We start from the raw sequence: 574,185 nt of genomic DNA on the forward strand, positions 1-574,185 counted from the left end.
AGAGGAAAACAAAGTTTCTGATCTCATGGTGTTTTATTCTAGTAGGAAATAACAAGGAAACAAACAAGTAAAACACATAGTATATACTTTGAAAAAAAAAAAGCTGCATAAAGATGGAAAGTGATGAGTATGAGATGCTACTAGTATTGGGTGGATATAGCAGAAGCCGTGCCACCTAGATGCCCCTTCAGGACCAGACACTCATTCTCCCAGCTGCCATGTATATTGACTGCTGAGGGCTCACAGCTGAGTCCTCTCCAGGACCTGTTCTCGGCAGGAGGAAGCTGCCTTGCCCAAGGTTATGCCCCTCTCTGGGGATAGCCTGCATCCAATAACTGTTTCTCGCAGGGTAAAGGTCTCTCTTCCCTCAACTGGAACAATTTTGAGTGTCTATCCCAGCTCCAGAACTCCCTGTAGGATCAGCAGAGGCCACCGTTGTAATTGCATCAACAGTTCAGCTTCTCTCACTTTTCCATGCTTCTTCCTTCATCCTCATCCGTCACAGATGTTGTTCCAAAATATACTCCCCCAATAAATCTCAGGTAACTCTCAGAGTCTTAGAGTGAACAAAGATTCTCAGAGTCTCAGAGTGAACAAAGGAGAGAATAGCGTTTAGATTTTATTCCAAGCAGAGTCGTCAAATAGACACTTGATATGTGATTCTGGGAAGAAATGGAGCTGGGGATATGAATTTGGGAGTTGTGTTGACAACTCTCATAAGGCTAGATAGAAATCACCCAGGCAGTAGGTGTAAATAGAGAATAAAAGTGGTCCAAGGGTGAATTTCGGAGCCCTCCAACATTTAGAGATCAGGAGGGATGAAAAGAGTTAGCAAAGAAAGTTGAAAAGAAGCAGCCATTGTGATAGCAGAACCATGATAACCAAGAGTGACAAATGCTTCAAGGAGAAGGGGATGGTCAACCAGTCAAGTAGGTGAGAACTGAACATGTTAAAACGTTTGCTTTATGTAACTTGAGACGAACCTGAAATCACCTTCGGTTGAAAGTAGAGAAAAATCAAAGATTTTTTTCATGATGTTAAAATGGTTATTTACCTAATCCCTCAGTGAGATCTCTCAATGCTTCTAAATAGATTAAACTGTATGAAACTTTCAGATAACATTTCAGTTTTTAATTCTGCATTTTCACGGATAAAATACTGAGGAGTCTAGATTGTGCTAAGAGTTGCCATCTTATTTATGATGTAACTCTTTGAAATAGAACAGCATGGAATTTAGGTTCTTCTTTTCATCCATCCCAAGCGAAGAGTTTCTTTCCATGATTTTTTTTCAGTTGTCTTTAATAAAGCAATAAAACATAAACCTTATCATTTGAACAAACTTTAAAACTCTTTCATGTACATGGTGATTCTTTTGAAAAAATGATTTCAGATGATGCAATTTGAGCTGCAATAAATTTACATTGTACTAGTCACCCTACTCAAAAGAATCTAGTTTATTTTCAAAGAATCTAAGTATTTAACATCAAAAACCAGACAGTAAAAAATGCAGTATTGTGAAATTTCCTAATTTATTTTGTAGAGACAGATTTTGAATGTCATACTCAGAAAAATACTACTTGTGGGTAATATCATTCTACAAGGCTTTGGCAGAAACTTCAAAAAGCAACTGTCAAATGCAGAAAAATAGAGACTAAATTAATAAAATTTTAGTCTGGTAAGTTTTATTAATCAATACTTCGATGCAGATGCCAACATCAAAAGTATATTTCACTTATCTCATTGGTGAATATGTTACGTTTTTCCCCTAAAGTATCAGATTGTCTAAGAGAAAACAGTATCAGCTGTATTCAGTTTGGTCATGGAGACAATGAGCAAGCATGAAGTAAGCCTATTTATTTTGGGTCTACACAGGCCAAGTTAAAGAGAAAGGAAGCCATTACGCAGATCATTCAGCCTTCAAAACCTGCTATGAAACAAAAACAGGATTTTAAAGATGATTCAATGTCCTTCAATAAAGTTTAATTTAAATAATAAAAAAGATTCATTTGCAGTCACCCAATGCAATAATTCACTTAGGCAAGCATGCAAACCCACTGGATTGAAGGTAGTTGGGGAACAGGATATTCACCTGGTTTCAGGGAAGCATCCCACGTATTACTTATTAATTACAATGAGAAATGGTACTTTTATAATGGAAAGATGCAGTAGACACACATTTGTATAAATATATTTATAAATACATAACTTTTAAAAAATTTACATACTTTTCTGCAACTTGCTTTTTCTTTTTTTGAGGTATAATTGACTTATATTAGTTTCAGTGTACAAGATAATGATTTGATATTTGTATATATTGAAAAATGATCACTGCAATAAGTCTAGTTAACATTTGCACCATACACTATTACAAAAAATTTTTTTTCTTGTGACGAGAACTTTTAAGATCTACTCTCTTAACAACTTTCAAATATGGTACTTCATTAGTGCTTTAATTTGCGTTCTCTTGTCATGCTTCAGTTTATGCATTTTAAATACATATTTATCGATCACTTGTCTTTGCTCTTTATATTCTCTGCCTATTTTTCTACTGGGTTGTTTGCATTTTGTTAATGTTTAAGATTACCTTGTATTACTAGAAATATTCATGCTTTGTCATCTGCTGAAAATTTTCTTCAAATATGTAATTTTCTCAGTTGATCTTATTTATGACATCTTTGGCCATAAAAGTTTAAAAAAATGTATATATAGAAATATACCCTAGAATTTCTCACCTTAGTTAAGAATGCCTCCCATACCCATAGAGGGAGAAAAATGATTTACCAATTTTCTTTGTATAAGTTCTTTGCTTTCCTTGTCAAATTTATTTCTAAATTTTTTATATTTTAGCTTTTTATTTTTTAATAGCTTATTGACCGATAACACACATATCATAAAATATTCCAATGTAGACGTACAAGTCAATGTTTTTAGTAAAGTTATATAATTGTGCATCCATCACCACAAAATCCATTTTTAGAACATTCCCATCACACCAAAACATTTCCTCATGGCCACTTAGTCAATTCCTTCTCCCATCAAAGCCCCTGGCAGCCACTGCTCTGCTTTCTGACTATTAGATTAGTCTTTTCTGAAATTTTCATATAAATGGAACAATGTAATATGTGGTCTTTTGTTTCTAGCTTTAGTTTCCTGGTAGCTTAATGTTTTTGATGTTGTATTAGTTTCCTGAGGCTGCCATAACAAATTACCACAAACTGGGTAGCTGAAAACAACAGAAATGTGTTGTCTCACAGTCCTGGAGGCCAGAGTCCCTAATCAAGGTGTTACTGGCAGCCCTGTTTTTCCTTCTGGAGGTTCTCTGGGAGTCTTGCTTCTGTGGCTGTTGGCATTCCTTGGCATTCTTGGCTCATGGCCATGTCACTACAATCGCCGCCTCAATCTTTCTATCACCATCTCCTGTGTGTGACTGTTTCTTTTTCTTTTCTGTCTCACATACTTCTGCCTTCTTCTTAAAAGGACTCTGGTCATTGGATTCAGGGCCCACCGACATAAACCAGGATGATCTCTTTATTTCAAGATTCTTAACTGAATTGCATCTGTAAAGATCCTTTTTCCAAATAAGGCAAAACTCACAGATTCCAGAAATAAAGACATGAGCAATCTCTTTGGAGGCCACCATTCAATCCACTGCATAGATTCATCCATGTGTATCAGTGCTTCACAACTTTTTATTGCCAAGTAACATTCCTTTGTACATACAGATAAACCATATTTTCTATCCACTCTTTAATTGATGGACATTTGGGGTTTTTCTACTTTTTTTTTCTTCTTTTTTCAGTTCCACTGACTTGATTCCTTATGCTATACTCCACATCCTGTGACCATATATGTATATACATATAATATATATAATATATATATATATATATATATATATATATATCGTTGACAATCATTATTATTCAGCTTCATCTTCAGGTGTACACTGCAGTGGTCAGGCAAGTTCTTTCTACTTTTTGACTATAATGAACAATGCTGTTATACACATTCATGTGCAAGTTTTTGTGTGGACATGTTTTTAATTCTCTTTGGTGTACATTTAGGAGTAGAATTGCTCAGTCATGTAGTTACTCTATGTTTAAACATTTCAGATACTGCCAAATTGTTTTCTACAGTGATTGTACTGTTTTACACTCCCATCAGCAGTATATGAGAATTCCAGTTTCTCCATATTCAACATTTGATATTGGCTGTTTTTTATTTTAGTCATTTTACTTGGTCTGAAGTGGTATCCCCTTGTTGTGATTTTACTTTGCATATTTCCTAGCTCTATCCACTTAGAGAGTCTGGGAGCAGTGAGCTCTCAATAGCAATAAGCATACCTAGTACTCAGACCTTGATTTCTAAACACATTTTCTTTTTAAACGAACCAAACCTTCCTTGGGAAATGGGTAATCTCAAGGCTATAGCAGGGAAAGTGAAAGATACACCTGGGAAATCTTGCTGTGACAGAAAGTATAGCAAGTATAAGGACATGATTACAGAAAGATAGAGATCTATCAAAAGGACATAGAAACAAGGCCGGCCCGTTGGCTCAGGTGGTTAGAGCTCCATGCTCCTAACTCCGAAGGCTGACGGTTCGATTCCCACATGGCCCAGTGGGCTCTCAACCACAAGGTTGCTGGTTCAACTCCTCGAGTCCCGCAAGGGATGGTGGGCTCTGCCCCCTGCAACTAAGATTGAACATGGCACCTTGAGCTATGCTGCCTCCCAGATGGCTCATTTGGTTGGAGGGCTGACTCTCAACCACAAAGTTGCCAGTTCGATTCCTCAACCCCCACAAGGGATGGTGGGCTGCGCCCCCTGCAACTAAGATTGAACGGCAACTGGACCTGGAGCTGAGCTGCGCCCTCCACAACTAAGATTGAAAGGACAACAACTTGACTTGGAAAAAAAAAAAAGTCCTGGAAGTACACACTGTTCCCCCATAAAGTCCTGTTCCCTTTCCCAATAAAATCTTAAAAAAAAAAAAAAAAGGACATAGAAACAAGGTTGCAGGTGCTCCCACTGGGCAAAATATAGAACAATTTGATCATCAAAATAAATCATAATAGTAAAGGGTTGTAACTTATTTGCTAAATTACAATAAACAGAAAATGATTGTATTTATTTCCATCGAATAAAATGGAATCCTTTAGTCTATGCTGATTAAATAAATAAATAAATAAATAAATAAATAAATAAATAAATCAGAAGAGAAAGCTCTTCCTTACAGTGGAAATGTAGAAGAAATTATGGAATTGGAAATTCTCCATTGAACAACCCTCGTGGCAATAAACAATTTAGGCAGAAGCGTTGCAACAAACTAGTGAGTGAAAGTTGGACAGGGAAGAAGATATTTACTAGTGTCAAAGTATTTTCCCACAAAAATACTTATTACAAAAGGAAAAAGAGAAATTTTATAGTGCAGAAACCTGTGCAATATCACCTTACTCTAGTGAGCAAACTACCAGGCATGGAGCAAATCAACATCGAGTGCCATTCAAGAAGATGCAACACCACACCTCACTCTGGGCAGTTCCTGCCAAAGATACATAATCTTCATGTAATTGTGAAGACACATCAGACAAACCCAAATTGTGGGAGTCTACAAAATAATTAGCCTGTGATCCTTTGAATAAGGTCATGAGAGGAAAGGAAGGGCTATGGACCTGTTCCCAATAGAAAGGAGACTGGAGTGTGAACACATGATCCTAGATGGATCCTTTTACTATAAAGGACATTACCAGAGAGTTGGCAAAACTTGAATAGTGTCTCTGGGTGAAGGGTACATGGGAGTTCTTTATATTTTTTATATACTGTTTTATGAGTTTAATATAATTTCAAATGAAAAAGAATAACAATTATGTTGTTAGAGTTCTTGAGAGTGATTGTGCTATTGGAATAAACCCTAGCTGATCACGTGGATTATTATTTGATATTCTTTTTATTGAGTTTTGATGCTAATATTCTCCTGGCTTTATCAAATGAATTAAGGTGCTTTCTATGTTTTTTCTGAGATCTGGGATAGTTTAGATAATCTTCCAATTATTTACTTTAAAGTTTTGCTAGACTTCAGATATGAAGACACTTGATCTTGTTGCCCTTGTAAATGCTAGATCTTAAATCCCTTAAAAAAAAAAAATCCCTTAAAAAAAAACTTGATTTATTCAATTTTCCTTTCTTGGGTTAATTGTTATATCATATTGTTTTCTAAGAAATCATGTAGGTTTCAAATTTAAAATTTATTATAGAGTTGTACATAATGATTTATTTGTTTCTCTTTGGTATTTGTCATTATCTGCTCATTCTCATTCACAATCTTGTATTTTTTTTGCTCTCTCTGTTTTCCTTAATCTCAAATAAAATGCTTTTTTGTTTTGTTTTGTTTTGTATGTCATTCAAATAACCTGATTTTGAGCTTTTTATTTTTTGTATTGTTTTTGTTCCCTATTGCTTTAATTTCAACTTTTATTTCTCATTCTTTCCTTCCTAATTTGTTTTTATTTCTTTTGTTGTTCTTTTTCTAATGTATATAAATTTATATACCTATACAATTTATAGATTTTAATATCTTTATTCTTTAAAAATAAATAATTTAAGGTTATCATTTTTTCTATAAATATAGCTTTTACTAAATACCATGAGCTTTGGTAAGCATATTATTTTCATTGCTTTCTAGATAATTTAAAATTTTTTATTGCCCTTTTTGACAGTTTTTAATATTTCTTTGAATTTAAGAGATATTGAAATATGTACTTCTTGATTCCAATGTAGTTAAGTTTTTATATTATTTTTATTCATAAGTTTACTGGATTATGATCAGAAAATTATAATAAGGTGTTCTTTAAGGAAAAACACATAAGCAATTTTTAGAAATCTTCCATGAAATATAGAAAATGTATATTCTATAGTTGAGGAACTTAAAGTTCTGTCTAAATCTCTACGTAGTTAATTTTTATTATACACAGTAGTTATATCCTGTAAGGTCACTGTGAACGCTGAACTATTTATTGCTCCTAAGAAAATACAGGATTAGGTACCTACGAGCCTCTAGATACAACATTTTCATCAACCAATCAATGCATAACCTTTCTTGATGTCTGTTTCTGTTTAAAGACACCTTATTTAAGTATTGATGATTCATTAATACTGAATCCACAGCCAACAGTATAACTCATGCTGAATGAAGTTTATCTACCAAGTATAGAGTCTCCATAAAGCACGTCACAGCCTTCTTGCACTTACGAATGTTAGATCACACTTCAGCACTGTGCTTGGGAGCCATTTTAAACAGCAAGTTCACCAGCAAAAGGCACAAAAATAAGAAAAACATTGCACTATACAGATTGCAAAAAGTACACTTGTTTATGAGAGCTGAAACAAGCAGGGGGAGTGTCACCTTGTTTGACCTCATCTGGAAATGTGCCCATCAGGCAACTCAAATTTTTCATTGCTTTGCACGTCTGCTGTGAATGACTGCAAAAGTGCTGCAAATATTAATTTGGGGGTTACAAATACAATTTAGTGAGTGGACAAATTCACAAATATGGAATCCACAAATAACGAGGATAACTGCACCCATGTGAAACAAGTTTCATGATTGTATTATTTAATTCCTCTATGTCTTTGTCTGTCTAACTACCTGAATCTATCTGTTTATCTATCAGAACTGTCCAATTCTGATATTCAAGTCTTTACAATAATATTTTATTGAACTGTTGTATTTCTAATCATTTTTTAATTTGCTTAGCTGTTATATTATTTCATGTAGACGTACAAACATAGGACTGTCCTATTTCCTTCGTAAATGATGCTTTTTATTGTTACATAGTGTCCCTCCTTTTTCTCTGTTTAGGAATTTGAAACAAATTCTATGCTCTGTGGTAACATCACAACACCTGCTTTGAGCTTTTGCTCTCCTTTTACATTTTATAATTGTTACCTGCCCTTTCCAGTTCTCACATGTAATCAAACAGATATTTCCCTAGTGTTACATAAAGACACCAAATTTTCCCCAGTGAAGTTTTATTACTCCATTGTCCCTTCCCACCCGTGAACTACAGCTTGAAGAAGACTTCTATTACAATTTCCTCCTTGCTCTCCTCCCAAGTGATGGAGCCGTCAGAATGTTTTTGCTTCCTTCCTTCTCATGCCCCTTCTCATTGCAACTCTTCAGTTTTGCTGAGATGGTTTAGTTCTTTCAATTCCAGTTTATTATTCAAAGTTTCCTTTTTGGTCTACTTCTCTATTTCTGTCATCTTTATTTAGTACTTACACATTCCTAGTCTATCGCTGTCCACTTATTTTTAATTCAGTGTCACAAGTTCATTGCTCATTCTGGCTTTCTCTCCTCCTCAGGTCTCTGTTTTATTTTTATTTCTTTGTATTTTATTAATGAAGTCTTTTTCTAGTATTTTCCCCAGATGAGTAATGCAATGTGGGACTTCTTTGAATCCTCACATATCAGCAAACATCTTTCTTATACCTAACAGGTGAAATATGTTTTTAAGTTGAAAAATGTATTTCATTGTATTCTAGCTACCAGTTTTGCGAAGGAGAATTTCAGTGCCAGTCTAATCATATTCCTTTATAAATAACTTACAAGCTTCTACACAGAAGGAATAAGATTTTTCTCTCTATCTTTGGAGTTCAAAATTTTTATTGGATAAGTCTAGCCATATATATGTGTATATACACACATATACTCATAGATAGATAGATATAAATATGTATGCGTGTCTATATATCTATCTATACATGTTTATATACATGTATATCTTTTCTCATCATTCCTGTCTGAAACTTTGTATTTCTTCAATCCAGGAAAGTTTTTTTTTTCTTTGTTTGCGTGTTTCATTTAGTTCTGTTTAAATATGTCCCCTCCTTAATGTGCATCATTTTATCCTTCTGGAATTCCAATTATTCTCATATCAGCTTTCTTAAACCTCTTTTTATCTCTCCACTCATGATTTACATTTTTTTTTTTTGCTCTGAGCTTTGGAATATGTCTTGCATTCAGTGTCCAGTCTACTAATTGGATTTCAACAGTAACCATTTTCTTCATTAGTGAATTTTCAATCTAAAAATCATCGTTTTATTCTATTTCTCTTAAGTCCAGAGGTCTGTATTGTGTATCCCTTGTATCTCCTTAGATACTTCCATTACCTTTTCTGACCAAGCATATGTTATGTTCTCTATCCTCCAACAACTCTAATTCATAGGGAGCCTGTTCTGAATGTTCAGCTTGTACTTCCTCTCTCTGGCTGCTTGGTCGTGAGTGATTTGCTCACTAGGGCTCAGCTCCAGCTGCTGGGATATGTCAAGCATTGACAGTTCAGTGAATGGTGGCCTGCCTGGAAGTCTCTGCCCTGCGGACCCACATGGTGACATCATGCAGGCTGTCAGTGCCCTGTTAAGGGAGCAGGAGGAAGGCTCTCCTTGCTCCGTCTTCTCATGCTCCCCCAGGAGAAAGAGGACTCAGTCTACTTGTCTACCCCCTCCTAGGCGCCAGGAATGCCCACTCATGTAGGCTGAGGGCAATCTCTCATGCCTAACCTCACCCATTTTGTCCTCTTGCTTTCGTGTATTTTTTTATTTTTCTACAATTTCATTTGTATATTTCTTGAAAAATAATATAGTCTGAAATGCAACTACCCTTTTCTTTCTGCTTCCAAGCTGTATTTTTTTCTTAAGATAAGAACAAACTATACTAGAATTCCTCTATTACCAGTTTGCATTTAGAGAAATTAAGGAGTGGAGAAAGGGTTCCCGGAAGAGGAGGAGTTCTATTTGATATAAGGGGATATCACTTAATAAGTGAGAATTGTTGAATTTACATGAAGACTCAGTGATATATTGGTTTAACATGTACACTAAAGAAAGTTCGGATGTAGAATTTGAAAGTGGAGCCCAGAATGCACCTATAATTCATCCATTTTTAGAAGAAAACATGGGGAAATGATTATCGCCATGTTTACAAGTATTGTTTTTAACATATGAGTTAACATTTTACATTAGCTTTTGGAAAAAAGGAAGCACAGCTAAATTGTTTTGCTATGGTATGTTTTGCTAGAGTTGTAGGTATGGTCCTACCTACAACTCTGTTAAGAGCCTCAAGCTCCATAGCCTCTAACAAGTATGAGGCCCTCACAGAAAACAAGGCTTATTGTTTGTTCTATGGTTTGTTTTCTAACTTGAACTTGTTTTATTGAGGTGAAATTCACACAACATAAAATTATTTTAAAATGAACAATTCAGTGACATAAGTACATTCACTATGTTTTGTCACCTCCACCTCTATCTAGTTCCAAACATTTTTATCACCCAAAATAAAACCCTGTCTCCATTAAGCAGTTATTCCCCATTCTCTCCTCCCCTCAGCCCTTGGCAACCACCAATCTGCTTTGTCTCTGTAGATTTACCTATTCTGTATACTTCATTTAAGTAGAATCATACAACATGTAACTTTGTGCCTAGTTTCTTTCACTTAGCATGTTTTTAAGATTCATCTATGTTGTAGCATGTATCAGTACTTTATAGCTTTTAATGGATGAATAATTTCCTATTGTGTGTATATATCACAATTCGTGCACCCTTTCATCCACTGCTGGACATTTAGGTTTTTTCCACCTTTGGGCTATTGAAAATTGTGCCGCTGTGAAAATTTGTGTACAAGTATTGATCTGAGCACCTGCTTTTAATATTTTCGGGTATCTAGAAGTGGAATTTCTGAATCATGTGGTAATTCTATGTTTGACTTTCTGAGGAATTGTATTTGGTTTTAATTTTGCTTAACTAGTATGTGGCACTTAACTTGAACCTCTGTTATTTCTATTAGGTCTGTGAATTATTAGGAAAATAATGACACATATTCCTCACCATGATTCAACTCATGGAACATTTTCTCTTTCCTCATTTTCACTAGAACTGCCTAATAAAGAATTAAAAATCCTAAGAAACTCTGCTATTCCAGAGTACACATTAGAAGCCAGCTCTTCTGATATAGAACTGAAAAACTGCTAATAATCAGCAAGGGACTGACAAACACTCAAGCTACAAATTCCAGCACTGTTTTAATTATCAAATAACTCCAAGTGGGGGGAGGGGAAGGAAAGAAGACAGAATAAGGAAATGTATACAATTTACATGAAATGTTAAACTTTAATCCTTGAAGTCCAGAGAGTACCAGTTGATCTTAAATCCACACTCTTTAAAATCAAAATGTAAGCAAATGAACCTTCCAGAGCACAATTTTTAAGAACACACTTTAAAAATGTTTTTAACCCTTTCTAAAGTTTCTGAGAACACACACACACACACACACACACACACACACACACAATGTTGTGTCTGTTTTTCTTTTTAAGAGAAGGCCAGCAGTCCTAACAAAATTTTGTTTATTTTAGAGACATCATTATTTTAAATTCTATTTCGAGTTTGCTTTTTCTTTTGTATGTCTATCTCCTTTTTTTTTTTTTGGTTGTTTTGAATGACAAGGAAGAAGACAAATCGAGAGTTGTAAAGAGTGCTTCAGGGGAAACTCAGGGGATATAACCACCTAATTATGAATTTCCTGAATGTGCAACTTGACCAGCAGCAACTGGACGTGATTAGTACAGTGAGCCTCACCACCAGCTGTTCTGCAAAAACAAATCAGTGAAGGATTTCCAACACACATTTTCCTTTGGACCTGTTTTAAGTTTTAACAATGCTAACAGTGCAGTGTTGCTGTATTTTTTTTTTTTAATAGGTGACAGATTGTATGAGAAAAACCAAGAGTTTCCTTCAACCAAAGAACTATCGTATGGAGTATATACTTCTACTTGAGGTGAATGTGTTTGAGTCTGTGTTAAGAAAATAACAACTGCAAATCTGTCTCCTTATATGTGGAACCAAAGCTGAAAATATGTGTTCTAGAGGCAACTGTAAAATCACATTTCATTCTGGCATGTGGGCCAATGATTGTGTTGTGTGAGTAATGCATATATGTAATCCATGTGGTAAGCTTCGTGGACTGAGAAAAAGTCAGTGTTATTCACTGAGGCTTGGAAAGCAGGAACCATTTATTTAGAAAAATGTACATGGGCTGAAACAATGTGAAAAATGTACTGTCCAGTTGGTCAGCCTGTGAAGATAGCAAAAACCACAGTACTTGCATCAGCACAAAGACGGAGGGAAAAATCTCGCTGTTTTCTAGTTTATACTTAACGAAGAATGATACCTCTGGTACAATAAGGGAATTTATGCCTAATGCATACTGTCTTTCACCAAGAGGTCCAAATGGATAATTGTTGAACTAGAGATTCGAAAAACTTTGGCAACACGATACACGAAAGGGAAAGCCAAAAATCCTTATAGATTCTACTGTCATTGTGTTCAGATCAATTTTTAATTGCTTTTAGCTATGGACTCTTGAATTTCAAAGTAATTAAATGTCTTCACTAAGTGCTTAGTAGCATAAATTCTACAGGATGTGCCATTCCACGAAGGGGAAAAAAATGAAGATAAACAAATTTGGAAGACCCCTTTAAACTTTGTGAATCACCAGATATTATTTAGACATCAAACAACTTTTTAATCCAAAGGCATTTAAAAAAAAAAAAAGGAATCTGTAGGTCATAAAGGGCCTCAGAAGTGATGGAGATCAGGCAGGGTAAGGAAAGCCTGGGCCAGTCTCTGAACCAGAAGTCTGGATTCCTGGCCCAACCCTGGTCTTGGCCTGACTGAGCGTTTCTGTGACCCTCCTCTCTCAGACTCCCCAGTTTACCATTATAAAAACTGATAACCCTACTTTTCCTCAGGTAGGTATGGGGCTTAATAATATGATAAAAGTACATTTAACTGTGGCCCTCTGGTGTTGGGCATTTTCCCGCTACCTGACAAAAGTTTTTGTGTATATAATATGTAATGCAGGTGATTAAAATTGCTACTATTACATATTTTAAAAAAAAAGAGAGAGAAAGAAAGAAAGAAAAAAGAAAGCCTGGGCCATTGATGAGGAAGGGCGGGTGGCACTCCAAAAGGTACTTACTGTCTTTTGACTTTAGGTTTTCAATGTGTCATAAACTAACTTCTGATGTTTCAGTCTCATCTTTCACAGTGCTTCCTCTAATGTCTTTTCGTCAGTCTTATCTGCCATGTCAATTTAAAGGCTTTACAATTTTTGAGAGGGGAATTTCCATGTCCACCTATGAAGAATTAACTGCTACAGAAATTGCCTTCCCACCATAAACAACTGGAAAATCAGGCAAAATATAAAAAATGCCCATTTTCAGACATGAGACGTCAGGCAGTGTAGAACTGGATCTCTGAGAGAATCCCTGTATCTATCCAAGGTAACTACCTTGAGGTGGTTTTCAAGGCACAGCACGGGGAAAAGGTAGCCAGCATCTTGTTGTGTTGTGGAAACAGATCAGTTAGCTTGGCAGCTAGAGTCTTACAAGCAGAATTGAAAGAGAGAGCTAAGCAGAGAAAGAGGTCTAGAAGTCTGCATAAGAACAACCTTAAGTTTTTGCTGAATATCAATCTGTGTATGCGTAATGTGAACCCCCTTATTGTTGGGCGTGACTATCTTCCGAGGAAGGACTAATTACTGAGAAATTATAAAGTGAACAATTCCCAGAAATCACATAGGACTGAAAAATGGTTGAATTTCTTACTGTTAGTGTGGAGAAATCTGGCTGAATACTTAGCCATGTAGAAGAAATCTGACAAGGGCCATGCTTTAGATGTGAAGCTAAATTAGCTCTAGAAATAAAGCTATTCTTTAAGCTCCCTAAAAAAGCTGAAAAACAATCTTCAATACAGTAAAACTGCAAGGAACTTGACTGCCTACCAGAAACAATCAAACATTCTTTAAAGGAATACAACAAAATCTAGCACTAAATATTATAATATAAAATTCATAACCCTCATTATCCAATTTTAAAAAATCACCATACATTGAGGAAATAGGAAAATGTGACTCATAACCAGGCAAAAAATTAGTAAATGAAACAGCTCCTGAAATAACAGAGATAATAACATTAGCACACATGTATGCTAAAATAACTGTTATAAACATACGGTGTATGCTCACAAAAATATAAGACAACATAAATATGAGGAAGTAAGAAAAGAAAGATATGAATAGTCTCAAATAGAACTTCCAGAAATGAAAATTTTAATATTTTAAATAAAATTATTACTGAAAAAAAGAATCCTGAAGAAGTAGAAAAAAGGAAAAAAGAATGAAACAAGTAGAAAACCGAGAGCAAAATGGTAGTAGACTTGAACACGACTATATAAAAAATTACATTACAGATAAATAGTCTCAACATTCCAAATACAAAGCAGAGATTTCCAGACAGGATAAAAAAGCAAAACCCAACTGTTTAAAATGTAGTATATGCCGGGGGTGACAAAAAAATGCATACACATTTTAAGAGATGTTATCTATGCTCAAGCAGTAGTTTGCCATAATCAGAAGTGTCTGGACGCTGATGGGAACCACTTTGAGCACCTCTGGTAATTGCAGAAGTCAAACATGACTTGTGTTCATCTTTTGTTATCAGCATATATTGAGTGTTGCAGTTTTAATACAGTTTTTTCCTTTCTTAAAATGTGTATACATTTTTTTAGCACCCTTTGTATGCATATATAATATGTATGTATTATATATAATATGTAATATATAATATATATAATATATGGCATAGAATATTATTTAGCTATAAAAAATAATGAAATTTTGATACATGCTACAACATGGATAGACTGTGAAAACATTATACTAAGTGAAAAAAGCAGACACAAAAGGACAAATATTCTACTTATATGAAGTACCTAGAATAAACAAATTCATAGAGTAGAGGTTACCAGGGGCTGGAGATTGGGGATAGTGAGAAGTTATTGTTTAACAGGTACAGAGTTTCTGTTTGGATTGATTTTTAAATTATGGAAATGGATAGTGGTGATGGTTGTACAACAATGGAAATATAGTTAGTGACACTAAAATGTAAACTAAAAATGGTAAAAATGGTCAATTTTATGTTATGTATATTTTACCACATAAAACCATAAGATATGATTTCTATTTTACATTTAAAAATGTAAAAAATAAGCAAGACCAAACTTTATGCCATCTACAATAAACCCATTATAATTATCATGGCACAGATAAGTAAAATAGTAATATAGTAATATACTATGCAAATACTAACCAAAAGATAGTTGAAATGGCTCTATATCAGAAAATATGAATTCAGAACAAGGGGAAAAATATATTTCATAATTATTATGGGGTCAATTCATCAGGAAGATATAATGATCTTGAATATCCATGCACTTATAAACAGAGATTCAAAATACATGAAGCAAAATTTGATAAAATGCAGGGGAAAAATAGACAAATGTACAATTATCGTTGGAAGGTTCAATACTCCTCTTTCAGTAATTGATAGATCAGGGAGACAACACTAACAACACTACAGTATACCAGTTCTTAATTCCTTTGTACAGCTGAATATTATTCCATTGTATGGATATACCACATTTTACTTATCTATTCATTAGTTGATGGACGTTTGGATTGCTTGCACTTTTCTGATTATTATGAATAATGCTGTTATGAATATTCTTGTACAAGATTTTATGTGGCCATATATTTTCATTTCTTTTTAGTGTATACCAGGAGTAGAATGACTGCGTCATATGGTAACTCTATGTTTAACTTTCAAACTGTTTTCCATAGTGGCTGTCATTTTACATTCCCCTCAGCAATGTACGAGGGTTCCTTTCTGTCCACATCCTCACTGACACTTGTGAGTGTCTGTCTTTTTAATTAAAATAAAAGTAAAAGTAAGATTGGATTAATATTTGAAAATCAATCATATTAATAGACTTAAAAAGAAAAACTGTATGATCATCTCAATAGATGGAGGAAAAGCATTTGACAAAATTCAATATCTATTCTTTATTTAAAAAAAACTCTCAGCAAATTACAAATAGAAACTTCTGCAACTTAATAAAGAGCATACCCATAGCTGACATCACACTTAATGGTGAAAGACTGAATTCTTTTCCCTTAAGATTAGGTAAAAAGCAAGGATGTGCACTCCTTTTACTTCTATTCAACATTGTACCGGGAGTCCTAATCAGTTGAATAAAGTCAGAAAAAGAAGTAAAAGGCATACAGATTGCAAAGGAAGAATTAACACTGTAGTTACTCACAGAAAACATGTACATGGTAAAGTTTAAGAAATCTCTAAGAACCCTACAAGGTCTAATAAGTAGGTTTAGAAAAATTACAGGAAACGATGTCAGTATACAGAAATCCATTGTTATACAAGCAACAAACAATTAGAAATTAAAAATGTTGAATACCACTTACAACTGCATTTAAAACATAATGTACTTAAGGAAAATTTTAACAAGAAATGTTCTTGATTTGCATACTGAGAACTACAAGACTACTGAGAAAATTCAAAGAAGGCCTCCATAACTGGAGAGATAGACTATGTTCGATATTTTTTACCAGTATTAAAATGTCAATTTTCCCCAAATTTACCTATAGATTCAGTACAATACTGCTCAAAACCCTAGAAAACTTTTTGTTTAGAAGTTGCCAAGCTGATTATAAATTTATATGGAAATGCAAAAAGTAAAATAGGAAATACAATTTTGAAAAAGAAGAACAAAGTTGGGGGAGATACTCTACCTGTTTCAAGGTTTACTATAAAGCTACATTAATCAAGATTATGGTGCCAGTATAAGAGTAGAAATAAGGATCAATAGGACAGAATAAGAGTCTAAAGAGAGACCCACACATAAAGTATCATTTGATTTTTGACAAAGACATACCATAATAACTCAATAATGAAATAATCGTATTTTCAATAAATGGTAATGTAACAATTGTATTTCCAGTTGCAAAAATATAAGCCTTGACCTCTGATTTTACACTATATTCAAAACTTACTTTTAAATGGATCTAGTCCTACATGTAAGAGCTAAAATAATAAGACTTCTAAAAGAAAATCTTTGTCACCTTCAGTTAGACAAAGATTTTTTTTTCTTTTTTTTTTAAGGTGAGATGCAAAAAGTGTGAACCAAAAGAGAAAAAACCGACACTGAACTTCAGTATATTTAAAACTTTTTCTCTTAAAATTATGCTGTTAAGAAAATCAAATTCAAGCCATGGATTTTTGTTAAATATTTGTAAAACATAATCCTGATAAAGGACTTCTATCCAGAAAATATAAAGAATGTTACAACTCATAAACAACTCATGAAAAATGGGCAATAGATTTCAACAGACATTTAGTCAGAGAAGCTGTATGAACAACAAATAAGCACATGAAAAAAATGCTCAACATCCAAAATCATTACCTAGTCATTAAGGAAGTGCTGGTTAAAACATGATGGCATATCACTATTTGCCCATGAGAAGAGCTCCAATTTGAAGACTTATGAGAACAACACTAAATGTTGGCAAGGGTGTGGAGCAACTGGAAATCTCATAAATTGCTGGTAGGAATGTAAAATAGTACACCATTTTGTCAAAAAGCTTGGCGATTTCTTAAAAAGTTGAATATGCACTGACCATTTAACCCAGCAATTTCACTAAGTATTTACCCAAGAGAAATGAAAACAGATGTTCCCAAAAAACATTTCTACACGAATGGTCATAACAGCTTCAAGATAACAAAAATTTGAAAAAAGCCAAATGTCCATCAACAAATGAATGGATAAACAAATTTGATATATCTATTCAACAGACTACTACTGAACAGTAAATAGAAACACACAACTAAAACATGCTATAACAGTGATGGATCTCAAAAACATCACTCTGAGTAAAAGAAGCCAGGCATATAATGCATGGCTACATTTATACGAAATTCTAGAAAAGACCAGAGTAATCTAAATTTAGTAACCAAAATCAGATTAGTGGTTGCATGGGTCTGGGAGTAGGAGTGGCTGACTGGAAGGACAAAATAGAACTTTGCAGGGAAACAGAAATGTGCTGCACCTTGATTTAGAGTAGTTACGTAGGTATAACTCATTTGGCAAAATTCATGAAAATGTACATCTAAAATAGATGCATTTTTATTGACTATAAATTATACCTTAAGAAAGTTTTTTTGAAAGAATTGTACAGAAGGCTATCATTTTGGAAAATGTGTTTGGAGTTATTCTCCCCACCTGCTTTGCTATCTCTGTCTCCCTGGATTCCTCCTCCCCCAGCCCCACCTCCAGCTTATTCTACTCTAAAGCCTTGGCCTTCTTTCATTTGCCGCCTCTCCAAATATTTGGACAGGTCTCTATCAATGGTTTCTTTCACCCATCCACCTCTGTCAAAGTATCCTCTCCTCTGGGTTAAACATTGCCAGTTCTCCAGCCATTCACATTTGATGTAGTTTCTACTCTTCATAAAAGTGGAGCTGGTAAAAGTGTGTGGCTTGCTCAGGGAGGCAAGATCTGGAAGGGTGGTGAATTCCCCCAACAGAAAGAGGGTATTCAAAGGGCTGGGCAGCCAAACAAAACAAACAAAAATGTAAGTGTTTATAGTGGAGAGGTGGAGGGGAGCCCAAATCATGCAAGGCCACGTAAGCCACAGTCAAGATTTTGTTTCATCTTAGGCAGGTTTTAGGACGGAAGTGATGTGATCTACCCCAGGGCAGTCTTCCTGCATTGGGCCCGGAGAATGTCCTTCAGTTAGTTTCCCCTGCTGCACACGTCAGGGTTCCACTATCTCAGTAGCTCCATCATCCATGACACAACTTCTCTTCTTAAATTTCCTGCACTCTGAGAAGCACAGTGGCTTTCAAACAGCTTTGATATTTTGTTTTATCTCCTGTGCTCTCTCCTCTTTCCCAGAAATCCTGACTAGCCTATGTGGATATAAATACTGTATGTATTTATCTTCTGTTTTCTCACCTGTAAAATGAGGATTGCAATTGTAATAGTTTCAAAGTGTTGCTGTGATGATTAAATGTATTAACATATGTGAAATGCGTTGACTCCTGGCATATAGTAAGCACTCTTTAAGTACTTTACTATTTACCCAAGGATAAAGAGAAACATCTTACAAGCGTCCACATAGAATGCAAAAGTTATCTGTAAAGGAAACAGGCTGGAGTGAAATTCTACTTTGCAACTTTAGAAGGTAAAAAGCAGTGGAATGCATTTTCAGATCGAAAATCTTATGACCAGTTGCTATACATTTCACTTGTCAGAATGAAAGGTATTATTACATATATGTAAAATGCATTCCCCGCCATATAGTAAGCATTCTGTAAGGGTTTTCTGTTGTGATTATTATTACATAGGGCCACACTCTGAGACTTTTAATCTACCATCCTGGATTGTAACTATTTTACACTTGCATTCCACATACCACCATCCACTTACACCCCTTCACCTGAACCATCCTCCTCTTTGTTCTTTCCCACTTACATTTCAATTATTCCAGCCCCAGGAAGCCAGGAAGGGCCTCGTATTCTGTCTAAATTAATGGAGTGTATCTCCCATTTGCCAGGTTTGTGTTAGATATCCTCAAATTTCTATTAGGGGAGCAGGGAAAAAAAAAAAAAAAAGAAAATATATTTGGCTTATTCAAAATATTAAGAAATGTAAGAATCCAGGAAAATACCAAGAACAAAAAAGCATGAGAAAATCTCCCTTGCTTTTATGTAATTTTTAAACTCCTAACTTCATCAAAAAGGATCTTATACAATTGGAAAGTTGGTTCTTTTCTGATTTGTATTATTTTTCTGTAGCTATTCCATTCATTGATTTGATTATTTCTTAAAAAACCAAAATAATTCATTCTTGCTAAATTAGAGATTGTTTACAAGAACTGCAATTTGAAAATTTAAAATTTGGACTCTTTTTTGAAGAGAACAAAAGAGTTTAGAAAGACTATCTAAAGCACATTTGTTAAGAATTTTATGTCTGCATTTTTTTACATAATAATTTAAGGGAAAAAGTACTTCTTATGTTTTTGATTCAGGGGCTTGAGTCATCAAATTGTTATTTTTCTAAAAGCTATTTGATGTTCTACTAGCTTTTAAATCCTTTAAAACTTTTTAATGTCTTTTTTTCACCCATTGAAGATTTTTCTCTTTTTGTGGGTTTTATCAGTCAAGTGTGTGCCTTATATTTAACCCATACTTGTCAAACTGCGTTATTTTTTGAACTGGGTCCTTGCACTCTTGCTTTTCTCTGTCTGGATCCCTCTTTCTTAGATGCCTTCATGGTTAACTTATTTATTTCCTTTATCTAAAAGTCACCTTTTCAATGAGGCCAACCCTATTTAAAATTACAAAAATGAAATTCAATCTATGACAACACGCACAAGTAATTGTGTAAATTGGCACAAAAACAACTTAGCCAAGTTAAACCTAGAATCAAAAAAATGTTAGAGAAAACTTGAAGTTCTTCTAGTTCAAATGTCTCATGTTACAGATGAAGCCTAAAGAGGTTAAGGGACTTCCCGCAGAACAGACAACCAGTGAAATTCAGAAATAGTTGTATCTCATAGGCATTTCAAACTCAACATGCCCTAAACTCCTGTTGTCCCCCAAATCCTGCTCCTCCGACAGCCTTCCTTGTCTTGGTTGACAGAAACACCATCCTTCCAATGGCTCAGGCCCAAAGCATTAGAATTAGCCTTATATCCCTTTGTTTTACGCTTCCGTATCTCATCTGTCAACAGTCCTGTTTGCTGTACCTTCAATATAGAGACAGAATCCTATCACGTTCTATCTACATCTACTGTGCCTGTCCCAGCTACCATCATCTCACTTCTAAATTACTGCAAGTCTCCCAAATGGGTTTCCCTGCTTCTCTGTTTTTGACCCTATCAGTCCATTCTCAAGCAGTAGCCAGAGTGATCCCTTTAAACCTAAGTCAGTTCATGTCATTTCTGTGCTCTTTCCAAATCCTATGATAGCTTTCCATTTCACTCAGGTAGTGCCTACAGAACCCTCCACCATTTGGCTTCCCATTTTCCCCCGACCTTATCTTCTACTTCTCTTAGAGAATCTAAGAATCTTGTTCACTGCACTCTAAATAGAATGATCTCCTTGCTGTTCCCTAAACAATCCAGGCAGGTTCCCATCACACATACGGTCTTTCACTAGTTCTCTCCTCTGTCTGCAGTACTCTTCCTCTAGATCTCCTCACGGTTAACTTCACCTCCTTTGTTCAAAAGACATCTCAATGAGTCTATATCAAACTTCTTGTTGAAAACGCAAACTTTCCAGTAACAGCAGCTCTTTCTTACCCTGTTCCATTTTTCTTTTTTCTTTTGAAACATATCACCTTCTAATGTAGCATATCATTTATCTGTTCATTATGTTTATCATTTATTGTTGGTCGCCTCCCTGTTATAATGTAAACCCCACAGGGTCAGGGATCTTTGTCTGTTTTATCATTGTATTCCTGGTGACCAGAAGAGTGCCTGGCACAAAGTAAGCATTCAATAAATATTTATGGCAAGAAAGAAAGGAAGAAAGAGAGAGAGGACAGGTCTCCTGTTCCCTAGACATATGGTAGCTGGAGTACCTCATGTTGCCTACACCAAGTGGACACAACTAACTTCACTGAAAAAAAAATCTAAACAATTTGAAAGCAAGGCTGACTTTAGGCAAAATCAGGAGTTGTGTAATACTTGTTCTTCATGTCTCCTTTTCTATTTCTATCCTTCATCAGTCAAAACTCCCACTCTATATCTCTTATTCCATTCAGAATTTTTCTGATGCAGCTATTAATTTACCTTAAGTCATATAGATGTTCTCATTATAATTTTGTTTCTCAACGTGCTTCCTGTCTGTAGATTATTTACATTTTAAAAGGAAACAGCAAAACAGGGCAATACTTAGCTGGAAGCAGTGAGTCTCTACTGGTGAAATTCTAGTCAGTACGGCATGTGGATGGTGGGAGAAGTCTCAGTTGCCCAAAATAAGTATCTGTTTACTCTGGGTAAAATTAGCCCACTAGTATGGATTTGCCAAAATATTTTTTAGATAGATGTAAACTAAATTGAAGAAATATTATAGAACAAATACAAAATGAAAATGACTTGTAAGCCCAGATATGACAAGACCAATGATCTGGTTAGAAAGATACACTCAGTAAGAGGTTTGTAAAATTTAATAAAACAGAGTTCAAAATATACTTCTAATATGACAAAAGGTAAACTTACATAACAGAAATGGAGATGTGAATATAGAAGGGGAAGGGCTTGAACCAAATTATAGAGGTATAAAGAGACAAACTAAGAGTTTGCTGATAAACAACAAAGAATTAAATCCATTTTTCAGATATTTCAGTCCAAACAATCTCTCTTGCCTTTTCTTTTTTTTTTAACCTGTGCATTGTAAAGCATCTAGAGAGACAGGTCAGGTTAGGAACACAGACATATAAGACACAGAGAAGACCGAAGTGGTACAAATGTTTTTTAAACATAGATTTGGCTTTGAGAGTGACATCTGGAAAGAAAAAGAATTGATTGATTTAGGTCAAGAATAAAATTGCTTTGGAGTGGGTTAAAACATTAGACTAAGTTTAATTCTAAGAATAAACAATACCATATGATCCCATTTATGTAATAAATTGATTATATGTTATATATTCTTGCATACACAGAAAATTTCTGGAAGCAGCCAGAAAAAAATCTATATGGCTCTTTCTGAGGAGAAGATATGGAAGTTTGGGTGGGGCATAGATAAGGTACACTTTATATTTTATATACTTCTGTAGTGTTTGAATGTATTACTTTGAGGATGTATACAGACAAAAGTGGATCATTTAAAGGACTATTTAATAAAAATTTAAGGGAAGATATAAGTAAGCCTTGATACTACTTCAAGTCATATTTAATAATTATGAATAGTATGTCCCTTAGTAGTTATGTAATTTTCAATACTGAATTTAAATTTTATCTTTAAATGGAGTACAACATACACCATGACAAATGGACAAGTTGTTAACAATCCTTTGAATTGTACATGGATTCAACTCATTTTCATTTATTTAATGACTTGAAACCACGATGATAAAAAGGCACTAGTCTTTTTGTTCATGAACGGCAGGAAACTAGGAGAGTGTGCAGTATTAGATACTGGGGTCGAGGGACGAGAGTTTTGAGAAGGGGGCTGCGGATGGGAGCAGTAAAGGCAGGGGTTTCATACCCCATCACACAGGCATAATCATTTGTGTGAAAAGCATTAATTTGTTCAATGTGAATATACACAATATCCCACAACTTTTGTAACCGGTTTTACTATTCCTTTATTTTTGAATATACCCAGCTTACCGGCAGATAAAAACGCTCCCACATTTAGTTAGATTCTGCCATCAGATGATGGAATCTGCAGACAAGCCTGTGCTAGGGGCTGGAGCTGCTCCATTAGTTGGTGGGGAAATCACTGCATTAAAAAGCCCCCTCAGCTGACTCCCTTTTTGCCATTTGGCGTCTGCTCTGAACACTGTTGTAAAGACAATGAACACACTGGCTTTCCTTGTACGCTGCTCCTACCAAGAACTTTTATCAAAGAATGCCACTTGGGGAGAAGGTTTTTAGGGGGTGACCCACTGTTCCTGCTCCCCCTTGGCTAAGATTGTGGTGCTTGACTGTCTCTTGACCTCTGGGAAGCCTTGATTAAGAGAAACCATCTATTTCCATGGAGTGCTGAGAGGAGAGTCTGATTGCAGTAAATTGAGGATGAGGAATGATTGTGATTCGAAAGACTGTGGCTCTAAAGCACATTCTTTGGTCTAAGAGCAAAATGTGTTCTCTGTAGAGAGAAAAAAAATTAATCAGAAAAATTTTTAGCTTGGCTCTCTACATGGAAAATGTTCCTGTATTACAACAAAAAAAGATTTACTGCATGCTTTTTTTTTTTTTTTTTTTTTTTAACTTTCTATCATGCTCACTTCACACTTTTCCTTTGCTTATCGATTACTGGGCCACTCTCCCCACCCTCTCTGCTTACCTAATGTTCACTGCTACCAAACATCCCTACCTCTGCTTCTGGGAGTATTTCACCAAATTTCCATTGAAAAGCCTCCTCCTCTATTGTCCGTCACTTAGTTTTCATGGGATTGACTCCACTCTGAGCTCTAAATATGGGACCAGATTGGTTTAAAGCAATTACTATATCCCTTTGCCTGGGCCACAGTAATTGGTCTGGGGATCGACACATAATCTAATCAAAGCCAATGTGGTGCTGGGATACAGTTACTAGGGATGAATATCCAAAAACTACAAGGAACTCATACAACTCAATAACAAACAAATACACAAACAATCCCCCAAACAATCTGATTTAAAAATGGGCAGAGAAACTGAATAGATGTTTTTCCAAAGAATACATACAGTTGGGCAACAGGTGTATGAATAGGTGCTCAGTATCACTAATCATAGGGAAATGCAAATCAAAACCATAATAAGATATTACTTCACACCTATTAGAATGACTATTAGCAAAAAGACAAGTGAGAATGCAGAGAAAACGGGACCCTTGTGCACTGTTGGTGGGAATGTAAATTGGTACAGCCACTGTGGAAAACAGTATGCAGCTTACTCAAAACATTAAAAATAAAACTGCTATATCCAGCAATCCCACTTTGGGGTATATGTCTAAAGGAAACAAAATCAGGATCTCAAAGAGATATTTGCACTCCCATGTTCACTGTAGCACTATTCACAATAGCCAAGATACGGAAACAATCTAAGTGGCTGTTTACAGATGAATAGATAAAGAAGACGTGTCATACACACACACATGCACGTACACACAGGAATGTTATTCAACCATGAGAAAGAAGGAAATTCTGCCATTTGCAACAACATGGATGGATCTTAAGGGCATTATGGTAAGTGAAATAAGTCAGACAGAGAAAGACAAATACTGAATGATATCACTTATATGTGGAATCTGAAAAAGCCAAACTCATGGAAACAGAGAGTATTATTTAAAGACCATGAGATACTGGGAGCCAAGGACCCTCTATTTGGTGCTCAATATAACAGAGTTTGTCCAGAGAGAGGGAGCAGTGAATCTGTCCAAGGGTGGTACTGGCCTTATTAGGTAGCCAGGGTGGCCTTTCTATGGTTCTACCAACTTCAGGAGTCTCAGCACAGGCAGAGGTGCCACATTAGCTGCTCTGGCTGGGTTAACAAGTTACTGAAGCAAGCTGGAAAAACTTGCTCATAAACTCAGGAAACTCCTAGAAAGAACTGGGAAGAGAACAAGAGGAGTGAGCAGTCCTACAATAACGGTGACTGCCAGAGTCAGAGAAAGGGTGCTTATTCATGGTAATGTAATCAGAATTTAACCCCCTGGCTAGTGAGGTCTGAGACACACAGATTATATGTGAAATACCAAAGAGTATGCTTCCAAGAACTAAAAGAAATATTGTGGTAACTACACAAAAGACGAGGAATAATTTCAAGTATATCAGACTCTTTACAAACAGAATGGACCCAGTTACCTCTGTAGTAATTTTACTTGGTTTTTAATTTATTGCTTTCTGGTCAAATCTCAGAATCTTTTCTTGACTAAAATGGTTCGTATCTGAGGTATATAGCGTGAGCTAAAGACATTGCTTTATTTCACTGTGAGAGACACATATATCATCTATATATCTGTATTTGTATCTATACCTATAATATATGTATCCAGAAAATAAAAATTGAATTTGTTTTAGGAAGGCAATATTTAGCATACAGGTTGTGAAGAGACCCAGGTAGAATACAGAGGTCTTGACCTCTTAGGAAGATAAAATTTCCATAGGAGTAAATAAGGTATGAGAGTGGGCAAGAGTGGTAACAGTGATTGCAAAGAAAGTCAGACCCAACCTGCTCCCCGATGGTCACATGGTTCAGGATAAGTCAGTGTGGTACACAGATTTATAGCTTTTTAAATAACTGTGTCTCACATTTGCCTCCAATTGGAGAAAAATTACTAGTGGTAGTCCTTGGTCTTGTCTTGTTTCATGTTTTTATTTATTTGTTTGTTTGTTTGTTTATTGGGGAACAGTGTATACTTCCCGGCCTTTTTTCCAAGTCAAGTTGTTGTCCTTTCAATCTTAGTTGTGGAGGGTGCCGTTCAGCTTCAAGTAGTTGTCCTTTCAGTCTTAGTTGTGGAGGGCGCAGCTCATCTCCAGGTCCAGTTGCCGTTGCTAGTTGCAGGGGGCACAGCCCACCATCCTTTGCGGGAGTCGAACCGGCAACCTTGTGGTTGAGAGCCTGTGCTCCAACCAACTGAGCCATCGGGGAGGCAGCTCAGCTCAAGGTGCCGTGTTCAGTTTTAGTTGCAGGGGGCAGAGCCCACCATCCCTTGCAGGACTCGAGGAATTGAACCAGCAACCTTGTGGTTGAGAGCCCACTGGGCCATGTGGGAATCGAACCGTCAGCCTTCGGAGTTAGGCGCATGGAGCTCTAACCGCCTGAGCCACGGGCCGGCCCATTGTTTCATGTTTTTATCAGTTCCTTGGATGGCTATCTACAAAGTATCCTAATGTATGCCCGGTGTAACAACGTTTTGTGGAAGAAGCATGAGTTAATAGGATGAGGAAGCTGCTAAAAAATTAATACAATATTAAACTGTAGTGACACAAGTGTTTTGTCCAAATTAAAGCAGGAAAGGGTACCACTCTGTGGTTGTGTTCTGATCATGCTTATAATATTATGAGCAGAATCTGGATACCAAACTTTCATAAATGTTGAACAAGTAGGCCCCCAGAAGTGGTGGAAGAAAAGGATGGAGAGAGATCTGGCAGCTTGTGAGGAGATGTAGAGTTCAACATGTCAGAGACTTTCTCTAGGAAAAGAAAATGTTTAGGGAGCCTATGACAGGTAAGGTTAATTCATTGAAGGGAAGTCAAGGGGAAGATGACTGTTGTTATTTTGTCTGCCTCCAGAGGGCAGAAACAGGACCAGTGGGGGAAAGATCAAGGAGGTGGGTATCAGAAGACTCAGTTTAGATCTAGAGTTGTTGATAAAAGACTGTCTTGGTGAGAAGCATTTTTGCCTTTTCTTGGTGGTGTCCAGGATGTGGCTGGGTGCTTAATTGTCATGCACACAGGAGTAAAGATTCTGCTTTGGGAGGGAGAGCGGGCTGAAAACCTTTAGCTCCCTATCAACCCTGTGATTTTATGAGCCCTGACAGTCATTCACCTTCTACCTGAATAGTTCTAATAACTGCGGGACAGATATTCTTGTTTGAAATGACTTAATTATACACACACACACACACACACACACACACACACACACACATTGGGCTACAATTTGCCCTTGTCTTGTTCTGAACAATAGAAAAGAAGGTGAAACTACTCATACAGCTTTGGTTAAAATTGTTCTGGAGAAATGTGTTTAACTGAAGTTACAATATTGCTCTTAGATTGTATTATTGACTGAGCTGAGCTGGCTGTCCTTTACTCTAATTAATACTCCAGTAGATTCTGAACACTCTTCAAAACAGGATTAATTGGCTTTTTGTCAATGTTCATATTGAAACTGATATCAGATCTGGCTTAGGACATTGGAACAAAAAGTAGATGCAAAGAGTTAATGCCCTCTAAGGTCAAGATTGGGTTTCAAGATTAGAGGCAAGACTGAGCCTGCTGTGAGAATCTAGCAACTCCAGCTAATGGCAGAGGAAGGATATTGAGACTGAGAACCTGAGTGGTCTCCTAGATACATATTACTCACCATAGAGATCTTTGAGAAAGAGGTTCCAATGTAAAAATTTTAGGCATATGGAAGTGTTCAGAGGTTTAATGTTTTGAGACCTTTATAATGCTAGTTTCAAAACTCGTTTTTCTATGTGTTGAAGTTGTCTTTCTTTTGTTATAATGTAAGTTATTTGAGATCAGGTAGTATGACTGATACTGTTTTTTATACAACTCAGCCTACATTGCATGGGCGATGGGTTTATAAGTCAGTATATTTTGTTATAGGTCTTAACTTCCAGGCATATTCATTTGGATATTAATGTTTGTATTTGAGCAAATCCTATGGTGCTTTTGGAATAAAGTTTATGTTATGACTATGGTTCCGTAATTTGGGACTTAGGATGGTGGGTGGCTTTGGTTGTCAACACCAGATAGTAATACCCATTGCCTCAAGTGGAGGCCCCTCTTCCCATTTCCAAAATCATCACTGTTGTCTAAGTCTCTCCTAAGTAGGTCCAGAGCATGCCTCTGATGCGAGCTGAGCCTTGTTCTACATCCAGCTGCCAGAATAATTAACCTTGAAACCTATTTCAATCACTTCATGCCTCTGGGTTTTCTCATTGTATTAAATTTAAATCCCTCAATGTGTAATTGAGAACCCTCTCAAAAGTCTCATTTTTTTCTTGAAGTTTCCCATTTTCTGTTCTATTAATACCCTCCAGGAAAAACATCTTCATTAATTCATTCATTCACTCAAGAAGGAACCAATATTTATTTGAGAATCAAATGTTGGAGGTTTTTAATCCTCGCAACAACCTTAGCAGTGTCAACCGATGGTTGGTGCCACTTTAGTGTCAACTTCAGTGTCGGGAATCCCCAATTTTGGGTGAGGTGAAGAAGGAAGCTTTATTCAGTGCAAACAGCTCAACTGTGATACAGCACTGTTATGAGAACAACTCAATCCTTTTACAGCTCAATTAAGAGATGGTTCAGCTGTGGGATGGGGTGGCCCTGGAGCAAGGCCACCTGGGGTGGGGCCCCTCTCTTGCCAGACCACCCTGTTCAGGTGAGACATCGTCTGTGTTTCAGCTCCAGCCAGGGAAAAAGTCCTTGGCAAAAAGGGAAAGTGCACTCGCTGAGCTAGAGGGGAGTTGACTTATTATAGACAGAAGTGCCGCTGGTCCCTGATTGGTCTGTCCTCAGTGCAAATGTGGACTCCAAATCTGCAATGTTTGATTGGTCCAAAAAGTTCTGTCCTGATTGGTCAGAGTGGAGCTGCTCTGACCAATTGAATTGATAAGTGAAGATATTGATGAGGTGTAGCTGTGCAACTCCGATTGAATGGGGGAAAGGCTTCAGTCCTATTGGTTGAAATAAAATTCCAGGAACTCCTTTATAAGGGTTGACTCAGGTGTCAAGAACACAGTGCAGGCAGGCAGTTCAACGCAGGCTGCTCCCTGAAGTTTTGCTTGTGAGAAAGGCTGGTTAGCCACCAGGAGGCCTTCTTAATAAGTTTGGTAGGTATCGTCTTTCTCAGATTCCGGTAGAAAGGCAATATGGTCAGTTAATAAATAAGAACACCCAGGGACAGAGAACTTCAATAACTTGCCCCAAATCACTGGCGTTTGTCTGATTACAATTTGCATATTGTTTCTACTGCACATACTTCCTTTCTTTTTGCAAACATTTGTTGGGTTTCTATTCTGTGCCAAAACTGGTGTTGGGTGTTAAGATAAGAAAAATGACACACTGAGATAATATATATGAACATACAAAAAATTTAATTTTAAGGCATTTTGTACACATTGATTATTCTTAATCAGAACAAATTCAGTCCAGGGAAAGAAATAGGCAGAAATAATTTTTTCTTCTGAGTTTCTCTTGCCTACTTTTACTTTCTTTGCCAAACCTATCCTTCAACACTTGAATTAAACCTTCTACCCTTTGAAGTTTGACCATTTAACTAGTCATTCAGATTCTTCCACATACTTTAGAATTATTAGGTTGGTGCAAAAGTAATTGTGGTTTTTGCAATTATTTTTAACCTTTTAAACCGCAGTTACTTTGGTACCAACCTAATACAGCAGTACCTCGGTTTTCTAACATCTCCGTTGACAACCATTTCAGTTTACGAACACCGTAAACCCAGAAGTAAATGCTTTGGTTTTCGAACACGCCTCGGAAGTCAAACATGTCGCGTGGCTTTTGCTGAGTGCAAGATCCTGAGGCCTAGCTGTTGGCTATTGAGTCCTGAGCACCTGCGCAACACGGAGGTGACATTTGGGCTTATTTGGTGACTGTGTGCAATCAATCTGTGCTCATTTCATCTCGGGAGCACTCTTGCAAACAATTTGTTTTTGTATCTGTGTGGAACCCAGTGCATAAATCTGTGTTCATCTAATCTAGGTAGCCCTCTTGCAACCAATTTGTTTTTGTGATTGTGTGCAATCTGTGTTCATGTCATCTCAGGAGCCCTCTGCCAATCACCCCTTGCTGTGAAAAATGGATAAAAGCTGCAAAGCCAAGAGAATCATTAACAGAACAACAATAGAGGTGAAAAAGGAAATTCTTTCCAAATATGAAAGTGGTGTCCGTGTATGTGATCTGGCAACACAGTTTGGTATTGCCAAATCTACAATTTGTAAGATCTTAAAAAATAAAGAAGCCATTAAAGGAGCCAATGTTGCAAGAGGTGTTAAAACGTTTACAAGACAAAGAACACAGACAATTGAAGAAGTGGAAAAATTGCTTTTCATATGGATACATGAAAAACAGTTGGCTGGTGACAGCATTTCTGAGAGCATAATTTGTGAAAAAGCTTTACATTTGCATGCTGACCTCATCAAAAACACCCCTGGAACAAGTGCTAAACGTGATATTTTCAAGGCAAGTAGAGGGTGCTTTGAAAAGTTTAAGAGGAGGGCCTGGCCCGGTGGCTTAGGTGGTTAGAGCTCCATGCTCCTAACTCCGAAGGCTGCCGGTTCAATTCCCACATGGGCCAGTGGGCTCTCAACCACAAGGTTGCCAGTTCAATTCCTTGACTCCCGCAAGGGATGGTGGGCTCTGCCCCCTGCAACTAGCAACGGCAACTGGACCTGGAGCTGAGCTGCTCCCTCCACAACTAAGACTGAAAGGACAACTACTTGACTTGGAAGAAAGTCCTGGAAGTACACACTGTTCCCCAATAAAGTCCTGTTCCCCTTCCCCAATTAAAAAAAAAAAAAAGAAAGTTTAAGAGGAGAAGTGGCATACACTATGTGGTGAGACATGGTGATGTTGCCAGTGCCAACAAAGAAGACGCAGATCAATTTGTTTTGGAATTTAAAGATTATATAGAGGCAGAGGGTTTCCTTCCCCAACAAGTTTTCAACTGTGATGAGATAGGTCTCTTTTGGAAGAAAATGCCAAAGAGGACCTACATAACAAAGGAGGAGAAATCATCGCCAGGACATAAGCCCACGAAAGACAGGCTAACCGTTTTCTTTTGTGGGAATGCAAGTGGGGATTTTAAGTTGAAGCCTTTGCTAGTCTGCCATTCTGAGAACCCCAGGGTATTTAAGAAAAACAATGTCATAAAAAACAAATTGGGGTGGGAGATGAGGGTAAGGGGGATCGAATATGTGGTGATGGAAGGAGAACTGACTCTGGGTGATGAACACACAATGGGATTTATAGATGATGTAATACAGAATTGTACACCTGAAATCTATGTAATTTTACTAACAATTGTCACCCCAATAAATTTAATAAAAAAAAAAAAAAAAAAAAAAGCAAATTGCATGTGATATGGAGGGCAAACAGCAAAGCTTGGGTAACCAGGCAATTTTTTATTGAGTGGGTTCATGAAGTGTTTGGGACAAGTGTAAAAAATACCTCCAAGACAAAAATCTTCCAATGAAGTGCCTGCTTGTTATAGAGAATGCTCCAGCTCACCCCCAAGCTTGGAAGAGCTCACCCCTTGAGTTGATGGAAGAGTTCGGTTTTATTAATGTAAAGTTTTTGACCCCCAACATGACTCCTCTCATCCAGCCCATGAACCAGCAGGTCATATCTAATTTTAAGAAGCTTTACACCAAAGCACTGTTCCAAAGGTACTTGGAAGTGACCTCAGACAGAGAGCTAGCTAACCCTCAGAGAGTTCTGGAAGAATCATTTCAATATCCACTTTGCTTAGCTCTCATAGACAAAGCATGGAGGGATGTGTCTCACAGAACAATCAAGTCAGCATGGAAGAAATTGTGGCCAGAAGCTGTCCCTGAACGTGTATTTGAGGACGTTGCAGAGGATGCTCCTATTGTTGAGGATGTTGTGTCTCTGGGCAAGTCCATGGACTTGGAAGTGAGTAGTGATGATGTGGAGGAGTTAGCGGAGGACCACAAGACTGAACTCACCACAGAAGAGAACTTCAAAACATTCTGACAGAGCAGCAACAGGTAGCAACTGAGGAACTGTCTTTGGAGGAGGAGGGAAGAGAAAGTGTTTTTACTGTACTCATCAAAGAAATGTGTGCAAAATGGGTTCAAGTGCAAATTTTTGTTGAAAAATATCACGCTGATAAAGCTGCTGTAAGTCATGCCACTAACACTTTCAATGATAATGCTGTGTTTCACTTTAGGCAAATTTTAAAACGTCGGAAAAAGCAAATGTCAATTGAAAATTTTTTAGTGAAGAAAAGATCCAATGAGTCTAAACCAGGTGTCAGTGGTGTAAAAAAAATCAAAGGAAGGAATGGCAAGAGAGGAGTCACTTACAGTGATTCTGGAAGAGGGCTACAGAACACCTGAACAACAGTACCTATTGTGATTATGGAAAAGGACCACAGAACACCTGAGCAATAGTCACCTATAGTGATTACTGAAGGGGATCCCCCTATCCAAACAATGACTATCATCATTGCAGGTAAAAATAATTACATTTTCATTTTTCTCATCTACAGTACTGTTTTTTACATTGTATTTATTTATTATTGCTTTTACAGTACAGTATATTGTGTTTGTTGCTTTCATTGTGTATCATTTTATGGCTCTATGGTATCATTAAATAGTAAAATTCATGCTAAATTGCTGTTTTAGGGGTTGATTTTAAAGGTCTGGAATGGATTAATCCATTTTGTATTACTTTCTATGGGAAACCATGCCTCGAATGTTTCAGAACTCAAATGGTCTTCCAGAATAGATTGTGTTCGAAAACCGAGGTACCACTGGTATCATGTTTTCCCGAAAATAAGACCTAGCCAGACAATCAGCTCTAATGCGTCTTTTGGAGCAAAAATTAATATGAGACCCAGTCTTATTTTAATATAAGACCCGGTATTATATTATATTATATTATATTATATTATATTATATTATATTATATTATATTATATTATACCCGGTCTTATGTTAACTTTCAGGAAAACACGGTAATTTATTCAACAAACATTTATAAAGGGGGTATTATATTCAAACCATAATAATAGGTAGGTGCTGGGGATACAAAAATGAAACACTTAAATGAAAGAGATAAACAATACCTTCAGAGCAATGTGAGAAGAACTAAAAATAATTATGAGATTGTGGGGAAAAGAGCTATGAAACTGTGGGGAGGGAGGGAATGATTTTAGCTGGAGCTCAAAGATGAGTACATGATCTTAAGTTAGGGTAGAGAAGCAAGTGTGCTTCCCTCCAGGCAGAGGGAAAGCATGTACAAAGGGACAGAAATGTGCTTTGAAGTCATGGAAGGGCATGGCTCAGGGGAAGCGACAGAAGCTGAGGCTGGAGCTGGGGAACCACTGCTTTTTGTTTTTAGTTTTTCCTTCTCATGCAGAACTGCGACCCAGGCTGGAACCATGTTTTAGAAAAATGTCTTCAAGAGCCCCTTTGGGTACATTTGGGGAAAGAAGCCAGTTAGGAGGGAGGGCCCCATTTACCTGGATTCATCAGTATCCCCCACATCTCCAAAAAAGAATTGCAAATTCCGCAAGGAAAAGAGCTATTTCTCAGCATTCTTTTATGTTCTTGGGGCTTTAATGCGGTACCGTGTACAATAACTTTATCTGATAAATGGTTCTTATTTCTTTAGGTCAGTGAAAGTAATTTGTTGCCTCTGGTCACTACCGAGTACAGCTTTGCAGCCTAATAGTTGAGGCTGACTGTAATTATTCAGAATACCTGGGAAGGTAAGGAGGAAAGGGGCCTTCCTGGGATGTCTTTTATTCTCTTGTCTCCTGGAAAATTTGAGGGGTGGGACGGGATGCAGTTGGTTAACCATTTTGATACTGTGTAACAGGATACATTAATCAATGTAAACTCAACAATTATCTGATGAGTCCTATTGTGGCCTATGCATTGTGCTGTTTGACAGATACAGAAATACGGATAAGAGTAAGGAATAGTATGCCCTTGTGAGTGCACACTGGCTACTGAAAGGGAGAAATAGACATTTTAACTTTTATATAATAAAATCTGTTCACGCTATGTTAGCCGTGTGAACAAAGTGCTGTGGGAAATAGAGAAATGAGTGACAAAAATAGCTCACAAGGTTGTTGGGGGGATTTAAAAATAGTTAATATACGTGCAAATAAAGTCAGAGGCTTAGCTCTAATTATTACTCAGCAAACACTGCATGTACATTGGTACTTGGCGATCTTTTGCAGAACGTGCAGCCCTCATCTTTCAGGAGTTGCTAGTTCCCCTGAACCTCAGATTTCTTTAGTCTGGGTGAACCTAAAAGAGTTTCTGGTTAGTTATGCAGACCTATGGGGCAAAGGAGGCTCCCACAGCTCCAGCGAAGCTGAGGGTTGTGATGGCATTTATACTCGGTAGTTTACGGTAGTGGGCGGCGCCCAAATCCCATGTGGTCTGACATCATTGACATGGCGGAATCCTCCATCAAACCCTCCTGGTAGCTATTTGAGCGGCGGCGGCGGCGGGAGGAGGAGGAGGAGAGCGGCGGCGGAGGGAGCAGCGAAGGGGGCAGCAGGGATCCTCGGGATTGCGGGCTGGGAAGGCGTGGGCGACCCGGAGTGTGGCGCGCCCGGAGCCCTGCTTTTCATCCCGAGGGAAGGTAAGGCGTGCAGGAGCGGGAGACTGGAGGGGACCTGGACCGCGCGCCACTGCCGCTGGGTCCCGGCGCGCTGGAAAGCCCCGGCCGGACGCCGAGTCCGCCAAAGTGCATTCCTGTCCTGGAGCAGTCCCGGCGCGCCGGGCTTCCCAGGGAAAACTTGGCGCAAGAAGGTGGGGCACCCCGCGATCACCTGGGTACCCCGGGAACCCGGCCTCGGGAGGGGGTCGGCCTCCGCTTTGGGGCCGCGTATGGCGGGGCTCCGGTCCCCGCTTGCCAGGGTTTGGAGGAGGGAAAGAAACGGGTAGATTCTTCTTGATGAAAAAAAAAAATCTGGGCAGTGGCTCCCGGGCTCTCCCTCCCCCCAGCCCTCCCAGCAAATTTTGTCCGAGGAATCCGCTCCCCCTCCCGGAATCTCCGCGGCAGGAACGCTGCCCGGGAGGGGGAGGGCGGGTGGAGAGGCCGAGGAATCTTCGACGTGTCACTTTCTGAGGCTGTAGATTTCCATATGGTCTAGGAGGGAGGAGGGCGGGCGTGCGAACTGGGCTGGAAGTTGGGGCCACCTCTCCGCGCCCGGCGGGGGCGGGCCGGGACCTGGGACCCGCAGATGCTCGCAGGGAGGGTCGCGAGACCGCGCCGGTTCCCCGCCCCCGGCCGGGCCTCCGGGACACTCCCCGCCTAGCCGCTGGCCACCTCCGGGCGCGCCACGTCCTCCCTCCCCGTCCTGCCCCCCGGGTTCCCCCCGGGCTGGGGGCGGTAACCGGCGGCCGCGGCGGGACTCGGCGAGCCAGGCGGCTGGAAGCTTGGGCGGGGGAAGCGGGGTGCGGCGGGAAGGAGCGAGCGACCCGGTGTGTGGGCCAGCGTTGCTCCGGTCAGTCGGTCATCGGAGGGGCGCCCCGGCCGGGGGTGGGGCGGCGGCAGGAATCGTGCCCCGAGGCAGCAGGGAGGGGCCGCGCGGACCGTCTGGTGCCCGCGGCGGGGTGGGGGCCGTTCGGCGTGGGGAGGGCCTGTCACTCTGGGCGGAAAGTAGGGCCTCGGGCTGTGCCAGCGAACTTTCCCAAAGGTCCGGTCCCGGCCCCCCGTGGGAGCCTGAATATCCGAGCTCGGTGTCCCCGGAGACGGGGTTGGGTTGTCCCGAGGCGCCGTTGGCGGGGAGGCTTCCAGGAGTGCGCGGATGGAATTGGAGCTTTTCGAATCTCAGCTCCCTGCCATCCCTGACTTAGGGAAGCGATGATATTTTATCCAAGACAGTGCCGTTTGCGGACTTCCTTAAAAGTTACTTTTTATTTTCTTTTCTCTTTAGCCCAGCATTTTCTTGAAACAAAATTTGGAATTTTGCCAGGATGGGCCGACGCTCGGGCCCCAAATCCACACGTTTATCTCTCCATCCCTGTTGGTTGCTAGTCTCCCTCCCCCTCTTCCACCCAAGCTTAATCGTTTTTTGGAACCGGCGACGTCTTTTGTTGGGTGGGCACCCCCTGATTGCTTGTCTGTTTATTTTTTAATGTGCAGTTAATTTGCTTTGAATTTCCTCCAGTTTCCAGGCCGTGCTAGGGAAAGAAAAGGGAGAGGGAATAAGCTACTTTTTTTCTTTCTTTTTTTTTTCAATTTGGAGAGAGGTGGGGCATTGGGAACGGGGAGGCATGGTGGTTATGGGCAAAGAGAGGGAGCAGACAGACCCGGAAGAAAAGGAATCTGCTCTGGAATAACACTTTTTTTGAGGCTTCAGGCCTTGGGCTAAAGAACACTGTGTGTTCTGATCTCTACTGCGTGAATGGCTCTTCCACACACAACTTAAAGCTGTGACTGGGGGGGCCTAGTCAGAGTTGGGGGAAGAGACCCTGGTTTTTTGTGCCTTGTGCGGGGACCCTTGGTTCCTCCTCATTGTAGGTGGACTCTGTGGACCCAGCGTTCAGTAAATTTCCTGGCTCTCTGGGAACAGATGTTAGCGAGGGTAAAATCTTTGGGAATGTTTCTGGTCCTCCCAGGGGACTTCACCCAGGAGGGTATAATTCTCACTTTGTTTAGACTCTAAAGGGTCACCCACAAGCTGGCTAAGAATGAGGCATAGCTGGTTTAAAAAAAGTCATTAAAAATCGTACATAAACTTCCATGTACTTTTAAAGTGCTTTGGTTTAAGTGCTTCTAAGAAAAAAATTCATCTGTAAAGATAGTGTTCATTTAAACGAGATGAGATGTTAAAACTGTAAGATATCATCATGGAATAGGGGGTTGTAGCTTCTAATTACAGTATATACGATTTCAGAAAGATATTCCGGTAACCTTTTAAGACAGACTTTATAAATAGCTCACATCAGACCATAGCTATATTGCAAAGCCAGTCTTCTGGGGTTTCCGGAAGAATGCTTGGGATCTGATCTGTTAGGAAGCTCTAGGAATCTAGGTAGTAGTTTACTCAGTAGGAGTTTGGGCCCCTTTTGCTTAACACTTCAATTAACACTGTGGAATTTAATAGCATCCTTAGAAGTTAACAAGAAGAACTTCCCAAAGTTTTCAGTTTTAGGAAAATGAGGCCCAGGGAGGGGAAGTGACTTGTTCAGGGTTACCGTCATAGATGAAAGTCCAATATAGGATTGTATTAATAGTTACTACTCTTTCTCGGATATCAAATGTGTACTAAGCACTTTGTGTTGTGCTTTAAATATATTATCTCATTAAAACTCTAATAATAGTTTCAATTTAGGTGATGTTAAGGGCATTTTACAGACAAGGGGGTTGAGGTTCACAAAACTTAAGTAACTTGCATGAGATTATATAGCTATCTACAGCCAAATAGAATTTTCTTTGATGATGGAAATGGTTTTATCTCTGTGCTGTCCAGTATGGCAGCCACCATATTGTACACGTAGCTCTTGTAGGTTTAAAATGTGACGAGTGGGACTGAGGAACTACATCTTAAATTTTATTTACTTTTAATTATTTTAAACTGCTATTTGTGGCCATATTAGAGATCACAATTTAGAAATTTCTGACTCCAAATCTATTTGGTTTGTATTGGTTTTTAGATCTCCTAGTTTAGTTTTCTTTCTTCCACACCACCAGGAGATGATTAGATTCAGCTCTTAAATGGAATTGAAATGCTGCATTAGCTATAGTTGAATTTTTCTTTCACACTTTGAGTGGTTAAAATAAGCATATTATTATTTTTTTAAATGTTTGCACGTCATAGTAAAAACGGATGGACAAAACTTTAAATGACATTTTCTTGTTTGGTTGAAATAATTATATATAGAAATTGCTGTAAAGGCAGTTAGGTTGTTGGTTATTTTAGTGTACTAAAGGAGTATAAGTAGGCAATGTGAAAAATCACTAATGGGGAGTTGGAAAAAATGACCCCCTCATACTCATGTTTACTTGTTCATTGGATGATTCTTTTCAAGTGACTTGATAAGTGTCAGGTAAATAATATAGCCAAACCATCATTCAGTTTTCCTTATGTTGCTGCACAATTAATCTGAAGAATTACAACCATTGCTTTACTATCAAGGAATAAAATTCAAATGATAAAAACAAGCAACAACAACAGATAGTTTTCTGACTAGTGAGTTTAATTTTAATATGTTGCATTTTAGAATTCATTTGGTAGAAGGAATTTCAACAACTTTTCTGATTTTGTAAGAAATAGTGAAAATTCTATTATTAGAATTTAGTCATGTTAAAGTAAGCATTCATTTATCTAGATACCATCCATAAATATCCAACAACCCAATACTTTTTCTCTTTTTTTTCCTGCCTACTACTTTGGGAAAAGACAAATGATTTTGTAATCTCTTTTTATTAGGATTTTTAAAGCTGTAACTTTCAGGTTCAGTATAAATATATCTGAATCTGCTGTACCTTCCGTACCGTTAGTTATTGTGTTGCCCAGGGATAATCACGTTCGTAATTGCAACCCTTAGCGTTATGTGAATTGTGTGGCCTCCAGCTCTTTGAAATTTGTAAATTTAACTGTAGGTAAGGAATGTGTCAGTGAGAGACTGTTCCGATAGCTGAAACAGCCTGTTCATACCCATTCTTGACCACAGTTATTGGGAGCATAGTTATTTTCAAGGAGCGAGGATGAGAACCATGTTATAAATAGGAATATAGTGTTCTCGTGAGTGACAGATACAAGAAACATGATTTAACTCATGATGTAGGACATCCAGGTGCTTGATAGAAATGACAGAGTGAAATTTAAAAGATAAAGATGTTGAAACGATGGACAATGATTGGAAATCTTATACCGCTGGGCCATTTCTACGCATCACTTTGAAATCAGAGTATCTAGTCTATCAAGGACTTACTTTGCTTGTTAGCTGTGTGTCCTTGATAAACTTCTAAAACACTCTTAGTCTAGGTTTCCTCCTTACTATTAACGTAAGGAGAAAATATCTCACGCATACAATTTTTTAAATGGTTGTCACAAGGGATCAATGAGTGAATTGAAAAGTGTTTGGCAAAGCCTTATACAAACTCCATATTTCAATATATTTCAAAGTTTAAAACTGAGCTGTACCTATGGTATTACTTTGAGTGTTTTCAAAGACCTCCAGATTGTGTTTGGACAGTTTGAAAAGTGATTTATTTTTTTCCTTTCTGATGCATAAATAAAGTTTCAAGTTTTAGATTGCTGTGTTTCATTTTCTCCCCACTCCTAATGGAATAGTTGATTTGTGACCACTCAAAAGTTCTACTGTACATAATAAGTCCCAGCTTCACATTTTTGGGAAGTTTTTCCTTAGATTTGACCGGTAACTGGCTAGCGTTGCTTAAGTGGACAAGATGGTCTGCTTGATTCAGGGTCATTTTTGAGCCAGAGGGCAAAAAGTACAGCCTCTTAGAGGAAATGCCAATATTGAACGACTAAAACTTTGGCTGTAGTCCTTGTATATAACCTTAGTAAGCCTATTATTTGAGCTTTCAATAATTATAGTTGAGAATGGGGGAAAGAATCATTTTCAGTCTAGGGAATCTGCAGCCTACCTGTTTCCACTTTAGAAATCACAGTTGCCTTTCTTCACGTTAATGAAGTTAGTTCATTAAATGAGTTTTTTGTTGCTAAGACATTATTTTTGAGTAAACCTTAATTCTCATCCTTCAAGCTGCTGGCAATGAATGCATTTACATGGTTGAGGAGAAGCTTTATTTTTTTAGTTTACTCTGAATGCCTTTGAATATAGGAAACTATTCATAAGCATGTGTATATGTATGCCTTAAACTGTACAGTGAGGTATGCTATTATGAGTTTTAGAAAGGCAAAGATTGCTTGAATCATTGTGGCTAGACAGAGGCAGGACCCTGTAGCAGCCAAGCACAGGCCTACGTGGAAGGATACCATGGTTGGTGTTGAAGCTCTTTGCAAGATAACAGCCACAATAAGAGTCCAGTCCCTCATCACAAGCTTATTCAAAGGGGAGTTGTTTATGGTGCAGGTTTAGGGTCAACCATCAGCCTTTGGTGACCAAAGGTATGTGGGGGGGGGGGGAGGAGATGGGCTTGGGAGGATTTTAAACCCCCTAAGTATAAATCAAGTAAGGTAGAGGTAGACCATGGTGATCATCCATTACAGGTGGTGTGTTTCGCAGTTCGGAGTTGGATCAATCCTTGAATAACTTTTCTGTCCCTCATTGAGATATGCAAGTGTAGCATTCTGTAACCCTGGGATTGTAATTTCGATACCCTTAAGTGATGCAGTGCCCTTGGCAATACTCAGTATTGGTTTAGGCATTGGCTCCTAATATGTTTTGTGTCGATAACATCACAGCTGCTTGTCAGTTTTTAAATAACAGGAGGGAGAAGATTTTAGTGAGATGCTGTTGAGCCAAAGTTAGCATTATTTGAGATTCTAGTAAGTATCAGTGTTTAAAATGTCCCTTGTATTAAATGATTATATTTGAGTTTAAAATGTAATTCTATTTCATTCACTTGCTTACTGACTCAAAGGGCATTTATTGAGTTCTAGACTAGGTTCTTTGTTAATGGAATGTTTTACTCTGTTCTGACTTTTTTTTGGCAAATGCAAAGCATTTTTCTGTTTACTTACAGGGGTATTTTGCTCATATTTTTGGAATGTTGTGTGGAGAACTTTGTCTGCCACCAATTCCTAGGGCAGCGTGGTGGCAACTTCAGTTCTTTGCTCCTTTCTGAAATTTGAGAAATGTTAAAATTGGAGCATCTACAGGCTATGTTTAAAACAAAGTTTTTATTAGAATTTAAGGCTTCTGATACATCCTTGTTTTGTCTTTGGGAAATAAAGATTTTTATAAAGGCAACCAATCAGAAAAATAAGTTGATATAATACTATTAGTGTTCAATTATAAAAACTCTCGGTTGAAATAATTGTCTACAAAGTTGTTCTTTATACATGAGCAACATTTTTTTAATGCATGAGAAATAATTGAAGATTCTAAAATCCCAGGAAATAACATGACTTAATTTATTCTTAAGGGACTCAGATTCTTCATAGCTAGTGAAAGAAGGGGTCTCTATTAAAAATAACTCCATTGTTCTGGATGTAACTAATTAGGAATTTGTAGTTATCCTGGCAAGTCTAGCATAAAGTTTGGCTTCCTATTCTATATAAAAAGGCTTTACTGTAACAGAAGTTTAAATAGATCATAAGGGGAATATTTACCTAATTAGAACAAGCCACTTTTAAGCACCTTGGAAAAATCAATTTACTTAAACCCATGTAAAACTGCAGTATTGAAGCTAGTTCTACTGCTGGGTTTTTCTCAGGAGCCCTTGGAAGTTAAGTTGTTGGATCGCCATGAAATAAATGTTGATTTACTTACTGAATGTCATCACATGAACTAGGAACAGTTTACCAGCAAAAGTTAGAACTGTGTTTTTGAATGCAAAGTAAATCATAATAAGCAAATATCAACCTCCCCCCATCTCACCCCACCTCCACCAATGAACTCCATCTATGGCTATGAGTTTGTTTTGGAGATTTGCTATTGACATTTTTTTTTATGCTACTTGTTAATTTCTTCTGTCACCTGTAAGCACTTGATGGCAGATTGGTGAGAGCAGGTGTTAAAGATTTAAGAACATCATTATTGCTTTGAGCTGCCTGTGTCTCTTCTCCTGCCTCCAGGTTAGGGCAGAGCTATAGAAAGTCCTGGGAATAGTATTTAGGCAAGCTCATTCATTACCCGTTCTCCACTTTCGCTAAAGGGAAGACCTTCCTGGGCTGGTTAGTTCCAGATGTGAACTGACCAGTAAGGAGTAAGTTTCTTTTAAAATATCTCAAAATATTTGCATCCAGTTAATCAGACATGAGGTTTTCTAGCATGTGTCTTTTTAGGGGTTAGATTGACTAGCTTTTACAGTGCAAGTTGTATGTGTAGGGTACTTGGTGTATTTTTAGGATATAATGCTCTTTTTTATATTACATTTTAAAGTACTTTTCAACACATTCCACAACCTTTATTGTTTAAGTCATTTAAGAGTAAAATACTAAAAGACTTGAGATATTGCCTTTTCTGACTTTTCTATTGTGGTTTTCCTTAGGAAAAATAATTCCGATTTAGAGTAATAGAGGTAAACGTTCTGAATTAGTGAATCAGAAAATACTTAGAAGTATATTGAGTTGGAACCCTAGTGTATTGCTTTTGGAAATGTGAAAGGTACAGCTGCTGTGGAAAACAGTGTTGTGGTTCCTCAGAAAGTTAAACATAGAATTACCTAGCAGTTCACTTCCTAGGTATATATTCCAAATAATTGAAAGCAGGAACTCAAACAGATCCTTGTACACCAGTGTTTACAGCAACATTATTTACAATATCCAAAATGTGGAAACAACCCAAGTGTCCATTCACAGATGAATGGATAAACAAAATGTGGTATAAACATTTGTGGAATATTATTCAACCTTAAGAAAGAAGGAAATACTGACACATGCTACAACATGGATGAACCTTGAAAATATGCTACGTGAAATAAGCCAGACACAAAAGGACACATATTGTAATATTTCCAATTTGATGTATACCTGGAATAGGTAGACTTCATAGAGACAGAAAGTAGACTAGAGATTACCAGGGGGAAAGGGAGTAGGAGTGACTGTATAATGGGTATTTCTTTTTGGGGAAATGAAAAAGTTCTGGAAATGAATAGTGGTGATTGTCGCATCACATTGTGAATGTACCTAATGTTGCTGAATTGTACGCTTACAAATGGTTAAAATGGTAAATATATTGTTATGTGTATTTACTACAACAAAAAGTGGGGAAAAGATTGAAGGAAATTTATTTCACATGATCTGTTTGCCTCTGTTTGCTTCCCCTTGGTCTTTTCCATGCTGGTGTGTAGATAAGTTTTTTTTCCCTCTCTCCTCCTTCTATTGCAGCGTAAAAGGAGATTCCCCTAGGCCGTTTTTGGAGATCAGAGTTTCTTTATTTTATTCACTGACTTGAATTTAAGAGGAGACTATTTAAAAGAAGTAGATCTCTGGGGGTGGGGGGCATTTTAATATCTAGATAAACCAGGTATTTTATTTATATCCATAGACTGTTTAGGCCCATAAAGGTAAAATAATCTTTCCTGAATTTCGCTGAGTCATCTAAAAACCAGGGAGGGAGTAGGATGTACAATTAAATCTGTCATTTTTTCTAGCCTTTTTAACATCTTATTCAGTTTTGTAATCTTCAGTACTTTAGAAAAAACTTTGATTTCCACTTAGAGAAATGGTCTGTCATCTCAGCTAGTACTCACGTTAGAAATGCATTAGATGCTAACATTCTGCAAATCCTTACACTAAAACCAGTTGGAAGTGGAGAGAGTGAAAGAAAGGAAGCACGTGGTAGTCTGCTTTATTCACCTGAACTTGTCTCTTGTATCTAATAATTGCTTAGAAGTTACTATTCTCAGAGTGCTTTTTTTGTTTTGTTTCGTTTCTCTTTTGGCTTCTGAGCTATTGAGTTTGGGTTGAGGACTTTTGAAAAGATGGCAGGATTTTTGTTAAGTAATTAGATATAAAGCTTAAACATTAAAGTGCATGTTCGGAATACTGAAAATATATAAAACTTCAAAGGGAAAAATTTAAGTTCATATACAAATAACCAGTTATAGGGAATATTACATACTGGGGACTATAAAGGTTTTGCCATCCATAATAGGTTATTAATTCCTGAATCCTGGAAAACAGTTTGAAGTTGCTAGGGCATGGTGCTAGTATGTGTGCCTGCTGTTTCCTTTGCTGTATGTGTCAGTGGCTTTCAGACCATAGCGGCCATTTTTGTCATCTACTTATTCTAGAGGTAGGATCGTTAGCAACTAATATCAAAAGTTACTGAGAGCCAAGATCTCTTTAGATCTAGTAGAGAGATGAAGAATTACATCATGTTCACAGAGCAATCTTCACTTTTAGCCTGTTCAAAAGAAAAGAATGTCACATTCTATTTTGCATATTCTCATGATGTTCTAAAAGCATCATTTTTGGTAATTATCATTTTCTTTAAGTTCTGGCAATTTATCTGTGCTTTTCACAACACTTGTCCTTTTCAGTGTTGTCTGATTGTCTTCTTGTCACTCTTACTTGAGTGTAGGGATGATTACTGGTTTAACTTAGGGTCTTCAATGGTGAGTGTATAGTAAATGTTCATTGGATGGATGGGTAGATGGATGAACTAAGCTGAAGGTGCCATTTAAACTTACTACCTCTCCTGAGGCATTTCTACTGAAGTTGATCTCTGAAGCATGGGCCGTGTTGTAGACATTTTTGTTTCCATAGTTTTTCTGACATATATTTCTTCTCACTGTAGGAATCTAATAAATACTAAACACATTAAAACGAAGGCATGGGTCATCTTCGGTGCAAACCTGGCCTTTCATGTATTGTTATGTTAAAGACAGTTCTGCAGAAAATACATGGGCTTTTTTTCATATCTATATTAGATTGCTAATCGATTTTGAAAATTCGAACAAATATTATAGCTTCTATTTCTATTCCATTAAGAATGTGGCCCTTGCTTTTGTCTACTCTGCTTGTCAGTTGGGAATGATAAATTAAGAAAATTATTTTTTGAAAAAGGTAACTGTAGGGATGGAATCCCAGAGAGCAGTCCAGGCTCTCGACCTCACATGGAAAGGTGCTGGCTTGGGCAATAGATCCCCTCAGCTGTGATCAGATGGCCATCAACTGTAACCAGTTTGCCATTAGCCATTAATATAACTGCCGTGGCTACGCAAGCGGATCACGGCTAGCAAGTGCAGTTAGCAAGCGGGTTGTGGATTGGGTATCGTGTGGATCCTACTTCCTGCATCTCGCCCAGCCACCAGTGAGATGGGTGCAGGAAGACCCCTTGTTTTGGGGTACTGGCAGATGTTTGCTTTTGTGTCTCGACCAGCTACCGTGGAGAATATAGGGGTGGGAACCCCCTACCTGTGGCTCCATTGGGGTTCCTTTTTGGCCTCACCATATCCTGCATTCTTGTGTGGGGAGCAGGAGTTGAGATCCTGCATAACAGCAATTTTTCAGAGATTTGTGGTTGTGCAAAATGATCCTTTTGTAAGGAAATTCTAGAAGAGAGACATTAAGGGACAGAAAAACAAACCAAAAATCCCCAAAATGTGACTTGCTGAGATGTTGGGGGCCCAGCTGAGGGAGCTGATTCTGTAGACTAGTGGCCAGAGTGTTTCGTGCTAAACTAAGCCTTGGAGAAAGGGTCAAAGAGCATGTCCCGGGCACCTGAGGAGACCGGCCTCAGCTATTTGAAGGTGAAGTTAAAGCATACCTGAGTTAAAGAATTTCTTGGGTCATTATAGAGATATATATGTGGGGTGGAGAGTACAGAGGGCTCTTATTGATTATGTCTGGGCGGCAGGATCTGGAAATTTTAATCAAGTGTTTCAGATGAATGAGATGATTAGACAAGTTTGGGAAACCCAGGCTTGGGAAATTGACCCTCTTGATAATCTGTCCTCTTAAGTTTTTTGACCCAATGGCTGGAAAGTGAGGTGGGAGCAGTACTTAGGAGACGAGACGACTTCAGTTAGAAACTAAGGCAGAATTGAAGGGCTCCTCAGAAGGATTTTGTCGTCATAGTCTCTAGGGTAAGATGATAACCAGCGCCTGGCAGTCTTAGTGTATAGAAATGAAGATGCTTGTCATTTGTGCACTAAACTTCCAGACACGCGCTATAAGTTAGATGTAAAATGTAATAATGATGACCAACAATTGTCAAGCACCCATGACTTGCCAGGTGCTTCCATGTGTGAGATATATATATATATATATATATATATATATATATATATATATAATCTCATATTCATTAAACTAACTCTGGAAGATACATATTATTTGTTTTTCTATGTGTGTTTGCCATATCCACAGCAGAAACTGGTACATACCAGGTGCCCTCTGTTTGTGGAGTGAATTAAGATCAGAAAACATGCTCCAAATGGTTAAAAAGATTACCTAGACTGATTGCAGAACTTTTTTCAGCTCTATCACACTGCATCTCAGTAGTTTATATTGATATCTTATTTGTACCTCCAGACTTGGAACAGTGTCTATTTGTGTTCCGAGGTAGCTGAATGCTAAGGCTAAGTATTAGTTTGAGTGCCTTCCATGTGTTCAACCTGTCTATTGCCTAGACTTTACTTTTGAAACAATAATAATATTCTGTACATCTCCCAAGAGGGAGATTTTCTAGATTGTTTTCTGTAATAGCAGCTTAACCTTGGAATTAGAGAACCCGAGAATAAAAGTATACTTCATAGAAAGTAATATGTATATAAGAAACTCATTATAGTGAATGGGAAAAGTCTAGGGCAGTTGGTTAAGAACTGGTAGTAGTGTTTTACTTTATTCAGACATTTGAAAAACTCAGAGTTCTTTTCATTCTGTGGCAATACAGTTTTGTCCATCTTGCATTCCTCTCCTCAATGCCTTTCATTTAAAGTTAATTTATATAAAGATCCCGTACTTATAATTTGCACCTGGAAAAGCAAGTCCCCCTATTCCTAATACTAACCCTTTCTCTCCTTTAAGGTTAATAGTTTGTGGTATTTGGTTTGCACTAAAGGCAGCCCCGGGGATGGCACAGCGCAGAACTGACTAGAACTGCCTCATCTCAGAGCTCAAAGAGCAGCTCCTGTGGTTAATAAAAGGTGACCTCAGGATTCAGAGGAGCCCTGTGCTTTCCCAGACAGCCCAGGCTAAACCTGGGGAGCTGGCAACCCTAAATGCTTCCTTTGTTAGAAATCATGTAGCTCTCTACTCCATCTTTAGAAAGTGAGTTCACTGAAGGTGAGCTAAGGACAAGGCTCTGAAGTGGGACTTGACTTGCTTTCTTTATTTGTGTTTGTGTGGGGCGGTGTGGACGAAGAGACTCAGGAAGATGCAGCCCCGAGGCTGTCTTCCCTAAGTGTTTCTTGCAGCAACTCAGGGCCCAGAAGGAGCCGGTGCCTTCTCTGGGGATTGTGTTTCCACAGAATCGTGAGGGCTGTTAGAACCACATTCTCTTGTTTCTCGCCCAGGAGGGAGGTTATAGATGTGGTAAAGCTTCCCATGAGAGAGCAGCACCCCAGAAAAGGGCTCCTCAGTAGCAGGGCTGACTGTGTTGGGGAGGCCTTTGTCCTGTCACCTCTTTAGGTTTTGGGGGCGTCCCCACCACACAGATCACCAGAGGACGGGACTAACTTTTACATGTACTTGGTTTTTATAATTCTGTTTTATACCGAAAGATGTAAAGAAAACAAGTTTTAAGCGTCAATAAAAAGGACGGAATATGTTTTAACTAATATTTGGGCATTTTATTTGCTTATATTTATTTTATATTGGTTGGACACTCTTCTAGCTAACCCTTCACACACTTTAACCGCTCTCACCTAAAGATAGACATTTACTTATAATTTTGGATGTGTGTACATGTATGTACAGTTATGTTCCAGGAAATTATAAAATCACTACCTTTGAGCCTCTTAAGAGGAAGTTTAATTTTTAAAATGCTGTCTTTTTTTTTTTTTTTTTTTTAGAGAGAGGTATGGGAGGAGGGAGAAGGCTAACATTTTCTTTCAACCTTTAATTAGCAACAGGTATCTTAATTTACCATCACATTTCTTTATTAATGAAGAAACATAGTTATTTCTAGGGTTATTTGATTTTGACATATTGTAATCCTGCTGTGTGGTTACTGTATCATTAACAGGATCTTAATGATACCGCTGACAGCCTGAATAATTTTAAAATGTAACTTTTTAGATTCTGCCACTTGCTGGTTATGTTAATTTCAACATGGAAACAATGTCACTTCCTATCTGTGTTGCAGTCTTCCATGCTCTTAATTTAGTTCAGGGTTCTCAGGAGTTTGTTCAGACCTATCAGGGCATGGCAGCTGCTGAAAAGAACAAATTGAGGATTCAGATAAATTTCTCTCTCAAGTTACCTTAGCTTCATTTCCTTTGGAGTAATTTAGGGCCTCAAGTGTTTGCCATTAGCTTTCTAATTTTGCAAGTTTTCCTTCCTAGCTGTTGGGAGGAGCAGGGGCTGTGGGAGTGAATAGAGGAGAGCGGGCCAAGGCTTAGGAAGGATGTAGCATCAGCGAAGGTGAGCGAGTTTGTTCCTATTATATTTCACATGGGATGGTAAGTTTTCCAAATTCTAGTTTCCACTGAGTCATCCATGAGTTCAATAGAGGGACAGCCCTAGTCTGCCATCAGATGTTCTGCTTGGCACATTAATGAAGAACCTTTTTTTTTAAGTGTCTTAATACAGATGGCTGTATTTGTATATCTTCAATAAGTTCAATTTTAGCCAAGAAATAACTTTCATTCTATGCCTTTTCATAGCGATTCATATTTTTTTATGAAAAGCATAGAATGATTTTCTAGAAAGTTTAATCACAAGATATGTGACATTAAAAAGGAAACATCTTTTTAGAGAAACCATTCTTCTTGGGAATTCCTTAGCTCTTGTCTATACATAATAGCAGGTTATCATGGTTTTCATATTTGGGGGGCGTGGGATACTGCTCACTTAACTTGGAATTTGTATTTTTGGTGAGAAGGTAAATCCTTAGTCATCATTTATAGTGGGATGCTTATGCCCATGTGCTCTGGAAACTGAGCCCTGACTTTGGGATCCCACTGTGCTGATTTCTAGCTCTGACTTTGGTTGAGTTCCTCAGTCTCAGTGGCTTTGTCTGTTGAAAGCAATTGTTACGACTATTTGGCTGAGCAAGTGCTTTGCACAAGCTGCTATTTTATTATCTTATTCATTGGCTACAGATAGCTGTAATTGTGAGGTATTCTTCTTAATGGGATGATAATTATTTAAAAACATTTCCCAGTTACCTTAAAAGTGCTTATGAATACTAGCCGTGAGTTTTGCATTCACTCCTGTGTCCTTGTTCAAGTGACAGCTTTGCACAGCTCATCTCTAAAGTCTTAATAGAGGTGTTTACCTTCGTAAGGAAGCGTGGGCATAAAATGAAAGAATATACGTAAGAAGCACTTTGGAGAAACAAAAAGCACGCCTGAATGCCATGCAGTACTTAACTATTACAAGTGCTACTTCTACCCGTATTGCTCTTCTGCCCTGCCCATCACAGAGAGCTCGTCCCTTTTTAAGTAGATATATGACAGCTCTGCTTCCTCTCCCAAGTCTAGGATCAAAGGAAAGTTGTAATAAAGGAAAGTCACTCCCTCCCATTCCCTTTCCCTTTTTTGTGGATGTTGTTCTGTTTTTAAGAGACATCAGGCCTTGACATTAGTGGGCGAAACCATGGGGCTCCCAAGACCTGCCTTTCATCTCCAGGTCACCACCTCAGACCGTGTTCTTCATCTCGATAATGGCGTAAAGACGCAGCTGCTGGGGGGAACAGTGCGCGGCGGGTTAAGACCTGGAAGTAGTTCTAGAAATCTCAGCTACCTTTGCTGATCATTGCTGTCCGGACGCTCATTTCTTTAGAATGACATCGAATCTTTTACAGAGGTGACCGTGACTAGAATCATTCTCTTTGGCAGTGCCTACATCTCACCAGTTTCTTGTAGAAGCCTCCAAAAAGAAAAAGAAAACTGGATTTTTTGCTGCTTGTTTACTGGCAGGGTTGTTCTAGACGTAAACACAGTTGAATGGAAAGGATACTAGGAAGGGGAGCCTGTCTTGCTCTATGAGAGTGAATGAGCCAGTGTTAGATGTTAATGTTGGAGGAAAAAAAAAATAACATTCACCTTTTTAAAAAATAACACAAAAAGCAGGCAGTCAGTTGATGAAAATTAAAGGTCAGTTTCTTCAGTGCCCCACCTCAGTGCATGCCTTGGGCCATGGTAATAATGGCAATCCTATTATTTTCTTGCATTAGGCAGGAAATGCTGTCTACACCCATTAGATTTGTTTGAGTGGCCCCCTGGCTGGAAATGAAGAAAATTTAATTTTCTAACTTGCACGGAGAAGGAAAAAATTATACAGTGCTGCATAGAGGTTGATTCTTGGACTGGAATAAAAAGTGGCATTTAAAAAAAGTTGATGTTTTTCACGGAGTTATATAGTACAGCATAATAACTATGTACAGTGTCAGATGGGTAATAGACTTATTGGGGCTATTATTTTGTGAGCTTTATAAATGTCTAATCACTATGTTGTGTGCAACTGAAACTAATAAAAAAAACTTGTTCTTAATTGCAATTATAGGGACATTTGGCCCTTACCCACATTGAAATCACGAATGGACTTATATGCAAGTCAGGTGTGTAGAAAACCTTTTTGAATATTGTCAGAACTGGCCCAGTTCTGGACTTTTTAACACATATTTGCAAACTGCCCAGTTTCTCACATACTATACCACCGGATGCTGGAAATTTGCTTGAAGGGAAGTTCTGTCACAGTTTTGTCTCAGAAGATAAATTTGCTTTTCAAAAGCGACATTCATGTTGAAGAAAATGGGTTTATTCATTAGGGCAATCAATTACTTCGTGGTTTCAATAACGAGAAGAAAAAATTGGTAGTAATGTTACAGAGAAAATATGTGAGCCTGGTCTTGTATATTGTAATCACTGCCTTTCAGTTACGTTTCCTAATCTCGCTTAATTTGGATTTTACTGCTGCTTTTGTGTCCTTTAAGAATGAGACTTTTGAAAAATGATTTTTTTAGGAGGTTGATATATTGCTCCTATATCTTTACTTTTTTTAGTAAGACAAAATATTTTTATTGCCATTTTGATATATGGTTTATTGGGAGGTTCTAATACAGATTTTTAGTTGGCATATAATTTATTCTTCTAAGACACTGAATGTCAGATTTTTCCATGAACCACATAATGAGAGGAAGATCTTAAGTTGAAGGGACTTGCTTGGAATTCTAGGAGTAGCCAGTGCTAGAAGGAGCACGTGTTGTGTCCCAAGGAGATAAAAGAAATCATCCTATTTTAGTGGGTCTGCAGTTCCTCGTGTTAGCACCTCCTGTGTTAGCACCATAACTCCAGGTCTTTGTATTCGTTTTGCACTGACTAGACACCTAGAGCTTTTTGTTAGCTTCGGAAATAGGTTGGAAAGGAGTTTCTGACATCTTCACAGGAAAGAACAGTAAACCAAGGGAGTTTCTGTGAACACTGTTCTTTCTCTTTGTCTAATTACTAAAACCTTTAGCAGTTTATCTATAGTGGTGACCATTTTGCCTCTGACATTTTGCTTCTGGTTGTCATCAATATGCACATAGTTCATAGTGTTTATTTTCCTCATTTATTGGTCACTATAAGTGCTTCTGAGAAGAAGCAAAGCATGAGATTCTCAACTGTTGGAGTAACTGTAGTATTAGGTTGGTGCAAAAGTCATTGTGGTTTTTGCAATTATTTTTAACCTTTTAAACCGCACTTACGTTTGCACCAATGTAATATTGTAACTATGTTAACATATGTGTGTTTTGTAAAATACATTTTGAGTACATGACAGTACACAGCTGAAGGGACATTTTTTTTTTATCCAAATGTATCTTTCATTTATAAATGAAATGGAGTTTCCTAGTAGTCTTTTCCATAATAAGGGTCCCAGTGGTTTTTTTTGACACCTCTGAGATTAGTCCGCCCAGGACGCCTGACACTGATTATACCCCATGGTGTGGGGAATTTGGAACTTATATATAGAAACAGAGTTAAAGGGCTTGGAAGAATTCCATGTGATATTCAGAGTGTTTGGGAGTCAAACATTTTGATCTGATACAGTTGTTTCCTTGATTGGGAATTTCGGTTTGAAATGATTGTATGGATTATTAACCTCGCTGGACTCTATTGTAGATTGTCTAACCTATTTACTTGAAGTATATCTGGTGTATTTAAGTTTGGCAAAAAATCAGAGCAAAATACAAGTTAGGTGTTATTATTTATTTTTCTAAGCTAGTAACGCCATTCATACTTTGCCATGGAAAAGTAATCATTGAAAGCATTACACCTGATAGCCTATGTAAGCTTGGTTAACCTTTAGCATAATGATCTTTTTTCCAGGATGCTGGTGGGACGATTGCGCACAAGAATGGTTATCTATAGTCTTCGGAATTAAAAACTTTTAGATAAGTAAGAGGACATGTATCACTTACTCCTAATGTTACTCTTTTGAACGATTTGGTTAGTGAGAACCTTCATTTTGAAATGTTTCAAACCCATTAGTTATCTGTTGACGTAAATCTTTCAGCTTTAGGGAATACATATTTAGATTTGCAAGAATGTGAAGATTTAGCCAGGTGGTCAGTTTTTGTTAGCTTAGCTGTGGTGAGGTGTCTGCCTTAACTGGCTGGTGCTTAATTAAATAGCTGGGTTTTTTTTGCAGAATGTGCTTCCATCATGAAGAGCGGACGCTTCATAGTAAACCCTCATGTTGAACTAGTTGACGCTCTGTTGTTCTCTCTTAGGACTTTTATGATTCAATCTTGTAGTGAACCCCTGAATAAGTAGAGAGGGTGCCAAAAAAATGTATACACATTTTAAGAAAGAAAAACTGTATTAAAATTGTAATAGTATATACCGATAACAAAAGATGAATGTAAGTCACGTTTGACTTCTGCAATTACAAGAGGTGCTCAAAGTGGTTAACATCAGCGTCCAGACACTTCTGATTATGGCGAACTACTGCTTGAGCAACATTGACCAAAGTGTCCACTTGTATACATTTTTTTGGCACCCCCGGGATAAGTAATGAAAGATGGTGGGTTTCAACTTGAAATGATAGATTCTTTAGGTGTCATTCACTTCGGTTGCTCTGGAGTGGGGGTGGTAGTTGTGTGTTCACAGAGGTCAGTGGCCCTCAGATGAGAATAGGTGGTGGCAAAGGACAGGCTCGGGATTAGGCACATTTAGGAACTGGACTCAACACCCAGGCTTTTCTCTGTGTCCCCTACGTCACGAGGTGAGAAAAAACCCTAGTGGTCCACTTCCTACTTTTCATTTTCCCTTTAGAAACAGAAGATTGTGGGAACCAGTGGGTTGTATGAACCAGTACCTGAAACTGAGGGAGTCTTCAGTTCAATCGGAAGTAGTATTTGTTTGCGTCTAACTGAAGGTGCAGCAAGGAAAGGAACAGAGAGCCTGCTGTTATAATTCCTCTTTGTCTCCTCCACTAATACAGAAATTCCTTGAGGGCAGGGACCATGTCTTTCCTTTTCTCATCTTATAGTGTCAGACAATGTGCTAAGTAGTGTTTATTGACTTAATAAATGACTTAATGATGGAGTAAGACATAATGTCGTTTTGACTTTGAGAATCCCTGTGTTTGAACCAGGAGAAAACTTGTTTGGTTTTAATTTTAAAGCTGTGTTCTAATTCTAATTCATGGAAGTGTATGGAATTTTTTTATTTAAAATAACTGAGATGCCTGAAAATATGTGAAGATTGAAAAGATTTTTGGTGTTTAGTAATAGTCACAAACTATTTGTCTTGCAAATAACAGAAACTTACTCAAACTAGCTTAAGCAATAAAGGTTGGATTCCTTGGACAGGAAGTGAGGGCAGTGTCACTGGACCTCGTGAGTCTTGGAACCAGTCCTGGGGAGTCATCAGGAGCTACGGTTGCTTTTCTTCCTCTTTTTCTCCTTCCTGTTTTTTTTTCGATGCTTCTTCCATAGTGTTCATCCTATGTGAATGCTAGATGCTTCTGAACTCATAAAGCTTTATCAGTTTTTATTTTTTTCCTTCCAAAATGGCAGAGCCTACACATTACTTTTTCATAACGAATTAAAGATATTTTAGATACATTGTCTTAGAGTCATTTTGAAACAAATTCTTTTCCCAGTGCGTCACTTAACAGTCTGTTTGTGGGAGGAAAGTTATATAAAGAAAAAATGACCACTGCTCAACAAAATAATGATAATCTATTTGTTCCTGTCTCTTGTTTTGTTTTTTTTTTTTCCTCCTCCAAATGAACAGCAGTGAGACATAGCAAGGTTGATTCCTTCCCTTAAATCATCTCAGAAACTGTGCCCAATCCATTAATTGCTTTTTTTCAGTGGGCAGGAAATGGTTATGTTTGTACAAGTTACACAATCTTCACTAAGTGGGAGCAAGGAACCAAAGAGGTCTCTGATCTTTTTTTTTTCCAGAATTAACCATTTGGTTCCACAAACTTATGCATGATGCACTTGTCAGGTTAGTGGGGGACACTTACCAAGAATCGTAATTTGTTTTGCTTACCAGAATGACTGTCTGTTTAGGGATACTGAGAAAAGTGGTTGCATGAGATGATCGTGTTGGTACTGAGGTTATGTCTGTGCAGTTTTACTTCCTTTTTAAACGTTTCTTATGCATGCAGGAAAGACGTCCTGAAGCTCAGGCATGGCCGGCATTACCGTGAAGAGTCAGTCCCTACTTGATTCCTCCTCCTTGCAGGCTGTTGATTAATTTATTCTTTTTCTTTTCTGGGGTTGGCAAGTTGCCTCCTTGCCAACCCCCCACCCCCTCACCCATGCTTGTTACCTGTCTCTAGTACCCCAATCATCTGCTGCTTGTCTCCTTCCTAAAAGTGGGCTTTTTCTCTTTATCACTGTTTGATGAATCTTCAAGCGTTATGATCGACATTTTTCAATTTGAGCAGAGCTGATTTTATACAGAGGGTGCCAAAAAATGTAGATACATTTTAAGAAAGGAAACAACTATTAAAATTGTAATGATATGTACCGATAACAAAAGATGAATACAAGTCACGTGTGACTTCTGCAATTACAAGAGATGCTCAAAGTGGTTATGTTACCATCAGCGTCCAGACACTTCTGATTACAGTGAACTACTGTTTGAGCAACGCTGACCAAAGTGTCCACTTGTATACATTTTTTTGGCACCCCTGGTATATAGTGTTTCTAAGTACTTTTCTAACTCGGCCTAGCTGTTCATTCATTCATTCTCCTCTCATTTTGACATCTATTATCTCCTGAAGCTTGTGTATCACCGAGATATAAATTTAATATAATATAATCTTAAGTAAGTGAATAATTAATAGAGGTCAAAATGATAGGACAATGAATGAAGAAATAAGTAAATTTAGGTGGAGTCAGAAAAAAGTGTCCCTCTTTAAAACGTTAGCTATTGGTGGCTCCTTTGAAAGAAGTGGAATTTGCTACATGAGCTATTGCCACAAAATCGTGTTTATGCTCATAGGTTGCTAAGATTTCTCTTTTGAAGGATCCATTGCTATTCGTTTCTTGTATCTTTTGCTGCCTTTCTAACTCATTACTTTCAAAACAAGTCTTGATTTTTTTTTTCTAACTCCTTAAATACTTTCAAAGCAAGCCTTGATATTTGTATATTTTGCCCATTTTTCTTCAAGTGTTCCATAGTTCCTTAAATTTACATAGCATTCTTGGTCTTTTTTTGCATTCTATTTTTTGCCATTTGCCGGATTCACCCCCCTCCCCGCCCTCAAATGCCTTTAGAAAGTTCAGTTTTTCCTCGTATGTCTTCCTACTGTTCAGAATCTTGTCGTCTTTTGCTGCCTTGTCCTCCTACTCCATTCCTCCCAGCAGTGTCCTTTGATGGTGATACTCGCCTTGGAATTTCCACTGAGCCTGTTAAACCCTTTGGGAAAGGTAATTCTGTCAGCATTCACTTCTCTTTCTCTTTCATTCCAAAAGACTGAGGACAAAGAATCCTCCTTCTGCATTCCTCTGCTGAGGAATCTGCTGTCAGCTTTCTGTTCTTATTTTCTTACCAGGGTCTGAAAGTCTCTGCAGATGGTACCTGATAAGATTGCCCATCTCTTCCCGGTTCTCAGGGTGGTACACAAGGGTTCCATTTGGAATTGGCTCTGGACACTCAGATACCATTCATTTTGTAATGATTACAGGAGGCTTTGAAGGCAAACGGATGAAATAACTTCTCTAAGAAATGAGCTGGGTAAATCAGGGTGGGACGATCTCTAATGACTTTTCCAGCTCCCTTAGTCGGAATCGGTTAATTTATCTTCAAGTAAGCGTTTGTTCATCAGAAGGGAAAGACCCATTCTTGCCTATTGTATATTTGTAATCTTCAGTTTAATTTTGTAATCAGTGGTTAGCTACTTTTTACTCATCTGTAAAATTCCTTGTAACTTATCTTTGTAAGAAGCAGCCTGCTGCTCTCAGATAAAATTTCAGATTGTTCAGTTTTAAAGTGTTTTACTTGAAAGGATAAGATAGTTCACCAGTGGAAAGTATACCTGCAGAGATAACTTTCATGTCTTTGAAATCTGGAAAAAAACGATTTGCAGGAAAGGCCATGGGCACTGCTGGTTCACGTTCTTCTACTCAGTATGCAGAAGGGAAGATTATCAAATTTAAGCCTTGGAGCTTTCAAGTTGCTCTTATTATCAGCGGCGTAGTACATGCAATTGTCTTTGAACTTTTCAGATTTATATTTTTGGGAGAGATGTTGAAAACTTCAATTTTCATTCATCATCGCTGTATGTAGTTGGCACATAGTCGGCTCTCCGTTTGGTTTATTGGATGAAGAAAGTGGTCCTGTGGGTTTCTAAAGAAGGCTCCACCCACTTTACAGATCGCCACTGTCCATCCTGTTGCCTGGTGTATGTTATGTGACTCCACGTTTCCTGCAACCTTAGCGACGTCTCAGTCACTGCAGGGGACAAACTCTTACAATTTCTGGTGGGCTCCCATGTGTCATTGCTGGAGAACTGAAATATTAATTGACACATACAGGTTCCTTTCCAGTTGAGAGATGGCTCTTTTTAGTGCAACTTGGCAGAAGGTCCTACTTTCTGCCTGTGAAATAGGATAGTAGGATCACACCCGAATAAATGGCCGCAGTGTTCAGAAGTCACACGATTGCTGTTCAGTTTGGAATATTGATAAGTGGGCAGATTTATATGGAAGCACTTTGTTTTTACTACATGTGTAAAACTCCAGGGAGCACTGAATAGGATATGAGGTGCTCCCTTTGGGCTGTGCATTAGCAACGTGGCAGTTACTGATCTGTCATTTACTTTGAAAAGGAATTACAAAGTTTTGGCCTCATGCCTGGAGTAGCTCCAGATGGTCAGAGAAGATTTTTGTACTGAAGTCAAAGAGTATATTGCAGTGATAGAATTGGGCTTGTCATGTTTATATTAGAACATTCACTTCTTCCTTTATCCCTCTGCAAAGTTCTTTTTTCTTTTTTGTTCCTGAGGGCATAAGGGGAAGAAAATGTCACTTCAGAGTTATGGAATCTAATATTGGAGTACCTTTGTTCCTGGTAATAGGGATGTAGAGGTATGCTGTGTGGGCCACACACTTGCTCTGTCAATCTCAGTACCCCTGATACTTAGTACTTACAAAGGATTCGTGAAGAATTGGACTGTGGAGATATGCCGAGACCATTCTAGCTGATTTGGAAATGGGGACCAGAACTTCATTTGGGTTGCACGTGCTTATCTGATAAACTGGCTGTTTGCCCACAACTGTTACTTCGTGGCTTTCGTTAATCATTTGGCCCCTGTCTAATGGGTGTTAGGCATTACTGCATCTCTTCCCGTCTTTCCTTGTGATTCTGTGGTCAACAGCATGACAATGAAGTATGGGTGTCCAGGTGGGAGGTGGGACCTGGGGAGATGAGCAGTGAGGAGTCATGGTATTTACCAATAATTACCAGGCTTTGCTGTTCCGGGCACTAGAGCTTAAGTTCCACACATGATCTTATGAACCTTCCTGCCAACCCTGGAAGGGGAATGATGTGATTCTATTTTTCTAGATGAGAAAACAGATTTCGTGCGATAATAATCTGCCCAAGGTAATAAGTAGGTCACTAACACTCTTTTGTTGCCTGCTTACATACTCGTATAATTTTGGAGAAAATATTATAAGTTTTCTGCCCCTTCAGGTCAGAGGTCACTTCAGGGTTCAGGAAATAAAGCTCATTTTTCTCAGGGAAACTTGGGCTTGTCTGAATTGAGCCTTTTAGTGAAGCTTGGTCACAAGGTGAAGACTAAGGCCTGAACCTACCGCTGCTGCTCCCACACTGCTTTCAGTTACTCTTGTGGTTATTGAGTAACTTGGTGAGTTTGAATAACATTTACAACATTTTATGTCTTCGAAGAAATTGCTACATATGAGGAAGAGACATGAAGTTGCATGCCACAAAGAGGAATCGATCTGTTATTGAAAACAATGAAAAAATCCATAATTTTGATTATTGTACTCTTGGTTGATTGTCCGGGTGTTTGACACAGCTTAGCTCTTTTGAAGCCCTTTTATTGAAAAGCTTAAAGACGTGTGCTGCAGCCAGCAAACATACAGGGTTTCTTTATCGTGGGCTCCTGGGGCTTGTGCCAGCTTGCCCTTTTTCTGGTTGTAGCTCCTCCTGAGTCCCTGCTTTAGGTGCCATAATTTCTAAATTGGTGCTTTCCTCTGCAGACCTACTATGTGGTCAGCAGTCTCCTCCCCTGTCTTCTATGAACTACTAGAATCCTCCTCTAGGCTGTTACTCTGCTGCCTAATTTTGTCTTCTTTTTTAAACTCTTTTACTGTTTAGATATTGTTCAGACAGTGTATTATTTTTTCTGAATATATTGTGTGACACTGTAATGCATGAATCCTTTTGGGGTGGTGTCCTAAACTGCAGGCATCTTGCTACCATTTTAATGAAAAGGATCAAAGCAGAGTGCTGGTGGGTTAGTCTGGCTTCACGTAAATCTTGATCTGAGACTTTTCCACATTCACAAGGCACCAGAGTGGGGCTGTCTGTTATTGTTGTTACTTTGTTGCAATTATTAATGAAACATTAATGCTATTGTTTTATAAAAGATCATAAAATAAGGTACATTTTCTTGGTGGTTTTTTTTTTTTTTAACATATGAAACACCAAGAGTTATAAAGCTACAACTACATCAAGAGTTTCTTACATGAAAGAGACTTTAGTGGATTTTGGTGCAGTCTTTGTACTTGTGTCAAGGGAGTGAGATGTCATCACCCATGAAAAAAATGACTTAAGGGGCCTATTCAGATTCAGAGTCAATAGAAGTTTGTGTCTTAGGGGCCTGTGGTCCAGGAGTAGTTAGTACTACAGAACAGACTCTTTCACAGACCTTGGTTACTAGCAATTTTTCTTACTACTTATCCTCATGACTTATTTAACACATTTTAGGGGTGTCCCCCTCTTGTTCGTTTTGAAGAGACTTCATATGAGAATTAATGGTAGAATACTTATATGAAGATATCCTTTACACCAGGGCATGGTATTGTCACTGTGCCAGGCTGCACATTGTGGCATTACCTGGAGGCTCCTGCGAGCAGAGAATGTTCAGGGCATCTTCTCCCACGGCGTCTGTGCCGCTGTGCTCCGGGAACGCAGGTCAGCTTGCTGCTCAGGAGACGCACCTACCTGCTCCCGTTGCCTGGAGCGTCTTCCCCACTCTTCCTGTGCCCCTTCGTCATAGGGCAACAGCTTTAACTTTAGCCTTATGTTTCCTAACACCTGGGCCTGTCCTAGTGAAAGCCATCCGACAGCCCCCATAGCCCTTTCGAGGTGTTTCCGTTTTGTCTTTCACACTGTCGTCATTAGCTACCTGTCTCTAGCCACACTGGGCTCCTTGGGAGGGATTGTAGGTTCACCTTTCACATCTCCAGTGTCAGAGCTGGTGGCTGTACTGACTGGGAAAGCACACGGAAGAAGAAAATAAGAAATTAGTGATAGACTGGCCTGAACATGGCTTCCATACTGTCACTACTCATCCCTTCTGTTTTTTAAACATTGTACTGGAATAGTATGTGGTGTTCTCCCCTTCTAAACCACTGATCAAATATTTGGGCCACGACATTTTTTGAGGAGTACTTGTTTATAGCAAGAGTGAGAATGTTTTTAAAGGAAATTTAATAATAATAATAATAATAATAATAATAATAATAAAAGTGCTTGCTTTATGCCAGACACTGTTCTAAGTGCTTTATGTGCCTTTCTTCATTCAATCCTCACAACTTCATGAGGTAGGTACTTTGTCATCTGCATTTTGTAATTGAAGAAACGGAAGCACTGAGAGGGCAAACGACTTGCCCTAAGTTAAAAGCTAGTAAGTTGCAGAGTCAGGATTTGAACCCAGGCAGTTGTGGTCTTTAGGTAAGTTGTGTGGGATAGGAGAGGGCAAAATAACAGCATCCTCTCCCTGCAGGTGCACATTGCTTTGCAAATCCTCTCTGTGTTACATATCACATTGTTCCTTGTGTAGTTATTTGGGTCAACCTCTTGTGCTTTTGCTGAGAAATGTCACTGTCAATTTTCGTGACCTGTTAACCGCCTGTTGAGATTTGCCATTCAGGAGGGTAATGACATTTAAGCCTCAGGAGAGGTCTTGCTATTGGCGACTCCATGTGAGGCAGACAGTTGTGTATGTTAATGAGGTTGAATCAGTTTCCTTCGCATTTATGCCTTTCACTTTGCTAAGCAAAATTTTTTTGTAAAATTTTTGCTGGCTTTTCTATGGCTAGAGCAAGCAAATACAGGGTTGGCACTGGAAGGCACATGTTGGTTGGTGTCTTCATAGAATTGGAAACTTTTCTAAGTCGTTATGTGTCTTTGATCTGATGGGCCTGCCTCAGTTTCTGAAATCTTCAGGCTCCGGCACTCACTTTTCAGATGACCTTGAAGTCAGGCCTGGTTGTGCCTCAATGCTGCGACCAGGTGGCTCATGTGTCATCACTGGAAGGGAGTTGTGGAATCTGGCTGGTGATTCATTCTGTCCTCTTTATTTCATTGGCTCTTTCCCCCTTTCCTATTCTAAGTGGGGGGATAGTCTGAAATCATTTTTAGAGGGGCTACTAAAGCAGTTTACAAGCTGATGTCTTTTTAAACGTGTTATTTCCAAAGCAGTTTTCTATATATGAATCTATTTGGCATTTCCACAGGACCCTGTGAAGTAAACAAAAGTGAGTATTGTCCCAGTTTACAAATAAGAAGACTTGACCTGAGGATGTGTGCCTTTCTTAAGGGCACCTCAGCAAATAAAGGGAAAAATCAGGTAGCAATTCCAATCTCCTGATTCCAGGTCCCGCTGCCCCTTTTTTCTCTAATGCATTAGACTGTCTCAAAAGTGGCTAAAAATCTCTACTGAAAATCTGCAGGCACGTGTCTTTGGTACTTTTCATGATATGAACATTAAAATATTTTTATCATGGTAACATTTTCCCAAATTGTTATTAGACTATTTTGACATTTGTTTTTATAAATGGACAGTGGAGTTAGAAATCACTCAAGTTACCATAATTGTGTAATTTTAGATGTTCTGCTACTAAACTGGGATCCATCAACATAATGTGTCCTCTTTATAGCCTAAAAAAGGGCACATATTAGAGTCAAGAATTATGATATTAAAGTAAGAACCTTGGAAATTTCTGGAGCGTGTTAGCTAATTTACCTTGTGGTTTTCTTTCTGTGGAATTGGTGAAGAGACAAACAAAATCCAAAACCAAGTCACATGAAAGAATTAACACTCTTTGGGCATACCGCTGTTTGGGATAATCATAAATTCTGCTGATTGGGGATGGGGAATAGAACTGTAGCACTTTGCCTGTTGACTGTGCAACTATGCACATTTGTTATGACTTTTAACCTTCACCTTTTACTTTAAGCCCAAAACAAAAAAACAAAACAAAAACCCTAACCCCTATACTTAGGTGAGTTTTTCCTTTAAGACTGTAATTATGAAAAATTTTAAACATATGAAAATAGAGCATAGTAGTAGGTCCCCAGGTTCTTGTCTTCTAGTCTCACCAACCATCCACTCATGGTCAGTCTTGTTTCACTGTATCCCAGTTTGTTTCCTATCCCCTGCTATAATATTTTGAAGCCGTTCCCAGACCGCTTATCTTTGCATCCCTTAGTTTTTCAGATAAGGTCTTTCAGAAGTATATTTTCTTTTGATTTAAAGAGATTTTCCAAAGGAAATATTGGAATTTTTGCTATATAAATTGGTTAGATTATGCAGTTTCTAACTAATCAGCACTTTTCAAGTTGACTTCAATTTTGGCTGACAAACTTTCTTTTTTTCTTGCAATGGGGGTGAGGAGAAAAGTTATTCACTGTAACAAATGTGTATTTTGGTAGTGCTGAAAATTAGCTTATTTTTCAGACTTGATTTTTTTTTTCAATTAAAAAATAAGATGTTTCTTTTAAACTATTTAAACTATAAACTTTTAAACTATTGTGTAGGACCATAATGTTCTTCAGCTTTATATGTTTTCAATCTTTACATTTCCCAGCTCGTTCAAACAGGTTAAACAGAGTGTACCTTAAGTTTATGCAATCATTAATTTAGACTGTGCTGATTTGGAATTTTCAGTAAGTTGGATATAACTTTAATAGCAGGCTTCCATTCAAGGAATGTATTTGCTAATTGCAGATGGTTGTTAGAATTCTCAAGTTTTATAGAATAAGTAAATGGATTTATAGGCTCTTTATGTGTATATAGTTAAATATATATTTATATGCTACGAATTTAACCTGACTTGGAAAAACTAAGCTAGTTTATATATACAGATAACTAATTGATTCATTGAAATTTAAATTTTATTATAAGTAATAAACAAAGTCAGAATTAATCATTATTCTGTCTAGATGAAGAGCTTACTTTGTGAAAGGTGGTCAAACTTAAAAGGCAGATTTTGGCTTGTGAATCTTACCTTTTCTTTCTCTCTTTTTTTCATTAGTTTCAGGTGCACAAAACAATGTCCTAGTTAGACATTGATCATTTCTTATCTTTTCTCTTAAGTGTCCCAAGATAGCACGGAGAGTGGTTGTTACAGGCAGTCACATATACGTAAAGGAATAAAATACTCATTAACTAGAAAAGGCTGTGAACATTTTTAAGGCTCTGAAGCATACTGTGGAGCTTAATAATAATAACAGCAAATATTTGCTTTGTGCTTGCTGTTCTGAGCACGTATAAGGATAGGTGTTGTAATTATCCCTGTTTTACCGATAGGAAACTGAGTGACAGAGATGCTAAGTCACTGGTCCCAGCCCCAGAGCTGTGGTTGGTTAGAATTCAGCAGTTGGGCTCCAGGGTGTTTGGTGCTTACCAACACTGACAGAGAGCCACACTTTGTTTATAAGGTGAAATACTGAGTTCCTATGATAAAAAATTGTCCCTCGCATTTTCATCCGTGAAAATAGGGTATTTTGGAGCAGTGCTGTCCAATAGAATTCTGAAATGATGGAAATACTCTGCCTGCATTATCCAATATAATAACCACTAATCACATTGAGCACTTGAAATATGGCTAACGTAGAACAAAAATTTAAATTCTGTTTAATTTTAATTTAAGTTTAAATAGGCACCTGTTGCCACAGTGGCTCTAGTATTGGACACTGAAATTTAAGAGACCTGGGAGAATTTATAGTTTGCATTTTTCTGGGGGTGATAACATTTTGACATTTTATAGCTGTAGGGTAGTCAATGGTCATATCATTAAAGAGTAATGATTTTCATAAGCAAAATATTTTTACAGATCAGATAATCGAATGCTTAGAATGCCATAATGCCTAACAACAAAATCCTGTTTGATCACCAACATAAGATCGTCAGTCTACCACATCTGGAGGCATCCCTTTGTTAATTCCTCTGTAGCTGAGCAAAAATTGCTTTAACAATCCCATAAGCTTGTCAGCCTTTTGGAGGGGAGTTCTTACTTTGTAAAGAGTCCAGCTCCTTGGTGATGATAAGATAGTAAAATGGACTTTGTGGGCCAAAAACAGCCCTTAAGAAGTGTTCAGCTTTTCGTTTTCTCCTACATCCTGCCTCAGTAGGATTGTGTTGACAGAGCTAGCTCCCATGTATGAAAATACAGCAAGAAAACTCATTGGTAATGAAGCTAGGTTTCATTTCAAATGAGACCGTATAAACTATGGTATCGATGCCTCCTATAATGTGCTTTCATCTAAGCTTTTATGAGGCATTTAAACCTAATTATTTTAATCTTTTCTTTATGTTGATGAAAAGGGCCAGAGTGGTTGTTTCCATCCGCAGCGGTGGGGATCTAAAATGCAGGCAAGCAAAGCCTCCAGATGGTGGCGGGGTTTGGACCTTAGCCACTCCGCAGACGTAATTAAACATGTCTGCAGTCCCCACATTTAGCTGTTCTGAAACAGACATTTTCTTTGTTTATATGATTGAGCTGTTATCATCAGCATTTAACTGAAGGGCTTGAAGTACTATAGCCAGGTGCTATAATTCAGCTACTGCGTTCAGTACTGGGTCTGGAACTCTGCTTTAAAAGGTTTGTGTGAAGAGAAGTTTCCGTCAAACATTGAGAGTTAGTGTAGTAGTAGCTGTGGGGTGTTTTCAACAGGTCCTATTTGCTCAGTTCCTACTTGTAATTCTCAAAGGTTTTGAAGTTAGAATGTAGAGAGCCAGGACTGGATGTGAAAGTGGATTGGGACTTGAAGACAAAAAAGTATTGAATGGCAGGTGAAACATAACCTGTTCCTGGCTCCGGTACCAGCTTCTAACTCTTTGAAGTTGGGCAAATCATTTAGTTATTGTGGACTTTGACTTCTCCACTTGGTAAAACGTCTCTTGGGATGGGAAACCACATATCATCAGAAAGTGATGTGACTTCTTCAAAAGAGAATAATGGTTTGTTTACTTGCAGAAGGAAAGGTAGCTACGATGAGTAAGTTGCCATATTTGCTTCATTGCCAGTAAACTCCATTTACACTTTTAATGATGATTGAAGAGCAGATGAGCATTATTTAAAGGCATTTGTGATGAATTTTTCTCATGCAGGTCACTGTACATTCTGTAGTTGCCTTTTGCTGAAGCTTGAGATCAAAGTTAGCTTTATGATGGGTCAGTGATTCTGTAGTATAGGTTTACTAACTGACCTTACTTTATGTCCTTCACTTCACTGTGAAACTCTCATCATTTTAGCCAGAAAAATAAAATCACCTTTCTTTTGTGCTTCCCCCCCCCCCCCCCCCACCGTCCCCTTTCCTTAGCACATGGCCCTTAAGAAGTGTTCTCTTTTTGGGAGCCCAGCCTTCCATCATGAATTTAGGACCGTGTTGTGGTGTATCTTCAAGCAAGGGTTGACTCACAGGATGATAACTCTAGAAGAAAACTTTATCTGGTTATGAGCTTGCAAAAGATGTATTGAAATATAGTTGCCTACAAATGAATTGACATATGTTGGACCCTGTTTTTTCAGTCACTTAATTGAAGGTATGCCTGTCTCCTACGAGATGTTTTTGTGCAGTTGATGACACTTGTGCTACTAAACTATAGTCTGTGACTATGGTGACGCCCCTGAGGTGGCCCATCTTGCTGTGCTGTGCAACTAGGGGTAGCAGTTCCAAAATTCCACTAGGCCAGTATTCAGATCCAGTTCTCTATTTATAAACCTTACGTATTCCCTAACTTAGAAACCATACACATGTTGTGTACTCACACACATCAAATCAGCCTGCATGCACACATAGTAGCATGTACCAAAGGGTTGGAATGACAACTGAGTCTTGAACTCTTCTTAAAAAGGAAAAATTAGCTCAAAGTTAAAAGTTTACTGACTTCAAGACGTCAGATTCGTTCTGTTTAAGAGCAGCCCTTCATGGTTTTTCATGTTAGTAACTTAAAATCAGTGAAGAGTTGTTGTTTTTGACTATAGGATCTTGCCTTCTGTTTGCAGAGGATGATTTATTTTGTGATGGAGGATGTCTCAGATATCTTAGTTTACTACTTTATAGCAATGGTTATGCTTTGAGGGCTGGAAAAATAAGGTAATTGAAGTCTGTTTTCAGACACACAGAAAGGAAGCTGTTTTGTAACTATCGGGCACGTGAAACTTGGCAGGACCCCTGTCCATTGGTGGCCACAGCCCCATGATTGATGACCAGTTGGGGAGCTAGTTAGCTTATTCCAGACCTACATCTGGCACAATTAATGTTGTCATCAGTGTCAGACTACTCACCCTGTTCTGCCAACTTCCTTCCAATAACAAACGTTTCTTGCTTTGCATGTGTGAATGTTTGTGTGACTGTATGTACGTGTATAGAATTAGAGAGTTTTAACCATGATCCAATCACGGCTCTTTGAACTTTTTGATTTTCATAAAACATTAGAAAAATTGAAGATTCCATCACTTCTCCACACCTTGTGCTTGGGAAACCTGTGAGTTTCTTGTTACCAAGTTAAGAAGAGGGAAAAGATTGGCCAAAACTGTTATCTTGTACTCAGGGCCTAAAAGAAACAGAAGGACAGAAAGGCCTCCAAAACTGGGACAGTGACTTAAAAACCTGAATTAATATACATTTTAAATGTTTGCTTCTGATTTTTCATGGAAAGTTAGTGGGTTGTTCCCTGAGGGTTTTGCTATAAGGAGTCATTTTGTTCTCTTATGAAAGGAGGTAGAGAGTGGTGAAAATGTGGGTGGGATTGGACTGGTAGGGAATGGGGTGAGCAGGTCTTATTAATGCTTCCTTTCTATTCTGCTACATATACTTAAAGATTAGGGGTTAGCTTCTTTTTGTGGGGGGAAACATGGCAAGAAGTGTTGCGATTTTAAAGACTTTTTAAGTTTTGCAAACTATCAAGGTGGGATTTCTTCTTTTTAGTTAAGTGTTATCTAATACTTTTTTTTTTTGTCAAAAGGATTTTTTCCTTGTCTGTGTGTCTTCTAAAACTTTGGAAGGTCTTTTTTTTTTTCTTTCAAAGATTATTATTATTTTTAATTTTATTGGGGAATCTTGGGGAACAGTGTGTTTCCCCAGGGCCCATCAGCTCCAAGTCATTGTCCTTCAGTCTAGTTGTGGAGGGCGCAGCTCACCTCCAAGTCCAATCACCGTTTTCAATCTTAGTTGCTGGGGGCGCAGCCCACCATCCCACACAGGAATTGAACCTGCAACGTGGTTGAGTTCTAACCAACTGAGCCATCTGGCCGCCCCCGGAAGGTCTTTATTTTAATTTTTCCTTACTGACTTTTATCATGTTGATACATAGGTAAATGAAGGCCCCATTATCTTTTTATCCTGAAAATTTATAGATCTGATCTGCAAAAGATAAGTACAATACTTTGTTGTAATTTTATATCAAAGCATGCTAATCCATAGGCACCAGAGAGGCCATTCCAACTAGTGCCAGGATCCCCTGGATGACATCTTGACACGTGGTCGGCAGCCTGTGCTGGAGTCCTCGTGGGCCACGACCAAGACAATTGGATTAGAAGCCTGGAGACCAGCTTCCAGGCCTGGTTCTGCCCCTAGCTTTTGGTTTTAGGTATCTACACCTTTATGATTAATGAAATGAAATAAGTGGACCAGGTGGTAACTAGGATTTCTATTAGTTCTTGATCTCTGTGAATATCTACCGACAAAGAGACTTGAAGAAGTAATCAGTGAATGTTTTTTTGACATGACTTATTTTTTTATTTAGCCCACATTGTCATGGTTAAAGATAGGCTTTCTATAGCACTTTTTTCCCACATATTTTGACTGGGACACACATTGAGATACATGTTTTACCTTGTAGCCCAGTAAAAACACATACACAGAAATATTTATATACATATAAATGAATCAGAAGTTTCATAAATCAATACTGGCCTTTATTCTTTGTGATACAATTCTATACTATTCTATTTTATTTAAAAGAATGCCAGTCAGTGACCCACTAAATTGATTATATGACCCAAGAATGGGTCTTGACCTGTAGTTCAAAAAACACTATTCCATAACAGCCTAGAACAAGTTTTCTTCTTTCACGTGACAAACGCTTAAATTCAACTATAGCTAGCTTGTTTGCCTTTGGACCTTGTCTTCTAGAGGCTAATGGTGACCAGAAGAAAAATAATCTCAGAGTAAAATTTCACTAGTGCCAGGCCTTTCTTCCACCTACTTTCCTACTAATATCGACTATGTGTTGCACATTTCTCCTGCACATACTTATTCCACCCATATTTCCTGAGTACTGCTATGTGTGAGGACTGTTCTTGGTGTTTGGGGAGTACAGCAGTGAGCAATGCAGAAATCTCTGCTTTCTGAAGTGTGCCTTGTACAGGCTTGTACTAGTTGCTAGGAGTGCGATGATGAATCAGACCCCGGCCCTTGCCCCTAGAGCTCTGGGTTAGTGCTCGTTGCACGTGGTCCTTTATGGCTCTGTGCTGTATGCTTGTTAGGCATTTCCCTTCTGAATTGTGAGCTCTTCCTGCATTTCCACTTGAGTGACCATCTCAGAAAAGATGAAATGTCAACTTCAAGGGAGAGAGTGTATGTATGAAGTTTTCCTTTAATTCTTTAAAAAAAAATTAAGTGGAAATTAGAGTTAAAAACATTATCAAACTTCAAACATACTACATTATTTTTCCTGAGTTTCAGAGTGGTTAAGGGAAGGTTGGAAATTTCCATTACGAGTGATGAAACCTGTGAATTCTGTTCAGGTCACAAGGGCATCAAGAGGGGGTATTTCTTTAACTTTTTGGGACCAGGAAGTATACTTTTAAAACTATAACTTACTAGAGTGACTTTGACATGGGTAAATTTGGACCAATGTTAATAGTTTAAGGGATGATATAAAATTTTTAAACCGTTGTAGATAAAGTAATATATTGGGGGGAAGAGGTTTGAGGAAGAAAATAAAGATATGGTGCCTTTAAGACCTTGAAAGTTTGCTGTCAAGTTAGAAAATAAAATCTGCATACGTGAAACTATATAAATCAGTGATCAAGCTACATAAGAACAACTAACTCAAATATGATTATAATAAGTCGAATTAATCAAGAGAGAATGACTGGAGACCTAGCATTTGAAGTAGAAAGGAATGGAGTGGTGAAAAAGATTGTTCTAAATTGTGATTGAAGGAATCTGAAGCATTTCAAAATCTGCTTAGGTGAAGTTGCAATTTATTTACCTTTTTAAAAATAGAATTTCTTCTTTCTATTTGAAAAGTTGACACATTAGGAAATTTTCCTAGAAGATGGAAATATTTCTGATGTTTAGAATAAAAGAGCATGGGAAGCAAACCTTAAATATGACATTATTCAGTCACAGTGAGATTGTGTTGATCCAGGGGTGTGAAAATCTTTATAGGGTGACATTTTCACACAGGCCTCTTCTTTGACTTTATTCTGAACTACATAAACATCAATTAAAGCTTTCTAGTCCAAGTTAACAGATGGCGATTTATGCTGGACTTAGAAACAAAGCCCTGGAACATTACTACACTTAATTGATGAATGCTCTCGCCCTTCCCTGAACAAAGATTTTGGCCTCCAGTGTGATTGTGAGAATTAATGAATTCTTTTCTGTGATCTCATGTAGAAAGGCTTCCACTGTGGAAATATTTGACTTTTTTCCCCCCCAAAGAATAAAGCTTGAATACTTTTAAGTTGCCTAGTAATTTAAGTTCACAAAGGTAGACTGGAAAAGTATTTGGGCAAATAATATCAAAGTAACTTTAAAAAAAAAGTCAAATTTTTGTCTTCATAGTAGAATGATACCACAAAATGAAACATAGTAACCCAAATAAAATACACAGAAAAGGAGACATGCCTAATTATATGATTTCAGGCAAATATCCAAATTAGATATGGTGTTTTAAACTTTCTGTGATCTTGACATTCTTTAAAATGAGGAGAACACTCTGCACTAATTCTTAAAACGCACCCTCCTCATTTAAAATATGTGAAATAGCTATTTCCTAATATTGTCATGTAAATGGATCTTAGGGTTTGGGAGGGCAGCCTCAGTGTCCATGTCCAAAGGAATGCGGTTCTCTTTGCATCAGAAGAAGGCAAGAGGTAACACTTGACCAATATGACAATGCGTGTAGACAGTGTTCATTTTCATTTGTTTGGAAATGGTAAATTTCAGATTGCAAAGAAGTCTACCTTGTCTTTTCATCCTAGCTTCTCTGAAAGGGGCAGAGGGTTGACTGAGGTAGAATGAAAATATACTGAAACATTAGATTGTGGCAGATGAAAACCTGGCCTCTTTGGTTGAGGGCAGTCAGTACAAAATGCTTTTGACTTGAGAATAGCTTTCTGCCTGCTGTCACCCAGGTGTCTTTTGTGTGCTTATTGGTTTGAGGGGCACTCCCAAAAATGAGGGAGGCAATTCAGATAGGTTTTGGAGGTTCCTGTAGTAAGCCTTTCAATAGGAAGTTCTCCTCAAGGGTCCCATGATTGCCGTGGGAACGTGTTTACTGGACTACCTGTGGACATTCTGATACAGGAGAGATAACACACTGACCTCTTTTTTTGCTAAGCTCTGATGTATTTTAGCTACCTTTGAGATAATGGAACCCAAACCCTACAGATATTATGTGTTGTAGGGCCTTGGCAGGGATTGATATTTGTATAAATTGGCCTCTCCCCAGATTTAGGAAGACACGACATCTTTCTTACATTAAGTACCCTAAGTGTCATGTGTTAGACTACACAGAATCAGATATCAGTATCTTCTGCCCTGTGCTGATTGGGTAAAAGAATAAATAATCTGTACTGAGTTGCAGGAGTCTGCGAAGTCCTCATGCCAGTTAAATCGATTTTGTCCCTGCTTTCCTCCAAAGAGGTTGTATGTCCTTAGTGGGATTTTGTGTTGGCAGCTACAACTCTAAGTGCTCTTGCTAGTTTAATGGGGGGAGAGGCCAGGAAGAACAAACCGGCAAGTGGATTGGGCAGATATTGACACAAAAAGTAATGGAAAGAAATTTTGCAATCAGAACATTTTTATCACCAAAGCACAGGTATTTGGGGATTATTCCTTTGCTACCATTGTTGAGGCCTTACGTTAGCATTCAATTCTGTCCACGTTGAAATTTGTGGAGATGGTAAATAATATATAGATAGCCACAATCTGGGAAATTGTCAATATCTTTTATGATGATGAAATTCCATTTCTAGTAAGGAGAGATTGGACCTAGAGCATTATTTAAAGTGTGGTGTTGGGTGAGGGAAGGGATCTGATTAGTGCTCTCCTTGTTTTTCGGGCCTCTGCTAGCCTTGAGAGAATTATTATCCCTGGAAATGAAAAGAATGCAAGCAGAAAATCTATTTCTTAAAAAAAAAAAAAGAGAATGGGTGAGTGGATTTGTGCACTTCTGGTAGCTCTTGATTTGGCAGCCTTGTAACTGCAATCCTGCCTGTGTGGCTGTGCAAAATCGCAAATACGTGGTTTCAAGTCTGAAATCACAAACAGGGTTCCAAAACAAAAGAATGACTTTAACATAATAGAAGGTGGAAAAACAAAGATTGATAAATAAGCCAGTTATTATTATTTTTTAAATGTGAATTAGGAGATTGTTTAAACCTCTTAAGAAAATAGCTATGAAAAAAAACTTAGAACAGAAAAATAAGGTTTATCTTATAAAAAGTTTACACTTCACTCTTAGGCCTAGTTGCTAATGACATTCAATTAACCGAAAGAATTATAAAAGAAAGGGGGCGGTACACTACCTAGTTTCACTAATTGCCTTGCACCCAGGGCTTTGTAAGGAGATTGGATGTCTCATGAGTGAACGGTTGAAGTTGATTGTGGTTCCGCTATTACCTTATCCTGAGAGTTCTTGCCCTTCAGATTCAAGACATCCTTTCAAATCGTAGAATTTTTGGCAGTACTGTTGAAAGGATGGAAAATGCTCCTCTGATGTTTCACTTTGGCATGAAGCCAGAAAGCGCCGCTCTCACCTGTAATTTGATGGTGGTTCGGTCACTATTCTGCCCATCACGGGTTCCAAGTTGATTTTTACTTAGTAAAAACTTCCCATGCCCCTAACAGAGGTTAGACTACGAGTCTCCTGTTGATTGTGTTTATTAAGGACACCCCATGATTACACGTAAAATGTGTATTCTCTGAATCTAGCTGTTAGATGTTTTGAAGTGCTAATTCATTTTCCTCAGAGTAACTGCCTTAGGAATTAGAATCAGTTAAGAACTTCAGTGGGTAAGTTGTTCCTCAGTGTTTGGAAATAGTTGATTAATGCTCTTTTGGTAATTCATTAACTGATCATCAGGGTTTAGTCTAAGGTTTTAGTTTAAAATTTGATACCTAAACATTGAAAGTTGTGATTTATTAACTGTTTTTCCAAAGATTCATCTGTCTGGTCAATTTTTTTTTTATCCCTGTACTCCTTTCAGGATTGATTCAAAGACATTGATTGTTACTATTAGTTTTCAGTAAATATTAGAAAATGTGAAGTACAAGTCAGATAGCTTTTTGGATTCTTCCGTTCAGCACCACAGAAATTTGCTTCTGTCTTACTTTACCTCTGGTCTTTGTTTTCTTTGTTTATTTTCTTCACATGGCACAAAAATGATTGACTTGCGTTTGGAATTTTAAGGTAATTGTAATTATGTTAATATGTGTTGGGATTTTCTGTCTCTGTGCTTTATATCTAAAGTGACTATGTTAAGCTTTACATTTTATAGTATAAAATCTTAGGATCTTATTCCATGCATACATTTCAACATAGGGCATTGACTTGATACAAATTTATAATATGCTGAACACATTTTTTTGAAGACTTTACTTTTATTAGAGCAGTTTTAAGCTCACAGCAAAGTTGAGAAGAAGGTATAGAGATTTTCCCATATTCCATTTGCCCCCATAGCACGCATAGCCTCCCCCATTATCGATGTCCCCCACCAGAGTGGGTACATTTTTCATAACTGATGAACCTATGTTGGCACCTCATTATCACTCACTGTCTGATTACACTTTTGAATGCGGAAAATAAGGTTCTGAACGGTATTGTAAATTAGAAGATTGAGTGGCTGTGTTGGTAACAGTAGTAATAGGTGACAGATTTCGTACCCGTACCTGCTTGCCATTAGTTACACCTTTTGTCAGTCTCAGAGCAACTAGATTAGCACATTAAGGTTTTGGGTTTAAGAAATGTGCTTCAAAGTGTAAGGTAGTTAATGCTTACCTAATTGGCTAAGAAGAGCTTTTATTTCTTTTTAGGGAAATAATTTCCTCTTGTTTCATAATTACCCAGCACTGATTGAGTGAAATTAATTGTTAACATGAAACACATTTATTTTCTATGGATGTGATTATTTCCAGAGTACATCTGACACTTTAATCCTTAATTGTGGGTTAGGTTTACGGTTCCATGTGATATGTTGACATGCAAGTCCGAGGAGCCTGTTACATTTAGAAATGTTCGATAATAAGAAACTCATTAACTAGGATTGTAGGAAATAAGGAAATAGAATTTTGGTATTTGAGGATTTTTTTTTTAATGTATGGGAATCCTTTTCTCTATCAGTCTTGTAAATTAATATGGAAGTCTAAGCAATGTATATTTTTTCCTTTATAAACATTTCTCCCACCCCAATAGAATTTGAAGAGAGTCAGCTTTATTCCTGTCTGCTGTAGTAATTTACTTTCTATGGATAAATACTATTCCTTGTTATTTGCTAGGCTGATGTAACAACACAGCTGTTATATGCTTGGCATTTCTGCTTCTGATGAAATGCTATTTGTGCAGATTTATCTGATCCAGATGTGTGACCAGCAAGCTACATTTCTAATTATAAGGATAGCCAAATTCCATTATAAGCACATCATGGGATTATAGGGCCAGGAGGCATCTTAAGAGGACATCTAGTTCATTCTCCAGCTTTTCAGCAGGACTACGCTACATAAACCACTCCAGCACTGAATAAAGCAGCAAAGAATGTTCCACCCATGTATAGGCTGAATGTAGAATCATCAGAATTATAACTGGAAAAAGAGACGAGTCCCTTTGGTCCAGCCCTCTTGTTTTATGGGTAAACAGATTCAGGCCCAGAGAAGTTTGACTTAATCTGGATTTTTAGGACTCTGCCTAGAATTACAACGCTTTCTTCTTAAGTGGCCTGTTCTGAGGGAGGAAGGGTGGAAGGATTGACTGGAAATCTAGGTTAAGGTCCAGATGTAACATTCTAGTTACTTCGTTTAGAAGTAAGAGATAATGAATTAGTGATAGCTGGATTCCATTGGAGTTTATTAACTATTTCTGAAACCTATGTAGAGTGAGGTGTTCCATTATACTATGTGTATGTGTTTGTGTACATTAGTGATAAAGTATAAGAGAAATGAGACATGCATTTCGGACAAGAGGGTTTGCAAGTGTTGTATGTAAGCTTACCAAGACTGACATCTCTGAATAAATGTGTGATTTGACATTATTGAATGTGGGCTTTGATTTTAATCCTAAGCTAATAGTTAGTTACCCTATTATTGTTTCCTCGATGCTGGCAGGACGAGGGACTCTTGCATCACAGACAGGGGGCATACCCAACCGTATCACCATCAGCATGCTTGTATTGTTTCCTCATTGCCCCCAAATCCCACAGGGTGATACGAATGTCCAGATGGAGCTGCACACTGTGGGATTGTGTTTCTGCTGAGGAACACTAAACTTGGGGACTCCGCTGCTTTTGTAGCATGCAGTAAATGAACTTGCTGTTTGTCCAGAGGAGAGACATTACCCCATCTGTTAGGGTTGTTTTCTGCAAACAGAACTCTGACAGATAGTCTGGACACAAAACGGTCAGGGCCTTGCATTTTTAGCATACTGGGCAGGGTGAGAGACCAATGGAGGGTGTCTCATAATGATAATGTCCTGTAATAACGTATGTCCATTTATGTACTGTAAGAAAGAGATGATTAAATAAAACACAGTGCTAGCAACTTCACAGTAAAAGACATTACGTAGCTGTTAGGAAGCAAATTCATTGTAAGAGAAAATGGTAGGTGCTGGATAATGGGGGGAATGAAAATAGGAGGACAATATGAAACACTTAGTTGTGTTTCTTCTGTAAATTGACATCTTATTACGATACTTGAGGGATTTGGTCAGATCATATTAAAAATGATCACAACCAAAACATCAGGGATTATAAATCTTGTTTTTACAATATTAAATCCATACATCTTTTGTGAAATGTGGACTTAGTTATAGGTTTAGCTCTGTTTCTTCATTGCATTGTGGCCTTAGGGTGTTTTTTTTTTTTTTTTTGGTTGGTGTTTATTACAATAGTTATTTGTGTTCTTTTAAAAAAAAGGAACAACAGTAGGGAGGTATAAAAAAGAAACAGCCTTCTCCTTCTCACCACACTCGCCCTCCTGCCCCAAAGTTCGTAGAGGTTGCTGTAGTTCTGTGGCCTTTGGATCAGTCAACATGAGAAAGGAGGGGAACTGTTAATGATGTTAATGACTATTTGTTGCTTCTGAAGGATCAGAATCTAATAAGTGCTCGGGACATTAAGAGGTGTTCTAAATGTCTAGAAAGATTTATGAGGCAACATGATTCTGTCACTAAAATATTATATATTCACTTTTCTCCGAGGGTAAAGATTGTCTTACAATAGTAGGTGTTAAGTAGAATATGTAACTAGCTTTATTTTATGGATAAGGAGACTGAGGCATATGAAAATTAATTTGCTTAGTTATATGTTAGCCATGTTAGGCTTCTTAACTGCTTAGAAAAAATTTTGGCCCCAGACGGAAACTTCGTAAGACACAAGACTAAGTATGTATTAGTACTCCATATTCCACTTACCCTGCTTTGCTTTTTAACATTAAGTGTCACTTTCTTACACACTGTGTAGCTGACTTACTACTTTCATTGTTTGTCTCCGCCTTATTAGAATGTAAACGCCAGGAGAACGAGGGTTTTTTTCTTTTTTCCTCTCTTCTGCATTGGTCAATTTCCAATGTCTGGAGTAGCCTGTACCCCATAGTAGGTGCTCAGTAAATTTCGTGATTAAATGAATCAACTTGTGGTTATATAAATGGTGCTATAAATTGAGGTCTTAGATTATGTTTCCAGCTTTGGCCAAGTGATCATACATCTCTGGGTGCCACTATTGCCTCATCTGATTTGATGAGATTGAATTTGTAAACTGGGCAGGGGGGTGTGGCCAGCAGATTTTGTTTTCAGCTTTGCACAGTGTTTTATTTAAAATTGGAAGCAACATTTAAAAATCAAGCGATTTCACATAAAATGAGATTTCTGTTTATTCTTGAAGTCTGGCAGCATGGGCCTGCATTCCTCATGGTAGTGAAGGTCTTGAGCTGAGTATCAGTTCACTGAGTTTAGAAGGAGCGTTTGCTCTCCAGTTAGCAGCAGCCTCCACTGCTCTCCGTTGACTCCTAGATACTGAAGCTGACTGTCATTTTTTTGCCATCTTGTACATACTTAAAATTTTAAATGTGAAGAAATGTTTCTTTGTAGCCATGTTTTCCAAAAGAGGAAAAAAGGAAAGGTAGACCACTTCACTCATTTGCATTACAGCACATCCTTGGCTCTTGGCAGGCATTTGAACATGATGTGATGATTATCTAAGACTTCTATCTCTTCTAGGTCTAGACTTTTTATGATTGCAGTTATGATTGCTGACGGTATGCACAAGGGAAGAGATAGCGGCTCAGACTTACAGGAATGAACTTCAGTGCTTTGACTCTAAGTGGTAGCTTGGAATGTGAGTCTGGGAAAAAAATGCTTCCTTTGTTGAACTATGAATGCATAATTGGTTTAGATGTTGAAAGTACATGGTCCCATTGCTTAGTGTTCAGTCAGGTACAACATTAGAAGAGACCTAAAGGTGTATAGTCTATTTGTACTATTTCCTGTTTACTATAGAGATTTAAGTTTTTTCTCTATTTGTAATTTATTTTCTGTTTCTAACTGCAAAAGATTTAGAAAACATTTTATTGTTTGGAAAAAGTGATACTTTATCCAAGAAGAGTGAATGTTTTAGATTTGTTGTTGCCTTAAAGACTTGAAAAATTAAGCTTTGGATCCCTTTTGATAGATCAAATGGCATACTATTCCCACAAGAAATTTGAATAACTAGACATTTTAAACCATGTTTAATGTGGAAATGTGTCTCATACTTTGAGATTATATGGGTAAGATTGTGCAGTCAGTCCTTTAGAGTCATGAATTGCTTATTCGATTATGGAATTAACCAATAGATCCAGTTTTCTTTGACTCTTTACCTAAAAATTGGGTTAAGTTCCTATGTGAAGAAACTGTAAGTGAAATGCTAATAACATTTTATATCATTAGATAATTGCTATAGGGTAGAGTTTTCACATAATTGTATTAGGAGAGTTAAAATTAATTGAGTAGCTAGAGTAGTATCATGCAAAGACCATATCTGGTAAACATTAGCTCTTGAGAAGTTTGTGTTCAAAAACATTTGACCCTGGGGAGATTCTCAGTGCATATTATTAGTTCTTTGAAGTCCAGCATTAATGAACCTCTAGCCGTTCAACCCAAAGTTTTCAAGCTTATTTGATAGTAAAATTCCTTTTTCACATAAGATATATTAGCACAAAGCAGAGTATTTGTTCTCTGGCATGTACTTTGGAAATTCACACCTGGATAAATTTAGAAAAAACAAGGATACCACATATAGTCGTTTCCTGTTTCCTCATGGGTTTATCTGTTTTTCCTTTACTTTACCTGGGTTTGCAGTTACATTTCTTCCAGGCAGCTCCCAGGGATGTCAGGCATAGTGTAGAATCCAGATAGAATCTAGAGGGTAATTTTGAGTTGTCTTTCTTTTGTTTAGAAAACAAATATATCTACTATATTGATTTCCTATTTTTAGTGAATGTGCTTCTAGTTAAGGTGTATAACTTACCAAGCCTCCATTGTAAACTATCATCTTAGGTGTCGTCATCTTTTCCTGCTGCTCTTGCTCTTTTGAAGACTTATTAATGCAGATAACAACTTATTTTCGCTGAGAACCTCAGTAGTTACCAGGTTTGGGGCTTTGCAGATAGGAGCTGATGGACTGGGGAAAGGCAGTGGGATAATTAACATTTTGGAAATTGGTAAGAGTGGGTGTACTTATGTGGGTGTTGTAATGAGCTTATAACTTGGTTAGGTTTCCTTTATAAATTTAGGTAGAAAATATGTTCAGAAGTATGAAGTGATTTGAGAGGCAAAGAGACCTTGCCCTTCCATTAATTAGTGGTGTGACCTTTCAAAAATAAGGGATAGATTAGATCATCTTGAAGGTACTGTTGATTTAAACAAACAAACAAAAAACTTAAATTGTGTTGAAAATTTTAAATGCTGAAGTTATGTTTTTTGAAATTAATATAGGTTGTAGCACACTGGAAGGGAACCCAAATCCTCATGGTAGAAAAGTTAATGCTGATGTAAAAATATGACTTGGAATCTTTGGTATTTGCCAGGGACTACAAAAATGCAATGGTTTTCCATTTGTGATCTTCTTGTACCACATGAAGGCTTGCAGGAGAATTTGAGAGGCCTCGGCTGACCTCATTCAGAAATCTGTAGGACACAGTCCACGTTAGCAAGAAATTACAGTGCAGTATATACTTCTATATTTGGATCTTGAAGTTTTTCCCATTCATCACCTCAGCCATTCACATTGCTTCAGAGTAAGTAATGAGAAGCTTAGAACCAGGAAAGTGCTTGATACATCTTGTTCCTGGAAAAGCTGGCAGCCTAAAAATGCTTATCTTTCAAGGTGTGACTTGCATGAGTGTTGTACAGCTATTGTAATTTTTATTTAAACATATGTGGCTAAACAAGGTACTTTCTAGGGAAAATTTAACTTGATCTTTAGTTGTGATTCTAATCCCAAATTCTATATTAGGATCACGGAATTTAGAATTAGAAGGGAATTTGCAGTAATCTAGTCCCACTGCATCATGTTGCAGATAAATATAGGCTCTGAGAAATCTAAGTCACACAGCTGGTATATATAATGGAACTTAAATTAAATCCAAACTTGCAGGTTGCCACTGACATCCTCTTTCCTAATAGCATATAGATTTCAGGCCATTTGTCCAGTGCTAGAATTCCTTGTGAAATATTTGTAAATTGAAATATTTACATACAGCAAATTACACATTTCTGCATCTTCACAAGTATATTTAAAATTTGAATCATTTAAAAACTGTTTAAAAAATAAACTCTACAAAAGGTAGCTGCTGTGAGAGTATGATCTCATTATTTGTGTTGACAGGATTCTCCTAGGAAATACTATGGTGCTTAAAATAATTAGCTTGCACAGAAGGCATAAAAAAAACTATTTTTACTCACTTATCCAGCAGTAAGAGCTTTCAAGATATATAGACAATGGCCAAATAATATTCAGGGTTCTGGTTTAAGTGATAGGGAAATTAGCTTTCTTATGGACAGAAAAGGCATTGAGAGAGAACTGACTTGTCATGGTGTTGAATTTCACAGAATTAGCTTTGAATAAATAGGATTTTCAATGTGCTGTGAGCTTTTTAAATTCACAGTAACTAATACCCGTAGGACTTTGCAAAGTAAAAATTAGTTCAGAACAAATTATTTCTTTTACTAATTCTTGTTTCTGAATTAGACATATCAAGAATGTACGAAAACATCTTTCAGAATATGTGCTATAGGAATACAATATAAGATTAGGGGCAAGGTATTTTACCACAGGATTTTCTTAAACCCTGGAAAAAAACAGTAAGAATTCATCAGGGGTGAGGAAATTTTCTTAGTGAATTTGGAAACAGGATGCGATGTGGTACAGGTGTCTACAGAAGTTGGGAGGATTTCCCGGGACAGTCAGCGCTGAGTCATCAGTTAATGGAAGTCGGGGGTAGGTGGCCACACACACATGTTGAATGTCAGGGTTATTAAGCCCTCAGCAGTAGGGTGATTTTAGATCATAACTTCAATTGTAGGAATACCTTCGTATCTTTGACAGAAGGATCTTGGAACATAAGGGGAAAAAAAAAGATTCCAAGAGGCTGTCATGTGAAGATGTAGGATGTTGAGATTTGAAAAACTTAACTCTCTGTTACTTAAAGGTCTCTTGAAATCTTAGCTCAATTACACACTTAACCAAATGTGCAAAACTGGATTTCCAGTGTCTGCACGGTGTCAGGCACAACTGAGGGGATGAATTTCCAGATGTGTCAATTCAACTCTTCATGGCTTCAGTCATACATGATTTCAACATGTATTACTATTCATTTATCTAATAGTGGTGCTGTGGTTGTCATATGTCAGATGTGATGTCTGTTAAATTGAGTTGGGTAGCTGTACTTCATCCTAATATATTATTAGATGTTGCTTAAAATTTTTTAGTCAGTTTTGAATTCAGACATTAATATTGTCTCTGAAATATTGAATGAATTAGAGGTGCAGATCAGAGACTTTGTCTCTACAACTTGTCCAACATCAAACTTACCTCTTCTTTTCTGCTACTGCAGTTTTTGATTGACTGGGAACACTTGAGTGGGAGGGTCCTTGGTGCTTTTTTTTAACCAATGGATGGCAAATATGTGACGTGGGTCTCCTCACTCCTTATTCTCACATCCTTGGCAGCCATCTCTAATTTTCGCTGAACTAGGGCAGTGGATCTTTCTCAACACCGCACTCCAGGCAGGCACTGAATCGATGGGAGTGGGTGTGTGAGTGAAAACCTAGGGCCCTCACCAGACAGGCCATGTTAGGGAACTGGAGACAGATTTGAGTTTAGGAACACAGAAATAGTTCTTGGTGGGATCAGAATAATCCAGGGTTCTTGATTCTCCAGTGTAATATCCATTATCATTTGGCTTTCTCATGTAGCAGGATAGGGTTGTGAAAAATAAACTGAAATGATATCCTTACTTAGGGTCCAGCTCACAAAACCAAAACTAAATCATTCTTTACCTGGCTTGATCTGGGTACTGATGATATTATAGCTAATTTAATTTTTCATCACACTGATCTCTTCATCGGCTGGCACTGAAGAGTTTGGGAAGTAATTTAGCAAAATAAGGCTGGGATTGGGCCACCAGGGAGAGGGAGTAGAATATTATAAAACTCTTCAGAAGTACTTGGGGAAATACCTTTTTAAAGTAGCAATTGTTAGAGGTCTAAGTATGTCTTATCTGTTAAATAGAGCAGGTAGGAGTTCCACTTGGCAATGCTGTTGAAAGTTTTAGCCACAATCTGTTGTGGCAGGTACTTCTTTTCATGTATTTACAAAGGACTTTTCTCAACTAATTCGAATTACTAAGGTTTTACTCAATATGTAATATTAACATGTGAAAAGTAAGAGAGTACAGTCTGAAGAGGTGGGTATTTTCCCTTAATTTGCAAACATCTCAAAAATATTAGGAATTACAGAAGTCAGATATTTTATAGATTTAGAAATGGGCAAGGTAGCATCAAGCACTTTGTAATTTCTTATTAGTCTAAAGAGTGTATATGTATGCGTGTATGTATATAGATGTGTTTATTTGTTCTGGAACAACTTAATTTCAACTTTATGAAGTTAACTTTGTCACTCGAGTTGCTGGAAATATAAGAATGCATATTTGTACCTATAAAATATGACACAAAAGTTATTAGCGTCTTCAAAAAGTTGGCTTTTATTAGTAAGAAATACCTTTTAACACAGATTTTCATGTGGAATTCGTATTTATTCACCTTGACAACTGTAGTCACTGAAGAGCAATTTTCAAAATTGTGTTGCTTCCAGTAATATTACTTCGCATACTCTGGGATTTTACTGACCTTATGTTGTGTGTGTGCGTGGGTGGGGAAGGGGGAGGGGAGGGCTTTGGCGACTGTCTTTAGATTGCCTCAGACAATAAAATTGCAGATTTGTCACAAGATGGGCCATTTACCTTTGTTCATTTCATAACCATGGAATGCACCTCTAACCTGAACAACTGTTCTCTCAAATGCTATCATAAAGCCACCAATACTGACAGAAGAACTGACACACATTACAGGTCTCTTTGACAGGGGCTGGTAGTGTTATCTTGGAAAAGAAGAAGCAGTACAGAAATGACAGGTCTCCTCACACAAAAGATCGGTATAGACATGGCAACAAACCTGAAGTCTGTGCATAGTCGGAAGCTAAAGGAGTGGCTTGTTAAGTGTCAAGGAATTCATCAAATACCTGAGCCCCCACCATATATCGGGGCTGCCAAAAAAATGTATGCAAGTGGACACTATGGTCAACAATCCTCAAGCAGTAGTTTGCTGTAATCAGAAGTGTCTGGACACTGATGGTAACCACTCTGAGCACCTCTTGTAATTGCAGGAGTCAGATGTGATGTGTATTCATCTTTTGTTATCGGCATATGTTGAGTATTAAAATTTTAATAGTTCTTCCTTTTTAAAAATGTGTATGCATGCTTTTGGCACCTTAAAATGTGTATACATGTTTTTAGCACCCTCTGTATATGCCAGACCCTATACCAGTATCCTGAGGACCTTTTAACAGGTACACATTCTCCAGCCTTTAACATTCTTCAAGTTATTTAGCTTCCCCATACATTAAGTAGGGGAGAAAGTTGCATAAGACTCATTATTTGGGTGTAATAAGTGGATTGAATGGAGGCAAGACTGCTTGCCTAGAGTTTCTTTTGAGTCTGTCTTTGGGGAGGCTCAACTATCAGATACGGAAGAAAGTCTGGCAGTTCATCACTCTTGTTTCTCACTCGAGGCTAGGAAGGCCCAAAGGGCTCTCAGACCTGGAGTGACGCTGAAGGAGCTGTAAGCAGCAGAGAAGGCCTGGACAGAACGGGTGGAAGTTCTAGGAAAGAAGAGGTGAGAGTGACAAGAGCTAGGGTCGGCGTTTGTGTGCTCCCTGGAGAGTCTGACACTGGTTAGCAGGGAGAGTTGTGTGGGCAGAATAGGAAGTATATTTGTATGGGGAGGGTGACGACGGAGGATCTGTTTGGCTTGAGAAATATTTGTGAGGTACAGAATATAATACACAGTTTACCCTTGAACAACACAGGGGTTAGGGGTGCCAACCCCCCACAGTAAAAAATCCTGTATAACTTAGGGCTCCCCCGAAAACTTCATTTGTCCCTTGATACCCTTGGGGGATTGGTCCCAGGATCCCCATGGATACCAACACCTATGGATGCTCAGGTCCCTTATATAAAATGGCGTAGAACAATGCATACAGTTGGTTTTGTCATTTCCCAGCCGTGGATGGAAAATACTATTTTCAATCCCTAGTTGGTTGAATAGATGCACGTGAAACCCAGGGATAAGGGGGGCCAACTGTGTATTTATTGAAAAAATTCGCGTATAAATGGACCCGTGCACCTGAAACCTGTGTTGTTCAATGGTCAACTGTGTAGTGTGTATGTAATGCTGGGAAAGATATAAGGCAGTGTTAGCTTTAGTATACTTATGACTTTTCTGGGGGTGCTTAGTGAAAATGCACATCACCTGGCCTTGGTCAGCGGGAAACTATCCAGACCTCCCTTGCAGAGATTTTGATTTAGTAGATTTGAGGTGGAATTGAGGAATCGGTTTTTTTGAAGTTTTTTTGAGATATAATTGACATATTCTACAGTTTACTCATTTAAGATGTAAAATTCATTTTTTTTTTTTAGCATATTCAGTGTCGTACAACCATCACCACTTTCAAATTCGAGGACATTTTTGTACCTTCTGAAAGAAACTCTACTACCTATTAGCAGTCACTTCCCACCCCACCCCCACACCCATGCAGCCTTCAGGCAACCACCAATCTGCCTTCTGTCTCTAAAAATTTGCCTATTCTAGACATTTCAAATAAAGGAAGCCATACAATACGTGGCCTTTTGTGACTAGCTTTCTCACGTACCATAATGTATTCAAGGTTTATCCATGTTGTAGCGTGTATCAGTACCTCATTCCTTTTTATGGCCAAATAATATTGCATTGTATGGACACACCACATTTTATTCTAACGTTGACAGATGTTTGGGGCTGTTTCTCCTTTTTCTGGCATTTGTGAATAATGCTGCTGTGAACATTTGTGAGGAATCTACATTTCTAAACCAGCTCCCCACTTGATGCCAGTGCGATAGTTCCTGCACCGTACCTGGAGAAACACTAACCTGAGAGGTTGGTGGTAGTGAAGTATTTCTCCCCCAGGACCAAGTCCCTCATTCCATGTCTCCTGTGAGGGCCTCTCTAGCCTCTCCTTGAAGAATCCTGGTTTGTGAGCAAGTGCGTCGTGGCTTAGTGGAAGCGATGTTCCAGAAATGGTCTGCGTGTGCAAGCTTGAGCGGACGGAAGTTAGACAATACCTGGAGACAGTAGGTGGGCTAAGTTGGTTCTAGGTGTCTTCAGAATCAAGAAGTGATTTGATTTAATTCTTGAACTAAGATGCTGCTGCTGATGCTGCTGGTGGTGATGGAAAGGAAGGGTCAGAGGTAACAGATTTTGTCAAAGGAAGAAATCTTTCAATTTCTTTAAATCGCGGTGATTTAAAAATATTCAACAATTTATATTTTTCACTGACGCAGACACAGTTATGTCTAATTCTGACCATATCTATTCATATCATCCTGTTGTTCCAAGTCAATGTATTTTTACTGACTGTTTGAGAGAGGAAATCCTGGGATAACTAACTGAAGGATATAGTATAATACAAAATGCTGGGTTATGATATTTTGAAGTCTCTGATCTATTAGGGATGTTTAGATATTGTGCAAGTCTGAGTCATAACTAAACTTTTCAAGGTTCCTTTTAAAACTTAGGAATCTATGATACCTTGAAACTGAAAATAGCTTCTAGGAGGTGGAGGGTCATCGTTCTCACCGTGGTTGCTCGTAAGCCCAGCTGTGCCTCGATTGAATGGAGGGGAAACCACACCTGTGAGCTATTGCACAGCTTTATTGACAGCTGTGGGCTGTCACAGGCAGTGACTCACAGCAGAAAATCATAGGGGTGTGTTTTGTATAATAGGATTGTCATTGGCCAGATATCCATTGTTTGTTTCTCATTTTTCCATTAGATTATTTGACAAATATGATGAGATTGTCCTTAAGATGCTCTGTGTTCTATGTGCTTCTCTCCCCAACAAAAGCATCATTAAAAAAATCAGAATGGGTTGATGGAAAATTCTTCACCCTACCTACCTCACCATAATTAATCACTGTGAACACTTTGGGGTATACTCAGTTTTATTTCTGTGTGAAAAATAAACATACTTTTTTTTTTTTTAAGTTTTGCACAAATAAGATCACAGTGTAGACCTTGTACTTGTTAACCTGTTATTCCCCTTTTGTTATTTCTCTATAAACAGTGTGTTGTGTGTGAACATCTTCCTTTGTTAGCAGATGGATTTCTACAGTTTTTAAAATTGGCTGCTTAAATGCCCCCAATTGTATGGATAAGATAGCTTCCAACTTTTCACTGCTTTTTGCTGTCTTGTATGTCTTCGTACTTGACACTAAGATATTTTAAGTCCCATCATACACTTTGCCAGTCTGGTTCTCTTAATAATTTTACCGACAGCAATACACCTAGATGCTCAGGGTTAAGTGTTTTGTGACAAAGTGCCATCCATGATTCTGGTATATACATTCTGCTGAGAGGATAGGGCAAGTTTATAGTTGTGAGGGAATTGTTATGAATAGTTAACATAAGGCCATCTTATAGTTTTTAGGAGGTAGAGAATAAATCTTTACTTTTTAGAAACTTAGATACATAGAAACACAGAAACAAAGAATTGAATTGACAGTAACTTATAGGGACCATTCACTTCTAATTCTATTTAAATACTGGTCCACCATCTAAGAGTATTATGTCATTATAACCTGGTATCATATGGAAAATAATTATGCCTCCTGGTGTACATTGGGCATGTTGGTTGAATGTCCTATTTCCCCGGTCCCCTGTATTTCTGCTGAGGCCTGGGGCCCTGGAAGAAGGTTTTACCACCTTCTCTGAAAATGTGACTTTGAGGACCCAGTTCTTGCTTGTTTTTTTAAAGTTGCCAGTATCGTTATAATCATGAAATAGTAAAAAAACAAAAACAAAAAAAAAAAAACAAGGCAGATTGATCTGTACTGTGTAAACTGTAGCCCTCTATAGATTTAATATGGATAGAAAAAATGAAATGAAGCACATCACCTCTTTAATGGTGGATGTTTCTGGGTGATGTGATTATGAATAATTGAAACTTCCTGCTTTTTGTGTTTCCAGATTCCTAGGATGAACATGTATTATATATTATAACAAATGGGGATGTGGGAATAAAAATGCGGGACAAATATTTTTAGAAGGTTTCGGTTGAGGGAGGGGTGGGGTGGAGAGAAACCACACAGATAAGAGTGGGTAGTTACTCTTCTGCGGAGAATGAGGCCGGCCAGCCCTGAGGGAACTCTCTGACCACACCCTGTACTTTCCATAGCCAAGGTTTTTGAAGGCCTTTGTGCAAGTTAGGGACTAGCATAGTTAGCACAGCTAAGTAAGTATGTAACAGATTTCTATTATTAGTTTATCTTTGTGGAGTCTCATTTGATTGACAGGGAGTTCTTCACTCAGAAAATTTGATTTATTTTGGCAGTTGAAAGAGGATTCCATGGAGTGCTTGTTATCTAAAATAAGTAAGGCTGGGGAACCTGCCTTTTTTCTCTTCTTCGTTTTTTTATAAAAAACAAAACAAAACAAAAAAACTGTTTGGGTTGGTCCTAGTGTGCCTAAAGAAGGGATTACTCAGCAAGTGTAACCTGAGGGCTGGTTTTCTAATGTTACCGCCTCTATTACCTAATCACAGATTGAATGGTGGAAACTAGTTCTGAGACTGGAATAAACTCATATTCTTTATATCTCTGTGTTGTACAGTGGTTTGAAGTATTTCATCACAAAAATTTAAACACATGATGCAAAGTAAATTGAATTACATGAGTTTTTAAAAGTCAACTTTTATCATTATAAAAATTATAGATGCTCTGTATAGGGTACTTTAAACATATACCGTGTTTTCCTGAAAATAAGACCATCAGCTCTAATGTGTCTTTTGGAGCAAAAATTAACCTAAGACCTGGTATTGTATTATATTATATTATACCTGGTCATATTAAAATAAGACTGATCTCATATGAATTTTTGCTCCAAAAGACACATTATAGCTGACAGTCTGGCTAGGTCTTATTTTCGGGGAAACACAGTTACGTACAAAGGAAAAAATGTAATTTATTCATCATTTCATTATCCATAGATTAACCATTGTTAACATTTTGCTTGTATTTCCTTTTAGTCTTTTTGAACGATATATACATATATGCTCTGAGTACATTTCACTAAACATTGTGTTGTGAGCCTTTCCTTGTGGTATTTCTGGTGGACTTTTTCTGTATTACAGAAGAGACTTCCTGAAAGGTAGGAAGTGGTATTATTTATTGTTGGCATGGGTGCTGATAGCTTTTATTTTACGGAGGCTGTCTTAAGTATTAGACTTCCAGTTAACCCTGGAAATTTCTGTGTTAATTGTGATGTTCTTTGTTGCCACACCCAGATTGGTAGATTCTTAGAGCTAACAGGGACTTGGATCATGGAGTCTAGTCCTTTAATTAGAGAAATGAGAACAAATAAGCCAGAGGAGTTACCTTTTGCCCAATATCATTAAATTATTTAATGGTCAAAAAAATATTATCGTAGGAAACAGCTATTACCTCTTTTTTTGCAGGCTGAGAATTTAATCACTTTTATCAAAGAACCAGGTTGTGTTTTTTCCAAGTAGGAAGGAAAAAGTGAAATTCATGGTTTAGTATAGAATTGACAAAACCTATTTATTAACTGCACTTTTCAATCACCAGTTGATTGATTTGATATGTGAGCAGTCACCATTATCTATTTCCTCAGATATTTGTGCAGAAGTCATTATTATATGATGCTGACAAATGCCTGCTTTTTTAGTTGAGGAATTAAAGTAATTATTTTTTTGCTTTACCGATAGAAAGGTCAGTATTTAAGGGACCAAAGTTTTCAGTGAAGATAATAAAGTGATCATTGAAGTTTTGATTTTTTAAATTACACATTCAACACTACCGCCTTTCATTTAGTTTTGAAAAGCAATAGCTTATATGGGGTATTTTTAGTTTATTTTGAGAAAAAAATGTCATGGCTTTGTGATTTTTTTTTTTTTTTTTTTTTTTTTAACACAGTGATGGCCTGAGAGATTAGCTAGAAAAATGCAATGGAATTGTTGACAGTTTCCCTTTCACCTTGAGAAGAACTGGTGGGGAATGGTTTTGGACAACAGGAGCTTTGTTGACGCTGAAGTGGAGGCAGTTAGGACCTGTGAACGTGGCATTTGCAGTGAGTGGTTCACCATCCTGCTGCCTTGGAAAGTTCTCTCTGAAACAGCCAGAGGTGCTCTTAGCAAGGCCTGCTTCCTGTCTGAGTACCTATTGTGGAGCCCTCCACTGAATGGGAGGTTTGTGAGAAGTGGTTTCCCACCAGCACACAATGCCGCCTCTCTGCAATGTAAATACACATTCCTCTCAGGGTCAGGCTAATAGTGACTGACCAGGACGCACTTGCAAAGCAAGATTTTGGAGTTCCATTTATTTATAGTGGCCAATGGAAAATTAATGTGCCGGTTAAATCTATGATTTTGCTAATTCGTTGCTCTGGGAAATGGATTTCACCGTCATACTAATAGTTCTGCCTGTATTTGACACTTGAGGTTCTCCTTTTATGAGCTCTCCTTATGCCTCAGAAAACTTTTTTTGGTTCTTTGATGAAAGACGTAATAGGCTTTGGAAAAAGAAAATGAATTAATGACCCTAGAAAATACTAAATCAAGTCATCTCTGGATTTAGAATGGGCTCATTGAGCAGTAAATGAAGGTCTGCAGATCCAAGCAGATAAGATTCTTACTGGAGAATGGCAACACAAAATTATTTGTTTGTATTTCCTTGGTATTGATCATTTGCTTTGAATCCAGGGCATGAGTCTGATTACAGGAGAGATTGAACGGGATCCCCATCTAATGGGCCTGGATTTATTTGGGGTCAAGTTCCACCCTGTCTCTGAGTGCTGCTGACCGTCCTAGCAGGGGGGCACCTGGACCTCAACCCCTCAATATTCATGTGCCTCTCTCTCCAGCCTGCTGCTCCTACTGCCCTCAAGATTATACCAAATGAATTTGTTTCACCATAGTGCCTTAGAGAGTGTAACATAAAATCCTGGAGAAATCCATGCTAGAATTTGTTCTTTGTTCAGCCTCTGTCAGTTGAATTGTGGGTGTACAGAGTATAAAGTGTGGGGACAGCAATCTTTGTCTACTAGAGAGTGAATTTAAATTTTTCTTGTATTTTTACATCTAAGCTGCTTGGTTTGTGGTGCAGGACCCCTGGGTATTCCTGAGACCCTTTTGTGGGGTTCATGAGTTCATAACTATTAATAGTCCAAACATTATTATTGGTCTTTTTCATTCTCATGCTTCAGAGTTCTTCAATAACATTAACTGAAGAATATTTTTTGCGTCTTTCCTGCTTAAACATAAGGAGAAATAAGAAAATTGAAGGGAAGAACATGCATTTTGTAGCAGTTGAAATTTAAAATTATTTTTCTGGAAAGATTTTAAAGCCTTAAATTTAGAATTTGTATGATTTCAGCACAAAAGAGTGTCTTGCACAGAGCAGAACCTAAATAAGTATTCCCTAAATAAGTAAATAAATCTGCCTCTTACATTTTCTTTATATATTATATTAGTGTAATTAATAATGCTATTAATATTCACAGGGAGAGTTTAGAATACAGGCAAGCACCATGCTTTCAAACACTTAGATTTATGCATTTGCATATAAATCATGTATATGCCAATTATCATTTTCATCTATTAAAACAAATCTCCTTCCTTAATGCTCTGTGGCATATGACAGTTTTTTTCCTTGAAAGAAGGAAAATATTTTTTTTCTAAAGAATTCTGTTTTTGTGTTTTCAAAAATGTTAGTCTTAATTGGTAATGTGTTTTCATACATATCTCATTAAAGTTTTATTGTAATGGGTTCATATGAAACAATAAATAGGTATTCCCTCACGTGATGTACCTATGCACCTGTTATTTGTTTCTCTCTAAGTGTTGTCATTTCATGTGAATTTTCTGTTTCAGTACCTTATAGGCTCTAAAGAACACCTGGTATTTGCTTTGTGTGCAGTCACACTAAGTAAAATACAAAGCTGCTTATGAGAATGTCATCAATTGTAATGATTCTTCAAGAAATAACTTTTTAAAAAAACAACAACATACTTATAAACTGATTTTCAGTGTATACTGTTCTCATTGACCCTCCCCACCTCTGCAGAGGGGTGTAGGAAAGAATCAGATTTTCTTTTTAAAAAAAAATATTTGAAGCAACATCCAAAATTAGTAACGAGATGTCAGAAGTCTTTGAAATACATATTTTAGTATAAATTAGATAAAACATCAGTGATGCTTAATGGTACAGATTTTCCTTATGATGAGTGTTTTATAACATCTATTCAGTTAAAACAACACTGAGTTTGTAAAATAAACATGATTGAATTCTATATGAGCTGATGAAAGAAACAATTTTAGTGTCCTCGTGGCTGATCAGAAAGGAAGATTGAGGGAGGGGGTATGTTTGGAAGACAAATTTATCTTCTGGAACACTTAAGACTAGAAAAGAGGCCACAGCTGGGAAGCCAAATTTAGCCATTGGGGCTTATCTGAGATGAAAGGTTTCATAGAGCATGGAGGTCTGCTGAGTTGGTGTGGTTTCCTCAGAAGTGTCCCGCGTGGATTCTGTTTTAGTTATCAAGTATAACATTTTACTGTGATGCTGTTTAACCTCATGTCTTTATTTCTAGAATCTTAGAATTTTCATACAGTGTCTGGCAAATCATGGACATTCAATAAATATTTGTTAAAACAATGCATGATTATCTTTTGTTCAGGTCTTTTTGTTTGATGCTGTTTTAGAAGGTACCCTTTAGCTAAATCCTTCTTTTGAGAGATTTAACATAATAGAACCTTGAAACCTTTTGTACCAAAGACCTTGTTCTCACAAGTCTCTTCATCAGTAACTTGCTAAGCTGCCCTCCTTTCGGAAGTAATTTTGCTTTTGTGTTTAATCATGGCACATGTCGTGAAAAATCACCATGGAGGGATGTAACTCCAGTTGTTTATAATTTGGTGTTTGCAGTTTGTTTTTTTCTCCCTAACTTTTAACCATCTGGACTACATGATAATACATGATAACTTTCCTTACGCTATTTTAAAAAGTTTTAAACATCATTAATTCTGTATCTTGGGAAGGATGCACCAGAAACTCAACAGTTATTGCCATTGTGTAGGGGTCAGGGAATTGCAAGAAGGGAAATGGGCCTTCACTGGGTGTCTTTGAAAGTTATCTTTTGAATTTTGTCCCATGTGCTTGTTTCATCTAATTTTTAAAAACTCACTAACCTTTGCATTTTTCATCAGCCCGTCCACTTCTGTGTTTTCGTTGCCAGATGATTAGATGTTATAACTAGCCAAGAGAGCACTGACTTCTCACCATCACTTTCTGGCAGGCTCCTTGGCCAAATTCCTTAACCTGTCTCACCCCTGGTTGCTGCCCCTGTGAAAGGGGAATGCCGCCTCCTTCACATGAGTGTTGTGGGGCTGGGTAAGAATGAGTGTCCTGGTGCTTCACACTGTGCCTTAGCCAAGAGTGAGTGTCCTGATGCTTCATACTGTGCCTTAGCCACCAGGCTCAAGGAGCAGCTTGGAGCTCCTCCAGACCTTTCCCAGGAAGCAGTGTGGTGCTTGCAACACATCCTTCCTCCCAATAAAGGGTGTTATATGTGGCTGTTAGGGACCCCAGTGGTTGCACCTGTGGGAATTTAATTCATAATAGAGCTCTAAAAACAGTAATAAAATGCATTTTATATTTTGTTAAGGGGCAATCTAGAAGTCATGTTAAAACACCCCGTGACAAACGAAGAAACTGAGACAGAGAGCCTGTGCAGGGATACCTTGAACGACAGCCCTGACATGCAGTGGGACCCGTCAAAGTGCTGTGGGGGCTCCAGGCAGGCGGGAGGGCCGGACGGCCTGTGACGGGAAGGCGAGCATGTCTTCTGACTTCCCATCTCATCTCTTTCTACCTCCCATGCAGTTTGGAGTCGGTCAGGAGGTGGGAAGACCTCGTCCTGGAGAGGGCTTTAGAAGTGACCTTTTCCCTTCTCAGACTATGGGTTTCTAGGCCTTTTCTTTAATATTCTGTAGAAAAAGATATAAAGAAACAGCCATACAATTCTGAATTTCACTGAGAACACATTTTCAGTTATTCCCATCCATAGATAAAATATGTGGCAAAGTTAGCTTGGATATGTGTGAAAATAAGGACTCATGGTTTTGGAATGTTTCCTTGTTAGATGCTAGACTTTCATCCTTGGGTGTCAGTGAGGGGTGTGAGATTTATTGTGCTGAGTGTATCTGGAGTCTATGTGTTCCAATAAAAATATCCAATCATGTCTGCAAACTTCTTTAAATGCCATTTAAAAACAGTGAACAAAGCAAATGAACCTTTGGTTGGTAAACTTATTTGTGTGGACAGAGCCCTTTCCCTTTTAGCTGATAGTATTTGCAAAACTGAGCAGTGATTTATGTGTGGATGTGGATCTGAAGTCCAGAGATTATGTATCTACAGTGATGTAATTTTTTTCCTTTAGTTTTTATGTTTCCTTAAAGATTTTGGGGATATTGGGAGGCTATGGAAGCAACCTCTGTATATTCATGGAGAAGCATGAAAGAGGTCTCAGATTACTTACAATGTTTACATATAATCCTTAGATATGCAGATCTGCCCCCCCCTTCAGAAAATAATGCCTTGCTAATATGGGAGTTTTGAGTACTTTTCAGACACGACTATGCTTTGCCATTTAAGCAAAGTCAAATTATAGAAAAGCATTTTTTAAAAACATTATAGCATAAGGAATATAGTCATTAATAGTGTAATAACTGTGTGTGGTGCCAGACGGGTACTAGACTTACCGGGGCGATCACTTCATAAGGTACATAAATGTCTGTTCACTGTGTTGTACACCTGAAACTAAAGTGTCAACTGTAATTGAAAAAAGAGGCAGCTATGGATTCTTGAAGGCAGGGCCTTGTCCATTAGACTATGGCATTCCTGCTTGCTCTCTGGAGCACAGTGGGCAATTCTGTTTTTATTTGTTGCTTGAACCATTTGTCATTATTTTAGTCCAGAGTGGTGATGGTATTTTTAATTTAAAAACTGGATTTCACAAGATTTCTGTGTGGATTTAAATGTTGCCACCGAAATCTCCTGTGTTTATAATTGGATTCAAAAACGCACGACTGTTTTTAAGGTTAAGAACTTTTTCAGACAACTGTGGTTTAACTTCACTAATGAACCCATATCAGACAAGAAGACAAATTCCAGACTATTTGTGCCTCAACCAACCAGCTGGGTGCATACCTCCAGGTACTGCTCATGTCTCGAGAGGTTTTTCTGCATGAACAGCTATCACCACTCCGTCTTTCATTCAAGTGGCAAGCCATGGCAAGAGTCTTTCTTCCAGTTGTATAGAACTCAGCTGTAAAATTAGATTTCACTGGCATGAAAACACAGTGATTATACAAGTACTACACTCTGCTCAGGACATTCTTTTTTCTCAACATTTTATGTAGATTCTTTCTCTCTTATGCAGAAGGCTCAGGTTATATTCATACATGTAAGAGAAACTAACAGACAGGTTTTTAGAGATGGTGTAAACCTCTCTTTAAAAAGAGTTTAAGCTTTAATTTAATCTGTGTTAAGTAAGCACGGTAGACAGTGATGTTTGAAACCCAGTCTGGTAAGAGCAGAAAGGAACCTTAAAGGCTAATCTGTAATTCTGTCATTTTATAAAAGGAACTAATTAATGGCTCAAGTTCAGAGCTAATTATTGGCAACCCCTGATTAGAACTCAGATTTTCCAATACTCAGTCCTGGGATCCATAACACACTGGTCCTTTGACCAGTTTTTAGTGGAGGGACTGTGAAAAATTCTAATAAAAATCCTTAGACCCTTTTCATATCCTCCCCTTTTTTGGGGGGGCACACTTTAATTTTCAAAAAAGCAAAAATGAGTGTTTGTCTCAAGTACCTGTCCTCATGGTTACCCAACGTGAACAGGACCGGGCGAGTGCAAGGAAAAGCCCGGAACCCACCCCAGCTTTCTTGTGCCCAGTGGCCGTGCGCCCCCCCCCCCCCCCGTCAGGGTCATACATGTCCACATGCTAATCCCACGTGGTCTGAGACAGCGCCACCGGCCCTGGGTGAGTGTTACTGGGAAGGGAACGAAAAGCTCCCTCATGGTAGCAGGGAAGTGGCAGAAATGGGCAGCCGTGTGTTGACAGAGGAACAGACTTTTCTCAGTTTCAGAGGTAAAGAAGATGCACAGGGTTTCTATTTTGTTTTAATCCTTTTTTTTTTTTTTTTTTTTCTGTTGGTGCTGTTGGTGGTTCCACAGCAATGATCAGAACATTGTTTTTACCTTTGCTTAGAAGGCTAGAAATGACAACTGTTTTCAGAGTTTCTCAATTTTGAAATAATCAGTCAAGGGCTTTGTCTTTCAAAACCAGCATGGAGCAGAAAGGATAGAGGTTTTTATGTTGAGGAAATTAAATAGTAAATGATACTTGGACCTCCCATGAGTTGTAGGAATGTGTACAACTGACTTTTTTCTTATTGTCTTCTTCTCCCTTCCCTCTCTTTACATACCTTTCTCTTTCCCTCTTTCATGTCTTTCTAAATCTTGCTAATAAAGCTTAGAAATGACGACTGCACACATTAGGAAGGTGTCGGTCCTTGTGACTGATGACATAAATACATAAAGGCCACCTGTATGAGGGGAGGTTCATGAAAGCAGGTTTTGTTTCTTTTTTCTGTGTTACAGTGATTGTCAAATTTTGACTTGCCTAGACTTTTCTTTTTTACAACAACCATGGCAGAAACAAGTGTAAATCAACTGCACAAATGTTTGTCATAATAAATTAAGTTTTATTAGGCTTAGGTTTTATATTAGAAGCCATTTAGAAACTTGTAATCACTTATAAAACATAAGCTGTCTGGTAGTTACATTGTTTTCAAAGGGACTACAGTGATTTCTTAGTAACCCCTCAAACTCCTCTGCCCCAAACACAACACAGCAAAACAAAACCTCTGTTTTCGGTGGTTCAATAAGTTTGTCAGATTGTCATTTTGACTACGGATGGGATTTTTCTTGCCTTATTGAATCAGGAGAAAAAGTTTGTTTTCCTTATTACTACATACAAATGGCTTGGACATTTCTCTGGTTATGTTTCTGACAGTTTTCTGAAACTTGGCCCCCCAATAGATTTTCACTAGTAGAAGTCAATTGGTATTTTTTATTTTTATTTATTTTTTTATGATCTCACATGTGGAATCTAAAAAAACCCAAAACAAACAAACAAACAAAACAGAAATAAACTCATAGTTACAGAGAACATTTTAATGGTTGCCAGATGGGAAGGGGTGTGGGGTTAAAAAAGAGGAAGGGATTAAGTACAAATTGCCAGTTATAAAAACAGTGACAGGGATGTAAAGTACAGCTTAGGTCAATTGGTATTTTTAATAGAGAAGGAAACTTTCTTGAAATATGAATCAAGCTCTGATTTTACTAATGTGCCCATGACAATATTTATCTCAGGCTACTGAATAAGCATGCAGCAAGCAAAATGTTTAGATGCTGTTTAGATTATGTGAAGGTGATTGGTTAATCGATATTTTATTGGAAAAGACACAGACTTTATGGAATTAACTTTAGTGGTATGAATTCTGAAGATGACTTACTAATATTTCTTAGATTTGTTTTTTATTGACTTCATTGCTTTACATGTCTCTGTCATTGATGATTTTCCAACAATTCCCATTCATCAAGGAACCCATTTGGTTTCTAGAAATGCACTTTGAATTGCAGATTGGAAGCAAAAAGTTAAAACTGATCATGTGCGTTCTAATTCTTGGTTCCCTTATCATATCTTTTTAACACGTCCCCTCACATAGTGTAGAAGTCAGTCCGAAGCCACGTGAGAGTGTAGGTGAAGTAGTGTGGGGGTCTGTGCTTCAGCCTCGACTTGAGATTTAACTCAGGCGTCATTGTTTCATCCTGCTGGGCCAGCTCATTTGGTTCTGACGGTTATGCTTTGTTCCTTCTAGTGTTGTTACGTTTCTTTTCCTTTTGTCATCTGAAACTAATTTGCGTACTGTACTGTAACTCACATCTTGAATTAATGTAAGGAAATTTGGGTCATTGGCCTGTGAAGTGAGGACCAGGACATGTTGTTAGTAATTTGAAGGCCAGGTTCACAGACTGAAATCCTTCCCAGCAGTGATTAGGCCTTTAGTTTTTTTCAAGTTAGAATTCTTCCTAGTATATAATTGCTTTCTCTGGCCTTTGGAAATGGATCAGTGGTTCTCTCCTGAGAATCAGGTTTTTCATGAATTTGGCCAGTATGTTTCTTAGTATAGGCTGGGGCCAAAATACCATGGAAAACCTTTCAATCTTGGAGTGGGGGAAGGAAAGTAAGAGGAAAAAGTAATAAGCCAGTTGCCTAGAGTAATGTAAAAACTGAAGACCCTTTGTAATATTCTTTTAAAGTAAGGTGTTCTTTAAAAGCTTTGGGGGCATATTTGGATGGAATTAAATGTCTTACTAACAGTGAGGATCTGTTCATTTTGTTTTCAGAGTGCCCAGCCTCCACCCCTGCCATTAGTGCGGGAGTTCATGTAGTAATACTGGGCCTTGCTTGCAGGTAATGAAGCTAACAAATGACTTGCTCTCTTGGGGTGGTGGGGGGGTAACCACAAATGCTCACGTGGCCTCCTTGCCTTGTCAATCTAAAGAGCAGAACTGGCCGGGCATGAAGCACTTGTGGTTTAGTGTTAGGATGTGTGGTTAGGGGGAGAAGTTGTGAGGGCCTGTGGTTGTTACCAAATTCTTTGAAATGGGAGTATGGGGAAGACAAAATAAAGAATAGGAGCGAAATCTGGGAGCTCTGTGTGAAAAAAAGAGAAAAGTTCAGAGGATTAGAAAAAAGTCTTCTAGTAGAGATAATCTATCATATATTTGTTCTGATTAGTTTCATAGTACATTTATTCATTTGTAAAGTGGAGTGGTTTAAAGAATGGATTCATTCATTATAAGAACTGTGTTGTGTGAGGGCAGGGGTGTGGAAGTGGTATTGCCTTGAATGAAACACATGAGTTGTGTGACAGATTTGGCCAGCTCAGATACACATCTGTCCAGGGAAGAAGGACCTCAGACCAGGAACGTATTTTTTCGGTGTGGTTTTTCAAGAGATGTTTTGACTGAAAAGAAAAACAGTTACAGCTCAGTTATCCAGAGATCACAGTTTGGCCCCTGAGCTTTCCTCTGAGCTGATAATTCAGGTGGTCAAGGAGATGGGGCAGGCCTATGGGGAGCTTGTGGGACCCCACAGAGACCGTTCCTCTCTCTGTATGGGTACAGCTAACAGTCTGGCTTCCCAGCCCAAGGAAGATGTGAAAGCCCATTCAGGATATGGCCCTCAAATTTGAGGGGGTGCAGTTTGTGGCACTGCCTAATGAGGAAGAGAGGGAAAAAAAAGTACAAATCAAACATAACTCAAATGAGGGGTGAATTTCTCTGGCTATGTAAGATCACAGTGCTTCAGTAACTCCGTAGTACCTCATCTTAGGGCTGAACACGTTGTTGTAAACAATGACCCTCCATCCCAAAGAAGAAAATCCATTTTTGGCTAGCTTGCTCTATAACAAAGTAAGAAAATGTGTAACTTCCATCCACAGTCATTACAAGTGAAGCAAGTTTTGGTCTCTGAGCTCAGTGTTTGGATAGTTGGCCTTCCACATTGATTGCTTCATCTTTTAATTTCACTTAAAAAGTTTCGTCAACTCTGTCAGGCATGTCACCTCCTCTAGGTCTCCTCAAAGCAGTGGGCTTGAGACATACCTGTTGAAGTGAGTACACATGTAGTTTTATCTGGGTCACCAGCCGAAGCAGAGAGGAGACTCACTTTGGGGGGAGCTGTCACCATTGAATGATCGATGCATGGCAAGCTTCCCCACGTCTCCTGGTCTGACTTAACCTTCTGTGACTGTCAATGTGAAGGCCGAGTAGTTGTCCCAATTCACAACCTGATTATTTGACTTTCTGTTTGCATTGGGAAAACTAATTAGTTTTTCTCCCTTCGTCACTAGGAAATAACCAAAAAGACACTACTGTGTATCTTAAGTTTTATGTTTTGCATCTGTGGACTTTCATAATCGTCCCTGCCTTTTCCCTTGTCCTTTCTACCGTCCCTGTCACTGAATTGTTTCTGTTCATGATCATTCAAGGACAGGTTGGCAGTCAGTGTCTTGTTAATAGCGGGTCATTCTCTTGCCTAGAGATAATTTATTCTCCTTTCCGTAGGTCCCTTGCATTCTAGGCCAATGACAGTATCCTGTGTATGTGTGTGGAGTGTAGAAATGGGTATTTAAACATTGTCGGCTGTGTGAACCACCCCATCTAGATGAATCTCTTACCTGGCCTTCCAGTAAGAATAAAGTCTGGTTTACCTTTGGTGAAACTCTTAGGGCTTAGAAAACAAGCCTTGGATTTTAGCAAACGGCTGGTGGCCTAGAGAAAAGAGGATCAACAACTTTGGTTATGAGAAGTGAGGCTCGTGGCCGGGTTCTCAGTGGCTTTTATTCACTTCACTCATCCTTCCATTTTTCTCTGTGATGAAAGGGTACAGTGTTTGGGTGATTGAGTTGAGTTATTAGGAGTGTATGATGTTTGTAAGTTCCCACTCTATGCTGTCTAAGGAGTGACTACATACAGTTGACTTTTTAAAAATGTACAATTCTTCGTGGCTTTCCCTCCCGTGGTTGCCTCCTAGTAATCTGCAATAAGTTCCGCACATCTGTGAGATAACTAGCCATGATCTAGTAGGGGGAAAAAAAAGGATTCAGGCATCTTGTTCTTTATGGCATAATTGCGTTACCCAAAGTTGCCTGTATAGTGTTCAAAAGCAAATACAATTATCTCTTTGTACCAGTGGACTGGGTTTCTTTGGGGATTTTTGCAACTCCGCGTGGGTCTCCGTGCTCTGCCACCTATGTCTGTAAGACCTCGTGGGCGGGTAGGGGCATATGCTTGTGACGGGCCAGCTGCCACGAGTCGATCAGTACCTGAATGGGGGAGTGGGAATGAAATAAAAGACACACACAAATGCTAATGCGGCCGGTCTTCAGTCATGCTGAAGCCCTGAGTTTATTATCTCTAACCAATATATACAATTTGAGTACGTGCAGTTAAACGAAGAAGATATGCATTATCTCAGTGAAAGTAAATCTTTTCAGCCTCAACCTTACTTTGACATAGAAGATACAAGGTCACTGAAACTCACAAAAGTAAATATCTCAAGGAGACAGAACCTACCAATTGTCCAGAAAGCCCTTAGTCTTCTGTGTCCGGGAACTGGCCGTTTCCACCACATTCCTCAGCAGCCGTTAGGCGCCTCTCAGATAAGGCAGAGACAATGTTATGGGGGCAGAAACCGAGCCAGTCTGCAAGGTTCAGGGCTGCAAGAAACCATGGCTCCCCACATATGCTCTTACACTACACTTGCGTAACCTAGACTCTAACTCCCTTGTTTGGACTCGACACCTGTCCTGCAGAGTGCTACTTACGGGGGCTAGATTGCTGTAACGGCACTTGTTAATAGCAAGTGCCATTATTTAACGGGATTTTAAATTGGAACTGTCAGTGTTAGACATAATATTGGTGTTGAGACAGTCTTTGGTGTTAGGGACAGAGGACCAGGAATGCCTGAATTATGTACCAGGTCACAGTTATCTCCTCCTACCCAATACCTGTGGTTCCCCCTTCCGCACCAAGAAACAATGAGAAGTTGGAACAAAATAGCATTGTGAAGTCAATTTGAATCTCAAACCCCAATATTGACAACTTTAGTTATCTGGGTTGGACCGTGTGGAGCCTAAATAGCTTCCTCTCAAAGCAGGTTCTGACTAAGGACCTCCATCCCACCCCCTCCCCTACCCCCAAACTTGTATCATTTCCTGTCCTCTGGGGTAATGGAAGGACCTAGAGGCTGAAAGGATCTAGGGGCAGGCCTTGAAATCAGTTTACTCCTGCTGCTTTATTGAGTGAAAAAAGGGAGAGCAGGTTCCATCCATCTTTGCTTATTTGTGAGCTACCAGGACTGTCCCACGTAGATGAGGGCTCTGGCACTCACTACGTAGCAGGGGAGAAGGGAGAGGGGACAGAACCATAATCCGCACCATAACCTCACCAGCAAGTGCCTTGGAGCTCTTCCTGGGGAGGAGTGAGGAAACAGTGGACGTGAGCATGGAGTGTCTGGACCCGCACACCCCTAATGTAAACTACTGCCCTGTGTGTTCAGCCTACACTTTTGAAGCAACATTAAATACGACATTGTACTTAAGCGGAAACAAGCCTTTGTAATTTCATCAGTCTGAGGAAAAGTGGCTATTCTTTCCTCATGCACTAGTAGGATGCAGCAGATTAGAAATAAAGTTGAAATGGACATCAGTACTCCATCATTTGACCTACTGTAAACCAAAGTGATGCTATGACAGTGTCACTGGAATCGTCTGGGTTTTATTGTGGAAGAATCAGTTTCCTACATCAGGATAAACTTGGGCTTTGGGTTTTGTAATTTTATTTGCCTAGGAACTGAGTAATTGCCTCATAAAACAGCATGATGGTACTATTAACACTGAATTATAAGACCTGTTATTATAGAACGTGCTTTCCTAGTTGGGAAAAGACTTCGTTGTTTGGTGCTTAAAATAATTAGTTTCTCCAAATGGGGTTATAATAAATAGTGTAAAATTTTACCTATTCAGAATAAAAAAGTTTACAATCTCTTGGGTGGCTTTTATGCATCATTTCGTACTTCCATGCAAGGAGTTTCTCTTCAGTGGGATTGGGGGTGGAAGGTATATTGAATCAGAATGGAGGTGGTTACAAATGAGAAGAAATATTTTCTTTCGATCACACTTGAGAGAGACACATTTGAGACAGTCATGAAAGGATTTGCCCCCTTGTTTTGCCTGATTTAGATATTGAGTATTAAAGGTTCATTGACCAAATACCCTTGAATTTGAAATTTTGGGGGACTTACTAGGAATGATAAAAAAATCTAACTGAATTAAGTGGCAATTGGTTTTTGAACTGACTTAAAAAATTGTGTGTGTATATTTATTTATTGTTTTTCTATCCATGCTATTAAAACTTTATGTGCTAAAAATTTTAGACATAAGTGAAGGATATGTAAATATTATACTTCTGAAAGAATAAGTTAAATGATTTTAAATAGGAATTGATTGTTATTTTCCTGCGGTTGTATTCAAAAACTAGATATTGGTGACCAAGTACTATTACGGAACAAAAGTGGGCTTTGTGTTGTTTTGAATACTTGTATGAAAATCATTTATTGTGTGGAAACAATGGAATCTACCTTTCAGCCCTACTCTGCACAAGGGTCCATAGGGGCCATGTGTACTCTCTGAAATACAGGGAAGCTCAAGAAGTGCACAAGTAATAAAGATGTAAATATACAACAGTTAAATTCCATCCAAGAAAATCGTGGGAGAGAGATAATTAGAACATGATTAATTACCAAATGAATGGCAAGGTCAGAAATTGCAACAATTCAAGTATAGGTAGTTAACTTTTATTTACTTCCTTGGATTAACGGCTTATTTTGATCCTAATAAAAGAGAACAACTGCTTTTACAGGTCATTCTCTTTGACTTTTATTTTCTGTAATTACTTTAAGGGTGATACCACCAGTTTTTGTTTGACACTTTACTTTCTCAAAATTATTATCTTGTTTATCCTCAGAAAGGTCCCTGGGGAAGGGTAGTTACTATTCTTCATATATTTTTAAAATTTGTAACTAAATGACAAAGTCCAGGCATGGGAGGTTGGGTTTGCATGGCTTCTTGGAGCCTCAAGTCTGTGATCTCCTAGTTGAGGCTCTTCTTTGTGCTTTAACCCTCCTCGGGCCTGACGCAGTGATACAACAGTGTGATAGAAGAATCTGAATTTCAGCTGATCTCAAGACGGAGCATTTAAAGTATTGTTATAGGCGATTTTGTGGTCCTGAGTTCTTGTTTTAAAAATGGTGTTTCTTTTGCAGGGAGCCAATTGAGGGAAGTTCTCCATGAATGTACGTCACAATGATGATGACCGACCAAATCCCTCTGGAATTGCCACCACTGCTGAACGGAGAGGTAGCCATGATGCCTCACTTGGTGAATGGAGATGCAGCTCAGCAGGTTGGTGCGGTCAGAGGGAAACTGAGGGCAAATTGTCTAAGGGGAAAACACGAACCCAGGAATTGTTTTATTTTGAGAATCAAAGATCTGTGGTTCGGATCATTAGTAGTTCTAGAGGTCAGTGTTTTTGTTTTAGCATTACTATGTGTTTTTTTTAAATATCAGAAATTGTGGTTTTTGAACACAGCAAATCTTACCTCATCCAGTTAGTGTTCTTAAAGCATCACGAAAGTCTCATTTTTTGAAATGAGTCATTATGAAAATATGTACAAGTCTTTGGAATAAAATGTTTGCTCATGTCATATATTGTGCTTGACTGGTTTGCCTGGTTGGCCAGAGCAGGACACTGAGAGGGTGAGTCAGGTTGTGATCGCACACGGGGTGACTGACCTTGGTCAGATGGCACTGGTCCCTGTGAACCCACCCTGGCTCCTGGAGCAGCCCTTCCAAATGCAGAGCCTGTGGTTACTTCACATTACAGAATAGACAAGTTATTTGTGAACTCATTCATGTAGCATTTGGGAAACATTTTAAACAGTAAGCAAAACTTTTAAAAATTACTAGAGACTGAAGTATTATCTCGGACAACATTAATTTTTTTGTTTTTATTGACTACGAAAACTGGATTTGCTCAGTCTTTAAATAAATGTCATTTTTGTATTTGTGCAATTCTTTAGAAGCATAAAAATAAAAGTCTTTGTCTTATAAAAAGTAGAATTGGAAACAATTGCTTAAAAAATATTTACCCAAAACACATGAATACTTCAAATAAGTCACTCAGCCATTTTGGTGGCATCAGGACCTTGCTCCCCACCCCCAATCTATCATAGTATCTATCATAGTACAGTAATACTTTGTATTTACCTCTATGGGATCATTTTACTGCTCAATAATTTATTTCTATTACTTTCTCCTGCATTAGACTGTAAACCTTGTAAGAACAAAGAACATTAATAGGTGCTCAATACATGTTTGTCAGTTGAATAAATTTCATCCCTCTAACAACTGATGCACTGATCTCCCTTCCTGACTCCTCAGCCTCTCTCTCTGCCGGATCGTTTCTACCAACATACTGTAGTGTCTTTTATCTTAAACACGTAAACAGCTACAGCTCTCCCCTACCCAACAAAACAAAATCCCCTCCCTTGACTTCACGTCCCCTTCCAGTTACCACCTCACATCTCTACTCCCCTTTGCATCAGAAGTCCCAGATAGAGTCTCTGCTTCCTTACCTCCCTTGCTCTTCAACGCCAGAGTCTTCATTTGTATTTTCTCACCTTTCTATTCCCGTCCGTCAGCAAGTCCTGTTGGCTTTATCTCAGGAACATTTGCTGAAACCATACTTTGCCATGTCCATTTCCTTTCCACTACCACTGCTGGACTCTAGGCCCACACCTCTCACCTCTGGTGGGATGGCCCCACCAGAACGCCTACCCTGTAACTACCACACAGCAGTCTTCTGAATGATCTTCTAAAAATATACTTTGCGTCATGTCACTGCCCCGCTTAAAGCTGTCCTGTTACACCTAGAATAAAATCCAAGTGCGGTACCAGGCCTGTCAGCCTTACATGTTTAGTGCTTGCCTCTCTTCATCATTCTTCCACTGTGGGTTCCAGCCACTCATGGGAAGGTCACAAAGTATGGATAATTTCAAGATGCAGCGTTTGGTCTCCTTTCCCTTCACTAATTAAAAGGATAATAAAAGACAAGGTATTCCAAATTGTGACTAAACATGGAAAGCATCCTAGCTCTCGCATATGTAGTCACCTGATTCCTGTTTGCATATGTTCGCAGGAGACCTGAGCCCCCATCCATATTATTGTGCATTGTTTTAATGTTTTGATGATTTCTTCCTCATTTCTGTAATTCATTTTGCACAGAATAGCTTTTTATAGATTATGAGCCAGCATACAGAGCCCTTAGTTACAGAATTTTCCAATTTTCTGTTCAGAAGTAAACTTCTTTGTTCCTAGAAATGACTGAAAAGACTGGACCTCCTCAGAAGGCCACGTGGCATTCCCCGATCCTGTATGCCCACCTCAAGTCTAAATAGAAGCCGCTTAATTTTGTTTTATAAAATAGCATTTTCATTTCATCTGGGAATTTTTCTGTAAAGCCAAGAAAGGGACAAATCTATTAATTTATCTGTTTTATAAACAGTCAAATATCAAGCTTTCTCAAACTAGAGTACACTTAACTCTAAAAAGAAAAATCTCACTGGAAGGAAATGTTTGTCTTTCTAATTAATAAATACCAGGGGTGCCAAAAAACATGTATACACATGACCTGTATTCGTCTTTTGTTATTGGTATGTATTAAGTATTACAACTTTAATACAATTTTTTCTTTTCTTAAAATGTGTATACATTTTTTTGGCACCCTCTGTATGTTTGTGCTAGAAACATTAATATTTATAGGTTATGTGGGCCAAGCTATTGATTGGCATCGACCCTAAATTTCCCTTAATGGGACACAGTTGTTAAGTGGGCAGAGTGGGTTTGAAACGACCCTCTCACAGACCAATCCAAGGCTTGTCATGCCTTGATGTTGCCTGTGGTGTCATGGGTTTAGCCTAGGTAGTGGCCTATGTGCCTGACAGTTTTCTTCATTTTTCTGCCCGCAGAGTTCCCATCCTGTGTCTCTCTTATTCTCTCAAGCCTCTGCTCTTTCCTTTTGGCCTAGTTAAGTGTGATAATGTTCTCGAGGACGGTGTGGAAATGGGGCTAAGGCACAAAGGGGAGACAGACCCAGGGAGCAAGTAAAACCAAAATGATGGGAAAATGCCATCATTTTTCCAGGAGGTAGAGGAAAGAGGGGAGGGATGGGGGTGACCCAAAAGCTCAAGCACCAAAAGTAAGGACCCAGGGACCCAGAAATCTGGGGCTGCGTGAGTTTAGAGTGCTTGCCTGTAGCACCTGTTGGTTTGCTTTTAGGCGCCTGTGATGTGGTGCTCAGGGGTTCTGTGTTAAAGGATTTAGGACACAGGGACATGTCAAAGAACATTACCCATACTGATGTTTTCTGAGGCTTTTCTCCTGCTAGTCCTCTGAGGCAACACTTTTCCCCCTTTACAAGGACCTGTGGGAGGCACAGGGTTGAATGACTTCAGTGACGAAGATTGCAGGCATTGTCCCGCAGGCCCTTGGGGGCTGACATTTTAAGGGAGGCAGCACTTGTGCCACCTCTCAAAATACAGTGTTGTAAAGAGCCGCCCACTGGCTGCAGAGCGCTGCCTCTCCACTTCTGTGAGGAGCTTACCTTGTATGTGTTTACAGTATTCTTAATACTTTGCAGCTGTGTTGAGTACATTCTAAACATTTCTATACATGCAAAAGAACCACCACAGTTATGAGAAAGCTCTTCTGTCCCCACAGCCGCTCTCCTCCTGATTTCTGTCCTGATGGTTTCTGGATTTAATTTGTATGAGTTCTTGGCAAGATTCTCTGCTCTGTTCTGGCTCTCCATATAAGAGACACTGTTAATTTTCATTATCTGAAGTCATGTTAAGTTTGAAACCTTGGTTTGTCATTTTATATAGGTAGCAGGAAAAGGATGATTCTTAAAGTGAAAAGCCATCCTCATTATAAATGAAGATTAAAAAACAAAATTGCCACCTACTTAATGAACAAGAGCAGCAGTAACAATGTAGACAGAAGCAACTTAACAGCTTCACTTATTTAACAGATATAATCTACATGCTATGTAATTCCCTTAGTAAAATAAAAGTATACAAGTCGATGGAATTTACTATATGCACAGAATGGTGCAACCATGACTACAGTTAATTTTAGATACTCTGTAGCAGTCACTTTCCATTCTCTTCTCCCCCGTCCCCTCCCCCACCCCTCCCCCCCGCCCCCCGCCCATTCTTAGGCAACCACTAATAAGTTTTCTGTCTCTGTAGGTAATTTCCCCATTTTGGACATTTATGTAAATGAAATCATGCAATATGTGGTCTTTTATTTCTGGCTTCTTTCACTTAGCATGATGTTTTCAAGGTTCATGTTATAGCATGTATCAGTACTGCATGCCAAATTTATTGCCAAATAACATTCCATGGTATGGATATACCACATTTTATTTATCCATTCATGAGTTGATGGACATTTGGGTTGTTTCCAGTCTTTGGCTATTATGAATAATGCTTCTGTGAACATTTATATGCAAAGTTTCACATGGATACATGTTTTCATTTCTCTTGGATATATACTTACTGTAGGAGTGAAATTAAACAGCTTTATTTTGAACCATTGTTTTTTAATAAAATACCTCTGCTTCTCTAACTATAATTTCTTCCACTCTCAATAGGTAACATAGCTAACTAAATAAAGTTTGCTCCCCTTTGTATGCCTAACTGCATACTATTTGAGTTACAAAAATCAGGTTTTGACCTGAGGTTTTGTGTGTGGCACTAACCTTCATGAGGGTGGTATGGCACGTTATATTCTTATCTTCTCAGTGACTCTTCTCAGGATGTACTCATTAGGGGCCAGTGTGGTGGGGATTGAGTGAGATGCGTCTTTGTCCTGGCTCGCACTTAGCACATCTTAGAGGGCACCTAGCAAATGTCTTGTTGATCATATTGCTTACTTCTTTTAAGCTTACAGAACATTAATTGCTAATGAGTGTTCTTAATGCTTCTTCTTTAGGAAGCAGAGCTTCTTAAATGTAAACAGAAAATTTGTCTCTCCTGCCAGCTCAGGCGAGCATGTTAACAAGCTTGCCCTGGAAGTTGGGAGGTGACAGTTGCCTGAGCCATGTCCAGTTCTTTTGACTTTGCCGATTCCTGTTGATCAGCATTTAGCGTGTCATTTTACTGAGAGTGAGTTTTTTTCCCTTCCTTTTGTTACTTCTTTTTGAAACCCTTTGTTTCTCCTAGACAGAATAGACAGCCAGAGTTGTCCTGGAGCATTCCTTTGAGTACACTTTTCCAGACAGCACATTAAACATATTAAAACTTTCCACGTTCAGATGGGACTCGTCATCGGCATGTCTTTTACATCAGCTGTGGTTCTCCTACTAATCCAGTGACCTTTTCTGTTCTGGTTGATATCTTCTTAATAACTTTCCCCCTGACAGCTCCCTTCTTGTATTTAGTAGCTCAAATCCTCTCACCACACAGGTTTACTCTTTAAATATACTGATAGCCACTGTGGCTGAGGGCGAGGGGGGGGGGGGGGGGAGGATGGGCCCCAGAAAGAGGTTTACCATCAGTATGGAGTAGAAAAATAAACAGTTCTTGGGAAGTTTGTCCCAGGAAAAAGACGTGTATTCAAATGAGAATGGGACTGGCAGTTAAAATAGAGGCTGTAGCTATCATTGCTGAATAATGTTATATAACAGCTCCTTGTATGATAGAATCCTATTGAGAAGCTGGGGCTCGGTTTGAAAGTTGAAAGACTTAGGCTGGTCATGTGTTTGGGTTTGGAAAACCAAGTAGGGGAAGCTCAGTGTTGGGTCAGACTCTTCATCGTCAAGGTGTATGAGAAATGCACATCCCATGCAGATGTTTAGAAAAAATTATTATTGCAAACTGCCTTCTGCATATTGTTGCTCTCTTTTTCTTCGAGATTTGGGGTAGAAAGGAAGAGTGAGAGGGTAGGATTTATGACTGAATTAAGGAGTGACTGAATAATAGATCTGTTCATTTTAGGAAGCATTTATTAAATGTCTTCTATGCCAGTATTGTATAGGTGCTGGCAACAAAGATAACTGCTCTTGCCCTAAAGGAATGAGGATCCTATTTGGGGAACAAAATGTGGTTTAAATCCCCACCTCTCCCATCTGTGGTGCCTGCATTGGGGAACGGGACTGTGTGCTGGGCACACAGAGGATGGATGGGGATAGGTGGGCAGGAGAACAGACCAGACTAGGAACGTGTCTGGCGAGGCTGAGCCTGCACAGAGATCTCACTTGAAGTGAGGTCTAGGGCTCCTATGAAAGCTTTGCATATAATGTACTCAGTTTCTGTTTTATGAACTGAGAAAGCTCTTTAGGGATAGCGGAGAGCTAGGGTTAGCGGCACCCCAAACAAACTACATTCTATGACTTCTTTTCTGGAACCTTTGCTATTCAGTGTTCTTGTTAGTCAGTCTGTCCTCTGATGCATCCAGTCTGGGGTCCACCTGTGGCCCCTTAATGTCTGTTCCTCAGAATCATGGAATCTGCAGAGGTACAAGGGTGGAAATGGTGAGCACCCCTCAACCAGACTCACTTCCCAGCAGCACCGGCAGCCGACCCTGCTTCTCAGGGCCTCCTTTTAACTCTCAGTAAGGGTGTGAGTGTATCCAGGTCTGTGGTCTCATTTCACAATCCTTTCTGCCTTAGGTTTGCCAATTCTGCTCACTACAAACGATTCCGAAAAGGCATAGCCTATGTATAATCTCAGTCTCATAAAGGAAAATGTTGATGCCATATTATCAGAGGGTGTTATATGTGGCACCCACAGTAATTACGACATATGACATATAATTATGACAGCTCTGAGCTGTCTAGGTTGAGAGACAGTTTAGAATTTAATTAGCCAAAGACAATAATAATAAGATACAACATGTAGTCAGTATCCTTCAAATGGTAGAAACTGAGCTGCCTTCAAAACAGGAGAGGATTAAGGAAAAACACTGGCGTGGCAGGTTGCACCGCAAAATAATGGCAATTTTAAACTCTATGGTGGTTTACCATTATGGTTGTTTTCAGCTTAGTGCACTGTTCACCTGGGTGCATTGTAAACTCTGGGAGAGCAGGGAAGGTGTCATGTTCACGCTGCGCCTGTCAGTCCTTCAGAATGGATGAAGGATGCATGAAATGAACAAATTCAAATGCGTCTGAACTTGAGAACTGTCTACTTGTTGTATTTCATAAGGCATCTTTTTTAACCTTTATAGTTAAAAAAATAAATTAGGTGCCAATTTTTACAAATTGGAAGACTTACATAAAATCCTGGATCTTTCTGTCTTATCAGAAAAACCCGGAAGACCTGATAACACTGGGCTGGTCTTCCCACTTGCCACAGTTGACCCGCGAAAAGTAACAGCTGCCCACCTTGGGTGGAGAATGTCATCCTCAGTCCGCACTCTGTCCTCGTCACTCAGTTTTCCACTTTGTCTGGGCTCCAGTGTCATCTGAGTTTGGAACTTGGAAAATTGTTAATTTTTTCACCTTTAGATAGCGTCTTGCGCTCACGTGTATTGTGTTCTACATATAACAAAGATGTTTAAGATTTTTCTGGCACACTCATTGTGTACCACACTGATGAAATGATTTTTCTCCTGTTAGTTTTCTGCTTTATGATTTGTAAAATGAACTAGTGTGGATCTGGTCCACATGGCTTTGCAGAAGGGTGTCAGTTAATATGTCTTACAAGTTAGGACTCATGTATTGTTTTTTTTGGCGTCTGCTTTTCAGTGAGCAATATTTGAGTCCCCAAACAGTGCCACATTGAGGACCCAACCAAAGCATAGGAAGGGCAGAAGAAACAACCAGGCGCCTTGGTTTTACTGTTTATAGACTAGTTAGGGTATATTAAACACAGATGCAAGGTATCTGTGTTCCAAAGGCAGAAATGCAAATACTTATGTTTATAATCTTTTTTAAAGTTTCCAAGCATTGAGTCTTCTAAGTACTTATTGAAATAATTTTTAAAAGTAATCTTTTCCTGGTGTTACCTGGATGAGGCATTTTTATTTAAATCATTTCTGTATTAATTTTCTCTTTGAATAAAATTAAATTTGGTAGATTTCTAATCTCTAATTTTTATTTTTTTGTTGTTTAAAATGTGTATTTGTCATGTTGAATGTGATGTGACAGCCATTGACGTATCTCATAATGCAGTAAAAATATACATACACACACACAGGAAGAAAAAAATGGGACATTTTGTCCACTCAGAATGTATTAAGACATACAAGATGGGACAATTAAGTTTATGAACTCATCCTAAAAAAAAGTGTTACATACCTCATTGCTGAATATCACTACTGTCACCTTCGAAGCACTCCCCTTGGGAAGCTATGCACCAATGCCAGCGCCTAGTCCACCCTTCAAAGCAATTTTGGAACTCTTTTTCTGGAATGGCCATCAGAGCTGTTGTCATATTACCCTTGATGTCCTGAATCTCATCAAAATGTCTTCCGTTCAATATTTCCTTTATCTTTGGGTAAAGAAAGAAATCATTGGGGGCCAGATCAGGTGAGTAGGGAGGGTGTTCCAATACAGTTATTTGTTCACTGGCTAAAAACTCCCTCACAGACAGTGCCGTGTGAGCTGGTGCATTGTCGCGATGCAAGAGCCATGAATTGTTGGTGAGAAGTTCAGGTCATCTAACTTTTTCACGCAGCCTTTTCAGCACTTACAAATAGTAAACTTGGCTAACTGTTTGTTCAGTTGGTACAAATTCATAATGAATAATCCCTCTGATATAAAAAAAGGTTAGCAACATCGTTGCACCGAGTTTGTGAACCTAATGGTCAGGCCTTATATGTTTGCACATAATTGTTTTCAGGTAGGTAGGCTCTTCTCCTTTTTGTTCAAATGATTGACTTAAAAATATGACTATATAAATTATATACATTATACTCCAAACATGTCAATAGTGACTAAACTGCATTCAATTAATAACATTAATTTCTTAAGTTCTAGATGCAGTTGGAAAAAAGTAAACAGCCTCCTTAGGAGCCAGTTGTTGAAGGGCCACAGTATTGTATCTAGGATTTGGGTTTAGCTACTTCCAGATTAGTTTCTTTATTTAAATTGGGATTGGCCAGAGTTCGGTGCCTCTTAGTAATTTTTTGGCCAGCTCTACTGTTAAAACAAATTGAAGCTGGACCATGTTGGGCCTCCAGAAGAAAGAGAATTCATGTGTCACTTTCGTGTTCATGCCTACACTGGTTCTGCCTCGCAGCCCTGGGCTTTTTCCTTAACAGGTGACCATCAGATCAGATCATTGCTGAGAGGGAATGTGTTTTATGGGTAGCAGGTGTGTTTAGCACGATCATTAAACAGAATAATTGACCCTTCCTCTCCTGGATCCACTCTTGATTGCCCATTCCTTGCTCCTTGTAGTATAGTAGGTGTGCATTTGGAAAAAAATGGATAGTCGACATTTAGAAAATTACAAGGGTTTTTGCTTTGCAAATAATTGGGCCATCAAGTGGAGACAGCAGACAGCCAGAGATCTAGTTCTGGGGGCAGGTTGACTAGAATTTATATCAGTAAACCTGTCATTAGGGTTCCATTCCTATTATTTTAAAAAAATGGCCATCAATTTTTGTGAGTCACACTTTAGTTTTGGAGAGAAATAGATGTGTGCTATTATCCAATTATGTTGCATGACTTTCAATTTTTAGGAGGGGTCATTAAAATGTTCTTATGTTTTCTAAGTAGTTAGAAAAATTCAGCACTGAAACATGTTACAGAAAGAAATTCTTTGGCCTTTATGTTGGGGTCATTAAAATGTTCTTATGTTTTCTAAGTAGTTAGAAAAATTCAGCACTGAAACATGTCTCAGAAAGAAATTCTTTGGCCTTTATGTTGGAATGTTGAGTTGTCATTGTAGTTCATGGGAGAGAAACCACAACGCACCGAAACATGTGTTTGGGTTAAGTGATGTTGTTTGGTAAATTGGCCAGAGTTATGCAGCTCATTCATATTTTCTGATTTCACCATTTAAATTTTTGTTTTTGCATTGACAGAATGGGTCTATTTAAGACACATCTTAATTCTCATCACCTTGGCAAAAAGGCCATATAAAAAGTACCCTTGTAGAATGGCTGTTGCTTTATAATTTATTTGATGACTGTAGTTATGACTGAAAATAAGTGTATAATGTAAAATACTAATATAATATGAATTTCAAAGGAATGGCATCCATATTTTTCTTTTAATGATTGCAGTTGGAAATCAGACCTTAGGTTTATATACTCGTAAACCCTGTCTGTGAATAATACCTGTTTCAAAGACCTTGGGAATCATTTGAGGATGGAGTTGGGTGATAGAGGACATTATCCTTTAATAGATTGACATTCACATCCATTTTACTTCTGAGAGGATCTGTTTTCTCATTTTTAAAGAGGTTTACCTGATGGTCAGGCATTGAGAGTTTTCCCACTTTGTATTGACTGCCTCTCTACACAGCACTGCTTCAAGCTGCTTTGGAACTTTAAAGAGCCTCCAATAAGGAGACTTGAAGGTCGGCATCACCCCAGGTGTGTGCTCCTTTAAAGGGTGGCAGCAGTTCATTTTCTAACAATTATTCTAAAGCCAAGGGGGAAGTATAGGATACAAGGTTCTGTAAGGTTGACTCTTCCAGAGATTTCAGTGCCTTAATAATGTAAAAGATACATTAAAGCTTAGATGTTTGACAATGAAAGAATTAAAAATATAAGCAAGCAACAAATGAACAGCAAAACAAACTTCCAGAGAGACAACAGAATGGTGGTTACCAGAGGGTAAGGGTAGGGGGGGGAGGTAGAAAAGGTTAAAGGGGTTAAATATTTTATGGTGATGGAGGGAGACTAGACTTTGGGTGGTGAACACATAATGCAACGTACAGAAGAGGTATTAAAGAATTGTACACTTGAAACTTATAATGTTATTAGCCAATGTCACCCAATACATTTAATTAAAGAAGGAAAGAATTCCAAGTATCTAAATTGTTGGCATTAATCTTGAACTTAAATGTTACTTTGTAATCTTGCTGATGACCAGAAGGCTTTTAGTCTCAACTTTTAGTTGAGTGGTTATTTGTGTGCAGTAAGTTTTTGGAAAGAATGGCTTTTAGTTGATATTTTGATTTCTTTGTTCCCTCTGTGGTGCAGGGAACTAATAGTAACTATTTGAGGGCGTATGAGGTCCTACAAACGGTGCTAAGCACTTATGTACATCATTTCATCCAGCAATCACACACCCTATAAGGTGGTGATCATTTTTACAGACAGAACCAGAGACAAGAAAGGTTAAGTATTTGCAGCTGGCAAATCACAGCACTGGGATTTCAATTCACTGAAATCCTACCTTACAGGATGGGTGGAGCTGCTTGGGTTGGGCATATCTCTTGTCTTGTTCAAGTAAGCAGTCTGGAGAGACTTGGGACTGGGTTTTGCACATAGTAAGTGGTGAGGTTCACCAAGAAGAGTACTCCTGTTTGTTGTCTTGTATGATCTTCTCATTACCTCTGGAGGGGGGTGGGGGCAGTGATTCTGTGACTCGGGAGCTTCTGAGAATTGCAGACCAAGCAGCAGTGGTCGGGTTCTGAGGCCTGGAGGCAGGAGTTGAGTTTGGAGGAGGAGTTGGGAGTGAAGTCATTGGAGGCCCAGGTCCCTTTCTTTCCTTAGGGAATGGTTCTGTCCTTGAAATTAGCCACAGGGAGCAGTTGCCTCTGGGGTCCGCAGCTGCTGAGAGATGGTGGTGACCAGAGAAGGGTAGCAGGCAATCCGCTTCCCGAGACTCACCCTGGGAGCTAGGAGAGGGCCATTTTGTCTGTCTTCTTTTCCTCCCAAACCCTGCCTTTCATTTGCATTCAAAAATTACATCACCCCAGAGGCACAGTTTTTGTGTCTTAAGAAATCTAAAAACTTGTTGCAAGACTTGAACCTATTAAATTGTTTGTTTCTCATTCTGAATTTATAATTATTTCTCTTAAGTAATGCCAAAAAAAAAAAATCTAAGTTTATCTTTCAAAAACAAAAGAAAATGGCCACTTAGCTGTCTGAGCATTTCTTAATCTCTCACCTCTGTGTATTCCTGTTCTCCGGGGGATACAGAATTGTGTCATGCAGTATTTGTACCATGAGCCATGATGCCTCACCCATTTGCTATCCCTCCCCCCCCCTCCTTTTTTTACTTTTTAGATTGATGAAGGCCTTCTTGGACTTTGACTCTCCTCAAGATGTTAATTATATGTTTCAAAATCAAGTGTTCTGTTAAAAATCACTTACGCATAGCCTTGAAAAGAGAACTGGAGGCAGGGAGTTGCTTCAGGGGTGCAGAATATTGTTTTGGAGGCCTGGAGAAATAAATCTTAAGAGTTAGTTCATTTACCACCAAGACATATTTAGTCAGTGTATATAAACAAAAGAAGTCACAGTGTGCCTGGACATTATTTGTCCCAGATGGAGTTTAAACTTGGCTCATTATCCTGCACTGATGTCATGGTGCATAAACTGGCCCAAATTAGAGACGTGCACAGAATCAGCTGTGTGCTTGTGTGTGCTGAGGGCGTGTGAGGCGGAGGGGAGGGGCTGGCTGGAAAATCTTTGTCACATTTTTCCTTCGTTGTCTGTAGAGACTAGGGTCAGTCTTGAATTTGGACTTGGTGCAGAATGAGGGAAGAATTGGAATAATCTGTTCATTTGTACAAGTCGGTATGTGTATGCACTCAGGGATGTGATTCGTCCAAGACTGAGTGTATAAATGTGCTGAGTATTCCAACAGTTGCTTGCAAAGCACCAGTACTAAACTTTAGAAAGGAAAGTCTTAAGGCATTACATTTTTAAGAGTGTTTTCAGTCTGTTTTCCTTGAAATCCTAAATCTGAACATTTTCTTTAAACTTTTTAATGGTCTTAAGTACCCAGCTGTATAATTCTGTTTTCTTGGATTGTATGTTGGATAACCTCTCAAACTAGTTGCTTAAGTGTTTGCTCCTTAGAGAATCTGGCTGAGTTTAATTCTTCCTATGTGCTTTGAGAAGGCAGCTTATGGGTCAGAAAAGGGTCCTCTCCTTGAGTTCAGAGCACTGTTAAATAGGAAATTTCCACATACTGTGGTGTTATTTTATTTTTATTGCTGACTTTCATTATGATAATCTTAATTAGAAGTGTTTCCAAGTAATTCAAACCATTTTGTGGAGGTAAAGGGCTTAGATTTCAGAATTTTCGTGAATGAATTCCAAAGTCACTGTTGTTGCCTGGATCCACGGAAGCTGAACAGACCCTGGAATGTGAATGAGTTGGGACGTGAGCCTTTAAGGAAAGCCAGAATGTTTCCCAAACAGAAAATCTGGTCAGAGGTAAGAATTGGCTGGTTTTAGGTTTTATTGAGAACATGAAACATGGCAGATTCAGTAAATTTTTTTCTTTCTACATGCTCTCTTATTAGAGGCCACATTTTTATTAACTGAGAGAGTTGCCACTGGTAGCAATTTGAAGAAAAAGAAGTATTAATAAAAGTTATGTATTGAGCACATATCATGTGGAAGGCCTTGTAGCAGGGCTGCACTCTGGCTGCTCTTTTTCTTAAGCACACCTATGAGGTAGATACTATCTGCCTTTTCAGGTGAGGAAAAACGGTGTTAGAAAGGTGAAGTGTCTTGCCTTGCGGAGCTGGGACTCAACTGCGCTCTGTCTGATTTGCTCCTCTCACTGTCTTTTAGGTGTCTGAGCTGTTTTTTAAATGATTAGTTCAAAAATGCATTGAAACTAAAATGAGATGAGCAGAGAGTGATTTAACGACTCAATGTTTACATACTATAATGTGACTTAGAAGACAACGGAGCTGACCTCCACCTAATTTTACTTCAGCATACATTATGACAGGAAAAAGACACTTAAACATGCAGAAGATATATGTGCTATTATGGACTTATTTTTTTTAAATCTTGAAAGTGTTACTGGAGAGTGGGCTCTTTGCGTGCTGTCCAGTTTCTCGGCATCTCGAGCAAAGACTTGAACGAGACACAGAAATAAAGTGGTGAAAGAGTAGTTTATTAGAAGAGAGAGTCCTCTCCAAAGGAATCAGAGTGGACCCGAGAAGCAGAGAATGGTTCAAGGGTCCAAGGTGGCATTATTAGGAGGAAAAAGTACACTCTCAAGGTTTGGAGCGGGCCCCGAGCAAAGGCAAGGCTCAAGAGGCTCAAAGGGCTCGCACTGGTGAGGACTTGGAGTTTTTATCCTTTTTTTCCCTCTAGAATGGGCTGTACCTTTCTGGGAATGGGCCCACTTGATTGATACCTGTGATTGACAAGAGGCTGTTACTCATCTTTTTAGACTGCACATGTTCCTTCCCAGAATTCAGTCTGTTACAATGATATTGTTGAACTTCTGGGCATATGTATGCTATTGTAATGATGGTGTAATGAGGCGCAGGTGAAATGAAGGTCGTTGTGGCCTTTACTGGCTGGTGTGAGTGACTGGGCTAATCTAGTTGGGTACTTTGTACCCATTTGTTCTTCATAGGGGTAGATAATGACAATGAAAACGGGAAGTTTGCGGCAGAGACGGGCGGTCTTTTGGGCGGTTGCATTCTGGGCAGGAACGCAGAGACCTGATGCCTAGCTCCAACTGCCTGCCTTGTTTTCCCCTTGACAGACATGAGCCCCATAAAATCTCTATGGGAAGTTGAGGGACAGAAGGTCTTTTCTTCTGTATCTGCTTCCTGCTGGACAGGGGTGCAGAGTTGTCCCTTCCTATTGGGGGATTCACGGAACTCTCACCCTATCTGATCTTAGATGAGAGGAAGGGGTCCCGAGATCTGCCTGGCTTCTTTGGTTGCGACTGGCAATCTTGCTGGGGTATCCTCTGTATCCCCAAGGCCCCTAAATGAGGAAAAATAGATTCTAATTAATAAATCCGTTAGCTCTATAGCTTGTGGCCATTCAATCAGTCATTCAGGTGTTGTCCAGGAGTTAGGCCCAGAGCGGGTCATGATGACAATCAACAAGTATGAATCACAAGTTTTAGGGTAATTATCTAAAGCAAGGGTAGGAGCTAAAAAACTGGCGGAAAGGAAACTTGAGAAGGAAACTTAAAATTTCTATAGGAAAGAAAAATTTTCAGTAGAGGGGAGGGGCTACTCCTTGGCCTCTATCAAAAGCACTTAAGATTCTTTTGTGTTTCTTTTCCTAATTTAAAGATTGACTTGTAGCTGGTATGTTTTTTTTCTTGTTTACATTCTGAGTCCTTATCTTTTAAAACATTTTGTTGTGTGTATGATACAATAAAAAGCAAACTATAACTTCAAGACATAAAAAGTGAATTAACTCATTTGAAACGGAATAATGTAGGAATCAGAAAGTAGATGTTTTGGGGATATGATTAACTTTAGACCCTTGAAAATAAGTAATGATTCTTCTTTGCCTCAAAAATACATTTGTTTCCCATTAATCCTACTGAGCCTCCTAGTCCTCCGTTCTTTGTGGTCATCAAACCAACCAGACGTGTAGCAGGTGGACAGCATACTCCACTGTGACTGAGTTGACTAGAAGTAAAGGAAAGGAGTGCTAGGGTGGCTGCTGAAGGCTCTTGGAGTTAGCTTGTTAGAGAAATAAGGGACAAAACGTCGAGGAGGAGGAGGAGGCACAAGAGAGGGAAGCATTGTGGACGCCTGTCAGTGACAGCAGTGGTGGAAATGGAAATGGCAGAATCACACTTAGATAACAGAATTAGAGCAACAGGAGGCAGGAAAAGAATTAAGCAGCTGTGGCTTGGAGAGCCATGCACATGACTACACCTGAGAAACAAACTTCAGTGTGGGTTGAGAGGTGGAGCAGAACTTGTTGGCAGCAACCCCTGCGATCTGGAGAGCCACACTTCAAGGTTCAACCACGTCATCCCTGAATTAATGTCACAGATGGATATTTCCTTATATCTTCACTGGTCTCCATGTATCGAGTCTCCCATCTCAGTTTGAGTTTCTCACTGCTCTCAGAGTTACCTATTAGGAACGTCAGTTGCTTTCCTCCTGGAAAATTCTGCTCAAAAGATAAAGGCCAGCTTTCTAAGTGGGGCAAAGAGAGGATTTTCTGAGATGGTTTTGGGCAGCCTTTGCAGTCTCCCCTTTACCCTTCTGTTACGTGCATATGCCATTGAAGCCACATCGGAATTCTAACCACATTACACTGTTCAGGCCTCCATGCCTTTGCATGTGTAGTTGTTCTTTTGCTTATCCAATTGCAGTCTTCCACTACCCCTTTAAGTGTCACTCCCATCTATCTGTAACTTCTCCTGATTTCTCTATGGTTTCTTCAGTCTCTATAGCACTTAATAGCAAATAATCATATTTTATTACAGTTAATTGTATTTTCTGCACTTGCACCAACAGACTTGAGATCTTTCTCATCTTAGAATTACCAGTGCTTAATAGAGTGGCACAAAGTACTCAGCAAATGTTTGTTGAATAATCACGGTTTCAATAATTGCATTAAGTATTGACTTAAATAAGTTTTAAATCAACCCAAAGTTAAGACCTGAATAAGTGATAATATACAGGGCAATGGCAGAGTGGGAAATCTTGCTACCTCTACTGCAAAATACTTCCAGAACCCTAGAATATTACATGTTTGTATTTATTTGTGATTTTATGTTGGTGGGTACAAAGTGTCAGGCAATAGTAGTGTTAATTTTTAGCAATTAAGAAAGTATACTAATTAGAATCATTACCTATTTAATGGCAAAATATTGGGAACTGATTTTCTGTCAGTTATAAGAATGAGAACATTCTTCGTGGGCGCAGTATTTCTTGATTGTGTCTTAGAGGGTAGAACATTGTTAAATGAATGAGGTGGCCAACATTGAAATAATAGAATATTGGGGTTAGGCAGTTAAATATGTTTCTTCACTGGCTTTGAGATTCCAACAGAAGGATTGTTTGTTTAGGTTCAGCGTATAGCTTTCCAGAGGTGTGTGACGTTAATTAATTAGCACATCTCCATGGATCGTGTTGCTCTGTCTCAGCCAATCAAATGGAGGGAGACATTCAAGATGCAGTGTGCAAAGGGCTGATTAGGTGAAAAGTGGCATGAGCTGCTGATAGCCCATCAGTGTGGCCAAAACCCAGCCTGGGGACATCGTGTACATCAATGGAATTGAGGGGTAGAACGGGCTTCTACCTCATTTGATGGACATTTTTGACAAGGATTCATTCTGAAACGGTGATGACAGGAACTAAATTTTGTTCTCAGTGAACAGATTTTCAGTTAAAGGAAGAAGAGGTATATTTTTGGTACTCAACTCTGAAATGAAAAAATAATAATAAAATGAAAAATAAAGGATTTGGAAAAAAAACATAATGGTGCTCCAAATGCAGAAGGATATATGGTAGCTGTTACTCTTAGGGAAAAAAAACTACACTTTAAGCTTACGTGGAATTTTGGTCTTTTATATTCTTGGTTTTTATCTTGAAAGTCCTGTAGTTGAAACTTTAGACTCTGGCATTTGTGGTTCTCTTAAAAGAAGGCTTTAAGCCTAGTTTTGGCCATCTATATTACATTTTGCATTTTTTCCATTTAAGTTAATGCTATATTTTTATTCTCAGCAAACAGCAGCTTTTTTTGTAAAATAATCTCTTTATTCAAGGCAGTATACAATTAGGGGGAGTAGAAATGTACAACTTTTACAAGCTGCCATTGTATTTATAACCCTTACCACTATCTGTAAATGTTTCATTTTTGTTTAAATGATTCCCCCCACCCCCATCCCATGCAAATTCCATTTATCTGCTTGAGGTGGGCAGAACTTTGTATTGTCTAAGGCTGTATTCCCAGTACCTATAGGAATGCCTGACCCATTCTTGGCACTTACTAAGACTTTCTGATTTAAGACTGAGATATAGTAATAATTCTTCTAAGGATACTTATTTCATGAAGTGAAGTTACTGAACTCTTTTGAATGTACATATTTTCAGCAATCGCTGGTGTACTTTTAGGGCATAAAAATGTCATCCTTGGTTCACTTAATTTTGTTTTCCTTGGTTGCCTACTAACCCATTTCTGTCCTGTTTGTTAATGACAGGTGATTTTTGGGAAGCATAGAAACATAAGATGCAATCTTCCCAGGAGTCATATTTTTCTTATGTCAACTATTGGGCCATGTGAAATGGTATCTAGTGATTGTGATAATCGAGTAGTTAGCTCGTTGCTTCATCTTAGGATTCTAAGGTACTCAAGAACTTCACAAAAACTTGGTGAGAACACATTCTGCCCAACATAAAGACAAGTTTTTGTTTTTAGTTAAGGGATTCTTTACCAAAGTGGAGGTTAGGGGGCGTGGTGGGGGTTAGGGGCTCTGGCTCAGGGAGTGAGCGTAGATTTCCTAGAAGAGAACTTGTCCTCAGTCTTGGAGACAACCTTTGACTCAGTTAAGTACGTTCTTTCCTTATAGTTATTTATTGAAGTATCTCCATAGAGAATTGATTCTGCAAATCCCATGCCTATCAAAGGTGGTGAGCTCTATGGTAGAAGAGCATGCATTTTGGTTAGACAAGGCTGGAGTCCAGTGCTACCTCAAGTTACTTATCCTCTCTAAACCTCACTTTCCCCATCTGTGAAATCTGATTAATAATAACTTCCTGGCAGACCATACAGATTCAATAATTAATAGCTTTTTATATTATCATCTTAGAAAAAACAGCTGTTAAAGCAGTTGAGAAGTAGTCTGCATCATACTGAATTAATTTGAGACATATGAAATGGTCTGTTGAGGGGGAACAACTTTTGAACCTCCCGTCCTTTGAGGAAGTCAGAGTATTAAAAATTTTGGAGCATTGGAGTGTTCTTGCTTCTTGCTTTAAATGGAATGATTCCTAAAGCCCAGGAAGAAACAAAACAACCAATTTATCCTATTAGTGGTGTTCACCAAGGAAGAGTTTTACATACCATGCATGTCCTTGTGCCTTACCCAGTGTGTAAGTATCCTTAGAGGTTAGGGTTGTAAGTATCTTGTATGTTCTTTTCCTCCCAGCTTTGGATTCAGGCTTCAAGTAGGACAGGTGAACAGGTGAGGCAATCAGTATTTTCCCATTATCTTCCTGTACCTTTCTGTTTTACCAGCTCACATTTTAAATCTTGGGACATTGTCTTTGTGTGTATTATTACCACAAAGATAATTATGGGTCATTTGTAGCTCTCCCTTTTCCTGATTTTGAGAAAAGAGAGAAGATCAGAAAACAAATGATACTTGTTAGTTTGCTGGAGGCCTGCTGTGGTCTGTGGATACAAGACCAGGGTCTTAAAGATGTGTATTGGTGGATGGTTTGGGTCCTCCACGGCCTGAGTGGAGCTCTCCAAGATTTTCTGGAGTTTGAGAGGAGAGAGGGAGGGAGAAGTGGGTGAGAGAGAGAGAGGGAGGGAGGGAAAGGGGGAGGGAGAAGACAACAGGTGTTAACTGCTCCTCTCTTGTAGTCAAAGGTGACTTTTTAAAAATTATTAGACATTCCTGGATAGAATCATTCCTTACATGGAGCTCTTCTGTGTCTTTCAGGATGTATAATTTTTTCCTCTAACGATATCTGTTGGATGATCAAATGCTGGCTCCAAGTGAGAAGTGTTCATTTATCCGTGAAATAGCTAGAAGTAAGACAGGCCTCACCGAGTGTGGCAAGTGGAAATGGCATCTCCTCCCCTACCTAGCACAGTGTATTTAGAATGTCTGGGCATTGGATTTAACGTTTAAGAATGATACAAATGTAACGTTTCATCTTTGGTCAGTCATTACTGTTCTCCCATCAGAAGCTTCTGTGACAGACACATACCTGGCAATGATTGTTTAGTCAGGTGGCAGGTAATTCTTTTATTCGAGGCATACATTAGGAATTTGCCTTCAGGAGTAGTCCTAGATACTATTGATCTTCTGGTTAATCAGCTACCCTGCATTTAAATTGCAAAAGTCGCTTTCCTTATCCTCTTCTAATGGGTAAAAAACAGATTTAGACTTCCTTTTAAGGAAAGATCTGTTACACCTTTTCAGTTGTCTTGTTGGGTAAAGCTTTCCAGGATGCTGTGTTTAACCTTTTGCTCAGATATATTGTACTTCTTTTTTTGTTTATTTAGACTTTGGAAAAATTAGTCACTTACTTTTCCTGAAGCCTTATAAACTAACTGCCGTTGGTTGTCTGGGGCTGCTTGGTTCATGTAGCACCAACAGATCTGATGAAGCAACAGTAGCCTGGAGTATGCGCTTATGGTTTGGTTAACATGGTTCTATTTTAACATCTCTGGGGACAAAAAACATATTGTCAGTGGTTAAAATCTTTGTCTTTTTTTTTTTTTTTTTTACTCTGACAAGACACAGAATGCACGAATTGTTTTACTGCTGACTTTGGAAAAGCAGGAAATGCTTAGTGAGTGGACAAAAAATGATGAGGTTTGGATGGTGAGGTTATGTTTCCCATTCTGTATTTAAGAGAACTTGTAACCGTCATGTCTGCATTGTGGCTGGAGAAAGAAGGAGGGAGGGAGGAAGGGAAGGGGGCAGAGACCGAGAGAGACAGAGAGAGAGACTGAGACTGACTGGTTTGTATGACACAAAAGGTTAAGTGCCAGGGAGCCTGCCAGGGTGTGACGTGCTCTTCAGGACTGCATGATGCAAGGCCTTCTGCCGCCTTCTCATTCATGTCTATTGTCAGGGACAGATCACAAGGCTGCTGTGTGTCAAAACTTTATTTTTATCTCTCCTTTATTGACAGTGACAACAGCAAGGTGGTCAGTCTGCCTCAGTAAAATAAAATGCTTTCATTGAAAATAGCTCAGTGCCAAGATGAATACGGTTTGCTCAAATAATGACTTTGGCTCTTACTAAGAAAAATTGATATTGGGACACAGGAGATTTGCCTGGTTTCTGAGGTAACTCGGTAGATCATAATCTAGTTGCCATAGCAACCCAGCAGCAGGGAAAATTACAGGAACTAAACATTTGAAGAGAGGTATTTTAGTAGGATGCTTAAAAGCCCTTTACCTATCATCTTTCTCCCTGAAGAAGTGTTGGGGGATGGGAATTGGCCTCAGTGGAAGCAGAGAGGGGAAGGCATAAATTGGCTTTTGGTGGCTGGATGCCACTGGGCCCTTCTTTGAATTGTGGCCTGGTGTCAGAGACCACTAGGAACCGTTACAGACACTTTTCATGCAATATGATAAGCAGATAATGTGACAGAATCTGGCACATAGGCCAATTCAGAAATCCTTTTTCTTGCCTGGGACTTTGCATGATACTGGTGAATTGTACTTTCAGAACCAGCATTCAGGGCTCTTCTGACAATTTTGCCTGTGGAGGAAGAGAGCATATGAATTTGGCATTGTCAAAGAATATCTGGAACATAGTCTTGGTGTCCAATGAATTTATTTTCCAACTAATTAATTCTACAGACGTATATTATAGGCCTATACCTAGACGTATAAACACAAAAGTGGATGGTTGTTACAATTGGTCTACGGACTTTTAAATAAAAGACATGGGTAATTTTCTTTATTGGAGTATTGTTTTACTCCATTGTAGTCGAGTTATGTTCTATGTTTATGTAAAAATAAAGCTAAAGCTATTTTCATGTTGGGAATGACTTTAAAAGCTCAGTTTCAAGAAATTGAAATGTTTTAATCTCTAGACATCAAGGGATTTCCTTTTGAGTTCTTAAAATGGTGCAATGTATTTACATTGGTGAGAATTTTGAATACTTAAGACTGAAAGATTATTGACACAGTTACTGTTCAGGAAAAATAGATTGCCTTGAAATAACTGTTATGTTTCAAGATAATGAGAAGCATCAGGGATGAAGCTTGAACTGCTTTTTGCTGAATGGTCCTGTTTTCTCCAGTTAATGTATTTCCTGCTTTTTTTTAAAAAATGTTTTTAATATTCTAGCAGTGTCTTCGGTGGTGAATTATAGAAGAAGCAAAACACATGAACATAAAAGGTTTAGTTTTTAAAGATGAAATGGTTTTGATCTCATATTTACAAAACATAATCGTACATACTACATAAAATGACTTTTAAATTGCATGTTAAGAAAGCTTAATTTCTAAGTTAAAATAATTGTTTGCAATGGTTACCTGTTTTACGACTTTCATTCAGCAAAAATAGTTATGGAACGTGATATGCTAGGCACAGTTTTGAGCACTGCCAAATTTTGTGCTTATAGAGCCTAGATTAAAGAAGGAAAGACAGACACTAAAATAATTGCTTAATTAATTGCAATTATAAATTCTAAGAAGGAGAAGTAGAGGGTTATTTTATTTTATTTTATTGAGAACATATAGTTGGGGACCTGACCTGTTCTGAGAGTCATGCAATTTCTTAAGCTGACAGGATGAATGGGTGTTAGCTGGTTGGGGAAAGAGTAAGGTGGGTAGCAGGCAGAGATGAAAGAGCACAGAAAGAGCATTACAGACGGGAACAGTATGTTGATGGTTTCATGGCAGGGAGGAACAAGGCTTGCTCCAAGAACTGTAAGATGAATGAAACTGACGTCTTTCCAATTTCTAGAAATGTACAGTAATTATTTTAATAGTGTTGACCTTGCACACGTTGATTTTTTTTTTTTTTTTACTACAGTTTTTAAGCTTGGATTACATCTTTAATTTGTAGTTAGATATAAATGAGTGATTTCTCCCCCTGCCCCCCCTTTTCAATCTAAAGGAACTAAATTAGATTAGAACTATTCTGAGGGTTTTGAAAGGAACTACTTTGCCATTGCCATGGATGGTCCAGTCTTTTGGAAGTTGTCTTCCAATATTAAATATTTATGTTCATATGACTAAAACACTGACATTTAGGTAATAGATTTAGAAGTTTGAGTGTTTGCTTTGAGGTGGCAGGTTAGCTCGGTTGGTTAGAGTGCGGTGCTGGAAAAATTTGAGTGTTTGGTGGGGCCTATTTGTAATATTATTTATTTATTTTGTACTGTTCATTATTTCCAGATCCTATACACAGGTACTTTTTTTTACCCCAAGTATTTTTCTTATAAATTGCTTTCTATTGTTACACAGTAGAATAAATAACCCAGGTCAGTAATAGACATTTAGGGACAGTATGCAACAGTGTTAGGTCAGAACCTCATCTCTCTGTGAAATTTCCCTTTATAAGTATGGTCTCTGGTCTTTTTTTTTTTTTAGGAGGGCGCAGCTCACGGTGGTCCATGCAGGGATCAAACCAGTAACCTTGGTGCTACCAGCACTGCGCTCTAACCAGCTGAGCTATATGGCCACCCCTCTTTTTCTTCTTTTACTGTTGTTTCTAAATTAGTGAAAGAACAAAAGGAATTGTGTGAAGGAAAGAGTATCTTAAAATTGAGTTTTTTAGTTATATAATATCATAAGCAGGAGAATTCACTTAGCTAAATTCAAATGCATGTACTTAGCCCCCTCACATTTGAAACAGGTCTCAGACTTATCCCAAGTTTTGTGTTTAGACAAGATTCTGTGCCACATACTTCCTGTGTAGTATATAAATTTAGGTAGTAATACTGTTGAAGAGAAATCCCAGATGTTCTAGTATTAAATTGAAATTAATGTGTTATTTTGGCAGGTTATTCTCGTTCAAGTTAATCCAGGTGAGACTTTTACAATAAGAGCGGAGGATGGAACACTTCAGTGCATTCAAGGTAAGGAAGTTTCTTGTAAGTCTTTCAATCAACAGGTTTGTCCTCTATTATTTTAAGAAAGTAAGGTTTTTCTCTGTATCTACACATGATTTTTAGAAGTAGAATTTATATTGTGTTTTTTTTTCCCCTGTCAAATAAGGGCTCCTTAATGCGGCTGCAGGACTCTGATAAGTAAGGGACAAAGTTAAATACCTCTAGTTTCCTATTGACTTAAGTGAATTAATTTAACTTGGGAAAGCTTGCAGAGGCTTCATATATTATGGAATTTGATAAACCTGAAAAATGCAGAGATTTTAAAAGACCCTAAAAAACTCCAGTTGAGAACAGCGAATTAAAGTTTTTTTCAAACTAAAGTTTGAAAAATATATTGTGATGCTATCCAAATGATGCTTTTAGAGGTAAAATCTATATAAGTATCTGTTAGTTATTTATTACTGAGTAACAGATTACCTCCATGTTTAGTGGCTTAAAACAACTTATTATCTTGCAGTTTCTGTGGGTCAATAATTACAGCACAGCTTAGCTGTGTCCTATGGCTCTGGACCTCTCAAAACCCTAAAATCCAGGTGTGGGCTAGAGCTGCAGTCATTGTAAGGCATGTTTGGGGGGCAGTCTGTTTTAAGGCTCACTTGAGTGTTGGCAGGACTTAGTCTTTTTTATAGGCTTTTGACAGATGGCTCTCCTCAGTTTCTTGCTAAGTGGCCTCTCCATGAAGGTGCGTACATTATGTCTCAGCAGCAACTGGAGGGCAATTGGGTCTACTAGGTCCAGCCCACTCAAGAAAGGGGATTTATACAAGGTATGAATACCAGCGGACAGGAATCACAGGGGGCCATCTTAGAAAGCTGCCCACCACAGCCCATTTTCCACCCCCAATAATTTATGTCCATCCTGTATGCAAAATCCCCCCTCCCAAGATCTTCAGAAGTCTTAATCCTGTTATAGCATCAGCTCACAGTCCAGAATTGTGTCACTTAAATAAGTTCTAGGTGTAAGTAAGTAGTTCTTTATATGTGTACAGCTCCTGAGGCATGTTGGTTAATTTCTAGTTTGTGTAATACCAGTGCCCCTTCTCTGTAGTTCACTTTGGAAAGAAGCACCTTAGGTACTCTGATCCATATGAGTTCTGTGTAGGAAGATCAACCCAGATCTGTATTAGCCGGTGAACACTGGTGTTGGAGAGCCTGTTTGTGACAGCCGTTTTTGGCAGTGATTGGGATTATGGTAACTTGGCATGTGTTTGAATTCAATACTAGATTATCGATTAGACTGGAATCTGACCATAGGGCTTATTTTTAATACCTGGACTTGCTTACCAGTGTATTAACAAATGGGAAAAAATGCCCCTTACTTTAGTTTTCCATAATGAACTACATGGAAAATGTTGATTTTTCTATTGCTCTGCATAATAGAGCATGCTGCGCTGTAAGTTTACTGCTTGTTTTGTACCGATATGAATAAAAATTTAGGAAAACACTTTTTTTTTTGAGAAAGGAATGTATTTTCAAAGAGTCAAGTGTAATGAGTTTTAATTGCAGTTAATCTGAAATGACTTAACCATTAATTTAGTGTTTTTAGTGATTGCATTTCTCTGACCATTGGGCCCCTGAAATGAATCTGTGGTGTTCTAAACCACGTAAAACCTAGTCTTTGTTGATAAATCATATGAAGAAACTTCAGGTGAAAGAAGAGAGGAAATGAATATTTTAAAATAGTATGGGATAGAGCCTCTTCTGTCTCCATGTACTACTTTAATAGATGGATATTATCAACAAATAAAACTCAGAATCCACTCTGCATCTTTAAAAAATGAGTCACGCCAGAAAAGCTACATGAAAAGTCAGTTCGCCTATTAGAATGAAGCTGATGTTTTCAGTTCAGTAAGAAAACAGTAAGAAAACAGTTGAACCTCTGGGCTTGGTAACATCGGAGCCTCCTGAATTGGCAGGTAGACTGTGTCCCTCTACAACCGAGCGTGCGTAATAGAATCTATCAAAGCAAATTGCTGATAGATCAACATAGATAAAAATCCACTCTTTCCATGCCACCTGCTTTTACCTCTTATGTCTGAGAAGTGTGTGTGTGTGTGTGTGTGTGTGTGTGTGTGTGTGTGTGTTTGTCTAGTTCGCCTCTCCCCCACTTTTTTCTTCAGTCCATGTCAGTAACTGGCGGGCTCTGCAGGGAATGTTGCAAGTATCTTGCTCTGTTCACAATGAGAGCTTTGTATTTATTCATGATGATACTTGGAGATAAGTGACACTAACACCCCTTCCAGTGATTTCAAAAAATGCCTTTGATTAAAGCAGAATTGTGGAGCCATTTATCTTTGGCTTACCCAGCCTTCCTATTCTTTGTTCTCTTCTGAATACCTAGATACTATGGTTATCTTCATTTGGGGCGTAGTGGTACCTGGGCCAATTAATTGAATGACACAGGACAGGATGGGAGGGACTAGGACCTGGAATCACAAGGTTTGCTAGGGTTTGGGAAGCACTGGGGCCACAGGATGAAACTGGAAGGACCCTTGAGTCCAGACCCACTGACTGCTGCTAATGAGTAACAGGCAGGCACTCAACTCCCCACCCCCGAAAGCCTTCATTTGAGTTCTAAAGTGAGTTAGTGAATACTTGACTCCAGGTTGGTAGACCATATCAACACAGAATGTGGGAATAGACAGTACATTTGCAAATTCCAACACAAGTTGTTATCCTTTCACTGATTAACATCCCTGCCATTGCTAATAATTTATCCCACTCTTATGCTATGCTATGTATTTGCTCATATTTAATGGGTGTGATAGGTACACATGAAGAAGCTGAGGCCTATAGAGGTTATTCCACACACTTGAAGTCACATAGCTGGAACGAGGCAGAGTCAAGTTTTCATCTCTGGTATGTCTGACTCCAGAGCATGAGCTCTTTATTGCCCTGCTCTGTGGCTTTACATGGAAGCATGAACTCAAATAGCAGGGCTCCATTCTCCCTGAACACGTGACAAGAGCCAGGTGAGTTCCTGTTCCTGGACTAACAGGATTCTGGGCAGGATACCAGGATGAGAGTACTCAGATGGCCAGGATGAGATAGAGATGGCTTGTATAGCAAAAGTGAATGGTGGAGACTGGGTCGTCAATGGAGTAAAATAAGGCACCGTGTTAATAGAACTAAGAGCAGACAGTGTGACACAGGGATTGTTGATTTAGAACTCCTTAACTTATTTCACCCTAAAGTCATGGTTGGGCCCAGAGTTGAGGTGGGCTAAAGCCAGGTGGGGTTTCCAGCTCCAGCTGCTGGCAGAGGAGGGGTACATTGGGAGGCAATCTTTTCCTGTTTGCCTTTAAAAAAAAAACCTACTAGAAAAGGATCTGAAATTGTGGCATATTGTAATGGAAACTCCTGAAAGAAACATTTGCATTTTACTAGAGGTTAAAGTTAAGAGAATGAAACTCTAGTTATGCTCTTTCAACACCAGCCAGCAGGTGGGGAAGTAATTTCTTTTTGGTGGGAGTGTAGTTGGTGATAGTGGTTTTCCTGGAAATGTTGAAGTCATACCCATTGCTTACGCCATGGTTGAAACTGTCAGTTTAATAACTTTGCTATTTCAACACTCAACACTAGCCAGCAGATTAGGGATTGCTGGGGGGGAAGTGTTATAGGGGTAGGGAGTGGAATTGGTTACTGCGCCTTCCTGGAAACTTTGAAATCACACCATATGAGGTCAACCCCCATTGCTTGTAGTTGAGTTTGTCAGCCTAATAATTTTTGTCTGTAGGACATTAGCATCATTAGAAAGACTCATTGTGATGCCATGAAAAGGCAGCTTAGAAATTCAAAGCAAATCAATGTAAGTAGTATGGTTATTCTGGGGGAAAAGAAAAGATTCTGTTTTCATGGGAATGTCCTTGGTGATAATGAAGGAAGAAAAACACAGGAAACATCCAATATGCTGTGAAAGCAGATTCATTTCTAATGGAACATTTCTCAATATTTTCCATGAAACATGAATCATAGGTCTTGACGGGGCCACAAAAGGTCATAGTTTTTTCCTCACTTGGATGCCACACTATACCTATGGCATCCTAGACAAAAGATTTTTCTTCCCTAGGCCAGATGAAAGTGTATAAAGAGCTAATTGTGAGGGAAAAAAAGAATCTTAGCAATCAATATGAATCCTTGCCTTTGCTTAAAGTCAGGAATTCATAGCGGGCAGCTGTGGGTCTCGCTCATTATTTTCATACCCTTGTCTGGGCCGAGGTGCTGGCAGTGGAGCCTTCTTTCCTGCCCACACATGCCATCTTTTTATCTGGGCCATTTCTCTGCTCCCACTAAATTCCTTTAGCCAAAACAAATACCACACTTCCTTTTAGGCTCTAGGTCTGTCCCCTGCAGGAGCCCTCCCGGACCACTCCATTTCATTGTGACCTTTCTCTGCATTCCTGGGGAAGCAGGTGGGGGTAGTACTACCCATAACAGTCGGGTTATATGCGCAGACTTTCCTTAGCCCTTGAATTGCACTGTGAACTCAGTTGTGACAGGGAATAGAATCCTTCCCCTACCCCCAGCCATACAGACCAGACCCTTGACGGGCTCTGGCTTTACATCAAGTGTGATGATTTTTCTTTGAAATTTTATTACTGTGCTAGGAGCTTAAAGATGTTTAGTTAAATGCTTTAAATGGTCTCTAAAATCTCTGGAAGAACTTAAAATTTCTAATGCGTTGATAGTGGAAGCTAGTCTGTTTCCTTGAGAGAAACATGATTAGAATTTATGAACTTTCATATTGACCCTGTAGTAATACGGCAGTTTTTATTTGTGTTTTAAGACTGTTACATAAAAGTTGTGAGCCTAAAGAAAATAGGTGAATTTCATGGTGATCCTTTAAAAAAACACCGATTGCAGTAAAATGTTTGGGAAGCACCATTCTAATAAAGAATACTATTTAAAGATGCTTAATTGCTAATGTTTTTTGCTCACAATAATTTAGACATCGTTTATGAAGACAGGGTACTCTGCTAACTTGTGTTAAGTGGGTTGAGAACTTGAAATGACAGCAGAATGTATGGTGGGAGGGAAACTTGGAGATGGCTGTCGCTTGGATGCTATTAGAATGTGAAATTCTTTTCCCTCTCCTACTTACTCTCCTTAAGTCTTCTTTAGCTCTGTGTCTAATTCTCCCCCTGGCCCAGTGAGTGTGGGAACCATATCATTGATGAACACCACGCTTTGCTCAGGGGCCGTATGAATGACACCATTGAGAGCAGTTCCCCTTTTCTGAGTCTCCTCGTTTGTCTTCATCCCCCGCCCCTTCTTGTATGATTCAGCATCCAGACTGCCAAAGGGACCTTAATGTGCTTTTCTCCCCCGCCCCTCCGCCCCCAGCCCCCCATTTGGGACTTTAAGTGCATTTATGAGACTTGTTTGGCACATTGAAGCACTGACCTGTCATTCTGTCTAAGAATTTTTATGACAGGTCCTCGGGAACTCCCCTTGTCTCTTGCTTTGTTTATTGAGAAATAACACGAGTGGTGACATAGTGAGGGTGTACAAGCTGAAGTAGACTATGTTTTCACAAGAAAAGCTTCTATATGGTCTATTCCTTTAAAGCAGACTCAGCATATAAGTGAGAAATCCCTGTTTTATTGTCTTAAAACCAAGGGAGAGGAACTGTTGCAAATGAAGTCTGTCTTCTGGGGTTTATTGACCTTGCCTTGGCTTAAATTTGCACACAGTTTTTTCATCAAAAGTATTTTGATGGTTTGAAAGTGAAATTCTTATAGTATAAATGCCTGCAATCTTTCTGAATCTTTGCAGACTCGTATCACATTGATCATGTCATTGATTGTTATTTGACTATTTTTAGAATGTATTATTAGTGGAAATATTTTTTTCCCCTGTTACAAGATTAGGAATTGGAGAACTTTTCTGTGTAAGAAACTGCCTTGAAAACCCATTTCTTTTGCATTTGGAGGGGGTTTGTGAAGGATTACTTAATTTGAAATGTTATTATGAACAGTTTGGCCTCACTTGAAAAACCTTTTAGAACTGAAAATACTAAGTCCTTTCCCCAGGCTCTCCCCAGTGCCCTGCCCATCTTTCTGATTGATTGAAAGCGTATTTGGTGAGAGTTAGTTCACAGTCCTCCAGTGAGGCTATAAGCTGAGAGAGTCTTGAGTTTCTAGGCTAATCTGAAATACTCCACCAACTTGCCAACTCATTTTATAACTCTTATGTTAGTTTCAGAACAAATCATGGGTGTGTGTGCACGCGTGTGTGTGTAATATTGATGAAAAATCATTTTTAGTATTTTGGAGTATACCCAATCTCTGAAATGTTTGGGGGCTTTATTTTGGACATTGATGATTCAGCTTTTCTTTCACACATGGACAGGCACAGCTGTTGGTTTTTCAGGCATTCTGTATGCTGACCTGATCAGCCCCTTTTCAAACAACTTGCTGCTGAGTAACTGGAAGTTCATCAGCTAGTGGTCTCCACAAGGGCTGGTGAATACTAATAGACCCAGAGCAGAGAGTGCAGGTTATGGAAAGGGTAGGAGGAGAGTCCGTGCCCGATCCTACGTGCAGCTGTCATCATGCAGGTATTGAGTCATGTTACAAGACTGAGTTACCTCAGTGCCTAACTATGTTGCTTCCCAGGAGGTGTGAAGTCCCTCTCTCGGTGTTTGGGGGTGAGTACCCGGTATGTCTGCTCCTTGCTGCCTTTCCTTTTCAGCCCTTCCCAGTTATCTTGATTGTTTATATCCATTGTTAGTTACATTTACATAATTAGGACAAAAACTTCACCCAGTATTATAGTGTCATACTTTCTTTGGCCATTTTCTCCAAGTAAAGTTTTGGTGATTTGGTTTGTTAGAAGTTACGAAGATTATGTTTTAAGAGTGCAAAGACTGCAGTGTGAATCCCTTGGTCATTTGCTAGCTAATGCTTAACCTTTTAGCCTGTTGTTTCTCTTAAAATGGGGATAGTGAGAATATCTATTTACTAAGATTGTTAGATAATCCATTGTTAAGTACCATTATTATATGGCAATGTCCACAGTTTTGCTGATTATTTTTATTCTAAAGTGATGTCATGATCACTTATGGGCGATGACTTCATAATCAGCTGAAGTTCTAGCCTCCCTTTCATTGCCTGCTTATAATATGCTTGCTTTCATGGGGCTGAGGGTGATGGCAACAGTTCAGACCTTTCAGATGAAGGTTTATGGGAATGTATATATTGTTCAGATATAGCATTATGGATAAAACAATGAGCCCACCATTCCATGCCTTTAAAGTAAGTTTTATTGTAGTTGAAGCTTCAGTTGTTTTCTTTTGGCAAACTCTCACACTGTGCCTTAATGGCCATATTCAGACAGGCCTACCAAGGAGTTCTTCTGGATATTCCTCCCCTTCTTTAGGTCCTGCCTTTTATAATTAAATTTCCATCAAATTCCATACTTCTTTTAATCTCTATTTAATGCATCCTGCTCTTAGGCAGTAGTGAAAGGCAGTAAGGAATATTGGTAAGTTCATTATGGGTTTTGGAGTGAGATTGCTTGGCTTAGAGATTCCCTGCATTGTGCTCTCTTCGGCAGCACATATATTAAAATTGGAACGATTCAGAGAAGGTTAGCATGGCCCCTGTGCAAAGATGTGCAAGTTCATGAAGTGTTCCATATTTTAGAACAAAATAAAGGAACAAAACAGAAGCTGACTTGTAGATGCAGGGAATAAGCTGATAGTTGCCACACATAAGGGGATTTGAGGGACAGGGAAAAAGGTTGTCATGCGGGAGACCCTGCTCGCTGCGCCATTTGTCGTGCTGGGAAGCCTGCGGGGTCTCTGCTCCCGCTCCCCATACAAGAACGCAGGATATGGTGAGGCCAAAAAGAAACACCCACGGAGCCATAGGTAGGGGAGTCATACCACTATATTCTCTCTGGCGGCACTATACTCTCACTGGAGGCTGGATCCACACTGTCCGCAAACCGCCATCCACGCTTGCCAGCCCAGCCGCCATCTTCTTGCTAGCCCCCATTCTTTCTCTCTCCTTCTCCTCTCTCTGCTAGCATAGCCACAGCAGTTATATTAGTGGCCAATGGCTCACTGGTTACAGCTGACGGCCAACTAGCCACAGCTGATGGCCATGCAGTCACAGTTGGCCATTTACTACCTGAGCCAGCACCTGTCTATGTGAGGCCGAGAGCCTGGAAACTACTTTCTGGGGCTCTGCCCCCACAAAGGTGAAGGGATTAAGAAGTACAAATTGTAGTTATGAAATAGTCATGGTGTGGGGACAGAGCCCCAGAAAGAAGTTTCCAGGCTCTCGGCCTCACATAGACAGGTGCTGGCTCAGGTAGTAAATGGCCATCAATGTGATTGGATGGCCATCAGCTGTGGCTAGTTGGCCGTCAGCTGTAACCAGTGAGCCATTGGCCACTAATATAACTGCTGTGGCTATGCTAGCAGAGGGAGGAGAGAAAGAGAGGAAGAATGGAGGCTGGCGAGAGGATGGCGGCTGGGCTGGCAAGCGTGGATGGCGGTTTGCGGACAGTGTGGATCCAGCCTCCATTGAGAGTATAGTGCCGCCAGAGAGAATATAGTGGTATGACTCCCCTACCTGTGGCTCCGTGGGTGTTCCTTTTTGGCCTCACCACATCCTGCGTTATGTGGGGAGCGGGAGCAGAGACCCCGCAGGCCTCCCAGCACGACAAATGGCGCAGCGAGCAGGGTCTCCCGCACGACACATGGGGATGTAAAGTATAGCATAGAGAATATAGTCAATGATATGGTAATAACTATGTATATAGTGTTAGGTGGATATTAGACTAATCAGGGGGATCACTTCTTAAGTTATATAAATGTCTAATTCCTATGTTGTATACCTGAAACTAATATAAAATAACACTGAATATTAACTGTAATTGAAAAATAAAGAAAGGGTGGAAAAGATGAGCGGGAATAAGAGGTTCAGATTTCCAGGTATAAAACAAATAAATCATGGGGATGTAATAATGTACAGCATGGGAAATATAGTCAATAATATTGTGATAGTGTGGTACGGTGTCCGATGGCTGCTGCACTTATGGTGATCACTTCTTTAGGTATATAAATTTTGAATAACTATGGTGTACACCTGACACTAATATTGTATGTTAACTGTATTTTAATAAAAATCTCAAAAAAGAAATTCTCCGTATATTAGTTGTGTATCATAAAATCTGTTACTTTTCTACACCTCAATTGCCTTGTCTATAGAATTGGAATAAAAATTCCAATTATTTTGGAATTGAAGGCCTGCTATGAGGATTAAATGACGTAGTATGGAGAAAGCACTTAGAACAGTTTGAGTCATTATAAGGGTCCAGTAAGTAGGAACCATTGTTAGGCTCCCAGTCCCATTATGGCTAGATATTTAACCACCCTTCAATTTTGTTTTCTGTTATTTTAAAGCATTTCAGGAAAGCCTATGTGGACTTAAGGCATTGGTTAGGATTTTTTTTTTTTTAGATAGCTTTACATTTTAGTTATAATGCTTCAGAAATAATATGTTTAAAAATTATGTAATGGGAATTTAGCTTCTGTGCCCTTTTGCCTTTCAGTCTTGTTAAACAGTGATTAAAATATTATCTCTGAAGGTACCACTGCTTGGAGTTCCTTAAATGTCACAGATCTTTGCATGTCAGATAATTCAGAAGCGCTAACAATGTCACATTACCTCAGTTATCTGCCACATTTTACTTCACAGCTTGTAGTCTCTTAGTTATTGCTTTATTCCGTCTGTATTTTTTACTCTTCTTTTTATACTTACATCTTGAAATGGAAAACGTCATGTTAAAAGTGTCTTTAAAGAAGACTGTGAAGTTTTCGTCAAAGGTAGGGGTCAAATCTTAGTGATCTTTGTATCCCAGTGCCTATCCAGCACCTACTAGGCATTGAGAATAAAGAAAAGTCGTTTCTTTCATCCTGCTAAAAAGTCATATCAAAATGATGGAAAAATTCTTAACTAATACATAGAGGTTCTCTTTTTGTTTGTCACTATGCTGAGGTAGTTAAATTTGGTTCTTTTTACTTTTGGATGGGTAATGCAGTTATGGGTGTGTTTCCAAAAACACAGAAATTCTGAAAAAGTCCAATATATGGGTTAGCTCCTCTTACCTGTAAAAAAGAATGAGGGGATGGTTATTACATTCATTATTTTGTTAATTTTTTTCTTTTGCAGGGAGTAATCTGGGAACACCTTAGAAAATATTTTTAAGGCTGTTTGATACTAGAAGGTAGACCAGCTTTATATTTATCTTTTGTATTATTAGTAAATATTTTAATTTTGATTACTCATTAATATTTTATTCATGTTTTTAAGCAGTTAAAAATTACAGCATTTCCGTAGCAGTAAACTCTCAATAAACTGCCAGACCCAGGAATGTACACAGTACACTTTAAATTGTAAGTAAGTCTGGTTACTGAATTAAATGGAGTCGACAGAGGAATTTTTTTTCTTTGTTCATCAACAGTGTTGACTGAAAGGGTAAGGGAGGTGGTGAGATAAGCGACAGAGAGGGGCAGGCAGGAGAAGGAGAGAACAGTGGGGAAGGGCAGTGGTGGTGGGATGTGGAAGTGGGAACAGAAATTAGAAATGTTTAGGGAGACAGTCATGACTGGCTCACCAGTGGGACACACACTGAAGAGGGAGTGAGCGATCAGTACTGGATGAAATGTATATTTCCCTAAAATAAGTGGAATCTGGTCTTTTAGAAAATATTTGTCCTACAACGTAAATGATAGTGAGTAAACATTGTGTGCTCACTATGTCCTAATTGGACAAGCATTGGGATTAACAAAAAAGGATAAAAAGGCAAACTTTTTTTTTTTTTTTTTTTTAGATAAGTGCTTTTTTTCTGCTTGTCAAATTGGGTATTGCTTCTCTGAGGAGAGTTTTCTGTGACCTGGTATGTGGCACACTATTTTTGAGACATCGAGGACAATTGGATAAAAGGGGCTTATGTTTTAATACTTGTTTCTGGACCTATTTAAATACAGTGAGTCCTTACTTAACGTGGTCGATAGATTCTTGGAAGTGCAGTGAAAGTGTATAATGAAATTAGTTTTACCGTAGGATAATTGATATAAACAAGAGTTAAGTTCCTGTGCCATCTGATCAACGTTATAACAAAATGTTGAACAAAATGACTTTATTTTAAGACCTGCTCTGTGGAGAGAACTGGCCTCACAATTGCCCACATCAGTGACTTTCCTTTATGACTTTATTGTTTGGGGTTCTTTGAATATACCCACATTTCATCTGTGGTTGGTTGGATGTAACTCCCCTCTCCAAATTTTTCCCCCACACCCCTTTTGCAATTTGGAGAAAAGTTGAAATTTTTCAAGTTTTCACCTTTTTTTGTGTGTCTGAGTTAAAATGGAAGCATTTCATAATTTAAACATAATTCCTTTATGTACACTTTATATATTGTACTGTAGAGCCAGAATTAACACAATTTTGTGGTATCTTTCTGGCAATAGGAATTTCCACATTTTCATCTAATTTTAAAAGCTTCCAGTTAAAGAAAATTACAATTTTGATTCTCAACTGACAAGAAAAGGAGTCTTAGCATCATGGGAAGAAAAGTCTTTGGGAATAGGAGTGGAAACTTAAAAAGATTAAAATATAAGCATTATCCACAGTGGTATTTTTGAGTGAAAATGTTAAGCTCTGTCAGAGGACTACTAGATGAATTTATCTGTTTTGTTTTGCAGTTCTCATTAAAGTGGACACACACACACACACACACACACACACACACACACACACGTCTAATGTATATGTGAAATTAAACTGTTTTCTTGTTCTTGAAATGCCAAGTCTTTAACAGTTGTACAGGGCTGGATTTTTTTGGTTATCCAGGGTTGGATCTTTTAACATCAAGTCAGTGCGTCTTATGCCAAATTCAACAGTGTCAATTTTCTGTGCCTGCTGTACCAGGATATAAGCAGTGTGGACAAAAGGAGCACTTTGGCACAACTAGAATTTAACTTGTCTTCTATTGAGGAAGAGCAATCTCTGTGGATAGTGTAATAAAATCTTTATACGTAAATTGTCTTTGAGTGTAAGCATGAAATAGTTGTAAAATCTTAATAAAATATAGCAAAAGCATGGTGTATTATCCCATAAGTTAGAAATCAAGATGTGAGATTAATTTGGGTAATTTATTTTTAGTTAATGATCAAGACAGTTCTAATTCTGTGGGTCAGGCCTTTGCATTTTGGATAACATAGTTCTTACATCGTGTGCTGAAGGTAAAGAACATCTCTAACATCTCAGAATTTTATAGCTGGTTGTGATAACACAGTGGTTGTATCTTTTGCACATCAGAATTACCTGGGGAACTTTGAAAAAATGCTCAAGTCGCTCTCCAGGCTAATTATTGGGAAATGTCAGATTGTAGAGGGGGTAAGGCCTGGACATTAGTTTTGAAAAGCTTCACAGGTAATTCTAGTATGCAGTGGAGACCGAGGCTCTCTGGTTAACCTAACCCTTAGGATAGCTTAAGAAACTCTCATGGTGTGCTTTCCCAAGTACGTCACACTGCACATGGTACATACCTGTATCTGTTCACCCAGGTGAGTCTTCCTTAGGACATTTTGCAAAGTGCTCAGGGATCTTTTGTCTCATATTCATATACTTATTAAGTAACCTTAATGTGGTGGTTGTTTTTATTGACCCTATTAATTAAAATTGCTCTTTAGTTTTTGTTACAAATTTCCATAAACAATAAATAAGGGTCATCAAACAGAAATTTGAGTTTACTTCTTTCAGCAGAGTACAGATTTTAGATGTAAACGCAATCGCTCCTATTATAAACTAATAAAAATTCCAAGTTGATTAAAACAGGTAAGACTATACAGGGCTGATGGGGTTGAAAAAGTGAGATGAGAAAATCACCATCTTGCTGAAGCTACTTTTAGCCCTGTTTCCACTTGACTTTAGGAAATAATTAGGCTGGGACTATTGCTTCCCTCTTTGTTCTTTTCTAGGTCTTACCTAATAACTTAAATGGTGTAGGTGCCTAGGAAACATCTTGGTGCTTGGCTCAGGTGGTCCCCACAGCTTGCCTAAATCCAGGGTATGACATCCGTGTCAGATGCTGACAATGACCAATAACTTGAGCATGTGTGGGGGCAGAGCCCCAGAAAGTAGTTTACAGGCTCTCGGCCTCACGTGGAGGGGTGCTGGCTCGGGTAGTAGATGGCCATCAGCTGGGGCTGGTTGGCCGTCAGCTGTAGCCATTGAGCCATTAGTCACTAATATAACTGCTGCGGCTACGAAGGAGAGCCGAGGAGAGTGAAAGAGAGTCGTCGGTGGGTTGCAGACAAAACGGACAGCAGGTCGCACGTCCAGTGAACCCAGTCTCCAGTGAGACCGTAGTGGTATGACTCCCCTACCTATGGCTCCGTGGGTGTTCCTTTTTGGCCTCACCATATCCTGCGTTCTTGTATGGGGAGCGGGAGCAGAGACCCCGCAGGCCACCCCACATGACAGCATGGATCTTCCAGGGTTAAAGCAGATTGCTGGGACCACCCTCTGGGGTTTCTGATTCAGGCCTGGGGTGGGTGGTACCTGAGAATTGATGTTTATGATGGTTCCCAGGTAATACTGAGGTCCTTGGTGCTGGGAGCAGGCTTTGAGAACTGAGGTAGGAGATTGTTGGGGTGAGGAGCACTTGTAAGAAAAGGGGACTTAGTGCCCTTATACAAAAGAGAAAGATCTCAGGATTAAGTATGGTCACAAAATGGGCAAAGGGAAAAAAATCCATGTAAATGCAGAAAAATAAGAAAGAATAATTGATTTAAATTCTCCAGTTGTAAGCTCAAAGATAGAATATTTTCTTTGTCTGAAATATTTTCCCCTTCCTCTGCTATAGTTTTCATGAATTGAGGTTTGAATCAGGGACTCGGTTTTCAAATAATTTGTACAGTCTTTCAGTTTACATCTCCTAAGTCAATTGCCATTTTATCAGGAATTACCTTTTCTGTGCCTCAGTTCCCACATAATGAGAAAAAATAATGACCACCAAGGATATCCTAGGACTATTTTAAAGTTTAATGAATAGTATTATGTCATATTTGGGGAATCACTGAGTTAGGAAACATATGCAAATATTAAAAATATTCCAAACAGACAAAAGAATATCATACACTGTATTCAAATAATAGGCAAGTACATCGTTACCCCCTCTCAAGCTGGGACATAATAAAAGAAAAAGCCAAAAGGGGAGAATAAAAAGTAGGTGGGCCCATATAGAATTTGGCTTCACTGTTTAACGTATTCCAAAGAAACAGGGAGGTTTTAAAGCATAAATGTAGAGGGGTAGGAAGTGACTCAGAATTCAAAATAGATAGGACTGGACACCAGCAAGGATCTGGAACAGAGGGACGTTGCCCACAGAAGAGAGGAGAAGCAATCGGTGAGAGGCAGTGGTGGGGGCGGGGGAGGGTAGTGAATGACTCCATAGTAACGTGGAAAACAGGATTATACATAGTGTTTTTTTTTCCTCCAGTGGACAGGGCACCATTGTAGAAATTTAGAACTTTGTGCCCTGTTTAAAAAATCTGTTTCAAGGGTCAGTTGTTAAATTCCAGACTGATTTATTAATAATTAAAGTTACAGCTCTTGAGGAGTTTTCTCATGGTCTCTAGATGATCTCCATCACTGTTCTGTGAGTTGAGTTCATTGATCATTTTAATACTTTTCATTGCACCTGTCATGCCAGTATCAGCAATTAACATTCCTCAGAGGTGAATAGAATGTCAGCCTCCATCTCAGATGGAACTCAAGAACAACAGGTGCATTCTACCTGTTTCTTGGCTATCCCCAGAGTAGTCAGAAGGCAAGTAATTAACCACAAAACAGACTTAGGAGAAAATGAGAGTCTTGAGAATTTGAGCCTGAATGCCGAAAAGTAGCTCTGGATAACATATTTAGAAGACATAGGAAATGGCTCATTAGGAAGTGCGTAATAGCCTTGCTAATCTGGCCTCTTTAAATTTATTTCAAGCTTATTTCCCTTTGTCAATACAAATGTTCTTAACTGTATACCTGCCACAGACCCTCTGTTTTGTGCTTTTTTTTTTATTGACTTAGGTTCACATCAGCAGTCATTGGATTTGAACTCATGCAGTAAAAATCAATTGATTATAGTGTTAATTTTCCTCTTCCCTTTTAAATGAAGACCTGACAAAACTTTCTGGCTCTGATTAGAGGAAGAGTCTCCTGATAGAGGTTTAACTTCCTCTCTATTCAGTCCAGTTCCATTGATCGGGGACTTACTTTCCCCACCTCAGAATAAGGGGATTGGATCAGATCATTAATAAAATCCTTCTTATCCCTTAATTTCTTTTTCCCTCTCACTTGAAAAGACTAGAATTTTACTTAGCTAGGTTCAAGTATGGGCAGATTTCAACAGCTTAATTATCTGGGTTTTCTATTTGAAAGTGAGGTGTTACCGTGTTTCCCCGGAAATAAGACCTACCCCGAAAATAAGCCCCAGTTAAGATCTCAGCCAGATAGACACATTTAGTACGTTATGACGATGTTCCAAAAGAATATGACATGACTGTATTTGAATAAATGTAGATTGTTGTACATGAAAAAAATAAGACATCCCCTGAAAATAAGCCCTAATGGAGCAAAAATTAATATAAGACCCAATCTTATTTTCAGGGAAACACGGTAAGTTATTTACAACTCTTTAGGTACTGCATTAATTTCTCAAAAATTTTATTAGCATAAATTAATCTTGACTAGTAAGAAAAAAGAAAATTACCCAGTATGTATTTTTCCCCCTTGTTTTAGTAATTGCCAGATTTTTAAATGTACGTGTACATCTATTGTATGCCAGGTGCTTTAGACCACTTGTTGTCAACCCTGGCAGCACAGCTGAACCTCCTGGGAATTACACAGACAAACAGTGCTTGGCTCCCTAATTCCAGAGATTTAGATGTAATTGGTACCTGTATATTTTTAAACATAGAGTTGTCATAAGTATTTAGTTTACATTGCATTCAGTAAAACATTTGGTGGATTTTATTTTATGTCTTCCAATATTGAGGGCATTGAGTGATTTGTGAAAGGAAAAAAGCCTAAAAGTACGAGAAGCGATACTTTCTCATCCTATGTGTATTGCCTAAGCTGAAGGGTCTGTATGAGCCCTGGTCGTCCCTACCTGCCCACCTCTTATCCATGAACTGGATAAGATTGCCTTGCTGTTTGTCTCTCATCTATGAAACAGCACACATGATTGTCTTTTTTGCATTGATTTCATAGGATTATTTGCTATCATTTTATCAAAACTAGTATGCCATTGATTTTAAGGTGTCATTATTTCATGTACCTCTACAGAAGGGAGAACACTATCAATTACACATGAACTGTAAGATGCTTTCCTTTTTTAGGAAATGTTAAAGTGAGGAAAAAATTTAATTGGAATTAATGAAAACACTACTTTAGTTTTTAATTTCTCTTCCAGACTTAATTCGTCCTGAAAAAGCCACAAATTAATTTGGATGTTTCCTAATTTGTGTTTGCATAATAATTTCATGTGTGTGTCTTTGTCTGTAAAAATTGGAATAGCTTATTCTAATTCTCAGTTGTAGAAATATGACTAATTTGCGTAAACAGCATCTCTTCTAAATAGACCCCGGAGGATTTACATACAAGTCATAATCTTGTGATGCTCTTTGTTAGTGTTAGCTGCTCACCAAATGTCTCTGTCATCATGCCAAAAGGCCTCTCTTTTTTATATGTGTGTATGTGCGCACGCATGCACACACACACGTAGAGCATGTGAGTGTATGTGTTTGCCATTACTGCCACTTGTGTCTGCTCTGTTTTGTCTATCCCTTTGGTAAAATCTAAACTTTGGGCTTAAATTTTTTCAAGGCTCTTCTGTTCGTCTTTGTGTTGGCTATTGCATTATTATCCTATTAAAAACAGTATAATCCAGTTCAGCAAATTTATCATGTGCTTCTGACATTTATGTGGAAAATATTTTGTTTTCTTGACTTATTCTCTTCCACATGTGTGTGTATGTGTGTGGGTGTGTGTGTGCGTGCACCTACAGTGTTAACCAAGAAATATATTACCTTTGGATCTAGACCATCTGCCTCTAAATACTTCCCTTGCATAATAATTAATTATGCACGGGATAGATTAGGTTGGTGTGAAAGTAATTGCGGTTTTGGCAATTATTTTTAACCTTTTAAACTGCAATTACTTTTGCACCAACCTAATACAAGCAGTATATGAGATTTGGTAGTTTATTTTTTGTGTTTTTTTGTTTGTTTGTTTGTTTGTTTGAGATGCTTTTAAACCTCTAGTGTAGTTTATCAGGGCATCGGGGTATTTTTCTTCATGGATTTATGTAGAGCCTATGGTAGCCAATTAAACTTGGAATATTTGTTTGCTTTTCAATAAATTAATAGGAAGCCAAATCTGATCTTTTCTTTCTCTCCCATAAGGAGGTGCTGGTGAGAAATCCACTTAAAGATACTCAATCCTTGTGTGAAGACCAGGTTTGATGAAGTTACAGATTAGATGTGCTGTTGATGTTCATTTTTATAAACGGTTGAAAACAAAAAGGAATACTTTTTACATCAATCTCTAAGTACCTATAATGTTTGGTTTTTGTTTGGGCCTCTAATTCCTCCTCATGGAAAAATTAATGCTACAGCCTCATGTGGTCTCTTGGCTTTGTGTGCCTTTCTTCCTTCTGGTTTATTCCTAATGCCTCTATTGCCACAGACGCCCCTTGGAAGTCACATCGTCGCTTTTGCACTTGGGTTTGTGTGTGCAAGTGTGTGCTTGGGGTCATTAGTGCCTTCTCTCTACCATGCAGCTCAGTGCCTTCCCAGAACTGTGAGGACCGGACAGCCGTGGCTGTGTCTCGGCAGTGTGTGTGCTGGTCTCTGTCCTGCGCTTGGCTCTCGTTTAACACACCCTCCCTCATGTCCTGAACCACTCTTTGTCACCTCCTTTCTCTCCTGCTTCTTCTAATATTTCCACGGGAAGGGATGTTTTTTTAGGAGACCTGACATGTTGGGAGAGAAAGCTTGGACATTGGGGCTATCCACGTAAGGAGACCTTCCTCCAAGAGTGGAGGGGAAAGTCCTCAGGTTAAGAGGTTTCTGAGAAAAATCGTGTTTCTTCTTTGTACAGGCTCCCCATTCTAAATTTACAGCAAATTAGGCAACTCTTCCATATCCTGGTGCAGAGGAGTCCTGGTATTTTAACATGTTAACCTTAATCTTGTTGGTGTCCATGAGCAGGATTGATGTGGGAACTTACTGAGCCAGCTACATAAAATATGGTATTTGTCATTTATTGGGTGTATCTATGTGCTGGGTGGTTCTTGACATGAATCCCTCCGGTGAGATACGTGATGGTATCTGGCATGGTCTGTTTGTTTACTGTTTTTACTGTGTGTTTAGAAGAGAAAAGACCCGTGGTGGCCGCATTTGTCTGTCAGCCCCTTAGGTCAGGTTTTCCATCCTGACTCCACGTGTCGGGGCTGCTGTGATTGGTTGGTTGGGTGTGCAGAATTTCCTCTGTGGGACTCAGGAGCCAGAAAGCCACGATGAAGTTTGATTTGGCTTGTGGCAGCCTTTTCCAAATATGAATTTGGATGCAGTACAGTAAGTCCTCTAAGAAAAGGAGAGAAGAAACCAATAACTCTAGCTGGAAATATTTGGGGAACATTTAGAAACGGGGAAACTCTAACCTGTGGCATTTAGAGTCTCCCTGAAGCTCGTGTTGCTGTGGCGCTCAGAGGCCAGGCTTCTTTTCCTAGGCTGAGTGCTCCCTTCACTCGGCAGAAGCCATAGAGCAGCCTCTGTCCTGCGGCTGCTGCACGCTGACTTGCTCCAGACAGTCTTGAATGTGACCTGGCAGCCAGTGCTGTTTCCTGCTGACGTGGCCTCCCACAGCCAGCAGAACAGAGCCGCCTCAGTGTGCTGAGGAAGGAGTGGCGAGGGCATGAATCACCAGCGGGATAAGGAACAAATTAAGAGAGGAAAGCGCCTAGCTGTTCAGGTTTCCTTCTAGATATACTTAAAAGACACCCTTTTTATAGGAAGGGAGGAGGAGGAAGAAAAACAGGAGTGAAGAATGCTGTGAGAATCAAGCAATGATTTGTTTGGCCATAGGAAGGGTTTCTTATCAGCAGGAGTTACTTCTGGGGTGAGACCAGGCTGCCGTAGACATCTGAGAGGGCGCTTTAGAAGGCCAGAGTGGGCTGCAGCCTTCACGGGCCGCACTCGTGCAGAGGATGGTGGGAGTAAGAGCACCCAGTCCTGTCCTGCGGCAGACATTCAACAAAACAAAACAAAACAAAACTGTAGTGTGTGTCTTGATGGAACAGGGTCTCTCAGCCCAGTGAGAACTGGACAGGGAACTCTTGAGAAACTGTTTAGGAGCCAATCCTGTTGCATGGTTTTCCCATCAGTGGTGTCAGCATCTCATTTGAAGCTCAATATTGGCTTACATTTCAACCGCTGCTTGGTACTTTGAATTGGCTTCTTTGAAAAGGTCCAAGTTCAGTTCCTTGTTACCTTCTAATAGGGCCCCAAACGTCAAGCTATTATGGCATTTTAAAGTGAGAAGGGACTTCAGTTCTGACTTCAGTGGCTTCATCTATTTTGAAAAGTGATTGTAGGAACCTTTTCTTCAGCTGATCTTACACGGAAGTCTTCTGTACAGAGCAGGTGCATGGGGACTGCTTGAGACCAGAGGCACTCCATCACCTTTCTCCTGCAAATGGCCCTGAAAGCGTCCCCCTGACCACCTTGCACCCCTGGAGTACGAATGTTGAAAAACCACTGATCTAGTCCACCTTCTCATTTTATAAGGGAGGAAATTCTGCCTCTCAGGTAGGTCAATTTGTTAGGTAATATTATAATGCCTTTCAAAATGCTTTAGAATAAAAGTTCTTCCATCTGCCTCCAGTTTTTGAGCCTTCATAATTTCTCAGTTAGCTGTTGTAAAAGCCTCCCCCTGGTCTCTCTGCCTCCAAACAAATTCAGGGGAATTACATAAATAAACGATGCACCAGGAATAAAGGTTACACCATATACCAAAAGCCATCCAGCAGTCATGTAGGGATGCTGCAACAGTAAAGAAATTCGGAGATCAAACTGCTTGGCCATCTCCAAAGAAGAATCCTCAATGAGAGGGACTCAAGGGAGCTTAGAGGACCATGAAAACCGAAAACTGAAAAGGTTTTCCCAGTATGTGTGGCATCGCATTCTTGCTGTCGCTTTGGCTGGGGATCTGAGGATCATCTTTGACTAAGTTCTCTTGGTAATTGTCCATATCCAATTTCTGTAATTTAAATCAAACTTAAAAAATGTAATCAGGCGTAAAAAGTACTGGTGGCTCTTCCTTTCAAATGTTTATCCTGGATTACGGAGCAAAAATAAGGCTGACGCAGGTCTAGTTATATGGATTCCATCGCTGGTTCAGTGTTGGCTTTCCTGTATAGCCCTCAAGTCTAGTTTGTAGGTGGACTTGGACTTAGAGATTTGGGAAATCACTGACATTGGCCATATTTTCCAGTGAGTCCCCTTCCCTGTAAGCCACTTTTTTTCTGTTGCTCCCCAGATTACCCACCTCAGCTTAGTAAACAGAAGTCTCTTTTCATAGCAAATGAGTTCTCAGGAAGAGCGAGCAAGATACGAATGGAATGGAAAGGAAGGGATACTAATATAAGTCAACTTACATTTTCAGTAGTCATCTGATTTCCTTTAATGAAGCTTTGATTTTTCATAGGCCGTGCATGGGTGGAATTAGAAAGTTATCACATCATATATGGCGTTTTGTTGCTTTTGTTGTAGGCTGGGTTTACGCTTTGTGAAGAACTAAGAGAGAAACAGCTTTATCTTAATCCTGTTTCAGTGTATATGTAATTATATGCTTCTCCCTCCACCCCACAACTCATACTGGAGGAAAAAAAAAATAACCAAAGACTCTTTTTTCCAAAAATTCTTGGTAAATCTCTTCTTCAAATACAACTGTGAGTAGGAAGCCAGGGCAGTGGGAGGGGTCATTCTTATGTGTGATGGTAATGAGATAATTTCTGCATTACAAATTTTCAGGGCACTCTTTGTTTAAATGGAACTTCAGAGCCCTTGTAAAGCTGCATTACCAAGTCTGTTTGCTTCATTAAAAAAGAGTCTTTATTAATTTCATATGTTCTGCTGTCACCAATTTTAAAAACTAATACAATTGGTTTGAATAAAAGAAATTAGGCCATCACTTTTTTGGTGTCTTGTCTTTTCTCCTCCTCCTCCCTGAATGCAATGTGACCCAGTCTGATTAAGAGTTGCTGTCCTTGCCACCATAGCTACCCACTCCGAGTGGCACCTGCCAAGTGGCACCTGCCAAGTGGCAGTTCATCCTGGTGTTGGAGGAAGCTGAGAGGAAGTGTTCAAGGTTAGAATCATTGCCAAGAGGCTGGGAGGCTTATAGTGGGCTGGTCTTGGGGGTGGGGAGAGGGAGGGAGGGGGTGTTGCCAACAAGGAATTTCCGATATACTGTTAGAGGCAATGGGGAGGCCCGAGGGTGTCACACTGGCAGCCAAGATCTTGAACACTTCTTTGTATTGTTTGCTGATGGAACCTGGAAAGCCTTTCTGTGGAAGGCAGCTAGAGTGAAAAGTGGCTGTTGATGATTTTTGCAACCGTAATTTATTTGATGAAGAAGCAGCTAATTAATCTGTTTGATCTTGATGTGGAAATGAACCATATCAAATTCCAAATCAAATAGCTTTCCCTTGTAGAATGTTTGCTTAACCTTTTGAGGTGTATTTCATCAGATTATGGACTATAGAAAGTTTATTTTTCCTCAATATTCTAATCTACATGATGACATGGCTATTCTAAAAACGCATTTAAACGCAAACCTAATTTTGTCCATGAATAAGAAAAGTCACATTTACAAATGGATTGTATGTAAAAAGTTGTTGGTAGAGTGTGTAACTTAATCACACAAGCAGTGCCATATATTGAGAACTACTTTGCCATCTGGTCCCATTTATCTTAGATGACATACTGCTCTTTTTCTTCTTTTTAAAATTCTCATTAAACTGCCAGCTAATACTATTATCCTTATTTTAAACACAAAGAAACAAAAGTTCAGAATGACCAAATAAAAACAGTAGTGAGTCGCAAAATCACAATTTGAATTCAAGATGATTCCAAAGCTGCTGATATTTAAATTTTTTACGAAAAATAATTATAAATTCACAGGAAGTTGGAAATAAAATGTACAGGGAGATTCTGATGTATCGTTGACTCAGTTTTGCTTAATGGTGCCATCTTGCATAACTACAGTAAAATGCAAAACCAGGAATTAACATTGGTACCATCCACAGAGCCTATTCAGATTTCACCAGCTTTACATGTACTGTGTGTGAGTGTGTGTGTATGTGTGTAAATTTGTGTAGTCACTACCATAATTAAGAACTCGTATCACCTAAAGACTCCCTTGTATTATCCCATTAAAGACACTGTCCTATCTTCCCATGGTTCCTAACCCTTAGCAACCAATAAATTGCTTTCCATCTCTATGATTTTGTTATTTAAAGAAGATCATATAAATGAAATCTAACAGTATGTAATTTTTTGAGATTGGCGTTTTTCTTTGAGCGTAATGTGAGATCCATCCAAGTTGTGTTTACCAGTAGTTCCTTTTGATTGCTGAGTAGTATTCCATGATACAGATGAATCACAGTTCTCCTATTGAAGGGCATTTGGTTCTAGTTTTTGTCAATTACAGCCAAAACTGCTATGAACATATGTGTACAGGTTTTTATGGGAACATGCCTTTTCATTTCTCTGGGGTAAATGCCCAAGAGTACAGTGCTACATTGTATTACGATTGCACATTTAGTTTTATGTTAGGTCGGTGCAAAAGTAATTGCGGTTTTTGCAATTGTGCTTAACCTTTTAAACCCGCTGTTACTTTTGCACCAACCTAATAAGAAATTGTCAAATTCTTCCAGAGCAGCTGCACCTTTTTGCATTCTTGCCAGCAGTGTGTGAGTGATCCAGTCTCCTCATGCTTGTCAGCGTTTGGTCTTGTCACTAAGCTCTCCTTCTCTTCCATTACTCTTTTCCCATTGCATTGCTTTTGTACCTTTGTTAAAAATCCTATGGGAATACTTATGTGTGTCTAGTTCTGAGTCCTCTGTTTCTGTTCCATTGATCTGTACACAGCTTTGTGTGTCACTACTGCATACTACACACTATGCCTCCATCCAGCTTCCTTGAATGGGGCCCTCTGTTTACAGACCTTTGCCTGGATTTAGACTAAAGTTTGGCTGTGCTCCCTGGGCCTGGCCTGTTGTGGATTTGGCTTTCCACCTCCTGGGGAGGCGCTGCTTCTTGGGGGGGGCGGGCACCCCCCAGGGTTTGACTTTGCATTTCCTCAGGTTTCTTTATGACTTTGTGACTTTGTTTTTCTTCACTGTCACCAGCCAGTGCCTAGTCTGGTCTTTCCTGTGGTTTATGTTAGTATCTTTTAGGGTTTAGACTCCAACTCTAGGAAGTCGTGTTAAATCTTATGGAAGTGAGGCTAACAATTAAAAACGTTGAAGACTATCTTCTAAATAATAGCAGTGCGCTCCTTTTAGAGTTGTCATGGAACAAAGAAGTGAAAAAGGGCAACTATAAATCAGAAATGTCAGTTTGCTGGGCTAGGGAAGCATGATCCAATAGTGGGGAAGATTAACAGAAAAATCTATATAACTGTATATTTTAAATTATACTCATTGTCTAAAGATGAAAATTAAACTTTTGTAATGTTGGCTTTTGACCTTTCATTAGGTTTTTTAAATGAGGAAGCCGATAATAGTAAACTTACTAAATAAATATTTGTATTGGTTCTATTGTAAATCCAGAACAATAGAAGAAATCCCTACTGGGATTTTGGTTTTAACCCCAACTTACTGTTGAAGGAATCGTTGGCAACTTATAAATATGTATACTGTATATTGAGAAGTGAAAAGAATGATGCAAAGAAAATAAGGTTACTAAAATAAGAGAGAGCCAGGAGAGATTTTTGACTTTTACTTTTAGAAAGCTCTTAAAATAAGTCTCATTCTTATTCGTGTCAATGATTATTCTTGGTACAACAGTTCTGTAAATTTTCAGGTGTGTTCATTTTTAACTGTTACATAGAACTCTCATTAGAAGTGGCATCAAATGACATTGGCAGTGTTTTACTTTCACGTCTACATTTGGGCAGGCTGTTGGACATTGTGGGGTGGAATTTGAAGTAACTGATCGCTTTTCCAATCCTGTTATTTTCCAATGTGGTTTGGAAAAAAATCTCTACATACGAAGTCAGAAAAGTACAAGGAAGCCTTCTGGTTAACAAATTTAGTGAGTTTCAAATTTTCCTTCTGTGGAGAGTCCTGGAAAATCACTTCAGAAAAGAGGTTATTGGTTACTTATAGAAGAGACTGCTCTGCATGCATATGAGACAGTGCATTCTGCAGGTTACCTGGAGTCTTGCCCAACCTCTGATGGATACAGTCGAAACCTATTGATTGCTGAATCTGAAACAAAACCATTTGTGTAGCATTTAGGTTTATGACTAGTTAAGATTTCTCCCAAACAGGGCTGAATGTAAAAGTTCGTTTGGCACATGCATATGTTTACTGAAGCCTCACAGTTTCTGAGGACTGCTGTATATTATTTATGGCAGGGATCATCTGTAATGTAATTCATTATAAAAACAGTTTTGTTGAGGTATAATTCACAAACCTTACAATTCACCTATTTAAAGTGTATAGTTCAGTGGTTTAGTATATTCACAGTTGTGTATCTGTCACTGCAGTCAGTTTTGGAACATTTTCATCACTTGAAAAAATCCTGTACCCTGAATAGTTACCCCTATTCCCCCACACTCCCATCCCTAGGCAACCACTAATCTACTTTCCAACTCTAGAGCTGCTTATTTTGGACATTTCATAAAAATGAAATCATTTATATGTGGTCTTTTGTGATTGGCTTTTTTCACGTACCATAATTTTTAAGATTCATTTATTTTGTAGCAATATCAGTACTTCATGTTTTAAATTGCCAGATAATATTCTAAACTATACATTTCATTCATTCATCAACTGATGGACATTTGAGTTGTTTCCACTTATTATCAATTATTAACGTTGCTAGAAGCATCTATGTACAAGTTTTTGTGTAGACATGCTTTTATTCCTCTTGAGTACCGTGTTTCCCCCAAAATAAGACTTAGCTGGACAATCGGCTCTAATGTGTCTTTTGGAGCAAAAATTAATATAACACTCGGTCTTACTTTACTATAAGACTGGGTCTTATATAATATAATGTAATATAATATAATACCGGGTCTTATATTAATGTTTGCTCCAAAAGACGCAATAGAGCTGATTATCTGGCTAGGTCTTATTTTTGGGGAAACACGGTATATACCTACGAATGGAATTGGTGGATCATATGGTAACTCTATATTTAACTTTTTGAGGAACCTCCAGAGTGTTTCTAAAGTGGTCACACCATTTTACATTCCCACTGACAGTGTCTTCCAATTTCTTACATGTTTATCAATGCTTGTTATTAACTGTTTTATGGGACTAGAATGCAATTCTGTGGGGTTTTTTTCTTTGCATTGTTAGCATTTGTTCCTTCAGGGGATTGGTATTATACACTAAAGGAAGTAGGATGTGGTTAGCTATGGTATAGCTATGAACTGTAATGAAGCTCTGTGCTGGAACCAACATGCTTCCTTTTTTCTGACCTTGACCCCAAATCACAACATTGAGTAAGCCACAGTATACTATAAAAAATAATTCTTTTTAGAAGCACACATTTGATCTTTTTGATTTACTCTTGAGCTATATCAAACATACACTAGAATGCATAAAATATATAGTTAATGAACAATTATGAACACCTATATAACCCATGTACATTGTATAATAGAAATTTATAGTTCCAGGTAGCAGTAATGAAGATGCAACCACTAACCTTCTGTGGTATTCATTTTTCTCGGTTTTCTATGTAGTTTTTTACTGTATACATATAAGCGTGCGTGCACGTACATGGGCTCTCACACACAGAGAAATGTAGTTTAGTTTGCCTGATTTTAAACTTTATATAAATGAAACCATACTATATGCATTCTTTCCTGAGTTTTGCTAAACACTAGTCTATGAGTTTCAAAGACACTATGTGTAGCTGTTCATTCATATTTTTGTTACCATATTGGTTTGTATTCCAGTTCCTTATTTCTTTATTCCTCTTTTGATGAACATTGGTTCCTTAGTGGTTTTTGGTAATTATGAGTCGATGGTGCTGCGAACATTCTTGTCTATGTGTCTAGGTCTGCAGGAGTTCCTCTGGATTATTTACCAAGAAGTAGAATTACAGCTTTACTAGATAATGCCAAACTCATTTTCAAATGCGCCCACAACCATACCAACCTTTAATATTTTCAGACTTTAAACATTTTGTCAATTTGGTGGGTGCTTCTGTAATGGTATCTTGTCATCATTTTAATTTGCATTTCTCTCAGTGTCTTATTACTTCTAAAATTTCACCCATGTGCAGTTATATTTTTTATTTCCTCGAAGAAAAATGGGCGTTGGGTTACCTGAAAATCTTATCTGTGATATTGAAAAATCATTGATATGGTGTATTTCTTATAACTGCGAAATAGATCACTTAGATGAATGCTGTCAGATTTTTCCTATCCAATGATTTTTCTCTTGCCATGTCAACTTTTGTGTAATAAAATAAAAAATTGTATGGAATTGCTTATTTCGGTTATCTAACATGCAGGCCACTAGAAAGAATTAAGTCTGTGGTTTGCCAATATTGAATCTAACCCCGATTTATAGAAATTGTCATTTGTTTATCATTAATCAAGTACTTAGACTTCAGAGGAATTCACAGCATTTAGTTTAAAAGATTCTAGATGTTTGGGAGTAATACTTGTTTGTGTATGCTCATGTGTATGTGTCAATGTTTGAACATGTGTGTATGTATATACGTGGAAAGAAGTGAAAGATGGGGCCTTTGTTCTTTTTGACTATTGTTTTGTGCCAGAGGAAGAAAGTTATTGTTAAACTAGTATTTTGAAAACTTAACAGTAATCTAAAAGCAAATCTTGCAAAGTTTAATGAGAAAAAGTAAGGCTGTCCCTTGAAATGTGATGAAATAGGCTGAAAGCAGAATTTATTTTGTATGAAATAAAAAAATGAATTTACAGATAATCAGTATATGACTCCTATAAGAGGAAAGTATTATTATAGTACACTTTATTTGAGGTTTTGGTTTTTAGATTTTGTTTTTTTTTAACTTCAAAAAGAGTTACAGTTGATACATCAGCCTGTTGGGTGCTTGTATAGTGCTTTAGGAGAGAAAAGTTAACGAATTACTGCCTTTACATTCAATTCTTTAATATAGATGAATTTAAGATTGTTAATTTGGGGGAAAATATTTTCTGTCTCATCACATCAAGTGATTTTATTGTGTTTTTCAGTTAGTAGCATAAATTATTTGCATGTCTTATGCTTGGGTATTACATATTTTTCAAAATATCCCAGGAATACTTGGACCCTTTCAGGTATGAGAAAAGCTTACCCAAAAGTGAATTCTGTGTTTCAGTGCATTTTGGAGGGCGGAGGGGTTGTTTCAAGGAAAAGTGAAGCAAGCAGGCTCTCATCAATAGTGGAAATCTAAATAGAACTGTTGAATTGTTTTACATTTTTTGTTTTGTTTTTATAGTTCAATATGTTTTAGGCCAAATTAGAATTTCTTTCTTTATGTACACAATTGCTATGTCTTATAAATTTACGTTCGATTGAATTTTCATGCTGTGTACCATGAAGATTGGAAATGAGTCTTTGTTTTTTAGTACACTAAATTGCAGTTCTTAAGTCATATACATTTTTATCATTTCCTGCAAGTAAAATCTCATTCTATAATTGTCTCATAAAGATGTCCATATTTAGAACAGTGTTTATAAGTGGTGGTGGTAGGTACAAAAAAGAGAAACTGCCAGAAATAGTTTACTTCTATGACATGGGTGTTCACTGTCTTGAATTTTGCTATAACCTTCATGAACCACATTAGGTTAAGAAATCTAGGAATATTCCAACATTTATATGTGCCAGAAAATAACTTGGTTATCAGGAGAGATCGTTTCATTCTCTTCTTTTAAGAAGTGCTGTTTTTATTCTTTGGAGGGTATTTCAGTTTCCTAGGTGAGTGACTGGGAATTTAAAACTGTGGGTGCCTGAAAGTAGTCTTCTCAGTCTTCTTTTATACATAATGGCCCAAAGTGCTCTGATTTATAGTAATATATCGACACTTTAGGAAACTATATTTAATTCATTTCAACAAAGGAGGATATACTACATCTTGCGGGGGGGAGGGATACTAGGCACCTGTCAGACTGTTGAAGTTGAAACCAGAGATTAAATTGTGCAAATCAAGGGACTCAAATATTTTATTTGTGTTTCAGAGAAAGTACCTATATGAAGTTTATTTCAGATTTTTCATCCTACACTTATTAATCTAGATCAGAGTGTGTGTCTGCATTGGCTGGGGGGAAAAGCTCAGTATTTCAAAGTTACTCATTCTGAATTAGGAGGATTGTAATGTTATAGCTGAGCTTGTGAATCTTTGTCTTTTCCCAGGATATTTTGGACTGTTTTGATCACTGCTGTATTTCTAATGCTTCAACTAATACCTATCACAGAATAGGTCCTCTAAATTTTTGCTGAATGACTTCATGAAATTTATGAATGTATGGATGAATGAATAAGTGAGCGAGTGAATTAATATTAGCCCTTCTTCAATTGTTTGAGAGCATGTAAGGTATGTTGAGTTGTTTGATCTCTTCCCATTGAAATGGTTCTTAGATTACAGTCGGAAGTAATTCACTTGAAGAATGCATGTGCTCTTGTCATGGTCTGCTGTTCCAGACACTCTGGAATCTACATCCATAGGTCTCCTATGTTCATTTTTCTTTTAAAAGTAATTATGACTGTCTAAGGTAATGGCTAAAGAATCAGAACCATTCTTGGAAGAAATCTTGGTGGTCCCACTAGTCATTTCTTTATGTACTCATTCAAACAGTATAGAATTGGAGGTCCATTCATCTCTGTTCCTCTTAAGATCTTTCCCAGAGAAGATAATTAAAAAAACAAACAAAACGAAAATGTTGGTGAAAATTGAAAAATAAAGTTTTCTTAAAAACTGAAAAAATTTACTTTTCTTCAAAAGGAGCCCATTTAGATAGTGACTGAAAGAAGAGTGTCCTGTGTGCCATTTGCGTTGTTTCCTTTAATTATCCTAACAGCCATACAAGGTTGGAATAGTGATTAGCTCATTTTATAGATCAGGAAGCCAAGGTTCTCAAATGTTACATTATTTGCAGCCTAGAATATACACTCTGTAAAGTCTGCGTTGTGTGTCTTGTTCACCATTTTGTTTTTATTACATAGGCTAGTGCCTCGCACATGATGGATAAATACTAATTGGCTTTACTTTTGCTTGAGATCACATGGCTAGTCCATGGAAGTGACAGAGAGTGTGTGTAGTTTTCACTCATTCCGCAGCTTGTGAGCTCTTTTCACTGTAGTTTTTTTTAAGTTTCCTAAGAGGTCATTTTGACCTAACACAGCTCTGAGAAAGTGGTCATATTCCAATGGCATGCTTATCTGAAATTTCTCAACATGGATAGGTTTTTGAATCGGTCTTTTCTCTACACAGGACATGCTATAATAATGACTGTACTCACTGGATGCTCATAGTGTGTTTATTCCTAAATCTTATGTAATGCACTATTTAACCTCATTTTATAAGTGATATATTTTTTCAAATTGTTATGTTTTGAAATTTTTATAGTCAGTGAAAATAACAAGAAAAAAGTATAACTGATAACTGGCCATTAGTCTACATATTACCATATTAGGATATGGTGATGATTTGCTTTTGAGCCCAGTAGTTTGATGCAGTAGCCTGCCCCTCCCACTCTCCTGCTAATCTTATAAAAGGACTCATCAGGTTAGTGCTTTTCTTTTACTCTTTGATTCCAGCAATCTTGAAGTTGTGGGAAGCTGTGCTAGTTCCCTACCATTCTACCGCACCTTCGCCTAGTATGTTGCAGTGGAACTGAGCAGAACCATGTGAGTGGAATGCTGGACATGGCTTGCCCATTTTGCAAGAGCTGATAGTCAAATTTTCAGACATTTTCTGAGTTGGTTAATAAACATAGCCATTATTAAATATTAAAATATATAAGCTTGCAATTTAAATGATATTTAATAATAAAGATAATAAAATCCTTAAAACTCCTCACTTCCTGGTTATTTTACTACATGTTGCTATTATCTATGCTCTTGAGGATTTTTTTTTAGATCTGTTGTATCCACACGGTGGAAATGCTGTGTTGCTGTGTGTGTCATTCCAAATCCATGTTCAGTGATGTCATGTGAGTTGATACTGGCTAGTGTAGGAATCTTTGTACCAAGGAAGTTGGCAAACACTAGAATCCAGGATACACCATCCCCCTTTTTTTCCTGGATAACCATTTGTGTTAAATATTTACAACCATACACTCAGTGGAATGCCTAGAAATGAGGAGATTGGTACTGCCATCTTTTGTGTTATTTGTTCGGTTATATTTATAATATATAGTCACAGAGAGGGAAAAAATAGCTAGAAGATAGGGAGACAACAATGAGGAAGAAAGCTGAGCTACCAGAGGCAAGTCTTAGCCTAGAAGCAAACATAGAACTAACTTAGATAATGTATATGGTAAAAGTGCACTGATGTGTTTACTAGTATTACAGGTTATTTTTAGACATTTTAATTTTAAATAGAGGCAGCTTTAACAAACAATGATTAGAATAATGTCGTGTTCTTAACTAAAAGCCTTTTATAATAATCATCCAGTTTTTATGTGTGTAAATATTATTGCATATAAGCAGTTCTAGAATATTTCATAACTTTTCAGAGCTCAAGCTCAGGGAGTCAGGTTTGCTTTTGAGTGCCTTCACTCATTTTTAATCACCTTCTAGTAGAGGGGGTGTGTGTGTGTGTTGTAACTAATTATTCTTCATTTCATAATGGAGCCCCACATGTAGATATTTCTACGTGGGCCTTGCAGTTGAGCAGCTCAGCTAGATTGCTTAAGGTTTTCCCCCTCCTACCTCAATGTACAAGTTCTGCTGATGCCAGACAGTCATGGTTTTTTGAGGGACACCTGAGAGTGCATCCCTGATGTTTGAGGTTCTTCACCAGCCAGCCTATGTCAGCACTCATGGCCATTTTTGTTCCAACGGTGCCCTGAACACTTGTAGAACACGGAACCCGGGGGCGCACAGCAGCCCTTGAGAGGAGAGACTGAGGGGTTGACAGCAGGGCATTAGACTGTTGTGCAGCTTTCTGCTGAATGTTTGTTACCAAGAGGGAGGCCTGCAGTAGAACCAAGCCAGCTGGTGCGTTTGGGGATGGGAGGTGGGGGTGGGGTGGGGGGCTGCCACCCGGCCACCCGTGTGCACTAACAAAATAGTTACTAAATATTAAAATAGATGCAGAGGTTATATGCTTCCTAAAGAGTGTTTCTTAAACAGGAAAATTTTGTTTACTGCAGGGATTGGGTGATTTTTGTTGGAAAACAACATTGAAGAACAGTGGAGATGAGTCACACATTTCCTGGTTACTTAGCCAGTTAGCAGATAATTAAAAACCATTTCATGGATAGGGCCATGCAACCAGAAGAATCCTGCTACAGGGACTGACTTCATGATACCTGCTTTTTGAAAAGAGTTCGTTGATGAATTTAACTTGTTCTCATTCCTAATTCATTTCCACACAGCACTGAATGAGGAAAGCGGCAGCATGTGCCAAACACATCACTCTGTCCATTCACTTCTACTGTAACCTTGTGCCCTATTCTGAAAGCTTACTGTTACTGTTCCCATTTAAATAGCACTTGATGAAAATTCTCACGGAGCATCTTCACATTGCGTGCTTACCACGAAGAAGGAAATTCATTGCTTAAACTTTAAAAAATGGGATTTGAAAAACTTGAGGGAACCTCAGAGCCACTCTGACTTCAGTACCTCAGTTTAAGCCGCTGCAATCAGTTTCTGTCCTGCCGCTGCTGTTTTAGAGAACTGGCTTCCTGTCAAGGTTTGCCGTTTACCCTCCTTCAAGTAGAATTCTGAACTCTCAAATCTCAGTTTTTTTGTTTAAATTTCATTATCGTTGTATTTAATTTATGTATTTAAAAACATTAGCCAAGTTCTTCTCTCCCCTACTGACTTTTATTAAAAATAGAAATGCAAATCTAGAGGGGACAATTATTTCCTAATTCTGTAGATTCCTGCAGCATTTCCCTTCCAAGGAGCTGTCAGTACCTTCTCTGTCACTCTTGAGTTAAGTGTAGAATATTCAGGATTGTGGACAAATCCTGTATTTGTCATCCCATCCCATCAGTGTCTCCACCTAATTCCTCCCCCTGCCCCCAGTGGACAGACCACGAGTGCCACAGAGTAGAGGGCAGATACCAGAACTTCACCTTTGGGGTGGTGATGCTGGAGGTTAGCGAGGTGAGCAAGGTTATGATGCAGGGCTTACAAATGAATCGTTTCTTACCTGCCTGCCTGTGCCCCCCGCCCCCACCTCCATTCCGGTGTGACTCCCATAGCTAATGGGGAGAGAGGAAGGAGGGACACAATGATTTGTTCTACTCCTGCTTGCTCCAGGAGCCAGGTGGGCTTGGTGGAGGACATGAAGGAGACAAGCCACAAGTGGATAGACACAGTTGGAAATGTTACACAGAAACAGGGCTGTGTGTAGTTTCTATGCCTTTTACATGGTCTTCTCCAAGCTTCCCAGCTAAATGAGAAGAGCTCAGATGAAACACATTTTGTAAATGTAACTTTCAGGCAATGAAACATGCCCTTCCGGTTATTGACCTTTCTTTTTTTTTTTCTTTTTTTTAAATAGTTTTGAGTTCAAACCAAGACAATAGAATTTCATTATGCAAATCTTTGAGTCCCTTTCATAGCATCACTGCTTTAGTATTGCACTAATGTTAAAAGTCTTCTCTGTTTACTGTAAGATAAAACCTTTGTGTTTAGTTGGAAAGAGAAAGGGACTCCTTGGAGGCCTCTGCCAGTGGCTGTATGAAGATCCGTGGTACACAAAGGCCTTCTGTGCCGGGTCTGTGTGGCCCCGCAAAGGTGGTAAGCTGAGCTGAGAGGGGAAGTCCGCAGAAATGCAAAGCCGAAGCTCCTGTGTCCATTCTTTCAAAATGAAGTTGCTCCTTTATTTAGAAACAAAGTGACACACCAGACAAGCACATAAACATTTCGTGTGATTATATTAAGACAGGCTCAGGATGTACTTTGCAAACACACGGTTCAAAAGCACACATTCATCTTCTCGGAAATTAGCTGCCATTTTATGTGAGTCTGATCTGCTGCTCACACTTCTCATTCAGCAGAAAATTCTGTTTGATTTTCGCTTTTTCCTTGTTGTATGACTACTAGAAACTTGAATGTATTCTTTTTATTAAGGGATGGGATATCTTTTTAAAGCTCTTCATCGCGTAGTATGAACAGGGAACACGATACTGGCGGAGATGGGCTTAGGGGAGGTTTAGACGGAGGAATTACATTCTTTTGACATTCCTGAGAGGAATGTCAAAAAACAGCTGTATTAACCTTTTTTGGGGAAGGAGAGAGTTGGGGGGTGAATTACAGGGGCATCTCCCCTGACATGCAGCATTCCAGCTCCTTACAGCTGAGCACAAGCAGCTCAGAATTCGTAGTTGTGTCAGGAGTCAGTGCGCATGTGTGTTACACTTCTGATTATCACCAACAGAAAACAGCTGTATACATCACTAATGAAAGTACTTTGAAAATAAAAAATCCAATTGTGTGGTTTCCCCATATAAACACCAGATGCGTGCAGTGGTTTTACCCTGTGTCTGCCCTGTATTTTATCACCATTGTTCGGGGATATAAATGGAAGCCAGCATTTGAGAGGTGGACATGTGGTGAAAGTAGATATGTTTGTAGCAAAATAGGTATGTTGGGGTTGACTAGAAACATTTTAACATTTATCGTTTTAAGAGAGCCATTGTTGCCTGGCCAGTCATTCCATTCCTTTTTTGCTTCTCATAAAGAGAAAACATGGTGTGCCTGCAATCATATGCAGGCTATCTTACCATGATTCAAACACCCAATGGTCTAAACCATTTAGCAGCTTTTAGTGCTATCTATAGGTAAATGGTAGATTAAGGGATTTACAATTTGATAATGTGTTTTTGAAAGCATCTCTGGAAATGGACATTTTCTTTTTATTGCCTGTGGGAATTTCTGTATTTTTGAGTGAATGTAACCTTTGACCAAAAATTATCTAGACCTCAATTTCTGAATTTTTAAAAAAATAGTGATCAAGTAAGGAATAGCTAAGGTTAGAACTAGAAATATCTAGAATTACCTAGATCTCAATTTCCGTGTGTGTGTGTGTGTGTGTGTGTGTGTGTAAGTAAGGAATGTCTAATAACACAATTATGAGAGAAAATTCAAAGATCTTATCATTTTTTTTTTTTTTTTGGGCTCCAAAGCAATATGTTTCCTGGGGAAGTAAGGAAGTAGAACTGGTATTGGAGAGATATATCTCTATGGGAACGCAGCAAAAACACATTTCCAAGATCTTGCCTGGGGAATTCCGAGATTCTTTTAAACCTGACATGTCAAATAGTTTAATATAAATACAGGTTTAGACATATTGGTTTGATGTTTCAATATCTATTTTTATATGCATTTATATCACCAAGGTCTTCTGTTTTTCACTTGTTCTATCAAGTCATGGTTTTAAAAACTATCACACTTTAAATATAAGGAGCTCGTTTCTTGTCTTTGATTTGAAAAAATTCTTCAATGGAAGATGAAAGGAAAGCCCAGGCGTGGGTTGCTAAGGGTTTATTCTACCCTCAGTGATGTCAGTTTTACTACAGCTGTATTTAATCTTATATCTTAATGCCGCTCATCCGTATAATGTGGGCATTAAAATGGTCCTTTAAATTTGTTGTGAGAAAATTCAGGTAAAATAATTTATAGGAAACTTTTAAAGTTAAATTATTAACTTTTCCTGAGGAGTTTTCCTAAGGGAATTTTCCTTTCCCTTTTTCATCAAGTCAGAGGAAAAGAAACTGGAATTCGTGTATAGTGTTAGAAATACAGTAAAATGAAGGAGGAATATTATGAGACTTTTGCTCAGGGTAAATGACAAGGGAGTTTGTAGAATTCCCTCTTCTGCTTTTCATAAGGTTATCTGTTTCTTCTGTTGGGCATCTCCCTGGTGGTGGTCCCAAGCCTTGTATCACAGATTCTTTTAGCACAAGAGTCTTAAACTTGACTATACCTATTTTAAATGAAAGTTCCAGGGCTACCAAACACCTTAGTAGAGACTTCCCTATTCATATACCAGAGGTGAACAATTCTGATGGGTTCTTTGAATATACTGCTTCTAGGAGAAGACTTGATGTATAATTTTTGAGCTACTGTGTGAATTACGTTAAAGATGTTTGAAGCCTGACCGTGTCTTAGGAAGGCTATTGCTGTGGCAGGAGTGCTGAAATGGAATAGTTAGGAGCTGCCAGTGGGACTCATTCAGTGTTGACATAACATGACTCAGGAATGTGTTATTTACAGGGAAAACTCTCAGTCCATCAGCGAACTGAGAATCCATTCATGGGTGCAGTAAAAGATGCCCATTGGGGAGAAGGTGGACACCTCCTCAGACTGGAGGAATGTGGGTTGCTCTTGGTGGGGGCTGTGAAAACTGTGCCACTTTCACACCTCTAGATGCAGAATGACTGCCATTTTCCCTGTCCAAAGGGCGAATTCATCTTGTTACAACTGAAAGCATTTGAGCATATTTGAGGAAGACTACTCTTGGTCTCCAGTGGGAAAATTGTTAAAGATCAGAAGTTTCCGCATACTGAACCTTATTCCAGAAGTAGTTCGGTTTCTGACTGCTTTGTTTTGTGCCGCATGGTGAGTCCCCCACCTAGTTTAGTCTTGTGAATTGAAGCCTGTTTATACAACATGAAGTCGAACATACAATTATTTTTAGTCTGAAAATCATGAAAATCATCTATTTAAAACTCCCAAATCTGAATGGCTGTCTCATCTTGCTTAAAATTCCTTCTAGTACATGTAAGCCAACGGAAGGGAAAATATAAACAATTTGTTCATTGCAACAGCTGGTCCCCGAGTATCTTTATATCTTTATGTTAATGTTTTGAATCTTTGGATTTGAAAGATTTTTTTATAAAAAGCACCTGGATTATTGTAGTCCTATTCAAACCTCAGTCTTGAGAAATGGAATCAGCCTCCTCAAAATTAACAGAAGTCATATAGATTGAGAGGGTGCCTGCAAAGCCATGGTGAAATTTCTATAAAATTGTAGAGAACGAAGACAAATGGTCTCAGTTAGGCTAGGGGTGAGCAGCAGCCTCTTTTTGGATTTAATATGGTGCTTATCTAGCTGCTGTGGTAAATGAGGTGACGTCTTTTGTGTATACAGTTAATTCCCAATTATTCACAAATGCTGTGGCCAAATTGCTGATTCTCTATGGACTTTGCAGACCTTTGCCCCTCCGCCCCCCATTTGTCGTTCATCCAGTCCCATAGCCTAATTTCCTCTCTCCAAGGGGTTCCCAGTTGCTTTCTTCATTTTCATTTTTGTTTCCTTATCAGGCCCCTGTTGCTTTGCTTTTTCTACTGTGTTCTCTTGATTTACCGGACAGTCCAAGGTTCTTGTACCATCTTGCTTTTGTTGCTCAGTTACTTCAGGTTAGTGATGGAGAAACTAGTTAATTGTCAAGGGAAAAACTCTAGGGAGGACGACGTCTGCTGCTTTGCCTCTCTTCCTGTCATCTTTAGGCCTTTGGTGAGTGAAGGATTGGAGGCGGAGTAGAGAAAGGGCATTCCCCAACACACTTCCAAGCTGTTCTTTTAAAGGATTTCTTCAGGATTTTGCAGTCCTATGGAGGAGGTATGACAGTTAAACTTTTAAATAGTCTTTTCTTCTGTTGTTTTCTTTTTTGTTTCTGCTTCCCATTGCTGAAAGGCAAGTAGGAAGGGGCCATTGAAAGCCTGTGCATCTGAAAAAAGTTCAACTTGGGGATGGAGTTGCAGGTCCAGCAGTAAGACCCTTGGCTGCTTCTTCATCTAGCAAACATCTAATTTACTGAGGTCTTTTTATATTGTGAGTAGTGTGAAGGTAGAAAATGAATTTGACCTAGATTCTGCCTTTAAAGAGGTTTAAATAAATCTAGGAGAGGAATCTACACAGCATCATAAATCTAAAGCCGATACATAAACACATAATTACCATGATATGTGAGAAACTTGTAGAATGTAGATGAAGTGCTAGGCTCTCCTGAGAGGACATTGTTTCTCCTTGGGGGGTGGGGGGTGGGGGAGGGCAGAGTTAGCAGAGATGTAAAAATTCTGCCCTAATACTCCTTGTCTGCTCTGAAGGGATAGAAATGAAGACTCTTCTGTTTCAAATAGTTCTATTTATACGATTTTTATAAACCTGTTTTTGTTCCTTTTTTGAATATTAAATGTCTGCACAGAATATAAAATTTCCCCCATCAATTGAGAGCTTAATGTAGATACTCAGGCCCTACTTGGCTGAAATGTTGGTTAACGGAACAGAGTCCTATGTTCAGTTCCCAGACTAACAGCAATCCAGGCAATGGGTTGAAAAGGCCTTTGATTAGCCAATCATTTCAGATAAATCAACACTAGAACACGTGTCTATTGCATTCATAGAAGAGCCCTTTCTTCCCTTACTAGCGCTGGGTGTTTTTCAGTTTATTTGTGGTCCCCCTGAAGCTTTTGGTTTCTCAGACCAAATGAGATTAAAACCAGCAACTTTTAAGGGGGACCAAGACTGAAAAACTACAAGAAGTGGACACTAGAATGCTGGGGGCATAGTAATAGTGGTTTCCAGTGAGATTTCCATTTGAAGTGTTGGTATATAAGAGTTCCAACCTTCCAGGAATATCTCAACTTATTCTTTATATTCAAGAGCTGTTTTTGTTAGATGCCTTTAAATAAGACCCAAATAAAAATAATCTCCAAATTGGGTTAGAAAACTCAGGTCCCACTGTAACTGCAGGTGTCATGGGGAAGATCAGGAAGGCGCCAGTGATGAGAGATGATTTGGGGGCATCTCATTAGACTTCTTTCCCCGGATGACGATGTGTAAGCGAGATCGTGTGAGAGCGCTTTACAGTTGGAAAGTGCTGTAGCAACCATGAGTCCATCTGAAACTGGAGCTCAGTATTTATTAAAGTGAGGCTAATGTTACTTTTCAGAATGACCGACAGTGCTTTTAAATACTCAGTTTCCTGGGCCTAATCCTAGGTCTACTGAATCAGAATCTCGGAGCCTGGGCCCTGAGACTCTGCACTTGAACAGACTGCTCAAACATTTCTTCTGCACTTGACCCTAAAGCTACTTGCACTAGAAGTTGCAGCTTCTTGAGACGTTTGAAGTTGCAGACTGTGAAACGTTGCTTTTGGCTAGCAGGGGTGTGTGGCTGATAGCTTAGTCAGACCTGACCATGATGTTAATAAGTGAAGGGCTTCCTAAACATCCCTTCTATTTGGGAGATAGGGGTGAAAGACTCGTATCTTGAGAGTGTGCTAAATTTATTTATATGATACATTTTCTCCAATACCCCTAAGGAAGCTATGATTTTTATCTTTGTTTTGCACAGGGGCAAATTGAGGGTCAGAAAAGCTAGTAACTTGCCTAGGATCATACAACTAGTCACAAAGGAGCTGAACTTGAACTCTGATTTTCTGAGTCTGAAACCCAAGCTCTCAGCCTCTTTCCATTCTGGATTGCCAAATGTGGTTGGTCATTGTTTGAGACAGTATTGGGTGAAGGGAGGCAAGCAGAGGCTAAGACACCTCTGCAGCAGTGGCCTGGAATAGTCAGAATGCTGACGCATGGGAACCAGACACACCAAAACCCTGCCAAACCCATTAGGCATGATATACTGCTATATGAATTTAAGCCCTAGGAGACATTCGTAGGAAGCTGGCTGCATTGTCACCCAAAACTCCTATGTTGACTTTCTAAAGCCAGGTAGGAAGAGATGGTCACAGCTTTTCCTTAAAACTGCCTGTGAACTTTTCATAAGACTTTTCCAATCAATGTTCACATGCCTTTTCTTGGCAGATAGTAAGGCACAGACTGGTAAGAGTAAAGGGGCTTGTCTAAAGTTTTGCAGGGGGGTCAGGGCTGCAGCTGTGGGAACAACAGGGAAAATGGAAGGGAAAGAAAAGCAACAAAAGCTTGACATGTGGCGTGTGAAGACCCAGTAAACTGGAACGTCTCAGCAATCCCACATTCTTGTCATTTTATTATGTCTTGGAACTAAAGATATCTGGAGAGAGTGATGGCAAAAGGGATAATAATGCAAGTTGGAGAAGTTCAGAGATAAAGGAAAATTGGAAGAAGCCTAAGGTATTTTGTGGGTAAAAAGCTTGTGCCACGTTCTGAAAACCCCAGGGTCTTTTATTTTCACGCCGCTCTGCGCAGTTTTGTTCCTTCACACACCCAGTGGGTAAACTCTGGTATTTTTGATTTTCATATTTCTGTCTTGTGATTAAATAAGAATACCATAAATATTAATGTTTAGCCAGAAACCTGGTTTGTCTTTGGAATGTATGGTTTTGAATTGGTTTACTCTCTATTTTGTAGTTTTGTAAGGACCAGTGGACCATGTAGTCTCATAAAAATAATGATTGTGATCAAGGTAAATATAGGATGTAAGTTGCAGAAATTACTTTGAGGCAACTAAAACATCTATATTAAAACAAAATATTCATTTCATGTATACAGGGCAGGTGGTATGAACTGGGATACCTGGATTTTGTGCCTTACCTTCCTTGGAAGCAATATACATATACTCCTTGACTATAAGAGTTTGGATGGTTAATTTCACCTCCTGGGCCTTAGTTTCTTCATCTAAATGACCATTTTTGGGTTTTCCATTTCACAGAAATCGACCAGATTTTTGTGGTGACCCTACTGGCCTCATTCTGACTTAGTGACTCCTGGAAACATTTCTCTTCTTCCTTCTCTCTTCACAACAGCATATTTTGATTGCACTTGTTCTGTGGACTTAGTGGGGCCACAGAAGTGGGAGTGGACAGGCAGTGTTGTCTCTTGCCTCTGGCTGTGCTTCTGCTGGCCATCCAGCTGGATGGTGTTTCTCAGCTATGTGTCTCCTGGGTGTTTGGTGAAAATGCAGAATCCCGAACTTCTTGCAGACCTTTTGAGGTGGGCTCTCTGGAAGTAAGGCTCTGGAATCTGTATTTTAACAAGCCTCCACAGTGACCTTTGGTTTGGGCTCATTACAGTTTGAGAGCCTGTATGATTCACCTCTAAGTGTGTGCTGTGGTCTGTAGGTATAACATATGGTTCCATAAAGGGTGGCGGGGAGGGGGGATGCTGTCTGTGTGTATATAAATAAAACTCAGAATAAGTCGTGATCATCTAGATAATTCACTTATGTAACAAATTTTTGCATGCTTACTGTATACAGAGCCCTGTGTTAGTTGCTGTGGGAATGGAGGCAAAACAGACAGCTCTCTGAAAATAATGGGATCTGAGGCGTGTGAGAGAGGTCAGAGCAGGTTTATAGGCGCGGGGGGAATCTGGTTGCGCTATTAAGAGAAATGGGCACACAGGCAGAGCAAGCAACAGCTTTGGGTGAGAAGATGCCTTTGTAGATGGGAACCGATAGAGGGATGAGAAAATATGCCTGAATTTCTGGAACCATTTACAAAACTGGTACTGCTTATAGATTCATCGTATCTTAGAATTGGGAGGGATCTTCTAGATCCTGTTTCAATCTCCTCAGAAATAGGAAAAACAGGTATCATTTGGATGTTACGGTTTAGGTCAGGGGGAAAAATATAATAAGGGAAGCCATTATGTATAGAGATGACCTTTCCTTTCAGACTTGAGAGACGCTGGTTTTCTTGTAAAGCTAATCTCTAACTGATTTTGAATCTCTACCAGAATAAGCCCTAGAAATAAGATTTGAAATGATATAGGCATTCTACGCGGATACATTCCTTTGTTGTTTAAAAGCTACGCCTTCAGAGATACGCCGTTCTGTAGTCAAATGGGGTGTTGGCTGTGTCCTGTAAAGACAACCACTTGTACCCCCTCCCTCCGTAGGATGATGAAGAGCAGTGTATGAAGGCCCGTGGTGGAGAACAAATGGGTGCTCACCCATTGAATGAGTTTCCTTGGGTAGCACATAGTTCTTTCCCAGACTGCTTCATAAATGAAGGTTGTGCAGTACTGCCATTTCCTCACTTGAGCCTGAGAGTGACACGGAGTGAACTGTTGGCCTTTCTAAGGGTCTTGGGATTCTACACCAGAGGTAGTTTTAAGTGTGTGTTCCCTTCTCAATGACCTGACTGCCTTCAGCATTGAGTCGTCTTTGCACTTGTGGCAGTGACTTCCTTTTGTCCCACCACAGTCAGCAGGGTAGGTTGGGAGAAATCCTTTGCTAACAGGACCGGAAGCAACAAGCAAAGTCTGGGCTCAGTGGAGGACAACAATTTAAGGAGCTGCTCTGGTCACCGGAAGGACAGAGTCAGGAAGAAGTATGAGTCAGGTTGGTGCCTGTCTGTGGTCTTCTCACACCAGCAACTGGAGAGCCGGGGCTGAAGGTTGAGTCAGAGCCGACTGGCCAGAGGTCTGAGCACAGTGGATGGGTAGGTACATGTGCCAGCCACCGAGAGACACTTCCTTAGGCTCAGAGCTTCCTGGGCTCTTCCTGTTACTTTGGAACCTTGTGGGTTGTGGCCCACCCCTCCCTATCCAGTGTCAACCCAGGCAGAGCCCTGGCAGCTGTGATGGATACAATTACACCCAAGGCAGTTGCAGGATGAGCGGTCGGTGTCAGGGTGTGGTTTGCCTTTGCAGCAGGGCTCATCAGCTGCAGCCACATACAAGCTGCAAGAACCTTTAAAGGGCGGCGGGACTCTTAACACGGAATCTTGAGAAAGTTTCTCTACTTTGAGAATGTCATCCATGTTTTTAATGCCAATGGAAATAGAAATGTAGTGATATTTGGAGTAAATTTTAAGGGTCCGTGTAGTAGAATCTGTTTAATTTGCTGACAAGATGTAATGAATTTCAGTTGTATGAACGAGAAATAGAGATGACAAATATTTTATTAGTTTAAAAAAAGGGTTAAAAAGGAACTCTTGAATGTTACACGAAACTTTCTGCTCCAAAAACCCCACCCTTTTGCCACACTAGCTGCAGAGAAATTACAGAAAGCTGATTGTGTTGTCTCTTTGGCAAGTCAAAGCAAGATACAGCAAGCTAAGAGATGAGTGTCCTAGATTGCTTTCACTTTCTGTGACATGGAGGTTCTAAATATAAGAAATCAGAAGCCCCTGGGCAGTTGCTCTCAGGAATGTGTGTGGACGGAGCCAGGTCATCCTTGTGCTTTGTGCTTTTTAAGAAGTGAGACTTTCTGATTAGTGAGTCAAAATTTCTGTCTGATAGCTTTTATGTTTGATTATTTGAAAACACAACTGGTTACAGAAATTTTAAATTTCTGATAAAGTAGGAAATGAAAATTGCCCTCTTGCTCTGGATTTTATTTCCAGAGGCTTAGAATCATCATGTACTAAAACCTTGAATTTCTTCTACTTTGCAAATACATTAAAAGACTCTGATTTTTATGTCTCTTTTGCTCTGTGTCATTAAAGCAATTTGCTTAATTATATGTCCAGGACGGTTCTTAGAGAGAACTTTGTTAGAATGTTTGTCATTTTAACCCACTTTTGGTTGTTGTTGGAAATACAGTTAAGTTGCTTACTGGTCTTACTGCTTGTTTGCTTTATAAGAAAATGCAGTCTAGGTTTTGTCTTTGGAAAACATTACATTTCCTTTCATCTTCAGTGGCATTTTTTGTTTTCACTTATCCAAGTTTTGCTAGTCTTAGAAGTTTATCTGCCTGGTCTATCATTTTTGACTGATAACGCTATGAAGTATTACTGCATTCAGCTACATTATAAAATTATTAAACTGTAGGACAGATGTATGGTAGGAGGAAGATACGGGGCCAAAAAAGAGGCCAGGATATTTTTTAGTCTACCTGGTGGGAAAAAACCAGGAAATCCTTTCTCCACCTTTTTATAAATGAAAAGATTGTATGTATGTCACGTGAAAGATGTTGTACACGTGACAGGACCTAGTAGAGAAGAACTAAACCAAGTGGACGATGGAGCTGAGAGGATCTGTGCTAGATCAGTGCTTGGGATAGTACACTGATCAAAACACTCCTCTAAATGCTCTTGTCTACTCTGCTGAAAAAAATTTCTAGATAATTTTTTAGTATTTGCACTTGTGATTTCTTCCTTCCTCACTCAGCCTCCCTTCCATTTTGGAGATGTAAGGCTAGAAGTCCGGTCAATCTGATAAGTCTGATAACTTTTCAATATTTCAACCAATTGTATTGAAACTAGGAATTTCCTGTCGTTCCCCTACCCTCTCCAAAGTTTTGGCATAGTGATTTGCATTAATGTTACTAGCTAATTTTCATTCTTACTGTATGCTAGGTACATGGCTAGGTGGTGTGTAACCTTCTGATCTCCATAATTACTCTATGAGATAGGTGCTACTATTTAAAATACAACCGAAATAGAAATGTAGAAAATACAAGTAGTCAAATAGCTATTGAGGGATGGAGTGGAGATTTGAACCCAGGTCTCAGCTGACTTGAAAGCCCTGATTTGTAATCTTTGCTCTGCTGCCTCTTGCATTTTTCTTTTATTTTTTTCTTCACCTCATATTAATGAGCATTGGCCATGCCATGAGTGGTTCCGTGTATTGAGTAGATGGCAGCAAATGGAGCAAACAAAATGGGGAGAAAATAGATAATAAAGAATTAAGCAAATAAGCATCTGATATCACCAAAGGTGGTAATAGCTATGAAGAAAACACTGGGTAAGAGAGATGTAGGGCTTATACTTTCTGGCAAAACTTATAAAAATACGCAATAGTTTTCTAGTTACTGGTTCTGTTTAACAGCCTAGGACGGTATGAAGAAAGGGCGAGAAAAAAATAAATCAGGCTTAAGAAAAGCCAAACAAAGCAAATCCAGCATCTATAAAGTTTCAAGTCTTAATGGAAATGGTGATTTTACTGACAAACGGCTTGACTGGAAAGGCTAATTGTGTGCACGCCTCACAGGGGAATGCAACCAGCCGGAAGGTATAGGGAAGGAGGTTAAGGTTTCACTGTTGGGAGCACTAACATCCCACTTACTACTGTTACAGTACCAGTCTTTCAGGTAACAGTTGTGAGGCATTTTCCTCTGCATCTTTCCTTTGCAGGAAGTACTGTTTTAAAAGTATTTCACTGGGAAGTGCTAATTAGCAGACGTCTTCCTTTTATCCCTTTTGATGATTCTCACAAACACATTTTTTTTTTTTTTTTGAGATTCAGAAGCAAAGAAAAAGTTAAAATTTAAATATTAAGAATGAATGTTGGGGCTGTTCTGGAAATCGGTATCCAAGCACTAAAAAATCATCTATATTTTTTTTTTTCCAGGAAAGTAGAAGAAAGCATTTTGAAGGAGTGTGTTTTTATCAGTGGTTACTCTCATGAGCATTGATCTAACGCAGATCCTTTCAGCTCCATCGTCCACTTGGTTTGGTTCCTCTCTACTAGGTCACATGTATAAAACGTCTTTCACATGACATACAACTTTCTCATTTATAAAAGGTTGGAGAAAGGATTTCCTGTTTTTTTTCCCACCAGGTAGACTAATAAATATCCTGGCCTCTTTTTGGCTCTGTATCTTCCTCCTATTCTACTTATCGATTGGCCTGATAGCCTAGAAATTGATTAGAGAGACAAGCAATGCAGATAGACACGGGAGACACCTAATCTTGTGGAAGACATCATATGTAGAAGATTATTTGTCCTATAAACCAGAGCATTTCTGATTTTGGGAAAACCAGAGACAGCCAGGTCTTCTACGTAATATATTTACTCTATTTTCAAGTGTTTAATGATTATGTTAGTTCTTCTACAGAAATCTATTTATTGAGATTTCAAAGAGAATGTTTTGATTTTAGAAACAAATGAACAAAACTCAATTCCCTTCTGTTTGTAATATCATTTTATTTGGAATATGTTTATTAGTTACAGGAAAATTTAACTACTGTTGCCAGAAAACAGCCCAGTGGATTCTGTGAACTTTGTATTGGTAATTTAGTTCCTCACAAAGAAAAATAAATTGCCTGATGTATTCACTGTAGTTTTTAATGACAAGGAAATACTTTTTGCACTAATTTAATTTAGATTGTGTACCTTTTTTCCCCCTCTTTCTCAAAAAATCAATACAATCAGTGTGTATCAAAGTCTTACTGAATTGCTAGCCTTAGGAATTACCTACCACTCCTTTTGGAGACTAAGATTCAAAAAGACAAGGCAATAAAAAGGAGAGTCAATATAATTAACAAAAAAGATGAGTGTGGATGTGTTACAAGCATCTCCAGTAAGAGGTTAGAAGAGGAAGACAAATGAAAGCTGAGGTAAGGCTTTCAAACGTTGGGAAGAGTAAAGAATTTACATAAACTCAGCCTTATTAGAATTAACTTTCACCACTCCCCTTCTCCAACAAGGGAAGTTTTTCTCTCTATGATGCTCTGTCTACTATAGTTTTATGGTTTATGGAAACTGGAAAAAGTAAATAATTGAGTTCGTACATTGTCATCTGTTTCTTTTCGATGTCTAAGTAAAGTTTGGGATTACATATGCTTTTCTCCTCACCTCCATAATGTTTTATAAAAACTCCAATTTGGGGCTTGAACATTGTGGTCAAGTCCTTTTAAAAGAATCTGAAATGCTTGCTTTACTAGTTCTGTTAAAGATTTATAGGTAGGACATAGTTAATAGGTGACCGCCCAGAAAACCACCCAAACTCATTGATGACTTGAAAAGGCCTGAGAAAGCGCATCGAGTTGGCTGAGGGGGAACGTGCACGTGCCATTTCCCCACATTCCTGGTTTCTGGTGCCTTGGCCCTGTGCTGCTTTTGTCCTAGTGTACAAATTCTATGCCAGCATTAGAAAATGAAGTAAATGGGAAGAGAATAATGGAAATTCTAAGCGACCTCATTTAATACCTCCTCTATCTTCTTTTTTATCTTTTACCATAGATGAGGTGGTGAGGAGAGGGTGAGGTTGAAGATTTTATCATCTCAATTTTTTCCCCTACCCTGTATTCTTCTGTATTTTTTAAGGCTATCATGTAAATAATACTTCTTCATTACAAGCACCTCACTGACTCTGCAGTGTCATCAACAGCCAAAGTGGATTAAATGGCCCACAGTTTCTCTGAGTTTCAATGTCAGAGTTATCTTTGACAACATAATTCAACTTTTTTTTTTAATGGTAGCTGGAAGTAGGGAATTGTTGTAAACTCTTGTCTCCGTAATTGTTTAAGATGAATCATATCCTCATTAGTCCATCTTAATTAATCTTTCCAGTTTATTGGAGCTTGGTTGTTGCACAAACAACTTGTCTTACCTCTGAAAAGCTTTTCAAGTATAGTTGCTTCTCTAGATGTATGGCAAAACGTGGAAACGCTGGGTTGACTTTTTTTCTCCATATTTAATGAAAGAGTCAGCTGTGTATGTTCATCTGTCGAAAAGTGCAGAACTTCCTTCTTTTTTAAATGTCTGTATTACAGGTTTTAAAGTTCTGTTACAAAAAAGTATCTTAAAGTTCTATTATAAAAAAATACTATTTGGGCTGGCCCGGTGGCTCAGTGGTTAGAGCTCCGTGCTCCTAACTCCAAAGGCTGCCGGTTCGATTCCCACATGGGCCGGTGGGCTCTCGACCACAAGGTTGCCAGTTCAATTCCTTGAGTCCCGCGGGGGATGGTGGGCTGGGCCCCCTGCAACTAGCAAGAAAAAAGTCCTGGAAGTATACACTGTTCCCCAGTAAAGTCCTGTTCCCCTTCCCGAATAAAATCTTTAAAAAAAAAAAAATATATCATTTGTTTTGAAAAATAAATGGAATTATTTTAGGTGAAAACATGACTTCTGCTTATTCATTGGGTAGTCATAATATGTAATGGAACTACTTTATTCGTTATTGACCATTTGACCACTCTGACCGGCTGAGCCAGACAGATGAGCTTCAGAGAGTAGGGATGTTGGGCGTCTTGTTCACCTGCGTGTCACTCAGAGCAGTACCTGTCACTTAGGCACTGAGTAAGTATTGGAGGACTGACTGTTCGAATACCTGAATCATTGGTCGGTTCTATGAATAAGTGAAATATTAAAAATTGCAGACATTGTTACTTCAGTTATTTCTATGACTCTTAAACCAACTTCAATGAATGTTTTACTTGTATTGTTATTAATTAGAGTTCAGCCATAGGAATATACATTGATTTATCATTAAAAACTCATTTTATTTTTAAGCCAAGTTTTGTAAGCACCGCTAAGTAGTGGTACCATTGCAGCAAAGAACGTTTCCTTTTGCTTTTTCATATTTAGAGTGGTGATACCGAATTTAAGTTGAAAAGGTGTCAAGCCTGTGAGCTACACCCTTGCTCATTTTGCCTTCTGGCCTTTGTTACAGATTCTGTACCCTCTCCTTAAAATGGGAAGCTCTTACCACAACAACTTCCTTCACTATGCCCCAGGTAGCTTACCTACCTTGTAGCTCTTTAGACTACTCTGTACAATTTTGTACCCAGTTACATCATTTTATTTTGTTCACTCTTGTTTTATCACTGCCAGGGTGTTTACCCTACTACTGGAATAAGGGCCCTAGGAATGAACGTATCAGTAAGACGGGAAGTATTTTAAATTTTATTGATGATCAAGAAACAGTGAACTTGCCTAACTAAACTCAGTAAATTTTAGTCACAATAATGGGATATTTACAATTATTCCTATTTGTAAGACATAATTTGCTTTCAACCATGGTCCCATTTTAGAGGGCGAAACTGTAAAAAATGTTCAATTAGAATATTGTTCTATAAATACTCTCTTTTTTCAACAAATGATAAAAAACGAGCTTCCACTTAGTGCAGGTTTGTTAGAAGCCGTAAGCCGTCGCCCCCCCGCTGTCTCCTCTGCAACAGCCTTGGTTGGGAATGAACGGCTTTCTGTTTCAGTTTTTCTCTGACAAGGTGCTCACCATGGCAACGAGGTAGTCTCCTCCATTCTGGGGGTATGAAGCAGCACCTTCTTAAATCTAATAAATGATAGTCCCAGAAAACCAGTGTTTTAAATGAATGTGATTAGTTGCTTTGTTTAAAATCACACCGCACAGTCATGTTTCTGCTATTGTTTGGAATGGGGAAATGTCAGGGAACTCGTTTGTGACCTTTTGTTATTTTGAAACACCAGCAACTAACATTTACTGGTTGCTTATTGTGCCTTGGCCGCATACTTTTATTACTCCTGTTGTACAGATGGGGAAATTGAAGCTCAGTCAAGTTAGGTAGCTTGACCAAAGTCACAGAGCTAGCAACAGAGGGGATTGGAATGCAAGCCCAGGCAGCATGACTTCAGCTCTGCCACTCTAAACCGTTTCTCTGCCCCACGGGAGCTTTGCTAGAACAGTTTCTCTCTTGTGAGTCCAGCCTACTCTGAGTGCATGACCCCTTATGAAGGTGCTTTGTAAGGTGTGTGGCCCCAAGCAGGACTGAGGTAGCAGAATGAAGGGCAGGGAGCACGAAGCGGAGGGTGGGAATGATGGCAAGTCCAATACTGCTTGGAATTCAGGTATGAGGTGTCCTGTTACTGACTTTGAAAATTGTATAGTTTCAAATGCAACCGTCTAAGTAAAGGCTGCAGATGGCTCAGAAGCTATGGGAGTTAGCGGAGGGTGAGGTAGAAGTGCTTACTTTTCTTTGAAATGGTAGGAATTTGATGGCAGCATCTGCTTCACAGAGCATTTGTCATGAAATTCCTTTCTTTCTGTAGTCAATTTGTAACTTTGGTCCCTGTGAATACTAATAGGCTTTAATGGATAGATTAAACCATAATGGGTAAGTTTATTTAGTGTAACATCTGGCGGGGAAGTTGATGATTAAATATTAAATATTCAAAAATTCGATTGTGGTTTAATAACCATTGTGTCTCTTGTTGAATGATAAAACATTGACCTTGAAACTACCTTTACATACAATCTTATTTCACTTGTAAGATCATGTGGTTTTAGAAGTAAATGAGACCATAGAACATAACCCACCCTCCTTATTTTCCCGGCAAAGAAACTAAGGCTCAGAGAAGCCACGTAATTTGCCCAGGGTCACATAGCTGATGATGGTTGGACCCTGAGTCCTTTCAGTCTCATCTCGCTGAGTTTTCGTCTGTGTGTCGTGTGTCTCTGCGTTTATGTAGTCTCTGTTTTTAATTAGGCCTGTCTTCACTATTAAACTCGCAAAGTCACTCACTCTTGTTTCAGTATTTGCTGTATGTACTATTGTTGATCTCAACAAGGTGGGATATTTTCGGGGCAGTGGGAGTGTCTGAGAAGAACTTAACATTTAGTAAACATTTGTTTCATGCTGGGTACATTTTACTCTTTACCTCAGTCCTCACCGTTAATGCCACAAGAGCTGGTATTACTGCCATCGTTGCCCTCATCATCCCCAGTCAAGAGGCTGGAAGGCCTCCGTTTCTCAGTTCAAGCAGACTATTTAAGTGGTGGAGCTAGGTTTCACATTCTTGTCTAACTTTCAAGTCCCAGCTGTTTTGCAGCAAGGACAGTGAGGTTTCACTCTCCTGCCAGCTCTCACCCAGTCCATGGTGGACTGCAGCAATGTGTGACATGTCTGCCATGGCCTTGGAATGGGATCAGAGGTGGTACCTGTGACATCTCTCTTTCCAGACCTACTGTTTCTCCTAACATAACAATCTGGTTCTTAGCTTCACAGGATAGCAAATGGAATTTTAAGTTCACGTGGAATGATGGAGGTCGGGTCAGTTGGTGATCAGGCGCTGGAAAACCAACTCACGTTAATCAAATTCATAGGAGGCAGTTTTAATAAGTACTAGTAACAGTTCAGTAATTTACCTTTCTGTGGTTGTGTATGCTCACGTATTTATTCAGGGAGGGTGAATTCTATAGATAACTTATCTATTTTGATTGTTATGATCTCCAATGATAGGGCGTGATGATTTCTGACCTCACCTTAATTTTGGTGATTTTTCCTAGGAAGAGCCTGAAACCTCCAGTGGACTTCCTTTAGTAACAAGGACTTCCTTGCAAAGCTCTGGAATTATAAATTATTATCCACCATAATTGGGTATATCAAATGCAGTTTATTTCAGATTGGAGACAATGTCTTCAAAACTTAAACTCAGACAATTACTGAAAGTGATGAAGTCTCACTATCAAAAAGAATGCAGTTGATTTGCAAATAAGTGAATGTCTGAAATGTATGCTTGTGATTGTCTGTTCATTCCTCATTTCTGTCCTTCTGTTCTCCTCTCTCCAAATCTGTAGTCTTGTGTTATCTGTATTAAATGTTAGGCCCCAGTCTCTCTTCTGTCTGTCCTCTTCCTTTTTCTGTTACCTCACTTCTTTCTCACTCTCAATGTCATTTTTTTCATGATATTTGGATTGTTAGTCTAAATATATTACAAGGTATTACAGAATCCTTTGCAAATGCAGGGGATGTGTCATATTGCTCAATTTTTGGAAGACCGATTATTTCGAATGGCTTTTCATTTGGGTTCATAGCGCCTAGTTCATTGTTGATTTGTAATCTGGTGCTTGATGTTACTCCTGTTCCATGTGCTCCTTTGCATTTTGGTTGCTGGCTGGTGGCACCTCTGTCCTCCTCCATCACTGCTGGGCGTTTTCTAGGATTCAGGACACCTGGATTTTGTCTAGGTTTGCTGGGCCTGGTGTCTTTCATCTTTCTCATGCCGGCCCTGCTTCTTGGAAAAGAAGATGTGTTTGATGTGTAGAAATGTGCCTTTGTGAGGAAACTAATAACTCAACCTATCGCCACAAAAGGAAGATCAATAAAGCTTCTCCAAAATTGCATCATCTTTACTATCTGAAGCGCTCAGACTGAAAGATGAATGGGAAAAAAGAATATGTTCGTTACGGGTGAGGAAGCAAAATGTATAAAACTGGAGTAACAGTTCCACTGTTGTTAGTGGTACTGATTCATGCATTTGTTTAACCAGCAGCCATCGTGAGGTTCTGCTGTTTGCCAGGTGCTCCAGTAGACGTTCTGAGAGCTACAAAAAATGTAAATGCAGGATTCTTGTCTTACCGTACCTGTCATGTGAAATAAGACATGAGCAGGATCTATAGTATACAATTACGAATGAGATTATATGTCACTATTATAGATAATAGTTACCATTTGGTAATCAGGCTTATGTTTCGTTTGGAATATTCTTTCAGTGGATGCGATGAGACTGAAAAGTTTCTAATGTGAAAGCATTAAGCATTTATGAAAAACGTTTTGTTTTCATGAATTATAAGTAATCTGGGGTACAGTGGAGGTGATCGAAGTTGCAAGTACCTTAAAACTGAATAGCTCATGTAACTCTTGATTACAATTTTAAATGTTTTTTTCCCCAACACAAACATTGTCTGCTGTAAATTTTGGAAGATGGTATTCCCTATAAATTCTGAATTTCTTTCTTTTAATATATAGGACATTTATTAACCTGTAATGTGAACAAATGGTTATATAAACATTTGACTTTAACAGTCAATTATCACTTGTTTCATAGATGTTTTTAATGAATTGGAAATCTTTGTGTGGTTGTTGTTGTTGTTTGTCATTTGCTTGTTAAATAGAATCTAAGACTGCTTTTGTACAAGCTCCAAAGTCTTTTTTCTGTATTTGAATTATGACTTACTGCTTGTATAAAAATCACCTTCTCATCAAAATTATACATGGCACTGTTACATTTGTTGGTGAACATATTCTGTTGAAAAGAATCTAATTGTATAAATCATACACCTAGCTTCAAATTTCTAAAAGTATTAAAAGCATTAAAGATTAGGTTAGAATTTGGAATTATGTTTCTGTAAATATCTGTTCATCTAGTTTAACACTGAAGAGTCACATAAGAACTTAATTTCATAGGTGAATCACAAGTAGCATTAACAAAATTTGTGCTTTTCTTATTACGTTGGGCCTATAGATTTAATGAATTTAAATTAGTCCTTTGGCCTCAACCCCTGTGGGTAACCTAATTCTAATACCACGGTGCACGGTTACTGTGACTACCATGTTGCTAAGAAACTTGCAGTGTTATCAAGTTGCCTTGGTGAAGCAATGGCTCTTAGGCCATCTAAGCACTGCTGGGAGCGGTTAATCAGAGCTATGAAGGACCTTTACAGAATTTGTTTCCCAGGTTATAACTAATTTTTCATCAGGAAGGGAAACAAACCTGGGTCTGTAAAAACTGACATAAAAGAAAGTCCAAGTTACTTTAAATTAAATCGTGACCTCTAGTTATTAAAAAAATTGTGATCCAAGATACAAAGCTATTTTTACTAGTATTAGCTTAAACCAATTTACGTATTGCGTGGTATGTATTTCTTTCCTCTTTCCTCATTAACGTTGCATTTCGTTTTTTTGTTTTGAGTGTTTCTTGGCAGTGCATTTACAATGTATAGATGAATGTTTGAATTGAGACTGTGAGGGATAAAAACTGTGAGATTATTTTAGTCACTTGATATAAATTGCTCGTGCTGTGAAATGATTCAACATTCTATAAAAAACAAAAACAAATGCTATCCTATGTAGCCATTTCTTACTGCACCAAGACTTGTTCTTAGGTTAAGGCAGGGGCCTACCTGCTTTTGCCAGCTTTGCTCCATGGCAAAAGGTTGCCTTAGATAAGTGTGGCGTCATGGCCAATTCTTACAGTTCCACAGTACATGCTAGTATATTAAAGGATCTGAGAAATTGTGCTGTAAACTGTTTATCATTTTTGGTAACTTAGTTTCCCTGTATATTATTTTCTTCTAATACCCACATACATTTTGAAGTGCTTGTTTTTAACAGATCACGTTTTTAAAAACCCTGTTATTGACTGTTAGTCCTGATGGAGGGTGCAGAAGGGGTCATTCCCAGTTGACACTAGTCTCGGTAGAGTAGTACCAGTTAAATCACGGGCTGGCTTGCAGAACTGGGGTGAGCAGTTTAGGCACGCAGGAGTGGGCGCAGCAGTTAAGAGCCCAGGTTTTGGAACTCAGACGACTGTCTGGGTTCAGTGTCGGGTCTTCTGCCTCAAACTTTCTGACCTTAAATGAGTTACGTAATGACTCTAATCCTTCATTTCCTCAACAGTAGAAGAGGAGTGATAACAGTTTCTACCTCAAAGAGTTGTGAGGATTAAGTGAGATTATGTGAAATGCTTAGCGTTTCTGGCGCTAATTGGGAGTCTTTGTAAATGTACAATGTTAACTATTATTACAGAGGACATTTTTAGGGAGCTGTGAGTTGTTTTCTCAGATCTGAAAAGTTTAGGTCGTTGGTATTTGACAAGGCCTCCCACATAAAAGCGTTGAAAGGCTGGGAAGAGTTTTCAGATTGAAAAATTTTATTTTACATTTTTGCTTTTTATAGTTTGTCCTTTCCCTCGTTTTTCCTTGAGTTTGGAGTTCAGCATTCTAGGGCTTGGCCCTAACTCTTGGTCTCTCTGGGGCCTCAGTTTTCTTGTCTGTAAAGTGGAAGGGGGTGGAGGTGGGATTTGGTTGATGTGTTCAGTCATGTCTTGCTCTGTGATCTGAACTGCGGGAGTGTGTGGTGAGAGGTTCCATTCTGAACAGAAGAAGGGGGTCTAGAGTTTAAGGGCAGCCTCAATGTCTGATAAAACCAGAATGGACCACATGAGCGATAGCAGCTCACTTTTTTCCCTATCGTAAGAAAGCAGCAGGGCCTCGCAGAGGCAGTAAGTGAGTGGACTTTTTTATATATGTTTGGGTTAAAAATATGCTTTAAAGCTATCACTTGGCTCTTTTTAAAAAATAATTCTTTAAAAATTTTGAAACAAACTCAAACTTACAGAATTGTTGCAAATGCAATACAAAATACCTTACAACACTTGTTGGCTAAAATCAACTTATTTTGGGGGAAATAATTTGACTAGTACAAAGAACTTTCTATTTAAATAGTATAAAAACCTCTGGAGAGTAAATTGGTCTCCTGATGCCCATCAACCCAGAACACTTTAGCTGTGTTTCCTTATAAACAGGAATGTTCTCCTGCATAACAACAATCATCAAAATTAGGAGATTATCTATCTATCTATCTATCTATCTATCTATCTATCTATCTATCTATCTATCATCTACCTACCTACCAACCTACCAACCTACCTACCTACCTACCTACCTACCTACCTTCCATCTAAGCTTCAGACCCCATTCCGGTTTCACCAGTGGTCCCCATAAAATCCTTTATAGCAGAAGGATTCAATTCAGAAATCACATGTAGCCTTTAGTTGGTGTGTGTTTAATTTTGACATTGGGACAGTTACACCATCTCTTTCTCAAAAGTCTGTGGCTTTGATACTTTCGAAAGTTACAGGCCAGTTATTTTGTAGAATGTCCTTTGGGTTTGTTGATATATCCTCATAATTAGATTCCGTTACCCGTCTTTAGCAGAAAGGTCACAGAAGCGATGCCGTGTGCTTCTATCCCATCACGTGGTCCTGATTTCGGTTTGTCCTGTTACTGAAGATGATCACTTTGTGGATCAAATGATTACGTTGGTCTCTGCAAGTCTTCTGCATTGTAGACGCTCTCATTTTCCCTTTGTAAGTCATAAGTGTTTTGTAGAGAGATACTTTGAAGTGATGTAAATAATCAGTATCAGAATATCAGTTTATTCATTTATTTATTCATACTAGTACAGACTCTTTTGTTTTAATTTGGTGAGTTATAATCCATTGTTGACATTATTTATTTTTATGCTTAAATAAAATCTCTTCAAGCCACCTCACCTATCATTTTAACGTGTCCCATCATTCTTTGAGTATTTCCTTTCTGGTATAAAAAGATGTTCCGGCTCATCTTGTAATTTTCCCGCCTTCATCCTGAATTAACCATTTCGTTAGGAAATCCTGGTTTCCCTTAGTATACCGAGAATGATATTTAGAAGTCAATATCTGTGTAGTAGTATGTGTGTCTGTTACTATGGGGTTTGTACCTCTCCAGGAGTCTTGGTGAACAGAGCTAAAGAGTATTTGAATGTTTATACGGTATGTACATACTTACACACTCATGCACATATACACATAAAAGAACACACATGTACACAGTTTATATTTATTTCTACATCTCACTGTATATATTGAAATCTGTGACTTTACACTGATACATCCAATTCCAATCCCACACTTTGAAAGGTTTGTTGTAATTCTCCTTTCCGTGTTTGTCAAACCCCTTCTACGACGGTGACCAATCTGGCTCCCTGTACGTGTAACTAGCCTTGCAGTGAGTGCTCCCCCTGCCTCACCCCTTGGGCTCTGATACCACATGCCAGACTGTCTCTTTGCATGGATACCCTCCTTGCCTTTCTCGGGCTCTGACAGCCAGTGCCAGGCTGCCACCATGAGTGATGCTATCTTCCAGCCGGATGCCCGTGCTAGGCCCTGCCCTTTTGTGCAGACACTCCACGCTGGGCTGTCAGTACGCATGGACATCCTCCTCACCCCGCTCCGGCCGTCAGGCCCCATGTCAGGCTGACCCCCACTAACCCTGGGATGCCTACCGTGGGGATAGAGAACAGGAAGAGGAAGAAGTGTATGAAGAGGTATTTTCATGTTTTTAATGCGCCAAGTGAAAGAGTGGTAGCTGATAGGAATATTTTATTTTTGACACTATTGTACTAATCTTATCAAGGAAAAAGTTCCAGGTATAATTTTTTGTCATTTGAGTTGGAACTTAAACAAATGCATGCTATGGTGTGTGTCCTCAGCTCATTGGCTGCGTTTGAAGCATGAAACTAGACCTGAAAACTGGGCACAGATGGTCTTGTAGTTGGGGGAAAGGAGCATTTGAAGAAGAGAGTATTTTCTCACAAGAGCACCTAAGTGTCTTTGCCTGTATTTAATTTTTAATCAAAGGGCTATCTTTGTGGCAGTTGTTGCCTATGTAATTGCTGCCGCATGCATATGTGGGCAGAAAGTTTGAGTTTGAACGGCACTTCTTAGTGGATTTGCTAGAACAATGCTTCAGAATTTTGACGCTTATGATCTCATCCCCGTGTGGATGTCCAAGCCGTATTTTCAGAGCTCCCTGTTCCAGCCAGCCTCTCAAAGGCCCCTACAGTGAAGTTCTGTTAGCGCTTCTATTGGAAACCCATCCCGGGGCTGGGTTCTGGCCCAGGGCCCCTCTCGAGAAAGCCACAGTCCCAGCAGGGAAAACACAGGGTGGAGTTTTTCCACCCAGATTCTGGCTGTTCTCCAGACGCTTTAGTGTCTGTGAGGTTTCATTTCTTTTTCCCTTTAAAAAAAAAAAAAAGACTATAACACTGCCATGATTTGGACGGCGTTGGGGTGTGTGCCGCGGGGGTGGGAGTGGGGGGCGTTTTAGTTAGCTCCCCAGCAGTGCTCTCCTGCCAGTGATTTTCTTGTGAGTGTGACCTCACGGGAAGTGGTAGCAGTCCTGTAAGGTAAGTCTGCACTTCTGGAGGCTAGCTCTGTCGTGGGCATTTTATTTCCCTGTGGCTGTCTGAGTAAGGCAGTGACAGTCTCCTGCTGGGTCTTTACGCACGTCTCTGTAACATGCTTTGTACCTGTGGCTGATGTGTGGAGAGTTGGTTTCTCACCCTCTAGCCTATGGAGTAGTACAAAATGGCAGCTGTTTCACAGATATCAGGGTCCCCTTCATGTCTTCATGTATGGTCAGGTTGCCAGATTTAGCAAATGAAAACATAGGATGCTCGGTTAAAGTTAAATTCAGATGTCCAACATATATAGATATGTATTTGGTTGGTTAGTTAGTTAACGTAAGCATGTCCCCCGCAGTATTTGGAACATACTTCCATGAAAAATTATTGTGTAACTGCGATTCAAATTTGACTGTGTCCTGAATGTACCTTTTATCTGGCAGTCGTACTTCATGAGTTTTTGCTTGATACAATAACTTGGATACATGTTGTATTTAGAATGATATGTACTCATGATCAGTTTCTAAAAAATTGACAGGCTTCTCAAATAAACCCTTGAGTGGATGAAAATTTGAGGCTTGATCTTAACCCTCATTAAAAGGCAACTGAATGGCAGTTGAGCTGGCAAATCGCATTTGCCGGGTTCCCACACTAAGTTAAGTAAGCGAGCTTAAGGTAGGAACTTGAAGTTACGCCATCCAGAATGTCGAATTACTCTTTTTCCTCCCTCTCATGAATGACTCTTCCTTCAGCCTATAGGTTAGAGATTTGGGCTCTTTAAGCATTCCCTTCATAAAAGAAAAAGTTGTTTTATTCACGGAAAAAAATAGCTATCTGACCTTGTATTTGTGCATGTAGGAAATAAATCAAATTTCATAGGGCCTTCTGCCTTGCTTTGTCTTTTTTTTTTGGTATTTCCTTTGGCATATTCTGCAAGAAGACCAGAGAACCCCACATGACACAAATACAGATCTCTCCCAACCTCCATCTTTTCTTTCTATTCTTTGACTCACTTCATTCAACTAACACCTTCTTGTCAGGCCAAGTGGCTATTATTGCTAATTTTGTAAGTTGAGGAATTCTCCAAGTTGAACGATTTATTAAGTACCCCCCAAGGGAAAGTTTGTCTTAGCACTGTCTGCTTAACCCTCCGTTGTTGAATGCGTAGCACCTTGACAGGGCCCCTTCTGTCCTAAGTTATGTCTTGTCCATATTCTCCGGAGTCTCTGGTCCATGACCCCTCGGAGAGATTATCTGAAAGCATATTCATGAGTTGGCTTCATGTTCATGATTTGGCTTAAGTAGAATCAAGAGTTAATATCCGAGGCTTTTAGTGTAGGGTTGGCAAACTTTCTGTAAAGGGCAAGCTAGTAAATATCTTAATATGGTCTTTGGTGCATATTCTTTTTTATTTCTCTTATAACCTTTAAAAATGTGAAAACTTTTTTAGCTCCTAAGCTGTACAGAACCAGGCCATGGGCTGGCAACAGTTTTCCTTAATAGTTTTCTTAAGGAAGGGTGTTTGCTCTTTGAAATATATTACATGGAGAGTTCTCTGGGTTCTGAAATTTACCCTTCATTTCTGACACGTATAGAAGTGATATTGGCGGGGAGGTAAGGTAACAAATAAATACTTAGTAACAACAATTTGTTAGTGGTTTAAGATGTGGGCTATATAATATCCTGCTGGGCACTGCCTCCTCTCCCCCTGACCTTCTCCATCACATATTTTTATGTCATACTCATATTTTTATTTGCTTTCATGTTTATACTAAGCAAATGCCATTCTGGCAGAGTTCTCTTACCAGGTATAGAGGAGCAGGTGGTCATACAACAAGTTCACGCCCAAAGGTGTGAGAAGGCAAGACAGGCCACGAGTTTGTCTTCTGTATTTGTGTTGCTTTTACTGATGACATGGAGGATTTGCTGAAAATTCGAATATCTAACCAATTCTTAAACTGCATAAGCATATTGAAGCCTGGTGGGGAGGGATATCACATCCACTCCACAGGAAGTTTGCTGTTGGATTTGCTCCATCTTTTCTCTGACTTCCTTTGAGAAATTATACATGGTGTTCTTCCAGATTGCACTGGTAATAACACCGATGCCCCTCCCCAAACACCTTAAGGGGCGAGACCGCCCATTAGATTCTTCGTATACCTAATACTTTTCCGGCTGCTGTTCTTGCTGTTTGGTATAAAGCCATTCAGTCTTGTCTATTACAAATGGAAATTGGGGTTTTGCCCATTACTTTTTTCCTCCAGACCTTTACAAATGATTTTGGACGGGGGGGTCCGAATGCAGTTGTGAATAGACAGACATAGCTTCTAGGAAAGCCGTGGGGACCCAATGAATTGTGACTGTTGGACAAAAGCATTCTGTTTAGAAGGCTTGTCCCAAAGTGGTGTTGGAGTCTGAGAGGAGGGCCGCCAGTGTCTGGTTCTTTCTGCTGTGAACTAACAGGAAAGCTGATGTTTGCTGAGTAGATGGCTATGCTCACTGTCCAAACAGATCTCTGTTTGCCAACGGTGAACATGTTGCTGTTTCTGTGAGGCACTCCATCATGCCTTGAATGGATCCTCTTGTGTTCAGAATTTTCTGACTCAAAGAGAGGGAGAGAGAAATATTTCTTTCAGGCTTCGGCATTCACTGGAGCATCCATAGTCTCATCAGACCTTTAGAAACCAAGCATGCACCAGAGACGCTTCTTAAGGAGAATGAGAAAAAGGAAGAAAGTAAAAGACAGCCCCATTGAAATGCCTTTATTCTGGCCACTTGTGGCCAAGTTTTCGTAAATAAACTGGGACGCCTTGGTAAATAGAAACATGTGAGAATATTCCTGATTTCTCCTGAGAAAAAACTGAGAAAAATACTCGTAAAACTTTCAGCGCCCAGTTTCCAACTTCTGGTTCCTTTCTGGTCAAGTTTGCACGTACACACCTCCCAAAGCATACAATATATTCGTAATATGTTATTGAATGGGTAATAGTTTTATTCCACCTAATAATTCTTTTAAGAAATTAATTGATATAAAGGACTTTTGATTACTTTACAAACTCTGTTTTAGAGTTCCAAATTTATTCTATATTAAAGGGCAAAAGTAACGTGGAATTTTTTTGGTTGTCATTTTGGTTTATTCAGTCATTTTGTATACTAAAATCTACTTTTTGACAAGGTGTATTATGAGCTGCATGGATTGAAGAGACAGCTCATTGGACAAGGTTAGACGTTTATTGCAATTACCCGCTGTTCAGTTTTAAGGTTTATAAACCTTGATTGAGTGGAGGTGGGGAGGACCAATAACACTGGCAATGCAACAAAATGAGCACATGGCATGCAGAGGACACATCCATTTTGGCCTGGGTTATTTATCACTTAGTTGTTAAACACTAGGCAAACTTTGCTTGGCATTGTGGGGGAAATGAAGGTTTCTTGTAGTTGATGGGAAGGACAGATGCTTTTATGAATGGAAAAGCAGATTCCCACGCAGCAAGAAACTATATTGCTTTTCCTTGGTCAATGAGAAATCAGTGTTGGTTTGCCTCGCTGGAGTAAAAGGTTAGTTGGCTGACCCTGATAAAAAGCTTAAAACCCAGAATCACCATCCCATCCCAAGCTATGGTATTAATCATTTTTATTCTCTGGATATTTTTATTTGCAACTATGCATACTCATAGAAAAATCTGGGTCTTTGACCTTATTGGTTAAAATGGGAATATACTAGGAATAGTAGGGACAGTTGGGTAGGAGAGGAAATGGCAGCTGCGGCTGTGATGTAATAGCAATGATATCAGCTAACGCATCTAGTGCTCCAAGCACGTGCCTGGCATTCTTCTGAGCCCTTTGCATCTACTCACTCCTTCCTCAGACAGTCTTGTGAGATTGGTGCTAATACTTTCTTCATTTTATAGATGAGGAAACTGAGGCAGAGAGGTAATATGCCTAGGGTCATACAACTAATAACTGGTGGAGCTTGGAATTGAATCTACGTGTAGAACAGTATGGCCCCAGTATCTATGACATAACTACTTCACTGTGGTTGGCGAGTAAAGAAACCCTCACTCTCCTTATAGAGTTTTCACGTTGTTGTTTTTTTTTTATAGTTTTTTTGCAGTGTATTTTGGAGAAGAGAAGTGTGTAAAATTACTCAGTTACTAGGAACCTGAGATCACTTCAGAAAGACAATGTATTCCATAAGAAAAGGAATTTGTTCCTCCTCTATCTGTTTTCATCAGAGACAGGGGTTCCATGTTTTGTCCTTGGTAGTTATTATACATCGATTAAATTACATTGTGATTTAATAGGTAGGGCTGTGAAATGTATTTTGTTCAGTGCTTAATTGGCATTTTGATTTTAAACTTGATGCCAATGAATCATTAGGAGGTATCCTGGTGTAAAATCAGGATATTTGTATGTACTTGTATGCTGTCTATGCAAAATGAAAAGTAGATGTATAAATTATTCAACCACGTATTTCATTGTGATGTAATGAGAGAGGGAGAGGGAATACAAAGCCAAGAAGCAATGTGTTAGACTATTTTATCAAAGGACTATAGGGCTAATTGAAACTGTCCAGTCTGAGATGATTTCCTTAGGAGTTATATGTATTGCAGCTCATTAATCCTGTGTTTAGTAGTTACTGGTCATCTGAAATGCTGCACCAAGTGAAAAGGAAAGGAGGTCCTGTGGGATGCCTTATAAATAGGAGTCAAAGTAATTCTGCATGAATAAGGTAGGCAGGTTTTGTCATTTATTTCTAGGAGCTCATCAAAAAAGAAAGTTTGTTTAGAAGTATATTCTAGATACTATATTCCAGAAAATCAGTTAAAAACAAAAATACAAAAGTAGATCACACTATATTGTGATATTTTATGTAAATACTCTAGCTAAATTAAATTTTTTTGCAAATATGTTGAGCACCTGAAACCTATCCAGAAGTTTTAATATTGAGTTTGCTCTAAAACTGAAGTTTGTTCTTGTTGCCCTTCTTTTGAGAGAGAAATTATGACAGAAAAGAATAGCTCAGCTTTTGGCCTCTCATTATTTATAGGAATCTTTGTTTTGGCCTCCGTTGCCTTTGTTTGTTAGTTTTGTTTATTTTATGTCTTGGGCCTGTTTTGCCTGTTTGATCCTGTTTCTGAGGGGCTCTTTTGGGAGCCCCACCAGAGAGTTCACACCCAGAGAATTCCCAGCCTCAGCTTTCTGAATGACACCTACGATCACTACCATACCATGTTTCCCCGATAATAAGACCTAGCTGGCCCATCAGCTCTAATGCGTCCTTTGGAGCAAAAATTAATATAAGGCCCGGTATTGTATTATATTATATTATACCCGGTATTATATTATATTATACCCAGTCTTATTTTACTATAAGACTTTTACTATAGTAAAATAAGACTGAGTCTTATATTAATTTTTGCTCCAAAGGACGCATTAGATTTGATGGTCCAGCTAGGTCTTATTTTTGGGGGAACACGGTAATATTCTTGCAACTGCAAGCCAGTGGATTTCAGAAGTCTTGTGCTTATTTTAGGATTGGTCCATAAATTATAGCTAAGATGTTAGTTTGTGTGAAAACCTGGAGAAATTGGAAAAGTTGTTTGGTGTTTTTGTCTGCTATCTACTCAAAAGTAGAAGTAGAAATAACTTATAACATTATTAGTGCTTGCTCCCCAATCATTAAGAATGAATCACTGAGAGGCGAATAGCAAATAAATAATAGAATTTATGTGGAGAAAAGGTGACCAAAGCACCCTGTGGATCGGATTTGACCACTTTTTGATTTTGTGAACATATACTTCAGACAGTTATGTTCTGTTTGTAAGTTTTGCTAGGATAGACTCTCCAGATGTATTGAATCATTTTGTGAGTAGTGAAGTTAGTAAAATTAGGACATTAAAAGATGACTATAAAACTTGAGCATCGGCAGGGATTCTTTTTCTAGTCTTTAGAGAGAAGATTTGTTTTTTAACTTCTTGGTAAATCTCATCCTATACAGCCCAGGTTAGGACTGTACATTGGTGGTTAATATCTGAATCTTTATATCTTCCTTTCCTATGGCTGACATTAATTAGAATATTTTGATCATCTGAGAGCAAGAAAAACAGAGGGAGTGATGAAGCACAAATTAAATGAATCTGGCATTTCTCCCAACAGCTGGAGAACAATAGTAGTTAGAAGTTTAGTTACTATGTAGTTACCGTAATCATAGATTGACATATTATTCACTGTCAGAAACGGCTTTTTCAAAACATGAATAATAATAGATGTATTTATTTTAAGTCCCTCCCAACATAGCCTTTTTCCAGACATTGGGGTGTGAAAGGTGGTGATGGTAGGAAGTAAGCAAATGGAAAAGAGTGTGATTTATTTTTATTTTTTAGCAGCAAGTATTGTTCATTTGTTATTACATTTCAATAATTAATGAGATGAAAGAGAATGTAGAACTCTTTAAAATGTGGGATAAAGCAATATTTTTCATGTTGAGACTGAGTTGTAGAAAACATCTGTTTGTGACATGGCATTTTAATGCAAATCAGATGTATTTCTGAGTCCAGGGGGTGATAGAACTTTCCTAGCACTCTTTGCACTCAGCCTGTTCAACAATACCAAACTTTTTTGGAAGTAATTTTTTTCACTTAAACAGTTGTCATTAAGGATTCGGAGTCAATGGTTGTATGCTTTCAGGATAGGAGGAAGCTAGATTCATAGCTGACCTCAGAAACAAACTGTCTTCAGTTTAGATTTAGTGCATAGTGAGATTGCCAGTTTCTTAAAAGGGACAGTAATCTTGTCTTTTTGTAAATTTTGGATATTTAGGAAAATCTAAAAATTGTTTTGTATTTAACTAAGCTGAAGTAAAACACATGAGTTGGTTATAGGAATGTTGAGTCCAACTGAAGTTCGATGGATCTGCATTTGAAATGAAAGGAGAAAGGAGTAGGGTGCATTTATTTAAATGACCTGTTCTATAATTATATCTTGGAAGTTTTGTTCAGGAAATGAATTTTGGTAGTTTCTGGGACATGAGACTAAAAGCTGGACCTTAAGGTAGATCGATATTGAATTGTTCGTGGGAATTTTGTAATCCACAAAACTCTTATATTCCCACTGGACCACTGGATAGGTCTACAGGCTGGGGTTGTGACCTTGCTACTTTCTTTCAGTTTTTCCCCCCCTCAAATTATACTGTGTTTCATGTATCTTCAAAGGCATATTTCCACTCATTTTAACATTTTAAATTGGCATGCATCTTAAAATTGATTGCATTCCAATATAAGGCAGTTAGGCAACATTTTCTTTTTAGTAGCATGTAAAATTACGTTACGTCTTATTGATGATATATTAGACTTGGTGAAATATGATATTCATATAAATATGCTCTTATACTACACATAAAAAGATGTATTTTTTTTCTTCATCTTACTTGATTGGGACACAGTAGGGATTCTAGACTTTGGCCCGCTAATTCACAACTTGTAGATGAATTTTATTTTTTTGAATGGGTAATCCCTCTGGGAACCTCATTAGTTGAGACTTCTGTAAGTTGCTGTAAACCCATAGCAATGTGATTATACTGTGAACAGTCCTCATGAAAAACCAGCAGTGATAAAATGAAGAAGTAAGTTCACAAAAGGAAAAAAGTTTTTTTTAAAAATAATAAAATCAAATAGAAGTGTCTCTGAGTAAAACTGTTCCAGGATATTTCACAAATTACATTGACAGTTTAAAAAAAAAATTATGAAATTTAACTAAGGTAGAAATACTTACAAACCTTGTTGCTAGGTTATAAGCTGTTATAGTCATTCTTTTTCTTGGGGAGGGGACCTGGTTAGGGAGTGGTGGAATAAAGATGATCAAAGTTATTGATGGGTTTCAGTAAAATCAATCAGTATTAGATTGTTTTGGGATTTAAGAAGACCCAAGTATTAATTTTTCTTAAGATCCTGCATTTTTGTAACACTTTAAAGAAAACTTCTTAGCCATGTGCAAAAAAATGAGAAGATTTGCTTATGAATAGCCAAATGGATGTCAAAGTCGAGAAGAATAAACTAAGGTTTTAGGGATGAAAACATTCTTTTTCCTAGCAGTAGTGAGAGAAATGGCAAATGAGAAGTTATTTGCTTTTTAGATGTGTTAATTATATGTAGAATCATTAACTCATTAATTTTATACAAATTCTTAGTTGAAATTTTGCCACTGACACATTTGCACAATTTGGGACTGAAAACTACAAAAATAGCTTGATTAACAGACTTGTTTAATGCCTGACTATTCTGTTCAAAAAACCTTTGGGTTGTAGTTATAGATAATGAGACTATTTCATCTGAAGTGAACTTTATGTTATGATTTCATATGACAATACACACACACACACACACACACACACACACACACCTAAAAGCATATAACTGTGATATCTAAATGATTTCATATTTTATATACATAAAAATTACTCATAGCATATATATGTGAAAATATAAATATTTAAATAGTGACTCTACTGCTGATTCAATTACCAATGATCTCAATAACCTAGCACATTTCAGAATGAAAACAAAACAAAACAAACAAAAAAACCCACTGAAATCATAATCTTCAGGTTTGATCTTGGCTGGACCTTGTTGTTCAGTCTCTGCCTAACTCTGCAGTGGGTTGAGTTCCCAACTGCAAAGGTCCAAGAGTCACCAGAGACATGGAAGATTCAGTGATTCATCCTCATTGGTCAATTGGCCACGGTGTGGGGGAGGGACTTGTTTCTGCCTGAACTGACTGAGTAGACTGGGGCAGTGATGATTCTTCACACCTTGTACTTACAGAGTGATGGAATGTAATGTTTTTAGAAACTAATTTTAAAAAGGGCCATAGACAAGGTAGATTGTTAGAATGATCCAAGGGGGTGGGGGTGTAAGCCATGTCGTCGGAGAAGAGGGTGAAGAAATCCCAAGTGGTTTTGTTTGTAGAAGAGGAGACCTGATGAGATTTAACTTTCCAAGTATTTAGAGGATTGTTTTATGGGATTGAGAGTACATTTACTCTGTATAGCTCGTTGGAACAGAATTCAGATTTCTGCTTGTTAAAAGGGAAAACCCTCTATTGGTTAAGATTGCTAAAAAATTGAATTTGCTGCATTTTGAGAAAGTGAAATCTACATTATTTGAAGTATTCTGGCCACTTGCTAGAGATTTAGTTCAGCAGTTCAAGCCTTTTATGGGAAATTGGGCTGGATGACCTTTAAATCCTTCCCACCCCCAAGGGAATTCTGATTCTGTGATTTTGGCTACTGTCAACTAAAAACGTTTATGAAGATTTTATCAACACTCTACTTGTTTACCTATTCTTAGATGCACAGTTTTTCATATTAAACTATCGCTGGTGGCCAGTAATCATATAAATAAATGCAATAATTGCATAGACTGCTTCTTAATAAAGTGCTCATTATTCTAGATTGTGTAAAATCCTACAACCATTTTGTTGTTGCCATGGAAATATAATAATAGTTGCTTTATTATGACTAAAGCTGGAGAACTAGTTTTAGCCAAATTATAGTCATCTTTGTTGAAATGCATTCAATTAAATACCCATTAATAGGATAAAATTTAACTAACTCGACTGTCTTTTTCCCTCTTCACTTTTAAACATTGTTTTGAAATTAAGACTCAGCTAATTTGGCTTAAAGTAAGTACAAATGAAATGTGCTTCAAGGATCTTGAATGTACTTATTTTTTTCTCCCTTTTATTTATTTGTGTTCTTTCTAGGTCACATTCCTGTAACTGGTCCATAGAACACCTACATCAAAATTAATGGGGGGTGTGCTTGGGGGTAAAGAAGGGAGAGTTGGCCAGCTTGTGGGGTTAGGAAGGAAATTCTAGAAGCCTGAAAATCTACATTTTCAAAAGGCCTCAGAAATTCTAATGTAACTCACATATCAAGGCTCACAGCTGGGAGGTTTTTAGAGATTGTCAACTAAAAGCTGTTTTCTAGACTCTGCAAACTAGATATGAATGACACGAGTGTCATGCAGCAGCTTGCTCAGGAAGGAAGCATAGACATTTTCAGGTTCCTTTTCTTCTACTTTACATTTGAAGCAAGTAATAGGGACAGTGAGTTGCCTGAATTCCCGCAGATTGGATCCCATATTTCCACTGAGCTCCACTTGGTTTTGATGGCGTGGGTTGAAATACCATTTCAAAGCTGAAATGGACCAATGACTAGGCTCTAGATTCCAGTGCTTTTTGAGTTGCCATTTTAAGCATGTGTGTTGTTGACAAAACATCCAGCCTGAGAAAACTTTAGGAGTTTATTTGAGCCGAATTGACTATTGCCAGGAAGCAAAATCCCAATGGATTGAGAAAATGCTCCAGAAAATGGCAGTTGTATAACTTATTTTATACATTTGAATCAAAGGAGGAGGGTTACATGAAATTCATTGGTGGTAGATTAAGGGGAGGTGGGAGAAAGCAAAGAGGGCAAATCTCTGGGATTGGATAAAAGTAAATTGGAGAGACCGGTACTTATTTTACATAGGTGGATACAGGATAGTTAATGGTTCATATTTTACAGCACATAGAGATGGTAATCAGGGGACAAAATAATAATGAGGGATTCTATAGTTTCATGCTCTGGTCCAGAAAAAGGGATTACTAACATTCCAAGGGCATGTTATCCTAGATACAAAAGACAATAGACAGGCTCACTTCAGGTATAGAGTGACCTTTGTCAAAGAAGCTACAGGCCAAGGCTGTGACTGCCAGCCATGACCCCCTTTGAGTTCGTGATTTTTATGTTCAGACCATCCTATGTGGTTCATTTCCGTCTCTGAGTTTGTAGGGCTTGCCATGCAGGCTTCCCCTGAGCTGGGCAGGTTTAGTATGTGCCCCCCTTTTCGTCTATAGTGTGTTGTCATCACTGCCCTTTTAATGCATCACATTGAATTGGAGGAAGTTCTAATTCAGAGATTAATTGGGGCCATATATTTTTTGGGTGTGGTTTTTCTGCCTGGTTTGTAGGTTCTCTCCCCCCTCCTCCCAATCAACCAGATTATTTCCTCCTCCTGCTCTTTCCCCCATTCATTTTTCCATGTTAGGCAATCTGTCTAGTTTCTCTCCTCGGTTCACAGCAGTTAGCTTTCTGCCCCAAATCCTTCTTCTTATCTGCTCTTCACTTTGTTCTAGCAACACACCTAAAACACCTGACCTCATATCTGTGGCCAGGAAATTTTTAATCAGATATTTTGACACAGTTTTACTCTTCTAAAAGTGAAGGTGATCACTTGGTAAGTATGAGGCCTAAGGTGTCTTATTGGACCTCAGAACATGTGCATATATTCACATGGGGAATATTTTATAGGTGAAATTGATGTAGGATCTGCCGGCAGTTTCTGGGTGTGGGCCGGGATCGTGTCTCTTGAAGCCAAAGAATGGACACCCGGACCAGGGAGAGGCAAGGAGTTCTAAAGGAAAATAGTTTATTAGAGGCAGGAGAAGAGGTTGCAGCTCCTGAGCGGGAGGGGGTACCCGAAACTGGGAAGCCCAGTGACTGAGACAAAAGTTCTTACTTTTATACCTTCCTTTGCCTGCTTGGGGAAGGGGGTTGGAGGCTGCTAATGGAATTCATCTATCAGGTTTGTCCTGTTTGCCCATCCTGAAAGGATTAACTTAATAACCTATTCCTATCTATCAGATCTGCTCCTTTGTCCGGCCAAAAGGGATTTGAGATAATTTATTAACCTCAAGGCATAGTCTCATATTTTTGTCCTGGAGTGAAGGAGACATTCCAGATCCTGGAGTTTCAGGATGTGGCTGCTTTTTTGTTTATTCCACCAGGAACACCCCTGTCTACCTAGCAACATACTAACTAACCTGTCTCAAAATCAGGGGGAGGAGAAGTCACAAAACAATGCTTTCTCAATGGCAGTGATGGAGATAAGGAGATGAAAAAGACAAAAATTCACATCTTCTCATGCTGACAGTTTAATCTAAATGGAGGGGTGTAATCTGAACATTTTACCCTGAAGGGCTTTATGAGTTGCTCACATTTGTATATTGTGTATGTCTGTTTATGGCTATGCTCTCATCTAATCATTGATAGTACTATTTGTGAAGTTCCCATTTTGATATATTTTAGTTGCTTTTATTGAACACAGTGATAATTTTGCCTTCTCTCCTTACCTATCCTAATATGGCCTAGTATTGGTCATTCTTGATTAGCACACTGAGGGATGGTAGTTGTCTGGATGAGGCAACTTTAAATTTTATCCATTCTCTTCAAAAGCGTTCTGTTTTTCAGTGCAGAAGAAACCGTAGTGAATCAGCTAGGAGATCTTTTTGGTAACCTGTTTCCCAAGTGTAGACCTTCCATTTTCATTTGTCTCACGCCCTCTTAATAAATGGAGGGTTAATATTTGAAAGTGAAAGTGTAGCCTGTTTTGTGGCAAAATTGTTTCTGTGATTCCCACTGTGCCAGGACTGGAAAGCATCTATGCCGTAAAGCAGTCTGCTGCCTGTAAACAATGACCCTGTCAGCTCACTTTAATAGCTGAGAAAATATTGGGCCAGGGTGACCCAACCTTCCCACAGTTACGTAGAGGTGTTTAGTGACTGCCTTTGATCAGACTGCAAATGGTAGAGTCTAACCTATTTGCAATTGTTTACTGTTAGTTCTCAGCCTGCCTTTTGTTTTTTTCTGCATACAAACAAAAGTGTAAAGTCAACAGGCTGTCATCATGGCTGATCTATAGAAACTCTACTTTCCTGGCCTCCTTTATGTGGTTTTAGGTAAGGCAGAGACTAGAACCATAAATTGAACTAGTCATCTCAAAGCCCATTGTTAGGTCTCAGCCACTGGACAATTTAGAGAATTTTTATTGGCTATCAAAACACTTTTGTAAAATTAAGTTAATTTCAGAAGGTGGCTGGTCTTTGGTTGAGACACAACTTTCAACCTGACATTGAATGATTATGAGTGAGTGAGCAGCCTACCAGTTTGGAAACAAAATGGCATGAGGTAGATAAACCCTGATATATGTTTTATGGAACATTTGGTTAATTTTTTCCATTTCCATAATAACTATTGGTTTTCTGTTCCATGGATCCCAGACATTACTCTCTTGCCTTTGGATTTGAGGTGCATGAGTTAAAAGAACTAAGCTAGTAAACTGTGTTGGGATGTTGTCAATAAAATGCCTTTAGCACGTTGTCAAAGGCTTTCCTTTATGGCAAGCACTCTCACGGGGCAGCTGAAAAGCCAACCCCAGAGCAGTGAAGAGGGATCTTCTGTGGTTTGCTTTGTAAAACCTCATTAAAGCAATGGATAATTGAACTCCCCTCCATGTATTGAGTGATGATATGTTGGTAAAGCTATACATTATTATTATTGTTTGTAATTCAGCTTTCAGGTGGGTGCTCTTTCTAATGTTCTTTCATTTGTAACAGACGCATAATGTAAAACAGATCTTGTGAGGAATGCAATCATACTGTTGTGTGGTTAATCATTTGAATACTATTTTCAAACCTGTCCTTCTAGAGCATAACCTTGAAATTGTAAAGTGGACGCCAATGGGAAGTGCACATTTGTCTCTGAGTTCTTCACGGAGTCATTATGAAAATATCTACTTGCTGTCTTGTCTTGCTTGCTGTTCTGTCCCTCCCGGGAGGCCTTGTGGTCAGCCAATGGGGTGGGAGTAGGGTCTGGGGAGATAGAGTGGACAAGGCTTTATTCATCCCTGTTTCCTTCCTGGGAGCAGAGAAAGCTGGTGAGAAGATGAAGACAACCCCCTTCAAAATACTCAGGGCCACAATGAGCAAGTTCTGCCTGGTTCCTTCCAGCACATTCCTTAGTTGCCCTCCCCGCTATCTGCTTGTAATGAGCAATCTTTCTTTTTGATGCTTTGCCTTACAAAATTAATAGACTTTAATGTATTTCTTTAAAAACATGAATTTGTGTTTTATCTTGGGACATTTAAAATAAAATTTTAAATACTCTGCTCTAATAAATGTTTTCCCCCAACAAGACTCTCTGGAAGGTTCCACTGGAGTTATGCAAACCTATTCCAACTCAGTTTTCCTGGCAACTCCTTGTTGAATTTGTTATTAACTGGAATACCAGTAGTAGTTCCTCCAGTTGGTTCTCATTACTCTGTGTGAGGAAGTGAGAGGGACTCTTGGATGCCCTTGATAGGCATAAGAGAAAACATGCTGGGAATGATTTGCTTTTAAAGGCTTTGAAATGAATTGCTTAATGCCCTTTTTGATGTCTTTATTTTTAATTTTGCTGCTAATATTCACAGGGACTTCTCTTTGTAAAATATCAGAAATCCTTTCTCAGTGTTATATGAGTTCTGTTTGTATCATTCCTCAGAGCTTTGAAGTTTATATGGTCCTGGTTAAAGTATAAATAAGTAAATCCATGGATTATGTGCCTTTAAAACTGGACATTAAAAATAAAAAAACACACACACACTGAGTCTTAGTATTCATTTAGGTAGGTTAATGGAAAGAGTAATACTGAATGTTCTTCATTTGTGGACTGGGTAAGTTATGTTCCGAATTTGGATGGGTGGTCTAGTGTAACTTGAAGAGCAGGGGAAGCTTGGGAGATGCAGCTTCAGGGTGAGGCTGCATGTGTGAACCCACTGTTTGGTTTTGTGAACCATTTCTCATAGGCCTTCTACCTAATTCTTTAATCATTTCTCTTGCTAGACTAGACTTTCACCAAATGTCCATGCTGTTTGAGATGTCTGAGCTGACTCCATGCTGAGATGCACCCTGTCTGTCACAGAAACCATTAGGCTAAAACAGGATGCAAAGCTGTCGCTACCCCCCCCCCCCCCCCGCCGCACTTCTCTGCACCTGTGCATTACTCATTCTGCATACCATTCTCTCCATAATTCAGAACAGAAATTCTTGTTCTCATCAATATCATTGTGTCCTTGGCACCCTGCACAGTATCTGGCAGCTAGATCGGGTTCAGCCAAGCCACATCCAGCAGTTCTAACATCAAGAGCTGCAAGTTGTATTACTGGCTTCTCTTAGCGCTCAACATCTTTGACAGTCTTAGGGCTTATATTTTTGTAGCCCTGAATGTAAATCAAGTTCTTTTTAAAACTATGTTAGGCCATCATGCCTGTGGTGAATGGATTCACCACCTTCCTTTGCCATTCATTGGCAGTCACTGGGAGTTTTAAATATATTCCTTCTACTCACCCCATGGGTAATTATTGATTGTCCAGTTCTAGAGCTCCTGGCCTCTAATAAAACAATTGCTGCTTATTTAAGTTGTTGTTTGTTAGTAATGTATCTGTTGTAAAATCCTCTGTGTGGCTTTTAATTCCTTAACAGTGTCTGGCACAGTCTATGTTTATTGAATTGAATTCAATAAAATATTAACTAATATAAGCAGGCCACTCTATAATCACACAGTTATTAATTGTATAGATTTTGTTAATATCTAAGCCTTAAAGCAACTTGATAAAGTGTTTTGGGTAGAAACTCAATTTTATGGCAGTTGGAGTCATGAAGTTTAGTCTTACACGAACCTTAAAATCTTGTCTCCCTACTCTGGATGCCCTTATAACAGCTAAGTAAGGAGCAAAACAAGTTCAAAGAGGAATATTTGGAAAGAAAAGACTTGCATTTCAAATTGGCAAAACGGATTTCTTAACTAATGCAGGTCCTTCCTTCTTGTGCTTTGGTGTCCCATTACTTACTGAATTCTATCAGTCAGTTTTGGTTTTTGGTAGTGGTTTACCTCAGGAAAATTTCAGCAGGAATGTTTAGTGATTGGGAAGTTTGTTGTTATGGTCACGTGTTACTTTTTAGGACAATGGCTGAGCCAGACTAGAAATTCTTGTCATAAAGTTAGTGTCAGAGAGAGGTAGATGATCTGACTTTCAGAAAATAAGGGCTGATCCTTTGATTCAGAGTTGTCTCCGAACATTTAGGAAACTAGGCACACCCAGCCATCTAAGGTTTCCTAAAAATTGAGGAAAGATAACAGGTAATTTGGGGAGAGGCAGAGGACTAGGATTAGGGGTGAGGAAGTAAATAACTATCTGAAAGCAGCCATCCTTCCCTTTTCCTTATTTGGTTCTTATTTTTTAATAATCATAATTCATACATCTTGAATGCATTACATTTTTTAAAAGAGGATATTGTTTCCAAGCTACAAGGTGGGAACATCTTTTTAAAAGAAAATATGTGAAGAAACTAACAACTAACTTGCTTATTTGAGGAAATGTAATTCTTCATTTGTCTCTGTGGTAAATGATTACTTTATTAACCTCTTTGTTCATACAGTGTTCTTCTTGTGGCACAGGTTAAAGTTATTTTTAAAATATTATTATTTGATAAGGCACTGTGCTAGGTACTTTACATGCGTTACATCTTCCAATCTTCAGAACAACCCTTGGAATAGCTTTTCCTATCCCTTTTTGTAGGTCAGAAAGTGTTGATCAGTCAGAGATTTCAAGCCCAAGGTCATGCTTGAAAGTGGTAGAGCCTCCTTGCAAACCCAGGCCTCACTAGCTCCTAGGGTTTTGCTTTTGCTGAGCTTAGATTCTGCTCTTTCCAGCCTGTTTCCTGTCTGGCAAGATGCCTTTGAGAAGGTTGGAAAGACCAATATTTCTGAGCCAGAGAAATGTGCCATCTACTACCTGGCTCAGTATGACAACTACACCTTGAGAGAAAATGATTTTACAGCAGCATTTTGAGGAACAACACTTCTTATTCCCGATGGAAAGTAAAGTTAGAAACAAAATCGGGCTAAAAACTGGAAGAACTGAGTTCTAGACCCTGTTGTTCCATCACCTGCCTCCTGGACAGTTTGCTTCTGGGTCTCAGTTTCTTTATTTGTAAAACAGTGAGTCCTCTACTAAATCCCTAGGGCCCTTTAACTGCTCATTTCTGTAATTACTGACCTGTTCACAGGATGATACTCTTAAAACCTTACTAAATTTAGACAGTATACCTGAAGTGCCTGCTTTTGTTTATTTGTTTTATATATCTGTATCCCCATAAATAGACTATCAGTCCTTTGAGGATAGAGAATGCATGGTACTGGTTTTTGCATAGCAGTGTCTAGAAATAGCAACACCCCCCCCCGCCCCCAATACAAAAGCATAAGTAGTGAAGATGTGCTCTAGGAGATTTATACTCAGTTGCTTTTGGGTATTTTATTAGTAACCTCAGTTTTTACTGTCTTATGTCCTTCTCATCTTTTAAAAAAGTATTTTTATTGAGGTAAAATTAACTGTTTTGATTCATTGGCATTTAGTGCATTCAAAGTGTCCATCATATACAAAAATTATTTGAAAAATAGACCTAAATGTAAGGGGGAAACCCAAAAAATTCAGAAGAAAACATGTGTATGTTTTTATAGTGTTGCATTTGACAATGGATTCTTAGATATGACACCAAAAGCAGAAGCAACAAAAGAAAAGTAGATAAACTGTGCCTCGTATAAGTTAAAAACTTGTGCATCAAAGGGCATAATTAGCAAAGTTAACAAATAAGCTGTAGAATGTGAAAAAAAATATTTACAAATGTTATATGTGATAAGGGACCTGTACCCCAAATATATAGAGAAATCTTGAGTTAATTTTTTTATATGATACCAGGTAGGGGTCCGAATTCATTTTTTTTGGGGGTAGGGTGGGGTCCGTTCAGGGCATCTTGCAATTCCATATGAACCTGAGGATTGACCTTTAAATTTCCCCCAAAAAGGCCATTTGAATTTTGATAGAAATTACCTTGACTATAGATCTCTCTGAGTAGTATTTCCATCTTAGCAATATCAAGTCTTTCAGTCATTCCATGTCTTTATTTAGGTATTGTTTGTTTCCATTTATTTAGGTCTTTAATTTCCTTTAGCAATGTTTTGTAGTTTAAGTGTACTAGTCTTTTTACCCCCTTGGTTAAATTTATTCCTAGGTATTTTATTCTTTTGGATGCTGTTATAAATGGAATTGTTTTCTTAATTCCCTTTTAAGATAGTTCATTGCTGGTGTATAGAAAAACACAGTTGATTTGTGTGTTGCTGTTGTACCCTGAAAATTTACCGAATTCCTTTATTAGCTCTAGTAGTTTTTCTTTTTGGAGGAATAATTGGGGAGATGGAGATTTTATATATATATATATATGCCATCTGCAGATAGTTTTACTTCTTCCCTTCCAGCTTGGACATCCTCCCTCCCTCCTTTTTTTTCCTGGCTAGAACTTTCAGTACCGTGTTGAATAGTGGTGGTGAAAATTGTCTTGTTCCTGATGTTAGGGAGAAAGCTTTCATTCAGTCTTTAACCATTGAGTACTGTGTTTCCCCAAAAATAAGACCGGGTCTTATATTAAAGCTTGCTCCAAAAGACGCATTAGGGCTTATGTTCAGGGGATGTCACCCTGAAAAATCATGCTAGGGCTTATTTTCCGGTTAGGTCTTATTTTTGGGGAAACACGGTAGATACAGGTTGAGGATGCTTATGGTCTTTTAACCACTAAGTCAGAAGTTTAATTAAAATGAATTAAAGTGCCCCCCCACCCCCCAACCCCATGGCAGCAGCTATACTACCTGACAACTTGTTAAAAATACTAACTCTTGGGACCCACCCCAGACCTTCTGATGCTGAAACTATGGGAAGTGGAGTTCAGCAATTCGGATTTTAAGAAACTCTCTGGGTAAAACCAATACACGCTCAAGTTTAAGAATCGCTGTGCTAGAGTGTAAGCTTCTTTGAGGTTAGGACCTGTGCTTTAATATTTTTCTGTTCCTTTTATTTCTCTTGTGGGATTACTCATTGTTGAATAATTAAAAAAATAAAAATAATGTCAGTGTTCCCCAAAGTGTCTACATAATCTCTTAGCTTGTCTGTATGTCTTGAATCACCATGATTAATTGAAGATTCATTATTAGACATTCAGGGCTTATCTGAAGACCTTACGTTTTATATTCAATCTTAAATCCGTGGCAAACAGCACAAGTATACTTTGATTTAGACTTTTTGTTCTGATAATTACTTTCACTGTAATTATTTACTTACCTCTACTCGCTGTGGCCTTATCCTTATGACTACTTCTGCCAGCAAGAATTTCTCTTTTTTGGCTAGTTAGAAAGACTTGAGGGTCAATTTTATAGGGTATATTGGATTTTATCACACCATTATTCTACTTTTGCTTTATTTTTCCCATTAGTTTTATCTTGCCTATGTTGTGATCTCCGACCCTTTATGTCCTTTGTCAACAAGATATTTAAGTTAATAAAGTAAGAATGTGATCTCTTGCTACTAAGGGCTATTGTTGAAAATAGCATTTATACATACAAATACCAGTTTATGGATAAGTACAATAAGAAAGTTCAATTTATTCACTATTTGTTCACCTGTTGGTGAACGTTTAGCTTGTAAAAATGCCATTTAACACATATCTGAAATTGTGGTGTGATTAATTATTTATAACTGATTTATTTTGAAGCCTGGTTTAAATGGTAATTTGTACTCTGGATTCTGATTTCCCACCACTTTTAGATTTCTGAACTTCATTTATATTTTCACTTAGAGTCAATCTCAGCTTCCAGAATGAGTGAATATTCTGAGCATAGCATCAGAGGAAGGGCTGTGTAAATGTATAAACTCTAGGGGTCCCAGGGTAGAAGCACAGAGTAAAGCAGAATGGTCTCACCGTCTTGGCCGGGGCTCAGAAGCTGTGAGCATGTGTGGTCCTAAAAATACCATTTGCTGGGCTTTCCTTCAGTCTCTTTGATGTGGGAAGGAAGCCATAGGATCATTGCATGAATTACTGTTGATTGAATAATTAAGCTGCTCTCTAACCTTTCTTGGTGAATGTTTGGTATAAGTAAATGAAAAATCAATTCTTTGACAAATGCCTACAGACTTTTAAGATGTTATACCATCCACTTTCATATTACAGTTTGATTTCTTAGTGACTATAAACCAATCATAGTTCTTGTTTGTGTCTCATATCTTGTTCAGTGGATAAAAAAAGGGGGGGAATTCTTAACTGTTGAAGTCAGTTTAAAACTTGAAATTGATCAAAATTCCCAAGGTATTTTTTTTCATGGATTTACTTGGCTTTTAGCAACCATTCTAGTTCCAGTTCTAGAAACTGTCCATGTGACATTTTTCATCTGTCTGTGGAAGAGTTCATGTGGTCTCTAGCTGAACTTCTTAATTAGCTTCTCAAACAAAAACAAAAACAAAAAAACCCTCACAGTATCTTGGAAGTCTATGTTTGTTTTCTTTTAAATTATTTAATCTACGTGTAGATGTATCTATGTAGACCTACCTGTATGTAACAGAGTGTTTAATTAAAAGGAGTTCCAGATACCTTAAGAGATTTGAAAATTATTTTCACAAAGTTTAATAGTTCAGTGGTTTCCCAATATAGTCAGAGAGGAAGTTGGTTTGTTTGAGAAGATTGTGTGACCTCTCCCCTTTCCCATATTGCCATTGTTGGTGGTTTAAAGAACCACCATTTCTCACCATATGCTAAGGGCTGTAGCCTTGGTCTTGTGTGTTATGAGGGTATCGAATAAAAAAATCAAAAATAACCTAGTAGTCCTAGTTGAGGGAGAGAAGTTTGTATTTTAATTAGGTAAGTGTTATAATAATATTAGGAGGTTGGCAAACAGACAGTTATGCAGGGGCAGTAAAGTCACTGATTGGGAGGGAAGAGTTTAGAGAGACAATCATTTTTCTCATGCCAACATTGTGAGTGGGATTTTGGTGATGGTGGTGGTGGGGGGGTGCTAGCTTTTAAACTCCTGCATCCCTGCGGATGCAATGGTTTATTGCAGAAAGGAGAGGAACTTTGGGACTCCAAGGCACATTTGAGTTTCAGAAGCCATTGCTGTATGTTTCCAATGCCCTTTGTAAGGGTTTTGATGACAGTGACAAGAGGAAGGGGGAACAAGCATGTTAAAGTCATTTGGTTACTTTTGAAATCAAGGCTGGGAAGAAAATATTTTCTGGCTGTAAATCACTTGCTTGTCCAACATTCTTTAAAGGATTTTATACAAATGACTTTAACAGTTTTAGGGGTCGTGCCTAAGGTTAAGAGACTGTTTGCCTGGTGTACATTTTGGTGATTTAAAAGCGTTACTTCACTGAGGTGGCAGCATTGCTGTTCACATCTGTACTATGAAATGTCTGATATTTATCTGATGAGGAAGGTTTGCCTCTTAAGGCAATATGGTGCAAAGTTGATTTTGTACTTGTTGGTTTTATGTGTTACAAAGACTATTAAAATAAATCAATACTTCAAATGTACAGAAAAAGCTATAAATAAAGTTTCTATAAACACTGTAAAGCCTGCTAACATTTTGATGAGTGATTATTGTGAATGCACTAACGCTAAGCACTTTTACATGTATTACGGGATTTAATCTTTAGACCCAACCCTATGAGGCAGGCGTTGTTATTCTCATTTATCACTGTTGAGAAGTGAGGCTCAGAAGTGAATTGTCCAAGGTCACACAAGCAGTGTGACGAGTGAGCTGGGAATGAAACCAGGAGGACCCTGGGATTTCACAGATAGTATTCAGGCTAAGGTTGAAACAATTGTCTGTGATTTTTCAGTGAGGCAATTCAAATAAAAATATTTAGTAGAAACCTAAATGTCTTGATGGCTATGGCAAAAAAGCTGAAGCTAATAATAGAAAGATGGATTTGGAAAGTGCCTTTAGTGATTGGTGGATGTAGTAGTTTAAATTGTACTTAAAAATAGAGTGGGCTCATGCAATTATCCATTCTCATGACATTGTCTTTTGCTTTAAGTCTGTGTTAGTCTGTGAGCTACCACTGGTTTTGTGTGTGTTTAAAGATGATCAGATAGTTTAGTGCTTTGGTGTGTTGTCCGTGAAGTTGCAGTGTGAACTCTGGTCGTCTGGAGTGTTCCATGAATGCTAGCATCTTCTCTGCCCTGCTCCTGTGTGTGCTCCCTGTACTTGTAGGCCTTTTAATGGGCACCCAAGCATCGTGCTCTCTCCACAGTCCCCACTCGTCCTCTGCTGTGAAGTCATTGTAACACTGGATTGTACTGTGAGGCGAAAGGTGCATTATGCTTACATGTAAATACAGCATTGGATGGCAGGATCTGTCTTCTTTTGCCAAGAAACATGTATTTTTCTTGGTTTTTGTTACAGCCCAGCATTTTTCATTGCCGGCAGCACAACACTCATTAGTAGAGAGCAAATAAACAACACAAGGCACTTGGAGCCAGGAAGTCGCATCTCAGACTAGGAACACAGTTTTGGATTGACATTTGGGAGGTGGGCTGCTAACTAGGGGAGCCAGCTACCAAAGTGAAACCCAGGGATAGGGTTCTTGTACTTCTAGGGGAACCATTCAATCATAGGATCTTTGGCAGGGCGTCAGAAGTTGATTTTGATGTTATGATAAATCAGTTTCTTTGTAATTAAATATTAACTCCAACTGTCTTAGGTAACTGAGTGTTGCCTTGCTGTTCATTGTTTGCCTTAGACATGTGATTAACATTCGATGAATTTGAAACTAACCTGTTAATTGAATGCTTTGCTTTGAAACAACCCTGAGTAAATTTGGCATGAGTATACCTAACAATGCCTAGTTTTACAATGCGATCTACTTTATTCCCTGCCTTATCACATAAGAGACATACCAAATTCAGTTGGTTTGGAGTATTTTATGGTTGCTTCTATTTCAAAATTAATGACGTCTTACAGTAACTTACTGAGAATAAAAATTTGAAATGAAAATGGTAAACCCAATTCCACTGGAACTTTTTAAACCAGAGGAGATAAATTCATTTAAAAATTGATTTAACTAGTTATTAATAGTACATTCTTTTAAAGGCAAAAAAACAAAAAAACAAACAAACACCTTTTGCCCCGCTGTTTTGGACTACTTGGAAGTTAGCAGCTTTGCTTTGTGGAACTTGTGGCTTTGGGAGTCATTAAGTATTTATAAAGATGCTCATCGTTTTGTCTTCATCCGTACCACTGGGGAATTTCTTTTCATCCATGATTTCATGTCAGAGACGAGGCACAATGTGTCAGTTACTGAAAAGAAAATAGTTTGTGATATATTCTCTTTAGTTTTGGCAAAATTTTGAAAATACCAATGATTAGTTTGAATTCTGTATATTTCTTCAACTGTTAATTAATATCTTGCCCTTCCCTCTTTTAGGACCTGCTGAAGTTCCCATGATGTCACCCAATGGATCCATTCCTCCCATCCATGTGCCTCCAGGTTATATCTCACAGGTAAACCATTTGGTGGACTTCTCCATTCACTATGGCCACTGTCATTGTCCCAAGAGAATATATACTGAGGCCTCAAAACGTATCCCCAGATGTTTAGTTAAGGTGATACTAGAGTTGTCATCATTTTTGTGGCACCACATGGCCTTCCCTGAGTCTTGCCTCTTCATGTGCCAGAGAGTTAGTGAGAGGAACACACAGCGAGGCTCCTAGGCTGCCCTCGGCCAAGGTGGGTTTTACACTTGACCATTTGATTGTGATTCCTTCATAGAGTCTACTACCTTAGAGATTTCCTTCCACAGTTTGCTGAGACTGGAGGGGGGATTGTACATTTAATTAGTAAAAATATCAAAGGACGCACTGTTAACATAAACCGGGCCTGCCCTCTGTCGTGGGAGTCCCATTTCCCCTTAATGTGGCACGTTCTGGGCTTGGTGAGTTACTGAATATGGTGTGAGAATGTGAGAACTTACCTGTTTGTACTTAAGTTTCTCTAAAATTTGATTTTCTTTTAAGTAAAATAGCAATTTAAAAAGAACAGTGATATCAGAGGTATGTTGGAAGGATAAAAAAAAATGTTAAAAGATAAAGTTATACTCCTAAACCTGGATAACGTTTAAAATGTTCAGGTGCCTGGAGTGTGGATGTCTGTATATACTTTAGTTTTCGTCCCGGGCTCAGCATAATACAAGTGCCTCCCTGCACGTCTTCCTTTCCAAATACCTGACAACCAACTGTTTTTCTTTCTCTTTGCTTCTCTTGTTGTTTTTCTCTCATTGTAAGAACATCCTACACTCATTGGAAAAAAATCAGAAAAGACAGAAGAGTCTTAAAAACATATTTATAGTTTTACTACCTACAGAAGATAGTCATCATGTTAACGGTTTTTGGATTACATTCTTCCAGATAGTTTTTTCCCCCCCCTTTCTATTCTTTCTCTGTCTCTGTTGGATTTTACAGTGGTTTAAAATCTGTAATTTTACGTTTTTAATGATTTTGTTAGGGTGAAAAAAATTGGCAACTATAAGGGAAAATTGCTGAAGTGCAGGCAGGAATCAAAGAAGCCTTATCCTTCTCTTGATGTAAAATCTTACCCATTTCTTTGCCGTCTAAGCCATAGAGCAGCCGCTGTAATTTCATTTTTTCCCATCCTTACTTTCACATGAGCCAATTTGCCATCTTTGTTTGTTTTGTTTTGTGTAGCCAGAATGTTGGCCAGTCTCCCCCTGTTGCAAATAAATGACTTATTTTACACAATTCTTTCTAAATAACAATCAGGGAGGGAGAGAAAGGTGCAGAGCAGGCCCCTCCAGCCAGGACATGTGATGATGGATCACATTCACGTTGCCAGTCAATTAGCAGAAAAGAACAAGGAATGTAGAATTCCATTATGTCTTCTGCGCTTTTATTTTGAGGAAGTGGTTCATTCCATTGAACAGAGTACAGTTCTCACCATTGTGACGGCAGAAATAACACCTCCTTTTATGCTAACGGTCTGTTGACGGAATACCAGTTAAGAGTTGAACATTTAGTGGAGAGAAGCTGCAGTGTACTTTTTCTTGCCATTGGGGTTGCTGTGATTGTACAAACTGCAAAAACAATTATTGGGAGTCCTAGGGAAAACAGAGAATTTTGGACCATGGTTTATTTGTGATTCTGAAAAACTTCTATAGATCGTATAAAAAGAGTAAGAGCAGAGCTGTAAATTCAGTTTCATAAAACTGATGGTGGAAGCATAGTGAAACACTTTCTCAACTGAGGATTGCGGCAGAAAGTGCTAGGACATACTGGAAGAACAGAAAAAATGGAATAGTTTGGATTCTGAATTGCAAAAAGAAATGAAGCAATCTGTAAGACATTCATTCCACTATGTTTAGATTGGGCTCCCTGATCAGAAGATGGGCCCAGAGTTAAATGATGTTCACTAGTAGCACTTTAGTGATATTTGACAGTGAAGTGTCTGGCTAAAGCAGATGATTAATATGGAGAAAATTGAGAAATCGACCGGATGCTTGTACATCTTAAGGCTGACTACATACACACTTCAAAGAAATAAGGAGGGTAGAACCAAGTATAAAATGTCTTAGGAGACTTGTCATCACCAAGAGATCTAAGAAGCAAAATACGTTATGCTTATGTCATTGTGAAAATAGTCACAAAATTTAAAAAAAAAATCCCCTCTGGACATATGTGAGAAATGCCCAATAGTAGTCTGTCTCCAGATGAGTCAATTCTACATCTTATCCCTCTAGTCTTTTCCCTCAAATGTATCTCTTGCTCAGATCTAGAGTTGGGTGTGCGCTGCATAGAAGCAAAGGTCTGTACCGTAGTGTGTGGCATGCTCCATACCCAACCCTGCTCTGCTTTCGAGTGTCACCATTACCTGTTGCCCCGCATTGCCACTACCTTCAATGTCTGTCCCCTGGGTACATCTGGGCCTTTTCTCAACTACATACTTTTTGTGCCTATTCATTCTCTCTTCTTGGGATACTTTAGTGCCCTTCTTTGTCTGACAGTTCAACATTCTTCTCATTCAAATGCCCCTCCTCGGTATGACCCTTTTAGAACCTCCAACCCAGAAATGGCTGTTCTGTTTTTTTCAGCATCTTTGGTACTTTGGCCCATCTCTGTCATGAAATACAATGCATATTATTAACGATCCCCGAGAACTCTCTTAGTGCCTCACTGGAATTATATCTGAGAATTCAGAAAATTGCCTGGTGTATCGTAGGTACAGACATTCCTCAATCTATAGCACTTTATTATGCCTCAAAGATGTTTTGTTTTTTATAAATTAAAGGCAAGACTCTCCACCAGCCAAAGATTATGGCTTGCTTTATTATGATACCCACTTTATTGCGATACCTACCATATTGCGGTGGTCTGAAACAGAATCTGCAATATCTCTGAGATGACTGTACTTGATAAGTGTTTTTAAATGTAAGTGATTAGCCAAACTGAAATAAAGTAAATATAGGAGATGTTCACAGATTTGCAGGTGCAAGTAGAGTAATAAAACACCTGGTAGCTAGAAATTTAGCAAGATCAAAGTGACATATACCTGCAAGGAATGAAATGCTCTGACTGTGGATTTAAGAGAGAGAGGAGTGCCAAGACAATTCTGTAGAGGAAAGAATAGTTTCTTCAACAAATAGTGCAGGGGCAGTTGGGTATCCAAATGCAAAACAATGAAGTTGGACCTCTACCTCACACCACATATAAAAATGTGCTCTAAGTGGATGACAGACATGAGGGGAAGATAGTGCTTAGTCCTCATTATTAGTCAGCAAACCGGGGCAGCTGGGAAAATGGCCCAGACTATCTTGGTGCCGGTGGTGATGATGGTGATAATTACTGTGTGTTGTGTGGTAAATGCTTTATTTATGTTTCTCGTTTTCATCATCCTAACTTTATGAGAAAGCTGAGGCTCAGAGTTGAAACAGGATTGCAGCCCAGGCATTTCTGATTTTACTGGCCTATCTCCTACTCTGATGTGATCTTGATGTCAGCAGCAGAGGCCGCCTTGATGGTTGTAGTTGCTTTACGTTACATCCCTTTCTGACAATGGAGTGTGGACGTGTGGAGTGCCTACTGGTGCATCTCTAGTCCTAAAACACCAGCTTCTCATGGATGAGATGGTTCGTTATTGTGAGAGAATTGAAGAGGGAGGCCAGTGAATGATTAACAGTGTTATGTTAGTAACTCTAAGTTGAGTCAATGGAGAAATTCTCGATTATATTATATTCTCGACATAATTAAGTAGTTCAGAGTGCTTTAAAGACAAATTGGTCAAATAAATTTGACAAAAAACAAATGTCAGTAGTGAGCAGAGATAATGTTATAGTAAGCCAAGCACCTGCAGTTGAAGCGTCAGCTGTGGTCTGCTCTGAGGTACAGTTACCGTAACAATCATTGTTTTCTTAGGTTGAGGACTGAACCAGTGGGCTTTAAAGATAGTGTGGACTTAGGAGAATAGTGGAATCTTGTCATTTTAACTCAGTAGTCCCTGATAATATAGTAAGCTTTTGTGTATTGTAGTGTGTGTGTGTGTTGTGCTTTACTTTTTGGTGGGAGGCTGGGAAAAGTTTGAGGGGAAAACAACCTGACCTTTTCAACTTGAGAGAAAATACAGGCTAAGTTTTCTTTCAACTGTGAGCTAGTGGATTTCAGTAAGAGGGAATTTAGTCTTGTCACACTCGTCACCATCATTTCCATGGTATATGATTAGGGTTGAGGCTGTGGGAGCAAACAGGGTGAATACTAACGTTGGGAAGAGCGTGGGCATTTCTAGGAGAGGCCAGCCTTCAAATTCCACCATGGCTACTTCCCATGTTACCTTGACAAATTCTTTCACCACATAGGCGAATACCTACCTGAACTGGTAGAGGTAAGAATTAAGGGAAATGTTATGTGAGGTGTGTAGTCCACATTGGGCGTTCAGTAAGTGGTAGCTGTTATAATGAAGAAGACTGTTAGAATAATTCACAGAAAGTCTGGCAGTGTACCATTCTGAATACATATTGAGATCACACAGCATGAAGCAAATTTTTCCTTTCATTGTATACTGGCCATGGTTGTTCTCATCTTTTCAATTTTTAACCTCATCATTAACTTTCTGAATAATTTAAATATGAATTTAAATATATATGTATATAAATCTCTATATAAAAGTTTATATATATAAATATACACACATATATATAAATTTAAATATATATAAATGTCTTACACAGATTCCTTCAGTTTTATTTTCCATGCTTTTATAGTAATTTATAAAACATTTTTCAACTGTTACAGAAAAATCTTCATGTAGACTCCAAAATTTAAAAAGCATATGAAAAGAAACAGTGAAATATCCATGTTAAATGCTCTGTCAGTTGGGAAACTACTCTTCTTTTTCGAGATTAATTGATGTAACCTAAAAACTGAATAGTAGTCAAAATCAGTATTTTGTTGTTGTAGCACAAGTACACACTTTACCTCATTCCATTGTTCTGGGGGTTTGTTAATGGGTAAATAAATACCTGTTAAAATTATATATATTCCATTTCTCTTGACCAGGGAGAGACAAGAAGTCTATTTAAAAATGGGTTTCCATTTTGCTATGGTTGGTCATTCTCCTGAAGAGTGTTTAAAGAGTTGGCCAGAAATGAGAGCCCCTATGGGGAAATAATGGGGCCTGTTTGGTGGGACCCATGGAATGCTTTTCCCTGCTTTGCCTCTAGCCAAGCCAGTGGGGCTATAAACATTAGCTTCAGCTGCTTCCCTGTGGTCATTTCACTGTGGGATTAAACCAATGCTGTGTGTCACCTTCAACATTTGAAAACGATGAGCAGAGACTCGCATGGGGGATTGCCCTGTGCCCTGACAAGCTGAGAATCAGACCTGTTTGGCAGCCAAGAAGAAGGAGAATTGGAATCTCTTTCAGGATGTTAAGTCCTCTGGAGGACCTGATTTTTCTATAGGAAGTTAGGAAAGTATTCCACAATGAGCAGTGTGTGTGCACAGAGGTTGGAAGCTTCTGCGGGAAGAGTAGAGGACTTCTGTGTCTATTCTGTTGTAGTTTCCTTTATCAGCAGCTTTGCAGCAACCTTTTCATTTTATGACTTATTTTGTCTGAGGAATGATTGTAGACAGGGTTGGCATCGCTAAATTAATGTACCAAGGACATAGCCTCTCAAGGACATTCTGCAAGTTTCCTCTTTCCAAGCTTTCTGTCTCCCTGTTCTTCATTTTCTCCTGTATTTCTTTGTTTCTGAGATCCTGGCATTGTGGTATAAAAGAATACAAGATTCGCAGAAGACAGGAGCCCAGGTCGGGTCTGGGTCCAACTCCCTGTGTGATTTTTAGGACTATTTTGAAATTATTTACTTGGGTGTTTCTCTTGTTGGTTTGCTTGCTCATTGTTGGTCTTCCTCACTTTTAGCATTTAAGCCCTGTAAGGTCAGGGACCCTGTGTACCCTGTCATCACTGGATCTCCAGAAAGGTGCTCAGCACGTGATTGGCACTTGCCAAAATGTGGCTGGTTGGCTGGCTGGAGTCGTCGTTGTCTTGTGGAGGGAGGAAGGGAGAGGAAAGGGTTTGAGGATCTCTGAGATTATTTTCTAGCCTAAAATCAGGTGATTCTCCTCTACTGTATATACTGTTCCTTAAAAAGGAGACCACGTGAGAATATGAGTAAGTTTCCATAAGCAGTCATTCCCAAAACGGGCACACGCATTGTATGGACTAGAATGCTAGTCTTCCTTTCTATGGAAAAACGATAGTTGATTTTCATAATAATAGTAATATTGAGACAGTGTCACATCTAGAAATGACTTCTGAATCATTAATAAGGATTAAATTATGCACATAACATTTGATTTTATTGCACAGTTAGTACGTGTTTAGTCTGTCTTTCTCAATTATTGACTTATGTGTCATATATAAAAACTTTTCTTAGAGAAACACCTTTGCTCAACCTATTAGCTTCAAAACTATGAAGGTCGGATGGGTTTTATATTCCTGCACCCTCTTTGGACCCATCAGGCTTATAAACTTGCAGTTATATTTTGCTGTGTGATAAACACGATCTCAGTATCATCAGTATGGATTCTTAATCCTTTTCGTGTGCCGTGGGAGCCCATTAGCAGGCTGGTGAAGCATTTTCAGATGTAAAATATGAAATTCCTAGATATTGTCTAGAACAGTCTGCCTGTGTTTCCAGGAACATGAATGTGCTTGAGAAGCTGAACTGAAATCATCTTGTAATTAACAGTCCCTTCTGTGCTGTCAATGGGAAGCTCCTCGCATAACAGGAACAGTTACCATCCACAGACTCCTCCTGTTGATGGCTTTATTAATATCTTAAAGGCATCTCGGTTTGGCACAAATTACGCCATCAGATCTCTACTTACTGTTTTTTTTCCTGTTCCTTAAAACATTTCCTTTTAGTGTAGAATAATTGTTTGGCCCATATTACTGCTCAAAACTCTATGGATATAACTTCTCACTTGTCTGGTGTCCCTATGTGCCACACAGGTATTAGGGAAGATTAGATTAAATTTTTGATCTTCAAATGTGTTTCTTTCTGATATTTAGGTTGGGGATATAGAATAAAATATGATAGAAAAGACACAGCGTTTCTAGTCACTAGTACTTGGGTGTGAATCTTGTCACCCACTTAGATGATCTTAGGTTAAGTTACTTAATTGTTCCTGAAATTCTTCATCTAGAAATTAGGACTGTGATGTTGCCCACGTTAGAGAATCTTCTGAGTATTATGCAAGTAAAGTTCTGTGTTAAGCATTTTAATAAACTGTTAAGTGATACAGAAATTATAGGAGTTGTTATTGTCCCCTTTAATTGTCACACCAAATTAATCAATCTGCCATTTGCCTTCAGCATCACTGCCCAATGTGGAATTTCTACTTGAAGAAGAGACCATTTGGCTCTCAGCAGTGTCTTGAGTAGCTTAGCTCTGTCCAAACAGGGACCTCTCTCTTCCCATGGGATTCTCAAGTTGGGGCAGCTGGGGGTGTGGTAAGATATAGCTGGAGCCAGCTGAGGACCTAACCTTGGTTCTGCAGTTTATAAATTGTGTCTCTTAACCTCGCTAGGTTGCCTTCTTAATTTGGAAGGTCTTTAGAAATTACTGCCTATGTCCCCTCAACTATATAGCCTTCCATGCTTTGCTGAGCAGTTGGATTAAAGGGATATACAAGAGGATGTACTTGTTTCCAGCCTCCTCTCCAACCCTCAGTGTTTTTAATTATAAGTCATCAGGTACCCACCTGGAAAGATCCAGGTACATATGTCCAGTAAAATACTAACAGTTGGTTTTATGTACATATGCCCTAGTCATGTTCCTTTTCCCAGATTATAGATTTACATAACTGAGTAGCTTGGATTATTTCTGTGTGTATAAAAATGCTGGCACATATAAAGCCAAAGAGGGGGAAATTGCCATTTATGGGGTGTCTCCTTATACTGGTCACCTTCCAAACTAGCCTGTCTGTAAGACTCGTACACAGAAGACATGTGCCACATCAGTACCGCCAGCTTGTTATCCCCTAAATATCGACCTCGCTTGGCTTTATCTGGATCTAACCATTCCCCCCCTCAGTCTGTACCTTAGCCATTACCTCGATTTGCCATGTGGATTAAAAATTAAGCACCATAGAACATTCAACATTTCTAGATATGTAGAAATGAGTGTGTAGATAAAAATGTTTGGGGAATTTTTGTTCAGTCATGAATCACCTTATTATTTAAAACCTTCGACTTGACTACCTATAAAGCAGATGATTGATTGTTTACTTAACCATCGGCATTAACTGTTTGAGAAAAGTAATTGGAATTTTCAAGGAAATTTTTTTTTTTTTTTTAAATTCTGGAGATGATAGCTATTATCAAGCTGTGACCACTCTGCAGGATAATCCTTTGATGTTATTTACAGGGCTTTGGATACCTAGAAGCATCACCAATAATGTATTTTTCCATTTGGCTACAAAACTACCATGTTGTAAGGCAAAAATAGCTGATCTTAAACCTAGAGGGTCTGTTGTCTCAGGACATTAATGATAATGAAACGTTGGAAAGAGCAAATATTATTTCATCATTGTTGGCTATCACAGATATGAAGAGAAAGGAGGTTGAGAAGTATGTTTGGTGTTTTTGACCATAGATGTAAACATTAAATTTGAAAAGACAGAGAAGTAAGTCAGGAGATTTGGAAAATACATTCAAGTCTGCCACCATTTTAAATTAATTAACTTTATCTGTAAAATAGAAAGACTTTGTTCTAATGGTACTTGGCAGATGGCGATGGGAGTTTCATCCACAGTAGCAAAAAGGAGATGGGCCAGGGAAAGTAAATTCCGTATGTTTCAAATCTCTATACTCCATGAAGAACAAACTTGCTTTTCTGTTTTTAAAAACTTTTCCCCATTAGTTTCAGGTGTACAAAACAACATCATGATTAGACATGTACACCTCCTCTCACAAAGTGATAACCCCCCCAAGTCTACTACCCATCTGACACTATACATAGCTATTGCAGTACCATTGGCTATGTTCCCTATGCTGTACTTTACATCCCGTGACTATATAGCCGTATATATACCTATATACATATATATTTAATCATAGTTGACATTTACTATTATTTTTATTAGTTTCAGGTGTACAGCGCCGTGGTTGGGCATTTATATAATTTATGAAGTGATTCCCCTCCCCAATGTCTAGTACCCATCTGATACCATACACAGTTTTTACAACATTATTGACTACATTTCCCATATTGTATTTCACATCCCCGGGACTATTTTGTGACTGTCAATTTGTACTTCCTAATCCCTTCACCTTTTTCACCCATCCTCCAAGCCCCCTCCCATCTAGCAACCATCAGTTTGTTTTCTGTATCTCTGAGTCTGTTTCTGTTTCCTTTATTTATTTTGTTCTTTGGAGTCCACATATAAGTGCGATCATATGGTATTTATATTTCTCAGTCTGACTTATTTCACTTAGCATAATATCCTCTAGGTCCATCCATGTTGTTGCAAATATTCAGATTTCATTCTTGTTTATGGCCGAGTGCTACTCCATTATATAAATGTACCACAATTTCTTTATCCAATTGTCTGTTGATGGGCATTTTGTTATTTCCATATCTTGGCTATTGTCAATAGTGCTACAGTAAACATATCTTTTTTTGAATTAGTGTTTTGGATTTCTTTGGATAAATACCCAGGAGTAAAATTGCTGGGTCATAAGGTAGTTAGTTCTATTTTTAATTTTTTGAGGGATCTCCATACTGTTTTCCATAGTGGCTGCACCAATCTGCAATCCCACAACAGTGCACGAGGGTTCCCTTTTCTCCTCATCCTCGCCAATACTTGTTTGTCGATTCATTGATGATCGCCATTCTGAGGAGAGTGAGGTGGTGTCTCATTGTGGTTGGTACTTGCATTTCTGTAATGATTAGTGGCGTTGAGCATCTTTTCCTGTGTCTATTGGCCATCTGTATGTCCTCTTTGGAGAAATGTCGATTCAGGTCCTCTGTCCATTTTTTAATTGGGCTGTTTGTTTCTTTGGTGTTGAGTTGTATGAGTTTTACAAATTTTGGATATTAACCCCTTATCAGATGTATCATTGGCAAATATCATCTCCCATTTAATAGGATATCTTTTTGCTTTGTTGATGGTTTTCTTTGCTGTGAAAAAATTTTTTAGTTTGATATAGTCCCATTTGTTTATTTTTTCTTTTGTTTCCTTTGCCCAATGAGATATATCAGTAAAAATATTACTAACATAATGTCTGCGACTTCATATATTTTCTTCTAGGAGTTTTGGTTTCGGGTCTTACATTTAAGTCTTTTAATCCATTTTGAGTTTATTCTTGTATATGGCGTAAGAAGGTGTTCCAGTTTTATTTTTTTGCATGTATCTACCTTTAAACTTGCTTTTCTTTTCTTTTCTTTTTTTATATTGTTTAGTGTATTAGAAAATGCAGAGTGAGGAGTTAGTGCAAAAGGGAAAAGTAAGAGCTGATGCTTTTGTACTCTGGTTAGTAGTAAATAAAATAAGACTGCTCAGCTGCATTTTGGATTGCAGTAGAACTTACAAGGAAACGTATAGTTTTTCAGTGTCTTTCTTGTGAAGTAAAATAGTAAAATGATTTTGATAATATTAAATAATATTTAATATTTTAAATACAATGATCAGGCACGACAGATCTGCGATTAGCTGAGTTTAGATTTCTGAAATTTTAGAGTAGAATGTCAGATATTTACCTGTGTTGTGGGGAGGAATTTGGTAATGAATGTGTTAATTCTTAGACGACATCAAATATAAGCAGATACATTTTTTTTTTCATCATTTGTTCACTTAGCCAACTCTTATTGAAAGCCTCCTGTGTTCCCAGATGCCCCTGAGGGACTGGCAGCTATGGGGGAGAGACAGACCTGTAATTCACACTGTAGGACAGAGATGCTGGTGGAGGGGTACACACCGGTCTAGCTGGATGGAGCCTAGACTCTGCCTGCCCATCCATCCCTCTGTCCATGCAGCTGTTTTGTGTTGCCCGGCCTTTTCTTCTGCTTGTCCATTGCTTGCGTGCTCAGTTTTAGCTGACATTTCATCCCTTCCTGGAGTGATCTGGGAGCCCCCTTCAAATATGTTGGCAGCAGTTAGGAATTGAGCTTGAGCCTGGCTTTCACACACATTTGGTCCCAGCTTTCAGTGTGCAGGCAGCTCACTCAGTGTTCCTTGCCACCGCAGCAAACCGGCTGCCAGGCCCTGCACACTGCCTGCGTGCAGGCGGGTTCATGTACGTCCACGTGCAGTCTGCTCTGCCCACTTCCTGGCTCATTCCCGGCCGTCTAGGGCAGCCTTTAAATTTTTTTATTTTGCCTCCTGCCTTTTAAAGCCCTTCTTTTGATTCTTGTCATTTAGAGCCCAGAAGTACAGGGACAGAGTTTTAGGAACTGAGGAGTTTATTAAAAGTCCTGTGAGGCATTTCAGTTCAGTAAGGGGAACTAGCTTCCTTCTCTGTCATCTACAACAAAGGACATTCAAACTATAATTGTCTTTAAGAGAGGCATTTTATTTAATTCTTGGACTCCGAATTGCCCCCTTCATTCCCTGATAGCTGTCTGACCTTAGGCGAATTAGCTTGACTTCCCTGAACTTCATTCCTCTTGTCTGCAAAGTGGGGACAACTGGATATTTCTCACAGGATTGCTGGGAGGATTTAATGAGGTGCTGATACTAATAATAGTAATTGCTAGGTAAGATTTTTCTATTATGTATCAGTTACTGTCCCAGGACCTTAACATGTGCTGCCTTATTTCGGTACAGGGTATTAAAGCAGAGCAGCAGGTATTCAGTAGATACTGGTTGTCTCTTGAATCCTTTCACATCTCTTGACAACCCAGCTGTCCTGGTTCTCACAGTTCATTTTACATACCTATTTCTCAGCATATCTAACTTATGTATAATTCTCCATGTAATAAAAACTTTGCAGTACAGACTAGAATGAAAATCTGGTCCTGCAACTGAGCTAGTTGTACATTTTTACCATGCTGTACCTTGGTTTCCTTCATGTCTGACAGGAATACTAATACCTAATTCTTCAGTAGTTAAGGACATTCAGTGAGATAACCCATGTCCAGCAGCTGGCAGGTCACAGGCACTGGTTCTGAGTTTCTTTCTCATCTGTCTTCCCATGCTGCTACTTCTTTCTGTTGCCTCCAAGTTATTTCATTTTGTTTTAATAGTTCTCTTGGTAATACTTCTAAAAACACTCATGCAAATAAGACAAACACTCTCCCTGTTTAACCTTTGGTGCTGTATTCTCAAGCCTCTTATCCCTGTGTCTACGCCACAGGATAGCAAGAATACGAGGCACAGAGAAGTTTCTCAGTAAATACTTCTGAGCAGAATAAAAAGACATGATAAGGAATCAAACCAGCTGCCATCGGGCTGCCTTTCTTCCTTGGCCTGAGGAAGGTGACTGGGTATTTGTTCATGGGGGATAAATCTTTGCTTTTTATAGAGGTTTGTTTGTTTGTTTAAGCAGACAAGGCTGGTAGAACTTTAGATAGAGGAATCTTGTGAGGCTCTGCTAGGTGGTGTATTAGATTGCTAGGGCTACCATAACAAAGTGCCCACCGAGTGGGTGGCTTAAGCAACAGAAATGACTCACAATTCTGGAGGCTATAAGTTTGGTTTCTTCTAAGGCCTCTCTCCTTGGCTTGTAGATGGTATTCTTCCTTTGGTGTCTTCACATAGTCTTCTTTCCATGTGTCTCTGTCCTGCTTTCCTCCTTTTAGAAGGACGTCTGTCTTTTTGGATTAGGGCCCGCCTACATGACCTCATTTTTTACCATAATTACACAACTTGAAAGGCCCTATCTCCAAATACCGTGGGTTAGGATTTCAATTTATAAATTGATTGGGGCCTGGGGGACATAATTCAGCCCATAACAGGTGGCAACCTGATAACCTAGCACAATTGTCTTCTCCAATGGAGGTGCTCTGCAGAAGATATTTGAGTGACGATTCTGTTGCATCACAGAGCTAGGAAAAAATTCTAGAAAAAATAATACTTGATTCTGATTTCTTGAGAAGCACTTACTAGGAGTTAGTCTAATTTTTCTCTTTATGTTATCCTTAGGTAAATCTTACTGTTTAGCACCTATTTTTTCTTTCCCCCACCTATTTTTTCTTTTCCCCACCTTTGAATATCCAGTGCTTAGCTCATAGTATGTGTCAGGAAATAATTGTTGAGTTGAGTACCGGCAATTTGTCTGCCTCTGGACAGTGTCGCAATTTCATTCACTGCAAAAGGAAATGAACCTGTCTTTTCCATGGTTATTTGTGAACACTGAAGGTATATTTTATTGTCTGAGAGTTTTTGGACTGAACTCTTTCTGATTTTTAAATTCTTCTGCTACAGTAATATATTTCTTTCTGAACTATATATTTTTTAAACAAAGTATGTTATTGCCACCATTTCCTGAGTTGCTCATTATTTTGTGCACTGTTCTTGCTCCTCAGACTTACTCTTTGGGGAACATAGGCGTAATTTCCTTAGACATAGATCAAAACTTGATTTATAATTAAATATGTTGTAATTGTGTTACGGAAGAATAATAAACAAAATACTTAGAACATATTTTTGTTTTTGATTATTTCTGAACTAATATTTCACTTCTTAAATATTTTTAGTGACAAAGTAGGCCTTGGTTGGTAAGGGTGCAGGTTTCTCAACGTGTCCCATTATGGGTGTCTCTCACAAATACCACAGAATAATTTGAGATAATTAAAAATGGGGCTGTCAAACAATTTATATATGCAGGTAGTTTCAAAAAGCAACTTGGTTTTCTAACTGGAAACCTTTTTTTTTGTGATGTGAAGAAAAATTTATACTTTAAATTTATTAATTTTTTTAAGTAGTGGAAATACTTAATTTTACAAAATAGAATGGGAAAAAGATAATGTTTCATTCAGCTCTTTGTCTTTTTTGTTTCTTTTCCTGGACTAGCATTCTTATCTTTGTTAGGGCTTTTTGCCCAACTTTTTAAAAGGGTGCTTTGTTTCAATAAACCAGAAATTATATGATAAAATGATGAAAATAACTTCACTATAATTGCTGTTGTTTACAAGCCCAAAGAGTTCTTCATGTTTAGTGAGAGTCCTGTTCTTATTTTACAACATTGTCAAGTTCACGTAGCTGGTTGGCCTGAAATAATGAAGGTTGTAAGTTTCTAGAAAACAAATATTTTGCTTCTGTGGACCTTCCAGTGCCCAGCACAGGACTGAATGAAGGTTCTATGAAAGAGGAATATCGGGAATTTTTCTTACTTTTTTCTTAATAGCCAGTGGCAAAGTGGGGGGTGGGAGGAATAGAAGACACTGTAGAATGATGTATGTTTATATTAGATGGTGAGAAAAATCCATATTTATCCTAAAATTATACATAGTGTGCTACCAAATATATTTATGCTCTGTGTTTTAGACAATATAGATATTAGCAGAATCATTAGAATTTCCAATATCACGGTTTAGCACCATTTCACATATACCTGTAAAATGAGGTTAATGTGATTAGCTTGCTTAGGTCAAGAGGTTACATTTGTTAAAGAATACATAAAAAACTACGTTTTGAGCTTTAATAGGGAGTATGACTCAGAATCTTAATTTTCCAGAGTTAATATTGCTTTATTAAGGAATTATTAACATAGTAGTTAATTCTGACCCTGATATGTTAATTGATTCATTAATAAACAAAGTTTTTATTTTCTTATTGTAAATATTAGTGGCTATTAATTCAAACTAAATTTACCTTGTACACTAAAGTACGGACTAAACATGCCAACTTGTGTCAAGCAAGATTTTTAAAAACGAAGCTTATTATACTTTTTTTTTTTTTCCGATACCATTAAGAATGTTTTAGATAGCATTAAGTCATTTGACTGTGGCCTGTAATCAGCCTCCTGAGGTGCAATGAGAAATGCACTGCAACATATAAGTTTAATTTTCAGTGCCTTTTTTTTTTTTTAAACACAAAACTTTCTACCTTGTGTGTGCCTGATTGCCTTAAATACTTGATTAGACCAGCTGGTCTCTTTGGCAACCTGGTCCTGGCTTCCAAGTTTACTCTTCTGCCCTCGTTGTCCCCTTCCTTGCAGGGCCCTGATCCAGAGGCCATTGTCTCAGCTGTCCCAGCCCTACCAATTCTTTGAGGTCCCTGAATCCCTCCTGATTCTGCCATTCCATGCTCTTCTCTATACCCCACAGCCTTCCCTTTTGATTATGGTATCTGTTCTCTTGTTCTTTCTTACCTTGTGTCTCAACACAGCTGTTAGCTCTTAGAGCAGTTAGCATGAAGTTGGCCACAGAGGCAAGTAAATACTGATACTGTACTACTTTAGTTAATTATCTTCCTTGGGTGAATTGAAAAGCATTTGAAGAAATTATAGATAGAATGTTTATTGGCATTTACTCTGCTTATAGCAGGTTCTGTAGCATAATGTCTCCCTTCACAACACTCATTGTATCATCAGGATGGGAGCAAAGGTGTCCATCTTGATTTGGGATTGCTCAAGTTTTTCACTGGTTGGAATCCCCTCATTTCATGTATATATCCTTGGTCCCAGATTAAATGACTTTTTGGTACTTTTATGGCTTCTGAAGTTAATGCTTTCATGATGGTGGAACTTTGCATGCTAATGTAGGAACGGGGTCAAGTGTTATCAGGCAGAAGTGGAAGCTCAGCACTTAGGTGCCCCAGAAAGTCTCTTCTTTCTGGAAAAACCACTGAACTGATAGTTATATTCAAAGTCATTCCTAAAATCACCCTGAGCACACGTTCAATTCCCTTGTCTTGGATGAAGTCTTCTTCCAACTGTTTTTGAAATCTTAGAAGAAGACTTCATCTGTGAAAATTTTATGAGACAAACAAAATTTATTATTAAGCTCTTGATACCTCCAAAATGTTTTTGTATTATCAGAATTAGGTGGTTGGTGAAGATTTCATAAATTTTAATGGTTAAGTCTTATTACTTCTAAAATTCATTTAACTGGTTGAATTAGAGAACCAGAATTCAACATGCACTAATTTTTTTCCAGTAGAGGAGAGAAATTTAAAAATAAGGGGGAAGTAATTAAATACTGCGTATAATCACAAGACATTGGCTGCTAATACCCACTACACTCTTTCTTTTTGCTATTTTCTTTAGGTGATCGAAGATAATACTGGAGTCCGCCGTGTGGTGGTCACACCCCAGTCTCCTGAGTGTTACCCCCCAAGCTACCCCTCAGCCATGTCTCCAACCCATCACCTACCCCCCTACTTGACTCACCACCCGCATTTTATTCATAACTCACACACGGCTTACTACCCACCTGTTACTGGACCTGGAGACATGCCGCCTCAGTTTTTCCCTCAGCATCATCTTCCCCCTACATTATACAGTGAGCAAGGTGAGTAAGTCATTGCTGGCACTGGCAGCTGTTGAAACTGGTTATAGCACTTAAGTAGCTTAAGAGAGTCAGCCCTTTGTTTCTGCTGTAATAAGCATGGTAGAAGAGGGTCTATCTGATGTATAAAACTCATGGGAAATGCCTAGCTTCTTTTGTTCTGATTTGTGTCTTGCAAAAATTATTAATACTCTGCGGGTTGCAGGTCTTTTCTTTATATTTTCCCAAATTCTACCCCATCCCACCCCACAAAGAGCAGGGAGTGGGATAGCCACTTACTTGTAAAAAGCAGCAGTGATCTGTCATACGTTCCCGTGTCCTGTTAACATATTTTTATGTGAGAGTGGCCTGAAGCAGAACTACAACACATTATTTCTTAGACATCCTATACTCTAGCTGTAGAAGGGAAATTAAAAAGGGTTTTGTGTCTCATTTCCAGTGACAGAAGGCTGTTAATTCTCAGTAACCTTTGGGCTTCCATGATGTAGTCTTGGTGGAACTCAGAACCCCCTCGCTGTTGACATGGTCCTCCTCACCCTATTTTTAGTTTAAGAATAGCCATTTGTACAGCCACAATTTCACTGATTGTTAGGCAAATACTTACCTTGAAACGAAAAATAGTCACAGAGATAACGACATCATGTTTTTTTAGTTTTCACCTTGGTGTTGGTTTAGTCTGGAGCCCTTTTCTATCAAAATGGATACTAAGAAACCAGATAAGTGAGGGTAAAAATTATACTTTAACTTTCAGGACTTTGCAAAATGATTTTCTTCTGAGTCTGAGTATGAACTGAAGCATTTTCTTACTTCAAACATTTATTATGTTGGTTCAGATAAATTATATGAGAAGTGCCTGTTACACCATAGAATTTTGGAGCAAGTTATCACCTCACTTTCTCTTAACAATTACACATACATATTTTTCCCTGTATGTTCATCACACATTATAAGTTTTTTTCATTAACAAGAAAAATATTTGAGATGGATATTTTAAGTGAAATAGCCTGTTGTAACTTAGGAATAGAATTTGATTATTTATAGTAGTTCAAAAGAAATTTAGTATAATTCAAAAGAATCAGTTGGTATCATAATGGGGTATGGAGAGATGATAGGAAAAGATAAAATTGATACTTTGATTTCATGAAGGCATCAGTAACTTCCCATTAATATAATCGTGTTGTCTAGTGATGTAATTAACACCCCAAAACATCAGATAGGTAGGCACAGTTCATGAAAACCTTTGGATAAAAACTGAAAAAAATTTAGTTAATTGTAATTTTTATAAAAGTATTCAGTGCTATTTGAGCATTTGTTAGAGTTTTCTGTTTGGGTCTGAACTTAATGACATCGTGAAAAGTCTTGGCTACCAGCTCATTTCTTGATGAAGAGTGATTGTTAGTAGGATAAAGCAGTTTGCTAGCAGGATGCCACAGTTACTATTTTGTAAATGGTATACTTTGCAATTTTAGACAGCAGTATGATTTAAATCATTAGAATTAAGCAAAAAAAAAAATCTGTGTCTTTATTTCATCGGGTATTTTGGTTTAATTTCATTAAATTAACAGAGTAATAATGTACAAATAACAGTGCCTTCATTGATTTCAAATTAAGAAAGCAGTAAAACAAAATTCCTTATATTCTTACCTTAGTTCTCAATGTGCATACCTAAAAGAAATTTAAACATTTAATTTCCCAAACCATAGGAGCTTAAAAATTTCTTCACATGTTTTAAAAGATTATTGTATTAGTGCCCATGGTGAATATTTTAAATCTCAAGTGTAATGCATTGTGATATTTAAAATATTTACCATCCTTTTTATATATTTACACATAATCTATTTGGGTATATGCTCTTTGAATGGAATTGTATTTGTTTTTTCACATTCTCTGGTACAAATTGGTTATCTTATGAAGATTCACTTTTTAAAGATCTTCCTTAAGCTATGTGACCAGAAAGAAAATGAAAAGGGGATATTTACCATTGAACAATGGAAACATCAATTGTTAAGATACCTACAGTGATCATATATTCCTGGTGTGCCTAGGACAGTCTTGGTTGAGGTCTCTTGTCCAGAGAAATGATTGAGAATTGCCCCCTGAATACGCAGAAGTATTCAGGTTTGGATGGTAATTTATATGGTCACCCTGTGCACATGGGGCCGTTTTTTCCTATAGACATGTAAGGTCCCGTTCTTTCTGTTATGTATTGAATTTGTATTAATGTCTAAATATAATTTTAAATTGATTTAAAATTTAAAATTTAAATTAAATTTTCCTCTCTAAGATCATAAGATTATTTTGCAGGCTCCCATTGTCTTTTGAGTCACTTAAAAATATGCATAGTGAAGCTAGGTGACATTCTCTTAGTCAGTTTGCCTTGCATCCTGATTATTCCAACATAGAAGTTTGAGACCATGGCTTATGATGTGTGGCACCAGGTTGCAGAGATGGCTTATGTTTACACCTACAGTTTCTATTTGAATATTTTCCCTGATTCTGTGAGCTTTGATTATTTTCAATGGGAACTTGTCATCTCATCATTTTAGTAAGTTTTCTTCAAATGTTGGCTCTTGTAGATGCCACAAATAACTCCTTATATTCTGTTTGCTATATACTTTCCAATAGAAATGCTATTCTGTCTACAAGGATAAGTATACTTTTAAGTATCTTGATTCTAAGTACATATTTAAGGAGGTATTTTGTTTGTTCTAACTTTTTGGATACTGCAACTACTGACTCACTTATTTATAAGTTCAACCAGAATGTGAACTCTTTGTGGACAGTAACCTTGTCTTCTTCAATATTCTCTATAATTTCTGGAACATTCCTGAACCCACAATATGTTTTTTAATGAGTAATTATTCCTTGACTGATTAGAAACAAATGGGAATATTTTAAGCGTGCATAACATGTATATCATTTTCTTATTAATATTTTTATACTGTATTTAGTAATATTTTAAACGTCTTTCTTTAGGAGGCAGGTCATTTAACCATTAATAATTTATTATTGAAAATGTAGACAACTTGTATTTGTCATAATCACCCATTTTAGAAATTATACCACTCTACGGAATGTCAAGCTACATCACCCGAGAAGACCAGTACAGCAAGCCTCCACACAAAAAACTGAAAGACCGCCAGATTGACCGCCAGAATCGCCTCAATAGCCCTCCCTCTTCTATCTACAAAAGCAACTGCACCACCGTGTACAATGGCTACGGAAAAGGCCACAGCGGAGGAGGCAGCGGTGGCGGGGGAGGCGGCAGCGGAGGTGGGCCGGGAATTAAGAAAACAGAGCGGCGAGCACGAAGTAGTCCCAAGGCCAATGATTCAGAATTGCAAGGTAAGGCACACAGATGTTTGCCCTAAGCAGTGAATTGAGACAGGGAAGGAATATCTTTTACATAGAATGTTATTTCATGGTGGTTGCTGTTTCTACAAGGAATGATTAAACTTTTGATCTTTTTCTTAGGACAGAATATTGCATCTTCTCTCTTTTATTAACAGTTCATGGCAGAAATGTAATTTTTTGGTCACATGTACCAGGGAACGTTCTATTTAATCTCCATAAAAAGTATCCGAAAGTGTTTTTGCATTACCCTACTTCAATTATTTCACTCTTAAGTAGATAGATGTGGAAGAGATCCAAAGTAAAATAATCTTTCTAAGAGGTATGGGCTAGTTTAAATCTCAAAACAATTATACCTCATAAAAACCAGATGTAACTATTTTCTTGCTGTCCTGAAATTTATCATTGCGTAACAGGAATATATTTCCATTTAGTTACAGGCATCAGTTAATGTTAATGCCGCCTTTCGCATCCTGAAGGAAGTATATGCATAGACCAGGAATGAGATGGAAGAATTAGGGTCATCACATCTAGAGAGACAGACATCCACTCAAAAGGGCAGGTGTTTTTGGTAGATTAATCTTATGGTTGTAGATCAATTAATTTGGGGAAGAAGGTTTATGTGTTTTAAAATAAAGTTTTTAAGTAAGATTTGGAGAAAACCTATTTTGATGTCACAGGAGTTGAAAACAGGCTTTTTCTATAGGCGTATATAGAAGACTGACTTAAGTGAAGCAAAAGAAGGTAACAGTTTGATAAGTTAGGTGAATTTACAGATATAGATAAACAAAGACATGAACAACTGTAAAAGACAGGATAGGCACTGATTATAAGGCTCATTAAATATACCCCATTTTTATTGGACCATATCCAGGTAGAAACAGGGACTGTGTATGTGAGAATGTGTGTGCGGATGAAGAAGACAGAGGTTATGTATGTTTGATTGTATAGGGGAGACTGGCCTCCGTCAGGGCAGAGGGAAACTAGGTAAAACCAGACATTGGCATCCACATTTGCCCACATATTATTTATGTGAGTGAATTATAGCACGAGAAACATTAGTAAGATACAGTGAAAAGTGAACTGTAATTTCTCTGAGTGAAATGTATTATAGGTCCTTCTAATTTTGCTCTTCATTTTCATTTTCCAAGTTTTATGCATTATTCTTATAATTATTATGAAGCATTATTGTTACAATTATTAAAACATAAATAAGTATGTAAAAGAGACCCCAAGGTTCAAGAGGCCATTAAACAGCTCTTAGTGCAAAGTGCTATGTCTGCCATAGAGTATAGAATAAGTTTTAGTCAAATGATACTGGAATTTCTAAGTTTGAAATTAGATTACTAGGAGTATCATTTTTAACTATGGGCATATAAGAAAATTCACAAACAAAAAAATTAGAAATAGGTTTTCCTAAGGAGAATTTTAGTCCATAGAAAAGAGAAAAAGAACGTATAAACTGTCTTTAGAGAGCTTATGAGTTTTGAAATACCTTGATTTCTGGATTTATTCTTTAATAATTTTTGTTCTGCCTTGCACCAAAAAAGATTTAAGGAAGATAACATAGATACTTATAGAAGCAGATAAAATAAATTTGAGTAAGAGCTAAGGGGAAAAGAGATAATAAGGCAAGAAAAATAAGATGAAGCAGGGTTGAAGTTAGCATATAAAATTAATGTAGCTATGGATTAACTGTGGCAAAAGGAAATACCTTTTTTATATATATGCAGTTATTTCATATCACATATGCCTAACTGTGTAAGCTGCTTTATATTTTAATATTCTCATAGCTAATAAGAGAGTTAATGGGATTTGCATTGAAATATGTGCTAAAATATTTTCATATATATATATGTATATATATATGTATATGTGTATGTATATATATATATATATTTGCAAACATTTTGGCATATGAGAGAGAATAATTATTTTGAGCATCTTAAGCTCTTTGTTCTTATGTAGAAAACACATTACTGTGTTGGTAAAACTGAGATCACTTTTGCTGTGAGCTTCTGGGAGTGTGTGTTTCACAATGAAAAGAGCTGGAAAATATTTTTATCTCAACTCTAGTTTGAACTTGGTCTAATGCTTCTTTTCTTATCACATTATTTGCTTCCTAAAAATCAAAGTGCTATTCTCCCCATGGGTTAGCCATGAAATAAAGAATCAGAAGGAGTATTATTTTGTGAATGCTAGCTCATTTCAATAAGAATCTGAAGGGGTTTACATGTTGGATAAAGAAATAAGTATCCATTTATCCAAATGAATTGAAAACATATCCTGACAGAAAACTGCACACAAATATTTATATCAGCTTTATTTATAATTGCTAAAACTTAGAAGCAGCCAAGATGTCCTTTAGTAAGTAAATGGATAAATAAATCGTGGTACATCCAGACAATGGAGTATTACTCAGCGCTAAAAAGAAATGAGCTCTCAAGCCATGAAAAGACATGAAAGCACCCTTAACTACATATTAGTATGTGAAACAAGACAATCTGAAAAGGTTACAATACTGTATGATTCCAGCTATATTACATTCTGGAAAAGGCAAAACTATGGCGACAATAAAGAGATCCATAATTGCTAGGGGTTAGGAAAAAGGGAGGGATGACTAGGCGGAACATGGAGGATTTTTAGAAAATACTCTGTATTTTCTGACACTAATGGTGGATACATGTCATTATAAATTTGTCCAAACACACAGAATGTACAACACCAAGAGTGAACCTTAATGTAAACTGTGTACTTTGGGTGATGGTGATATGTCCATGTCAGTTCACCAGTTGTAACAAATGTACTGTGGTGTGGGATATTGATAGGTGATGCAGGCTGTGTGTATGTGGGGATGGTGTGCGTATGTGTGTATATGTATGTATATACACACATGCATATATGCACTCTGTGTACCTTCTGCTCAATTTTGTTATGAACCTAAAACTGTTCTAAAAACATTCTATGAAATGAATATCTGAGGAAATGAGGACAAATATAATGAAGACACAGTAAGGTTGTACATAAAAGAATCTTGTAGAGTTGCTTGTTGTAGGCCATGTTTTTGTTTTGAGCTCCTGGTTGTCAAAGCAAAGAGGGACACATGAATTGTGTGGAGTAGGTAAACAGAAGCACCTCTTAGTCATGGAGTCCATTATGTTGCTCCTAACATGTCAATCTTGTCTGCTCAGAATGGGGTTGTTGGCTAAAAAGATCCCCAAAGACTTCTTTCTGTCTTCTTGTAAGTGGGAGCATTCTCCCAGGGTATCTTTTTGCTTGAATTTACTGCAGCTGACTTGTATACCCAGAAAACAAGACTCTTACATGATTCTCAAGTGTACAACGTCATCTGATTAATATTAAACTGTAGTTAATTCTAATATCATTGATCTGTTTACAGTCATATGTGGTTTGCACAAGAATAGCATATATACTTAACCATGACGTGTGGCTTGCCGTATTTTCTACATTTTGCTTAAGATGTCCCCATTTCCACAGGAGGCCAACTTTTTTACCTCTGAATTCCGTAGCTTTTGAGGGAATCTGTTGGAGTTAATTACCATTTTACTATTTACGAAAGACAAATGTAAACACACAAAGGGCAAACTTTAAATTTGTACATGGTCCTGTGATAAAACTAAGTACACGTGAAGAAGCAAACATGTTAATCTAGACAAATAAATATGTTAAAAAGATGGAGATAGATTAGGTACTCTTTTTGCATCCTGGTTCTCTCAGTTGACTGTGCATCAGAAACACTGGTGGAGCTTCAAAAAAAAATACAGATCCCAAAACCTCTTTTCAGACCTACTGAAATCAGAGTCTTTTTGCCTGATCTGGCTTCATGTTTTTTAATCAAACCTCCACTGGGAATAATGGTCAACCAAGAGAACGACTGTCTAATATCAAGGATGCTTACAGAAGGTATGGTTCACGACCTTGTACCCGATATGAGGTAGGAAGTTACTTTAACCATTATCGCCCCACCTCCTAGAACTATGCCTGACATATAGTAGGTACTCAGTAAATATTTGTGGAATGAATCCTATATTCTTAATTGCTTTGTTTTCCAGAATAGGCCTTCTGTTTGAACACGTAGCTATTGTACCATTTCTTCTTCTAGAACAAATTGCTGCACAGCTCAATGGTAGTGCTCCGCAGCGAGCCCCTTTTTTCATTGACTTTTACCTTCAGGAGAACAGCCTTGGCAGGACAAACTCCCATGGTACCCCAGAGAAATGAAGGATTCTTTGAGTTAATGGTGTGATGTGGGTGGAGAACAATTGGAACTGGTTTTGGTATCAGACATGGGGCTTTGTCACTTGCTAACTGTTTGCTTTTAATATTCCCTGCATCTCTGTGTCTTCATCTGTAAAATAGGTATTTTTATTCCCATTATTAAATATTATAAAAATAGCCTAGCTCAGTTCTGAACACCTCAGTGTAATGGTCACCCGTGTTCTTTGAACATTCTTATCGTCTCCCTCCTGTAATCTTAGGCTCAACTCTCATCCAAGTGATCCCCTTCTCAAAGCAGGTGTCTTTCTGCCCTCCCGTCTGATGACCTTCCCCTGCAGCTCCTTCCCTTGTAAGCCAGAAGTGGTTTCCTTCTGCTTAAATTCATCTGAAACATTTTGAAAGCTGAACCCTACACTCCTGGAATACTACCTCTGAAAGTCACATTTGGGTTCTCTGGGAGCGATTGCTCCTGGGGCCAAAACCTGGCACCTCAAGTCAGGTTCCAGATTTTGCCTATCTTCTCGTCATCTCATTGTGGGACACTTGGAGCTCTGCGTGAGAGAGCACTCTGGATATCCTCTTGGGGCATCCTTTATCATAGACCCTGTCTTTGGTGTCTCCTCATACATTTCTTATAAGCTCAAGTTAAGATTCCCTTTGCTCAGTATAAGCCTTAGTAGCCCTTCCAGAGGACTACCTCATGTTTCCAGATGTGGGATTATCCATTTTTCTCTCCCTTCTGTCCTGTGTATTATGGCTTCATCTGCATGAGATCCGAACATGCCATTCCCCAACTTAAGGAACCTCCATGGTAGTCCCCATGGTCCAGAGAATGAAGTCAAAACGTGGCACTTCTCAGCCTCCTAAAGTACTTCTGATTTCTCCACCAGGTGCCCAGAGTTTTGTCCCATTCTGTGAATACTGCTCATTCTCTCTTCTTAGCATGTCCTCCAGTCCCCTCTGCCTAGCAAACTCCAACTCAGTTCTTCAATAACCAGCTCAAATACACCCTCCACTGTGTCCCCAAGACATAATAATGCATATTAGTTAGCGGAAATTACTTTAAGAATTTGTCCCAGTTTTTTCTCCCTTTCCCAGCATTTGATTTTAGATCAGTCCTTGGGCACCAAATCCGTAGTTGTTCAGGGACAGGAATGGAAAATTTTGTCTTTGTGTGCAGACTGTTGTGCAAGAGCTGGGCCTTGATCCTGTGCTGTGTCCAAAACCTAGTTAAAATTGTGTGATTGCCTTTATCACAGAGACTACAGAAGTTTTCGTTGCTCCTTCTTGAGTGAGAGGGAAATTTTATTCCTTCCATTTTATCCTTGGTAAAAACCAAAGCATACGATGTTAAGGAAGTCACCCAGTGGGATACAGATGAACTGAAATTCCCCCATTTTCAGCCTGAGCTGTAGTCCCTTTGTCATATATCGGGAGAAAGGAGAGAAAGGTTAACCACTTGAACTTCTTTAGAAAGGATTATGTGAAGCCAGCGTGAAAAATGAAAACTTGGGTGAGGATCCACTGGCAATGGGAGAATCCCTTCCATGTTGCTGACATGCAGATAGTAGCTTATATGAAGACCTCTAGAATTTAGTGCCATGTGGTGTTGAAAAACTGGGACAAAATGGTAAGAATTCCAAATATAGAAGACATGAGGATACAGCATTCTTTTGGCATTTGACCTTTGGAATTGTTGACAATCCAAAGATTCAGTTATACTTCAGATGAAATTCCATCACATAGAGTCATAATTTCTTATTGTAATACTGAAAGCCAGTGACAAAAGCATTCTTGTGCTTTTCTCCTTCAGAGAGCACAAATTGCCTTCTGACCCGAGCAGTATTTCTTTTTATCAGGCGTTTGTATTCTAATTCCTTTTCAGAAGGTCCTCCCTCACATTTTTTTTGCCTTTCCTATATTTTTTTGCCTTTCCTATATTTTGCTATCATTGCTCAGAAACCAGAATCTGACCCCAGTATTTACTGAAAATTACCATGAAAGTTTATTCATTCTGCAGATAAGAATTACTGTAGTAAGGTTGGAATGGCATTTTCCTTTGGAAGTCTGAGATTGTGAATAATTGTGGGTCCTTGGAGCCTGTCCTCTGGTTGGACGTGTGGGCTCTGGGCAGGGGTGCTGCATCCACCTGTGCAAGGCTGACAGTGGTTTCCTTTGTTTAGGAGGACGAGCCTACTGTTAATAAGGTCTGGAATGTTGGGAGTCAAGGCAGATTTTCTTTTGGAATCTCTTTTGGGCTTGGCTCCCTCTGAGAAAGAACACTGGTGCTTTTCTGCTTAAAATAAGATATTTAGTGGGGCTTTCGGACTACACGAGGGGCTCATCTCTTCTTTCACTTGCATCCTTTTCTATCTCACGAGTGTATATCCTCCTAGGCATGCTCAGACAGGGTGTTTTGGAAGAGAGTTTGATTATGGAGGGGACAATATTCCTTTTTTCCTGGAGTGTGTTGTGTGCCTTCCTCACTGCATTTGAAAATTACAGTTTCTAAAAGGATTTTTTTTATTGCTCCATCCCTCAAGTCTTTGGTGAGGATAAACCCTGTGCATTTTCACCTGTCTGCAGCTGTGGATGAATCCTAGGCATGGCAGAAATATCAAAAAAACATAAAAAATATTTTAAATGAGCTCAGGTCAATGGAATTCGCCCATCTTTCTGCCAAGTACAGTCTGAAAGGTGCAAATAGTCCAAACAAGCCCAAATAACTTATTTTTTAAAAGGACAATGTAGACCTCTGGACCAAAATATAAGAGACGTTCTTTCTGGCAAGAAACTGGGCAGTTAACACCCTCACCTCCATTTGCAAGGTGGGCTGCCAGATCCATCGCCAGTCTTGGAGGCCTCTGAGTGACTTCAGGCCTTGTGACAGCTGCCTACACGGGATGGAAAAGGAGACAAGATAGGCTTGAGGACAGAAGGCTGTTGCTGGCGGAGCGTGCTGCTCAGTGATACGTGCCTTCTCACCTGTGCATTCCTCTCTGAGGGCCAGAACTGGAGAAGTCAAACTAGGACTAACTTTTCTGTAAGACTCCATTATTCTGATGATTATTTTCCTTACAGAGGTGTTGACTTGATTGGTGCATAGGCAAATCTGCAGCTCAACAAAGAGGAAACTGGCGGGGGTGGGGGGGGAAATTGTTGGTAATGAGTAGAGTGTGTAGTTTTCTTTATCAAGTTACATCACTTATTCTATCTTTTTGCCTTTTGCCCTTTTCCCCCATCTTTTTTTTTTTTTTCTTCCCCAATCTGGAATGTTTTAAAGATGTTATCTCCATGGTTCTTTGAGCAGACAGGATAAGACATTTTTGTCATGTCAATTTAAAACGTCTTACCTCATTAAATCATATTTGAAGTGTCACATTTTTCATTTACATATAAAAAGACAAACAACATGTGAAAAAATTCTTTGTATTTTCTTTTGAAATGAATGTTCACTAGGAGATTGAGGGCAGAAGTTTGGTTAGCTTCTGCCATATGTAGTACTTAACTCTGTGAACCCGTGTTATTTTCTTGGCCTTTTTGCTTTCTTGGGAACTGATCATAGAGGCATTTAGATGACATCAGAACCCATGTTGGTAAAATATATATCATCCCAACAAGCCCTTTAAACAGCAGATATAAGTGATGACATGGTTTGTTTCTGGTACATATATAACCTTCAATTTTATTGAATTGAATCTAAGTTATTCCCTCATTTAGCTAAGTTGAATTCTGAATTGAACTGGGTCTGAGGTCATCATCGTAAATGTGCCATAGTTAGAAGCAAAATAACTTACTAGTTGGGACCTTGCAGACCTAGGTTTAGTCCCAGCTCTGCCACTTGTGAACTGTGTGCCTTTGAGCAAGATAGTTAGTCTCTCAAAACTTCAGTTTCTTCATGTCTGTATAAACGGAGGTAATGATATAGCCCCGATTTCAGAGGACTGTCATGAGCTCTTAATACAGTTTCTTACTAAGTACTTACTAAGCACTTACTAAGTACCTTTAAAATGTTACGGAGTGTGAGTGAAGAACGGTCATAACATTTTCTGCTCATGAGAACTGCCTCCCATGGCTCCTAGGGGAACACCCAGCCTATGAAGCACCCCTCAGAGTGCCGAGAGACAGGGAGGGCGTCCTGCGCGCTGGGTCAGTGCTGAGGAAACTGGAGTGCCAATGACTTGAGATATGAAGGGATGCCGAGGGGCACCCAGTTTCCCCAAAACTCTCTTGGCTATGGCCACCCACAAACAACCGATGAATTCTGGGCAATAATAAAATTTAGCCCTCTTTGTCTTTTCTCTGACTCCTCTGTGGGCTGGATTCTTGTGAGGCTGAGGAGCGAAGCTTCTTTCTGTGTTTGCACCTGCTTGACACAGTGACTGCTTTAAATTACTTGTCTAGACATTAGACGTGTCGGGGGGAAGCGAGAGGATGGCTCGCTGGAGGTGACTTGGCGAACAACAACTTCTTGATACTTATTTTGCTAATACTCTTATTACTTTCTATAGGGACAGTTAGTTAACCCAGGTGGAGGAGCTGACTAGGGAACCCATGAAGTTTCAAGGTTTAGCAGTTTTTCTTTATACCTCAGACGTCATGCACTATCACTTCCACTTTCTGTTGGTCACATTTTCTTAGTCACATACTGTATGTATTGATACATCATGGAAGGAGGCTACACAGAGGTGTGAATACCAGGAGAGGAAGATCAAGGGATGGAGAGGGCGGGGAGGGTGGCATACGCAGTATGTAGAGGCAGAAACCATTTGTTTTGTTTTTGTTGTTTTTTTAATGTTTAAATTTGTGAGAAAGTGCCTCAGGCTTTGAGCAAGTTGGGTGGGGTGGTCACCAGGGTGGAGCATGTGGGTGCAGCAAACAGAGTTCACCAGGCCAATCAGAAACCGTTTCTGTTAATAGTCTATCTGAAATAGCCTCAGTAATTGTGATGGAATTTTGGGAACTTTCCAGCTGCACGTCAACATTGATGTGTCACTGGATTTCCTTCTGGGGAACAGTCCTTTATGTAGAGGCAGGGTGTTGAAACTCTGGTTTGGTAGGATCAATGTATTGTGGCAATTGTCGTCAGTATTGCAAATGTGCCAATTATAGGTCATCCTTTCTGCCATGACCAGATGACCAGCCTTGGCTTTTATTTTAAATTTAATTTGCCTAACCAAACACACTACAGTGTAGCAGACTATATTATCCTGTTATAATTTTTGGTGCTGTAATAAGACCTTGAAATTCTGTTATAAATTGAATAGCAGACACAAGTGTGAAATGGGAAGGTCCATGGGAAACAATAGTGATACTAGCTCATTGTTTGTGATTTACAGTTTACAAAGTAAAGAGTATAAGTGTCCCTGTAGATGACTATAGAAGTTCTTTTATTCTCTGGTGTTGAATTTACATTTTTAAAACTCTCCCTCCCTCATCATATCTTCTTCTTTCCACTTGCATCAGAAGAATAGGGCTTTCCATGTAGGGGGGTGCTCAGAAAAGGGCAGGAAAGACTAGGTGATTGTGGCAGGGATGATTTGCTCCAAGCACAAAAGGGAATTGTGATGGTTCCGGGAGACTGGAAAATAAGGAGGTGGGAAAGAAGTGAGAAGGGTCTCAGAGGAATGGCACACTGAAATAAAAGGAAGTGGCCAAAGAGGAAAACAAGTAGAATGAAAGGAGCAAACAGTGGACAGGGAAGATTAGATGGACTGTGGAATAAAGATAATTTGGAAAAATCAAGAGGCTGAAAATAAGAGAGGTTTCATGTTCCATTTCTATATATTCCATTCCTCCCACTAGGTTGACATTTTCCAGAGGAATGGGGTGGAGAGGGGAAAGCCTTCTTGCCTACGGTGGTCCATGAGCCCTTTTGCTGGCGGTTCCACTTTGAGCCAATCTCTATGTAAATAAATCTCTTCCTCTTCCTATTTGGACTTTCCCAACACTTAGGGCTTCCTCTTGTGCTGGATTAGAGCGTCCACTGACAGTTGATTTGATAAGCAAATTAAAAATGAAGTCATGTAGAGTTTTGAAAGGGGTTAGCAGTACACACTATTGAGGTATTGGGCTTTTGATCTGTAGTTGTTAAAGTGATGTTTTAGAGTTTGATATGCTTAAACACTGGAAATTTATAAATTCTTGCCCCTTTTTCATTTTTACTTAAAAATTACGAACAGGAAAGGAGTTTGCCTTTACCCTTGGGTTAGTGTGCCTTTGTTTAAAGCAGGCTCTTTTTATTGAAGATGCCATGATTATTTTTAGGTCCTCTTACAAACAGAGGTTACTTTCAAAAGCAGTCAGTTCTTTCTGAAGAGAAAAAAGGAAGTTCACTCTTTACCTTTACACATAACAAAAAGGAACATTGATGGCATTTCTAGAATATGCCCAAGCTTTGCTTTCTACACTTAGTAGAACTACCCTATCAGAGCAACCTGAGAAACTGAAAGAACTAGGTCTACCAAGAATGTTTTACAAATTTCAGAAATGCATTTGTTACTGCTACCCTTAATTCTCATGGTGAACTTACATCAACCTCTTTTCCCCTATTATTTGAAAAGACACAAATTATTATGTGGAACAGTAAGATCCTTAAAACCAAGAGGGATGGAGAAAATGCCATATTTTAAGTTCACTGAGTTCCTTAAAACTATTTAAGTATCTTGCCAAGTACATTAAAAAAATAATATTTAGTCTTTCAGGAAGATTTATCTTTTGGTGGAATGTTGCTCCAAGGAACTCCGTAAGATACCAGCATCTCTTGGAAACTCGGGTTAAAAATCATCTGTTACTTAAGTGAAAAAATGGTTCTTGGTGCATTAATTCTTCAGCTATCAAGTTTTTTTATTTGTTTGTTTCGATCTCTTGAAACAATTGACATCGTTAATATTATTTACTTACACTATAAGCCATCAGAAGATGGTTTGAATTTGATTATAGACTCTTTTTAATTTGAAACTGTATTTTGATTTCATTGAAGATGACCATGTTTGTGAAGTATTGTTCTCCATAGATTTCAGTATCTGGATTTAGTGGGCTCAGTACCATCTAGAGTATCATGCATAAGGGCAGAACTGTCTCTTAAGTTTGATAAGGCACTACTGCATTAGCATCTTACAAAAGAAAGCCTGTCTTTTAGGTAGGAAAGATACATGCAGTACAGAATCAGTAAGACTCCTACTGATTTGCCTGATTCTGTGGAGCATACATGCCTGTTTTCTCCATCATATCTTTTTAAATAATTTCAGGGCCAGTTGGTTACCATTCTGTGGTCATACTACCCATAGTTTGGGAAAGAAAATAATATTTTTATACATTAGCCTCTGTACATAAGCTTTCAGAACTTTGGTGTGTGGGATGTTTTGTACCCAGAAATTAGGATTCGCACCCATTCTTCCCCTTTTCTCCTATTTTATACTTTTCTTTATTCTTTATATTTTTAGATTCTGTGACATCTCTCCCCCAGCCCCTGCACTCTGTATACCTGATTTCCATGATCTGCCATATTTATTATTGCTAATACTATGAATGGACTTTTCAAATCCAGAACTTTTTATTTATTCATTCATTTGTTCATTTACTACTGAGATATTTTTATTTTGTTTTGCTTTTTGGAGTGGGAAAGGAAGTAGGAAATGATAGATGACAAGAATGTGTTTAGTAGTAGATTTTTATCATAGCTTTTGAAGAGAAAAGGTTCAAGACTTGCTCTTTAAGACAGTTCCAAGCTCATTGAACACATCTGAGGAAAAAGACAGTACTTCTGATAAATTCATGGCACTTCTGTAAAGGAACATAATCCACTTGGTAATTACCTGTGTCCTCTGTTTTTCATTTCCTTCCTGCTCACACCTTTTGTCCATGGTTACCTTCAGTAATCTGCTTACCAGCTGGTAACCGGCCCTGAATAAGAGCAAAAGGGAGGTGTAGCCAGACTGCTGTTCGTAATAGCTCTGGCAGAAAATTTGGTGTATAAGGAAAACCTGAAACTTTAAATGATGCTCAGAAATTACCTGTAAGGTTAATTCATAATATCAGGTAGGTCCAATGGAAAACTACTATTTTGGGTTTTCTTAGGTCAGAACAGTTGAATATTAGAAATTTTATATGATTCAATCTACTATTCAAGACCCCCAATGCGATTGATATTGAAAAGTACCTATACAATGTATATCTCTGTTTTTCACCAGTTGCTATGCCAGAGATAGTGTTCCCCCTTTCGATGTTAGGAAAGAATAAGAGAAAACAGCGAACACCAAGGAACGCAGATGATTCATTCACTGATGGGTTATTTTTGCAGGCAGCATATCAAAAGTGATATTTTTGGAAATCAGTGGATTAGTTAGTTATCTGTGTAAGGTAAGCCATAGGATTTTATAAAGTTACCAGAAAGTAAAATGGAATAAGGTAACAGTATCCAAGATGTTTACTTGAAATGATGGCTAGAGTCCTGTTGATTAATGTTGGTGAATCAGATGAATGAGACACCAAAATGGAAAATAAACCATCCCTAGACAAGTGGTAATTATGTTAATTATACTTTATTTAGGTGGTAGTTTTCTTCCTGGAAAATTACTTTTTTTAACAAATAGAAATTTGAGGCATTTGAGAATTGGATATTTAGTGGACACACTTGTGTGTAATTTTTTCAGTTTTATCTTATTTCATTTGTCTTCAGGGAATATTTCCAGGCCTAGATTAATGGATGCTGTACATAGTATCTGCTACCAAAAGAACATTCTCTCATCAGGCTTATTGGAAAGCGTATTATCTGTCTTTCTGCTACACTGTTCTGAGCAGATGTTCCCTAAGCATTTTTGAATCATTTTAATGCACAAGATGGGGAAAAAAAAACAAAATTGAAAGAAAAAGACCGGCATTAATTTCTGTGACTAGGAAACTGCAGTTGAGCAGGGATAAATGTCTGTATTCTCAATCTTATTATCCCTGTGCTAAATTTGGGATGATATAGTATGGTGACCTAGTCACATGTAGTCAGACCCGAAAAATTCAGTAAAAATTTCAGTTATGTATTAGTAGGAGAATGAGTTAAAAGTAAAAGTTTGTGATAAACTACAGCACAGTTCTGGCACATAGAATGAACTCAGTTCATTTAATTTGGCTTGACTTTTCTTGCTGTCTCTAATATTGATATCACTGCTGCCCCTGAAGAGGTTAGCACAATGGATCGTACCTCTGATAGGCTGTGATATTGGTTTCCTGTGACTAACAAATTGCCACAGTCAGTGATTTAAACAACAGAAAGTTATTCTTTCACAGTTCTGGAGAGAATCTGGAGAATATAATTTTTGGAGGTCAGAAGTCCAAAATCAGTGTCACTGGGCTGGAATCAAGGTGTTGACAGGATCGAGCTCCCTCCAGAGCTCTAGGGAAGAATCTGTTCCTTACTTCCAGCCTTTGCTTGTGGCTGCATCATTCCATCTTCAAGACCAGCATCTCCAAATCTCTGTGTGCTCCATCTTTCTCCTTTGTGCTTTCTCCTTTGTGCATGTCAAATCTACCTTCTTATTATAAGAATACCTGTGATTTTGTGTCAGGCTACTCAGATAATCCAGGATCATTTTCCCATCTCAGAATTCTTAATCACATCTCCAAAGACTTGGCCATGTAAGATAGCATTCACAGGTTTCAGAGGTTGGGGACCATCATTAGCCTACCCCTGGCTACTTCCAGTGTCCCCAATGTAGAAACCTGGCCAGAGCGAGCCCACTACCCTGCATCCACCACAGGCTTTTCAAAGATGCATTAGAACTGATTGTCCGGCTAGATCTTATTTTCGGGGAAACACGGTATCTCCTCTCCTTATGGTGGCAGTTCCCATCAGGGAAATCTCTACACAGTAAATTCAGATAATTGAGGCAAGTCTTCTGAATGCTATATCGTTCACTTTAATTCTGGAAATAAAATTGAGTTGTCTCATGGATTTGTGTGTGTATGCACATGTAAAATGATGGATATGTATTTTCAGGACATATATAATGGACGTTAAATACCAAGATCTGTGTAATTCCTTTTAAGAGATGAATAATAGAGTTAATGGCATTTTCCAAGAAGAAGTGAAAGGAACCCATCTAATTTGTAACATGTATTTCTTCAAAAAGGAAACTAAGATAGTTTTCCCCTGGCATGAGCTAAGACTCAGAAACCTTTCAAAATAATTAATTCTTAATGAATCAAATGATCGTATGATGACTAGTTAATTGTTATAGAAATACTAAAAGAAAATTCCATAAAAGCTAATGCTTGATGACTGGATAGCTAATGCTATAGATTGACTATATATGTCCTTTCCTTGCTGGCTGTTATCTAGGTGGGGTCCAATGATTGGTTTAATTTTGCAGATGAGTTATATAGACCCCAAGGTGTCATAGGATGATAAATTCTAAAGCCTTGTTATCTGCTTTGCTATGTTTTTAGTAATTATTGCCTGATGTAATGAAATTGTGTCTTACAGATTTTTTTCTTTACCCTTGGGTGGGTGTTTTGCCTAAAATAGAAAAACAGTATAACTACATACACGATAGGACTTGAAATCAGTTTAATTCTTCCTCCTCCAGAATTCTACGATTCTATGAAACTTGGTAGGAAATATGTTTCAAAGTTAACTATATGTAACTTTATAGTTTAAACATCAGCAAATCATTGCTTGGATGAACAAAGTAGTCAGAACTCTATCTGCTGTGTGTTTCAAAAGTTGCCTTGGACGGTAATTACAGAGTTATGAGGCGTCATAAGACAAGAAGTTGATGAGAGTAATGAAGTTGAGGTACAAAGCCCAGGTTGTGTCAATGAAGAAAGAAAATAAAGGGGACAGAAAAGTTTAGCCAAACATGAGAACTCCGCTGAATTATACAGTATGAACCAAGATGATACAAGATGAGGGCAGCCGGATGGCTTAGTTGGTTAGAGCACGAACTCTGAACAACAGGGTTGCTGGTTCGATTCCCACATGGGCCAGTGAGATGCACCCTCCTCAACTAGAGTGAAGACAATGAGCTGAGCTGCACTGTCTGCAACTAGATTGAAGGACAACGACTTGGAGCTGATGGGCCCTGGAGAAATGCACTGTTCCCCAACATTCCCCTATAAAATTTATTTTAAAAAAAAATTATACAAGATGATATAGGACAGAAGGCAGCAGGTACAGATGCCGTGATAAGTATGTAAATGGGAAATTGAGAAATGGAAGATAAAGTGCCAGTCCAGCAGATCAGTCTTCCCTGTAGCCAGATTCAAGCTGTATCAGATGTACCAGTTCAGTCATATAGTCAACTCTTGCAGTATTGCTAGGACCTTACTAAGGGGGAAGAGAACCTGGGAGGGGATCACACTGTGTTACTTCTCTAGAATAGCTTCTCCGATCTTATTTTCACTGAATTTAAAGCATTAAGTCTGTCTAAGCCATTTAACTTGAACGCATACGGTCGTCATGAGCTTTTAGTTTTAGCATCTTACGTGTTTTTTTCCATAATAGTATCAATCACTTACAGCATATACTATGCCCTGCCAGTTCCTTTTGGAACCAGTTTTAAATGAGAAAAATAAAGGACTTTGGGAGCAACTATTTAAGTATGTCTGGTAAATTGTTTTACTATTTGAGGACAGCTCTAGAGACTGAAATACGTTTTCCACTTAGTAGAATTTTTTTTTTTTTTTGGTGAGCCACAACATTTATGGAAATATGTTGAAATCTTAAATGTAGAGAATATGACTTAATGTTTTTGGTATTACCTGCTGTCTAGAATGATGGTACAGTCTACACTACAGTATATCTTTGATCAGCATCCAAAACAAGGATAACTTCAGACTACAGTGAAGTGTGCATTTTGTGATTCACAACTTTCTTCCTGTTCTGGGTTCTTTAGATTGTGCAGCAAGTAAGCTCCAGGTCTTTGCTTTTCTACAGGTCTAGAAAATCACATTGATTATTGTGAAACAAGTAAGTTTCTGTGTATCAAAAACACATTTCATTAAATGTGACTCTCTTCCTAAATTTCCAGTATTACTGTAGTGCTTATGTTTTTTTAAATCTTTTTTTGAGAGCAATTTTAGGTTCACAGCAAAATTGAGAAGGTACAGAGCTTTCTCTTATACAGTGTTTTTTAATCTCTCTCTCTCTCTCTCTCTCTCTCTCTCTCTCTCTCTCTCTCTCTCCGCTCACGCACACGCACTTTCATAGAGATTTTATTCCCTGAGCTATTTCCTTTGCTTTAACTTTGGTTCCCTTACAGTTAATTCTCCACACAGCAGCCAGGGGATCTTGTTAAAACCCTCTGTGTTTTCCTTTTAAACAGCATAAAGTGCAGGTTCTACCCAGCTTTCAGCATTCTGCATCCACTGGCTGCTGTCTCAGCTCCTTCCAGCCCTGCTCCAGCTCTTTGGCCTCTAGACACATGGGCTTCCTTTGCAGTGTTCTAACATTCCAGGCCCTTCCGGCCCGAGGGCCTTTTCTCTTTCTGTTTCCTCTGCCTCTGAAGCCCTCTTGCTCCTCATCCTTCCTAGAGTAGCCCAAATGCTTCAGAGTCAGAAACGCCTTCCCTAACCATTCCATCACATCACCTTGAAAAAACATGCTTCATGGCACCCACCGCTAGCTAACCTCATCATGTTTGTTCATGCATGTGTATGTTGTCTGTATTTTCCCACCAGAGTTCACCCCTTGAATGTGTTGGAAACAGATTGGAGTCAGAAGTTCAAGTGCAGAGCTCATTCAAACAGACTTCCAAACATCTTTTTTAGATAAGAGTTGCTGAATTTTGTTTTTTATTTAAAGTTTTCATTTTATAAGGCTTGGGTTAAAATGCAGAATTCCAATTGCAGTTGGAAAGAGTTGCCAGATAGTTTATTATGGGGTTTATACGCCAGAATTGCACAGCACATAGCACAAAAATGCTTTTTTGAGAAACTGAACAGCCAGGTAAGAATTTTATGGTAAGCCTATTTCATCCCCACAGATCAAGGCCTTTCCCTCTAACAGAAGTCCAATAAATGTAATAAACTGTCATCACTGCTCCCCCCATTTTTAGTCAGAAAGAATTAGCCTCTTTTGGTCATTGTAGCGTCCCTTTTGGCAGTCTGTTATTATTTCTGCTACCTTTAGCTCTCACTCTTAGACCCTGGACTTCATATTTTCCCCTATCTAGTTCGCATTGAGTTTCATGTAATTTACAGGAATTAAGACTTCACTCAGGTACTCTTGACTGCATGGCAATAAAAACGTTTTCGGATATTAAAACAGGATTTTAATATGGAAACTGATTCTACCTTTTGTTTCAAACTATTGATTTCTCCTATACTTTGGGGATGTTTTCCAGATAACAGCTCTTGGTAGTCTGATTCTCTTAGCACTTTTATTAAAGCATCTTTAAAAAATGATACAATAACTTTGGTATTACTTAGCACTTTTGGCATTCAGAGTGGTTTCTATGCTCTTATTCGGTTGAAAGATGAGATGAGCATATTCTTTTCTGATTGTAGGGAAATGTCGTGGAACCTGACTTTCTGACCCCTTTGTACTGGCACAGGGGACTGTTGGCTCGTTGTCCCCTCTTGGCTTTTTCAGTCAGGGCCACCTCCACTGGTCACCCACCATGTTCTTAGGAGGGAGTTCTTAAGTTAGCTAAACTTCATCTGTGCCCGAAGTGAAAATGGGGATTCATTGCCTTCCAAGTGCTAACAGAATGAGAGAACAGGTTCTACTTTGAGAACTTGTAATGGAGACTCCATCCACATATGAAAGCATTCTCCACCAGATAGTATATTGAAATAAGGATGGACTCTACCTTCTTAGCTCCGAGAGCATTTTGATAGTAGCATTCTAGGAAAGGAAGCCTATGTGATATGTAGCCGAGGAGGTAAGCCTGCTCTGCTACTAGAAGACATCTGAATAGGAAGCAAATCCTAGCCGTTAGGATATTGTCCCTTGTGTCCAGATCACCACTAGGTTTAAGCAGAGACCTCTGATTCCAGTGTTTTCTCAAAAGCCTTCAGCAGTCTGAACTAGAAATATTATAAAGATATGATACAGGAGATATTATAAGCCTGTGATTGCCTGGAAACCAGGTTGTCATCAAGCTCAAGAGTCCTAAAGGAATCATTTTTTCTCTTTCTACAATGACTATATGAGAGTGGGATGGGGGAATGGAAAGATATTTCAGAGTTTAAAAGTAAAAAAACATAGTACCATGAGCCCTGCTTGTAACTTGAATAAAATCTGGGTATTTTTTTTTGGTAGAACATCTTTTCTGCTGCTGACCTCAGCTTTCATGACCACCTGTATGGAACCTACCTAGAAACTGCCTTAAGTACCTTAAGGAAAAAGTGGCTGAGCTCTGTGACAATGGGGAACAGTTCACAGCACCAGGACGCTGTGTCTGGTTGGTGACTAAAAGGCAGAGGTTGTGGATTACAGTGGGGAAAATGACTGACGACTGCAGAAGACATAACCTCATTCTAGACACACTTGACATAATTTGTTTTCAGGAATTTTTAATTTCACATTTCAGGTGAATGTTCTTTATTTGAGCCTTTGGATTTTGCGAGAGACAATAGCATCCTGAAACCTCAATATGATGATATTGGAACCTCTTTAACTTCTTTCTTCCCATTCTTAGTCTCCCTTCCCACTTCCTTTCACTCGTCTGAAAATTAACACCTGCCAGTGAAATCAACTTTATGCGGCTTTTACTGGAGACCAGTGTCTAAAAATCAATCCTGGCAACTAATGTAAAGTGAAATTTGGAAGACGCCAGGATTCTCATGGAGTCATGCAGGCTGAAGTTATTAAAGAGGATTAGGGACCACAGCTGGTGAGCAGATGGAATGCTTATAATTTCACAATCTTAGGTAGCTATAAACCCCAATCTGTACAAAGCCGATTTGCCTTTTCTCTAGTTCATTTCACTTTATCCTGCTGGAATATACCATTGGTCAAATGTGACACTCTAATTGTTGTACGTGGTGAGTGGCCACTCACTTAGATGGCATCATTTATAATTCTGGTTACGCATATTCTTACTCAATTGTGTTTTAGTAACCACTATTTAGTAATATACTTACGAGAAGCTCAGTACATGCGGAAGAGAGAATAAGACTTTACATTTCATTCAAAATATAGAAAGGAAGACTGGTTCACAGTAATACTAATGATGTAGTGTAATTTCATTATGTTGAAGACTAGTGCACAGTAATTACAACTAAATAGTTCAACCCCTTGCTGCTTTAACGAAACTCTTGAATCAGTTTCCTCAGCTCTTTCTGTGTCCATTCTGTTAGAAAGTCCTCTGTCATGCATGCTGTCAGACAAGTCACCTAGACCAGCTGCCTTCCACTGCTCTGCTACCTAATCACAGCCCCCCACCCTCCAGGCCCTCTTCTCTGTTTGCTCTGGCTTCTCATGGCATGAGGGCCTTAGGCATGCACAGAGCAACTGTTAGCCTCCTTAGAAACACAGGCCTGGGCCACACTTTCTTTGGTAGATTGTTGTTTCCTCCACAAAGGAAAATATTTGTGAGACTTTTGCTCAGTGGTTATTAAGAAGGTCAAATTAGGAACTTCATTCTACCAATACAAAGGTATTGATTTATACTTGAGTGGGGATGTTAGTTTGTCTAAGGACAGAATTGGTGTCCACTATACAGACAAGCACTTCTTCCTCCTTCCTGAAAGACTTCAGGAAAATGGCTGCTCTACTTCGAGCGAATGTGGAGTGTCTGAAAATACAGCAAAACAGCTGGAGCCATAAATAAGTTGAGTAGTATGGATACACTCTGTCCTAGCTGACAAGGAAGAAAACAACACACAGATATTTCAGCTGGTGCCGCACAGCAAAGAGCTGTAGATTATGGTCCAACATAGTCTCTGTTCTTTTGGAACTATCAATGTGCTGCTTCTCTGAAGCCACAGTCAGCTGCAAAAATACCATAACATGTGTTTTGGAAACAATTACTGCATAATAGTGTTCTAGTCTCAAAACATCCTGAATGATATATTTCTATACGTGGGGCGGGGAAAGAAATTGTGTTACTGATGCATTGGCGCAAAATAGTCTGTAGAATTATCATAGGAAATGGTCTTTTTTTGGATCCGCTTTTCAAATGATTTTCAGTAGCTTCTTTTTGTAACTTCAAAATTGGCCTTCTGTAATTGGATACGACCTCTTAGGGAAGCAGTAGTATAAACACATTTTAACTTCCAGTGTAATTATTTTGTACTGAACCAAGTGATCTAGCTAGCCCTTCAAGCTGATAGATTTGTTTCTCTCTCATAAGTAAAATTGTTCTCCTCACTCTGTCCTTGTTCCTCTTAGACATAGGAGATGGCAGGATGAGAGGAGGTTTTCAAAGTCCTCCGAAAAGAAATAGAGTGGGAATCAGAAGACTTTGGCTAAATACTGGGTTCTTTTAGATTTGCCTATGTTATCTTGACCAAATTCTTAAAGCCTTCAGTTTGTAGGATCCATATCTAGTAAACAGGTAAAGTGATAACCAAATATATATTTGCGTATGTATGATACATGTATTAGATTACTAGGGCTGCTAAAACAAAGTACCATAAGCTGCATGGCTTAAACAGATATTTCTTGTCTCACAGTTCTGGAGACCAGAAGTCTGAGATCAAAGTGTCTGCAGGTTCGGTTCCTTCTGAGGGCTGTGAGGGAAGGATCCATTCCAGGTCTCTCTCCTTGACCTGTATGTAAATGGCTGTCTTTTCCCTCTGTCATCACATCATCTTCCCTCTGTATGTGTCTGTGTCCAAATTTCATCCTTTTAAAAAATAAATTAGTCATATTGGGCTAGGTCCCACCCTGATGACCTCATTTTAACTTAATTACCTCTGAAAAGACCTTATGAAAGACAGTCACATTCTGAGGTGCTGGGGGTTAGGGCTTCAATACATGGATTTTTAGAGGCTATCTAATTATAAATGATATTCTTATAGTTTATAATTCTTTGAATTGCTTTGGGTGTTCAAAATATTTCAATAAAATTGTGTCATAATGGACACATTAATAAAAAAAATTATACCTTCTTTAAAACCTAAAATTCACCTGTTTTCATTCCTTATAGTGAATCTGCAAGTGAAAAGATAACATCTTTTACTGCGGAGGAATGAGATGGAACTGTTGTATGCACTCCATTCCGGTTTCTCTCTCTTAGAGCATCTTTTTGTTCAACTGTTCCTTGTAGAGGATTGTTTGGGAGTTTATTGGGGAACTTTCAGCAGGAAAGAGTGAGTTGAACTGCTTATTGCCAGCAGGATCAAAGAAATCTGTATGAATCTTTTGCTCAAGAGTCAACAGACTCCTGCTTGGAAGTTAAAGTTTGGGCCAATGGCAGTGTTTCGCTCAGAGCACCAAACTGCTACTAGCCTGCTGGCTACACAGGTGGCGAGCCATAAAGACTGCGTCCGCTGTGGAGCCAAGGAGGACTTTGTGGGCCTGGGATAGAGAGCGGTGCAGAGAATGAGATTCTTCAATGGAAAATGCTGACCTTTTCGTTCAGTGGGGTTGCAGTTGGAGGACTGTTAATTATGGGAAGAAAGGCAACCAGACGGTCACATCCTCCACGGCGGAAAGGAGAAAGGGTAGTCAGGGCAATTGGAAGCATGAATTAGGATTGCAAAAAGGGACACTTGCAAATACTATTGCAGGTCAAACTTTCCTACTTGGCTGAGTAATTAATTGCTAAAAAGGCATAATAGAGTCATCTCAAATGGTTCTTTAGAGATGCATGATTTGTGCACACAAAAAACCTATTGTGGAACAGAAAAGCTGGAAAACAGCTACCGGTAACTTGGCTAAACAAAAGCAAGGCATTTTAGCCTCTAAAAACAACTTTGTGCATTCTGATTTCATGTTCTAAAATAAGATTAGTACGGGGCACATTAAAAAGTAACCACTAGTAGGTAAAATGTTCCATTTTCTCCAGGATACCATCCAGAGTAAGATCAGGAATTCTCAATTGCTTAATTAGTAACGTGCTTACTAGTTGCATTTTTATCATCACAGCAAGTGTGATGTCTTTACTGAGTTTTCGCAAGGCAGACTGTTAGCTTTGGCTGTAGAAATATTTCTAATCCACACCAAAGTTAGGATTCTTACTGAATTTATTTATTTTACGTATATACTGGTTTTCTATGCAAAATATAGATCTATAGATTTTGAACACAGTTTTATCATCATGTGTTTCAAACATAATATTGTGATCAATCAAGGTGTCTTCCCTTATAACTCTCCCCACCATGGGGTCGATTGTGTTCTTGTCATATTCAGAACGTGAAAGCACAGTGTGTACATTTGTGGGTAGTGTTTCTCTGAGCATTGATTCCGTCATTCACCCAGTAAATGTTCCAGTGCCAAGCATTGAGCTCGGCACTGGGAAGTCAAAGACCCTCAGCACAAACACGATTTCTGTTCTCCTGAAGCCGACCTGGAGCATTTGGGGAGAGGTGGAGGATGTGAACAGGAAGATGCAGTGGGATAAACACTTACATATGAAGAAGAGGATGGGCTATTAGGGGAGATCCTACAAAGAGCACCATTTCAGGTGGGGGATAGAGGCAACCCGGCCTGGAAGACTCCGTCTCCCATTAGAGGCATGACGGGTGAGAAGAGTCAGCCAGACCAGGACGGGGAGAGACTTGTATGTACCGTTTGTATAGTTCTTCCACCTTTGGGTCACTTCAGGTTTGTTGTCACAGATTATGCTTTTACATTTTACTTTCATAATATAAATGTTACCGTTATAATCTCTAAGAGATTGTTTTAAGAGTCAGTTACCTAGATGAGAAGTTGTCAATTTAATGTAACTGCTGAGAGCCATATTTTGAATCTCTTTATCTGCCATTCATTCCTCCCTTGGCAGGGGGCTCATCTCTTCTGTTTTTCCCTTTGCCATCTTTTATACTTTCTCTTGTGCATTTTTATTTCTTGTCCAGTTTGGTTCATGATCTAAATGGCTGCTTTTGCTCATCCTCCTGTTCTTGCCCTGTGATGAGCTCCCCCTAGCCCCGTGGTTGTATGTATGTCTCAGCTGTTAGGAGATGGAGACCAGGTGAGACTGATTTGTCATCTGCAGACTTTGAAAGGTGGCTGGTAAGGTATAGAGCTGGTAACTGCATTTTTTAAAATACACACGCAAAGACTTAAGGCCTATGACTGTCATATTTTGAACAACACTGGCAGCCCATTTGGACAACAGAGATACCAACTACATGACTCAAAAGAGTCCTTTATTTTATGCAGAAAACTGAATAATTTAAATTCCAAATAATTTAGTTTTATAAGAGACTTTGAATGAGACAGCAAGATCAGTGCATATGACTGTGACATAGAGTAGCTTGCTTGAAAACAGCTCATGACTTCTTTCACTTTGACTCTGGCTTTGTGGGATGTCTGTTCTACCACAGATATTTAGGAGAATAAAATGAAAAAACTTTAAGAGAGTAGAGGGCTCTGGTCCTCAGAGAGTGGTCCCAATTCTGGAGAAAAATCTCTTATAGATAGCCTCCCCATGTAAACACTTCCTGCTCGGTGGCCCAATCTAACTTTTCATTTTAGTTTATTTCTCAGTTTGATGCATTTAGCATACAGTCCATTTTCTTTTCTGGATTGGAGCAGCAGATGGTGCTGTCTCTTTTGATTATCTGTTTGTTGTTTTTTAAAAGAGAAATGTTGATTAGGAAAAATAAGAAATGAAACATGGCCAGATTAAATTATGAGCAGAAATTACACAATCCAAGAAGAGCCAAATGTGTTTTATGTTTTTCTACTTAAAGTTTACCACAGTTCATGTTTAAGTTTCTAGAGTTCAGGTTTGCTATGTTTTAAAATGTCATTTAAGATGGCTCTCGGGTTATTGGTTTGCTTTGTTTTAATTTTTAATTTCTAAAAGACATAGAAACCAGAAATATTTAGATGTTTGTTCTCTTCTAGTCATACTTAAATAAGAAAATCCTTGGGTAATTGTGGCTTTGACAAGTCCAAAAATTTTGGATAAATTCTACTGTAGGTCGCTAAAATCTCTCACCCGTGGGCTGCACATCTTCTCGCTGTTGGCCAAGTTATCTTAAACCAGAATATTTCACGGGTGTTTAAAATAGAAGTCTCAAGGAAGTGGACAAAGGGGCACAGAAAACAACTGAAAGGGCTTCTCAATGGCTACATTTGGGACTATGTTAGCATCCCCGAGAATGATGGACTGGAGTATTACAGATTTTATTGAACTTAAAAATGAAAATCCATGAGTTAATAAAGTGGGAAAAGGAACTGATTAACACAGAAGGAATGATAGAATTAGGAACATCATCACCTGGCAACCACTACTCTAACAGTATTTCTGGCAGAGATCATCACTGTTTACTATTGCCGTGCGGCGAAAGGGAGAGAAGATGCTTTGACAACAGAGAAGATGTTACAGAAACCTGTAACCAGCGGTCTTAAGAGCTAAGCAGCACCGAAAGGTTCAAACTGGCCCCACGTGCGTCCTCGTGTCACGGAATGGGAAGTACGGCCGGAGAGAATCCTTGCCAAAAATGTGCAGCCTGAATTTAATGATGAGGAAATAGCCCCACACTCCAGAGAGCGGTATATGCTGTGAGAAAACTGGTCCAGACTCTTCAAAAATAGCAACCTTAGGAAGACAAAAAATATAGGAGATTCCTGTTCTAGATTAAAGGAGACTAATGAAACCTGACAACTAATGCAACATGTGTTCCTTACTTGGCTCCTGGATTGGGGGAAAAAGCAAAGGCGTTATTGGAATATGGGGAAATTTGAATATGGCATGGAGATTAGATGTTATTCTGTCAGTGTTAAATCTCTCGGTTGTGATGTTCTTGTGGTTCTTATGAACAAGAAGGCCCTTATTCTTAGGAAAAGGCGTGCTGTCGTTTTGGGGTGAAGTGTCATAAGATCAACAATTTCCTTTCAAATGGTTCTGAAAAAAAGGTGTGTGTGTTTATATATAGAGAGAAAATGCAAGCGTGCAAGTATAGAAAAACATTAACCATAGGTCATTCCAGGAGAATGGCATATGGGTGTTCATGGTACTACTTCACTTTTCTATAGGTATAAAAATAATTACAAATCAGGAAATTCCAAAAAAATTTTCATTTCCAAATTCTCTGGAAAAATAGCAATACCTGTCAACCTTCGATCCATGATCCTGCCTATCAATAATGGATTGAACACATAGCAGCTGTTCTCTTTAGATAGGGTGAGGGCTTTTTCAGTTTTCCACAGTCCTTACCCTTCCCTTTTGCCTGATATGCCCACCTTCTTTCACTCATTGACATTACCTGCCTGTCGGCCATATGCATTTGAGTCTTTACTCACATTGACCTTTGCAGATTTCCTGGGAGAGGAAGGTTGGATCATGGATAGTAATGACTTTTCCATGTGCCAGGAGGTGAGTTACTTGGACCACATAAAGTGAGCTCTGGATTTGATCCCCGTATCAGCTGATGAGTTTCACTGGGTTCTTTGGCCATAGGCTTAGATTATTTGGCGATAATCATCCCCAAGTGCATGTAATTTAGTCATATGAGCTATCGCTTAAGAAAGTGTGGGTGTAAAAACTATTCAAACCTTGCTGTCTAGGTGGTATAAATATTAAAATTGTCTTTCAGACTTCATGTGTTACAAAATTGTACTCTCTAGATTCTGCCTGTCAGTTGACACAGTCTTGCAAAAGTGTTGACTGTGCTACTTGAAAAGTTTTCGTTGTGACATGCCAAGTCTTAATGAAAAAACATTTTGTGGAAATGTTTATAGATGCCAGTGCAGAAAGAAATGTATAAACTTGAATTACCTTTGTAAGTCGTTCTATCCTGTGTTTAAAACGATTGCCTTCCTGTTACACACCCAGGGAGGGTACCAGCTTTTGCAGCATAATCATGGAGTTGAGCCTTCCCCCAAAATAAAAGAGCTATATCTGGCACAGGTTAGGGCTCAGCTAGCCAGTAAAGTGGTTCAAACGTGCAGAGGGCAGGAAAGGAAAGACTGGTGCTAGAGTCAAGCTTGCCAGGCAAGCATATCTACCTAATACTTTATCCATTTTTGTGGGTTTTTCATCCCTGTTTAATTTGATGTTCTTAAAAGTACTAGCTGCTTTTGTCCAGTTTCATGCATATATATGATTTCTGTCTTGTGAAGTAAACATAAGTATTTTTCTTAGGGAATTTGACGGAAATGAATAGAGAATCTCCTAGTATTTCAGGTAGGATCTAGTTTAGTTGGCATCACAGAAGGTGGCTGGGAGAGAAACTCGGAGTTGACCTGGAAGTAAACAAGGGTGTCATATCTGGCGCTTTCCCTTACGAATCCAGACCTAGCACTGCTGTTTTGTCCCTCTTATAACCTAAAGTGTTATATAGCTTCTGCCTAAAGGGACCCATTTTGCCTGTGGGTGGATGAATGTCAAGTTCCTGGTAGGACTTTGCTCAAATCTTGGGTCAGGAAAGAAGAGCATTCTTTCTACTGAATTCCAGAAATAGCAACAAAAGCTCAGAGGAAATCAGGCCCCCTTATGCCATTTACATTCTCTGGCCATCCCTCCTGTCCAGCCCTGCACTCCACCTGCAAAAGGAATTCATCTCTCCTCTTTTTTCTTTAAGCTTCCAGAATTTGTTTGGAATCCAAGCTGCTCTTGAAAATATTTTCCTAGACTGGAAGGCAGCTTCCCACAACATATGTTCACCTGCCTGCTGCTTTCTTGTTAGTGTTGAGAGTCTGGTATTCCCTTGGCTGGTTTACAGAATTTCTAATAGAGTGACCTCTTACCACGAGCTAAATGGACCACAAGCTCAGTGGCTAGAGGTGTTTGTCTTTGCGTTTTTAACGTCAGGACGATTCACCTCTGAAGATGTTTTTGCAGTATGTATCTTTGGGAATAACTGCGTTGCTCTTCTATTTTGCACATTTATTCCTTGTGATTTTGTACATTTTTAATATTTCATACCTTTAACATCATCACCTGTGGATCATAATCACTAAATGGAGGTTCTTAGGTAATTAATGCTACTTTTGTATGTATTTATTCATTCCTCTTTTTTCCCCAGCATACCTAATACTCGAAGACAGCTGATTTACTGTTTTGATTGGAAGAGCAATTCCGCAAGCAATCTTAAGCTGTCTCCCTTCATCCCTGTTCATGCTTATCAGCATTTGTAGGCACTGACTAGCTCTCTAGTTTATTATTGAGTCATATTTTTCTTTTTATCCCAAAGTATTTCTTTCTGTCCATTTCATTTTTTTATTGAGTGTGTGCTATTGATTTTAATCCTCTTATCCCCAGAATGGGCATGACCAGAGGTGCATATGCTGCTCGCCCCTACTTTATTATACATGATTTGTTAAAGAGATTAGCTAAGTCAGCTCCTTGGCAAATCTGAGGAAGCATATTATGTGATGCCGGGCATATCTGTAAATGAGCCCTGTGGATGAGAACTGGATAGAAGGTTTACAGAGAAATAATGCTGATGTCATCCCACTGGAATGAAGGGGCTGTTACAGCCGTAAATACAGTCTATATCTAGCAGCTCAGTATCTAGCTGTATTTCTTTTCTAAGAAGGCAAAAATGTGAAACAAACCAAAGAAGTAAACTGTGTTTATAAAGGGGGATACTCTAATTAGTTTAGGTCTTACAGTTATTCAAACAGTCTGAACGTAACGGTTCTTTTTGGAGCAAACATCAAAACCATTATTTGTGGAAAGTTTAAATTCCACATGACACGTATTCCCTCTATGGGTATGGTTTTTTGTTTTGTTTTGTTTTGTTTTTAACAAAAAAATGTATTTGCTTGTGTACTTTTATTTTAACCTTTCCTTTGCTAAAAATGCTTGAGTTTTTAGGAGGGGATTTGCTTTTAGGGGAAAGAAAGGCATAAGTCCCTGAGCTGAATAACCTGTTCCCCATTTTTAGCATTTCCAAATAGGGTGGTTCTCAGCCCACTGGGGCATGTTGAAACTAGAGGCTTCCTTAACTCCTTTTCAAGAAATTACCTATCCCCAAATGTGCTTCTCTCTGCAAAACAAAATGCCCTTCTCTGGAGCACTGTCCAGAGAGTGCGCTGTAATCCCTTTTTACTGATCAGCACAATCTTCCCTGGGGGCCGGGGGTGGGGGGAGGCTTTAAATGTTATTAATAAGAAGATAGCAATATAAAAGGTGGGTTGTCACGTCCATCCACTTCAGTGGTGGGCGCAAACAAAATTGAAGAAGGTGGAAAAACAGTTTTAATCTGTGTGCTTACCTTATGGCAGCTTCAGTCCATGAAGAAAATACACAGTTGGCCTGTAAGATTTACCTCTGGATTAATTTACGTGCTGCAGTCCAGAGGGGAGAAGGCAGGCCTGATAATGAAGGAAGAGAACCCTGCCCTACAACCTTGCACCTGAACCTTGCATTTCTGCCTTTTCTAGGACAATCTCTTATTCAGTTGTCACCCACCAATTTCTTAAAGGGAAGGGAAACAAAAACAAAGAGTTTCCTTTTTAACTTGATGTAAGAGCTATCCAGAAGGCAAATTATCCGAACTGTTCTTTTTTGTTTTGTTAATTTTTGTGAGGGGATTAGCTATTATTTTTCTCCTCTCTCACAATATGGTATGTGTGTATATGAGGATGAGAGAGACAAAGAATAAAAAACTATGTGAGCAAGTAGAAAATCCTCTGTATAGTAGGGCTCCAAAGCTGGTTTATGAAAAGCGTGCTCATAATTCATATACTACTCTGAGGCAATGAAATCTTGTGTGAGGAGAGGTGGGCCAATGTGTGAGTTAACTTAGTTATTTAGGTAGCAGACTTGTGAAATTTGGCATTTTCATACCAGACTGTTAGCTTTCATACCAGAGTTTACTTTATGTGTGGTAAGTCACTTTAGCTCAAACAGATTTTATTTTCACTCTTGTGTGTGCAATTCGTGTGCCTGGCATTTATTTACATTTTTTTCTCTTAGTCTGTGGCAGCACACATGGAAAAGCATTGATGAATAAATGTGATGTGAATACATTTTTCTCTTCTCTTTCCATATTCACAATTTTGAACCTTGCAAGAAGAAAATGAATCCAGTCTGGCTTTGCTACGGCATTTCTCCTGAGAGAATTAGGGTAGTGATTGTCCTGGTACTACCTTTCTCTCCCCACCCCCTGCCCTTTTTACCTTTGATGTCTCAGAATCCTTTGTTTGGCTCCACTTGTGACCCAATTTTCTTATTCTTCCTTTTCTTACATTCCATTTCCCCAGATCCAATGGCCCTTGCTGCATTAATTTGACAGCTTTTTCAGAGTTTAGGGAAAAAAGCCAACAACACAAACCTTGTCATGGGACTGAGAGGGTCTGTGCTGCTGCCTTCACTTTCTCCCATCCACCTCCATCAAAGAGCCCACGGGTCCCCACCCTCTGCTCTTCTGTCTCCACATTCTCTCCCTTGCGACTCCCAGGTCTCGCCTCGTTTTTCATGATGCCGTCAACGGTCCCACTTGCTTTGGGACCATGTACTAGGCGTGTGGTCCTGGGGAAAACACATCTGCTTTCTGAGCCTCAGTTTCCTTATTTGTTTCCTTCCTCTCAACAAAGACAACAGCAGATGTTGTGCTCAGTACCCGAGAGGGTAACTGTGATGTGCACAATAGACTTCAGTCTTGCCTCCTGCCGGAAAATGGAGCAGAGAATGTCCATCTTGCAAGGGAAGTGGCAAAAGATTAGCAAGGTGATGGAGCATTAACTGCCTAGGTGCACATACCTAGGTGCTCAGAAAGTGTCATTGTTACAGTAAGACAGACAGACAAGGACGGTCATGACCTCTTTGGAAGTTCTTATCTCAGTCAGGACCTTTCACTTGTATTTCTGGCTCTTACCTGTAACCCATTGTTTTCAGTTTTAAACAGATTTTTTTTCCCCCTCCTAATCCAATCTTCTTTCCTATTTTTTTTCCATTTTTTATGTCAAATGCATAGCCATTTCTTCGGTCATCTGTGTTTGAAAGCTGGCTAGGGGAAGGCGTCTCTGATTTTTTTCCCCTCCTTTCATGCCCTCTCTCTCGTACATATCCTGAGCATTCTTCCTTTGCAGAGCTCTTTAATTTTTCCCTTCTGTCTTTGTTAAGTTGGTGGTGATCTAAACCTAGTCCAAACCTTTATTATGTCAAAGACAAAGTCTGGCTTCTTGTCCTTCTAAGGCATTTGCAGTGTATCCATCATGGCAGAAGGAAACAGTGACCTCCTCCAGCTGTTTGAATGTATCTAGCTGTGTGTGTGTGTGTGAAGCTGGAGGCTCTTTCATATTCTGGAAATGGGTAATTGAGGAAGTTTTGTCTTTAATAACTGAGCCAGTTCATTTATTGCAACTTATGGTTTTCTTTTTGTTTGTTTGTTTGCTTGTTTTTACTGACAATTAACTTCTGAGATATACACACAGTATTTATGGTTTTCTTAGTAGGAGCTTCTCAAAAATGTAAGGGTATGCACACTTTTGACTTTTGGGTATAACCCATTATCTATATCTTGACATAAATACGATTATAAATGAGTATGTGGCATTTGATCTTTTAAATGTAAATGATTTTTTTAGTTGTTATTTAAAAAAAATGTGATGTTGCCACCAGCTTATTTCTTTACCTCATCAAAATAAAGGTAAACATGTTCTACTAAACAATGTAATGGGGGAAAATGCAAAACTGATCTTCTTAAAGTTTAAGGTATATGGACTTGGTTTATTTATTTAGACAACCAGTATCTGTTGCGCTCTGATAATGTAGGAACTGTGCTGGGTACGCTGGGCTGAGCGGTGAGCGCGTCCCACAGTAAGTAGCGCTCAGTAGCCGCAGCCCGCTCTGCGGCCTGTCCCTGGATGCTCCACAAGCGAAGATGGTTGTTACATTTGTAAATGGCTATAAAAACAAAGACTTTTAGCCTGCAAAGTTTACAATATTTACTATCTAGGCGGAAAAGGTGAAGGGGATTAAGAGGTACAGACTTCAAGTGATAAAATAAATAAGTCACGGGGATGTAACACACAGCACCGGGAATGCAGTTAATGATATAATAACTTTGTGCAGTAGCAGAGATGGGTAGTAGACTTATCGTGGTGATACTTCGTAAAGTATATAAATGTGGAATCACTCTACTATGTATCTGAAATTAAAACGTCAACTCGACTTTGATAAAAATAATTAAATAAAATACTTCCTCTGGTGATTTACAGAAAAATGTGCCTACTCCAGACCTGTAGTAACTCAGCCTTCCCTGAAGCTTGCATTTGAGTAGGAAAGACAAGTAATAAACAAGGGAACCAATAGATAAGAGAATTAACTTTCAGATTTTGATAACTGATAGGAAATAAGTAGGATGTGAGAATGACTGGAGTGAGGCTGGTTCACAGGGTGGGGGTGGAGGTGGGATTCTTTGAAAAGGTGGCTAAGATTAGACCTGAGCAATGAGAATGATCAGCCCTGTGAAGAGCTGCGTGTAAGACCTCTCACTGCCAAGTTCCGCTTTCCCCTTCACCTCCAAATGCCTGTCTGTCCACAGAGCTCAGCTAGATGGCGGCCTGGGGAGCGTACAGACTCCTGTCTTTTGCGTTGCAGCACCGACATTGTCACTGCACGTTTGCTTTCCTTTTCCTCCCACTAGACATGAGCTACCTTGAGGGCAAGGACATATGTCTCGATAATCACATTATCTCTCGCATTTAGCTCATAAACTAGGTTTAACAGTTAAATCGGTAAACTGAAAATTAGATTCCATCAAGCAGGTTGTGATAGTCACACGTTTCTTCTAACAGAACAGATGCCTAAATTTACGTTCTGTCATTTATCTTTTTTTTTTTTTAGCCACACTTCCCACCCCATCCTCCCTACTCCAAGCACGTGTCATGTCTACAACAAATCTTGCCCCACCCCCGAACCTGCCCATTTCCCCATCTTATTAAAAGACACCATCATCTATGCAGTTGATCAAGCCCCAAACTAAGGCTGGGCCTTGATCCTTGGTCCTTATTGCCCCACCCATGCCTGTCCTGTGCGGCGCTCCAGCACCTGTGCCAGTCCTCTTCTCACCACGGTGACTACCATTCCTAGCCCTGGCCAGCTCTACGCTTCATCTGCACCACTGCAGTAGTGTTCTGAGTGCTCTTTTTGCTTTTGCACTTCCTTCCTATGTCCATTCTTCATGCAGAAGCCATGCAGGTCTTTTTAAATTCAAAATGAGATTGTGTCAGTCCCTCCACTTAAACACTCCAGTGCTTGTGCGTAGAACTGAGGATAAACGTGGCTCTCAAAAGCCTGACTTCACAGCCCTGCATGAACCGAACCCCTGTCTCTTCACCCTCATCTCTCATGGCTCTCAGCTTCTAGCTGCACGGGTCTCCCCATCTCCTCCTTAGGGCCTGCTGTTCCCTGGTCTGAGTGAATTGTTAGGTGGCACTCAGGGTTCACCTGGACGACTTTGTGACTGTGTAAATCAATAAAGTGGCAACTTAGCGCAATCACGGTGAAATCCCTGCCCCAAAGAATCTCTTTCCTGATTTTCATCCTCGTGTTTGTGGTACCAGAAGTTCATGGTAGCAGGCAAGTAAGTGACTGAATGACGGCCCTTGTGAACAGTTCTTGGGAAAGAAACTTGACAACCTCATTGGCTTCTAATGGTATTAACTGTTTTTCTTCTCTCTCCCCCCACCCCCATTTTTTCCATGCAGAGTATGAGTTGGAAATAAAGAGGGTGCAAGACATTCTTTCGGGAATAGAGAAACCACAGGTATGTCTTCTGGATTTCTCCACATAAATGACACTTTCTTAAGTATTTCAAGTGTGCTTTTCTTTCACTACATAGTAGGTAAGCAAAAGGGCCCCTTCCCTTTGCAGATTATTCATAAACTGTGAAATAGTATTGCTATTAATGGAGCATGAAAATATAGAACAATAGTCTTCTGTTTAGTCATAATCCTCTGAAATGTCCTCTGTATTTAGATATTCTGAATGCAATTACGTATTCTTCACAACTTCCAAGGATACAGACCCCCCCCCACCCCTCCGCCAAGGTCTACAGAATGGCTTTCTTTTACCTGTGTAAATGTAGTAATATTTTTTGAAAACCTCAATAATTCCAAGTATTTTTTCCATGTAAATTTCAAAGGAAAAAACATACTTAAATATTAGCTGAGAAAAAATAAGTCCAAAATATTGAGTGTAGTGGCGAGAAAAAAAATTGGTTGGAGTGGTGGTATTACCAGGTTTTTAAGCTTCATTTTGCCAGGTGCTTTGAAATTCAAGTGAAAAAATTCGAAATGTTGATTCAGCCTTTCATCTGAGATTAGAGAGCCAAGTTCTTTGGAGTGTTTTCTAGCTGAATTGGAAAACCTTGATTCTTCATGTGTTTGAAATACTGAGGCTTTTTAACAGAAGAGTCCAAACATACCTCAGGGTACATAGTTGAGTTTGACAAAACCTAAAAGCATGAGGTGTGTTGGTCGAGGGGCACAATAAGGCACTTGTAAAGGAGTGGGGTGTTGTTGTTGGGTTGGGGAGTCTGTACTTAATCTGCTAAGGAGCAGGTTGCCATTGAGAGTTTTTGAGCAAAGAAGTTAGGTAATCATAGCTGTTCTTTCGAGATGATCAAACAGTTGGCAGATGCATTGCAGCAAGAGGATGGACCCAGGGAGACACGTGTCAGGAATCTGTTACTGTAACGGTGGAGAAAGGCTATGGGAATCAGAATTAGGGTGGTGGCATCAGGTGTGGCAAGGAGAGAGTGGATACTAGAGCCATTCTAGTTACAACCTATTAGGAATCGGGTGTCATGGTAACTGAGCCTTCAGGCCTAGATGCGTCCTTTCAGAAGTTGATTCCTCTAAGATGGTTCCATGTGCTGTCCCCGCCCATCAAGTGGGAAACTCTGCACAGTCCTTAGTACCACTTGTACTCCCCCCAGCTTCAGGGTGCTCTGCATGCATTTAACACACCATGCTCCATTTACTTGTTTCTGTGTCTTTCCCAGTAATCTGTGAGTTCCTCTAGAATAGGTTCGTGTCTGTGTCCTTTTTGTATCTTCGGTGAGATTCTTAGACATGAGGAGTTTGTTTTACTATCGGGGCATCCAGGATACACACAGTGGGCAGTTGCAAGTGTCTGGTAGATCATTGCTGTGGAGAGAGGGGATGGGGACGAGTGCACGGGAATGACAGTTCACGTCGTAGGATTGGATGGTAGCTTTGGGCAGGGGCAGCATAGGGTGAGGTTAGAAAAGACGAGGGCAGAATCATAGGAAATGCTTATATTTACAGTACAGCAGAAAGAACAAAAATCCCTGAGGTCATAATCAGAGAGAGAAGGCAGAGGAACAGGTTAGCTGACTGTCCCAGATGTAGTCACAACACACACACACACACACACACACACACACACATTTGTCTTGAGTTATTCCTAGTCATTTCTTTACTCCAGTATGTTTCTGAGGATCTTGTGGCTCTAGCAAGATAAAAGCAATGTTGAAATGCATTGGTCCTTTCCTTGATCCAGCATTTATTAAGCACTTATTCTTTATAATTTTCAGACCAGAATAAACAGGGGTGATGTTAGGTGAAATGTGGCAAAATTGTCGTCTAGGAGGTCAGAAAGTCCCAAATAGGTCTGTCTCGCTCGGCTAAAATCAAGGCTTCCTGGAGGCTTGGGGGTGAGCCTGATTCCTGGCCTTTGCCAGTATTTTGTAAAGGCTGCCTGCCTTCCTTGGCTCGTGGTCCCTTTCCTCCTCATGTCTCCTTCTTTGGCTCTCCTGCCCGTCTCTTTCACTTATAAAGACCCTTGTTACTACATGGGGCCTGCCAAGGGGCTCCAGGTTACTCTCTGCTCCACTAAGTTAAGATCCTTAACTTAGTCACACCTGCAGAGTCCCTTTTACCTTGCAGGGTAATATATGCACAGGTTACAGGGATAGGATGTGGACACCTTGCGGGGGTGGGGGTGGGTGGTCCTTATTCTGCCCACCAAACTGTCCCCTGCTCCCCACATAAATCTTCTCGGCATGGTGACAGTCCACTCATCCTTCCTGGTCCAGTTAGTTTTTTCTCCCTTCGTTCCTTCCTTCCTCTTCCTTACTTTCCTCACCTTTCTCTGTCTGAAGTACTTGTTCATGATTGTGTCTTGTTTATCTTTGTGCCCCTCACACCTAGTACTGTCCTTGGCACATCATGAACCCTTAACAAATATTTGCTAAATACGTGTGTGGCAGACTGCAGTGGCTGCAACTGGCTTCTGGCAGGTGAGAAAAGTGCCCAAAGGCTGGCCAGCGGCAGCTGCGGCTCAGCCAGGTTGGTGGAATGTGGAGACAGCCAGGTGCCAGAGTGCAGGGCAGCAGCCCGAGGGGAGGGCCCAGGCTTTGCAATCTGGTTCCCTGGCTTGGGACCCAGAGTGGCCATTAACGGTCTCTGTGACCTAAGTTGCATAACCTTCCAGAACCTTGGTATCCTCATCTTTGAAAGGTAGGACAATAAATACCACATGGGACCGACAGGTAACTTATGTACTATATATTGAGTACTTGGAATGGAGTCTCTCTGTAGCTTATAATGTACCATAAGGCACAAGGGAAACTCCCTGCTGCATTCTGAAATGAGAACGAGTGTTGTCCAGCCACCTTACAGGGAAAGAAGAGCTGCAGAAAGTTCACACAATTGTATAAAGGATTATTGTTCTTCCCTTTTTTTTTTTTTCTTTCAGCCACATCTGGTAACACCTCTAAATAAAACGCATATGTTTTTCTTTGAGATTTTACAGTGGATGTGTTTTAGGTGAAGAAACAATATTGAGGACTCATGGATTTCAGTCATCTTTTTAGAACTTTGGGCACCCAGAATTAAGCAATTCATTTACTTTTCAGAAACCTAGATAACTATAAGGATCTAAGTACGTAGTCACTGAGTAAACAGGATCAAATATACTAGGTATTTGTTCTGGGACTCTATAAAAATTAGGTGCCTTCGGGTCTGTACTCATGCAGCTGCCACTATATCAGAGAAATAAGCTTGATATTATTCTAAGTGGTATAGGAATTAACCTCTATTAGTACTAGCCACCTCCAACCTAATGTGGTTTCATCTGCTCTGATGGTGGTGCTAGGTGAAGTCGCCCACAAACTGCTGGGCTGTTTATTTTCAGGATGTAAATAAATGAAACCTAGAATAGTGTTTCTGCATTGTTTCCATCTGCTAATGTTTAGCTTGTAGAAACAATTGATTTGTCGGTTCCAGAAGTGAGGAAACTGACCTAAGAGCAACAACTGTCCCTGCAAGGAGTGATTCCTTGAAAGATAAACAGCAGTGTGTCTGGAAAAGGGTTTTGCACTTAAAGAATTATAGAAACAGACGATTGTGAAGTTCCTAGATTTGAGTCTCCTTTTTATTTGAATAATGATGTCTTTGACCTTTTCCTTTTTAATATTACTTTGTGTTATTATTTTTCATGATACTTTTGAAGTGAAGCCAGTATTTTTATGGTAATATTTCCTTAACGTACTTCCTAATTAGATCAGCAGGCCACCCACATAGTTAAATCCAAAGAGCAGACCAAATTTAGATGCTAACTTGCATAGAAATATTTTTAAGCATGAGAATAACAATTTACTAACTTAATGAGAATAAATGGTGTTTTTGATCCAAATAATATAATTTGCATATAATGTAGTCTGGGATGAACAGGAGAGGGGACAAGGAGAAAGAGAGGAAGAGAGCTAAGGATTATGTATCAAATAGCTACAAGATAAGGCAGTCCTATCGTTTTTAAATATATATACATATATACACACACACACACATATACACATACAGAGGGTGACAAAAAGAAATGTATACACATTTTAAGAAAGGAAAAAAGCTATTAAAATTATGCTGATGGTAACCACTTAGAGCATCTCTTATAATTGCAGAAGTCAAACATGACTTGTATTCATCTTTTGTTATCGGTATATATTGAACATTACAATTTTATACAGATTTTTCCTTTCTTAAAAACATGTATACATTTTTTGGCACTCTCTGTATATGTGTATATGCTTTTAACTAATAACTGTTCTCAAGTTGGAATCTATATTTAACAACTACATAGACAAGAATGATTTCTAATCAGTATGTAATCATTTAGAAGTAGATGGTGGTTTTATGAGTCCTTCAAGATACTTCAAAGCAGGGCCAGCCCGGTGGCTCAGGCGGTTAGAGCTCCATGCTCCTAACCCCTGCCGGTTTGATTCCCACATGGGCCAGTGGGCTCTCAACCACAAAGTTGCCAGTCCAATTCCTGGAGTCCCGCAAGGGATGGTGGGCAGCGCCCCCTGCAACTAAGATTGAACACTGCACCTTGAGCTGAGCTGCCTCCCAGATGGCTCAGTTGGTTGGAGTGCATCCCCTCAACCACAAGGTTGCCGGTTCGACTCTCGCAAGGGATGGTGGGGGATGGTGGGCTGTGCCCCCTGCAACTAGCAACAGCAACTGGACCTGGAGCTGAGCTGTGCCCTCCACAACTAAGATTGAAAGGACAACAACTTGACTTGGAAAAAAGTCCTGGAAGTACACACTATTCCCCAATAAAAGTCCTGTTCCCCTTCCCCAATAAAATCTTAAAAAAAGAAAGAAAAGATATTTCAAAGCAGTTTAATTTAAACAATTTCTATGCAGGTTTACAGTAGTAACCTACACAACAGACTCATATCACTAGTTCCAAGACAAATGTCAAATTGGGTCTTGTCCTATAATTTTGTAATTAGAAATTACCAGTTAATCACCATTACAAAGGAGACTGATTTCTATTTACGGTAGAAAAATGAAACATCAGCAAGTCAGTTCGTTTTATGGCTTCTAGACGTCTTTTTTGGGTATCAGCCATGGCAGTCATTGTGATGATCAGATTAGCTGTGCCCCAGTTCAGTTCATTGGTCACTGTTGGTGAGAAAGTTTCACCACAGAGAGAGAGAGCCTTGCAAGGTGAGGTTTGTGTAAGACTGCTGTTGCTCTGAAATCGGTGTGAATCGAGCCAGAGTTCCTCGAGTTCTGAATCTCTCCTTAAGGGTATCACCTCCCTGGACACTTAGAGGAAAAGCATCAGGTTCTGAGGATTCCCTTTGTCGTGACATTCTCTTGAAAAGCGCCATGTAATTTCCTGGCATCAGCCTTGAAATGGAAGTGAGTTCCAAGTTCTAATAGAGACAAAGCCCTCTTTCTCTCAGGCTTCCAATAAAGCAAGGAAACCTGAGGCCCAGGAATCAGTGAAAGAGAGGCAGGGAGGGAGCACAGGAAGGGGTTTGGCCCCATAAGCATGGTAGTAATCTAGGTAGCAGTCTGGCTGCTCAGCTTGAGGACAGAATTCCCAGAAGCCGCTGTCCTTTGAAAATGATGCTGAGTTCTCCAAGCGCAGTTCTGGTAGGCTGTCCTATCAGAAGAATGCATTTGCACAGAGATCGGTGTTCAGGTGACAGTTGGCCTCCTTAAGGCTTGCTCAGGGAATCTAAGGAAAAAGTAAACATTATTTTAGTTGATGCTTTAAGTGTTCCACGTCTCTTATTCAGTTAAGTAATCATTTAACCAAGTCCGAAAAGAAAAAGATAAATTTTTAATAGCTGATGAAAAAGACAGGTTAATGGGTTGTGCACTTGTGGATACTGTGTCAGTATCTAAAGTGTTAGCATTGACTGAGCTATTTTGAGACGTGATGTTATTTCACACCATCATTCATAGAATTGGTATTACTACGCACACTGTGTTTATGGAATTGTGCAAAGCAGCCATTTATCACCTCAGCTGAATGTTTCCAGTACCTAAACAGCCTCCTTTAAAACTAGAAACTGAACTCTTCATTGCAAAATATCTCTTTTTAAGTTAAAAATCAAAGATAATACCTAGTGCCTCAAGATTGCTCATGGATGGTGTGTGAAGGAATTCAGCAGATAACACCGGTGTGTGTGGTAGAAATGCTGTCTTAAAATATAGTCAGGGGAACAAGACACCAATAACCAAGAAAAGCATAGTATAGTGAAAAAAAGCGCCAAATGCAGGTAATAGCAAAATGTAGGCAGCGCACGAAGAAAATAGCGATTGATTCTGAGCAGGGCTCGGGCAGGACGGCCCAGAAACCTTGCCTGGTCTCCAGCACTGTGGGGCCCTACGTGCTCAGCGTATCTATCGCTGTGGGACCCTATGTGCTCAGTGCATCTCCGTGCAGTGCCTCACACATCTGCCTGCTGCCACCAGGCTGGTGCTCCTTGAGGTAGAGACCATGTCTTAATCTTCTCCGTTCACAGCCCCTCACAGGGTGGGTGAGGTATGATGATTAAAATAATATGCAAAGGCAGCATTTGAACTGGGTCTAAAAGAAGTAGGTTAAAGCCAAGGAAGCAGGAAAGTCAAAAACAACGTCATGGGTGTGAGAGGGGACGGTGTCCTGAAGGGGTGTTACAGCCGTGTGGCACAGGAGGTGTACAGTAGATGAGTGACTGCTAGTCTAGAGCCGTAGCCAGAAGGGTCCATTTTGATTCTGTAGCAGTGTCTCAAAGATGTGTGTAATGCTTGGCCGCCCTCCACTGTCACCTGTGTCAGAAACTCAGACTATCTTACTCCCTTTGATTTTTTGTTTTTTTATTTAACAAACATTTCCTAAGCAACCACTACTCACAGTTGACTATGATTTGGGCCCTGTCCTTGGGAAGTCCCACAGTCCAGTGGGGAGGTAGGAAAATGCCATAAACATGATTAGCAATGTTAGAGATATCAACAAGTTTCTGTGGAACAGAGGGATCATGACGGGTGAAATATTTCAGGGAAGGCTACTTGGGGATAGTGAGGCTGGCTGCGGTCTTGAAGGATGAGAAGTTTGATTACATGGTTGGGTAAATATATCATGATGCTGTATCTATACAAAGCAGAAAAGACAGGAAGATTCTCTGGCTAAAAATGGAATGAATGACAGACTGAAAAGGGAGATTCAACGTTCATTTTCATATGTATTGTTCATGCTTTTGAATGATTTTATATTACATGTTAATATTCTTTATATAAACCAGATAGTGACAAAAAAGACTGAGTAGTTTACATGTCGCCATCGCCAGCCTGACACTCTATAGCTATAAAGTTTTTATGAACATTAAGCTTCAGTGTCTGTATTAACTCTTAGTTTTTAATATGTTATCCAGAGAACAACAAAATAACATTTAGAAAATTAGAACATTAAAATTCTGTTCATAGATTTATTTTAATGAATCAGGTCCTACAGTAGGTTGGGTTTCTCCAGAAACATACTCTAAAAGATTTGGGAGCAAATGGTGTGATGTGGGCAGGTGCCCCAGGAAACACCATTAGAGTGAGGACTTGAGATAGAAGGAAAGAAAGCCTGCCCGGGTCTGTGAGTGAGCCGTGACAGCTGTGTGCAGCTGGGGCAGCGGATGGCTGGACGATAGTGTGGAATATGCCTCAGAGAAATCCTAAGAGTTCCAGAGCACTGTGTTCAAATTAAGTTTGACGTGGAGGTTAAACTGAAAAGATACAAAGCAGAGCTTGGAGAGATGAAACATGTTCACCTCCACACACGTTTCTGCCCCATCAGCCTGGGCCTTAGTTCCACTCCCCCATCGCTGGAGTTTCCTGGAAGCCCACAGGACTTGAAAGGAGCGTGATCTGTAAGGTACAGCAGGTCCTTAAATAACATCGTTTCACTCAACATTATTCCTTTATAACATTGATGAAATGCCTTAGGAACTTAATTCTTATTTATGTATCAATTAGCTTATGGTAAAATTCGTTTCATTTTATGTCGGTGCGCTTAAAGTCTCAGAACCTATTTATGATGTTAAGTGAGGACTTACTGTATTAGCTTTGCAGGATAATTCTACGCAAAGCAAGCAAGGCTTGGAGGCTACCAGAAAGTACCTGTGGATACTACCAACTCCTTCCATAACGTGAGGGCCTCTTGAGCATTGAAATGTCACATTCAACTTTGTACCTTTAAAAAAACTGCCAAACATGACAGATTATCGGACTGGGTCTGAATTGTATGGGACTTGGATGAAAGTTTGCGTTATGAGGACAGATGTTGCAAGAATTATATTTTGGACATTAGGACTTGACAAAAGAGCACTATATAGGATGCTTTTGTTTACTATAATTAAAATAAAATTGCTTACCTTGAATTAACTCTGACTTTTATGCCACTGCTAATAATCACAAAAATGTTATTGGAACAAGTAGTGTTTGACCTATGTGGAATGGATTTGAATACTTTGTCCATCTTTTTCTTCCTCAGGTTTCCAATATTCAGGCAAGAGCAGTGGTGTTGTCCTGGGCTCCCCCTGTTGGACTCTCATGTGGACCCCACAGTGGTCTTTCCTTCCCCTACAGTTATGAGGTTGCCTTATCAGACAAAGGACGAGATGGAAAATACAAGATAATTTACAGGTTGTGTATATTTTCATATGTCTTTCTCTGCTGCGACACTGGGAAATTGGAATCATTAAGGAAAATAGAAAATAAGGAAAATTTAAAGGCTTTGCAAATTTTCCTTAAAGTTGTTCATTTTAAGAATTAGTGATAATTAGAATGTCAAGAGTTAATTTTGTCCAGAGTAATTAATCAATCAGAAATGATTATTATAGGGCTGCTCGGTGTTGGTGAAATATGTCACTTTGTTTTGTTAGCTTGTCAGTTTCGTGAAATTTTGAATATGAGCATGAGTGTTAGTTTCTGCATACATTATGCCCTCATGTGATTACCCCTTTTTAGACTCAGACTTTCTACTAGTCTTATTTTTAAAAATTCTACAATATGGTTTCATAGTTACACAAAATAAGAGTTTAACTCTAATTCTCTACAATAGTTTTCCAGCCTGTAGTAAAGATTACTAAAGCATTTCTTGCCAAGGCTTTCTTACATGGTCAGAAGTTTAACACACAGAGTAAGGGATTATCCCTTCTGCTTTATGGACTCCTAGGTATTAACTCTTCAAATGATTTATAGCCAGGTTCTAAATGTGATTTAAAAAGTTTTAGGGTCAAGTCTTTTCTTCTTTGTAATTGTGGTGAGTGCTCAGATTTTCAGAGCAGGAAATCAGAGTCAGCCTTGTTTTAACTACTTGTTTGACCCCTCCCCCCGACCGTGAAGGGCCCCTGGGACTATGAAGCCCAACGTAATGTGGCCACACAAATCCCACCTCTTCCTCTGCCAGAGAGGCTAGTTTTCTGCCGCGTTCCGCTGCTGCATCAGCACAGCAGACTTTCTATCTCCTCAGGCCTGTTGCTTATTCTTAACTTGCTCCAGAGACATGCCTTCTTGACAAAGAAAAAGGGAAAGAGATGGGGAAGGAAGTCTGTTAGCCGCTCACTCCTCTCGCTGCCCCTGCCTGTAGTGCTTCTGTTGTCCCTTCTCTCAGGGTCTTCCAGCATCCACTCTTGCTCTCCTGTAGTCGAGCCGTCACGCCACGCAAATACAAGTCAGACTGTGTCACTCCAGTGATTCCCCACTGGACTTAGAATAAAAGTCTAACTCCGTACTCTGGCTCACAACCATTTGGTTCTATTTTGAAAAGTCAGAATTGATAGAGACTTTAAAGAAATACAGAGCGCCATTTCCTCCAGACCCACCAAGAAACAAATGGATTCTATCAATGCCAGGTAACTGCTGGTGACAAGAGCTACAGTCTCAAGTGCCAGGGGGCCAGGCATGTAACATAAGTGAGAAAAGCAAAAGTTGGGAATGAGGTAAATGGGAAAGCCCCCGTCTCCATCTGAAAGGGATCTGTGCTCACCTAAAATGGGTTGTTGCTAGAAGGGCATGCAGGCCTTGATTTGCTGATTCTTCGGATTTTTTTTCCCAAGAAATGCTGGAAATCTAGATTATGTAAAGTTTCCTAATAGTAAAACTAATTTAGCAAATTAAGAAACCTTTAAAGATACAGTGCAGGTAAACAAACAACAGCACTGCCCACAAGGTGTGGACATGGGCCTCCGGATCACAACTTAAAATTTTTTTTTTATTTGAAATAATTTTAAATTTATAAAACTTTGCAAAAATGAAAAGATCAAGGAAATGTGTATGTACCCTTTCCCCAGATTCTCCTGTTAACTTTTTACTCTATCAGCTTTACTGTTTGAGCTGTTCTTTCTTCCTTTTTCTCTTTTCAATCTGTATTTTTTTCCCTCTAGTTTTGTATATGATGGCCCTTTACCACTAACTATTATACTTCAGTATATTTCCTAAGAATAAGGATATTTTCTTAAATAGCCACAATTGAATACCAACTTCATAAATTGACATTGATAGAATATTCTTATCTACTACGTCATCCATATTCTGGTTTTGTCAGTTGATCAAAATAATATCTGTTATAGCATTTTCCTTACCCTCTAGGATATGAGCCTGACCAGGGTCAAATATTGCATTTAGTTCTCAGGTCTCTGTAGCCTTCTCAATTTGGAACACTTCCACAGTATTCTTGTCTTTTATAACACGGACATTTTTGAAGAACACAGTCATGCACCCACACCCCCTTTCCTTTAAACAAATTTAATGGAACATTCCTTATTTTATGTTAGTTCTTTCCTTATGATTAAGTTGAGGTTCAGTTGCAATTTCTGATCATATTAATGGTTGTGTTTTGTATATGAGAGCTATTTGTTGTTATTGTTATGTGAGGGAAGCAGATTGAGATTTCTGCAAGAGAGCTGAGAAGTTAAGATAATTGGGGTTCCTGCCAAGGTAAGTCTGTGAGTTACCAACAGTTGACAACTGGTACAATTAGTTATTTACATTTATTTACCCATCTATTTAATTTTCTTGCTTACTTATTTACTTCTGTGTTTTTATGTATTTACTTTGAAGAAGTGATAAGACCCTATGGAGTTTTGTTAGTAAGTTAACCTTCCCATTTTCCAGATTTATCATGGCATAACTAAAAGGAATCTAATTTTCTAGTCCAGAAAGGTCAAATAGGAGAGTTTATTTCTGTCTTACTGTGGAATCAGACTTAATAGTTCTTGAGTTATTGTTGGTACATGACAGTGAGACCCAAATCAAAATCCTGTTTTACTTTTGAAACTGGTACCATTGACTAATGAATGATTTTTCTTTGCAGTGGAGAAGAATTAGAATGTAACGTGAAAGATCTTAGACCAGCAACCGATTATCATGTGAGGTGAGTTGGGATATGAGAGCTACCCTGCAGTGGAGAATTCAGGTTGCTAAAAATAAATCATGTGCCCCTTTTAAAAGTTTTTGGTTAATGGCGTTTGCCTAACTTTAAGTTGCAATACCGTGGTCCATTGGCTCATTGGCCATTCATTTATTTATTTTTTATTTTTTATGTATTTATTTATTTTTTTAAAGATTTTATTGGCCGTTCATTTATTCTTGAAGGCAGTTCTGTTCTGCACTCAAGTGCACAGTGGTTGGGAGGACACAGAAGTGCTTTTGGTAATAGAAATGTAGACAGTACACTGAACAACATTTTAAAAAATTATTTTTAATAAGTAATTTTTATTTTGTATAATCTTCTAAGATCTATTGGATTGTGTGGTTTAGTATGTAATATTTTCTTTCTATAAAACAAATGAATTTTTTACCCTGGGTATGTCAGATGTTTATTCTAGACCATAAGTGGAAACTGTATGTTCAGCCCAATGAGTATGTCCTTCCCATCTTGCAAGAACACCTTTGGACCTTAAAAAACAATTGGTTTTGAAATAAAGAAATACAGATACCAAATGATCTCTGACAAGCATAACCCAATTTAGCAAAACAATGAACCTGTACAGTCTGATATGTAGTCTGAAATCTTACTGTAATTTTTCTGGAATCTCTACTGCGACTACTCTGGAAGGTAGAGCTAATCTTAGGAAGAAACCCAGCCAACAACAGACCTATGAAGAGGACGATATTATCTGGATATTTACCGAGCTTATCTGGTTATTTAAAGATACATCCATCCGTCCATTTCGCAAATAAGCAGCTATATGAATGTGATCCATAACATTTAAAAAATCTTAGTTAAATATTTTATTTTACTTAATTTTTAAGTTGACCATAAATTTGTCTAATAGGATACACAGCAGCATTCTCTCTCCTTTCTTCAGTTATATATGTGTACATAATAATTATGTAATAAAGTTACACGCATTAAGCACACATGCTTTATTATACTTTCCAAAGGTTAATTCACACCACATGTTCCTTTGTGAAGGGGTGGAGTCAGGCTTGCCTAACAGGAAGAGTATATATTAATTATCAGGAGGCTTGAGTTCTAGTGTGGTTCTGCCATGAACTGACTGTTTTAACTTTGGTCAACTGCAGAATCCTTATGCCACAGTTTTCTCAGTAAGAAACGTAGGAATGTAGGGATGTGCTCAGGTTATAGTATCTTTTTTGCTGCTCAAGTGCTTAATAGTAAGTTGAAAGCAATGCATAAAAGAGCAAGGTGTTTTATATTCAGTCATAAAGTGTACATCTGCGTAGCTATTGTAGTTTTTAGATGAACTCTTTGCAACTATCTCTTGCTGTTTAAATCAAAACTTTTGGATTTTGAGATAATTAGCTTTACCCCAAACATATTGAACTTTTCGTATAGTCTGTACAAGAAAAAGATTGTATAATTTGTGAAGCTGAGATGATCATAGAAATAAATAGTTTAATCATTCTGTCAAATTGTCATTTTAACAAGGAACCAGAAAATGTAACACCATATAGGGACCCATGTAAATGTTCTCCATTAATCATTGTTAACATATGTTTCCTTTTTTCAACATCTTTTAACGGTTTATTGTTATTGCTTTACTGAAGGTTTACTTTATTAATTTCCTGCTCATTCATGAGCTGACAATATCTTCTTAAACAAATTTAAATGTCATAAAGAGTTGGCCCTTTATTTACCATCTTGTCTGCTGTTTCCCTTCATTTCCTTTTAACCCTTCGTAGAAGGGGTAAATCTTGAGAACAACTACTTATCAATTTTTTTTTTACTGTGATGTCTTATGAATACCTCAAACTTCTGGGCACATAAAAGAAAACATTAATGGATTCCCCAAAAGGAATAGAAGCATTAGGTGGTTACCATCTAGAGGCCTTGGATCCAGATTCTCTCCTGACACATCTGGGACCCCACACTGTGGCACGTAGGACACGTGCAGTACCACACCTGCACAGCCTGAGGCACCACCAGCTATTATTTGGTCTAGCTTTCTGCCTGCCAGAGAGTTAGAAAACCTGTGATCTCTTCTAGTATTTAAAAAAAATCTCTCCTAAGAAAAACATCTACAGTCTAAATTGTAGTTTTTTTTGCCCTGCCTATTCCACAGTACATATAGATCATTCAGTCTCTTTTACTCTACAGTCTTTCATTTCTCAAAGTAGAGAAGAATCTTAACACTTCCAACTCATACTTAAATTTAGCTTTCTCTGCCTTGAATTGCTTTGGCAAGACACCATGATACATAATGGAAAGAGCTTGGAGCTTGGGGTTAATGGCTCGGTCACTTAGTAAAGGTGTGTGCTCAGGCAAGCCATTTGAACATCTGAAGCCTGTTGTCTCATTCATAAAATGAAGATAATAATGATGCCAGCCTCAGAAAGATGGTAGGAGAGCAAATGAAATATGTGCAAATCTATTATAAACCTGTAAAGGGTATAAACGTTATTTTTGTTTGTTTAGTTTTATTTTTCCAATGCTATTGCAGGTTTTCCACACTTGGAAAATAAAAAAAAGGATTTCATGATGCAGGTTCTTTGAACCTGTGTATAGTTTGATCATATCACTGACTATCTTATTGGGATAAAGTTATACCATATTTGGTACTGGGAAAAAAAAGCAACATCTCTTTTTATGATGCAGTTGGATTAATATTCTCAAACGTTAGTTCCAGGAATGTAAGCTTTTATCAAACACAGTAGTTTCAAATACAGTTTTAAATTTAATAGTCACCTACAGGGCCTCAAAAGGCTGTGTGGAAATAATTTCCTCACTAAATATCCACAACAGACGCTACAAAAAATTCTATTACTGTACAGGTGCAAAATGAGCAGTTATGTTCGTTGCCATTTTCATTTGTTTATGAATTACCAAGTTAGAAAGTGTTGCCCAGTGGATGTTTGTAGAGCCAATGATGAAAATGGACATATTTATTTCAGCAGTGTCAAACAGGCTACATTTTCTTTCCAGTTCTTAATATTGCACATTTTGATTAAGACCTGCAGAAGTCTCTGTTCAAATCTCTCTCCAGTATAGTAAAAGGTTTCTTCCTCAAATCATCTACTGGAGTATCATTTGAGCCTTCTGTTCTAACATTTCTTGTTGCTTTTGATTTTGCTGTTCTGATTCCATCCCCTTCACACTGATTTCTCGATATCTTTATATAATACTTTTCTTCATTTTCAACTTTTACCTCCCTCATGTTAGTGAGTATTGTCTGAGTCTACAAATCATATGTATGAACCGTTTTTTTAAAAGCAGCAGTCTCTCAATCATGCAGTCCTGTCCTTGAGCTGTCTGGTGCTTGACACCCGTTTCTAGGCAAGAACAGCTCTTGACTTCTTCTTGCCATCACCTCATTGTTATGGGAATAATTTAGTAAGAGACCAGTGGCATTCTTGATACAGTGCTACAGGTCACGTGCGTGCCTGTGGCTGTTTAGATTGGCACTTGCCATGTCATTTAGGCCAAATTCCACATGGAAAATTATACCCTGAGACATTACAGGTTTAAAGAAATTTTTTCCTCACTTTTTGCTATGAATTTTTGTGTGCCATAGCTTACACATCTATTCAACCATTATTGTTTTTTTTTTTTTTTTTTTTTTTTTTTCTCCTAGTGATTGAGGAAAATAATACTCTTCTATTAGGTTGATTTGCAAAATTTAGGTGTTGGGTCTTGGGTTAGAGTTTTTATTAAAGTCATTATTTTTTTTGGTTTACATTATTTGTTTACATTATTTGTTACTCCTTACACAGATTGCTCTTTTTGGTTTAATGTTGTTTGAACTTTTAAAAGGAATCAATTGAGATTTTCAAAGTATATTTATTTAGTGCTTTCATATAGGGCATTACGTATTGTGTAAAACCACCAATATAAAATCTCGCATGTGTGCACGTACATGTACACGAGAGATTGTATGTGTACGTGTGTCTATGTTGAGAAAAAAAAATGAGAAAAATCTAATACATACATATATAAATAAGTAAACATTATTTTATAATACTTATCCAAACGTATGTAAGTTTATACATATATAAACATATGCATATATACATTCACTTATTTATCCCAATAAATACTTATAGAAATACGCAAAGAAAATCATATTCCTTTTTTAATTGCTGATTTTATAATTAATATGGGCATTGAAATAGCCATTTTCTTGTGGGAGTCAAGCAGTTATATTTTTATCAATGATAGGATAATCAGGAATTTCAGTGGAATGGATAGCAAATTCATGATAAAATTTGAAGCAGTTTTCCAGTCGTTGGCATAAACAATTGGCAAAGAAGTTGCCCAGAGATGATATCATGTAATAACATTTCCCAGAAAAATTATGTGATGAAGCATTTCCAAAAATATGGTTGACCAGCTCAGTGCAGAGTTATGAAAAAGATATTACTGACCAGCAATTGTGGTTCCTAGTCTGTTACAGATGTGCTGGCAAAAGTTGGGAGCAAATTTCTGAAATTCTGAGAGCACCTGTTTCATAAGAATTTAGTTGGTATTTAAACGGAAACAAATGTGAAAACCCAACACAAGACTGATTATATTGTTAGAAAAATGTATTCTTTCCTGGGGTAAATGTAAAAGGAACTGAACTGCTTGCAGATTTGTTTCACTTAAGAAACTGATCCTGCTCCACAAATCTTTCTATCCGCTGATGCTATTTAGGGAAAACACATGACCATCATGTGAAAACATGATTGCAACATTCTTGAAAATACAACATCAACCAGAATTTTCTTTTATGGAAAAGTTATTGGTAAAAACAGAGTTGATTGTTACCATTAGTTGCTGTCTGTTTACTGAACAGTTTTAATTGACAGATGTAATCATGAGATAGTTAAATATCATGTCAAATGTTAGGTACTGTATGCAGCACATTTTTGTTGTCATATAAAATGGATCTTGTTTCCTTTGCGGACAGACATTTACAAGTGCAAAACACTGACTCCTAATTTAAATGAACTATAATATACTTTGAGTTTAATGACACGGAAAATAACTCCTTGTGGCCCATGTAATTGTCCATCTTCAACTACCTCAAATTTTTACTTTTGCCATAAGGTTTTTTTATCCCTCCTGTCATCCTCCCAACCTGACTGCCAGGAGCTTCCATCATCATGTGTCTCTGGCCTAATAAGTATGGCTTTCTGACTCTGAGAATCTCAAGAAAGGACAAATTTGACTGAGTCTAAATGTCCCCAGATAACTGACGGCATTCGGCTGGTACTCTGCAGGCCCTTTCCCTGCCTCCCTTTCCTCTGCTTTATGATTTCATGGATTTGGGGTGTCAACTGTTTTTGTGAACATTTAGGAACTGGTCTGCAAGAGTGTAATCAAATGCCTAGTGATGCAAACTGAGATACCTACTGGGAACCTAAGTGAGTCAAGTTCATTAGGTAAAAGGCAGCTGAAAAGCTATCTCACTCAGTGCCTAGGAGATAGTAGGGCATGGTGAGCTGCTCCCATCTAAAGGGGGAGCTGCTCTTGGCTTTTTATAATCACTACCATGCAGGTATGCAGCTGGGTGTTTCTAGCACTTCTAGTTTTAAGAGAAACAAGAGGTTCTTTTTTTTAAAATGAGATATGTCCGGGATTTTTTTCAGCATTGGCGTAATTTTTATTTTAACTTTTTATTTTGGATATAGTCAAAAACAGACAGTGATTCAATGAACTGTCATATACCCATCACCCAACTTCTTATTTCCGTGGTGTCCTCCCCTCCCCCACCCCACAGTTATTGTGAAATTAATTCTAGACATCATATTATTTCATCTGTAAGCCACATTGCTATTAACACATGCCCATCCAAAACAAACAAAAATGATGAATTTCTTTTTTAAAACCCAGAGACTGTTCTCATTTCTTCAGCTGTCCTAAAGATGAAGGTTTCGTTTTTTCAGTTTGTTGTAATTGGAATTCAACTATGGTGTGAATATTCTGTCTGGCTGATGTCTTGCAAATTTCTTTTAATCTATAGGTTTCCCCTCCATCTCTTTTTTCTTTCTTTTTTTGGGGGGGTTCCTGTAGAATTTTCTGCACTGTGAATTAGGCTGATTGCATCCCTGAAGTGTTGCTTTACATGTTCTCTGTGGTTATTGTAAAGTTGTGAAGAGGCTTCATCAGATACACGTTCAGTTTTTCTGGCGGCAAGGATTTCATAGGTAGCGGCGTGGTCTTTCATGAGGAGTGCATATTATCTACTTGTCTCTTTTACGATGATCATTGCCTATGTCCTTTAATTTGGCTGTAATATTTAAAAACACTATATATTGCATCCCTCTGCTCCCTAATCTCTTGTGTCAGATGCAACCTCAGCCACCAGTTGGAGAATTCTGATCTTACTAAAGTTCAGGCTGGAACCCTACCCTTGTCTGGAACATTCTGTGTGATTCATTTTCAGTCACTTACTCACAGGGAGCTGATCCTGATACATGGAAATGATCTTGTCAAATTTACCATTCAGTTTTCTATTATCATGTGTCTCCTTATAGTGAGTGCAAAAGGAGCATTTCTTTCATCAATGTGGGTGGAGAGCATCCTTATGAGAAGCGTCCTTTGTTGGGACCAGTGTCATGGTGTCTGTCCTCCCGTAAGGCAAATAAGTCAAATATCTAGTAAACATGTAGTATTTTACCTTTTAGGATTTTACTGATAACGTCTATTTTTACTTTGGACTTGCGTCGCCTCTGTAAATCTTTTGTAACGGACTTTGAGGAGAAAAGGACTTTGCAAATCACACACCTAATCAGAACCTATTTTCCATAATGTTATCTTTAGGTGTTGTTTATGTTCATTGGGTGAGGGGAAATGGATTGTGAGTGTTTAAAGAAACACTGATTACCAGGTCAGTAAAGCAGAGCAGGCAATACAGTTAGACTTCCACAGCTGAGTGCAGTGGATCCAACTTTCTAGCTGTGTGACATTGGGAAATTTAATTCACCTCTCTGGTCTGAGTTTTCGTCTGTCTTTAATGGGAATTCATAAAAGTTTGTTATAAGAATTAAGGGCTTGATAAGTATTTTCCAACTCTGAATAGCTTAATCCTTGTATCTTTTTTTAGGCAGTAAAAATTTCTTTGTTATCATTTTAAAAGAGTATGTTTAAAAAATTTTTTAATGCCCAATGTAAAGGAAAAAAGGGAAAAGTAGAAAGGAAATGATAAAAATCAGCATAATCCTATTTTATGCTGTTTGAAAGGAGAGTAGTTTTATAGTAGCACATTACGTGCTTTTTCTTCACAGCTTCTTTGGAGATACCGGGCACATATGTTCAGCGTTGAGCCAGGCGTTTTAATGTGCAGAGTACATATCTAATCTTGACACAGGTGCTGGAGTTAAATGTTCACATGGAGAAACGGTACCTGAATATTGTTTTTGTTGAATTGGAGAGAGATGCAGTTGGCAGTAGCAACCATGTCTCTGTATGAAGCATCCATATTTCCACCAGTGTTATAACCGTTCAAAGACGTCCCTGTTGTTTGTACGTCGGTGCTGCCTCTCCAGTCTCTGAAGCCCATCACTGCTTCTTGTCTCTTTTCACCCAACTCTTTACTTGTAGCCTTTCTCCAGACAAAGTCAACTGGAGAGTGTTTTGTTGGTTTTTAGAATGTATATTCGGAGACCTTTCTGAGGATTAAGGATACTTTCTTATTTAGCATAGTCTTTTCCAGTCGTCTACGTAGACCCTGCCTGTCTTGAATGGGGCTGGGTGGTTCTTACTGTGAACGGAAGGAGAGAACACATTCCCTGCTGGGATGATTCTCCATAGTTAGGTCAAGACAAGACCAGCAGAGAACAAGAGTCGTGGTATGTACTGCAGATGGGATTGTGTTCCTCTAGGGAAAGCCCTGGAGGAAAGCTGAGATAGAAACCCTGGTCTCTGTCATGGAACCCTGCCACTCACTGACTGTACTTGTTATTTTTTCAGGGTGTATGCTATGTACAATTCCGTAAAGGGATCCTGCTCTGAGCCAGTTAGCTTCACCACCCACAGCTGCGCACCCGACAGCCCCTTCCCACCGAAGCTGGCACACAGGAGCAAAAGTTCACTAACCTTGCAGTGGAAGGTGAGTAGCTCAACTCATCAGGAATGGTCTGCAGCCTGTAGCCATTGAAATATTTATTCAGCACTATTTCAGTTTGTCAGTGGTGTTTGGTTTTCTCCATAGTATCTATGTGAAGCAAGTTACGTTACCAGAAGTTATCATGTCTATAAAAAGGGGGGGAGAGGGAACTGCAAACCAAGTCGTAGCTCACTTTGCAGGGGAATTGGGTAAATCTTGAAGGAGCATATGCAAAACCTCACAAATGATATAAATGCTTAAGATTCTTGAATTTCATCACTTTCTAATGGTTTAATTCATTTCAACAAACATTTGTAAAAAGTTTTTATTAAGAGTTAGAGACAGAGTAGGTTCATGCCTCTGTTCGCTTCTTTTTGTGGTGCCTCTGAAATGTTTAACATTTTAAAACTGCCTAGAATGTTTGGTGTTCTCAACTACATTAAGATTTCATTAATTTTCACTATTTAGGCCTTAGATCAGTCAGGATTTCTAAGTACTTTTAAAAGTCTGAATTATATAGTAGTTTTCATGAAATATAATTTACTGGCTACAAATAACTCTTGCCAAAGAGAGGTCCTTACCATTATTATTATTATTATTCGCTTCTTAGTATTATTAGCTTATTAGTCATACTTGTGTGTGACTTGTGCAAGGAAATAGTAGATTACGTTATCAGTCTCTATAGTAATTATTTATGTATATGGATATTTTAAAATATAGTTTAAAATGTAAAATTTGTAGAAATAGAGATAATAAACATTTATAGCATTTGGGGTAAACACTAATGTGTGAAAGAAATAAGATGGCCAGGGAGATCCATTATTGGTGAAGAAGTATTTTGTCTTTTTGTTCCTGGTATCAGAGGGTCAAATTTATCTAGGAAGTTGATAAAAACAATTGGGAGTAGTGGTTAGCAACAAGGCATGGGCTTCTCTGAAAGACCCTCTCCTGTGGGCAGCTGCCTTCTCATGGCCAAGGCCGACATTGAATGTGCTGTTTGGACAAAGGCAAAGTTTGAACTGGCTTAGAATCTGAACTATTTTATTTTCCTTCCTGGCTTCCAGGGATAATCCAGGTCAGTGATTCCCCACCTTTTCAGAGTTTTAACACCCAACTGGTCATCATTGTAAATTCCTTCGAGCATATGCATCCATTTTAAAATGTGTTCTATATTTACATATATGTATATGTAAATATACCTCTAATTAAGGAAAGAATTACAATTTATTTTGTTTGGAAAATATAAGAAATATTCTAAAGAATACCAGCGGGACCCCGGGGTCTTATAAACCTAAAGTTGGGAATCACTGATACATACTATACTTAGAACATAAATGAAGTTCAGGTCTCAGGCAGACCAGCAACTTGCGGGGGGGGGAGGGGGGGAGACACACGGTTTTTTATTAGGAGGAAAATGTTTCACGTTTTCTTTTTCCTTTTATTTAATTGTGAATCAGAAACATACTCGTTTCATTCAGTCATGCACAAACTTGAAAGTTCTGGATTTAGATGAGTTTTTCTGTAACTGTCCTAAGACTACATTTGCTGATCCCAGTGCCCCAGCTGGGCATGAGGACAGGGGACTGTGCTCTCTCTGGCTGCCACTTGTCCCTGAATCCACAGAGACGCGGAGAGAGCTCAGGCTCTCCTGAAGTCTTCTTGTGCGTCAACAGCAGTAGACAGGGGGAAACAAAAGCCAATGGCACTGTTTCCACCTTCAGGGAATTAGGGGCTTGGTAGTAGGACGGGATATCGTAGAAGAAACTACTGAAGAACGATTTCTCTAGAGGTTTATGAGCCATTGGGAAGGTCATTCTTTTCTTAGAAGTGGGTTCTTATTTAAAACTTTGACTTTATCTGTCATTTAGAACTTTAAATGTGTCCCTATCCTGTCTCTCAAATTGAGCCCACAGAAGTCTGAAATTACAGTTCTGTAGAACATATAGCACTCACCTGAAATCTGGGTCTGAGGACTCAAGATTATATGACTCAGAAGGAAGATGGAAGGAAAGGAGAAGAAAAAGAGTTTCTTTATGAATTTAACTAATATTATCTGAGCCCCTGATGATAAATTTTATTAACAGTAATAAAACAACAGCTGCTATTTACTGAATGCTTCCTATAAGGCCAGGTAGTAGTAATTCATAGTTCAGTAGTTGATTTACATATATTCCTCTCGCTCTCCCTCTCCCTTACATCCCCCCCCATCCCCGTGTCTCCCCCAATCTTACTACAGTAGTCTGTGAGGGACCACACTGCTTTCCTCCCTTCTGGCAGCTCTAATCCTGCAGAGCACTCTTCTCCAAAGTTCTTCACTCCCCTACCCATTGTTCAGAGCCTTTTTTCTCAGTGAAACATCTCAGCATGCGTTTATAAAGAAAGCAAACGATGAAACTTCTTTTTTGCTAACATGTAAAGAGCTAACAGTCCCTGGTAATCTAGACAGAGGATCCCATTTTTCTTCACTTTTGTTTAAAAGGGGGACTCTTAATGCCACGGAAGATCTTAAGCACTTAAAAAACAACAACTGATGGGACAAGTTACAAGAATAAAAATTCTTGACTGAACCTAGCTGGGTTCGCTCTCCCCCACCAGACCCCAAGCAGTGCCTGTATTTCTCAGCTGCCTTTTTGTCTCTACTTTTGAACTTAAAGTTACCTCTTAAAAGTTTTATCCCCAGAGGAATTAGGGAACCATGTGTGTGTAAAGGTAGAGGTGGTGGGGAAGGCAAGTTTGGCTGTTGGTGGAGATGATTTATTAATAGTGGGGGCTCTCTTTACAGTTGAATTGTATTAAAATTGTTTGTGACAATGTTTGACCAAGGAAATGCAGGAGCTATCCAGGGTTATATATTGCATAGCACTGGCATAAACATATTTGAACCAAGTGAGTAGCTCCTAACTTTGGTGTGTGAACAACTTTCTCTAATCTCTTTTCATTATTATTTTTTAGGCACCAATTGACAATGGTTCAAAAATCACCAACTACCTTTTAGAATGGGATGAGGTAAGCATATTTTCATATTCATCCATCTAAAACATTATTTCCAAATAAAATTCCTGAGCAAATACCATGCTATTCTTTTATTCTTTTTTAAGATGTGCTAAGCATATGGAAAAAAGAATGTAAGTAGAGAAAAATTTAAACTGATAGCTATTGACTTTGAAAAATGAAGATAGATTCAAGTAGTTTAATGAATTGTACATTAAAACATATTTACTTGACTTATTTGCAAGAAATACTACTGAAAGAAAAAACAGGGTCTTATATTTTTTGAGTCCCTAGTGTCTAGTCAGCCGTTAATTAGAATTAAAGATAGATTGCTTTATCGTCTTGACTGCCCAGGGCCATGTTGCGTAGAGGGTTTTGATAAAGTAAACCACTCTGTGGCTTGGGAGGCACAATTTGTTTTTCCTTTTTGGATGCTACGTGTGCACTTTGGTGTTGGATGGTTGGGTGTTCTCTGTGGGGGAGTAGAGCAGTACCTGAGGTCTCACTCTATTCATGTGTGATTGCCCTGTGGGTTAAAACATCCTATAGCAGCGTCCCCTTTGTGGTTTTTGTCAGCAGAGGCCCTTGGAACGTTATCCATGGTGGACTCTCATTATCTCAAGGTGACTCTGTGCTGAATGTGACCCAGTGCATTTTGGGGTCTTGCTCATGCTGCAAACTGAATCTCAGGCAGGAAACACTTAATGCAGAGGTCTTTTGTTGCTCAAAAGCAATTGTACTTTTTGTACCTAATAGATCTTAATTCTGTTCATTCATTTACCCTGCTTTATTCTATCTTTCTGTGACTCAACAAGCAGACTAAGGATTTTAAGAATAGGAAAGGTGGAATTTGAGAGAAATGCAAGTTACCTAGTTTTTGTGACTTAAATTCAGGGAGACTGAAAGATTCGGAACATAGGATTTGGCATAAAATAATTTGTCAAGTGTGGAAAACATATTTTAACCAAATATAAAATGAAAATTGATGAAACTCTCATGATGAAATTTTGATGTGAAAAAGGGGGCCTTCGTCACTTTCTGCAGGAGCATGTTTTCCCATCTGGGTTGCATCTGAACAGATAGAGTTGCAAGTTAACCACAGACAACGATCTTTTGTTCTTAGGATCCCCATGAATAGTTCCTAAGTATGGATTGTTGAAATCGCAGACATAACCAGTACGTTTTACAGATTAGGTGAATTTCATTTTAAGGTAGGTTGATTGGAAAGTGAAACCTCCTCGATGGCCCTTGTGGAAAGAGATTTTTATAGGCAGTCAAGAAAGTTGGAAAGGAACCTGGCTGACCTGTGAGCATATAGTTAAGATCTTCCCATCTCCTCTTCCTCCCTAAGGATGAGTGAAAGTTGAATGGAGGTCTGTTTATAAGTGAGTGGCTTTGTTGCACTGACCTGATGTTTTTTTGTCATATCTTGAGGTTTTCTATCGAGATAGTTTCCCAGTAATAAGGAAGCTTATTTTCATTTCAGGTATCTTCTCAGGCCGTGTGTGTGTGTGTGTGTGTGTGTGTGTGTGTGTGTGTGTGTGTTCATATCCCCTGTGCCTCATAAGTAAGGTCAGAGAAATTGAGTATTTGAATGGGAAACCTCCAAGGAAAACCCAGGTGCTACAGGAAATGGTGATGGTGACTCAGTGTTTGGCCTCCTTTCCTTTTGAATCTGAATTGGAAGGGTCCTGCCTGGCATGATGCTGGGAGGAAATACACTACACCCTCATGAAATGGAGAAGTTATGTCTGATGAGCAGTTATAATCAATAGGACCCAGTATGGACTAGTGACCACAAAATATTAAATGGTCTGTTTTTGGCTTTCCTCTGTCTTTCCCCTACTCTTCTTCCATGTTTTCCTTGTTCCCATAATTCCTCTGCCTTCCCCTTTCCGCTTTTTTCTCTCCCACCTTCTAATTCCAGTTGGTTGGTATTGGCTCTGATGAGCTTTACTGGAGATTCCAGATTTAATTGACGCTCACCTACCACAGGCCTTTTGCCGACACAGGAATCTTTTACATTCTATGGCATAATATTCTCCTTCTAGAGAAACTTCTGAACCCCAAACTCCGTGAAGTGCCCTGTGTAAGCAGAGGACAGTTGAAAGAACACCATAAATAGCTAATGTCTTGCCATCCTTTTATGCTTTTGAATAGACATAAATGAAACCAACTTAGCTATGTGCTTCTCAGATTGTTCCATCCAGTAGCTCCTTTGATTTATGCTACACCACCCTCCTTTCCCGTCTCCCTAAAAAGATTTTAAAAATGGTTCCATTGGGTTTCCTGGCAATGAGAATACGCTTGTAATCAATTTATTTCTTCCCATCCTATCATTTCAGAAGTAGGGTTCCTGACAATACAGTCTGACAGTCTGCATTTCTAAATTTGGGCTTAATTGGGGATCAGCAGGCCTCGTGGGGGCTGCTCACTTGGGGTGGTTTTTGGTCCCATATTCCCATGCTATTCAGACCTTGTTTTCATGGAAGAAAAACAAATGTATGAACAGAGAACGTCAGACCTGCAGGACATGTGAGCACTTAAGGTTCTCTGGCTATTCCCTTAACCTTCTGCTGGCAGTTTTCAGAAGCCAGGTGTACCTGATACCGGGAACTGTTTCCAGACCTGGCCTAGTGGAGAATGGTAGGGAGTGTTTTGCTGGGATCACACTCCCACACTCCCAACCGTCTCCAGAGCCAGAGCTCTCCTCTCCCAGGACATCTGTGCCAGCCATACGCCCATAGCCGCTCTGTTGTCCAGGAGGCTGTAGAACCAAACTTACAGGGTGTCAAGATGGTGGGGTGCACAGAAGAGCAGATTGTTGCCTGAGAGGGAGACGTGTACCACTCAGAGTCTCACAGAAGATTGTGTTCGTGAGTAGCACTCTGCCTGTTTCTGCTCTGGCACCTAGTCTGAGAATTCCAGCTTGGGGCAAGGTGATGCCATCCATATATATGCCACTACTCATGTCTGGGTGTCCCCATTTTTTTTTTATTTTTTTTTTTTAAATACAGTATAACAGCACTGGTTAGTGTTTATGGGATCCTTTATTCTTTTGTTCAGTGTTTAATCACCATTCCAATAAAACAATTAGTGTAAAATTTTGCAAGTGTTGGTAAAATAAGAGCATAGGCATCAAATCCAGCTGTCAAGCCCCTTAGAAGAAGACCTTCATGAATGAAAGAGCAGCGGCAGAGGCCAGTACGTGCCTGGCCTTTGTTGCTGCGGTGACTGGGCTTGCTGTCCTGAGATGACCTTGGGGAGCGCCCTGTTAATCAATAGCTAAGGTCTTGGAAGGCAGAGGTGACCCTAACGGGGAATAGAAAACAGAAACATTCCAGCACAGTGGGAAGTTGATACACTATCTCTCCTAAATTCATTGTCACTAATGTCACATCCGCTTCATAGAATTCACTTGTAAGTCATTCACTAACAGTTCTTCAAGAGGGTTAGCAGCCTGCTTCTCTCTATTAATAATTGTAACTAGGCAATCCTTTCATGTGTAAATCAGTGTGGGAAGTCACTGTGACTGGGATTCTAATGAGCAATGGAAAGTGGAAGACACAGGTGTCACTCGCTTTTCAGCTGTGACCATCAGTTTCAGTTTTCCCCTCAAACAGATCAGGTGTGGCCTTTGCTGGCCATGTCCCCTTGTTGTGGTGACTCACATGAGTTGTAGTGTATAGAGCCTTGGAGCCACAAACTGGCCTTGCGTTTTGCAGATCTTCAGCCACTCTTTGCTCCTCCAGGAAACTCCCATTATGAGCAGCAATGCAGGCGGCCATTTTCAAGGCAGTTTTCTGCTCCACTGTTGGCTGAGTCATCATTACATTTTAATGCCTTTCTGATCACCATGTGCCCTTGCCCCCATGTTTAATTTACAAATCATAGTTATTCTGATAGCTGGCAGAAAGCAGGTCTGAAGTCTTGTAATGGTTTCTTTCTTCTGTGAGATTTGACTGTTACACCTCATGCTGATTTAAAAAAAAAAAAAAAAAAAACTTTCATGAAGTGAGTTTAGTTTAATCCAGAATTATGAATAGGAAAAAACCTTGTTAACGTTTTAACAGCAATGCTGAGATGCTTGATTTCTTGTGGAGATAGTGCTTAAACTCATTAACCCAGGTGCCACCCGGAGTCTCTCCCTTTGGCCTGCCCTATCCCACCCTTGGTCACCCTTCTGAGCTAAGCTGCCCCCTCTCGCTGCTCTGCTTGATGACACAGAGGTTATCTAGTAGACGTGGGAATTTTTCTCTAGAAGAAGCTAAGACGGAAGGATTAAGGATATAGAGGTCTCTAGGGTAGGGCTAGGCTTCTACGGAAAAGGATTAGGAAACTTTGGATTGACTTACATGTAAATGCTTGCCCAGTCTGTTTTAAGGGATGATGTTTTAAGTTTTCCTTGAAAACTGGAGTAAAAGGCCCAACTTCATTGTCAAATAGGAACTTTCTTTTCCATTTTAGAAAACATAAATTCTATAAAGGAAGGTTTTATGGAAACTTAACTTGTGAGTTCTACTCTTCGATACGGCTTTAAATTGTGGCGTATAGAAATACTGACTGGTGCTGGTCACCTGGTTACTCGGGACAAGCACGTGTCCTGAGGTCTTGCTGTGTATCTGGCATGGATTCATACGGATGATGTGTGTCAGTGACATGGTGCTCACCTAGAGACACCTGGATTGGTCGTCTCTGGTCTCTAGTCCAGCAAGTAATTTAACCCCCAAGCCTCAGCTTCTCCTCTTGAAAAATAGTGTCATCTCTCTCACAGGTATGTTAAGATTGAATGCGATAACTTGGGCCATAGATGATGCCGTGTAATGATTACTTCGTGTCACCTAAACACATTAAGATCTGGCGTAGAAAAAGCTAACGGTTAGAAGCATCATATGAAAGGAATATGACATTCTTCTGTCAGGAACTTAAACAGGAACCCTGGGATTAGTGTCTCTGGTTTGGGCTAAACAAAACCGGACGTCAGTGCTATATATAGATGTTCTTTTGCCATTAGCTTAGTTTCCCGACATGACACATTGGGAACATAGGAAAGAACCAGAAAAATAGCTTTGTGGGAATGTGACTAGTGGAGTTCCTAAGAATCTTCCTCACATGTGACTCAGCTAGCCCACAAAGCAATTTCACATCTAGCTTTCCTGGTGACTAATGAGCCAACACAACTGTAAAGCACAGTGGACTAAGAATAAAATAAATGCTACAGAAATCAAGGGGAGTATCATTTGAACTAGAGAAAGCAGAACAGACCAGCAGCAGGTAGAACCCGTGAGCCCCTGGCCATGCTTGACAGCCCTGTTGCAGAAACCTCCTGGAGCTGGTAGGAGGCCCCAGGTTGTCACTTGGCCATCTAGTTCAGGAGGAGCCAACCTAGCTCAATTTAGGAATTGAGGAGGTACTTGGTAAGTAGTTTGTTAATCAGATAACTGTTTAACTTAGGTATTGAATAGTTAGTGTTGCTGTCTTTCAGAATTCTTTCTGCCCAAGTGAATTTGCACATGGCTTTTCTCGTTAGACAGCCACTGTTTTTGGAGAGAACTGGAGCATCAGCAAGCAGAGTGACTGACAGGGTCTCATAGGATGGTGGAGGAGAGCCTCTCTGACAATGGAGTTGACATTTTCTCTGAGGTGCCATGCCACCTTAGGTGGCATAGTATGCTTTTGCAGTGGAGAATACCAGGGAGGCCGGTTTCCATTTTCCAGCCCATCGCCAATGCCTGGCTAAAATCGTAGGGGAAAGGTGTCCCCTGCCCAGGCCACGTGCTCTTTTGGTTATTCTCAAGGAATGCCTTCATGGAGATTGGAAAGCGGGGGGTGGGCGGGGTGGAGGGGTCTCAGGTTCGTTTGACTCTCTCTCTGTCCGAAACCATCTTTCATACATACAAGTGCCTTAAGTTGAATTAGTGACCAGACAGTGGCAGTGTTTCGCCACCTCACAGATTACCATGTCCAAGAGTGTTTTCAGAGAGCAATGGGAATGGCTTCCTCGGCTATAGCTCCTGTTGAAGGAATCTAGGCCAGGAAGGATTTAATAACTCAGAGGTGTCCATAGGTACCAAAGGCAGAGCTGAGTTAAAAGGAGCCCTCTCTCTAAGGGACCGCAGCCCCAGCCATCCGCACAGCTGAAGCACGTTCTCTCCCTGCATTTTACCATTTGTCACATGTGGGCAGGATGGAGCTATGTGTTGGGGCAGCAGACTGTGTGGAGAGCTTCCAGCTGAGGCTAAATTACAAATACTCGCCTTGATCCTTGGTACCCAATTTATCAGCTCACATTTGTCCTGCGTGTTGGTTACCAGCTGGAAGGCAGCAGCCTTGGGCCTTGACTGGATGGATGAACTGAGTCCATCCATCTCCTGGTTCACTTGTGAACAGTACAGGCTGCCTGTTCCAAAATCGTCACCCTGCTCCTTTCCTTTCCCTTCCCTGGGACAGTCTCAACATGTTGATCTTATCAAAGCACTTGACATCCAATGCAGCTCCATATTTAGAGGTATATACAGGAAAATTATGTTTGTTTTAAGTCAGAAGATGTAATGATCACCCTTGGCTATTTCAGGTAGTGAAGCCTCTCCCACTAATAGACAAAACAAGTGTGCCAGGGGGTAACATGCATGCAGTATTTAGTAACCCATGACCGCAAACTATCCCACCCCCTTTTCTTACCTTTGACAGTTCCTCTGTGCTGAAGTGCTCAGTAAAATGAAAGAGGCATCACTGCAGAGAAAGTGAAGTTTGGCACAAGGAACTTTCGAATCCACCCAGATGTGGAGTGTCTCCACCTCCCTGTTACGAGCCCCTTATATATGGTTGTGCTGCACATACATGCTCTTTTATTTCTCAAGCCAACATTTATCTTTGATGTTGCCGAGGGTCGGCCAGTGCTGGAACAACTTCTAAATATAGACGTACTAGCAGACTAAATCTTTGAGCCTGGCAGTAGTTCAGTTGGCCAGTGCAACTTTATTTTTTATTTGATTTATCGTTGCCATTTCTGACAGGTTGAACTATGCTGTTACAGAAAGTGCCCTGCCCAGAATTGCTCAGCCCATGTCTGGATCCAGCAGCCAAGGGCCATAAGCACATAACAACTGATAACCACATTCATGTAACTTACGTAGTAGGCGGTGATCAAGCCGAGTAAGAGCAGATCGGGAAAGCAGCAGGCGTGGCTGTGAAAGAACCTGGACCAGAAGGAGGTCAACCTAGAACAAGGAAAAGTCAGGACAAGTACAAGGCACATGACCAAAGGGAACCAAGCCAGTTCACCGTGGATTCTGGCACCCTTGTGTTGGCCATTCTCATTCTCTTGAAACAGGAAGAGGAACAGGAAGGATTGTTTCCAATCTGTTAATTTGAAGGCAATTGAAATATCAGCCAACTTCATCTATCCGTGCCAGTTTTGGAAATACCAGCTTCCAGGGTTGTTAATGCCAGGGTAATTGGAAATATTAGCTGGAGCAGCCACATTCCCCACAGTCTCCAGAATTACTCCTGGCAGGAAAATACTGTAGCCTGAATTAATTAGAGGAGGTGTAAGTCATATGTGTACAGGTGGCCATGGGTGTGTGAAGTTCCTTCACAGGGAACCGACCCATTTAGTTGATTCATGTACCCAAGTACCTAAGGACAGCTTTATAAAGATATGCAAGTTAATAAAGAAGGAAAACTGACTTGAAAAAAACACACACAACTGTTTTCAGTCTTTTCGATTACGTAGTTTTACAAATTAACAGTTACTTTTAAGCATATTTTAACATTAAAAATTAGTTGGGTTGTATGAAGTGAATCAAATTCTTTTTATATACTAGATACCAGTGTTCAAATAGTCATACCCACCTATAACTTGATTTCTCCCCTGGAACTTGATTCCTTTATGTGTTTATAAGTAGATACCCAAAAGAGGGTGACAAGTGGAGGTACTTTGAAAGGTTTTTCAATTTGTTCACTCCTGTGGCTTTAAGCTATGCCATACCTACACCACCTCCAAGAGACTGTTGCATGTCTGTGTTTAAAAATCTCCCCACTGTTCTCTACAATTTGGGGGATAGCATTATTAAAAATCTTAATTCAATTCAAATGTATCTCTGTAAGACAAAGTAACAGTATTGCTGTTGGCTAACAGTTTTGGTTGATCTTTGTCATCGAGGAATCTGGTTCCATTTTTATCTTCTACAAAAATAAGTTTGAAAAATCCCTGCAGAGAGGCCTTAGTTGGATGGCTTTTAGAGGAAAGGCATGTACTAAGTCAGTGCATGTAGAACACAGAAGTCTTTATTCAGGTGTACGTCAAACAGTGGTGTCCTAGAATGCCCACCTCCACTTCCTTCCCTCCCGGTGGAGGTACTTAAAAGCTTACTGGAAAATTTCATACTGTAGACATATATGGACATCAAAATAGATGAGAGTAATATTTCATAACAAATACTTAATAGCTTAATATAGTCAATTTCTTATGCTCCTGGATTCTGGGTAAAAATTTGAATAGGGTACTGGGGGAATGGTGGCTTGTCTGGGTTCCACAATTGCTGGAGCTTCAGCTGGGAGGGCTCATTAAGGGTTCAAATCTTCTGATGAGGTCTTCACTCACAAGTGTAGTGTTCACTGGCAGCCTGGGTGGGGTGTCACCTGGGGCTCCCTCACAGCATGGCAGCCATTAGGGAGTCAGAATTGCAAAAGTTGAGTGTTGCGGGGGTGGGCAGGGGGGTGGGAGAAACAGAAGCTTCATCACCATTTTAGACCCGGCCTTGGAAGTCAGCTTCATTTCCACACGTTCATTGAGTTACAAGTGAGTCACAAGCGTACCACATTCAAGGGAAAGGGCCATGGATTTTGCTCCTCGGTGGTAGGGGATCAAAGAATTTTTGGATGTGTTTCAAGTCACCATCATGTGACATAAGGCTTCTCTTGACACTCTTAGTCATAAGAAACCACTAATAAATCTTTTTTCCTTTATCTTTGTACAGCACATGTGGTGTGTTTGAGGGACTGTGCCATAAGATTGTTAGATAACGAGGTCGTGGACTTTGAAAGTACAGCATAAGTCTTTTTCCCACCCTTGCTTCTCTTCTCCGTGTTCTGGGTAGAGGGCGAAGGAAGACAGATGTGTACCCAGAAATGCAGTGGTCAGGCAGCAGTCAGAGCCTGTACCCAGTGCAGCTCCACCAGCCAGTAGGGCATGCTCATTGGCTCTGTGCTCCTCAGTTAACAGATGGAAGAGATCACGACCTGCTCCCTTAGTGATGGAGGAGGGAACCCGTGAAATAAACAGGATTCCTGCCAACTAATGCCTTTGCCTCATGTTGCACTTGAAAAGTGGGATCATGTGTCCTACTCCTTTGGGTGACTCATAGGAGGTCAGCAAAGTATTTAATTTGGGATGGGGAGGATAATTAAGAAATATGTTATAATTTTATTTAATAGCTAGTTTTCATTAAACTATAGCTTGGAAAGAAATGGGAAAATACAGTGGTGCCTCGGTTTTCGAACATAATCCATTCCGGAATTCCGTTTGAGTTCTGAAACGTTTCAAAACCGAGGCACGGTTTTCCCATAAAAGTAATGCAAAATGGGTTAATCTGTTCTAGACCTTTAAAATTAACCCCTAAAACTGCAAATTTAGCATGAATTTTACTATCTAATGATACCATAGATCCATAAAATGTACGGCGTTCGTAAACCGAAATGTTCGTCAATGGAGACGTTTGAAAACCAAGGTTCTACTGTATTCAAGTAGGTAATAAAAGGGCAGAAAATTAAACAGGAAAATAGAGTCTATGTTCCTCAAAATAACTAAGACCTTTTATAGTCATAATTGAACTCCAAATATCATTTTAAGGAATGAAATAATGATTGATAAAGTTAATGTCTTTTTCCGTGAGGTTATTGATACATCTTGAAAAATGTTTCCAAGGCTGAGTCATTCCTGCTATGTTGCTACATAAGTCTACATTTTATACATAATCCTCCAAGCTTCCTTCTCTAACCTCCACATTTCCAAGATTTGGCCCTTTCACAATCTGGCAAAAGTTGGAGATGATTGACATTCTTCAGAATTGACCAGGAACTTTGTAGGACGCAGAAGAACATCTGGACTCATTATTATTAGACTTGTAACCAAATGAGTGACTCTGCTATGTGAGTGAGAGGATGAAAATGGAGCAACAGAGAGACAAATGCTGATACAGTGTGTAGTCTTCTAAGTGTTAGAAGGCTGGGACTCTACCCCCAAAGACGGTAACTCCCTTTAGTTTGTGAATCTAGAACTGAAAAGAGGTGCTTGCTCACCAAGGATCAGCTAAAGGTGATGTCCAGCCTAGGCCAGGTGAACTCTGTGGTAAATGAATGGAGTTTCAGTGGCACAGGGGACTGGGCTGAAGGGGACATGCTGAAGGGAATGGAGAATAACTGACCCAGTGGGGTCTAGAGTATAGATAACATGCCATGTGTTTTTGTTCAGTGGTAAGAAGAGACAGAGGCAAAACTGGGGAGCCCAGCACTGAAAAAGGACTCATCTAATATATTTATTCTATGTACACGAGCCAGCTTGCTGGCAAATCCAGTGCTTTCCTGGAGAGCAATTTTGACCCGAAGTGGAGAGAGGCCAAACACCTTGGGCCCTGGTTGGAAAACAGTTCCGTTAGTCTCCAGGCCCAGGGTGCTGACCTGGACTTCTCAGGCTCGGTCTGGGTGTGGGATGACAGTAGGTTAGCTAGAACCATGAAGTCAGTCCAGTGAGAAGAGGAACACTCAACTGAAGAGGGAAGCAACCCAGGTTTGTAATGCCTCACCTCGCGCCAGAGTGAATACCATGGGGTTTATCAACACAGTGGATTTGTGCTCTGAGATTTCTTCACATTCTAGTAAAGATTAGCTTTGTCCTTGAATGAACTTGATGTGCTTGGGCGTGCCCAAGGTTATGAAATGGAAACAAGCCATGGAACCCTGAAAGTCTGCCCTTTTTTGGCTTGTGTATCCTGGCAGAACATGGCTGGGTGTTATATTGCTTCGTGTCAGATACAGCCGAGTGGCTGGGTCTGCTCCAGAATGAGCAAGGCAGTGGGCTTGGAGCCTCCTTTCACCTCTTTCTGTGATTGGGGTGAAGCTTTCTTCCCCTGGAGAACAGGCGCTCAGATGCTCATCTTAGGGAGGGTCTGTCCTGATTGCTCTCACGCTGCGCACCTGATCTGCCAATGGACAGAGAATCAGGATCAGGGTGCTACTGGGCATCCGTGCCCCAGCTCTTCCCTGGTGGACCAGCCAATTCATAGGCCTTTGGAGACCCCTCACTCTTAACTCTCCTCTGTGTGACACACCACAAGTGGCAAGTAAGTTTCCTTTCCAAGTAAAGCTAGTATAACTCCATAATCCTATGTAGTTTAAATTCGATTTTATTAGAACAGAGAACCCGCCACAGATTATAACCTCTCAGAATCATTTGGAGCCGCGCTACCTATAAAATATGGAAGCTATGATTTGCCGTCTGTAAAACTTCACCGACAGTAACGGCTTGGCCATATTTAATTTCTTATAAGCAATGACGAAACATTTGTCTGTCAGTTTATCTGAATCTTCCAATCTTCTAAAGCGTTGTCTTTTTTTTTTTTTTTTTTGTAATCCTGTCCATTGCTGTCAACAAGAACTGGATATTTTATTCATAAATGCTGTTTGCAACCTGGCTCCCTCTGCTTTACAAGAGATTCTCCATGTCCTCTGTGCCTTTGAACATGCCCTTGTTCTGATGCCTAAGCTCCAGGCCATTCGAGAGCCTGGACGTCTGTCGTAGGAGACCAGGGTGACGTGTGAGCCATGGTAGCTGGAGCCACGGCATTCTCCGTCCTCATTTGCGTACTTCTCAGCTGTAGATCACTTTGCCTTGCAGTGACTTTTATAAATGTTATTGTTTTCTTCCCAGATGCCCTTTTATGTTGAACTCCATGTCATACATGAAGATTTCCTTTTACTCAAAAACTTCTCTCGTGTCTGAAATATTTTAACCTCCTTTCCCTTGTTTTTGCTTTCTTCTCAGTGACTTCTAAAAAATCACCAATAAGCCTATACTTCTTTAACTTTGGGAATGATTTGTACTCTTACCTCTTCTGACTCTATAGATACTGTTTCGAAAACTGGAGTCTAAGGTTCCAGCAGCTCTGGGTCTTTCTTCGTGTTAAGGACCATGCACAAAATAGTACATCTTGGAAGGTATTACGATGGGAAATTTGGCACGCTTCACAAGTGTTACTGATACTGAAGTAGAAATTAAAAATAAAAATGTTAGCAACACAGGAAAGTGTCTTAAAAGGTTACAGAATGCCTTTTCCCCCAGTTCTTTAGTGAACCCAATTGCTATGGCCCTTGAAAAGAAAAGTCTAGTTCTCATCATTGATGCCTCCCCACTCTTTTTTCTCATTTAAATCAGACAGTCTGGTTTTCACCATATTAAAGCAAATCAACCTAGTAAGGAACAGACTGACTTTTATTTACTGGCTGTAGTTCTAAGCACCAGAAATGGGCAAAGGAGACCAAACAAAGAAATAGGAAAAATGAGGCATTGAACGGGAGCCAACGTCGGGTTTGGAAGGGATGAGGCTTCCGTGGCGGCAGGATGTGCCTTTCTTGCTCTGTTTACTCTGAGCTCAGAAATAGAGGAGGAAGAAGGTAGATCACGCTACAGCCTGAAATGGATACAAAACATACCAGGGCGTGCATAGAGTGTAATCAGACACTGGATGTAATTATGCAAATGTATGTATAAACGGCTTTTCTATGAATAAATTGTCTGCAGCACCCTTAATACTCAAGGTTAAAGTAAGCAGAAGGGCATAATGACTCCACTCCAGTAGCAGCTGAGAAATGTTATGCTTTGCTGTTTGCACCTGAATTACCCTGAACCCTTGATAAAATGATCTTTGAATCTTAAATACTATTAGCACTTCCATTCCCTTCCTGCAAAGGGCACCACCTTGCTTGGGAGGAGAGGGTGGGGAAGGGTTAGAGGATGAAAGTGGCATGATTGTTTTTCATCTGTTCACCCTAGTGATGCTTCAGGCTAGTTGTGTGTTTATTTTAGTTTTAATTAAACTTCACCTGGAACGTGTTTTAGTGGTTAGCGTTTGGAGGCCTGCTTAAAGGAAGGAAATGTTTAATTTTGCTTAGGAGAAAAAAATGTGCTTTCTTCTTTCTTTATAAAATAAATCGAGAACTTCAAACACACTTCTCAGGGCCCTGGGCACAACCATCTGATGAGAATGCTAGGATACATTCAGTGTTAGCATGTGGTTTTCTTTGCATGAAAATAGATAAAATACTTTGGATTATGGATATGAAATATTCGTTCTGGCAAACTGCTGATGAGAGTATTTCATGCCTTGAGCGTGGCACAGCACAGTTAAGTTTTTTCTCACTCATAGGTCTATTAAGAGAACCCACCAGAGTGTTTACTTATTACTTCAAGGAATTTGAAGCATCATATAAGGCTAGGAAGGCATTAAAAATATATTTCCAGTCTCATAAGACACTTAAGAGTAGCTGTAATGCATATAAATGAATTCAACCGATGTTCCAAGTGCTTATCAGACATTCATTTCAACTCTGCAAGCATTGATTGAGCTCCCAGACTATCCCGAGCACTGTTATGAGGGAAGCAGATGGGGACAAGATGATTCAAAGGCATGTGACCAATATTTAGGGATCAGTGAACAAACAGCTCACCATCGCTGGAATGTACATATGTGGGGATTGGTGGCTGCTGCAAGGCAGGAGAGGAGAGACAAGGCTCGGAAGGGCTTTCTGTGGCACGCTAAGCCGCGTGGAATGGCCCTCAGGTGCTTGGAAAACGCTGTGCATTTCCAGAGTTAGCTTCCCTCTGGCTGCAGACTTATTCTCAGTTGATCAGATTAGGCAGTTTGATCAGCCCAAGTGAGGAGGATCTTAGAAATTGTGCTTTGCCTTGTGCCTGAGAGGACCTTTTTTATTTTGTTAACCGAAACCACTTTAGCAATACCACAGGTTCAGTGCATTACTTGTCTCAGTTACAGAATATTATTTAGTACGTTACAGATGACATGTCATCATTGTAGAGCACTGTTACATGCAACAGAACACTTCCCTAGAAGCTTTCCTTCTCTTGGTTTTGTTCCAAACTGGGAAATTAAACAATTATTCAGAATGCCCCTTCATTTTTTAATGGTTATTAAAAAAAAATTATGTGCATTGTTTCACTTTTCTTTTAGGGAAAAAGAAACAGTGGTTTCAGACAGTGCTTCTTTGGGAGCCAGAAGCACTGCAAGTTGACAAAGCTTTGTCCGGCCATGGGCTACACGTTCAGGCTGGCTGCTCGGAATGACATCGGCACCAGGTATGATGGTTCCTTGTTCTCAGTTGTGTGGCGATTCTGAGTTTTTCTCTCATGTTGCTGGAAGGTGAGAGGACGCCTGCTGCCTCCACACTGAACCAATTTGAGATTTTCCAAGGGAATCTTAATCAGAGGGTAGGGTGCCCCCTCTGAGGGGACATGTGCTGCCATGTGGCCTCTCTGCAGTGTTGCAAGCTGTAATGCAGAGACTCCACCAAGGGTCCCTGAGAACCAAGATGAAGGTGGTGACAGTGAGACTTTGAAAGGATTCCCTCTTGGAGCTTTATTTTCTCAGATTACGTGCCTTTTTCTTTCATCACCTTAGCAAACTACTTTTTCTGTTGCCCTTTTCAATTATATGTATTTCCTGATACAAAGAAGGGGGTGCTGGGCCAGCCATGGTTGTCAAGCTGAGGGCAGCTACTCCCAGGATTGGAGGAAATCTGGGCTGTCTAGGACTCCATAGCTTGGGGGTCGCAAGAGAAAGACAAGATCAGGTGTACAGTGAAGCGTCAGTGGATTAAAGATGCTTTGAAAAGACCGTATTTCAGTTGCACTTCTGGGTAACTCTTGATTAAGGGGAACATTTTTTTTCTTTTATCACTGCTTATTGAAATCTTCTTAAAGGTTCAGCACATCATTCATTGGTTCCCAACTGTTCTTCTGTCCTAAAAAATTCTTAGCATTGTAAGGTTTTACAGCTCTCCCTCCCCACTCATGGTAGCCATTGTATTTTGAGAGTCCACTGGTTGAAAAAGTCATGATGTTAAAGGCTTCTATGATTCAAGGATTTGTAAATGATTGGAAGCTCCCCCAAACTTTTGAAGAATTGCACTATACATATTTGTAAAATGTTTATTTCATTGACAGACATCCTTTGTGCTTACATTTATATGAAGGCTCCTTAGTAGCTGTGGCTCATAACTTGGTAAACATTGCACTATGTTTAGCTTTATGCTGGGTCTTTGGGGTAAAATAAATTCTTAAATATATTGTCCTGTGATGTCATATGCTTTTTTTAGTAGCAGACTAAAGGCGGGCATTGCAAATCGAAGATTGTAGAGACTATCTGAACCTGTCAGGCCCCAGACTTTCCAACCCAAGCAAGCTGGGCAGTAGGCAGGGTTATTCTTCCTGTTTTAAAACGCTGAGGCTACTCACGTGCTCCTAAACATATGCCTCACTGCATTTATTCCTCCACAGTGGTTATAGCCAAGAGGTGGTATGCTACACATTAGGAAACATTCCTCAGATGCCCTCTGCCCCAAGACTTGTTCGAGCTGGGGTCACATGGGTCACGTTGCAGTGGAATAAACCAGAAGGCTGTTCCCCTGAGGAAGTGGTCACCTACACCTTGGAAATCCAGGAGGATGAAAATGTAAGTTTTGCTGGTTTTATACTCTTGCGTGTCTCCTGTATAAATCAGTATTGCCATAACTACAAGACAGCATATTAGATTCACTACATAAATTCAAAACCAAACTCTTCATTTCAACCACTGCCAGCAGCAATCACTTGTCCTTCCCAGTCTTTCCCATCTCACTAAATGCCATCCCAAACTTGTCATTTGGGGAACCGGAAACTGTTGGAGTCATCCTTGACCCCCTGTATAAATAGTCAGTGAATCCTTTTACATCTTCCTGCAGAAATTATTCAGAAATCGCCCTACTTCTCAGCATCTCCCTAGCGACTACCCTTTCACAAGCCACCATCATCTTGCCCCTGGATTATCGTGAGGGTGTCTTAATTATTTCCCCTGCCTTCACCCTTATTACACTAGAGTCTGTTCTCCACACAGAGCCTGAGTGGTCCTGTTGGATAAAATATGATCATGTTAGTGCTCTGCTCACCCTTCCCACCTCGGTGCCTTCCTCTCTCCCACAGTAGAAGCCTGAGCTCTTACATTGCCTACGAGGTCCTACGGTATTTGAGTCTTTGCTGCCTCTGTTCCTGCCCCTGGAGTCTCCCGAACAGACCCGGCATTCCCTGGCCTCAGGGCCTTTGCAGTTCCTAAGCCTTGCACCTGGATTTTCACGTTTCTTTGACTCTCTTCCCTTGTTTCCTTCAGGTCTTTTCTCACAGGTCACCTCTTTGGAGCGCCTCTCCCTGACCACACGAAAACAGCCCTGTCTGATCGAACTTTCCGCGATGATGGAAATGTTCTGTTGTTTGTGCTGTCCAATACACATTGTGGCACCTAATCACACAAGACTATTGAGCACTTGAAATATGGCTGTGGGCCCAATGAACTGAATTTTTCATTGTATTTAATTTAAAAAGCCACATTGGCTGCTTTATTTAACCTGCACAGCTACAGAAAGCAGCCCCTTACTAGGTCCGCAATCCTATTCTTTTACCTAGCTTAATTTTTGTGTCATAGCACTTAACACCATATGACATGCTTCGTATTTACACATCGGTGGTTTTATTTATTTATTTTTAATCACTTTCTCCAACTGGCATGTAAATTTCTTTGGGTAAGACCTGGTTCTCAGGCAGTGTTGGACCCGTGGGGTGTAGAAAAGAGAGCTTGATACATAGAAGGTGCTCGGTAATATTGGATGTTGGATGGATGGATGGATGGATGGATGGGAATACTACTGAATGAATTCTGTACATTCAGCTTTTAGTGGACATTTATCCTCTTAGAGGATCATGCCTTCCCTATCCAAGCTGCCCTTCCTCCCTTGGCCAGAAGAGGACACTGTTGGTCAGAAATCTCAGCCCCAGTTTATTGCAGAGCACATTGCAGCTTGACAGTGAAGACCTCCATGCAAGAGGCTTTTGTCATGACAGTATTATATACAATTTTTTATAAGTATTTACTGCTTTGTCACATATAGTACAACTGGCTGGTTAAGTTCTTTGTTTAAAATGCTTACTGAATAATCAGGAAAAGTTTGCTCTTGAGAAAAGCATATGGTGGCGTCTATTCCAAAACAAATTTACATTCTCTCAGAGAGCATTGTTCTCATTTAAGTTAGTATTAGCTTCACTGTAAGGTTGAACAGACCCAGGAGAAGTTACAGTGTAATCAAGTTTAATTCTTATTGAAAGCTAGCGTGCTATCTTCAGCACCATGGGCTTCTGACCCTCTTTTTTGCAGTAGCTGCCAGACCTCTGGCCACTGGTGATGATAGAAAGAGGCAATATAGAAACCCTGCATACAAAGGTATTTAATGCCCAGACTTTGTGGTACTGATATTTCTTTCTGGCTTTGCCTTTTCAGGATAACCTTTTCCACCCAAAATACACTGGAGAGGATTTAACCTGTACTGTGAAAAATCTCAAAAGAAGCACACAGTATAAATTCAGGGTGAGTCAGCCATTTGGGTACCAGAACTGCTTTTAAAAAGAAGCTGTTGTATGTTTCACCCATTTGCTGTTTCAGATTGACTCGGCAGGTTAAAAAAATTATTTTTAAGTTCAATGCATTTACATTTGTAAAGTAACATTTATAAAATGCATATCATTCTTTAATTTTAAAATCCACTTTTGAGAGCGAAAACTGCCGTAATGTGCTGTAATAAATTGTATTGCAGCATGGCCCGATGGCCTCGCCTGGGAAGACCCACACCAAACGCCTAGTTCACCTATCCTTCATCTGCATTTCACACCTTTCTCTCTGATGGCTCTCCTTTTAATCAGATTTCTCTTTTGCTCTCCATGTTCCTTTGCTCTTGTACCCATTTTTTTTTCCCCTTGGCCGTTTTTACTTTTCTTTGGTTACCACTCCCTCCCCACTTAGGCTTTGCTTTGGTCATTAACAACCACCATTAATGTCACCGTAGACTTTATGGTGTAGCCAAAAGCAGTGCGTGGCAATCATTAAGAGAGAAAAAACAGTGTGCTGCAGCACTGCTTCTGATCCTGTGCACAGCCCTGTGTTTTCCAATGGGACGGCGTGCATCTGGGGAAAGAAGGTCCACCCTCCCGGCTCTGATTTGGGGGCCAGATGGTGTTACTTGGCGTGTAGTAGTCACTCCATGAACAGCTGTCAAATTATCAAGTGGAGTTGGTGACTTTTTGAGGAAAATGATAGTTTTTCAGTATTTTTTTTAAAACCCTTGTTACTCTACCCTGGCTATTAGAACACAGCGGTACTGCTAGCCTTTCTCCACAAGGTGGCATTATCCTACTCTTAAATGAATGAGGTTCTTTTTATCTGCTCTCTCCCCTTCCATGTTTTCCTTTCACAAAACAGTAAGAGCAAGGTGGTAATATACTGGTTTTGTTTTATGTCTTGAAAGGGTAAAAATGTCCTTAGCTAAAACCCACTTTATTTTTTTCTTAATTGTTAATAGCCAACAATACAGAAAATAAACACTTCATAAAGAAACGCATAAATCAGTAATTCGAGATAAAGTGTGTATGTGTGTCTGCCTGTGTGAGTTGATGGATGCCTTGATCTTGCCGTGTTAAAAAGTCAACATTGATTTAATACCTAATATCTATAGCATGTTAATGTTTTCTCGGTTGTGTTACAGCTGACTGCTTCTAATATGGAAGGGAAAAGTTGTCCGAGTGAAGTTTTGGTGTGTACAACAAGTCCTGACAGGCCTGGACCTCCTACAAGACCCCTCATTAAAGGACCAGTTACGTCTCATGGCTTTAGTGTCAAATGGGGTATGTTTTGCTACTGTTGCTTCTTTTTTTTTTGACACATTTTTAAAATGTATTAAATTCAGTAATGACAAACCAAAATAAAAAATAAAAGAACAGTATTATTTGCGGGGGTTTTATACATTTGGACTATACATCAGAGAAACATCCAGAGAATTCTACATGTAGATAAAATGGACAATTTTAAGACCATCTCATTTTATGATTTTCCTGTATTACATGGTTTTCCTCCTATATTTTTAACGTGTTGTTGATTTGAAGGTAATAATCTCTGAATGTATATTTCATTCTTCATTCGCTTGCCCTTAAGGAAAGTAGTCATATTTAATGTAAGAAAATTGACTCATAAGGTTAATATTGAAAATAAATTTAAAAATTTAGGTACGTCATCCTAAGTAAATTTGGGCATACAGACTGTTTAAATTAAAATGAATTAGAAACACTTTAGTTTTTGTTATTGTTTGTGTATAACCAGAAGTCTTGAACTTGAGAAATATTTCATACTGAAGTTCAGCATATGGTGCTTGGAGGTATCTGATAGAAGGATATTGTGTCTCACTCTGCCACGTGTATTATTTCAATGAAGTGAATGCCATTAGAATGTTGGTAAACATCGGTGATTATATGTAAAACTGTTATGTATACAATCATCACTAATATCGTATAATAATATTAGCTACCCAAAAAGCAAAAATAAAAGTAGAAATTCAAAATAAGATTTTACCTGGCAGCCAAGTAAGGTAAAGGGAATTTAAAACACTGTTAAATAATTATTGGAGACACCAACCACTGAGAAACATAACTGTTTCAAATTACCTAATTTTGAGACAGAACTATTAGGATATGTATTTCTCTGGAAGATGGATATGATTAAGAGAAAGTATGCAATCTAGATGTGCTTTTTGCCAGACTATAAAGCTTTTTTCTCAGAAAAAGCCTAGAAAGTTCTCTTAACACTGAATATTTACTTTCATTACCCATATGCTATAATGTTTAACTTTATAATTATTGTTTTAAATATCTTACTGAAGTATATATACATTAATGGAAATACCAGGTGAAAGGAGAGGGGAAGTTTCTAAATCTATATGAGTCATCTGAGGGTATACATAAAATAACAGAGGTGGCTCACTGATAATAGAGGTAAATTCTGCAAAGTCTTGCAAAATTATAAACCAAGATATTTTTCTGCTTAGAAAACTCCTGCCGGCAAAGAGTTACCGGTGACTAAATCCCCAGCATGCCGCAGGGCTCTGGTCATTAGCTGGAACCTCCTCCTCAGACCCTCTTTCATGCATGTTCTCTTTGATCCACAACTCCAGTGTTTTGTGTTTCACTGGGGATGTAGCGTTCGCTTAGTAGCAAACTGTGATGAAACAGATGTGTTGCATTCTGATGTTTTATTTATTTTGTCAATAAATTTTGCATTTCTGTTTCCTTCATTCACCATCCATCAAAAGAATCTGGTTAGTGATGATATAAGTGAAATTTAAAAAAGAATATATAAATATTTCATCTTATATAGAAAAAAATCACTAAATATTAAAGACCAGGTTTCAGAATTCTCAAAGTAAATTTATTAATATAACTGTTAGAAAAATGAATTTATATTTTGAGCTTTTACTCATGTTTCAGTAAATAAATGCTAACTGACATTTCAGGCTCTAAGAACTTTGAATAATTTGATAGTGTTGAGGTTTTTTTGGTGTTTCTGTTTGTTTCTTTTGTTTTTCAACAAAGGAATTGGGTGAAATACTATATTATTATGCCTTTTGGTTCAATCCAGAATGCAGATAGTATAATATTATATGATTTCATGTGTTCCAGTGATATTTACCAATAAAAATCAATACCTTTTTATAATTAATATGACATTTGCTTATTTTCTAGATCCTCCAAAGGACAATGGTGGTTCAGAAATACTCAAATACTTGCTGGAGATTACTGATGGAAATTCTGAAGGTAAAGTTTTTGGAAATTGTTTATTCAAATCCAGTAGCAAGCCTATTTTCTAATATGATAAACATCTGTATCGTAATAGTGGGCAATCATTAATTCTAATGATAGAGCTGTCACAATAAACAAACCTTCATCCCGTAATGACAGTTTTTCTCTTTTCAAATACAGCATCAGGGACAGAGTGTGCTTGCAATGTACATTTTTACTGTGTTTTTAAATTTTCTGTTATTTCTTTAAACCAGAGGTCCTAATTAATAGAATGATTAAGTTTTTCTTCCCCTCTCTTGGCACACTTTTTCTGGAAATCCTTGTAAGCAAAGAGAATGTCAAAAGCAATCAGCAGAAAGGATAAGGTGGAGGTAGCAAATGTTTGGTCATCTACAAATTCACATGAACAGTGTTGACAAACAAAATGTATTTATACGGGCCAGTGACAAGCGTCACACTTTTACAACAAGTTTAGAAAATGTTTCCATCTTTGTTGTGAGTTGTGAGTCAGATTATTTATTCATTACTTGCCATATTGTGGATTAAAGTAGGACACGTGTTGGATATCAAATTTCTTAAATAATGCCTTTTCAAAAATTCTTAGATCTTTCTAATAAAATTCGTTAGGCTTTAATAGAAAAAAATGTAGTCATCAGAATTTTTAAAATGACTTATCTCACTATTTTAATAATCCTTGTAATCATTAACTTAATATAAAACGATACATACATGTGGTAAAGAAAGAGTTAACAGTAACTACCAATTAGCAGTGCAGGTGTGTGGCTTGCCTTTTATTTTGTACCACAATAACTACCTGTGATATTTTGTTTTTCTTGTCAATCGGGTCTTTTTTAAGCTAAAAACATGAGAATGCTTTGAGATGGGCACAGCTGTTCTTAACATAAAACATAGGTTTTTACTGCATTAGAAAACCTACCCAGGAGAGAAGGCATGTTTGTGTAGTGGCTCATTGTGAAAACCTAAGTATATTTTGAATTTTCATGGCTTTCTATTCATTAATGTCAGGATGACTGTCTATAATAAAGCCTTTCTCCCATGGCCCTAGTACATGTAACTTAATTGTACATCTAAGTAATAAGCAGCTGAGGGAATTTGTGGAAGTTACTTTAGTAAAATATTATGGAATAGGTAAAAATATTTGCCCTAAAATAACTTCATGGAGTAAAAGGCTTTTGTAAAATAATCAACTGGAAGCATAGTATTAGTGAGAGCAAAACAGGAGGAAGAAACATCCTAGCAGCCCAGATTTGTGAGGTAACCAGTGGGTTGAAGCAGCCTACTTGCTTTTCCCCTGGTGACATCAGTTTCCTCCGGCAGCCAGACCCCTCCAGTGGCCCAGCGTACTTTCTTTAATCCCAAGAAGTGGTCAGATAACTGGGTCACACACCGAGTATTTCGTCTTTAATCTGTTACATTCCCAGGCACTTCTGTCATTTACGTGGGGCTCCATGAAGACAGAAGGCCTTTACCCAAAGGACTCAGTAATGGGAGGGTTTTACTCACTGCAACCTCCAGGCAGATACTAGCAGGAAGAGCCTCTTCAACAGTGCCCAAGGCTGACCTGAAACCTCACGGTTGAGCAGCGTCCCCATGCCCGCCTGGCCCCGGAGGCCTCCTCATACTAGAACCATTTCACCATTGCCCGACTCTGTCCTCTGTCTCGTTTCAATATTCTCCCTATGCCAACTACAGATTTTGTGTGGTTTCTAGCATCCCAGCCTCAGAGTCAGAAAATGTAATAATGGTGACATTAAGTAGTCTAGCCAGCAGTACTAAGTATTAAAAATGACTCCATGTTATTTTAATATTTAACTTTGTACAGGAAGTGGAAAGAGAGCCCTTTGGCTATTAAAAAAGAACAGGAGATGCTGGTTTTCATGGAAGCCACTTAGAGCTTTTTTTAATCAGTGGTTGATACTATTGCGTTTTTACAAAAGGCATAAACTCATACTCCAGTCTGTCTTGTTTTAACAGCTAGTCAGTGGGAAGTGGCCTACAGTGGATCGGCTACAGAATACACTTTCACCCACTTGAAACCAGGCACTTTGTACAAACTCCGAGCATGCTGCATCAGTACTGGTGGACACAGTCAGGTTGGTTTTATTTTGGTATAAAAGTAAACATCTTTGGTCAAATTCAGACAACCTATCTATAACATTAGAGTAACACTGCTGTTTAAAAATGAATCACGATAATGCAACTTGCCATGGTATACACCAGGAAATGAAAACTAGCATTTTTTGAATTGTGCTTTAGAGGACATAAAAGATAGAGGTAGACCCAGAATGATTCTCAACTGCATTGTGGTATTTTCAGGTACATTTGTCCCTTGTTATTTTATTAGAAGACTTTGGTGTGATCATACATGACATTTGAACATGAGTGTTGTCTGGAATCTGTATTAGCTAAATGAGAGGAACTTCAGTTACTGCAGGATAGAAAAGCATAACATTTAGAGTAAAAAAGATAGGCTTTCCTGCACAGCTCTGCTGTTACCACATCTGGCAACTTTGAGACACACTTTCCCCAAGTTAGTTTACTGCCATCTGCTGGGAAGTCATTGTAAAAGCCATCTGCATTTATGTTGACTGAGCTGAGTGGTTCCGGTACCTCCTGCAGTTGTGCAGTGCCCAACTTGCACATCCGTGAGCAGGAGCCGGTTTCTTGTTTTCTATTTATGTGACCTTACATCATCCAGTTAACATGTTAAGAGCCTTGGTTTGAACCACACAGTTTTCTCAGAGGCTCAAAATAACCTCGTAAATACACAAGAAGTGCTCTAGAAGTGAGATAGTGTTACCTAAATGACTTTAACTTACGTTCAGAATGTGAGTGAGGGCCAAGATAGCAAGAAGACATTTTCATTATATAGATGTTTAACATTAGCATTTGAAACCATAATATTGAGCAAGAGAGATTGAGAGATATGCTGGCTCGTAACTCTGTGCTGAGTTGACTTTTCAAACAAATACCTGCCATTCGGTGCCTAATTTTGCCAGTCAGGCCACGTCCAGCATTATCTTATGTTTATTCCACTCCCCACCTCCAAAGATAGTGGTACTGTGGTGTTTACACTGCCCATACGGATAGACTCCTTGTGGACAGGAGGACCAGTTGACCATCCTTATGCAGGCCAGAGCTCTCTGGAGCGCCTTCCAGGGTGGGGTATATCCACACCAACGCCACAGAATGTCAGCGATACCTCTTGTGTGTGAGGCGCAGCTCGCGGCGACACAGACAGTGCTGCTCAGAGCACAGAGCACGTCTCTGTAGCACCTCTCCTCGAGGAGAATAAGTTCAGTGGCGCTGCATTGCTCTGCCTGGTTGTCTCCTGACTCCAAAAGGGGTTCAACTTCCAAACCACCAGCTTTATACAACCAGTTCCTGCAAAAAGAAGGCCTGCTTATTTTAGCATTAATTGAACCTGCTGGTTAATGTCAGACTCGGTTGATTAATATTGACTTTATTTGCTTTTTCTGCTCTGTATGTGGATGGTTGGCTATTTATGATACCATTTAAAATTTTCATCCAGCTGTTGTTTTGTGTCCTCTTCTGTCCTCATGAAGGGTCTAATTTTGGTATAAAGGAAAGTAACTGTGTGCTTGGGATACAGAACACTCATGTCTACAAGTCTGGTTTCAGATATAATCATTTTTACCAGTGCCGTATGCAGTATATGTCCACACTTACACACACACACACACACCTCTACCTCATTGCATAAGAAATCATGTGTGCACATGCAATGTGTAACCCCCTTTTGGTAGCATTTACAGTTACGTGGTAGAATCAGTCTGGTATATAGAGGTCTAATCAATTCCCATAACTGAGCTGGTTCTGTCTGGTGTTTCTCCCGCAGTGCTCCGAGAGTCTCCCTGTCCGCACACTAAGCATTGCGCCAGGTGCGTGTCGGCCACCGAGGGTCCTGGGTAGACCAAGGCACAAAGAAGTCCACTTAGAGTGGGGTAAGTGCACATCTTCCCATTGACATGGACAGTTTTGGACCATTGGAGATGGAGTGAAAGACGTAATGCTTTGTAATTAAGTTGGAAGTTTTCCTTCTGAAAACCGTTGTTTTTCCTGTTGAAAATGGCCGTGTTCTTTTTCGTGTACGTTGGCTGGGGTTTGTGTTCTCCCACTCGCTGTTGCTCTCCCTCCCTTTCCTGGCAGTGCCACACACGTGGCTCAGTCCCTACCCTCTGGAGGGCACTTTTCTAGAAAATGTGCCAGAGCAGCAAGTCTTTTTCAGGAAATTTTCAACTTGACTCATAAAAGTTGTGCTCAGTTTAGAGATTAAACCGAGAAAATGGTTTGTGAGGTCACATCTAATTCCCCCTCGCCTTTGCTGCTTTGTCCTGTGTGGGTCACGGTGCTTTACAGCGTTGATTCCAGCGGTGTTAGCATTTCTTGTGTCAGCAGTTCACAGCATGTAAAATTGCAAATGTAAACCTGCAGAACTCTGTCAGACTTTTCCCCCCACCACTGTGTCTGAAATATAATAAAATACTGTGCCAACTCTGGGTCATTTATCTTGATTTATCCTGACCTTTGGTTTCAAGTTAGAGATTTTCCTCAGTTTCTTCTCTTCCCTTGTCTTAGATTGTAAAGAAATTTGCCTTAGTGGTTCTATTGTTTTTAAATCATTAACATGATTAAATGTACTTAAATGTTCTTGCTTTGGAAAGTATGGGTAACATCATTCAGAAACTTCTTTTGTATCTCCTTTCTTTTTGGGGGTGGGGTGTGGGTTCTTTTATAAGAAAGATACAGAGGAGGGGCCACCTACATGGTGTTTAGCAACCTTGTGGAAAATCAGCTGTGATTTTTGTCATCGGGAAACACAAACATGATGTGCTGACAAACATTCTCCACTCCTAGATGTCCCTGCCTCAGAAAGTGGCTGTGAGGTCTCAGAGTACAGTGTGGAGATGACAGAACCCGAGGATGTAGCCTCAGAAGTGTACCACGGGCCAGAGCTCCAGTGCACTGTGGGCAACCTGCTTCCCGGAACTGTGTATCGTTTCAGAGTGAGGGCTCTGAACGATGGAGGGGTAAGTATAAGCTTCTAACACTTCCTTTCCACCCTCCTGAAAATCCTCAGCAGTCTCTGGCTGACCTTGACAGCCATTAAAGAATGTATATAAAATCTTCTTTCTGAATTGATATATTGTGATTTTATGTTTCCAGCATTGGAAATTTTGTTTCTTATGTCCTTATATCATTCTGTTAAGAAAGCGTTCAAGATTAATAAGAACGTCACCCTGTAGATAGTTTTGGTGGTTTTCAAAATAATTTCCTATTCACTCATTGACTCTTTTATCAGCTACAGGAAATTAGGACTACAATAATATTCTTTTCTCATATTGTCTAAATTACCCAGTAATGTCTTAGATCAGTTTTTAAACCTGAAGTGGGATAATGGCTGGTGAGGCCACCTTATTTTAGTTGTATTTCAAGTGAAGACTAGAGCTCTCTGACCCTTCTACTGCTCCATGATAGTTGTCATGGTGGGTTATCAGCAAGTGAAAGTATGTGTCTGTGTGATAGCCACAAAGGTGTTAGTTGTTGCTGCTGTTATTGTTATTTTAAATTGCAGAGTGCTGTGGATTTGGGAGAGATTCGTAATGAGAACAAGGTGACCCAGAAACTGTAGGGCTTTTTGGTGTGTCACAGATGGGCAGAAACATAAAAGAAGGCAGAAGGGTATCAATAAAGCAGACTGCTGCTCATGTCCCTGCAAAGTGCTAGTGATTTGTATAGATAAATTCCATGCAAATAAATATATGTAATTAATTGATGAAAAATTTTAAAATAAGAAAGCGAAACTAACAATGACACGATGTTGACAGTGACCTTTCTCTCATTCTCGGTAGACTTGTTAAAGTCTTTCAGAAGTGAAATGTGTTTTAGTCCATTTCATGTTAGCCACCACTGACTGAAAACATCTGGCCTGAAGTAGGGTTGCCAGCTTTTAGCGGGAGCTGGATTTCTTCTCATTCCCCATTAGGAAGGCATTTCAGACACAACACAACTATCTACATTACCAAAAATCAACAACATGAAAGTAAACAGTAAAAATGTATTGATGAGAAGATAGGAGGCCTATGCCTCCGAACTTATATAAATACAAAGAGGATGGATGGTGACGGCCGCAGATGCTGCAGAAACTCCATCATTCTTTTGTTTTGGCCTTTTCCCCCATCAGCTTTTCAAGGGATCTCCGCTATAAAATGATGTAACTGTGCTGATTTGAGTTTTACTTTGTCTCACTTTAACTATGATGTAAAGAACTAGCTTTAGTCTTGGTTTATTCCTCTTATGTTGGAAGTTAACCATTTATTTGACTTTTAGCCACCTTCAGAGAGTTTCATTTCAGAGAGTTTCTCTCCCATCCCAACCTCCCACCCCCATCCAGCATATTTACAAGTTGTGTTGGAAAAATGTGAGAGGTTTTTTTTCTGTTTTGTTTTTTTAATGTTTTTTTCCCATTTTGAAAAACATAGTCATGTACTTCATTAGCCTGGAATTATGATTCTCTCGAAATGTTTTCAGTCTCCAGGTGCAATTGGGCCTCAGTGGTGTGGTCACTGATGGTAATAATGTAAAGAAAACAGGAGTGCAGTATAAACCTTCAGAAAGTTGAGATGGTGGGACATGCTGAGAACACGTTAACAGGAGCATTAATTTTCAAAATGTCAACTTGCAATAACTAGAAGAAATACTCGGAATTTGATAATCAACAATTTTCAGTGTATTTTTATGTATGAAAAATTAAACTGCAGTGTACATCTGACTTAGTGTTCTTTGATGTCCTATGCGAAATGTTAAAACAGAATGCCTGTTGTGTTAAGAATCAGCGTAATTTTGTTTTCTGATGTCACAGTACAGGAAAAATGTTTTAGTAAACCAGCTTTCTAATCCATTTGAATAAAAAGAATATACATATATAGTAGACATTTACCACTCAGGGAAATTGTGTAGGAAGAAAACCTAACACACATTCATTTGAAAGTGAAAATGCCACTAGGTAATAGTTTTGGATCTGTTGCATTGACGATAGTGTTAGCCTAGCCCTTATTGGTTACAAGCTTGTATATGCACGGTCACATACACGTGTGTGTGTGTGTGTGTGTGCACATACATACGAGGATGTGCGTGTTCTTCTCTTTCAGTATGGCCCCTATTCTGATGTCTCAGAAATTACCACTGCTGCAGGGCCTCCTGGACAATGCAAAGCACCTTGTATTTCTTTTACACCTGATGGATGTGTCCTAGTGAGCTGGGAGGTAAGTCAGGCACATGTTCTGCATTGATTTCTGTTCCTTCTACTTTATCTGCCACTCAGTGCAAGTCAGGAGGAACCTACAAAGCCAAAATTCACAGATGGGTGATTTTTACACATTAATCCCCCTTGGCACTGGCTTATAGCATTCAGAGTTGTGGAAATTTTTACCACTGGTCAAAATTGAGTATCTCTTTCATGCATTTTCTTTTTTTAATCTATTTGGAATTTCCTGGGGCATGGTGTTCTCTTTTCCAGTTTGGTTGGTTGAACACAAACATCAGAGTATTTTCTTCTCAATGAAATTAACTACCCGAATTTGTGTTTTCCAGAGTCCTGAAAGCTCCGGTGCTGACATCTCAGAGTACAGGTTGGAATGGGGAGAAGATGAAGAGTCCTTAGAACTCATTTATCATGGGACCGACACCGGCTTTGAAATCAGGGCTCTGTTGCCTGCTGCCCAGTATTGCTGCAGACTGCAGGTAGGTTGGCATTACTCAGACTTACAAACTCTGGTGTCCCATGGAAGACTCTTGGGCAAACTCACTCAAAGGCTCATGATGGATGCCACTAAGAGAGAGAATGTGGGAAAAGAGTCTTCTAAAGAAAAATAAATTTAATTGCTATGGTATTTTCCAGTTAATTTCTGCTTCTGGAGCAGGCCCTGAAATACAAGAACAAAACCAGGTTCTTTTCTCACCACCCTTGCATCTTGCTTGTTTATCAATTCACTAAATAAATGACTGACTCCAAGGCAAAGGTGTCACAGCTGCTTAGGGAAGATTCTTTCTGTCTGAATTCCTCTGAGATGCACCTTGCAGTGGGAAAGCCACTTACAAAGCACTGGCAAAAGACAAAGTTTATATGCCCGCCGTTAAGTGGACCCAGGAAGAAACATTAATTTGGACTAGTCTGCATTAGATTACAGGACCCACCTCCCACTTCTCAGTGACGGTTAATGAGGCTGGTTATCTGTAAGCTTCCACTTGGGAGTCCAAATACAATAACATCAGGAATAATTGGCTTCTAGCCCAACCCTGAGAGTGACAACAGTTGTGGGTTTACTTTTGCTTTATTGGCTTGGGTAAATCATTTTTTCTCCTTTTTATTGTCCTGAGAAACAGGGTTCTTCGTCCATTTCTTTCCTTTTGTTCAGTAACGTTTCTTGAACGCGACTGTGCCAGAATCAAAGCATGACCGGGGACGATCCAGAGGAGAGATACAAAGATTAGTGAGATGTGATTCTTGACCTTGAAGAACAATTCTGGCATCACACACATTGGATTTAAATAGACAAAGAAGCAAAGATGCCAGATTTAGGTTTTCACCTGATTTAAGTCAGATTGAATTGCTTATTACAAGTCCAGCGACATTAGTGTCTCGGCCTCTTTGGAGAAAACATTCCCTTCATAAGTTAATTTTCCAGATCAATTGAAGCTTCTCTGTTAAATTCTGAAGCCTACTTTATCGTAACCATTTCTGAATAAACTCTTTTTATTTTACACTTCCTTCTTGAAAGGCGCACCTAGGACATAATTAACCCTTTGTCAATGAGTCAGGGTCACAGCACGTTATCTGATCTTTATAATAGAGATGCTGAGTCATGGGGAAGAGGTTAAATTATATGCCACTCTCCTGTTTTTGGAATCAGGCAGGATATAAATAAAGAACTGTCTGCCACCACAGGAAAGAACTTAGGCTTTTCGAGTTTTGGTCTCTCCTTAAAATGTTCTTGCTCTTTTTCTTTTGGGGTATATGTTGTCACTTAGCATTGACTTCCCCAAACTGCATTTTAAAAGCTGCATTGGTAAAAATAGAGCCTGCCTCCCTGTTTTGACAAGTAGAAGTAGAAAACAGTTTCAAATGTCTATAATTCTTTGTCTTAAAATGAGTCAGACTCTGTGAAGGGGATAGTATTTTCAAAGCCGCCATTGCTATGCTAAAGAAGTACTGCTGGAAAAGTGTCTCCTCAGCCGACATTGATTTCTTGGTACCTGTGAGCCAAATATGAATTATTTTCATTTGACATTACTACAGAGTCAGGATAAACCCAAATATTCTTTTGAATACTGGTGCCTTAAACTCTATCATAGCTATGCTGTGTTTTATAAAAATTGGGCAAAACATAGCTTGTTTGCTCGGGAATTTTTGAAGTTTTATATTCTTCCTTAGGAATATTTTAATTAACAAGTGCCAAAGTAATTCTGTTTACATGAGGCATATTGTATGTTGTAGGCATACTTTTATTTAGCAAAAGATGCTTCTGAGTTGTTTACTTTGAAAACTGGTAATAATAAGTGGTATAGATCAAGAAAATACAATTCCCGTAGAATGAAGCTAATGAAAGAAAGTGGGGTCCTACAATAGAAAAACAACATCATTGGAGAAATTGGTAAGATTTTAATCAGGTCTCGATATAATTAATTAGTAAAGTTGTACTAATGTTAATTCCCTGGTTTTGATCATTGTTTCGTTTTGTGAAGTGTTAATGTTAGGGAAAGCAAGGTAAGAGATGTACAGAAATTTCTCTGTACTATTTTTGCAACTTTTCTATAAATCTAAAATTAGTTCAAAATTTTAAAAGTCTTGGTTTTTGTTCTTTTAGTTGGGGAAAATGCTATTTTGTTCTTGCTTTTCCCTATGGGAAGGAGAGAAGTGAAGCACTGACTGTTGAACTGATACTCTGCCAGGATTTTACATGTTAATCAATTTAATCTTTACAATAATCCTATGAATTAGGTGTTACTGTCCCCATTTTACATCTAGGAAACAGGCTCTGAGATATTAATTTGCCTAAGACCACAGTTAGTAATAAAGGAATCAAGATTTGAACTAAGCTCCAACTCTAAAAGCTGTTCTTTTTCTTCTATTTTATGGTGATAGAAAGCCTTAGTCCATATGAACATTGAGCTCCACTAGGTCTTACTTTTCTGCTCCATGATAAATTTCTATCCAGAAATAAAATCTCCAAATATATGCCGTTAAAATAAATTGTAGCATTAAAGTTTTACCTAACAGAAAGTTGAAGTATTATCATGAAATGGGACTAGATATGACAGAATATTAAGTAGAGTTTCAAAAGTGATTTAATAGCAAATGAATGCTATTAGTTTGTTTCTTTGAAATTAAGAGTAATGCACAGATATTGCAAGTTTTGTTTTGAACAAGTTTTTTTGTTTGTTTTTGTTTTAATTTGTCCTCATAAGCTCTCCTATGAAGTAAATGAGAACTAAGTTTTAGAATACATTCACTTTGGTAACATTCACAAATGTTTTTCTCTTTATAAGGAAAAAAAATATTTTTAATAACATTTATTGAATACATACTCTGTATCAGGTATTCTAGTTTCTAGGAATACAACCATGAACCAAACAGATATGGCATTTGCCCTTATGGGACTTACATTTTAATCAGGACAGTAATTAAATGAAATTTATACTGTGTTGGTGACAAATGCTATGGTGACAAATAAAACAAAGAAGGGAAATAGGAAATGAGGGTTAGAGGGGGCTAGGGGAGGGTGACTGCAAGTTTCAGTCTGGTGTTCAGAGAGAGCTCATTGAAAAGGTAGCACTTGAAAGAAGGCCTGTAGGAGCTGCTCGAGTGAGCTGTGCAGAAGTCTGGGGAAAAGCTTTCTGAACAGAAGGGGCAGCAAGTGCAGAGGCTCTGAGATAGGAGCAAACTTTGTGTTCCTGTGGAACGTCAAAGAAACCTGTTTGGCTGGAGCAGTCAGTGGGGAAGACAAGTGGGGGATGAAGTCAGAATGGTGATGGGTTTGGGGGGAGGAGGGTGGTGGTGAGCAGATCAGACAGGGTCTGTGGGCTGTTGTAAGGACTTCAGAGTTTATTCTGAATATGGTTGGAGGCCATTGAAGGGATTTGAGGAGTGTCACTCTCAATCACTTGCTGTGAATAGAGACAATGGGGCGAGGGCTAACATAGACACCAGTTAGGAGGTCATTACAGTGACTAGAGGACAGAGAGTGTAATTAGATGAGGGTGGTACAGGACAGGGTAATGGCCTGGATAGAGGTGTGAAGGGAAGATGTCCAGTGATGATGCAGGGATATGATTTGAACAACCTGAAGAATGGGGACAACTACAGGAAGTGCAGTGAGGTTTTTGGTGAAGAGAGATCGGGGTGGAGGTGAGGAGCTGTGTGGACACTTGAGTTTGAGATGCCTATTTGACTTTCAAGTGGAGGCACCCAAAACGCAGCTGGATACATTAGGCTGACATTCAAGGCAGAGGTCCAAGCTACACAAATAAGTTTGGAACTAGGGTATAAATGTTGTTTACCTCCTGAGATCAGATGAGGTCTTCAAGAGTTTAGCAGAGATAGAAAAGAAAAGATGTCCAAGCCCTGGGTGCCTTCCCGTGTTGAGAGATGTGGGTGATGAGTAGCAACCAGCAAAGGTGATTGAAAAGAAGCAGCAGGTAAGTAGAAACAAGAGTATGGGTCCTGGAGACCAGTGAAGGAGCATTTGAAAGAGCGATGAATGATGAAGGTGTTAGCTGTTGCCCTCAGGTAAAGTCAAGACAGGACTGAGAATTGATTTCAGATATGAGTTCATCATTCCTATGGAAAACAGTAGAGATTTTTCTAAAAAAGTAAAGATTCCTATTGCTTGTCCAGGGCAGCACTAGAGTTAAAAGTCAGATTACTGAATTCCAGTCCCTGCTTTGCCTCTACACCTGGGGCATGAGTTATTTAATCTGACTTGGAATCCCCTCCTCTGTGAGAGGCAGATAAGAAATTTTGCCATTTACTGTCTGCCTCAGAGGGTTATTGGGAAGATCGCATGAGACAGTATGTAACCTGCAGTGGGCCATGCCAGTATAAATAGAGTTATTGTACAATTGTTTGCCATAAAAGATGATGATGGCGATGTTATCGTCTTTGGCTTTATTAACGGATGAGATGTGATTGGCATTAGATTGAAGTGAACATTTTTCTAGGATTTATTTCTACCTGTTTCTAGAGTAAATTGTATATTAGTTTAGATTTATTTAACAGCACTTAACATGGAGACATTAGAATATACAATGGGGTCATGTGGCCTTTGTCTTACTGTTGTCCTTTAGGCTGTCAATCAAGCTGGAGCAGGACCGTACAGTGATCTTGTCCTTTGCCAGACGCCAGCATCTGCCCCAGACCCTGTCTCCACTCTCTGTGTCCTGGAAGAGGAGACCCTCCATGCCCACCCTGATTCACCTTCTGTGTGCCTTGTATTGAACTGGGAAGAGCCGTGCAATAATGGATCTGAAATCCTTGCTTACAATATTGATCTTGGAGACGCTAGCATCACCGTGGGCAATACCACCACCCACATTCTGAAAGAGCTCCTTCCAGAAACCACCTACCGGTGAGTAAAGGGAAAGAGAAATAAAGCTGCGTGGACATATCAGCACTGCGGCTACACACCCTTTCGGTTCTAGAGGGCAGTTGAGTGATTTCTAGCCATTCTTAATTAACATATTTAAGAGTACTAAATGCAAATATAGCTTTAAGACTTGTATTGCTTTATACTTTGAGTCGGTTAGAAATTTACACAATTTCACCTACCTCTGTAAATCAATTGCTCCTTCTTAGTAACCACTTTTCTTTGTTTTTTACTGTGACTCATCCTTCTGTGTACAGCCTTTGTCCTCACCTTGTCTTTGCTGACCTCTGCTATTCTTCTGATGCCCCAAAAGCAAACAGTGTTACAAAAAAAAAATGGTGATGTTGCTTTTACTCAGGATTTCACAAGGGGCCAGAAAAGAAGTTTCACACACCACCAAGCAAACCTCCATTAACATCTGCGTTCTTTCTTCCCCAGTGTTCGTATGGGGAGCCAGCCACCTCCCCTTCCTCTTCTCACACATCTTTTTCTTCACCATGGCCTTTTAAAATTTCAAATCATTTAGCTCTGTCCCCACATTGCCACAATTCACTCAAAATAACAATTACGCTCAGCATTCGAGAAGTAGAGGAACCACCTGTGGTTATTCAGGGGTTCCCAGTCCAGGCATCTCCCTTGGTCAGATTGAATTGTTTCTTGAGCAGGTAAAGGAGAGCATAGACTCACATTCAGGTCAGCAGCTGTGTCTTCAGGCAAGTTACTGAATTTCTCTTTGTCTCAGTGTCCTCTTCCGTAAGTGGGGAGAACAAGATTGCTTGCCTCAGGGGATTGTTGTAAACAGTAAATAAATTAACATGAAATGCTTACACAGAGCCCAGCGGTATATATCAAGTGCACAGTAAACATGGGTTGTAATTTTCATCATCATCAAGACAACCATCCAACAAAATGAGTTCTTCCTGGGGTGGGGCGGGGGGTGGGGGCAGAGTGAAGGGCATGCAGGTAACTTGCTACTGGAAAAGGAGTCATTACTTCACTTATTTTTTTTCTGCAGTCCTTTCTAGTTGGGTGATCTGGTACGCTACCATTTTTATCCCCAGAAGCTGAAGAAAATCCACTAATCAGTTATAAAATACAAAAGTTCTGTCCTGCCATATATTATCTCTACTATTTTCTTCTCTCTCACCAAATCTTTTGTGAATAATTTATATAAGTATATTCATTTTGCTTTTCAAAACAATGACAGTGTTTTTGTGTTTTCTAATCTTTTATTCTTCTAAGAAATCTCTTCGGGGCACAGTTCTGGACACTGTGGGTCTATAAAACAGTGATAAACACTATTCTTGCCCTGAGAGCACTCACAGAGTTGAGGGACACTTAAATAGGAACCTAAGATGATAAGTTATTGTGACATCACAGGCTGAAAATAACACTGTACGCAGTCCTGTTGACGTTTCAGAGAAGACTTGGGATTCCGAATGGGAAGGATGGTTCTAAGTGGGATTTGAAATAGAAACAGAATAAAGAGGTACGTAACTTAAATAGATGAGGAGGCAGGCCAAGGGCATTCTCTCAGTTTTAGCCTTTTAAGTCAATCTCAGAAAAGCAGTCTTCACTCTTGTTGGCTAACCAAATGCTCAGTGCCCATTGTTCCAGAGCACTCAGTCAGGTGCTGAGGAAATCCAGAGAAGATTAAACCCAGACCTTGACCTCAGGGAATTTCCCGTCCTGAAGCTCTAAGGAAACTTGACCATGAGGTCTCATTTCTGGGCGGAAATGACCGAGTGAACAGCATCCCCCAGCTGTTTCCAAAAGACCAGATGTCCAGAATTTTGCTTGACCTTGATCTCTCGGGCTAGAAAACCTCTGAAGAAGCCACAGAGATTCACTGAAAGGCTTTGTGTCCACACTGATTCACACCCATGTCTATCCCAGAGTGGACTCAAATTCTCAGCTCAGTCCTGTAAACATTTGGATGAGAAGTCATCAAAGGGCTATTAGGGAAAGGTGCTTGCTGAGGAATTTCACTTCTTCCTGACGTTGTGCCTACCATAAAGGTGGCTTACCTGATTGTAAACTTGAAGGATGACAGGAGGTTGATATTGGAGGAATGCTGACTTGTATTAGGCAACATACAGTCAAATGAAAATTGCACACCTTTAGAAAAGACAAATTTTTGGCTCTGGTCATATTGTGTGTTCTTCCCCCCCCCCGCCCCACAGAAAACAAAACAAAACAAAGTCTTTGCTGATCAATCAATAAATAAATCAGATGTTTCGTAGTTAAGATACTAAGATTAATATTCATGTTTAAGATCATCTTTATACAACTTTATACTAGTTTCTATGACTGGGTGCTCTGTAGTAGAACTCTGGTTAACCACAGGCTTGTTCTTTTGTTTCAAAAACACAATTGCAGTAATTATAGTGAAACACAAAATGAATATTTCAAGGAACTAAAGGTATAATTTGGGTGCAGTCAACCTTTACCTCACGTTTTTCTGACCCCTAAGTTGGTTAAAACATACAGAGAACACATCATGATGTTTTAGATGAAAATATGGAATGCAATATTTTAAGCAGTCCACGGGGCTTCGATAAAGGACTTGTTTCTTTGGTGAATTTTTTTGTTGAACTTTCAGCAGTTACAAATTGTTCTCACACTGAGTATTTTCTTTCTCCGTCTTGTGGGAACAGAAATGTGTTTGGCTCTCTAGCAAACCTACTGATGCAAGAGGGTTTTTCAATAGATCCATTGCATCGCCATTGGTGCTTGCAAAAATACCCATTGGCTTCTGACACCCTGTATGGAATTTGGAATTCCAATGCTCTTTTTAAAGGCATTACTGTTACGCTTAGAACTGAGTTTGAAACTGAGTTTATGTTTTGGTTTGAGGAGGAAGAAAAATGTTATTGATAACAGACGTAGCTTTCCTTTCCATGCTTCCAGCCACATAGGGTCGTATAGTCTTTGCAAGCTGAGAGAGACTAGATCACATGGTGTTGCCCCTTTCCAGTGCCCTGGCTTGAGCGTCTCTAGTCCTGGGGCAGTGGGCCCAGTTTCTCATCACTAGGCATACCACCTGTGAATAGCTATTTTGTTAAAACCTCTTTGTATCTAAAATCTATGCTTTTGATCCTGGGCCTTCCTCTACAGCAGTGGTTGTCAAATGATTCCTGGGCCAGCAACACCAGCAGCACCTAGAAACTTTGCTAAAGTGCAAATGAATAGGCCCGACTCTAGACCTCCCGAGACAGAAACTCTAAGAGGTGGAGTGGCATTCTGTGCTTTAAATAGCCCTGCAGGAGATGGTCGTGCATGTTGAAGTCTGAGAGCCTCTGCCCTAGAGCATTGATTCTTGAGTGTGAATTATATAAGAATCATCTGGAAGGAACGCTTTTGTGAAATAAAGAAGTCTGAGCCCCACTCCTGCAGTCTGTGGTTTAGAGGGCCCCAGAGGGTACCTAGTCATCAGTATCTCCCAGTGTTGGCTGTCTCCTACTTAAGCATCCTCGCTTCGTTCAGATACGTCCTCACTAGCATGGGTTTTCTGTAACCTCCTTCACCCTCTTCATTGGGTGGATTCTCTTTCCTGATGGCCTCTTTGATGAATGGTGCCCAAACCTCCAGGAATGTGCTCGCTGGCTGGCTGGCTCGCTCAGAGAAGAGCAAGGCTGTCACCTTACTTGTTCTCCAAAGGGAGCAGTTAGTTCAGTAAGGTTGCCTTAGATTACTTTTTTTTTTTTTGGCAACCTCATTATATGTCTGACTCATACTGAGCTGGCAAACAACTAAAGGTAAATTTATTTGTTATGCTCCTTTATACTCTTTTTGCTAGGTAAAATGAGGATGAAAATAACATTTATTGAGTCCTTACTCTATGTCAAGCACTGCATTAGCCTGTCAAGTGAATCATCAATCATTTCATTCTAACAAGATGAGGCAGGCTTTATTAGACAAATCCTGAGTAGTTCCGAAGTAGCACACTGGAGTCCAATAGCCTTGACTTCAATCCTGGCTCCCTCACTTATCTCTGTGACCTCTGGCAAGTCAGTGAGGCTCTGTGTGCCTTAGTTTTCTGATCTGCAAAATGAGGATAAGAACTTCAACTATCTAATAGGGTTGTTGTGTGTTTCAGATAAGATTTCAGGCACTGAGTATGGAGCCTGGCACTCTGTAAGTAAGCATTCCGTAAATTGCTGGGTAGGGAAGACGTGAGCTGGACACTGGGTTGTGACCAGATTATAGGTGGAAGTGTCTAGAAATCTGGCATTATCCTTTAAGCAATGGGAGACATTTAAGGTTTTTTCCCTATCAGAGCAGGGCATGGGGAAAAAAAGCAAGTCTAAGTGCCTGGAGACAGCGTGGTGACTCAGTATCCAAGGAGCTGTCAGGAGAAGAAGCTTGGTTGGTGGAGGGGCTGAACCTCAGCCAGCTCAGGTTACCCGTCTAGGAGCCTTCCCTGAGTAACTTGACTCTGAACATATTCTTTTCCCCCAAAGAGATGCCTGGGTTAAAGCTACCGTTTTATATTGCTTCAGAATTTATCTAGCGATTATTCTCTTTCATCATATTCTTCTCCTTAATTAGATGGTAGATTGGTGGTGGGAGAGGGGTACAAAAAGCCCATCTTTTGCTGCTTAGGCCTCTCCTACACAACCCTTCATGGGGGACGGGAGGCTATTTCCCCCCCACTCCAAACCTACGTTTGAGACATCCTGAGTACTTGGATGGCTAATCCTGACTGAGAAGTCATCTTCCCCACTTGAGGAAGGTTTGTTTTGAAAGTCATTCTTTTTTTTAATGCATATAATGTCAGAAATTTGATTTTGTGTGTGCATATAAAGCGCATTATGGCAGCCTATGATCTTCTGAAGCAGGAATGTATTTGGCATCTGGAATTAGACAGTAGATTTTTTTTTTTTTTTTTTAAGATTTTTATTGGGGAAGGGGAACGGGACTTTATTGGGGAACAGTGTGTACTTCCAGGACTTTTTTCCAAGTCAAGTTGTTGTCCTTTCAATCTTAGTTGTGGAAGGTGCTGTTCAGCTTCAAGTTGTTGTCCTTTCAGTCTTAGTTGTGGAGGGTGCAGCTCAGCTCCAGGTCCAGTTGCCGTTACTAGTTGCAGGGGGCACAGCCCACCATCCCACGTGGGAGTCGAACTGGCAACCTTGTGGTTGAGAGGACACACTCCAACCAACTGAGCCATCTGGGAGCTCAGCAGCAGCTCAGGTCAAGGTGCCGTGTTCAGTCTTAGTTGCAGGGGGCGGAGCCCACCATCCCTTGCGGGACTCGAGGAATCGAACTAGCAACCTTGTGGTTGAGAGGATGCACTCCAACCAACTGAGCCATTCGGGAGACAGCTCAGCTCAAGGTGCCGTGTTCAATCTTAGTTGCAGGGGGCAGAGCCTACCATCCCTTGCGGGACTCGAGGAATCAAACTGGAAACCTTCTGGTTGAGAGCCCACTGGCCCATGTGGGAATTGAACCGGCAGCCTTCGGAGTTAGGAGCATGGAGCTCCAACAGTTTGAGCCACCGGGCCAGCCCCTGGACAGTAGATATTTTAATAGTTGGTTTTCAATAAAAACTAATAAAGAATATGTTTCTCTATTTGATTTATTTAATCAGTATTACCAGTGTATTGATGGATATTGCAGACTCCTGGGCACTTAAAGACAGTTTGCACATCAGTCTGACCAAGATAGTTTCCCAGAGTTACGTCTCTTCCCTAAACTGGAAAGCAAAATTCCATTTCCCTTATACTTAATTTGTAGAGCTTAAGATTTCAGAAACTGGTATGCAATGCATGTTAAAAACAAAGAAACAAACAAACAAATGCCCTGCAGATCCTATCTAAATTTCAAGATTAACATGTTACTTCAGCCAAGAGAAAACTTCTCAAGTTTGGGTCTGGATAGATATTAATTAACTTAATCAAACTTGAAAAGCAGTTTTCTCTGAGGTGAATTCTTAGACGTGTTCTTCAGGTTAGTGTTTGTTTTGTTCATTAGTCCCAGGTGAGCTCTCACTGGAATTAAATTATTTTCACACACTGCATTTTTCTCCCCAAAATAAAACAAATAGTAACGACCTCAGTCCTGTTCAGCTTTCTCAGCCTTCTATGTTCAGACTTCCTAATATGTTTACCAGAATGCAGGAAGACCTGGCCTATTTGCAGCTTATGAGTTCCGCAGTTCTATTTCAGTTTTGAGGATTACTTTATCATTGGAACTAATTATTAGGTGGGTACAAAAGTAATTGTGATTTAAAAGGTAAAAAATAATTGCCAAAACCGCAATTACGTTTGCATCCACCTAATAACATTAGTTCAGTGCATTAGCTACACGGAAAACTGTTTTCCATGCATTTTTACTGAAACAAAATGGGTTTTTGTAAAAACGAAGGCTAAGTTGAAGTGAGTATTTTAAAATCTGGATAATGATTTCAAGGCCAAAAGTTAAATAATGTGAAAATAAATTTGTGACTGTTTTAAATGTCTATTTCATTGGCAAAAGGTAATTGTTATTGAACTGAAAGTGTGGTTAGAATTAAAATTATCTTTTGGTTGGATTAAAAGCCATGTGTGGTCCAAGTTATGTTAGGAGAGTATGGTATGCCAGAATGCACGAAGACTTGGAGCCTAAAATGGTGAGATTCACACCCAGATCTGCCCTGAATCCACTATGTAGATCAGTGTAAATGACTGAACCCAGCCGGCCATACTTCTTTCACTTATAAAACAAAGTAATTCCTACCTCATGGAGTCAGGTTAGAAATTAGAGATAAGGTTGTTCATATCAAATCTAGACTTCAACACCTAGTAGCCACTGTATCAGTTAAGTTGAGTTATTTAACCTCTCTCTGAATTGAACTGCCGTTTCCTCATATCTAAAGGCAAGAGACAATACAGGTCCCTACTCCATAGCACAGGTTCTTGAACAAAGCAAGTTTTCCTTGCTATTTGGTGCGATGGTCGTTGGTCGACACTGTTGGCATTTCCATCTGTTGCAGAGCTCTTTCTCTCATCCTCACCTACTGTGGATGGTTTAAAAAGAAGCCAGCCAGTCCTTTATGCCATTGCTGGGTCCCTGGCCATAATTTCGAGGAAGGGAAAGCATAGCTGGTATCAGCAAATTAATTCAAGTTATAAAGTGAGGTGGTGGTAATGGTGCAAGTAAAACAAAGACATTCATTTGTGTGTATGCCCAGCACATGTTCTTCACTGTCAGAGAGGAATGATGGCCTCGAAAGAAGCCATGAGAATAATATGGCCATAAATTAGCCCTTTAAAGTTCACCACAGTGCTTTTGGCTACCTTGAAGTCTTTTCTGGTTGTATGGTGAAGTATAAAACATTTAAAAAAATATAACGTGCTTTTCACATTCCTTAATTAAGTAATCCTGTTTGTAAATGCAGCAAAGATATTACTATCCCCATTTTGTAGTTAAGAAAACTGTGACTTAAAGGTGTTCGATAATTTCCGCAAGGTCACCAAAGTGATGAACAGCTTTCCCAAAGAAGCTTCACTGTAAAGGAAGTGAAAACGCTACCATAGTGTTCTTGTCGTGTGTATTTAAGGCAAAGACTGTGCCTCCCAAATACTTGTCGGTAAAAGGTCAGAGCCGTGGAGCTACAAATGTAAGGAACCCAATACTCATCAAAGTACTGTAGAGGCTTTGAGGAAATAAATGAAATGACAAAAGAAATCGAATACTAAATCTATATTTATTTTTGCGTCTCAATACTTAGATTTCATAAAATATTTTTTAATTCTTCTGATTTAGATCTTAGTTTTTTTTTTTTTTCCTTGACCAGAACAACAATCTTCTGTGAACAACCCATTGCCTCACTTCCTTTTGTTTATAAAGTAGCTAAGGGTGTTTGGGCTGCACAGAGCAAAACCTGGATTCACTATGAGCTTGACTCTGGAGGACTCTGGATGAGCAGATGGAAGCAAACGTCTGGGCCCCCGGCGCCAGCACTACCTGTGCATAGAGTAAAGGGAGGGAATGGCAGCCTTGATAGTAGAAAGACGTAAATGTAAACCTTGTAGATGAGGAAGCTTGTTACACCATTGAAGGAGGACTGAGACTTACTGTCTGGCTTAATCCCCTTTTCCTAAGAAGGCAAAAAGGGTTGTAATTTCTACTTTTTAAAAAGATTTTTCTTCTCCAGTTGCAGAAAAATGTCTTATTTTCCAACCATAGGAAAATGTTCTTGTGTTAGTACCATAAAGCTATTTTATAAGACTCATGTTAGGAGATAGGGAAGATTTTATTCTAGTCTTTCCGTATCATACTGAGAGACTTACATTGTCTGCAAGAGACCTGATGAAGCCTCTAGAATAATAGAATGTGGGAAAAGTAAAGCTCTCTAATGGAATTTTGCTGTACTTTATCAGAGATGATTATTTGCTATATTCTAAACTAGGAGGCAGATATTCATCCAGTTGTATAGATGGTTATGACTAGAGCTGTTATAAACACTAGCGTGCAGGTTTTGTGGGAACATAATTTTAATTTCTCTAGAATAAAGACCAAGAGGTGCGATTGTTAGGTCCTATGATAAGTATATGTAAAATTTTGTAAGACATAGTAGTGTCTCACTGTAGTTTCAATTTGTATTTTCTAATGGCTAGTGATGTTGAATATTTGTTCGGGTGCTTACTTGCCATACGTATATCCTCTTTAGTGGAATGTCTGTTTCAGTCTTTTGCCCATTTTTAAACTGCATTGTTTGTTTTCTTACTGTTGAGTTATAGAGGTCTTTATACATTCCGGATACAATTCATTTTGTCACAGGTATATAATTTGCACATATTTTCTCCCAGTCTGTAGCTTGTCTTCCTTCTCCTAACAGTGCGAAAGTTTTTAATTTTTATGAAGTCCAATTTTTCAATTTTTTTCTTTTATGAATCATGTTTTTTATATCCTATCTAAAAACTCTTTACCTAATTTTAGGTAACAAGTATTTTCTCCTGTTTTCTTCTTAAAAGTTTTATATTTTACATTTAGATCTGTGATCCATTCTAAGTTTAGAATAAGATATGAGGTTTAGGTTGAGATTTATTTTTTTCCCTATTGATATCCAATTATTTTAACACAATTTGTTAAAAAGACTATTCTTTCTCCATTGAATTACTTTTGCACATTTGTCAAAAATCAATCAGCCATATTTGTGTGGATCTATTTCTGGAGTTCTATTCTGTTCTATTGATCTATGTGTCTGTCTCTTTACCAGTTACCACACTGTCTTGATTACTGTAGCTTTATAGTTAAGTCCTAAATCAGGTAGTGTGATTCTTCCAACTTTATTCTTATTTTTCAAATTCATTTTAGCAATTTTAGTTCCTTTGCCTTTCCATATAAGTTTTAGAATCAACTTGTATATATCTACTCAAAGAATCTTGCTGGAATTTTATTAGAATCACTTTATATCTATATCTTAATTGGGGGAGAATTGATTTTTTTTCTGCATATAGTCTTCTAATTCATGAGTACAGTATATCTCTGTTTACTTGGGTCTTTAATGTTTTCCGCAGTGTCTTATAGTCTCAGTTTTATTTCTTTTTTTCCTATCTCTATACTTCCCCCGCCCCCACTGTCTAGGACTTCCAGTGCATGATGTTAAAGAAGAGTTGGTGAGAATAGACATCCTTGCCTTGTTACCAATGAAAAAGAAACCCTTTATTCTTTCACCATTAAGTATAATGTGTAATGTAGCTGTAGGTATTTCCTTCGATGCCCTTTTCATGTTGAGAACTTTCCTATCTACCTCTAGTTGCTGAGAATTTTTATATGAATATATGTTAGATTTCATCAGATGCTTTTTCTGTATCAATTGGTACAATTATGTGATTTTTTCTTCCTTTTTAGGCTGTTAATAGGATGAAATTGGCTAAGAGGTAGGGAATGAGAATGCAGAAAAGCAAAAGAGGAATGGGGAATTTTCCCTGTTCATTCTGAGCGTGAGATACCGCTTTCTCTATCTTTGAGCCCGGCTTCTCCTAGAACTCTGTTTGTGCAGAGATCTGCTCCCGGATTTCAGGCTGCATTGAGTCCAGTCTGGGGGACAATGGAGCAAAAAGGTGAACTCACTGCTAGCGTGGTGATAGTTTAAATTCTTCCCCAGCACTTTTTAGGGTTCTTGAATAGCTGCTCCATTTGTTTCTCCAGGTTTAATAGCTTCATTCAGTGGGTAAGACAGGGTGGAGTGTGCTCACTCCATCTCACCTGCAGTTAATCAGGGTTCTTTCTTCTTAATCTACAGGCATATTATGTTGGCTTGCTTAATTATGTAATATTTAAATTGGAAGAATTAAGGCTAATTTGAGGTTACAGACGAATTTAGCTACATAATACTTAAGTGATATTTTCTATTTAAGTGTAAGCAATAAGTGTTGTAAATGAGAAGTGTATAAACCTAAATTACTAGAATATTTTAAGCTGATCTGTTTCCTAAGAATTTATCTCTTTGAATATATTTTTTATTGTCGCATGTTTTAAGACACTGTTTCAAATTCAGATCAAGTTTCAATGTGACACCACACTGCCCAGGCATCTTGGTAAGATGCCTGTGAGGTAAGACCCCCTAGCAAGGGGTCTGGGTGGAGGGTCCCCCGGAGGTCTAGTAACGGGACATGAAAAGATGGAGGAAATGTAGACCTGGGCTTGGTCTTACAATGAGTGAAGGTGTGGAAATGTCTGAGGCTATGGAGAGAACTGCTCATGTTATGTGAGAAGTACGGAGGAAGGCCTCGGCAAACATGTGCAGGCCAGAAGGAAACAAGTTTCAAGAATATTCAGTCGCTGCAGGAAAAGGTGTTGAGAGGATGAGGATGAATCGTTATTACCCCTAACACTGCACATAAAAAAACATCCAGTTAAGGTTATTGCACATCTGCCTCATATCCTGTTACCAACAGTGTCTGCACCCAGCTCTGGTTAAGGATTAGCAGAGATTGTCGGGTGAGGTGGGAGACAGGGGAAGGAGAAATGCCCTGCTGAAGAGCTGATGTCCTTTGTTTTTGACTTCTGAAGGAGACTTGTTTGTTCTCTGTTTCATTTATTCTTTATAGCCCACTTACTTCCACAACTGACTTTGAGGCAGCTAAAGGATGGCTAGAATAAAATGTAAAAGCCTATCATTAGGATGTCTTCCTACAGACAGCAGCCCTTTTTAATTAAAGATATCTTAGGATAGCTAAGTGATATAGTGCTAATGTGCTTTATTTTTGCTATTTTATTTTATTTTTTGGGGGAGGAAATAGAACACAATCTGTCCTCTGAGATGCCAAGTTCTCTATTTGTCTTGAATACTTTGTTTTTCTTTATTCCATGCTATTGCTTTAGGGGTAAGTAAGAAAGACTCCACACAATGTTTATTTCAAATGAGGAATCACTGCTTCTTTAACCTGTAGTGTTTGTATTTTTTTCCAGGATCAGAATTCAGGCCATAAATGAAATTGGAGCTGGACCATTTAGTCAGTTCATTAAAACAAAAACTCGGCCATTACCACCCTTGCCTCCTAGGCTTGAATGTGCTGCAGCCGGGCCTCAGAGCCTGAAGCTGAAATGGGGAGACAGTAACGCTAAGACACATGCTGCTGATGACATGGTGTACACACTACAGCTGGAGGACAGAAACAAGAGGTACGATGGGGGGAGGCTGCACAGGGAAACGCTCTGCCTTTGGCTTTGGGATGGAATCCTACGTGTTTATTCATCCTCTAAAACACTCTTCTTTGTTGAAAGATTTCCTGCATTTTTATGCCCAAAGTTATAACCCTTTATTTTTCATTTGGAATATCTAAACTTTAAACATTCTAAAGATCCTGATTTCCCTACATGTGATAATAATGTATGTGTTTGTTTTTTCTTTCATAAAGCCAAATAATACAGAGAAATTGTCTAAAACGAAAACTGCCAAACTCAAGTCTACACGATGTAATAGCATTATATTAGTCCCGAGTGCAGAGGGAAATAAGAATCAGAAAGAGATGTTATCTCTTTAAATATTCAGTAACCATCAGGACAAACATGTTTACCAATCTGAAATAGCTATAGTAATATACAGATGGGGACTGTACTCTGTAACTGGGGGCAATGCAGTATCAAATTAACCAGAGCGAATAGGTGATTCTTCATAAGACTCCATGCCCAGGAAACACTCTTGGCCACAGAAATCAAATCCTGACTTTCACATAGTATTTATTCAACCTAAATTCGTTTCTTCTGACACTAGTCAATCATAAGATGGGCAGCTGAGCTGTATTTAAGAATAATTCAGATGTGGAGCAAAAGTTAATGATGACAGAATGTTGTTACCAAAAGTGTAAATCAGAGAATCAGGTGAAGGAGGTGGAACTCACCATAAAAGCAAGACAGCCCGTTAGAACAGACACATGCTACTACTTCCCTATGACATACCTGCTCAGACGCAAACCAATGTTAGTGTAGAACTATTTCTGTCATTTCCCCCTTACGCATTATGGTATCCTGTGCCTTTACACAGAGAACTGGTTTTAGGTAGCACAGAAAGCCCTGTCTAATGTCCATGCCCCTCTCTGTACTCGAGTGCTTTGATTCATTCCTGTGCTGTGAGGTCCTGCTGTGTAGACGGCATTATTTGAGGTGGGCCTTCAGTGGATCAAGAAAAAAACAAGGCCCTGCCTCCAGGAGCATAATATCAACCCACAAATTGTCATAGAACATTTGTGCCGTTGAATAAAAGAGCTTTGGTGGGAGTATGGAGAAGGCAGACATAGAAGAAAAGTGCTTTAGGAGTTTGAAGGAAACAGAGCATCTGGTTGCAAAGATCAAGAATGGCTTTTTGAAACAAGTGACATTTGAACTTGATATTGAAGGACCTGTGAAACCCAATAGTAGTTTGGCTACAGTAGTTTTGTAGTTTGACTACAAAAGAGCAAAAACTGATTGTCCTATTGGAAACTAGTCCTGGAATAGAAAGCACAGAAAAATCAAGGCTTCTTTTGGTAGATTTATTGGAGAGGAATGTATACCCATAGGTAATAAGATTGTTCATCGTACTGTCCTTTGTGCCTTTGGATGCATATTCACGCCCTCGTTTTACTGGCCGGGGACTCCTCTGGGCTAGCAAGAATAGGGATTATGAACTAACAGAAATCATGATGATACGTAAAACTAGCGTGGGGGGAACTTGTAAACAAGCCTTTATGTTTTTTTCCTGGGCTTTTGGCTTCCATTGGTGGTAGAGAGAACCTTTCTTAAAGAATGTCTTCTAGTTGTATGGTTAAGAAAAAATGAAGCCCAGAAATATTGGCGTTGGTGGCAGAATTGGGATCAGAACTGGTGCCCCCTGACTGCCTGAGCAGCTGCGTCCACTATTCCCTCCAGGAATGTGGGGAGAATGACAGCTCTGCCCCAAACCAGCCCTCTCCATCTTGCTCCAGCCCTGCCCTCAGACAAAAGCTCCAAATGAGTATGTTGTCCTAAGACATTTAAATATGCCAGACAGAAAATAGTGCAGAATCTAGTAATCAATATGTGCTCTTTCCTCCAAAAAAAGCACTCAAGGCTGCCCTTGTTAATCAAATAAATGACTTGCCTAAATTTCAGTGGCAATTTAAGAAAACTTACCATTAGGAACAGTATTTCTCTTAATTTTACAAGCGAAAGTCCAAATTTATCTCTTTAAAATTAGATTTGTCAGTGCTCTCACAATGTTATTAACGTGATGGAAATACAGAGCATAATAAATTCTCATTCTATTTGTGGCATAATTTTCCTGGGATTTAATAGAATGAAACTTGGCCTAATTTGAGTTGAAGATGACCTTCCTTGGCGTCTTAAAACAACTCTTGTAGTGAGTGGCCCTTTGAATCCAAGCCTTTAACTTTGGGTCTTGACTCATGAGGATCAGGCAGAGATCATTTGAGTTGGATACATCGACATACTGATTATTAGCGTAGTCGTTGCCAATTCTAATCCCCTGGAGGTTCTTTAGGACTTGGACCCATCCTGTTCAGTTGAAAGGAACAGTGTCTCCTTCCAAATGGCACTTGTCTTTTTCATTGAACGTATTGTGCTAGGGTGGTTTCTGGTTGTGGGTTTTGGGACAAGTGCACATACTCTTTAGCATATGCATTGATTTCATTAACCACGAATAAGTTTTTATTATGGAATGGCACAAATATTATATGTCCTGCTTGTGGTCAAGGTGAGAACCAGAGAAAGATTTAATTGTGGTTTTAATTGATCCAACCCCCCGTTACTGTGGGCATTTAAAAGTAGAGCTGCCGATATCTGAGTTACACAGCTGTCTTAGCCAGCTATGCAAGTAATCTGAGTCTTAAAACATATTTTGCAACAGAAGCACAATGAAAATTAGTAACTCCACATTTGGTAATTGTTAAAGAGTTGAGTCAATTTTGGCCACTCAGGTATTGAGGATGTGAACTCAGGTCCTTCCTAACTTTTTTTCACCTTAAAGAAACAATGTATGCAGATGACTGTGAGTTAAATCCTTTACCAAAAAAATGTCTCTTGTAAATGATTATGATGTATTATCTCTTTTCTCTTTCGTATTTTCTTCTGCTTTTTACAAGTGAAAAAACAATAAGAAAGTTACTAAATTTCCTTAAGCATCCAAAACACTTAGGGTTTTGCATCTGTGATGTCCTGCTTTATTATGTTTATTTATATACCCCTCAATCAAAAAGCTGAAATGACTCAGATTTCTAAGTATAATTGGCAAATAATACATTTTCAAACTTTCTAAAGGAAACTTCTATTTATTGAGCACCTACAAAGCTCCAGGCATCGAGAGCTTTTATCGACATTATTTAGCTCTTAAATAAAAAGTGAAATATTTTCTGTGATGATAGGATTTCTACTAAAGCCTTCCATCAAGTAGGTGAAAAAAAACATTGTTTTTGATAAATTGACTTGACTTCAACGTATGATTATTAGGAGTTTTATATATGCAAAGAAAAGCAATGCTTAAGTGTTGGATAGACAGAGATGTCCAAGGTAAATCCCTGCCCGTAAGGAGTTCACATGGTGGGATATGAGTGCAAGAGACAGATGCATTCAAGCAAATCATGATGTGGAAGGCTTAAAGATTGATGCTGTGCACAGAGTATTGAGGAGGGAAAGAAGAATGGCATCTATTGTACGCTTAAAATTAAATGAACAGAGAAGGCTTCTGAGAGAAGGTAACAGGTTGGGTGAGTCTTAAAATTTAGGGTCCTAATCTTAACAGTCTCACGCAAGAGAGCCTTAGGATGGAGATGAGTGATACGGACTCAGGAATGGATGGAAATCAAGGATACAATCTCTAAAGCACAGAAATGGGCCTTAGGTCTTTATCCAAGTAAATGATGCCTCTTTCTGTCCTGGTACTTTTTTTTTTTACACACATGGCTCTTTTTTAAGTTTGGGACTGTTTCACAGTAATAGTAGGGATCCCAAAGGGCATCTTGTCCAAATCCCTGCCTCAAACGAAATCAGCCTAGAATTCAAACAGATCACCTGGACTTGCTTTGTTGAACGTTTTTCCCCCTTGAGCAGGACGTTTGTTTCCCAGACTTTCAGATTCCTGGTCATTGACTGCATATTGATGCAGCAGCCTCAGAGCTTTATGTTTACAGGATTAAGTTTATCCCTAGCAATTAGATTCTAATCACTCAATCATCATTTTTTTCTGGAATTACTACAGTGTGCTAGGTCTTACGAGGTATGTGGCCTACCTATAAAGAGCTCATCTTTCTGAGAAAATAAATTAACGTGAAACAATGAGCACATAGCACAAGAGAATATTTAACCTCAACAGAAAAACAAAAATTATATGAGTTTGGCCCCAGAGAGATGACGGGTATTATTCTTAGCAGATCTAAGACAGATCTGAATGTCTTCAGTTTCTGTGTATGCAAGGAAAATATATTCCCAAAGTAAACATTTTCATAATGCCGCGTTGACCTAATGCAGGGATTAGAATAACAAGGTCAGTTCATGGATTTGAAGGTTGTAAGGCTGTCCTGATGGTTTTGAAGATGCCTGTGTGTGTGTTGTTGAAATGAAATGTTGTGCTGCCCTAACAAAATTTGAGTTGATGCTGATTCTCGTCCTGACCCCCATGGGTCCATGTTCCCGATAATAGTACACAGCACTGAGGCAAGAGGAACTTAAGTTCCAGGAATGCATTTATGGTTAATCTGTTGTTCAGGGTTAGTCAGACAGACAATGTATTTTAAAATAAGGCTCCAGCAAAATGGGGTGAGGAAAGAGAGCTTTAATAAAGTGGATAATTACCACATGCTCTCATGTAACTCGGCTCTTCTGCTGTGACACTTTTGCCTTCAGCCAAGCGCCTTTGTGATGTGTACATGACTATCTGTTCACTGTTAGAGAGGGACAGAAAACAATCTGCATAAATAAACCCTGAAAAAATAAACACCAGGCAACTAACAAAAGTGGTCCGGGTGTGTGAGAGCACGATGGAAGGAGTGGACTTCCTTAAGGTACACCTGTTACAGCGCAAACGCCTGCTTCTGTTGCTCAGGACACATTGCTGAATTACATGAATAGATGTAAGGAAACTGGCCCGGGGCCCACAGGAGACCCTCAGGAGGGACTTCCTTTGCTTCTCTGGAATCGTCCCTCATTCACATAATCACCCTTGTTGGATAAATGGCATTTTTATATTACCTTCAGTCACCAGAAGGCAATTGTCATTCTCAACCAGGGTGTCATGTCCCGTCACTTCTTTTTGCCTTAGTTTCTCCCTCTGCAAAATGGAGCTAATGATGTCTGTCTCCAGTTCCTGATTAATGGGGGAAAAGCATTTTTATTTCTTAGAAAAAGGAGCATAAAAATTCAGCCTACAAAATAAAGAGTATATCCAGCTTAGTCAATTTCAGGATGAAACATCTAGGCACAGGCAGAGGTGAGGGGTAGTGAATGAACTATTTGACCTCTTAATTGGACCAGAAGTAGAATTCAGATTACAGGTTCCTCTTCTGTTTGAAAATGGAATTTCTATCTATCTAAAAATAAATAACCAGAAGAGATTTGATTGCATTTTCCTCACCATTTTTCCCGAACCAGGTCAGATAGAGGCAAGGCTACTAAAATAGAGATAGGCAAACAAATTTGGAAAACTGGGAAGAGCATCTGAGAAGATGAGACTCATTGAATGTATTTGAAACAAAGAAGGAGAATCGGAGGTTTCAAGGGTCTTTGGCAGCCTTCAGAGGTCGGGTCATCCTTTCTTTGAATATAAATAAATCTCGTTTTAATATATCAGTAACTTAAGTACAGTTTGAACAAAAAAGAAATTGAAAACAGGCATTTTCTTTCAGTCTACGTAAAGCATTTCATCAGTAGCTACAGTGATGTTTTATTCCTTAGGAGCATAACGACAAAGCATTGTAGCCTCATCGCTCAGGAGCCAAAAGGCCCACATGCCACTGTGGACGTGGTGTAGGAACTTAACTCCTTTTCTCATTGGCCTTTTGGAAATCGCTCTTGGCACTTTTGTGCTCAGTCTTCAAACAGGGACTCTCATTAACATGAAAACCAGTTTAGGAAATGCACCTTCCCTGCCTCAGGCGTCCCCACAGGATGCCATCTGCTTCTGCATAGACATGACAGGACTCGGTGTTCTTGGTGGATTGAGGCACATACTATTCATTCCTGTTTTGAACATCCTCCATTCCCAAACGTTACTAACATAGGAAATACACACACACACACAAACACACGCACATGCAGAGTCCATGGAGGAGCCCAGGGAAACTGAGAAAAAAAATAAAGGCAATGACGTGTCAAGGAGTATAGCTGTGCTGAGCTCACTAACAGTGGTTATTGTGAAACATGTTTTGAAGCGTGCCATTTGCAGCTTTTAGTTCACTACAGGCCATTTTAGGTCAGCAGGTTGGATCATTTTGAGTTGATATTAATGGGCTGTCGTTAGCCTGTAATGGCCTAGGGATCATAAGGTAGCAAACAGAAAAAACCGTTAACATTATCTCTTATTTTCTACTGCAAATTTAAGTTGTAAGCTGTCCAGAGCATGCTTGGATGTATCTTTTGAAACAAACCTGTTTTTGAAGAAACACATTTTAAAATTCTTTATACATCATCATTTTCCTCTAAAATGATTTAAAATAAAGAAACGTTTAAAGATGTAACATGTCTGGATTTCTTCCTTCAGTTGCACTTCAGTGCAAAAAAGTCATCTTTCAGAATGATAAAGCCTCACATACTGAGGTTAAAAGTATAGTCACCCCCTCGATTTCTTGAAAATGTCAAGAATCTGTTGTTTTGCCTTTGGAGTATATATTTAATAAGAAATCATAGAATTCGTCCTTCCATTTGGATCTCATAAAAATTTCTGCCAGATGAACAAGACAGTATTATCCTAGGTGTGTGGAAACTCAGCCTGCGGAGTTATCAGCTTGTCCAAATTCACGGTGAAGGTAACAGACTCTGCATTGTGGCCAAGGTCTTTGCACCCCTCATGGAGTACTCTGACAGGCAAGCAGAATGAGCAGAATCATTTTGTATTCACAGATACGTAGAATGCCTTTTTTAAATCACTGATAAATTGCCAACATTAAAACCCTTGTGTGCTTGTTACCATCTGAGTATTTAGTTTGAAGAAGACATTATAGTCAACACTGAGGAAAGTCAGAGACAGAGCCACAAAAGAATTCATTTAGACTGTAAACTTTCAATGACCCAGCCAACCTTCTGCCTTGTTTATGTTTTTCCTTCCAAGAAAATATTTTTTTGTACCAGAGAGCTCTTCTCTCCATTTTTCCTTTCTCTAAGTAAAAATGCCCAAATTTCCCTTAATGAGCAGCACTTGCGTGGAACCAGCTGCTCTCATTTCCATCTGTTTTGAGCAGCAGTTCTTGGCCTGGGCTCACCAAGACGGTGGATGGGGAGGCTTCCTCCCCAACGCAGGAAAGCCTAAGGGATTGTAAGTGAGGATACATTCTGGGGACATCCTTCAGGCCTCTCCAACGTTGAGAAACAGGGTAAATCATTCATGAACCTTGGTGCTGTCTTATTAATAACAAGTGCTAGGCATTTTGTAATGGGTTCTCCCTGCATTATCCCATTTGGCCACAATAACCTCCTGAGGGGTAGGGATTGTTATCATTCCTATTTACAGAGGAGGGTACAGCTTACCTGGCTATAGAGCCCAAGATGACCAGGCAGTTGAACCTGAACTCAAACTCAAGTCTGCTGACTGAAAGATTGTTATTACCCACTGACCCTTCGGTCTGCATGCCAAGGGGGCAGCACCACAGTGGAGACCCACAGATGTTTCCAGACCTGTCCTCTTACTTGGTCTTCACCAGAGCCCTGGGTCATGGGCAGCAGGGATTGTGGATGGAATAGAAGACCCCTCAGAGGCACTCCCAAGGAGCTGTGATACCACAAGGAGTCCCTGTGGCTACATAATGCCTCAGCCTGAACTGATAAATTACTTGGTGGCTTTGTTGCACACGTACTGCATCCTAGGGACCATGCCACCTGTTACACACATATTCCTTCTTTGCGTTTTTATAACACAGGAACATTAATATAATAAAAATAACAGAGTGAACATTTCGTTTTTTACTCCCAAGTCACCAAATTAGATTAATTTACTTTAGAGTGAGCTGTATGTCTCCCACAGGCCACAGCAGGTGTGGCAGAACAAATTCAGATGGACCTGTTCCTGCTGGATGTGAGCCGGTAATGGCCCAGTAACCTGGAGAGAGGCCTACGAGGCAGGAGTTGGGAGCCACAGGGGTCCTCAGGGCAAGGTGGCCTGCCCGGAATCCCTGAGAGGTGACCTGTGGCACTCGTGGGACAGTCTGGGGCAATTGGATACCAAGTGTTGAACTCGTGCTATGTCTTGGGCTCAGTTCTGGGGTTTTTACCCACATTTCCAGATTTGACTCTTGAAACAACCCATGACGTGGACACTGTTCCTATTTTGCAAATGGAAGAAACTGACGTTTAGCAAGGGCGAGTGATTTGGCGGTAAGGGGCAGAGCTGAGATTTGTGCCCTGTCTTCCTGGGTCCAGGTACCTGTGCCCCACCACTTCCCACCAATGGTATCTGGAGGGAGGTGGAGGGAGAAGGGCAGGGTGATCCTGTCTCCCCACAGATGGGAGTGGCCTCAGAGGAAAGCTGATCTCTCCCCATTAGTGTATCCCTTGTTGGCTGGGCCACACCCACCCGCAGAATTCAAGGGTTAGATGTCTCAGTGAGAGTTGTTGTTGGTTACCATCTTTTGCGGGTTAGGCACCCACCTGTTCTGTGTGCTCCACATTTCCAGTGGATTTCTTCTTACTCTGAATCTTGTCCCTTCCCAGGCTTGGGCAGTGAACGCCAAGGTAGTAAGCGTGGGTCAGGACCTCAGGACGACAGCATTCCTGCCAGCCTCTGGAGGTGACTGCTGTCCCAGGGTCTGTGGTGCATGAGCCCGTGGTCCAAGCTCAGAGCCTGGGTACTCCAGATAGGGAGAGTGAGAGGTGTCAGAAAAGCTGCAGGGCAAAGCCATGCTTTAAGCTCTGAATCCTTGGTTGCATTTGAAATCAGTCTTCAATCATTGTGTCTTAGGACCTGTAGCATGTTTAATTCTATCACCAAAAGCCTCTGGCTTACTTATTAATGAATTTTAAAATGAAGTTGGTCTTAAAAAAAAAAAAAGGTTTAAGAGAGAAAAAAATTAAACAAATTTGTAAAACAAATATTTGATGAATATTTTTAATCTGTCCCCCAGTGCTTCTAGCCACAGGGTATGTTAGCCTGTGATGCCTCCAGGAGAGGCCACCGTGCAACTGGCATAAATCAGTGGCTTTGAAAAAAAGATTCTTTCTTCTCCTGCCTCTTGGAGTGATGGAAAATAATTACAAAATTAGGGTAAAAGAGGGATTGTATTCTTTTGGTGTTGGCTTACCTGCGTTTTATTTTGTTTTGATTGGCCTTTATTGTTTGAACCAGAAGTTAGTGTCAACACATGCAGAAGGAAATTTAGGATCCAGGATATTTATCTGAGGCCTACTTGTGGAGGGAATGTTTCATGAGCTAGCACATTGAGTTCCACCAGGCTGGTGAACAAGAAGCCCACCCTTCACTGACAGTTCCCAGTGTGAGATGGAACCCACAGCCAATGAAGTGAGGCCGGCTCTGGGGCCTGGTGTGCAGGGCTGCCTCTCACCACACCGCTGACCCTCTACCTAGGAGAAAAGACAGTGATGTAGACGGTCTCTCAGAAGAGAGAGTCGAGTTTCTTTTTTAAAATCCCATCTTCTCAGCATTGTAAAAATGATTATAACTAACATGTAGTGAGTGATTATTACAGGTCAGGACTGTTCTAAGCGCTTTCCTTTTATTAACCCATTTCAACTTCACCACAGCTCAGTGAGGTTAAGTTCCGTCATTTTCCTCATCTCACAGAGGAGAAAAGAGGCCCAAAGAGATGAGCTAAGTAAGTTGCTGGTACCTAATAGTATGCAGTGCCCATGCTGGTCACAGAACCCGCGTTACGGAGAACGTACCCAGGACCTAGATGGGTGTGGCAGAAACCACCAGTGTTACCCCTTACACTTTTTCAAAAATAAAACCCTTGAAATTAGACTGAAAGTGCCAAACTGGCTGGTAATCATATGAAGATCATATTTCCAGAAGCCTAAAGTTGTGAGGTGAGATTTTATGGAGGATTTCATTTCCATTTCCTGGTTGATAAACTGACTTATTGGTAGAGTTTAGCTAGAAACTCTCTACTGTTGCATTTAATAAATTTCTTTGTTAAAACATTAAAATAACATGAAATTAGAAATAATACGATAAGTCATTTCCATATTATAAACCGCATTCATACCAAGTCTTTCTCATCTCTCATATCCCACAATCTCATTCTTGCAGTTCTCTTTCTGCTCTTAGCTCTTTATTTCCTTAAGACGAACGAGGGTAAGGGAAACTTTTAAAGTGAGAAAAGTATGAACTTTTAAACAAAGTGCAGACTTGCTACCTCTGCCTGTCATGGCTCCCCATGGGGTGAGAAGGCAGTGGGTACAACCGTCTTGCTTCATTGCTCAGCTCCTAACCCATGTGTCTCCCTTAGGACATAGGCCCAGGATGACAGTACCTCTGTTTCTCTCCCAGGGCCATTCGTGTGAGATTGACAGTGTCCATCCTTGGCTATCTTGGAATGTTAATCCCCAAACTCTTGGGATTCCTGATGTCTTGCCTCCCCAGCCCCATACCCCTGGCACTCAGGAGAGAGCCTGTGTCATACCCAGCATCATCTTCCCTGCACTTGTTTCTCTGTACCTGTTAAGTGATGTGACACAGGCATGAGCCACCATCTGTTTTAGCTACTTCCATACACATGTTGAGAACAAAAGAAGAGAGAACTGTCCTTCCCCCTCAGAATTTCTTCCCATTCTTTTTCTGGGGGATAGGGAGGTCAGGCTAAGCAGTGATGGCGTTCATCAGAGCAGCAAGCCGGTCATGATTTATTATTTCCGGAGCAGACAGTGGGCTAAATGACAGGACCAGTCAGAGACATGTATCCCACTGCCTACCACAGATACACTGAACTTAGTTTCAGAAGGAAATACTCTCCTTAGAGCAGGGCATGGCAGGGAGACTGTGCTGTTGCTAGGGGTCACCTCCAAACTCCTATAAAAACCGGGCTTTATTGTAAGTGTGTGGGGAAGTTTTACTTCTCACACCATGACTTCCGTTTTGTGGTCTAATTAAGGGCAATGACTCCAGTTAGAGATTCTGGCTCAGGTGAGGCTGAGTTAATAAATAACTGTTTGCCTTTAGCATTAGCAAGGGTATTTTCATTAAGGTAGTGATGTGTCTAGAGCGCTAAATAGGTTGCCATGGTATTTGTGGGTTTCAGCATGGACTCTGGCTTTCCCTGAAATTAAAAATGTTCAGCCTTTAATAAAAGGTGCTTCCTTATAGAGCAAAGCAGAGGAACATTTAATAGGTGAAATGGCTGTGGCTCAGGAACTTGATTGCAAAGGCTGATGAATGCATGGATATTTTAAAATAAGTATTGACTATGACAGGGTTTGTTTAAAAAAAAAAAAAAAAAAGGTTGTTTAATCTATATCTGTCCATCCAGACTGTTCTCTAGCACATGGAGGAGCTGCCCACACACGAGACCAACTAACCCACAGGGATTAGATCTTATTCAGCTTTGAATCCACAGAGCCTAGCACACAGCAGATGTTCAAGAAATGTCTGCTAAATGAATGCATGACTTCTGCCTACCCCTTAGGCCAAATCAGCCTAAGAGTCAGACATTTTGATTTTTTTTTCTGTCACTGATCTACTTCGAGCCATAGCTAAAGACAGTGAATTGTCCTCAAATACTGTGACAAAGCAGTGGAAACTGGGAGAACCATGTGGCCTTTCTAGGAACAAGGCAGTTGTTGGATTCACTTATGTAATGGTTCTCAAAGTGTCCCTGGACCAACGGGATTCATCTCCTGAATCTACTAAAGATCCTGGATAACTTATGGAAAATTATTTCCAAAATTTTACGATTAACCAAGAAAAGACAAATAATGGCAGTATATTATAGTTATACCTATAATCTATAATCTAGTTTCATTGTTTTTTCAAGACCCTGGGGGAAAAGAGGTGAAATGTAAGGCCTTATTTTTTAATCTCATGCCTTCTATGCTTATGTCTCATGGAAATATTAATTAATTAGAGAAGTACAAATATTTTGCCTTGGTTCAGATGGGAGAAGGATCCAGAAGCCACTCGTCTGAACTGAAATAGCCCATCTGTGTTATTTTTCCTCTTATTTTGATTAACCTGATAGATGATTCTGAGCAAAGGCTTTTTTTCTTTTTACATATTTTGTCAAAGATTTATAATCCTAAATGTCGTCGTACTAGTTTGGGAAAGGAGCTTTGAGAGCTCTTGGGAAGATGAAGGTTAAAATTTAAGAATTTTCTAGCTAAACCTCAGTAATTTAAAAAATTCAAATAAAGAGGACATTGTATTTCTCAGGCGCCCAGTTAACATTAACTTTATTGCCTAGTACATACCGTGTTTCCCCGAAAATAAGACCTAGCCGGACAGTCAGCTCTAATGCGTCTTTTGGAGCAAAAATTAATATAAGACCCAGTCTTATTTTACTATAAGACTGGGTATAATATAATATAATTATAATATAATATAATACCCAGTCTTACTTTAATATAAGACCGGGTCTTAATTTTTGCTCCAAAAGCCACATTAGAGCTGATTGTCCGACTAGGTCTTATTTTCGGGGAAACAGAATAGTAGAAGGTAGGTTAACAGTGTCATATTCTATAGGTATTATCATTATGAAAAACTTGAAATTTCTTTTTTTATTAGTAAATAAAAGCATGAACAACTGATAATTCTAGAATCTATAGCATAATTAAAGGGATCTTATTATAAGCTTTATATGTGCTTAAATTTGTGTTTGCCTTTTATGTAACAATATGTTAGACATTAAACTTAACTATAACATAGCAACTGGTTGATTATTAATTCAGACTGTATGAAAAGCATTTACCACATCGGCCTAATCTGCTCCACTAGTTTGTATCATAATAATTTCTTGTCAGTAATACAAAGGCAGGTTGCTAATGGATTCTGCTCCTTCCTCTAGGTTTAACTCCATCTACAGAGGACCCAGCCACACCTACAAGGTCCAGAGACTGACCGAATTCACGTGCTACTCTTTCCGAATCCAGGCAGCGAGCGAGGCTGGGGAAGGGCCCTTCTCAGAAACCTATACCTTCAGCACAACTAAGAGTGTCCCTCCCACTATCAAAGGTTTGTAGACAGTGTATGCTGGCACAGTCTTCTGCGAGAGGAGGGAGATGTTGGAGCTTAGAAGAGAAAGTACAATGCTCACTCTGATTATACTTTCTAGTAGTTGTAATATCAGCAAGATAGAATCAAAAGAACTTTCTAAAAGGAAAGGTTGGAAAATGGATGTTGGAGGGAAATGAGGGGCCTACAATAAAGACTTTTCTCAAGTATGTATAAAGGATTATTACAAATAATTTGTACAGACCAGCAGGTAGATGGACAAGGAAAAGAAACAGACCAGAGTGACAAACTTTGGTTAGAAATGAGGGTGAATTCCTGATGCAGCACTTAATGACAGTTTACCACAGAAGTTTTGAAAATATTCCTTCCCAGACACATTCAGGAGGAGCAGAGGTTGGCATTCATCTTTGAATGCTCTTGGTGCCTAGAGATTCGAGGCTGATGTGGGCTCCTGCAGCAGCCTGTCCCCCAGCCCTCAGCTGTCACCATGGAGAGAGCCCTGGGACGAGCCCTGCAGCAGTGGCCTGTTCTCTCCCTGAGAACTCGTCTTGTGGTTTGTCAGTGACTAGTTTACTCTCTGCCTCCTTCCTGGGATCAGGGAGTAAGCCAACGCCGCTCCAGTGGGTGGGTCTGCTGAGCCCTCATCTCCCGTTTCCAGCCACAGCATTATGCCTTCTGCACAGCTGGCTCCTGTGGCAGAGCAGATAGCCGCAGGCTGACGCTGGCTCGGCCCTTCCCACCCAGCCTCTGGCCTAGACCCAGCCCCGGCACGGACTCCTGAGCCTGCACCCTACTCTCCCCAGCAGTGTGATTCTTGTGTGGGTCCCTACCGCTTGCCCTTGAGGGGGTAGACAGCTGCTGCCCAGAATGACCCTGAAGCTGATGGATAGACAAGTAGCCCGCCTGAACCAGGTTTTACGTGGGTACAAGTGAGGGTTTGCTATGTTATTTGGGTGGCTAGGGTTGCGAGCACAACCTGTAAAAAAGTCCCTATGTGTGTGGCCCCAGGAGCGAGCCCACCTGACTCCCTGCTTCCACGTGGGGGAGCTATGTCAGCTCCCACCAGAGCACAGAGTTCATTCATTGTAGGAGTCATGGTGAGGGGACTCCAGGACCTGGGGCTGAGTCTAGCTTGAATGCCGTGAAAGTTTCCCATAGTTCCTTGTCGGGTACTTTATGGTAAGTACCTTCCCCACTTGCCGTGCCCCTCAGCGGTCCAGAGCTTCTCTTTGGCAGTTGCTTCTTCTTGTGACTAAGAAACTAGTATAAATGGATGGACACGTGCGAAGCCCTGCTGGGTCACATGGGAAGTAAATACCCCAGTTCTTTGGTCCAGCTTTGCCTTTCAGCTGTAACACAAGGGATTCCTGAGCACTCTGTGATCTATAGGTGTGTGGTGACAGGGAAGTGTGCCACTTTACCAGTTAGCAAACCTCAAGGGTCTTTCTGGCACTAATTTTGCCTCTCAAAGTAATTGTTGGGAAAATTCATATTGTGGCAAACAGAACACAGTGATGGCTCTTGCGTTTCGTGGTACATTTACTTCAGGACAGTTTCCTCACATGACAACATGATCAAGTCTTCCTCTCAGATTCAGGAAAGTGTTGTCTTAGCTGGAGGACTGTCTCATCTGATTAGATTCCTTATTTACTTTTTCCATAAATTATTTGGCATTTTGGCCAACTAATTCCAACTTTTTTTTTTAAAGAAAACCTTTGTTTTTCTGAAGCAGTATTGTACAGAATTACAAGTAGAAACAATTCTCTCTAAAGAATTAATTTCATGTAGCTAGAAACTAAAGAATAAGGGGGTTCAGAGAGAGCAGTTACATATTCTAGTTACAAAATAGAAAAATAAATCTTGAATTAAGCTGTAGAGATGTAGCATAAGCTATGAGAAAATATTTTAAAATTCTGTTAGGTGCTTTGCTACAAACTAAGACAATTTAACTTCAAATCAGAATGATGAGTCTCGTAGGTGAAAAATACACTAAAAATTACAAATATACGATAACTTAATTTTAAAGGCTTTCAGTGCTGCCCATTCTCTGGGACTTACTTCAAATGTCACCTGCTCTTAAAACCTTCCTTAAACTCTCACACAGTGTGACTTTTACTCCCCTGGAACTCCAAAACATTTTATTTGTACCTCTCATTTTAATCTGCCTTCCATTATTTTTTGTGCTTGTCTCTTACTTTCCTCTCCCCTTCCTTCAGTTAGATCTTCATTTCCTTGAAAGCCGGGTGTATTACACCTATGTTTGCATTCCCCGAAGTGCCTAGCTCTCAGCCTAATCATAGAAGGTTCTCAGTAGCCATTGAAAATACGACAAAAATTCGATCCAGGCCAATTAGTTATTAATAGGATAACGAACAAAGGATTTTTCAGCAATGACATGCTAGTCGTGGAGTGTTCTCTGGGTATAGGGAGGGCACCCTGCTGGTTTAATAGGAGGCGAGGCAAATAAACCCCCCTCTCAGGGCAGCCTCAAGCACTCTGTCACTCTCTCTAATATCACTAAAACATCGACTGTTAATGTGATACTTTCCATTTTGACCTTAGATGTGTGGATTTGTGTTTCAGCACCCCGAGTAACACAGTTGGAAGGCAATTCATGTGAAATTTTATGGGAGACGGTACCACCAATGAAAGGCGACCCTGTCAACTACATCCTCCAGGTATTGGTTGGAAGAGAATCTGAGTACAAACAGGTGAGAACCAGCGTGCATGACACGTGCGTGGCTTATCAGAATCAGGCTGGCTCCTCGCCTCTACCTATTGCCATGAATGATTCAGTGACCAGGGAGCTACATTTTTCTTAAAATCAGTCGTGGAAACTGCAGAACATGCATCCATTACCTAGTTCTTTAGGGTATGTAAGCCCTAGTGTACATTTTATTTTGTTACGTGGTAGTTGGTGTTCATCTTAAATTTTCAGATTTCAAGCATAATCTTGTCTTTTAAAGAGTTTCTAAGTTCTGTATTTGTATTTGATAATGGCAGTGATGTTTGCAGATATCAAACTCTGTATGTGTGTAATTGAAAAGTGTGCCAGTGGTTTTACTATAGAAGGGGCGTGGTCTTGACCGAACTACTAAAGCCTAATGTCCTGTCTGCTTTTTTAATGGAAGTGATAATGGAAGGATCAGGAAGGATATGACCTGTCAGCTCTTAAGGCCTGTGATTCAGAAGCTCCAAGTCACTGCTTGTCATGCTTTAATGTACGTGGCAATCTGTTAAAATGCAGATTCTGACTCACTACGTCTGGGGTGAGGCTTCAGGCTCCCAGGTGACGCTGGTGTTGCCAGTTAGTTCATGGACCATAATTTGAGTAGCAAGGCTGTGCAGAGCACATGATAAATCCATGCAAAAGAGAATGTAATCGGAAGATAGCCCGATAAAGAATTTGGTTTTAATCATTTTCCGTACCCCTTTTGATCCTTGATTTTTTCCAAAGCCACACGGTATCAGTCGCTGGCGATTAAAGATTCAGATACTCTGCAGGTTTCTGTAATGTTCCCAGGAACTTAATACCTGTTTATGTGACATCAGGATATGACACTGTCACTCTGTTGGGAAGACTGAGGCCCATTCCGTATCAGCACTTTTAATAGAGGCAGCCATTTATATGAAACTTAAAAGGTTGAAGATAAATGGCCACCTGTCTTCTGAAACATTAGCCTAATTTGTGAAGACCTCTTTATTCAGCTCTTGAGTCTCCAGATACAGAAAACAGGTAGAAAATAATGTGATTCAGAGTTTTCGACAAATTGCTGGTTGATGTTCCTTGTATAATAATAATGAATACTTCCAAATAAGAACGTGTAAAATCAATCAAAGGAAATTTTGGTACGTTTCACTGTACTTTAATATGAAGTGTCAGATAAAAGAATGAATGGTTTTAAGCACACTTTGCAAAAACTGTATTTCACCTATTGCATCTGTCATTACTGATTAACGTCACTGGGTGATGTCACCAAAGTTTCCATCATTCCTCTTAAATAAGAGTAAAAAAGTATTGTTTTCTTTCACTTTCCAATCTCATCTCATACAGTATATCCCATTTCAAAGTAAATAATTTAACATATATAATTGTTCCCGCTTACTAGAAAGAGATGATTGGCTTCAGGGTCTCAGCTCAGAGAGCAGAGGATTTTCCCACTAGATTTCGTCATCTTCAACACCAGGAGCATTGTCCTGTTCCACAGCAATGTAACAATGGTTAAAAGATGAAATGTTACAAAATTTCACAACGTATTACTTGACACTTAACAATAATTCATTTCCAAACAGTACATCCATTGCATATTCACCACTGTATTCTTAAAAACCTTTTGTTCCATGTCTCATGCTTTTCCACCTATTCTTGGAAAAAATGTTCAGCTTGTCAAAGCACAGTGATTGCTGTTTTACATTTAAAAAGCAGCATCATTTGGTCAGTATCTATACATGTCAGGCATTGCCAAAACATAGGTCAGTCCATTCAGTAATCTAGGTTTTATTGACAAGTGGGCTGTTTTGAATCAACTGTTTGTTTAATGTTGTATATTCCGACCCATGAAAATATAAATGCTAATATAATACATAACCCCATTTGTGCCCCAGAATATATTTCTTATTGTAAAAAGTTGCAAACAAGAGTTTCTTGTTAAAAATAGGTGAAAACACAGTACTGCAGGGCAGGCAGGGTAGATAGGGGTCAGCATTCTTCACATAACCATGTCTTTCCGACATTTACCAAGAAATGATTAAGGTGCGTAGTGGTACATGAAAAGCCACTGTTGAGTCAGGGACAATTTGTACTGAGCTTTTTGCTTCTCCCTATTCAGTAAACATTAAGTTAAACATGATGTTTTGAGTATTTCATTCACTTGTTCTGGACACAAGAGAGGGAATGAAAGCTGTTTATATTATGTGTGCAGAGTAATGGTTGAAATAATTATAGTCCAGGCATAGGCTTTGTCATAGAGGCAAAGCAAAAGAAAATGAGAGGTAATCATCCCTGAGCATGGCCCACTGCAGGGTTACAGGCTCTTAGCGAGCTCAGTCACAGCACTAATCAGGCAGAACCCACTCGTGTGTGAGCTTGGGTTACTCGTCTTTATTTTCCCAGGACTGGCACATAGCTAGGCACTCAGGAAATGTTTCTTGTTGCATGAAAGAGGCTGTTGCAAAGGAACAGGGTTATTTCTACTTACAGTAAGTAAGACAAGATAGGAGTAAACTTCAGCATTGGGTGGGTTTAGAAGTGATGTTTGTTACTTAGGTGAAAAAAAATCCCCGGTAATAGGAGGGTGTGGCGTCCTGCTTCCCAAGCTTATTTTTACAGCAGCCTATGGCAAGGCCCAAAGCCTTTTCTGATGTTTTACTTGCAACATTGACGTTAGCTTTGCCTTGGTTGTAGCTCATGAGCTTTCTTTTGGTCAGGTATCATGATATAGGGTGAGCAGCTGGTTTTAATTATGAAACGATCTATTAACTTATATTAAATCCTCACCTAAAATTATACTTTGCATTAGGAAGCATGCATATATTGATTTGGCTCTTCTGCCACTTAATAGACATTCCAAGCACAAGCTTTTTTCAAGAAGCTTAAAACTTCTTTTCAATCAGTATTAGTTGTAAAGCATTCTTGAAAAGAATGAGAATTGTATGACTATGTGGGTGACCGATTTTTTTTTATACAAAAAAATTACATGTATAAGAATGTAAAGTGAAATGATTCATATTCATCTCCCTGTGCAGAAAGCAATAATTTTTATAAAAAATATATAAACATTGAAGATGAGAAAAAGGTAACAAATTGCAAAAAATTATTACCTTTTAGGAGTCAGAATTTGTGACAAATTATTAATATTCTTGGTGTTCATATTTGTTACATTAAGAAGACCTTTGAAGCATCTGAAAAATTATAGACCTCCATATTTAATTTGATGGCATCTCTGTATAAGTATTTTTTATTTAGTATCATTTTTAGAATATCGTACTGGATGTGTATTGTTCTTCATGGTATCACATAAGGTGCTGTGAGGAAAGACCTTCTCTTGACAGAACTCTTTTAGAGTCTTGGCGTCAACCTATTTTTAATGGCTTTCCATTCAGTTCCCGAACAGAAATTAAACAGTGAGGCGATGAGTGTCTCATTGCACAGTTTTTTCTTTCTCCATGATTAAAAGGTCAAACCTAAAGCAAAATAAGAATAGATGAAGAGGGAGATATTTAAAAGCCATCATTTATTTTATTGATTCTTAATTTTTCTTTAGGTTTACAGGTCCCTTTAAGTGTCTGGCAAAGGTCTGACCCCTTCCACCAGAAAAATCCTCATGCAAATTTTATTTAAAATTTCATATGAAACAAATTTTTATTCAATGTCATGGAGTCCAGGTAGAGGACCCCAGGTTTATGGAGAAGCTGTTATGTACTTAGCTTGCACTGTGAGGGATGCCTGCATATAACAGAACGGCATGGGCAGTGTTGTCAGTGCTTATGGGCCCCTTGGGTGAAAACAGCACACCCCCAAGAAGCACTTAGTAACTACCCTTGCTTGTCTTCTTTGGCTCAGAGACACGATGCCTGCCCAGCCTCGCACCCTCTGCAGATGAGGCCTGCAGGTTCGTGGATTCCCTCCTGAGCCAGGGGTGGGGTGAAGAGGTAAGGGGTCAGGTCTGCTCCGCATCGTCACATGGTATTGAAAGAATTCATTCACCTCGCTGAGCTTCAGCTGTCTTGTAAAAGTGGGGACACTAATCTTCTAACTCAGGGTTACTGTGGACATCAGATCCTTTAGTCATGAGAAAGAGCTGTGTAAATGATAGCATTGTGCAGTTATGGTTGCCTTTCTGGGTTGGGAGAGGGGCGGCAGCAGTAAAGCCCGGCAGGCACTGTCCAGATACAAGCCTCTAGCGACCTGCCCCAGGAGGCTCTCCATTTAAAGGATTTCAGCCACACAGCATGTGATTCTGAATTCAGGGTCACGGATTCTTGCTTTCAGTTATCAGGTATTACTTTAAATCCTCCCGTTTGGAATAAACATGTCAAAATTACTTTAAAATATATTGTATATCAAATCAAGCACAGAAATAGTCTTTGCGAAAATAATATTGCTTATGTACTTATTGCGATATTATGATGGGTGACTTCAATAACGAAAATCTTACATAGAGCTCTGCCTTTTAAATTGGGTTGAGACAGGAGGAAAAGCCTATAATGGTGCCTGTGTCAAAATGAGTGAAAACAGAGGGCTGGGAGGCCCGGCTGCTGCCCTGCTGCGGACAGCTGCGCAGTTCTGTGAACAGGCGCTGTGGTGCACGCATAGCGGTGCTGCAGGCCTGATGACCTTGTGACGGGATCCCATGGCTGTGACCATTTACACAAAAACACATCAGTATCTCAAACCTCAGGAATGAGAATCCTCAGGACATGGGATACTGGGATTGTTTCCATTTTTCTTTAGTTAAGAATTAATCCAAAAGACGTAGGAAGCATGACTATTTCCAAAATAGGTTAGAAACGCCATAGTTTCTATCAATGCATTGAAAACAATGTAATGATTCCATTTTTTACAATGATGGCTGTGCTGTACTGAATTCTGGTTTGTGTGTTCTAATACTTAACGTGCTTTTCAACCAGTGTGGATGGTGTGAGAGTATCTGCTGTGGAGCATTTGAGGGTTCTAATTAGAGCACATTCGCTGAGCATCTGCTTTGTTTGGGCCATAGTTGCTGTGGAGATAATAACACAGCCCCACACACAACATATTTATCATAAATATTTCTTTTGAAAAGGTAATGTTGACATTGTGTTGGCAATGTTCATAAAAGACGGAAGCTGTTCTAATTAAAACAAGAGAATGGCCAAAAGAAAAACATTTACACATTAAAACCTCACTTTTGATTGGAGTTATCATTAAGGAAGTTCCCATCAGCTAGATACTCATTTTCCTTCACTAACTGTTTTGCCAAATGGTACAAGAAAAGTACCATTCCATTGCTTTCACAGTACATGTTCAGAGATCTTCACTCTAAGGAGTTAGAGTTGACAAGTTCCATCAAAATTAATATGGAAAGTCTCTGTTCAAGATTCCATGAATTGGAACTCTGGGAAATTAAATATACTCTTGGGCCAACTTTTTAAAAGGGATCTAGTCATGCAAACTATGGAAACTATAGAAATCATTTAAACAGATATTAAATGAATATTTGTATCCCGAAGTCTCCAAAACATGTGGGGATAGGTTATTAAATGGTTTTCTGCTGCGAGGTCATTGTTTGCTGGCAGACATTCAGAGGCCACATCACAAAAATGCTGCCCAGGTCTTTCCTTTGCACAAACTGAGTGGGTGGGGCGGGGGGGGGGGTGGGCAGTGCTTTCCTTCTGGGGCAGCAGAACCCAAAGTGGGGTGATCTGGAAGGTGTTTAATGAACACACCAGAGAAATCCTGGGGCTATGTAGGAAGACAAAGTCAGAAGCCAAGAAAACTGGACCCAGTGTCACACTGTACTCATTCGATGACGACTGAAATGGAGGACGGGTGGTGGTGGCATTACTCCCTACCCATAGGGATGGCGCGAGCAGAGCTGGGGCAACTCCAGTGGTGAGCACAGGTGTTGGAATTAACAGTGGGATCTCTTCTGTGGTCCACCACTCCCCTTAGTTGTTATGAGACCTTCAGAAATGAACAACTTCTCTGATCCTCAGTTTCTTCATCTCTACAATGGAAGTAAAAATCACCTGACAGAGTAATCAGGAGGATTACATTTGGTAAAGTTGATTTATCTCAACTTTATATTCCTTTCACACAGCGTTTTCCACATTTCTCCTTTAATCCTCAGTTGCCCTTGGAGTTAGGTTAGGTGCTGTTACTGTCCCATCCATGTTAAAGATGAGAAAAGTAGGGCACAAAGCTGTTACTCGCCCAAGTTCAGAAACCTAGGAAATGGCAGAGCAAGGACTTAGACCTGGGATTCTGATTCCAGTTCCTGTGCTTGAGAAGAATCTGCCCACTGCTTCTCAGTGGCCACTCAGACCAGACCCGGTTCCTCGGGTTACAGAAAGGAAAGGAAGAGCTCCGACAGCTATAGTAGATCACGCTTCGATAAGTGTAAAGAAATATTTCCAGAGGTGAGGACCCCAAAAGAACCAATGAAAGGAGTATCAGAAAATCTTGCAGCTAAAGCTTAGATGGCAGCTTTTCTCCAGTTCGATAAACATCTCAATATTAATCACCACCACAGAGTCAGAATGAATTGTATACCAGGAACACTGCAGATTGGGAAACCAAAGCTCACGTGGCAACTGTGGAGGGCCTGCATTATCAAACTGGCATACTGGTTCCATGGGGTGCAAATCATTGCTCCATAAATGGTCCCAGTGGTGTCCAAGAAAAGGCTTGTCTCAGAAAATACCGACTTGCGCATTTAAATTTAAGAAATTAAGGAAGTAAAGAATATTCACAATTAAAAGATGTCTTTTTAAAAAATGTATGCCTTTGTTTTCCTGAGACCACCCACATGTTGGGAAATAATTCAGACTGTTCCATGATCATGTAGTCTGAACTCTTGAATGTGTGGGTCAGGGCCATCAACATGACAACGAGCTCATCTTAAAATATTCATGTAATTCATTGTTGGAACAGTGGGAAGTGAGAAAGGAGTGGCCTCTCAGTAGTGCCAGAGATTTTCTTTCATTCTTAGTTTCTTTCATTCTTAGTTGCTCCTGCCCAGTTCTGTCTGTGACTCCAGTTGCTAAGGCACATGACACAATCTTTAAAGAAACGGGTAACTCACCAAGAGGAATGTGCTTATTAAAATCGAACACAGGGGAATAACAAAAGCAAGATGAATCTGGAAAAGTATGAGAAACAGAATTATTTTCTTGGGGTTTGGTCACTAAACAACTAAACAAAAGTATAAAAATTAGACACTTAAAGTCTTCTTGTAAGTTTTGAAAATGAGGGAGGAAAAATCTTAAGAAAAAGGCTATGGATCGGGTAAACATTGGAAGTCTGGTCCCTTTTCTAAGCTACGAGATCCTTTTGCTGTCTGTCAATTTGCCCAACTCTAGATGTGTGGCCAGTGCACTTCCATTCACTGGTGGAATGCCCTGCTTCTTGATAGAAGTTGACACACCAGGCTGTACATCCCACTAATTCTCTATAGCTGGTTAGTGTTTCAGACAAAGTTGAGATTGTTGGAAGTATTCTTTTTATTTTCTGTGGGATTTGCATTAATGGGCAAAATTGACAGCTTTACTAAGGTGGCCTATTGCTAGGTTGAAAATGGCCATATTTATCACTTTTAATTGCTGTATTTTAAGAATATATTTGGAGTTGTTTTAAGTTCTAAGTTGTAATAATAATAGCTAACTTTTACTGTGCAATTATTATGTAGACATGTATTAAGAGCTTTACAGGTGCTAACTCAATGCCAGACACAGAAAGGGTTCACTTACTTTCTTGTTTTCTTATCAGCCAATCTCCTAACTGATTTGTTTGAATTCCAGCTAGTTTTTTCCTATCCCTATTCACTGACTCTAATGTAAGCTATAAATTTTTATGTGATTTTAATCTAAGTATCATTTCCTCTAAGTTTTGAGGATCAGTATCACTTTGATAGAAGAATCTGTGAGACCTCCCCTCCCTCAAAGACTCATTAGCTTCAGTCAGCTCAGGGGTGGTAATCTCTGTCTGAGTAAACTGGTAGTTTTCAAGTACCTATAATAGTAAGCCTCATGGTAATTATATTAGAATTAACAAAGGGGAAGAAAACATCCCAGATCCTTAATGGAAAAAAACAGATTGGTCATAAAGGGAGGAAACACTTAAGACAGACCATTGAATTACTTAAATAATAATTTATGATACATTGGACTACATCAACAATTTCTCAAGAAACGATTAGTCAAGCCATACAACTGGGAGAAAGTATTCACAACCTCTATCTGACAAAGGACTTAAATCCAGATTATATAAAGAGCTCCTACAAATTAATAAAAGCAAACAAATTAAAAATAGGCAAAACACTTGAACATATTCTTTACAAAAGAAGGTGTATTAATGACCAATAAGCACATGAAAAGATCAGACATCAGCGAAATACAAATGAGGTACGATTTTCACCTACTAGAGTGGCTCCGCTATAAAAGACTTGACAATAACAAATGTTGGTGACAATGTGTGGAGCAACTGGAACTCTAAAGCTTTGCTGGCAGGATTTCAGAGTGATTCAATCTCTTGGGAAAACTGTTTCTCATGAAGTTAAATATAGACTTTCCTTATGGCCCAGCACTTCTACTCCAAGGCATTGCCCAAGAAACATAAAACTTATGTCCTGATAAATTTGTATAAAAGTTTTCATAACCGTCTTTTTAAAGCTCCAAACTGGAAACGACACAAATACCTATCAAAAAGAAAATTGATAAACTGAGATATAGGCATATAATGGAATACCACTCCACAATACAAGTAGCAACTACTGAATCAATAGCATGGATGAATCTCATAGGCACAAGAGAGTACACAATCTTTTATTCCATTTACATGAACTTCTAGAACAGGCAAAACTAAAACAGAATTAGAAGTTAGAATAGTGTTTCTTATTAGGGGTAGAAGTGTGATACCTTGATGGAGTACTGTTACATGGTGTATCCAATTGTCGAAAAAAAAAAATCAACGGAAACTTTGCATTTCATTGTCTGTGCAATATATTGTTTTTAATTGTTTCAATTAAAAAATCTTAATTTGTTCTGTGAACCAAGATCATAGAGCCCTTTGTAAGGATTCTATCATCTTCTGATTTAGCCTAAATTATTATTAAAATTTAGCTAGATGCATCTTGATTACTTACGTTAAGTGCAATGCTAGTCAGTGCCTTCTCTCTTCTGTCAGTGTCAAAGGTACTGAATTTTGTATTATGTTTTATTCAGAGTGGGTTGGAATACCTTTTTCAATACAGATTCAGAGAAATGCATTCCTGTGTAATTTTTAATGTGATGGAGTTGGTTTAAACCAAGCCAGATCCACAAGTCTCCTGATACTCTATGATTATTACTTTAGAGACAGCAGTATTATAAAGTAATTGACCAGGACTTTTCCTCCTCTTGAAGGTATACAAAGGAGAAGAAGCCACATTCCAAATCTCAGGCCTCCAGACCAACACAGACTACAGGTTCCGCGTGTGTGCGTGTCGTCGCTGTTTAGACACCTCTCAGGAGCTATGCGGAGCTTTCAGCCCCTCTGCAGCTTTTGTGTTACAACGAAGTGACGTCATGCTTACAGGGGACATGGGGACATTACATGATCCCAAAATGAAGAGCATGATGCCTACTGATGAACAGTTTGCAGCCCTCATTGTGGTTGGCTTTGCGACTTTGTCCATTTTATTTGCCTTTATATTACAGTACTTCTTAATGAAGTAAACAAACCCAACAAGACTAGAGGTATGAATTTAATTAATGCTACACATTTTAATACACATTTATTCAGATAATCCCCTTTTTAAGCCCTTTTGTTCTTTGATTTATATACTTTGTTTTACAGATTTAGCTAGGAAAAAAATATCAGTGTTTTGGTGCACCTTTTTGAAATGCAAAACTAGGAAGAGATTAAACTGGATTTTTTTTTTTTTAAAGAAAAAAGAAAAAAAGAAGAAAAGCAAACCAGATACCAAAATATAGCTTTCTTGTGTGTTTTTTTTTTACATTTTCAGATCTGCCTTTATTCTGTTTTCACTGATGTCTTTTGCAAGCCTTTGATTTTTTTTTTCCATGCTACACATTAGTAATTTATATTCACCAGTCACTTCTTACGTCTTGACCATCTATTCCTGTGAACATGAATCACAGTGTGTGTAGTTACAGGGCGAGGATTTCAGTTTTGTTCAGAGTATTACGTACCACACGACGATAACAACAACATCCAGAAGATGTGTTCACTCAGATAAGGCTGCCCTAAACAACCATACTGTCACTCAGTTATGTAACTGTTTAGCTCCTTTAAATCAACATGTGTACTTTAATAGAAAATGTTTTAATGATCTGTATTTCTTATGATTTTAACACTATGAGCTGCCTGTCTAAGAAATCAAGTAACCAAAATGCACCTATAAATTATGGAGCATTGTAGATTTTACCACGTCGATTCATAGCAGTAACTTTAAGAGGGCATTGTGCAATAGTTAGTTGTTTCTTTGTTCAGCTATTTTAAAAGCTGCTTTAACTTGTTTGTTTGTCTTTGTAAATAACTACTTCTAATCTAATCACTATTGTTATTATATTCTGTTATGTTTGACCAGAATTATATGACGAGAACTGGTGACAGTTTAGTGCCTCTGCCCATTGTCCATAATTTACACTAATTGTGAGCAATCTTCTTATACGTCAGCTCATTATTTTTGAAAGATTTGCCTTTAGGCTGTTCTTTGAGGTATCTATGAAGTGATTGAATTTCAATACCTTAATTCAGTGCACATAATACTACTCTAACAGCAGATGAAAATTGGTAAAACCCAAAAGAGAAACATCTAAATTTGTAGTTCCTATTTTTGTGGGGTTGCCTTGGCCATGTGTGGAGAGGGGGTGGTATTTGGTGGGAAGTACAGTGTTTGGGGGGGTCAAGAAGCGTAGATTCTTTCCCTGGATCTGTCACTAACTTGCTGCGTGACCTGGACACGTCACTTTACCTCTCTGTGCCTCAGTTTTCCCATGCATTAAAAATAAAATAAAATAAAATGGGGATTCTAATGTTCGTAAGTGCTTTGAGATCCTTGATTAACAGGTGCTATTGGAGTGTAAAGTGTTACTCTCGCATGTTTATTTTGAGTCATATGAGATAATCAATTTTAACCCAAAGTCATTGGATTATTTATATGAAGTCCATAATGTTCGCGTACCTCAGGGACATTTAAGAGTTGGAGGTGCAAATATATTCCAAAAGGGTGCAACAGACACAGTGTATCCCCCTGCTTCTGTTTTTGTATATTTTTGCTACTTGGTTTTTCTTGATCATAGCTATTTTGTGCTTGGTCTATGTTGTCTTAAGATGCAGTATCCTGTACTAGCTTACAATATTCCCATACCAAAGTCATGGGGAAACCAACATTATTTTGTTTTGGGTTTATTTATACTATATTCTGCATACAGTACTTTAAATGCCAATTACAGTGCAATCTTTATTTATTGTAAAATTTTTTTAAATGTACTTATGTACTAATTTTCCCTTGTAGCATGTTATTTTTTTGTGTTTTATACTTTTGTAATTTTAGGTCAGTCTTGTTTCTTTGCAACTTCTGTAGTATTATCAATCTTTTGACATTTTCTTGTGTTTTTAAAAGATAAGAGCATCTAGTGCATTAAATGCCAAAAAAATAAAAATCCATTATCAGTGATTGAAACGTTTACATGTACCCAAAAAACCATAATCATCTCTTAAAGAAAGTGCTAAGATCAATGAATCATTCTGTGTGCCTATATTGACGTAGTAAATACTAGAGAGTTCTGTATTTTGTTATTGACTATAATAATTAGTTTAATTAGTCTTGCAAACTGATGGCATCAAGGTAAATATATTTTTGCCAAAGTTCCGGCCTCCCAAAACGTATCCCTCTATTTAAATGTGTATTATGACCCACTATAACATTGCATCTGCATTTTCTGATACAATTGCATGCAGGTGTTTTGGGGAGAAGGCATTTTTTAAGCAATGAGATTCAACTGAGTATAAGAACCCTGTTTGTAGAAAAAAGGAAGTCCCTTTTGGAAACACTTTAGAACTGCTGCTATAAAGAAATTCTCTGAATTGGTTGAGGTTTTTTAAATGAAGTAATAGTTTAGGCCCAAATTGCTATGAATATCTGATCTTTTTGAGATTTTCGTACGACCAGATTTAACCACCAGGAAGCCGAAGTGTGCAAAGCACTAGCTGACGTCACTTTATTTTATTGCTCTCCTTTATTTGGTATTCATTATAATCCCTTCAGTCAAATTATTACTCTATCTGGCACTGTTTTCTATCACAAATATATATATATGTGATATTGACATATAACTATATAAATTGCCATTACATGTGAACAATAAAATAAAGTGTTATATTAACCTTATCTCTTTTCCCTGTTGTGGTATGGAGGAATGAGTGAGTGGCTTTCTGATGCTCTGTATGTCAGACTCATCCCTAGCACAAGAAATTCCAGTCGTATGAAACAAACTGCCCTTTTGTCCTCAAAGAAATTTAAAAAGAAAACTTTTTTAAAAGATTTTTTTCATATTATCTGCCTTGTTCTTATCAACTTGAAATGTTGGCATTTTCTAACTGTGTTTTGTTGGCTACAGTAATTCAGTATTCCTGTCAAATTGAAAAGTGCCCTAATTGAATGTGTTTGAATGTTATCCTTGCACAATTCTTTAAATTGAAAGACAAAATGTTTTACCTCACTGTTGGACATACATTCCAAGCTTTTCAACTTTAGGAGAAAAAAAAAAAGAATCATGTTTTCCTGTATTGTAAATTTTAGACTATTTCATATACATTGTATTAAAACTGCCATATCAATTTTAATGTATAGATTTTGCAAATACTATGCTATATGTAATACCTAACTGTATCTGTAGTGTATATGTAATATATTTATGCCCAATAAATGTTTTAATTCTTTCTGACTTAAGTAGGGTTCTTCTGCCATGGAACGGATTCTTGTTGTTGTTGTTGTTGTTACTTTTTAAGTTTAAAACTTAAACCACATCCCAGAAATTGCAAATTCAAATGCATTTAGAGACCAGGCAGGTGGCATAGTACACGATGGTTGCTGTGCCATCGAGAGGGGCAGCTGCAGCCCAGGTCCTGCCAGTTGAGGTTCTACAATCACTGTGTTTCAAAAGAAGCGAAAAATCGAGATTTTCACCATATAGACCAACTGAAATGTGATTCTGGACCATATAGACACACAGGCTTCTAGTGTTTTCTGTCAGAGTCTGTGTGAATAATGTACCTCTTTGCCTAAATTTTATCTACTATGCCAAATCGAAGGAGCCCAGGTCTATACGTCTGGTTACCCAGCATCCGGATTCTCCGGATGATGAATTCACACAGTTTTGACCTTCTTCCCTCTTCCAGGTCTCATTCAACAACAACAGCAATAAAGCATCGTGTTCCTACTATGGCTATGGTTTCATCGTTATGTTTAGAGTGTTTTGCTAGGAATCCCTACTATCTTCAATTTTTTATTTCTGGGGGGAAAATGTATGGAGAAACTAATTGTGTATAACTCAGCTCACTTTCTTATATAAAGAATAATAACCATTCTTATGGGTAAAAATGACAAATTGAACACATCAAATTTTTCATGCTCCTGACACTCCATCTAAAATATAGTGAAGAAATTTTTAAGTTACAACTCCCCTCAACACTAGGAAGAATGAGAGAGAAGTTATTAGCAGCAGAATTTTAGTAAGCACCAGTGCGATTTACATGCAGAATACTTGGAAGACTCAAAAATGGATGTAAGCATGTCGTTTCGAAGTGATGGTGAAGGGGGAGAGGACCCTGAAATAGCATCGGTTGAAAGCTGTTTAAAATGCTGTTAAATCCATAATATACCTCCCCATTTTTTTTCAGCTGGACAACTGCCCCTTCACTCCTGCAGAAGATACACATTTATCCTCAGGAGAGGGTAAAATAGAAAGTCCGGGACTGGGAGACACTACCCACAGTTGAGAGTGAAAGTATGATATCAAAAAGGAATTAAGGGAACATGGGATACGAGAGGATATTAGAAAGAGTCTTTCCTGAAGAGCCTCATGGCCAAAAAGAAAGATCTAAAGATCTTCAATGAAGTGGTTCGGCCAGATCACCCTTTCTTTGGTAGTACTTCTCAGCCTTGGCTGCACAGTAATACCACCTGGGGAGCTTTACAAAATCTCTATACCCAGATCACAGCACCCTACAACAATAAAATGTGTGTTTCTATAGCATCAGTGTTTTTTAAAGCTCCCCAAATGGTTTCATTGTACAACCACTGCCCTAAGTGAAACTCTCAGTCAACAAGCCTCTGTCAGCTCTTAGTCCTCCGTCTTTACCAAGGTAACCTGACAAACTCATGAAAAGTCCAAAGCCAACAACTTGGGAAAATCAGAGGCTAAGGGAAAAGAAACTTCGGAAAACTATCTTATCTCCAGACAGGTGAGAAAAGATAAGTCATCTGTAGACTAGGATAGAATGCTATTGAAATGGAACACTTGAAAAATGGAAATATTCTCAGAAATTAGAAACTCAGTAGAAGGGTTGGAAGATGGAATTAAGAGAAGAACCCAAAACAACAGAAAAAAAAAAAAAGATGAAAGACTAGGATCAGACCAGGATATTCAATATCCAAGTAATAGGAGCTCCAGAAAGAACAGAAAATGTAGGAGAGGAAATCATCAAACATGAGTTTGCAGAATAAAAGGGTATGAAGGTGCTCAAAACAGTGGATGAAAATAGGACCTCTGCTAAGGCACACACCATCTTGAGATTTCAAAACAATAGGATCAAGAGAAGTTCCTGAAAGCGTAGAAAAACTGGTTACGTGGAAGGATTAGAAATCAGAATAGCTTTCTACTTCTCAATAGCGATACTGGAAGCTAGAAATCAGTGAGGCAAGTACGTCAAGAGTTTGAAAGAAAAAGATTTCTCACCTGCTTTCTCTCAAGCAAGTGTAAAGTATTATGAAGACATTTTTCAAAATGTGAGATGTCCCAAATTTGCTTCCCATGCACCTTCTCTCAGGAAGCAACTAGAAGCCGTGCTCTCCCATACGAATGAATAAACTAGAAAAGAAGCTTCCACGGGATTCCATCTCCAGTGCTTTTCTATAGGTCAGAAGTTGACCATCACTCTGCCCCAGAAGGATTTATACAACATTTACTTTCTCTCCTTCCTACCTCTAGTCACTGTGCATACACACACACACACACACACACACACACACACACACACACACACTTCCCTAAACAGACAGACTGCAAAACCATCCTTTTAAACACCTCTCAGCATATCCTGACTTGGGCTAATTAAAACTAACAAATCTGTGTACAGGTACCATTTATTCAGGGTGGTGATTAAAAAAATTTCCCACCTCCCCCACTGGGGGGAAGTAATGTATGCCTGTGCAACGAGTTTCATTCTACTCTGCAGCATTTAACATTATCTGGCACAGACTAGAAGCTAAAATAAGGGTTTGTTGAATTGAACTCGTTTGACTGACTTGGTAGGAAAAGTTCACAGTAGCAGAGATGAGATCCATAATACTCTTGCTGTTACCAACCATGGTCTTTTGCCATAGGTGTGTTATTTTGGTGTTTTTGTGACTTTTTTAAATTGAAATAATAGTTTACAATGTGGAATTTGCACACAAGATACAGTATTACCTTGGTTTTCGAACATCTTCATTGATGAACATTTTGGTTTATGAACATCGTAAACCTGGAAGTAAGTGCTTCGGTTTTCGAACACGACTCAGACGTGGAACATGTCACACGGCTTCTGCTGAGTGCAAGATCCTGAGGCCTAGTTGTCGGCTGTTTTCTAACATTTTAGAACTCGTGGATTACGTTTGAAAACCGAGGTACCACTGTACTGGAAATTCAGTCTACTGAAATTTGAAAGACCTGGCAACTGTAGGTCTTGCTGTAGAATGGTGGTTTTCAACAGACATGACTAGTAGCTGTCCTTCTTGGTTGGGGCATTTGCGTTCAGTTTTATATACCACGTATCATGGTTCTTGACTTTTTCTGTCTGATTTATTTCACTTAACGTAGTAATCTCCAGATCCATCCATGTTGTCAAAAATGGTACTATTTCATCTTTTCTTATGACAGAATAGTATTCCATTGTGTATATATACTACATTATCTTTATCCATTCATCTATCAAAGGACACTTTGGTTTCCATGTCTTGGCCACCGAGGCCCAGTTTTTCTGTCTTCAGGTTCTCTGAGACCCCTTCCCTGGTTTCCTTATGCCCCTTTGTGTTTAAGCTATTTGCACTCGGGCATCTAACACCGGAGACCAGAAGGTTCCCAACTAGGACAGAAAGCACTTAAGACCTAGTTTATGTTGCAAAGGGGGCAATTTAAAGTAGGATATGCAAGGTGCAAAATGCACAACAACCTCAAAGATTTTTGTGCTGAGAATTCATTCAGATTTGGCCTGTTTCTTTGTGTTTTTGTTTTTCACCTTTCAAGCAATATACACTGAGCTTAGAAAAGCTATAGTTTTTAAAATTATTATTAAAATAAAAAATGGTGCAGAATTAAAGCACTTCTTAGTGAGCCCTTGCAGCATGTCAAGCACTCGACATGTGTTATCTCATTTATGCCTCATAACAACCCTTTGAGGTGAATATAGGTATCCCCTTGAAGCACGGGGTGCTAAAGTAACTTGGGCAAGGCATGTAAGTGAGTACAAAATCCTGGCATTTAGCAGGTTTGAAACCTTAAGCAAGTCTCCTCCAGGGGACTTTGGCCCCTCCAGGCCTCGGTTTCTTCCTGTGAAAAATTGAAGATTTTTCTGGATCTCCACAAGGATGCAGAGAGAGACTTCAAACATCCCTAACTAAGTTCATGCCAGGAAACCAATGAGCAAGAGCTGGGAGAAAGGAGAAGATGAGCACGTGTGTTTTGAAGAAGCTTCCTGAGTGATGAATTCTCTTAAAATCCTGCCCCATTCCCTCTAACCACAATACTCCACAATGTAAGACTCAGAATAAAAACAACAACAAAATTCTTCTAAATATTCTGTGTGACTCCTTCACTTGAAAGTCAAAGTTCCTGCAATCATGCACTTGCCTTACTCTTCATGACCTGCTCACATGGGAAGACCGAGCCATGCAGTCATACATGGTCAAGAGCCTGGTTTCGCCACCGTATTAGGCAGCTAGTACTGTGTAACAAGCCACCTCAAAACTCGGTATATAACAATCCTGTATATAACAGTCAGGAGGCCTATGAAAGAATAGTTTCTACAAAGATGGAGCAGTAGACAGATTACAAGGGATGAAGCATGAGCACTGCTGAGGACCTAGTGAGGCCATGGTGAAGAAAAGGAGAGTAGGGTAGCTTGACAGGGCAGCAAGATTGAAGGAAGGGTGTTGTTGGTGGGTTGGTTTTGATTTAGAAAATTAAGGAAGGTTTTGGCAGTTGATAGACTCAAAGGAAGGTGCTGATCTAGAAGAAGCAATTGAAGATACAAAAGGTGTAATCAGTGTTGGCGAGGTTCCATAGAAGATGCACAGAATGAGAACTGAGAACTGAGTGTGCACAACTCAGGGACCTAGCCTTAGAAACCAGAAGAGATGTGTCTAGTTTGAGACATAAGATGAGAAGGAAGTGCAGGTGGGGCTAAGTGTGGGAATGAAGGACAGGGCGATGATAAAATTGCTGTCTGGAGGGGCCCCTATTCCTTCAGTAAGAGAAGGAGTGAGTCATCTTTAGAGAATGAAAGGCCTGGGGGGATGGCTTGGACCTTAAATAGAGAAGACAAGGTGTAGAATGGAGAAAATGCCTTAAGAAGGGCTGAGCAGCCTTGTAGAGATGCCCAGTAAGTATTTTCTTTTAGCAAAAAAAAGGCCCAAGGACGTGAATGACCAGAACTTAATGAGAATTTTGATATTATCACAGGAGGTCAGACCCAGAGGAAAGGATCTCCCGAGGATATGCAGGAGGGGGTTAGAAGCACTTAACATTTGAAGGTTACAAAGGGATGTGACGATTTTGTATCCTAATCCTGCAAAGTGGAAGCTAGAGTAGGTTCCAGGACTCTGTTAATACCAAACATTGATTAAGCACTCTCTGAGTTCCAGCATGGGACTAAGCCTCTTATAAGCACTATCTATTTTCATCATCACAACAATCCTTTATAGGATATTGTTGTTTTTATTTAACAGACAGGGAAGCTGAGCTTTAAAAAGGTGACTTTCCCAAGGCCGCTGTGACAGGTTTTATTTTAGAAAGATGGCTGCAACCGTATCTCCCATCTACAATGTGGCTTTGCCACTGCCCCGTCAAAGGACAGAGTCTAGTTTCCCAATGGAATACTCCTCATTGGGTCATGACTGCTTCTACCAATAGAGTATGGCTGAAATGACTGTGTGACTTCCAAGTCTTCGTTATAAAGTGCCATGAATCTACCTCCAGCTTCCATTGGAACATTTGCTCTGGCAGAAGACAACCACCATGTAAGAATTTTGCCATCCCAAAGACCGTCATGCTGGAGCATCAACTGCCATCCATGTAAGAGAGCCATCTTGCTCTCGTATCTGGCTCAACCTAACGGAACTTTCAGATGCTTGCAGCCCCAGCCAACATTTGACTGCAAACTCATGAGAGACTCCAAACAAGAACTGCCCAGCTCAGCCCTTCCTGAAGTTCTGACCTACAAGATCAATAGGAAATGAAATGGCTGTTGCTTTACAACAAGTTTTAGGATATTTTGTTATGCAGCAACTATAATCAGTACAGCATCACAGAGCAACAGAAGTAGGCTTCAAATGCCTCGTTTGGCAGACTCTGGAGCCCAGCTCTTACCTGCTTCATTCTCCCTGATATTTCTCTTTGTATATCCCCTATACCTAACACAGTTTCTACCTCAGAGCATATGCTGAACAAATATTTTACCTACTTCTTAGATAGATGCCGTCTTCTGAGCTCTGTTTTCTCTCTTCCACTTTCTAGTAAATATACCTAATGTATTATTGTCCAACATTGCTAAAACATAGCAATGGTTATTAAAACTTTTATCACATTATTGCCAAGTAAATCTTCAATACAATCAGCCAATCACGACCTATAATTTTTATGCTTGGGCAAGTCAAAAATCCTTCCATTTTTAGGCTTTGAGGGGCAGGGGAAGTCTTCCTTTTATATGTATTAACCAGGAATTACCCTAGTCTCATATTTCTCGTCTGGATTTTTGCCAGGTGTATTAAGCTTAAAAAAGCCAACATCACAGTAGACATTGGGCACATACATGACTATAATGATTGAATCACAAATTAAATAGAATTGAAAGTTTAAACGTGTACAGAGCCTAGTTCTTTTTCTCCCCCCGCCCAGTACCACTACTTCTTTAAACAGTAAGGAATCTTTTTGAATGATCTATCCATCCTGAAAACAGCTATCAACAGGCAGCATAACATGGCTAGGAATCATACAGCAAATTAAATGTCAAGCAGAAATGAGTCAGTGTGCCCTGTGTTTCATTAGCACCGTTCAGTGAAGTCACAAATCCTGTCCGAATTGAAATCTAAGCCACGCCAAGATCACGGGGCCTGTGCTGCGACCTGTTTTCCTCTCGCATTCTAAAGAGCTGAGTTGTTACTACTGAATTAAGAAAACAAGGCATCTAGTTCCTTCTCACCACGTTTCCAAATCTTACTGTTTCTCTCTCCTTCCCCAATCTGTCACTTGCTGTCCTGTGCCTCCCAAGATAACAGCAGATTTACAAACAGGCTGTTAGAGTAGTGAGATGTTATTGTGAAATAGCAAACATACATCATTTGGTAATCATACGAGGAATAGGTTCTGGGGAACTGTCACACACTATTGCAAGACTCATATTTTATTATTTGATGTTTATTACTTCACCAGCTGAAAATTGGGGTACAGACTGTCACAAATACTGTGAATTCTGGAGGTTAGTTCTGATTGATCTATTTTAGTGATGATAATGTCAGTCTTGTTTTGTTTCCAATTGTGCAAAAATGTCCTTGGGTCCTGGACACCAGGTTTCCAGTTTCAGGAACTGTGGGTTTTACGTAGAGTAGGATGGTGGCTAAGAACGAGGGTCTGGAATCATACTGCTGGGGTTTGAATCCTGCTCGGCCATCGCTGGCTGTTACTTGAAGCTTCCTAAAGACAGATAAATGTTTATCTATACTAATTCTTCTTCAATAATATGGAAGTACCACAGAGCACAAACTTTGTCCACTGTATCTCTAGTACCTTGAACATTGCCTGGATAATAGTGGTCACTTAGTAAATCTTTATTGAATAAGTAAATTTATGTAAAAATATATGAATATTGCTTGCGATATGAATTCTTTTAGTTTAATTTTCCACTATGACAGAGAATGCCCCACTCATCTTTTTGTTTCTCACAGCACCTAGCCCAGGGTTTTGGATTGAAGTATCCATCAACATTTATAAATTTGAGTGCATTTGAATGGAAACACATCACTGCATAATTGAAGCAGCTTTCTGTTCCTTCCTGATGGACAGCAGAGAGGTTACAGGGAATAAAGAGAAAAGGATGGCATGGCAGACTGACATCAACTCCAGCTCTTTTCTCCTTGGATTTTGCTCCTTTGGGCTGGTACCCAGACATATTTTTCCTAAGTACCTTCCTTAGCTGTCAAAGTCAATAAAACTGATCCGTTGATGACAAGCATCTTTCATAACAATCAGGCACTAATCCCAGGCTCTAATCCTGATTCTTTTGTTACCCTCAACAAGTATTACCCTAGGTCACGTCACCTTGTAGAACGACCAGGCTTCACTCGCATTGTAAGGAGGAATCCTATTTATTATGGGACAGATAAGAGATAGAGCGTGAGAGCACTGTGGAGGGATGACGTAGAGAGCAATGATGTTTTTTAATTAAGAGATGAAACTAGAGACCCGCTTCTCTATGAGATTTAGGATGTAATAGTCATGACAAGCCGCTGTAAGTCAGTCAGTCTTTTGTAAGATTGTGCCACACAAACCTCAACAGAGATACTTCTAGCACTATTACCCATTTAAAAGTCATGATTTCTCTATTATGTGTTCCCTCAATCATTCCACAAATATATATGGAGCACTTTCATTCTGTCAAACACTGTTTTAAGTACAGAGAAAAAGTTAGAGAGGAAAAACCCCTGACCATGTGGGTTTATACTCTAATGATGGAGACAGACATGTAAACAAATAACAACCTCTGTGTGATTAATATAGTGAGAGAGAAATGAGCGGGATATTTGTACTCTAGTAGCCTAGAGAAAGGACCCGTCATTGGAGTTGAGGAGGTGGTGTCAGTGATGAATTAAGGAGTATCAGAGACGTGTTTTAAAGAATAAGTGAACACTCAGCAAACATGAGTGAGTGAGTGAGTGGATTCATAAACGGTGTTTATCCCATTGTCTTTGGCATTAAAGTTCTTGAAAGGCACAGCCCAGCAAGGAAAGGAGAGCTTCTCTCAAAGGAAGGAGATATTCATAGAGAAATTACCAGCATTCAATTTTGAGGGTGCCAAATAGGAGACTGGAAGGGAGAAAATGCAGCACAAGAATTGATTAAGAGGTCTTCAGGTCATGGGAGACTACACTTCGTTGAGGAATGCAGACATTATCCTTCAGGGCTGGGGAGTCATGGGAAAAAAACCTGACCTGGACGTACCTTGGTTTAAATGGGTCATTCTGGTTGACACTTTTTCTTTGCAGTCATAGAAATCACTGCAGACAAACTCGTGATTCACCTGTTCTCGGTGCCCCATTCTCAGTACCACCCATCATGGTTCTCGGGAATGATGACCCAAAGTCAGTCCATGTTTTTTGTATGGAACCTGGATTCTGCTTCTAGTTACGATCAACCTTTCTCCCAGGGTTACTATCGTGCTGCACAAGTAGACCTGCTGAGTCTCTCACAGACATTGCTGTTCAACTCCATTCGATACATGTGCTTAAGGAAATGTATCTTGAGGTACAAGGCATCTTGCTAGACACTGAGGGGACCAGAAAAATGAAGTCGATCCCAATCTAGTATTCCTGGAAGATTCATGATGGAAAATGATAACTACTTCACTGACTTTGACAAAAGGTGAACTTTAATGACTACGTCGTTTACTCAGAGAAATCCACCCACCCCTCACCATACATCCATTACTCTGGTCATATTCTACAATTCCTCTACTTTGTCATTCCCAGTTATAATTTATAAGATGCTTTTGCCCATCATTTCATTGGATTATCATATGAATCCTGAGAAACATTAAATCTGGTATTGTCAACCCCATTTAACAAACCAGGAAATTGAGGCATTCAGTGACAGAACCAACACTGGAACCCAGTGCTTTTACAGTATACACAGAGCCAAGGCTAGCTCTCTTTGGCCTTCCAAAGCGAGCACAAGACATTACTTTAGGATTGTTTAATGTCCCCTTAAAGTGCACAAGAGATGCGAGTGCTCGTATAGAAATGAACCCAATTTTAGAAGACACGAAGGAAAACTCCAACCTATCTTTATGAATGTGTTTTGGCTTTTAGAATCAGATATAACCCTCTTGCATTGCACAATAACAATGCAATGTGCAATCTCATGGGCACAGGAACTTCAGTGCAGCCAGGACTCCCACAAAATAGAACTAGGGAACCCATCTGAACCAGGGCATCCCTCTCCCCTCACCCACCCCTCCTTCCTTTTTCTTCTTCTTCTTCTCTCTCTCTCTCTCTCTCTCTCTTTCTCTCTCTCTCCCCCCTTCTTCCCTCTCCCCCCCCCCCGCCCCAGTTTCTCTGCTTACTCATAACTCTGGCCCCTCATGACTTGGCTTGTATATAGTTTAATTTGCTTTAAAATTAGCCCTGACTCCATATAATATGAAAAGTTCAGTGCTCAATACCAACTCATCTTGGTTTCCAAGTGTATTAGTTCAAAATCTCAAGAGATTGGCCCAACTCATCTTCCTATGAATGAACTATGCTTGGGTCAAATAATTATCCCTGGTTCAATCACCTGTGGCTAGAAAAAAACTGATTCCCATAGTATAAAAATGGGGCTACCTAGGCCAGTTTTTTGAGAAGGGTCTTCGGTGGGAATAGTCCCCCCTCTGCTCGAGGCATAGGGGATGCCCTAAAACATGTCTTCTATGCAGAATGAATTATAGCCATCTTCTTGTATGTTGAGAATTTTGCAGTTATCTCTTAGGAAAAGTATTACGTATTGGTAAGCATTTTTTCATGGAGGTAAAATTCACATAACAGAAAATTAATTAAGTGTATAATTCAATGGAAATTAGTACATTCATGGTCTTATATGGTAAGCCTTTTGTAAACAGGTAGCATGCAGATTTTCCAAGTCTTGAATTTTCTTTTTTCCTTAACAATTAAGTAATCAATACGCTCTCAAAATATGTAACACAATCAATTAATCTGACTGTTACGCAGGAATTCTTGCTGTGGAAATGGTCCTAAATACAGTGGCAAACGGAGTAATTTACTTTCATTTTGGAAGAAAAAGTAGGAGGCAGAAAGGAGCACTTCTCTTGTTTTCTTGATAGAATTTTGATGGTAGAACAAGTAATTTGCCCAGGGCAGGCAATGCAATTGTAGTTTGGGATATCTTTCTAAAACTTTAGCTATCTATGAACTTCTAGATTCTTGCAACTCCGAAAGTGCCCCATGGCCTGGCAGCATTGGAAGCGTCAGCAGCATCTGGGGTCTTGCTAGAAATGCAGACTCTCCGACCTCACTGCAGAGCCGCTGAATGAGAAGTCTGCGTTGTAGCAAGATCCCCAGGTGATTCCTATGCACATTGCATGCTGAGAAATACTATCTAGATCCTAATTGAAAGACAGCAAACTATTACGGATGGAGACAAGTTTTCTCCTTTTAACAAGAAGGGTGTGTTTATGGCAGAAGAAACTCCAGGCTAAGAATCAGAGCTCCTCTGTTTTCTCTCAGCTCGTCCACAACCAGCTCTGTGGTCTTTCATATTTTCCTAGTCTGAAATGGCCTTTCATTCATTAACAGAGTCATATAACTTGAACCCTCAGTTGCTTCAGGTCAGTGCTTTGAAGGGAAACAAAATAAGGTAAGGGGGATAGGTGCTATATTGATTGCATAGGCTGCTCAGGGAAGATTTTCTGATATTTGAGCAGACCACTGAAGGAACTGAGTGTTCAAGTCATGTAAGGGAATATCTGTTAATGAATGAAAGGGGCTTTCAGGCTGGAAAAATAGAGAAGGAAGGAAAATAACACAAAGGCAATTAGAGAAGGTTAAATAAATTATAGTCAACACATTTAATAAAATAATATGCAAACATTAAAAAGATGATCTCTATTACTACTCAGTAGTATGGAAAGATTTCCTTAATAATTTCTTAAGTTGAAAACAATCAAGTGTATGTTTTATCCTAATGATATGAATGTGTGTGTTTGCTTGTGTGTGTGAGAGGTGTAGAGAAATGTATAGCCCATACATACATACTCAATGTATGTATAGAGCAATGTCTAGGAAATTGGTCACCAAATGTTCATAATGGTGGTTTTTCAAACGGTACAATTTACAATTAATTTTAAATATTTTTTCAAAAATACACAAAAATAAAGATGATCAAAATGATATTTATTATCTATCTCTCTCACCAGAATGTAAATGCTATGAAGGCAGGAGTTTTGCTCTGTTCACTACTTTATCCCTATTATCTAGGTACATAGTAGGTGCTCAATAAATATTTGTTGAATGAAAAGAAAAAGAAAGAAGTAAATGAAGAGCCTACAGAGGGACCATACAGCAGTTCTGAGGCAGTAGGAGAGCAATGAAGATGCTGTAGACATCTGAGCCGATCTGACTGAGCAGAGTCTTGAATCCCAGCACAGAAGTTTGGACTTCATTCTTAAGGAAGCGAGTAGCACTTGCTCATTGAGATGAAGGATGGAGGATGGATATTGTGTGGTTTGGTACCAGCCCATAGCCTGAAGGATGTCCTTCTCCATCTCGTCTTACACAGGGAGGAAGGGAGAGAGAGAGAGAGAGAGAGAGAGAGGAAAGGAGGGAGGGAGGGAGGGAGGGAGGGAGGGAGGGAAGGAGGGAGGGAAAGAAGAAATACTCTCCATGAATAAACAAGGCATTCAGATGTCTCCTTTAGAGCTTCTAATTGATGGAGTATTTGGAGTCAGCTAAGTCTCTAGGGCTTGACATTCACTTGCTGGCTGACGGAGGCCCTGAAAACAAAGTGAAAATGCTTTCATTTCCATATTCCAATCTGTGCACCACCATCTGTTGTGCTGATTCCCAGGGTAGTTGCCATGGTGGGGATGGAATATGGATGGCCAGAGACTCGACGATGCTAGCACAAGATAGACTCGCAGCCCTGAGGTCAGGCAGAATCTTCCTTCCGCCAGTTTGTCTTCAGCATGCTAGGACTTTGCCCTTTCTATACTAAGGACTTGTGTAGCCCAGCACAAGCCACTGAATCGGTTCCATTGACCAAGCTGTCAGTCTCAACGTGTGTGAAAAAAATATACTGCACATTATCTCAAAGATGTTTCTCCCTTTGAGAAGTGCTTAATTATTATTGAAGATAAGTTTCCTGGTAGTCACTCCATCTCCTTCTACCCTGCTCCACCAGCAGACTGAGTGGTCTTCTTTAAATGCAAATGCTACCCCATCGCTCTTCCACGCCAAACCCTTCACTGCCTCTACATTGCTCTTAGGATAATGATCAAAGTCCCTGGCAGGGCTTGTGAGGCTCTGCTTATCTCTCAGGCAGTGTCCACCTTGGGCCACTCTTTCCCTCGTCCACTAGACTCCAGCCCTGTGACTTCCTTTCCCCTCCTCAAATACATCATGCTCCTTCCTAACTCAGACCTTTTCCCTACGCTTCTTTATACATGGAATTGCACTCCCCTCTTCAGCAATCTGATCAGCTCCCCACTCATCCTTCATATTATGGTGTGAATGTCATTCCCCAAGGGCACCATTCTCAGTCTCCTGCCCAAGACCAGGCTGGGTAAATGAAAGGGGCTCTCACAGCACCCGCCCAGCACTTCTCCATCATAGCACACACCTCAGAGTTAAGTAAGTATCGGGCACTTACTCATTCAGCATTTGTTTTCCCATTGGACAGACCAAGTTGGTCCTAGTACAGTGCTGGCCGCGTAACCTTACTTAGACTTTTTTAGTACTATGATTGTGATACTCGTATGATGTCAGTGGGTTAGTAAAGGAGGGGACTGAGAGAAAGTGGAGACTGTACACTTCAATAGGTTTGGCTGTAAAGGGAAGAGAGAGCGAGGGTGGCAGCTGGAGGGCACTGTGGGGTTGTCTTAGTCAGCCCACCCTGCCATACAAAACACAGTAGGCTGAATAACTTACACCACAGCGATTTAGTTCTCACAGTTGTAGAAGCTGCAAGTCTAAGATCAAGGTGCAGCATGGTTGATTTCTGGTGAGAGCTCTCTTTCTGGTTTGTAGATGACTGCCTTCTGTCTGTGTCCCCGTGTGGTGGGCGGAGGGAGAGGGAGAGGGAGAAGGAGAGGGGGAGAGAGAGAGAGAGAGAGAGAGAGAGAGAGAGAGAGAGAGAGAGAGAGAGAGCGCTCTGGTATAATAAGGGCACTAATCCTATCATAAAGTCCCTATCTCCAATACATCTCACTGGGGGTTAGAGATTCAACATAAATTTTAAGGAAACACAATTCAGTCCATAGCAGGAGTTAAGACTTATTATGGTGGAAAGTCCTGAGCAGACTTAAATGCTCATGACAGGAAGGGGAGGAAATGAAGCTTCAGGAGAGAGAGGGTAATCATAGAAGGTGGGAGGAGAAAGGAAGCCAGCACTGGTGGAGACAATGTTTTTATCTCACCCTCTCCCTCTCCCTCTCCCTCTGCATCTCCCTCTGCCTCAGCCTCTGCCTCTCCCTCTCCCTCTCCCTCTCCCTCCCCCTCCCCCTCCCCCTCCCCCTCCCCCTCTCCCTCTCCTCCTCTCCCTCTCTCCCCCTCCCCCTCTCTAGTTTTACCTATCAGCTCTTCACATCTTGAAGCTCTTTGGGACAGATACAGAGATAGAAAAAGATAGGGGAAGCAAGAAACTGATAAAGGGGGGTGGGGGGTGTCACACAAGCCATTGAAACCACAGAATTCAGGTGACATTGACATTTATCTGATACGCAACTCTTGCTCCTGTCTCCCGAAACTAAATAGATATCTCCCGAAATAGAAAATAGAGGAAAACATTTCCACAGACCAGAGAAATAGTGTTAATACTTGTATATGCTCTATCTTTTCAGTTCTTTTGCTGTGTGAACAATATTTTTTTTATATAAGATGGAATATTATGCTTTTTTTAACTTTCTAATATCAGGTAAGCATTTAATCACAGTGTTAAAATTTTCCTACAATGTCATTTTTAATGCCTGCATGCTCTAGAATAGGGAAAGGGAGAACACCAGAACCTAACTGGTCTGAGGTCAAATTCCAGCTCTGCCATTGACTGACCATGTGACAAAACTCTCATCTCTGTTACTCCCCCGCCCCCCCAATCCCCATAAGGATAAGAATAGAACCTCCTTCTAGGTGTGCTGGGAAAACTATATGAAAAAATGAGGTGAAAACCCTTATCACAGTGCTGCATAACTATTATCTTTTGTGGAATTTATGTAACTAATTCCCTGTTCGCCAATATTTGGGTTTTTCAAGTTTTCACAATTATAAATAAGATACAATGAGCACCATTACAGTTAAATCTTTGTGTTACTCCATAATTAAGTCTTGATGTGAAATTACTGGAGCAAAGGATATGTAGTTCATGTGCATTTAATGCATCCTGCCAAACTCTTCCTTAGGAGATGTGTACTGATTTAGAATTAATTTGATTGCCCCCTGAAGGAAGCAGACTATGAAGGCAGGCATGTCCAATATTTTTGACGTACCCATTTTCCCTGCAAACATTTTCACCACACAACTAGTCGGCCATAGGCAATTTCACCGTAAAAGAGAGAAAATAATAACAACAAAAAGAGGGACATTAAGAAAGACATACTGAAACATGAAAAACTAATACCAAAATTTGAAAAACTATCTCGAAACATGAACATACATTGTTTCAAAGTCTTTTGTTCACATTGTTAGACACTTTTTGCGGTTGATTCGTCTCTTCCTTCAACATTGCACTTTTTCACTGCAATTTCTTCCTTCATTCAAAGCGGTATGAGTTTCCAACTAAAGAATTGATCATTACTGGTCTTGAAGACAGTTGAGAAGTAGTAGCTGCCTTGATTATATTCACCGTAGCTTGGTAAACTTTTGATTTTGACACGTGGGAGGGATGATTGTGCTCAAAGAAAGATTTGCAAAAACTGATAGTTGTCATTTTCTAGTGTAACATGCAATCTGGCTTTACAAGTAGCTGTACAATCCGGCTTTACAAACATAGTTGTTATCATCCATTATTTTAAGGCAACCACGCCCACTCATTACTATCTAGACCAGGGGTGTCCAAACTTTTTTCAACGTTTTTTACCAAGGGCCATATGCGGTAAAACACACAAACAGCCGGGCCACTCACTCGAGGTGAAGTACGTATTGCCTCACCTGGTTTATTTAAGTAAACTAAATATATTTTTGGAATTTGTTGCGGACCAATTAACAATGGATTGCAGGCCGCAGTTGGCCTGCGGGCCACAGTTTTGACACCTCTGGTCTAGAGCATTATAAGACTAAGATTTGTATTATATAAAAATGTGGGTACTGTGAGAAGCTCATCAATATAGAAATGAAACCAACTGACAACTAGTTGAAATATATTAAGTTTGCCAAGTGTAAACCTGTCAACCAGTTATTTTATCTTTAACAGCAAAAGCATCCTTAGGACCCGTTAGTAGCTGTCTGCTGGAAATGTTTGCAGTGAAACTGCTTGCAGCAAAGATGTTTATGCAGAGATGCTTACAGCGAAAATACCTAGAATGACAATTAGGAACCGATGATGAATTATGAGCCAGGAAGTTAAGAGCAACCAACATTTTTACACTGACCTCAGAATGCGAGACTCACCAAGTCCCAGGCAGACCTGTGGGCCTCTTCTCTTTTGACCTGAGAGTCATACCCGGAGTCTGCCATGTGAGTGTGTGAGTGTGTGTGTGTGTGTGTGTGGGGGGGGGTGCTGAAAGAATGTGATGGCCACTGGTGGGCGCAGAGTTGAAGGAGAGAGAAAGGGTCGGAAGATGTTGGAAAGGGCCTCAGCAGATCAATGAAAACAAATCCCATAACTTGCTTCTTCGGATTACTTTAGTGTAATGCTAATTATTAATTGCCAAGGATACATTTTTAGGTACTCCTTCCCAATGGTAATTAACTCATGTTAACAACCTATGATTTTGTGGTATGTAGAATACATTGAACTTTCACACTGTGACAATCCTTTATTACAAGATTATGTCTTTTCTACTTTTTTTTTAGCTTAATGTTCTTTTTAAGTTGAAATGTTGGTGATAATAGATAGTAGGGTATTTTAAAGTCCCTTAATTAGCCAATAAAAGTTGAACACCTATAGTGGTCCTCCAATTTTAGCTTTAAATTTTATTGGCTCCTGTAGTCCATATGTCTGGAAGCTAATGCCCAGGGGACGCATAACCCTGTCTTCAAACTTTCATTTTGTCCCACCAACTTCAGTGTGTGGCTGCTACTTCAAGAAGCATAGGAATCCTTCCCTTGACTCAAACAGCTTGTGGTCTTTGGGACACACATGAGTATAACACCATGGAGACTGCAACAGTCTGGGCTCCAAGGGCCGCAGGCTGTAAGAAACAGAGAGCGTGGGATCACAGCCCATCGCAGGATCCCTAACTCTTCTTAATACTTACAGAAATGGCTTAATCATTATTAAACATTGGAGCCCTTGGGGAAATAAAATTCACTACAACAAACACCTCCATATAGTTGCAAAATATGTGTTTCCAAAAGTAAAAGGACAAAATAGAACTGAAGTCAAGACGAAAGTAGAAGTGAAATATCCCAGATCCCGAGATTTATAACTGTAAGTGGAAGAAATTAGATAGAGGCTTTAAAAAGGTATTTATTAAGCAATTGTTTGGTTAAGGACACACACAGGAAAGAAAACTAATGCCTGATTTCATACGACAGGTACAGGAGAGCTACAGTAAACTCTCTGATGTTCACAAAAACCTTTAAAAACAAATCACAAATCAGAATATCTTTAGTGGCATTTATGACACATTGTAACGACACAAATCAACAAAGTAGTAAATTCTACACAGACTTAGAATACAGCAGGTATCAGTAAAACAGGAAACTGTGCTGTTTGGACATATTTACATGACCAAATGCTCTCTAGTACACTAAACCTATAATGCCAAAAGTGAAAAAAAAATATTTGTGTTGTTTGAGCCAGAGAAATGTTTGGATTTGAGATGTTAAAATCACAGAAAATCTTCCAAACTATTCTTTCCAAATACGTTCTCTGGGGTGGGGTTAGGGGAAGAGGAATTCTTCTGGAAAGGACATTGGTAAACATTTTGGTGGATTTACGTGAGGCATGCTTTTGGAGGGCTTTAATGGTTTGCCAGTTTTGAGGGAAGTCAGTAATCCCTTGAGCAAAGGGTATACTGTGTCACAGCATAAAATATTATTTGGAATTCCAGCAGCATAAAATATTAATCGAAATTAATTGGGAGGGACATAGGCATGACAGCTTTTTTTTAAGGTTGATGATTCTCTCAACCAAAATGGCTAGCCTCTGATACCCTGCAAGAATTTGCATTCAAAAGGGAAAACACAAAATAAGCCTCATCCAAACTCTTTCCATTATATGCTTCAAACTTACATTATTGCCAAGAATTAACATAACTGAATTTATTTAATGTGAATGAATAAAAGATGTGGGTTTAAAGCAGTTAGTGTTTATCACCAGCACATTGCTTTTTGTTGATTTTGACTTGCAGTTCATTCTCTGGATAAATATACATATATATATATATATATATATATATATATATATATATATATATATGTATATATATATATATATATATATACATATATATATATAATTTCAATTCACTGAATTAACACCGTCACTAATTACCTAGTTAATTTTCAGTTGTGTTTTTCCTGGCTAGTGTTGCAATTTGAATTGCAAAGGGATCATAGGAGGATCATTAGATAATGAACCATGAACTGCATTATCTTCATCTTTTAATGACATTATTTATACTCCATACAGTATTTCTGATGGAAGAAAGCTCTATTCTATTCACTTAGACACTGTGACAAGAAATTTTGATACATGTAAATATGTGTGTCACATTTCAAAGGTGTATACAGTTTTTTAAAAGAAAAGAGAGTGTCACCAGTCTTGCAAAAAGTCTAACAGTTGTTTTTTCAAATGTTAAATTCAAGTATGTGAATAAGTGAAAAACAGCAACAACAACAAAAAATAGCTAAAATTGTCAACGTTGAACTCATAATTATGTGTACTGATTTCAGTTTCTTAATAAAAGCACTAGCGTGAAAAAGCTGAAATTTCAATTCAAATCTCATCACAACAACTTTCATTGAAATAAAGAGTTGACTATAAAGAAAGGTTTCCCAGTTCCGGCCAGACACTAGAAATGTTTCTAAGTATCCTTGCCACAAAACTGTCAATTTTAAATAATTCATGGAAATGAACATTTTCTTTAAACAATTATTTAAAAGTTGTTACTCATACAATCATCACTTTCTATAATGAAAATGATACAGCCCTTGATTCTGTGACTTACTGTAAGGTGTGAGGACAGAAACCTCAAAGCTGGATAACCAGGAAAATGGAAACACACGCTGAAAATGAAACCAATTCATTGACTTTCCTTACATTAACAAAGAATGCGGTGAAAGTAATGACCACTGACAGACCCACTAACTGCATCTACACATTTGACTGGTTTGTGTACAGACAGCCCATTTTAAATCTATTTTGAGCCAAATTCACAGGAATACAGGGAGATGAACCGCCCCGTGAAATGCTGGAGGACAGTTTGATGCAGTGTTGCCTGGAGAGGTTAACTTCATAACTTATTATATTTATTAATCACTTCCTACAGCACAACACACGAGTGACCAGAAGCTCACTATGGATAAAATCCTTGGTTTTTTTAATCTCTAGAGTTTAGAACATATCAGGCATTAAATGTTTGTGAAATGGTGGGCTTTTAGAAACTATTTTCCTTAAGGTAAGTTCTTCTTTTCCCTGAGTCTTAAATAATTTATGGAGTATGATGACACAATGAAGTTACAAACAATAAAGATGCAATGATGTAAGAAGACAAATTAAAAGTCCCTTTCTCCAAACATATATTCTGCGTCCCAGATTAACACCAGCGAAGGACAATGGTGGTCCTCGATATATAAACTCTTCCCTGTGACTTAGGCTGAGACTACAGACATGAACCCACAAGAAAAGGGGGACCATTGACTGGGTAAGCAACTAATTAAAAGTTAGGTTTGTTTTTCTTCAAGGCAATCGACTGTGTGATGGAAGTCAACCCTTTTTTGCTTGTTTTCTCGCAAGTAAAATATATTTGTAGATGAAAACTTAAAGGTATCAGGAAACTGAAATACCTCTTTGGGATTTACTGGGACCTATTGAGGACAATAATGCTGACTGACCTAATTAGTGTCCCATGGGTTTAAATAAATCAGTGTATTTTTATGAAATACTGATGCACTCCCAAGAATTAACTGAATGATCAGTTTGCTAAAGTTCTGCATTTAGACTAAATTGGTAGGGCAGTTTTAGTGTCAGAATGGATTTTGGAAATATTTCTCTAGAGAAATCATTCTAATTATGATTATGTTTCCATGTTTCTAAGATAAATAATCAATTACTTCAGCATAATATTTTTTACTTTTGGTGGGGGAAAGAAATCAGTCATGGTAGTAATTTCCCTAAATGACTCAATCAGTTCCATAGGTGAACCAGTAACATCATGTAGCAATTGCTTATATGACTTAGTATTGCATAGAAGTATGAAGAAATCACTTTTGGAATAATATATTTCATATGCAATAACTTTACTATACAGGGAACAATGTCAATATAAGTGAAAACTTTAGATTTGTAACCAAAACATACAATATTTAGTTGAAGTTACGTAATCATTCATTATTATGATTAAGAGGGAGACTGGAAATCTAGGTAAACATCTATAAGATAAGCAGTGGAATGTAAACAGAAAAACTAATTTGGAGATAGGACATGGCATAGGCACTTTGAAATAAATGGTTGTAAGATTAAAAGAAGTTTTGAATATCAATAAGCAGTAGCATTTAAGAGATTCTGAATTTTTCACCATTTGAAAAATTTCTATGTTCATAAGTTCCTGTCAGCTTTTCAGAGTAAGTTGTAAATTATTCCTTTATCCACAAATCAAGCCTTATGGTTGGCTTAAGTGTTTTTGTTAAGCCAAGTAAGGCAGTCTGTGATTTTTTTACAATTTGTATAAAGTTTCGTTTCCTGAATATTATTGCATGTAATTCAACCTAATTTAAAAATGCATTTTATATTTAATATCGATTTTCTTACAAGCTTGAAGAAATAGGGCATTTAGGTGTGATTTGGGGGATTTACCATGCTAAAACTCTATGAAGCTTATTTTGCTATAAAAACATTTGCGGGAATAAGTATTAATTTTTAAACATTTTTATAAGATTAACAATAATTTTACATATACTCTATAGCTGCACTGTCAAAATAGTAATGACTAGCCACATTTGGCCATTGAATATTTGAAACGACTAGTGACAACTTGAACTAAATTTTTAATTTCAATTCATTCAAAATTTTAAAACTTGTAGCTTTGGTTTTCGAAAAACTTTTAAGTGTGTTTGAACAACTTAGATTTATGAATCTACTTTTCATCTGCAAATTTTATGAAATCTAAATTCATCAAGTATTACTGATGAAAACAATGTCCAAATTAAGGTGCACTGTTAATGTAAAAAAAGAACAAAATTTCAAAGACTTTTTAGGAAAAAAGAATATAAAATAATTCTCATTAATAATTTTCTTGATCACTTATATTGCATCATATTTCTCTTGGACAGATAGAGCTCTCTTGATCTAGAGCTATATGAAAACTTCTAGTTTTTAAAAGTCATGTTTAAAATTTTTCATGTCAATGTCATTCTTTTAATCAAAGTTTCTTATCATTATGAAAAAGTAAGTCAGATTAAATATTTATCCAGTAAGAAGTGCCCTAATTGCCCTCTCTGCATCTCCTCCTTTCTCTGAATTGCAAAGCTCTTGCTAGCACCACCAGCAGAATACAAAATTACAGGCAATGAATATGCAGAACTAGTGTATGAGAGCACTCATGAGTATCCAATCAAATTAAACTTCTCACACACTACAAATTCTCTTTTCTTCCCCCCCAACTCTTTCCAGACCTATGTGTCCCCAATTCCAAAATTAACCTTCAACGTCCTCCCAAGTTCTGCTGTGCTATGGCTTCCGTTTTTGAACAATAAGCGATGACTTTGCTCAGCAATGTGCTTGGTCATGTATTAATGCTAGATTCTGTCCAGGCCCGAGAACTTTCATCCTTCAGAGTGGAGAGCTTCCTCTGGGGAAAGGGTTCAAATCCTAGAAGTTTGAACACCGCCACCCGGTACTTCTTGGACATGATGTTGTACAGAATAGGGTTGATGGCAGCACTGAGGTAGAAGAGGACGAAGGACACGAGGTTGCAGTATTGGCTGATCTGAGCAATCTCCAGGGATCCAGGCTCGAAGGACTTGGAAAATAAGTATCGCCCAACGTGGAAGGGCAGCCAGCAGAGGATGAAAGCAAACACCACTACAGCTGAAAGAACAATGGGAGAGACAGCATCAGTTCAAGGAATGTCATAGCAAATCACATTCTATTTGGATGATGCAGTTTTGTTTTGATTATGTGTGGTGTGACCAGTCACTTCAGAGAAACATTATGTTCTGCTCTTTTCCATTCCTAGATTTTCACCCAGATTGAGTCTGTCTGGATCAACAGTTCAACCATTTTTACTGAGCTTCCAGTCATTTTTGTTTAATAACTATTTGACTTATTTTGAGATTGGATTGACATATTGACTCAAGTGACCAGGCCATTTGTTCACAATTGTCTACTGTTTTATAGTATGTGTTAGACACAACCAAACACATATGAGGTAAAGTGGTTATACTCAACCATAGCTAGGTGTCAGCATTCCCTGGGGTACAGATTCCTGGAATGTGATATAAATTCACTAAATTAAAATCTTTAGGAAGGAAACCAGGACACCTGCTTTTCTCTTTTCCTTTTTAAAATTTCACAGAGGATTGAATATGCAAGCAGGATTGAGACAATGAGGTGGATGATTCTTTGCCACCTACAATGGACACAGTAAAATATAAAAACAACTAATTAATTATCATCCATCCAAGACTTCATTGCGTGCACGTGAAGTAATTTTTTTCAAGACTTCTGAAATTCTAGATTCAGTTTTTAAAATTCAGAAATCAGAGGGAAAAAAAATATTTTAGTCCTTATACTACTTTAGTGATGCCCTTCAATCTGTCAAGGCAAAAGAAAATTAATAGTAATGTTAACACACTAACGAGGATAATTAATGGCTTAAAAATAAAGTTAGAGGACATTACTAAACTTATTTTCAAAACTAAGTTGCATAGTAGCAACTGACTGCCACAGTAGCCACATGATTATCAGAGTTCCCTGAAGGTTTACACTCTATGAGTCATGTTGTGAGAATCACTGGTCTAAAAACTGAAAAATATTGGTACTCCTTGAATAAACTTTAATATACAGAATTCTAGGAATTGTAAAATTACAAATACAAAATCATTTTGGAATGGTTTCTAAGAGCATTAAATATGCAAATAAGCATACAATGTTGCCTATAATATCCAGATAACAAAGAGTACGGACTTTCTTTTTGAAAAAGCAAGTAGAGTTAATATTTTGCTTGTATTGTTTCACTTGTACCAAACACATACGAATACTTAAAGAAGTTGAATTCGTGCAGTACATATTCAGCACACTCTAGTCATGACACTGCACCCAAAGGTTCTCTGAAGGGCCATCTGGGGGAGACAGTAAGTCCTGTCAGCTTCCACAAAGTCTCCCTCTCTCATGCTGGAAGCCTGCCTATCCTGCCTTATCCTAGATTGTGCTAGACTTTTCTACCTGGAGAGATAAGTAATCATGAAAACAAATGGAGACTCCAGCATTGATTTGCCACTGACTTCCTTGTAAAGCTGTACAAACAGCAGCAGGGTAAACAGAATTGATTCAATTATTTGAAAAAATGCAGGGCATAAAGCAAATCACAACCGTGAAATAAAACTGAATCATTTCTGGCAGAATTATCCAAATTATTCATGTTTTTGGTAAAATTTACCACTGAATACTTTCTAGATTTAATGCTTGCTTTTCTTAGTCTAACTTAGCTATCCACAAATTCTACTTGAGGCAGGAAACTTAACCTCACCTTTAACATTTAAAGACCACAATAAATTTTTATGAAATATTCCAGTTTTGAAGCAAAGTTTCTGGGTTGATATAAAATTCATTTTAGGGAAATACACAAGCAGGGCTTTTTTCCATGAAAGAGAGAAAGGCAAGAGAGGAAGAAAGACAGACACAAAGAGACAGACACCAAAAGAGAGAATCAAGACTGTGACTAAGTTGGGGGTGTGAGAGATGGGGGGGGGGAGGAGAAAGGGAGGGAGGAGGGAGAGAAACAGATAGATAAACAAGAAAGCAAAAAAAGTGAAAAAAAAGAAAAAAAAGAAAAAGAAAGAATGAAAGAAACTAGAGGACAGGGACGCGCACAGGACAGAGAACTTGGAGACCAAAGGGAGACCTCAAGACAGAAACAGGAGAGAATGATTGAGAGACAGATGCACAGAGAAACAGAGACGGAGAGAGACAGGAAAGAGAGGTAGAGACTCAGGGAGAAGGTAGAAATGCATGGGGAGAGGAGGGCACTGGGGAGCTAAATCTCGAGGGCGCGCGGAGACCCACCCAGCATTTTGACGGTTTGTTTGTGGTTCTGGTCTCTGAGCGAGGCGCCCACCGCCGCCTCGCCGCGTTTCCTGCGCCACAGCTTCCTGCCGATTAGGCTGTAGAGCACAGTGAGGCAGAAGACAGGCAGGAAGAAAAAGACGCTGGACACCCACACCATGACGGTGAGCAGTCCGGAGCGCACGGCGAACTCGGTGGCGCGGCACTCGTTGGTGTCCCGAGGGTCAGTGCCATTCTCGTGCTCCACGCCGACCAGCACGAAGATGGGCCCGGCGCTGCAGAAGGCCACCGCCCAGATGACCAGGATAACCAGCTTCACCCGGCCTTTGGTGACCACCACCTTGGCCCGCAGCGGGAAGCAGATGGCGAAGTAGCGCTCAACGCTCAGTGCGGTGATGGAGAGCACCGTGGCGTAGGTGCAACTCTCGCTGACGAACTGGAAGAGTTTGCAGAGCAGGTCGCCGAAGTTCCAGGGCCGGTACTGCCAGAGGCGGACGAGGTCCAGGGGCATGCAGAGGAAGATGAGTAGGTCGGAGAAGGCCATGCTGGACAGATAGAGGTTTGTGGTGGTGCGCAGTTCGCGGAAACGCGACACCACTAGCATGGTGAGCAGGTTGCCCGCGATGCCCACCACGAAGAGCGCCACGCAGGTGGCGGTGACGCCCGCCAGCAGCGGCGCAGGGAAGAGAGGCAGCAGCTCGTCCACCAGAGAGTCGTTGTCGGCGGGAGCGTCCCAGTCCAGGTCCGGCAGCGTGAGGTTGAGCCCTGGCTCGTCACTCGGCGTCGCGTTCCACATGCTGCGGGTTCAACTTAACTAGCTCTGTGATGCGATCGCGCTGAAAGATGGACAGGGCTGGTCCCGGAGATGGTCTCCTTAGGCGCCGAGAGAGTGCGAGGGAGGAGCGGGCGCGGGTGCGTAGGGAAGATGCTTGGAGAGGAAAGAGGGAAGTGAGAAGCAGAAGCCGAGGTAGAAGGTGACATTGAGAGACTGGGGCGGGGAGGAGTGGAGAGAGGAAGGCAGGGACACACACACACACACACACACACACACACACACGGTGAGAACAACAGAGTGATCCACCGCTTTTTCTGGAATCCTCCCTCCCCCTCATCCTCGCCCCCAAAGTCTCCTTCCCAACCCAGCCTCTACGCAGCCTCTACACACGTACCTGTCACCGAAGCAGCCGTGCCTCACCTTCGCGTTCTCACTCCGGCTGCATCTTGCACTTCCCAAAGCGTCCCGACTCATGGGGACCACGGACACCCGGCACTGAGAAGTGGGAGCGCGAGGAGCTCTCTCTCCCCGGCGTTGGACTCTGACTGGCTTGTGTGGCCCAGAAGCGCAGGTCACACCCAGGTGGGGGCGGGGGCGGTGGAGGAGGCGAGGAGAACGCCTTCAGTTGATGGGACCTGAGTTTTTTCTCAACAGGGGGTAGAGTTGGCTATGGACCTGGTGGGGAGAAGCGAGCGTGCGCAACCGGGCTTGGAAATGGGGGGTACGAAGTACAAAAAAGAGAGACCTAGTGTTTGTGTTTTGACGGGAGAGGAGAGTGATGCACATCTGGGAAGAGCTGCCCCGCGGCCTTACGGTATTACCTATCAATGTATTGGGGGGAGAAACAGATTCAGAGACATGTGGCCACTTGTTCAAGGTCACACAGCAATTGGGGAGTCTGGGACTAGACTCGGATCTCCCACCAATTTGGACTTTTGAGCCCGAAAAGGCAAAATGTGTACCTAACTGTGTTCTGACCCAGCGCCGCGGTGGTAGGGGTGAGCTGTGTAGATTGCTTTTTCCGATGCAAACCTGGAGGGAGGAAGGAAAGAGTGGCAGAGGAAGGGAGCGTGGTGGGAGGGAGGGTGGAGCCCTCAAAGCAGGAGGAGCAGAGGCTGTTAGGCTGGCACGTCGAGGGTGCACAATAAACATTTTCTGAGGCAAGTTGAGGGAGATCACCCATTCGGTAGCTGTGTTCATTTGGGCAAGGTTATCAACCTTCTTACTTTAAATTTCAACGATGTTGTGAGGACCACTGGGAGTGGTTGTCAAGGGTCGGCGATAGAGTGAGCACTCAATAAATAAATATAGGCCGCGTTGCTGTTATTGGGGTTGCTGTTGAGTGGCAGGAGCTGCGCCTGCTGGGAATTGGTCGGAGGTCGCCCGTGTACTCGCCAGGTGACTCCCCTGGAGGTATCCTGTGCGCACCCTGCCCGGAACCAGTAGTCGACGACCGAATACGTGAGACTGGCGGCTGCCGGCGAGCGCTCCAACCCTCCTGGCCACCGGACGGTCAACCTGGGGGCAGCTCGGGAGAGCGTTCAGCACCGCGGCCAGCGACCCGCTACGGCGCCGCGCAGCTCTCCGCGAGCTGCGGTTCCGCGGTTCTGAACTTTTTCCACTTGCGCCTCGGCACGTGAATTCTGCTCCACGAGGAAGCCAGGGAGATTCCTCTCAAACACAGACACGCGTTAAGCAGACCCGCGTTAAGCGGCTGCGCTGACCGCGCCTATCCGCGCTCACCTGCCCCTGGCCTAAATGAGAATCCATTCACTGTGTACGACAGAGGACTTTCCTGAAGCATTTTAGTGGGTTTGCACATGCCTTTGACGGATGGTTTACATCATATCTACCACCAGAATTGCTAATACTTAAAACTTCACAAAGACTCAAGGCTGGAAGTATGCACACGTGCATGGAATATTCCACACCTAATGAGAGACTGCATGAGGGGGGTTTGATACAGACAACATGCTACATAGGTTACCACTGGTGTGTTGCAGATGTTGGAAGAAACTGACTTTAAAAGAAACTTTGCTTCAAGCTATTATTTTAAAAAAGATTACAACTAAGTCAAGCCACCAGTTACTAACAAATTTTGATTTTAACACTTCCCACCCTATGTTATCCGTAGATTTATGTATGCAGACAGATCTTTAGGAGGAGAAAACAGACGGGAATAAGTGAAAATATTGTAGGAAGCTATTGTCTAATAAGAATCAGGAAAAGATTGTGCGACATAATTGGAGTCTACTCAGAGGCAAAGCAATGGCTGATAGATGGGGGAAAAAAATCTTTTTTAAATACCTAGTGTGATAAATATGTGGCATACTGACTAAAATAGCCAGCTCTTTGAACTGCATTCAAACTTTTCTAAAATACGGACAAGTCTGTATTGTGTGATGAAGAAGAAACAGGGAATACTATTGAAATTGAGCCATTTATTCAAAACACATCATATTATATAATCTATAAAGATGTGTATAAGTATGTGCTAGGCACTGGAAATAGATGAAACCCAGACAGTTCCTATATATATAAACTTAGTCTAGAAAGAAAACTACGGTTAAGCTAGCAATTTCAGTACAGTATGAGGCATGTACAATGAGTTCTGCTGAAATGTGGAAAAACAATTAATTAAATAGAGGTTTCGGGGAAGGTTTCTTAGAGGAAGTGGCATCTGAGGTGGATCTCGGAAGCTGAGTTCTGTCAGATGAAGCAAAACATGGTAACTGTTCAGACAAAGGGCACAAAGCACATTGGAATGAAAGAGCCCAGCACGGCTTGTCCTTGGTGTAGGGAGTCTTATGGTATAGGGAGTATTATGGATTCATAGATTTTTATATAGTCAATGTAGACCAACCAATTATGATCATCCTTTCTTTTTTGATGCCTGAATTGTCCTACCTTTGGCTACAGGGATCTCCTTCAAGCTGGCTCCAGAGTCTTTTGACATGACTCACTTAGATACTGAGAACTTCTTTGCTTTGTGGCACAATAAGATACCCCTAGCTCATCTTGTAAATTCTCTACTCTAGATGGGAGAGCAGCCATTTTCTCCAAAAATCCCTGGTATCTTGTAGCATTCAGAAATCTAAATTTGGGCAGTAGGGGTGGTTATTGCCCCTGGAGCATTACGGACTAGATCCTGTGGCCAGAGCTAGGATGTATGCTCTTTTTTAAATATGATGATGATGATGATGATGATGATGATAACGACGGTACAGTAGATAGATCAAACACATCCTTAGCAAGTGATCAAAATTAACATCACCAATGTGATACTCTGGGAAGGACGCAATGTCACTTATATAGTATTCTAGTTAGGAATGTAGAACCCCAACCTAATCACAAGGAAACATCAGACAAACTCAAAATGAGGAATAATCTATTTTTAAATTCTTCAAAAAATGTCAAAGAAAGACTGAGAAAATGTTCCAGACTAAAGGAGAATGAAGAGACACAACAATTAACTGTAATTCCTGATCCTAGACTGGACTGTGAACTGGCGGAGAAAAACTTCTATAAAGGACAGTATTGAGTCAATTGACAAAATTAGAATATGGATGGAAGGTTAGGTAGTAGTATTGAATCAATGTTAGTTAAGTTTACTGAAGTTGATAACTATGTGAAAGAAAGTATTCTTTTTCTTAAAAATACATACTCAACCAAGATTTATACACCCGTTTCAGGAAAATTACTCTGTTTATGTGTAGATAAATAGAACAAATGATAAAAGCAATTGGAGTAAAATGTTAATAATAAGTGAACCTAGGAAAAAGGTGAAATTATTTTTTTGTACTATTCTTGCAACTTTTCTTTAAGTTTGAAATTATTTCCATATCCAAAGTAAGTCATACATTTATATAGATACTGTAATTCATTTTCCAATTATTTGATTTTAAATTTATATTGAACATCCATCTAACAACATAAACATAATTATTCAAATAACATCAGCATTACCACTTAATAGTAAACTTGACAAAGTTTGAGATTTTTCTTGCAGTTCTTGTTAGTCCCACTAAGTGTATGCAACTACTGTGTTCTAAAATTACTTGAAATAATGCTTTTTTTTATGTGTGGTTATGTTACCAATGGTGTATGGTTAGATTTATTTCAGTTACTTTCAATTTTAGGGATTATTTTAAATTTATTTTCAAATACAGCTGACCCTTAAACAATGGGGATTCGAACTGCATGGGACCACTTATACATGGGATTCTTTCACCTGACCTGGTCCAGTCCAAACCTGCGATGTTCAAGGGTCATCTGACCAGTGGGAATGTGCATATGCCCAGGGCCGCCGACTTAAGTTACAGTGGGTTTTCGACTTGGGGGGAGGGGCGGTTGACACCCCTGACCCCCGTCTTTTTCAGGGGTCAACTGTATATAAAACATTTATATGATTTGACAGTTAAAACTTTAAAATAAAGCATGGTCCTAAATTTAAATCTTTAAACCAAATAATATTCAGGAAAATGTTACTCCTTTTTCATACTCCCCAGTAGATACCATTTTTAAAAATTAGCTCCCGGTTTATCCTTCCTCTGTATGTTTCTGTCGAGAGAGAGAGAGAGAGAGAGAGAGAGAGAGAGAATAGTATACTATCTACACTGTCCATTACCTTCATTTTTCAGCATAACATTATATCCTGGAATTTTCCCACATCAATATTCTTTTCTTAAATGGTTTTATCGTACTCCACCTTGAGAAAGTTCCATAGTTTCCATTATGGAGATGTACATTAGTTTCATTCGATCAATGTTTTATTGCTTTTATTTGTTTTTGTGTTTTAATAATCTTTTACTGTTCTATATCGTGCTGCATGTGTCACTTTAGATATCTACAGGTATATTACAGAATAACATGTAAATAAAATTAGAGTTTAACAAAAGAAGAAATGGAACATGGCACATACAATTCACTGAATGACACAAAGAAAGCTATATACGAAGAGGCCACATACTAGTGTAATGCCTGAGTGTTGATTCTGGGCTCTGAAAATACATCTAAAAATGTACTATAAAATGACAGGCATAACACTACATTATTTTCTTAGAAGTGGGATTGTTGAATCACAGGGTAAAAGTATCTGTAGTTTTGTCCTATTGCCACAATCCTCTCTATAAGGTTGTACCAAATTGTCTCTCCATTAACAAAGGATGAGAGTGCCTGGTTCTTCCAACCTCTTCAACAGTGTTGTCAACTCTTGAATATATGCCATTTGTTAGGTGAAAATTTTTTTCAGTATGTTTTAGAATTATATTCTTTTATTAGGGTGAGATTGCACATTTTTACATATGTTTAAGGGCCTTTTTGTGTAAACTACTAGGCTATGATTTTTGCCCATTTTTCCATTGGGTTATTGTTCTATTTAAAATTGATTTTCAGGAGCTGTTTTTGTGTTGGGAAGATATCTCTTTTAAATGATATAAATTTAAAATATTTTCCCCAGTTGTTCATTTGTCTTTTACATATTGCTTATGAGTTCATTTTTGGTGTGCAAAAGTTAAAAAAAATTTGTGTCATCAAATTTGTCAGTCTTTTTTGTTATTATGCCTGGATTTTCAGTGATGTTTATAAAGGCTTTATTCATTGCTCAGTTATGAAGGAATTCATCCATGTTTTGTTCTATTATTTTGTGCTTTTTTTTTTAACATTTATATTTCTGATCCATTTGCAATTTATCTTGGTACATGAAGTGGTACATGGATCCAATTTTATCTTTTTCTGAATAGTTATGCAGTTGTTTCAACCTCATTTATTATAAACTCCACTTTTTCCCTAATTTGAGGTGACTCCTTTGTCTTCCATAAAATTTCTGCATGTATTTTCAGAGTCCAAACTCAACACTTTATCACTCACTATGTACTGTCTTCCCATGCTTTAGTTGTGCCTTTCAATGAATTTTATACTGCCATGTGCCATTTATTCTTTTATTAAACTGTAATGGTATTTTTATATTATTCTTAAACTTTTCATTTGATTATATCTTATTTCCAGTATTAATTAGAACTAGAATTTGATTAATCAGGAAATCAAAAAGGAGAGACTGAAACAAAATAAAAGTTAACAGATTTGTTTTTCCTTATCAAAGAAATCAGAATACAGGATGCACAGGACCAGTATGTTGTTATCGGGAATCATGTTCCTTCTGCCTTTCTCTCTATCACACTTTGTGAGTGGTTTCCAATATCAAGGTCGTTTCATGGTCCAAGTTCCTGTTGGAGCTCCAGTCATACAAATGAGCTCTAGACAAAAAGAAGGCAAACAAAAGATGAGAAGAGCTTTCTTAGAAGCTCAAGTCAAAACTCTCACTTATAGGGCCAGCCCGGTGGCTCAGGCGGTTAAAGCATGTGGTTAGAGCTCCGTGCTCCTAAATCCGAAGGCTGCTGGTTCGATTCCCACATAGGCCAGTGGGCTCTCAAGCACAAGGTTGCCAGTTCAATTCCTCGAGTCCCACAAGGGATGTGGACTGCGACCCCTGCAACTAGCAATGGCAACTGGACCTGGAGTTGAGCTGCGCCCTCCACAACTATGATTGAAAGGACAATAACTTGACTTGGAAAAAAATCCTGGAAGTACACACTGTTCCCCAATAAAGTCCTGTTCCCCTTCCCCAATAAAATCTTTTAAAAAATAAAAATATAGATAACATACAATATTATGTTAGTTTCAGGGGTACACCATAGTTATTTAACATTTATGTACCTAAAGAGGTAATCACATAAGTCCAGCAGCCATCTGACACCACACTATGCTATCACAATATTATTGACTATATTCCCCATGCTGTACATTATGTCTGCATGACTTAATTTGTTTTATATCTAGAAATTTGCACCTCTTATTCACCTTCACTTTCCCTCCTCCCCCACTTTTTAAATCCCACTAAGTGGGATTCACCCCAGCAGGCTCTGATGCCCTTTGTGTGTGCTCATTGTGGGGCTAATTGGGTGGTGTTCTACTGTGGTCTGAAAGCACCCTCCAAGTATGTTGGTTCTGAGGCTGCTTGGGAAGGACTTCAGTGCAGGCCCAGGTCAACCACTGCCTGTGACTGTTCAGGAACTACCTGGTAAGAGCTACCAAGCAATCCACAGTTGTTCGCTGCCTGTTCTAAACCTGGAGGCATGTGGGAAAGGCCATGGTGCTAACCGAGGATGGCTGCCACCAGTACAGGGCCTGGACACCCCAAGGCCTGCAGCCACCTGCCAGCACCCTTCAGGTTCAACCCCTGATAGAACCTTGTGGTACGCAAAGGTCTCAGGGAGTCAATAGTGTGTGAAAAGTTGTGGTCACCAGGTTAATGTAAATTCTGATTTGGTGCTGAGCCTGGAGCTACTCAGCAAAAGTCTCAGAGCACACCGAGGCTACTCACTGCCCACCAGGGGCCTGCCAAACTCTGATATATCAGTTTTTCAAGAAAGAGTGCAAAGTGGGTTGGGCTAGCTGCTAGGGAAGAAAGTGCCTCCAGCGATGTGGGAGTTGGGTCAGGTGGGGACCTAATGAGTCAGCAAGGTGGAGCAGTGTGGCTAACCAGACCAATCAGATTCAGATTAGGCCGTGGTGGGGGCGGGCTCAACACAGGAAATATGGCACCTGCCTTCCGGCTGCACAGAGGAAGACCTCACACTCGGGTAATGCTAACGGTCCTCTGTCGGAGGCCACATACCTCCACCCCCAAGCTCTGCATGTCTTCGATGCCTCCTGAGTCATTGTCCCTCCGCTGGAGCCCAAGGTGAGTGCCTGCAAGCAAGTAAGTCTGTGCGCCGGCCATTTCACAGGATGTCTGGGTTTGCCGCAGACTTCCGTCCCACCCGGACAGTGGAATCCTCACTGTGTCTCACCGCCATATATTGTGGGGGCTCCTCTTCCTGGCACCAGTACTCTGGGCTGGGGAGCCTGGTGTGAGGGGGCCGGGGTCCTTCGCTCCTCCGGGGGAACATCCACAGCTGAGATATCCCTCCTGATTTTCAAGTGGCAGATGGAGAATTGGGGCCTGTTCCACATCTCCTCTGCTCCTACCAGTCTGGACGTGGCTTCTTTATATTTTTAGTCATAGAACTTCTGTTCGGCTAAACTTCAGATCGTTCTCCAGGTTGACTGTTCTATAATTTAGTTGTAATTTTAATGTGTTCATGGAAGGATGCAGGCACAGTGTTTATCTACTTCGCTATCTTGGATCTCTACTAGAAATACGCTTTTGTAGCAGGGCAAATACATCTAAAATGTACTATAAAATGACAGGCATAACACTACATTATTTTCTTAGAAGTGGGATTGTTGAATCACAGGGTAAAAGTATCTGTAGTTTTGTCCTATTGCCACAATCCTCTCTATAAGGTTGTACCAAATTGTCTCTCCATTAACAAAGGATGAGAGTGCCTGGTTCTTCCAACCTCTTCAACAGTGTTGTCAACTCTTGAATATATGCCATTTGTTAGGTGAAAATTGTTTTTCAGTATGTTTTAGAATTATATTCTTTTATTAGGGTGAGATTGCACATTTTTACATATGTTTAAGGGCCTTTTTGTGTAAACTACTAGGCTATGATTTTTGCCCATTTTTCCATTGGGTTATTGTTCTATTTAAAATTGATTTTCAGGAGCTGTTTTTGTGTTGGGAAGATATCTCTTTTAAATGATATAAATTTAAAATATTTTCCCCAGTTGTTCATTTGTCTTTTACATATTGCTTATGAGTTCATTTTTGGTGTGCAAAAGTTAAAAAAAATTTGTGTCATCAAATTTGTCAGTCTTTTTTGTTATTATGCCTGGATTTTTAGTGATGTTTATAAAGGCTTTATTCATTGCTCAGTTATGAAGGAATTCATCCATGTTTTGTTCTATTATTTTGTGCTTTTATTTTTTTTAACATTTATATTTCTGATCCATTTGCAATTTATCTTGGTACATGAAGTGGTACATGGATCCAATTTTATCTTTTTCTGAATAGTTATGCAGTTGTTTCAACCTCATTTATTATAAACTCCACTTTTTCCCTAATTTGAGGTGACTCCTTTGTCTTCCATAAAATTTCTGCATGTATTTTCAGAGTCCAAACTCAACACTTTATCACTCACTATATACCGTCTTCCCATGCTTTAGTTGTGCCTTTCAATAAATTTTATACTGCCATGTGCCATTTATTCTTTTATTAAACTGTAATGGTATTTTTATATTATTCTTAAACTTTTCATTTGATTATATCTTATTTCCAGTATTAATTAGAACTAGAATTTGATTAATCAGGATATCAAAAAGGAGAGACTGAAACAAAATAAAAGTTAACAGATTTATTTTTCCTTATCAAAGAAATCAGAATACAGGATGCACAGGACCAGTATGTTGTTATCGGGAATCACGTTCCTTCTGCCTTTCTCTCTATCATACTTTGTGAGTAGTTTCCAATATCAAGGTCGTTTCATGGTCCAAGTTCCTGTTGGAGCTCCAGTCATACAAATGAGCTCTAGACAAAAAGAAGGCAAACAAAAGATGAGAAGAGCTTTCTTAGAAGCTCAAGTCAAAACTCTCACTTATATGGCCGGCCCGGTGGCTCAGGCAGTTAAAGCATGTGGTTAGAGCTCCGTGCTCCTAAATCCGAAGGCTGCTGGTTCGATTCCCACATGGGCCAGTGGGCTCTCAAGCACAAGGTTGCCAGTTCAATTCCTCGACTCCCACAAGGGATGTGGACTGCGCCCCCTGCAACTAGCAATGGCAACTGGACCTGGAGTTGAGCTGCGCCCTCCACAACTATGATTGAAAGGACAATAACTTGACTTGGAAAAAAATCCTGGAAGTACACACTGTTCCCCAATAAAGTCCTGTTCCCCTTCCCCAATAAAATCTTTAAAAAAAATAAAAATATAGATAACATACAATATTATGTTAGTTTCAGGGGTACACCATAGTTATTTAACATTTATGTACCTAAAGAGGTAATCACATAAGTCCAGCAGCCATCTGACACCACACTATGCTATCACAATATTATTGACTATATTCCCCATGCTGAACATTACATCTGCATGACTTAATTTGTTTTATATCTAGAAATTTGCACCTCTTATTCACCCTTACTTTCCCTCCTCCCCCACTTTTTAAATCCCACTAAGTGGGATTCACCCCAGCAGGCTCTGATGCCCTTTGTGTGTGCTCATTGTGGGGCTAATTGGGTGGTGTTCTACTGTGGTCTGAAAGCACCCTCCAAGTATGTTGGTTCTGAGGCTGCTTGGGAAGGACTTCAGTGCAGGCCCAGGTCAACCACTGCCTGTGACTGTTCAGGAACTACCTGGTAAGAGCTACCAAGCAATCCACAGTTGTTCGCTGCCTGTTCTAAACCTGGAGGCATGTGGGAAAGGCCATGGTGCTAACCGAGGATGGCTGCCACCAGTACAGGGCCTGGACACCCCAAGGCCTGCAGCCACCTGCCAGCTTCCTTCAGGTTCAACCCCTGATAGAACCTTGTGGTACGCAAAAGTCTCAGGGAGTCAATAGTGTGTGAAAAGTTGTGGTCACCAGGTTAATGTAAATTCTGATTTGGTGCTGAGCCTGGAGCTACTCAGCAAAAGTCTCAGAGCACACCGAGGCTACTCACCGCCCACCAGGGGCCTGCCAAACTCTGATAGTTTTTCAAGAAAGAGTGCAAAGTGGGTTGGGCTAGCTGCTAGGGAAGAAAGTGCCTCCAGCGATGTGGGAGTTGGGTCAGGTGGGGACCTAATGAGTCAGCAAGGTGGAGCAGTGGGGCTAACCAGACCAATCAGATTCAGATTAGGCCATAGTGGGGGCGGGCTCAACACAGGAAATATGGCACCCGCATCCCAGCTGCACAGAGGAAGACCTCACACTCGGGTAATGCCAACGGTCCTCTGTCGGAGGCCACATACCTCCACCCCCAAGCTCTGCATGTCTTCGATGCCTCCTGAGTCATTGTCCCTCCGCTGGAGCCCAAGGTGAGTGCCTGCAAGCAAGTAAGTCTGTGCGCCGGCCATTTCACAGGATGTGTGGGTTTGCCGCAGCCTTCCGTCCCACCCAGACAGTAGAATCCTCACTGTGTCTCACCGCCATGTATTGTGGGGGCTCCTCTTCCTGGCACCAGTACTCTGGGCTGGGGAGCCTGGTGTGAGGGGGCCGGGGTCCCTCGCTCCTCCGGGGAAACATGCACAGCTGAGATATCCCTCCTGATTTTCTAGTGGCAGATGGAGAATTGGGGCCTGTTCCACATCTCCTCTGCTCCTACCAGTCTCGACATGGCTTCTTTATATTTTTAGTCATAGAACTTCTGTTCGGCTAAACTTCAGATCGTTCTCCAGGTTGACTGTTCTATAATTTAGTTGTAATTTTAATGTGTTCATGGAAGGATGTAGGCACAGTGTTGCCATCTTGGATCTCTACTAGAAATACGCTTTTGTAGCAGGGCAAATTATCACTCCCATAGTTCTAGATTTGGGTAAACAATTTGCCATCTCAGCCATATTTCCTATCCAGACTAAGTAATTTGAGAGCAGGAATATTTTTTTTCTTTAAATAACCCATAAAAACTAGTGCAGTGTCTTACAAGTATTAGAGTACTTAAAATTAAAAAAAAGTACTTATTTGATTATATGTATTTTGCATTTAAAATCACATATGTAAACATAGGACACATAAGAAGGCTCATAAGAAAATTTGAGTGCTACATTGTGCCTTAAAAAAAAAACCAAATCATTTATTTTAATGTTCTACTCAAGCTTTATACATAATGTACTAATGTATTTGGCTTCATCATTTGTACTCTTTCTGCCACATCATGTAGCCTCATTTAAATAACATTGTGCACATATTTCACACTAAGGAATATGTTTCACTCTTTCCAGATGAGCAGGCTGGAAGAATCCAGATTTAATATTAAGTACATGAAGAGAGGAGGAGAAAAATTATATTTCTAGAAAAAAGTTAATCTTTAGCATTCAGGCACCTAAAAATCTTTTTCTAGTTAACAAATGGGCTTTTATCACAAGTAATCACTATGAATAATTAAATAATTATACAGTTTAGAAACTCATTTAAAAATTTTTATGCTTTTCTGATTATAGAAGTGATATGTATTTCTTTAAAACTCAAACATTATTTTCCTGATATCTATCTCTTCCAATTTTTCACCATAGATAGTCCACTGGAAATTTCCATATTTTCCATTGGTACTCATACAATTAGTTTTACATCTGATGTTAAACATTATTACTTTCAACTTAGTCATTTCAATCTGAGTAATACCAAAATTTATTAAAATTTATCAAAGTTACATATAAGTTTATAACTTTAAATAGTTATACAAAGTTTATTAAACCGTGTCCATACTGGTTTATGTGTTATCTATTGACACACTGTTAAGAAAGAAAAGTATTTACCTCCTTATACTCTCAACCCATGCATCATCTTTATGTAGGGACACACACACACACACACACCTTTTTCATCTTGCAAATATACTGTAATTTTGGATTTGATCTCTCATCAAAGACTTAATGCTGATGTAGATATTACTTAATCCAAACCATGTAGTATACTGTGATAACATTCTCCTTTATTGAACCACTTTCTGTTTTCCTTTGTGTTATAACCACCTCATTGGATGGTTTCCCTAGTGTCTATGTAAATACCACTAGTTCTAACACAACAGGTTATTTTATGAATTTCATCTCTTTCTTGGAGACATCTTTTCTGAAGTCTTCCACTCTCCTGCTTCCATCTGGACTACTGCTGTCTGGGACTGCTGCACAGGTCATTGTCCTGGTTCTCCATTATTATCCTGAGTTTCCCTCTTTCTTAGTTTGCTTTTTGTTTGAAAGGAGTACATTCTCCAGTAACTTTCTGAGAAAAGATATATGACAGGTAAATTTTTAAGAAACTTTTATATCTCAACTATCTTTATTCTGACATGACAATTGTTTTTTTAAGATTTTTTTTTTTTTAATTGGGGAAGGGGAACAGGACTTTATTGGGGAACAATGTGTACTTCCAGGACTTTTTTCCAAATCACGTTGTTGTCCTTTCAGTCTTAGTTGTGGAGGGTGCTGTTCAGCTTCAAGTTGTTGTCCTTTCAGTCTTAGTTGTGGAGGGTGCAGCTCAGCTCCAGGTCCAGTTGCCATTGCTAGTTGCAGGGGGTGCAGCCCACTATCCCTTGCAGGACTCGAGGAATCGAACTGGCAACCTTGTGGTTGAGAGCCCACTGGCCCATGTGGGAATCGAACCAGCAGCCTTTGGAGTTAGGAGCATGGAGCTCCAACCGCCTGAGCCACCGGGCCGGCCCACTACCACAACAATTTATTGAGAGTTATTTATGCATTTCTGATTTAGATATTATTTACCCTCAGAATTTTAAAACAATTCTTCCATTGAATATTTTAAATGCAATACTATTCTAATTCCTGGTCACTTGTACATTATTGATTTATTTTTATCCTAAGGCTTTTAAGATTCATTAAGTTGTCCACAAATATTTATTGAGTGTCTGTTATGTGGTAATGCTTTCACAGAAGGAAGCAGGCACAGTGCTTATCTACTCTGCCATTTTGGATCTCTTTGTCAGCAGCCATTTTTATTCTCAGAAAGTTGTTGTAGGGTTAGGTGCTTTGCAGCTCATGCAGTTGTCACAGATCTGTTGGCTCACCTTTGTTGACATGGGGCAACAACCAAGACCATAGTTTTTCCAACTCCTGCTGGATATCCTCCTTCAATTTTTCCAACTTCTACCCAGGTGCATGTTTAGCTGTATGAGAAAGAGCATTTATTTCTGCAGGTCACTTATAGCATTGAAGGTGGAATGTGGAAGTGGTGAGAGACAGCTCAGCTTCTGAAGACAGATGAATGGGTTCTATTATATCATTGATTCCAGATCCTTCTCAAGGGTCTATGTTGTACTTAGTCTTCCCCACTTTATGTCTGTATTTTCTTCCCAATTTCCTGCCGTGCTGACTGCAAAACTTGCACCAGAAGCAACAAATATTTGTAAATGTTTATCCAGGAACCTATATTGCATAAAGTCAAATTCCTAAAATAAATCCCATATTCCAGTGGTTCTTTTTTGATCAAACCTTTTCTCATACAGCAGAATAGTGCCTGGCTCATTGAAGGGACAGAAAGGAGGCCAGTGTGGCAGGGTGGAGTGATTGAGTGGGAGAATTGTAGGAGGTGAGTTAGGAGAGAGATAAAGGAACCAAATTGTGAAGGGTCTTGAAGATCACAATTGCGATTTTGCTTTTACTCTGATGGAGATGGAAAGTCACTGGAGTTTTGGGGAAGAAGAGAGACATGATCTGACTTTTGTTGTAATATTATCATTTTGATTGCTGTTTAGACAATAGACTGAAGGGAGGCAAGGGTAGAGGCAGAGAGGCCATTTAGGAAGCTATTTTAATAATCTAGGCAAGAGATTATGGTGACAAGAGATATTGGTTGCTTGGACCATAGTGTACATGGAAGTGATAAGAAATAATTGAATCTGGACCTGTGGAAAGTACAGCCTATAGATTATGTTTATATACCAGTATACATGTCTTTTGGCCTATGCAACTGAAAAGTATGGGTTTTCCATTAACAGATATAGGAAAGATTAGAAGTGGAACACTTTTAACATGAAGATTAAGAGCTTAGGTTTAGATGTGCTAAATTAGAGAAACTTGTTAGTAATTTATGCAGAAATCTTTAAGAAGGCAGTTGGATATACTGATATGGAGTCAAGGCTAGAGATAAAAATTTGGGAGTGGTCAGCAATAGGTAGCATCTAAAATCAGGATGCCAGTTGAGAAAACCAAAAAGTGAGTGTAGCTAGAAAAGAGAAGAGGTCCAAGGGCCCTGTGATTTGGAGCCTTCCAACATTTAGAGGTCATAGTCATGAGAAATAAAACCAGCAACAGATACGCATAGGTGGTCAGGGGAGTAGAATTACAACTAGGAGAGTATGATGTTCTAGAAGATAAGTAACAGAAGTATATATCAAGGAAGAAAGAGTGATCAACTGTATCAGGTATTTCCTGATTCCAGAAGATGACAATTGACCGTTGTGTTTAGCAACATGGAGGCAATTGCTAATTAATGATCCTGGTGGCATGTTGGGGGTAAATCCATTTAGCTCAAGTGAGCATGAAAGAAAATTTAGAGACAGTACAGACAACTTTTCAGAGTTTTATTATAAAGGAAAGAAGATCAATGGGGTGGTAGCTAGAGGAGGGTATGGAGTCCAAAGAGTTTCTTTTAAAAGGTGTGAGAGATAACAGTAGGTTGTGTGCTGTGGGAAATACTACAGCTTAAAGGGGGAAACTTGAAAGTGTGGTAGAGAATAACTGAAACTGTTCCTAAGAAGGGTTGGATCTAGTGCTGAAGCAAAAGGGATGGACTTAGGGGGCGCTTGGCTAGTTCATTCCCAGTAATAGGAGGGAATGCAGATTATGTGAGCACAGATATAGGAGGGTGCTTTGGTGTGGTGGGTCAGGCTTGTGGAAATTCTTTTAGTTTATTCAGCAATATAGAAAGCAAGGGCAACAGCTGACAATGGGTGGGTGGGGAGGTATTGGAGGATGGAGGAGAGAGATGCAAGTATGAAATAATTATCTAGGAAAGTGGGAAAGTAAACGCATGAGGGTAATATCGTCTGATGACTGGGCAGCAGTAAGGGCCCACTTGAGCTTAATGATCATGAATCTGAAATGACACCAGTCAACATGACTGTTTGTTTTCCCATCTTTATTTTCAGCCTCACTACTGCAGAAATGGAGTGGAAGGAAAATTTAAATTAACCAAGGTTATGGTTTTGCTCAGAACAAATGAGAAAGCGTGACAGGGACAAAGATATGGAGGTTCTATCCAAGGAATTAATTAAATAGTTTAAGCTGAGAGAAGAGAGGATACGAAGAAGCAAAAGGATTGAGAAAAGATGGTTAGATGAATGGATCTTCTCTTTGTTTCCAGTATATCAAAATTTCCCAACATGTGCCTTGGTGTGGGTCTTCCTTCATTTTGCTTCATGATTTTTTGGCTTTTTAATTTATGTCCTTCCATTCTGGGAAATTTTATTGAATTATTTCTTTGTTGTTTACCTACCTCTCCACTTTCTCTGTTCTCCTCTTTGAGACTTTTATAATTCATATATTGGACCTCATAACAGAGACTTTGGGGTTTTGTTCTTTTTTTTTTCTAGTTCCCACTCTTATTTCATGAATGCAATATCATCTCATAGTGCTCTGGAAATATTAATTATAATTTTGGGGGAAGTTTCTCTTGTTCCTTGCACTGTCTCTCTTTTTTGTAAGTTCTTCTTATATAATGAAACCGTATGCACCCATCCTCCAGCTTCAACTGTTATAAACATTGTGCCAATTTTGTTTTATCTATTACATCAACTTTTACACATATATCTTTTAATACATTATTTTGGACTTCAATGTCAGTTATAGTATTTTGATATATACATTCTCTAACTTTTGAGGGTAACTTTGGTACTTCCCTTCCATTGACCTCTTACTTTCTCCTAATCCACCAGGCGTTTTCATTTTCCTGCCTTTGCAGCTTGAATTTTATGCTTTATTATTTCAATGAACTCAGAAATCCTCTCTCCTTTGCTTATATCCAAGCAACCTAAGGTTGTTGAAGAGCATCCAAACAGAGGAAAGGTTGGTTCCTCCCTACATATATAATCACTGATTTCAGGCAGGACTCCAACCCTGTTTAGAAATCTTACTACATTTCCTCGGACAGTTTCCTCTCTGCCATTCTTGGCAACAACTTTAAATGAATTTCACATTTCTCAAACTTTCAATCATACTTCCCATCTTCCTCCTCATAATCAATAGAAAACTTAGACTGTTATTCTTGGAAAATAGAAGCCACAAGACATGAACTCTCAGCTTCCCAAAATCAAATTTGTTACTTTTACAGTGCTCTACTGCTATCCTCTCTCCCTGTCAGTTCACTAGAGGTGTCCTTTTCCCTTTCTGAGGCCAATTCCTTTATTTTTGTGTGGAACCCACCTTCTCCCACTTTTTAGAACGCTTACATTATCTATTATGCCTGCTCTGTATACCTACACTCTCCCTCAAATGGCTGGATCCTTCCCCTCTGCTTTTAAGTATACTCAAGATTCTCCAATTAGAAAATAAACAAAAAGCTCTGTTCCCTTATTCAGTCTACATCTATTCCCTTTCTTTGTCTCTTCCCTCTCACTGCAAAACCTACTGAACCTTCAGCCCATTCTAATGTTACTTCCATCTCCATCCCTTGACCAAAACAACTCTTGCTCAAGTCACCAGTGACTCTCACGTTGCTAAATTCTTTTCAGTCTTCATCTCACTTCACTTCTCAGCAGTATTCAGCATGGTGGACTCTGCTTTCTTTTCTGAGACACTCTTTCTTCTCTTGGCTTTTGTGACATAGCACTGTTCTGTTTTTTTATTTTAATTTCCTACTTCTCTGATTAATCCTTGTCTTCTCGTTTAAAGGCTCCGCCTGCCCCCGACCTAGCCTTTAAACGTTAGAGTTCCTTCAGACTCAGTCCCAAGTCCTCTTCTCTTCACCCTATAACCTCTCATTAGGTGATCTCATTTCTGCCTTTGAATTCCTTTTCCACCTCTCCACAGATAAGCCTAAACACGATGTCTCCTCTGAGCTCTAAAATGATTAGAAACTATTTACCATCTTCATTTGTATGTCTCTAATGCACCTAAAAATCAACTTAAACTAAAGTTGTGATCTGGGTAGATCATAAAATCACCATATTCCAAACTAAACTATGATCTTATGATGTGTTTCCTGCCTCAGTAATGACACCAACGCCGAGCCAGCTGTGCAAGCAAAAGCCCAAGATGTTATCTTTCCTACCTCCCTCTCATTCTTTTTCACTACCCATATCAAATTTGTCACCACCATCTTTTAACTGGTGTCCTTTCCACTCTGAACCTCACAATCTATACTTGACATTGCAGGCAGAGTAATCTTTGCATTAAGCAATTTGATCTGGTCACTGCCCAATGCCCCCATCAGCCCACTAAAACCATTCAGTGGCTCTCCCTGCTTGTAGAGAAAAAAAAGACACACAATCTTAAGATGACCTATAAAAGACGACTTAAAAGGCCACTGGCTTGGCCCTACTTATATTTCTGGCTTCATCCCACTGCATGCACACCGTGTAGTTTCTTGAAAAGAACTGGCTTACATTTGTTCTTGGCTCTGGGCCACAGCTGATTCCTCTCTCTGGAAAGTCCTACTACAGCCCCCATTGTTCTACCAGGTTAACCCCTCTGGTCACTCAGATCTTATTATAGTCGCTACTTACTTACTCAAGGAAGTCTTCTCTCTCAGAGGCAATTGTTCCAAGTATGTGCTTTCCATGCAACCATTTTGTGTTTAAAACAGGGAAACCTTTTTTTCCTTGCTTTATTCTAGAAAGGTGACTAAGGGTCTTGGGCATGGGTCTTTCAAATCTTTCAGTGTGGATATCCAGCACAAATCATTTCTATCTCTGTCTCTAATGTTGAATCATTGTCACAGTGTGATTTCAGCTACCCATCTGACCAGGCATAGAGATAAGAAAAACAAAGGGCTGAAGAAGAGCTCAGAATCCTTGCCCAGCCACACATACTCGTAGATATATTATTTTTCATATATATGTATATGAAAAATAAATGGAATTCATGTTGCATATGCATTTGTATATCATTTTAAATCAAGTATTACAGTCTTTCTTATTAAGCACTAATCAAAAGTATTTTAACTGTTGCTTAATATTTCTTTGTATTGTTCAAACATAGTTTATTTACTATTTCCCTTATTATTTCATTTTGTTTGTTTGTTTACATATTATCTGAACTCCCTTCCACATTTGGGGAATTTCACCCTATCTGAATCTTGACTGGAAGGAAAGCTCTGGGGAGGTGGATATACACAGTGATGCATAATTCAACTAATTTGGATCAAGTTTAATCCGTTAATTAGGTTCTTCCAGTCATCAGACTTCTCCTCTGGGTCTCTTTGACTCTTTTTTTATTTTGGTAAAATAGAACCATTTTGAGTGTCCAGTGCAGGGGCATTAAGTACATTCTTACTGTTGTGTAAACATCACCATCGTCCATCTCCAGAAATTTTTTCATCTTCCTAAACTAAAACTCTATACCCATTAAATAATAACTCCTCGCTCCCCTCCCCCCATTTACTGGCAACCATCGTCTACTTTCTGTCCCTATGAATCTGACTGCTCTACTTTAGGTACCTCACATCAGTGTAATCATTCATCCAAATTTGCTCTTTAATGACTACGTTATTTCATTTAGCATAATATCCTCAAGGGTCATCTCTGTTGTAGCATGTGCCAGAATTTCCTTCCTTTTTAAGGCTGAATAATATTCCATTGTATGTATATACCACATTTTGCTGATTTGTTCATCCATCAATGGACACTTTAGTTACTTCTACCTTTTTGGCTATTGTAAATAATGCTGCTATGAACATCGGTATAGAAATGTCTGTTAGAGTCCCTGGTTTCAATTCTTTTAGGAGTATGCCCAGAAGAGGAATTGCTGGATCATATGGTAATTCTATTTTTAATTTTTTGAGAAACTGCCATATGGTTTTCCATGGCAGTTGCACTATTTTACATTCTCACCAGCAGTGCACAAGGTTGCCAATTTCTCTACTTCCTTGCCAACACTTACTCTTTTTGTTTGTTTGTTTTTCTGTTTTGTAATAGCTATCCTGATGAGTATGAAGTGGTATCTCATTGCGGTTTTGATGTGCATTTCCCTAAAGATTAGTAATGATGAACATCTTTTCATGTGTTTATTGGCTGTTTGTATATCTTCTTTGGAGAAATGTCTATTCCCCATTTTTTAGTCAGCGTGTTTGGTTGTTGTTGTTGAGTTATTCCTTTGACATTGAGATTGTGTTTTTTCTTGCCAATTTATCTTGTAATGATTCTGAAAGCCCTGGAAAATGAATGGAAAGAAGAAAAGTTAGTAAAAAGTAGTTATCCATTTTAATGGCTATGATTGTTAAATCCTGTTCTACATACGTAAGGCAGTTTCAAAACTTCAACAGATGGTACACAGCAATTGCACTTTATTGATCAAGTTAAAACAAATTCCAATAAATTAAAAATCCCACTTAGGAGATGCCTTTAGCAGTTGTCCTCTCTGAAGCTAATCTCTGTAGCAAAGACATTGTTTTTGTGGTGTTTGCCACTTGTAGTGTGTTTGGATCAGTGAAATTTGAGATTATTCTACAAAATATTGTATTGGTATTTGGGTGGTAGTTTATTTCAGGTGAGTTGAGAGGTAAGAGGATGGAGTGATAAAGAGTATTTACATCTCTGATGAAAAGGCACAGTGGGGGGTGAGTCATTAAATAGAGAAGATTTATAAATGAGAGATGAGTGCGTGAATTTCTGCATGAAAATGAACAATACACCCTCAAGCTGTTTTGTTATAGATTATAATATAAATTTAATGGAAACTGGATACTATAAATTATGTTTTATCTCACCAAGCTCATGAAAGTAGGATTCTACTCACACTTCACATTTCCTAAAAATCAGTAATTACTTATCAAAACTGGTAAAGAGTACAAACAAATCTGACTGTTTGGGCAATTCAGTTTTATTATGTCAAATTATTATTTAACACGAGGTTAAGATAATGTACCAAATTCTTTCATTCTGTAAAGACTTGCCAGGTTCTTTAGAAAGCAGAATTTTTCCTTTGTACAAATCATGAGCATTTCTTTGGGGAACACTAATAAAGAAAGGCAATATGGGATTGCAGACAATGCAGAGGAATACAAATAAAACCATCCAGTTTATATTGCCTACTGAACATTTATTATTGGAGAACTCAACATCATTTCAAGTTCATTGTATGTCTAAAGCAAACTCATCATCTTCAACCTGTTGGATAGTCCCTTATCTCCATTACTAATTGCCACCATCTAAGTTCAGTCCCCACTCAACCACCACACAGGCAGCAAGGCCTCCTCAGTCTAATTAACCACAAGAGTTTAGTAAAATGAAACTTCTTTAAATCTTGCTTTCATCTTGTATCCTTCCTGTGTGAAGCCATTTTTAATGGCTCATTCAGTCATTTAAATCTCATTTAATCTTACATCGAGTCTTTCAAATGCTGGTCTTCTTGAGTTTTCGTAATTTGGCCTACCTTCCTTGCATATGCTACAAGATTGGTTCTTATCCCCCATGTGCCATCTCTGCTGTGTAGGCCCCTCCCTCACTGCCCTCCCTCTTGCCACCTCTTGTCTCTGGCCTCGCTCTCAAATCTTAACCCTTGGAGTTCTGACCCATTCCTTGCTCTCTGTTCCTATGTCCCTCAGAGTTTGAACTTTTCAGTTTGCTACCTAATTATACACAGTTTTTGCGATTTTTATACCTGTGAGTTGCCTCTTCAATTACATTATACGCTTCTTGAAGGCAGTTTAAGTGTTTCATGGGAAATCCAGTTGGTTCAGATGTGGTTCCAGCTACCATTTCCTCTGCTAATGCCCTTGTCCAAGCCTCCAAAATCTACCACCAGAACTGCTGCAATCACCAAAGGACTGTTCTGTTTATTCTTCCCATTCCCCAATCCATGTGTCCTCTGCAGCCAGTGATCCTTTGAAAATGCAAATATCATCCTGACCACTCCCTTGCTTAAAACCCTTCAAATGGTCCTGCGTTGATTTTAGGCCCACAACGGCTGGCATGTGTTTCCAGGATTTCTTGAAATGCTCTGATCACACATGGACATGCTCTGTCATTTGGTTATATAACAGAGATAGGTATGTAAAATGTACTAATAATTGCTGAAGCCATGGTGGGCTGGTAAATGTTTAACATCTAGATTTTCAGGGGGAAAAAACCCCAAAACCCAATGACTTCTATTTGTAATGTTGCCACTTTCTGTGGTGTAACTTCTCCCACCATGGTCAATTTCACACTACTAAGGTCATTGAAGACAAGAGTTTGAAAGCGATATCAGCAATTAGCTCTTGTAAGTCAGTGCAAACTGTCCAGCACACTGCTGGGTGAACACTGTATAAACACAATGAATCTGTTGGGAAAGGCAGTGACTTTATATAGGAATCTCATGTATAGATTAGGTTTCTTCAATTTTGGAAAACCACAAGGGAAATGTGTAGAATATATCTAATCATACAAATATGGATATGCTGTCCATAGGTTTCACTCTGTAATAGGTTCTCCAAAGAACCAATATACATATTCCTGAGAACCAGGGGAGCCAATGTTGTAAACCCCAGTTTGGGTCTGAGGGAAGGAGAAGATGATATGAGATGTTCCAGTTCAACAGTGAGACAGGAAAAAAGGGGTGAATTCCTCTTTCCTCTGCCTTTTGTTCTATTCAGACCCTGAATGGATTAGATGTTGCCCACCCACATTGGGGAAGGCAATTGGCTTTACCACCAATGCAAATGTTAATCTCATCTGGAAACACCCTCACAGACATACTCAGAAAAAATGTTTAATCTGGGAACTCTGTGGCCAGTCAAGATGACTTACAAAATTAATCTTCACACATTCCTTCCTAGAATAATAAAATTAAAAGCTGCCATTTTTAGAAGATAGTTTAAAGCAAATAAAAAAAGTACCGCAGATCAGAGTGGGCAAACTTTTTCTGTAAAAAATCAGATAGAAAATATTTTAGGCTTTGCAAGCTATATGGTTTCTGTTACAAATATTCAAATCTGTCATTGTAGCATGAAAGCAGCCATTAGCAATACATAAAGAAATGGAAAAAGCTGTGTTCCAATAAAACTTTATTTACAAAAACATGTATTGAGCCAGATTAGTTTGCTTACCTCTGATCTAGATTAACTGAAATTATAGAGATAAGGGGATAGTGATTATTCCAATCACAATGAAGACAAACTTGCAATCAGAGTTCTCATTAGATGTTAATTAAGTCAGTCATCCAGGCAGTGATGGACTCAGGACTGGACATATGACCTAACTCTCACCAGGGAAACAGGACAGGAAGCATGCTGAGAGGCATCTGGTGAAAGTCTTCCCATTCCCAGTGTGTCGCGGTTGTTCTGTCCCCTTTGACCTGGCCTTGACTAGCTGTGACACCTGGAATGACTACAGCCACCAACCTGAGGGTGAAGCCAACACTAGGGAAGGCAGGGCCAAGAGATGGAAAGAGCCAAACTAACCAGCCCTGGAGCCCGCCTCACCTCTGGGCTTCCTATGATGAAAGATGAATTTTCCTATTCATCTGTGACAGGGTAAGCCTGTCACAGAGTTTCTGTAAATTGAGCTGCAAGTATCCTAATTGATTTAATTATGCTTCCTCCCCAATTTTTTTTAGTTACAAATGTAATACTGAACCACTGGCTCATCCATGTAGCAAATTTCTTGTCTAGTTTAAGAGCTATAATCACAATAATTAACCTTTCCGTGTAAAGGCATTGAGACTGCCATACTAAATCAGAGAAAAAGGAATAGTATTGCCCAGTTATTCTTTAACATTTATCCTCCTACCACAAGGCAAATACCCTGAAAGCAACAGCCTTGCTCTGGGAGCTCATTCCTTTCAGGCTCTTCCTCTGACGCAATATAGCACTGCTGACCACCCACCTCGCGGCCATTCCATCCACTCATCTTTCTGTGAACAGAACATTGATTTTGTTCAGCTATCAGGAGACTGCATACTTTGGAAAAGGTTGGATCTTTCCCCAGCCCTAGGGGGGATAATCTTAATTAATCTAAGCTAATCATAGAAATTCCATTTTCCTTGCCAGCAAATGATTTAAGAATAGGCATGTCTATCACCCTGAACAGTTGAGTGTGGAGTTTTTCTGTCTTAAAAAGGGATGTAAGGGAGCCTTTAGTGTTGGGAAAAGCTTGAAGCTGTTGCAGCCATCCTGCAAACCTGAGGCCAAAAGCCAATATTATGAGCAAAGCACAGCAGAAGAATGAAGAGAACCTAGGTCCTCAATGATGGCAATCAGCCACTTACTTAACTAAGTCTGGAATCACCCTACCTCAAGCTTTTTGTTATTGGTGCCAACTGAATTGATCTTCTGTAAAATGTTGCTGAAACCATACCAACTGGAAAACTCACCAATAAATTGCCTTAGGCAGGTTGCATCTGGGTGTCTCCACTTGTCTAAACAGGTTAAGAAAAACAGCATGATGTTTCTACTGCACTGATCTCGCTCTGAGATAGTATATATACTAGGCATTGGTAAATGATATTATGGAATCTATGATGACTGTATGGGCACAGACTTATTTTAAAATATCAAAAAAGTTAATGAATAAGCCAGGATGTTTCACACATCCTGGACAAATTAGAATTTAGATTGATTTAACAGCCTATGATCTAAAGTACAATCACTTAAAAATTTACACCAAAGATTGTATTAAAATAATCAGGTTTCTTAATAAATTTAGAAAAATTATTATGAGATAATTTGAGTTTTTGTGATTGTTTCACTCAGATTTTCAGGCATTTTGTTGTTATTTAATTCAGCATTCTTTAATTATCAAAGCAAAACATGAGAACACGTTTTATGTAAAGCAGTTTTGCTCTTAATGCCCCGTCTTCAACAGCAGAAATATTTTAATTTGTTTTAAAACCTCTTCTCTAATGCTGTGTGTATCAAATTCTTGTTTTTGTTCCTTTTTGTTTGGACACATTTTAGAGTCCCCCAAATGTGGTGATTATGACTTCATATTGTGTTGTCACAAATAAAAATAAAAATAATTATCTCCTTGGTATAAAGAATACAGAAAATCATGCTGTATAATACCCCAAGGAATGATAGAGTGCCTGTGTTTCTTTTAGTGGTAATTCATGAAAAATTAAAGAGAATATAGTATGTTCTTTTATTTATTTAGTGAAATATTCTGCAGAATGAAACATATAATCATATATTTTAAAAGTTAAATACAATAATTATTACCAAAAATGTAGATATAAACATACCATCACTCAGCTTTTTAAAAATTATTTTATTTTTATTTTAAAAATTATTTTATTTTTCAATTACAGTTGACATATTATATTAGTTTCCGGTATACAACATAGTGATTAGACATTTATATAACTTACAGAGTGATCACTCCAATAAATCTAGTACCCATCTGACACTGTATCTAGTTATTGCAATATTATTGACTATGTTTTTTATGTTATAGTTTATATCCCCCATTACTATTTTTAAAAGATTTTTATTAAAAAATATAGCTAACATACAACATTATATCACTTCCAGGTATATACCATAGTTATTCAACATCTATACACCTAAAGAAGTGCTCACCATGATAAGTCCAGCAGCCATCTGACACTGCACTATGCTATCACAATATTTGACTATATTCCCCATGCTCTACACAACTTCCCCAATGACTTATTTGTTTTATACCTAGAAATTTGAACCTCTTATTCCCTTTCACCCTTTTTAAAATTTTCAATTAAAGTTGACATTCAGTGTTATTTTATATTAACTTCAGGTGTATAGCATAATGGTTAGACAGTTATATAATTTAAGAAGTGATCCCCTTGACTAGTCTAGTAACCATCTGGCACTATACATAGTTATTACCATATTATTGACTGTATTTCCTGTGCTTTACTTTACATTCCCATGACTATTTTGTAACTACCAATTTGTACTTCTTAATCCCTTCACTTGTTTTACTGTCCCACAACTCCTCTCCCCTCTGTCACCCTCATAAATCTAGGACCCATCTAACACCATACATAGTTATTACAATATTATTGACTATATTCCTTACATTATACCCTACATTCCTATGACTACTTTGTAAGAACTAATATGTGCTTCTTAATCTCTTCCACTTTTTACCCTGCCCCTCACAGCCCCTCCCATCTGGCAACCCTCAAATCTCTGTATCTATGAATTTGTTTCTGTTTTGCTAGTTTATTTTGTTCTTTAGATTCCACACACGTATAAGCAAAATCACATTGCATCTATCTTTCTGTCATACTCAACTCAGCACAATACCCTTCAGGTCCATCCATGTCCACAGATGGCAAGAACCCACTCCCATCCATGGCTGAGCAATATTCCATTGTATATATATATTTGTATATATATACCACATACTCTTTATCCATTCATCCATTGATGGATAACCAGGCTGCCTCCATATCTTGGTCATTGTAAATAATGCTGCAAGGAACATATTGATGCATACATCCCCTTGAGTTTCTTTGGATAAATACCCAGAAGTGGGATTACTGGATCCTTCTTTGTCTCTTGCTATAGCCTTTGTATTAAAGTCTACTTTGTCTGGTATAAGTATTGCTACCCCAGCTTTATTTTTTTCTTTTTTTGTGTTTATTTCCATATTCATGAAATATTTTTTTTTATCCCTTTACTTTCAGTCTTTCTGAAGACATTGTGTGTGTCTTTCAATCTGAAGTGAGTCTCTTGTAGGCAGCATATGTAAGGGTCTTGTTTTCTTATCCATTCAGCTACCTTATGTTTTTGATTGGAGCATTTAATCCATTGATTTGCAAGTAATTGTTGATAAATATGTAGCTATTGCCATTTTATTATTCATATTTTAGTTATTTTTTCCATCTTAAAGAAGTTCCTCTAACATTCCTTGTACTACTGGTTTGGTGATGATGAGCTCCTTCAGCTTTTTCTTGTCTGGGAAGCTCTTTATCCTTTGATTTTAAGTGACATCCTTGCTGGGTAGAGTACTCTTGGTTGTGGGTCCTTGCTTTTCATCGTGTTGAATATTTCCTGCCAATCCCTTCTGGCCTGCAAACTTTCTGTTGGGAAATCATCTGACAATCTTATGGAAGCTCCCTTATTAAGTTACTAGGTACTTGCAGCTATAAGTTCTCTTGCCGCTTTTAGGATTCTGTCTTTGTTAACCCTTGCTATTTTAATTATAATGTGTCTAGATGTGGGCCTATTTGGGTTCATCCTGTTTGGGACTCTCTGTGCTTCCTGGGCTTGTATGTTTATTTCCTTTGCAGGTTAGGGAAGTTTTCAGTCATTATTGCTTCAAATAGGTTTTCAATTCCTTGCTTCTTCTCCTCTCTTTCTGGTACCGCTATGATGTTTGATGTTGTCCCAGAGGTCTCTTAAACTCTCCTCATTTTTTGAAGGGGGGGTTCTTTGTTCTTTTTGCTGTTCTGATTTTGTGTTTTCTGCTACCTTGTCTTCCAAATTGCTGATTTGATCCTCTGTTTCATCTAGTCTGCTGGTGATTCCTTCTAGTGCATTCTTCATTTCAGTTACTGTATTCTTCACTTCTGAATGGTTCTGTTTGATAGTTTCTATGTCTTTTTTTATGCTTGCTATCTCTTTGTTGAAGTTCTCACTAAGTTCCTTGAGCATCCTTATAACTGCTGTTTCGAACTCTGTATCTGGTAGGTTGCTTACCTCCATTTCATTTAGTTGTTTTTATGGAGTTTTCTCCTGCTCTCTCATTTGGGATGTGTTTCTTTGTTTCCTCATTTTGGCTGTCTCTCTGTTGTTTCTATGTATTAGGTAGGTCTGCTTTGTCTCCCAGTCTTGGCCAGGTCTCCTTATGTACTAGGTGTCGTGTGGGGACCAGTGGGACAGTTTTCTTGGTCAGCTGTTCCAGGTGCTCCAGGATTGTCCCTAGTATGGATTGTGTGTGCCTTCCTGTTATAGTTGAGCTTTGATTACTATTTGCATGTTAGTGGGTGGGATTGACCTTCAGGTTGATTGGCTGTGGGGTTTGACCTCATCCTCAGCTTACAGGCTGCTGTGTGGAGGGCTTACCCCACTGAGTGGTATTCACCCTAGTGGGCTCTGGTGCCCATTGAGACCACCATTTGTGTGTGCTGCTTGTGGGTCTAATTAGGTGGTGTTCTGCTGTGGTCTGAAGCCAACCTCCAAGTATGTTAGTTCTGAGACCTCTTTGGTGGGGCTCTGGTGCAGGCCCAGGTCACCCACTCGCTATAACCAGCCAAGGACTACCTGGTAGGAGCTACAACGCAATCCTGGAGGCAAATGGGAGAGGCCATGATGCTAAGCAAGGATGGCTTCCACCAGTACCAGGCCTGGGATAGCTCTGCAAAAAGCCAGGACACCCCAAGACTTGCTGCCACCTGCCAGTTCCCTTAAGGTTCAACTACTGATAAAGCCTTGTTCAGTATGCAAATTGGGTGAGACAGTTTCAGGGAACCACAAGTGGGAAAAGTTGTGATCACTAGATTAATATAGATTCTGGTTTGGTGCCAATGCTGAGCCTGAAGCTACTCAGCAAAATTCTCAGAGCACACTGAGGCCAGTCGCTGCCTGCCTGGGGCCCACAGACTGATAGTTTTCCAAGAAAGAGTGCAATGTGGATGGGACTGGCTGCTTGTGAGAAAGTGCCTCCAGCATTAGGGGAATTGGGTGGCTGGGTCAGAGTGAAGATCACCAGCCAATCAAAATCAGATTTTGCCATTGGGGGTGGGCTCAACACAGGAAAGATGGCACCTGCCTGCTGGATGCATGGGAGCAGGATCTCACACAGGGGAAATAACGACTGTCCTCCAGCCCTTGCACAGAAGCCATACACCTCAGTCTGTCCCCTGTATGCTTCTGATACCTCCCCAAGTGACTGTCCCTGCATTAGAGCTCAGGGTGAGTGCCTGGAAGCAAGTGCAGGCCCTTTAAGGGGATGTCTGGGTTTCCTTCAGCCTTCTGTCCCACCTGGATGGTCAGAATCCCCACTGTTTTCCACAGGCAGAAGTTGTGGGGGCTCCTCTTCCCAGCACCGGTACTCCAGGCTGGGGAGCCTGGTGTGGGGCTAGGTTCCTCACTCCCACGGGGTGGTGGGAGGTGGGGTGGGGGAGGGAGAACTTCTGCATCTGAGATATCTCCCAATTTTTTTCTCCCACACGGAGGTTTGGGTCTGGTCTGTTTTGCATCTCTGCCCCTCCTACCAGTCTCAATGTGGCTTCTTCTTTATATTCTTAGTTATAAAACTTCTGTTCAGCTAGACTTCAGATCATTCTCCAGGTTGATTGTTCTGTAATTTGGTTGTTATTTTGATATATTCACAGGATGAGGCAAGCACAGTGTTTATCTACCCTGCTATCTTGGATCTGTGAGGAAGTTATTCTCCTCAGACTCTTTCGCAGCTAGTCCCTGTATTTTCAGGTTGAAGGAAAACCTCTTCCAGAAAAGACCAGCATAATAATGAGAGGAAGACTTAGCTATCATCTTCCTAATGAACTCAATATTCATCTTTAAGTACGAGTAATATCTATACTAATTTTTTATATTAAATTTGTTGTCAGTGCAATGTAGGAGAGAAAAATGAACTCACATTGACTTTTGATCCTTCCATTGATCCCCAGTCCTTCAAACATCTTATGTTTTCAGTCCGTTGTGTTTGAAAAATTCATATCAGAATTTTAAATAGGGGAGGAAGGAAGTGAAAAGGCTTTTCCTATTCCAATAATGAGTATGCCACTCACCTCAAAGTCTGCCAGCTGAAAATAATGCCACATTGTCATAATAACCTAGTTAACTTTTTTCTTTTCTCCAAGTTTGTCCATTTAAAACCTTAGAGAAAAAATATTCCATAATAATACATAGTGAGCATTTATGTAACAGTCTTAAAGAACTTTCACATATATATTACCTCTTTTGCTTCCACTAATAACCCTGTGACGAACATAACACAGATTTAAAATTTCTGGTTTTAGATAAGATCGCAACTAACACAGGCCACTGGACCCTCCCTTCTGATTCAGTTCTGATGCCAACACTGGTGGTGTCACTGGGATGATAGAGAATTGGATATCAGCCATGTTCAGGTGAAACACTCTTACAGTTATAGGAGGGTGTTGTATCTGAGGTGGGGGAATACAATCAGAGAATGTGATCTGGAGCAGGAGAGGGCAAGGGACCACAGATGATGGACCGATTGGAAAATAGCTCTCTCATAGGGCCTTTTACCTTGCACCCCCTCAATACTGCAGGGTAAGAAATCAGAGGGCCAGCCCAAGGCAGTTGTGTACGATCAGGGCAGGAGTTTAGCTGGAGAAATGCATTGTTCGGGCTGGCAGGAATAAATAATTTATTAAAGTTTAATGTAAAAGTATAATCACTATGTTGTACACCTAAAACTAATATAATATTATATGTCAACTGTAATTAAAAACTGAATTAAAAATTTTTTCGAAGTCTAAATAAGTAATGGCCCAATAACAGCAACAACAAAATCAAATAATCTAATACTGAAACTCCAGATGGTATCAATATAGAGATGGTGCAATGGAAAATGAGAAAATCTGACTAAAATTCTTAACTTATTGGGGAGTGGGTGGATAAGATATAGGGATTAATAACATTTAAACTTAGATTGAGAAATAAACATAATTATTGGTCTTATAAGTTAGAGCTAACCACCAGACATAAAAAAGATAGAGTTTATAGCTCTAAAACTATTAGAAAATAATTTTAACTATTGAATGGAAGTTAACTACCCAAAAAAAGGAACAAAACAAAGCATGGTAGAAAGAAATCAAGAATTAAATATACATAAACATGTCTCAATATTAGAGTGGTTACAATAAATATAGATGGGTTTAACTAATTAAAAGAGATTCTCAGATTAATAACAAAACAAGTTTCAGTAATATATAATTTATAAAAAACATATTAAAAATAAGTACATAAAGAAAAGCTGAAAATAAGGGAAAGGAAAATGTAACAGGAAAATATGAAACAAAACAAATCTGAGGCATCAAACTTACCAAACTAAATGGAATGTAAAGGATGAACAGGGTTGTTATATATTTGTTAAAGGAATAAAAGATCAAGAAAGTATAATGAATACACATACTTCTAAAAATTGAGGTGAAATTCATATACCTACATAATAAAATTTGTATACACACATAACTCTAAGTACGTTTGAAATTCTTGAGCATTCACGAAATTTAATTTGATACCATCCCACAAAAGAGACATCAATAAATTTGAAATAATAAAAATCATAGGGAATTTTTTTCATTCACTGCAATCAATTTACAAGTCAATAGAAAAAGAATCACTTAAAATTTTCATGTATTTCATAAATAACTTCTGATCTAACCCTTCATTTTAAGAGTGAATCATAAAGCAGGTAATATAAAATTTAGAGCTCATTGATAAAGACATTATTATATGTCAAAATGTATGATAAACAGTTAAAATAACATTGAGAGGAAAATTACAGAATTGAATTCATCTCCCTAAAGAGTAATACTGAAAGCAAATGAGCTAACTATTCAATTCAAAAGATGGAAAAAGTCATAAAAAAAAGCAAAGGACAGAAAATGTATAGATTAGTGAAGAAACAATGAAATAGAGAATTAAAAGAAAAACAATTGGAATGATTAATAGAACCAAAATCTTGTCTTGAAAATGACTAATGAGACAGAAAAATCTGTGACAAAAACAAGCAAAGCAAAATGAGAGAAGATGCAAATACACAAAATTCTGTTAATCTCAAATGTTTAGTTAATGATAAAAGTTAGTAAGTCTAAAGACAGCAGGGTCTGGGTATGTGCTTTGTGAGGAAAATAAGTTTCATATGTTAAAGCTTTTCACCAAGGCTCTCTGTATCTAGCTGCTATGGTCTGAATATTTGCATGTGCCCCCTTCCCCCGCCCAAATTCTTATGTTGAAATCCTAACCTCCAGAGATATGGTATTAAGAGGTGGTGGGCTTTCATAAAAAAGAGGCCCAGAAAGATCCCTTCCACCATTTAGGACATAGAGAGAAGGTCCTGTGTTCACCAGAAAGAGGGCCCTCACAAGAACATGACCTGCTGACACTTTGATATGGGACTTCTCAGCCTTCAGACCGTGAGATATAAATTTCTGTTGTTTATAAGCTACTCAATCTGTGGTAGTTTGTCACAGCAACAAAAATGGGCTAAGACAGTTGCCATCACTTCCAAGATATTTTAGATTGTCAACAAAAACCATGACCCTTACTGTTATTTAAGAAAAAAGGCAATCTCTAGAATAAGAAACATTCCAAAGAGTAGCAGCTTTGGTGCAGATAAACATATCCTTAAATTACTCACTAAGGCAAGAGGACTATGATGGACAAAAGCCCACTCTATGGCATAAAGTCATCTGAGGAAGCACTAACCGCAGGTCCCCAGTGCCTGAGGGCTGAGGATGCTAAGCGTCTTGCAATAGGATGGACAGTACTACATGACCAAGAATTGCCTCATGTGCCAACAGGTCAAGGACAAACTAGTGAGTTGTCCAGGAGTCCTTCTGTTTGCTTTCTAGTCTGGACTTTTTTTCCTGCGGCATCACTGTTGTCATGAAGGAATATAATTTTATAGAAGATAGCTCCTAACGGAATCTGAAGGGAAAACAAACATTTCTGTAGGTACCTTGCTGAGAGAAGGGTATCCAAAATTTACAAATCAGTAATATAAGAGGAAAGAAAACTTACTATGTGCATGCTTGCTCTTATACTAGGCAATATGCAAGTAGCTGTCATATGCATTACAACTGTTTTAAAATGATACTATTAAGAAAATTCTGGTTTTGGCCATTAGGTCTCAGTCCGTTTCCATCCCTTTGCTGGCTTTTATGACTCAGAATCAGGGCAAAGAGCAGAAAGGGATAGAATTGGAAATAGGTACGTGGTAAAAACGTTAAATTTTCCTCTGGATAGAGAAGAAAGACTAGAGATGGGAGGAAAAAGAAGTACAAGGAAGAAAATAAGCTCAGGTTTCCAGGGAAATTTTGTTTTGGGAATGGGAGCAGTGCCTTGGGAGAGCGATGGGATGGGCAAAATAGCAAAGGAAAAGGATTTTGAGAGATGTTGCCGTGGGTTTGGAGTTAGTTCCCACATAGTAGTCTGTGAGAGATGCATATAAAGATTGAAATCACTTCTGTTTACACTTGGATATTGAATCGTACTCATTTGAATATGATATGGAGGCTGAGACTGGGCCACGAGGCCCCTGCTATAAATTTGGGTAACACAGGTTAACTCATTTATTCCTTACGAAAACTCTTAAGTACCTAATTAACATCCTCATTTTATAAGTTAGGAAATCGAGGCTCAGAGATGCAGTATTTTCCCCAAATCACTCTGGTTATAAATGGTGAAAAAAACTTCTAACACAGATCTATCTGATGCCGATGTATATGCTTGTACATTGTACTGCCTGTTTTCTAAGAGATAATATTAAAGGACGTTTTTATGATCAGGGGGACGAGTATCATGGAAGCAGGTTCTATTTGTAGCTGAGCTGGTAGAGCTTCTGTTGTTCCCTGAACCCAAAGGACATTGAAATGCTTGTTTTCACCTAACCCCTTATTTCTGTTCTGACGAATTCCACCCAGCAGTGGCTCCACATTTGCGCTGTGGAGTCAGACAAAAGAAAGGTTCGGCCCCAGCTCTTTCACCTACTAGCTCTGTGACCTCAGTTTTTTTCATATATAAATGGATGGTTATCCCCATCCTTAGAAGTTTTTGTGGGGATTACGTGAACATGCAAGAGAGAAAGTTTTCAACAAATGGTTACTCTTCCTGTTCCATTCCATATTGTTATCTCCCTAGAGTGAAAGCTTTCCCCAGCCAGAAGCCTGCCCAAGTGTAAACAATGTCAAATCCAGGTCACTTCTCACTTCCTAGTCCTGCAAGGAGCATCTTGGGATGGGGGAGGGGATGTATTTTATTTCCTCTCAATTTTCATCCATTGCTGGTATCCCTCCTAGAGGAGACTCACACACACACAGACACACACACACACACAAGGTGGACAGCAGACAGCATAGGGAGCTTGTAGAGAAGGGGAAAACCTACAAAAAAGGGAACCAAATGATGCAGAAGCCAAATCAGCTTCACAATTTATCCCAAAGACACCAAGTTATCTTCATCTCACTTCACAGAGCAGTCAGAAGCAAATTGAATTTAATAATTTGAATCAAATTCTTAAGGAAAAAAGGAAACACATTTTAAGGAAGTCTGTGATGAATCTATTTTTAAAATAAAGATTCTTTTGCAATCTCTTGAATTTATCTGTTTTATAAACTTGGGGAGTGGGTGAGCAATGATTTTTCTCGAAACAGGAAGTGTTTGAACCCTGTTTTGTACTTACATATCTATTTTAACTAGCCATTTTCAGTTTTGACATAGATATGACTTTGTGAGGAATTATAAGAACAAACAGGAATTGGAAATAGAACTCAGCATAAAAGCAATTAAAATGAGGTTATAATACCAGAGTTTTCTTAATTTTGATTTTTCATTTAAAAAAAGAAGCATACTGAGTACTTAGAACTTTCCAGGGAGTGTCTGAGCACTTCACATATATTAAGCATTTCCTTACAACTCCTTAATCCCCTGCAAGGCGGGTGCTATTGTCTGAGACACAGAGAGGCTACAGCATAACCACTGAAGTGATCCTTGCCCCCTGCACCCCACCTCAGCGGTGGAGCTCATAAGAGCTGTCAGGACACATATTTGATACAAGACATTGATTATCTTCGGTCTGAAGCTCTGGCTACTCCAGATGTAAATCATTCCCCCTCACTCTTGCTTTATCCAGATAGAGAATGAGAATTTGAAGTAATTTATTCTCTTCCACTTTTAAAGCGCTATGGGCTCTGAGGAAAGTAAGGGAGCTTCGCCCCCTGGTGGCTGCTCGCGGTATATGACAATAAGGCAGCCACTTCTGTCCTCAAGAACAGCATTGCCTTCCACCTTGCTACTCAAGCCTGCCAAGGCACCTGTCAAAAGGCTGAATTGGCCTCTCCTCAGGGGTCATTGTCTTCAAAAATCCCTTGCTCTGCCTAGATCCATGCTAATAAAAACTGAAATAGCAGAGTTATTTTTTTTCTCTATTCTTTAAGCGAGGAGGTCTCATGAAACATGGTCCAGCAATGATGGGCCAGAACTCCCTTGATCTTATTTCATTTTCAGAAAGCCAGATATTTAGTATTTGTGCCCTTTCAGAAGGGATTCACAGTTGGCCAGAAAATTGTCCTTCTAACACATCCACTTCATTGTTGCCTCCCGTATCTTGAAGTTCACCTCCAAAGCAGAGAAAGGAACACACAGGCATCCCTTTTTTAAAACAATTCATGCAGTTACAATGCTGCATGTGAATTGTGTTTTTGAATTTCTAACTATAATGATGATCTGGGTACACTGTTTTCTCAAATAATGCATAGCTCATAGTTTTTGAAATTTATTTTTCTCAATTCTAGATAGGCTCTTTTCATGATTTTCAGTTGCTTGGCAGTGGGTCTGTGCCCAGCTAGCTGTATCAGAATCACTTGGGAAAATCACAACACAAACACAAGAAGATTCCTGGGCCCTACTCCAAAGATTCTGATTTAGTAGATCTGTGGTGAAGCCCAGGCGTGAGCGTTTCTAAATGCTCCTCAGCAGATACCGATCAGCATCGAGCTTAGGGAACCACTGTGTCTACACCTCCTTTCCTGACCATAATAATGAATGCTGATGGTGAGCACACCAATTACATAGTGTTTTCACACATCAGGTTGGAAAACAAGAAGAAAAGTAAATATCCACTTCCGGAAATGATACAAGAACAGGGTTTTCTTTTTCCCTGTTGCTGATAGTATGAACTGCTGCAAAAGGTTAAGAAAGTAAACAGTTATTTTTAACATCAAAAATGTTAAATTGGCCCAGAAATCCCAATTTAGGGCCCAATTTAGAATATAAGGATTAAAGACTAAGTAGTATTTATTGTAGTATTATTTGTAGGACAAACAAGTGGGAACAAACTAATGGTGTAATAAATTAGGACCTAGTCATTCAATGAGATACTTTACAGTATTTAAAAAGAATCAATTAGACCTGAATGTTTTGACCTGGAAAAAGGTCTACATGCTATTAAATCAATGAGTTGCTGAATTTTATACACATATACGCACACAAATGCACACATATATATTTTCATTTATAAGAAGAAAAGAAAGAAAGTTAATGAAGCTGGAGTATATATGTTTGTGTGAGCAGGAAGAAAAATGTAAAAGGACACTTCATTTTAACATTGGATACTTCATGGTGGGAGGAGAATGGAAGGATTATTGATTTTTAAATTTTTCTTTATACATTTCTACATTTTACTCATCATAAACAACATGAATTTTCTTTACAGCTTGATCTTTGCTGGTGTGTACAAACAACTGATTTGTATTTGTTGATCTTGTACCCTGCAACTTTGCTGAATTTGTTAAATAGCTCTAATAGGTTTAGTTTGGCAGATTCTTTAGGATTTTCTAAATACAGAATCATGTCATCTGTAAATAGAGGTAGTTTTACTTCTTCCTTTCTAATTTGGATGTCTTTTATCTCTTTTTATTGCTCCAGCTGGAGCTTCCAGTACAACGTTGAATTGCAGTGATGAAAGTGGGCATCCTCGTCACGTTCCTGAGTTTAAGGGGAAAGTTTGTTGTTTTTCAGCTTTGAGTATCATATGAGCTGTAGATTTTTCATAAATGTCCTTTGTTATATTAAGGAAGTTTACTCCTATTTCCAGTTTTCTGTATATTTTTATCGTTAGAGAGCATTGGTTTTGTCAAATGCTTTTTCTGTGACAAATGAAATAATCATGTAGGCTTTCCCTTCAATTAATGTGGTACATTGTGTTGATGGATTTTCTTATGTTGAACCGCCCTTGTGTTCCTGGGATAAACTGTACTTAGTCAGGGTGTCTAATACTTTTAATACACAGTTGGATTCAATTTCCTAGTAATTTACTGAGGATTTTGCATCTATGCTCATCAGGAATATTGCCCTATGGTTTTCTTTTCTTATGGTATCTTTGTCTGGTTTTGTTATTAGGGTGATGCTGGCCTCATAAAATGAGTTTGGAGGTGCTTCCAAACTCAATTTTTGGTTTTGGTATCTTGTGTTTTCATTTTAACTTGTCTGAAGGTACTTTTTAAATTTCCTTTTGATTCCCTCTTTAACTCAGTAGTTGTTCAAGACTATGTTGCTTCGTTTCCACATATTTGTGTATTACCTCATTTTCTTGCTGTTATTCTTTTCTAGTTTCATTCTGTTGTGATTAGAAAAAACATAATTGACATGACTTCAATTTTTAAAAATTAAAGACGTGTTTTGTTATCAAGCATGATCCATCCTGGAAAATGTTCCATGTGCACTTGAGAAGAATGTGTATTCTTCTGCTGTTGGGTGGAAAGTTCTATTTAAGTCAGTTAGGTCTTTTTGGTAGATAGTGCTGTTCAAATCACTTGTTTCTTTATTGATATCTATCTAGGTGTTCTATCCATTATTGTAAGTGGGATATTAAAGTCCATATTATTATTGTATTGCTGTTAATTTTTCTCTTTAGATCTGTAGATATTTGCTTTATATATTTAAGTGCTCTGATGTTGGGCACATACATATTTATAATTATTATATCTTCCTGTTGAATCAACTCTTTTATCATTATATATGACCTTGTTTGTCTCTAGACACAGTTTTTCACTTAAAGTCTATTTTATCTGATGTATATATAGTCATGCCAGCTGTTTTTTGGTTACCATTTGCATGGAATATCTTTTTCTACCCCTTTGCTTTCAGTCTATGTGTGTCTTTAAATCTAAAGTGAGTCTCATACACAACATATTTCTGGGTCTTAGTTTTTTAAATCCATTCAACCACTCTATGCCTTTTGATTAGCGAGTGTCTTAGACCATTCAGGCTACTATAACAAAATACCATAGACTGGATGGCTTACAAATAACAAATTTATTTCTCACAATTCTGGAAGCTGGAAGTCAAGATCAGGGTACAGGCAGAATCTACTGTTTTTGGCTTGAAGACTTCGTCACAGGGCAAAAGGGGCATGGAAGCTTTCTTGAACCTCTTTTATAAGGGCATAATCTCATTCATGAGGGTGGAGCCATCATGACCTAATCACTTCTCAAAGGCCCCACCTCCCGATACCATCACATAGGGCATTAGGATTTCAATATATAAATTTTGGGGGAACACAAATATTCAAAGCATAGCGTTATTCCCTCCCCCCAAGTTCATGTCCTTCTTGCATGCAAAATACATTCATTCATCCCAATAGTCCTCAAAAGCTCAACTTGTCCCAGCATCAACTCAAAAGTCTAAAATCTAAAGTCTCATGTAAATATCTGAATCAGATATGGGTGAGACTCCAGCTACCATTCATCGTGAGACAAATTGCTCTTCACCTGTGAACCTGTGAAAGCAAACAAATTATGTACTTCCAAATTACAGTGGTGGGACAGGCATAAGGTAAATCCTCCCATTCCATAAGGTAGAAATAAGAAAAAATGGGCAATAGTTTCCCAGCAACCCCAAACCCAACCGGACAAACATCAATTCTTAAGGCTTGAGAATAATATTTAACTGGAGATCCTCCCTGCCAGGACCACTGGAGTGAGCGTTTCACCTTCTAGGCACAGTGGGGTACCTCCATCCCCATGGCTTTGCTGGGGGCAGTCCAGACAGCAGCTCTCATGGGTTGCATTTGCGTGCCTGCAGCTCCCCTGCTCTGAAATCACATACCAGTGGCTCTATTGGTCTGGAATCAACGGGGTAGCCATGCCTTCATGGCTCCACTGAGCATTTCCCTAGACAAATTTATAGAGAAACAAAGTAACGGTGGCTCCTTTCTACCTTCCTTCCTTCCTTCCTTCCTTCCTTCCTTCCTTCCTTCCTTCCTTCCTTCCTTCCTTCCTCCCTTTTTTGTCTTTCAGTCAGTTATTTATTTACAAATATATTTTGTGTCAGTACTATGTTCAGGTATTATTCCAGGTACTGGGGATACAGATGTAACAGGACTAAATGTTCTCTCTATCACAGGATTTATATTCTAGTGAGAGAAGACAGGCTTTAAAAAAACAGAATAACAAGTCAATTTGTTCATATGTAAGTACTTGATTACAGTTATGGAAAAAATACAGTGTTGTAAATTTAAATTTGAATGAGCTTTTTTGGAAAAGACCTATTTGATCAGAACACATTAAAACGAAAATTTGAGCATACAACCAAAGAATGTAAATTATGCTGTGTTTAGGAATAAAGATTAAAAGAGATTAGACAAATAATCCAACTACTACCATATTTCTCCGAAAATAAGACCCGGTCTTATATTAATTTTTGCTCCAAAAGACTCATTATGGCTTATGTTCAGGGGATGTCATCCTGAAAAAAATCATGCTAGGGCTTATTTTCTGGTTCTTATTTTTCGGGAAACATGGTATTTTTCTCCAATTTCTTAGATTAAATGATGACATGAAATGTTTTATGTCATGATTTTGGAAGGTAAAAGTAATTGCTGTTCTTCTGGCAGGAGCAAATAAATGGTACAACCTTAAGCCGTTATTCTAGATATTGACATTTGGCAGTGGGCTGTGACTTTATTTGGCTCTTTTCTGCTGATTTACCCATATTTGTTATTTAAACTTTTCCATTTCTCCCCCTCACCTGAGACCACATTCCCTGATTTCTGATTAGCAAATCACTAGTTATAAAGTCCTATATCAAAAATAGCTTCAGTAAAAAACCCCCAACATATATCTGTCTACCTATATACATTTATACATATATATATTCAGTGCTTTTGGCCAGCTTGACTTTTGGTAGCACAAGCCATTAGAAATAGTTCGTTTTTAACGGAACATAATTACAACTTTTTTTTTTTTTTTTTTTTTAACAAAATGATATTATTTCTAGTGGAATTTTCTTATTTCCACCAAATCCAGGTGTATGAGGCAACTCCTGTGAAGTCCTGCACAATGCAAACCTCCTTTTCACACTGCACATATCGACAGAGAGTTGCCTCCCAAGACCATGACCTTTTAGTGGTGTCCCTTTCTCTTTCAACTTTGGGAATGTTGTCCCTTATGGCAATCTGGGAGCTACCAATGTGATATACTACCTAAGAGATAGATTGTTCCTCTTTCTTCTGGAATCTTCTTAAGAATCAATGATACAGAAGATGTTAATTGCTACACAAGCATTTGAAAAGTGAGAATCTTCTTGATTTCTGTTAGCAAACTTTTATCAGGTAGAACCCTGAAAGGTCTTTTAGCCATTTCATTTTTGGGGAATAGGTAGGTTACTTTTCAGAGATATTTTAAAAATGTGTGTTGCAGAGTCTTCACCCCTGCTTTGCCCAGGCTGCCTTATGTTTTTAGATATAGTGGAATATTTTCACAGTAGATCACCCTGAAGGGACAGGTCACTTTGTGGGAACTGTTTTTTTCTTTGCAGATCATTTAGCCAATTAAAAAGGCCCCGAAAAAACTGGCTTCTTGGTCCATGTCAATCATGTTCTCATTAGTTACAGATACAAAAATTTTGTCCTCTTCTTTAAGCTCAAATATTCCACCTTGATAGATGGAATAGAGTCCATATTCGGAATCTTTTGACCAACAACTATTTCTAGCACTTTTCATCAGCAGTATAGGGTCAGGATAGCTTGTGACTTTGTAAATATATTGTACCATTTGTTTGTTTCTCCTTCTGTTCTCTTCTCTTGAAACTCTTTTGAGACTGTCTTCAGGTTCCTGAAAGCGAAAGTATGTTTGGGAATAGATGTAATAAAGCCCAGTTTTTTGGATAACCAGCTCTCCATTCCTCAGGTGCAAATTATTCAGGAATGAATGTCCTCTTCGCGATGACTCCCAGGTGTTTATTTTCTGGCCCAAAGCTTTTCCACTTTTGGAGCCTAAATGAAGTTTCAAAAGAAAATTAACAGAAGTGAGTTGGTAGCAAACAAGGAGTTTCCCAGTAGCTCTTGCTAGCCTAGTTTTTGGTTGGGATTACTAAGGATTTCAATCAAATATAAAACTTCTTGCTCCTTTAATCTTACAAGGAATCTAAATTCTGGTCACATAGAAATCTGAAGGTTTCTGTATTACTGTGACCTGCTGGGAGTTCCTTATCTTTCTGTACTTTGTCCACCACTTAATGCCAGATCTGTCATGTTTGCACTCAGGTGGCAATCTCTACTCCTGTGCAGAACTTCTGTCCAGAACCCTGGCCTCCCTTCCTGGCTGGTGAGCTCAAATGAACAATGTATAAAGAAACCGAAAGAAGCATATCTACTTTCTTAAGCCCAGAGCTCAGAACTTCTTGCCATTCCTTCGGGTCTCTTTGGGTCCCCTCTTGGTCTTTCTCAGCAATCCGGAGTCAAAGGCATCATCCAAACACAAGGCATCTCTAGTTCACAATACTAGAACAGGGAACACGGTTTGGCAAAGAGATCCCAGGTTTAAGGATCTTAAGACCCTTGGATCTTTAACTCCTAGAGACTGAATGAGAAAGAGCCCTACCAAACTATATTCTTTTTAAATGTTGGACTCATCTCCATGATTGAAACAAAATTTTGTTTTGCAACAGTTTAAAACAACTATCATATTTGTTGATGATTTGTGAACAGTAATATCATAATAATAGTCTCACTCATAGGCAGAACATGTTAATCATTTGTAAAACATGAGCTCAGGAATTCCAGGAGGCAACTGCCCAGAAACAAAACAACACCCCGGCACCTCCCTAAGAAAACCTCCAATAACCTTTTCATCCGTTAACTGAAATGTTTTAACTTCAGATAAAATATTTCATAATAATAGAAGTGACTACTTATTGAGTACTTACAAGATACCAGGAATTTTGCATGTGTTAATATTTACTGTTTTATGAGTTAAACATTATCTCTACTTTTTATACGAAGAAACTGAAGCTTGATTTGGTTAAGTAATTTGTTCAAAACATATATCTAGGTAAGGAGGAGCTGGGATTCCAACTGGGTATTTAGACTATAAGACCCACGCACTTAACAACAGCACTCTATGGACAGCTGTTCTACTACAGGTAAAAATTAGGTTTAACATATTTGGTTAAACTATTTGAAACTGACATTTCTATATGTAAAAAATAGTTAAATATTGGCAACTTCCTCTGGTTCAACCTAATATAAATGCCACAAGGAGTGCTTAGTGACTTTTGGTGAAAGTAAATGACTTAGAATCTTTGAATGGGGAGGAAGATTTGGTAGAAGTGAGAGAGTGAAATCACCTTAAAGAAGAAGAAAAATTAAAAAATGGGGGCATGGGAAACTCAAAGACAAAGTTCTCCCAGTTTATAATTTTCCTCAGGCCTGTTATGCCAGGGCAGTAATTAAGCTATTTGCCTTGTAATCTTGCTTCTGGAAAGAGTCAGTCTGAGATCTGATTACCACTCCGCATTTTGTAGATAGCTGTATAAACACTTCAGGTACAAATTAAAAGAATAAATTATTTGGAACAAATTCTTCCATTGCCTTTAAACCATATATATATATGTTTGTCGTTTTTCTTACTTAGAGTTGGTAATAGGCTGCTTCTTCGATGGGTCCCCGTTATGTGAGCTGCTACTCTCTGAGGTAATTTGTCTCTTGCTTGGAGAAGACTTCGCTGTTTTTCTAAAAGAGAAATCACAAAAAATCATCAGCACTTAAACTATCTATCAAATATTTTGCTGTTCTCAGCTGTTGTCAGTCAGGCATTGTGAGCACATTGGGCTTTGAAAGTTGATTATTTGGGTTTTCATAAAAGCAGCCTACATTTTAGTATGATGAGCAATCTACTTCAGTTTATGTTTAATTTGAAAAGTACTTTAGCTGGGAAGAATAGAAGTCACTTGGGTTACAATTTATCAGCATCTCAGAGGTAATTATGGTAAATATAACAAAGTAAAAATGTTGGCCCTTTCCAAAAATACCCAAACAAACAAACAAAACTGTGGACTTCTAATAATTTTGCTGAGTGATTTAAAGTGCACAAATAACCAGGTATTGGCAAATTTCCACTTTGAGTTATATATATAGAAACAGTGATACCAATTTCATCATCTCAATTGTTCTTTTTGCAAGCTACTGCTGATTCTAAAGGAGTAGCAGTGATAGCCTTGTCCAAAGATGCTACAAACTGGTATCCAACAGTCATTCCCTCCCACTTCCCAAAAAGAACACAATTGACATGCTGATCACAATAATCAGTATATGAGCATATAAATCACTGATTTACTAGATCAGAATAAATAACATTTATTGACCTCCATCAAAGTATTCTGGAGCAACCTTTAAAACTACAAATTCAACAAACTACTCTTTTTAAAAAATTAGCTCAGTACATGGATTGGAAAAATCAAAATAGTTAAAATGGCCATATTACCCAAAGCAATATACAGATTTAATGCAATCCCCATCAAAATCCCAATGGCATTTTTTAAAGAAATAGAGGTAGATGAGGGTAAAGGGGATCAAATATATGGTGATAGAAAGAGAACTGATTCTGGGTAGTGAACACACAATGTCATGTATAGATGATGTATTACAGAATTGTACACCTGAAATCTATTTAACTTTACTAACAATTGTCACCCCAATAAACTTCAATTAAAAAAAAAAATAGCTCAAACTTCCCAAGTATCCTTACATTGGTTTTTAAGATCAATTATATTGTTTCCTCAAGCAAACATTGCCATGGGCAAGGCACTGCACTACATCTACGGGGGCAGCAAAGACTAATCACTGGTTATACTAAGTCCTCATGGGACTTAAATGGTCTTTTAGGAAAGATATGAATTAGAAAGTGAAACTTTACCTATGAGAAATAGAAGCAAAGGGTGCTGGCTAATCAAAGGAGCGAAAGCTTCTTATTTATTGGAGGACTGAGGTCAGGGGAGGGTTTGTGCTAAGGCCCTTTCATTCACTTACTGCAATAAACCAAAGTGCCCATCACATCTATGCCAGACACTCTTCTAGGGGCAAGGAAAAAGAATTATAAAGAAATAAATGCAAGAAAGTGTTTGAGGCGCAAGGATAATTATCCGAACGGGATGAGGTTGGGCTGGCTCGGGGAGAGAAGGAATGGGAAAAGGACCAAGGTAGGATGCACAAAGCATTCCTTGGGACACAGGCATGAGTAGAATTCTGTTTCAGGCTTGAATAATGAAACAAAATATAGAGGATTTGAATATTATGCTAAGAGATATGGATTTTACAGGATGCACAAAGACTGAAAGGTGTGGTCAGGGAAGCAAAGAGACATGTTTTGTGCTTTAGGCTAACCTATCTCTCACAGTAAGGTTTGTTGGATAGTAGGTGAGAGGCCTGGAGACCTGCAAGTTACCAGGCTCTTATAATTGATCAGGACTGAGAACAGTAGGCCCTAATCTAGGCTAGTAGTAGACAGAGCTAAAAGGAGGTGATAAAATTCCATAGCGGAAAAATGAATCTCTTCTCATCTCTCCTAATCTGGTATTAATAGTTACTTATTCAGGATGGGTGGGCATTTATATGGTACTGAAGACCAAACATGGCATTGAGGATGCATTGTCAATTACATATTACTCTCAGATGCTCCGCTTTCAAGGTCGATGTGTCCATTTACTTTTAACCTCCATCGTTAAATAATTCATAATGCCTTGTGTGCCCCAGACCTTAGCACTTTGTTTTTCTTTAAATTTCAATAATGAAATCCAATTACATATATCTTGCATTTGAAGTCATTGCAAGGATATGGGAAAATCTAGATTTAGAAGGAAATTCTCAAAAGAGGAAATTTCCAAATGACTGTAGCAAACACTTCCCAGAAAAGAAACTTGCAAAAATACATATTTGTGTATCATGGATGCATTTTGGTACTGAGAAGTACATGATTTGTACACCTTGTTGGGATGAATAAAAAAGATGATTTTCCCGACACTGAAGCTAGTATACGCATCTACTGTGGACTGTGGATCTGGTGTATCTCATCAGAAGAAGTGGTGTGTTTAACACTCTCACTACCAATTTGCATTTGAGACAATGATCAGAAAGAATGCTTAGACTCTGTCTTTCATATTTAATAAAGGAAAATGGGAGTTGTAAAGTAATGAGAAAGCTTATTGTATTGGAAAAGGATAGCTGAGAAGTAGGAAGACATCATTAATCATATACAGAGGATGCCTAAAAAAAAGTATACATATTTTAAGAAAGAAAAAAACTGTATTAAAATTTTAATAGTCAATATATACTAACAACAAAAGATGGATACAAGTCACGTTTGACTTCTGCAATTACAAGAGGTGCTCAAAGTGGTTACCATCAGCGTCCAGACACTTGATTATGGCGAACTACTGCTTGAGCAACACTGACCAAAGTGTCCACTTGTATTGCTGCGCATACCGTTTCAATTTTATCCTGCGGTGCCGCCATTGTAACCGGTTTTCTACTGTACACCACATCCTTTAAGGTTTCCCACAGGTAGAAGTCAAGGGGTGTTGTCAGCAGAATGTTCTTGAATTTCAAATACCTTCAAAATGGTCTTGCCTTCCTCAGACAACCAAGCTTCCACCATTTTCTTTGTCCTGCCTGTCGCGTGGTGACGCTAGCATTCATTTGATTAATGCCATCTTTTGAGTGACTGTCGTACTACACATTGCTACCATAATTCAATTCAACTTTGAAAAGTAATTCATAGATAACATCTCTTAAAATGTGTATACATTTTTTTTAGCACCCCCGTATATAAAACTGTTTCTTCTCTGCGGCTGGTGTGCCTCAGGACTGTAAGTCTCTGGTATATGTACTCAAGACTGTATAGCCTTTAGTGTGGAAAAATGGGGCTCTTGTGAAACAAATGCAAAGAAGTAGCAAATTTAATTCAGTAATTTTATTTACATGTTCATTCAATCAAAAAATATGCGTTAGGACCCTTCTATGTAGAGATAGATGGTGTTGACACAACATTGTAAATGTACTAATTGTCACTGAATTGTGCACTTTAAAATGGTTAATTGTATGTTAAGTGAATTTCATCTCAATCAATCAAAATACATACATCCACACATGCACACGAACACATATACCCTGAAAGTGGTGCAGATAAGGGTGGGGGTTCTACTAGGCTTGAGGCATAGGGTTAGGTGCTAGGTATAGAGAGGTGAGAGAAACAGATATATTTTCTGTCTTTGTGGCTCCCTAATTTAGTACGGCATCAGACAACACAGATTTTATATATGTGTGTGTGTGTGTCTGTGTGTGTATATACATACATACATATATATATAGAAATGTGTATATACATATATATATATGTATATATATACATATATATACACACACACACACACACACACACACATATATATATATATATATATATATATATATATATATATATATATATATATATAAAACAAGGTAAGTGTGATAGAAATAACAGGGTGTGGGGGAACTTACTTAGAAAGATGTCCAGCGAAGCTCTGACAACTAGGTAATGAGGATGTTGGATGAGAAGGAGCCAGTTAGGTGAAAAGCCAGAAATGAAAGAAGCCAGATGGAGGCCCAAAGAAGCCAGCCTGGGCAACAGCACTGAAGGCAGATGTGGGTCAGGAACAGGCTGCTGACCGTGAACAGGAAGATGCGTGTGGCATGGGGACCACAGAATGAGCATCATTATGGGTAGAAGCATTGTTAGGAAAGAGATGATGGGGCAAAGGGCTTCTGCATAAAGAAAGGCATAGAGCCTGCTGGTGGTCAGAAGCAGAGAAGGCAGGTAACCTTGGAGCCCTTACTTATCTTACTTCCAGCCATGTTCTAAAAAGGGTTTAGATGGTTTATTTACAACTCTCGCTGAAAAATAACTAATTGAAGAAATTGAAATAAAAGAAAAATCCATATTGGAAAAATAAGATTCAGCTGAAATAAAGTTCTGGCCATAGGTGGGCCACAGACTTGGTTCTGAGCTTTCTAACTACCGATGCAAAGAGGGAAATAGAATCAAGTAGCTTAAGACACTGAGTAGAAAGGAGGTCAGAGGTAGGTAGGTTGTGTGGATGGGAGCAGAGAGAAAGAGATGGAGGATTATTCACCCTGTCATGAAGTTGATAGTAGAAAGTTAAAGTAACAACAACAAAAATACTACCTGGAACTGTAGAAATGGTTTCCTCAAAGGTTCTCAAAATCATCTGCAAATAGTATTGAATAAAGTTTGTTAATTTTCCTAAGATTTTTAAACTGACTGTAGAATGTCTATGGCTCTTTTTTGCTGATGTCTAATAGAAAATTTCTATGTAAGATATCAACCTAGGAAGCTTTAAGTTGTTTAAACACAGAATTTGTGTAGGGTAGGTTGAGAGTTAGGGTGAAAACTGAGGCAACCATCCCCACATGGTGATCAAAGAATGGTCCTCTGTCTGGGAAAGTTCTGTTTCTGGATAACATCTAAAAGATCACACGTGGAACTGCACAGAAGGAAAGAGCCGTCTGCCAAGTTAGGTCAGCCTAATGTTCCCCAGGCCTTGGGCTGATGGATGTGTCAGACATGTTACTTCACTTTCTCTCTGTGGGGTGTGTGTGTGTCTGCATGAGTGTAGATAAGTGCACTGTGTAATAGAATCCAGGGGCTTTAAATTATTGGGCGGACCCAACCCTCAAGATGAAAGACTCATTTCCTCTATCTCATGATGCCCATAGACATACACAGCCCATCAAGGTGTGACTTGGCCATACTGTGTCGTTTTCGTATTTCTGAGAATGTGGCTGAGGCATTCTTACTTAACATGAAGCTATTGTACCAAGTTCCCATATCTTTACTAAACGTCTAGTATCACCCTCTTTGTACTAACCAGTGGTAAAAAACAAAAGAGTGAAAACTGAGCCTTTCTGTTAAATGGGCAGACCCTGTCTTGGTTCATCCAGGGCTTCTAAACTCCTCTCCATTCAGTTCTGTCATCCCCAGGGGCTTTGACTATCACTGCCTTCCTTTCCTGTCACTGTTGTTAATTTTGCAACTACCAGAAACTCCCTTCCTCTGTACTCCTATGCCAAATCGTAAGCTCTCTGCTTCTCCACCCACTTCAAGCCCTGACTCCAGATAACTGAACTGCAGTCCAGTGAGAATTGGTGTGTGGGGAGGGAAAGCAAGAGATGGACCCAGCATTCTCTCTCTCTCTCTCTCTCTCTCTCTCTCATTCTGAGGTAGACTCTCTTTCATTCTGGGACAGAAAAGAAGGAAGGAGAATCAGCAGGAAAGAGAGAAGGGTAATTCCTACAGTGTGGGAGGAAGAATACACGAATAATTACAGTATGATCAGATGGCCTGTATTCAAATCTGTTAATTACTAGCTCTGGGAAACTTTTCTCAAGTTACTTAACTAATGTGAACTTTAACTTCTTATCTATGTAAAAATAAAAAAAGGAGGAAGATAATGATTCTTTCCTCACAGAGCTGTTGTAAGAATTAAATGAGATAATACATGCAATGAGTGTAAGATGTTTACTAAAAATAGTCTCTTCAGTTAATGGTGCCTGGAAAACATGGGGAATTCTTTTCCCACTATACTCTCACCCACCCAGCTGTATCCTCTCCCAGCTGCTCTGTCTAATTCATGGCAGGATGTGAGAATGGGAGGGAGAGGAAGAATAACAGGAAAGAGAGATACAAATTCCATTCCTACTACTTCCCTCATCTCCCCACCCTCAGCCCCAGCATCCGTCCCAGCTCCTCAGTCTCCAGATTTCTACCCTAGTTCTGAGTTTCTCTCTCCTGCCACCTGCAGGTTTGCCACCCCCTTAACCCCAGGGACTGTGGAGTCCTGTTCCTTAGGTTCTTTAGGACCCTTTCTGGTCCTTGTCACTTGGGCTGATGGAGTCACAGCTGCCTAAGTACAGCATATGCGCAGTGGGCGCCCTGCCCAGGCCATGCTTCCAGGGTGGCCATGGAGCAGATGTGTTTCTAGGACTCCCAGGTAGAAGTCTGACTTCATTTCTCATAGAAATAGCATCATAGGTGATATCCCGGCTGTACTGTGAGGACTGTTTAGGCTTATTAATCAGATCCCTAACCAATGTAACACTGTTTTGATGGAAAATGAAACTGAGCACCAAACAATGGACTTACTATCATATATCTATAAACACATCTTCCTCTTATGCTAAGAATGTCATCAGTGTTTTTACAAAGCCTGGTGGGATTTCCTTGTTTACAGAGCATTTTCATGTCTGTGTTCTCATCTGATCTTTCTGTGTAGGCAGAAGGTAAACATTATTAAGCGCCATCTTACAAAGAAGGAAGCAGCCCGAGAGAAGAAATTTAATTTGACATGTCACATTGCTGAAAGTAAAAGTATGTAATCATATTTAGTGAAATAAACTGTGAGCTAATGTAATGTTTCTGCTAGAGATCCTTTTAAAGCAACTTCCATAAACAGACAATATTATAATTTGGTAGTAAATACTATAATTTACTAACTATAAATTGAGATGTCATCACCTTCAATTTCTCAAAGTATCTCTTCCCTCTTCCTTTCCTCTTTCTTCATCTCTATAAGCATACAAAAATAAATATATATTTACAGAGATCAACATGTGGGAAGAATACAAAACACCTCTTTTGTCTTCAGAATAAAAAACATCACACACTTGCTTTATTGTTGTGTGACCTTGAAACATATTGCTCTGTCTGTGCCTCAGTTTCCACAATGTAAAATAAAAGGTTGGGCTAGATGGGGAGGCTCTCTAGAGCAGAGGCACGGACTCTAGACCAGGAGTCAACTATGACCCGCTTTTTGGTGCTGTTTCACCTTTTTCTAGTTGTGGGAATTTGGTGAAAATCGCTTAAACATTCTAGGCCTCAGTTTCCTCTTTTGCAAAATAAGGAGTCTAGACGTGATGGTCTTAAGTATCCCTTTTCCGCCTACCGTCTAAGCTGGCTGGGGAAGCCCCCTGCAGACCACCTACCTTTCGTAGTTGCCACTTTACTTGCAAGCAGGGGTTGCTCAGACTCTCTTCATCACTGGGGTCCCAAGAGCTGACATCTTCATTTAAGAGACAAGCAATGCCATTTTTGGAGTACTTGTCCTGCAGCTAAGATAAGATGGAATAGAACACAATATTATGCACAAGCACTTTTTATATTTGTTCATTTAGAAGTTGAAACTACAGCAACTCATGACAGATTCAGAAAAGTTTTGGCAACTCGGATAAGCTCACGGCTGCAACAGAAGTAAGCAGGCTGTCCTTTGTCCTTTGTCCTTTGAATAAAAGTAAACGGTTGGATATGGTGGAAATGATACATGTATGAGCCAGGCCCCTGAGTCACAATGCCCTTGACAGCCTCTGCCATTAAGCAGCTGTGTGTCTCTCAACAAATTGCTGCTTCTCTTCCGTGTCTGTTCTTCATTTGAGTTTTGAGCTGGTGCTCTGTGGTGATCGTTGAGGAGACCTAGTTTTGGCACAGTGTGGATCCCATTTGAAAGCTGGAAACCCACCTAGATACAAAGTAGGCAACAGAGTCTGTTTAAATTTAAGGATCCTAACCCCAATATATTTTAATGAAAATTAAATTAAAAACTAAATTTAAGGATTCTAAATTTAAAAAAAAATAGCCAAATCCTTTGGGGTTCGGGTAGTGTTCTATTTCTTGATCTGAGCTTTGGCTGCCTGAGGACACTTTAGTTACTGCTATGATTTCTGCTTCTCTTGGATGGCTGAGTCTGGACCCCTTGCCACTAGAAATCTGAATGCTGCCTCATTAAATGTTCACACTAGCTAGGGACTTACCTGCAGTGATTTGAAAGACTGGCTAACATTTCAAGGTTGGCTAACTCCTCCTGACTGAGAATAAATATTTATAACAGACAGACCATTGTATTGTCAACAAAGTTCTTGCTCAAGGTTAAACACATACACACACACACCCCATCCAGTAAAGTTATTCTTACGAAGAAAAACAGGAATGCAATGCAAGGTCAAGGTTTCTATTTTACTTTTGTTTTCATTTTTATATAACTAGGGTTAAGAAGATGGATTATTCCCTTGGACAAACCTACTTAATTGCCTTCCTCTGGGGAAAATAAGTGGAAAAATTGGCATTTTTATGTGCTATTTGAACTTAGGGGAATGCCAAAGCACAAAAGAAGGATCAAACTTAAATACAACCTGCATTTTCCTGTAGAAAGACAATCTCAGCCAGAGTCATATGGTTCTGTACTCAGCATGTGCCCCTTGGACATTTGATCAAGGTCCCTCAAGTGCAAAAATATAAACCTGGGTTAATTAATTCCACATACTCTGGCATAGAACATTCATTTACTTTTATACGTTTATTTTCTTTATTTAATTACAAGAGTAAAACATTCTCCTCGTAGATATAGTGGGGGTGACAGCTGGGCCACCTGAGTTGAGATATCACTGGCAATGAAATTAAACAGCATTTCTTTGCCCCTGTCCACCCTATATCCTTCTATTACAGACATCTATTTGCATCTGCAGTTTACATGGGAGCTGGAAAGGCTTTCCAAAGAAGAAACTCGATTGCATGTGATTTAGAAATATGAGAACTTATCTAGCAAACGTGCTATGGTTCTTGTGCAATCATATTTTTCTGAGGCTTTCAGCCTTGCATTTCTTAGCCAGCTGGCAGATTTGACATTGCCTTATCCTAATGTAGCAGGACGCAGTGTGAATTATAAAGTGCAAATATGATTAATGCTAAGGACACTCTGCTATAGAGTTATGAGCGTTACCCAGGTGCCAGGTAAAGATGTGGCTCCCGCTCTGCTTCCAAAGCCCTGTGTGAGCTAAGGCTGAAGGTCTCCCTGAAGGTCCCTGAAGGTCTCTAGTCTCCTTATCTATAAAAGGGGAGTTGTCCAAAGTTCCATCCAGCTCACAGTTCTCTATAATATACAATTAGTCAAAATATATATGAGAAGCCAAAAGCTGAGTTGGTTTATTTTCAGCAATTTTATATTCATAGTTCCAAAGGTTTTGTATGGTTGAGAAATACACAAGCTAAAATGGCACTAAATTTTTTTCTCTGTCAAATGTGCCTGGATTCGTACCTAGATCCTCCACAGGCATAGAATGGTAGTTTTATTTTCAATTATTTTATAATGAACAGTAAGATTCTGAGTCCAGCTGATAACCACTGTACTACAGACTTTCCCCATTACCTGCCTGTGTCCAAGGAATAGACAGAATGCTAGTCCTTTATATTCTCACTATTGTCAACACAGAAATGTCACAGACCTAAAACCGAAACGTATTTCAAAGATCCGATTTGTCCCCAGCCCATGTCTTAGAGGAAAAAGAAACCTGATGACATTCCAAGAATTGGTGTCTGATTTTAGTTCATATGTGTAAAATTCTACCTGCTAACTTTTGAAAGTCTGACGTGTCTATGCAGAGGTGTTCTACCTAATAATTTATGTATTTAAGAGGAAGACAGGAGGAAGGGCCCTGAAGCCTGAGGATAGACAAGCAGTGTGTAAAGAGCATTTCTGTCTGTGCAAAGACCAAATCTAATTTCCGGCAATATCTGTCTGAATATCCACTGGGATTGCCCACATTTGAAACATAAAACAAGAGCATTGTTGTCAGTGTTTAAGAGCCTGGCTTTGTGTTGAGCTCCGACTCTCCCCTGCTCCCTGTGTGCTAGTGGTACCAGCACATTTATGAAGGTTAGCCAACCTACTTCATTCAACAAGTATTTAGAGAACACCTACTATGTGGGAGCCATGGGCCAGCCCCATAAGTGAACTGGTGAGCAAAAGCAGACACAGTTCTGCCTAATGAAACTACTCTCACCCCTAAGAATTAGAGTTAAGTAAGACCTAGAAGGTATTTAGCAGAAAGTACTCATTAAATGCAGCAATTGCTAATATTACAAAATACATATACTGTTGAAGACAAAAAACTATCTCAGGAGGTTTGCTGCCTGGATCTGCTAATAACTAGTGGGACCAGTTCTGTCACTGCCCTTTGTTCACACAATCCCTGGCACTTACACTTTTGCAAAGTCCTCAGTAACCATATGCGTTAGCAGTTAGGGTCCACAGGCAGAGAAAAGGAACATTTTCTTCTTCCATAAAGTCTTGAAAGAGGAACAAATAGAGAGGCAAAGGAGAAGCAGTTAATCCTGGGGGTGCTGACAGCCTCTGTCTCCCCTGCGTGCATTGTACCGACCTGCTTCAGCTCGTTGGTTAAGTACACGTAAGTCACGGCCATGCAGAGGGACTGCAGCAGCACTGTGAAGATGAGCGTGAGCACGCAGGTCAGCCCGAGACCCGGACCCCCCGAGGCCGGCATTGAAGCCATGGTCCTGTCTGGTCGGCTGCTGCAGAATCTGCCAGACAGCAGGTTACTGCCCGGGAAATCAAAACCCGGGTTAGAAGGGAGGAGCTCTATTTTAGTTTCATTTCAGCAAAGCAGGAAACTGAAATATGTTGGAGCAGTCAGGGGATCACTAGCAGAAGTGCTGAAAGAAAACCCTTCCCATTCTACACCAGTGTCACAGTAAAAGGAGGTAAACACACCTTGAAAAAGTCTTTGAAACCGGAAGGTCTATGTGAGGTTTACATCAAACAGCTCCTTCCCCGTGGCTCAGGGGCTGTTGCGTCCTGTGGATGTTCCTTTGCCCAGCGACTGCCAATTCTTAGGCTCCCATGGGGTATCTCTTTCCAGCAACCTGACAGACCGCAGATCTATGCAGTCTGAGGTCACTCTTCACTGAAAGCTCATCCCTTGTCATCTCTCCATGACTTACACGCAGCAGCTCAGTGCAAACGGATAATTATGTTTCCATGGACTGGCTATTGTAAATAGTGCTCTAGTGAGTCTCAAGTCCAGAAGTGAAATCACTGTGTCATATGGTACTTCTATTTTTAATTTTTTGAGGAACCTCCCTACTGATTTCCACAGGAGCTGCACCAATTTCCAATCCCACCAACAATGCACAGGGGTTGCCTTTTCTCCACATCCTTGCCAGCTCTTGTTGATTTATTGATGATAGGCATTCTGACAGGTGATATCTCATTGTGGTTTTTATTTGCATTTCTCTGGTGATTAGTGCCATTGATCATCTTTTCATATGTCTATTGGCCATTTGTATGTCCTCTTTGGAGAAATGTGCCTTTAGGTCCTCTGCCCATCTTTTTAATTTGATTGTTTGGTTTTTTGGTGTTGAGTTGTATTGAGTTTTTAAAACAAATTTTGGATATTAACCTCTTATTGGATGTATCATTGCTGAATATCTTTTCCCATTCAGTAGGTTGTCTTTTCGTTTTGTCGATGAATTCCTTTGCTGTGCAAAACCTTTTTAGTTTGATGTAGCCCAATTTCTTTGTTTTTCCTTTGTTTCCCTTGTCTGAGGATATATATCAGTAAAAATATTACTAAGGGCAATGTCAGAGAGTTTACTGCCTTTGTTTTCTTCTAGGAGTTTTATGCTTTTGGGTCTTACACTTAAGTCTTTAATGCATTTTTAGTTTATTGCTGTATATGGTGTAAGAAGATAGTCCAGTTTCATTTTTTTGCATGTATCTGTCCAGGTTTCCCCAACACCATTTATGGAATAGATTGTTTTTACTCCATTGTGTATTCTTGCCTCTTTTGTCATAGATTAAATGACCATATAGTTGTGGGTTCATTTCTGGGCTCTCTATTCTGTTCCATTGATCTGTGTGTCTGCTGTGATGCCAGTACCATGCTGTTTTGATTACTATAGTCTTGTAGTATAGTTATGGTTTGTATGTCCTTTTTTATGCTTACTATCCTTTTGTTGAAGTTCTCACTGAGTTCCTTATAATCAGGGTTTTGAACTCTGAATCTTATAGATTGCTTGCTTCCATGTTGTTTAGTTCTTTTTCTGGAGCTTTCTCCTGCTTTTCCGTTTGGGACATATTTCTTTGTTGCCTCATTTTTGTCTGCTTCCCTGTGTTTGTTTCTATATATTAGGTACATGTGCTGCATCTCCCAGTCCTGGCAGGGTGGCCTTATGTAGTAGGTGTCCTGTGGGGCCCAGTGGCACCTTCTTTCTGATCACCTGATTTGGGTGCTTCAAGACTGTCCCTTGTGTGGGTTGTGTGTGCTCTCCTGTTGTAGTTGAGCCTTGAACTGTTAGCACATCGGTGGGTCAGATTGACCCTCAGGCTTGCTGTGAGGATTGACCATGACCGCAGTGTATGAGCTGCTGTGCAGGGGCTGATCCCACAAAGCAGTATTTGCCCCATTAGGCTCTGGTGCCTGCCAATACCACCCTTTGGGTATGCCACTTGTGGGGCTAATCAGGTCGTGTTCTGTTGTGGTCCGAAGCTGGCCATTGAGTGTTTTGGTTCTGGAGCCTCTTGGGAGGGGCTCTATTGCTGGCCATAATCAGCTGCTGCCTGTGACCAGCCAGAGATGACCTGGTAAGAGATATAAAGTGATCCATGGCTCATAGCTACCTGTGCTGGATCTGGAGGTGCATGGGAGATGCCATGTTGCAAACTGAGGCTGGCTGCCACCCGTGCCAGGCCAGGGCTCAGCAAAAGGCACTGGGTACCCCAAGGCCTGTCACAGCCTATCAGCTACCCATAACACTCAGCTGTTGAAAGAGCCACAGATGAATTGGGTGAGGTGGCATCTCAGGGAGTCACCAAGGTGGAGTGAGTGGAATTCACCAGGTAAATGCCAGTGCCAGTGCTGAGTCTGGGGTCAGTTAGCAAAAGTCACAGGGCACACCGATGACAGCAGCTGCCTGCCTGGGGCTGTGGACCTTTGAGTGTTTTTTAAGAAAGACTGCAGCATGGGCCAAGGCTGGCTGCTTGCTGCTGAAAGAGCCTCTGGTGACGCATGAGTTGGGTGCAGCGGGGTCTCAGGAAGTCATCAGGTGGAGCAGGTGGAGTTCACGAAGCTGATGCACTTTCATATTTTCCCGTGTCGGGGTGAGGGCTCAACACAGGAGAGATGGGGCCTGCCCGCCATCTGTTTGGGAAGAGGGCTCAACGCAGGGAAAATGGCAGCTGTCCCTCCAGTCCTCTTCCTAAAGCCACACAATTCAGTTTCTCCCTATATGTCTCTGGCACCTCCTGAGCTGCTGTTTCTCTGTGGGAGCCCAGTGTAAGTGCCAGGAAGTGAGTGAGTCTGCACATGGGCTTTTAAGAGGATGCCTGGGTTTTCCAACAGCCTTCAGTCTCTCCAGGACTGATGGAATCCCTGCTGGTTTTCACAGCCAGATGTTGGAGGGGCTCCTATTTCTGGCTCTGGTGTGCCAGGCTGAGGAGATTGGTGTGTGGCTGGGACCCCTCACTCCTCAGGAGTGACCCCTGCAGTTGAGATATGCTTCCCACTTCTCAACTGCCAAACTTGGGTGGGGAGCCAACCCATTCTGGGTCTTCAGGTAAAGGAAATACCTGCAAAGCACTATGAAATGTGCAGGAAGTCAACATTTAGACCTTGAGGGTCAGGAGAAAAATGAGAGTCTAGAATATGAAGGATGAAGAGGCCTAACTTGTGGTCAGATCAGCAAAGAAGGTGAGGGGTAAGGGTGCTTACAGGGTTGCAGAAGTCAGGGGACCTCCTGCCACCTCTATCTTTTGAGGCTCCAAATGTACTAAAATATGAAGAAAAGGCTACAAATAGGGTTTCACAAGTTGTGATATATTTTAAATGATAATTGTAGTAAATTAATGCTTTTAGCATAGAAGAAAATCGAAGGACTGAATGTCTAACTTTATATGGAGATGACTTGAAATGTTCCACTTGAGGTCCTTTGTGAACGTGAAGTCCAAGGGAAGCAGCTCTCCAGGCCGCCGTAGCTCTCTCATAGGCCTGGGAAGGAGGAATCTTGTTCCCCTGTGCTAGGCAGAACTTGCCAAGCTGTAGTAGATATGAATAAGATCATTACCCTCCACTGCTTAACACTTGCCAAAATCTCCCCGTTGTCCTCAAACAAAATCTCAGTCCTTTACCATGGTCCATAAGGTCTTACCTGCCTACCTGGGAATTTCTTTTAAAGATCCATTGTTTCCCACATTTAATTTTGCAAAGGGTTGGTTCCATTTACCTCTAATGGGAAAGCAGCAGCTATTGCTACTGCCAGTGTCCTATGCAGATCTGTAAAGACTTTTTCAAATTTCTTTCTTACGTAAGGATTTTATTATAAGACCTGTGATTTCCAAAGTATTTGTAAATAGGGGATGGAGACCTTATATTGCTTCAGAGGACTTACCTGACAGCAGTTTGTCACCTTCATTCTGGGTTCTCTGTTGTTCGGACACCTGTTTGGTTTCTACCCAGAGTCAGCATCGCTTTGAGTAGTGGGATGTGGAATGTGGATGGATGGGCAGAGATGTCCAAGCACGTAACCAATCTTACGTCTAGTGTGTTATGGAGGAAGAGGAGTAAATGATTTGAGGCATACACAAAACTTGCTGTTCCATTTTCATGTGGGTAAAATAGCTAAGGGTCAGAGACATTTATCTGGGAGTGAATAGTTGTGCGTTCTATTGTTGTATTGATGTATATCTATAATATCATAATGTATATTCATTCTTCTTCCATTTTCTAGGGTTATAACCTTGATCAGTTCATTCACATTTTGTTGTTTTAGTTTCCTTATCAGTCAAGCAATAGGATTTACTAAGAGGTCTTTAAGATCCCTAATAGCCCAATCATTTTATGATTCTATCTTCACCTGATCATGCAAAGATAATAAAGATTCATTTCTTTACCTGAAGGTAATGTACCCAACATATCTTCCGACAAGACTTTAATAGGTATAAAATAGAAACTATTACACTATTACTCGCAGTTAGTAAGACTTTGGTTTTGGGGAGGAGTAAGGGCGGAGTCTAGGTTGATGCAATAGATTTCATTATTTCCCCCCACTTTTCATCCCTCCCCCAGCTCATGCCTTTTGCTATGTGCTTTGCAGTTCATCTCACTAGAGAGTATAGTTTCCTGTGGGTTTGGTCATGTGACTTGGCCTTTGCAATATTAGTGGACCTAACATGAGAAGCCTTGAATTATAATTGCACAGTTGATCTTGCCCTCTTGACTGTTACCATTTATATAAAAAGACAAGTCCTGGATAGTCCAAGGAGGATGAGAGCTGCATGGAGCTGAGGTAGACCCAGTCTACATTTAGAGCCAAGGTCAGCGGAACACAGCCTAAATCAGCTGACTCTCAGGCAAGCCACAGACAAGTGAGTAAAAATAAACAAGTGTTGCATGTACTGGCTGCAGGGCATTATTGTTGCAATGGATGACCATAGAGCCTAAGACTGGGGATCAGTTTAGGACACTTTTAGCTGCAATTAACAAAGAGTGTTACTTATGAGAACAAAATTTCAATTTGGTCTTTAGTGTCAAGTAACTGAAGCAAATCCAGACAAATTGAAACAGAAAAAGCAATTTATTAAAAGGATTTTGGGTAAAAGGGTAGTTAGAATCTTGGTGATGTTCAGAGCTATCAAATACCAGGAAGACCACCAAAATCTCCCCTCCTCCCCCCAGGGTTCTTCTAGCAACATAATTGCTGTTACCAAGGGATACACACACCACAGGTGTCACCCACACCTAGATGTCGGATGCTACTACTGAGAACCACTGACATTGCTGTTTCTGAGAATTGAACACAGTGGTCACTGGCCAAAACCTGCAGAACAGAAATGATCAACCTCTATTGCCACTTCGGGGAACTTCATGATTTATTATTAAATTATGACTTATGTGTGTGTTTAAATATCTGTTTGATGGTGAGAAGTGGGCTGTTCATAAAGTGGGGAACTCCTAACATAGGGAAAGGTTGCACGCTGGCCATCCACTGTGAAAGATCAGTGTCCACTTCAAACAGGTGGTGATCAGCTCACATATCAGTGTCCTTGGTGCTTGACCCTGGAAATCCACAGTGTCATCCACTCAGGTTTTCATCTAAACACTCTTCCACAGTTTGGTTTTACCTGAAGGCTGCTCCCCTCAAAGTTATTTCTAAGGTCTGAATGTATATGTGTCTCACCCCTCCCCCCACACACTAAATTCATGTTAAAATCCTAACCCCATAGTTGATGGTATATGAAGGTAGGGTTTGGGGGAGGTGCTTGAGTCATGAGGGTGGAGCCCTCATGAATGGGATTGGTGCTCGAATGAAAGACGCCCCCTAGAGCTCCCTAGTCCCTTCTACCATGTGAGGACATAGTGAGGAGGTGCCAGCTGGACCAAGAAGAGGGCCCTCACCAAAATGCGGCCACGCTGGTGACATGATCTTGGATTTCCCACACTACAGAACCACGAGCAATAAATTTGTTAATATGCTACGCAGGGTGTGGTATTTTGTTACAGGTGCTCAAATGGGCAAAGACAGTTATATAATAGACATCAGCAGAAATTGGGGCTATTATGGTTTCTTGTTCATAATATCTGAACGTACGAAAGATGTGCTTCTTCTGGCACGCTCTCAATCCCCCCTCATCTCTCTTTTTAAATTTAATACAGGTCACATTTTCCTATTTCTTCACACTTCTAGAGTTTTCGGTTATATACCAGACATTGTTAATGATACATTGTATAAACTGTGGATTCTGTAATCTTCCCCTAAGGTGTGTTGAGTTTGTTTCCTAGTATGCCATTAAATTACAGATGGTAGGTCTAACATGGAGCCTAGTAACCTTCTTTTTCTAAAACAATTTACCAAGTACCTTGTATGGTCCTTGATGAGAATAGCAAAGCAGAGGATGGTGAGAGTGCTCATCTGGCAGCTGCATTTGCATATCAGACACTGTGTTCTCAATAAGCTTGGTGTTTTTTGTTTGTTTGTTTGTTTTTTGTGTGTGATGGTTGTGGTGGGGTGTCATGGAGAGGGAAACAGGGGCTGACATAACGCCCATGCCAGTTTTGGGACTATCATCGATATAGGGTTCGGTTATGGCTCAGTCCTCTAGGTAGCCCTCAGCTGTGCTGGGTGGTGTGAAGACTTCCATCTTCTCTGAGAAGAGTGGACGTTGAGATGAGCTCAGAAAGGAGAGGGCTTCAGGGAGCAGGACGTATAGTGAGTCTTCCTGAGCACAGCCTCCAGAAGTGGTGCCTTCACACGAATTTAAAAGAAACTTGTTAAAAAGCAAATATATAGTTTAAAAGGTAGAAGCAGAAGCAGTGTGAAGATGACACTCTCCGACCTGAGAAATTCGTTCTGAGCTTGATCTTCCCCATCCCAGGCCTGGGCCCCAGACCCCATGCGGTCACTCCTGGCAGAAGGCAGAGTCCCTTACTGTGATTGTCTCTGGGCAATTTTTCCTCATGTTTGTGCTGGAGGCTCTCTGGTATAATTTATGAGTCCCTTTTATAACAGTAGAATTCTCCTTAGAAGCATAGCTCTATGTTACTTACTAAAAGTAACTCCTCTCGTGTGACTAAATGAAGAGGATGGGAGAAAGGAAGAGGATAAAGAAAGGGATGAAGAAAGACCACACCGTAGCTTTAACCTCCGTGATTAAAGAGACAGCAATAGATGTTAGGAAGAGAGAACTTGGTATTAATGTTTTCCATTTGCATGTCTCCCAAAAATACCTTTAGCCAATGATTCCATTTGATGTGCCATTTTAACTTCAAAATGGTTTCTATTAAAAAGTGTTTGTCAGTTTGGATTAGATCAGCAGTTTTAACCAGTTGGATATATTCCCAGCCTTACCTGTTTTCCCAGAAAAGTTTGTCTCCTCCCACATATTATTGTAGCTAGTTGTAGAAAAGGAGATTATTTTCCAGAGAAGGAAGTCTTCTGGGTATTAAGTACTATTTTATAAAGTTACATGAAATAACAAGAACTGGCAAGACATATAAGTAACATATAAGGAATCAGAATGGCAGAGTGCCTTGCTTTGATTCTCTCTGGGCAATTTTTCCTTATGTTTGTGCTGAAGGCTCTCTGGTATAATTTATTAGCTCCTTTTAGTAACAGTAGAATTCTCATTAGAAAGCATAGCTCTATGTTACTTACTAAAAGTAAGTAACTTACTAACTAACTCATATTTTCCAATATTTACTAAGTGCCAAGCACTGTTCTAAACGCTGCCGGAGTATTGTAACTGTAAATATCATAACAACCCTATGAGCTAAGTCTTATCACCCCGACTCTATAGGTGAGAAAAGGAATGTAATTGTCCCCTGACACAGAACTACATCATGATGGCATCAGGGGTCCAGGCCACGTGCCTCCAGGACCTATGATATTCAGCGTGGGTCTGTGGACCAGGAAGCTCCTGGGAGCCTGTTACAAATGCAGATTCTCAGGTCCCCAGAACTACGGTATCAGAATTTGCATTTTAATAAAAGCTCAGGAGATTCTTTTGCACAGTAAAGTTTAAGGAGCTCTGGTATATTGTTTCCTTTTTGACTGCATTAATTTGGGCAAGGCGATTCACCTCTCTGAACCTGAGATTTCTTCTCTTTGAAACAGGTATAGTAATGCAGACTTCATGGATTTGTTGTGATAACAAGAAACAGTGTTCTGTAGAGTCTGGTGTTTAGAAGGTGCTTGATGCCTAGACAATATAATGATGCTTAAGCATTTCCAGACTTCAAAAATATTCAATGATATTATCCAGAGAACTCAAAAAAGCTACCCACTACCCTACTTCCCGTTGCTCCACACACTCTTTCCACTACTGAACAGTTAAGCGACCAGAAGTTTATAGAAAACTTTTTTTCTTTTTAACATTTGAATTAATGGTAATACCTCCTGGTTCCAAGTCTAGTACCCTTTCTATTATATTAAGTTTCTTGCCTTTTTTCTTTTAAAATCATTTTTGTGATGTAAAATATACTTATAGAAGGTACTATAAAACATATATGTATAATGTAAGCCATAATCATAAAACCATGAAACTATTAGCCATGAAATTATAACCCAAGTTGAAAAAGAACCTTGTCTACTACGTGACCTCGATCGAGAACTGGTCTCCTACCTTGTCCAGTAACGTGAACCACTCCCTGTGTGTGTTCACTATTTCCAGAGAAAATAGCTATCTCAACTTTCGTGTCTTCAGTTGTTTAAAAAAAGTTTTTAAAAACTTTAAAAAAAGTTTTAAAACTGCTTTTTAAAAACGTTTTACCACCTGAATTCTACATGGATGGACTCGAACAGTAAATATTCTTTTGTGACTTGCTTCTTTCACTCAACTTTATTATTTTTAGGATGCATTCATGTTGATATATGAAGCTGTAGCTTTAAATTTTTTGTTGCTTTTTAAAATTCCATTGTGTAACTATTCTACAATTTATCCACTCAACTGTTAAAAGACTTGTGGGTGTTTTCTCATTTTTTTGGATAGTCATGTTTCCGTGCACGATCTGATGCAAGCCCCCTGAGGCACATGGCCGTTTACCTAGGGTGTAGGTTACATTCATGTCACTTTATAGGGAAAGTTGCTGAATGCTCATACCACTTGGTAGTCCCACCCGCAGGAAAAGAGTTTCTGCATACTTACCAATATGTGATATTGTAGGGGTTTTTGCCAAGCTAATGATGTACAATGGGAAGCCATTGAGGCTTTAGTTTGCATTTCTTTCTAATGAGATTGAATATCTCTTGATATGTTATTGTTCATCTGGGGTTCCATCTTTTGTGCAGTAACTGTTAACATTTTTTTAACATTCTTTTTCTACTGGATTGTTTTATTCTTATTGATTCATGGAAAAGTTTCATGTATTCTGGATAAGTGCCCTTTGTTGTTTATATGTGTTGCAAATGTCTTGTATGTTTGTGGGTTTTCTTTGCACTCTCTTAATGGTATATTTTGATAAGCACGCTTTCCTAATGTAGTCACATTCTTAATGTAGTCACAAATCTATTCCTTTATAGTTTGTTCTTTTTATGTCTTGTTTAGGAAATTCTTTCCTACTCCAAGTCATTAATACGGTATTAAACTCCATTTATTTAGTCTTAACATTTGTGCTTTCAGTCTACCTGGAATTGATTTTTATTTGGTTTTGGTATGGAGTGAGATAGGATGTCCCATGTTATTTTTCTTCCATATCGATAGCCAACTGTCCCAGAAACTTCTATTAATATATCCACCTTTTTCCTGTCCATCTCCTCTACTAACTCTGTCATACATAGACTATCTATATATACATAGGTCTTTTCTCTGAGTTCTCAGTTTTTTCCATTGACCTATTTGCCTGTTGACTTATCAGTACCACATTATCTTTTACAAAAAGCTCTCTCACCTTCCTCAAGAGAGAGTTGGATATTCTTGTCTTTGGTTTTCTCATCTTCAAAATTAGAAGTTGGTACTGGATAATCTCTATGACTGTCTACCTCTAAAAGATTTATTCTATTCTACATCACAGTATGTTGTAGAATCACATAGTTGCTTTTCTTGGTGATATCATCAGATTTAGCAATTAGTTTACCAAACTATATTAATCTTTTAAAATAATTTTACATGGCTCTGGGGTTATTAAATTAATATCTGTCTTTTTTGTTAAGGTTTTACTGTTTTTAATCTCTACCACCAGTTTAGGGTAATTGTATTATTAATATACAAGTATTTATAATGTTCCCAGCAATCGTGTTCGGTTTAAAAGAAACATAAAGCGGCATGAGTCATTGTCACTGATGTGGAGAATCACGTCACTGAGCCAGTGCTATCTCTGACTATATCTGGATTTAGTCATCTAATATCTAGAACCTGAGGTTTTTTGGCGGTTTTTTTCTACGTCAAAAATGAAGGGCTTATAATCTATTATTCTATTGCCCTTTAGTTCAGCTAACATTTTGATGAATTTCTGTGTGATGTTTCTATTCCCTGCCCCTGTGAAGGTGGTCAGATAATCTGCAAGATGACTCTGTCCAAGAGGAATAACTTGGAAGAGACACTCTCTTTTTTAAAGAAACATTTTATTAGGAATGGAGGGAAAAAACCCACAACATCTGCGCCAATTAAAAAAACCAAACAACCTTTGTATTTCTTTTTCCTCTGTTGAAGTCAGAGTTTGTGTTGTAAAGTTCCATGTCTCGATTAACTTGTTTGCCTTTTTTAGGTAGCATGCCTAGACTCTTACAATTATGTTTGTTACTTTGTATGTCATTGAGTGTTAGATATGGTGACAAAAAACTGCATGAAAATAGTGAAGCACCAATGATCTTTGACACATTTTTAACCTAAGTGAAAAAGTTTGAAAAGGAAACTTTCCCAAAGCGAATGCTGCGGGGTAAATTTGCCTTGCCTTAAGGAAATGAGGTAACTTTCCTAAAACTATCAAACTAGATGGAGATAAAACCATAAATAGCATTCGGATTTCCAGACTCCAAACTGACTCTTCCTCCACATAGAAATGTAGGAAACTGACCCAGACAGCCTTTTGGGGAAGGGTGTGTGAGAGGGGAGATCTACTGTCTCCTAAATGATTAAATGACTTTAAAATGATTATTCCAAATGCAGATAGCATCTTTCCTAGGACTACAGAGAAGGACATCATGCCTTTCAGTATACTACAGAAGTAATTACTCATAGATGAAACCTACTGTCTGAGTTCAAGGCCAATAAATATTTTTAGGAGGTAGAATTTATGGCTGTATGTCAAAAACTCTTTGATCTATATTAACATTTGTTATGGACTAAATTGTTCCCTTTCCCCCCAGTCATATATTGAAACCCAACCCCCAGTACCTTAGTTTATCCTGCATTGAGCCAAGGGGCCGGGCTTTTTGATCCCCTGTGTCAGCCAGACATTGTCTTCACGCTGCTCAGTGTGTGGTGGAATGAGAGGGCATAACATCTTGAAATAGTTCCTGTTGACTGAGAAATAAGTCTCTGGAGAAGGAACAACCACCACAGTGGCTGGGTGGTAATTGGGGCACCAGCTTGTTAAAGGGATGTGGGTGTGGCATCCATAGCACTTACTATATCCTCCCCATATAATGTCCAGATCCACTTCTTACATTTAAATTCGCTCTATCTAGGCATAGATTCTTCAGGATCCTTGTTGATCCAAATTTTCTGGGAAAAGTTACAAGAAAAGATTTAATGGGATGCGCTATCATCCCTGCTGCTACCGTGGGGACTGGGGCAGTAACTGACACTCCATTGTCTTCTTCCTCCACTCCCTTTAGATTACCATCCTTTGTCTTAGTACTGCTGTCAGCCTATGTGGCTTGCCTGGTTAAGTGACCCAGACCTTCATGCCGAGGGTGGGCTGAGCCACTGCCCACCATGGCCTGAACAGGCTGTGGTTGTGGTACTTGCCTCTGTACAGCCAAAACTGGGCGTGGGAGCGCTAATATATGTCCCAGTAGAACACTGAGAGCCAAATATATTCCTCCCCAGGCCATGATACAGTATCAGAGCTACTTTTTCATGATTTTCAGAGTCAATTACACCTGCCCATGTGCTAACTCTTTTTGTGCCTCCCACTCTATAGGCACAAGCAGCTCTCCCTCCCTCCTCCCTCCCTCCCTTCCTTCCTTCCCTTCACTCTTTTCTGTTTTTTTTTTCCACAATCACTTTGTTTTTATGAAAGCTAATATATATTCATTCTGGGAGAATTAGAATAGGCAGAAAAATGTAAAACAGAAAACAATAATAATCAATAATCATACTTACCATAGGTCTTTTGTTTTTGTTTCTCTGGTATATTTTCTTCAAGATTTTTTTCCTGTTCAATTAAGTTTATATTAATAAAACTGTGATAGGGAATTTTTAATGTTGAAAAAAATTTCTGTATATACAATATATGTATATATTATTAGGAACAAAGGTAATTGCAGTTTAAAAAGTTAAAAATAATTGCAAAACCGCAATTAGTTTTGTACCAGCCTAATACATATGTATTGTCTATCCTGCTTTACCCATTTAATATTTTTGTTTCCCATTTTATAAAATTATTTTAAGACATAATGTTCATGAGTACATAATATTCTGTCATATGATATAACTTTTTAAAAATCATTCCTCTAACAACATTTGAATTTCTTCCAAATAATCAAAAGAATATTGTGGACATTTTATTTATTTATGAAGCTTTCCCCACATATCTAATTGCCCTTTTACTTAGCAGAATAACTAGATTAAGAGATATAAAAATTCTAAATTTATTAAAGCATATTGTCAAGTTGTTTTCAGAAGAGTTATTCAATTCACACTCTCACCAGCACTTGCAAAAGAGTGCCCATCTCAATATTGTAGTTTTTAAAAATCTTTACTGAGTTATAACTATTATTTCAGTATTGTTTTAATAAACTTCAGTATTGTTTTTAATAAATTTTTATCAGAAAATGTCTAATATGAGTTAGCTTATCCTAGAAATAGGGAAAGACTACATTGACTGTAATTTCTTAATATGACTCAGTAACCCCATGTGTGCATTGTCTATTTTCTGTATAAGCAAATTATATGGCTGTGTGTACATTGTCAGGTTGTAAACTGTCTATTGCAGGATTCTCATTCAAACTCAGGTAGGTTAATATGAGTCTAAAGATCATAATACCTTTTTTTGGCTCCAAAAAGCAATTTCCCTCAAAGCAATTAAAAGCTATAAAGCTAGCAGTTACTAGCTAAGGTCCACTGGCAAAATAAGATGTTTGGGGCTGATAAGTTATATGATTTGTATGGAAAAGGATTTCAGAAAGTTCAGCAAGTGGCAACTTGTTGTCACACAGCAGCCTAGCCGACTGTCCCCCTGTGTCTTTTCTTAAAGAAGGAAGAGTTTGTGAGATTGTGCTTTTCTGGGACTTTGTTTTATCATGATGTTTCCACCTCATGTCTCTGTCTGGTCCCCAAAAAGATGGTTTGCAGCCAAGGACGGGTAAGATTTCTCACGTGAGGAACAACCCAAGACAGGAGGAACCGTGTGGGGACCCCCAATGAGCTACCTTGAAAGATCTGGGAAGGAACCTTGCCTCCCCTTGCCCCTGCCTGGGAAAAGCCACTGCTGACTCTGGCTTTCCTCTACTCACCTGATTGTGAGAGAAGTCATGAGAGCGATAAAGATCAGCTCTCTCTGCTTAGCTCTATGGAACAGTTTCAACATGAGAGACTTGTCCCCAGGAAGGTGCATACCTCACCTAAGTCATCATAGGACTTTCTGCTCTGGCTGCTAGTGGACAGGGATAATTGATTTTATGCACTTTTGTGATCTGATGGATGAGTGTCACAGACCGTGTAAAAAACAATGCTACTTCCTTGTATGATTATCAGTAAAAGCCACCAGTCGGTCTGATTCAGGGCTCCAGTCCTTAAATGACTGTGAGACCCTTGGCCCTCTGAGATTTAACTACATTAAGTATTTGTTTCTTTCTTTCTTAAAAACTTAACCTAACGCCGCCCTTCTCGTTCCCTCATTGCCCGTGTTGCGCTGGACGCGGCAGCAACTGAAGGACCACTGACCCAGACAACATCTGGAAGAGAAATTGCTTTTGGTAAAGATGTTGACTCTGCATTGTCTAGATGTCCATATGTAAGAATATTTTGAATAAAATTTTTCTTTTTTTTTACTTTTTATTTTGGTGAAACATCTTTAAGTTTTTTGGCCATTTAAAAAAAAAACACCTGGATTGTTTTCTTCTTTTTGTTTTTATAACCCAAACCCTAAACCTAACACTAACTTTATGAACCCTAACCCTAAACAGTTACTTTAAGCCTAATCTTAAACCTGAACCTGTACCAAACCCTAATCCTAACACTAACCCTATTCCTACACCTATACTTTTGTTTCTTATTCCTCTTCATTCTCCCCCTCCCTTTGGCATTAGTTTATTTTTATTAAATTTTTTAAAATTAATTTTTCCATTATGGTTGACACACAATATTATATTAGTTTCAGGTGTACAACAGAGTAATTAGACATTTATGTACCTTATGAAGTGATCACCCCGATAAGTCTAGTACCCACCTGACACCATACACAGTTATCACAACATTATCGACTATATTCCCTATGCTGTACTTTACATCCTGTGACTGTTTTGTAACTGGTAATTTGTACTTCTTAATCCCCTCACCTTTCTAACCCATCCCCCCAACCCCTGTCCCTCTGGCGACCATCTGTTTGTTTTCTGTTTCTATGAGTCTGTTTTTGTTTTGTTTTGCTTGTTCATTTATTTTATATATTTTTTTAGATTCCACATATAAGTGAAATCATACAGTATTTACCTTTCTCTGTCTGACTTATTTCACTTAGCATAACGCCCTCTAGATCCATCCATTTTGTTGCAAATGGCAAGATTTCATTCTTTTTTTAGTGCTGAGTAATATTCCAGTATATATACCACATCTTTATCCATTCATCTATCAGTGGACATCTAGGTTGCACCTACATCTTGGCTATTGTAAATAATGCTGTAATGAACATAGGGGTCCATATATCTCTTCTAATTATTGTTTTCATTTTCTTTGTATATATACCCAGAAGTGGAATTGCTGGGTCATATGGTAGTTCTGTTTTTTGAGGAACCTCCATACTGTTTTCCATAATGGCGGCACTAATTTACAATTCCACCAACAGTTCAGGAGGGTTCCTTTTTCTCTTCGTCTTTGCCAACACTCGTTATTTGTTGACTTTTTGATAATAGACATTCTGACAGGTATGTGGTGGTATCTTGTAGTTTTGACTTTCATTTCTCTTTGATTAGTGATGTTGAGCTTCTTTTCATATGTCTGTTGGCTATCTCTATATCCTCTTTGGATAAATGCTTATTCATGTCCTCTGCCCATTTTTTAATCAGGTTTTTTTTCAATGTTGAGTTGTATGAGTTCCTCATATATTTTGGATATTAACCACTTATCGGTTATATCATTTGTGCCTATCTTCTCCTACTCAGTAGTTTTTCTTTCTGTTTTGTTGGTGGTTTCTTTCGCTGTGCAGAAGTCTTTTAGTTTGATGTAATCTCATTTATTTGTTTTTGCTTTTGTTTCCCTTGCTCAAGGAGACATATCCAGAAAGATATTACTCAGACTGGTGTCAAAGAGTTTACTACCTGTATTTTCTTCTAGTAGTTTTACAGTTTCAGGTCTTACATTTAAGACTTTAATCATTTTTTAGTTTAATATATGGTGAAAGAGAGTGGTTCAGTTTCATTTTTGCATGGAATTGTCAGTTTTCCAACATCACTTATTGAAGAAACTGTCATTTCTCCATTGTATATTCTTTCTTCCTTTGTTGTAGGTTAATTGATCATATAAGCAAGGGTTGATTTCTGAGCTCTCTATTCTGTTCCATTGAGTTATATGTCCGCTTTTGTGCCAGTACCATACTGTTTTGATTATGATAGTTTTGTAATAGTTTGAAATCAGGGAGTGTGATACCTCCAAATTTGTTCTTCTTTTTCAAGATTGCTTTCACTTGGATAGCATTTTTCTTTTTCCTTTTTTTTTTTGTTCAAAAATTTTTTCACTTGCCGTTGACATTAATGGATAGCATTTTTCAAGTCAAGTGCAAACATGTCCCTGAAGTCTCTTACTATAATTTCCAAAATGCAAAGAGATTTTAAAACCAGAATGCTTCAGACACAGGGTTTGTCACCCAAGCTTTTGACCAACACTATGGCTAGTTCACACTTAAAAAAAGAAAAATCTTTTTTAGAACTTGGTACTTTAAAGAGAACAACAACTTTCTACTCAATCAGTTGTTACCTATAGAAGAGTAAACTTCAGGATTCCCTAATACACACACACACACACACACACACACACACACACACACAGGTACCCACACCATCTCCCCACCCTCCTCAGCTTTCCTTCACTGTATCACCACTCTCTGTCTAAAACAACCAAGAAGCAAATCAAAATAGTGACTTTTGCATCTCTCATGCAGACTATTTGATACCCATAAATTAGGCAATGGACACTGTGCTTGGAATTAGACCTGATCGTGCAGTCTACAGGAAGTGACTTGAGTGGAAGGTAGGGCAGTCCTTCCAGTTCTTTAACTAGGTCTCATGAAATAAAAAGCGGGGTGACTGGATTTGAGCAAGCGTTATCATCTCACCTAGTTAACTAAGGATTTATAAAGGTTCTGGGCACACAAGTATTATTTGATGAAATTTAAACTAGAAGACTATGCTGGGAAGGTAGCCAACAGTCACAGGATTTCATGGTATTAATACGAGGATTAGCTGAACAAAATAATGGAGTTTTTTAAAAAAAGCAATAAAGATACCAAAGAGATTACAAAACAGCATTATCTAGAGGGAAAGTTGGCAACATGTATCACAGGCCATAAAAATGTTCGTCCTTTTAGATCAGCAGTTTCAACACTAGGAATTTTTCCTGAGAAAACAATCACAGTTTGCAAAGAGATTTATGTGCAAAATGTTCATTGCATCATTATTTACAAAATAAAAAATTGGAATTAACCTAAGGCTCCAGTAATAGGAAAATATTAGGTGGAAACCCATAAAATTGATGATATTCAACTATTTGACTAAAAAAGTGGCAGTTTTAATATAATCCAACTTAAATCTATATTAACCCAACCTTAAATCTATATTAAATCCAATCTTAAATCTATATTAAACATTATGTTAGATCTAATTTGTAGACCAGACGTATCAATCAAGAATCTTGTAGCAGGAGAATAGTTAATGATGTGAAACACATCTCCATGTATTGATTAGAGAAAACAGCAATTATATAACAAAACAGTGGGTAGGACATGTCCTTCTTTAAGTGACTGAATAGAAATGCACCTGTGAATTAACATGATTACCATGCATTATCTCTGGCTGTGAAACTATGGATTCTTTTCTATTCATCTTTGTGCTTTGTTGTTTTCCAGACAGCTATGGTAATTATGGATTAGTCTTGCCATCATAAAATACAGTAAATACTACACACACAGCCCTCAGTAAAAAGAGATGGCAATATGTTTCCACACCATTTAGCTCTGCAGAGAAAGCACTTTGCCTCCACTCACAGCTTTTTCTCAACTCTTGTCATGCGTCCATTTTTGTTTGTCAGTGGGCAGATCACCATGCGTGTAAAACAATTTATTGTCCACCCTTAAATCGAGGCTGGCTTTAGTTTTAGACAGTTATTTTGGAAAGGGGAGATGTGCCTTCAGAAAAAAGCGTTCCCTGAGCTTCCCAGGTGGCTGAAATACCCTTATCAGGAAAAGTACACAGAAGGATAGCCTTCTTCCCTAAGAGGCACCATTCTCGTTAGGTTGGGTTAAGGACATGGAGTGAATGCACAAAGGCTGAGTGGCCAAGGCCTGTGTGAGAGCAGGTCAGAGGGCAGGGCAGGGAGGGCTGAAGAAAGAGGGTGGTGCCACCGCAGACCTACTCTGATTCACAGTAGAGTAATAGAAAAATAAGAAGATAAAATGAACAGAGAGCAAAGGGTTTCTAATTGTAGAATACGTTTTCACATTAGGATGTGAGTGGTGAAATCAGAGAGAATTTTTGGTATTCGCCTGAGTACTTATGTTAAGATTCAGTTGTTGATTTGTACGAGATTTCATAATCCAAGTTAAAACATGTTGAAACATTAGGGAAAATGATTACAAACATGAATACTTCCACACATTTCAATACATGTGACACCTCAAAAGATGAATTTAGTTATTCTTTATTTGCGTTGACGAAAAAACATCCAGCCTAAGAGGAAGCTTATAAGAACTTATGTGAGCCAAGTTGATGACAATTGCTGGGAAACAAAATCTCAACAGATTGAGAAAATGCTCTGCAAAATGGCAGTTTGTGGTTTATTTTATACATAGAATCAAAGGAGGAGGGTTACATGAAATCCACTGGTAATAGATTAAGGGGGTGGGAGAAAGTAAAGCAGGGGAAATCTCTGGGATTGGATAAAAGTAAATTGGAGAGAGGGACTTTTTTCATATAGAGTACAGGACAATTAATAGTCCACATAGAGATGTTAATCAAGGGACAAGTATATTAATGAGGGATTCTGTAGTTTCCTGGTCTGGTCTGGAAAAAGGGATTACTGACATTCCAAGAATATCGTCTTAGGTGCAAAAAGACAATAGACAGGCTCACGTAAGGTGAAGATTGACCTTTTGAAGGAAGCTTCAGGCTAAAGATGTGACTTCCTGCCAGGGCCCACCTTTAGTTATGAATTTTTTTATGTTCACATGTTCTTTCAGTTTCCTGAGCTTGTGAGGTTTAACCTGTGGTGCCTTTTCTGTCCTCATTTGGTAAGTTTAAAACAAGATAGTTCTTTGCCAGAGTCCTCCGCTTGAACTCCTGGATCCACCCAGGATTTCAGAATTCCTATTTCGAAATGATGAAGGGAGTTCTTTCCTAGGGTTTTATAACACAAGGAACTGAGAAAAACACAAGTGATGTTATTGGTAAAATACACAGATTTACTAAATAGCTCCTGTGGACCAGTATTGTAACATATGTGAGTGTCATTTTAACTACTGATCCCTGTACTTAGTGACTAATAATGGTGACATTTATGTGCTCCTATGTTTTAAGTGCTATGGTACATTTTCAGGGAGAAAAGCAAGGGTTCCAGATGTTGTTTACACTCTTGGCCTGTGAGTTGTTTACACTGTTGAGCTCAAAGCACAAAGATTGTTAGCCAATGAGTACTTTGGCCTGCTGTCCCGAACTCCATGGCCAGGTGATAGATACATCTATAACTCACAGCCCCCAGGGGATCTAGGCAAAGGTGAACAATTCCAACTGTTCAACATTCTAAAGGGTGTTGTGAACTGACTTAAGGACCTTTGGTTGTTTATAGAAGTCAGATTCTTTTTAGTAACCTCAAATACTTAGGTTTTTTAATGAAGGGCTAGCGCTCTCCTCCTCTCGTAAGCTGGCTTCTAAGTAACCGTGAAGTCAAGGGTCAGACAGTATTCTGCAAACAAACACTGATCAGCAACGGTCGGGCCTATCACCTGTTTATGTTAGCTTGGTGAAGTCCAAATTCTGTTTTTAATCACATGCCCAACCCATGTCGTTCATGGAAGGCTCACTTCTGGTAAAAGTAATAAATTCTAGCCATAGACCTCAGCTAACTTCCTAGAGTCAGTTATCACTCCTCCAGGAAATTTGCTGAACAATGGAGTGTGCTTTTTGATCCTCAATGTAAGGGCCATTCCAAAGGATGTACCGTAGGCGCTGGGCTCACTAGCTGCACAGCCTGGTTCGGGCTGGCACAGAAGTGCTGGAACAGCATCCCCAGGAAGCCTGAATGTCTTGACCACCGCTTGTTCCACCAAAGAAAAATTCATTTCTAGATTCTAATTAGGTTAATTAACCAAGCCTCTTTTGTTCAGCTAAAAAAATAAGTAGCAGACTCACTTATAGTAGGTTTTTAAAAAGTTACTAGAAATCCCAAGAGTGTATTCTTAATTAAGGATGTACTAGACTTAAGTTAACTAACATAACTTTCTATTCCAACCACTCGCTGGGGTACTTAGTATTGGACTAATCTTCCTACCATAAACAGCTTTGTATGCAATCATTGTTTTCAGATATTGAACAATAGGCAGTTGTAGAGAAAGGAAACAAACAGGGTGAGCCTGGGGACCATCTGGCTTTCTGCCTGTAGGCACTTTTCAGACTTTGGCACAAGGAGAGGTAACCCAAGCACAGCATGGCCATCTCACTGAGCTGAGTGCCAGAGAGAAGGAAGCTGCACAGAGAAATCTACATGTTGGTCTCCAGTGTCTGCCCATTCTGTGGAAGCAACTTCAAAGAACTATTGCGGAAAGAAAAACCACCAGAGAACTGAGCTGCATGCATACACACACACACGCACGCACGCACGCACAACATTCCATATGTGATTACTTTGAAATTACTATATGATTGTATGTATAATAAAGTGCTCAGTAAATATCCATTTTCTTTTTTCCGTTTTTATCCCTTAGTTTACATGTACTAATTTTAAATTTTCTCTTCTTTTCTGTTTCCATTTTGACCATTGTTTACATGTAGACTGGCTTTGCCTTGTAGGTAGAGATTCAACAAGGTCTTTCATGTCCTATAAATATAAGAAGAACCAAAATGAATAAAAAGAAACAATGACCATAGAGAGATATAGACAATGGAGTTTGCTATATTGGTCATCATGTAAAATAATCATTTATATAGAACAATGAAAATTTATTTTATATGAATCCTCAATTTTTATTATTGCAAATAAATGAATATTGCATTATAACTACATACTCTACTTATATGAAGGACTTTAAAAGAGCTCACTTATATAGAGAAATACAAGCATACTATAACAGCTTTCTTCTTCCTTGGATTACTTCTCATAGTGAAACCACAGAGAAACAAAAATGGTACGTGAAAATAAACAGTTATCTTTGCTCCTGGAATGGAATTTGAATTAAACTTAAGAAGAAAGCTTGCTTCTCTTAGAAACCAAACTGCAGAGAAACAAATCAGCAAGATACAGTTACATAATTTTGGTTGGCAAAAACTTAACTGTGGATGGGCCAGTCATGTAATTAATTTTACTTTATACTAAAAGAACTCTGTTTCTTCTCAAGTGAGGTAAAGATTTTCAAATTTACACTCAAGGGCTTATATATCTTATTAATTCAAACTCTACTATGAGGGGGTTTCACATTCCACAAGAATAAATCTTTCACTTACTAATTGTGATATGCAATGTGAAACCAAGAATACCATCTGTGACATAGTGATTTCATTAAAAAGCTGCCTTATGAGTAATCACATGAAATGAGTATTTCCAGAATCTTCAAGGGACTTCAATACCCCCAACTTTTCTTTCCCAGTCTGCAGTAGTGACTAGGTTTTCCTGCCTGTCCAACACTTCTCCTACATGGAGGAGATGAAATCTTGGTGGGTGATTCAGATTACCAAAGGTTTGAAAAGTTCACAAGCATGCCTGAGCATCATATCTGAAACTCACCCTAGTCACGGAAAGGGGATTAATACCTTCCTTTCTCCTTCAGCCTCATCCAAAGTCAGAAAAGAATGACCAAACTCTAAAACACTAAGAACACCAAATATTGGAGAAGACTTTGGGTTATAAGGAGCAACAGGAACTCTCATTCATTGCTCATGGGAATGCAAAATGGTGCAGTTTCTCTGGAAGTCAGCTTGGCAGTTTCTTACAAAACTAAACACACTCTTACCATACGACAGAAATCATGCTTCTTGGTATTTACCCAAATGAATTGAAAACTTCTGTATCCACATAAAATCCTGCACATGGGTGCTTATAGCAACTTTATTTATAATTGTCAAAATCTAGAAGCAACCAAGATGTCCCTTAGTAGGTAAATGGATACATAAATTAAAATAACAGTATATTAAAAGTAATTAGTGCATCAAAATTTCTTTTCTGACTTTGAATGACTGTTACTTTAATTTCAATTCCCTAATGACATGTGATGTTCAGCATTTTTTCCTATGTTTATTTGCTGTCTGTGTATCTTCTTTAGTGTCGTGTCTGTTCAGATCTTTTGCCCATTTTCCAAATAGGTTGCTTGCTTACTTATGTTGAGTTTTAAGAATTCTTTATAAATTTTTTATAGCAATCCTTTATCTGATATGCTGTGTGCCTATCTTCTCCCCCCCCCCCCCCCCCGCCTGTATTTTAAAGTAAAATCAGAGCACAGCCTGGTACCAAGCCTTGATTTTGGGTGGCTTGGTGGGAAAAATATAAGGATATTAGAGTGTGTTGTTTACCTCCTGAAAACTTCACTTAAACCCATAAAAGTGACAAGCATTTATCAATTGTTGCCTGCCTGAAAGGCAAGGAGGGAGGAAATACAGCTTTTCTATGAAAGATACATTTTGCCTATGGCCACAAATCCAATATGGTTGAATGGCAGATGGGCTTGAGCTTTGCAGAGTTAAGAAGCTGGATTCTCTGCACCAAGCTAAAGTTAGAGGAAGAAAAGTAGGTGAAATATGGTTGACTCTAAGATTGAGACCTATAAAAGTCTGATTTTCCAGCCCATAATACATCCTTGGGGCTCTTTTTATTGACAGAGATGATAATTACTCTCATTGTAACAAAGATTCTATGAAATGTAATGTGGGGCAAGGGGGAGATGAATTGTCTTCTCCAATATAGTTTTTCACTGCCAAGAGGCCCACTGCCAAGTTGAATGCTGAAGACTTACCGAATGGACGAAGCACTAGAACCTGATAATATCTGACAGAATTTCTCGGACTTAGCTCTTGATTCAAGAATCATAACTAATCAAGATCTGTGAAATTAAACAAATATAAATCAACAGAAGCTAGTAGGCTTCAAAGGAGATATGTTGCCAGCAAAGCCCAAGAAATTAAAAGCCTGCAAAGATACAACCCTTGGTGCAAGCCCCAGGCCTCAGAACCCACACCAACTGGAAATAGTCTAATGTAATACATCCCCCCAAAAGTGAATTCTCCCCAACATTCATCTCTGCCAAGGCCAGATATTTATAGCTGGTGTCTGTGTCAGTGGGTCAGTGTAGGTGCTCTGCCAGTTATTAAATATTTTGAACATCACGTCTAACTGTTGATCATATATTGTTGTTTATGGATAATCATCTTGCTTAATATAATTGCCTCCCAGATGGCTTCAAATATACAAGTGTGTTCTTACAAGTGAAGTCAGTACACACCCAGTTATAAATTTAAACTTTAATCAAACAATGGAAGAGCATGGTTTTTATCTAAAGTATAAAACCAGAATAAAGTTATAAAAAAAGGGTACTATGTGGAGCTCAGGAGAGCTGGAGCTGGCCACTGGTCCTAATTTTCTATATGTATAAAGTGAGAGGGTTAGAATCTTCCAGCTCCGAGATCCCATTTGGAGTAAGGAGAAGCAAAAGTGAAAGAGTTAAGTAAAACAAAACTTAACAGTACTTTCAAGTGTTACTAATTCCAGGAAATCATGCAGCTACTCAAAATTTGGCAAGGAAGCTTGAAATGAATAAATACACATAACCTGGTGCACTCAGTCTCTCTTCCACAAATGCCCAGACGCACGCAATGAAAAAGCATTTCATAACTACACCATGTTTAATTTATATCCAAGGAAGCCATGAGTTAATTCAGCATGAGATGGTGTTAGGGACATTTTTTTCTTCCTTCTGGGATCTGGACCTTTAGTTCAATGATTCTTCTCAGAATAAATTGAAAATATTTAAGGCAAATTTTGCCAGCTAACTTAGGCATGCTCAGGCTTATAGCTTTCCCTATTTACTTATGCCAATAAAAATGTGTTCTTACAAGTGAAGTCAGTACACACCCAGTTTTTTTCTTTCATTTCTCTTCCTGGTTTTAACTTTAGAAATGGGAGAAAATCAGAGAGCAGAGATACGAAAAGGACAGTAGAGAAAGGAAGAAGAAAGAAAAGAAAAAAACCCAGGAAAAGGATTTAGGTCTGAGCCTAAGAAAATGTCTCTTTAATGTGTTTGTTATAGATTAAAAAAAAAAAATTACAAAGATACAGTAGTCATTTTCAAAAGAAGAGAGCAAAAAACATCTTATACATTTCTTCTTTACGAATTAAATATATATGTTTATTTTACCCAATGCACTTTTTTTTTAAATAATGATAATTCTTCAAATAGACCCTGGGGAGTTAAGAACATCAGCTTCTACACAGAGCCAAATTCTTATTATTGTGACTGTTTTCCCCCCACACCAAACAGGATGAGCTAAATCTTGACAGGACATGCAAAGCATTAAATTAAAAGAAGACTTCATCATTTTGTGGTCCACTTGTTAGGGTAGGATGAGGGAAGAGTTAGTCAATACTTGTCTAGGGTCTCGCTTCCAATCTCTCATCCGCTCTGCTAAGGAAGGAGCAGGGCTCTGTTTGAGTCATGGACTTCTTGCTATACGAAAGCAGATTAGCTTTAGCTGAGCAGCAGCAACCACCTCAGATTTCCCCTCCTGGACAAAAGTTCTGAGGATCTGAGACTGAAATATGAAAAGGAAGGAAATTTCAGGTCTGTCCACTAAATAGCCCAGTGGATTTTCTTAAGCATTGGGGCCTCCACTGGTGAACATTCCTTAAATTATTTGCCTTTCCTAGTGTGGGTGCCAAATAGAAAGACGGGGAGAGGTCCGGGGTCCACATGGGTTGCTCTGTTCCCTTTCCTGCTCAGCAGTATTAGGCATGTCAGGGGCATAGTTCTCAGTCATGTTTGTATGGTGATATGGACTGTGGTAAGAGTAGGATTCCAAGTCCTTAGAGAGCTTTTCTCCATCTATCCCTAGGTGTAGCATTCTAAACACAGCAAAGATCAGGAAGAATTGATTGCTCCTCATAAAAATTTAGGTGACTAGGAACTCAACCCAGACAAATCCACTCTAAATAACTGAAGGCAGTCAAAGGCCATGGGAACGGACTTCATTTTCCTACAAGCATCAAAGTATAACAAAGGCAGATATTTCTGTTGGAGCTTGGTCAAATTCACCAAGTGATCTCTGAGGGAACCTCAGTTTCAGTTTCTCCCTCCTTTCCTGTTCCTGCCTTCCCTGCCTCCCCAAAACAGTGCAGACAGGAAAGTCATAGCTGGGATTACACTTTGAGTTCTCCGTAAGCAAGGAGTTATTATTCAACAACTAGTTACCAAGATAAATATATGTCTATATACAAACATATATATGTTATGCATATTATATATACTCACATATATAAAATGAATATACACTAGTTTGAATATCTGTATCTTTAAATATGTAGAAATTTTTTAATCTTGTTCTCTTAGATGAGAACATTCCGCAAATTTCCCTAAATGTGCCAATTTGGGGAAATGAAGGCATTTGAGTTCAGCTGAGCAGATTAAGTCACTTAGAAGCTGCTCCCTGGAGTGGCTAGCCCAGTTCTTATATAATTAACTCGATGTAGCCAGATATTAATCTGAAATTTCCCAGGGACTGGGTGGAATGTTTCAACTGTTTTAAATCAAGTCCAAGATACTACAAGAGTGCATATTTATATTGGCTAAAAAACCGGGCAAAAGATTTATTAATCTGAAAAACAAAACAAAACAAAACAAAAACCTCTCCCTTCCAGTACAATCATGTTTTGATTATTGTTGCTATGTAGTATAAGCTGAAGTCAGAGAGTGTGATATCTCTTTAGGATTAGTAATTTTCTTAGGATTGCTTTGGCTATTCAGGGTCTTTTGTGAATCTATACAAATCTGATGATTTTTTGTTCTATAAAAAAATGCCATTGGGATTTTGATGGGGACTGTGTTAACTCTGTATATTACCATATCCAAAATATATAAGGAACTCATATACCTCAACAACAAAAGACAAACAATGCAATTAAAAAATGGGCAGAGGGGGCTGGCCTGGTGGCTCAGGCGGTTAGAGCTCCATGCTCCTAACTCCGAAGGCTGCAGGTTCGATTCCCACATGGGCCAGTGGGCTCTCAACCACAAGGTTTCCAGTTCAACTCCTCAAGTTCAGCAAGGGATGGTGGGCTCCGCCCCCTGCAACTAACATTGAACACAGCACCTTGAGCTGAGGTGCTGCTGAGCTCCAGGATGGCTCAGTTGGTTGGAATGCATCCTCTCAACCACAAGGTTGCGGGTTGGACTCCCACAAGGGATGATGGGCAGCGCCCCCTGCAACTAGCAACGGCAACTGGACCTGGAGCTGAGCTGTGCCCTCCACAACTAAGATTGAAAGGACAACAAGTTGAAGCTGAACAGAACCCTCCACAACTAAGATTGAAAGGACAACAACTTGACTTGGAAAAAAAAAAATGTCCTGGAAGTACACACTGTTCCCCAAGTACACACTGTTCCCCAATAAACTCTGTTCCCCTTCCCCAATAATAAAAAAAAAAAAAATGGGCAGAGGGATACCGGAAATGGGGTCAGAGAGGGAACCCCCAGCAGGGAGACTCTGCCAAAAAAGCGAGGCCAGCGGAGGCCACCAGTGGAGGTACCCGCGACAGCTAATGTGGCCTCATGGATGAGCTGGTACATGACTTAACCTCAGCCTTGGAGCAGACATCTGAACAGAATAACCTTGGCGAGCTGTGGGAGGATATGGCCTTGAGCCCTCGGCAGCACAGGCAGCAACTTCGCAAACCGAGAGGCGGGAAGCGCCGTTCAGACTTCACTCACCTGGCAGAGCATACCTGCTGCTACAGTGAGGACTCTGAGTCCAGTCTGGATGAGGCCATTAAGGACTGTCGAGAAATGGCCCCAGTCACCAATTTTAGTGACTCCGATGACACAATGGTAGCCAAACGGCACCCAGTTCTCAGCGCCATTGTTAAGAGTAAGCAACATTCTTGGCATGAATCCGACTTTTTTACCGATAATGCACCTTGTCAACTCAGGTGCCAGCAGAAGGTGAAGTGAGTGACATCAGAGGTGGCTGCCAGCCTTGGGCAGAAGCTCAAGCTGTCAGATTAGAGCCATGAGAGAGGGTGTAGGTACAAGTCTGCTAAGAAGCAGCATCACGCTGGAAGGAGAACACTCCCTGGGCCTCGTCTGGGCACGGATTGTGTGAATCAGCAGAAAATAGGACTTTCCTCAGCAAAACAGGAAGGGAAGAAAGGATGGCGTGTGAAGCAGAGGAACAAAAACAGGGCTCTGATGGCAGGTCAGAATGTGAAACCAGCAGTGTGTGTAGCAGCCATGACACCGGGCTCTTCACAAATGATGAAGGCCGGCAAGGGGACGATGAGCAGAGTGATTGGTTCCATGAAGGAGAGTGTGTTCCAGGATTCACCGTCCCAAATCTCCTGCCCACGTGCGCTCCTGATCCTTGCTCTGAAGTAGAAAGAATGGATTCTGGACTGGACACACTTTCAGATGCCACATTCCTTTTACCTTCTCGGCCAACTCAAAGAGGGTACCATGCTCGCTTGAATCGTCTGCCTGGAGCTGCAGTTCGATGCCTCAGAAAGGGACGAAGAAGGCTTGTTGGGAAGGAGACCAACATAAGTACTTTGGGTGCTGAGAGGACAGGCCACATCATTAGTGACTCTTGACAGAAAGAAAAGAATAAAGCGTTGGCTTCTGATTGTCCTCACATTTCTGCTTGGGCACATGGGTTTCATCCCCTTTCTCCTCTTTACTCCCTTGCTGATGCTTCTCACTGAAGACGCTGACCTGCAGTGCACACTGTTCTGCCAGACAGACAAACATACACTTCGGACCCCCATGTTCACGTGACATCAAGAGGAAATGGAAACCTGTGGCCACAGCATCTCTGTCTAGCCCAAATGCGGTTCACGTGGATGCAATGGAGTCAACTGCACAATCTCCCAACTCCAAGTGGTTGGTCAGGACCTCTGCCGCAGAGAAGCTGCTGATTTAGCTGCAGCTACGTTTTTTTAAAAATGCCACAAGAAAAGAACCCTGGATGCAGCTAGAGAGCAGTATTTCACCCCAGGAGCCAATGAGGTGTTGCGAAACCAACATTAATTAGACTTTGTATTATATAGGCTTGCATATCTTAATTGACATTCCCAGCCCATTCCCCACCAGGACTGGGTCCCTCTTTGAACAAAGCAGTGGACTCTTTCTCTTAGAAAATCATGTTGTGGAAATCTGGTGTTTTTTAAAAAATAAAGTGTTGCGGCAGCAATTTTTTTTTAAAAAAGGGTCATTTTATGCTATATTTGTTACATTGCTATTACTGTCTCACCAGGTACCTACAGCTCCATTTACAGAGCTGTTGCTTTTTTGCAGGTGTGTCTTTTCTTGAAAAACTAATAACTGCTTTTGCGTACTCTCTGTGTAGAGCTTTAATATCATTTGAGGAAGTCCCAAATGATATTCATTAGTCAAGACCTTTGTGTGGAATTGTGCTTGCAGGAGGTTAGGCTTGCCTCTGAGCCTGGCCTCGATTCCCTCAGAGTGCCAATCTGATAAATCCACTAAGGTCTCAGTTTGGAGCCTCAGAAGACAACACCAGCAGCGTGGGACTTGGGAACTTCTTCTAGTCTTCTTGATGGCCTAGTGGGACCGCCAGCAGCTGCACCTATATACATACACACACAGATTGGTGTCATGAAGATGTTTTAGCTGTACAGCAAACTTAAGTAGTCAGTGGATTGTGTCTTTATACTTCATGTTGCAGTGTAAGCCTTTATGTACTAAATGGGACTTGTATTGTTAGTTTATAGGTCAATGACCTGCAGCAGAAATTCATACTCTAATATAAAAAAGTATGGCTTCTTGGGGCCATACTTTGGGAAGGAAAAATGTCTTTTGCCATGCCTTTTTTCTTGACCTGTTCATCACAGCTCAGCTGCATGTAGTTATGTATATAGCGGTGCCTGAAGTTGGATGCTACTCTGTCAAAGTGAGGAAGAAGTGACTGCTGGAGCTGCTGGAGAGAAGCCACCCTTTCTAAAAAGGTATTAGCAAACGTGTCTGTCGTTCAGGGGCCTGGGTGATAGAAGGGCTCTCTTGTGGTACAAATAGAGTGCATTTACTCTGAAATGTACCGAAACCGCTCTCTGAGTGCCCACTGCTCTGGTTATGTTCTAGAGGAGCTCCCGCTCTGCCTGGGTAGTTTCTGTGCTTAAATAGGTTGTTGAGTGGGACAGAGCCTCCTTTTCTGAAGCGCATATGTCCCTCTTTCTCACACAGAATGTACTGGTAGGCTGCTCTATTGTGTTCCCTTTAAAAATCAATGGTAGCTCCAGAATTTCCTTGTCTGTGGTAGGTGTACATGGTTGGAGAGGGAGACTTAAGCTGAGTTTACATAGCGCTCTCCATAAGCCAGAGGACAGGTCACTTATCCATAACAAGGCCACGGTGGAAGGAGCCGCAGGTGCAGGTCGTGGGGGGAGAAGCCTCCCTGGCGGCCACCCTGGTTCTCCTTTCATAGTGAGTGTGCTTCCCTTCCCTACAGGCCACATCCACAGCAGTGTAGAAGATGCAGTGTCTGTTGAATACAAAATGGCACTACTGAATTCTTTAGTGATGAGGGTAGATCTTATGGTCATATGTGCATTCTTAACTAGTCCCCACAGTGTCCCGAGACACACATTCTAACAATTTGTTGGATTTAAGGGAGAAATCCATGGACATAATTTATTGTCTTTGTAGTAAGCTCTGTGGCTCATACAGAGATTGGTCCTGTGATCATGGCCTATTAAGACCTCCACATTTCAGGTTGAACCTTTTTTATGCCACGTTGCCTGACAATTCTCCTTTTTACCTGTCATTAAAAATAATTTATATATACAATTTTACGTTTTGAACATCTCTGTGACATAAAGGTAAGTGGCTACTGCCATTTTACAGAGACAAGAACAGTCACAGTTTAGTGACTTGCCCAAAATCACTTAATCAAGCCAGGATTAAAATCCCAGACTTTCATACTTTCTCTGCCCTGGGTTGTAACCTTGTTTTTCATTGATAGACCTCAGTCACTCTGCGACCCATGGTTTTGAAACAGTGTGCCATGAATGTGTTACATCTTTCTTGGGCATGCTTTTTGAATACTTTCAACAGGGATCACCCAAAAATGCCATATCTACCTATAATAAGTAGGGGAGACAAATAATTACCTAAGAAAATATCAATTAAGTACACAAGTACTTCGCAACACAGGTTTGTAAATTGTGTTCCTCATTTGAAGCTGCTGCGTGAACATGCTTACAGAATTATTAACCAATTCATTCTGCTTGTTTTTGTATGAATCAATTCCAGAAGAATAACCTTAGAATTGAGTGTATTTTGAATTTTAAAATTTAAATCTCCTTTTTATATGGTAAAGTGTATAATGTCATAAATTAAGAAAGTCTGTTACCTTTCAACAAAAGATACAATTTCAAAATCAGGTTTTGTAATCTGTTGAAAAAACTGATAGCATGACTTCCTTTGAGGATAATCCTTGAGGTCACATGTATTTGATCTGCTCACAAGTAACAACTGCAGTTGAGTTCCACAGTTCTTACTTCTTTCAGGGTTCTGGTTTATCCCAGCTGGCTGCACAGTCTGTCTGTCTGAACGCTAATCTTGTGTATTTTCCACAATAGGCAAAAGTCAAGACGTTATCTATTACTACCATTCGTAAAAGTTAGTTTTGCTTATGAGTTTAATGGAATTTGAGATTATTTTTCAGCTGCAGTATTTTAAAGGGAGCAACTTCATTTGCATCAAAAGTCTTCTGTTGCTTTTTGGTTAAGAACTGTTCAGAGGAGGAAATTAGTAGCTGTTTACATGGTGTCAAATTTGGGAGGGACAGAATATGATCTTAATATATTGAGTAGTGCATGCTTTTAACCTTGAATTCTTTAGATATTGAATGCAGTTGAAAATTTCAGACGATATTGTTTTGCTGGGCTATGACTCAGGCTACAAAACAAGGCCATTTTGGCAGCAAAATGACTAAAAGCTGAAATAGATCTAATTTGTGATGCTGACAGCATTCTTTGCTAAGTAAAACTCCCCACCTCCTTAATTACCTCCCCAACCGGTAATTAAACTATTTTTGAATGCCAAATAAAAAAATAAAAAAAAAAAATGGGCAGAGGACATGAACAGAAACTTCTTCCAACAAGGCATACAAATGGCTAACAGGTATACGAAAAAATGTTCAACTTCACTAGCTCTTAGGAAAATGCAAATCAAAACTACAATGAGACATCACCCCACACATGTTAAAATGACCACCATCAGCAAGACAAATAATAACAAGTATTGTAGAGGCTGTGGAGAAAAAAGAACCCTCATACACTGTTGGTGGGAATGTAAATTGGTACAGTCACTATAGAAACAATATGGAGGTTCTTCAAAAAATTAAGAATAGACTTACCCTATGACCCAGCAATCCCTCTCCTGGGTATCTACCAAAAAAATCTGAAAGCATTTATCTGTAAAGATATATGTGCTCCAATGTTCATTGCAGCATTATTTATGGTGGCCAAGACATGGAAACAACTAAAGTATCCTTTGATAGATGATTGGATATAGAAGTTGTGGTATATATATACAGAAAGGAATGCTACTCGGCCATAAGACAAGGTGAAATACTGCGATTTGCAACAACATGGATGGATCTTGAGATCATTATGCTAAGTGAAATAAGTCAGACAGATAAAGTCAAGAACGATATGACTTCACTCATACATGGGATATAAAACTGAAGGCAACAAAGGAACAAGATAAGCAAATAAAGAAACAAAAACTCATGGGCACAGATAACAGTTTAGTGGTTACCAGAGGGTAAGCGGGCAGGGGGAATAGTAGGAGAGGGTAAAGGGGATCAAAAATATGGTGATGAAAGAAGAACTGACTCTGGGTAGTGAACACACAGTGTTACATGTAGATGATGTATTGCAGAATTGAACACTTGAAATCTATGTAATTTTGTTGACCCTTGTTACCCCAATAAATTTTAATAAAAAAAGACAAAATTGCAATAATAGAGTATACAAAAAAAAAATAAAAAATCCTTTCCCTTAATGGATAGAAAAATCCTAATAAACATGATAGAGAAGGGAAAGAAATAATAATAATTTTTAAAAACTAGTTTGGATGTAGGTGAGCTCAAAATGTGTATTTGGTAATTTGAGGTAGTTTTTTAATTTCAAACTGCTGCTTGCCCTCAGAGTTTGTGCAAGTCCAAAGTATTTTGTGCTTTTTCCCCCACCCTGTAATTATTGGGTCCCAAAGTTGACCCTGTTGCTTTTTGTGTTATCAGTTATATCAGGAGAGGGAGGGAGTGCACATTGATAAATCCAATTGACTTCAGGGCTTATTAGAATAAATCTTATACATGGGAAGAGCTTAGCGTTCTATGAAAAGTAAGGTCTAAACAGAGTTTATAGGTCCTGGTCATGTTGCTGCTGTGGGCTCAGCCTTCACCAGACATAAATGGACAATGAGAATTTGATTCAAGAAATAGAGAGAAGGTCCAAGATCCAGGATCACATTAAAATTACAGTTAAATTATAGAACAATCAACCTTGAGAATCATCTGAAGACTAGATGAACAGAACCCCTGTAACTAAGGATATAAAGAAGAGGCCACGTCGAGACTGGTAGGAGGGGCAGAGTGCGAAAGCAGCTGACTTCAAACCCACAGGTAGTTGTTGAGCACCAGGAGGGATACCTTGGCAGCAGAGGTCCACCCTGAAGAGTGAGGGGTCCCAGCCCCACACTGGACTCCCCAGACCAGGGGTCCTGTGATGGGAAGAGGAGTCCCCACAACATCTGGCAGTGAAAATCAGTGAGGATTCCATCTTTCCATCCCTTTGAGACAGAAGGAAGCTAGAAACCCAAATGTCCTCTTAAAGTGCTTATGCACAGACTCACTCACTTGAAAGCACTCACACTGGGATCCAACAGAGGGGCAGCAATTTGAGAGATGCCAGAGACATACAGGGAAGGACTGAGTTGTGTGGCTGTAGGTTGAGGGCTGGAGGGACAGCCGTCATTATCCCTGTGTGGAGCCCACCTTACATGTAGTCTACAGGAGGGTGCCATCTTTCCTGTGTTGAACCCTTCCCTAAAGGGCCAAATCTGAGATCGCATTAGTCTGGTAAAATCTGTGCGTGCACCACCTTTGTGACTCCCTGGAACCCATCCCAGCTAGCACAGTATCACCAGGGGCACTCTCTGCTCTGGGCAAACAGCCCCTTCCTGCAAGCTGTGGAAGCCTTTTACAAAAGCAGACAGCCCATGGAAATCTGGGGAACTTTTGGTGGTGAATGGTCAGCCATAGCTTGTGTTGCAACCTCTCTTGGTCAGCTTTTGGGGATCTATAGGCCCAAGGTGAGCAGTGGCTGTCTGCAGTGGTTTCTGGGCATTTTGTGGGGTGGCCACAGGCTCAGCACTGGCACAAGAACTGAATCTGCATTGGCTTTGTAAAAATCACCGTCACATCCCATGATTCCCTGGGACCCCATCCCACCCAACTTTGGCAGCACCACAGGGGGCACTGTCAACACCAGGTCAACCAGCCTGGCCCACACACCTAAGGAGGCTCTTTCAGTGGCTGAACCTTTTGAAGAGCCAACAGGTGGCAACAGGCATAGGAGTGTCCTAGGCCTTTGCTAAACTGCCCTAGGGCCAATACTGGTGGCAGCTGGCCTCAGTTCAGAGCAAGGCCACTCCCACATGCCTCCAGGTCCAGCACAGGTGGCAGCCAACCACATATAGCTTTGTAGCTTCTGCCAGGTAGCAACAAGCCAGTCACAGGCAAGGCTGAAATTGGCCTGCATGGGAGATCCTCCCAAGTAACACCAGAAAAAACGCACCCAGAGGCCAGCCTTAGACTACACTGGAGTACTACCCGAATAGCCCAACAAGTGGCATACCCAAAGGGTGGTCTCAACAGGCACAGAAGCCCATTGGGGTGAATCCCCCTCTGAGGGTTCAGCCCTCACACAGCAGCTCATATACTGTGGGCATAGCCAATCCTCACAGCCAGTCAGCCTGAGTCAATCCCACCCATTGACACACCAATAGCGATCAAGGCTCAACTACAACATGAGAACATACACAACACAGAAGGGACATTCCTGGAACACAAACACAGGGATCAGGGAGACTATGACATTGGACTACACAGGACACCTACTACATAAGGCCACTTGGCAAGAGACATAGGACCTCTACCTAATACATAGAAGCAAAAATAGGGAGGCAGCCAGGAGGAGAAAACAAAGAAACATGTCCCAAATAAAAGGACAGGAGAAAATTCCAGAAAAAGTACAAAATGAAATGGAGGCAACACACCTACCAGAGACAGAGTTTAAAACACTGGTTATAAGAATGCTTAAGGAACTTAGTGAGAACATCAGCAAAGAGATTGAAAACATAAAGAAGGAAATAGAAACCATTAAAAGAAAAACAGTCAGAAATAAAGAATACAGTAATTGAAATGAGGAATACACTAGAAGGAATCAAAAGCAGATTAGATGAAGCAGAGGATCGAATGAGCAATTCAGAAGACAAGGTAGCAGAAAACACCCAAATCAAAACAGCTAAAAGAAAAAAGAATTTTTAAAAAAGCAGATAGTTTAAGAGACCTCTGGGATAACATCAAACGTAACATTTGCATCACAGGAGTACCAGGAGGAGAAGAGCGAAAGTAAGCGACTGAGAACCTATTTGAAGCAATAATGACTGAAAACTTCCCTAACCTGGCAAAGGAAATAGACATACATGCCCAGGAGGTGCAGAGAGTCCCAAACAAGCTGAACCAAAACAGGCCCACCCGAAGACACATAACAATTAAAATGGCAAAGGTTAAAGACAAAGAGAGAATCCTGAAAGCAACAAGAGAAAGGCAGTTAGTTACCTATAAGGGAGCTCCCATAAGACAACCAGCTGATGTCTCAACAGAAACTTTGCAGGTTGGAAGGGATTGTTATAAAATATTCAAAGTGATGAAAAACAAGGGTCTACAACCAAGACTGTTCTATCCAGCAAGACTATCATTTAAAATTGAAGGAGAGATAAAGAGCTTCCCAGACAAGAAAAAGTTAAAGGAGTTCATCACCACCAAGCCAGTATTACAAGAAATGTTAAAGGGACCTTTTTCAGAAAAAGAAAGGGGAAAACAAACAAACAAAAGAAGATAAAAAATGTGAATAATAAAATTAGCAGTAACTATGTACCTATAAATAATCACTTTAAGTGTATATGGATTAAATGCTCCAATCAAAAGACATAGGGTAGTTGAATGAATAAGAAAACAAGACCCATGTGTATGTTGTCTACAAGAGACCCTCTGTTGGCTGCTCTAGAGTAGTGTACTAGATGGGACAGAGACCCCTAAGTTGTCTATATTTGCTGGTTTTCTCACTAATATAGTATTCAGAAGCAAGACACTTCTTCAGCCTCCAAGGTGAGGAGAATTGTGACCTCAAAACTTCCCTCTTGCTGGTGTTATGAGCACCCCTCTCAGGAGGGAGATGCCAACGTTGTTTGCCTGGTCACAATATGAGGGCCATGTATTCAGTGGAGATGTTAAAGTTAGATGTTAAGTTTGTCAATAAATTTTTCTTCTAACTTCTGCCCTCGTTTCATACCATGAGTCAGAGTGGTAATGAGAAAAGAGCAATGCCATCTAAAGGAGTTAGTTCTACTCTCAGCACGGCTGCTTTTGAGCTGTGGTCCCTGGACAACACATTCAGTTTTCTGAGCCTGAGATTCTTGCTTGCCTGTTTCTCTGCCACCTCCTCCAGTCGTACTAAGGACCAAATGAGATGTATGTAGAGGCACTTTGCCTATGCAGACATGAAGCATTAGTATTGCTAGTTGCGTAATAAGAGTAAGAACCCAGACATCATTTTTCTCATTCAAAGGACTAAGGATTGGAGAGTAAAAGGAGTCACCCTGGATTTCTGGCTGCTTTCACTTTTGAGTTTCTGGGAGCTACTCTGACCTAACAAGAATAAACTCTGGAGTCAGATAAACATGAATGCAAACACCATCACTGTGGCCTTTGCAGATCACTTATAGGAGCTATGCTTCTGTTACGTTATTGACAAAATAAGGACAGAGTAGGTGCAGTAAATAAATTACATATGTAAAGCTCTTCACAGAGACCAGAGTTAAAAGAAGCACATGTTTTCAAGGATAAATGATACCAGCAAATAGTCCATATAATAAGGAGCAAATTTCAAGGTAAGTATTGAAAACAACTAATTCTTTAAAGTTAACAGATTTTATATGATTAATTGCAATGACGCACTAATTCTTGGTCCAAAGAATATTGGGGAACTGATTTGGCATGGAGAGGACACATATATTATTAGACAAAATTGTAGGATGGCATAATACACTATTCTTTCGTTCATGTTACCTGTGTAGCACCATCAAAGGAGGATCATTTTTCTAAAAACTGATAATAAATAAAATAAATCAAGGTTTTTAACTCAGTCTTCCAAAATGATTTTTAAAATTCTTTGATATTTAATCCAATACCTTTTGGAAGCATTTATTGGGTCATCATCCTTACTCATTTGCTCTTCTTTAGTGTTAATTTATCTGATTTCTTGTCTGTTTTTCTTCAGTTTTTACCCAGTCTCTTGACACATGACTATAAATGAGATTGGAGTAGTGCTCCAATATCATTTTCATCAATTTCATGAATTTCTGCTTCTTTTGTAAGAATTGTGTTGTCAAATGTCTATAATATCCTATAATCAGTAAGAGGTAGACTGAAGAAGTTTTGATTGGTTGATTGGGAATAGTCATTCCAGCCAAGCTGGGAAGATTGTTTGAGAGGGTTACAATTTTATAAATATTCAGTTTGTCAGTGAACATTTTCAGTAATAACAAATGTTTCCTTTCTGTCTGACTATGTCTTAAAGGAATTTGGGTAATGAAAACTTAGATAAGAACTTCCTAATACTACCATTTTCTATAACCAAGAATTTCTTTCTTCATTTGTTGGTTAGGCTGTAATGGATTTAGGACTAATCACATTTACTATCTTATCCAGGACTAACTAGCATTTCCTTGTCAGTTCCCAGTTTGAATTTTAAAATGCTAACTTTGCGTAATAAGGTCAGTTCCATTAACTTGGCGCTCTAAATCAGTGATGCTCTAAATTCCGTTCAGGCTGTTTTTCTTATAAGTATGCGGCAAATATATGGAAAGTAACTATATTTTATTAGAAACTACCAGTAGTTTCATGTTGTACAAAACTAAAAAAATGATGACTTATTGAAATGTTTGTTTCTACCAGTAAAGAGAATAGTTTATTTTTTGTCATGTAAAAAGCCAGTAGTTTAATCAAAAGTCATGACTAAGAGAGTGATATTGGGAGAAGATATTTATAATACATATATCCAATGAAGGACTGGTATCCAGATTTAAACCTAATTCTTGAAGAGGAGCAAGGCTTTAACAGGCATTTCACTAAAGAGGCTCTCCAAATGACCAATAGAAATATGAAAATATGCTCATCATCATTAGTCATCAATGAAATACAAATTAAAACCTCAATGAGATACTGATACACCTGTGCCAAAAGGCTCAAGTTAAAAAGACTGACAACACATTGTTGGTGAAGATATGGAGCAATTGGAAGTCGCATAAATTGCTGATAACAGAATAAGTTGTAAAGCAACTTTGGAATACACTAAAGCTAAACATATGTATACCTTATGACCCAGCAATGCTACTCTTGACTATATACCCAATAGAAAGAAGTGCTATGTCTACCAAAAATGCAGGTGAAATATGTTCACAGCTAGTTTATTAATAATAGCCTCAAACTGGAAACAACTCAGCATGATAGAATGAATAAATTGTATTATACTCATACACTGGAATACAACATAGAAATGAAAATGAACAAACTACTGAGGTATATACCAACATGGTAAAACAAAGATGAAAACAAAAACAAAATAGGCACCAAAAATAGCTAATGTGTGATTTGTGTGGAGTTCAAAACCAGACAAAACTAATCAGTGGTGATAGAGATGAGACTAATAGTAATCCTCGGTGGGGGACAGTACTGACTGATGGTGACATAAGTGAGCCTTCTGGGGTGTTGGAAACGTTTTATATTTTGACCTGGTGATGGTTACAGGGGTGCATGTAAAAATTAATTGAGCTGTACTCTTAAGATTTATACATGTTGTGTGTAAATTGTATATACATAATTTATATATTATTATACATACATATTTAACTATATATAATAAAGAAAAAAAGCTAGCAGTGAGTGAAAATTCTGTACCTATATCTCAAATGCAGACATTTTCAATTCTTAACAATGTAGCCTTTATTATTTCACTAGGGACAGAAAAACTTAAAAATATTATCTTTGAATAAGAAAAGACTGAAAAGACATTTAACGAAACGTGAATGAAATTGTGGGCTGTTTTTATTGTTTTCTTTATAGTTTTCAATATTTTCTCAATTTTCTAAGATGAGCCTGTCTTAACTTATCATCAGAAAAGAAAACTATATGAAATAATTTTTAAAGTACCTGCTATTTCTTTCTAGTGTGTTTAACCTTTAATTCCTGTATGCTTCTCTGGTCTCTCGTTTGATCTGAGATGAGTCCATCACTCTACTCCAATCACCCATACTCTTCCCATCAACCACACTGTGATCAGTGAACTGCCCACTTGCCCGTGTGTGCTCATATTGGTCCTTTGCCGGAAGTGCCTGCCTCCTTCAAAGCTAAAATCATATTCTTCATCCTTCGTAAAGTATTTCCTAATTTACTTCATGCAGTACTCTGTTTAGCCTGTTTTGAATCCTAATAACGCTTTGTTTTTCCTCTTACTCAGCACTTAAAATACTCTGTTTTGCATTTCACTTACTTGGGTATTTTTCTTTCCCCTGCACTTCTATTATCTGTCTGTAAACCTTTTATACTACCCAGCATATGGCTCAAAAGTGGAAGATGCCTAATGGATATGTATTGAATGGATGAATGAGTTAATGATGTAGCAGGCAAATAGGTACACATTTTAAATATATTTTTACGAAATAAGTTTGGGGGCACATGACAGAATACACAGAAACACCTCCCTTTGTCAGGATATTTTAACGTAGCAAGTGATTTGCAGATTCTATATTTGCATTTCATCTATGAAAATACTTTTGAGGTTTTAAAAATAGGATTCTCATTCAGTTGTCCTTGGATCTGATTTCATTAATAACTAGATATGAATTTGCTCTCCTTTGTGGGCATATTAACTCCTACAGGCCATGGAAATAGGGCACTCATAGAAAATTCCCTGAATGTCAAGTATAATAGATCAGAGAGCCAGGGCCAGAGACCATTGGTGGCAGATATGCAGCCAGTGTTTCCCCAGATGAGTCAGGATGCGCCTGCCGAGGCACTGTCATATTCAGCTTTATTTCACCTACTCCTCAATGCGATTACAGAGACTGGTGGAAAAACCCTCTTAGGGACGGCATGGTTGATTATATTATCTAATGTCAAATGAGATGAGGTTCATATGACTTGAGATATACTTTAAGTAGTTTATGCAGTACATTTTATCTACTAAAAAATATTCAACTGAATATGCAAACTAAAAATAGACAAAAAAATTTGTGTTTTGAACCAAAGAACTTGCACTTTTGAAAAATAAATTTTAGGACAGCCGGTTAGCTCAGTAGATTAGAGCACGATGCTCATAACACCAAGGTTGCTGATTTGATCCCCGCATGGGCCACTGTGAGCTGTGCCCTCCACAACTAGATTGAAACAACTCCTTGACTTGGAGCTGATGGCTCCTGGAAAAACACACTTAAAATAAATTTTAAAAGTTAAAAAAATAAATTTTATGTTTAAAATTTTTTAATTAAAAAAATAGATTTCAGATTATTTTGGATGATGAGCCACTTTCTATCTCTTGAAATTCTCAGAAATACCAAGTGTGAATTTTGCTAACAAGGAAGTATAGTGGGAATTCCCAGACTATTTACCGGAGATCAGTGTTTTGAAAGCTTGGACATGGGCCAGATGAAAATAAATGCTGGCTGATGGACTCAGAATACTTGATGAGAAGGGCTGTGTATTAGCCTGAGTTTTCCAGAGAAATGTAACCAATCGTATATATACATACTTGTATATACGAGGTTGGGCAATTAAGTTCGAGAACTTGCAATGATGTTGTCAACCTTTTTTTTATTATTAAAGCTTATTGGGTGAGAATTGTTAGTAAAGTTACATAGATTTCAAGTGTACAATTCTGTAATACATCATCTATATATATCACATTGTGTGTTCACCACCCAGTCAGTTCTCTTTCCATCACCATATATTTGATCCCCTTTACCCTCATCTACCACTCCCCTACCCCCTTACCTTCTGGTAACCACTAAACTATTGTCTGTGTCTATGAGTTTTTGTCTCTTCATTTGTTTGTCTTGTTCTTTTGTTGTTTTTAGTTTTATATACCCCATATCAGTGAAATCATATGGTTCTCAGTTTTTTCTGTCTGACTTATTTTGCTCAGCTTAATAATCTCAAGATCCATCCATGTTGTCACAAATGGTACTATTTCATCTTTTCTTATGGCAGAATAGTATTCCATTGTGTATATATACTACAACTTCTTTATCCAATCATCTATCAAAGGACATTTTGGTTGTTTCCATGTCTTGGCCACCGTAAATAATGCTGCAATAAACATTGGAGTACATATATCTTTACAGATAAATGCTTTCAGATTTTTTGGGTAGATATCCAGGAGAGGGATTGCTGGGTCATGTGGTAATTCTATTCTTAATTTTTTGAGGAACCTCCATCCTGCCTTCCATAGTGGCTGCACCAGTCTGCATTCCCACCAACAGTGTATGAGGGTTCCTTTTTCTCCACAGCTTTTGTCATACTTGTTATTATTTGTCTTGTTATTGATATTGATTCTAACAGGGGTGAGGTGAAATCTCATCATGGTTTTTATTTGTTGCTAACTTTTTGATATCAGAGGGATTATTCATTATAAATGTGTACCAACTGGACAAACAGTAAACCAAGTTTACTATTTGAAGTGCTGAAAAGGCTTCATGAAAAAGTTAGACGACCTGAACTTTTTGTCAACAATTCATGGCTCTTGCATCACAGCAATGCACCAGCTCACAGGGCACTGTCTGTGAGGGAGTTTATAGCCAGTAAACAAATAACTGTATTAGAACGCCCACCCTACTCACCTGATCTAGCCCCCAATAACTTCTTTCTTTACCTGATGATAAAGGAAATATTAATAGGAAGATATTTTTGTGACATTCAGGACATCAAGGGTAATACGATGACCATTCCAGAAAAAGAGTTCCAAAACTGCTTTGAAGGGTGGACTAGGCACTGGTGTCAGTGCATAGCTTCCCAAAGGGAGTACTTCAAAGGTGACCATAGTGATATTCAGCAATGAGGGATGTAACACTTTTTCTAGGATGAGTTCATGAACTTAATTGTCAGACCTCATATATACACTGATATGTATATATATGATTTATTATAAGAAATTGGCTCGTGTGATTATGGAGGCTGAGGAGTCCCAAGATCTGCAGTCAGCAAGCTGGAGGACCAGGAGGGCTAGTAGTGTAGTTCTAGTTGAAGTCCACATTCAAAGACAGAGAAGACGGAAGTCTCAGCTAGAAAACAGGCAGAGAGAGTTCCTTCTTATTCACAGGAGGGTGAGGCTTTTTATTCTAATAATGTCTTTAATGGATTGAATGAAGCACAGCCATATTAGGGAGGGAAATCTACTTTAGTCAGTTTACACATTCAAATGCTAATCTCATCCAAAAATACCTTCCCCATATACCCAGAATAAGGTTGACCAAATATCTGGGCATCCCCATGGCTCATTCAAGTTGACACATAAAATTAAGCATCACAAGTTGTTTTAACAGAATCTCCCCCACTGTCACCAAACAATCAATGCAGCTGCTAAAGTTGGAGCTTGGGTTGAAAAACTCACCTTCTTTGGGAGAGAGTGAAGTGATAAAAGAGCACAAACTTTGGAGTTAAACTGATTTGGATTCAAATACCCCATCTCAGTCACTTTCCAGCTATGTGATCTTGGATAAGCTAATTGACCTCTCAGTTTCTTCACCCACAAAGAACAGTTTGTCACAGATTTCAGGAAAAAATATTTCTGATATTTGTCACATACATAAGCATTCAATACATTATATCTATTATCATTAGTGATTCCCTCAGGATTGACATTAGCATTGTTCCGAAAAATAATTATTTTGCACTTAGTACTTTAGATAATAGAAAATCATTTGTAGATGGAAGGTGAATCAGAGTTGCTTAAATGTAGTATTTTTTCAAGTATGTTCAGTGTTCTTTTAAAACCACCAATGTGTATCAACAATTTTAAATAAAGTCTTGAAAATCAAACCAGACCGTGAGATTAGTACTTTATATGCTCCATGTTCCTCTATGATGTGCTTTGATTTTAAGACATCATGAGTCTTCACTGGGTTTCTGGTGTAGCAAACTTGTCAAAGCAAGACAAGGAGGAAACAGGGCACATCTTCATTGATAGACAACAAAGTGTTCCCTCTTGTTTCCAGCACTCTCTCTCCATTAGGTTACGCCAATTTGGAGACGGAAAATAACATAGTGTTGGGACTACTTACAGGGCATTTTAATTTGGCTACATAGAACTTCATGTGCTATCTGGGGCACATTATGGCCCCAGTGAAAAAAACAAATGCTGACCACAAGGCAGATAGAACATTGTTTATCACATTATCCTAGTATCCCACACCCTCTCAGCAAAGCTGGAACAAATGATCCAGGCTTAATTATAATGGATCTGGCTAGAAACTCAACCCTAGAAATGAATGTTGGGGCTAGGAGTTATGGAATCTGTGCAGGCAAAAGGGCCAGGCCTAAGTGAAGTTCTGAAGCAGTGAATGATGCCTGTTGGTGACGTTCATCTCCTAGTTTTATAGTGGTTTCCTCTATTCCGTGATATACTTTCTGCCTTTTCCGTGTTTTCTCTGTAAAATGAGGACAATAAAAATTACTTCCCAAGTTGACTGAGGATTAAGCATTACATATATTTTTTAAAAATGCTTTGGTGAACCATGGGTTATTATAAACACTTTGAATTATTTTCATCATTAGATCAATATCATTAACTTTTCAGTTTCTGTCACAGGAGTGTAAGCTTCCTAAGGGCCTGGAGGGGCCTTGTTTATGACTGATCCCTAGGGACTGGCCCCGGGCTAGGCGTTTAGGAGGAAGGCAATGATGTTTACTAAATGAATGAGTAAGTGGATGGATGGATGACAGACCATGGGGGAAGTGCGTATTTTAAATCCAGTATTTTGCTGAATGTATCATCCTTGGGCCCCTTCTCTGCCTGGACCATCCTTATTGGCTATAGAAGAGAAGCACAGTTCTCTTTCTTGATTGATCAATAACCTGACAATTTATGTGACGTCTTCATCCCTATAATATTGGAATTACAGTTTGTGAGGTCCTTCTTTTCCTACCGTAAGCCCAAGTTAGTGCTTCAAAGCATGCGGGGAAAAAATATTTGATCCTGAAACTCAAAAGAAAAGGCTAGTAGTGTCTTACAAATTTTGAACCAGGATAACCACTAGCTCGATGTTGTAATAGAGTTACACCTATTATTTCTGCTAAGTACCAACCTAAATTAAACATCACTTCTATTATTTTTTAAGTGTAATTACTGCAGAGAGCATAAAGAGCTAAAATTTGCTTGTGTGAAGTGGACATGAAAACCATCTACGTCCCCTTATTATCTATGCTGCTAAACTCCGAGCTACAAAAGCACTAGATATTGGGTTTGACCTACAGACCCTGTGAGCTGTATGTCTTCAGTTTCCAGATCCATTCTCCCTTCTTCTCTATCCTGCTCTGGGCCCACAGAGTCTCACCAATAAGGACTGCACAAATGGGCTCCCTCACTTCCAGTTCAGAACATGGAAGGCACAGACAGGAAAATGGACAGCAAAAGATGGATGAAGTTTGGGGAATTTATTTCCCGGTTCCTTTTCTTTTTTTAAATTAGTTTCAGGTATACAAAACAATGCAATAGTTAGACAGTGATAACCCCTCTCCCCCAATCTACTACCCCTCTGACATCATATATAGCTGTTATGATTTCATTGACTCTATTCCCTATGCTGTACTCCACATCCCGTGACCATATATATATTAAATTATAGTGGACATTCAATATTATTCAGCTTCAGCTTTAGATGCAGTGGTCTGGCATCTATACCATTCATGAAGTGGTCTCCCTAATAAGACAAGTGCCCATCTGGCATCCTACAAAATCTTTACAACATTATTGGTTATATTCCCTAAATTGTTTTTCCTATCCCCGTGGCAATATTGTGGCTACTAATTTGTACTTTCTAATCCCTTTACCTTCTCCCCCACCCCTACCCCCCTCTCATCTAGCAACCATCAGTTGTTTCTCTATATCTCTGTGACTATTTCTGTTTTTTAGATTCCACATAGAAGTGAGATCATATGGTATTTGTCTTTCTCTGTCTGACTTATTTCACTTCACATAATGTTCTCTAGGTCCATCCATCTTGTTGCAAATGGTAAGATTTCATTCTTCTTTATAGCTGTGTAATACTCCATTGTATAAAAGGACCACAGTTTCTTAATCCAATCATCTATCGATCGGCATTTTGGTTGTTTCCATGTCTTGGCTATTGTGAATAATGCTGCAATAAACATAGGGATGCATATATTTTTTCAAATTAGTGTTTTGGATTTTTCTGGATAGATATCCAAGAATGGAATTGCTGGGTCACACGGTAGTTCCATTTTCAATTTTTTGAGATACTTCCATACTGTTTTCCAGAGTAGCTGCACCAATCTGCAATCCCACCAACAGTGCATGAGTGTTCCCTTTCTCCACATCCTCAACAGCACTTGTTGTGTTGATTTATTGATGATAGCCATTCTGGCCGGAGTTAGGTGGTATCTCATTGTGGTTTTTATTTGCATTTCTCTAATGATAAGTGACATTGAGCATTTTTTTTATATGTCTGTTGGCCATCAGTATGTCTTCGTTAGAGAAATGTCTCTTCATGTCTTCTGCCCATTTTTCAACTGTATTGTTTGTTTTTTTGGTGTTGAGTTGTATTTTTTTAAATAAATTTTGGATATTAACCCTTTGTCAGATATATCACTGGAAAATGTCTTCTCCCATTCAGTAGGATGTCTTTTTGTTTTATTGATGGTTTCCTTTGCTGTGAAAAAAAATTTTAGTTTGATGTAAGCCTGTATGTTTATTTTTCCTTTTGCTTCTTTTGCCTGAGGGGATATATCAGTAAAAATATTACTATGGGTAATGCCTGCAAATTCACTTCCTATATTTTCTTCTAGGAGTTTTATGGTTTTGGATCTTACATTTAAGTCTTTAATCCATTTTGAATTTATTCTCATATATGGCATATGGAGGTGGTCTAGCTTCATTTTTTTTGCATGTGTCTGTCCAGTTCCCCAGCACCATCTATTGAATAGACTGTCTTTGCCCCAATGTAAATTCTTACTTCCATTGTCATAGATTAAATGACCATATAGGTATGGATTTATTTCTGGGCTCTCTATTCTGTTCCTTTGGTCTATGTGTCTGTTTTTATGCCAATACCATGCTGTCTTGATTATTATAGCCTTGTAGTATAATTTGATGTCAGGTAGCATGATACCTCCCACTTTGTTCTTATTTCTCAAGATTGCCGTGGCTATTCAGGGTATTTTCTGATTTCATATAAATCTTAAGATTATATGTTCTAGTTTTGTGAAAAATGCCATTGGTAATTTGATAGAGATTGCATTGACTCTGTATATTGCCTTAGGTAATATGGACATTTTAACTATATTAAATCTTCCTATCCATGAACATGGTATGTGTTTCTATTTATTTGTATCTTCTTTAATTCTCTCTTCAGTGTTTTATAATTTTATGAGTATAGGTCTTTTACTTCTTTGGTTAAATTTATTCATAAGTATTTTATTGTTTTTGAAGCAATTGTAAGTGGGATTGTTTTCTGAACACATTGTTTATGGGAAACGAGTGAACTCGCCATATCGCCTCTAGTTGGAACCGGCAAAAATTTTGCAAAGTAAATAAATAGAGACCTCTTTTTAAACTAAAACACTGAAAGTTTCATAGAAAAATATCAAATAGATTGAAAGATATGAATATTTTACGGAAAGTCTAATTTTGGCGAGAAAATGTCAAAAAAGCCCCGCGTTACGACGCAATTTGGCGGGAAAATGCCCGCTTACAAAGTGTTAATTTCTCCTTCCAATAGTTTGTTATTGGTGTATACAAATGCAACTGATTTCTAAATATTAATTTTGTATCCTGCTACTTTACTAAATCCTGGTTCCTATTTTGATGGCCCACAAAATGACAGTAGATGTCAGGCTTTCTTCTTGCAGCTACCCTCCCTTAGAATGGGGGATCACTTCCTTCCTTTGTGTTACCAGGTCTAGATGAGGTAACAGCTCCCTGTTGCTACTATTCTGAGTGTCTGAGGACTTCCTTAAACCCTGCCCACATCTTTCCAAAGAATCCCTTTCTTAACTGTTTCTCAAATGAAGCAGCTTAAGTGTGCCATCTCTTTCCTGCCAGGACCCTGATTGATGCACCTTGTGTGTAAGGCCTGAATGGAAGCCATCTTCTATCCATTTCTCTAAGTAACTCACTGACTACTATGGGGCATTTTTATAGCTCTAAGTTATTTCATAAATATTCACATGTATTCTTTCCACCAGTTGTGTTTGGGAGGTAGGTGATCATCAGTGGTGGTGTCACATAACACAGGGAGTCTCACAATATGTTCAGTATCAGCAGCAACAGTGTTACCTGTGACCTTGTGAAAATATAAATTATTGGACCCAGTCTCAGACCAACTGAATCTGATACTTGGGGAGTGTGGCCAGCAATCTGTGTAGCAGTCTGTGTTTTATCAAGCTCTCCAGAGGATTCTAATATATGCTAAAGTTTGAAAACCACTGATGAAACACACTATGGTTATATACGCATTTTAATGTAAGGAACCCCATTCTGCCCTCCCCCCAACCCCTAGTCGACTGCAAAGGAATTTTTTTTCAGTCTAGAGGTTCTCAGACTGGTGTGTATTGACGCATCAGAATAACCCATGAATTTTTTAAAAAATCCCAATGCCCAGGCCCCACATGGGTTCACTGAATCAGAATCTCAAGTTTGAGAACCACTGATTATTCCATCAACTCCAAATGGTGAGAAACCACACCTGGAACAGGAACCTGAAGGAAGAAAGTACCTCTCTGGAGGCTGTGAGATCTGAAGAAACTACCTTTGGACCTGACTTTAGGTCTTTTCATACTGGGAACAGAGGGTGAGGGTTGTCTATAGTTGGGTCATGTTAGTGGCAACATTGGATGAAGACAAGAGTAAAATGTCTGATCTACACTTTGAGGTGACTGCCCCCCCCATTCCTATTCCCACCCATAGCTTTTGCTAAGTGAGCATATCATACAATTACCCCAGGCCACAGATGATTGCATCCAACCCAAATCATTGGCCAGCTAGCCACCAGTCAGTTTCCTTCTCTCAAAAATGTCACTAATTAATGTAGCACAGGGAGTATAGTCAAGAATATCATAATAACTTTGTACAGTGACAGGTGGTTACTAGGTATATCATGGTGATCACATCGTAAGGTATATAAACATAGAATCACTATGTTGTACACCAGAAATATAATATTGTACATCAACCATACTATAAAACAAAAAAGGAAACCACCATCACCACTACCAAGAACAATAAAAAAGCTATATTCATACTATTAAGGCCAAGTAAATGGAAAATGCGGTGTCAAAAAAGCCAAAAAACAAAAAACAAAAAATTGTGCACTAAGGCCTTGCTACTGAAAGTGTGGTCTGCCAACCATCAGCAGTAGGATATCACTTAGGACTCTCTGGACCCACCTATACCTACTGTATTCCTCAGGTGATTCACATGCAGATTAACATTTGAGAAGCACTGGTTTAAGAGACAGAAACGTCTTAGAAAGTCAGAAGAGGGGGCTTTAACCCTATCCAGAATCGGTGGTTATTTTTGATCATACAAAGTTATGATAAAGTCATAAAGCAAGCCAAGAAAGCCTATCTGCTAAGAAAAGTTAGGTATTTGGGAAGATAAGAAAGAAAGAAGCAGAAATTAGATACCCAAAAACAGAGGAATCAGCCTGGGCTCTTGAATTTTCTGTACCAAGCTCCCTGAGAGCAGGCTTTCCTTCATTTTTTGATCTTGGATGTCCAGATTTACAACAAACCAACTTCTTTATGTAAGCTAGCTTCAGTGTGTGTCTGTTTCTTGCAATACATGATTTGCAAAGAGATAAATCATGACTAAAATAAAATTAAAATGGCTGAGTCATAAAAGAGTAAAATCTTACCATTAGTGACAACATGGATGGATCTAGAGAGTATTATGCTACGTGAAATAAGTCATACTGCATAAGACAAATACCATATGATCTCACATATATGTGGAATCTAAAGAACAGAATAAATAAAACAGAAACAGACTCATAGATACAGAGAACAAACTACTGGTTGCCAGATGGGAGGGAGGTTGGGGGCAGGGTAAAAAGGTGAAGGGATTAAGAAGTACAAATTGGTAGTCACAAAACAGTCATGGGGATATAAAGTGAAGCATAGGAAATATAGTCAATAATATGGTAATAACTATGTATAGTGCCAAGTGGGTACTAGGCTAGTCAGGGGATCACTTCTTAAATTATATAAATGTCTAACCACTATGCCATACACCTTAAATTAATATAAAATAATATTGAATGTCAAAATAATTAAGTAAATAAAGTGTGAAAAAGAAAATGTGCTTTAGCTTTGGAAGGCCATCTAGCTTTGCCTTATTTCTTGTTTTCAAAGGCAGTATCTTCACATCTAGAGATCCATCCATTGCTGTGTGACTGGAATTTGCCAGCAATCACAACAAAAGATGAGGGTCCTATATTTCCTGCTGCACTAAATTGTCCTTCAAAAATGCAGCACTTCACTTTCTGTCAGTGTGGGGACAGAGCCAGGAGTGCAGTTTCCAGGCTCTCGGCCTCATGTGGAAAGGTGCTGGCTCAGGTAGTAAATGCCCGTCAACTGTGATGGGATGGCCGTCAGCTGTGGCTAGTTGGCCATCAGCTGTAACCAGTGAGCCATTGGCCACTAATATAACTGCTGTGGCTATGCTAGCAGCAGATGGGGGCTGGCAAAAAGATGGTGGCTGGCAAGGGCTAAGTGTGGATTGCGGATTGCGGAGAGGTGGATTGCAGTTAGCAAGTGAGGTTGGTTGGCAGAGACAAGTGGACGGCGGGTTGCGGATCGTGTGGCTCCTGCTTCCTGTGTCTCCAACCCAGCCGCCAGCGAGACTACAGTGGTGTGACTCCCCTATCTATGGCTCCATGGGTGTTCCTTTTTGGCCTCGCCGTGTCCTGTGTTCTTATGTGGGGAGTGGGAGCAGAGACCCCGCCGGACGCCCCGCACGACAAATGGCGCAGCGAGCAGGGTCTCCCGCACGACACATGGCGTAGTCAGCAGGATATGGTGCCGCCCAAAGCTCACCAAAGGATGGTGGAGCAGTTTGTGTGTATGAACACTCAGTCTCAGGAAGACTAGGAGGAGCAGCTGCCGGAGAGCTGGACCCCCGTGGAGGGGTGGGAGGACGTGGATGGTTCTCCCACCAGCACAGGAAAAGCTATGCAGCTGCTGGAGAGATGGAGCCCCGTGGAGAGGTGGAAAGATGTGGACGGTTCCCCAACCAGCACAGGCCGGAGAAAGGAAAGGTCGTTGTGGTCCTGTGGGCCGGGAAGTTTCTGCTCAGGCAGCCCGGATGCGGGACTTGTCCCAGAAGGAAAGGCTTGCTGAGTCCTCCGTGGGAGATGAGGGTGAGGTCAAGGTTGTCCCTCACCCCCAGGACAGCCCTGGTAAATGACTATGGACTATGGGGAATTGCCTTCCATCCCTAATTTAATGGACAGCTTGACTGTTTGGGAACATACCACCATGTGGTGGAACTGGGGGATATTTGCTTTTGTGTCTTGACTGGCCGCCATTGAGAATATGTAAGCACCTTGATTGTGAGTCGCTGTTGTTCCAGCAGGGTACCCTGAGAGGCCCAGGGAGAGTGGCAGTGCCCTGAGAGCCCTGGCTGTGTCCAGGAAGTGTGGCTGTGCCCACAGAGAGTGGCAGTGCCCTGAAAGCCCTGGCTGAGTCCAGGAAGTGTGGCTGTGCCCAGAGAGAGTGGCAGTGCCCTGAGAGCCCTGGCTGAGTCCAGGAAGTCTGGCTGTGCCCTGAAGATGCCCTGGCTGTGCCCAGGAAGTCGGGCTGTTCCCAGAGAGAGTGGCAGTGCCCTGAGAAATCCTAGCTGTGCCCGGGGAAACTAGTGGTATCCTAAGAAGTCCAGGAAGTCTGGCCGTGACCAGAAGTATTGGTGGTGCCCTGAGAAACCCTGACTGTGTCCAGAGAGCCTGGCTATGTCCAGGATATTGCATTCACCCCCAGGCTCCTCGCACAGGGCCCCTCGTGGAAGATGCTTGTCGCGTAGATTGTGAGGCGAGAGCCTGTAGGGGTGGAGTGTGGGGGCAGAGCCCCAGAAAGTAGTTTCCAGGCTCTCAGCCTCACATAGACAGGTGCCTGGCTCAGGTAGTAAATGGCCATCAACTGTGATTGGATGGCCATCAGCTGTGGCTAGTTGGCCGTCAGCTGTAACCAGTGAGCCATTGGCCACTAATATAACTGCTGTGGCTACGCTAAAGAGGAAAGAGAGGAGGAAGAATGGGGGCTAGCAAGAAGATGGCGGCTGGGCTGGCAAGCGTGGATGGCGGTTTGCGGACAGTGTGGATCCAGCCTCCAGTGAGAGTATAGTGCTGCCAGAGAGAATATAGTGGTATGACTCCCCCATCTATGGCTCCGTGGGTGTTCCTTTTTGGCCTCACTATATCCTGCGTTCTTGTGTGGGGAGTGGGAGCAGAGAACCCGCCGGACGCCCCGCACGACATCTACCATTAATAAAAACATATAAAAAAAAGAAAAAGAAAAAGCACTGTGGTGGGCAGAGAGGTGAATCATGCATTAACAAAGGATCAATGTGAGTTCTTTTTTTGTTTTGTGAATTCAGACATTTTCTCTCAGATGCTTATATGAGGACTTTAAAGTCTATTTTAAAAATATCCAACTTAATTTATGCTCTGAAATACAGCATGGCTTTTCATTTACCTTTTATAAAAAGTAACAAAAAGCTGGTGGGAAGTCTTTTCTTTATTCCAGGTGAAACATAAGCAAGTGTGCCGTTTACTGCCAAGAGTGCCCTCTACTGGCGATTGCCTTGAATGTAAAAAAACACTTTATTTTGGGTTTCAGGATTTCATTTTGTTGACCAAATGAAGTTTTTAATGCATTGGTTAAGGGGGGAAAAAAATCGATTCTCCCCGCTTGTGAGGATACAGCAAGAAAATGGCTGTCTGCAACCCAGGAAGACAGCCTTCACCAGGAAACCAACCCTGGCAACCACCTTGATCTTAAACTTCCAACCTCCGTAACTGGTTGCCACAAAAACAGCACAGTGCTGAGGTCCCATGGAGTGCACCAAGGATGAGACATGGAGCAGGGCGGTTTTACCCCATTCCTGACTTCGTGCCAGTTACACAGGAGAGAAGAACACAAGCCTACCAGCCCCAGCTGCCCATCCAGGAAAGTGCACCCCAGGCTCTGGGAGGGACCCCATTTTATAGATCGGGTAGTGGAGTCTTGGGGAAGTCTCAAGGCTCCAGGGAGGCTCCTCCGTGGTGGCTGATGTTCCTGTGTGTCCTCCCAGTGAGGAAGGAAGAGATATCTCCAGGGCCACAAGGAGAAGTTATGAGTTTGTTTTACAGAAGGAAGAAGGTCTTCAAGGAAACTGCGACCAGTTGCTGACGCCCAAGAGGCTGAAAGTAAAAGCAAAAGCGTCTTGTCTGTGACAAACAGACTTCTCTCTCATTTTCCTGGAATTTCCTCTCCCCTACTCCCTAGCAGCAAAAAAACTCCCTACTTTCACTTTTTGGAAAAGGGATTTGAGAGATCTGTTTTCTAGTTCTCTCGCTTTGGCCAAATAGGGTAAAACTTTCCCTTTTTTTATTAAAATTTATTGGGGTGACGATGGTCAACAAAACTACATAGGTTTCAAGTGTATAATTCTATAATACATCACCTACATATTGCATTATTTGTTCACCATCCAGAGTCAGTTCTCCTTCTATCACCATATATTTGACTCCCTTTACCCTCTTCTACCATCCTCCTCCGCACTTACCCTTTGGTAACCACTAAACTCTTGTCTGTGTCTATGAGTTTTTGTTTCTTTATTTGTTTGTCTTGTTCCTTTGTTGCCTTCAGTTTTATATCCCACATATAAGTGAAGTCATGTGGTTCTTGACTTTTTCTGTCTGATTTATTTCACTTAGCAAAATAATCTCAAGGTCCATCCATATTGTGGCAAATAGCACTATTTCATCTTTTCTTATGGCAGAGTAGTATTCTCTTGTGTACATATACCACATCTTCTATATCCAATCATCTATGGAAGGACAGTTTGGTTGTTTCCATGTCTTGGCCACCGTAAATAATGCTGCAATAAACATTGGAGTACATACATCTTTACAGATAAATGTTTTCAGAATTTTGGGGTAGATACCTAGGAGAGGGATTGCTGGGACATAGGGTAATTCTATTCTTAATTTTTTGAAGAACCTCCATACTGTTTTCTATAGTGGCTGTACCAATTTATATTCCCACCAACAGTGTATGAGGGTTCCTTTTTCTCCACAGCCTCTGCAACACTTGTTATTATTTGTCTTGTTGATGATAGTGATTCTCACAGAGAAGAGGTGATATTGTGGTTTTGATTTGCATTTCCCTAATAGCTAGTGAAGTTGAACATTTTTTCATATATCTGTTGGCTGTTTGGATGTCTCGTTGGAAGAAGTTTCTCTGCATGTCCTCTGCCCATTTTTTAATTGGGTTGTTTGTCTTTTTGTTGTTCAGTTATATGAATTCCTTATATATGTTGGATATTAACCCCTTATTGGAGGCGTTGTTTGCAAATATCTTTTCCCATTCTGTTGGTTGCCTCTTTGTTTTGTTGATTTGACTGGTTTCTTTTGCTGTGCAGAAGCTTTTTAGTTTGATATAGTCCCGTTCATTTATTTTTGCTTTTACTTTCCTTGCCATTGAGGTCAAATTCATAAAATCCTCTTTGATCCCAAGGTCCATAAGTTTTTTATCTAAAAAAAAAAAAGAAAAAAGAAAAAAGTCTGAATAGGGTATGTGGGAGGAAATCCTCAGAGATTTTATCTTAAGGATATAAATAGGCAAATATAATAGCTTCAGGCATAATGTTACATGTCAGGCATACTATGTTTTAATTGTGACAACATAAGAACAGTTGTTCAGCAAGGATTAATTGAGTGCTTATTCTGTGAGCAGAACTATGTCAGGCATTTGGGTCACAAAGGTGATACCGACAGGAACCCCCGTATCAGGATCCCAGAGTCTTGTGGGGGTGTCAGACCCACCAACAGACAGTTACTGTGCCATGTGTTGAGTGCAGTGGGAGACTGGAGGGGCATCTAAGTCATCCTGGGGAGGGAGGAGTTAGGAAAGGCTGGAGACTGGCAAAGAAAGACATTCTGGGGAGAGGGAAGGGTATTAGGTAAGAGAAAACATGGTGCATGTGGAAAATGTGCACAGCACTCTCATCATAAGTTTGGCATTGGCTGGCTTAGCAGAGTCTGCAGGCCTTGCCAAGAGATGGTGCGGTATAACAGCAGTTCTTGGGTGTTTTGGCCTCACACGTGTTAGCGTATGAGGCCAGAAGTGATCTGTGGGAAACTCTCTAAATCATCAAATATATTAAAAACTGTAAGCAGAGGGTTTTGTTCTAATCAGTCACTAGTCAAAATGGAAGTCCTCTCCTGGCATGAATGGTGGTGCATTAAGTATGACTATAAATTCTTTGTCACCCCTTCCAGTAAGCTGTGGAGTCTGTTTCCTCTCTCATTGAATCTGGGCTGCTCCTGTAATTTGCTTTGACCAACAGAGTACAGTGGAATGATGCTGGGTAATTTCCAAACTTGCATCTTAGAAGATACAAAGCTTCCCACTTTTGCATACTTAGAATGTTCCATCTTGGAATTTGTTTTTCTCAGTTCCAGTTTAATAGAAACTACAGAAGATCAAAAGTGATGCCCCAGTACTGTACACATCAGTTGGCCTGTCTCACAGCAAAGTTCAAGGCCTTTCCTCCCACGAAGAAAGGCTTCCCCAACCCCTGAAGGAAAGGTCTGTCCTGTCCCATACCACGTCTGGGCCAAGTTTAAGGCCTTGTGTTTTAAGCATGACAATAGTACAAAAGAGGTTCTGTTCTCGTGGCTGCCCACTGTAGCCTGACCTAAAATGGCCCAGCACTCATTTCTGCATAGATGCCATGCTTTTAGAATTCCATTTCAGGAGGAAAGGCCATGTGGAAGAGATCCGAGTCACTTAGCTAACAGCCATCAATAACCGCTAGCCACGAAGTGAGCCATCGTGGATGTTCCAACTCAGTGGAGTTCTCTGAGAGTTGCAGCCCCAGTCAACACCTCATGTAGCAGGTGATCTGCCAAGCTAAGTTTAGTCAAGCCAGAGTCATGCAGTGGTTTCAAAATAATATGTTACTCAGCAACACATAACCAACCAATTGCAGTGTTTGGATCAGAAGGAAAATAAAATGGAGATAAAGGGGCCAAAAGGGAGATTCTTCTGGACAAGACAGATTTGAGTATATTTACAGAGCCAAGAAGGAATGAGTAGAGTGAGAGTTAAAGGTCCAGGAGAGAGGGGAGGTATTTCAGCAAGTCTTCGAATGAGACATTAATGAATTGAATTAAAGACACAAATTAAGGTTCTGGCTGTGTAGAAGGCAGGGACCTTCATTCTCTGAGAGGGGTGGAAATGAAGTCAGCAGGGGTGATGATACTTAGCTTAGTGAACCATTTATCTTATAATACTTAAAATAACTTCAATCTGTAGCCAAGCAAATAGGTATTATTTCTTTATTTTATGAATTTAACCAGAGTAAAGAAAATATAATTTGATTCCCTCTTTAAAAATAATGAAAACAGAAAGAAGACAACATTCGAAAAGTAGCAGAATTGCTTTGACTGATGAAAATCTCTCAAACTCTGAAGTTGACTTTTGTGGAACACTTATGGAATATATTAATATTACACAGTTCATTCTTTTAGGGCCATTCGTAACAGCTTATTTAACATAGCAAAAACCTCAATATCTGTTAAGAAAAATGTAGCAAGGACTTGAGTTGAGGAAGGAAGAAAAAAATCTTCACTTTATCCATTCACTCAAAAACATTTCTTGCTTTAAAATTTGGTTGTTAAAAACAGGGCTGACATTACTTTGAATTATTTAATTTTGCTGGGAAATATTTAGTTTTCAGTCAAATAACTATGTATTTGACATAAACTTAATTTACTTTTAGAAAAACACATGGAAAATTATTATAAGCTCAATTTTTCTCAGTGAGAATGTATTAATTCAAAAACACATATGAAAGTCCACTATGTGCTCTGTTCTAAATGCTGAGGAAACAGGAATGGACAAGACAAAGTCCCTGCCGTCATGGAGCTTACATTTAAGTAGGGCCAAAACATATAACAAGCCTGTAATCAAATAATGAATAAGAATTGCAAACAGAAAGCGATTTGGGAAATGGCAATGGTAAACACAGACATCAGATGGAGAGATCCTGGGGTGGGAAGAGGGGTGGGGATTGGAAGGGTTGGGTGCCTGTTTGGAGAAGGTGGAGCTGTCAATCTGACATGTCAACAATGAGCCAGTGGTCAAAAAATCTGGGGGAGGAGCTTCCAAACAGAAGACACAAAATGTCCCCAGCTTCTCTCTGGGTAATGGCACACAATGCTGGTGCTAAGTTACAGGGCTGAGCAAGCCACATATGCCTACTAGAAATCATATTTACATTTCCAGTCTCCGAGATTTGGGCAATGTGGCACTGATAACAATACCTCCCAGATGTTTCAATAGGGGATCCACTAGAAAATATGAGATGTTATAAAAAGGGGATGGGAGAGAATAAAAGAAAGAAAATCACAAGAGAAACAATATTAAAACAGTACATTTTAAATGCCCTAAAGGAGAATTGCTGGAACCAAAAGTGAACACCTCCAGGAAAACATAGCCACACAGCAGAGGTTTTACACACATTTAGAACCAATTTAGACCATTTAGAACCAATACAAACAACTAACTTTGGGGGAAAAAAAACTTTTGTAAATTCCTATGATATTGATATAAACTATGCATAGTAAACTCAAGTGTGAAATTATTATTAGATTTGCTTGTAATGACAGGGTCAACTTGAGAACTTTCCTTCAGTGAAATTGATATTTCTTTGGCTGAAGTAGGTAAAATCCAAATTCATTTGCACTATGATAGCCCTTCCTACTATGTATTGAAAGTCCCAATATTGTCCTGGGGCCTGCTTGGCTTTTATGAATATTCTAGCCAGTCCAAGTCCAGTACCCCCAATATGAATGGCATATACTGAAACGAATGTCATCAGGGAGGCCACTGAGTCACCTGTCAGTGATTAAAAGGCAACTGGAGGACTCCAGTGGGCAGGGGATTTGGGCAGAATTGTGGCTAGAGATCTGGGACATGGAAAGAAAGAGACAGATGGGAACCAGAAAATGAGACAAGAGGCATATTTCCAGATGGAGCCATTTTATTTCCAAACATGAGTCAAAGCAGATATATACTTTCCTCCTTCCACACTGGATTTTTATCTTATATAATAGATTTGCTGCTAAAATCCTTCATAAAATCTGCCTTTCCCCTTGCAATGGGAAATAAGCAAAAAGTCAAAGATTAAAAGGTCATGCATAAAATATTATATCCACCAAGATAATTATATAATAATCTTAAATTCTTCACAAATCAATGACAAATCATTAAGACTACACTTCACTATATTTTGCAGCACTTCAAGATTTTTTCTTCATATATTTATGTTCATATTTCACAAGCAATGGTATTACAAAAAGACTATCAACTTTTTCATAAAATAGGAAAACAAAACAAAGCCATGGCTTTTTATTTTTTATTTTTCATAAGAACAAACACTAAAAGAAAATGAACTTAACCCCAAACCAAAATACCTTCAACATAAACTCTGTAGGTTTCCCACAGGAGTTCTTAGCACTCAGATTTTGGTTAGTTTAACTTCTCCTTATCTAGTGGTTTTTGTGTATTATGATTCACAACTGTTATTCTTGCAAGGAGAATTTCAAGCAAGAAGACCTTCAAGCAAGGTCTGAGGTGGGATACAGTGCAAGTCATTAGACAAATTATTCACATGTATAAAAGCTTTAATGAAACTCAAGTATTTCATCAGAAATAGTGCTTGTCCCCTTCTCCCTTTCACTCGATTTTCATCTGAGAGAATTCTAGCGATCTGTAATCATTTATTATATATACATTACTATAGGATTTGGCTCACAATTCTGGGGGCAAGGGGATGTCATTTTAAGGAAGTCTGTGCGTATATTATAATTCCTTTGCTGTAATTAGAGGTAGATAACCTCTAAGATCCAAACATTGGTTCCTTCAAAGGGTGTCAAAAAGAATAGTATTAAATGAGGAGTAAGAACCAAAATCCATAGAGTAAAAACTAACATTCCAGTTTGTGAGAAAAAAAAATAAAAATTGATGGTGCATGTGTCTGTGTATATGGAATAAATGACCTGAAGAAAACCACTGGAGAAGAAGAGTCAATACAATTTGCCAGTCTGACAAAAATGGTTGAAATTTATAGTGGAAGAGATCAAGTAATTCAAATCTCATAGATCAAGTAATTCAAATCTCTGATTTTAGAGGACAAGGAAAAGAGGCCCAGAGGTGGTAAATGACTTGCCTGAGTACATTAGCACGCTAAGTTGTATGATTATTTTTATACTCACACAGGCACACACGCTGTTGTATTTATTTCTGTGTTGCACATAAAATGCTACTAGGTTATATAATAAATATAAAATAACCATGCACATCTTCATTTCTTATTCCATTGCCAGAAGTGAGACTTGCCCATCTTTCAAATGAGCGAAAGGTAGTACTTTCTCCCCACTGATAAATGTGTTGTATCATTACTTGGCTGGACTGCTGCCTTCTGCAGTCCCTGGAAATAGCATGGACTGGGGGAGAAGTAAGAATGGCAGGAAGGAGAGCAGAGGTCAACCCAGGTCAGAATTAGTTTCTTGTTGGGCCAAAGATGTTCCCACTGGCAGTGAAGGCGTTACATCAAGTCCAACGTGGGCTACTGGGACGTCTAGACTTGGTGGAAGGAGATAATGAGGGTGTAGGCACCGGATGCCAGTGTGCGAGTTGCCCTTTACCCAGAAGAATATATTCCTGGGACGGTACAGAGCAGAAATGACCAGTGTTTGTCTTGCCTAAGCTATAAATGATAAACTTAGATGACTTTATCAGCTGCAGTCAGAGTTTCTAATTATCTTAATTTGTATAAGCATATGAACATCAAAATATTTAGGCCCAATGTATAGTAGTATTAATAGCTATTTTACCTTTTCCCCATAAAATTACATGTGGATATAACTCTAAGGTCGTTTTTGAAAGCTTTAGATAGCTTAATTATTTTTAATATTCTTTACAGACCTTATCCTGAAAAATCTTAAGTCTAGTTCCATATATTAACATTAAATAACTTTAAAAAATAAACAATACATTATATATACCAAAATAGCCCCATTTTAAAGCCACGTAAGTGAGAAACTTGAATTTTCAAGAATAAAACTAGACCCTCTATAGGTATTTTTCGTAATTTTAAACTAATAACTTCTTTCCTGACTATGCCAAATATTTACACACTGCTCTTGGTAATCTATGTCAGAAGTATGCATTATGAAAACAATAGGTTGGTTCATCTGCCTGTCTTTACTTGTTCTATAATGGAAAATTGATTCTAAATTTAAATAAATTTGGTCCCAAAAGTTCTCCCCCAAGGAGACAGTATAACCACAAATCGATGTACAGATATCCAGTGCATGAAACCTTATGTTTTCTAATAAGAGTGGTAGAAGGTAACTTTCAAGTATCATCATAATCCAACTGGACTTATAGATAGCTATCTCATAAACTTAACACTCTAAAGGAAGAAAGTCATTTGAGAAACTTGTCCTTGCTAGAACACCTTTGCCGAAATTCCCATAGGAAACAAAACCATCCATCCACAAAGGACAGAGAGCACTCGGTACCCAGTTCTGAACCTAAAGTGCACACATTTAACTGAACAGTCCTCAGAACTCAAAGTAAACTCTGGCAAGTTGAAGAAGAGCCCACATTTTCTCAACTCATTAAAGGTCACTGTATTACCCACAGCTGGAAGACTTTCTTCTACAAAGACACACTTGACAGCAGGACCCACAGCTATTTCTAGCTCCTAGTCCTGTGTCCTGCAGTGGTGGGTATTTGTAGTAGTTTGGCTAAAACAAGAATAGAGAGACTGGCCCCACTTTGAGAACCAGATTTAGATGTTTTTGCACTTACGTTAGTCAAATGTATTTTAAAAAATTAAATTAGCACACAGCAGGGAATAGAGGTTCCATAACTCACGAGTAATTAGGGGGAAATTAGTCGACTAAAAAGTGCATGTCTTTCCCAAGCAAGTACAGGAGGTCAAGAGGGGCACAAGCATTCCAGAAATTTTACTCCTTTACAGGTTTTGATCCAGCCACTTGATGTAACTATTCCTAGTCCGGAGTCCCACTGAGAAGTTGGTGGGCCAGCTGGTGAAAATCATGCACCCGTGGAAGCCATCCTCAAAATGGTCGAGGGTCACCTTCACACCTGCACTCTCCAAACGCTTTGCATACATGATCCCATCGTCTCTTAGGACGTCGTGCTCACACGTCAGAATATAGGTCTTGGGGAGGTGCTGCAGGACTTCCTGGTCTGCGATGAGTGGGGCAGAACGGGCGTCCAGCAGCTGAGGTATCTCCCGGATGATCCTGGCATTGCCGGTGGTCTGCATGACAGGCTTGTAGTTCTTGGTGATGGATGTGGGCAAGAGGGACGTCCAGTTTAGACGGGCCCTGAGGGCAGCAGCCTCTTCCACATCAAGGGAAGTGTGGTTGTTAACTATCATTGCCTGGATAAAGTCATGGTTGCCTTTGAAGTAGTCTATCCAGTACTTGACCATCACGTACCGGGGCACGATGGGGATGTTCACATTTTGCTGATAGGAGGGTGTGTTAAAATCTAAAGCTTGAAGAACAGGATAAATTAAAGCTTGCAATTTGAGCTTGTTTTTCAGGCTGGCATCTTGACTAAACTGGAGGAGAAGAAGCAAACACATTAGTTCATTTTGCATGGCTCCTTTTAGAGAAAACACACCTTAAAAAGTAGCTTAATGCATTACTTTCAATTAATCAAAGGGACACAGTTATTACATTTCTACCAGGCATGGTATTAAGTAGTTTAAAAAATAAATAGTTCCCCATTACCACCACCACCACAACCGTAACAAGCTGCTGGATATTTACTAAGAAAGGCATGATGTTGGCAGCTCATAGTAAACACTTTTTTTTAGCCTAAACACTTCCGTGGTGCATCAGCTCTTAGGTCTTTAAACCCTCTTTAGCACTTTACTTGTACCTATCCTTTGGCACTTAGCACACCTTGTTGGGTAATATGGATGGACAATGTGTGAACCTTATTTAGTTTTGTATTCCATGCAATGCCCCAAAAAGGCAATGGTCTCCTGGAGAGAAAAAAAGTAGTCTGACTCTTCCAAAGGATACGTGTGGGAAATGCTAAATTAATAGATGATGGGACTCCAGAGTGTTTTAGAAGGACCTCCGGGTATCTCCTCTGACGAGCACTTGGTCTTCATGCTTGGGGAGAGAGTGAGAATGCAAATAGTGCCGGCAAAGTACCCTCTATTCTACTAAATGAACATGTGCACAGAATGAAATCGATATGAGGAAAGGAACGGACCCCCCAACTCAGCAGATCTCAGTTCCCTCAGGCCTCCGTAAAATGTGAATACACTGCCTCATTTTGTAATTCTAGTGTCTAAAATGACACTAGAGGGATGTCCGCTGTCCTGGAGCTGACAGGCTTCTTTCATACAATGGGTTTGAGGAAGAAAGATGTAAGTTGTTTTGAAACGATTTACATTGGCTATAGATAAGGAGGGGGCAGGAAGAGGAAAAGCCAGGGAAGTTCTAGAACAGATGCAGAGTCCGTAAGGAAGAAGTATTGCTTACTTCTGTTAGGTAGAAGTTAGAAAATGGAGGAGGAGGAGGAGGGCTGGCAGTGAGGGGTCCAAAGTGCCTACAGAAAAAGCTTATAACTAGCTTTGATTAACTGCCTCCAGCCATGTATCTGTTTTTACAACATGACAAGAGGTGGTCTGGAGCAAGATAAGGATCTCAGAACTCCACCCATCTTAGGAGGTCACACTCTCCCATGGAAGAGCAGGTACCACCTTTTCCTGCCACATCAACATGTGACTCCCTCACCCCACCCAGCAAACTGTGTCTTCGGGACAAGGGGCCAGAAACCTATGCCTCTCTCTCCCCCCTCGGCTAGGCCCGTTCTCCCCCTGAGAACGTATCACTAATAAACCCTGCTTGCTGCTAATCAGCTTGCTGACCTTTGATTCTTCACTGCATTGGCAAAAAGAACCGAGCCTCCCACAACACTTCTGGATTGGCTGTGGGCAGCAGTCAGGAAAGTTCATGCGTAATAAGCAGGATGCAGTGGTGTCTGCTGGTTGGCTATTATATTTTTTTAGCTAGCCACCTCGAATTTGATTCAAAGCTTTAACACGTTTGTTAAATGTGAGGAATGTGAGCAGTTTGTTGTTGGTTTTGGCTGAAGGCTCTGTGATTAACCGATTAACCTCTTACCTCTTCTTTCCACCCTCTGGCCTGCTGTAATTTATGACGTCTCAGAGTTTTTCTCTTGTCAACTCCATAAGAGGAAGAAAATGTATACTTATCTTTGAGTTTATACAGCTGCCCCAAAGTTTGTTTTCAAAGAATTTAACCAGGTAAAGCTCAGATTAACTTGTATTATTACATGTAAAGTGGCTGAACCATTTAATATTTTCTTTGATAGTAAAAACAAACAAACAAACAAAAACATGGGGAAACACTTTTTAATTTTCTAATCTAGCTCAAAGTTCTAAGGAAACAGCCTTAGCAATTAGAATTTGAGCAAAACTACCCTGTTTTGGAAGTCCAGCATGAAAAAGGAGCAGGGGATACTTATTTTCCACACAATTCTACGGGAGCCCTCTAAAATGCTAGCCCTCTTCTCACTTAGATTGTACTCAGGGCCTTTACAAGGACTCAGAGATGACATTTCTGTCAGTGACCCCTCTTCCTACTTCAAAACAATCTGAGAGCCCTCAGGTTCAGGCATCTGAATAACCTGGCCACCTAGTGACCAGAATACATAGCGGAGAGTGTGTTGGTCTTTTGGAAATTATCATGCACCTTCCTACCACCAGTACCTCAGAGCAGTCTGTTACCTGTTGGCTCAGGGCAGCAGCTAAATTCCCACCAGCACTGTCACCAGAAATGCCAATTCTGCCAGCGTCAACCGAATATTTCTGTAAGACTTCTGGCTGCAGGAAGTACTTCGTGGCACGTTCAACATCGTGAATTTGAGCAGGAAAATAAACGTTGGGAACTAGCCGGTATCTGTGAAGACAACATTTGTATTCATTTAAGGATTTCACCAAGTCTTTACAGGCCATTTAAAGTGTAAGGAGAACCTGATGATGCCAGAAATAAACAGGCAAGGAATTAAAATAAACCACTGATTTACTTGCAAATCAAATACTTGTCGAAACTTCAAAGTAAAAGGCAGGTGTCAATTATTAAGATCTGGATAGGACCACAGTAGATCTGGAATATTATTTCTGGAAGTCAGCGTTCCATTCACAATATATCTGGATTGGAAGGGGACTCGGCAGAAACGGCCACTTCATTGGTCTCATGTGTAATGAGTCCATAAGGTATGCTTTATGACTTACTTGGTAAATACAGTAACTGTATACTCTGAAGAGGTCACGCCAGCCTGACATTAAACCCAAGAATGCATTCACTCCCTGGAAGGCTGGAACTACAATGCCAGTTGTCAACCAGTAAAAAGGAAGCCAAGTCTGCCAAGATGGCACAAGGCAGGCCCTTTGAGACAGCTCTGGAGCTTGTCCTACTGCCCCCACTTTGCAAGATGAGAGACCCTTTGGGATCCTACTCTGTATATTTAGTAGAATTCATATTCCCTCAAGAATCCCAAAGAACCCTGGTTTTGTGAAATGCCCCGCTCCTAATATCACCTTACAAACCCATATTTTGGTAGTGCCAGCTCGGAGGGCCCTCTCAGTCTCCACCTTCCTGTCTTGCTTATTGCTCCTCAGTCATCCTTCAAGCCTTACTCGAGGGTTTGGCCTCCTCCAGGCATCTTTCCTTGATTATAACTCCACTTGCTTCTGGGGCTGGGCTAGCTACCATTCCTTGCTACTTCTGCGTGCTGGGTTAGTTAAGTCATATTTAGGCCAGGAGCAGAAACCTCATTTTCAAAGCCATCTTATCTTGATCTTGTCTTGCTTCATCTCCTAGGGGCCTGTGAGGAGGGGGCCTGGGTATTGGAAGGCGACCTGGGGCCAGGGTGTGGAGCTGGAGGGCTGGGTCATGCCCTGAAACATTTTGTCAACGAAAACCCCTGAAGCATTGAAGGGGGAACAGCCACATTTACCCCCTCCTACAAAACCCCTCTTTGCTCGGGGAGTTTATGATTTTTTCCCTCTGCTCTCGCCTGACCTCCCGCAGCTCAAACACGCCAAATCAATTTGAATAGACCAATCTTGCTCTCCCGCAACTCATTCCTCTGGCCGTGCCTAACAGGGTTATATTACTGTTCTTATTGTCTCATTTTAAAATGATTCCTTTATGTATTTCCTCTAAAGAGCCTGTTCTCTGATGTCAGGGACTGTTTTATTCATCATCGTGTTTCCAGTAGCTATCAAAGTGGCCAGGTACATAACCATCATCCAGGCAGTAAACCTTTTGAGTATTATTAATATACCTTCATTTTGCAAATGACGAAACTGAGGCACAGAAATGTTATTTGATTTGTAAAATAAGTCTAAAACAGATGAAAACAAGGCAGGATAGAAACTAATTACTTAACTAAAGCCTAATAATAGTTAAGAACTCCGGTCTTTCGATTTCCATTTTATAATTAGCATACTTAGCATCAGAAACTAATTTTTTCTAAGGTACTCTATGTAAGGCCATTTATTTCTCCTACCTAAAAATCCAGCTAGTTAATTAAATACCATGGCATTCAGTGCAATTAAAATCAAATGGACAAGTATTTGTCAAATACTTTGATAAGCAATAAATGTAGGTTTGTTCATTCAGGAATTACTATAATACATCTAAAAACTAAATGCAATACAAAATTCCCTTAGTGGTTGTCTTAGAACAGATGAAACAAGTTTTCTAATTTCTTTCTTATTTTTCCATCTGTAGTGATCAATTAATCATCCGAAATGTTTTTTCTCTGGTTCATTTTCACTGTCTAAAAGCCGCTGCTATAGTATTCCATTCTGAACAATGGGTGAAAGGAGTAGGATTACACCATTTTGTCCACTAGGGGGAGAAATCTCACATGATTCTATTTACCCCCCCATTCTGGGAGTAAGTCTCAATTTTTTAACTTCAGTATTACCAAACTGAATTCTTAATTCTTTCAATTAAATAACAATACAACTGCACTTTATGAGTCACGTTGTGAAAATAAAGGCTATTTTGTTTCGGCAAGATTCCATATATCATGATAAACTGTTTTCCTGGTGGCCTGGGACGTCAAAATATTAATACATTCTACCTAATCACACATGAATTAAATTTTGAGATGTTGTTTCACAAAAGGTCTTAGTGACTTTGATTAAAAAGAAATTGGTAATCTAAAATACATGCTACTCCCTCAAATCTTATCAGTCAGTTATAACTGGCTAAGATAACAGAGTAAACAAGCTTACTTAACAACAAACAGGTTATGATGCAACAGTCTTCCTGCTGCCCTTAAAGATCTACCTCCCCAGCATTTGTTGAAGCTGGAAACATTCTCGAGCTTTAGTCAATAAGAAGGGACACTGTTTTCACAGACTGGAGAATAGAGTGAAACTGGATATTTCTGAGGTCACCTAGTGTAAGATGAGACTGCAAAGGAGCTTGAAATTGACCTGAGCAGTATAACAAAAGTTCCATAATATCTTCATAGACACAGAAAACTGAGGATCAGGAGGAAATTTATGAGAGGTATAGCCAAAGAAAGCATGCGTAAATATAGTTATCTGCTGCTTTTGTTCAAAGCTATGTTCCCGCAAAGTACTAAAAGAGCATCCTGCCTTTTTTTTAACTTAACAATTGTAGCTCTTGAGTAAAAGAACTTGATGAATTTGTGGCAAATACAGTCTCCAATTCTCCAACTCATTGCATGGATAATGACTCTCCAATGCCAACTTTTGCCTGTTTATTACTGTGCATGCCTCCTAGAAGAACAAAATTTAGTGTAGATTCAGGAATGAGGTTAAATCAATTTAATAAATCTATACATTCTATAAAAATTATCTTATTCCTGCTAGGTGAGGCTCCTCACCAAGTGCTCTACGGATGTGTTTTCACTCACATCTCAAAGCAAATCTGTGGGTTTAAGGATGAAAACATGAGGTTCAGGGAGGGAGTATAACTGGTCTACCACAACTAATGAGGGGCAAAGCTGTGATCTGAATTCACAATGTACTGTGAAACCCACATGTACCTCCCCTTTTAAAATATTCTCCTTCTTCAAAACTCACAGCCTTTTAAATGTGTGCATGTGTGTTTTCCTTACCTCACCAAAGTGGTAAGATCTCAAAACTGCAGATTTCTGGCATCCGAGAGCATCTCTCATGATTTCAATGGTTTTACAATATTCTCAAAACAAACCACCTAGTACAGTGCCTGGGCACATGGTGCATGCTGTGAATGAGAACGGGGTGCTATAATAATAAATCATAAATCCCTAACTGAGCAGGTGTTGGTGGGTAGTCATGTCCCAGGCATGTAACATCTTTAGTGAAAGGTTTTTAAGCAAGCCCTGTACATTGTTCTTGTGCATCTAGGCTAACACACCTTTGAAATGCCAGAAGTAATACACTTCAAAGGTGTAACAAGCCTCAAGAGAGCACATAATCTTGTTAACTATCCTGTAACCCAACCCGACCCACCCTTGCTTTCTCTGAGCTCCATGCAATCTTTTGTAAATTCCCTCCGTAATTCCAAATGCACAAAAGAAACTGCAATCTGTCACTCTGGGCATTTGAGAGCTAGCTTCTTGGCAACTGTCATCCATTTTGGCTCAAATAAATTCTTATAAAAATCCTTCTACAGGTTTGGACATTTCTTAGGCTGATGATCTTTAATAACATACTTTTCTTTCCACCAAACAAAATTGTAAATATTTATTTTATACCTTTTACATATAAAATATATGTCATATAACACTATCTGCAGTGAGAAAAGTAATGAGCCATATGGCATTAAAAACATAAAAAAAGGAATTGTTCCTAACCCACGTACTCTTCAGGCACACCTCCAACGAATCCACTTCCTGTACCTATGCATAGCTCAGAGTTTCTCAACTCTGTGCACACTGTAGGATAATCCTGGGTGCTTTAAAACAACACTGACGTTTGAGCCCCTCTACAAAACATTCCAATTCATTTCATCTTGACATGAGCCCCACATGTCTCTATTTAAAGAAAAATTCCCCCAAGTAATTCTAATCTGCAGCCAAAGTTCAAAAATATTACTGAGTCCAGCTATATTGTCATTCTTTTCTAAACATATCTCCCTGTTCCTGTACCGAATATATTGGTCCCTCTCCTCATCCTCTATATCCTTCCCCCAGCAACTGCTCATCAAATGTTCCTATCCTTTAAGTCCCATTTCAAATGCCACTTCTTCCATGAAACCTTCTGAAAGCCCAGGCAAAAGAAACTGTTTCTCCTTCCTTGCAACCCTCAAAGTCTTTCTGACAATAGGTCATACCACACACACCTCAACTTCCTCTAGAAGTGGACGGAAAGTCCCAATTCTGCACTAAAGAGTTTGATGAATACCTCCCTGAAATAAGCAGCAGCATGTCTATGATCTGTTACTTTATAAGCTGCTTTATTAACAGGGCGATGGAGCAATGCTTGGAAAGACTGACAAACTGCTCTTTAAGTCACAGGCAGGTACTGTACGCAGCCCGGAGTTGAGAGGAAATGTGAGTTGTTCCAATTCTGTGGAAGTCAAAGCTCTGCATGTCACTAGTGCTCTAGTGATATTGTAAAGGACATTCTCCCTCAAAATAACCTAACCTGGAAACACTGTGTACAGTCTTCTGCTGTGGAAAAGGACACTGAGTTCTCCCCACGTAGCGCCAGTTAGGTGAAATGTACATGTGATATTCTGGAATGAAAGTATACTCTTGTTAGATGCAGCAGGAATGAGATAAAATCTTATCCCCTTTTTTTTTTTTCCTTTCCACCATCTCCCAAAAGGAGCATACTACATTCACCTTTAGAATACAAAAAGGTTAATATTCTCCTCAGTCAGAGAGAACCCGTACCTTCAGTAGCGGTTATCTTAAACAAATCGATAGTTACATTCACATAGTGCTCTCTGTTCGTGGGAGACATCTCCAGAGGAGGAATCTACTTATTCCTCTAACAGCTAGATGCTTCATTTCCATTAAAAGAACGCACAGTAAAACTGCACAAAAGTGGAAGGATTGTGAATGGACAGTTGTTTCTCTTTTTGTTCTTAAACTGTGGTTTGTGCATACAGGTTGAGGAATGGTCTTCTTTTCTTGTTCTGCTCTCAAGATTGGCCCCTTGAGATAGCTTTGAATACCAGACCTTCAGCAAGGGAGAGCTGACATTAGCAAGGGCTTGGCTAACTGAGTAAGAATAACATTCAAAAGAACTGACATGTCAGGCTGCTTCACCTGATTTGCTCGATCAAATCCTATGTGATTGAGCCTAGAATTGTGAGCCCATCCAAGGATGGGATTCTCTGACTCTGTTCACCAGTTAAGACTCTGTATCTCCATACACAGCAGAGAGGTCCCCGACTCTGTTTATCTAAACTGCCTCCTCCCATTCAGATGGGAACCCCGCCTTTAACCTCAAGGGTAAATAGAGAGCCAGAGCACTCTCCCTGGTGGCTACCGAAGCCCAGGGAGGCTTGGTGCCCTGTCCTGGCCTCCTTTCTCCGTGTCACTTCAGAAGCTAAACATAGCTCGGTAGGGTTCAGGCATGGGTAGAATTAGGCTTCACAACCACCCCGTAATTTACAGTCATGGGTGTTCTGTTACTGCAGCACAGGCTTTTTGTAAAGCTCCAGTTTTCCCCCCAGAAATTGCAAAAGGCCTAAAGCACAAGAGAGAAACCAGTGGATTTTTGTTAGTAGAAACTGGAACCAACAAGACATTCGTTAAACATGTCGGAAAAAGAGATCCATATTAAATTAATGAGAGTGAAGAAAATAAAACAACCTACTTCTCAAGAGAAGCCACAATATTCTCTTCCTGTAGTACTGAATTATTTGTCATACTGGCCTTTCTTTGGCTTTGCTAAGGTTGGCCTGGACTGAATAAAAGGAAAGTTTTGAGCAAATCTTCCCTTTCGTATAGGGGAACCCTTAGGAATGTGGTCTGCTCACCTTCCAGGGCTGCCCAGGTTGGGGGGATGTGTGAGGATTTCTCTGCTCAGGACTAGGCAGGTAAAGGAGCAGAGGGAAAGTCACAGCTAGGTCACTGTCACTCTGTGTTTTTCAGAGTCTCTTATTTGTACAACTAGTTATCAAGATGTGTGTTGTATGGTACCCCTAAAAGCACGGTGATTTTTCAGCTTCTACTCATCTAACTTTGTGGAAGGAAAAAAAGAGAGAAAAAAAACAAAACCAGAGGCATAAGTGTCCCATTGCTTATAATTCTTAGTAGCAAACTCAGGTAAGGACTACAGCTTCTTTTCTGTCTACATTAGCAACATTCTGCTTTACAGCCCTGTAAAAAGTTTGAAGTTCCCGTGCATAGCACCACCTGACATTCGATGGAATGGGAATGAATCTCCATCTTCATACAATGGACAGTTTATGTGTGTAATACGATTTAATCAAAAGCAAAACACAGCTTGAAAGTTTCCCACACCCAAGAAAGCAACATAAATCCTTTTAGAACTTAAGAAAACTTATAGAATTAAATAGAATTTAAATAATATTCAACAAGCCTACTTTGTTATTATCTTGCAGTTTATCTTTTAAAAACGAAATCAAATCTTCCTTTTCCCTTATGTCTTATGGTTCTAGCTTTGTGTCTTATTATATAAACTACAGATTAAAAGGTACCAGGCTATAGCTAAACTGCACTGGACTTTATGAAAATAAGTTTATGAATATAAAATAGGACCTTCCTAGATTATATACATGAGGATACAGCTATGTATCATGGGTATAATAAGATAAACTTCTTTCATTTATTTAACAAATAATTATTAGGCAATTAATATGTAAAATAGCACCGTGTTGTAGAAGCTACTGAGTAGAAGGCATGGCCTATTTCTTTTACCCTGAGGTGGCTGGGTCTGACCCCAGAGCCTTGAACCAGTACCAGTAACATGATCTGAGGAGTCCCAACTCCTGGTGCTTGCTTCATGTGAGGTGATTCCATTACCAGGGCTGCCCTCAACCCTTGCCTACCAGTTTCCTCAGATAACCCTTCCCGAGGCTACGCCCCACATGAAGCAAAGCTGACACCACTGGCCACTCCTGTGGGCCTCGAGGATAAGGGGTAGCTGTGTCCAGACAGCCTCTCTGCTAGGAGAAGGTGGTATTCCAGCAGAACCAAGAGCCCACCATCCTCCTGAAGACTTTCAGGATCATCTACCCTTATTTCTTATTTTCATTAGTCATTGCCAGAAGTCTATGTCCCTCCATCTGTCTTCTCCCATGTTTTATCCCCTTAATGCTTTCTGCTTCCTCCCCTTCCTCCCAAACCCTCTCATTACGCCACATGGGACCTGCATGACCAACTCACATTGTCTAACTATGGTCTGCTCATCCTAAGGAGCTCAATTCAAATATCACATTCTTTAAGACACCTTTTCTCATCCTTCAAATAAGGTAAAATCTTAGCTATTACGTGCCTCCATTACTACTTACCCTTCTATTTTACATCACTTAACATGACTTGTTCAAAAGTCCATTTTCTCACCTAGACTGTAAACTCCTTGTGGGTAGGAATTATGTCTGTCCTACATTGTTATATCACCAGAATTTAACATACTAACTGGCACATAACAGGAATTCAACAGATATTTATGGAGTAAAATGAAGAGGAAAGAGATGAGCAGTGAGAATAAATATATTCCTAGGTTAGATCTCTGAACATACTTTCCAGGAGAAACACCATGATCATTTGATGCTGGCTATGCCTCAACTAGAGCATAGGTTATGTGGCCCTATGTGAGCCAGTTGACCTGCATCCTGAGCATCTGAGCTCATTATTTCCGCAAAGAGAAGTGCTGTGAGTTCCTAGCACCTGCTGATAAATACTTTTGTAAGTTGGACCTTTCAACCTATGGGTGAGAGTACTAATACTCCAGAATTGTCCAGTACTTTGGGTATCTGAAGCCCTTTTATCTCAATGGTCCAAACTGATTCTCCTGACAACTCTGTAAAATTATTAGCCCAACTGAAGGTATACATATTGACCTAGCGTACATGTTCTAAGCCTTGTACTGGGTGATGGGGACCCAAAGGAAAGCAGACATGATTTCTGTTCCCAGTAGCTCATGTTCTAGACACACAGGAAGGAGTCCTAGCCCCATTTTGCACATGCAGGTAAATGACTTGCCTGAGGTCACACAGTCATGAGTAAGGGCACTTGCCTGCTGCTGTGAGGTCTCCTAGTTGATAAACTTCTGGATGCTACATTGTACCGATGAGGCACAATGGAAAGTTAAGATAAAAACAGTGCTATGTTTTAGTTCTTTTTAAAAGTCTTAAAAACATCTCATCCATCCTTGTGTATTTTATGATAAGTCTAAGAATACCTGTTTCACTTGAGATGGATGCTGACAGATGGAGAAGGGCTGTAGAAAGAGCTTAGCAAGTTGCCAAATGCTTATATTGAAGCCCTGGAGGGTGAGGCCTGTGTGGAGAAGACTCATGGCACCAAGTAAAGTAGGCCCAACTCCCCTCCTTTCCGCAGGCCTTTGAGGAGCTAGAGCTACACAGGAAACCACTGAAGGGGCCCTGAGCCTGGTTCCCCAGCACCGAGCTGTGGGGCCTTGCTCCATATAATGGGGCTCAGTTGCTTAAACAGCCCCTGCTTTCCTCTGGTCAACTGCCCAGCCCCAGTGACATAATCATTTACTTGAAGGTTCCTGCATTTCAGAACTTCCTGAGGGCTCTTGAGTGATCTGGGAGGCCTTCCTGAGAGGAATGGGAGCTGCCCAGAGCTATCAGTAGCCAAATCCACTGAGGAAACAGTCACAACCCACTCTGTGTGACTCTAAAGCTGCTGTTCCCAGGGTCAGAGCTGCCTAAATGACTCAGGAGACCAGCCCTGCTAAGGGACTGCAGAAGATAGGATTCTCTTAGGTCTCAGATCTGGATTGGGGGCAGGGAGGAGAGGAGTCATGAGTGGGAGACCAGCTAGCAGAGGGAGGGAGAGGGAGGGAGAGAGCTGGATAAGCTCAGGGCATGGGAAGGGGTTGCTATAGCTATGAACCCGTCACTTAGCAGAATCAGCTTCCTTCAATACTGGCTTGATACTGGGTCAAAACATTTTAGGGGCCTCGGGAGTGACTTGACCTGGCTGAATTCCCCACTCCATCAGCGAGACTATCTAGCTACATGACCTCATACAGGTTACTTCACTTGTTGGGCCTCAATTTCCTCATCTATGGGGGAAATAACAAAATATTTATCTTGGATGATTTTCATGAGAATTAAGCAAGACTCTTTATTCATTCATGCCACAAGAATTTATAGAATGCCCACTATCTGCCAGCAACGTCTCCAGGCACAATGACCAGCAATGAGAAAAAGAGACAAAAGTCCCTAAAATATCTGCCTTCATGATATATGCATTGTCTATTTCCACCCAGTACAATAAATACAGAATAAGTGGAACATATGGTCTGTCAAATGCTGATGACAGTTTTGGAGGAAAATAAAGCAGAGGAGAAGGGGGTTGCAGTTTTAAATAGTGGTGTCAATAAATGCGTGGCTGCAAGGAGGATATTTGAACAAAGGTGTGAAAGACGAGAGACAATACAACAGCACTTGCCCAATGGCTGCCAAAGAAAAGGGCCCTTGGTTTTTGTATTGTTACTATCACTACAATTGTTTTTAAGTATCAATCACATTCTTCTTACTTTCTCGAAAAGATGCCTAATACAGAATTAGTAGAAACAACTCAAAACATCGATTTTAATACAAGTACTAATGGGGATTAGTAATAACTACATCAACTAAGATTTGTTGAACACATTACTATATTTGCAAGGTCTGAGTTACAGAACCTGACTCCAGGAGAAAAATTTTTCCAATTCTTGGTTGTAGGAGAGATTTTCTTAAAGTGCTGTTTGGTTTTTAGTTTAAAAAAAAAGCCATGATCAAATGTAGGTGCTATAGATAACTGATTGTATATTTCTCTCAATTTCAGTTACTTCCTTTTCCAGAAGTTTCCAAAACTAAAATCAAAAGATAATCTGAGGCATTCTAACACTAGTTCAAGAAATTCTAAGTTATGTCAGAAATCATTTTGTGTAACCTGGGGAAAATCACCCAACCTTTCTGGATCTTTATTTTATACTTTATTTTATGACTTGTAAAATAAAGAGCCTAGATGGTTATAAAAACATTGTTTTTATGACTAATGTTAATTACTTAACCTTTAGGGGAAAATTACTTAACCTTTAGAGGAAAATCACCTAACCTTTCTGGATCTTTATTTTATACTTTATTTTATGACTTGTAAAATAAAGAGCCTAGATGGAAAAAAAAACACATTTTTTTAATAACTAATGTTAATTACTTACTCAATGGAGACAATGACAGCATTCAATTCCTCAGCCATTGCTGTACACAGCTCATCATAATATTTGATTTCTACAAGAAACAAAGGGATATCACTATTAAACAAGTTATTTCATACTGTCCATTCTTAAATTCTGCCAATGGTGGATTGCTTTTAGATTTGGAAATAAGTTATTAATAGCAAAAATAATAAAAAGCAAATGTGAACATATGTCTCAGTAATAGAGTTACACGTACAAATGCAGCATTTAAATTAGGTTTCTGTTAAAATGCAATTACTATAAAATAACAGGCAATCCACATTAGATTACCTTTGAACTAACTAAACAGTTATTTCTAATGGACTATATGAAATGCATCAAATTAATTATGATTTTGTAGCTCTTCAAATGTATGCCTTTCCAAAAATCACAGCAGAAAAGCGGTTTCCTCCTTAGAGCCACAAAAATTTTCTGTTTTAACACCCTCATTTGCTGCAATTCAGGAAAGTCACCAATTTGAAGAATACGGTATTTTGCTTAGAAAGATGATCCAAAGGTTTGCAGTGAAACAAGCAATTTTGATATGTAAAAAATTAATCCCTCGGCTATTCTTTCAATAAATTAAGAGAGGATTGTGTCATCAGAAAGTTAAATATTACCTAATTCCTGGGCTTTCCAAGGCAGTCTTAGAGCCAGAAGTTTAAAAACTACACAACAGTCTACTTACCTCCCTCAGTCTAAGCTCTTTCTCTGGCAAGAGTGATCAGTCAAAATTATGTCAAAACAGCCAGGTTGACTCTCATAATCTATACCATTCCCAGAATTTACACTTTCTGCCCTCCAGTGTGTCTCACCTGGCAAGTGTCCAATACTAGAGACTCATTCTTTTCTGGGGCAGGGACTCTACCTTATTCATTTTTATATCCCCATCACCTAGCACACATTACGGTGACCCGAGCTCGTGGCTTGCACACAACTGTTTTTGTACTGGAAGTCCCGCACCCCAGGAAACCTCTCGGTTCTAAGCAAACCCACATCCTCAATAACCGTCTGTTGAAAATGTGAATGAATCCACGAATAAAAGAATAAATGATGAATGTGGAGTTAAATGAAATGGGATTACTAGAAAAAGCAATACTTTTGGCTTTTGCTTCATTAAAAAAAAAAGTTACTCAAAAACAAACTAGAAAAAGTTGCCATTGTCTTTAAATTTAGGGGATGCCAACGCTCCAGGACGAAGATGAGGAAGTAGGTCCACAGTAAGGACAGGCAGAGATAAGGCCCTCACTTCCTCTTTGGCTCGGCGCACTTTTGCCGGGGTGCTCCACTTGGCAGCTTGCCACTTTGAACCTGTTCTGCTCATGAAAGTAATGCAAAGCTGAAGAGAATATCCTTGAACTTTTTCCCTTTTCACTGAAAGGTTGTTTACTTTTAATGGTAGCATACTTTTATATTTTCATCCTTGGTTTCATAAGCAAAGGAAATGTTGATGAATTAACATGAGTATTCAGAAACACTTGTTCTCTTTCACAGAAAGGTGTCTTCAAAACACAAGGTAGCACAAGAGCTACAGATAATCCCCTCGTCTTATGCCCCAGTGAAACTGCACCTTGTTTTGGTACAGAAAGCTATTGTGAGTACTTCACAGGAAGTTAGTTGGTCTATGATTTAGGTCACAGGAAGTATTTTCAAAACAGTTTACCTTAATGAACAAACAAATAACCCAACAAATAGGTAAAAACCTTTATGTAGGGTGTAAATACATAACCAGGACACCTTCGAGCATGAAAAGGGGACACTGATAATAATTTTGCTGGGACAATCGGGGTACCTAGGACTGTCCAGAAGAAGCACGTTGAAAGGTCCCCCTCTCCTCAAGCAATCGGGAAGTCAAATTCAGTTGCACACACATCTCTCCCGGGGCCAACCACAACCCCAAACAACCTGAAGGTGACCAGGACATACTTGCGCTTCCCAGGGCCCAGCCTCCTCCGTGGATATAAACCACACTGCGTTTCAGTGGTTCTTCTGGCTTTGGAGGGCCTTCAAACACTCTGACTTCCACACCGTCAAAGTCAGTGTCGGTCACCTTCACCTGAGCAGAGGACCAGGCGCTTTTCTTGCCGAAACAAAGGATGATAAAATTCAGTGCGAGCAGATGATGGCTCAGGCCCAGGTAGTGGATCAGGTTACTCTGCAGCGTGAGGGAGGGAAGAATGAGGGGAGCGCCTGTGAACTTTGTCACCACCAGAGCCACACTCACCAACTCTTACTCACTGAATTCTTATGAGCAACTGCTATTGCAGTTGAGGACTCACTGACCACTTCTTTTTTCTCTTTCTTTTTTTTAAATTAAAATGTATTCGGGTGACGATGGTTAATAAAGTTAAACAGATTTCAAGTGTACAATTCTGTAATACATCATCTACATATCACATTGTGTGTTCACCACCCAGAGTCAGTTCTCCTTCCATCACCATATATTTGATCCCGTTTACCCTCATCTACCACCCACCTCCCCCCTCACCCTCCAGTAACCACTAAACTATTGTTTGTTTCTATGAGTTTTTGTTTCTTTGTTTCTATGAGTGTTTGTTTCTATGAGTTTTTGTTTCTTTGTTTGTCTTATTCCTTTGTTGCTTTCAGTTTTATATCCCACACATCAGTGAAATCATATGGTTCTCAACTTTTTCTGCCTGACTTGCTTTGCTTAGCATAATAATCTCAAGATCCATCCATTTTGTTGCAAATGGCACTAGCTCATCTTTTCTTATGGCAGAGTAGCATTCTGACCACTTTTAATACAATAACAACTTGTATTTATCTATTGCTTTTAGAGCTTACAAAATATGTTCATGCATTAGATCCCCTTTGATTTTCACATCAGCTCTGAGAGGGAAACGGAGCAGGTATCATTAGTCCCATCTTATCTAGAAGGCTTAGAAATTAAACAAACGTGCCCATTTAGCTGCATAAGTGGCAGATCTGGGACTGAAACCTCGACCTTGCAAATTCCAGGTTTTAGTCCTTTTTTTCCCTTAGATCAGCACATCACAGTTCCAATAACATAGTAGGAGTAGAAGAAGAATACTTAATTTAAATGCAAATAAAAGAAAGGAAAGTTTTATATTTACTGTAAGTATTTTTAAAGCGTAGTTAAGCTTATATGTTTAAGTGTGTCTGGTTGTGTTGAGATTATGAGGAAGGTTGTTTTGGGACTGTGAGAGGGAAGGAGCACAGTGAACTACAGCCCTGGCATTCAGAAGCAGAACAACTCAAACATAACTAGGAGCTTTTCAGAAATGTGCAAGGAACATACGGCCTACCATCTCTTTCCCTTTGAGCCCTGAGGGCACTGAGCTCAGCATTGAATGTTCACAGAAACTTATTTGGTTGGAGAAACAGCATAGAGAGAAGAGACCTAAGTCATCCACTCAGGAAAGAGCCTGTGGAGTGTAGTCCCCTCTTTTCACTTCTTATACAAGCTCTTCCTGTTGCGTACGCATATAAAACTGACCTCCCTGCAAGACTTAATGGCTGTGTTTCAAAGCTGGAGATTTGGAAGCTGTCAGGAAGCCAGTGAGGAGTCAAACTAAAGAGGCCTTGAAGTGTCAAAGAGTGATTGGAAAGTTTACTGGCACAGGTGTCTCAGTTTAGATACTGTATCTTCTAATGGCTCTCAAACCTCAGGCAGGGGAACCGAGGACAGTAAGTGCCCTTCTATAGAATATGAAACAGAGCAGTGATGATTAGTGAAACATTTAATGCCATCATAAGATCAAGGAAACAATGTTACTAGCAGAAGTCAAGACTGTATCAAGTCTGCAATCTACCATAACACAGCTTTCCAGCAGTGTGCATGAAACACTGGTACGCCTTGAAGAGGGAATGGTTGTCCTGTTATACAAATCTCCTTAGCCCCTGGACAGCCAAGCTCCTAGTTCTTTTATCCCCGTGTCCCATATAAATACTGTCGTTGTGCACATATACCCTGCCATGAAAAGAGTTGGGAAGCACTGAATTATCAAACCATTAGCCAGCGTTTGAGAAAAACAAACAAACAAAAGGCAAAAATACCTAGAACAGTACCTGGCCCATACTAGGCCTTATATGAGGTGGTTATTGTTATTATTACAGCTCAGGTACATGAGGATATGTGAGCCCAGTGACAGGTAATCCAATGTTTCTACCAATGCTGAGACTACATTTTTCCCATTACATATATTTATCATTAGGACCACATTGATTACCAAGTTCTGAAATTATGATATGTTAAACAGATATAAATAATTATCTCTAAAAAGGTCACGCGTATGCTTATGTCAGAGAGAGTGGAGGAGGCTGGGGAAAAGTCATAGTACACTGATATCCCATACACATAAATAAGTTAGCATGTGGTCAACTTTCAACTCGAACCAACCACATTAAATACTTAGAGCATCTATTGTAATTCACTACCTGCCTCATTTCCCATATTCAAAGGTTTGCATTCTACATCAGTGGTTCTTCACCTTTTGCAGTGATGGTCATTTCATCCTGACAGTTTTTTTTGATTCTCCTCTGGAAATCCTGCTCTACTCCTTCCTAATACAGGAAAAAAAAAAAAAATGTTTTCATGGAACATTTACCTGCATGAAAATTTGTGGTCATATTTTTAAAACATCATAAAGTTTGCATGTGCTTTTAAATGCAGATTTAATTTTCTTTGCTGGCAAGCAAATGATATGACTTGCACTTAAGACCACTGAGCAAATCCCCTGAGATTCACTAATGCAGAACTCCTGTGCTACAGAAAAACCTCCATGTTTGTGGCAAGAGACTACCAACGGTCACATAACTATAATTCAACAAGTATTAATTAGTCACCTACGATATGTAAAGACCCTATCACATGTTAGAAGAATACAAAGGTGGGTAAAAGATGGACCGAGAACTTAAGTAGGTAAGAATTTGTCTTGTCTGATTCCCTCCATTTCCCCAAGTTTTCATCTCTCCTTAAGCTTTCACAGTTTTCTGCACTTTCTCTGAGACTTTCATTTTTAAGGGAAATAATCTGATTTTAAAGCATTGATTCTGATTTAAAAAAAATTTTTTTTAAGTTGCAGACCAAACAAAACACATCTGCAGGCCAAATCTGGACTAAGGGCCACCAGTTGCAACTTCTGATGTAGAGAAAGATCCAGTCTGACTGAAACAGCAGCAGGAAAACTGGTGGCAGATTAAATGCTCTTAAGTATAGATCTTCATCAAGGGTGAAACAACAAAGATTTTAGGACACTTTTTTTGTATGAGACTATACTTCGGGAAGAATTGTATAGCTGAAGTGTATACAATAGATTGGTAAGAGAAGAGATTGGCAGCAAGGGCAACAGCTATAAGAATTTGGCAGTTGTCTGCAGGAGAGAAAACAGAGGTCTGCCCCAGGAGAACAGGTGAGGGAACATATCAGAAAATCTGTGAGACAGAGTTGATGAGCGTTGGCAACTGCTCACAGAGTGGAGGGAGGCAGGCTGGTGGGACAGAGAGAAGGAATTCAAAGATACTGGAGGGTCTTCACCTGGGGTATGAGGAAGAGAGAACACAGGCAGAAGATCAATCAGGGAAATTTTAGAATTATTCCATGTAAGGCCAATGGAACATCTATTAGGCTGGTGTAAAAGTAATTGCAGTTTAAAAGGTTAAAAATAATTGCAAAAATCGCAGTTACTTTTGCACCAACCTAATAGGTAGATAGGTCTGAAACGCAGATCACAAATACAGTGTCAGAGATTCAAGGACGTCAGGCCCGAAAAATGATCTCAGAAGTAACTGTTAACTCAAACAACAGTTAAACTCAGCAATGGTAGCAAAGAGACAGACACATGTTGTCAAGGAAACAGATCATGGAAGAAACATTCTTTGACAGGCAAGAAAGAAGACTCTAGATGGACAAATATATACAGTAGCAAAAGGAAAACTAAGAGTAAATCATAGTACTAAAATAAATTTAAAAGATTTTTTTTTAAAAACTGACAATTTGGCAATTTAAGGAAGCTTTAGGACTGAAAAATGACCATCAGCATAACTAGGATGGCATCACTAGTAGCCAAAAGAAGTTTTAGGTGCATCATGAAGGCATAATCCAATTATTTCAATATCCTCATCATTGTCTTTACTTTGTGCAAGATAGTCTAATTCTGGGTGAGCCCGTTGGATCAGTTGGTTAGAGCACAGTCTCCTAACACCAAGGTTACCGATTTGATTCCCACATGGGCCAGTGGGCTGTGCCCTCCACAACTAGATTGAAAACAACCATTTGACTTGGAGTTGATGGGTCCTGGAAAAATAATGTTCCTGTGGGGACAGAGCCCCAAAGTGCAGTTTGCAGGCTCTCGGCCTCACATGGAAAGGTGCTGGCTCAGGTAGTAAATGGCCATCAACTGTGATTAGATGGCCATCAGCTGTGGCTAGTTGGCTGTTAGCTGTAACCAGTGAGCTATTGGCCACTAATATAACTGCTGGGGCTACGCTAGCAGGAAAATGGGGGCTAGCAAGATGGTGGCTGAGCCTGCTAGCGGCGCAGTGAGGGTTGCGAATGGTGTGGCTCCTGTTTCCTGTGTCTCCAACCCAGCCACCAGTGAGAATATAGTAGTATGACTCCCCTATCTATGGCTCCGTGGGTGTTCCTTTTTGGGCTCACCATATGCTGTGTTCTTATGTGGGGAGCAGGAGCAGAGACCCCGCAGGCCGCCCCGCACAACAGTTCCCCAATATTCCCCCCCCCCAAAAAAAGATAGCCTTGTTCTGCATTTTGACTATTGCTCCCTTAAGAGACTTAGTGGCTGTGTCAACTTTTTGTCAAGATTTTCTCTTGCCTCCCATTCCAACCTGCTGAGAATTCATCCCTGTGTTTATGGTTGCTCAGGCCAAGTGGTAAAGGCTAGGTGACACTCAGGATTATAGCATCATATCAGTCTTCCTGTATCAATATGCACATGGCTTTGAATCTCATTTCTACTACTTCCTGTTGTATGCCTTAGTTAATGTTCTTATGGCTTAATTTCCTTGTCTGTAAAATGGAAATAACAGTACCCAACTCAGAGATGTTCTGAAGATGAAATGAGTTAACATATGGAAGGCACTTAGAACAGTGCCTGGCACATTTTAAACACCATATAACTGTTTATTATTATGATCATCAATGAATAACTGATATTATAAAAGTGTTACTTCAGTTTTTATCCCACAGAACAAACTTGACAATATTTATATCTAGTAAGTTAATGAAGACTAACCATAGTATTTAGGGAACATTTGCTTAATTTATTAAAATTTACAAATTAAACGTTTAGAACAACTTGACTTGGTTTTGACCATCAGTAACTTTTAACCTAACATAATTTATGCTTAACTTATTGTAAGATCCCAGGATATCTTCTAGTGAATCTGAGATATAAAGTTCTTCAAAAACTCTACATGATTTTTTTTTAGTACTCTTTGTAATAAATGTACATCATTTAGAACTTGCAGAAGGAGACTGGTGCTACAAATGTCAAAAATTAGCATCAGAATCTTAAAGAAATTACGAGTGACTTGGAAAGGAAAATTGGATTTACAGGCTCAGACAGAGATTGGGGGTGGGAGGTGTAAAGAGTTGGCCAAGAAGCAACTGGAATGGCCATTCTCCAGAGAAGAGGCCTGGAGGCAAGCCTGAGTTACCAGCCCAGGAAAAATAAAAATAAAAAAGGCATAAATGTCCTCCAAATGTGAAAGACAGGGCGATTGTGACACAGACATGGGTTAATTCCCATCCAACCTCATTCTTGGAGGTTAAATGGAGCTAATGTGACATTTCTCCAAATGTTACACAATTCAGCCAGTTGACCAATGCACCACCTCTGAGAATGAATAAAAGATTAAATGAATTTCCCCACCACTGAAAAGAAACTGCCTGCGAAGCTGGAAAGGTAATGTAACAGTCAGCGCCTAGGCCTGTCTCTTACCAACTTTATGGTTTATGCAAAGTTCCGACATCATTCTGAGCCTCTGTTTTCCTCCATGTGTTAACAAAAACAAATCTCATCTCGTTCCATTGAGTTATTGTGAAAATTTTATTAAAACATCTGGCATATAGCAGGCACTGGCATATCTACTTTATTCATATAATCTGATGGGTCTTAAAGTTGGCAGCATATTAGTATTACCTGGAAGTTTTTAAAAATCACCAATGCCTGAGTCTCATCCCACACCTATTAAATAATCATCTCTGAGAGTGTGACCTAAGACATGAGTATTTTTTTTCAGCTCTCTGGGTGATTTCAATACATAATAAGGTTGAGAATCACTAAGTAAATCAAGTCAACTAATTCATTCAACCACCATTTATTAAGTGTGCATTTGGTCATGCTTGGTCTAAGCATTGGGCGTACAAGGATGAAACTTTAAAGCAGAAGAGCCTATTTTCGAGAAACATACAAATGTGGTGTGGTGGTTGGAGAGAGTCTCCCTAGAACGTGCAACCCTGGCACGCAGGTTATTTTAAGCTAAAAACAATTAAACCCAACAAACTCAAGAAGAATTTTTTTCTTTGTTTTTTAACCTCAGACTTACTTGCCTAAAGAGATTCAGATAGAAAAACCTGCTTCAGGAAGGGAACCTTAAATACTCACTATAGCATATTCACCTGAGCACGTGTGAATTAAGTATGGCAAATGGAGGATCCAAGCAAAACTCTGTTCGCTAGATTCCCCCTTGAGTCCCATTGTTTCTGAATGGTCCTGTAAGAATTTGTTTATCAAATGTTTGCTCTTTCTCATCTACCTGTGAATTGCCTACCTCCACCTCCTTGGTCCAAAATGACATATTTTGGCCTTTCTTTGGAATTTTCATGCTTCTGTGAATTCCCCATGTGCACAAATTAAAATTTGATTTTCTCCTGTTAATCTGCTATATGTCATTTAAATTCTTCAACCAGCCAGAACTAAAGAGGTGTTCGGACTGAGGCCAAGTTGTCCCAAGTGTTACGCCTGAGAAGCCACAAACCCAAAGAACACACCAGCTGGTGGAGTGTAGGACACAGGTTGATTGAGACTTACAGAGGGTTAGTGCTCTGCAGTCAGGACAAGAAGAAGCAAGGTTATACAGGTAGAGGGAAACAAAGAGCATTCCCTGGGAGACATCATAGGCAGGCCCTGCAGGCCTGCTCTCATGCACACAGCGCCCAAGAAGCCAGTAGACCCTGCCTGCTGGGCCAGCGCACAGAACTGTCTTTCTGATAAGCAGCGTCCCATGGAGCCAGGAGACCCTGACCGCCTGCTCGCTTACTGTGGGGGCGGAGCCCCAGAAAGAAGTTTCCAGGCTCTCGGCCTCACATAGAAAGGTGTTGGCTCAGGTAGTAAATGGCCAACTGTGATTGCATGGCCATCAGCTGTGGCTAGTTGGCCGTCAGCTGTAACCAGTGAGCCATTGGCCACTAATATAACTGCTGTGGCTACGCTAGGAGAGAGAGGGAGAGAGGAGAAGAAGGAAGGAAGAATGGGGCTAGCAAGAAGATGGCGGCTGGGCTGGCAAGTGTGGATGGCGGTTTGCGGACAGTGTGTATCCAGCCTCCAGTGAGAGTATAGTGCCGCCAGAGAGAATAAAGTGGTATGACTCCCCTACCTATGGCTCCGTGGGTGTTCCTTTTTGGCCTCACCATGTCCTGCGTTCTTGTATGGGGAGCGGGAGAAGAGACCCTGCAGGCCTCCCAGCACGACACTTACCTCCCCGTGTGCCAGGTCCCTACAAGAGGTAAGTGGAAACTTTCATGGGCCCTAAAGTGGGAATATCCTATATACAGTGGATGATGATGAAAAGATGTAGAAACCTCAAAAACAGAGACCTGTATCTCAAAGTAAAAAGGTACGCGACCCAGCCTAGGAGAGAGGAGACAGAGGCTCTCCGGAGGTGGTATCAGCTGAGTCGAACTGAGTTGTAATGACTGATCAGCAGGCTGGAGAAGGAGAAAAGGGTGGGGAAAGGCACGCAGATGTTTTTGTGGTGTGTTCTACACGTCAGACTTCTGCCCAGCACACACTTTGTCAGCACGACTCTCCTGAAGTAAGAATGGGAAAGCATCAAAGTCCTCTGTCCTATTCCCACCCAGATTACAAAAGTAAAAACATTCCTTCACTTGTTGGGGGCTGGATCTCTCATCCAACCCAACTCGATGAAAAGACAGGGCTATCTGAGCACCATGTCTGCAGGCTTTCAGCAATACTAAATTCCACCAGAAAGGGAGAGTCAATGTGCTCAGGGAAAGCAGGAATTGTGAAGTTGAATAAAATAAAATAAAAAAATGAAACCTTGGGAATGCCATCAACTTGAAGGGGTAGTAGGTAGGAGAGGAAGAACTAATCATTAAAAGACCCCCACAGCCCTCCCCCCACCCGCCTCCCAAACACACACGCAAGAAGAAGAAGTAAGTATTGCCATGGCAAGAGAAACAAGAGACTGAATAAGTCAAGTGGGAAGAGAGTTTCAAGAAAGAACAAGGTGTTAAATGCCAGCAGTGAGGCCCAGTGCGTCAGTCACGGCATCTTGGCATTATTGGTGAACCTAGTAAGCACAGTTTAGTCACAAATATCTGGTGGGAAGCCAGACTGTAATGTGTTGCAAAATGAATGGGAGTGAAGAAACGGAGATAATGAATGTAGAGGAACACTGTCACTGTTTGTAGAGATAAGGAAGGCAGGAGCACACCAGGCTGAGGGGAAGAATACAGAAAACCTTTTTTTCTGAAGATGACACTTGAGTGTGCTTGTAGGGAAAGAGCCTGTAAACAAAGAGCGAGACAGGTTACAGAGGAGACAAGAAGTGACAAGTGAACTGAGACCCTGGAGCACGAAGGAGACAGGTTCTGGAAAACAGATGAAAGGGCTGGTCTTGGGGGAGGCTGTGACAGGGGAGTTTATAGGAGGCAGGGAGGAAAGCTGAGAGGATTTACCTCCCAAATAGAACTACATTTCTGTGGAGATCAGTTCTGTCTCTACCCTAATGCAGACGGTGACTTTTCAGACTGCCCTCTTTGGAGGCAACCCATTACAATGTGGCTTCCAGCCGGTGATCTCTGACGAAGCTGCCCTTCCGAGGCTCACCAGGGCCCCCACCACTCTGCTGCCAGCCCAATGACCTACTTGGCCTCTGCAGCCATTTAACAACTTGCTGTTTCTTGAAACTCTCTTCCCCCTTCACTTCTCCAGTCTCTTGTTTCTCTCGCCAGGCCAATAATTAATGCCTCCCTCACCCTTTTTTTGGTCTTTAATTGATTGCTTCTTCCTCTCCTGTTCACTGGCCCCTTTGAATGATGGTGTTCCCCAGGTTCCTTTCTTTATTTTATTCAACTGTACAATTCCCGCTTTCCCTGAGCAAGCCAGTGCATTGCTGTGGCCCAGCGCCTAGCCAATAGGAAGTGCTTACTAACCATCAGCCGATGAAACAAATGGCTATGACCTGTGTCCATATGCTGATGACTTCCACATCTCTATCTCCAGTCCCTGGTCTGTCTTTCTTAAGCTCCAGATGCATATTTCCAAACAAACGCCTCCAGGATCTAAACTAAAAGCTCTTTAAAATTAACATGTGTTACCCTCCTTTCTCCACCCCCAACTCAGGAACTTGCTCCAGAAAATTCTTTATTAATGACCTGACCATAATTCAAGCTTTCAAGCTGGAAACTTGGATACAGGTTTCTCCTGCTATCTGAAAGTAGAACATTCCTATGAAAGCTATCATAAGCTGAAATGGCAAAAAGTGAAAAAGCAATTACCATTAATTTTTATGGAAATATTTGTGAACATTCCCAGGGCCCAAAAATAACCTACCCGATGTACTTAATTACATCCAGTTTTAGGTGAAGTGTAACACCCTTAGCAGCTCTCTTAGGCTTTTCTGATACCTTAGGACACATCTTGCCATGGATGCACAAAAAAATTTGAGATACAGCACCGATGCTCACAAACACAGTTCAAAGCTGTGGCGGCTTGATGCTGAGATGCTGCTGAGTGTGGTTCCCAGGGAAGGAGCTGGTGATGCCACTGTCGCCGCTCCGGATGTGTGTTGCCTCTGTAAGGGCTGCTGCAAAGCAAATGCTGAATGCTACTTTTGCTTTTTGCCTCTCTCTCTCTTTTTTTTGTAAAAGCGATATCCTCTTTGAATTTCTTTTGGTTAGCAAAACAGGTGTTGATGTGGGTCTTTTGTGAAAACAAAGTGGCATAAAGCAAACTTTCAAAAGGCAGGAGATACTTCTATTTTCTTTAGCTCCTTTGTTCCTCCCTGTACTAGCCAATCAATGATCTTATGTCAATTCTACCTGCTAAGACTTTCTGAATCTGGTTCTACCCCCAGCTGCTACCTGCCCCCCCACAACACTGCTGCTTTGAGTATAAGCTCATTATTTCCTGTATTTGCTTAGTTGAATTCTAGATAACACTTGCTCTATAGCCTGATGCATACGGCGTATCAGAATTCTTACCCTAAAAGGCTGATCATATTACCTGACTGCTAAAAACTTCCATTGACTTCCAGTTTCCTATTGAAAAAGAAAAAAAAATCTGAACTTGACTTTCTTGTCTGATCCCAGTCTACGTTCCAACCCCATTTCTCACCACCCGATCCCTTGTACTTTCCAGTTCTCTAGAGTCAAGTGTACTCAAGCTTAACTTTATTTTTTGCTGTACCTGTTGTTCTCATTGGCAATGGCTTTCAGTGGTGTCCTGGAACCAGCTCTGGCCATGTCACAAAACCAACTGTTAAATTTACAAGTCGGTTGATATCAGGTCAGTAGCATGAAATGGTCATGGTGGGAGTACTTACTCCACGGAAGTCAGCAATAGGTTTCAGGGTTTCTCGACCCTCCACCCCGCAGAGATCATTCCACTGCCTCTACTTTATCCTCCTCATCCAGAGCACAGCGTATTATCTCAGGGTGTGGACTATGAAGTCAGTAAGCCAAGGTTCAGTACTGGCCCTGACACTTACTGGTTGGGTGATTCTGGGCAAGTCACCAAACCTCTCTCTGCCTCAGTTTCTTCTTCTGTAAAACTGGGTGATCATGATACCTACTTTATCATGCTTTTTTTTCTTTCTTTTTTTTTTTAAGGATACCTGGTATATGACTTAGTATTAGATCGGTGGAAAAGTAATTGTGGTTTTGCAATTATTTTTAACCTTAAAAACCGCAATTCCTTTTGCAACAACCTAATATAAAAATGCTCATAATGCTCTTTTTATGTGCTTACGTCAGGCCTTCGTAGTATTTCACTCTGTCACATACTGCAGTCTCACTCCCTTAGCTTAGCTGTGGTAACTCACAAAGTGAATCTCACATTAGCATGGAACCACGCTGAATCACCAGCTGCATGGTCCTGAGATTGTATCTATGTATATATTTATATATATTTCAGGGTAGCAGAGCCCTTTAAATGATATAAACCCCATCTTCCAGGCTTCCTTAGAAGAAAAGGTTGTAAAGAACCACTTTTCATCATCCTTCCTTGAAATTCTTTCACCAAGGTTAGAAAGGGTAAAGGAAATGTAATAGAGAGGAGGGAGCACAGACCTTGGACAGAGACCAGGGCCAAGTCCTGATTCTGTCATTTATTAGCCACATGACTTGCTCATGCTTCCTAAGTTCTCTGGGCCCCAGTTTCCCAGACAAAGCAGGGGAAAAGAGCACATGCGAGGAGTAAATCCACATTACCTGGACGACCTGTTGTCATCCTCTCTGTTTTGGGGATTTGAGTTGACTCTGGCCTTTGGTAGGACCCCATCCCCTTCCTACACCTGTCCTTTCTCCTGTTATTTCTTTTATTCAATACTGTAAAATAAACCTCGTCCCACACTCTGGGAATAGGCACGGACCAAAAGAGTTCTAAGTGGGGCACAGGTGCATATATGACAAAGCACGAAATTATCAAACCAACCTGTGCAGCACAAATATAATTATGTAACAGTAGGATTCTCTGGTGACATTCCTCTATTACAAAATTTCAAATTCGTTTAGTCCTGTATTCAAGGATTTCATTACAAGCTACAAAGCAAACCTGAGGAGAAGTTTACTACCATTCAGTTAACAAGACAACCTAGAATAGAGAAAGGAAAGAGCTCACAGAGGATTCGACACCCTAACCCCTTTACTCTAAAGCCTTCAGTTTGTTCTCTCTCTCCCAGGGCTGCAATTCAATCTGGGGGAGCACAGAAAGGGTCAGCTTGTCTCTTTCCAGTTGCTAAACCTTTTTGTGTGTTGTTTTACTATCACACAGAAGATAAATAGTTTCTGTATTGCCAAAGTACTTGCTTAACATTTTTGCTGCAACGTCCATAGTCGAGTGATATTTCCGTGCTGCTGACTGCAGCGTTCAACTTTACCCCACGAGCTCAGTTTTACAGAAAGGAAGGTTAGGAAAGCACATGTACATTTTTCTATATTTTTGTGTTTTTTGAGAATGAATAACAATAGGAAATTTTTATACTTTAAAGTTATCATTCATTTTAATAAAATGTAGCATCTTCACTGTGTTTACTTAAAAATATAAATACTGTAATTATTTTGTGTGGATTTTTGACTCACATTGGAGAACAAACTTGAAATCAAGTAACACAGTGAAAAGGTTAACTCCCCAAGCGTCCTAGAGTCTCTCAGGATAGGTCAAGGACAATAATGGCTCAGACGTAGTGATGGTTGCTCTCTGCCAGTCAGTGTTTTCAGTGTGCAGGTGTCTCAGACCAACAGCAGTGCAGTGAATTGCCCAAGGCCACACAGGCAGGAAGTGCTAGGCTGAATGTGAACTGAAGCATTCTGGATCCAGAACTTTTAACCATCAGCCCGGACTGCCACACAGGAGTCAATTTAGTCGCAAACCTACATCATAAAACTGGAAGATTTTACATCTAGAATGAACACTTAGCCTCCCGTGTTTACACAAAGGGAAACCGAGGCCCAGGAAAAAAAAATACATGCCTCGCCCAGGGTCAGCAGCTGGAGCAGAGCAGCTGGAGCCCTGGACTCTCTGAGAGGAGGAAGCACCTCCTCTTGCTCTTTCTCATCAGCACATTTCTCTCTCGAGCCTTCTCTAGTAACCCCTCTTTCTCAGTCCTGTTCCTGTCTCACTCTCGTTTGCCTTCCATATACACGCACCTGACCGTTGAAATGAGACTTTAAAAAATTGAGTTCTTTTTTGCTCCCATCTGTGACCTATAATAGCAATAACTAGGATGGTGAGCTCCTTGGGACAAGGTCTGAGTCTTGGGGGTCAATTTTTTTTCCAGCGCCCCAATGCCCCATGTACTGCTGGTCATCAACAAATGTCCTTCAGGAGGCTACTGAAGCTGCTTAAAAGCCTCCCTTGATTGCCAGGACAAGCAGTGTTTGTTTTCATTTGAGTGTTCCAACTAGCAGCTGACTAAAGGCAGCACAAAAGAATTACACATCATGTAGACAAAATCTCCCAAGCTGCCTTCTGTTATATGGCAATTCTGAGCGTGCCCACTCACGTCCTCTGCCTGACTTCACAAGTGTGTTATACAGGATACTCCAGAATTTGGGTTAATCTTCTCCTTTATGTAAAGTGCGGGAAGCAGTAAATTAGATGTGACCTGCGTGAAATAGTTTCTTAGATGACATGTAAACCCAAAAGACACTGGCAAATCATTTCTGTAGCTATCTACAGAGGTCTGAAGAGCCAGATCCCCATGAAGAGTAGAATAACGAAGACCCCTTTGTGTACATTCAGAATGTGATTCTAAATAAATTAAGGTATACTATATAAAATACATAATTTTAATAATTATAATAATTACTCCTTGGTACAATGCAGTGTATGACTGCTTGAACTTTCACCTGTTTGAATCTCACAAGAACCTGTGAAATAGGAAGAGCAGATATTACACTCATTTTAGGCTAATGTGAGGCTTAGAGAAGTTAAACGCCTTGCCCACGATCACAGAGTTCGAAATGACAAAGAGCGCACCACAGCCTCAATTACTGCGCCATCAATCTGAATATTATTACTCATAGCTCAGAAGAAAAATCACTGAGCAAACCATTATTTAAAGCTGGGCCTCTCCCATCACACGGGTTTTGAACACTTTAAGAGTGAAAGGTTTAAAATCAGGGTGGGAAGGGAAGTAGGTCATGAAATGTATCCCAAACTCTACCCTACCAGCAGCATACTTGCCAGCAGATCTGCTAGGCTGGTTAGCAGGATGTTTGCCTATGTAAGCTAGTGCCTAAGAAAACTAACATCAGTACAAGAGCCAGAAGCTTTACAGCAATTAGAATTTCTATTGCCTGAAGTTTCCCCACTCCTTGGCCTAAGGCATTAGGAGACAGGATGGCCACAAGTCCCAGAGGCTCAGGAATGCAGGCAGGGCAGCTGTGATAGATATGGAGTCCCTAACTTTGGAGGTTTTACATCTACCCCAGGCGATAGATTCAGGAAATTGAAACAATTTACTCCTCAGTAACGAACGTTTAGTCAAGATCCACAACTGCAACAAACAACCAAATTTGTTTAATGTCTAACGTATTAAGTCTAAATCAAAATATCTATACAACAGATGAGAAAACTATATTGTCCTCCTGAGGTGAGTTCATAGGGTTAGGTATCCCAGCACAAAGAAAAGGGTCCATATCTATTTTTTATCAACTTGGTCACCAGATATTTCAGTGTTAATACTGAGTACCAGACACCACAGCTGGTACAGAGACAAGGGGAAATACAAAGATGGGCTCCATCCTTAAGAAGCTGACAGTGTATAAGGCAGGTATGTATATACACTGTGGATGAGAAAAGGGGTTTTATGAGCGGTAACCTCACAGGGTAATCTGATCATGCATTCCTACATAGGCGGGTCTTGGTGGATTGTCAGCTCCAGGCATATGACTTTTTAGTTAAAGGTTTATCTTTGCCTTAAGCAAGCCTTGTCCATTGTTTCTGGGCATCTAGGTTAACACACCTTTGAAATAAGCCTTAACCACCCTCAAGAGAGCACATAATCTTGTTAACTATCCTGTAACCCAATCTTCACCTTGCTTTTCCCCACTTCCATGTAATCTTCCTTATATTCCCTCCTTAAATTCAGAGGCACAAAAGAAACTGCAAAACTGTTATTTTCTAGAGCATTTAAGATCTTTCTCCCTGGCATATGTCATTAGTTTGGCTCAAATAAACTCATAAAAATTCACTATAGGTTTGGACATTTCTTACATCGACAACTGCAATGCAATATTATAAAAAGTACTGTGGGTACACATACAGAGAAAGAAGTAACAATTTCTAGTCAGAGGAGTTTGAAAGATGTTCATAGCGTTGGGACATTTGAGCTGGGTCTCTAAGAACAAATAACAATTTGCCAGAAGAAAACTGGGGAGAAGGGCATTCCATACAGTGGAACAAAATATGGTAACACACGAAGGTATAGAAGAGCAAGGCTTGTTGGGAAGTTGGGATGGACCACTGTTCTGTGGCCCTAAGAGAAATAGGATTAGCACTGTATTTTAATGTGTTAAAATATTCTTATTTTGATGACTTTGAATCTGGTCTTTATGATACTTTTTAAGAATATCGATTCCTCCTCTCCATCACGTCCCCCTAACCCCCACCCCCAGGACAAAACTCAGAGAAGCTAAAGTTTAATTCCACTAAAAGATCTAGATCATAACTGAAGAGACAAATGGAGTTTGGCACAATAAATAGGTTACTAAATTAATTATTAGTTTTTAAAATTCACCTGTTTTTAAGAGGAGGTTATTGAGAAGTAGTTCTTTTATCTTTTATTTCTATTATCATCATTACACAATCAAATAAGTTGTCCAGTCCAAGGCTACTCAAAGAGTTTAGCTCTGTGAAATGCTGAGTCCTAGCCCTCAAAAAGCTGCAGAAGCAAAAGGTATCCAAATTGGAAAGGAAGAAGTAAAACTGTCACGATTTGCAGATGACATGGTACTACTATATATAGAAAAATCCTAAAGAATCCACCAAAAAATGAACAGAAATAATAAAAGAATCCAGTAAAGTAACAGGATACAAAATTAATATACAGAAATCCATCGCATTCCTCTACACTAATAACAAACAATCATAAGGAGAAATTAAGAAACAATCCCATTTACAATTGCATCAAAAAGAATAAAATACCTAGGAATAAATTTAACCAAGGAGGTGAAAGACCTATACAATGAAAACTAAGACATTGAAGACAGAAATTAAAGAGGACACAAATAAATGGAAGGATATACCAGGCTAATGGATTGGAAGGAATACTATCGTTAAAATGTCCATACTATCCAAAGCAGCCTACAGATTCAATGCAAACCCTATCAAAATACCAATTATATTTTTCACAGAAGTAGAACAAATAATCCTAAAATTTATATGGAATCACAAAAGACCCTGAATAGCCAAAGCAACCTTGAGAAAGAAGAACAAAGTGGGAGGGATCATGCTCCCTGATTTCAAACTATTACTGCAAAGCTATAATAATCAAAATAGCATGGTACTGGCATAAAAACAGACACATAAATCAACAGAACAGAATGGAAGGTCCAGAAATAAACGCTCACTTACATGGTCAAGTAATCTATGGCAAAGGAAACAGAGGAGAAATGACAGTCTTTTCAACAAGTAGTGTTGGGAAAACTGGAGAGATACATGCAAAAAAAATGAAACTGGACCACTCCCTCACACCACATATAAAAATATACTTGAAATGCATTAAAGACTTAAATGTAAGACCCTAAACCATAAAACTCCTAGAAGAAAACATAGGTAGTAAACTATTTGACATCAGTCTGAGTAATATCTTTTTGGATACGTCCCCATGATAAACAGAAACAAAAGCAAAAACAAACAAACAAACAGGACTTCATCAAACTCTTCCGCACAGCAAGAAAACCAACCACAAAACGAAAAGATGACCTACTGAATGGGAGAACATATTTGCAAATGATATATCTGATAAGGGCTTGATATCTAAAATATGTAAGAAACTCAAACAATTCAATAACAAAAAATAAACAATCTGATCAAAAAATGGGCAGAGGACATGAAAAGACATTTCTCCAAAGAAGACATACAGATGGCCAGCAGACATATGAACAGGTGCTCAGGATCACTAATCATCAAGGTAGTACAAATCAAAACCACAATGAGATACCACCTCACACCAGTCAGAATGGTTATTATCAATAAGTCAACAATTAATAAGTGTTATTAGCAAGGATGTGGAGAACAGGGAACCCTTGTGCACTATTGGCGAGACTGCAAATTGGATCAGGCACTATGGAAAACATTATGGAAGTTCCTCAAAAAACTGAAAATAGAACTACCATGTGACCTAGGAATTCTACCTCTGGGCATTTATCCAAAGAAAATGAAAACACTAAGTAGAAAAGATACATGCACCCCTATGTACATTGCAGCATTATTTACAATAGCCAATATATGAAAGCAACCTAGGTTTCATATACATATACAATGGAATATTATGCAACAATAAAAAAAAGAGATCTTGCCATTTGCTACAACACGAATAGACCTACAGGGTGTTATACATAGTGAAAAAAGTCAGACAGAGAAAGACAAATACCGTATGGTTTCACTTACGTGTGGAATCTGAAAAGAAACCAAACCAAACAAAAACAGACTCAGAAACAGAGACCAAAGGGATAGCTGCCAGAGGACATGGGTGAGGGGGCGTGGGTGAAAAAGGTAAAGGAGAATGTAGTTAATGATATTGTGATAAGTTTGCACAGTGACTGGTGATGATGACAATTAGTGGGGTGATCACATGGTAAGGTATAAAAATGTCAAATCCCCATATTAAATAGCTGACACTAATATAATATTGTGTACCAACTATACTGAAGTTAAAAACAATCTTTTAATAAAAGCTGCGAGAGGGACATGGTCAGATAGAAGACAATGATGAGGAATTTCAGGCTCTGGGGAAAAAAGTATAATGACATCTTTGTGGTCTTTCTTGCCAAGATCACTGACTACATGGAAGGATAGGCATGGACCTTAGAGGCTGAGGACAGGAGGAAGACCACGAGATGGGAGGAGGAGGAGGAGGAGGAGGAGGAGGAGGAGGAGGAGGAGGAGGAGGAGGAGGAGGAGGAAGTTGAGATGGAGTCTAATTATGAGTCTCCTCACTCGTGTATCTGATGACGTGGAGAAAAGAAGGGGCAGAGATTTTAGATGAGAAAAAAAATGAAGGGAAAAAAACCACTAAGGTGAAAATATTGGTGGACTTAAAAAGAGGGCAGGTTTTTTTAAATTAAAATACATTAGGCACCTATTCTGACATTCCTGAAATATAGTACATGGAACCAAAGAGACCCTGGCCACCCCTTAGTTGTGAACTTGATTTTCATTTTGAACACAATAAATACATCCAAAGGTGTTGAAGAAGAGCTACATGAGACTTTTTTCAAAATGTCTTCTGTGAAGATTGGAAATTGAGCCGTATAACGAGTGTCAAGTGGGTATGAAGCAAAGATTTCCATTTTCAAGTCCATTCATCATGCTGTCACACTATACATGCAACACTCAAGCAAAAATTGAACGTACTACTCGTGTTCTTAATGTTTAATTCTTCAGTTCCTTTAGAATTGAAATTTCCTAGTGCAGAGAAAGCAGAACCCAAGGAAAAATGCTGTCTTTTATAACCCAGAGATCATCCATCAGCTTTACACTTTGGAGAGGGATGACCCCGCCCACAGCTCAGAAGTAGAAAAGTTTACGTTTAAGTTCGCTTGCATTAGTTGTGCCTTCATCACTTTGCTGTATAAAGATAAAATAGTATACCATCAAATTTTACTGCCTGAGGACGGACATATACAGCAGTGAAGGATGTTCAGGAAGAAAACATTTCACGGAAGACTCAGCTTCTTTGTGGGTTTTGAATTGTGGGAGACGCAGCGATTGATAAAGAAACATAAATATAAGGTTATTTACCACTAAAATTTAGTATTATTAAACATTTTCCTCCTCTCATACCATGTATTGGCTATTTAAAAAAATCATATAAATGTAGACACTTTAAAATGGAATCTGAGCTGCCATCCCAGAGGCATTGCCTTGTATAGCTTTATGCCTCAAGCTTTTGGAATGTTCAAACAGGGCAAACTCACCTTTGGGCTGGGCCGAAGCAACATTGCATCCTAAATAACTCCTTGCAAAGATAAGACAGTAGATATTATGACCACGGTTGACTGCCAGACTGAAAATTAGAACCATGCTTTAGAATTAACATCACTGTGTTAGCTAATCTTCATCTAGTGCTTGTGTGCCTTCCTTCACTGATAGCATTGTTCCCCTTCGGTTTTGCATTAATACTCATTGCCTTTGCTTCCTAATGGGAACACTATTTGGATTTCTGCCTGAATCAGTGCTTCCTGAATTGCTATTCTTTTTGGTCTCAAATAAATGCTGTTGCCTCTCATTTGGGCCTTTTATTTTTTTTGGGTTAAATGAGGTTGACAAAGCACCTTTTCTTTCAATTAAAGCCTCACTGCAAGTTACCATTTCATCATGTTTTATAACTTACCATGAATAGAATCATTAAATACAAATGAATGAGGGACTGAATATTTACAAAGGCGGCAATTCTTTCTTTGAAGATAGGTACCCATTCACACAGGTCATAGGGATAATAACAGCGTTCCTTATTTGTTTCCACTGCTTCATCGCTAGCACTTCACACATTGCCCGGCACACAGGATACATGCGACAAACAATTGTGCAATGAATGAGTGTCCATAATCCCACTTAGAGGTATATAGTTAATACTTGAAAAAGAAGTACATTGGTGCTTCCTACATATCTGAAACTATTTACCAAGACATGTAGTACTGTGTCTCATAATTATGAATTACTAAAACTAATTTTACCTTAGCAAATACCCAAGAAAATCAAATCTAGAAAATGTTACAAGACTGCAAATAAACAAAAATTGGAAATGACTCGCTAAAGTGCAATTATCTAGGCACTCTACTACAAAAATAAAAAAAAAGATAAACTAAAAAACCCCATAAATCTGAGTGAGTTAATCAAGTAAATCAATTCCTGGGATAGTTAATGATAAGTCAGTTGAGTTCAGATGTCTGGTGGGTTTAGTTGGGAAATTAAGCCATGTTAACATAAGAAGCCATCAAACAAATACCATCTAGTCTGTATGCAATTCCGTAGCGAACTCCCAGTAGTTGGAACTATGTTTCACAGAGAACCATTAAAGATCTATCCTCAAGGAATTTGTAAAGGGGCTTCTCTAACCTAATTCTCTCTCATCTAGGTCTCAGCTCTCATTTCTTTACACATCTTGTCTCATCAAATCCCTTTCTGAAGGGCTCAATCCTAACTGACTTAAACTGAATGTTAATAAAGTTGTACAGTTCTAAAACCTAAATGGCTCATGGGTGTATACACTCTTTTCTTTGAAAACCAAGGAAATGGATGTCCAGGGAGGTAGGGTGACAAGCCCCAAATCATCCAGTTACTGACATATTTGGACTAGAATGCAGGTCAGCAGATTCTTGGTTGCAGGTTCTTGCACTAATCTCTATGGAAAAAAGTTTAAATTATCTCAGAAAGTTTCTGCGACCCTAACCTTTCTTTCTCTTTCCCTTCGTTGCAAAATTGCTTAACTCTATACTTATTTGTGCTATTTTAACTCTACTCTTCCACTTTACTGTTCCATCTGCCTCCCAGACCTAGAGCTGGAGCATATCCACGTTTCAATAGCATCGTTCTAAATCCTCACTACACCAAACAACAAACCTCCCCCCACCCCTACCCCCGACCCCCCAAAAAATCCATAAATCCTCACTACTTGCTGCTGCCCTGATCCCTGAGTTGTCTTTGACATCGGGCTTTCTAGGCTTTTATTGCCTTTTTATATACTTAGAATATTACAATGTTAGAACTGGAAGGAAAACTATAAAGCGGCTTTTCTCAAACTGAGTTGTACGGAACAGAAATTTGATGAGATCATTTTGCACAGAGAACAAAGAGTGGAAGGTTCTGTGGGCCTGTGATTAAGTTTGGGAAATGCTCATACCAATTCTGCTCTCAGAGATTCACAAGGCACATCAGCTTTTGCAAGACACCGACAAGTTCCGACAGTAAAACAGAAATATATTTTACTCTGCTTCGTCTCTAATCTTTGCATGCCTATTAAACACCTTAAAACGGGTTTGGGAAGGCTTTGCCTCATCCAGCCACCTTGTTTTACAAATCAAAGCTGAACCTGCCTTTGAATGACTTACCAAGGTCCTGCTCTATTTGGGGGCAAGTGTCAGGGCTCCCATCCAGCTCTGAGCCCCAGGCCAGGGTCCACTTGCTATGTATTATTTCTGCTCTGCTGGATCCAATTCTTTCCTGTCTTCAGCCCACCCAACACCCAACCCTTTGCCCCTGAACGGACTACAAATGTGGGGGGAGGTGAGAAAAGTGGATGCTTGATCTTATTATTTCAACTTGATCCTACATCCAATCAGGACACAGGACTATGCTGAGTTTCCTCAGTTATACAACTTCTGCGCAACACTGAAAACTGGTATACGGGCATGCAAAGCCATCCTAAAGCTCTTTCTCAGGGGTTCCAGGGAACTAGAGGAACAAGCCCAGAGCAGCATGTTCTGCAGATGATTTCAGGTTGAGATTCTCTAGCTGAGGGCCACAGCCTTTAGGTGAAAGGGTTGCGTGAACCTGGGCCCTTCCAAAAATGTGGTGGTACATGCCTGAGTACCCTTCCATCCTGTCCATGCTTCCTTTTCATGTTCTCTGAGTTTTCCCAGATGATTCTAGAGACCCTACTATGCTAAGTATTAAAGTCTCCTTTCCATTTTTTTCCTTGGGGAAGCAGAGCTAGTACACAAAGAAGGAGTTTTAAGGGAGTGGAAAACATGCTTTGCCTAAAGAGGGCCAATGTCTGCAGAAACTTCGTGCTGCCTTTCTGTTTGAGCATTTCCAGAACAATTATGAGGTGAATGGAAAATGATGATGAGAATTAAAGCATGGTTATCAGAGAGTTTCACTGATGAGTGTTAGCCCATGCGCTTCTAAACAGTTCCTTGATCCAAGACAACAGGCCTACTCACAGCTCCCAAACATGCTCATTCCTACCAGTTTGCTTTTATTCATATTTTATATTAATTCCTTCTCCCTTATCTCTCATCAGTCTTTCCTTAGCATCCCTGAAATGCTATTCTGACCCAGTCTTCAAGGTACAGCTCTGATCTTAACCCTTCCAAGGTCATTCTAGCTCAGGTTTCACCCTTCTCTGAGCTCACAGCTGTTGTGAACTGTACTGCCCTTTTAAAAATTACCCAGGTATTTAATGCCTCCTCACATCTCTAGGTTTGTGATCCTGTATTACTTCACTTACTGTGCAATTATGCCTTGTCCCTCCAAAGAGAATCTGAACCCCTCAAGCATAGGAATCATTCGGAACACTTGTGCAAAGTGAAAGTTGTTCAATAAATATTTGTTAATTAGGTGAAACATTAAATGAGTGTTAACCGTAGAACATAGGTCATAAATTCATGTCTTCAGGAGGCCAAGACAACTAATGCAAATGAGTAAAAGACGTATAATACATTAGGGGGTGGGGAGGCTTGTGGCAAACTGGAGAAACAATGCCCTGAATAAGGAAGAAGCTGCTGCTATCCCTAGGTGGTTGCATGATGTGCAAATTCTAGCCCCATGTTGCTAGACAATCTGAGTTTTTAAAAAGAGAAACAGGAAGCCCAGAGTATTATGTAAAAATATCCTGAATTTTAAGTGTTGACAATGGATTTAAAGATGTTTAACATACAGTGTGGGGGAAAAAAACAAACAAAAACAAAACCATATTTGCAGGTCAGTCTCTGGCTCTGAAGCTGATTATTTGAAAGTTAAATGACATTTTTTTATACAAACAATATGCGTGATTGACAGTATTTGATCCCCAAACCTGGACAATAATAAACACAACCAAGACATGAAATTAGAAATATTTGATATTTTTTTGGTTTTCTTTGTTTTATATTTTAAATTATGATGATGCATAAAAGGAGTTAATTAGAGAGCAATGACAATGGACATGGAGACTGTGGAGAGTCTGAATGGGATTTATGGGTCCTCTCGAGGACTGCAGAGGCCGGTGCATTTCTTTCTTTCTTTCTTTCTTTCTTTCTTTCTTTCTTTCTTTCTTTCTTTCTAGATTTTTATTGGGGAAGGGGAACAGGACTTTATTGGGGAACAGTGTGTACTTCCAGGACTTTTTTCCAAGTCAAGTTGTTGTCCTTTCAATCTTAGTTGTGGAGAGGGTGCCGTTCAGCTTCAAGTTGTTGTCCTTTCAGTTTTAGTTGTGGAGGGCGCAGCTCAGCTCCAGATCCAGTTGCCGTTGCTAGTTGCAGGGGGCATAGCCCACCATCCCTTGGGGGACTCCAGGGTTTGAACTGGCAACCTTGTGGTTGAGAGTCCACTGGCCCATGTGGGAATCGAACCGGCAGCCTTCGGAGTTAGGAGCATGGGGCTCTAACCGCCTGAGCCACCGGGCTGGCCCTTTGTTTTTTAAAACTCCTTTTCCCTTCAAAACACACTGATTTCCTTTTCCTTGATTTGAATTTAGTCTTCTAGAGGTGTGTGATACAGCCGAGGATTGCATTTTGTTCATAAACAAGATGAGACTATGAAGCAATGAGGCTGATGTTCACGTGTACCTCATGAAATGGCTTGGAATGAGATTTCTAAAAGAGGTTTCGACATGTTGTGAGTACCTGCAATGGCATCGTCATTAGATTAAGTTTAGAGGAAGATACTTGGAGGAACAGGCGCTCTGCTAACAAGCCCCTATTTTTCCCTTCAGAGGGTAGTGTAGCAAATTGGAAACACCATGGGATTGAAATAAAAGACCAGGTTGGAATCCTTTCTTAGCTGTTACCAGCTGTATAAGTTTTGCAATAATACTTACCCTCTCAAGTACTTTCTTAATGCAAATTTCTTTATGTGTAAGGATATAGAATGTGAGAGCAGAAATTGCTACACTTGTTTACTACCTTTTCCTTAGAATAGAGCTCATACAAAGTAGATGTGCAATAAATAATCACTGAAGGAATGAACAAAAATTCTAATGTGAACTGTTTTCAAGGAAATTATTATTAAACAAAGTATCCATTTAGGCTAAGTTTTTAAAAACCAGTTCATGCTGGAAAGAGTATGGCACTACTGGCATTCCCTCACATTGCTATTAACCATATCAATAGTAAAATAACTTGCAAATAAGAAACACGACCTGCAAAAATATTTACGCTCTTTGATCTAATAGTTCTAATTTTGTGGAATCTCTTGTGGAAAAGCCCTAAAAACAAAAAGATTATATATACAAATATGTTCCCTGCAACATTATTTATAATAGCAAGTGACTAAATAGTCTAAGGTAATAGGGGAATAGTTACATTAAAAATGGCACATGCTCCATTACAAAGAAAAGGGAATGCTATGCAGTAATAACATGGTACAACCTTCTGGTATAGTGATAAGAAAAATAAGTTGCACATAAAACTATCTGTACTGTATGATGGCATCTGAGGAAAGTAAGACAACATATACACAGAAAGAGAGACTGAAAGGAAATATAACAAAAAGCTAATGGTGGCTGTGTTAGGTAAGATTGTAGTTAAGATTTTCTATTTTCTAAATTTTCTGTAGTATAACTATATACCTCTTCTGGTATATAAAAAAACAATTCAGCTCTCTAATTTATTAAAGGAATTATGCTTATATGGGAAAAAAACTGTAAAGCAGCTGTGACTTTTCTAGCCAGGAATGGTAGAATTCTAGCCAGGAATGGTAGAATTTAAAGAACCCTGCAGCTGCTGACATCTCCTACTGCCCAAACACACCCTTTACCTACTCATGTTCCCACACACCACTTCCCTGCACACATCTCTGCCTGCACAACTCGCCTGTCTTGCCCATGCATTATACGCTTTCCTCCAAGATACAGAAGGCTGAACTGTAGGGTGTCATCAGCTACTGGAATTTCTCCTGCTTCCCCTAATGGCCAAATTCCAGTTCATCCTTCAGTATCCATCTCAAACATCCCCTCCTCTGAGGTATTCCGCCCAACTCATTCCTTGTGCAGTCACTCCTGCCTCAATGCTCTCTGGTACTTAGTTCAAGCTTCTACTTTTGAGGCTTGTCTTAGTGTCCTTATCAGTTTCTAGATCTGTCTTTTTTATTGCTGTTCCCCTAGGTCTAGCATACTGCCTAGTGCATAATTACTACTCAATATAATTGTTCAGTGAATGACTATATTGCCAATTATGTTTCCTTTGGTCGTTACCTCTAAATTCATTCTTTCTGAAAAAGCAGGCAGCTTACTTACCCCTTACCATTTTCTTACTTTCCCTCTATGGAGAGGGAACAGGAATCCAGGGCAAAAGCAAGCCTGTTTTGCTGGTTGATCCTACCGACAATGTCTCATGTGAGAAACGGATGTCCAGAGAAAACTTCCCGTCAGGCTGTTATCACCATTGCTCTGTACAGAGAGGTTGGGTCACTCACCATTTATTTACTCAGCAAATACGTGAGTGTTTACTTTGTGCCAGGTAATTTTAGGAGCTGGGTCCACAGTGCTGAAGCCCACAAATGTCTTCCCTCCCCTCACAGAGCTTCCAGCCTGGCAGGGAAGACAGAATTACTTAGGGAGACAAATTACTTAGGGGTAGCTAAACAGACAATAGCGAATGGCAGTGTGTTCTATGGAGATAAAGAAATGGGTGGAATAGAAGGAAAATAGGAGTGCAGAGGGAATCTAGCCTGGGTGGTTAAAACAAGAGGTCAGGTTCTTTAACCACAGACCCAACCCGTTTGACAAACATGCAGGCAGCTTTGGTCTCAAATAAGGCACCGTGGATGCAACAACTGCAGTGTTTGTTTCAAGCTTTAAACGAGGAATGACTTTCTGAAGCCGAGCATTCAGAACACAGCAAGAAAGACTGACTTAAAGTAGTTTTCGTTTCAGACAAAAGCTACTAAAACCAAACAACAGTAGAAAAACTAATTGTTTTCAATCAAATGGTATATTTGGCCACCAAACTGTAAACACGATTCTATGGGTTTGTAACAGAGAATATTTTTAATAAGAAGTTTAAAGCTTCCTTTGCCAAGCAGTACTTTTTCTGGAAAAATCATACATTGGTTGTATGCTTTCATAATCCTACGATTAGCTTATTTAAAGTTACCAGCATTAAAACTGTGAACTATATCTTAACACCACAAGACTGGGGACTAGTTCCACCCCTGGATGAGTTATGTATAGATCTCCCTCAAACTGTTTATTTTCTACCTTTCAGAAACAACAAAGGTACTTCCCTGTATGTGCCATGTTCTCCAAATTTTGTGCTTGCTGTTTTCTCTTCCTGGAATGCCTTTCCTTCCTGTCTGTCTAATGTGCTTCTTCTCCTCCTTTCAGAGTCAGCTCAGCCAATACTTCCTCTGGGATCCTTCGCCTGAGTTCCCCAGACATACAGAGGTTTCCTCTGCTAGGTTCCCACAGCGCCCACAAACTGTAGCGCCCAATAAACTTGGTTGGAATCGTCTCCTTTTGGATTTTCCAAACTAGAACATGCAGTGTCTGGTACATGCCAGGTGATCAATAAATGTCTACTGGAAATACATCAGCATTTTAGAAAACGAATAATGCATGGGTTTTCTCCATGAACAAACAAAATGAAGAGCTGTAACAGAGTATAACATTACACGTTTAAGTATAACTTCAAGGTTTACAAAACGACCCTAAGGAAACCTGGCTCTCCCATGGGCACATAAAACCACAGGCCCAATCTTTATTGCAACAACTTTAAAGATCACAGATGGTATTAGAACTTAAAAATGCTACCCATGGTTGCCTGCCATTCTCTCAACCCTGAAAATGGGAAAAAAAAAGGGTGGGGGGTGGGGGGGGCTGGGGCAGGGCAGGGGAGAGAACAGTATAAAGACCTTTAACCATTGACAACACTCAAATGAAAAATCCAACTTTTTAAGGAGTTAAAATTCTATGATTTACCCCAAAATATGCTTTTATGAAGTCAGGAAATCATGTTCATATTTTTAAAGTAATTGAAAATCACTTCTAAACAGGGTCTCTTTGCAGACATTACCAATAACAAAGTTTTGTTCTTTTCATGAAAGATATAGCTTCACTTAAGTTGCAGAATTATGCCATTTTAATTGGCTAGATGAGGAAATAAGACTGACAAATTATTGGTTTTGCTCAATAGGAGTTCCTGTGGCTGCTAACACCCAAATCTGGCACATGGTGTGACCTGTAAAATACTGGCCCACTGTCCTCCGCAAATGCATAGCAGTGCATTTCAATGGTATACTGCTGACTATAGAATGAAAAGGCATCAATCTATAATGGAGCAAGTGTAATAGTCATCTGATGTGAACCTTATTTTGAAGCAGACAGGAAAAGCTATTTAGCCTGTAAGATTTTAAAACGTGTTTCCATATACATGAACCAACTAACATAAATTTAAAGTTATATGGGGAAGGGCAGATACTTCACTTTTTCATTCCCCTTGTTTTATTTCTGTTTTTATTTTTTATTTTCGTAATTTAGTTTATTTGCCAGAGGCCCACTCTGAAAAAATTGCTGAAGGATACACTTCAGAAAGAAGTAAATTGAATTTAGAAAATAGAAATGAGAGGCAAGAAGTAATAGTTGAACAAAGACATTTGTAAAATACAGTGGTAAATCTGGTAATGATTGAATAGAAAATATAATTAAAAAATTGAGTGTTTAAAACAAGGTGAAATTATATAAATATTTTAAATTATTTAAATTTTTCAGTTACAGTTGGCATTCAATATGATTTTATGTTAATTTCAGATGTACAGCATAGTGGTTAGACATTTATATAATTTATGCAGTGATCCCCCTGACTAGTCTAGTACCCACCTGGCACTATACATAGTCATTACCATATTATTGACTATATTCTCTATGCTGTACTTTACATCTGCATGACTATTTTGTAACTATCAATTTGTATTTCTTATTCCCTTGTGGGGACAGAGTCCCAGAGAGCAGTTTCCAAGCTATCGGCCTCATGTGGAGAGGTGCTGGCTCGGGTAGTAGATGGCCATCAGCTGTAACCAGTTAGCCAATTAGCCACTGATAACTGCCGCAGCTGTGGTGGTGAGTCCAGAGAGTCGACATGAGAGTTAGTCAGTCGGTTGGTTGGCAGAGAAGCGGACAGCAGGTTGCAGGTCGTGTGGATCCTGCCTCCAGTGAGACTGTAGTGCCACCAGTGAGACTATAGTGGTATGACTCCCCTACCTATGGCTCCGTGGGTGTTCCTTTTTAGCCTAGCCATGTCCTGCATTCTTACGCGGGGAGTGGGACCAGAGACCCCACAGGCCACCTTGCATGACATCCCTTCACCCTCATTTTTTAAAAAAAAAATATTTTTAATGTACTAAATAATTATTTATGTATAATAACTATTATATATAGTGTATACATAAAACTACTTAGTATATCAGTAATAGCCATCCATAGTCTGTATCTCAGGTTTTATCACAAGCTATAAAGTATATTTTGGCTATTTCCTGAGAGAAATGAGAACTCAAGTCAAAATGATTAAGAAATGATTGCTTAAGTCAAAACATTAGTTTTGGCGGGTATCCTTGAAATCTTAACAGGCTACAGGTTTAGATGCTGAAATGCAAAAGCCACAGTTGCCTGGGAATATATTTTGTGGCTGATACATTGAGGGGTCCACCTTGATGCAGAGCTGATGGGCCTGTTTGCATCCTCATGTTCCTCAGTCTCTCCAGAGAATTCAAAACAGTGTCGACCTCTTCCTGGTGGTGTTTCTCATTGGTTTCTTTGACACTATATTTCACCAATTTCCCTCTTTGTCTCCCCTGGGGCTGTATCATTTGTTGGCTTCATCTCTTTTCTGCAAGTTTGAAACTATTCTCTTCTTACGCAACACTGTTTCCTTAGGGGATTTCACGTCTTTATGGAATTTCAATTACCATTGTCCTGCCAACAAATTTCTCCAAATTTCCTTTATATTTTTTGGCACAGGTTGTAGCTCCAGGAAAGCCAGGTGCTGTTTTTTGTTTTTGTTTTTTTGGTTTGTGAATCGTTATAACCCTACTTCCTGGCACGTAATGATTACTCCACTAAAAGATGACAGAGGTCATAGTGAATTTCTTCTATGATGGTGCCTAATTAAAGACACCTGCCTTTAATAACTCAGCAGTCAAAGTCATCTTTTCCATAAGTATAGGCCAGGTCTCTGGGCCTCACAGATGGCAATCATTTGAGCAACTCCAAAGCCCTTTGTTGACCAAAATAAGTCTGCTTTGCAAGTACTTCTTCATTACCTTCACATTGTGGTGAGATGACCCACCGCTGGGACAGACTTCAAGTAAAGCACTCTATATAACAAAATGTCATGTCACGAAGTATATCTTAGGTACCCTAACATCTAAAGACCTCTTTTCAGGTGACACACAATATTCTAAAACAAATTGATACCTTGGCAAAGCCCAGTAGAGATCTTTGGTATAAGATAGTGATAGTCTGAGAGACACACAATTTCTCCAGCTTTTAGAGCATGAATTCCAAAGCCAGACTTTCTAAATTAGAACTCTGTCTCTGGGTGTGTGACTTGGGCAAGTTACTTAACCCCTTTGTGCCTCAATGTCTCATTTACAATATTGGAAGAATAATAGTACTTACCTCACAGGGTTGTTATAGAGATTGAGGTAAATGTATGTAAAATGGTTAGAACAGTACGAGTGAGTGATGATGACGATGATGATGATGATTCATATACCTGGTTAGAATAGCCCACGGACTGCAAACCTTTGACCACAGGAAGGGGTTTTTAGTTCTTGCTCTACACCAAGCACTGTGCTGAGAGTTTTATATACACAATCACATTTAATCATATAACAAGCCTTGAGGGATGTTCTATCATTATCCTACTTTTATAGACAAGGAAATTAACGTTTACAGAGTTTAAGTAACTTACCTAACTAGTCTCACAACTAGTAAGTAGTAGGTTGGTGCAAAAGTAATTGTGATCTAAAAGGTTAAAAATAATTGCAAAAATCGCAATTACTTTTGCATCAACCTAATGTGTGCTAAAACCAGAACTTAAATCCAGTAACCTAGCCAACAGCAGTCCAGGTTAAGAAGATCTACACCTGTATAGAAATCTACAAACCTGAGAGCAGTAGCAGATTGACAAAAATAATGGTGAAAATAAAAGAATAAAAAATAGCATATTACTATTGGAGTTTACTGTAGACAACTGCCAAAAATCAGATCTAAACTAAATGTATTTCTTATGTGCCAGGTACTGTTCCAAGTGCTTTACTTAGTAACTAATGTGATGGTGATGATAAACCACAAAGCTTTACACACATCACTTATACAATCTTCAAATAACTTTGCGAACTAAGTATTGTGACCACTTACTAGAGCAGGAAACAAACTCACAGGTGAAATACTCTTCAAGGTCCCACAGCTAGCATAGCTAAGAGCCTGGATTTGAAAACAAGTCTCCCTGATCCCCAAATCCATGCTCTTAAACACTATGAAAACGGTCCCCCAAATTTGGTAAATATACCGTCAATGTCATGCGTTCTTTTGTAAAATAAGGATGTGTAGTCAATTAAATTTGGGACTCACTCTATACTCTCCCTTTAAGATTCAAAATACACATGCATGGTAGGAATTCTGAAACATTTTGCAGTTAAAAAAGAAATCCCGATCAACCCTGTTTAACTCAGCATGTCCCAGTCTTATTGAACCATGGGACTCTTTTCAAGGTGTTATGTTAATATCCTCCAGAACTAAAATCTGTAAATACATAATACACTCGTTTCCCACGTGACACTTCTTAACGTGGATCACACACCTACTGTGTTTCCCCGAAAATAAGACCTTAGCAGGACTTTCAGCTCTAATGCGTCCTTTGGGGCAAAAATTAATACAATACCCGGTCTTATTTTACTATAATATAAGACTGGGTCTTATGTAATATAATATAATATAAGAGTGGGTCTTATATTAATTTTTGTTCCAAAAAATGCATTAGATCTGATGGTCTGGCTAAGTCTTATTTTTGGGGAAACACAGTAGTACAAGAGATTTCATGGTGGAGGGTGTGGAGTGGGAAGGGAAGGAGGGGACATTGAATAATCATAACAGGAAGCTGTGGAATATAGTTTAAAGGGCTATGGAGTCCAGGGAACCTGGTTCACAGCCAGCCTTACCAGGCAGTCACGTGTCCGTGAACCAGTTACCTAACCTTACTGAGTCTCCATTTTGTTCAAGGAGGACATTCACTACTATTGCACAAGGTGGTTGTGTTTATTTTTCAGTAAATGGACCCATTGTTATGCGGCTTTGTGCCAGAAATCTTATTCTATTAAAAGCAAGTCATCTTCTAAAAGCAAAAGAATTGACTTGCCTTGCTAAAACAGTCAAGGCAGCAGGGATGACTGCTGCTTTGAACTTGCTTCTCACCAACTGTGCCATGAAATGGAAGTGACTGAAACTTAGGACAGACCGACTATCTTTATCTGATGTATAAACTAGGAATAGTGAGATAAACATCTTGCACTTTAGAAAAGTAGACTTCAGAACAATCAAAGAAAAGGTCATTTGAATCCCAGGGCAGGGAAAATATTATGGGATAGATAGCACAGAAGAGGGTCGGTCAAATACATTTCTTCTGGGACATTCATCAATTATCTATTCAAGAGGAAAAGGGAAAGGTAGAATGATATCAAATGAATGTGGGAATTCACCAGTAATCTTTTAAGGATATGGCCTGTAATCATAACTTAATGTTTAGCTAGAAACGGGCACATACTTCATTATGAATTTGAAAAAAAGCATAATCTGCAAAAATATTATGAGGAAGTTAGAAACCCAGAAAACAGCAAGGCTTGCAAAAATAATTGCAAAGGACAACAAAAAAGCCACTTTTTAGGTAAGTTCAGAGTCAGAAGCACATGAAGCATTAGGTCTGCCCGTTGGGGCAAATGGTATAACACAGAAGACTGAAAGAAAGTGGAACCATGAATTCCTATTTTCTCTATTGTGAATGATCTTCAAACCAAAAAAAACCCCAAAACAGAACCGAAAAACATCCAAACCAAAACAACAAGTGATAGGGAAATTTGGTCTATGATAGGTGAGAAAGATTCTGATTTGGTGGGGAGCTTGTACATATTAACATAAGGAAAGAAACATATAAGGGCTGTAAAAGAAAAACAAAACGCTACAGTAGCAAAGTGTAAAGGAAAGAGAAAGCAAGGCTGACTGGGGCAAAAGGGGAAGTTTCCAAGAGATGATTTTAGAATGAGTGTTGAAAGATGTGGGCGATGTTGGGCAAAGTAAGAGAGTGGGAGAGCATGTGAAGCAGAGGTGACAACAGGAGCAACGGTGTCAGATACGAACACTGTGAGGCTAGATGCAGCAGAGAGGCACTACCAGGCTGTAGCAGGCCCTACGTGCCAGCTAAGGACCTTAGTACTTTTACTCTGCCGCTAACTTAGGGGATAGGAAGTCGAGGGGTAAGGGGGCGCTCATTCATGGGAGGGTGAGCAGTCAGATTTGGGCAAAGCAGGGAGCACAGGGATCATTCCACAACTGAGACCTGAGAATGCTGAATGTTTGCAAGTCAAATAAATGTAGGTCAAACATCTGTCCAGATCTGTCTGGATATAATTCTGGCTTCAGTCAGTGGTATTGGCATGATGAGTAATAGCAGCCCCTATCACTCTCACAAATGTCCTGGTTTGGACAATGAATTATGTGCCTCACCTAGATGCATGCAATTTGGGGGGTTATCTATCTGTGTTTAATAGCAGTAATAATCAACTACAGAGAGGAGAGCTTCTTAACAGAAATGCCACAAATGGTTTGCAGGTGGGCCACAAGATATTCGTTTAGGTGTCTCACAGGAGTAAAAACTGAAAGCCATTTTTATAACTATTCAAAATGTATCAAAGTTGGCATTCTATTTGAGAATTTTCTTTCTACATCTTGTGACTTCTGTCACTTAAGCCCATTTCCTCCAGTTTCCCCTGGCATACTTTAAACATGTCATCAAGTCTATGGCGTGAAAAAAGATTGGGAAACACTAGTGTTGATAATTTCATTGTGGGAGCTCAAACAGAAGGTCAGGATGCAGTGTCCTGTGAGAGCGTTATCATGAGCATTTCCACGTGCAAGGCCGTGGCTGTCAGGGGCCTGTCAGAAAGAACACCAGGGACAAACAGGGCAGATCCCTCCCAGAGGACTACGTTTTCAGGTCAGCCTGGCCTAGCAGTGAGAGCACGGAACTAGGAGTCTACGGACTTAGATTCCACTCCCCCTTTGCTGGTATAACTAATGCAATCTTGAGGGTGTCACGGACCCTTTCTGAACCTCAGTTTACTCACTTGGCAAATGGAAATAACTAATGCCAGCCAGTTATATATTGGAAAAATACAATGAGATAATTTCAGTGAAACGCTTTGTAAATCCTAGTGTTATGTAAATGTAAGGTATAATAAAAAATATGGTTCTTTCAGGTCTCATTTCTCTTAGGGCCAGCCTCCTCTTCCTCTCACCACTGCTATCCCCCTGGGGTGTTTTTGGTAGGATCCCTCAATCCTACTCTGACTCCATACACATTCATTCCTACTCCTTCTACCACCGCCCCTTCACTAGACCACTCCCAATCCATATCTCCAGCCCACTTCTCTTTCCTGAGCTCTGGCCTTGCATATGCAAGATATTTATGAATGGCTATCTTTGGACTAGTCCCAAGGACACTTCAAAACAAGGTCCAAAACTCTATTATGTTCAGTCTCAGATCTGCTCCTTTACCTAAATCGAGTCATCACTAGTACTCACCCAGTTACCCCAGAGCCTTTCCAAGGAGTCATCTTTGACTCCTTTCTCTCCTTCACTCACACTGTTGCCTCCTTCAGCAACTCTGGTCAGCTTCTCTCCAAACCAGTCCCACTTGATAAGTTCACGCTCTCTCCTCTCCTCTCTTGCTTCCTACATGGTCTCTCAGCTTTACTTGCTTTCTTAAACTCTAGTCTCTACTGCCAGTGAGAAAGACTGTCCTAAAACACAGATTTGACCATGGGATTTCCCTGCTAAAATTCTTTTGGTGGCTCCTTGTTGGCCCTCAGAGCCCTTCATTGTCTGACCTGTGCTTCTTTCTTGCCTCATCTCTCTGACTTTTGACCTTCATGCTCCAGCCAGGCTAAGCCACTTTTAGTTCCTTATCATCCTCTCCCACTGAAAAGCCCCTTCTGGCTGGAATGCCCTTTTCACCCTCCTTTCTCCTCTCTCTTCTCTTTCCCCACCTCCTTCACTGAGCTGGCTTCTATGGAAAGGCATCCTAGTACAATGGGTAAGCTCTTGAGCTCGAGTAAGACAGGCTGGAGGTGAATTGTGATTCCACCTCTTACAAACAGTGTCATCTTGAGCCAGTTACTTTTCTTTGCATTTCCGTTTCCTGCTTTGTAAGAAAAATAAGAACATCCGCCTCATAGAGTTATAGCATGAAGTAAATGAGTCACATGTAAAGCACATAGCATTCTAGTATCTGGCACAAAGTAGGTGCTTACTATATGCCTCATAGATGTTAGGTGCTTCTGCTGTAAACAGTAACTTTGATAATTCTGATGATATATTAATGTGAAAGGGAAACAGTCCCCAATGCACAGAACGACACTAGATGTACTTTCTTAAGGCTCTTGCAAAAACCCACAAATGCCTGTACCATAACTTCTTCTGTCATCCAAGTGAACACTCTGTAACTGTCAATAGGTCTATCTCCCCTTCATTCGACGGTAAACGTGTCAAGATTAGGTATGTGTGTTTTTGTTTTTCCATTTTTGTTTCGCCAGTTCCAGCATTGGTGTTCAGTATTTATTGAATGAGTGATGACTTCTAAATGGTAGGATTTTAATTTTATTTTGTAAACACTGAAAAATAGATGGTTAAAATTTCATAATATGACACAGATTCAGCAGGCAATATATATCTAGATTTGCCACTTGGAAATTCAATTACATTTCTTAATTCTTTATAAACATAAAATGAAGGAGAAAAGAAATGATTGACAATTCCCACATAGTTTCACTTGGCAGTAAAAGTAAATATATACTATATACTCACTCTTTTAAATGAAGTAATTGTGCATTAATAGAACATTTAAGAATGATTATTGCACTTTCACATCTCACAGAAATGTCTTAGATCAAGCATAAGCCACATGTAAGAAATAGAAGGTCCCATTAAAACAAAGAATAATAATAATGATGGCATTTCTGTGCTCAGGACTGTATTTGTAGAGTTCTAGGAAAAATGAAAACTACAAATTAGGCATTGTCTAACACACCTGGGGACTGAATCAATCTGACCTTAATATTTGATTGGATCCACCAAAAGTTGCTGTCTATAAAGACCAAATCAGATTACTCACCTGTCAGAACTAATACTAATTAAATACCGCCACTGAAGTTACTCTGAAAGCCTTTCTGCTGCCAAATATTTGAAGAAAAATCCCATTGAATCAGCTGAAAATTATCGTGGTTGGTGAAATATCTAATTTACATGAAGAAATATGTATCACGGCAAGTCTGGAAGGCGGTAGACAAAACTCATTACGTACTATGTTTTCAAGGTAAATTTACCTGACATTAGTCAACACTCCAGTTCATAAATGGTTATGAAAAAGGTGGTTAGCAAGTTGGAGTTCTGCATGGCCTCCCATTGAGCTGTTATTTAAACAACACCCACATAGGCCAAAGGCACATCATACATAGGAAATTCAGGTAAGATCACTTTAGATTCCAATAAGCTTGGGGACATTGTACAGAATGAAAAAGCTTGCTCAACTAGTCCAGAAGCACTGTCATCCATAAGAACAGGGGATGATTTCAGCAGAAATACCCATTTCAACAACCTCTCTGTTGCATTATGTCATCAGATATAGCATAAGATGTGGTAAGTTAGGAGATGGCCGAGGTAAAACAAGTCATGCTCTTGCTCTGAACTCCCTTCAGGTACCATTATTACCTTCAGTCACCATCTTTATCACCCCTCTGAATGGTACATAGGAGGTCTATAGTAACTGGCTTCTCCATTCCAGTAGGCGGTAGTTTCTTTTAGGTCATTTTAGCATTTCTCCAAAATTTTATACTGTAGGCTTTTACCCTGCGTTACAGCTAAGTGACTGAGCATGAACATGCTACTGTGATAGCTGTATCAGGGGATACAGTCTTTTTGTAAAAATCTGATTTTCTTCATAGAATAATTACTAAAAGAGTAATCACACTGATATGCATGTACACATCAATTCCACTTTAGAAGTAGGAAACCTACTACAAAAACTTACTACAAAAAAGTTTTAAAATAATTTATTTTTACTACATGTTCATTGTAGAAAAACTAGAATATATAGATCTGTAAATTGAAGATGTAACCTTATGCCTCGTCCTCATCCTTATATTTTAAATGATCTCCTTCTGCTTTTTCTGTACCTATATATATAGAAAGATATATATTTTGAAAGATACTTTAAATGGGGCATATATGCAGTTTTGTAGCATTTTCCCATTTAATGTACAGTACAAATTTTTTGTAGGCCATTAAACATTATTTTACAAGTGAAATTTTTTACTACCTAGTATTCTAAAATATGGGTTTACCATAATTTACTTAATCACTTACTGTCCTTAAGTTTTCATTCTTTTAAATAATACTACAAAAAAAATTAAAGATAAGATTTTAAAAAGGTTGCTAAGCGATCCCCCATATTTCTAGTTGAACAAGATTTTTGATCTTGTAAAACGTTTCCATCTTTATAGCTACATCTTTGCCTATATCCATGATTACTTAAAATAAATTCCTCCAGAAAGATTGCTGGGTCAAAGAACAAACATGCTTCTACAGCCTTCAATGGATATTGCAAACTCAGCAGTGGGCACTTCTCAGTATCTTCACCTGTCCTGGGATTACCATTTTTTAATATCTTTGCTTGCATAGCAATTTGAAATCAGCATCAGAACCTCCTCGAACTCCATCCTTTTGTCCTTCCAGTTTCCTGCTGCCCAGTCTTTATCTATACCTCTCTTCCCACTGACCTTCCTACACCTTCTTTGTTTGTGATTTTCCACTGCTCAAATCTTATGATGGCTCCGCTATAACACTGAAATTTGTCTCGCTAGTATTTTATCCCCTTAGACTCTTAAAGCAACAGTATTAACCAATTAATCTGATACACTAACCCATGCTAATCGGAAGGGGCTCATTCCCAGCAACGTGTGCAATATAACTTGAACCGTTTAAGGAAAGTACATATCTACATCTGCTCTGCATTTTACTTATCTGAAAGAGCAGTGGTTCTTACATTTTGCTGCACCTTGAAAATCACCTGGGGAGCTTTTAAAAACACTGATGCCTGGGACTTACCTCCCAGGGATTCTGAATAAATTTGGTATAGGGTGTGATTTGGGCATCAGGATTTTTTCAAAGCTCCCGAGATAACTCTCTAATGTAGCCTCTGTGTTGAGATGACTTAGAGAAAGATCCCAAGTAGCTTCTTCTTAAGTCATACGGGAGGACCCCAAGGAACAAAAGTACAATGAACATAACTCCTCTGCACATGATAAAAGGACATAAAAGGGGTGGGAGGGGTGAAGCCCATGACAACAGAATAAAAAAAGTAGCCCTCCTATTTCTTGATGGTCGGTAGGAGCCTGCTGTGTTAGGAAGTAGGGCAAGCTTCACCTCTGAAGTAGCTTCAGTAACTTTGGTAACTGAGCCAATCAACTGCCACTAAAATGATTTGCGTAACACACTTTATGCAATTTAGCGCTAGCTCTCCAGGTTTCAGTAAGACAAATTGCTTCCAGTTTACATGTGTTTTATTCTTTCAACAAAGTTGGACGCTCTCACAGATTTCGGAATCCCCACAATTCATAACAGACCTTTGGGACAACTCTTAGTGGAATAACTACAATAAGTTCCAGGCATTTAAATCCATTACTAAACTTCACAGCAACCTTACAAGGCTGGCTCTTTTTACAGGGAAAACTGAGGATGAGAGTAGGTTAGTAAATTGCCTGCACTCACAGCCAGTAAGTGGTCTGGCTGGGATGGGATTCAGGAAGGCATGACTCTAACAGTCATGCTCTTACCTACTGATAGGCCACATTGTCTTTTCCTCAGGACAATTTGAAGTGACACTGGTAAATAGCTTTACCGAGTAGAATATGCTTCCTTGTGGTCTGAGTGATCTTTCTGATATTTCACAGTTCTGAAGACAAGTGATGAGAGCCACTTCTGTGCAAACCCACTCCCTAGCTGCAGTGGTAGCGAGGATGCTGTTACCTCATCTGTCTCCATGATCTGCCCATTACATACATCATCGTTCTCAAACACTAGCTGGGCGCACGTTCTGTAAAAGACGATAGCATCCATAGGCCTTGCCTTTCATGGGTTGGCAGCCTACTCGGGGAAGAAAGGCATTGCTTTAAACCTGGATTTTTTCAGATTACTCAGATTTTCTCAGAAGACTTCCTTGTCTAAACTAAAAATAATAATCTCCGCAGCTGACATAGCAGTTTTATTCTTCCCTCCCTCCCCCCTGTTTTTCTTATTAGTCACTATTTTTCTTATCTACTTCCTATTTATTTACTGATGGCCATTTAACCCACTCCATGTAAATACCATTGTACACCATAATCCTTGAAGGATGTTATTCCCAAATTACATAATTTCTGGAGGAAAAGGGGGATTGCAGGGCTTCCTACACGAAGACCACCTTTCTTGGAATCAACGCTAAAGAAGGGGATGGTCATTCTTCCACTATGTCAACATTATAGTAAGCAGGAGGGAAGGAAGAGGGTTTCTAGCTTCATAGACCTTTCCTAGGAGATAACAGGCAACTTGGGGGTGGAGAAGGTAGTTGGATTCAAGAGAAGCAAATCCCTGCTAGGAATGCTACAAAACCCTAGTCAAGGGGCTTTGTGATAGAGCAAATGTAACCCGAGCAGAGACTATGTAACCCGACACAATTAGAATGAAGGAAAAGGAACATCAATCTTCTAGGAAAATCATGATTCCCCCCCCCCCTTCTCTAGTCACTCCTGAACACAGAACAACAAAAAAAGGAGTTTACAAAAATAACCTGAGATTAAAGCCTAAGTATGGGGGAAGAGAGGAGACTTGGTTTGGAGGAGGGTTAGGAGTTTAGGGAGAGTAAGCTGCTCAGAAATACTGTTCAGTCATAGGGCTCAGCCTTGGCTGTAGATTGTAGGTCAGATTCTCTGGCACTAAAAATATTGATAATTCCTCTTACCATAGAATAAACCAGATAGTTATATTTTCCTGTCTGTGGGGGAAAAGAAATACACACTCATGATACAGTAGAGAGCACTGTTACCCTGTCAGGGTACTCCTGGGTATCCTGGCTCAGGCAAAGGTTATCTGCTCGTCAGTCAAGGACATAAAACAAACGCTGCAGGGCAGGCAGAAAGCAAATGCATCATGCTAACACCGTGGAGGGTGCCGTCTCCACCACCTGTCCTCCATCCTGCTAGGCCTCCTGGCCTTCCTTCTTGGGCTATGCCGAGAAATGCCACGCATGCAATGGGAGATCTGAGCGGTTCCTCAAGTGCTTAGCGGAGCCCTGACTGCTGCCCCCCGGGAATGGAGAGATCCACAGGCAGAGGATGTTGGGAGATCACCCGCGCCCGCTTCTGTTTTTAAAGGTGGCTGCACTGTCCGATAGGAGAGCTTGTTTTCCCCAGACCTGTCCTAAAAAACATTTACCTCGCCCTCTGCCGGCCCCTATCGGAGAACGAAAACGGGGGAGGGGCGCCTTATAAAATGCTGAAAGATTGTTTTTTGACGTTGCAAACCAAGAAAGAGGGGAATCTTTAGGGCAGATGAAGGGTTAAACAGTTGTCAAATTCTATTCAAGAACTTCACCTTTTCCATCACCAGAGCAGACGGGGAGACACAGATCAAGCCCGCTGCTGCTAGCAAGGAGGCAACACACTGAAAATGCCAGGCTGAACCACCTTAAAAAGCAATCGCCTCACTGCAGCAGAAAAAATATGCATTCTCGTTGGACACAGTCCGGAAATTTTGTTTCCCCCTTCAAATACTGCTTAGGAGGAGGGAGAGAGAATCAGCCCTGGGCTGCGTCTCACCACTTGCTGTGCGCCCCGGAAAGTCGCGTCCAGCAGCATCAGCTTCCAGGGTTCCGACACGGAGCTGGGCAGGGGGATGTAGATGTAATAAGCGGCCAGCGCCACCAGCGCGGTGAGCACCACAAAGGACGACCTCATCCTCTCCCGGGTCGGCTAGCCCAGCGGGTTAACAAGGACGAAGGGGTGATGCCACCCAAAGACCTCCGGCAAGTTTCTGCAAAGGCCGGCTGCTCATTTACTGGTTTCTTATGTGCCCAGGAGCCAATCAGAGGCGGCGTCGGGAGGAAGTCGGAGCGTTGACGTACCCCCTCTTTGGTGTCCTTGCAAAGTGTTGCGGACACTCTACGGTTGAGAAATCTGAGGCTGCGCTAGGCGCAGCACAGCGGACTCTGGAGGACACAGGTCTGTACTGCACGCCTGTGACCCAGGGCTCCCTCCTGAAGGTTCTCAAATGGAAACCTGAAATAGTTCCAGCGGGATGCATCTGTCCGTCCAAAGCACTAGGCCATTCAGACTTAAAATGGAGATACCGAGAAGATCATAAAAATCTACTGTATTCTAGAACCAGATTTGCAGTGGAATGAAATTCTAGCTGAAATGTGGTGAAGGAGAATAATTGCAAATTCTTATTTATATATTTATTTACGTATTTATGTATTTATTTTCTACTGAAAACATGTTATTGGCATTTGGATAGAAACGGGAATTTATTTGCCTTGAAGAATGATCCCATTCTACTTCTGCGGGAACTGGAGCACGGCTTCCTGTTTGCTGATTCGGTACTTGGCCTCAGTGCAGCCTGTCCTGCGCTGCTTGTCTGCGATGCTGAAACCTGGCCTACCCAGCACCGCACAGAACTCCAGGCGGTAGATACCAATGCTTGGGTCCTATTTGATCCCAAGATCAATGTGTTCATAGATCCCAAAACCAAAGTTTCCTGTATCTGAGAAGTTATTTTTTTGGTAACTCGTACTCTCACACCTTTAAACCTTTCTCCAAGATTTCTTCTGCTTTGGCCCCACGACTGGGCAATGGACGGCAGTCGTTTCATATCTCCTGATGCCACAGGATCTGACGGTGTATCTAGTTTTGGAGAACACAAGGGCCTGGCCTGTGAGCTGCTCCAGGACCTTGGCTGTCCCAATCAGTCTGTCTCCACTCTCCCCCACACAGATGTGGAGGCAGAGCTTGCGGATGCAAAGCTCCCGCTTGGGGTTCCCCGTTTCGTCTTGATCCTGAGCCATGATGAGAAACAGGAAGATCAGTAATTACAAATTTTTATAGCTCAAGCAATGACAAGCCAGTAGTAGATCCAACACCGAAGTCTTGGTTTCCAAATCTCAGTCTCCAATAAAAGGAAGCATGACTCTGCCACAGCTCCTTGGAAAATAAAGACTGATTCCAGGGCTGGGGCAGATAAAGTACAGGACGAGGTGATTGTGTCAGAAGATAGGGAAGTGCTCAAACATGATGGGGACTGGTCAAAGGACACAGGTGGCAGCTTGAAGGATCTCCCAATGGCTGAAGCTGGGATAAATTTAGAATCACAATGAATAATAATAATGGATTATAAACCATTGAATGAAATTAAAATCCATGAGTCTATACTAATATAAATGAATACACAAATGGACAAATGGGGACATGCCATCTGAAAAAAATTCTTTCAGTATGTCAGTGGTAGCAGAAAAAGGACTTGAAACTAGATTTCCTATTAAAGATTGGGGTGCAGGGCTGGGGGTGGGTGGGAGGAAAGGGTATGAATACAGAAAGGGAAAGAGAACTTCACCTGCAGAACTACAACCTTAGATGTAAAAGGAAAACAATTGAAAGAACTGTTTCACGGAGGTGGTGAGAGAACAATTCCAAGCTTATTGATCAAGGCCTTAAAATGCCTGGTACATATAATTTTGCACCTTAATATAGTAATCTGAATTTAATCTGATCCAAAGAAGTGAAGTAATCATAAACGGGGGATGGAAAACAAGATTATTGGGAGAAAGTTGGTTTCCTGTTTAAAGTTAAAGGAAAACATTTATACCGTGTTTCTCTGAAAATAAGACTGGGTCTTATATTAAGGTTTGCTCCAAAAGATGCATTAGGGCTTATGTTCAGGGGATGTCATCCTGAAAAATCATGCTAGGGTTTATTTTCTGATTAGGTCTTATTTTCAGGGAAACATGGTATGAAGGGCACACTTCAAGGGTGTTTCAAGCATCCAGGTTTGAGATCACCGTTTTATATATATATTTTTTGTAGTTACTATTATAGTTAATCATATTACTGTAAACAAATAGGGATGCATAAGTTTGTGGGTGAATGCATGTATATAAAGTTTAGAAATAATCCCAGGGATTAGACTATTAGGACTATGAAGAAAATAGGACAGGGTGGTGTGACACCCCGTGGCTGGTGGCTGCTTTAAATTGAGTGATGAAGCAGACTTCTTTGAGGAGATGCCATTTGAACTGAGACCCGAATGACTAAGGAGATAGCCATGCAGGAATCTAGAGGTTAAAGGGATAAGTGTAGAGGCCCTGAGGTGCTCAGGAGGTCAAAGAACAGAAAGGGTGCTAGTCAGGCGGGAGTAGAGTGCAGGCAGTCAGACAGGTGGCATGAGTGTGGGTCGGCAGATCCTTTAGGACAGTGTAGGCCACGATAAGCAGTTTGGACATCCTGGTGCAATGGGAAGCAACTGGAGCCTTTACAGCTGGTAGTACGTAAGAGGATCTGATCTGTATTTAAAAAGAAGCACTCCAGCTGCTGTGTAGAGAACAGGAGGCCAGTCAGGAGGCTTCTGCACTAATTCGGATGAGAGATGATGGTGGCCTGGAGTGGCAATATAACAGAAATGGAGAGGATACAACAGATTTAGGATCTATGTTAGAGACAGGGAAGATAGGACATACTCATAGTAGTTTGTAAAGGGTGATAAAAAGAGAAGAGTCAATAAAATGCTTTGCTTCTAAGGAAATAAGGTATAAGTTGAGTCAAGCAGTTAACATTTCTATTTACATAGGATTAACTTCGTTTTTGTTAAAATCTCCTAATGACATGACATAGCAATATCACAAAATCTTTATTTTATTACTTGAAATAATTTACCCAAAATGTCATATACTACACCATATAAATTAGGCTTCTTCATCCAAAGACAAGCAGAAATTTAGAGTCATGCTATCTGCAAGGCACTGTTGTAGCCACTATCATGATGAAAATGGTCCTTTCCTCACATAAAAGTGTCCACACTAGTCAGAGAGAAAGTCAGATAAACAGATTATTTCACATTTGTACAAAATTCGGAGACATAGTGCAGAGGAAGTCATGATTAGTTCTGTTCTGGAAGAGTGGGGAGTAAGAAGACCCACAAGAAAGGTGATGGCTGAGCAGACTCTTCAGTTTGAAGAGGTGTGTGCAGGTAGACAAGAGGTAAGACCATCCCAATCAGAGAGAAGAATGTACACAAAGTCCTGAAATGTGGTGTGAGCGCAAAACTACAGCAGTTTGATATTTCTGGAGCATCAAATGCAGGGAAGTGGAGACGGCTGAGAGTTTAACCTGAAGAGTTAGGCAGAGGTCACCTGATACAGGGCCATGTATGTTGTACCAAGAAGTTTGAATATTATCCCATAGGCAATGGGGAGGCACTGAAAGGTTTGCATTAAATCTAGTGGTAATGTAGGTGGTATGTTGGTGGGGGGAGAGCAGGGGAAGCTGTTGGGAGACTGTTGGGTCTAAGGTGTCCAAGAAAGAGATGATATTAGTTTGGGCATGTATCGAGTGCTGATAATGGGGTTGAAGATACTTAAGAGAGAATTAAAAGGACTTGGAGAGGGAGGGAAAGGGGGTAGTCAAAACGAATTCCCGGGTTTCTTGTTGAAGCAACTGGGATAAAGAATAGTGGAAGAGTAAAAGGTATGAGGGAAAATGACAAATTCAATCTGGGGTATTTAGGTTTGAAGTGTCTACGTAACATCCAAGTAGAGATACTGAGTAGGCTTCTAGGCGTACAAGTCAGGAGTTCACAGGAGAGGTCCAAGCTGGAGATGTAAATGTGGGGATATGCGTCCTGTAACTGACGCCATGATGGTGGATGAGAGAGAAGCTGAGAGTGTGGGGAGGTGGGGGAAGAAAAGCAGGCCTGAGTGCTTTGGCATTTACTGTTTAGGAGCAGGAGGAGCACACGTTGACCAGTGGCTGAGAAGAAGTAGCCAGAAAGCGTACTGACTAGTGATGGAAAAGAGAAAATGAAAGAAATGATTTAGAAGTTTAAAATTAGTCAAGAATCATAACTGGATTCTTGAAAGGGGAGAAAGGGCATGGAGTCAGTAGTGACTTCTAAGTTTCTGGTTTGGGTAATGTCATCAACAGACATGGAAATATTGGATGTAAAGCAGGTTTAGGGGTAAATTGGTGAGTATAGTCCTGTGATGTACCCAGAATTATACTCAGCAACGTTCTTAGCAATGTGATCTAAATGCAGTGGTAAACTTTTGGTTAAAGTCTAAGTCACTACATGATATGTTGAAGAACATTAGTTTGGAAATTACAGTATCTATAATGTGTGTGCTTAATTTGCATAATGCCCTCTACTGATTATGGTTTGAAGCACATTCTTGATCTTACTATTGTACAAGCATTATACCCACTTAAGACAGGAAACCTTGGCTGGTGTTCAATGAAGAAAAGGACTTTTTTCTTTTCCTTTCAACCATCGTATTATGTCATCATCCAAAAGATCTGTGAATTCATGAAAAAGTCGAGCTGCCTATGGCAGCTCCAGGGAAACGACAGTGATGCTTCCTGACTGGAAGTATCATATTGCCTTCTCTTCCCATCATGAACACACAGCTCAGGGAACATGCCAATGCCTCTTCCATATGTGTCTTTTCAGTTAATTTGTACAGTTCTGTGAGATTGGTGGAATGAGGATTATTTTCTACACAATCTTGTAGAAGAGAAAACTAAGGCCCAAATAAGTTAAGTGTTGTGCTTCACATCACAGAATAAGCAGCATCAGGACTTGAGCCCACTGTTCTAATGACAAATCCTGTTTCCTTAAGAGCATCATCATCCCCTAAATCCCTTCTTGAACAGATGATGAGGAAGGAGGGAGAAAATTAGTCATCTAAATCACAGAAAAAGTAATTGTAATTGTCTTTGTATTTTCCTTATCAAACAGCATATGCTTTCTTTAAGCTTACTGTTGTTAGGATAGAATGAGTAACTTTTCTATTCTTTTACAAGTCAAAAATATTTTTAAGAGCCCTAGTTCATTTAGATTTGCAGCCTTTCAAACCAGAAACATAGTTATAACTTTTAATGGTGGAATTTTTAGACATCATGCATTGTGTGTAAGAAAGGGATGAACGTAGAGAAATATTCTGGTTGCACAGAAATCACAGCAACCCCAACTAAAATTAAAGTCAGAATCTTTATTGGAAATGTCTCTCTTGGAAATGCTAAGGTTATATATCATAACAACCTTAGGAGATAATAATATATGGTAATGTATTTTGTTTTCTAGAGTGCAGTTTCTCTCCCTGTATAAAAACCATGAAACAATTTTCCAGTGAGGCCAATTATTACATGTATATTACTGTCATTCTGAAGTGTGGCTCTTGCTTGATCTCATTCATATACTCATTCTTTCACTTATTTAAACAACATTTACTGAGCTTATATTAATATGCTAGATTCTGGTGTATAAAGGCAAAACGAAAAAAGAACTTACAGTGTGGTGGGGGAGGTATAATCTAGTGATAAAAGGTACCATTCCTTCAGTAACATTCATAATATATATATAAGGTTAATTCTCCCAAGTCTATATTTCAATTTTTAGACAGAAGATTGTCTAAAAGAATATTTGTTTACTAAAACAAAAGTGTGCCAAGTACAGATGCATATTATACATGTGTTCATTTAGGTGCTGGCAACAAAAGGGATTTTGTAAACACTTAAAAATATTCCATTGTTATTCGCCACAGTTTTTATTAGCATGACGCTTTTTAAAAATTCTTTGAGGATTAGAAATACCCGACTTTGGAAAAATATTAAATTTAGCCCATGCTCTAAATACGTTAAAAAGTCTTAGTTACATATAGAAGGTATGACTGTAAAGCAATAATATTGATTTCACAAGCTGCTTTGGGTATTCAACAATAATAAATAAAACCCTCAAATAGTTCAAAGCCTAGGGCATTAAAAACACTAACTTGTAATTCAGTTAAACCCAACAGAAATGTACTGAATGCATACCATATTGCATGCATTATCCTGGGGGCCACCAGAGGGGGATGGCAAGCAGGGGCTGTGAGTTTCCTGCTTTTAAAGAAAGGACAGAACTTGTACAGCTCCGAATAATACACTACCGGAAGCAAAACACAAGAATAATACACGTGAGACGTGCCACTGCGCAGCATGCTTTGAGTCCAGTACAACAGGAGCACAGAAGTGGGGAGCGATTAGTTCATCCAGTTAGAGGTTAAGTGGAGGAAGGCTCACAGAAGAGCTGATATTTGCTTTGACCCTTAAGAAGCAGAACGGATTTAACCAGGCACAGCAGTGGGGAAGAACCAAATTTGCCACCACAAAAAGCACAGTACTATCAGGTTGCTTAAAAAATTCTTTTCTACAATGGTATGAATCCCGGTAGATTAATACCTAATTACTCAAAATAAGATTATGTTTTTAAACACCTCTAGAGACTTGACAACTTGCTTTGAGTTTTAATCATTCTAACAGAAAAACTCTTCTCTCTCGAGACTCACCAAATTTCTGTTGATTCAGTTTAATCTTGTTAGTACAAATGTTCAATTTTGTATGGTCTCAGATACTAAAAACATAATGACCATTCTCTTTCTAAACGCAACCCTTCATACACTTGAGGAAGGTAACCTGGGTGCTGCAAAGCTATCACTGGTCCAAAGTGTGCATATGTGTCTTCCTTAGTGTATAATAGCCCCACCGCAGTTGGACCCTTGAGCTCCAATGACCAACTCAGGGCAAATATAAATAACTATATTTAATAAATGTAAATACTATATAAATATAGATAGATATATTTAGAGAAATCACAGATTCAGGAAAAAGCAAGGGGAAAGGAGGGGAGTAGGGAAAAAAAAGGAGATAAAAAGATAATTTTGGAGGGAAAGAATAAAAAGGAAAAATTTAAGCTGTTTAACTCCCCAGAAATATTCTGTTTATTTCACATTATTTAACACGTGAATCATCTGACTCTTCATATGATTTACAGTGAATATGCTTGTGGGCATGTGAATAGAACATTATTTCAAAGAAAACTTGCATGAGTACCATAGTGCACATTTGGTATATCTGTGTCCTCCTGAAATATTTTTAAAAAGATTTTATTAAAATATAGCTAACATACAATATCATATTAGTTTCAGGTGTACACCATAGTTATTCGACATTTATATACCTAAAGAAGTGATCACCATGATAAGTCCAGCAGCCATCTGACAACGTACCATGCTATCACAATATTATTGACTGTATTCCCTATGCTGAAACTCATTTGTTTGACACCTGGAAATTTAGACCTCTTATTCCCCTTCACATTTCCCCCCCTTTTTAATTTTTCAATTACAGTAGACATTCAATATTTTATTAGTTTCAGGTGTACAGCATAGCAGTTAGACATTTACATAATTTAAGAAGTGATCTCCCTGACTAGTACCCACCTGGCACCACAGGTAGTTATTACAATATTATTGACTATATTCCCTATGCATTACTTTACATCCCCATGACTAATTGGTAACAACCAATTCACCCACCTCCCAACTCTCTCCCATCTGGCAACCATCAAAATGTTCTCTGTATCTATGAATTTGTTTGTTTATTTTGTTCTTTAGAGTCCACATATAAACAAAATCACATTGCATCTGTCTTTCTTTGTCTGACATACTCCACTCAGCACAATACCCTCTAGGTCCATCCATGTTGCTGCAGATGGCAAGAACCCATCCCTTTCCTGGCTGAGCAATATTCCATTGTATATATGTACCACCTCCTCTTTATCCGTTCTTCCATTGATGGACACCCAGGCTGCCTTCATATCTTGGCCATTGTAAACAATGCTGCAATGAACATACGGATGCACACATCTCCTCAAAGTAGCGTTTTAGGTTTCTTTGGATAAATACCCAGAAGTGGGATTACTGGGTCCTTCTTTGTTTCTTGCTATAGCCTTTGTTTTAAAGTCTATTTTGTCTGGTATAAGTATTGATATCCCTTTTTAAAAAATCATTTCCACTTTTATAAAATGTCTTTTCCATACCTTTATTTTCAGTCTGTGTGTGTCTTTCAATCTGAAGTGAGTCTCTTGTAGGCAGCATATGTAAGGGTCTTGTTTTCTTATCCATTCAGCAACCCTGTCTTTTGATTTAATTCATTCACATTGAAAGTAATTGTTGATAGATATGTAGTTATTACCATTTTATTATTCATATTTTTGATTTTTTTTCTCTTACCTTAAAGAAGTTCCTCTAAGATTTCTTATAATTCTGGCAAATATAATTCTGGTGTTGGTGAACTCTAGCTTTTTCTTATTTGGGAAGCTCTTTATCTCGCCTTCAATTCTAAACGATAGCTTTGCTGGGTGGAGTACTCTTGGTTGTGTAGGTCCTTGCTTTTCATCACTTTGAATATTTCATGCCAATCCCTCTGGCCTGATTTTTCTGTTGAGAAATCAGCTGACAGTCTTGTGTCTTCCTCAAATTTTTTGAACACTCTTTCTACATGTTAGTAATTTCCCACTTTGTGAATCCCAGGTCTGTAAGCTGTAAGCTACAAATGTCACCGTCTTAGTCTCTGATGCATCTCAGACACATTGCATATTCCCTAGATTCTGTCATTAGTAGCACTCATGGAAGCCTTTGACTCAAAAAAGCATCCTGAGGGAGAAGGCATTGTGCAGCCTGGTTGAGAGTCCTGGAGCGCTTCCTGTATCAGAGGTGAAGGTTCGTGTCCCAGAGGCACTGTGGATGGTCTCTGGTGGCTTTGGGTATTGCTCCAAGGCACATTAACTTTTGAGAATGGCCCTTTTCTGTTAAAAGTAGCTAGAGTTGTTTCCGTTGTCTGTAACTGAAAGCCCTGATGGAACCATTTAGGGAATGAATTCACAGTTATGATGGTTTTTAATATTTTGTAAACCCATCTCATTAATATTTGTGAATTTGCCAGTGGTGGTAGCACATACATTGGATACACAGGAATTACAATTTAGTTGCATTTGTTCTTCCTCTCTCTTTGTATCTATCTACAGGTCCATACCACTGCATTTCCAGAATTAAATGAATAAATGCACAGAATAAAAATACATACTGAACCTGATATACATTTTTGCCCACGTTTTCCAAGAAGACAGAATAAACACTATGCTGAGGCATCTCTAGGAACGCCTATTTCCTATTCTGCAGAATAGAGTTGTGAAAGGCAGCTAGGGGTGTGAGAAAGAGCCTTGGAAACTAGTTCTAGTTCAGTTATGGACCAACCATATGATCTTGGACCTCTTTGTCCCAGTTTCCTCCTCTGTAAATAGGGTTGTGCTAATAGTAATAGTTATTGTTTATTGAGCACATGCTTTGCCAGTCACTGCTGAAAGACAGATAAGTAATATTACTACTTCAGCTTAAGAGAGGAGATTTGAGAGGTTAAGTAACTTGCCCAAAGTGACCCAGTTAGGCAATGGCAGAGCTGGACTACAAATTCAGACGTTACCAAAGCTTTACTTCTCAAACTTCATTAGGTGATCTCTTGTATTTCTTTCAGCTATAATCCTCTAAATAAATGTGTATTCGTTTGTAAATCTAGGTAAGAACTTCAGATGTAAGCTCTCACAAGCAACACCGCATTTAGATTTTTCAGCAGCTTAAGGTAGTGCTAAGTTTCTTGGTTAACTTGATATCCTGTTAATTCTTGTTGCAACTGACCCAGAAAGAGAAAGAGCCATGAGGCTTGGCTGCCAGCGGAAGAATCCACCATTAATGATGACTGTGTGTTTGGAATGGCACAATGATAAAGTGGAGCCCTCTGGGGTGGGGTCTGCACCAGCAGCAAGGGACTAGTAAGCACAGTGGTGTCAGTAGCAGCTTTGGTGTAGAATTGAAATCCTTGATCGTTATAGAACAGCAACAATAGGCCTGGAAACTGCAGAGGTCCCAGCATCATCCACATCTGTGCCGTCTTCATCATCGTCGTCGTCACGAACACCTATTGAGGGTTTCTATGTATCAGGTCGTGTTCTAAGCATTTTATACACATTATTTATCATTTTATGTTAATAGATATCCACTTTTAATACAGATAAATGTGTATATTTATAAAAGTGGTCTCATGCAATATACAGTTTTATCACCAGCTTTTATAACTTCATATATTATGAATACCTTCCATTATCTTTGAAAACAGAGTTTCTTAAATGGTGGTGAAGCACCAGGGTGTTTTTCAATCCTTTCAGATCAATATTTTTTGAAGCTACTCTGAGTATGCACTTTGAAGTCACAGCAATGTTAAATTGCTATTAGTTTCTAAATGCTTACTTGCAATTTCTATACTTATCTCACGGTAAATCAATAATAATTTATAGACTGGCCCTGATCTACAAATCACGCTTTGAGTGCACTGTTTTAAAACACCTAAAATTACTGCATAGTATGAAGAAAAATAAATTTGATAACCAATCCTTTGGGGATATCAGACAACACTGTTCAAGGGCAGTCACTCCATTTAGTGGCTCTACTAATTTTATTGCCTTGAAAAACAAGGCAAGCTCTGCTATAAATAAACCATACTTTGCTATAAAATCAACTCCCTCTAGCCTGTTGTGGATTAGAGAAACTTGCACTTCTACCTAGCTTTACATTATTCCCCTATGTCTAATCAGTCACTAGCAAGTCTCCAGTTTTGTTTACCCTGCCTCTCATATTTGCCTTCTTTTTTATCGCCACTATCTTTGCTCAGGACTATAGAATCAGGATTCGTGGACTATGACAAAGGTCATTTTTAATAATCTCCTTGTCACCAGTGTCTGCTTCCTTTTCCTTCTTGTTTTCCTCATTTAGAAAATGAAGCAGCAGAGACTGATTTTAAGGTGTTCTCTAGCTCTAATATTCCACAATTTATTCCGCTGATGTTCTTATTGATTCTAACTCTGCTCTGCCCAAAATACCTTTTTCTAAGTTTCATCTTAGAATCTTTACCACAAAAAATAAGTATGAGAAAGAAGTATAGGCTGGAGATCAGCAGCTAAAATTTGAAAGGTACAACCAGGCCCAATGTGCTGACAATCCAGAATCTGTATCCTTGGCTACTTTGCATTGATAATTTTTTTTCATTTGTTACTATAACCCTCAAGGTAATTAATATTTCTGTACCCTAGGAAGGCAATCCCTAAGAGGAATGAGAAATAATAATGAGAATAGTGTGGAAATAATGAAGCATAAATTTAAATCCATAGTATTAATACTTTTTTAACTGCTTGAAGTGTAAAAGTAGTAATAAGTTCTATAATCAACACTAGTGTTTTCTAGTTTGGTATATGTGTATATAATATTTAATAAAATCTGATATATCAGACTGGTGATTTTTAAATGAATAATTATGAAACTTTGATATGTTTAAATGTTTCATTAAGTAAATAATCAATGTTTAAATTTAATTTGTTGCGATTTAGTATCTCATTATAACTCAAGTTTAAACAGTGGTGTAAAATAGCATTATGCAAAGTACATACTGGAGTGAGAGTTCCTTTCTATAAAAAGCTTCATCACATGGAAGATCCTATCAGCACTCCCTCTTTTGCCCCCCAGGAAGTTAGCCATTTTGTGTTTTAGAAGCACTGGAGGGAAAAAGGAGGAGAAAGAGAAGATAGAGATCAGTTCTTTGAGGTGAGGATGGACTCTGGTCTGACTTGGAGGGCATTTTTCCTGAAACAGTGTGAAGGCAGATCTGAGAGGGATGGAGATCTCATCCACACCTGCACAGCACTCTGAGAGAAGGGAGAGAGAGGGGCAGCGGCTAAGTAGGGGTATTTTGGGGATGACTGGGGAAATAAAAAATATTCTTGTTTGAGTGTGGTGGCATGAAAAGAGTAGAGGTTGCTGGCTGCAAATAATTCATCCAGGCATCTATAATCAATATCTCAGAGGTAATCAGAATGGACCAAAGACCAGAATCCTTTCTCCAAAATTTTCTGGAATATTTCCGGTGACTCAGATTGTCTATGATCCTAGAGAGAGGGTGGAGGCTCCCTGCCCTATCCTTACTCTCCTATATAATCAGCTGAACAAGATGGGTTAAATTTCCTACCAATCCTGTTGAGTAGCAAGCTTAGGTAGATATATCTAATTTAAAACGCTAAAGAAAAATAATGGTCTTTGGACCAAGTATTGTGGAGCAGATTCACATCCTTTGCAAATGTAGTAAAGTCAAGTGTACCTTGACTCCACCTGAGCTATTCAGGCCACGGGAAAGGGAGACCAGAGTAGAATCCCTGGTTCCTGGCAGAATATTCCCACAATTGAGAGGCAATATGGAGAGAGGACCACCAGGTGAAGCACGTGGAAGCAGAGCCCAGTAATGTGGAGTAAGCCAAAGACAATGAACTAGGATCTAGCCCTGCATTTCTGTGGCCTACGAAACAATGCCAGGCTTAAATCCCCTTTCCTGGTTCAAGAAGAGGAACTTTGCCACAATAATAAACATTTGTGTGTCTTGAGGAATTTTAAAGTACACTTAAAAAATAAAGTCAAAAAATCAAGTCAGAGCTTGCTCATCAAGGTAGCACAAAGTCTGTTTTCCTAAAAAATCCTTTTTGTGAAGATCTTGTTACACATATATTTGATTTTTCTCTAGCGACCTAAGATGGTAAATATAGTCATTAAAGTTCTATCAAGATACTGGAATAGACTAATAGACTAGAACCTCAAGTTATTCTTGTTGTTGTTTTCAGATTTGCACTATTACTTGTAAAGTTTGTGCGTAGATGATTTAATTTCTAATTTTAAAATTTTAAATAAAAATATTGTTGTAGTTTCTACCTTAAGGTATTCCAAGACTTTTCAGGAAATGAGTCTTTTAACTTATGTTTGTTATTTTAATAGCATGCAAATATAGTTGCTCTTTTTGCTTAGGGGAGAGTTGTTAAAACTTGACCATTCACAGGAAAGTTCTTGGATGTAGGCCATTGGTAATTAATAAGAAGTCAAAAATTTCATAGGGAAAATCACACACTTAGGGATGTTTTGTTTTCCCAAGTTTTAAATTATAAAAGCAATTCTTGTTCACAGTTTAAAAAATCAAACGATATATAAGTACTATCTAGAGGTATCTGCTATATGACAACATATTCTGGCTTTCAATTTCACATTGGTGTTCTCAAGAACAGTGAATATGTATATATAATATATATGTATATATATATCAATTCCTTGATCAGTCACATTCATGCCAAATAGAAAAGAACACAAAAAGTAAAGGATTTTAATTAGGAAAATAAAACAATGTTATTTGAAAATATTGATACATAAACATCTCAACCCTATGATATTATCCATAATAGCTCCATTTAATCTTAAAAAACGGAAGCATGCAAAATGTTAATGAAAAATCAAAGGAGACTATGCTTAATGAAGGAGAAAATAGCCTAATATTTTAATAGCCTCTATAAAGTAAGTTCAACTATGTGTGAAAGAGAAGGTAAAAATAATGAGAGATAAGGCACTAGATGTTTTTTTCCCACATCTGTGACTATATCAAGCATCACAACGTTCATGTTAATGCTCATTAGGAAAACATTTTTCTATTTTATACATATTAGCATAAAAACCTCTTTATTATGGGTGGTTAGGATACTACGCGGCTGTACAAAAAGGAAAGCACGGGGAATGGGGAGAGTTTGAGACTGTCTAGCTAGAGCTCACTAAACTCTGAGCAAAGACCACATCAATTTGTGTCATAGTTTTATCCCCCGTGCCTACCATAGCGCTTGGTGTATAATAAGTACTTAATAAGTATTTGCCAAGTAAATAATAATAGTAATGACTGGCGTATACTGAGTGTTTCCTATACGTGACTATCCTAAGCACTAACATTATTTCATACAATCTTCACAAAAACTCACAGAATCCTGCATAGGGTACCCATGACGGTAGGTCATAGGCTAAAGAACCTTCGGAATCATTCAATGGCCTGAATTTTAGCTTTCCTCTGATTCACCTTTGGTGTTTAAAATAGGGAATTTCTTTGCCTGTCTGTGCCTGTCGGGTCCCGATCATCTCACACCCTGTTTACCTCGTCCCCTGTGCTTGCTAGAATTTCAGTACTTCAGTCATCATGTGTTTGAAACTTCTCTTGGGTCCCTGTGCCTTGCGCTCATATCCCAGGAGTTGTGAATTCCTGCACTAACAGTTCCTCCTTCTGTCCCAGGATTTAATAAAGGTGTTGTATTCATGGTCAAACAGAGAAATACTTGGCAAGGGTCTCAAAAGTCTGGTTTTCATATTTTGGAATGTTTATTTAAAAGATATCTCTTTAAAGATTATCATCATATTACCATTTTCACACACAAATATAAATATAATAATTCTATAATATTATCAAATATCCAGTCTGCATTCACATTTCTTTGATATTCTCATACTTTAAAATAAATTTTTATTGAATCTTTTCCCTGACATTTTATTATGAAAATTTTTCTTACAGCAAAGTCAAAATAATTTTGTGATAAACATCTATTTACAGACCACCGAGATTATACCATTAATATTTTACTATTTCTGGTTTTATGTATATTCCTTTACCCATCAGTTCATCTAATTTTTACACATTTTTAAAGTAAATGACAGGTGTCTGTACAATTTCCCTTAAATACTTCAACATGCGTCTCATTAACTAGAACACAATATTTGTTTACTTTTTCTTTTGACGTAACTTTCCAAATAATAAATTCATAAATCTTAACTGTATATTCACTGAGTTCTGACAAATGCACATATCTGTGTAACTCAAACCGCTGTCAAGATAATTGTCACTGCCGTCATAGCTTCCCATTTATTCCTTATTTCTATCCCCCAAGAGACAACCACTGTTCTGATGGTTTTCCCTTATAGGTTAGATTTGACTGTTCTAGAAGTTATAGAAATAGCCTTACTCTTTTTGTGTGAGACTTTTCCCCCATTCAGCATGTTTTTGAGAGTCATCCACATTGTTATGGAAATCAGTGATTCATTTCTTTTACTTACTGAGTAATAGTCTATTATAGGGATATACCACAGTTGTTTGTTCTCTGATTGATGGACATCAGGGCTGTTTCCAGCTTTTGGGTATTATGCATAAAGCTGCTATGAACATTCTTATATGTATTGATTTTGTCGTCATATGTATTGATTTCTCTTGGGTAACTATTAATGTTATAGGGTAGGTGTATACTTAGTTTTATAAGAAATGGCCAGATCATTTTTTCTAAAGCAGTTAATGGCTTTTTATATCCACTAACAATGAGGATTTTATCACATCTTCATCAACATTTAGTATTACCAGTCTTTTTAATCTTAGCCATTCTAGTGAGTGTATATGGTGTTATCTCATGTTGGTGTCAATTTGCATGTCCCTGATGACTAATGATATTGAGCATTTTTTATAGTGCATATTGGCCATTAGTTTGTATTCCCTTTTGAAGTGTCTGTCCAAATCTTTTATTGGCTTGCTTGACTTTTTGTTACTGAGTTGTAGAAAAGCACACACACACACACACACACACACACACACACACACCCCAATACCAGTCCTTTGCCCATTATGTTAATATGTTTTGTAAATATTTTTTCATGGTCTGTGAATTGCCTATTCATTTTCTTAATGGTTACTTTGTTTTTATTATGATGAAGTCTAAATTATCATTTTTTTTTTCTTTTATGGTTATTGCTTCCTGTTATTTGTCTAAGAAACCTTTGTCCAGATCAAACTCATGGAGATGTTTTCCTATTTTTCTTCTAAAAGCTTTATGGTTTTAGCTTTTATGTTTAGGTAACATGATCCACCTCAAATTACTTTTTATGTATAGTGTGAGACAAGAGTTGAGATTCATTTGTTTCATGTAGATATATAGTTCTTCCCACACCGTTTGCTGAAAAGGCTGTCTTTTCTTTCATTGGTTTGCTTTGGTGCCTTTGTAGAAAGTCAGACAGCTGTATAAGCGGGGATCTATTTTTGGACTCTATTTTGTTTCATTGATCACTTTGTTGATCCTTATGCTAACACCACACTGTCTTGATTATTATAGTTTTATATTAAGTCTTGAAGTCAGATAGTGGAAGTCCTTTAACTTTATTTGATAACAACTTACTTTAGATATTTTAGGTCCTTTGCTTTTCAACAGATTTTAGAATCATCTTCTCAATTTCTACAAAAAGTCTGTTGGGATCCTGATTGGGATTGTGTTGATTTTACTTATCAATTTGTGGATAATTGACATATTAACAGTATTGAGTCTTACAGACACTGAACATGGTATATCTCACCAATTTTTAAGGTCTCCTTTGATTTCTCTCAGTAATGTTTTCTAATTTTCAGTGTAGAGGTTTAGCATGTCTTTTATTAAATTAATTCCTAAGTATTTTATGTGTTCTGATGCAAATGAAATTGTTTTTTTTCTAATTTCATTTTCTAATTAATGACTGATCTACAGAGGGTGCCAAAAAATGTATACACATTTTAAGAAAGGAAAACTGTATTAAAATTGTAATATTCAATATATACTGGTAACAAAAGATGAATACAAGTCACGTTTGACTTCTGCAATTACAAGAGGTGCTCAAAATGGTTACCGTCAGCATCCAGACACTTCTGATTACAGTGAACTACAGTTTGAGCAACGTTGACCAAATTATCCACTTGTATACATTTTTTTGGCACCCCTGGTATTTAAAAAATAATTGACATATGTGTGTTAATTTTATATTCATCAATCTTACTAAATTCAATGTTTAGTTCTAAGTGTAGTTTTGCAGATTCCTTATAATTTCCTATGCAATAGTTATATCACCTGCAAATCAAGGCAGTCTTTCTTTTTCTTTCTTTCTTTCTTTCTTTCTTTCTTTCTTTCTTTCTTTCTTTCTTTCTTTCTTTCTTTCTTTCTTTTTCTTTCTTTCCTTCCTTCCTTCCTTCCTTCCTTCCTTCCTTCCTTTCTTCTTTCTTTCTTTCTTTCTTTCTTTCTTTCTTTCTTTCCTTCCTTCCTTCCTTCCTTCCTTCCTTCCTTCCTTCCTTCCTTTCTTTTTCTTTCTTTCTCTCTTTTTTCCTTCCTTCCTTCCTTCCTTCCTTCCTTCCTTCCTTCCTTCCTTCCTTCCTTTCTTTCTTTTTAGGACTTTATTTGTTTTTTATGCTTTATTACAATGAATAGGATCTGCAGTACAGTGTTGAATAGAGTGCTGAGGACAAGCTTTTTGATTTGTTCATTAAATATTTCATTATTCAGTGGGATTATCCAGCATATTTTTAATAGAAGATATTTATCAGCTTGAGAAAGTTACCTTTTATTCCTAGTTTGCTGAGAATTTTTATCATGAGCGGTATTTACTTTTAGGATGTTTTAATGCATCTATTTAAATGATCACATGATCTTTTTTCTTTATTCTGTTAATACAATGTGTTACATTGAATATTATTTTGAAATGTTACTATTATAATATATAAATGTTTATAATACTTTATTTATGATATTTATGTCTTATCAAGGAATTGATATTATAAAATTGTAACTTTTTTTCTTTATCTCTGGTAATACTCTTTGTCTTGAAGTCAATTTTATATGACTTTAATATGCCATTTGAGCTTCTTATGTTTATTGTTTGCATGTTGAGGTAGGCAGTTTCTGAAATGGCTCCCAATAATTCTCATCCTTCTTGTGTTCATGCCCTTGTGTAATCCCCTCCCCTTGGCTGTGGACTGGACCTAGTGAGTTGCTCCTAATGAATTTCACAAGGCACAGGTGATGAGGGGGTCACTTCTGATACTAGGTCACAAAGACTGTGACTTGCACTTTTCTGGCACTCTCTTGCTTAATTTGATGAAGCAGGTTGCAATGTCATATACTGTCCTACAGAGAGGATTATGACATAGTACTGAGGACAGTGAGAAATGGAGGACATCAGTCAAGCAATCTGCAGGGCACTGAATCCTGCCCACAACCACCGAGTGAGCTTGAAAGCAGACCCTGTGCATTTGAATTTTGAGATGACTGTTACTCTGCCCAACACCTTGATTGTACCTTTGAGAAATTCTGGGTCAGTACCTTGATTGAGTGTTTTGAAAGATGCTTAACTGGAGGATCTAGCTAAGCTCTGCCCCAGATTCCTGACCCATAGAAACTATAAGATACTAAATTGTGTTTTACATTATCAAGTTTTGGGGGGTTACTTGTTACTCAGCTGTGAATAACAAATACACATGGTATAATTTTTTCTATCAATTATCTTCCAACATACCTGAGTGTTCTTAATTCAAAATGTGTTTTATATACTCTACAGTGGGGTCCTGCCCTTTTTATCCATTCTGACAATCTCATCCTTTTAAATGGAGTGTTTAGTCCATTTATATTTAATCTAATTATTGATCTGGTTGTATTTAAATCTATCATTTTATTATTTGTTTTTAGGATTGTCTGTGAGTTTTTTGTTATTCCCTTTCCCCTTTCCTTCTTTCTTCTGGTTTAAATATTTCTGGAATTTTAGTTTGCCTCTTTGCATTTTTCATTATATGTCTGTGAATGATTAATTTAGTGTTTTCTCTAGGGATTACAGTAAATACTCAACTTTTCATATTCTACTTCACAAACATGTTCTATGGTCTGAATATTTGACCCCTCCCTCCAAATTCATACATTTGAAATCCGAATGCCCAATGTGATAGTATTGGGAGGTGGGGCCTTTGGGAGGTGCTTAGGTCATGAGGGTAAAGCCCTCATGAATGGGATTGCTGTTCTTATAAAAGAGACCTCATAGATATCCCTCACCCCTTCTACTATATGAGCGAGAAGTTGGCAGTCTGCAACCTAGAACAGGTCGGACTTCCCCAGAACACAAATATGCTGTTACCCCAATCTTGAACTTCCAGCCTACAGAACTGTGAACAATAAATTACTATTACTGCTGTTTGTATGCCGCTCAGTCTATGGTATTTTTGTTATAATAGCCCAAACAGATTAAGATGTATAAACTTTGCAACCATGTGGGGTCACTTATCAACCCCTGCTGTTTTTATGCTGTAATTGGCATATGTATTACATCTTCTTACATTATAAACTCCATAGAAAGGCTATAATATTTGTTTTAAGTAGCTACATATGTTTTAAAGAAATCAATAAGAAAATTATCTTTTATATTTACTCAGTTATTTACCATTTCTAATGTTCTTCATTCCTTCGTGAGGATTAAAACTTCCATCTTGAATCACTTCACATCATCTTGAAACATTTTCTCTAGCATTTATTATAGTGCAAGTATGCTAGAAATTAATACTCAGTTTTCTTTTATCTGAAAATGTGTTTATTTTGCCTTCATCTGGAAAGATATTTTCACTGGATATAGAATTTGGGGTTAATTGCTTTTTAGTTCAGCGCTTGAAAGATGTTGTACCACTGTTTTCTGGTCTCCATAGTTTCTAATGTTAAGTCAGTATATCCACAAATTGTTATTCTCCTATTTGTAATGTGTCCTTTTCCGTGAAGATTTTCCTTTTATCTTTGTTTTCCAGCAATTTGACTATGACATGCAAGACCTTCACATTTATCCTAATTCAGATTTGTTGAGCTTCTGGAAGTGAAAATGTTTTCTTCCAGCAAAAGCTATATGTTTTGCCAAATTTGAGAAATTGTTGGCTATAGTTAGTTTTAGGTGTACAACATAATGATTAGAATTTCCATTTTATTCTTTTTTAAAAGTTATGTTTACTGAGGTATAGATACATATAGTAATATTTGTGAGTTTAGATAAAGATATACATTTGTGTAACTACTACCACAATTAACATATGAGTTCTTCCATCATCCCAAAAAGTTCTCTTGTGCCATTTTATAGTAAAGCCCTTCTGCTTGGCCTCTGCCTCTGTCAACCACTGATCTTTTTTTTTTGTCTCTACATTTGTTTTCAAAATGCCACATAAATGGATTCATACAAAACATAGCTTTTTGTTTTTCTGTTTTCTTTCACTTAACATAATGCTTCTAGGAGTCATCCATTTTGCTGCATGTAAGTTGCTGAGTATTCCATGTTTTGGATGTACCAATATTTGTTTACCCATTCACTAATGATGCACATGTGGGTTCTTTCCAGTTCTAGCAATTATGAATAAAATTTCCTTAAAGAGTCTCATAGATAGCAATGGAATTGATGAATCTTAAGGCAATGGTATGTTTAACTTTGTAAGAAACATCCACACTAGCAATGTAGGAGAGGTCCTGTTGCTCCACATCCTCACCAGAACTTGATATTATTTTTATTTTAAATTCTAGCCATTCTGATAGTTGTGTTAGTGGTCAGTGGTTTTTAAATTCTGTGTTCTAGAAGAACTTAAATTTTTTCAGTCTCTAACAAGGCAAATCAGGACTTCTCTTCTCTTATTTCAGTTCAGTTTGGTTTCATTCTGTTTTATGTATTGCAGTTCACTGTGGTATTTCATTTGAAGATCTATTCAGAAAGCTTGAAAACAATGTATAAAAATATAGACTAAACTTTTATTTTAATATGTAGTGAATATGTAGAGAATTTGAAAAGCTTTCCTTCCTCCTTTTCATTTTCATTGCTTCCTTTTTATTTTGTTTGATTATTATTATTATTTTAAAGATTTTTATTAGGGAAGGGGGAACCATGTGTATTTCCAGGACTTTATTGGGGAACAGTGTGTTTTTCCCAGGACCCATCAGCTCCAAGTCAAGTTGTTGTCCTTCAGTCTTAGTTGTAGAGGGCGCAGCTCAGCTCCAAGTCCCGTTACCATTTTCAATCTAGTTGCGGGGGGCACAGCCCACCATCCCATGCGGGAGTCGAACCAGCAGCCGTGTTGTTAAGAGCACATGCTCTAACCAACTAAGCCATCCAGCCGCCCTGCTTATTCTCTTTTGAAAAAAAATGGAGTACCTGCTACATACCAGGGAACAAAACAGACAGAACTCCCTACCTTCATGAAGCTCACATTCTAGTCTGGAGAGACAGACAATAAACAGTAACATAACAAACAACTGTATAATATGTTTGCAGGTGATAATGGCTATGCAATAAAAAGAGCAAGGCAAAAGGGACCAGTAATGTTTGAGGAGAGTCTGCAATTTTGGGTGAGGTAGCACCCAAGCTGATTGGTGCATTTGAGCAAGAATTGAAAAAGAGGGAGCGAGTCATGAACATATGATGAAAGAACATAAAGCCGACGAAACAGCCTGAGTTAGGAGCCTCATATGTTGAGAAGCAGCAAAGAGGCCCGTGTGGCTAGAAGTAAGTAAAGGTGTGAAGGGGAGAGCAGTAGGTGATGATGTCTGTGAGGACTGTGTGGGGCCAAGAAGGCTTCTATGAGAACAGTGGCTTTAGTATGGAAGAAATGGGAAGCCAATAAAAGGTTTTGAGTAGAGTGACATGACTTACATTTTAACAGGACTATCCCAGTTGCTTTATCGAGAATAGGTGATAAAGGTTTAAGGGTAAAATTGGGGAGGTGAGTTAGGAGGCTATTACAATAATTCAGGTGAGAGATGTGATGGGAGCCTAGAAAATGGTAATGGATAAGAACTGATCTGATTCAGGATATATTTTGAAGGTAGAGCCAACAAGATTTGGATTTGTAAAAGCGACACACCTTGGCATTCTTGGTTGCAAACAATAGAAACCAATTCTAACTATCTTAAAGGAAAAATTATTTATTTTGCAAATTCACAGAATCAGTTTCAGCATCAGCCTTGGGAAATGGGCAGGAGAGCTAGAGAACTCCAGAGGCATTGGCAGTGGAAACACCAGCAAAAATTGTTGGACCCCAAAAAGCCTGGTCTTCACACTGCTGTTGCTTTTGGAAAGCATATGATCCTTAACCCTTTCCATATCTTTAATATGCACTAAAATTCAAAGACCTACTGAGATTCTTTGGTGGATCAACATCCCCACTTTCATCTCCAAATTGACTGACACTCTGGACCATTTTTCCTGACTTCCTTCTAACACTTGTTCGTCTTCCAATTTATTTCCTCTTTTTTAATTTGTATTTCTTTCTTTCCTTCCCTCCCATCCCCCTCCATATCCATCGTTTTTATTTTTATTTTTTTAATTTGTACTCCTTCAGGGCAGCAGAAAACAGAGAGTTGGGAAACCTAGTTTTGGGTTACGCAGGTCTAGTAGGTTTGAAGTGTGTTTAAGGAGGTGGTGATATGATGAGTTTCGATTTGTATAATGTCACTCTGGATGCTGGCCTGAGAATGGATTACAAGTTTATATGATTCTTGGAGATCAATTACAATGCTATTCATGCAATGACTTTTGAGAACGTACTATGTACCAGGAGGTAGGGATACATTGGTGAACAACACCAACAAGGCTCTTGTGGAACTGAAAACATCTTAATGTTTTCAGAGGTAAAAAATATACAAGCCTTATGAATATATTGGTACTTTTAAAAGTATAATGTAAAACATAAATATTAATATGTTTAATAAGAAGACAGAGTAGATTAGGGGAAATAACAGTTTTAATCTTGGTTTTGCCACTAACTAGTTACCTGACCTTGGTAAAGGAATATAACCTCTCTGTTGTTAGCCTTAGTAAAATTCCTCTTTAAATTAAAAAATGAGACTAATGAGCTGAGATGTTTTTCTTTCCACATCTAGATTTTACTAATCAAATTACATAATTTGTAAAAATGGCCTCATCATATTTGGGAACCTCTTGTTCCATCAAGAAAAGCTAATTTTATGTCTAAGTGAAACTTTAAGTGCTAAATCTGTATAGTATTGCAAATGTATAGCAAGTGATTCATGTGAATACTGATTCATATGAATAAAGCAACCATTCATATCATAATTACGGGCTATTGAGGTGTATAAAATAGGTTCTTCTAGCTCAGAGTGATTATAGCTTCTAAAGCTTGTTTTGCAGGCAGAAATGACAGGTTAAAAGATGCTGTATTATATCCAACTTGGAAATATGACATTTTAATTGGAAAATGTTAATAATTCCAACAGAACAGAATTCCATGGCTATTCATTAAAAATTCTGAAAATAAACATCTTAAGTTATAAGCTCTTAGAGGGACTGAATCTTTGTAATTGTATACCTAATGTGGCATTATATAACATATAACGACGTGCTTCATAAATACCTTGAGTGTGTAAGGGTGGTGAAAGAGGAGAAAACCAATTACGTGAGATCTAGGTAACACTACAGTGTTAATATTTAGTTACAGCAAAACATTTATTTCTATGATGAATCTTTTAAATTATAAAACAGATATAGGTTGATAACATTTCACATGTAGAAATAAAATCAGACTATGTAACACATTTCATTAAACTTTAGGTAACAAAAACAAAGTCCATCACAACAAATTTAATAATTTTTCAGATGTACTAGTTCTTATTAGGTTAGAACAAGCTAGAAAATTGTGAGAAATCTTGTTCACTCTGATTTGAAGTGTGCACACTTGTGAATGAGGGTGGGTGTGGGGGTGGAGAAATAAAATAGTCCATAACCCAAAACTAAGTTTCCCAACTCTCCATTTTGTGCTGCCCTGAAGGAGTACAGATTAGAAAGAAAAAAAAAAAAAAAAAGATGGATATGGAGGGGGATGGGAAGGAAGGAAAGAAAGAAAATACAAATAAAAAAGAGGGAATAAACTGGAAGAGGAACAAGTGTTAGAAGAAGTCAGAAAAAATGGTCCAGAGTGTCAGTCAATTTGGAGGTGAAGGTGGGGAAGTTGATCCACCAAAGAATCTCAGTAGTTTTGTCTTCTACATTTTATTTTCCCCACCTCAACTTATTTTATTCCTTGAGGAAAATATGTCATACACTTTAATATACTAAGTACTTAAATTCAGTTCAATTCCTTTAGCACTTATTTTTTATTTTTTATTGGGGAATGTTGGGGAACAGTGTGTTTCTCCAGGGCCCATCAGTTCCAAGTCGTTGTCCTTCAATCTAGTTGTGGAGGGCACAGCTCAGCTCAAAGTCCAGATACTGTTTTCAATCACAACCTTGCTGTTGAGAGCTCGCTCTCTAACCAACTGAGACATCTGGCCACCCCTCCTTTAGCACTTTTTAAGTGAAACAGGTTCATTCACCATCTTAGGGGCTGTGGGTGAGACACAGTAATTTTTTCAGTGGTATATTCTTTCAAGAAACTTCTAATTTTGATCTAGCTAGCTAGCTAGCTCACTAGCTCTCTTACACAGTTTTGTCCACTTGACATGTGAATTCAATAACTATTTCCAGTGAAGGGACCATTTAACACAAGGAATCTTGGCTAGGACCTGCCTGGGGAGGGGACAGAAACCTGGCCAATGGCAGCAGCAAGAGGGCCATATCTTCTAGGCAAGACAAGATGGCTTTAGCACAGCCAGCTTTCCCTTAAAAGAGAGGGAGATCAGAGTTGGTGTAGAAGGACTGTCCTCCTCCTGGTACGAGAAGAATGCAGTGGAGGTCTTCCCTGCATCAAACATTTTGGTAGGGGTGGAATATGTGGCTGGAATAAGGTGGGGCAAAAGCACAGAAACATAGGTGCCATAGCTCCTGTGTGAGAAATGGGGTGAGAAAGCCGTGTAGAGCACCATCAGTCTCATCAGGCAGTTACAGGGCCTCAGCTGAGATGATAGTAGTAGTAACATCAGAGCACCGTACAGTAGTATTAAAAGTAGTAGGAATATTAACAGCTAACCTCTATTGAATATTTATGATATGCCAGAATATGTTTTTTGTTTTTTTTTAAATTTTTATTGGGGAACAGTATGTTTTTCCAGGACCCATCAGCTCCAAGTCAAGTTGTTGTTTTCAATCTAGTTGTGGAGGGCACAGCTCACTGGCCCATGTGGGAACGGAACCCGTGACATTGGTGTTACAAGCATTGCACTGTAACCAACTGAGACAACTGGCTGCCCCCAGAATATGTTTTTCTTAATACACTAACTCTAAAATCCTGACAACAATCCTATGAGGTAGGTACATACTATCATGTTCTTTTATAAGAGGACAAACTGAGGCACGAAAGGTTCAATAACTTGCTTGAGGTTACATGGCTAGGAAATGTTACAAGATTGTATTGCCTGTTTATTTGCCAATTAAACTGCAATATATCCCTTTAAAGGAATCAAGTATAGCTTTTGTTAGGCTAGCGTATAATTTGTGCAGTACAATATAGTCAGTCCTTAGATTTGAGTGCAAAGCCTGTTTAAAAGGGAGCAGTGCACAGAGGAAATAGGCTGTTCTCCTCACTAGCTTAACGTATTTTCAATGATGAGAATTTTTGGAATGCTGGGCACACCCTAGTTTAAGTATGCAAGCACATTCCACCGTGAAATTTCAATTACTGCTTTTCTTTTCTTTTGCCCTAACAGTTATCACAGCATTATAATGAAGGGCAGGCAGACGGCAAATATTTAATTATAAACAGGGAAATCAATAATTACCAGACTGCTTCACCCATTTTGTGCACTGC

The 574,185-nt window shown here is 39.2% G+C and overlaps 4 protein-coding genes, 1 non-coding gene and 2 pseudogenes across 7 annotated transcripts; 3 read left to right on the forward strand and 4 right to left on the reverse strand.

Annotated features, from left to right (window-relative positions):
- The first annotated feature begins 34,522 nt into the window (after window positions 1-34,522).
- On the forward strand, window positions 34,523-354,964 carry FNDC3B (fibronectin type III domain containing 3B). 2 transcript variants are annotated; one of them, XM_019735100.2, is made up of 26 exons: window positions 34,523-34,719; window positions 102,066-102,204; window positions 125,429-125,504; window positions 205,488-205,564; window positions 221,784-222,027; window positions 225,079-225,369; window positions 258,332-258,390; window positions 266,910-267,061; window positions 269,733-269,792; window positions 277,776-277,914; window positions 280,864-280,917; window positions 295,149-295,273; window positions 296,474-296,648; window positions 298,500-298,586; window positions 299,758-299,896; window positions 301,784-301,855; window positions 303,836-303,954; window positions 305,721-305,826; window positions 306,740-306,912; window positions 309,034-309,147; window positions 309,476-309,625; window positions 314,228-314,508; window positions 325,927-326,139; window positions 339,147-339,313; window positions 341,897-342,024; window positions 351,416-354,964. In XM_019735100.2, the coding sequence occupies exons 2-26, from the start codon at window positions 102,094-102,096 to the stop codon at window positions 351,725-351,727; spliced, it is 3,624 nt and encodes a 1,207-aa protein (XP_019590659.2). In that variant the 5' UTR covers window positions 34,523-34,719; window positions 102,066-102,093; the 3' UTR covers window positions 351,728-354,964. The 2 variants fall into 2 exon arrangements, with proteins under 2 accessions (XP_019590659.2, XP_019590654.2); XM_019735095.2 differs by lacking the exon at window positions 34,523-34,719 and adding an exon at window positions 35,451-35,587 and having other exon boundaries at window positions 351,416-351,962.
- LOC141568010 (U6 spliceosomal RNA) lies at window positions 133,078-133,181 on the forward strand. The gene has a single exon (XR_012491027.1). It is a non-coding gene; the product is annotated as a U6 spliceosomal RNA (small nuclear RNA).
- An 18,160-nt stretch (window positions 354,965-373,124) lies between the features above and the next one.
- GHSR (growth hormone secretagogue receptor) lies at window positions 373,125-380,386 on the reverse strand. The gene is made up of 3 exons (XM_019734973.2): window positions 380,254-380,386; window positions 379,085-380,012; window positions 373,125-376,888 (listed from the first exon to the last, which is right to left on the reverse strand). The coding sequence occupies exons 2-3, from the start codon at window positions 379,878-379,880 to the stop codon at window positions 376,584-376,586; spliced, it is 1,101 nt and encodes a 366-aa protein (XP_019590532.1). The 5' UTR covers window positions 379,881-380,012; window positions 380,254-380,386; the 3' UTR covers window positions 373,125-376,583.
- Window positions 380,387-417,576: 37,190 nt separating this feature from the next.
- Window positions 417,577-433,054, reverse strand: TNFSF10 (TNF superfamily member 10). The gene is made up of 5 exons (XM_019735065.2): window positions 432,822-433,054; window positions 429,597-429,722; window positions 426,781-426,823; window positions 422,190-422,291; window positions 417,577-420,554 (listed from the first exon to the last, which is right to left on the reverse strand). Exons 1-5 carry the CDS (start codon window positions 432,951-432,953, stop codon window positions 420,103-420,105), a joined length of 855 nt encoding a protein of 284 aa, XP_019590624.2. The 5' UTR covers window positions 432,954-433,054; the 3' UTR covers window positions 417,577-420,102.
- A 26,351-nt stretch (window positions 433,055-459,405) lies between these two features.
- LOC109449079 (G patch domain-containing protein 2-like) lies at window positions 459,406-461,022 on the forward strand (annotated as a pseudogene).
- Window positions 461,023-489,769: 28,747 nt separating this feature from the next.
- NCEH1 (neutral cholesterol ester hydrolase 1) lies at window positions 489,770-548,837 on the reverse strand. Of its 2 annotated transcripts, XM_074327972.1 has the most exons (6): window positions 548,488-548,703; window positions 510,727-510,799; window positions 508,181-508,409; window positions 506,237-506,306; window positions 495,617-495,788; window positions 489,770-493,408 (listed from the first exon to the last, which is right to left on the reverse strand). In XM_074327972.1, exons 4-6 carry the CDS (start codon window positions 506,272-506,274, stop codon window positions 492,791-492,793), a joined length of 828 nt encoding a protein of 275 aa, XP_074184073.1. In that variant the 5' UTR covers window positions 506,275-506,306; window positions 508,181-508,409; window positions 510,727-510,799; window positions 548,488-548,703; the 3' UTR covers window positions 489,770-492,790. The 2 variants fall into 2 exon arrangements, with proteins under 2 accessions (XP_074184073.1, XP_019590596.2); XM_019735037.2 differs by lacking the exon at window positions 510,727-510,799 and having other exon boundaries at window positions 548,488-548,837.
- Window positions 548,838-549,194: 357 nt separating this feature from the next.
- LOC109449123 (large ribosomal subunit protein uL5) lies at window positions 549,195-549,731 on the reverse strand (annotated as a pseudogene).
- Window positions 549,732-574,185: the final 24,454 nt, after the last annotated feature.

This window comes from Rhinolophus sinicus, linkage group LG01, assembly GCF_036562045.2.
Source record: "Rhinolophus sinicus isolate RSC01 linkage group LG01, ASM3656204v1, whole genome shotgun sequence".
Classification (NCBI taxonomy): domain Eukaryota; kingdom Metazoa; phylum Chordata; class Mammalia; order Chiroptera; family Rhinolophidae; genus Rhinolophus; species Rhinolophus sinicus.

Coding starts and splice junctions, on each gene's coding strand:
- TNFSF10 (XM_019735065.2), bottom strand. CDS start 432,953: ATGGCTTCAATGCCGGCCTCGGGGGGTCCGGGTCTCGGGCTGACCTGC. Junction 422,292..426,780: donor AACCATTTCTACAGTTCCAG/GTAGTATTTTTG, acceptor TTTCTCTTTTAG/AAAAACAGCGAAGTCTTCTC. Junction 420,555..422,189: donor CAGCCTATTACCAACTCTAA/GTAAGAAAAACG, acceptor AACTTCATTTAG/GCTCCAAAAGTGGAAAAGCT.
- NCEH1 (XM_019735037.2), bottom strand. CDS start 548,625: ATGAGGTCGTCCTTTGTGGTGCTCACCGCGCTGGTGGCGCTGGCCGCT. Junction 506,307..508,180: donor CTGGGCCCTGGGAAGCGCAA/GTATGTCCTGGT, acceptor TGTTTCTTGTAG/AAATCAAATATTATGATGAG. Junction 495,789..506,236: donor GCTGTCATTGTCTCCATTGA/GTAAGTAATTAA, acceptor TTGTCTTCACAG/ATACCGGCTAGTTCCCAACG.
- FNDC3B (XM_019735100.2), top strand. CDS start 102,094: ATGTACGTCACAATGATGATGACCGACCAAATCCCTCTGGAATTGCCA. Junction 258,391..266,909: donor CGGGAATAGAGAAACCACAG/GTATGTCTTCTG, acceptor TTTCTTCCTCAG/GTTTCCAATATTCAGGCAAG. Junction 306,913..309,033: donor GGGCTCTGAACGATGGAGGG/GTAAGTATAAGC, acceptor CTTCTCTTTCAG/TATGGCCCCTATTCTGATGT.
- GHSR (XM_019734973.2), bottom strand. CDS start 379,880: ATGTGGAACGCGACGCCGAGTGACGAGCCAGGGCTCAACCTCACGCTG. Junction 376,889..379,084: donor ACAAACCGTCAAAATGCTGG/GTGGGTCTCCGC, acceptor TTGTTCTTTCAG/CTGTAGTGGTGTTTGCTTTC.